Consider the following 576,716-nt stretch of genomic DNA (forward strand, 5'->3'; position numbering starts at 1 on the left):
AGTGAACGTTTTACAACCATTATTTTGTTCTCAGAAACCCTCTGAGGTATATATGTTTCACTGTCTGGCCCCACTATGTCCTCCTAGATTTTCTTGGCCCGACAGTATTCTTTGGTTGTCTGTTGGGCTCAGTAATTCTCAGGCTGCGCTTTCAATTCAAGCAAATATACTGTTAACGAATGTCAATAAAAAAATCACTTCGTTAAGCACCTACTTTCTTCCACTAGTTTTATGAGTGTCAAAGAATAGTGATATGTTCCCAGGATATGTTCTGAACTCCCGTTCAGAAAGGGTCCTGTCAGTTCCACCTCCTAGCCCTCTCGCTCCCATTCCTATGGAGTTAGGGGGGGCCGCTTCGAGGGGTACCGGAGGAGGAGGCTACTCCTGCACCAGCTGTGGTCGGAGAGGACACACGGCCGACCGGTGCTGGAGGAGCCCGTCTGGGAGTTGAGAGGGCAGGCAGAACACTTCTCGGTCACCCCAGGTGAGTCAGCCTCAAACTCACCCAGAGCCCCCTGTTGGTCACATGTTTGTATACATTTTTTTCCTTGATTTTTCACGCTCTTCCCAGCATAAGGCGCTAGTCGATTCAGGCGCAGCTGGGAACTTTATGGATCGTGGACTCGCCCTCAAGCTGGGAATTCCGCTGGTGCCGATAGATCCCCCCTTCCCCGTGCACACCTTAGATAGCTGGCCATTAGGGTCCGGGCTGGTCAGGGAGGCCACGGTTCCACTGGACAAGGTAACGCAGGGGGATCATAGGGAGCGGATTAGTCTCTTCCTTATCGATTCACCTGCGTTTCCAGTGATGCTGGGGGTTCCCTGGCTGGCCAGTCACAATCTCAGGATTTCGTGGAGACAGGGGGTTCTCCAGGAGTGGTCAGAGGAGTGTTCAGGTAGGTGTATGGGAGTTTCCATCGGTGCCACGTCGGTGGAGAGTCCAGACCAGGTTTCCACTGTGCGCATTCCCTCTGAGCATGCCGATTTGGCTATCGCCTTCTGTAAGAAGAAGGCGACTAAATTACCACCTCATCGACAGGGGGATTGTGCGATAAACCTCCAGGTAAACGCTGTGCTTCCCAGGAGTCACATGTACCCATTGTTACAGGAGGAGACGTTGGCTATGGAGACATGTCACGGAATCTTTGGGACAGGGGTACATTCAGCCCTCCATCTCACCCGTCTCCTCGAGTTTCAGGAGAAAAAGGAGGGAGGTCTGAGTCCGTGCATTAATTATAGAGGTCTCAATTCCATCACAGTGGGGTTTAGTTACCTGCTACCTCTCATCGCTATGGCGGCGGAATCATTTCACGGAGCGTGTTTTTTCATGAAACTGGACCTCAGGAGCGCGTATAATCTGGTGCGTAATCGGGAGGGAGACGAGTGAAAAAACGCGTTTAGTACCACATCGGGCCATTGTGAGTACCTCCTCATGCGGTATGGGTTAAAGAATGCTCCAGTTGTATTTTAATCCTTTATAGATGAGATTCTCAGGGACCTGCACGGGCATGGTGCGGTTGTATATATCGATGATATCCTGATCTATTCCGCCACACGCGCCGCGCATGTGTCTCTGGTGCGCAAGGTGCTTGGTAGACTGCTGGAGCATGACCTATACGTCAAGGCTGAGAAGTGTTTGTTCTCCAAACGAGCCGTCTCCTTCCTGGGTTATCGCATTTCCACCTCCGGGGTGGTGATGGAATGTGACCGCGTTAAGGCTGTGCGTAATTGGCCGACTCCAACCACGGTGAAGGAGGTGCAGCGGTTTTTAGGGTTTACTACCGGAGGTTTATCCGGGGTTTTGGCCAGGTAGCGGCCCCCATTACCTCACTGCTGAAGGGGGTGCCGGTGCGTTTACGGTGGTCGGCAGAGGCTGACAGAGTCTTTAAACGGTTGAAGGCGCTGTTCACTGATGCGCCCGTGTTGGCACATCCGGACCCCTCTTTAGCGTTCATAGTGGAGGTGGACGCTTCCGAGGCTGGGGTGGGTGCTGTGCATTTCACAGCGCTCGGGAACGCCACCGAAACTCTGCCCCTGTGCTTTCTTTTCGAAGAAGCTTGGTCCGGCGGAGCGTAACTATGATGTGGGGGACCGGGAGTTGTTAGCTGTGGTAAAGGCCCTGAAGGTGTGGAGACACTGGCTTGAGGGGGCTAAGCACCCTTTTCTCATCTGGACTGACCACCGGAATCTGGAGTATATCCGGGCAGCTAGGAGACGGAATCCGCGTCAGGCAAGGTGTGCCATGTTCTTCACCCGATTTAGGTTCACCATCTCGTATAGACCAGGTTCCCTGAACACGAAGGCTGACGCGCTGTCCCGTCTCTCTGACACGGAGGATCGGCCCATCAGTCCTACTCCCATCCTTCCAGCCTCTAGGGGTCATCCTGGTGTGGCGAGGACAGTGCGGGGTCTTAGGGGGAAGTACTGGTGGCCCACCTTGGCTAGGGACGTGCGGTTCTATGTCTCTTCCTGTTCGTTGTGCGCCCAGAGTAAGGCTCCTAGGCACCTTCCTAGAGGGAAGTTACAGCCCCTCCCCATTCCACAACGGCCGTGGTCTCACCTGTCAGTGGACTTCCTTACCGATCTTCCCCCGTCTCAGGGGAACACCACAGTCCTGGTTGTTGTGGATCAGTTTTCTGAGTCCTGCCGTCTCCTCCCATTGCCTGGTCTCCCTACGGCCCTACAGACTGCGGAGGCTCTATTTACCCACATCTTCCGGCACTACGGGGTGCCGGAGGACATCGTCTCTGATCGGGGTACCCAGTTCACATCCCGAGTGTGGAGGGCGTCTGGTGGTCTCGGTCAGTTTGACCTCTGGTTATCACCCCGAGAGTAATGGGCAGGTGGAGAGAGTGAACCAGTAGGTGGGTAGGTTTCTGCGGTCGTATTGCCAGGACCGGCCAGGGGAGTGGTCAAGGTACGTCCCATGGGCGGAGTTGGCCCAGAACTCACTCCGCCACTCCTCCACGAACATGTCACCATTTCAATGCATGTTGGGCTACCAGCCGGTCCTGGCGCCGTGGCATCAGAGTCAGACTGAGGCTACTGCGGTGGAGGAGTTGGTGCAGCGCTCCAAGGTGACCTGGAGGGCCGTCCAGGTATCCCTCAAGCAAGCCGGTAGACGGCAGAAGAGGAGCGCTGACCGCCACCGCAGTGAGGCCCCTGTGTTTGTACCGGGGGACAGGGTCTGGCTCTCGACCTGAAACCTACCCCTCCGCTTGCCCTGCCGGAAGCTGGGGCCGAAGTCTGTGGGGCCCTTCAAAGTCCTGAGGAGGATAAACGAGGTGTGTTATAGATTACAACTCCCTTCCTATTATCGTATTAACCCCTCATTTCATGTGTCTCTCCTCAGGCCGGTGGTAGCTGGTCCCCTGCAAGAAGGTGAGGTGCGGGAGGTCCCTTCGACCCTCTGGACATCAAGGGGTCCCCGGCGTACACAGTACGTGCTGTTCTGGACTCGAGACGCTGGGTGAGGGGCCTGCAGTACCTCGTGGACTGGTAGGGGTACAGCCCGGAGGAGAGGTGCTGGGTTTGATTTTAGATTACAAAGACTTTTGAATTGACCTATGCCTGCATCAGAGTTTCTGCATATAGAAACACCCTTTTAAAATGCCTCTTAAAAGGTCCAATGCAGCTGTTTTTATCTCAATATCAAATAATTTCTGGGTAACAATTAAGTACCTTACTGTGATTGTTGTCCCCCACTGTGAAATCAGGGAAGGGACAGTGGATCTGTCTCCTTCTGTACGTTCGTTTGTATGTTTATTGGTCACACGCAATATCTCAGACAGCACTGGGCCAATTTTGACAAAACTTGAGTGAATGATGTGTCTTGCCATAGAGATCTGGCATTTACACATTACACTGATTGGCTCAAGGTGGGAGTTATAGTAGTTAACTGTGCTTTAATGCGATATCTCAAATTCCATAAATGGTCATTCTTTCACTTAAACAATGGGGATGAACCAGAAAGATCCGTTTTAGGCTACGCCTACTGGAATTCCTTACAGTTTTGTTGTTTTTAGTCCAAATAAATCACCTGGGGCAACTTTAGAGAAGGCTTAACTTGTCCGACTGCTTAGTTCACTTGCCCCAGGCAATAGGGCAAACCTTACTAGGTTCCTGAGTTTTACCTGGTTACCATCAGGTGACCTGTGGTGCCACCTCTGCTGCCTGGTGATATCCCTCCACCCATGCAAAACGAGCTGAAATTTCAGGCAGTATTTTCAAACAGCTCTTACACTGAAGGGTAATATCATAATTTTCACAATTTCATAGTATAATTCCAGCCTCATAGTGTGGAAATATAAAACACAAGAAATAACATTTTTGACTGCATTGCCCCTTTAAACTAAAGTGACTTGTAAGCTATTTCGATAGAGACGTTTTATTTTGTCTTTGAAGACAACAATAGGCTTATTTATAGACAAATCAAATATCATTTTCTCATATTTTAAAGAACATAAACAGCTATCGACTATAGCTAGTCATCAGCCCAAGAGCATTACTTGACTCAAAGTCAAATTTGTGACTTTTTAAAAGTGAATAAAGAAATTGTTAATGCTTGTTCCTATGTCCATCAATCCTATTTCATCTTTCAGTAGGGTGTAGTGTTTCCATTGAAGCTACTCAACCTGGGCTACCTACATAATGAGATCAAGGTGGGAGTTCTATGAGACTGAACTGGGGTAAACTGGGATATGGCTCCTCACCTCACTGTGCAAAAAAAGGGAGGGAGGAGGACTGGGTCAAATCGACCATCACCGGGCCATAATGTCAACAAAACAGCATGATGCATTGTTCAGAAACATAAAACATACATTTTCTATCAAATAGGTTATACATTAGGCTACCATTTTTGTAGTTTTCCTTGGGAAGGCAGGTAAAGCGATATAAGTTTTAATAAAGAACAAACCCTTATGCATGTGAAAACACAATCTTAACTAATTACTCCACGTGCTTGACATACCTCACTTTTGTTTTCAGCCGACTTCGCCGTCTTTGACAGGGGCACCCGGTTCACTTTCGGGAGGCCCGGTTTCAAAATTAATACAATCAATGCTAACCCCGTTCACAAGGGACATGCCAGGGACATCGAATTCCTTCAATTTCAAGACCCCGACCTGCTCCTTTAACTCGGAAATGTTTTGTTTTCCAAGATTGGGTGGAGATGTTATTTTACGACCAATGGAATGGTCTAAAATGAGCAAGCCCCGTCCAACCGGGGAACCGGGCGATGCAAAAATGAAGTGAAACCCAGGCTACCTAAGTATGATTCTCAATCGGAGACAACTAATGACAACTGCCTCTGATTGAGAACCTTACTAGGCCAAAACATAGAAATCCCCAAATCATAGAAAAACAAACATAGACTGCCCACCCAACTCACGCCCTGACCATACTAAATAACGACAAAACAAAGGAAATAAAGGCCAGAACGTGACACTTAAACACCGGGTGATTGGCTAGAATTACATTTGTAAATTTGGTCAGAAATGCCCTAACTGGAAAACTTCTCCAAAACGCAGTAAAAGAAAGGACACTTTGTTACGCTCTCAACAGCGTGCATTTCTGTATACAGAGTATTCATCAAGTTAACCAAGAATGATTCCACCAGCCAGTCCACGAATCATCAACGAGAGAAGCCACCCTCAGGTCGAGACGAACCGGGGAGCCACTGCGCTTCTTCTGGACAGCATCAAAACCCCAATCAGGACAGAGCCATTTCAGGACGTGTACAACGTTATACCTGGCAAAGAGGTTGGGGGTTATTAAAAAAGCTACAGGCTATTTTCTGCCTGGTGTGTAATATTCTAATCATGTTCCTAACTTGGGATGCTTTCAATCATAGTTCATGGTTGTCCTTTTCAATCAATGTTCAATGTGGTAACAACTTCAAGCACCATCCATTGGATGTATGTCCATCTAATAATTTACTATAGATCAAGGACTATTTTGTTTTTAACATAGATTCAGGTATTTGACATTGCACCAGAAAGCAAACCAAATTCTCAGGATGACAAAGAAATACAATTTCAAATCCCCATTGACTAGTCATTTTCCCCAGCTGTGGGTGCAAGACTGGCAAGTGAATCTAGCCATTGACATACCGAAAATAAAGAGAACTGAAGTCACAGGAGATGTGTCATGTCAAAGCATGGACAAAAGCATGTAATCTATTCCAAAACCATGGACACTCTTTGATTAGCACTCTTATCGATGTATCTTTTTTCATGGTTTATCTGGACAGCTGAGACAAGTTACAGTATTACAATCTTTTCCCGTGCATAACTTGTTGAGTTGTAAACTACAGTTGGCCAGGTTCAGTACTAGTGTGAGTTCATTCCCTTAAATAATGTAATTAGTCAACATAGTATCACTAACAGAGAGCCAGCACTAACACAGAGAGGCTGCTGCCTTCATACAGACTCAAATCATTGGCCACTTTAATAAATGGATCACTAGTCACTTTAAATAAAGCCACTTTAACAATGTCAATATATCTTACATTACTCAACTCATATGCATATACTGATTTTATACCATCTATTGCATCTTGCATATGCCGCTCGGTCATCGCTCATCCATATATTTCTATGTACATATTCTCATCCACCCCTTTAGATTTGTGTGTATTAGGTAGTTGTTGTGGAATTGTTAGATTACTTGTTAGATATTACTGCACAGAACTAGCACAAGCATTTCGCTACCCTTGCATTAACATCTGCTAACCATGTGTATGTGACCAATAACATTTGATTTGGTCAGTGCAACAGAGGAGTAGGCTAAGCCATGCTAATTGGGCTGCCAAGCTGTCTGCGATTCAGAGGTAATATGTTGTAATCCAGTTTGAGCCAGACCTCTCGTAGCTGCATGGTCATACCTTTAACCTGGAGATGTTGGGGAAACACACTAGTGACTTATCATTAGCGCTCTTCTGTGCTAGTTTATCAAAGTGTGTGTGTCAAATCAAATCAAATTGTATTGGTCACATACACATATTTAGCAGATCTTCTTGCAGGTGTAGTGAAATGCTTGAGTTCCTAGCTCCAACAGTGCAGTAGTATCTAAGTGTGTGTTTGTGTGTGTGTGTAGGAGTGACCAGGTGTGTATGAGTGGCCATGTGTAAAATAGCTTGTGGGAGTTTCATTTTTATAAGTTACAAGTCACACAGGCTTTATAACATGTGTTTGAGTGCTGTAATCAGGCCTCTTGGGAATGAGCAGAATTTAGTCCCTCATGGACGTTTTGCCAGGGCCAATTTTGTCCAGGTAGTCGTGTAAACACTTAGTCAGGTAAATATATATATTAAGTTATTGGTTTTTTTCAAGATCATTAATTTGTGGTGAGAGTGATCCTGTTTGGGCTGAGTGTCTTCTCACCTTAACCCACCTACCCTGTGCTTTATAATCACTTTCTCATATGCACACAGCTGAGAGCCCATGCACCTGGTCCTCAGTGTGACTCTCACTGAGGACATCAATGGGTTTATCAGCGTCAGGGTTTACAACGTCAGGCAGGGCTAAAGGCTAGAGACATACCTCTGTGAATAACTGGATCGAGGCATGGGATGGCACTACTCGGAACCTACTACTACTAACACACTTATTTACAACAGTTGGAAAACATCTTGTAATTATGTTAAAGTATTGGGTATGGCCTTATGCTAGATAGTTTAGATAAATGTTATAGTCCTTACTTGTGTATGTATGAAGACTTGATTTGCTGACTCCTGAATCTCACTGCACGTGATAAACTGAGGGTAGAGACAGTCTTTGGAGCCTTAAGCCGGGAGCCACAATGTGACAGCTAGCCAGCCAATAATACTGCATGAGGTCATTGATGAACCCAGGCTCTCTTTCTGGGCATTAAAGTGGGTAATTAAAATGAATGGTTAGGTGAGCTTGAAGGTCGCATTGGTTTAATAATGATTTAATCAAGAAGGAATGCAGGGAGACAAAGACCTATTCAGTGACCATGACAACATTCGATGGTCTGTGCCACCTTATTGCCCATTTCCCAATCATTCAATTTCACTATACATTTCTAATCAAGGGAAGACAGACCAGTTGGATGTAAATTACAATCTTGATTATCCACTAAAATGCATAATCAACATCAACAATCACTATCATCACTATAGTTAGCATTCTCTAAGACCTATTAAGAAATGGTTCATCACGTTGTAGTCCTATGTGTTTTGATCCTGTTGTAAGGGGCAGTGTGCTCATTATTAAGGCTTGTCCTTCAACGTTAAGTCCCCTATCTTTCTCCAGGGGGAGGTTTGCCATAGTGAAGAGGTGTGTGGAGAAGAGCACAGGGATGGAGAACACAGCCATGTTCCTGAGGAAGAGGAGGAAAGGTCAGGACTGCAGAGCAAGGTCCCTCCTCCAGCTTTGCTCTGCTGAGAACAGTACGCAGAAAAGAAAAGTTATGAAAATGTATGCACTCACTTTTGTAAGTCTCTCTGGATAAGAGCATATGCTAAATTACTAAAATGTAAGAGCTGAGGAGAGTCAGCAACTTACAGAAAGAAAGTTGCCACTCACATTCCTAACGGTGAATACCCCAAGCCCCACTGCAGGGAATGGGGGATTTATTGTGCAGTGAGTTGGAAAAAACACCTGTCTCCCTCTGCCTGAGTAGGAGGGTAATCCAGCTAAACCTAAACCCTGCTCTAGCATCTGAAATGCCTCGCTGACTAGAGTAGAGCAGGCTAGAGGGATGGCAGAAACCTGCAGCTTCTTACTACCATTAGGACCAGCTGCTCATCTGCTAACTATATGCACTAAAGTGACTAGTTTCATTATTAGTCCAATGACTTCAATATAAAGCTCAAGGCATTCCAGACATTGAATAGTTTGACGGTCACCATCTTAACATTGGTGAACTTTGCCTTGAACTTTCTTATTCATTTGAAACTGCATGTGCAATGATGCAATATGTTTGTTCACTGGCCCATTTTGGCTCTCAAATGACTGTAGTCAAATTCATGACATGTCTAATCAATGACTGCACAAGTCTAAGAGAGGATATTTGAAATGCTTATTAAAAATGGAATACCATCAGATGTGGGATTGTGGGTGAATATTTGTGTTAATAATTGTGTTGGGGCTGCTGTATGTCAACGGCAGTACTCATTCTGAGATATTTATAGTTCTGACCATATTACATTTAGTTTGTGTTACATTGTATTCATGTTTTCATCTTGATTTTGAAAGTGCCCAGTAAGTGATATCTTGGCTAGCTTGGCTAGTAGCTCTAATCTAGACAAATTGGAATGTGAGGGAACGTGACTTTGAAGCATCACTCTCTGCATTATTGAGTGGTCCGTCAGTGCACCGGAGAGAAAAACCAAACAGAAATGCTCTGAAAAAAGGTCATCATTGTGAATTGAATTTATCTCATACTATTTGGTTAGAGACATCTACAATACAATAGATAATGAGCATTTTCTCACTTCGGTAGTAAATAGCGTGGAACTACCTTTTGTCACATGTGCCAAATACAACAGTTGTATACTTTTACTGTGAAATGCTTACTTACGAGCCCTTTCCCAACAAATGCAGCGTTAAAAGTAAGAAAATAACATTTGAAAATAATAACACAATTGATATCAATAACAAGGCTATATACAAGCAGTACCAGTACCGAGTCAATGTGCAGTGTAAAAGTGTGTGTGTGTGTGTTTTTGTTTCATTATCCTTGAGGGTACCAGAAGTCCTCAAAGGAAAATTCTGAGAAGTAGGGTCATTTCGCCAGTCCCCATGAGGAAAAATTATATTTTAGGCTCGGGTTCATTAAAACAAATGTGACCAATAAATTCGATTTGATTTAGGGTTACAATTAGGGTTAAGGTTGGGGTTTAGGTTTAGAAGTTAGGGTTAGGTATAGTGTTAGGCTTAGGGAAAATAGGATTTTGAAAGGGAACACATTTTTTGGACACCACAAGGATAGAAAAACAAAATTTGTGTGTGAGTGGTGTCAATATGCATGTGTTTGTGTTGGAGAGTTAGTGTAAGTATCTGTGAGTGTGTGGGTTGCAATAATCATTTAGACAGGTTACCTTGGCGTCCTTGGGCACAGGGACTATGGTGGTCTGCTTGAAACATGTAGGTATTACAGACGGGGTCAGGGAGAGGTTGAAAATGTCAGTGAAGACACTTACCAGTTGGTCGGCGCATGCTCCGAGTACATGTCCTGGTAATCCGTCTGGCCCACGGCCTTGTGAAGGTTAACCTGTTTGAAGGTCTTGGTGCTCTCATGCATGGTTCATATTTGCATGCCTCAAAGCGGGAATAGAAGGTATTTATCTCGTCTGGGCAGCTTTGTAATCCGTGATAGTTTGCAGCGCTGCCAAATCCGACGAGCGTTAGAGCCGGCGTAGTTGGATCCAATCTTAGACTTATATTGACGCTTTGCCAGTTCGATGGCTCGTCAGAGTTCGTAGCGGGATTTCTAATAAGCATCCAAATTAGTGTCCCGCTCCTTGAAAGCTGCAGCTCTAGCCTTTAGATCAGTGCAGATATTGCCTGTAATCCATGGCTTCTGATTGGGATACAGTGCATTCAGAAAGTATTCAGACCCCTTCCCCTTTTCCACATTTTGTTACATTACAGCCGTATTCTAAAATTGATTAAATAAATGTTTCCCTCAAACTACACACAATACCCCATAACGACAAAGCGAAAACAGGTGTTTGCAAATGTAGTAAAAAAAAAACAAATGAAATGCATGCTTATTTACATAAGTATTCAGACCCTTTGCTATGGGACTCAAAATTGAGCTCAGGTGCATCCTGTTTCCATTGATCATCCTTGAGTTGTTTCTACAACTTGATTGGAGTCCACCTGTGGTAAATTCAATTGATTTGACATTATTTGGAAAGGCACACACTTTTCTACATAAGGTCCTACAGTGACACCGTGCATGTCAGAGCAAAAACCAAGCAATGAAGGAGGTTGAAGGAATTGTCCAGAGTTCTGAGACAGGATTGTGTTGAGGCACAGATCTGGGGAAGGGTACCAAAACATTTCTGCAGAATTGAAGGTCCCCAAGAACACAGTGGCCTCCATTATTCTTAAATGGAAGATGTTTGGAACCACCAAGACTCTTCCTAGAGCTGGCCACCTGGCCAAACTGAGCAATCGGGGGAGAAGGGCCTTGGTCAGGGAGATGGCCACTCTGACAGTGCTCCAGAGTTCCTCTGTGGAGATGGGAGAACCTTCCAGAAGGACAACCATCTCTGTAGCACTCCACCAATCAGGCCTTTATGGTAGAGTGGCCAGACGGAAGCCACTCCTCAGACTAGTCAGGATTGAGAGAAAAATGAACAGAGCAAAGTACAGAGAGATCCTTGATGAAAACCTGCTCCAGAGCACTCAGGACCTCAGACTGGGGTGAAGGTTCACCTTCCAACAGGACAACGACCCTAAACACACAGCCAAGACAACGCAGGAGTGGCTTCAGGAGAAGTCTCTGAATGTCCTTGAGTGGCCCAGCCAGAGCCCGGACTTGAACCCGATTGAACAGCTCTGGAGACCTGAAAATGGCTGTGCAGAGACGCTCCCCATCCAACCTGACAGAACTTGAGAGAATCTGCAGTGAAGAATGGGAGAAACTCCCCAAATACAGGCGTGCCAAGCTTGTAGCATCATACCCAAGAAGACTCAAAGGCTGTAATTGCTGCTTCAACAAAGTATTGAGTAAATGGTCTGAATACTTATGTAAATGTGAGATTCCATTTACTTTTATACACTTGCAAAAAAGTCTAAACTGTTTTTGCTTTGTCAATATGGGGTATTGTGGGTAGATTCAGGCTGTAACGTAACAAAATTTGGAAAAAGTCAACGGGTCTGAATACTTTCCGAATGCACCGTATATGTACGTTCACTGTGGGGATGACGTCGTTGATGCAGTTATTAATGAAGCCGGTGACTAATGTGGTAAAGAGCTCAATGTTATCGGATGAATTTGGAACATATTCCAGTCTTTGCTAGCAAAACAGTCTGGTGGCTTAGCATCTGCTTTGTCGGACCACTTCTGTACCACACTGGTACTTCCTACTTGTTTGAGTTTTTGCTTGTAAGCAGAAATCAGGAGGATAGAGTTATGGTCAGATTTGCTGAAGGGAGGGCAGGGGAGAGCTTTGTATGCATTTCTGTGGCTGGAGTAAAAGTGGTCTAGAGTTTTGTCACCTCTGGTTGCACAGGTGACATGCTGGTAGAAATGGGGTAAAACTGATTTCAGTTTCCCTTCATTAAAATCACTGGCCACTAGGAACACAGCCTCAGGATGTGCATTTTCTTGTTTGTTTATGAGTTGATAGTAGTGGCTGCCTACACCATAGGATAATGCAAAACGATGATGCCCGACCCAGAGACTGTCTCAGGATGCGAAGGCAGTCTCCAAGCGATTCAGGTTCGAGGAGTCATTCAGCTCCCTACAGAAGATAATCTTCTGATAGATGGTTATGAGCACTTCTACTGTAGATGGACTCTTTACTGATTGTATATTGTTTACCACACCACACTGTCTGTACTTCACAAGCCAAACTATATCTCTGTTTGCCTGCATTGCATTTTAATGAATTAAACTCCTGACGTTGTTTGTTTGGTTCCATTCTTTCACTTTCTGTTTAATATTGTGGTTCATGTTTACCTTGTTTGCCATTCTTTTCCTAATGTTCATACAGTATGTTCAGAATTCACAAGTACAATTTATTTTGCTATCATAACTTGTAATAAAGCCATTTGACTGTTTATTTCCACGTTTATTTTCCACGTTTTACAGATCTCATTTTCACTGTAAAATGTCACATCTGAATAAATCAATCTGAAAACATAAAACAATACCTCTTTGGGAGACAACATTTCTGGTTGTTCAGATACTGTACAGTACAACTGGAACCATTGCCTAAATGTTTCTCAAGTGCTGGATATTAAGATATGGCTTTGGACTAAGCAATTATCAGTGTTGGGGTGTACTGAACTAAATGTGGTTCAGTTAGTAATTAAACTACATTTTGCACATTGTGGTAGTGCAACTAAATTAAAATATTTGTAGTGTTTTCAATAGTTAATTGCTTTATTGCCATCTAGTGGTGTAGGTAACTAATGGAATGAAACACTACTTTTTTTTGCAAAAATAAAATATGGGTGAAGTAGGTAAGAATTTCCTTAATTTTCAGACCTGGCTAATTCTCACCTGAAACAACATTTTTTTTGTGTTTAATAGGATAAATTACACGTTCTGTTAACATCTTATTACAGAGTTATCTGTTCTTGCTATTTCTATTCTATGACATTGCAGATTGAGTAATATAGTTTACTTAACGTAATTGGTGGCTGGTAAACTCTTTTCAGAGTAGCTTCCCCAACACTGCCAATTTACATTGTTAATCTGGAGAAATGTTCATCAGATGCATTGTATTATACTAGGCATATGTTGTTGTTTTTTACCACTGCATATGACACAATTGCTGCTCTGTTATTGTCCTTTCATTCTCACCAGTAGGATGAACATTTTGCTCAGGACAGCGCTGAGCAAAATGAATATGCATGACATTTTATGGACGTAGCACTTTTTTCATTTTCCCTGTATGTAAATGTTATGTACACAGTAGCATCGATAAACATTGGTCAAATCATCAACATTACTGTGGTTATTCCAAACCAAGAGGCAGCTTGTACATGCCCTTTTGTCTAAATAAGTGTCCAGCACTGCACTCTGGTGCTTTTTTCAAATATGACTATGACACTTCAATTCATAAAGCTATGGCGACACCATGCCTGATGACATGGGGACAATTGTATCAGTTCTACCTTCATCACACTGTAGTTTTGGTGACTGGTGAGCAGATCAGGAGGACCAGTTGCCTGTCTCAAGTCCTTCTGTCTTATTTGGCGGTGGTGTGAATGTGAGAAGGTCAATACGCTGACCCTCTCTAAGCTGCAGCACTGCCTGCGTTAAATTCCACCTAGTGGCGCCAGGGAAAGAGAGAAGGGTACTTACTGTATGATGAACAACAGCATTCAATTGCATTATATGGATCAATCAATTTCCTCTAATTTCCTCTGTATTTATATATAATAATATTGATGACGAGTACCTACCCAAGTGTTTGGGGGTCTCTTACTGAGGATGTGTAGAGGTAGCCACCATCTTTAGATCCTGTCACTGGGATTTTGATCTGAAACATAAAAAGTTACATTAATATCTTGCACACAGTGATGGATAATGGTAATGCTGGTGATGCTCCTAGTTGGTTCCCATACAGGAGGAATGACCCCCAGAGAGCTACCTCAGCCGTGTAAGGTTCCACCCGGTTGTGTCGGTCAGACAGGTGGATGTTGTGGACCTTCAGGGGTGGTGCTCCCAGACTGTCCATGGCTGTCTGGTTGGCTTTCAGCTGCTCCAGGGCTAGACGGTGGTAGTCCGACCGTGAGAAGTTCTCTAGCAAAGAAAACAAAGAGTGGCAGGCAGAAATACTTACATGAGCACATTTTGCTTTCATTCACTTTCTTACATTCACTCTCTAACATTAAAGAACCATGAATTATCCATGGCAACACCTACACTGAGTGATACGTACTTTGCAGAAGGTAATACATTGTGCCGCATCCAGCACCAGTCAACAAGGTGGTGTAGATGGCCATCTGCTGGAGTTTGCTTGTGGAGACCCTCATGATTGTTGCTTAGAGTAGCAAACTCACAGTACCAGTGACAAGAATATCCTGGGGAGTGGACTGTTTGATGACAGACATACAAGTTATAAAGACGTTCTCCAAAATGTACAAATTCCACAAAACCATCCCACATTTCATCAGAATCTTTGAGTCAAAAGGAGCATACATTCAGATAATTTGCACAATTGATCATCCAACTCATATTTCTATTGGATCTGTTACTCTTTATTGTCATCTTTATCAAATCTGTTTTTTTAAAGGGATAGTTCACCCAAATTATATTGGTTTCCTTACCTTGTAAGCAGTCTATGGACAGCAGTCCATGCTTTGGTTTTGTTTACTTGGCCAGTTTTAAATGCTAGCTTTTTAGCATGTTTGGCACAAATCCAATGCAAATCAATGGTACCTATATTATCATTTCCGTGCTTCATGTCCACATCATCTGTAAGTAACTTCATTGAGTTACACAATACATTTTTGTTGATACTTTGGTATGATTTTGACATGAAGCACAGATTAAATCAAAGCATGGATTTGTGTCCTACCTTGTCCATAGACTGCTTACAGGGCAAGGAAACCAATATATATATATATATTTCTAATTAGGGTGAACTATCCCTTTAAAGCTAAGATCTTTAGTTGAAACAATAACAAAGGGTCGCCCCGCCTGTGTTTTAGTAAAAAGCTGAGTGATGTGCCTGTAGAAATGTAACTACTCTCAAATGTATAGACATAGCTATGGATGCAAGGACTGACCATCCATGATGAACATAATTATAGATTTAACAATGTTTTGAGGCTATACAGTGTTGACATTTACATTGCTTACAATCATTAGGCCTAAAACAAGCTTATATTTTAAGTTCTGATGGGGTACGACCATTAAGTAAGCTCATGAGGCATTTATTAGTCATATTCCTCAATAATCAATAGCCTTATTATCTGATAAGTACAAAAATGGATGTAGCAACTAAGGATTCTAATTTTAAGGGTAGGTCAGACATTAAAATGACAATTTCCTCTTTTACTGACCACATTCTGTGTGACTGGGTGCAGTAGGCCTATAATTGTACAATGAAAGAACGAGGTTTGAGTAGAGTATTATTTATATATATTTAAAAAGTAGACAGGGAGAGAGTAACAGTCCAGTGTCTTGGAGCAGAGAAAGCCAAGACAAGACTACTTAAAACACAAGACTACCCTGAGAACCCACTTAAGACCTGTACACAGGTACAAATTTGCACACAATACAGTGCCTATAGAAAGTCTACACCCCCTTGAGCTGTTTTCACATTTTTCTGCCTTTAATGAAATCTAAAAAGGGATTACATTAGATCTTTTTCCTACAGGTCTACACAACCTGCTCCACATTTTCAAAGTAAAAGAAAGTTATGAAAAATGTTCCCCAGTTCCTGCCTGTGACAAGCTTATCCACAACAATACTTAAAAATACATAGGGATCAACAACTTTGCATTAACTCCATATTACTGGCCTGTATGACAAAGTGAAAAGAAAGACGCCTGTGCATCTTACATTACAAAGATATTCATGCCAAAGACACACCAGAATGGCTTTCCAATAGGTGTTGTGTGTTCCTGGGTGGTCTAGTCTCAGTACTTACTTAAATTTTCTTGAAAATAAAGAACAAGGTTTGAATATTGCCGTCCATCAATGATTCCCAACCAAATTGAATGAGCTTGAGCAATTTTGACAAAAACAATGGATATATGTCACCCTAAGAGTTGTGCAAAGTTGGTGGAAGTTTTATAAAAAATATTCACAGCTGTGACAGCTGCCAAAGGTGCTTCCACCAAGTACTAACTTAGGGGGGTATAGACTTATCCAATTTGGAAAATGTTCTATGACTTTCTGTCACTTTGAAAATGTAGAGTAGAGTAGGTTGTGTAGATCTGTATGAAAACAAATGTAACGTAATCCTTTTTAGATTTAATTTTCTGACAGCAAAACGTAAACAGTTCAAGAGTGTAGACTTTCTATAGGCACTGTATTTCTTAAAATGATCCCCTACAGTATATTCATATTAGTGTCAATCTATACTGATCAAAAATAGAAATGAAACTTATAAAGAGTTGGTTTTATGTTTCATGAGTTTACATCCTGTTAGTAAGCATTTCTCCTTTTCCAAGATACTCCATCCACCTGACAGGTGTGGCATATCAAGAAGCTTATTGAAACATGATTATTATCCTTATATGAACTGTAACTCGGTAAAATCTTTGAAATTGTTGTGTTACAATTTTTGTTCAGTAATGTTATAGGTTAGGCTTCTTGTGACATCGCCATCTAGGGTATTCAAAGTGTAATTAGTATTTTGGGGGTAAGCGCAACCAAGGATAGCACTGTAGCGCAGCCTTGGAAATTCATTCAAGCAAAACGTTCTTGTAGTCTGGTGTAGGCATTTCGTACGAAGACTTTTACGACCAAATTAAATTTAGAGGAAAATGCAATACTCTAAAAATATAATGCAGAATGTCATCTACAACAACAGTTCAATTAGAGACTGAACTGAGGACATTCATGCTGTATTTATGGGAGTCGCCATATTGCTGCCTAAACCTAAATCTAACCTAAAGCTGGCTTGAGCTGAAACCAGTCATTGGCTGAAACACATCCATACATTTTAAAATACATGTAAACGTTATGTAGTAAATGAACGAAAAGATAATAATTACCTAATGTCGTAATTTGTTTTTATAACAAAAAGTACAACCACATAAGAGGCGAGATGTCCATATCACGTGATGAGACTTCACGCTCTATGTACACGTCACACGCAAGCTGTCTTGAAAAAAAAATGTGTTATGAAAGTTGTTACACAGTTATATCACAGCGACCAGAGCTCGACAGTAGCATTTTATTCACATAAGCGAGTCATCTGCGTCAACTTACTGTCGTCGAGGGCAATACAGAAAGTAGGTAAGGACATCATGCTTGTATGTAAACCAGTTTTAATTAGTGCTGAATGCGGAACTCATTCAACAAGGACAGCATTGCAGCATTGTTTCCAGGAAATCCGTGAAGTTGTACGTGTGTTACTGTATTTGTTCTTGATGTCATGCAGAACATAGACTTACTATTTTCATGTCAATTATGAAATTGCTTGTCTAATTTTTAAGTTACTTGTGTACATCAATGGAGACCTCGAATGTTCCTATTATTTGTAATGATTTGCATTTGTAATTTGTAATGATCAGCACCCCACCCTAGTTCTAGTTTATATATCTGTAATATGGATACCTTGAGATGTATATAGCTATCGCGGGGTCGCTGGGCATCCCACCATGATAGCTAACGTTAGTGTACTCATTATTACACTGCACCATTTTAGGTCTGATAGGAAGGAAGCCTTTATCAACTGTGCACATTGCACAAAGACCCAAGATAAGTCCTGGACATACAGTACATTCGGAAAGTTTTCGGGCCCCTCGACTTTTTCTACATTTTGTTAAGTTACATCCTTATCCTAAAATGGATTAAATACATTTCCCCTCATCGATCTACACACAATACCCCATAATGACCAAGTGAAAACAGGTTTCTAGAAATGTTTGCAAATGTATTCACACACACACACACAAACGTATTTACATAGGTATTTAGACCCTTTGCTATGAGACTCAATTGAACTCAGGTGCATCCCTTTTACATAGATCATCCTTGAGATGTTTCTACAACTTGATTAGAGTCCACCTGTGGTAAATTCATTTGAATGGACATGATTTCGAAAGGCACACACCTGTCTATATAAGGTCCCACAGTTGACCATGCATGCCAGAGAAAAACCCAAGCCATGAGGTTGAATGAAGGAATTGTCCGTAGAGCTCCGAGACAGGATTGTGTCGAGATACAGATCTAGGGAAGGGTACCAAAACATTTCTTCCGCATTGAAGGTCCCCAAGAACACAGTGGTCTCCATCATTCTTAAAGGGAAGAAGTTTGGAACCACCAAGACTTCCTAGAGCTGACCAGAAGGGCCTTGGTCAGGTAGGTGACCAAGAACCCGATGGTCACTCTGACAGAGCTCCAGAGTACCTTTGTGACGATGGGAGAACCTTCCAGAAGGACAACCATCTCTGCTGCACTCTACCAATCAGGCCTTTATGGTAGAGTGTCCAGACGGAAGCCACTCCTCAGTAAAAGCCACATGACAGCGCACTTGGAGTTTGCCAAAAGGCACCTAAAGGTGATTCTCTGGTCTCATGAAACCAATAACTATTTGGCCTGAATGCCATAACGCTTGAATGCCAAGGGTTATGTCTGGAGGACACCTGGCACCATCCCTATGGTGAAGCATCGTGGTGGCAGCATCATGCTCTGGGAATGTTTTTCAGCGACAGGGACTGGGAGACTAGTCTAGATCAAGGGAAAGATGAAGGGTGCAAAGTACAGAGAGATCCTTGATCCCTGCTCCAGAGCGCTCAGGACCTCAGACTGGGACGAAGGTTCATCTTCCAACAGGACAACGACCCTAAGCACACAGCCAAGACAACGCAGGAGTGTATTCGGGACAAGTCCCTGAACAAGTCCCTGACTTGAACCAGATTGAACATCTCTGGAGAACCTGAAAATAGCTGTGCAGCGACGCTCCCCATCCAACCTGACAGAGCTTGAGAGGATCTGCAGAAAAGATGGGAACAAATTCCCCAAATACAGGTGTGCCAAGTTTGTAGCATCATACCCAAGAAGACTCAGGCTGTACTCGCTGCCAAAGGTGCTTTAACAAAGTACTGTGTAAAGGGTCTGAATACTTATGTAAATGTGATATTTCAGTTCTGTATTTAAAACATTTGCTAAAATTTCTAAACCTGTTTTCACTTTATCATTATGGGGCCACTGTGTTCTTGGGGACCTTCAATGCTGCAGAAATGTTCTGACATTACACAATCCTACCTCGGGGCTCTACGGACAATTCCTTCGACCTCATGGCTTGGTTTTTGCACATATGTGCACTGTCAACTGTGGGACCTTATATAGACAGGTGTGTGCCTTTCCAAATGATTTCCAATCAATCGAATTTACCACAGGTGGACTCCAAGTTCTAGAAACATCTCAACGATGATCAATGGAAACAGGATGCACTTGAGCTCAATTTCGAGTCTCATAGCAAAGGGTCTGAATACTTATGTAAATAAGGTTTTTTATTTTTAATACATTTGCAAACATTTCTAAACACCTATAATGTAACAAAATTAGGAAAAGTAAAATGGTCTGTATACTTTCCGAATGCACAGTAGGTTGGCTTTGACAGAATTGAAAGGAGCAAGACACTGGTTTCTTTCCAACCATTTCCTTCCCAACTCCCTGTTCCTCTCTGCTGTCAGACATGTTTGGTTCAGTAGTGGTGGGCATCGGGACAGCAGGCTTTGTGAGGATCAGAGACATGCTAGCCCCTCTGCCTTCCAGTGCAGCTGAGAAGCTCAGTGTCAAAGGCTTCATTTCCAGGTGAGGCACCAAGACATCTCATTGTTTGCTGACAGTAAAAAAGCACGAGAAAAACAATGGTTGCAATATACAAAATAAATAGAAACCTTGTGCACAGCAGTGTGTCCAGGTGCTGGTTTTGGCAGGAACAACTATTATTAACTTCTTGGCGCGCCCATCCATTTAGCGGGATCATTTTCGTCAACATCCGCTGAATTGCAGAGCGCCAAATTCAAATAAAATTACTAAAAATATTTAATTTTCATGAAATCACAAGTGCAATATAGCAAAACACAGCTTAGCTTGTTTTTTTAAATTTAATTTAATTTAAAAATATATATATTTTACCCCTTTTTCTCCCCAATTTCGTGGTATCCAATTGTTGTAGTAGCTAATATCTTGTCTCATCGCTACAACTCCCGTACGGGCTCGGGAGAGACGAAGGTTGAAAGTCATGCGTCCTCCTATACACAACCCAACCAAGCCGCACTGCTTCTTAACACAGCGCGCATCCAACCCGGAAGCCAGCCGCACCAATGTGTCGGAGGAAACACCGTGCACCTGGCCACCTTGGTTAGCGTGCACTGCGCCCGGCCCGCCACAGGAGTCGCTGGTGCGCGATGAGACAAGGACACCCCTACCGACCAAGCCCTCCCTAACCCGGACGACGCTAGGTCAATTGTGCGTCGCCCCACGGACCTCCTGGTCGCGGCCGGTTACGACAGAGCCTGGGCGCGAACCCAGGGACTCTGATGGCACAGCTGGCGCTGCAGTACCAGCTTAGCTTGTTGTTAATCCACCTGTCGTGTCAGATTTCAAAAAAGCTTTACAGCAAAAGCTATCCAAGCGTTTATGTTAGGACATCTCTCTCAGCAGACAAAACATTACAAACAGCTAGCAGCAAAGTAGAATGGTAACGAAAGTCAGAAAAGCAATAAAATGAATCGCTTACCTTTGATGATCTTCGGATGTTTGCACTCACGAGACTCCCAGTTACACAATAAATGTTCCTTTTGTTCGATAAAGATTATTTTTATATCCAAAAACCTCCAATTGGTTGGCGTGTTTTGTTCAGAAATCTACAGGCTCGTGCATGTCATGACCGGCAGACAAAAATTCCAAATAGTATCCGTAAAGTTCGTAGAAACATTTTAAATGTTTTTTATAATCAATCCTCAGGTTGTTTTTACAATAAATAATCAATAATATTTCAACCGGACCGTAGCTTTTTCAATAGGAGAGAGAGAGAAAATGTCTGCTCCAAGCTGTCCATGTCTCAAGGCTTAAAAATCCTTATTTAACGTGTCTTCACCCACTTTCATCTACACTGATTGAAGTGTATTTAACAAGTGACATGAATAAGGGATCAAAGCTAGCTTTCGCCTTCATTCAACTGGTCAGTCTGTCATGGAAAGAGCAGGGGTTCTTAATGTTTTGTACACTCAGTGTATATTTGCAGTGCAATGACCTTTGTTGCACTGAAAATATGAAATAAATAAGCACTGAAGTCAAGGTCAGTCGCCTGTCATTTTTCACTGTGCGCTTTTTAACTTTTGTAATACTTCAATATTGTAGAGTGAAGCGATTAAAATCATATTACGTGATCTTGTTTAATGGTGATATATAATCACTGACCTGTCCTGTACTCGATCATAGAGGCAGCAGCTGGGATGTGTGGATGACCATGTTGCCTGGGTCGTGCACACTGTAGCAAACCTTTACACAACGGAACAATTCAACTGTGCTCTTGACAAGTTCATGTTTTTTCAAATAACTTTCCCCCTACTGAATACAACTCTAGTGCTGTCTTCCCATAGGAGGACCCTAGAGGAGCAGCAGGGAGTGAAACAGATCACTATCGAGGATGCCCTGAGGAGAGATGACATAAAGGTGGCCTTCGTCTGCACTGAAAACGCTGTGCATGAGGAAAACATCAGGTAAAACTCTCTCACTGACCCCATGTCTCTGACGGTCCTCTGTGGTAGTTGTTTAGTTATCCCGTCATCAGTTTTGTTTCTGTCTGAAGTGCTCTTACACAACAGAGCTATAGTTTCACCATGTTACAAATCACCACTAGGAGTCAGCACTGGAACACGTGTCAAGCTTGCTTTTCTTTCTCAGTCCACTGAGGCTCAGTCTGTAGGTTACTTAACCATTCATTGAGCCTGGTCCATTTACCAGGCCCTCAGACAAACTGTCTAACAGTTGTAGTTTATAAGCTATGTATTATACAACGTTGGGACACACAGTAACACAACAGTTTAGCAAGTTGTTCAAGATATCGTCCTTGACCCTCATAGGTGCTTCATTGTAAATCGATCAGGTAACATCTGAGGCGGTTCCGGAGCTGTATCAACAAATGTCGCCCGGGGGGCTCCTCTGGCATTCACATTATCCTGAGCAGTCTCCTCCCTCTCCCACAGCTGATTACAATATGTGTAGCTGTTTGATGTCTACCTCTCAAACCCTGGAGAGCATGACCAAGGCTACTGCTCTCTAAGGGCCCTCATTATGACTGCAAACTGTAGCGAAAACACACTCTTAAATTATGCTTTCTACTCTCCCTCTCACTGCTAAATGTTAGGAGTGTACAGAGAGGCTTAGACAGGCTGTTAAAGAATGGAGAGTTATTTTAGGCTGGTTAATGAGGGGTGTTGAGAACATAGTCACCATGTTTCACTGCTAGACAGTTCCAGGCTAACGGTCTAAATGGAACAGCAGGTACTGCCCTTCATACTGTAAAGGAAACGAAAAGTAAAGGGGGGCCCTGAAAGAGTGGTCAATGTGAAGTTTTCCAAACTCTGAACACCCTGGGTTATTGAAACATTGACCAACGGCTCTTACTGGGAAGTTTGGGATATTAAGTTACATTTGAGTTGTGCATCTCCCTAGTACAGAAGTATTTTTAAATCATCTTCATAATTTTTACTAATGTTCTGTTGAAGCAAGGTCTCTTTGACACCCTTCTTGGCTACTCAAACAAACTCAATTATCCTATACTATTTTGCATGTTCTAACGGAGCCTAGGACATTTCTGGAAGCTGGGAAGCATGTCTGTGTGGAATATCCTATGGCCATGACATACAAGACTGCCGTGGACCTCTGGGACCTGGCTCAGGAAAAAGGTGAGCTGGACATAATCATTGGGAGAGATTTATTTTGGTTAATTTGAAGTGTATAGAGAAGACATGGTGAAGTATTGATGACATTATGGGGATGATGTAGTAGACGCGTATCTTAACTAGTATTGATCAAATCAAATCAAATCAAATTTATTTATATAGCCCTTCGTACATCAGCTGATATCTCAAAGTGCTGTACAGAAACCCAGCCTAAAACCCCAAACAGCAAGCAATGCAGGTGTAGAAGCACGGTAGATGTAGATGCAGGTGATCACCTATGTATTTAATGTTCTATGTCTACTATGTACATAGGAGTGGTCCTGCATGAGGAGCACATAGAACTCTTGACAGCCGACTTTAAGCAGCTGAAGAAGGACATAGCAGGGAAAAAGCTGGAGGAAGGATCCCTTCACTTCACAGGTGAGAGACAGACTGGGACAGGGAGTAAAGCACAAATACACAAAAATCCCAGCACCACTGATGCATCACCTCAAATACAACACTGATACATCACCTAAAATACAATACTTGTTACAGAAAATAACTGCATAACATGTATCAATTTGATGTACATTGTCCAGGTCACAGGGTTCGGAATGAATATTTCATTCCAGAGCTTTTGATATAGTATAGCTCCCATCAAAGTGACTTGTAAAATGTTGTTTTCTCAGTCTCCACAGTACACCCATTTAGGTTGATGTGAAAGAGAGCCAGCCTGTGGAGTGAGGCAGGCAGACAGATCTCTGGTGTGAAATACGGCAGGGTGTTATTGATGAAGTCTAGAGGTGCATGTCAAACAGCACCCTATTCCCTACATAGTGCACTATTGTCATTGGTAGTGTACTACATAGCGAATGGGGTGCCATTTGGGATGCGGACTAACTCTGTTCTATTCATCAGAGCACTGCTGGGGAACAAATTAGTTAATGCATATGAATGGGCTTCTCCTAAAGCAGCCGTGACTGAATAATAAATCATAGTTCTCAACTTGAAACGCTCCACACAACCTCAGATGACAGACAATATTTTATAGCGGCTGACTTTTGACTAAGAATCGTAGCGGAGAGCGAGTGGAAGAGCCAGAGGGAGTAGTGTCTGACATTTGAGTCAGGGCAGTTTTAGGAGTTGGACTGTAGGAGGCAGCAAGCACCAAATGAAATATAACTGTATCTGTTGGGAAATTCACTTCAATGGTTCATGTTCATTTTATGCTTTATGGTGTTATAAAATGTGTGCTAACCAGTCCTAAATGTAACCAGATGATGATTGACAATGAGCCAATGGATTACATGTCCCTTTACAACTACTTCTGACTGTAGTGTTCCTATGTGTCGTCTGATAGGAGGTCCTCTGAAGCCGGGCTTTGGGTTTCCAGCTTTCAGTGGCATCGCCCGGCTTACCTGGCTGGTGGATCTGTTTGGAGAGCTGTCTGTCACCGCTGCCACCATGGAGGAAGACCAGGAGAACAAGTACATGAAGATGACCACTCAACTCATGACTAAAGAGCAGAAGTATGTACTGTACATTAGAATCAAGTAATAATATCAGATAACGTGTCCTTCACAACACCTCAAACCTAGCTATTCGGCCAGCCTCAAACATAATTGCCTTTATTACATCTAAAGAAAATACTGGTAGTCCAGCCCTGAAACTTTGGGTTAACTATAACCTCCTTGTAACATCTTATGGTTTTAATACAGGCCTCTCACATGGATTGAGGAGCGGGGTCCTGGCCTGCCCAGAGTGAAGAATATCAACTTCCGCTTTGACTCATGCACCATGACCCAGCTTCCCCCGGCTGCCAGGGAGCCGGTGGGTCTCTTCATGCAGGACCTGGTGCTCTTCAGTCAGAAGCTTCTGGGCCAGGTCCCCCGTGACCAGCTCCATGCCGAGCGCCACAGGGTCCTCCACTGTCTGGAGCTGGCCGACCGCATCCAGCAGCTGAGCCAGCAAGGCCAGGGATCAGCCCAGGACGCCTAGAGACACAGGTCCCAGCCTACCGGGGGGCCCCAGCAAAGTTACAGTAACTTTTCCAAAATTCCCAGGTTTTCTAGAAATTATGTTTTTTTTCTTCTCAGCCTACTGGTAGATGTCCAAGCGCACAAAATCCGTCCATAAATAAGCCTTCTACAGTACAGCTACTGTAACCTGCTGTACTACTGACAGACGCACTCGTAACGTCTTTGCAATGTTAAGGGATTTTATTCATAAATGATGGAAAGGAGATGTGCGATGCCTTTCAGAAACAGATAGGTCTCTAAGGCATGTCAGCTTATTATATTAGGGTTAGGCTGTTACTCACAACAGACCTCATATGTACTACATCTTCACATTGATGAAAGGTCCATTAATAGTTTGATGTTTGCATTGTGTCACTTATTCAAGTTAATCTACATTACATGTACTATAACATTCTGGTGGTTGAACACAGCTCATGATGCTTTAGCATGAGCTGGTGGTGCTTTTATATGTTATTTACTTATTTATCTTATGACATTTATTGACTTATGTTGTTTAGCTACCGTGCACTCAGAAGTGGAAAGCAAAACAGTGTCATACTGATCCTTGCATGTTCAAATCATTCACTCTCTACAATAGGTGTTTGCCTGATACCTCAGCTAAATATTGCACGGATGAATATTTCGATAGCTCTGGCAGGTGAAAGTGTGTTATTTACACTGCAACTTCAGTTGTCAAAATGTTGTTAGACTGCAATTGGCACATCTGTTTTAAAGTATTATTTGATTAATGTTCATTCCTTGGAGAGGGAGTGTATTGTCATGTGTTGACAAATTGACAGTGTTGCTTTATTCTATTTATTCAACCATAAAGCGCCATTTTCATTTACAAAGACGTGACACCAAGGCTGAAAACACTTCCCTGGTGTTAGCACTAAATAAATCACTCTTGTGATTGTTCTTGCAACACGCTTCCCTTCCCCTTTTCTCTCTGTTTCAAAACTACTTCTGCATGGCTGATGGTGATGAAACTTAAAAGACAAACACAAAAAAGATTAGGTGAAAACTTGAACTGTACACTCCAAAAAGTTGAAGTTGGTTGCAATTCGATGGTAGAATAAGTCCTCCTGTTCTTTGTCTCCCCAGTGACTATCCCTCTGAATGGGGCCACAACAGAAACCAGTATTTCAATGGTCTCCAAATTAGTGTTGTATTTAATTCCGGGATGCTGACAGACTGAATTGGTGCCTTATTGGCCTGCTGAGTTCTCTCCATTGTTAACATCCATGTCAGTCCCATCTAATGATATCTATGGTTCCATCCCGTGTCACACAAGTACACACTACCCAGTGTGGTTTGGACACTTAACTGGGTGTCACTGTAGTGTTGTTAGCAGTTTATAGGGAGAGGAAATGACATTTCTTTATCAGTTGAGGAGGGAGAATTGTGCTGTTATATTGGATTATAATGCCTGAATGTTTACATGTTTTGAGTGTATTGTAACGGTATAGTTTGCTATAAGATTCATCATTTGCTGGTATCCATATTAATAAAGTGTGCCTGATTGATAATCTTCCTGTATGATTCTGTCTTTTTCATCCTTGATGAAATAGTCACCGTGTGTCATAATAGTACATGGTACTTATAGAGCGCTTTTCAAGGACCCAAAGTCACTACAAAAACAAACAGATTAACAGGAGTCAAAAACATCAGACCAAACAAGAACATGAATAAAGAGAGGGGTGGGCTCAAGAAAGGGATAGAGTGTGATGTAGGGTTGGGATTTGGATACGAACACGGTTTAGGGTAAGGCTTTGGGTTAGGTGCTGCTCAGTATGGTGAAGAGAGTAGTGTATTTCTTTGTGTGTGTGGGGGGGATTAAGGATATGCTTTGTCAAAGCGGTGGGGCTTCGGGATGGACTGAAAGATGGTGATGGACTTAGAACCACAGATTGCTGGAGGGAGGAGCGACCCTGGAGAAGGCCCTGCCGCCCAAGCTTTGCCATGGGGATGACAAGGTGGCCTGCTATGATTCACACAGGAGTGCACATGTAGGTTGGTAGGGGAGAATCAAATCAAATGTTATTTGTCACATACACATGGTTAGCCGATGTTAATGGGAGTGTAGTGAAATGCTTGAGCTTCTAGTTACGACCATGCAGTAATATCTAACAAGTAATCTAACCTAACAATTTCACAACAACTATATTATACACACAAGTGTAAAGGAATGAATACGAATATGTACACAAATATATGAATGAGTGATGGCCGAACGGCATAGGCAAGATGCAGTAGATGGTATAGCGTACAGTATATACATATGAGATGAGTAATGTAGGGTATGTAAACATATAAAGTGGCATTGTTTAAAGTGGCTAGTGATACATTTATTACATCCATTTTCCATTATTAAAGTGGATAGAGTTGAGTCAGTATGTTGGCAGCAGCCACTCAATGTTAGTGATGGCTGTTTAACATTCTGATGGCCTTGAGATAGAAGCTGTTTTTCAGTCTCTCGGTCCCTGCTTTGATGCAACTGTACTGACCTCGCCTTCTGGATGATAGCAGGGTGAACAGGCCGTGGCTCGTTTGGTTGTTGTCCTTGATGATCTTTTTGGCCTTCCTGTGACATCGGGTGGTCTAGGTGTCCTGGATGGCAGGTAGTTTGCCCCTTGTGATGCGTTGTGCAGACCTCACTTCCCTCTGGAGAGCCTTACGGTTATCATCGGAGCAGCTGCCTTACCAGGCGGTGATACAGCCCGACAGGATGCTCTCGATTGTGCATCTGTAAAAGTTTGTGAGTGTTTTTGGTGACAAGCCAAATTCTTCAGTCTCCTGAGGTTGAAGAGGCGCTGCTGCGCCTTCTTCACCATGCTGTCTGTGTGGGTGGACCATTTCAGTTTGTCCGTGATGTGTACACCGAGGAACTTAAAACTTTCCACCCTCTCCACTACTGTCCCGTCAATGTAGATAGGGGGCTGCTCCCTCTGCTGTTTCCTGAAGCCCACAATCATCTCCTTTGTTTTGTTGACGTTGAGTGTGAGGTTATTTTCCTGACACCACACTCCGAGGGCCTCACCTCCTCCCTGTAGGCCATCTCGTTGTTGTTGGTAATCAAGCCTACCACTGTAGTGTCGTCTGCAAACTTGATGATTGAGTTGGAGGCGTGCATGGCCACGCAGTCGTGGGTGAACAGGGAGTACAGGAGAGGGCTGAGAACGCACCCTTGTGGGGACCCAGTTTTGAGGATCAGCGGGGTGGAGATGTTGTTACCTACCCTCACCACCTGGGGGCTGCCCGTCAGGAAGTCCAGGACCCAGTTGCACAGGGTGGGGTCAAAACCCAGGGTCTCGAGCTTAATGACGAGTTTGGAGGGTACTATGGTGTTAAATGCTGAGCTGTAATCGATGAACTGCAATCTTACATAGGTATTCCTCTTGTCCCGATGGGTTAGGGCAGTGTGCAGTGTGATGGCGATTGCGTCGTCAGTGGACTTATTGGGGCGGTAAGCATATTGGAGTGGGTTTAGGGTGTCAGGTAGGGTTGAGGTGATATGGTCCTTGACTAGTCTCTCAGAGCACTTCATGATGACGGAAGTGAGTGCTACAGGGCGGTAGTCATTTAGCTCAGTTACTTTAGCTTTCTTGGGAACAGGAACAATGGTGGCCCTCTTGAAGCATGTGGGAGCAGCAGACTGGGATAAGGATTGATTGAATATGTCCGTAAACACACCAGCCAGCTGGTCTGCGCAGGCTCTGAGGACGCGAGCGGGGATGCCGTCTGGGCCTGCAGCCGTGGGTTAGAAGGTCTGAGAAGGTTTTGTATTGATTATGGATCCCCATTAGCTGCTGCCTTAGTAGTTTAAACAGACAGCTCGGTGCATACAACATGCCAATACTTCCCACAACAAAAAGTGGTGATGAAGTCAATCTCTCCTCTATTTTGAGTCAGGAGAGATTGACATATGTATTATTCATGTTAGCTCTCCATATACATTTAAGGGCCAGCCGTGCTGCCCTGTTCTGGGCCAATTGTAATTTTCCTAAATCCCTCTTTGTGGCACCTGACCACACGACTGGACAGTAGTCCAGTTGCAACAAAACTAGGGCCTGTAGGACCTGCCTTGTTGATAGCGTTGATTAGAAGGCAGAGCTGCGCTTTAGTATGGACAGACCGGTCCCCGTCTTAGCTACTGTTGCATCAATATGTTTTGACCATGAGGTTGTTGAGGTTTAGGGTTTAGTGAATGATTTGTCCCAAATATAATGCTTTTAGTTTTTGAAACAAACACATTTCTAACTTATTTCTTTCCACCCATTCTGAACCTGACTGCAGTTTAAGTGTTGCAGTGATTTCACTTGGTGTGGATTACAACAGCATGTTCCAGTTCCCACCAATATTCAGCAACTTCTCACAGCCATTGAAGAAGAGTACGACAACATTCCACAGGCCACAATCAACAGTCTGATCAACTCTACGTGAAGGAGATGTGTCACGCTGCATGAGGCAAATGGTGGTCACAACAGATACTGACTGGTTTTCTGATCCACAACCCTACTGTACCTTTTTTAAATTTGCCCAATTTTGTGATTACGATCTTGTCTCATCGCTGCAACTCCTCGGAAGAGGCGAAGGTTGAGACTTGACAAGATCACAATTGGATATCACAAAATTCGGGAGACAGTCAGCTTTAATTTGCGGGTTTTTTAAAAATCATATCGTGTGAATAGTTTAGCAATTACAGCACATTTTGTACATAGTCTCCCCATTTTAAGGCAGCAAAAGTATTGGGACAAATTCACTTATACAGTATGTGTATTAAAGTAGTAAAAAGTTAAGTATTTGGTCCCATATTCATAGCACGCAATGACTCTACAAATTTGTTGGATTCATTTGCTGTTTGTCTTGGTTGTGTTTCAGATTATTTTGTGCCCAATAGAAATGAATGGTAAATAATGTATTGTGTCATTTTAGAGTCACTTTTATTGTAAATAAGAATAAAATGTTTCCAAACACTTCCACATTAATGTGAATGCCACCATGATTACAGAAAGTCCTGAATGAATCATTTATAATGATGAGTGAGAAAGTTACAGAAGCACAAATATCATACCCCCCAAAAATGCTAACTTCCCCTGTTATTGTAATGGTGAGAGGTTAGCATGTCTTGGGGGTATGATATTTGTGCGTCTGTAACTTTCTCACTCATCATTATTCCCAATTCATTCAGGAGTATCCGTAATCATGATAGCATCCACATCCAATTTATAATCAAAGTGACTCCAAAATGACAGGTGAGACTCATGAACACGCACGTGTTTGTTGTTTTGCTGTAGGATGCTCACAGGCCTCACAAGACTGGTCTGAAGCTCCCCCAGTACCGGTTGAAAAAATTAATGGAGGTATATATAGAGACTGTTTGGTGCCAAAAAGAAGAAGTTAAATACATGTAAAAAATAATAATTAAAAAGTGTTTCCTAATCATTCTTATTTCTCTCAGATATGGAACAGACTCTTCCGAACAAATTCCTTCAGATTTTTTGGGGGGGACTATCTGTTGTTCCATGTAGTGAATCTGTTATTCAATGCGTTTGCATGGGCAGTAAGGCCAAAAATAATTTGTAATCAAACATATTTTTTATACAGTACATATATATTTCTTAAAACAATTCCATATAGCTATGTAGTACCAGCCACCCATCCTTACAAACCCTTGCTCCCACAAGCCAAGATTATCACCACCTCCCATCCTTGCCCTCTCTTACCCACCCAGGCCTAGTTTATCCCAACCTCCGTCTTTCCCCCCCTCCCTTCTTCTCAGACACATTTACACCCCTCTATATATTTACTTTTCCATTCTCCTTCAATCACACACAACATACACCCTATACCTCCGCACACCCATTCTCTCCCGCCCGCCCGCCCTCCTACACATATTCATATTCACCCCCTTCACTCTCCCATTCATATGCACATACACCACCTACACATACACCCACTCATACATACACCCACTCACATATTGTCTCAATTTACGATAAGCTGGTCTTGGGAATCACTGTATGTAGCCTAGTATACTTATCGCTTTTTATGTGTTCCCTTTCATACCCATAGTACTGTCGTGAATCGGAGTTGAGACTTGATACCTTTTTCCTCCAGTGGCTGTCTGATCGGAATGAATCTCGTGTTTTTTCCTCAGTTTAGCAGACAGGTCCTGGAAGAATCGAATGGACTGACCATGTATTTTGATTTCATTTCCCTCCTGTGCCTTCAGAAGGTTGACTTTGGTCTTATAGTTCCACAGCTTAAAGATGACCATGCAAGGATATTTAGCGTTCTTCTGTTTCACGCTGATCCGATGGCATCGCTCCAGATCCTACGTTGATACATCAATGTCAAGCTCCTCCGATGTAAGCATGATCACGTAGCTGGAAAGGTCTCATTTTTCCTCATCTTCCAGTAGGAACAATATTTTCATATTATTTTGTCTCATTCTGGTTTTAGAGAATTTGAAGTTAGGATAACCTGAACGTTTTAACGTTGGTCTTGTAGCTTGTAGGAGCAGGGCCATTTAGAATAGCAACCACTGTATTCCTATGGTTCTCATTCAAACCCATGTTAATTTATGCCAATTTAAAATGTATGGTTCCAAAGGTATACATAGTATCATATATCCTTTGACAAGAAATCTAAGTTGGGCCAGTCTGAACATCTCAATGTGGGTTTGGTGTTGACAGCTTAAACCGTGTATGAGAAAGGTCTAGAATTGTAGCTTTTTTTTTGACCATTCAAGTCTATAGGCCTTTTTTTGCCATTGAAATGCATTGGGAGATCATTTAAATATTGTTAAAGTTCAAAAAGTATCAATTCTATAAAAAAATCCTCAAGCAATCTGATTTGGGGCAGTCTTAAATATTTAAACTCCAGAGATTTAAGCTCTAGAGCTGGCTAAAGAAATCTAATAATAATATGACTATGTAAGAAATCTATAGTTGTGCTTTGCCTTCAGCAAGCACATCTAAATATGACTTTGTAAGAAATCAAGAGTTGTGCTTTGTGTTCAGCAAGCACACGTAATGAGTAAACACTGTTTACTCATCAAGCATGATGCCAGCAGACACTCTTGCCCGGAAATGACTTTGCCTGTGACAATCTCAACTGTGAAGAACAGATCAGCTCCAATTGCTTGACTGTCTGAAGCCGCACCGATTGACAGCTTAAGATTTCAGGCAGGCAACCACCAATAATAAAGCATTGTAGAGACATGCATGATAACTATTCTGTATTGATGTTTCACAAGCACACAAGCTATTGCAACCCGGACCCAGGGCCATGATACTGGTCTGATCTGAAGGATATATGGTTGCCAGGCGATGGACATGAGTGTTGCTCCTGCCTGTGCCATCTTCTTCTGTTGTGAGACTCACAGAGAGTAACTGATGGCGATCAGAGAGAACACTATGGGCTACTCATGAAACATTTAGACAACATGTAGACAACATTTAGACACACCCACACCAATAAGATCAGAAAATACATTCATGTATTAAATCCTTCATTCATTACTCTTACAAATGACAAAACCTCTATAGCAGGGGTATTCAACTCTTTCCCTACAAGGTCCCGAGCCTGCTGGTAAGAAGGGAACAAATAAAAAGACAGTGGAACTGGCTTTGAGGTCCAGAGTTGAGTTTGAGGGCTCTATAGCATTGCGTTGCATACTGCATATGATTTGTGTGATCTAAATGTTGTTACACAGAAGTTGTGACAGAGTGGAGTCATAGCCTGTCATGGGTTAAAAAAAAATTGTTCTGAATGAATGGTCTGCGAGCGCTTTCAAGCAGTGCTTCTGCGTCCTTGAGTGCAGTGTTCCTATGGATACTGTAGGGGCGTGTCGTGTGGATTATGATCATCTTTACGCGTATGTGTGCAGAGGGAAAACACGTACGTTTGTAAAAAATAATATGTACAATACGATTTGATGCTAAAGCTAATTGCCAGTGACGAACTCAACTGTGAAGAACAGATCAGCTTCGATTGCTTGACTGTTTGAAGCCGCACCAACCAATGGCACCGATTGACAGCGCGAAATAAACATAGAACAGTCGTGGCCCGTGGCTCGCCAAACTGCAAACGCACTATGCGACGAGATGGACAAAGAATGATTTCTATGTCTGATGATTTTTGGATTATCACGGTGTTTAGGTGAACAAGGCTACTGTCCGGTGTTGACATCTCGTGAATTATGGCAGTTCTGTGTGGAATCATATTTCTGTTTTGGTTAGTGGATGAGGTGAGTATCTGATATTTATAGTCAGTAATTCAATCAATATGAAAGTGAAGAATTATTGCCCTCTTTTTGCTTCTGACTCGTTGGTCTCTCAAATATTAATTAAAGCCCTGGGGTTTATTGAATGTCAACATAACAATGTGCCTTGCTGCTGCAGAAATTGTAGGCTATTGAAAACTATTAAGGCGTATGAAAGTTAGGCAGTTATGTAAGGTTACATAAGTCAATGGTATATCGAAGGCTATTCTGTAGTAATGTATTGAGATATATTTTATGTTCTTGAAATGAAACATTATTTAGAAAAATTCAGCATTCATAACAATCTTACTGGGCTCATATTTACATCAGCCTGGATCATATCATACCACAATATGAATTAGTTTGGCCTTGTCTTGCCGCTGATCATTTGGTTCCATCAAATAAGAGACAACACACACCAGTGGTGGTTGGTGACGTTTAAGATGAGGAAGGATGATTTTGTTTTATGAACATGTCCTATTACAGCATATTGGATGACTGTCATTCATATTCCATTCACCCAGCTCAATGTAACATCGATAGGTTTAGGCTACTACATGATATTCAAATTTTCATGAGTTTGCTACAACCTAGCATATGAATGAAAGTTTACAATGTAGGTAATTTGGGTGGAGAGAATTTTGAGTAATCAAGGTGAAAGACAGTACCACATTCAATGCCGCCTTGCACACTCTTGCGTGCATCTAGCTGATCTAGGGTGTAATCAATTGTCCAACATCTGCAAACAAGAGTTTTGAGTGGACAAATTCAGATATGGTTATACATGTTTCGTTCCGTTTGCTTCCGTTTAAGAAATGTTTTTCAACAGAAAAGGCACAATGAAAACACCCCTGATCATGCACAAATTCAATTAATTTTCATAGCAACCACGTACAAACAGCTTATTGTATATATAATTCCATCTATCTAGGTGAAGAAACCTTTCCAAGCCAAACCTTCATATCATGACCACTATCCGCTACACACAGCCTACATCATTGTCACGTCATAGTCAACATAGCTACTAGAACAAACACTTTAGTAAACATCTACAATCATGCAGTACAGTGTAGTCAGGAAGCACTTTAGCAGTTACACTGGGCCCTGGTGGTAATAAATGAATAAAACCAAAACGTACCTTAACTTGGAAGAGTTCCAGTGTTGGATACCCATAGCCAGCTAGCTAACATAGCTTCCGACCCTGTTTGAGCCGGGTGTTTGAGTAGGCTAAATTAGCTAGCTGCATTTGACGCTAGCTAAGTAAGTGAAAGTGAAAAAAATATATACTGTGAAATATAGTTAACTCTCTTTCTCTCTCTTGCTTCTCCTTAATTTTGAAAATTATTTATTTATTCAAAACTGTTCAACTATTGTATTTCTCTCTCTTTGAGTCAACAACTCACCACATTTTATACACTGCAGTGCTATCTAGCTGTAGCTTATGCTTTCAGAAGTAGATTAATTCTCTGATCCTTTGATTGGGTGGACAACATGTCAACTCATGCTGCAAGAGCTCTGATAGGTTGGAGGACGCCCTCCGGAAGTTGTCATAATTACTGTGTAAGTCTATGGAAGGGTTTGAGAACCATGAGCCTCCTAGGTTTTGTATTGAAGTCAATGTACTCAGAGGAGGACTCTCCCCTGGCTACACCATTGTGCTAGCCTAAAGAGTGCTGCTGAGACTACTGTAGACCTTTATGGCAAAACAGTGTGTTTTAATCAATTATTTGGTGACATAAATATATTTAGTATAGTTTTATCTAAAAACGATCACATTTTTATTATTATGAAATTTGCGGATGGTCTTCCCTTTCCTCCTCTGAGGAGCCTCCACTGACACACACACACACACACACACACACACACACACACACACACACACACACACACACACACACACACACACACACACACACGGCAGCTCTTCCTCTGCTAACCATTGTTAATTGTCACTGAGCTGAAGCAGTGACAAACAGCTCTTTGTGGTCCTTTCCGTGACCACAAAGGCAGGCTCCAGTCCTGCTCAGGGGCTGCCTTTGTGTCCCCCTGCCATGACTGTATTTGGAAGGGACACCCTGCTAGCTGCAATTGACCGTGGACACAAACATCCACCTGGCAGGCTGGTGTGGAAAAAAGGCTGGAGTGTTTCCCACAATTACTCCCATTAAACAAGGGCCAATGCTAGCTGGCTCGCCTCACAGGTCACACATGCCTTAAATGGTGATGGAAGGACATCAAACAAAGTGGACGTCTCATCATCATACAAGCCAGAGCCTCAGAAAAGAACACAGTGGAATAGCTTGTGATTATGCCCAGTGAGGGCAGTAATAGTGAGTCCACAGCCTGTTTTTCTCCAGTATCTCATTTAGAGGCTTGTTATACACAAAGCCCTGGGCCTGGTCTGACAGAGGCTGCTTTGTATGTGTGCAGAGTGGGTTCTGGTCTCGTCTGGACTTTGCAGTCAGCGGTTCACAATCATCTTGAGTTGGCCTCTGAACATAGAGCATGAAATAGAAGTTTGGTTCATGAAATATGAACTTTGCTTCAGTAAGTGATATTTATAATACCAATGTTTATGTCAAGACAACCAAGTCCTGTTTGGTGGTCACATTTGGCACATCACAGAGAAATTCAACTACAAGGAATTCACATGGTTGACATGTTTACATGCCCAACACAATGGCCATTCAACATGATTCTCTCATTTCTTATCTGCCTTTCAAGATGATTTTATCATGATGCTTCATTTTCCCCTCTGAGATTGGTCTTTGATTTCCTACCAGCAACTATAAATCAATGACCAGTTTTCCTCTTCTCATATACAGTGCACAGCTTCCAAGAAGTACTGCTGGTATTTTGAAGGAGGCTACCCAATCTATTTCATGTAAGTATAGTGCACATACACATGGGTAACATAATTCATCTGGACACAGACAAAATTACATTGCAGCATACTGTATATTAATTGTTAATAGTAAGACATTAATATTTTATAATCTGCCATTCAGATTAAACTGTTTGTGAATTTAAAGAGGGCAGTCTATTGATTCCCTCTGGCTTGTTTGAAGGCCGGGTGGTATTTGTTTAAAGAAACTGGTCCCTGGATGTGGATGAATACAGAGAAATAACCCAGGTTGGTAACGTTATTATGAGTCAATACCAGCCTTTGACTCACTCCACTATCATAGCAGACTCATTTTGGCAGCCATTCAAAAAGCATGCCGTCGAAGCGACGAAGGGAAATAATGAATAAGCTGTAGCTTTTCCAAATCCAATCATCAAATCCCACACAGCATCTAGTCTCGAGGACCTGACCCTAGGCATCACAGTGATTAGGGTTTGGCTTCTAGGATGGACTCTTTTGGCATAGAATACCTACGTCACTGCCTACATTGATAAGGTGAAAAAAATCTGGGGACTCCCAACAAATCACCAGGCAGATATGCCAGAATGTCGGGATTCAAAACCAAAGTTTGCAGACAAAACCTTTGCAGTGGTTTTAGTTAAGGTAGTTGATGCAAACTAGCCACTTGCGAAATGCACTCATTAAACATAAGCTTTGTGATCTCCATCTTGCTAGCTACTATTTAGTATTTTATTTAAGTGGAAAGGTAGTGACGTAGGCTGTGACGTAGTTCCTCTATGGCTAAAAACTCCATCAATGAAACCAGACCATAGTCACTGTGTTGCCGAGGGTGTGGTTTTTGAGACTACACAGCATCCACTGGGTTGAGAAATCACATTGGAGAAGCTCTTTGACTTCTATCTAAATCATTGAACTAATGGGCTAATAATTAGTCTTCAGACAGAGTCTTTGCAATTATAAAAACATGTTAGCCACTAGGCTGGCTGCAGAATTCTACCACTTGCTTTTTAGAAAGGCCTCATTTTCAATGTATGAGGAGCTTTTAAAAATGCACTACAGTGGTGGTGCATCAGTAGGAGTTATAAAAAATGTAAAGCCTAAGGATGGAGATGGAGTTATGGTAGGAGAGAGAGGAGAGCATTACTGGGAGTTAGTATGCTGCAGTGACTGGGGGATTTGGATTGAATTGCCTCTGTAAAATAGTGCACACACAGATATAATGAAATACAGTATGTTGCAGGGCGACTGTGGAATTGAAATAGTGCACTATTAAGAGAATGCTGGCTCAGCTCTATGCCCTCTCCTAGCGGTGTGCTGCTAATGACTTGTGTAATGGATGGTCTTAATGCTGAAAGCCGGAAATTCAGCTCTCACACTTATAGTACTGCTGGTTTTAAAATACAGTACAAAATACTGACAGAAGGAGAGGGAGTATTTCAAATGTTGTGGAGGATTTGTCATGGAAGTGGATTGCCGTCGATTTAGCCAGAGGATTTGGATGTGCAGTGCAGATCAGTGGATGATGAACATTTCTCTGAAATCTGTAATGATGCCATAGATCATATCTCTTCTATGTTTAAAACTGAAACTGCTATCTGCCCTTGAAAAACATCAGATACCGCGGCTCTCTGCGCATTGCAGATCTGAAGCCTGGAACTGCCAAATCACGTCTCTGCCTCACACAATAAGCACTGCCCCATCGACATAGAAAAAACTATAAAAGTCATTTGTTAAAATGAATGCGTTTCTACTTACTTCAATGACTAAGTATGATTCATTCTTACCTAAAGGTTCCTATATTTGACGTATAAAACATTTTGTGTGTGTGTGTGCGCGCGTGCGTGCGTGCCTGCGTGTGTGTGTGTGTGTGTGTGTAGAGTAGTCAAGTCACAATGAAAGCATGTAGAAAAAAAGGAAGGGAAGTGCTGCTAGGATAAACAATAGTAGGTCTTTGTAGATAGGTGTTCTTTGGTAAAACGGGTTCAAAAAAATAATCAAAGAGAAAGGAGGACCAAGGCACTTGGTTCATTAATGAATTAAAATGCCTTTATTTACATGGCATGTTCAATGGAACCAAGACTTGAAAACTCTTGGTTCTGTTGAACCTACCATACAAATAAAGGCATCACAATGAGAGCCATTCATCATCAGCTCTCCTGCATACAGATGCTGACAATTGATCAGCAGGGGGTTCAGATAGAGTTGAAGTCGGAAGTTTACATACACCTTAGCCAAATACATTTAAACTCAGTTTTTCACAATTCCTGACATTTAATCCTAGTAAAAAATCCCTGTCTTAGGTCAATTAGGATCACCACTTTATTTTAAGAATGTGAAATATCAGAATAATAGTAGAGAGAATTATTTATTTCAGCTTTTATTTCTTTCATCACATTCCCAGTGGGTCAGAAGTTTACATACACTCAATTAGTATTTGGTAGCATTGCCTTTAAATTGTGTAACTTGGGTCAAGCGTGTCGGGTAGCCTTCCACAAGCTTCCCACAATAAGTTGGGTGAATTTTGGCCCATTCCTCCTGACAGAGCTGGTGTAACTGAGTCAGGTTTGTATGCCTCCTTGGTCGTACAAGCTTTTTCATTTCTGCCCACAAATCTTCTATGGGATTGAGGTCAGGGCTTTGTGATGGCCACTCCAATACCTTGACTTTGTTGTCCTTAAGCCATTTTGCCACAACTTTGGAAGTATGCTTGGGGTCAATGTCCATTTGGAAAACCCATTTGCGACCAAGCTTTAACTTTCTGACTGATGTCTTGAGATGTTGCTTCAATATATCCACGTAATTTTCCTTCGTCATGATGCCATCTATTTTGTGAAGTGCACCAGTCCCTCCTGCAGCAAAGCACCCCCACGACATGATGCTGCCACCCCCGTGCTTCAAGGTTGGGATGGTGTTCTTCGGCTTGCAAGCCTCCCACTTTTTCCTCCAAACATAACGATGGTCATTATGGCCAAACAGTTCTATTTTTGTTTCATCAGACAAGAGGACATTTCTCCAAAAATACGATCTTTGTCCCCATGTGCAGTTGCAAACCGTAGTCTGGCTTTTTTTTATGGCGGTTTTGGAGCAGTGGCTTCTTGCTTGCTCAGCGGCCTTTCAGTTTATGTCGACATAGGACTTGTTTTTACTGTGGATATAGATACTTTTGTACCTGTTTCCTCCAGCATCTTCACAAGGTCCTTTGCTGTTGTTCTGGGATTTATTTGCACTTTTCGCACCAAAGTATGTTCATCTCTAGGAGACAGAACGCGTCTCCTTCCTGAGCGGTATGACGGCTGCGTGGTCCCATGGTGTTTAGACTTGCGTACTGTTGTTTGTACAGATGAACGTGGTACCTTCAAGCATTTGGAATTTGCTCCCAAGGATGAACCAGACTTGTGGAGGTCTACAATTTTTTTTCGGAGGTCTTGGCTGATTTCTTTAGATTTTTCCATGATGTCAAGCCAAGAAGCACAGAGTTTGAAGGTAGGCCTTGAAATACATCCACGGGTACACCTCCAATTGACTCAAATGATGTCAATTAGCCTATCAGAAGCTTCTAAAGCCATGACATCATTTTCTGGCATTTTCCAAGCCGTTTAAAGGCACAGTCAACTTAGTGTATGTAAACTTCTGACCCACTGGAATTGTGATACAGTGAATTATAAGTGAAATAATCTCTGTGTAAACAATTTTTTGAAAAATTACTTGTGTCTTGCACAAAGTAGATGTCCTAACCGACTTGCCAAAACTATAGTTTGTTAACAAGGAATTCGTGGAGTGGTTGAAAAATAAGTTTTAATCACTCCAACCTAAGTGTATGTAAACTTCCGACTTCAACTGTAGATATCAAACTTCAGCTCAGGGACTCAAAACAAACTGAAATTAAATTGGAACAAATTCTAGTGCTCCCTCAATAGTTTACTTAATATTCACCTTAGACTGCAGAGTGTTTGTCATCTGCTTGATATGTCTATTCTTCAGGGTCTCTTGGTATTTGTTTTGAGAGGGTTATTGGAGGACTGTACTGTTTGTACAAAAGCCTTCTCTCTCAGTTTTCTAGATGCTGGGGATTGTAATAAAGGCTTCCTCTCTGTGTGTGTGTGTGTGTGTGTGTGTGTGTGTGTGTGTGTGTGTGTGTGTGTGTGTGTGTGTGTGTGTGTGTGTGTGTGTGTGTGTGTGTGTGTGTGTGTGTGTGTGTGTGTGTGTGCGCGTGTGCGCGTGTGCGCGTGTGCGCGTGTGCGTGTGCGTGTGCGTGTTGTAGATGCCGGTCGTATGAGGACTGTTGTGGGACGCGGTGCTGTGTCCGGGCTCTCTCCATCCAGAGACTATGGTACTTCTGGTGAGTTCCCCCAAGACTAGCATGCCAGTCTAGCTTCTCATCCTACTCTATTTGATATACTCCCTCCTACTTCCCTCCCTGCTCTATCTCTCTCTTTTCTCTTTGTCTCTCTCGCTTTCTCTCTCTTACTCTCTCACTCGCACTCTCTCTCTCAACCCTCTTCTCTCTCTGTCTCTACCCAACTTAGCCCCTGTATGTACTTGTGTGCATTTATGCATAAGGCACTGGTTTGTTCATAGAGTTTATGGCCCTATGGGAGCACCTTTGCTTTTGCTTAGACCATGCCCCTTCATGTGAGGGTTTCTTGCTGCAGCTTAGAATAGCTACGCTGGCTCACAGTGAAATGCTTCCCACTGGGCACAGACGTCAATTCAACATCAATGCCACGTTGGGTCAATGTAATTTCATTGTGGAAGCAACATTGATTGACCAGCGTATGCCAAGTGGGTTGATTGTTGTGACATGATCTTAATATGCAATTCAGTCATTGCAGAAACTGCTCTGTGCATGCATTAGGGCTGTCCCGACTAAAACAAATCTTGGTCGACCAAGAATCGTCTGACATTTTTAAACGTATATTTTCCATATATTGACACATCCTATGTATTTTAATCAAATCAACAACATTCACTGAGCTTGTCTGATGCTTTAAGCACACCGTTTGATTAAATAACAAAGACACACAAATTACGAGCAATTGATCTGATAGTGCTGGGCCAGGCTAAGACTTGCTGCGCTGTGTTTAAAAAAAAACACGGGGTGACTGTGACTAGCATCCAGTTGTCTCTTTCTCCTCCCTCCTGCAGCGAACACCACAGAACATCAAAGTGTTTATTGCGCTGTCCATGTGGCTGAAGGTGCAACATAATTAAAGCTATTTTGACTGAAAAGTTATGTTTCTGAAATCCCTCATTTGTTTAGGAAAAACATTCCCTATTCCCTCATCCCTTGCTCTCTTTAGACCAAAGACCTATTCGCACAGGACTAGTATTACTAGAGAACGTTGGTTATGTAACTATTAGTCCAGAATGTCAGTTATTCCAGAAGATGATTCAGACAGGATAATTGTTTTTCAAACTGCTCCCTGTAATTCTTTATTTTTTCCCAATAAATTGGCAGTTAGGATGCAAGCCTGGAGGTTTTTATTCTAGGCGTGAATATACAGTGGGGCAAAAAAGTATTTAGTCAGCCACCAATTGTGCAAGTTCTCCCACTTAAAAAGTTGAGAGAGGCCTGTAATTTTCATCATAGGTACACTTCAACTATGACAGACAAAATTAGATTTTTTTTCTCCAGAAAATCACATTGTAGGATTTTTAATGAATTTATTCTAATGAATTTATGCAAATTATGGTGGAAAATAAGTATTTGGTCACCTACAAATAAGCAAGATTTCTGGCTCTCACAGACCTGTAACTTCTTCTTTAAGAGGATCCTCTGTCCTCCACTCATTACCTGTATTAATGGCACCTGTTTGAACTTGTTATCAGTATAAAAGACACCTGTCCACAACCTCAAACAGTCACACTCCAAACTCCACTATGGCCAAGACCAAAGAGCTGTCAAAGAACACCAGAAACAAAATTGTAGACCTGTACCAGGCTGGGAAGACTGAATCTGCAATAGGTAAGCAGCTTGGTTTGAAGAAATCAACTGTGGGAGCAATTATTAGGAAATGGAAGACATACAAGACCACTGATAATCTCCCTCGATTTGGAGCTCCACGCAAGATCTCACCCCGTGGGGTCAAAATGATCACAAGAACGGTGAGCAAAAATCCCAGAACCACACGGGGGGACCTAGTGAATGAACTGCAGAGAGCTGGGACCAAAGTAACAAAGCCTACCATCAGTAACACACTACGCCGCCAGGGACTCAAATCCTGCAGTGCCAGACGTGTCCCCCTGCTTAAGCCAGTACATGTCCAGGCCCGTCTGAAGTTTGCTAGAGAGCATTTGGGTGATCCAGAAGAAGATTGGGAGAATGTCATATGGTCAGATGAAACCAAAATATAACTTTTTTGGTAAAAACTCAACTCGTTGTGTTTGGAGGACAAAGAATGCTGAGTTGCATCCAAAGAACACCATACCTACTGTGAAGCATGGGGGTGGAAACATCATGCTTTGGGGCTGTTTTTCTACAAAGGGACCAGGATGACTGATCCGTGTAAAGGAAAGAATGAATGGGGCCATGTATCGTGAGATTTTGAGTGAAAACATCCTTCCATCAGCAAGGGCATTGAAGATGAAACGTGGCTGGGTCTTTCAGCATGACAATGATCCCAAACACACCGCCCGGGCAATGAAGGAGTGGCTTCGTAAGAAGCATTTCAAGGTCCTGGAGTGGCCTAGCCAGTCTCCAGATCTCAACCCCATAGAAAATCTTTGGAGGGAGTTGAAAGTCCGTGTTGCCCAGCAACAGCCCCAAAACATCACTGCTCTAAAGGAGATCTGCTTGGAGGAATGGGCCAAAATACCAGCAACAGTGTGTGAAAACCTTGTGAAGACTTACAGAAAACGTTTGACCTCTGTCATTGCCAACAAAGGGTATATAACAAAGTATTGAGATAAACTTTTGTTATTAACCAAATACTTGTTTTCCACCATAATTTGCAAATAAATTCATAAAAAATCCTACAATGTGATTTTCAGGATTTTTTTCCCTCATTTTGTCTGTCATAGTTGACGTGTACCTATGATGAAAATTACAGGCCTCTCTCATCTTTTTAAGTGGGAGAACTTGCACAATTGGTGGCTGACTAAATACTTTTTTGCCCCACTGCATAGTATTTCAACATGTCCAGGTGATAGGTCACAGATAGATAACTCGAGCTTGGTTCCCAAGTTTCTAAACCATACCAAACCATCTTTCCTATAGTGTTGCCATAATATTTGAATTGAGGAAGTGCGATCGTAATCATTAGGATATTTAGTGATCCACAGTACGTCCTAAAACTAATTCCGTCTGAATAGGGCACAATAAGGCTTGACCTATAGCCAGGGCCGGTCTTTGCCATTCTGCCGCCATAGGCAAGACCAAAAAATGCATCCCCCTGCAAAACTAGAATAGTCCCAGTAATCAAAATTAAGTTGAAAAGATGTCTAAAAGATGTATTTTCCAGATGTTGAAGTTAGGTTCAATTTGGGTTCTGAATTTTTTTACATATTTTTTTATTTATTTCACCTTTATTTAACCAGGTAGGCTAGTTGAGAACAAGTTCTCATTTACAACTGCGACCTGGCCAAGATAAAGCATAGCAGTGTGAACAGACAACACAGAGTTACACATGGAGTAAACAATTAACAAGTCAATAACACAGTAGAAAACAAAGAAAAAAAGAGAGTCTATATACAATGTGTGCAAAAGGCATGAGGAGGTAGGCGAATAATTACAATTTTGCAGATTAACACTGGAGTGATAAATGATCAGATGGTCATGTACAGGTAGAGATACTGGTGTGCAAAAGAGCAGAAAAGTAAGTAAATATAAACAGTATGGGGATGAGGTAGGTAAATTGGGTGGGCTATTTACCGATAGACTATGTACAGCTGCAGCGATCGGTTAGCTGCTCAGATAGCAGATGTTTGAAGTTGGTGAGGGAGATAAAAGTCTCCAACTTAAGCGATTTTTGCAATTCGTTCCAGTCACAGGCAGCAGAGAACTGGAACAAAAGGCGGCCAAATGAGGTGTTGGCTTTAGGGATGATCAGTGAGATACACCTGCTGGAGCGCGTGCTACGGGTGGGTGTTGCCATCGTGACCAGTGCACTGAGATAAGGCGGAGCTTTACCTAGCATGGACTTGTAGATGACCTGGAGCCAGTGGGTCTGGCGACGAATATGTAGCGAGGGCCAGCTGACTAGAGCATACAGGTCGCAGTGGTGGGTTGTATAAGGTGCTTTAGTAACAAAACGGATGGCACTGTGATAAACTGCATCCAGTTTGCTGAGTAGAGTATTGGAAGCTATTTTGTAGATGACATCGCCGAAGTCGAGGATTGGTAGGATAGTCAGTTTTACTAGGGTAAGTTTGGCGGCATGACTGAAGGAGGCTTTGTTGCGGAATAGAAAGCAGACTCTAGATTTGAATTTAGAAAGGTATTTTCTGTATGTTCAAATGTATATTTTCTAGGACGCTGAAAAGGCATCTTTTCCAGATGTTGAAAAATATGTACTTTCCAGACATTGAAATTTGGTTAATTTTCAGTTCTGAATGAAGGTTGAAAATACTTATTTTCCAGATGTTGAAAATACGTACTTTACAGACGGGTGTGTTGAAATCCGACTCATATTTGGTTCTGAATGAAAGTTGAATACGTCATTTATAGATGTCTATATTTAGACCAAAAACCAATGTCAGTGGATGTGGAAATCAAGACCGGTCTGGAACTGCACCAAGAAAATATGTCCAAAAGGCGTTGGTGTTGGCCCATGTTTACTGCGGTGTAGCCTACAGTGTTGCCTGAAATTGAATTTTATGAATGTCCATCTATGTGATAAGCCTACCATTTTTAAAACACCAAAAAACAAAGTCCGGACAATACCAAAAAAAGACATCTAAAAGATGTCTGCTTGTGCTTACTTGGTTGTAGCCTACCATGTCGGCCCAAAGGCATTTTATGGATGCCCATCCATGTGGTAGGCTCACCATTTGTAAAACAGGCCATTGCGTTGGCTTTATTTGTCCTGATTCCTGTGACTAATCAATTTGGCTATTTATGCACTGAGTATCAGTTACCCAACTTTATAAGGATTTATAGTGAGCCTATTCGCAATGTGTTTACACAGCAGGTAATGCAGAAGCAATTTTTTCTCGCTGTAATCAGCTTGTCAATTTGTTTTACAGAAACAAACTTGAAACCACTGATCATGGCAATGGGGTGAAACACCTGGACAACAGTGATTGTCCATTTCATAATGTCCATTTTACTTTGGCCTGTTCTGATTTTAGGATATGTTGTTTGTTAACATGACAGTTCACATTTTATTTGATTGTGCCCATATAGGTTAGGCTGTTTGATCTGAGAAACCTGCATGATGTAAAAAGCGTCCTTCTCATTACATTAACATACATTTTATCTCCAGCCTGTAGGCTTCAGAAAAGGCCACATACTCTTTATACCATATCCAATATCTGCTACATTTTTTATATATTTTTATTTCACCTTTATTTAACCAGGTAGGCCAGTTGAGAACAAGTTCTCATTTACAACTGCGAGCTGGTAAAGATAAAGCAAAGCAGTGCAACAAAAACAAAAACACAGAGTTACACATAAACAAATGTACAGTCAATAACACAATAGAAAAATCTGTATACAGTGTGTGCAAATGTAGTAAGGAGGTAAGGCAATAAAGAAGTAATTACAATTTAGCAATTAACACTGGAGTGATAGATGAGGATGTGCAAGTAGAAATACCGGTGTACAAAAGAGCAGAAAAACAAAATAAAATATGGGGATGAGGTAGGTAGTTGGATGGGCTATTTACAGTTTGGCTGTGTACAGCTGCAGCGATCGGTAAGCTGCTCTGACAGCTGACACTTAAAGTTAGTGAGGGAGATATAAGTCTCCAACTTCAGCGATTTTTGCAATTTGTTCCAGTCATTGTCAGCAGAGAACTGTAAGGAAAGGCGGCCAAATGAGGTGTTGGCTTTGGGGATGACCAGTGAAATATACCTGCTGGAGCGCGTGGGTGTTGCTATGGTGACCAGTGAGCTGATATGAGGTGGAGCTTTACCTGGCATAGACTTATAGATGACCTGGAGCTTCGAATATGTACCGAGGACCAGCCAACGAGAGCATACAGGTCAGTAGGTGATGAAACAGGGAGCCGTGCTTCTACACCTGCATTGCTTGCTGTTTGGGGTTTTAGGCTGGGTTTCTGTACAGCACTTTGAGATATCAGCTGATGTACGAAGGGCTATATAAATACATTTGATTTGATTTGATTTGATACAGGTCGCAGTGGTGGGTAGTATATGGGGCTTTGGTGACAAAATGGATGGCACTGTGATAGACTGCATCCAATTTACTGAGTAGAGTGTTGGAGGCTATTTTGTAAATGACATCCCCAAAGTCAAAGATCGGTAGGATAGTCAGTTTTACGAGGGTATGTTTGGCAGCATGAGTGAAGTAGGCTTTGTTGCGAAATAGGAAGCCTATTCTAGATTTAATTGATTTGATAGATTTGATTTAATTTAATTAACTTAATATGAGAGTTTACAGTCTAGCCAGACACCTAGGTGTTTATATTTGTCCACATATTCTAAGTCCGAACCGTCCAGAGTAGTGATGCTAGTAGGACGTTTGGGTGCGGACAGCGATCGGTTGAAGAGCATGCATTTAGTTTTTACTAGCATTTAAAAGCAGTTGGTGGCCACGGAAGTAGTGTTGTATGGCATTGAAGCTCGTTTGGAGTTTTGTTAACATAGTGTCCAAAGAAGGGCTACATGTATGCAGAATGGTGTCGTCTGTGTAGAGGTGGATCAAAGAATCACCCACATCAAGAGCGACATCATTGATATATAACAGAGAAAAGAGTCAACCCGAGGATTGAACCCTGCGGCACCCCCAGAGGTCCGGACAACAGGCCCTCCGATTTGACACACTGAACTCTATCTGAGAAGTAGTTAGTGAACCAGGCAAGGCAGTCATTAAAGAAACAAAGTCTGCCGATAAGAATACGGTGATTGACAGAGTCGAAAGCCTTGGCCAGGTCGATGAAGATGGCTGCACAGTACTGTCTTTTATCGATGGTGGTTATGATATCATTTAGTACCTTGAGCATGGCTGAGGTGCACCCGTGACCAGCTCGGCCGGCAGGGAGAACTTGTGGGAGAACTTGCACAATTGGTGGCTGACTAAATACTTTTTTGCCCCACTGTACCTGGATAGTATGACAGAACTCTGCAGGCTATCTCTGCAGTAGATTGCAACTCCTCCCCCTTTAGCAGTTCTATCTTGATGGAAAATGTTGTAGTTGTGGATGGAAATTTCAGAATTTTTGGTGGCCTTCCTAAGCCACGATTCAGATACGGCTAGGACATCAGGGTTGGCGGAGTGTGCTAAAGCAGTGAATAAAGCAAACTTAGGGAGGAGGCTTCTGATGTTAACATGCATGAACCCAAAGCTTTTACGGTTACAGAAGTCAATAAATGAGAGCGCCTGGGGACACACAGGGCCTCGGTTAACTTCTACATCACCAGAGGAACAGCGAAGGAGTAGGATGGCGGTATGGCTAAAGACTATAAGAACTGGTTGTCTAGTGCGTTGGGAACAGAGAATTAAAGGAGCAGATTTCTGGCCGTGGTAGGATAGATTCAGTGCATCATGTACAGACAGGGGTATGGTAGAGTGCGAGTACAGTGGAGATAAATCTAATCATTGAGTGACGATGAGAGAGGTTGCATTTCTGGAGGCACCAGTTAAGCTAAGTGAAGTCTTCGCATGTGTGGGGGGTGGTACAAAGGAGCTATCTAAGGCATGTTGAGCGGGACTAGGGGCTCTGCAGTAAATAAAACAATGAGAGCTACCCTAAACAACAGTATACAAGGCATATTGACATTAAAGAGAGGCAGAAAGCAATCACAGGTTTTGATTGGGAGAGCTAAGACAACAAGGGTTAAGACAACAACGGGTAAACAGCTAAGACAACAGCAACGGGTAAAAGGCTGATGAATGGGCAGAGCGGGTCAGTTAGCTACACACAGGGCCTGAGTTCGAGGCTGGGGCCGACAGATAAACAAAATGAAGTACCGTGTTAATGAACAGTCCAGTAGGTGTTGAAACAGGGAGCCGTTCGGTAGTCATTACTATGCTAGGCGAGAGGGAGACACGGCGTTCAGAAAGCTAGCGGGCTGGGGCTAGCAGATGGGTCTTCACTGACATCCACAACGCAGAGGCCGGTTGAGAGCCAAATTATGTCAGCAGACCAGTCGTGATGGATCAATTGGATCAATTGGCCTGGACCCGTCTGTGTCAACGACGGGTCCAGGCCAATTGGCAAGAGAGATATTGTAGTTGGTTTACATTGTTGGCTAGCCGGGAGATGAGGCTAGCACGAGGCTAACTGGTCTTATTTCTGTATATATATTGATGATTTATAAATCCAGGAACATTTAACAGTTAGGCTATTGATTAAATGTTCAACTAAAGAAACCTTGGTCGACCATCAGCATGTCGACCAAACAATCGACTAGTCGACTAAATGGGGTCAGCCCAAGCATATATGCATGTTAGTGATGCGCAGGTTGACTCATAAACTGAGGTCCCCGCAGTTATATCCACAGGTCAGGCGTGTTTAGGGTCATTAAATATTGTGTGTTTGAAGCATGGGTTGAATAAAGAGGAAACAATAGCCTACCTACAAAAAGCCATGAATGTATAATTATTGTGCAATTTATATCTATAGGCTACATTGAGGTTTTTATTAATTATTCTAGGCTATCTGGCATTAGTGCGTAAGCCTAAGCTTTAGGGTCTAACTGTACGCTTGTCTATACGCCATGGCTAAATGCTTTTAGGAACGGGCAGAAAATGTTTACATCGATCCACTGAGGCAAAAAGGACAATGTCGGAGTTTAATTCAAATAGAGAGTTGGAAATAAAGAGAAGGGAGGGCCAGAAAAGTAATGTTTGGGAAAGAGTATGTGTGATGATTATGAGGTGCTATACAAATTCGACAGTCACAAGAAGGTGACTTCAAGTAGGCATATGAGATGTCAAGGAAACTGTATGTAGCCTACTCTTCAGATCAGACACTGACTGTAGGGCCTATAACCAATTTTTTTAAATTATTGTTTAACCTTTATTTAACTAGGCAAGTCAGTTAAGAACAACCTGTTGGGGCTAGGGGGCAGCATTTTCACTTTTGTATGAAAGGCGTGCCCAGAGTAAACTGCCTCCTACTCTTTCCCAGATGGGAATATATGCATATTATTATTACTGGTGGATAGAAAACACTCTGAAGTTTCTAAAACTGTTTGAATTATGTCTGTGAACTCATATGGCAGACAAAAACCCGAGAAGAAAACCAAACAGGAAGTGAGAACTCGATTTTGAAAACAGTGCCATTTGATGTCCATTTTAGATATGGATGTGCATGCACTTCCTAGGGCTTCCACAAGATGTCACCGTCTTTAGATTCTGGTTGTATGATTCTACTATAAAGGAGGGGCTCATAATCCCCTAGGGGAACGCTAGCCATAACAAGCTAGAACACATTCTTATTTACAATAACCTTTATATTAACTCCTTCAGAATTAAGCATTTCTCGCAGTAAAATGATACATTTTGGCTACATTTTGACTCTGGAACAGGAGTGGAGAAATATGATTTATTTCTTTCAGCATCCCGAGAGAATGCAAATGCACAATTAGATACCTTCTGTAAAATGCATTATCTTTATCAGCATCATTAAAGCTGATACTATTTAAACCAAATCAAATATGCATTCAAGCCAAACTGAAATATGATCAGAAACATGGATTGTTTTCACAGCTTTCTATTTCCAATACCAGCCGGTCAAACTGATGTCATTTGGACATTTTGCACAGAAAATCTTTCCATTTTTTGGGGTAGAGTTATTGCATTCTCTCCCCAGTCCCTAAATGCCTTTGCTCCGCGAAAGTAGAGATGACAGAGAAAAACTTTACTGTCAACTATATATACTGAACAAAAATATAAACGCAACATGTAAATTGTTGATCCCATGTTTCATGAGCTGAAATTAAAGATCCCAGAAATGTGAGCATTTTTCCTTTGCAAACATAATCCATCCACCTGACAGGTGTAGCATATCCAGAAGCTGATTAAACAGCATGATCATTATACAGGTGCTCTTGTGTTGTGGACAATAAAAGGCTACTCTAAAATGTGCAGTTTTGTCACGCAACACAATGTCACAGATGTCTCAAGTTTTGAGGGAGCAGGCAATTGGCATACTGACTGCAGGAATGTCCACCAGAGCTGTTGCAAGAGAATTGATGTTAATTTCTCTACCATAAACCGCCTCCAACGTCATCTTAGAGAATTTGGCAGTAAATCCAACCCGGACAAAAATTCACAGACCATGTGTAACCAGGCCAGGCCAGGACCCCCAAACCGGCTTCTTCACCTGCGGGATTGTCTGAGACCAGCCGCACGAACAGCTGATGAAACTGAGGAATGTTTCTGTCTGTAATAAATCCCATTAGTGGGGAAAAACACATTCTGATTGGCTGGACCTGGCTCCCCTTCCAGTCCCACCCATGGCTTCCCCCCTTCCCAGCCATGTGAAATCCATAGATAACCATAGATTAGGGCCTAATGAATTTATTGTAATTGACTGATTTCCTTATATGAACTGTAACTCAGTAAAATCTTGAAATGTTTGCATGTTTCGTTTATATTTTTGTTCATCCTAGATTGAAGCATTCCTTCTTTTGATTTATGATATTTGTAATGAACACAAGGGGAGACAGAGATCTGGTTTCAAGCACATGGTGCAGCAGGTGTTTTATTTGTAAAGGACCACAGGAGGAGGCAGGTAGCTGGGTCCAGGGGCAGGCAGAAGGTCATACACAGGGGGTCCAAAAAGGCAACAGTACAGGCAGGGAAAAGGCTAGTAACGTCATCTGGGAGATCAGGCAATAGGTTGATAACAGGAAATCCGATAGGCTGAAGTACAGACAGGGAAAAGGCATCTTAGTGAGGTATGCAAAAACGATAATACACGGGAGGATTAAATTACAGGAAACCCAGAGCACCGACTAGAAGTGTGTCACAAAACAAACTATCTCACAATGATGGGGTGCAAAGAACTGAACTAAATAGTGTGTAATAATGACATACAGGTGTGTGAACAGGTGATCAGAATTCAGGTGATTGGGATCTGGAGAGTGAGCTGCGTTCAGGGGATCTACGTGTTTGAGAGTGGTAGCTGGAAGCAGACGTACCAATATTCTGGTGAGCTAGGGTTTATTTAGTCTACTATGGAAACATAATGACAAGAAAAGCTACATGTATCTAATTATAGACAAGTTGACTAAGAAATAGCCTACCAAAATGTCTGGTTTTATAAGCAGAAACTTATACTGATTGAACAAAACATTGGGAACACCTTCCTAATATTGGGTTGCACCCACTTTTGCCCTCAGAACAGTCTCAATTTTCGGACCATGGACGACAAGGTGTTGAAAGCATGCTGGCTCCAATGCTTCCCACAGTTGTGTCAAGTTCGCTGGATGTTCTTTGGGTGGTGGACCATTCTTAATACACATGGGAAACTGTTGAGCATGAAAACCCCAGCAAAATTGTAGTTCTTGATATACTTGAACTGGTGCGCCTGGCACCTACTACCATACCCCATTCAAAGGCACTTAAATCTATTGTCTGGCCCATTCAGGGATGGATTATTAGCAATTACAAGCGGGTACGGGTGGACAAACTAGTGCATGCATGACTGTTCATGCTTCAGCATAGAGGTTCATCTTGACTTTGGTTTGTTCTTTACTTCAGTACACCTGTTTGAGAGAAAGGTCCGTATACTATACTTTACAACAAATCCTTCACCTCAAATCAAATGTTATTGTCACATGCTTCATAAAACAACAGGTGTAAACTAACAATGAAATGCTTACTTATGATATCTTCCCAACAATGCAGAGAGAAATAATAGAACAATTATAGCATGAGAACTAAATACACAATGAGTGGGCTAACGATAACTTGGCTTTATACACTGAGGACCAGTACCAAGTCGATGTGCAGGGGTATGAGGTAATTGAGGTAGATACAGTACCTTCGGAAAGTATTCACACATTTTGTTGTTACAAATTGGGATTAAAATTGATTGACTTGTCATTTTTGATCAACCATCTACACAAAATACTATAACGTTGAAGAGATTTCTAACATTTATAAAAAATGTATGAAAAATAAAACAGTAATATATCTTGAGGAGATAAGTATTCACCCCCTTTAGACAATATATGTTAAACACCTTTGGCAGAGATTACAGCTGTGAGTCTTTTTGGGTAAGTCTCTAACAGCTTTGTACACCTACAATATTTGCCCATTACTGTTTTTAAAATTATTCAAGCTCTGTCAAGTTGCTTGTTGATCATTGCTAGAAAGCCATTTTCAAGTCTTGCCATAGATTTTCAATCCGATTTAGACAGAACTGTAATTAGGACACTCGGTAACATTAAACGTCATCTTGGTAAGCAACCCCAGTGTAGATTTGGCCTTGTGTTTTAGGTGAGGGTCCTGCTGAAAGGTGAATTTGTCTCCCAGTGTCAGTTGGAAAGAAGACAACCAGAATTTCCTGTAGGATTTTGCCTGTGCTTATCTGTATTCTGTTTATTTCTATCAACAACAAAAAACTCCCTATTCCTTGCCGATGACAAGCAAACCCATAACATGATGCAGCCGCCACCATGCTTGAAAGTATGAAGAGTGGTACTCAGTGATGGGTTGTGTGGGATTTTCCCCAAACATAATGCTTTGTATTCAGGACAAAACATTTTCTTTGCTGTATTACTTACAGTAAGTGCCTTGTAAACAGGATGCATGTTTTGAAATATTTTTTATTCTGTACAAGCTTCCTTCTTTTCACTCTGACATTTAGGTTAGTATTGTGGAGTAACCGCAATGTTGTTGATCCATCCTCAGCTTTCTCATTTCACAACCATCAAACTCTGTAACCGTTTTAAAATCACCATTGGTCTCATGGAGAAAAACCTGAGCAGTTTCCTTTCTCTCCAGCAAATGAGTTAGGAAGGATGCCGGTATCTTTGTAGTGACTGGGTGTATTGATACATCATCCAAAGCCTAATTAATAACTTCACCATGCTCAATATTTTTTTAACACACATCTACCAAATTCACTACTTGATTGAGTGACCTTACAGATAATTGTGTGTGGTACAGAGATGTGTAGTCATTAAAAAATCATGTTAACCAATATTTTTGAACACAGAATGAGTCCATGCAAATTATGGGATTTTTTAAGCACATTTATTCCCTTGAATTTATTTAGGCTTGCCATAACAAAGGGTTTGAATACTTATTGACTCAAGACATTTTTTAAATTATTTATTTTATGAATTTCCCCAAAATTCTACAAACAAAATTCCACTTTGACATTATGAGGTATTGTGTGTAGAGAAGTGACACAAAATCTAAATGTAATCCATTTTAAATTCAGGCTGTAACCCAACAAAATCTGGAAAAGTAAAGGGGTGTGAATACTTTCTGAAGGCACTGTATGTACATATACAGTGGATATTAAGATAATTTTGTTCTCAAATTTCATAAACTGAACTTCAATTAAAGTACTCTGTCTGTTACTAAGAATTTGTAAGGTTCTTATTAAAACGAAACAGACAGAGGCCAGTCTACCATAGTCAGCATGTTTATTTACAAGAGCTCTGCTTATCATTTCCTGTACATTGGTCTATATACCTCACATTTCGCCATAAATGTCCCTCCTCCTCTCAGAGACAATGACAATATAGTTCACAAGTCTTCTCCTACTCATACATTGTCTGCCACCTGTTATACAATCTACTACAAGCCCAAGGTCTGTCCCCGTCCTGGGTGGGGACAGAATGTCCTGTAAGGAACACAGTAGAACAGCTTGTCTTTCGATAGCTCTTCTTATCATTTGTTTCACACTTGCACCCTGCTTTCATATTAAAAAATAAACAAAATGTCCTTGTTCTAATTCTGACTAGAACTACACACATCAGATTTAGATTTATGATTCTGATATATATTTCATACAATCATACAGTGATCGGGTAGAATTATGTTAGTTATAGTTCTATGTTAAATGTATGCTTCATTTAGTCATTATTCATAAAATTCATAACAGATATAGAAAGTCACCACCCCCTTTCAAAATGTTCACATTATGTTGCCTTACAGCCTGAAATGAAACACATAAAATCTGACTTTTTCTGGCTTTATTTACACACAGTAACCCACAACCTCCTGGTAAATTATTTTTTTATCTGAAAATTAATTCAAATTAAAACAGCAAAATACCCTATTTGGATAAGTGAATACCACCCTGAGTTATACTTGGTGGAACCACCTTCTGCTTGAATTACAGCCATGAATTACAGCCTGCTTGAATTACAGCCATTTTCGTCTCTACTAACTTTGCACACCTAGACTGTGCAATATTTGCCTATTCTTCCTTGCAGAATTGTTCAAGCTCAGTCAAATTGCATGGTGACTGCACTCTTTAAGTCATTTATGTCGGGACTCTGACTAGGCCACTCAAGGACATTCAAGGCTGCCAGTTCTCCTCAAGAATCTGTCGGTAATTTGCACTGTCCATTTTGCCTTTTATCCTGACAAGTGCTCCAGCCCCTGCTGAATAGAAACAACCCCACAACAGGATGCTGCCACCGCCTTGCTTTACTGTAGGCATGGTGTTCTTTGGGTGGAAAGATGTATTGGGTTTTCACCAGACATATCGTTTTGCGTTCAGGCCAAAAAGTTACATTTTGGTCTCATTGTAACGGCCGTTGGTGAAAGAAGGTGAGGACCAAAGCACAGCGTGGTACATGTTCATCATTTTAATGGTAAAGCTGAACACTAAACAACAAGCAACAAAAGAACAACCGAAACAGCTCCGTCAGGTGCAAAACGCACTAAACAGAAAATAACTACCCACACCACACAAGGATGAACTCTCTAACGCCATTAAATTGAGCATATAAGGTCTTTCAAAGACTACCATTGATGTCAGAGGACTCAATGCATGGAGGTCTGTTTCCCTCGTAAGGTCAGAAAATCTTCCAGCTCTCTCTTTCATGTATCTCATTCTGGCTGTAAGGCTATGTACATATTGCATTGGAGTTGACGAAGCTTGTATAAAGTTCTGAATAAACGTTCAAGTTTTGCTGTCTGTGTTTGCAGGCTCCTGCTGATGATGGGCGTATTGTTCTGCTGTGGGGCAGGGTTTTTCATCCGCAGACGCATGAACCCCTCCCCACTTCCTGAGGACACCTTCAATGTGTCATTCACCAGACAACCAATGACAGCTTCAGGTGAGTCACAGTCACACCAACCGCCTTGTGCCATGTCCTCTTCCTCCACTTCCTCCTCTTCATATCATACTTATACATCCAATCCCTCTCCCATTCTCCCTACCCTCACTATATATCCTATTTCTTTCCAAGTACACCTCCTTCATTTTCTCGCTCAACTCCCCACTCCCACATCCTCTCTCCAGATCTCCTTCACTTTATCTCCCACTCCACCCGTCTACTCATGTCCTTGTCTCCTTCTCATTTCATTGCTAACTATTCCACAGTAATTTATACACAGCAGTACAAAGGAACTTTTCTCAGTTTGCTCCAGTCCTCAGTAACTTCTGATATCGGGACAGATGGGACCTGTGTCTCTGATCTCATACAGTACAGTGATTGACTCTACTACTGATTCTGGATCTGCGTCCCAAATGGCACCCTATTCCCTTCTCCTCTCTCTCTCATACACACACACTCTCCTCCAAGCCCCTGCAGTCACTGACCTGGAAATATTGGTATTAATATTTAATGTTCTGGCTCTGGAGGGAATTGGAGTAAAACATAATGGTGCTAATATTCCATATGTTATCTGTGTTGAGGTGTAAAATGTAATATGTTCTAGTTCAGTCCTGCACCATGGTCCATCCTTGTCCCTGAGTGGACCAATGGAAACTGAGCTGTTGGAGAGAAATGCTGCTTATTCATATTCATGCCTGTAACACATACCCTCTAAACCCAAACATCACTCATCATCATCATCAGTGCAGCTTTCACTATAGCAGTCAGGAAATGTAGCAGTCACAATGCAGAAGTCTAGAGGATAGTGTTATTGGGTGTGTTGTGATCTGCCCTGTATTGCTGGCCCCGTTATTTACGTCAACCTTACGAAATAAAACTTGACACAATACATAGTGCATAGATGGTGACCATGCTAAATTCCATTAATTTCTCTACTCTCTTTGTCCTCTAGGACTGCAGCAGCCCGGCATGCAAAACTATGGAGCCTCAGGAGGGATGATACTCACACCTACATACCCCATGCAGGCCCATCCCCACCCGGTCCACCCCTCCCACATGGCAGCACCCTACCCACACCCTCCCCCTCCCGCCTACTGCAACCTCCCTCCTCCACCCTACGAACAGGTGCTGCAGGCCTCGGAAAAGAGGTAACCAGGAGGAAAAAGACATTGGAATTAATTAAATGATTTCAAACCCTTTAGAGTTCTCAACCCTGCCACAACTGACAGCAGAGATGGGTCACTGGCCCACGTTCGAGTAGAAAGCGAGTCTTGTATGGTAATGGAATAGCATCTCGATGGTTAAAACATCCATGCTCATTAAGGGCTGGTTTCCTGGACACAGAATAACCCTGATCCTGGACTAAAAAGCATGCATTGAAACATGTATTATAATAGCTTTTTAGTCCGGGACTAGGCTTAATCTGTGTCTGAGAGCAGCCTCAGTTTGAATCACAATGGATTTGTCTCAGTGTTTGTTTTCATGTCACCTCTCTAAGATGTCGACCAGAGGTGAGACCCAATGGTATAAAACAGACATGGATCCAAACAGTTTGTCTATTAACAACTAGCCTGCCTGCCTGCATGGTGCTCTGTCAACAACACTGTGTCAGCTGGAAGAGCAGCATCTATCTGAGCATAACTCAGATCACCCACTCAGGATACTGTATTATTGCCCACTATCTGTTATGTTTTTAATATCACTGCTGTCATAGCATTTAGTATCTCTAGTACAGATCAGTAGATTAGATCAGATCAGTAGCATTTAGTATCTCTAGTACAGATCAGCAGCCTAGTACAGATCAGTAGATTAGATCAGATCAGTAGCCTATAATACTGTGGACATACTGTAGAAATACCAACTCTGTTTCCCTTTGTGTCCCTCAAAATTAATTTTGTGTATGTCTTCCAGTGGAGGCTGTGGAGGGGAAAACGGAGCAAATGGAATGGCATCAAACACCTGGAAACCATGTTTGATGTATTTGATACCATTCCACTGATTCCACTCAAGTCATTACCACGAGCCCGTTCTCCCCAATTGAGGTGCCACCAACCTCCTGTGATGTCTTCTATATTTTATCAAAGTAGTGTTGCCAATAATCTATGCAATTTGCTAATGAATTCAGATGTAGATTGTGGTTGTTGTTTCTCACAATGTTTTCACGGTATCCTGAATTAGCATAGTACACAGTTAACATGTATCACCAGCTTGCCTAATAAAGTTTGGCTCTGGGGTAAGTGATTAATCTGGAAATGTATTGTGTTCCTTCCAAATGGTTCAAGATAATGTCACTACAATGCTCTGTACACAGATTCCAAATCTAATATTTCTCTTCACAAGTTTCTGGTGTTCACTTTTCTCATTCAACAATAATCCTAATACATTACTTTAAACCACCAGGTGTCAGTCAACATCTGGGGAACATGTCTGATTTTCAAGCATGATCCAGCTCTTATATTCTGTACTCTGGAGGCAAGCTGTTGGGCTGTACTGATGTAGAACACAAACCATTGATTTCAGTATCCCATTAGTTCACTCATTTCAAATGGATTTTCATTTTAAGTGGATGCCACACATCAAATCCTATAAATGGGTGTTTTGTACACGTCCTGCAGAGCTTTTTTTAATTGATTAATTTAAAAAGCTTAAAACATGTTAAATGAACCCATTGTTTATTTCCAACAACTGTTAATACAGAACTAAATTAAATTACTGTAATCCACACTCGTTACCAAAAACAGTTCTCTGAATGGAGAACTACAGTGAGTGTACACTATAGACATTGCAAGCACTGACAGGCTGACTTTCTAGAGATGTATTTTCCTAGTGTGAAGCAGCAGCACAGCAGCAGTCAGTGGCTCACAGGATTACTCTCTTCACTGAATACAAAACCCTGAGGATATTAGCATAATGTCCCCAATTGCTTAATGACGCGATTACATGCTATTTATCCAACATCCTAAATGTAATCCACCGACTCAAAATATTTGTTCACAGTAAGAGCTCTCTGTATCACAAGACACTGTTACACAATGATGCTCAGTAGTCCATACAACTTGTGTGTGCGCGCATGTACCCGCACTACATGATTCACCTCATCCACTTTCAAACCTTACCTGAAAAATGTGCTCTGACTGAGGCACCTTCAATCTAGATATACTGGTTTGTTGCGAGTGCACTTTGCTCCAGGTCAATTCTCAGTTTTCTGAGAAAGCTATCGCTTCTCTATACAGTGGCTTGCGAAAGTATTCAGTATGCAGTATGCTTTGGGTCACTGTCCTGCTGGAAGGTGAACCTCCGTCCCATTCTCAAATCTCTGGAAGACTGAAACAAGTTTCCCTCAAGAATTCCCCTGTATTTAGCAGCATCCATCATTCCTTCAATTCTGACCAGTTTACCTGCTGATGAAAAACACCCCCACAGCATGATGCTGCCATCACCATGCTTCACTGTGAGGATGGTATTCCCGGGGTGATGAGAGGGGTTGGGTTTGTGCCAGACAGTGTTTTCCTTGATATCCCAATAAGCAAAATTTTTGTCTCATCTGACCAGAGTACCTTCTTCCATATGTTTGAGGAGTCTCCCACATGCCTTTTGGCAAACACCAAACGTGTCTGCTTATTTTTTTCTTTGAGCAATGGCTTTTTTCTGGCCACTCTTCCGTAAAGCCCAGCTCTGTGGAGTGTACAGCTTAAAGTGGTCCTTTGGACAGATACTCCAATCTCCGCTGTGGAGCTTTGCAGCTCCTTCAGGGTTATCTTTGGTCTCTTTGTTGCCTCTCTGATTAATACCCTCCCTGCCTCTGTGAGTTTTGGTGGGCGGCCCTCTCTTGGCAAGTTTGTTGTGGTGCCATATTCTTAAAAAATTTTAGTAATGGATTTAATGGTGCTCGGTGGGATGTTCAAAGTTCCAGATTTTTTTATAACCCCAACCCTGATCTGTACTTATCCACAACTTTGTCCCTGACCTGTTTGGAGAGCTCCTTGGTCTTCATGTTGCCCCTTGCTTAGTGGTGTTGCAGACTCTGGGGCCTTTCAGAACAGGTGTATATATACTGAAATCATGTGACAGATCATGTGACACTTAAATAAAGTCCACCTGTGTGCAATCTAACTAATTGTGTGACTTCTGAAGGCAATTGGTTGCACGAGATCTTATTTAGGGACTTCATAGCAAAGGGGGGAACACATATTCACGCACCACTTTTTTGTTGTTTTTGTTTTTTGAAACAAGTCATTTTTAAAATGTCACTTTACCAATTTTCACTATTTTGTGTATGTCCATTACATGAAATCCAAACAAAAATCTATTTAAATTACAGGTTGTAATGCAACAAAATAGGAAAAACACCAAGGGGATTAATACTTTTGCAAGGCACTGTATTACTAGAGTATAAAAAGTGTATTTACTCATGCCTCAGGACAGCTGGCAGTGTAGTTTTGGGATGGCTATGTGTTTATTCATGTGTCATCCTGCATCCTCCACTATGCATAATATTACCCAGGTTAAAAAGGGAGTGATAACATTTTACATAGCTTATATTTTTCACTCTTGATGTACTCATGCCTTTTGGTGAGTTGATCCACTGTTGCATGATTGAACAGAGATGGGCAGTATTTCTGTAACCATACATGTTTTTGAAATACAAAATACTCAAGAGCAATTGAAATGTGTATTTCACTGGCTTGAACTACAATGCAATGTATTTTGTAATTAGTTACAATTTAAATAAAACATGCAGTACTTTTCTATAACATTTTTCTAGCGTCTCACAATTCTGTGGCCCTCTATCAACCCAAATTTACTGCATTGGTATCGGAAGTGTGATGCCACTATGGTGTGATAAAAATGTCTGCTAAATGACAAATGTTGTGTGAAAATGAACATTTGCAAAGCACACTGGGTATTATTCTAATGATCTCCATCCCCAAAACAATATAAATGATACTGAACAAAAATATTAACGCAAGATGCAACAATTAATGATTTTACTGGAGTTACAATTCATATAAGCAAATAGTAAATTGAAATAAATAAATTAGGCCGTAATCTATGGATTTCACATGACTGGGCAGGGGCACAGCCATGGGTGGGCCTGGGAGGGCATATGCCCACCCACTGGGGAGCTAGGCCCAGCCAATTAGAAGGGCTTTATTACAGACGGAAATACTCATCTGTGGCATTGTCTTGTGACAAAACTGAACATTTTAGAGTAGCCTTTTATCATGCGGTTTAATCAGCTTCTTGATATGCCACGCCTGTCAGGTGGATGGATTATCTTGGCAAAGAAGAAATGAAAAATAACAGGGATGTAAACAAATGTGCACAAAATTTGAGAAATAAGCTTTTTTGTGCATGTGGAAAATTTCAGGGATTTTTTATTTCAGATCATGATCATGTTTTTTGTGCCAATTTTGATTGAAATTGGTTCAGTGGGGACAGAGGGAGCACAGGGCCCAGGGAACATAGGGTGGACCACGCTGGGGAAGAGCACATGATGTGACAGAATTGACTTGCAGTCGATCAATTTGTCAAGGAGAACAGAGACCATCTGTTTGGCTTTTTTTTTAAAAACAAGGAATCTTGTCGCACAAAGTCTTATGAAAATGAAGTGCATTTGTGGTATACAGTGCCTTCGGAAAGTATTCAGACCCCTTGACTTTTTCCACTTTGTTACATTACAGCCTTATTCTAAAATGTATTAAATTAAAAAAATCCTCAGCAATCTATACACAATGCCCAATTATTACAAAGCGAAAACAGGTTGAGAAATGTTAGCAAATGTATTACAAATAAAAAGCAGATACCTTATTTACATAAGTATTCAGACCCTTGAGCTCAGGTGCATCCCGTTTTCATTGATCATCCTTGAGATGTTTCTACAACTTGGAGTCCACCTATGGTACATTCAATTGATTGGACATGATTTGGAAAGGCACACACCTGTCTATATAAAAGGTTCCACAGTTGGCAGTGCATGTCAGAGCAAAAACCAAGCCATGAGGTCGAAGGAATTGTCCGTAGAGCAGGATTGTTTTGAGACACATCTGGGGAAGGGTACCTAAACATGTCTGCAGCATTGAAGGTCCTAAAGAACATGGTGGCCTCTATCATTCTTAAATGGAACCACCAAGACTCTTCCTAGAGCTTGCCACCAGGCCAAATTGAGCAATCGGGGGAGATGTCAGCGATGTGACCAAGAACCCAATGATCCCACTGACAGAGCTCCAGAGTTCCTCTGTGATGAGAGAAACTTCCAGAAGGACAACCATCTCTACAGCACTCCACCAATCAGGCATTTATGGTAGAGTGACCAGATGGATGCCACTCCTTGTTAAAAGGCACACGACAGCCCGCTTGGAGTTTGTCAAAAGGCACCTAAAGAATCTCAGACCGTGAGAAACAAGATTCTCTGGTCTGATGAAGAGAAGACTGAACTCTTTGGCCTGAATGCCAAGCTTCATTTCTGGAGGAAATGGTGGTGGCAGCATCATGCTGTGGGGATGTTTTTCTGCGGCAGGGACTGGGAGACTAGTCAGGATCAAGGGAAAGATGAATGGAGCGAAGTACAGAGAGATGCTTGATGAAAACCTGCTCCAGAGTGCTCAGGACCTCAGACTGGGGTGATGATTCACCTTCCAACAGGACAATGACCCTAAATAAACAGCCAAGACAATGCAGCCATGGCTCTGGGACGAGTCTCTGAATGTCCTTGAGTGGCCCAGCCAGCAGTGGTCGAGAAAGTACCCAATTGTCATACTTGAGGAAAAGTATAGATACCATAATATAAAGTTACTCAAGTAAAAGTCACTCAGTAAAATGGAAGTAAAAGTCTCAAATTATTTGGTTTTAAATATACTTAAGTATCAAAAGTAAATGTACTTGCTAAAATATACTTAAGTATCAAAAGTAGAAGTAAAAGTGTAAGTCATTTCAAATTCCTTATATTAAGAAAAGCAGAGAGCAACATTTTCTTGTTTTTTAAATTTACAGATAGCCAGGGGCACACTCCAACACTCAGACATTATTTACAAAAGCAAATGCATTTGTGTTAGGTGAGTCTACCAGACCATAGGCAGTAGGGGTGACCACGTGTTCTCTTGATAAGTGGTTTAGGCTGTATCACAACTGGCTGTGATTGGGAGTCCCATAGAGCGGAGCACAATTGTCCCAGCGTCATCCGGGTTTGGCCGGTGTAGGCCATCATTGTAAATAAGAATTTGTTCTTAACTGACTTGCCTAGTTAAATAGAAAAATAAAAAATATATATAATAAGTGCATAAATTTCACAATGTCCCTGTCCTGCTAAGCATTCAAAATGTAAAGAGTACATTGGGTTGTCAGGGAAAATGTATGGAGTAAAAAGTACAATATTTTCTTTAGGAATGTAGTAAAGTAAAAGTTGTCAAAAATATAAATTGTAAAGTAATGTACAGATACCCCCAAAAACTGCTTAAATAGTAGTACTTTATTTTTGATTTAAGTACTTTACACCACTGTCAGCCAGAGCCCGGACTTGAACCCGATCGAACATCTCTGGAGAGACCTGAAAATATCTGTGCAGCGACGCTCCCCATCCAACCTGACAGAGCTTGAGAGGATCTGCAGAGAAGAATGGGAGAAACTCCTCAAATACAGGTGTGCCAAACTTGTAGCATCATACCCAAGAAGAATTGAACCTGTAATCGCTGCCAAAGGTGCTTCAACAAAGTACTGAGTAAAAGGGTCTGAATACTTATGTAAATGTGATAGCAAATTTATGAAAAAAAAAGATAACATTTTCTAAAACGCTATTTTTGCTTTGTCATAAAGGGTTATTGTGTGTGCATAGATTTTTTTTCATTTTTCCCTCAATTTCAGAATATGGCTGTTACATGACTTTTTCCAACTGTTAAGGGGTCTAAATACACTGCTCAAAAAAATAAAGGGAACACTTAAACAACACAATGTAACTCCAAGTCAATCACACTTCTGTGAAATCAAACTGTCCACATAGGAAGCAACACTGATTGACAATACATTTCACATGCTGTTGTGCAAATGGAATAGACAACAGGTGGAAATTATAGGCAATTAGCAAGACACCCCCAATAAAGGAGTGATTCTGCAGGTGGTAACCACAGACCACTTCTCAGTTCCTATGCTTCCTGGCTGATGTTTTGGTCACTTGAATGCTGGCGGTGCTTTCACTCTAGTGGTAGCATGAGACGGAGTCTACAACCCACACAAGTGGCTCAGGTAGTGCAGCTCATCCAGGATAGCACATCAATGTGAGCTGTGGCAAGAAGGTTTGCTGTGTCTGTCAGCGTAGTGTCCAGAGCATGGAGGCGCTACCAGGAGACAGGCCAGTACATCAGGAGACGTGGAGGAGGCCGTAGGAGGGCAACAACCCAGCAGCAGGACCGCTACCTCCACCTTTGTGCAAGGAGGAGCAGGAGGAGCACTGCCAGAGCCCTGCAAAATGACCTCCAGCAGGCCACAAATGTGCATGTGTCTGCTCAAACGGTCAGAAACAGTCTCCATGAGGGTGGTATGAGGGCCCGACGTCCACAGGTGGGGGTTGTGCTTACAGGCCAACACCGTGCAGGACGTTTGTCATTTGCCAGAGAACACCAATATTGGCAAATTCGCCACTGGCGCCCTGTGCTCTTCACAGATGAAAGCAGGTTCACACTGAGCGTGTAGAACGTTCTGCTGCCTGCAACATCCTCCAGCATGACGGTGACAGAGTCTATGATTTTGTTGTCAGCACATTCAACTATGTAAAGATGCTTTAGTCCAGGTCTGGGAGGAGATCCCTCAGGAGAAAAAAGTATTTAATAAGAATAATTCATTCATTCAGATAAGAATAATTCATTCATTCAGATCTAGGATGTGTTATTTTAGTGTTCTGTTTATTTTTTTGAGCAGTGTACTTCCCAAATGCACTGTTTGTAATAAAATCAGCGGAAGTAGGCCAAGCCAAGGCATGGAGAACTAGAACAAACCGGAAGGGAAATCAGACCAACTGTCAGAACATAACTTTTCCCAGAATGGAAATAAAGCAGAAAATTGAATCCTAGAGTGAATTACCTCTGAGAACGATCATATCACCAGAGCATGTATAAGCACACATTTTTCAGATGGTAAATGTGTCTCCCTGTGCTCACTGTATTCCCACTGACCACCATTATAAAGCTTTCTAGAAATATAGCAATGTGGAAATGATGAATGGATGACAGACGAGGGATAAACTGATTAACTTGCCCAAATCCAGAAGGGTGATTTTATTTAATTCCAGACTTGATTCTCTCCCGGTTTTGAAAATGTTCTTCCCTTTCAAATAGCATGCAGTCATTGTTAAATCTGTTACAATTAAAATGCTCAGCACCTATAGAAACCCATCATGCTCATGTCTTCCCCCTTCAAGAGTCCAATTACTGATTTTTCAAGTTTCACACTATAGAATTCCAGAACTCACCACCTTGGAACCCTCAAATTGGATTTGACAAATGAAGGAACACTGCATTGATGTCTGGATGAATTGTCAAGAGGTAAGAGATGGCTTGATGTTCTCAGTCTGGCTACAATGGGTCAGAACAGAGGGATCTCCTACAGCCAGACAGGGTCTCCAGGGAATGTCTAGACTCTATAGACAGTCAGAACCTTCCTTATTTCCCCCTGAACACATTACTTATTTACATCCCAGACGTCATAAAAGTTTGAACACCTGATGGGTTACATTGAGAAATAAGGAAACCCAAACCCCTAATGGCATATCAAATGTTAGGACTAGAATCTTTGAATGTGCTATCAGGTATGGAAGTAGTGTAAAGCTGGCAACTCATCATACTAGATGCAAGAATCCCTGTGGCCATGTACTTTTAGGCAATACCACCATCTGTTGGTGGGAGCTGCATGGAAGGGGCAAATGTGGTCAACGTTACAATAATTTCATAACACATACACCACTTATATTAAAGCATTTATATTCAAACTGTTGGATACTTCTATATTGCAATACCAATTGAATGACTTATGTCAGTGCCTTATGAATTCACCAACAATAGAGCACCTTTGAAAGAGGGGGAAAAAAGTCAGGTAATAAAATGTGTATATATTTATTCACAAAACATCTTACTTCACTATACATGATCTTGAAATAATAGTCAGTGTCCTCTGAATTCCTATGTCAAGCGCTCATTCTTTTAAAAACTTTGTAAAAGGTAAATACAACATACTGTATCTTGAGGAGAGCTCAGAAGTGGTGCAACATAACCCTCCTTCATACAATTGGCACAAATCATAGATATACTGCCTTTCTATAAAACTCTGCAGAATTCTAAAGATGAAACATTCTCAGATTCTGGTTCAGGCAATAGGATTACTTCTTACACATATGGGACAAACAGTACACCGACTACCACTGTCAAATAAAGAAATATACTTTTTTTTATGAGACATTTCATAAAAATAAAATGTAAAACGTGGTAGATAAAGTATTATGTACATTGAGGTAAATTATAATAGAAAAAAAACATTGGTCTGTTGAGGTATAGTTAACATTTTTCGATTGTGTTTTTACTTTTTAGCCAAAACTTCACATTGTTCCATTTCCTCCCTTTTCAGCAGAATCATGGGAGCACATATGGTGGACTTTGAATATGGTTCCATATAACATTCTAGATAAGTGAAAAGTAGGCATTGGGAGAAATAAGGAGGCTCTTTTGTACTGGAGCCAGCATGTAGTAACACATACTGCAGCTACTTGACACTTAAAAGCTCCTGTAGAACATGTGACAAAGATGTCAAGGGAACTGTAGTGGAAATTCTAACCATAAGGGAAGAGAGACAAAATTGTTGTTTGAAGAATTTAATTATAAGATTTGCAAAAATGGAGCGTTCAACAATCCACTCAACAGTGCAGTTAAAAGCCCAACGAACAGTGGCTCTCAGCTTTTAGAGAAATGTCCATCCTCTTTGTCTATGTTGCAGTTAGCAGATGTGTGCAAACAGGGGTGGGGAACATGGTGTATAAGAGGCGTTTAGCTTGTCTGTGCAGATTAAGACAGCTGACGTTGCCACCATTGTCTGTTACTTCCTGCAAGTTTACACAGAGGAGTTCTTGCAGATAGTACAAACGGGATGTCACATACTGCGGTTGCACCCAGCTCTTATCTGTACGCCCAGACTTATGACTAAGTCACACAAGACAAGGCTGCATCAGCAAGAAAAACACTAGCATATAACACAAGAACAATTCTCTAAGTAAAACACAGGATAGCATGACTGATTTTGTCATTTTCCACAACAGAACTTTCAGGTTGGATCCCAATTATCAAATACTATACATTTCACAATGGCGTGCATACCAGAAACATTTTTAAAATTCTGTTTCACAATCTGTACTACACAGCAGAGCTTAAATATCAATTTCCAATTTTGCGGTTGCATCAGAAGCCCACTACTAAATATGAATGCCTTGCTGCCTGCCTGCCTCACTGGTCGTTTTCCCCTTCTGCTAATCAGAGCATCCTCTCATTCAGTACACAACTGCGGGGCACTTCCTCGTTTAGTGCTTGAGTTCAGGTCAGTGACAGCAGTAATCATGCCTGGCTACATACTGTATCACTGGCAGAATTGGGAATTCAGTGACACACACTAGTTAAACTAAACTAATGGGGAATGGTACAGTATACAGGTATAAAGCACCATACATGACATAAACACACCACATTTGTAGATTATAGAACAATTGGGAAAGGAAATATCGTAAAACATTGACAATGGAGGGCGTAAATACAAGGTTCCTGGTGAACACTACACTAGCAGATAGTGAGCATAGTTAGTGGAGTCCTGCTGCTAGGGACTCAGAGGCGGTTGATGTTGCTGAGAGGAGTACCTGGATGTTTCTAGCTTCAGAAAAGTCAAATGCTGCTTCAGAAAGTGAAAGGCTGCTGGTGATTTGAGACAGAAGAATGCGGTAGAAAGTAACATTTTTTGATGAGTAAATGACAACGGTTGCATCTTGTGTTCCACTGTAAAATAATAATACTTTTTTGGTTCAACACAAACAGTATATTATAGCAGCAATATTCTTCACCTCAAGTCTGATGAATGTGACCAAAAAACACAATCTATTGTTTTTCATCCACATGATGCCCGGTTGACCAGTTCTGCATTCTATGTATGGCACAACATTTAAAGGTTGTTTAGGTTGGTTAAAGCAGGTTATGCTGTAAACGTGCTGAAAGACAAAAACCAACACAACACAGTAGCAGATATGAATACATGTGCCTTTGTCAAAAAATATATATAAAAATAACACCACTCATCAAACAAAATGCTATGGCACTTATTGACGAGCATCCATCTGAACTCTCTTCATCGTACTGTAGTCTACTCCTATTTGGGATTAGGATTTGTTTTTTATCATGTAAGACAACAATGCCCAAAAGTGCATTCCTTACTGCTGAAGCGATACGAAACAATGTCTACAGAATTTCCTTTACTCGCTTAAATTCCTGTTTACTGTGTTTTGTCCTATTGGTTTTGTCCTAGAGAGATAAGAAGTGAGGTCACATGATCAAATCTATAAGTTTAAAAGCATAAGGATATTACCAACTAATAAATTAACATTTCGTTTTTTCTTTCATGCCAACAACGAAAGATCAACTACAGGACCTGTATAGGTCTCAAGGGGACTTCTCACTGTCAAGGTAGAGCTGTACACATCTCTAAGACATACAAATGTACATTCTTGTTTGAAATGTTATGCCCATAGATATGTGAAAACTCATTGACATAAAAGCAATAAAAGTATGCAGGAAATAAAAAAGCCTACATAATGTAGCTCCATCAATGCTTTCCCTTAAAACTGTACAGGATGCATTACTGCTGAGAAGAGTGACAGGTAAACTGGTATCATGGTGTTGCTTAGGCCTAATGGCAACCCTGGGTTTTATTCATTAGTGCACACCTTAGCAAAAATGTTTAAAAACATTTATCTTATTAGATACATTTAGTGCAGGTAGACCCACCCTGTTTCAGTCCATTTCCTTCCGTTTGGTGCCTAATGAATATGACCCTGATCTCCACTGCATCATTTCCTATGGCAGTGGGAGGAGCCATTTGTTCAGAGAACCTCCTACTACTACATTAACGTATGATTGGATGACTGATTCAGAGAACTTCCTGGTTGTGGTTGAAATAACAAAAGAGCAGTTTGTATAAAATAGAGGTACATGTATATCTATCAGCGTAGATGTACTGCATGTACACATGCATACAGAATGTACACCTGTATACACACACACACACCAAATGCATTGGAATTGAGTACACCCATATACAACCACTCATATACAGTGCATTCAGAAAGTATTCAGACCCCTTGACTTTTTCCACATCTTGTTACGTTACAGCCTTATTTTAAAATGGATTAAATACATTTTCCACTAATCAATCTACACATAATACCTCATAACAACAAAGTGAACACAGCTTTTTCGAAAGTTTTGCACATTTATTAAAAATAAAAAACAGAAAAACCTTACTTACATAAGTATTCAGACCCTTTGCTATGAGAGTCGAAAATTGAGCTCCGGTGAATCCTGTTTCCATTGATCATCATTGAGATGTTTCTACAACTTGAACGGAGTCCACCTGCGGTAAATTAAATTGATTGGAAATTATTTGGAAGGACACACACCTGTCTATATAAGGTGACAGTGCACGTCAGAGCAAAAACGAGGTTGAAGAAATTGTCCGTAGAGCACCGAGACAGGATTGTGTAGAGTCACAGATCTGGGGAAGGGTAAAAAAAAATGTCTGCAGCATTGAAGGTCTCCATCATTCTTATAATGAAAGAAGTTTGCAACCAACAATACTCTTTCTAGAGCTGGCCACCCGGCTAAACTGAGCAATCGGAAGAGAAGGGCCTTGGTCATGGATGTGGCCAAGAACCCAATGGTCACTCTGACAGAGTTCCCGAGTGGTGCAGTGGTCTAAGGCTAGCTGTGCCACTAGAGATCCTGGTTCGAGTCCAGGCTCTGTCGCAGCCAGCCGCGACCGGGAGACCCATGGGGTGGCGCATAATTGGCCCAGCGTCGTCAGGGTTAGGCAAGGGTTTGACTGGCAGGAATGTTCTTGTCCCATGAGCCCTCTAGCGACTCCTGTGGCGGGCCAGGCGCAATGCACGCTGACACAGTCGCCAGGTGTATGGTGTTTCCTCCGACATATTGGTGTGGCTGGCTTCCGGGTTAAGTGGGCATTGTGTCAAGAAGAAGGGCAGCTTGGCTGGGTTGTGATTCGGAGGACGTACAGCACTCAACCTTCACCTCTTCTGAGTCTGTATGGGAATTGCAGCGATGAGACAAGCCAAACTACCAATTGGATGCCATGAAATTGGGGAGAAAAAAGTTGTAAACTTTTAAATTATAAAAAAAGATAGATATCTTTGCAGGAATCCACCAAATCAGGCCTTTATGGTAGAGTGGCCAGATGAAACCAAGATTGCGTCACATCTGGCGGAAACCTGGCACCATCCCTACGGTGAAGCATGGTGGTGGCAGTATCATGCTCTGGGGATGTTTTTCAGTGGCTGGGACTGGGAGACTTGTCACGATCAAGGTAAAGATGAACAGAGCAAAGTACAGACAGATCATTGATGAAAATCCTTGATCCTTGATGCTCCAGAGTGCTCAGGACCTCAAACTGGGGCGAAGGTTCACTTTCCAACCGAACAAGGACCCTAAGCACATAGCCAAGACAATGCAGGAGTGGCTTCGGGAAAAGTCTGTGAATATCCTTGAGTGGCCCAGCCAGAGCCCGGACTTGAACCCGATCAAACAATTCTGGAGAGACCTGAAAATAGCTGTGCAGCAACACTCCCCATCCAAGTTTTTTTTAAATATACATTTGCAAACATTCATACAAAAAAATTGCTTCGTCATTATGGGTACTGTGTGTAGATTGATCAGTGGGGAAAAAATAATTAAATCAATTTTAGAATACGGCTGTAACGTAACAAATGTGGAATAAGTCAAGGGGTCTGAATACTGTCTGAATGCACTGTATACACTTTAAGGAACATATATACATAGCAATGAACAAGATATTGCATATTTCACTGCATATTTGACAAAGCTTAATGAGGTCATGTTCTGTTTTGCTTGACAAAACACATTAAAAAAATATGGATCTGGCATCTGTAAAATAAACATTTTAAGGTGAAAGATAAAGTGAAATAAAGAAATTCAGATAAGTAACACTTAATCATGTTTAAACAAAACACTTAAATAGACACTGACCTTGGTACTTTGAGAAATGACCAGAGAGAGGTATATCAAAATTTAGAATTTCTTTCAATGCATATTTTCTTTGATTCAGAATATTTGCAATGGAATTCCTACAGGAGGTCCCAATAAAGTCCAGCGTTTCTTGCATGGGGTAAGAAAGAAGGGATGGATACAGTCAGGCAAAACAACGGGAGGGACAGGAGGTTGTGTCTCTGCATCCAGAGTCTAGAATGTTATCCAGAATCCACCCATGTCCTGATGCAATCTCAGAGGAGAACAGAGAAGAGCAGAGAAGCAATCTCTCCAATCAGCCTTGAAGGAATGAGACATTGAAAGGTACACACACCCACCTGAATTGTACTATCCCCTCCCTCTTCAGAGAAAGAGATGTCGAAGAGTACAGCACATAGCGATGGGGACAGAAAGAAAGTCCAGACAGACAGGTAGTCTTGACCCTCTAGTCTACATCTTGATGCCCTCTTGCTGGCTGAGCTGGGACAGGGACTTCTTGATGCGCAGCGCGGTGAGGCGGGCCGCCCCATTGGAGTACCAACACTCCCTCATGATCTTAGCCATCACTCGCAGCACCTGGGGAGGGGACAGAGGCAGGGGAGACAGTGGGTCAATATCACAAGCAGCAATAACACACCCACATTTTGTTTTGCAAGTTGTAGAGCACAGAGATAGTAGCTGCCCCCACCAATCGTTGATTATACACCATGTCTGTAGCAATGTCACAATTAGAGTTGCAAAGCTACTGGTAATTTACCAGAATCTTCAGTATTTTTGGTCATTAACAGAAGTTCTATGGCAATCTATCATAATTTTGGTCATTTGTAATTGAATATTTAAAAAAATTATTGTTTTATTCATATTTGGTGTTCATTTTTTATATCTGTGTACACATCGACTATGAATTTCCAGTAGATAGACCATATGATTCCAGAGAAAATAGCCTAATTAATGAAAAAAAAAACATTAATTATAAATGGGATTATTTTCAATTACCTCTGAAACTTGTCCAACTATTTTCATAACTGCCACCAGTTTGAAACCAAAACATTGACAAATACATAATGACAACGTAAAATTAATAAGTGTCTAAAAATATTAAGCATATTTCATGCGGAATCTATCATATTAAACATAAATGGTATTCATTAAATTTATAGTTTTACAGCTTTTTCATTTTAATCATCTTGTTTAATTATTTCATATATTTTACCTGTGATAAAGCCACAGAGGGACAGAGATGATTACCTGTGATAATCTAAAGTACAACAAACAACCACTAGATGTCTTGTGATGGATTTCATAAAATCCTTGGAAGATAACAAAATGCTGGTAGTTTACTGGTAAACTTCTGAATATTTACCCAGTAATATACCCTCCCTTTGCAACCAAAGTCACAATGTCATTCTTTGAAGTAGAATCACTGTTGTTGTGCAAGAACTCATGAGCGTGAGAGAGATAAACAGTGACAGTGACTCAGAGGCATGGTGTTGAACCTGCAGCAGAAGTCTGAACTAAGACTTCAACCCATAGTCCGCACGTCTCAGCAATGACAACGTTACCCTGTAAGCAATGGAGACACAATGGAGCGTTGACGTGAAGAGGCTGGTCAGACTTACAACATCCAGGCCACAGCCACAAGCCTGAATACCAATCCACAGCATCCCTATTTATCAATCCCCCGATCGCCGCCAAAGGTCCTGGCGGTCCTGTTGATGTGTCAGTGATTCTACGGTGTTGAATGCAGGGCTGTAATCAGCAGTATGCCCGGACACTGAACGCCTACTGTGAAGCATGAGCCGAGGCAGCGGATCGGACAGTCACGACGGTGCAGGACGAATTGGCCAATAGACTTTGTGCAAAAAATAACAGACAGGACATTGACATAACGATTTGGATAAATCAAAATACATTCTCAGTAGCTAATAGACAGAGTTGATGCCTGAAAAGTTTATAACAAAACTTTGGTATGGCTCTACTATTGCCAACCTGTTACCTGCCCAACCTGCTCGCTCTCGGGAAAAGGCCAAATAAGCACCTAAGTAGGCCTAAGCAAAGCCCAAAATACATTTAAACCATAAACGCATCATTTTCCATGGAAATGTCAACGCATCATAAACAACGTTATTCCTATCAACCAATACATATTCCTTGAAGACTCGCACATCACGCAAATTATTCTGCAATGGCACGTCAACAGGGATACAGTGCAGTGTTTCAAACAAACACATCTTTAAATTAAATAAACACTATAATTATTCTTCAACCAAGACTTTGATTGTTCTTCTAATAACATATTTCACATTGCTAGAGCATGTTCTATTAAATGGGCAGCTTTAAACACAGTAGAAACATTGGCTGTGTGCTTAGGGTCGTTGTCCTGTTGGAAGGTGAACCGTCACCCCAGTTTGAGGTCCTGAGCACTCTGGAGCAGGTTTTCATCAGGGATATTTCTGTACTTTGATTCCTTCATCTTTGCCTCAATCCTGACTAGTCACACTGCCGCTGAAAAACATCTCCAGAGCATGATGCTAGGCATTCAGGCCAAAGTGTTCAATCTTGGTTTCAACAGACCCGAGAATCTTGTTTATCATGGTCTGTGAGTCTTTCAGTGCCTTTTGGCAAACTCCAAGCGGGCTGTCGTGTGCCTTTTACTTAGTGGTGGCGTCCGTCTGGCCACTACCATAAAGGCCTGATTGGTGGAGTGCTGCAGAGATGGTTATCCTTCTGCAAGGTTCTCCTATCTAAACAGAAGAACTGCAGAGCTCTGTCAGAGTGTGACAGTCAGGTTCTTGGTCACCTCCCTGACCAAGGCCCTTCTCCCCCGCTTGCTCAGTTTAGCTGGGAGGCCAGCTCGAGGAAGAGTCTTGGTGGTTCCAAACTTCTTCCATTTAAGAATGATGGGAGTGATCTTTGGGACCTTCAATGCGGCAGAATATTTTTGGTTCCCTTTCCCAGATCTGTGTCTCGACACAATCCTGTCTCAGAGCTCTACAGAGAATTCCTTCGAACTCATGGTTTGGTTTTTGCTCTGACATGCACTGTCAACTGTGGGACTTTATATAGACAGGTGTGTGCCTTTCCAAATCATGTCCAATCAATTGAATTTACAACAGATGGACTCCAATCAAGTTGTAGAAACATCTTAAGGATGATCAATGGAAACAGGATGCACCGGAGATCAATTTCGAGTCTCATAGCAAAGGGTCTGAATACTTAAGTTATCGGTTTTTTATTTTTAATACATTTGCAAATTTCAAAAAAATCTGTTTTGGCTTTGTCATTATGGGATATTGTGTGTAGATTGCTGAGGAAAAATATTTATTCATCAACTTCATAATAAGGCTTTAACGTAACAAAATGTGGAAGAAGTCAAAGGGTCTGAATACTTTCCGAAGCCACCGTTTATGAACGAGAGTCGGCATTTAACATTCAACTTCTTCTAAACTTGAAAAGGGACTTACTTCTAAATGTTATGTAGCAAAAACAGCCAAATATCAAAATCTAACATTGGTAACCACATTGTGGGCCTGTTACAATACATCAATGGTGATGGATGACCAATATACAGTGGTGTAAAGTACTTAAGTGGTACTTTAAAGTATTTTTACTTAAGTCGTTTTTTGGGGTATCTGTACTTTACTATTTATAAATTATTGACAGCTTTTACCTCACTACATTCCTAAAGAAAATAATGTACTTTTTACTCCATACATTTTCCTTGACACCCAAAGGTACTCGTTACATTGTAAATGCTTAGCAGGACAGGGAAATGGTCCATTCACACACTTATCAAGAGAACATGTGGTCATCCCTACTGCCTCTGACCTGGTGACTCACTAAACACCACAAGATTTGTTTGTAAATGATGGCTGAGTGTTCGATTGTGCCCCTGGCTATCCGTACATTATAAAAACCAAGAAAATGGTGCCGTCTAGTTTGCTTAATATAAGGAATTTGAAATTATTTATACTTTTACTTTTGACACTTAAATATATTTTAGCAATTACATTTACTTTTGATATTTAAGTATATTTTACTCAAGTAGTATTTTACTGGGTGACTTTCACTTGAGTCATTTTCTATTCATCTTTATTTTGTACTCAAGTATGAAAATCGGACACTTTTTCCACCACTGCCAATGTCCCATTTGTTAGATCAGATTTGTTGAATGTGCACCAATCCGGCATCTTTCTATCCCCACGGTCTCTGTTCCATTGACGTCTTTACCGCATCTTATAATAAACATAGTTCCTGAACAAACATTGCGCTTCCTTGTTGAGATGTCATGGACATGTGCTCCGCTTCAGAACCAGCGGTCTGTGTGAATGCTTTGCTTATTAGAGGAGACAGCTACACAACATGACCCTGGCTGGAACAGACCTGTCTAGACATCCAGATAAACTCATTCTCTTAACTAAAGGCTGCTGCTACGTGTATGTATGTATGCCGGCGGCTCACACCCACGCAGCCGAGCTGTGGAAATGTTTATGACTTTTAACATTGGCAACATTAGAGACAGAGAGAGAAAGCTCAGCACTGCTGAACGAACACCAGTCCATCTCCAGATTTAAAGTGAGGAGCAGCATAGACAAGGGCAGAGAGATGAGTCTCCTATTCATCTCTTTGAATGTGTCCCTGATGTGCTCTTTGGGTCAATTTAGCATATCAGCTTTGAGTGATTTAAAACCGCTAATTTCTGCCTTGTTTCTCCAACCGCAGACAGAGTGAACAGAACAGACTCATGGGCCAGTTAGACTGATGGACTATAGACTGATGGGCCATTTAATATTAACAAGCTTGGCCATCAATCCAGTGGTTTGCTTTACAGCTGACCTGGGATGCTGATGCTCTGGCAGCAGCCATTGTAACATTGCAGGGGATGATGATTTGATTAGGAAGCTGTATTACTGCAAATTGGATGTAATCTAATTGTCTGTTCTCCAGCAATACAAAGTGCATCAATAAAGATAGAGGAGAGGGAGAGTGGATCTAGTGATGATGAAGTAGGAAGGCTGTTTGCAGGAGACCGAAAGGAGAGTAGAGACAAAACAATGGAGAAAGATAGAGAGAGGGGGAGAAAGCAAGAGACGGAGACAGAGCAGAGGTAGACAGAACAACCGAGAAACAGAGAGAGGGAGCGAGAAACAAAATGGATGATATTCCAAAGGGCAGTGCCTAAAGGTAAGAAGTGCATAGTGTCATACCTCGCAGCTCTGCCACCTGTTGGGGATGTTGGCCCGTAGTTTCTGGTCACACACCACCCTCCTCATCTCCTCCACCGAGGGGTCTGGCTGGACCAGGTCATAGTAGGGCAGCTGGTAGTCCTCGTGGATACCTGGGGGGGCAACAGACACAGGATTGGCTTAGACAAAGGCTTACACAGAATAAAGGCCAATGCCAATCTACGATACAATTCTGACAGAAAACGTTGAAAATATCAGAGAATGACAAATGTGATGACACCAAGCCTTAAAGGGACAGATGAGAGAAGAGTCAGAGTCCCACAGATCCAAAGCCTTGTGTCAGTGGCTGGCTGCTCTGTGTAATGGACTTGATGCTTCAGAATTAGCCAAGGTCCTTGGGGCCAAAACAACTCGGAGATAAAAGGAGCATAGTGTTAACTCACCTCCTATTGAGCATCTCCGTGCGATCTCCCAAAACACCAGGCCCATGGCGTAGATATCTGCCCGCTTGAATGACTCAAAATGCTTCATGTTTATGGAGTCATCCAGGACTTCAGGGGCCATGTACCTGAGGAGACATTCACCAGACAGTTCCCTTTAGCCTCTCAGACAGAGTGACAACATGATCTCATTATTCTCAGAGTATCTTAAGTGACCCTGTACACTCTCAAGTCTATTGTCCAATCCTTCACTACATGGTGATCTGATCGAGGCGAGCCTTGCAGTGTTGTCAGGAGAGTAGGAGAGCGAGAAATAGCGCAAGAGAAATAGAGCGCGCGAGCAAGACCGAGCGAGAGAGAGGGGCTGTAGTAGGTTAGAGTTCACGGTCCATCACAGTGTACATGAAAGGACAGGAAGGGCAGAGTGTGGCAAGAATACAAAGCCAGGCGACACATTAGCACACTGTCACTGACTGCAGCGCCGCCTGGTGGGGGGAACATGTCGTTGGAGGCCCCAGGGGACAGTGGTGATGAGATAAGGGGGGTTCTTCTGTCCTTGTGGGGACCTAAAATCCTCAAACGTCCCCACAAGGATAGTAAAACAAGGAACATTTCCATGTCCCCATGAGGACAAAGGCTATTTTAAGCTTAGAGGTTAGGTTTAGGTTATGGGTTGTTAGGGTTAGTTTTGGGGTTAGGGAAAATAGGATTTTGAACGGAAATTTAATTTTAGGTCTCCACAAGGACAGAAGAACATAATGTGTGTTTGCACATGTCAGTGTGAGTGTGCATGTGTGAGCTTGTGTGTGTGTTGAAGTGGGGTTGACAGCACACACAGAAAGACCGCATCAGTGAAGCGGATTAGCTGGTGCCTGCTGGTGACCGCTGTGACCAGCCAAGCCCCCCAGCACTGCTCGACATGCCCCGCGCTGCAACACTTCAGCTTCAACCTTCCTCCCTCACACCCCCTTCTTCCATCCCTCTGTAGAGCATTAGCCTGACACATTGTTGTACACGTAACCATTTTCACATCCTTGTCCATTCCTTAGATCATTGTGGGAACGACACTGGACACTGTCCTCTTAATTATGATACCTACAGTTGAAGTCGGAAGTTTACATGCACCTTATCCAAATACATTTAAACTCAGTTTTTAACAATTCCTGACATTTAATCCGTAACAATTCCCTGTTTTCGGTCAGTTAGGATCACCACTTTATTTTAAGAATGTGAAATGTCAAAATAATAGTAGAGGGAATTATTATTTCAGCTTTTATTTCTTTCATCACGTTCCCAGTGGATCAGAAGTTTACATACACCCAATTAGTATTTGGTAGCATTGCCATTAAATTGTTTCACTTGGGTCAAACATTTCAAGTAGCCTTCCACAAGCATCCCACAATAAGTTGGGTGAATTTTGGCCCATTCCTCCTGACAGAGCTGGTGTAACGGAGTCAGGTTTGTAGGCCTCCTTGCTCGCACAAGCTTTTTCAATTCTGACATCAAATTTTCTATGGGATTGAGGTCAGGGCTTTGTGATGGCCACTCCAATACCTTGACGTTGTTGTCCTTAAGCCATTTTGCCACAACTTTGGAAGTATGCTTGGGGTCAATGTCCATTTGGAAGACCCATTTGCGACCAAGCTTTAACTTCCTGATTGATGTCTTGAGATGTTGATTCAATATATCCACATCATTTTCATCCCACATGATGCCATCTATTTTGTCAAGTGCACCAGTCCCTCCTGCAGCAAAGAACCCCCAAAACATGATGCTGCCACCCCCGTGCTTAACGTTTGGGATGGTGTTCTTCGGCTTGCAAGCCTCCCCATTTTTCATCCTAACATAACGATGGTCATTATGGCCAAACAGTTCCATTTTTGTTTCATCAGACCAGAGGACATTTCCCCAAAAAGTACAATCTTTGCCCCCATGTGCAGTTGCAAACCATAGTCTGGCCTTTTTTAGGGCGGTTTTGAAGCAGTGGCTTCTTGCTTGCTGAGCGGCCTTTCAGGTTATGTCGATATTAGACTAGTTTTACTGTGGATATAGATACTTTTCTACCCGTTTCCTCCAGCATCTTCACAAGGTCCTTTGCTGTTGTTCTGGGATTGATTTGCACTTTTTGCACCAAAGTACATTAATTTCTAGGAGACAGAACGCATCTCCTTCCTGAGCGGTATGAGGGCTGCTTGGTCCGATGATGCGAAACTAGTTTTAATGACTCCAACCTAAGTGTATGTAAACTTCCGACTTAAACTGTAAACAATGAACATTAGTGATAAATGGCGATACTAACGCAAATAAAAGTAATGCAGGCGATACCTTAAAGCGGTAATCAGCAGTAGAAACAATAACAAAGGGGCCGTCTCACCCCTGGTTCAGTAAACAGCTGAGGGATGGGGCTGGAGAAATTGAATCACTCTCAAATTCATAGACCGAGCTATGGATGCAAGAATTCACCATTCATGATATCAAAATGATCGTTTTAGCCATGTTTTACACTGTTACCCGAGAAGTGTAATGGATCAATCGGATCAGATAGCGATCCTTTGCCAACACGCTCCTTCCACTGAGCGGATTAAGATTTCAGAGATAACGCTGTATCCACTCAGCAGGCTCTCTCGTCATCACTCCTCCGCTCTCTCTATCACTCACAGGCATCCAATGTCAACAGGCCCAATGACTCAGATGTCATTTTCCCTGAGCCTCAGCCCAAGACAGACTCAATACTGACAGCACTCCAATGAGGGCATACACAGCCGTGTGGATTAAGGGACCCGAGCAAAATAATGTAACCTAATTGAGTTCTACCTAATCTTAAGTAGTTGTCGCATTTACGTGAGGTTTCTCTCTCTTTATCTGTTTGTGTGTGTGTCCATTTCTGTGTTTTCAGTGTATATGTGTTTCTCCCTCTGTGTGTATCGCAGACACTTGTTTCTCTGGCCGTGCAGGCAGTCACCTCTTGGTTCCAACTCTGTGATTGGGGGCGATGTCGATGGTGTCAGTGGCAGAGTCATGCCGGACAGCCAATCCCAGGTCAGCGATGCAGCAAGTACCATTCTTCTTCACCAGGATGTTCTTAGACTTCAGGTCGCGGTGGGCGATGGCAGGTTTACCTGTGGGGAGGAGAACAGGGGGAAGTGGGTAAATGGAGAGAGAGCGCGAGAGCGAGCGGGGGAGAGAGAGAGAAGAGGAAAAGGAAGAGAGATGCAGAGAAAGGAATATCTGAGTGCAGAGTAAAACCACTACATTTCATAACTATGTACATGTTATGTGGATACATATGCTATACGAAGTACATTAAGAGCCACATTTTGATTGGACCTCCTCACCTTGCGTGCCAACAATCTCCATGTGCAGGTGAGCCAGGCCGCTGGAGGTGGACAGGGACAGCTTGATCATGCCCTCCACTGTCACCGTGTACCTGTTCAGGTAGTCAAAAAGGGAGCCGTGCTCATGGTAATCTGATACCAGCCACAATTGGGTCCACGTGCCGTTATCTGAGAGGAAAGGAGAGAGAGAACAGTGAGTGAGAGAGAGAAGTTAGGTGAGCTACACTTTACACAATGCCTGCATTTACAACAGATCATCAGAGAAACTCAATGAAACACTAGTATCCTGACTATACTATCTTGGTCCCAAATACACAGTTCCAACTTCTTGTCAAATTAAGAGCATCATTGGTCATAGAAAATAGGATCAATACAGTCATGTTCAGTAGGGCACACTATCAAAACATTTTCCTACAGAAAATGAAAATCTGGGCTCTTATTGGACAAGTACCTCCCTGTTTCAAAAATGTTTCTCCCTACTGAACACTACCCTGTTCCAATATTCCCTCGGACCTTTGTTGTCAGCGGCAATAAAGCCCAGGATGTTTTCGTGGCGAAGCATGACTGTCTGGTAGATCTCGGCCTCACGGAACCACGAGCGCTCCTCCCGGGATGAGAAGATCTTAACGGCCACCTCCTCTCCTCGCCAGCGGCCCCGCCACACCTCCCCGAACCTTCCCTTTCCGATGCTCTCCTGCAGGATGATGGTCCTGGCTATGGTCCTCTGCACCAATAGGGGCAGACCTGTGGGGGTTGTATGGAGAGGGAGCCCAGTTATTAGGAGGCCAGGGTTTTAGGAGAAGTTTGAAAGCAGTTCTATACAGCAAGGTGAGAGGAACTTGCAACTGTGAGAGTGGAAGAGACACTGAAGACACGGATTAAAAGCAGGCCATTGGATCCAAAAATGGAATGACTCTTTCTGTCGACAAATCCAATGTGTGCACAAGGCCAGAAGAACACTGAGGGAGACAGAGGTAAAGTAGGAAGACTTCAACAGTCAGACCTGCAGCTACTCTCTGTTTCAAAGACGTCAAACAAAATATCTTCGGAAAATAGAACAAATTAGTCACTGTCTGAAGAGTGTCTGTACCTTGGAGGTCCTCTGTCTGTCGGGTTTCACCTGGTATACCGTACATGTATATAAAACAGTCTAGAGCCCCCAAACTCAACTCTGCTTTGAAGCCGGGGGGCAGGACAGTTTGGTCCGTCCCCCCTAGTACTACACAGGTTATTTAAATAACCAACTCATCATCAAGCTTTGATTATCTGAATCAACAGTGTATTGCTAAGGCAAAAAAACAAAAGGTGCACCTGGGAGGAGAGGCATGAGAGGTGTTTGGAAAACCCTGTTCTAGAGCGTGCTTCTGCCCATGTTCCAGCTGCATGGGTGGTCTGCATTATTTTACCTTCTCTTCAACCTGGACATTAAACTCAATGAGCAGAGCGAATAACCAGTAAGTTGGTGCCAGGGCAGAGAAAAACCAAATACTGTCACAACCTCACCATCAATAGAAGGCTGATATCAAGTTGCTGAATAACTTTTCATCTCCAGTTCTATGGACAGTTCATGTTAAAGCCATTATGGAATGATGGCCACAATTCTATTTTTCTGATTGAATTAGATTCATACGATTCTGTTTCCATGATTGAATGATGGTCCTTGACTGGTAGCTGTATGTCACAGTCTCACCGGCTGCTAAACGGATGTATTACTGATGAAACACTCAGGTCTCAATCATTCGCTGAAACATTCATAGCCAAGAACATTTCCGGCAGCTTATTGGCTCTCATTTACATCTTGCGGACCGCTCCATAGAAAACCACAGTGTTGAAGAACTTCTTTATTACAACCCATTTAGTATGAGAAACTGTAAGCGTTCCCAAGGTCAGTATTGCAGCTCTATAGAAACAACTTCTAGGCATTTTCAGAACAACTTACATAACCCTGTCAGTAAATGTCATTTGAAAGTGCCTACAGTCAGACTTTGTGCATTGGGCTGATATAGCATCCCACCTTAAAATAGATGGAATACGTAAATCTATCCTAAGGGAGATTCTAGCACCATGAGGTGCGAAAACTGCATTGGTAGGGAGAAGGGACACTGTTATGTTAACTTTAGGAACATATGTACGAAGATAAAACCGGACATCTTGTACAAAGCTTTATCGGTACCATAGTAGAGCATGCTACACCTCCTCCATTAAAGTCAATCTGTTTAAAACGTATCCCCCAAAGGGTGTGATGAATGTACAGTAGTACATAGAACTACAAAACCCACCTGATCCGGAGCCGGAGGTGGTCATGTCGTAGATGAGGTTTTTGAGGGTATGGCCGTCGGCCAGGAAGGGGTGGTCCATGGCAGGGTCTTCCTCGTTGGGCACGCGGTGGTGGATAATCGAGCGGCTGTGACACACATAGAACACCAGCAGCAGCACGAAACACAGCATACACACCGGCCCCGCGATGACGGCCGCCAGGGTCACTGGGCTCAGTGGAGGGGTACGGGCTGTGGGGACTGGAGGGGGGACGAGACTGGGGTTAGTGTTGTGCCATACTAACACACATGCATTGGACAGTGATAAAAAAGCAGGAACTGATAAGAGTTCCTTTGAAAACATTGCAACGGTCCGGTTTAAATTCAAATGCATTTCCTGATACTGGCTAGACTTTCTCTAATTGACTTCCTGAGAATCAGAGGAGTGTGATCTAAAACGTGAGGGTGATCAAATATTAATGGAACTTTAAGTCAGACACTTTCAGCTCTCAGAATAAGAGCTGTCGTGGGATTCCATTATGAAGCATCAAAAGTTGCTTCTGGAGCTTTTCAAATCCTCCAACTGCCTGGCAACCTCAACCTGTCAAATCTTTCCAATAGTCACAGCTGCACACAGAGGAAGGCTTAAGAACGGCCTTGCTATTACTGAATGACAGTATGGTGAGAGAGGATATCTGCTGACTATCATACTGAGAAGCACAGCATGGAGGCAGTTCCAGACCCATGATCAAGAATGGGAGCAGTGAGGTGCTTCTTTCTGACCACAAGAGCAGAACCCGACAGCGTGTCCAAGCAGAGACATTGCTTCAGATATATTCAGTGACATATAGTGCCAGTTTCCTGAACACAGATTAAGACGGTCTTAAACTAAAATGCTTGTCAATGGAATGTGTGTCCGTGTCCAGGATACTGGGTTTATAAATTGTAATTGTGACTCATGAGTGAGAGTGCTATAAAAGAAACAGGAAGAGCCTTGCGGGGAGAAAGTAAATAACTCATGAAGAAACATGGGTTGTGCTGGGAGAATAGTATCACTAACAATCACCACCTGTTCTTATAAAAATGACCTAACATCCAATAAATCAGAGCTGAAAAATGACTTGGGCCTGTGGCCTGTATGTATGGGTTCATATTTCATAAAGCAGGTGACAGAAACTGAAAGAGGAGCAGAATGGGGGAAAGATTCAATTGTACTTATGCAGAGCGCGCACACACACAGTAACAGACAATTCTGTGACATATTTTCAAGGTCCATGAAAGTACAGGGAATGCTTTGTGCAGGAGACATACCCTTATTCTATTGTAGAATAGTGAATGGAGGATCAAACATGCTTTTGAAATATATTGTCTCGCCATCAGTTCTCTGCTTCGCTGTTTAGATTGAGTCACCCAATACCACATATATACACCTAGCACCTACCCCCAAAACATTTTTTGTACATCTGAAATGATTAGGAAAGTATATGGTAATATGATGGGCAACATTTTCATATTATGACTTCCTCCTTTCAGATCTACACAGATGCACTGCACATTAGGTAATTGCCTATGAGCTAGTAGCCAATTTAGGACATGGCATGCATGTGAAAGATGAGACCCGAGATATATCAGACACGTACATGTCTCTGAGTAGTCTTCTGGGTTGAGGTCTTTGTTACACATGTCTCTGTTGCAGCAGACAGGGACAACACCGGTGTTCTCCTTCTTGGAAGGGGCGCAGAAGAACGGCCTGTCTTTAGGGATGAGGTCTGCTTCCAGTAAACACCTGCTCCCCTGTGCCACCATCTTACTGCCCGACTTGACGAAGGACACAAAGCACAGGCCATCCGTGTAGCAGGTACTGTTACTACACCACTGGCAGTCGCACTGCAACGCTGAGAGAGGAGAAAGGGAATGGGTTTTAGTGAATATACAGAATATAGAAACTAAATGTGGTAAAAAGAAAGAAGTGCTTGTTCTGATAAAAGGAAGAAGTACATCTGATAAAAAAGAAACGCATAGCCAAGTCAACACATTAACATTTTTCAATATGTCTGGAATATACACCAGTTCTGTCATATGAAAATTGTCACTCTTAGTGCACAACAGGTAGGGATGTTTTTTCAGAGCAGTAATTGCAGGATAAATGTGATAAGAGCGGATGTGGTTTGTAAGTACACAATGTGGTTGATACTGGGTTGCAACTGAAGACACCATAGAACACAGTAAGGGCTCAGGGACACCAATAGTGGTTTCTGGCCGAGAGGAATTAGCACCTCAGGTCTTCTGAACATCATTTGTGAGCCGAGTGAGCAACAATTTTACATGTAGAATCAGGTGCAAAATGGCATCAGTCAGACGTCGACAGAGGGGTGTCACTAAAACACTGAACAATCGGCAGATGAAGGCTAGATCAAAATTCTGTGCGTTGTTTGTGACCCTTAAGTAGAAGGAAAGACTTGCTAATGCCTTCACAGCAACAGGAGAATCCAGACTAGAGAGTTGTTATTGGTCAGCCTTTGGCCCCATAGCTCAGGTTACACAGGGATGGCTGGGGGAGGGGTGTGTATATTTGTGCATGTACACAAACGTGCCATCGTGCAGAGCTGCTGCAGCCAACACAAGCCAGATGTAGTGGGCCTAGCACTATACCCAGCCTGCAGCAAGTGACTCAGCTCCTGTGATCTTACATACACAGCAAATTTGAGATCAGAATCTTAACATCCACAGTGTTAAAATATAACACTTTCTTAGAAATGATATATGAACCACCAAAAGTGTTAAACTAACACTTTAAAGTGTTGACAAACTAACAACCCTACGAGTGTTGGTCCCTGACACCATGGCTATTAAAGTTGATGCTGGTACACTTATTGCCTAACACTGTGTATGTAACAACACATTTAGTGTTAGTTAAAGAAACTAACACTAAACGTGTTATTGCCTAACACTGTGTATGGGGGGGGCTTATTTGCATATTTCCCCGTGGGGGGCTTATTTGCATATTTCCCAGTGTGCCTTTTGAATGAATGTGAGCGATACCCACCCAGAACTGTGTTTGATAGTGACAGAGACATGATGGTGGTTGCTCAATAAATTCTGCCCAAGTGAATGTGTTTGAATGGGCCACATCAGGCCTGCAAGTCACAATATGTTGGCTATAATTAAATGTATATTATATATAGTCAAAGAGTTAATGAAAATGAACTCAACACAGTCGAGTAACACCACCACGCAGAGGTGATTCAACTGGGATTTAAATAACGTGTAAATTTCAATCTCACTGGTGTTAACCCCACTAGAATCACTCAGAACACTTACTGTATCTTAAAACCAAGACTGACACTTGCAAATTTACTGTGTAGGCTAGACACACTAAACACACCGCAAAGGCACGCACAAAATACACAGACACACACACACACACACTGGATGCCCAACCTAGAACGGCCTCTCACCAAACCACAGGCTACAATTAAAGCAGTGTGGGACAGCAGGAAGTCTAGACGGACCTCTAGACCTCTGGCTTGAAACGAGCCCAGGAAGGGAGAGAGAGGGTGGCCATTAAAGGAACACTATCCGTAAATGAACTCTGCTGCATTCATAGAGAGAGGATCTGGCGTAGGGGCTTGAGAGGGAGTTGTAATGGCAAGAGTACTGCAGAGAGAGTCAGGAGAGGAGAGTTGTTTGTGAGAGAAAATTGGCAGGGGCAGTCTAATCATTTATCCTGTAGCACTGACTGAAGCATCCATCTATCCACTGCTCTCTCCATCTGCTTGGCAGAGACTGCTGAAAACATAAAAACAGAAGTATCAACCTAAATCTCCAAGCCCAAAAGAGAAAAGTTAGGATAAGTCGTTTTTTTCTTCAAAATTGCTTTTTTCGATCCATTTATCAAACGCTTAACATTGTGCCATTATATGAAAGAGATGCACAGTGGAGTTGGGTTTCAATAAATATTGGGTTCTGTACTAGACCTTCAACTATTTAACAAAGGAGTTTTCTGAGGATCACGCATAGCCTTCAACATCTAATTGAAACACAGGCCTAGAGCATGCAACAGAATTTATCCAGCACAGCCAACTCCGCTTGATTTGGCCTGCATGCATGTCCTACACATGCCATGTAGCCTCTAAATTGGTGTGATCATTATCACACATCCAGGGCAGTGTGAGGAATGAGGATGAACCCTGCATGGCTCGCTGAGTCCCACTTAATCCTAAAATTGCTCGATATTCCCTCATACGGGGCCTGGTCAAAAGTAGTGGACTATGGAGAAATATGGTACCATTTGGGATGCAACCAGTCCACTGGAACAGGCAGGCACCCAGGAGACCGATACGAACGAGGTGGCAGGTACTCCGAGTCGCTCAAAGTATCGCTGCCTAGAGTGCTTGCCTAATTCATTAGTGAATGGCCTGGCCTCTCCACATACCATAATTTACTGTAATCACCAGCCAGCTTCTCCTTCCTTCCTCAAACTCCTTCCTTCCACTCTGTACTCCTTGCCTTGGTTCTTTCACTCCCCCACAACCACCTTACTTACCCAATCTCTAGGGGTTATTAGACAAATCAGTCAAAAACTCCTTATTCTCTCCCACGGCTTGTCCTCTATCTGTATTTCTGGCCAATCAATTCTCTATCAGCAGTGACAGGAGCTTAATCCTGGCTGGCCAATCAATAGATGGAAAGGCACCGCTAATGTTTTGACACCCCTGATGTCAGCGCTGATCAAAACGAGTTATACTTCAAAGCAAGCAGCTGAAAAGCACCAAAAGATCTGAAAAAGGTGACTAGCATCAAAATATCTTTACGGAGCTGCTTTCTAGCTTCAAAGTAGCCCATCTTTCCTACTGTTTACAAAAAGGTAGCTGGTATTGGAGACTCACATATGTAACAGTAAGACAGTGGGCTTGGCAGACAGAGTGAGGTGCTCCATATAACCGAATGGCATAGAACTGAAGCCCTCACTGTGCCATCCAATCATCATAGAAACCATAGAATAAGAACACCCTATTTATATCTCAATGGTGGAATGAAAAGAAACCCAAGGTAGAACTAGACTTTTACAATCTAGAGACCAGCAGACGGAGAGAAAACGTCTACTGGACACACTGTACATGGGGATGTGTACAGGTTACAGGGGAGGCTCCAGCAGAATAGAGCCAGGACAATAAATAAAGAACAGTAGGACAAAGAAACAACGGTTCTCCAGGAGGTGTTCTCATAGGACTCAGAGCATTGGAAAAGCTCATCAGTATGGTCGCTGTAATACTGTGATCAGCAGAAGAAACCGGAGAGAGATCAGAGCTAAAGGGAATGAGAGGAGTGGATGATTGCCTGTTCCTTTCCCCTCAGGCAGCCTTGATGGTCTTACGATCGCTCTCCTGCTCCCCTCATATTCTGGAGGCATACCGGAGGCTGTGGGTGGCGTGACATGGCTTGGGAGCAGGATGACTGACAGACAGACGGCCATAAGGCCTAACAGTATCAGACAGCACCACTGGCAACGCCCGGCACCCACTACCCTGCCCCCAAGCCAGAGAGAGCAAGGCCTGCCAACAGGCGGGAACAGAATCTTCCAAAATCTATAGAGAAGGATGATTGACAGCCTCACTGGAAGAGGATAATCACTACAACTCAGCTACAGAATCACTAAAAATTATTTAACTCCAAAACACACAATGAACAAAACCCAATCCCAGCAGGATTCCTCAAAAAATGACAACCCAATTCATCCACTGCCTGCTTTTATCACTAAAAAGTAACTCCATACAAAACAAGGACACATTTTTTTCCCACAAAATTGGATCCATAGAATGGTCCTTTGGAGAAAGAATTGTTGACATACCTAAAATCATGATAGAGAAATAATTCATCAAAGTTGGCATATTTATGACACTTTGGCCTTACCCAGGCCTCCTGTAAGACTCCATAATGCTTCATTTGTAGGTGCTAAAAAGCTCAAATGTGCCATATTACTGCATGCTCCGTTTGAGATCAGTAAAACAAAATATTTTACATTAAATTTATGAATATAGAAAAATAGAAACATGAAAAACAAAATATGCCAAATCAAAATTGTTTTTATCTTAATATACCTCCACAGTCATATCAAAGTTCCAGGTTGGAAAATCTGCACATGTTTTTGTTACATCCCATTTCATACAGAAAAAATGTGTGTGTATGTGTGTAGAAATTGCTCTGCCATTTCCTTGTTCTTAAAATTCTAACAGTTCGCTTAATTTTAGTTTGTGACAAAACAAACAAGTATAGTGTAAAGAATAATTGTAAAACGCTGTGAAATATATTTTCCATAAGCGAAAAAATTGAACTTCCAGCTGTTGTACAAAACAGAAAGTAGAAGATGCAAAAACAGAAATTCAGCAATGGAAGTGTAGAAATAAATATTGCACATAGAACAGATCTACAACTTCTTAGAGTTGCTTTCAATGAGAATGACAGATCTATAATTCACATTTCTAAGCAAATTTGGTCAGGTCACCCTAAAAGTTATATAATTGCAGCTTTAAAAAGGAAGCCTGGGTAAGGCCAAAAATATAAATATGCAAACTTTGATTTCCATCCTATGGATACAATTTTGTGAAAATTCTCAAAATCATAGTATTTTTTTGTTGTCCTGGTTTCATATGGAATCACTAAAAGGCTTTAAGAGAGAAAAGAAAATTGATTGCGAGCAGCAGCAGGTTGGAGCACAGAGAGACAGATGGAAATGCCTGGGTCTAAGCACACAGCCAGAGGAAATGATGGAGTGGGGAGCGGTAGAGAGTGGGAGTGAAAGGAATGTTATGCGAGACGTCTCCACCAGCTGAGGGGTGAGGTAGGGCCTGTAGAGCCAAGGGCCCTGTTGCTGCAGCAGCTCTACCTCTAGTGACTCCCCATCCCGCATGAGGGAGCGTAATCATTGACTGACACTAATTAGCATAACGCAATGGACATAAATATTCCTAGAAAATATTCCTATTCATGAAAATCACAAGTGAAATATATTGAGACACTTAGCCTTTTGTTAATCACCCTGTCATCTCAGATGTTCAAAATATGCTTTACAGCCAAAGCTAGACAAGCATTTGTGTAAGTTTATCGATAGCCTAGCATAGCATTTTGTCCAGCTAGCAGCAGGTAACTTGGTCACGGAAATCAGAAAACAATCAAATTAAATCGTTTACCTTTGATGAGCTTCGGATGTTTTCACTCACGAGACTCCCAGTTACAGTGCCTTGCGAAAGTATTCGGCCCCCTTGAACTTTGCGACCTTTTGCCACATTTCAGGCTTCAAACAAAGATATAAAACTGTATTTTTTTGTGAAGAATCAACAACAAGTGGGACACAATCATGAAGTGGAAGGACATTTATTGGATATTTCAAACTTTTTTAACAAATCAAAAACTGAAAAATTGGGCGTGCAAAATTATTCAGCCCCTTTAAGTTACTACTTTGTAGCGCCACCTTTTGCTGCGATTACAGCTGAAAGTCGCTTGGGGTATGTCTCTATCAGTTTTGCACATCGAGAGACAGACATTTTTTCCCATTCCTCCTTGCAAAACAGCTCGAGCTCAGTGAGGTTGGATGGAGAGCATTTGTGAACAGCAGTTTTCAGTTCTTTCCACAGATTCTCGATTGGATTCAGGTCTGGACTTTCACTTGGCCATTCTAACACCTGGATATGTTTATTTTTGAACCATTCCATTGTAGATTTTGCTTTATGTTTTGGATCATTGTCTTATTGGAAGACAAATCTCCGTCCCAGTCTCAGGTCTTTTGCAGACTCCATCAGGTTTTCTTCCAGAATGGTCCTGTATTTGGCTCCATCCATCTTCCCATCAATTTTAACCATCTTCCCTGTCCCTGCTGAAGAAAAGCAGGCCCAAACCATGATGCTGCCACCACCATGTTTGACAGTGGGGATGATGTGTTCAGGGTGATGAGCTGTGTTGCTTTTACGCCAAACATAACGTTTTGCATTGTTGCCAAAAAGTTAAATTTTGGTTTCATCTGACCAGAGCACCTTCTTCCACATGTTTGGTGTGTCTCCCAGGTGGCTTGTGGCAAACTTTAAACAACACTTTTTATGGATATCTTTAAGAAATGGCTTTCTTCTTGCCACTCTTCCATAAAGGCCAGATTTGTGCAATATACGACTGATTGTTGTCCTATGGACAGAGTCTCCCACCTCAGCTGTAGATCTCTGCAGTTCATCCAGAGTGATCATGGGCCTCTTGGCTGCATCTCTGATCAGTCTTCTCCTTGTATGAGCTGAAAGTTTAGAGGGACGGCCAGGTCTTGGTAGATTTGCAGTGGTCTGATACTCCTTCCATTTCAATATTATCGCTTGCACAGTGCTCCTTGGGATGTTTAAAGCTTGGGAAATCTTTTTGTATCCAAACCGGCTTTAAACTTCTTCACAACAGTATCTCGGACCTGCCTGGTGTGTTCCTTGTTCTTCATGATGCTCTCTGCGCTTTTAACGGACCTCTGAGACTATCACAGTGCAGGTGCATTTATACGGAGACTTGATTACACACAGGTGGATTGTATTTATCATCATTAGTCATTTAGGTCAACATTGGATAATTCAGAGATCCTCACTGAACTTCTGGAGAGAGTTTTCTGCACTGAAAGTAAAGGGGCTGAATAATTTTGCACGCCCAATTTTTCAGTTTTTGATTTGTTAAAAAAGTTTGAAATATCCAATAAATGTCGTTCCACTTCATGATTGTGTCCCACTTGTTGTTGATTCTTCACAAAACAATACAGTTTTATATCTTTATGTTTGAAGCCTGAAATGTGGCAAAAGGTCGCAAAGTTCAAGGGGGCCGAATACTTTCGCAAGGCACTGTAGATAGCCAATGTTCCTTTTTTCCAAAAAGATTATTTTTGTAGGCGAAATAGCTCCGTTTGTTCTTCACGTTTGGCTGAGAAATCGCCCGGAAATTGCAGTCACGAAAACGCCGAAAAATATTCCAAATTAGCTCCATAATATCAACAGAAACATGTCAAACGTTGTTTATAATCAATACTCAAGGTTTTTTTCAAATATCTATTCGATAATATATCCACCGGGACAATTGGTTTTTCAGTAGGACGGATTGGAATAATGGCTACCTCTGTACTTTATGTGAGAATCACTCTGGGAGCATCAGGTGACCACTTGCGCAATGTAGCCGCTTACGGGTATTCTTCAACATAAATGCGCAAAACTACGTCACAATGCTGTAGACACTTTGGGGAATACGGAGAAAAAGTAATCTGGTTGATAGCCCATTCACTGCTTAATAGGGACGCATTGTAACGCAGCGCTTTCAAAACATGAAGCACTTCCGGATTGGATTTTTCTCAAGCTTTCGCCTGCAATATCAGTTCTGTTATACTCACAGACAATATTTTTACAGTTTTGGAAACTTTAGAGTGTTTTCTATCCTAAGCTGTCAATTATATGCATATTCTAGCACCTTGTCCTGACAAAATATCCTGTTTACTATGGGAACGTTATTTTTCCAAAAATGAAAATACTGCCCCCTAGTCACAAAAGGTTTTAATAGTCATTGGCCTCGCTGGAAAAGGATTCTAAGGTCCAAGAGAACACTTCAGGGGCCCTAAACAGTGGACAACGGACACACTAAGGACACTAGCCAGCTACCACCAGATACTCTAACTTGCACCTTAGAGACTGCTGTCCTATGTACACTGCCATGAAAAAGTATTTGCCCCCTTTCTGATTTTCTCTATTTTTGCATATTTTTGATACTGAATCAGATCTTCAACCAAAACCTAATATTAGAAAACGGGAACTTGAGTTTACAAATAACCCATTTTATTTATTAAATGAACAGAAGTTGAGCAACACTCAATTCCCCTGTGTGAAAAAGCAATTACCCCCTTACACTCAACTGGTTGTGCCACATTTTATTTTTTTAATTGAACCTTTACTGAACTAGGCAAGCCAGTTAAGAACTAATTCTTATTTACAATGATGGCCTACTACGGCCAAACCCTAACGATGCTGGGCCAATTACGCGCTGCCCTATGGGACTCCCAATCACGGCCGGTTGTGATACAGCCTGGAATCAAACCAGGGTCTGTTGTGACGCCTCTAGCACTCAGATGCAGTGACTTAGACCGCTGCGCCACTTGGGAGCTGCAATGACTATGGAGGAATTTTGGCCCACTCTTGCATGCAGAACTGCTTTAACTCAGCGACAATTGTGAGTTTTCAAGCATGAAATACCACAACATCTCAATTGGAATTAGGTCAGGACTTTGACTAGGCCATTCCAAAACGTAAAATGTGTTGCTTTTTATGGAATTTCATGTAGACTTGATTGTGTGTTTTGGATTATTGTCTTGCTGCATGACCCAGCTGCGCTTCAGGTTCAGCTCACAGACGGACGGCCTGACATTCTCCTGTAGAATTCTCTGATGCAGAGCAGAATTCATGGTTCCTTTTATTAAGGCAAGTCATCCAGGTCCTGAGGCAGCAAAGCATCCCCACACCATCACACTAACACCATCATGCTTGACTATTGGCATGAGGGGACCCATGTCATCCAAAAAGTTGACTCGAGTTTACCTAAAAGCACCTGGAAGAACATCAAGACTCTTGAAAGAATGTTCTATGGACAGATTATTCAAAAGTATAATTTTTGATGACATGGGTCACGGCAGTATACACAGTCATTGAACACTCATCACTTTAATAAACTTTTTTACCACTTTATATGTATATACTATATTCTAGTCATGGCTCATCCTATACAGCTGTGTTTTCCACAAGTACATAGAGTAGCCCCCCCCCCCAAAAAAAGTAGACAGCCAGGCATCCCCTGTCCTGTTAAACATTTAACATGTCTTCTCTTGAAACCAACATCTTATTTACAGCTTTACTGCAAGATATGAATTGCCACCATGGTTTGTTATTCAAATTATGTATTTTATTAAAACAGATAAATTAAGTAAATAGCCCACATTATCTTTATTTTTTTATGTTTATTTTTTTCCAGTTAAGAAACAAAACATGTATAATTTCATAATAATAGAAAAACAACCAAATTGGATGTTCTAAGTCCCCAACAATGTTTACACAATCAGATGACCACTGAGGTCTTTGGGTTTTTGGATGTAGTTAGCCTTAAAATGCACACCTAGCAAGAGGCTGTTGTTTAGCTGTGTTTTTGTAGTGCACGTGATGGTAGAGTCTGCAAAACAAATACCCACTGGATTCATGAAAATAATCATGATATCATTCTGCCAGGTAAGCATAGGCTACTTTGAAGTTAAAAAGGCCCACATCAGAGGAAGTTGCCGCACAAATTTCAAGCAATTCCTGTCAGAGCAGAAATTCTCATTTAGGTTCCACCTCGAAGACTGATGCAGGCTGTTAATACATTTAAAAAAAAAATAAACATACCTTCCGGCAACCCGCCTCACCCAATGTGAAACGGATCTGCTATTTTTAAACCTCATAGCCAGAACCTCCATCAGGAGCTAGCCATCAGAAGCTAACCTGCTACTAGCTATTTAGTCATTGTTTGCCACTGCTAGCGGCCTTTACATTTTGCACAGACACCAGCCGTTTTTAGCCTGGATAATACTTGACAGCCTGCCAGTATCGGACTCTTTTCTCCACTACAACACCGGATTCCTGCCGTAAGCCCTGGACCATTACCCCTGATCTTCACAGCTAGCTAGCTGCCACCGAGAGGCCCAGCCCTGAAACTAGCTTTGAGCCAGGTCCACCTGCCAGCATGCTCACGGATCACTCAGCTACACAGCTAAGCTCTTCACTAACACGACTAGAATCCACTACTCCACTGGATTCTTGCCGTAAGCTCTGGACCTTTGCATCGAATCATCGCTGCTACCGAGTGGCTATAGTGGCTAACGCCCATGTCCCGAAGCTAGCACCAGTTAACCGCGAGCCAGGCACATCTCCCGGCTAGCAAACTAAATTCCTCTGGCTACAATACCTAGTTTGCCAACTGGCCTGGACCCTTTGTCAACACGGAGCCCCACCGTTCCATCACGACTGGTCTGCCGACGTAATTCCATCCGTTGTGCCCTCAACCGGCCTTTGCCGGACATCGGAGCAGAGGCTTCTACTAGCCCCGGCCTGCTAACTCTTTTTTTTTCAACGCTGTGTCATTCGCTTGCTAGCGTAGTAAAAACTACCCAGCGGCTTCCCTGCTTCATCTATTGCTGTTCACTGGACCCTATGATCACTTGGCTACATAGCTGAAGCCTGCTGGACTGTTCATTAATCACGGTAATACATTTAGTTTATTTTTGTTTTCTGTCGGCCTCAGCCTCGAACTCAGGCCCTGTGTGTAGTTAACCGACCCTCTCTGCCAATTCATCGCCATTTTACCTGTTGTTGTTGTCTTAGCTGATTAGCTGTTGTTGTCGTACCCATTGTCTTAGCTAGCTCTCCCAATCAACACCTGTGATTGCTTTATGCCTCTAATGTCAATATGCGTTGTATACTGTTGTTTAGGATAGTTATCATTGTTTTAGTGTACTGCGGAGCCCCTAGTTCCACTCAACATGCCTCAGATACCTCTTTTGCCCCACCTCCCACACATGCGGTGACCTCACCCAGCATAACTAGTGCATCCAGAGATGCAACCTCTCTTATCGTCACTCAATGCCTAGGTTTACCTCCACTGTACCTGCACCCTACCATACCCATCTGTACATTATGCCCTGAATCTATCCTACCACGCCTAGAAATCTGCTACTTTTATTCTCTGTCCCCAACGCATTAGACGACCAGTTTTGATAGCCTTTATCCATACCCTCATCCTACTCCTCCCTCTGTTCCTCGGGTGATGTGGAGGTTAACCCAGGCCCTGCGTGTCCCCAGGCGCTCTCTTTTATTGACTTCTGTAACCGTAAAAGCCTTAGGTTCATGCATGTTAACATCAGAAGCCTCCTCCCTAAGTTTGTTATACTCACTGCTTTAGCAGTCCACCAACCCTGATGTCCTTGCCGTGTCTGGCTTAGGAAGGCCACCAAAAATTCTGAGATTTCCATCCCCAACTACAACATTTTCCGTCAAGATAGAACTGCCAAAAGGGGGAGGAGTTGCAAGCTACTGCAAAGATTGACAGAACTTTGCAGGCTTACTTTCCAGGACTATGCCCAAACAGTTCGAGCTTCTAATTTTAAAAATGAATCTTTCCAGAAATAAGTCTCCCTGTTGCCAACTGTTATAGGCCCCCCTCAGCTCCCAGCTGTGCCCTGGACACCATATGTGAATTGATTGCCCCCCATCGATCTTCAGAGTTTGTTCTGTTAGGTGACCTAAACTGGACATGCTTAACACTCCGGCAGTCCTACAATCTAAGCTAGATGCCCTCAATCTCACTGAAATGATCATGGAACCCACCAGGTACAACCCTAAATCCGTAACATGGGCACTCTTAGATATTATCCTGACCAACTTGCCCTCCAAATACACCTCTGCAGTTTTCAAATCAGGATCTCAGCGATCACTACCTCATTGCCTGCATTCGCTATGGATCCTCAGTCAAACGGCCACCCTTCATCACTGTCAAACGCTCCTTAAAACACTTCTAAATCGACATGGCCCGGGTATCCTGGAAGGATATTGACCTCATCCCATTGGTAGAGGATGCTTGGTCGTTCTTTAAAAGTAATTTCCTCACCATCTTAAATGAGCCTGCCCCTTTCAAAAAAATATAGAACTAAGAACAGATATAGCCCTTGGTTCACTTCAGACCTGACTGCCCTCGACCAGCACAAAATCATCCTGTGGCGGACTGCACTAGCATCGAATAGTCCCTGCGATATGCAACTTTTCAGGGAAGTCAGGAACCAATACACGCAGTCAGTCAGGAAAGCAAAGGCTAGCTTTTCAAACAGAAATTTACATCCTGTAGCTCGAACTCCAAAAAGGTCTGCCCACTGCAGCTGGGAGGCTAAGAAACACTGTTACCACCGATAAATCCACGATAATCGCAAATTTCAATAAGCATTTTTCTACAGCTGGTCATGCTTTCCTCCTGGCTACCCCAACACTGGCCAACAGCTCCGCACCCTCATAGCTACTTGCCCAAGCCTCCCCAGATTTTCCTTCAACCAAATCCAGATAGCAGATGTTCTGAAAGAGCTGCAAAATCTGGACCCTTACAAATCAGCTGGGCTAGACAATCTGGACCCTCTCTTTCAAAAATTATCCGCCACCATTGTTGCAACCCCTATTACCAGTCTGTTCAACCTCTTTTGTATCGTCCGAGATCCCTAAAGATTGGAAAGCTGCCGCGGTCATCCCCCTCTTCAAAGGGGGAGACACTCTAGACCCAAACTGTTATAGTCCTATATCCATCCTGCCCTGCCTTTCCAAAGAATTCAAAAGCCAAGTTAATAAACAGATCACTGACCATTTTGAATCCCACCGTACCTTCTCCGCTGTGCAATCCGGTTTCTGAGCTGATCACGGGTATACCTCAGCCACGGTCAAGATACTAAACGATATCACTAAACGATAAAAGACAGTACTGTTCAGCCGTCTTCATCGACCTGGCCAAGGCTTTCGACTCTGTCAATCACTGTGTTCTTAACGGCAGACTGAACAGCCTTGGTTTCTCAAATGACTGCCTCGCCTGGTTTACCAACTACTTCTCAGACAGAGTTCAGTGTGTCAAATCGGAGGGCCTGTTGTCCGGACCTCTGGCAGACTCTCTGGGGGTGCCACGGGGTTCAATTCTCGGGCCGACTCTTTTCTCTGTATATATCAATGATGTCGCTTCTTTGGACACTGTTAACTAACCTCCAGATGAGATTCAATGCCATACAACTCTCCTTCCGTGGCTTCCAACTGCTCTTAAATGCTAGTGAAACTAAATGCATGCTCTTCAACTGTTCCCTACCCGCAACCGCCCGCCCGACTAGCATCACTACTCTGGACGGTTCTGACTAATAATATGTGGACAACTACAAATACCTAGGTATCTGGCTTGACTGTAAACTCTCCTTCCAGACTCATATTAAGCATCTCCAATCCAAAATAAAATCTAGAATCAGCTTCCTATTTCACAACAAAGCCTCCTTCACTCACGCCGCCAAACATACCCTCGTAAAACTGACTATCCTACCGATCCTCAACTTCAGCGATGTCATTTACAAAAGTCTCCAACACATTACTCAGCAAACTGGATGAGGTCTATCACAGTGCCATCCGTGTCACCAAAGCCCTATGTACCACCTACCACTGCAACCTGTATGGTCTAGTCGGCTGGCCCTTGCTACATATTTGTTGCCAGACCCACTGGCTCTAGGTCATCTATAAATCTATGCTAGGTAAAGCTCCGCCTTATCTCAGTTCACTGGTCACGATAACAACACCCACACGTAGCACGCACTCCAGCAGGTATATCTCACTGGTCATCCCCAAAGCCAACACCCCCTATGGCCGCCTTTCCTTCCAGTTCTCTGCTGCCAATGATTGGAACAAATTGCAAAAATCGCTGAAGCTGAAGACTTATATTTCCCTCACTAACTTTAAACATCAGCTATCTGAGCAGCTAATCGATCGCTGCAGCTGTACATAGCCCATCCAATCCACCTACCCTCATCCCCATATTGTTTTTATTTACTTTTATGCTCTTTTGCACACCAGTATTTCGACTTGCACAGAATCATCTGCACATCTATCACTCCAGTGTTAATTTCCTAAATTGTAATTACTTTGCCTATTTATGGCCTATTTATTGCCTTAGCTCCTCACGCCATTTGCACACACTGTATATAGACTTTCTTTTGTGTTATTGACTGTACGCTTGTTTATTCCATGTGTAACTCTGTGTTGTTGTTTGTGTCGCACTGCTTTGCTTTATCTTGGCCAGGTTGCAGTTGTAAATGAGAACTTGTTCTCTACTGGACTACCTGGTTAAATAAACGTGGGGAAAAAATGGGGGTGGGAATGTTGTGGTGAATTCCATGTGTGGCAGAGAACTGGGGCACTGACTGACAGCTGTCAGTGTAACTAGCTAGCATGCTAACCTTAGCCAGCTAATGAAAGTTATGGGAGCACCACTTCAGTTAAAAAAAACTTGTTAGGGCTAGGGTCCTCTTTACTCAATTTCCGCCTGACTGACGTACTCAAAGTAAACTGCTTTTGCTCAGGACCTGAAGCCAGTATATGCATATAATTGGTACCAATGGAAAGACGACAAAATAATGTAGGAGACTATAACACAATAGATATGGTAATATGGTAGGAGAAAATCCAAAGAAAAGCCCATGCTCTTACAATGGAAAGTATAGGGGCATTCTGAAATCTAGCTCTCAGGATGCAATTCCCATGGCTTCCACTGGGTGTCAGTACTCAATGTTCAAGGTTTCATGCTTCTTCTAAAACGAGGAAGAATAGAGTTTTAGTACAGGGACACAGACTTGGAAATTTGTGTATGTTCGCGCGAGGAAGAGGACACACCTGCTAATATCATTTTCCTATTGAACATACTTCTTTCGGTATAAAATATTATAGTTGAATTACATTTTATAGTATCTGAGGATTTAATAGAAACGTATTTTGAAGATTTTCAGAATCCTACCTTGGCATGTAGAACGAGTGGATTACTCAAATTGATTGCCACACCTAAACAGACTTTTTGGGATGTAAAAATGATTTTATCTAACAAAATGACACTACATGTTATAGCTGGGACCCTTTGGATAACAAATCGGAGGAAGATTTTCAAAACGTAAGTGAATATCTAATTGCTATTTGTGAATTTATGAAACCTGTGCCCGGTGGAAAAATATTTTGATGTGAGGTGCCGTCCTCAAACAATTACATGGCATGCTTTCGCTGTAAAGCCTACTGTAAATCGGAGAGTGCAGTTAGATTAACAAAAATTAAATATTTTAACCTATATAAGACACTTGTATCTTCCTAAATGTTTAAAATCCATAATTTTAATGATTATTTATTTGAATTGCACGCACTCCAGTTTCACCGGAGGTTGCCTAGCCTGAAGAAGCTTTTAGTGTGCAAAGCTGTCATCGAGGCAAAGGATGGCAACTTTGAAGAATCTCAAATATAAAATATTTTTATTTGTTTAACACTTTTTTGGTTACTATATGATTCCATGTGTTATTTCATAGTTTATGTCTTCACTATTATTCTACAATTTAGAAAATAGTAAAAATAAGGAAATATTAATGCATTATCAAAATAGGGCAGCGAAATGTCAATGCATTATCAAAATTGCAGCCGCAAATTTGCCATAGAAATAAAAATTATATAAGCTCTGGTAAAATGGATAGTATAACCACTAAACGGTTTGGAGCATGTATTGAAATAATGGGCGAGTTTGTTTTGCATGGACCGGTGCATCAGATGGGTGGAGATTTTTCTTTAAGATCAATGCAATGAGCCAAATCTGCACACCCGGCCATGCAAAAGGAATTTGCCTAAAACATTATTGGTCAAAACCATTCATCTTGGGGTGACAGGGGGAGCAGCGTTCTAAAATGCAGTCAGATCACACAATTTTACCATTTATAAAAATAAAAATATGCAGACTAACTAAAAACAAAGTGAAATTTGATGGATCATGAATTATGATAATTTGCATGTAAAAAAGGAGGTGCAAAAACAGTTTGCACACCCTATTTTAATTGGCTCCATGGCAAGGTGGCCAAGTGTAGGGTCGTCACAAGTTAACACAGACACAAAGTAATACATTTCTACATTCTCTTAAAAATTGGATTTTAAACCTAACTCAACCGCACTGCTGACCTTAGCATAACCTTTTTCTTTTCATAAAATTTGTATGATATAGCGAATTTGGACTTTGTGGTTGTTTTAGCTAGTGGAAATTAAGGCTACAGATGACTTGCAAATAGGAATAACTTTGCAGCAGGTGTTTCTGATTAATATATAAAACCCAACCCTGAAACATGTGCTGAAAATAATTTGCACATCTCATAGAAAAAGACAGGCAAGACTCCCGGAAACATCTGAAGTCACACATTTGGATTTGGCACTTCAAGCCTGAATATATCACACTTTTACTAAAACTATGACTTACTGAATTACATCGTTGTGCAACATTATGGGTAAGCTCTGGTCATCGTCTTTCAGCTCGAAAAAGTTGATTTCTACTGATGTGGACGTTTAAAATGTAATTGAAAACGTTTTTGGGAAAGCCTTTCCATTTACCCGAAGGTAGAGCATCGCAATAGCATGACACTGCTACCACTATGCTTTACGGTAGAGATGGTGTTAGGACAGGTGATGAGCTGTGCCTGCTTCTCCAAACATAGCCCTTTGCATTTAGGCCAGAGTTCAATTTGTCTTACACAGAATCTTTTACCTTTCATGTGCCTTTTTGCAAACCCCAGTCTTGCTATCATGTGCCTTTTTTCCAGGAGGGGCTTCCGTATGGCCACTCTCCCATAAAGCCCAGATTGGTGAAGTGCTGTAGAGACTGTTGTCCTTCTGGCAGGTTCTCCCATTTCAGCCAAGGAACTCTGTAGTTCTGTCAGTGGTTATTGGGTGCTTGGACACCTCCCTGACTAAGGTGCTTCTTGCCCAGTTTGGTCGGACAACCAACTCTAGGCAGTCTGGGTAGTTCAAATTTCCCAATGGAGACCACTGTGCCCTTGGAAACTTACAACACTAGAAATTGTTTTATACCCTTACCAAATATACGCCTCATCCTGATTTTATCTCTGAAATCGACGGAGAGTTCCTTGGACTTCGGGGTATAGCTTCTCCTTCAACATGCACTGTCAACTGTGGAACCTTATCTAGACAGGTGTTTCTTTTAGGACTGTCCTTGAAAAAAAAAAAATATATTGCTCAACCGAAAGTCGCCTGCTCTTTCGACCAATCGTTTAAGTAGAAAAGAAATGGTATGTGTATTTTTCCATATATTGACACACCTTATGTGTTTTAATAAAATCAACTATATGCATTGAGCTTATCTGATGCTTTAGGCTTACTGTTTGATGAAATAAGATGAAAGCCAGAGATCTAGATAACCAGAAGAGAAAAAAAAAAACTTAACCTGACCAACCTGACCAAAACAAACAAACATTCTCCTCCCTCTCCTGCTGGATTTCACAGATTCTGTCACTTACCCTCCTGAAGTTACCGGTAATAGGCTACAAGAGAAGTCGGCAAGCTTTCTCATGTGGAATGCCAATTTATGTTACCATTTCTACCGATCTGCGTGCCAGATATGGTTTTAATATGCACATTTATAATAGTCTTCATATCTCAAAATCATTGTCATGTGGTTAATCAAAATTCTATCCAAATCTAAATTAAAATGATACACCTAAAAAGTAACTTCTATTGCCAAATGTGTAAAATTAGCCTACATAAAGCCAACAAATAAAAACAGCAGCCTGCAGGTATCCTATAAATCACATTGGCTTTGCATGGCCTGAACTTGAAACATTGTATCAACTATTAATTTGAGTCCCTGAAGCTTGCGAGAATTTGCAACATTGTATAAAATATTGCTGAACTTGCAAAATTGTATAAAATATTCTGGGCCCTCAGTTTCCCACACCAGTGAGCTCGGGACAGACACAGCTGTAGGCTATTTGTGCAAGGGATAAGAAGCAGTGCTTGACTTGGACAGGAGCTCACCGGAGCAGAGTACCAACACCTCAAATGTTCTACTGTTTGAGCTCCAGTTCCTCTTATATAATATTAGCTTAAAAGGATTGTGGAGCTCCTGCACCTAAATAGAAACATTACCAGCACCCAAAATTAGTACCAGAACCTATTTCTCTCCAAGTTAAGCACTAATAAGAAATAGTCAGGGAGGCTTATTTTATTAAATTTCCACTGGATCAGAGCATGACATTTTTCCCTTTCACACTGCGTGGTTATCGAAAGGGGGAGAGCTGGAAAGATTTTACAACTACATTGAGGAACTATTGTCAATCTCAATGGATGTAAAAACAGACTTAGTTTGTTTGCCGTTTGAGTCAATCAGAAATACTATCAGATCCCCAAATTGGCACACGTATATGCCCACAATGGCACGCATGCCAGGTAGCCTATAGGCCTACTTCTAAGCGTTATCAGGTGAGCGTCCTTACTCAACATTGACAGGAGCGCTCCAAACAAAAGAAAATGACTAAAATTGACAAAACTCGTAAAATGGAATGAAATAAACCAAAACGGTGTTGTATAGGTTGTGTCGCTCTGCAAACAATGTGTCTACTCTGATAATGAGAACGGTTAAAGGAATAATAATATATATTGAATGCATTAACAGAAATTACCATAACCAAACTCCATTACCTTTGATTCACAGAAGTGACAATCAAGAATACCTATCCACACTGATGATTCTGGCATCTCATGGACAATGGACATTGAGGTAATTGTGACACGAGAGAGAGAGAGAGGTTTAATCTTAATCTGACGCTCTTGTTGTGTTGGTCATACTGATCAGCTGCTTCTCCCTCCCTATGTGTCTGACTCCGTTGAGCTGACAGCTCTACATTCATTTCCATAGTCAGGTCACAGCCCTGCTGCTCTGCTCCATCACCCTGATTTAAGCTCTTTTGTCCTCACGAGTGTGTGTGTGTGTGTGTGGCAAGGCCTGATTTCAGCAGATGTCTGGTCGTGGGCTGTTCCTTGCCCATTCATGACTTTAGGGACCTCGGAGTAATTCAGTAGGTGTGAGCCTATTCGGACTAGCTGATGACAGTACACTGAGATTACCTAATTTAACACAAACCTAAAGCCAAGTGTATAGCTTTTGACTTGATGTACTTCAAATGGAATCTGTTGGGCTTCTGCAGAATGTGTTTTCTGTTGAAGCATTATTCAATATGCCTGCTCTGCCTGTAGAGGAAGTGACAGACAGCAAAGTCTGGAGAAAATAAAATAAAAAGTCAGTCTGGTACAGCCACTGGTCTTCTCCGAATCCACCCTGTGAGTCACACTGAACTGGAAGACAGCCACATGTATGGAGAAGCCACTCCAAAACAAGCGTTCAAAAACACATGTTCCTCCATACTCCCTCTAGACAGTGGTTTCAGGAAAAAACTATGTTTTTATAAGTATTATTGGGTGTTTGTCAATATGCATACTACTGTCATGACTGTCCTGATCAGGTCAGGTTACAGGAGACCACAACCCTACAGATTATCTCTCATCCCCAAACAGAGGAGGAGAGATCTAGGGGTCTGAAGATGTGGGGGTTTCATGACCCCTCACGCCCCTGATAAATCTCGGGCCACAGACAAGTTCCTTTGTCGTGGAGAACCAGCCTCAGGACATTACACATGAAATAAAGGGACTTTGGAACAATGGTTTCCGTCAGCCACAATGGCGGTCATGACGATAAATGGAATATGAAAATGTATGTCATTTTTGTTTTGTTTCTAAAGGTTAATAGATGACGTTATTACGAAAACATTGTAACGTGAAGAGTTTTCCTAGTATATGTTTGATGTTTATACATTGTACGTTGTATGGAAAATGTCCAAATCAAAGATAATGTTTTGGGGAAGATGAAATGTGAAGTTAGTTGTCTAAAATTGGATTTGAGTCAAGTCTAGACCTTGCCCTCTTAACTTGGTACGCCCAGAGAATTGCCCTAAAGGCGGTTATGCCCACTTCTGACCCAAGGATATAAAACCTGTGAGTAAAGATTTTCCAGAGAAGACTACGTAACCCAAGCTGCAGCCAATGTCTAAAAAGTCAACAAACCCAAAACGCAACGCAAGTTTGAAGACAAATAAATATTATTCTACCCAAGCTATGGATGAGTAGCTGTGTCTAAGCGGGTGAATTCAAGTTGAACCACCTAGCCTCCATCTCCCATCGAATCGTGGTATCTACACGGTTTCATTCCAACACTGTGAGCTCTGAGCTACAGAGCTGTCTGTCCTCAGAAGACCCCTTCCATAGCAAGGGTGAGGGAACAGACTCCTAAGCCAAAAGGACACTGACATCGTGAGGACGACCAGAAAGACGCGCCGGAGAAGTGCATCATCGAGCAGCTGAACGGTCCACGCAGAGAATCCTCGGAGACCTCCCCCACGTAATTACATCATTATATTCTGACCCATAAGAGCGGCAGTTTGAGACAAGGCTAGGGTTAGAATAGTATAGCTGACAAATTCACCCAAATGTATATTTCTCTCGTGTACTTTCTTTTTTCTCTCTCTCTTTGAAATCCCCATTTTGGGTAACACACACCATAGTGTGTTGGCCCGTTATACTAAGTTCTAATCAATAGCCTAAAATGTGTATCTTTTATCATCCTTTTAGCTTTTTAGTAAATAAATATTCAACTAAGATTGGTGTGGTACGAACTCATCGGTGAGACCCGGGTCCGTGTAGATTCACGGACTATACGACGTTCAGAACGAGATGGTAGAGGTAACTGGTTAATTAGCGGCTGTTGTAAAAATCGATATTCTTTGAGTTAATTTGGGAAATAGAAACTCAATAAAACTAGTTTTCCCATGGTGCCCCAGGTTAATGAGTTAATAATGGTTTGATTCAGTTAATCACGCAATTAGAAACTTTAATCATTAGATGAGCAACAGTCGTCAACTACCATGCTCCGAGTGCATTCATCGAGGATGTTCTTGAGTATGTTCTTGTGAGGACGAGAGTGTGGAGAACACATAAAACATTACATTTGAGAACAGTGGAGGCTGCTGAGGGGAGTATGCCTCATAGTAATGGCTGAAATGGTATCAACCACATTTTTGATACCTATCCATTGACGCCATTCCAACCATTACTATGAGCCGTCCTCCTCTCAGCAGCCTCCACTGTTTGAGCAGCACCAACTATATTATCTCACACTGCACCTCCCATTTACTGAACCTTCTTAGAGCCAAGACAATGGCAACAATGGAGATTAAACAAGATATGCAAAAAAGTTCTACTTCATAATTATCAGCTAGCTATATGTAAATCATAATCTAGCTAGCTAAAATGACCTAAAGCTAAGGTTATGCAAGGTAGATGTACATTTTTTGTAGCTAGCTAACTAGCTAGTTAGCACTGTTGAGTTACTACAGACTTACACATTCACTGAACCTTCTTCCAGCCAGGAAAATGTCAATAATGACTAAACATGATATACAGTACACAAAGCAAACATTTTACTTCATAACCATCAGTTAGCTACAATATGACAATTAAAATATAGCTAACCAGATAGCTCAACAGACAAAAATGACCTAAAACTAATGTTATGCAAGTTAGGCATGTCAAATCTTTGTGGGTAGCTAGCTAAGAATTATGCATGGTCATCTGGCTAGCTAACAGTAGGAGCTAGCTAGTTAGCCCTATAGACTTACTATGATTTGGACTCATACTCCGACCCTGCTGTACTCCAATTTGCGTGCTCGGGAATACGGTAGTATGCATTTAGAGAAACACCCAATGTTTTGCCCTTAGCTTAGTGACTAATTGTGTTGTCAGTCTCTAAAGAGCAGTCTTTGCTCCTCTATAATTATCAATAATTATATTAATAATCGATAATTCATGTAAAATTGCTTTGCTCAAGGGTAAAAGGATATTTGAATACTGTGGAAACCTACAATGTACTTCTGAGATCACATTTGTGTTTTCACTTTCCCCTGTCCTGGCAAACCATATTGTCCTTATAGCACACCAACCAACACAACCAATTTCAGAGGAAACATTTCCCGAGTTGGTCCAAGTACAATAAAAACCCTAACCTGCTTAGTTGAATTCATTTTTTTGCGAGCGGAGAAATGCTGAGCTGTAAGGTACTTTTACACTTGTTTGGAAATGTGAAAATAAATAACATGTCCATTTAACTTGTTATAGTTGTTGGCAGTGCACAGACGGACGGTCTCGATTCAAAGGCACCACTTATGAATACATCTGGAATAACATGATTAAATAGTTATCCAGCTGAAAAACTATGGCTACATTCCACTCTCAAATGACACCATATTTCCTATAAGGAATAGGGTGCAATTTGGGATCTGCCTGCACACTCAGGTGAGCATTTCAACTGACAACAAGAACAGGTCTTTTTAAATCAAAACACTATTACTGAGCTCAACGTAGATCTACACACAGAGAATTACCCTGAATATGGAATGTCCTGCCAGCTAGTCTTTTTCCTCAAGAGACAAAAGCTATTGAACAGAGAGAAACTAGATGAAAAGTAACTCCAGGCTGGGAGCAGTGTCAAACTATCCTGTCCTCTCTATTTGAATATTTAGAGACAGGGAAAGTAAATGTAAGGTTTTATCCAGAACAGGGATAGAGTATTAAAATGTAATGATGTGGAAAGCGAACGTTGAGTTCTTCTCAGCCCACCGTTCTCTCCCCCGCTTTCTCATTTGCGTAACAATAAACATTCCTGGCAGCTCGGTTCCCCGTGACCTGCGCCATATCTGAAAACACAATTCTTGAAAACAAAAAGCAAGTGTGAAAATCTAACTAAGAGAATCACAATTCTGTGTCTAAAGCCATATACGGCAGTGACTGGATCACTTAGCGATGGATATGTGAATTGCTGCTTCAAGAAACAGCGCATTGTATCCATTGTCATTCCAAATTACTCTGGGCAATCAATCACGCTCAACTTCTTTAGTCTTTTGCGTTGAGGAAAAATAAAATGTCAGATTGGCCAACAACACAAATATACCCCACACACATGGAACACCCCTAACCGCTCAGTCATACCAAACCCCTTCTCACTCACACTGGGTGTTCAAGCGGGCTGACTGTAGTTGAAAGTCGGTGAATATAGTCAGGGAAAGGGCATCTGCGACAGCCAAAAGTGAGACACTGTAGTGGTTTTCTAACAGCAAGGCTCAGATCAACATATACTACATGATCAAAAGTATGTGAACACCTGCTCGTTTAACATCTCATTCCAAAATCATGGGCTTTAATTTAGAGTCGGTCCCCCCTTTGCAGCTATAACAGCCTCCACTCTTCTGGGAAGGTTTTCCAATAGATGTTGGAACATTGCAGTGGGGACATCATTCCATTCAGCCACAAGAAAATCAGTAAGGTTGGGCACTCATGTTGGGTGATTAGGCCTGGCTTGCAGTCGGTGTTCCAATTCATCCCAAAAGGTGTTCAAGTTCTTACACACTGATCTCGACAAACTATTTCTGTCTGGACCTCGCTTTGTGCACGAGGACATTGTCATGCTGAAACAGGAAAAGACCTTCCCCAAACTGTTGCCACAAAGTTGGAAACACAGAATGTTCTAGAATGTCACTGCATGCTGTAGCGTTAAGATTTCCCACCAAACTTTACAGTTGGCATTATGCATTGGGGCGGGTAGCGTTCTCCTGGCATCCGCCAAACTCAGATTCGTCCTTCAAGATGGTGAAGCATGATTCATCACATTTCCACTGGTTCAGAGTCCAATAGCGGCGTGCATTACACTACTCCATCCGACTCTTGGCATTGTGCATGGTGATTTTAGGCTTGTGTGCGAGTGCTCGGCCACAGAAACCCATTTTATGAAGCGCCTGATGAACAGTTATTGTGCTGACGTTGCTTCCAGAAGCAGTTTGGAACTCGGTAGTGAGTGTTGCAACCGAGGACAGAAGATTTTCAGCACTTGGCGGTCCTGTTCTGTGAGCTTGTGTGGCCTACCACTTCGCTGATGAGCCGTTATTGCTCCTAGACGTTTCCACTTCACAATAACAACACTTACAGTTGACCGGGGCAGATTAGCAGGGCAGAAATATGACAAACTAAAAGGGAGCATCCTATGACATTGCCACGTTAAAAGTCTCTGAGCTCTTCAGTAAGGCCATTCTACTGCCAATGTTTGTCTACGAAGATTGCATGGCCGTGTGCTCGATTTTATACACCTGTCAGCAACGGTGTGGCTGAAATAGCCGAATCCACTAATTTCAAGGGGTGTCCACATATACACACACACACTGTAGTGTATCTAGCAACAATAACAAGAAGCTGCCACATGGGGAATGTAGGTGGCTCGTTTCAGCTAGTTTCATCTTGTTCTTGATACCATGTCTTGTTTTGACTGATGTCACGTCTATGGTAATATGGCTCACATTCGCTGGCTAGCGAACCAAAAACTAACAATGCATTTGAGAGTGCTCATCGTGCAAATTTATTTATGTTTTCAATAAACATTAGAGATTAAATATTGTCTACATGTTGTCAACACTAAGCCAACCTAGACAGTTTTGCCCCATAGTTGAGCATGCGTCTGTTTTGTTGCTAAACAACAAACCCGTATAGCCTGTCATGAAAATGATAAGCACTACAGAGTAATCAAAACCTAGTCATGAACACACCCAACAGAAACCAAGGCTACAAGTGTTTCTGCCAACAGTTAGACTCAACAACATAATTCTGTCAGATAGTGGCATAAGCTTTTTATGTGGTCTGTCTGCATATGCCTAGTGCCTGTGCAGAATCCGAAGGCTTTACCCAGTCATATAGAATATCCATCTAGCCTATGGCTCTTGCTTAACCCATTGCCTGTCACCAAGGACATTGAACACTTACATAATGAATGTAGAGGTTAGCAGCACTCACAAATATAGTGCAGTGGCTATTTCTTATTTTTTAGGCTATTTCATAACAGCAGTGTCAAGGATAGAACAGCGCAGACAATTCACAAAAAAAAAGTTGGCTGAAATATTCTAGCTTTGTGGACAGCTAACAAAGCCTTTGTGACCAAAATATGTGTCCTTGAGGCTGATGTTACGAAATAAAATGTAAGAAATTCTATAAATTTGTGCTGGCCCGACCATCTTTATTCAATATGTGGAGCAGAAGCATTCACTAACAAAGCCTTTGTTGATGAGAAATATTGGTTGACAAAGTAGCTAAACGATGGTTGTGTCAATTCATGTGAAATCTGTGTCGTTTCATCTGAAAAAACACAAGAAAGGATTGACACCCACCATCTCATAGTTTTTTTATTATTTTGTAGACATTTACTGCATTGATTACTAGGAAAATAAGCATTGCGCTGCACCTGCCACAAAACCTGCTAAATTGTGTACACGACCAATAAAATTGTATTAGATCTCAGATTGTACTGAAATCATTTCTGCAAGAAACATAAGATTAGCATTCTTGCAACATTATTTTGTTGAAATATAATTTCTCTCTGGTAAATTAAGCTAAATGATTGCACCCAAACTGGCCATTTTAAATTAAAGGATTCATATAATTTTCAATAAATATTAAAGTACATAATATCTGATTTGGATCAACAAAAATGTCTAACAATAGATATGTTTCCATCCAGTTGACGACAGATTGATGTGAATATTCTAAAATCCGTATAAAGAACATTTTACTGACACAAAAAGATCTCACCATGTAGAATCTGTCTGCATTACCGAAAATTCCTGTTTCCATCACAGCGGTTGTTTTTTTTTTAATACAGTATGATGTGGATGGAAACGTGGTTAATCAAATCAAACTTTGTCACATGCGCCAAATACAATAAGTTTGGACTTAACCGTGAAATGCTTACTTACAAGCCCTTTACCAATAGTGCAGTTCAAGAAGAGTTAATAAAATATTTACCAAATAAAGCAAAATAATATAAAACACAATAACATAACAATAACGAGGCTATATACAGGGGGTACCGGTACGGAGTCAGTGTGCGGGGGTACAGGTTAGAGGTAAGTTGTAAATGTAGGTAGGGGTGAAGTGACTATGTATAGATAATAAAACAGCGAGTAGGAGCAGTGTACAAAACAAATGTAAGGGGTGGGGGGGTCAATGTAATAGTCCGGTGGCCATTTGATTAGTTGTTCAGCAGTCTTATGGCTTGGGGGTAGAAGCTGCTAAAGAGCCTTTTGGTGATGAATCTGGGCAGGTGAACACCACTGGTTGGAGCAGAAGGTGCTGCAGTGGGCTTGCTGTAGCTAGCAAGCTCCTGGATGAGCAGCTCCCTGAAGGCTAGCTGTGAGATGGGGGGCTGTCCACAGCTCTTGGCCATTTCCTTCTGGATATTGAAGGAATTCACCACAGGAATGTCAATGACATGATAGACAAATGTTTTGTATCATTTCATGGTCTTGTGAAGAACATTGTATCAGCACATCTGACAGGTCCACACCTCCCATGCTCTTGTTGTAGTCCTTCACAGCAGCTGGAATGGGGAGATTTTTTGTGGTCCATGCCCCGGCACCGTCCTTCACACGCCTGATGACGTGATCTCCACTGTGTCTACGGTGTCTATATATTGACAAATCCACAGTTTAAATTTTTTACCAATCAATTGGTCGAAAAAAAATAGACCACTCTTGGTCAACCAAGAGGGGGGAAACAGCTCAAAAGTCAATGGTACTTATATTAACACGCAAACAGAACTGATTCTGTAGACTTGTGGATACTGGAGCACATGACTACCTTTCTGGTATCCATCCACTTCACAAACAGCAGGCAATCTTCACGGATCCATCGTATGGTACCCCGCTCAACCCACTTAGGCATGTCGTTCACCTTGGTCTTTGGAAATCCCACCCTGTTGGTACGAATGGTGCCACAAGCCCACACCTCCCGCTTCCTCAGCTCTATAAACAGGGTAGGGCTTGTGTAGAAGTTGTCCACAAACAGTTTGTAGCCCTTCCTCAGCAGTTGAAAATCCAATAACTCCATAACGGAATCATAACTCAGTCCATAACCGGTAGCAAAACTGTTTTCCCCCTCAAACAAAAAAATTGCAAGTGTAGGCACACACAGAATCAGCCAAAACAAACAGCTTGTAACCCCATTTGGTTGGTTTGTTACGCATTTAATGTTTGAGGCTGATTCTGGCGTTTGAGGCTACCATCCTCTCATCGATGGGCAGGTTCTGGGCGGGCTGAAAATACTGTAAGTCTTGCAGGCATCAACGATGCTGGGGTAGAGAGGTTTTATTTTACAGAGCCTATCAAACCTTGGTGTGCCTCTCTTCTTGTCATTCTCCCCATCAATTTCTGGGTCACTGATGTGAAGCGCCCATGAGATAGTCAGAAACCTTTTACAAGACATGACAGTCATGGGGAAAGGCAGTTCAAATCAAATCAAATCAGTTGATAGAGAGCTGACGTTTTCCAGTAGTCCCTTAGAGTTTTCAACTTCACCAGCCCCATGTAAATGACCATTGAAAAGTAGCAGAAAATGTCTGACATGGAAATGGTCTTCCATGCCTCTTTCTTTCCTGCCTGCTTCTTAGCCCCATACTTATTGGTGTTCGCCACCAGAGAATCAACAACTGATGAGTTGAAAAACAGTTGAAAAAGTTGAAGGGGGCTGTACTTTGCATTCATGCCTAGTTGAGGTCCTGGCTGCCTTTTGGGTCTAAAAACTGGTGGATTTGGTTCCACATCATCTTCTAACACATGCCAACGACCCTCTGGCCCTCTGTCTGCAGGTTTCACTCTTCCCCAAATCCTCTTCTTTGTCACTGACTTCACATCTCTAGATGGCCAGGTAGGTGTGGAGCCGTAGACAGCGGGGGTCCGGCTGGATGAACCAGCTTCAGAGGGAGATGGACACCTAGACATTGGCGGCTCATAATCAGAATCACTGCCACTGTGAAAGATTACAAAAATCAGTAACAATACTTTCACGTATGAGCCCTGTATCAACACGTAAAATAAACACACACACATATATATACATATATATACACATATATACATATATACACATACACACATACACACATACATACATGAGTACAGGGAACATAATCACTATGGTGAAGTGCTGTTCCATTCCATGTTTATGTAAAATCAATTTAAAAAATATATCACACACACACAGTATTGCCAATGTGTACTTTACACATTTCATTACAGATAATATTTTTATATATTGCAAATAAAATAAGAAAAACAAAAAAAATCTCAAATGAATAATATTTAATATTAATTTCAAACAATGACATTAGCATTAGAACTTACCAATCCAGCATGGCATCCTCACCGTGCAGAAACATTTCTTCTGCCTGGGAGTCGAAACTAGCAAAACTAGCTTCGCTGTAAGATTCAGCTTTCTGAAGAAACTCGGTCTCGCTGTCTCGATCAATTTCCTCTATAATTTGGGTTAAATCTGTATACCTAGACTTTGTTTTAGCTTTTCCTGATTTATTCACCATAATTTAAATATATAAACTTGTTGAAAATGCTACTGAATATGTACTGCTATGCATAACACAACAGGATTTGCAATGGCGAATTAACCTCTTTTACGCCAGAGTTTACGACAAAGGCTGGACTTCGAACGTATAACCATTACATATTGCCGTTTATCTTAGCTCATTGGCTATCTTCCAAGCTAGATTTCAAGATGATCAGTGGTCATTGGGCCAAAATACAGTCAATCAACGATAGACTGGTCCTACCATTGGTGCGCAATGAGGTCATTAATTGGTGTCTTCAAATCGGTTTGTTTCGGTCAATACATCCTGGGAAAAGAACCATCATGTATGGTTGTGTTAGTAACAACCAGAGGATTGCAATGAAACCAACCATGACTGGATAAACGTTTGTTTAGTGTGTGTAATTACCACGAACGCTTCGTCCAAAGTTGAATGAGATGGAAATCACGACGCAACCGGTTTACAAATGTTTCGTGTCAGGCTATAAAAATAGATTTTATCAAACAAAACAAACATTCACTGTGTAGTTAGGACACTTGGCATTGCCACCAGAGGAAGATCTTCAATGGTAAGCGATGTATTTTATTGTTATTTCTGACTTTCGTGACGCTAATGCATGCTAGTAATACTTGTGTGTGTGTGTGTGTGTGTGTGGGGTGCCGTCCTCAGAAAATCGCATGCTTGCTTTTGCAGTAAACCTTTTTGAAATCTGACACAGCGGCTGGATTAATAAGACGTTAATCTTTTAAATGATGTAAGATACATGTATTTACAAGAATGTTTAATACAACGAATGGTGTATTTAAAATGTTAGCTCTCTGCAGTTTCACCGGATGTGGGGCCCTAAGAAATCAGAAAAATGCTCACCCAGAGGTAGCGCTTCTAGAAGCCGAGGACTTTAACGCAGGGAAACTTAAATCTGTTTTACCTAATTTCTGCCAGCATGTATAATGTGCAACCAGGAGGGGGGGGGGGACCACCTTTACTCCACACACAGAGACAGCTACAAAGCTCTACCTCGCCCTCCATTTGGCAGATCTGACCATAACAAATCTGATTCCCGCTTATGGGGTGGCAGGTAGCCTGGTGGTTAGAGCGTTTGACTAGTAACCCGAGAGGTTGTAAGATCAAATCCCCGAGCTGACAAGGTAAAAATCTGTCGTTCTGCCCCTGAACAAGGCAGTTAACCCACTGTTCCTAGGCCATCATTGAAAATAAGAATTTGTTCTTAACTGACTTGCATAGTTAAATAAAGGTAAATTACAAGCAAAAACTAAAGCAGGAAGTACCAGTGATTCGCTCAATAAGGAAGTGGTCAGAGGACACAGATGCTAAGCTAAAGGACTGTTTTGCTAGCACAGACTGGAATATGTTCTGGGGTTGTTCCAATGGCATAAGTCACTGGCTTCATAAATAAGTGCATCAATGACGTCGTCCCCACAGTGACCGTACGTACATACCACAACCAGAAGCCATGGATTACAGGCAACATCCGCATTGAGCTAAAGGGTAGAGCTTACGGTTTCAAGGAGCGGGACTCTAACCCGGACACTTATAAGAAATCCTGCTATTCCCGCCAACAAACCATCAAACAGTCAAAGCGTCAATACAGGCCTAAGATTGAATCGTACTACACCGGCTCAGATGTGGCATGGCTGTCGGGTCGGTATTTGCATACCGCCCAGATAGATCCACAGATGATGCAATCTCTATTGCACTCCACACTGCCCTTTCCCATCTGGACAAAAGGAACACCTACATGAGAATGCTATTTATTGACTACAGCTCAGCATTCAACACCATAGTGCCCTTAAAGCTTATCACTAAGCTAAGGATCCTGGGACTAAACACCTCCCTCTGCAACTGGATCCTGGACCTGGACTTCGACGGGCCGCCCCCGGGTGGTATGGGTAGGTAACAAAACACATATGCCACGCTGATCCTCAACACAGGAGCCCCTCAGGGGTGCGTGCGCTGTCCCCTCCTGTACTCCCTGTTCACCCATGACTGCATGGCCAAGTACGACTCCAACACAATCATTAAGTTTGCTGACGGCACAACAGTGCCGATCACTGACAATGATGAGACTGACCTCCTCCCTTATAGGCTGAGACCTGGCAGTGTGGTGCCAGGATAACAACCTCTCCCTCAACGTAATCAAGACAAAAGAGATGATTGTGGACTACAAAAAAAAGGAGGGCCGAGCACACCCCCATTCTCATTGACAGGGCTGTAGTGGAATAGGTTGAAAGCTTCAAGTTCCTTGGTGTCCACATCACCAACAAACTATCATGGTCCAAACACACCAAGACAGTTGTGAAGAGGGCACGATAACGCATATTCCCCCTAAGACTGAAAAGATTTGGCACGGGTCCTCACATGCTCAAAAAGTTCTACAGCTGCACCATCGAGAGTTGATTGCATCACCACCTGGTATGGCAACTGCTCGGCCTCTGACCGAAAGGCACTACAGAGGGTAGTGTGTACGGCCCAGTACACCAAGCTTCCTGCCATCCAGGACCTCTATACCAGTCGGTGTCATAGGAAGACCCAAGAAATTGCCAAGGACTCCAGCCACCCTAGTCATAGATTGTTCTCTCTACTACCGCACGGCAAGCGGTACCGGAGCGCCTAGTTTAGGTCAAAAAAGCTTTTTAATTAACAGATTCAACCCCCAAGCCATAAGACTCTTGAACAGTTACTCAAATGACTACCCTGACTATTTGCATTGTCCCCACACCCCATTTTTACACTGCTGCTACTCTGTTTATTATCCATGCAAAGTCACTTTACCTCTACCTACATGTACATATTACCTTGCCTAACCGGTAACCCCACACATTGACTCTGTACCGGTACCCCCTGTATTTTAGCCTCGCTACTATTATTTTATTGTTGCTCCTTAATTATTTGTTATATTTCTATTTTTCTTAACTGCATTGTTGGTTAAGAGCTTGTAAGTAAGCATTTCACTGTAAGGTCCACACCTGCTGTATTTGGCACATGTGACATCAAATTGATTTATTGTAAAGTGGATTAAATATTAGGTCTGGTCTGGGCCAATTGAGGAAAGTCTCTGAATTAGCATATGAATCCTATAATTTAAAAATGGCCAATTTGTGTGGAATCAATTACCTTAATTTATCAGAGATGAAATTATATTTCAACCAAATTTAGCAGGAATGCTAATCTTGTCTCTTTCGAATTACAGATACAATCTGAGATGGTGGGCTTCGTGGATGGCTGAAATGACATGGAAAGACCCATCTTCAATTGGTTCACAGAACTCCATCCCTCTGTGCACATTGTGGAATGGCTCCGAGGAGGGTTTATTCCCTATGGTAGACTATAGGTTTGTAAATCACATTATGGAAATTACATATAGACCTATTCACATCTCAGCACAGTACACTGATAGGCATGGACCAGATGAGATCTAACCATGCAAAATAACATTACTCATTTATGAACCTATGACATATTACAGCAGAAAACGAGATCATGTTTCTGATCATGTCCCTGCTTTTCTCTCCTCTAGTCATCCATTACAAGACACCCTACACAGGGATGCTTATGCTGGAGCATTTGTGCTCTCTGTACATTGAAGGTATGTGTGGATGAGCCGTTCTCAGCTCTGCCAATCAGTGGACAAATGGAGCCCACATCACCATTCATCATACAGATGGGATGCTTTGTTTCCACGAGCCTACTCCGTAAATTGGATCGCGATTAAGATTAAACACGTTATGGCTTCGTTAACTATAACCTTCTCATCTCTAGACTACATCTCCTATCCATCCGTTAAAATAAAAATAAACTCCCTGCACAATTTTAGAATTGGAAATCGAGATAATGACTATACTGTGACAAGGTAATTTTGCTATAGCAAAGCTTCAATGGAGAAACTGAAAAATATATACATTGATGCCTCGGGCAACTACTCGTGGGTTACAATGTCAACGTAGGCTACATGCGCCTCCAGTATCCATGGATGCATCAGCAGGCACGTAGAGTATGTTTGGTAGACTAAGTAATCATTCCTTGTTAGTCAATTATCAGAAACACCACGTATTGAATCGATACGTCTCCAATATTATGTAACAAATCGTATGCTTTGAATCTGGTAAACGGGTCATTCGGTAGTCAGTTATTTGCAACAGTGTATCTAACGTTAAATAGCCTAGGGGCTTAGCCTAGGCTACATATTGATATTCCTACGTGAGTCCTTATCAATAATTTACTATTTAGACATTTTAGATGATAATGTGCTCTTTGGACTAATGTCTTCAGATAACTTATTTTGTTGTATTCGACAAGTGCTATGACGAGCTTTTTAGATCTCTAGAGACACACATCCTCAGCAACGAAGCGGGTGCATTGTATGATCCAATGTCGCCACCCTATCACGCTTCCATGATAATTATCTGGACATTGTATCACATTGTATCAAGTATAAAACTGTCACGTTTTCAACAGCTCATATGTGCCGATCCTATTCATTCGGTTCGCTTTGCTCGTCCTATGACTCAAACAACTATGTTGACAAAAAATATATACAGGACACATCGACTTCACCAAGTACAGAAAGAGCAATTGTCCAGTCTCTCTTTTGTTAGACATATCAGCCACTTCAACACAACGGGATATAAATGACTGGCCATGGCACCTCCTAGTACCTAAACTATAGGCAACTGAGGCCATTTTCGTGCAAGTGACTTTTTATTCGTGCTCTCACCCGCCTGGTCATTTGCTTGACAATAAACATTCCTGGCAGCTCGGTTCCCCATGACCTGCGCCATGTTTGAAAACACAATTTTTAAAAACAAAAACCAAGTGTGAAAATCTAACTTGAATCATAATTCTGTGTCTAAAGCCATATACGGCAGTGTCTGCATCACTTACCGATTGATATGTGAATTCCTGCTCCAAGAAACATGACCAAAAATATGAAATAACAGCGTATTGTATCCATTGTCATAACAAATTACTCTGGGCAATTTCTTACCAACTTCTGTATTCTTTGCTTGGAGGAAAAAAAATGGTCTGATTGCCAACAACGCGAAAATACCCCGCCCACATGGAACTCCCCCAACCGCCCTTAACCCCTCTCTCATACCCAACCCCTTCTCACACTGGGCGTGTTCAAGCATGCAAACGGTAGTCGAAAATCAGTGAATGAAGTCAGGGGAGGTGCATCTGCGACAGCCGAAAGTCGGACACTGTAGTGGTTTCCAACAGCAAGGCTCAGATTAACATGGCAGCGTCAACATACGCTACATGATCAAACGTATGTGGACACCTGCTCATCTAACACATCATTCCAAAATCATGGGCATTAATATGGAGTTGGTCCCCCCTTTCCTGCTATAATATCCTACACTATTCTGGGAAGGCTTTCCACTAGAATGTTCCACTGGAACAGTGTTGTGGGGATTTGCCTCCATTCAGCCACAAGAGCATTAGTGAAATTGGGCACTGATGTTGGGCGATTAGGCCTGGCTCGCAGTCGGTGTTCCAATTCATCCCAAAGGTGTTTGATGGAGTTGATGGAGCTCTATGCAGGCAGTCAAGTTCTTCCACACCGATCTCGACTAAACCATTTCTGTATGGATCTCGCTTTGTGTACAGGCACCACTTCTAAATAAATCATCTCGAAATAACATGATGAAATATTTATCCAGCTGACAAAATATGGCTGCATCCCACTCCTAAATGAAACCCTATGTCCTATATAGTTCAAGTCCTTTGACCAGGGCCCATAGGGCTCAGGCAGTACATCTGCCTGCACTCCCAGGTGAGCAATTCAGCTGAGAACAAGAATAAGGTATTTGTCAATCAAAACACTATTACTGAGCTCAATGTAGACAGAGAATAAAACCTGAATACAGAATGTCCTGACAGCTTGCCTTCTTCCTCAAGAGACAAAAGCTATTGAACAGAGAGAAACTAGAGTACAGAACATGATGAAAAGTAACACCAAGCAGGGAGCAGTCAAATTATTCTGTCCTTCACTCTATTTGAATATTTAGAGACAAGGAAAGTTATTCTCAGCCCACCATTGAAGTGAAGGGGTAGGGGGAGAAGGCCAGATACATTACATGATCAAAAGTATGTGGACACCAGCTTGTCGTGTTCAATGGGTTTCAGGTCAGGGCTCTTTGCAGGCCAGTCAAGTTATTCCTCACCGATCTTGACAAACCATTTATTTTTGGAGCTCGCATTGTGCACGGGGGCATTGTAATGCTGAAACAGGAAAGGGCCTTCCCCAAACTGTTGCCACAAAGTTGGAAGCACAGAATCGTCTAGAATGTCATTGTATGCTGTAGTGTTAAGATTTCCCTTAAATGGAACTAAGGGTTTTAGCCCAAACCATGAAAAACAGCCCCAGACAATTATTCCTCCTCCACCAAACTTTACAGCTGGCACTATGCCTTGGGACAGGTAACGTTATCCTGGCATCCGCCAAATCCAGATTTGTGCGTTGGACTGCCAGATGGTGAAGCGTGATTCATGCCTCCAGAGAACACATTTCCACTGCTCCAGAGTCCAATGCGGCGAGCTTTACTCCCCTCCAGCCAACACTTGGCATTGCGCACAGCTCTAAAGAAATTTGACAACCTGACTTGTTGGAAGTCATTGAGAAAGTCACTGAGCTGAGAAAGTTACTACTGCCAATGTTTGTCTATGGTGTGTGCTCGATTTTATACACCTGTAAGCAACGAGCGTGGCTGAAATAGCTGAATCCACTAGTTCAAAGGGGTGTCCAAATACTTTTGTATATGGTGTATTGTTTGTAAAAGTTTCCGTATAAACGTCTAAATAAACTTTTCTATACCCCATATCACAAACTGAAAACATAATATGTGCAAAAACAATGTTTTTTACCCCCTTTTCCATGGTATCCAATTGTTAGTAATTACTATCTTGTCGCTACAACATGGCCTCCGAAACACAGCCCAACCAAGCCACACTGACTGCGCTAGGCCAATTGTGCGTCGCACCACGGACCTACCGGTAGCGGCCGGCTGTGACAGAGCCTGGAGAACCCAGAGTCTCTGGTGGCACAGCTGCAATGCAGTGCCCTAGACCCCTGCGCCACCCCGGAGGCCCAATATGTGCACAATTAATTGGTTAGAAAGAGGTCTCAAATATAATTTTAAATTCTATCCCGATCATGTTTCAGTCCCATCTATGTTCATGTTCGAGTGGGTCAAACAAAAACACCCTAATGATTGGTTGACAAATATTGCCTCCAACAATGCAAGTGAGGGCTGCATTCATGGTGCAGTTAGTGAGAATAGAGAGGAAGAGGTGAAGCGAGAGGGATAACTGGGCCCAAAATCTGTCTTCTCCAGCAGGTGGCGATTTTTCATATTTTTTTTATGGAGGTCAATGAGAGAGTGTCTAATTTGGTTAATGGGGAATTTCAAGCTGGAGGAATCTGGGCATGTTTTCATCATGTCTGAGGCGTGCCTACGTCAGTGAGATGTGTTTCACACATAATTGCCCAGAAGTAGGGAAGTTCAGGCTTCGCGCGCTGAATAATACACCCTTTGACGGCTTCTAGTCTATTGATATGGGGGTGTGATCTGAAAATAAATGTAGTACTGCTTTGTGGCATTGCGCAAAGCCTGAGACAACCAAGTGTGGATAGTTCAAATCAAATTTTATTGGTCACATACACATATTTTGCAGATGCTAGTGTGGGTGTAGCAAAATTAATGACTAATTTAGTGACCTTAAGTGATCAATCAAGAACAAGGGAGGGGTGAAAACCCGCAGACACACTGCCCTTCGTAGAATGAGTTTGACACCTGTGCTCTATGTGATATTGATAACGCTATACGTTTTTGTGTGAGTAGATATGTTGTCCTAGTTCAGTAGAGCCATTGGACGTCTTTCAGCAATGTTTCTATCCCTGAATTCATTGCTAAATATACAAGCTGACACATTATTTCCATTCTCTGAAAGACTACAACTCGTGTGGGGCGGTGCTTGGTGCTCTGGCCACATCCTCCCCCGAGGCAGGCTTTTTAAAAAGGGAGGCAGACATTAACGACACAATCCTTTGGGCAAAACTGAAAGAACTGACGCAATGGCGTCAAGTGATTCCCCCCAACGAATTTGACGATAGACCATTTTTTGATGTTCTATTAGCTACATGGTGACATTCAACCATTGATGTTTCAACCGGAATATAGGAAAGAGGTTTAGAAAGAAATACGTGGATTTAGCTATATCCGATGCCAGCACCAAGAGGGCAGATGATAAATACGGAGGCTAGCTAAGTAAGTTATTTTTCCTGCAAGCCACCTAGCTAGTTAGATCACTTTAGTTTATCTACTGAAACCTATTTTGTGTATTGCTGGCTAACATACTGTGTTTCAGTGGAGGGAAATCAAAAAACAATTGTTTGCTAACTTAGATAGCTAGCTAGACTAGCAAGCTAGCTAAGTTAGCTAAACAACTACAGGTAACCATATCTATGACTAAAAATAGAAGAGGTTGTACAATCGGAGCTCTATTGTATTTCGATAGTAAAACATATATTTTTAGTCTTAGATATAGCTACTAAACAGCAAGCTACAAAGTTACAACCAGCTACCTAAAGCTAGGTTTACCAACAAACATTAGCACATGACTGGAGTTGGCTGGTTGGTTAGCCTGGCGCCTGCTAATTTATGTACCATGCCTCACGTTTAACTTGTTAGCAAACGTTTATTAACATCAGCAACTGTAAATCTACTAGTTATGTAACATAATTGCCGAGTTTTGAGATTGAAATGCATCCATGGTCATAATCATAACCAATCTCACAAAATTATAGGCATGACGCAAGATAAGATTCCAAACAGATGTAATTAACAATTATTGGATATCCAGTAAACTAGCTAGCTAAGTTTACTAGCTAATAGTGATAAGATACAATTTACGGTTGTAAATCTCTAAAACTGATCTTACTATAAAAATATGTGCCTAAGCATGCCTGATAGACATGGCTGTAGCTAAAAACTAATTTTACTAAACTAAAATGTATTCTATATTTTTGGTGGTGGCAGCATCATGCAGTGGGGATGTTTTTCAGTGGTAGGGACTGGGAGACTAGTCCTAGTGCGTTGGTGAGTCCAAACGGCATGACCAGGTACTCAGTGTCCACTGGCAGGGTCGCAGGGTCTTGAGCTTCCCCACAAAGAAGAATCCTGCACCAGCAGGAGAGGCAGAAGGACGAACACTTCCAACAGCCAGAGAGTCCTCAATGTACTCCTCCATGGCCTTGGTCTCAGGACCAGACAGGGAATTTAGCCGGCCTCGAGGCAGTGTGGTGCCCGGGAGGAGGTCAATAGCACAATCGGCAGGACGATGTGGAGGAAGGGAGGTAGCACGAGCCTTGCTGAAAGCCTCCAGGAGGTCATGGTATTCTGCGCGAATGGCAGAGCGATCTGAGGCTGTACTCAATCCTGGAGGCAGACATTCCGGGGAAGGCTGTGCCGCCTTCAGGCAATGTGAAAGGCAGAATGGGCTCCAACTCAGGATTGAACCCGTGGTCCAGTCAATATCCGGGTTGTGCTTCTGGAGCCAAGAAAAGCCCAAAACAACAGTGATGTGTGGAGACTCAATGAGAAGCTGTATTGACTCACTGTGGTTTCCAGATATCCGCATATTAATGAGATCTGTGCTGTGTGTAACTCTTCCAATGGAGTGGCCGTCCAGTGCCCTGGCATCCATGGGAACGGAGAGGAGTTGAGTAGGGATACTTAGTTCCGATACCAGGGTAGCGTCCATGAAACGCATCTGCACCAGAGTCAATGAGCACCCGGTGAGACTTAGGCTGGTCTCCCCACAGCAAGATCACATAAAAAGCGAGTTTGGGTAATGGGAATTAAAGGGTTCCCAGTCAGGATCACCAGTGTACTTGTACTTACTAAGGCTTCAGGTCTCTTCACTGGGCAGGTGGCTATGTAATGCCCTACAGCACCACAATACGGACAACAATTAGAGCTTAGCCTGCGTGAACGTTCCCTAGGCGATAATCTCTCTCTTCCCAGTTGCATAGGTTCCGGTGTATCCGACTCACCTGTCATCAATGATTCTCGAGGGAGCTTGGGTGGCCTCGGATCCTCTCGGAAAAACGGCTTTTGGGGACTTCCAGATTCCTTTGGAGGTGAGCTAGCCGCAGCAAATGGATGAGTGTGACCTAGGCCAGACCTCTCACTCCTGCATTCCCGTAGACGTCCATCAATCCGAATGGTGAGGGCGATGAGGGAATCGAGGTCCACCAGAAACTCCCAAGTAGCTGGCTCATCTTTTATCACCTCTGATAATCCGTGAAGGAAGGTATCGAATAGGGACTCCGGATTCCAGACACTCTCGGCGGCTAACGTGCGAAAGTCTTGCCGTAATTCAAGTAGTTCAGGCCACCTCTCTCACGGATACAGGAGAATCGGAAACCTTCCTCACCTCTGTCATGAAGTCTCCCAAATCACGACAAATAGCGGATTGATGTTCCCAAACTGCTGTAGCCCAGGGGAGCGCCCTTCCCGACATTAGCGTAATAATATACACTATCTTCAACCAATCCAAAGGGAACGAAGATGGCTGCAGCTCAAAAATGAGGAATGCGCCATAATAGCCTTGAACCCTTTGTCGTGGCGAAGCCCTTCCAAAAGGTCCAGCAGTGGCTCCTCATGCCTCCCAATGGTGGCTCCCTGTAGGGAGACAGTGGCGGAGCTGATCCAAGTCTGCTGGATCTGTCATGTCCAGTTCATACTATAAGGGCACAGGACGAGACCCAGATGCAGACATGGGAGGCAGATGATTCGAGTCTATGATATTTATTATAATCCAAGGGGCAGGCAAGAGAATGGTCGTGGACAGGCAAAATATCATAAACACGGTCAGAGTCCAGGAGGTACAGAGTGGCAGGTAGGCTCGAGGTCATGGCAGGCAGTATGGTCAAGCAGGCTGCTTCAGAGTCAAGGAAGGCAAGGGTCAAAACTGGGAGAACTAGCAAAAGAGAGATAAGGAAAAACACGCTGGTTGACTTGACAGACAAGATGAACTGGCAACAGACAAACGGAACACCTGAATAAATACCCAGGGACGAATGGGGAAAACAAGTGTCACCTGGAGGTCACAAAGACCGGTGAAACAGATCAGTGCGTGGCAGTTTTAGATTCAGGGAAACAATGACACATTCAGAGAACACTGTTCACAAGAAGAACGTCTATATAATAAAATGACTGTGGTCAATGAATAATTCAAAACAGAAACATAGAAGTCTTCCATTTGCACTGAGGTGGTACTGTATCATTGCACATGTAAGAAACACCTAGACTGTCATCCAGTAAGACCGATTAAATGTCACCACCCAGATTTATGAAGCTGTATCAGCGCTCATCAAATTATGCTGAGGTGTTTTATTTTTTGAGGTTCACGTCCCAGTCCCACTTTCAACAACACTATCGGTAAAATGAGATGGTGTGCTACCATCTAGTGCACATTTGGTGTGAATGCATTTATTGACCCAAATTAAATTAAGCTCCACATTAAATTAATAGCCAAGACTGAAAAAAAAAAAACATTTATTCACTGAGCACCAGTCAATGAGTACATAGTTTCTCTGAATCACTGTAACAGCCATTCAAATATCTAGTTCTCAATCATAGATTTGTTGAAAGTACATCTACAGTAAGTCAATTAGTGGAATACCGTACAAAAACAACTATTTCATGGTGATAGCGCAGGCAGATTGAACAACAGTATATATATATATATATATATATATACACACATTGTTCAATTTCATTTTCAAAGTGAACCTATGTGCTGCCACATTTTAAGATTATGTGCTGTTACAGTATAAATAAAATACGAAACATAGAATTCAACTTAAATACTAAGACAAAGTCACTCGCAACAGAAAAACCCTTAAATTTTTACAGACAAAAAGCCTTCATGGATATGGAAACCCCAAACTATTCAAATAAACTCAGTGCATCTAAATGACTTCAAGGCTTGTGGGAGCAACACATGGTTCCCTTGTCTAAATAGATCCTGGCATTTCATTATTATTTTTTATCACGGAAAACAGAAAAGACCAGTCGTCCTAATTTCATCATATTGTTTGTTTTGGGGTCTGATCCAGTAAACCACAAAAGGTTAGAATGGTTGCTGTCTCTATGCAAACTACTCTACTAGGCACTTAAGAATAAGACTCGAATGAGCAAACCAACAAAAATAAACCGTGTTAAAGGCTACTCCTGCAGAAACAATGTGGGTTAGTCGGTTGGTTGCTGATCACCAGTTCTTTGGCATTCCTTCAGTCAAATTGAAACACAATGAATTGGAGTGATGCAGTGCTTTTGACAGGAAGTAATTTACATTATATTTACACCTTTCTTAAAGAAACCGTAAACATACATTAGTGACCAGTGCAATGTAGTGATGCTGTGTTGATGGGAGTTTAATATTGAGAGGTGAATGAACAGAGGGAGTTTCATCTGTGGTCAGTATGAAGCTGCTCTGTCTTTTTGTGGTAGAGAGGTGAGTGCTGCGGTGTGTGATAGCGCCTCATGTTGTCCAGCACATAGCTGCTCTATGTTAATAGGAGACGTATGTGTGTGTGTGTTTGTGAGAGAGTGTATACTAGATGTATGTGTGTTGAGGTTAATTAGACCTCCTGTGGTCAATGTAGCTGTTCTCGATACACAGCACTATGAAATGGTTGGAGCAGCTGCGGGTGTGTTGGCCCAGAAGTCTGCCTGTCTGGAGGAGCGAAGCCTGGCCCGTCACCGCCATGTCACCCGCCCGCCACGCCTCACAGTAGTTAGTGGTCATACGGATGCCCACCGTACTGGAGCCATGCCACACCAGCTTCTGAGGCCTGCATTCACAGAAAACACACAGAGTTACACACAGACCTATGCCATTTTACATTTACAGACACTCCTATCCAGAGTGACTTGCATCAATGTTCACCTAAATATCCCAATCTGTGATTGTTACTCTAACTTCCGCGACGCATATAAGGCCCTGCCCCGCCCCCTTTCGGAAAAGCTGACCACGACTCCATTTTGTTGATCCCTGCCTACAGACAGAAACTAAAACAAGAAGCTCCCACACTGAGGTCTGTCCAACGCTGGTCCGACCAAGCTGACTCCACACTCCAAGACTGCTTCCATCACGTGGACTGGGAGATTGCGTCAGATAACAACATTGACGAATACGCTGATACGGTGTGCGAGTTCATTAGAACGTGCGTTGAAGATGTCGTTCCCATAGCAACGATTAAAACATTCCCTAACCAGAAACCGTGGATTGATGGCAGCATTCGTGTGAAACTGAAGGCACGAACCACTGCTTTTAATCAGGGCAAGGTGTCTGGTAACATGACTGAATACAAACAGTGCAGCTATTCCCTCCGCAAGGCTATCAAACAAGCTAAGCGCCAGTACAGAGACAAAGTAGAATCTCAATTCAACGGCTCAGACACAAGAGGTATGTGGCAGGGTCTACAGTCAATCACGGACTACAGGAAGAAACCCAGCCCAGTCACGGACCAGGATGTCTTGCTCCCAGGCAGACTAAATAACTTTTTGCCCGCTTTGAGGACAATACAGTGCCACTGACACGGCCTGCAACGGAAACATGCGGTCTCTCCTTCACTGCAGCCGAAGTGAGTAAGACATTTAAACGTGTTAACCCTCGCAAGGCTGCAGGCCCAGACGGCATCCCCAGCCGCGCCCTCAGAGCATGCGCAGACCAGCTGGCCGGTGTGTTTACGGACATATTCAATCAATCCCTATACCAGTCTGCTGTTCCCACATGCTTCAAGAGGGCCACCATTGTTCCTGTTCCCAAGAAAGCTAAGGTAACTGAGCTAAACGACTACCGCCCCGTGGCACTCACATCCGTCATCATGAAGTGCTTTGAGAGACTAGTCAAGGACCATATCACCTCCACCCTACCTGACACCCTTGACCCACTCCAATTTGCTTACCGCCCAAATAGGTCCACAGACGATGCAATCTCAACCACACTGCACACTGCCCTAACCCATCTGGACAAGAGGAATACCTATGTGAGAATGCTGTTCATCGACTACAGCTCGGCATTCAACACCATAGTACCCCCCAAGCTCGTCATCAAGCTCGAGACCCTGGGTCTCGACCCCGCCCTGTGCAACTGGGTACTGGACTTCCTGACGGGCCGCCCCCAGGTGGTGAGGGTAGGCAACAACATCTCCTCCCCGCTGATCCTCAACACTGGGGCCCCACAAGGGGTGCGTTCTGAGCCCTCTCCTGTACTCCCTGTTCACCCACGACTGCGTGGCCATGCACGCCTCCAACTCAATCATCAAGTTTGCGGACGACACAACAGTGGTAGGCTTGATTACCAACAACGACGAGACGGCCTACAGGGAGGAGGTGAGGGCCCTCGGAGTGTGGTGTCAGGAAAATAACCTCACACTCAACGTCAACAAAACTAAGGAGATGATTGTGGACTTCAGGAAACAGCAGAGGGAACACCCCCATCCACATCGATGGAACAGTAGTGGAGAGGGTAGCAAGTTTTAAGTTCCTCGGCATACACATCACAGACAAACTGAATTGGTCCACTCACAGAGACAGCATCGTGAGGAAGGCGCAGCAGCGCCTCTTCAACCTCAGGAGGCTGAAGAAATTCGGCTTGTCACCAAAAGCACTCACAAACTTCTACAGATGCACTGTCGAGAGCATCCTGGCGGGCTGTATCACCGCCTGGTATGGCAACTGCACCGCCCTCAACCGTAAGGCTCTCCAGAGGGTAGTGAGGTCTGCACAACGCATCACCGGGGGCAAACTACCTGCCCTCCAGGACACCTACACCACCCGATGCTACAGGAAGGCCATAAAGATCATCAAGGACATCAACCACCCGAGCCACTGCCTGTTCACCCCGCTGCCATCCAGAAGGCGAGGTCAGTACAGGTGCATCAAAGCTGGGACCGAGAGACTGAAAAACAGCTTCTATCTCAAGACCATCAGACTGTTAAACAGCCACCACTAACATTGAGTGGCTACTGCCAACACACTGTCAATGACACTGACTCTACTCCAGCCACTTTAATCATGGGAATTGATGGGAAATGATGTAAATATATCACTAGCCACTTTAAACAATGCTACCTTATATAATGTTACTTACCCTACATTGTTCATCTCATATGCATACGTTGATACTGTACTCTATATCATCGACTGCATCCTTATGTAATACATGTATCACTAGCCACTTTAACTATGCCACTTGGTTTACATACTTATCTCATATGTATATACTGTACTCGATATCACCTACTGTATCTTGCCTATGCTGCTCTGTACCATCACTCATTCATATATCCTTATGTACATATTCTTTATCCCCTTACACTGTGTATGACAGTAGTTTTTTTTGGAATTGTTAGTTAGATTACTTGCTCGTTATTACTGCATTGTCGGAACTAGAAGCACAAGCATTTCGCTACACTCGCATTAACATCTGCTAACCATGTGTATGTGACAAATAAAATTTGATTTGATTTGATTTCTCTGTATGTGTTTTAAGGGGTCAGCCAATGCTGGTCACTCACCAAGTAGGGTCCGTCATGACGTTCCGTCCTTCAAAGGAGTAGATGGGGATGGATGGGTCAAACACTCCTCCGTTCCCAGAGAAGATGTTCATCCAGCTGCTATAGATCACCTCTCCCTGTGGAAAAGATGTGGTTAAAGCCACATTTACAGTCACAGACTTCCTGTAGTTCAGAAAGGAAACACCATGTAGAAATATATTTAACTATTTATTAAAGAATGAATCATGCAAATCTTGGTAATATAGGCTCTGCTCCTTCAGGGTAGCTCACTGTCCAAGCAAAGTATCAATATATAAAATAACCTACAAGCAGGGATGGCTATACCAATTCCCTAGCAGGAAAACAGAATCTAACATGTGGAGGCTGGGGTGGTGGGAGCAAAAGAAGCATATGCATACTAGCAGCAAGCGGCAGCAGGATGTGTGAGCAGAACCGGTCAGATGAAATAGACCGCCAAATAAGGTAAGCGTGATTGTTACTAGCATCTAATTGGTGCAATCTCAGCTGATGCATCAGCTAGACGGTTTTCGGCTTCCCTTTCTGAACTGGCTTTGCTTTATTTTCAACAACCGCATCATAACCAAAAAAACTCAGGACCTATCAGTCCATTGTTTATGTTTTAGTTGTCATAAGAGACAACAACTGTACCTTGAGGTTGATGACGGGCATGTTGTAGCGGTCTCCCTTCTTGACGATGGTGGCCAGGTCCTGGAGGTGTGAGGACAAGAAGGCTCTGTAGGTGGCAGTGAGACCCATGGCTCGGGCCTGCTGGTAGCACTGGAAGTCTGCTCCCCGGATGCCACGCATGTCCCCAGAGAACGGAGTATTCAGGGCCACCAGGTGCAGCTGAGGGGGGCAAAAGTCAATGGAAGTAACCATTTCCAACACAGCTCAAGCTAGTCCACGGTGACTGTGCAACTGAGAGGTATAAATTCCACCTTACCGCTGGTACTGAGTGTACTGTATGAGGTAGGACATTATAGTTGGGCACGTAGCTAGTTCCAACTAGTTCCTAAAAAAACAAGCACAGATTGACATTGAATAATGAAATCATAAATGAAACATTCATAACAAACTGAAGAGAGCAGCTATAATGCACAGTGTAACCACAGTACCTGGCTGTGTGGCCTGTGGGGTCTGGTGCGATCTCCTGGTCTGCTCAGGGCCTGGGACACTGCAGAGGATGGGCTCTCTGCTGGGACGAGGATGAGCTCACCAAGCTGGGGAGACAGGACACACCTCACTAAATAAGCACAGGCAACATCACATTTTATATATTTTTTTTCCACATTTAGCCATATCAAAGGCTCTAATTAACTGGAGACATCACTGTGGGACTGTAAAGGCATGCAGTACCTGAACCTTGCGCCAGCCATCTCTAGTTCTAACGTAGAGTTCTCCCTTGTCTGAGACATATGCCATCGAGCCCTCTGCAGCACGGTGGCTCTCCCTCATCAAACTGTTGGTGTTCCTGTATGTGGACACCTGGTGCGAGAAGAGAGGAAGTTCACACTGAATCCTCTGGACATAGACAACGCTGCTCAAGCCAATCCATGGTGACAATGTGAGAACTAGTGCACACGCAAACCCACACACACACAAGTCGGTAAACACATACACACATTTCTTTATGTTGACTTGGTGAGTATATAAGGAAGTACCCTACTGGTTGCCTTACCGGGTTTTCATAGCCAGTAATCCCAGGAGGACCGGGAGGCCCAGGTGGGCCGGGAATACTCACAGCTGAAAAATAGAACAGACATATAAAAGGTATTGCAGTGTACTGTAGGTCAACTAAACATACATTTGTGCTTTTCAAATGCATACATATGGAACTTGACAGCAACGCTAAGTTTAAGATGTTGTATTTTAGCGAGCACACCATGCACAGTTACCTGAACCATAGACAGGGGGTGGTCCAGGGGGTCCGGCAGGGCCAGGGGGCCCCCGAGAGCCTGGTCGTCCAATGCCAAGAACCCCTGGTTCACCAGGAGCTCCAGGATGACCAACGGTGCCAATGACGGACTCACCTTTTGGCCCCTATATAAGCATATACAAAATGTACATTTGACAGTGTCTCTGACCATTACTCAAATGTCTAAGTAATAGGTGTATCATGTATTTACATTGACTATAGTTTGTAAAATGTATACTGTACTTTGTTGAGTATTTTGAGCCTGGAATTACTCACCACAAGGCCTGATCTCCCGGGAAGACCTGGAGGGCCAGGCAACCCAGGTTCACCCTGGTCTCCTTTCATTCCTTCATAGCCCATGTCTCCTTTTTCTCCCTGAGGAACAAACAGTTTGGTTGAATCAGACTGTTAATAAATTATCACATGCATAAGTTTTACATAACATACATTTCCACTACTTATACAGTGAGTTTTGAACTGGTAAATGTTCTTTAAAGAAGTTAAGGTAAAATACTCACTACAAAGCCTTCTGGTAGAATATCATCTGATGAGGGAGAACACACATCTTATATGTCATCTTGTATGTCGGTTGCAAACACGTCTGAGGATGCTCATGGAAACAGTTTCGGTTCTAATCAAGTGCGATTATTGCCAACAAACAAGTTAAATGGAGGAGAAACTGCACCCCTGGCTGCACATGCATACCTGGTTCTCCAGGCATTCCAGGAAGTCCAACCTCTCCCTTTTCCCCTTTAGCACCTCCGTTTCTTCTCCTGCCACCTTCACAGAAATACAGTACAGGTGTATGAGACCACTGAGCTCATCTGTATGTATATGTTGAAAATATTTGTCCATAGACTAGTGATCATACGGTTATGATGATCACCCTGTATGCTCAGATTCATTTTCACAAGAGTATAATGTATGTCTTGCGCACAAAGGAATATCTGATGACTTACCTTGTGACGACCCTTTGCTGCCATTAACCTACAAGTCAAAATGATATGGTTATTGTGCTGTTATTGTGGAAGGATTTCACAAACTACATGGTTAAAATATGAAATTATACCCACAACCAGTTCCACCACCAAATAATCAACAATAAAACAGCTTTACATCCTATATACAACAGGTATAGTTGTTTTGTTTCAGTCAAGATGGCCATTCAAAAATGTCTGAAAATCAAAAGACATGTTATAGGAGAGATATTTGTAATTACATCCAAACATCCATGCCAGCCTAATTGGCATCCAAACATCCATGCCAGCCTAATTGGCATCCAAACATCCATGCCAGCCTAATTGGCATCCAAACATCCATGCCAGCCTTGCACACAAAAGTTAAACATAGAATGAGGACAAGGATGGCAAGAGGTAGTAAGGAACTCGGTTTAATGTTCTTATTTTGGTTGGTCACCTTGAATCACAGGAGTTAGCCTTAACATTTTAGCACTGTAAAGCTAAAAAACAACAACAGATAAAACCACATGCAACAGCAACATGCCGGGGGTAGAGACCTTCCACCCCGCCAAACCAGGGCTCAGAGTTAAAAGAACAAGAACACTCAAGGGGCATTTTTACACCGTCAGCATAAAGCAGGCAGAAAATTGATTTTTTTCTTCTTCATAGATTCTAAAATTGATGCGTTGAAGTCAATATGGCTAGTTAGTGTGGTTGAGATATATAAATATATGTAAAGTGACTGATGTCACATGACCTTCTGACCTGCGGAGAAGCAGGAGCCAGCTTTATGCTATCGTGAGGACCACCACAAACCCAGGAAACACGAAGGGAGACAGCACGGCTGCAGACAGGAGGGGAGGGAAGGGAGGGGCTGCCTGTTAGGGGTAAGAGCCCACGGACTTACATGCGCCGCCACACCCAAAGAGCCTTAAAGGCGCTCAAACAAACTTACTGGTGTTTTGCAGAACGGTCTGGGACGGACCGGAAAAACTGTCTTTAAGATTCAGAGGAAAATTATGACATCAGCATTGATATTGACATCATTGACGACATCTGGATATCCAATGAAAGCGAGTTCTTCATGTGTTGACATTAGATCATTACTTGGAGACAAACTACCATTTTGTTGTTGTTTTGTTTGTCTCTGGTGTGTCTTGCTGCTTCTATATGAACATTGCTACTAAATCAAAGGACCAATCTCTTCCATAGCGCATACTAATTATAGTAGAGAAACAGCAATGACATCAATGTGTACTTATACAGCAATGACATCAATGTGTACTTATACAGCAATGACATCAATGTGTACTTATGACATCAATGTGTACTTATACAGCAATGACATCAATGTGTACTTATACAGCAATGCATCAATGTGTACTTATACAGGCATACTGTACTTACTCCGTTGAGCCCTGTTACTGGTCCTGGGGGTCCGGGAGGGCCAGGAGGGCCAGGAAGTCCCTACAAACACAATCACACAGATCAATCAATCACAGTCAATGACACCTCACTTTTCTGTCACTTAGTTAGTTGATTGTACTGTAATCGCATAAAATCATGTTTCAAGATGGCGATTCTTACTGGTTGACCAATGGCATCTCCCTGGTCTCCCTTCTTCCCTGCCATTCCAGGTCGCCCCTGCGGAGGTAAGAAGGCCAACACTTAAACAGGGAAAGTTACAGTGACTCATCTTTTACTCAACCAAATTAAAACAGCAGAGGGTTGACAAAAAGCACTGACCGGTCGACCAGGGAACCCGTATTCTCCCTTTTGTCCAGTTGGTCCAATTGGTCCCTGAAAAATAACATGTTTTTCTATCATTTCACGTTCACCCACTACTAGACAGTAGACGTTTACAGTTGTTACAGATACCAATATGTATAACAAATACAAGTGTACATTTCTATAGAGCATTATTTTATGCTTCTACAAGGCATCATTGACTTACCATGACACCATAAGCTCCAGGGAAGCCACGCTCACCCTGTGAAAAGCACACCGACATGGTCAGAGCACCTATTCATCAGAAAACCACTACCATACAGTGACCTTTAACCCTAGAGGTAGAGAGAGGAGTCACCTTGATTCCTTTTGGTCCCCGAGGCCCCCTGACACTTGTCAACGCAGTTCCATCGGCAGCGATAGTGACACCAGCTTCCCCTTTCGCACCCTATGAGGAGGAAAGACATAGCAGACACATAGACATGATCATCAGGTCTTGGTTAGGTTGTTAAAGTCCTATCTGATGTAAGATCCATGAAGTAGTACTTATCTGGCATGGAGGGACAGTAAACATTAACAGAGCTTCTGATCCTTACCTTCATTCCTGGTGGACCTTGAAAACCAGGAAGCCCACTGTCACCCTTTGGTCCTCTTGGGCCCTGGGCAAAGACCACAATAATAATTATGGACAGAGAAGATAAGCATATTAGAGCATATTTACTTATAGTGGGTGAGTCAAAATATATGTTATATTCAGAACTACAGACTCTTATCATTATGATAAGGAACCTACCCAATTCCTTCCCATGGCAGCAAAGACAAAATTAAATCAGCATGGTATTTACAGTAGTACATAAATATACAATCCACCCTGAATGTTATATATGGGGTTGGGTCGTTCCACTAATTCGGTGCCCTTTGAGAAGTGTACCTTAGTCAAATTCTTTTTTTGATTTCACCTAATTTGAACATTCTGTCATAAAGACCACATGTCTAACTTCATAAAAAACATGTTTTCCCATCTTAAGAGGTCAATAAAAAATAAAGTAACGGGGTTGACCGTTGACGATTTCTTCTTAAATCAGCCATAAATCGCGTTGTGACAGGGAGAATGGAAGCTTGTTTTGTGCAGCAGGGATTGGCAATTGAATGCAAGCTTCACCCAAGAAATAAAATTGTTAAATCATTTCTGGCCTGTCTATCTGTGGGTAACAGGGTTGACATGTTATGTTCAACAAACTCAGTTTTCCACCACAAAACACCAGAAAATTGCCAAAAATAGTAGAACCAGCTCACCTGCTTTTACTCTATGATTTGAATATTAATGTTCAATGTTTCTTTTGAAAAAAACAAACAGTTTCACCATATTACGAGTTCAGTTCAAGTAACAGCTTTGACCTTGAGGGACAGACGTACTGTAAATGAATCACTTGTCACATCAAATAAATAATAATCATCAGAAATGACTTTGTCAAAGCAACAAAATAACTAGGGTTTTACAATGCGGGTGAAACTTGGAGACATTTTGGGATTAAGTGGGTTATAATCTTCCTAGAAGTGACACAGGGTTGATGGAGGGACATGTCAAAATGCTGAATATTGGCACTTCAGCAAGACTTTATTCATATGAAAAAAACTGATTTATTGAATTCTCCATGTGGTCTATATTAAACAGCACAGACTTTTAAAATTCAATATTAGTGCACAATTTCTACTTAAAATATCAAAGAAAGGGCACTCTTTTCGTGGAACAACCCAGTAATCACATATGAAGTATGGAGTGGCTCTTACAGGGAATCCTGCTCTGCCAGGCTCGCCTTCAGGGCCCTGTGACATGCAACAAAACACACACAGGCAGGTAGCAGGACTGGGTCAGCATAGCTGTCAATCACATGCAATAATAAAGTAGCATGCAGCGTCTTTGCAGAATATGCTAGCATGATAGCATCCATCTCACAAAATACAGCAGAAACATTTCCAAGGCTGTAATGTAAGAACAAGATTTTAAAACTGATAACATCATAGTTAAGTGTATGTGTGTGCATTATGTAAGTAGGCGAAGCGTATGCATTGTATAAGTAGCCTGTATTATGGATCAAGTTTGCATTATGGTTGTTTGGGTGGTTAGGTTGACCCTTAGCTGAGTATCTCTAGTAAATAGGCATGGCAATTGAAAACAGGCCATTCTGGCTTCACACATGACAGATGTGAATGAATAATTAGCATCATTGCCCATGCATGAAATAGCAATAAATGCAAACTGCCCTGAGGCATATTGATATGTGCCATGCTCCAGCATCCAGACTATTTAATGTAAAGCATAATGGATATTGCCATTTAAATATAATGGGCGAGTTTCAGAAATACATCAAATTAACATTGTGCTACTCACCATTGGGCCAGGGGGCCCACGTATCTCAGTGATGTTAAACATGCTCTCTGTATTGTTCAGGAGGGACTGAGGATAAACATATGACATATTGATTACAGTAGCAAATCTAATGTAGCTATACTAGCTGTAAGCTTTACATACTGTACAAACTATGAATATATGAAAACCATGTGGATGGTGACAGACAACTCAAGTTACTTCCTGTTATGAATGCTCATAAAGTTTAATAACCCTTAATAAACCACAACAGCTCTATTCCTGTTCAATGTATGTGTGTGATTTGTGAAACAGCACTCAGACAGGGGATGAGAGGTGTGTGGGGTGGACGTACATCCTGCAGATTGATAATTGGTCCCGGAGGGCCGGGAGGACCAGGAGGACCAGGTACATTGTGTCCATCAGGACCACACTCCCCCTGTAAGACACCGCACACAGGAGAGTTAGGACAAAGAACCCCCATGAACTCAACAAGCCATTTGAATGACACAACCAAAGATGGTCTATAATGCTGTAACAGGCTTTGATACAACCACAAGTATTATATGATGAACATATGATGAACAGAAGAACAGCCCACATCAGGGTTAGTTTGGAGTCGTTCTGCTGTCTAACACTAACATACCTTTGGTCCTGGATCACCTTTGTCTCCTTTCAATCCCTGCAGAGACAAGAACACACAACACAGGTAAAAATATTAGCCAGGTAGTAGTTGAGGTTTAGCTAGCTACAAACTTTAAATTCATGGTTACTGCAGATGATGCTATACTTTCTGGTTCAATACTGACCCTGGCGCCTGGTAACCCAGCTAGCCCTTGGAGTCCCTCAGGTCCAGAAGCACCAGGCTCACCCTGAAAAGAGACAGAACAAAGGTGAAGACACATCCACCGATGTCCAATAATAATATTGTAGAAGGTGGTGTAAGAGAGATGCAACCAACCTTCACTGACAACCCAGAAGCCCCATCCTTCCCATCTTCACCCTGTAGAAAACAGACAGGATATACAACTGATCAGATTTCCATGTGAACCTAGTTTTTCCACAGCCTAGTTATTTTCCTTGTTTGTAATCCTACCTTTGGTCCTGCAGGGCCAGGGAGACCAGGAGGTCCCTACAGAAGAGAGTAGATAACAACAGTTATTCCCATGGATCTCAAGGTGAAATACAATGTAAAAGGACTTCAAAACTACAGGAGACACACACATATACCAATCTCAATCACCTGAGGGCCTTTGAGTTCTGTGCCAAGGACCATGTCATTCTTCCCAGACCCCTCCACATCCTGCAAGCACCAACACACAACATTATTGCATTCAGAATCAATAGAGACAAAACAAGACAACAGTATGATGGGAAACTGACTCAACAGTAAAATCAACAAAGCAGCACCTCAACAAAAAATCTTCCTCCTGGGGGTCCGGGGGGGCCAGGCAGCCCCCTCGGTCCAGGGTCGCCTGTCTTCCCCTCTGGTCCCCTCGGTCCTGTAGCTCCTGTCAGCCCTGGGTCACCTGATACACCCTGCGAGGAAGAACAGACCCATTTAACTGACTATGAAGAACAAAGTATAGTTTGACTTAAAATGACAACACCTAAAGTAGATGCTTCTGCATGTCAACAGCATGATTAGGAACAAAGCTCTCATTGGTTGATTTATGCATTTTTTAATTGATAACTGAGTTGTCAGATGGTTAAAATACCATTGGTCCGTTTGGTCCAGCTAGTCCTTGTTCACCCTATGTGAGGAAAATAGATAGGTTTGAGTAAGCATTTGCAATGGACATGGTAGTATGGGATCTAGCCAGCTAATTTCCCTTGTAAAATACAAACAATAGCCTCCTGAGTTACTGTCATCTTACCTTCAGACCTGTAGGCCCTGTCAGTCCAGCATCCCCATCCAGACCAGTAGGACCCTGAAATCAACAGCAGAGAGATGTGATGTCACAACCGTCGCTCTCTGAATCTCCTGCACATAAAGGTCACACAAGTAACTAGTCAACCATGACCAAGACTGTCTTGCTTTTCTTAGTGTCATAGTAGCTACCATATGTACCATTGCAAAGATAACTTCCAAGTCATTTAAAAGGTTTCTCGTAATTATTCATGATGAGATTATTTTTTCAATTACTTTAATCCAACAGAATTAGTTACTTTTCATCATAAAATATGATATTCTACTTTCTCAATAGGTTGAAGAAAATGTTTAATAAATCTTAGCCAGCCAGTGCCACCATTTTTCCTTTGCCATTCCTGAAGGAACAACATGGCTCATCGACTGTAAAAAATAAAAGTGCAAGCTCCATCAATACAGTTAGTGAAAGCAGGCAGGCAACAAACGTATATAAAAAGGAAGGTTCTCTCCAATGTAGCTGGACCATGTTTGATGTATGAAACACATACTGTAGCTCAAGCTCAATGTCCATCAAGGCAGTTAAAGTCAAACCTGGGTTGTTTCTCATTTAATGAGAGGATGGGGGATGAGCATAGAGCCCTGATGGTTTCATAGATGGGTAAACAACTATAAGCAAAAGCCAATAAGCACACACACACACACACACACACACACACACACACACACACACACACACACACACACACACACACACACACACACACACACACACACACACACACACACACACACACACAGTAAGTTAAATGGGCCAGGCTGTTAGAAAACATGGTTGGAGAGTACAGTCTTCCTTTTCAAGCCTACTGGTTCAGTAACGGAACCAGGGCAATACCTCGCCAGAACCAAGCCCAGAGCCGAACAACCCTGAGCCAAACTCAGAGCCCGAGCCAGAACCACTAAACCAATCCTCAATCACCTGAAAATATAAAGGCCAGGGACAGCCAGGTCAATAACAACACAGAGTAGAGAAGAAACCACTGTCAGCTACAATGCATGCATACACATATAGACTATAAAATAACATTTACAATACAAAACAAAAGTGGGAACATCAACAGTTGGTAACCGGTGGAAACGGGGAACCATCCATAATGGATCTTAATAAGGATAACGTGGGACAGAGAGAGATCTCACCGGTGGTCCAGGTTTCCCAACAAGGCCGTCTCTGCCAGGTGGCCCTGGAGAACCTGGTTGTCCAGGGAATAAGCCCTCGGAGGCTTCGAAGAAACGGGTGGGACCAGGCGGGCCAGGTTGACCTGGAGGGCCGGGAGGACCAGGGGAACCCTAGGAGAGAGAGGACACCTCACTGTAAAATCATCACATCACTATAGTGGAGTGGTCTCAACTCTATGTGAACAGATGAAACACCCCTACCTGCTGGATATGGGATGCCATAGCACACATTTAACACAGAGAGGTGAATATGCTTAGCCTCTTACTACCAGCCTGATATCGCAAGTTTATATAAATATGTGATTCCATGTAGTGAAACATATTTATGAGAGCTTGCGAGATCAGGCTGGTAATACGAGGCTCAAATACTCATCCTAGAGACGTTTTATTAGACAGAAAAAACATAACAGATTGTGGAAGGACCACCAGAGGGCAGGCTGAGCTCACTGATAGTATCCCAACAAGGCATGTGAGACAAGGTAACCAGAAGCAATTAAGCACAGCTGACAGTACTAATGACATATTCTCTTTCCCCTATAAGAGAGAGGAGGGAACCAGCAGGAAAGGGGAAGAAGATAAACTATCTAGAATGGCTACCAAGAGAGGGGAGCTATCCAAGAAGAGCCATTAAGACGGTGACAAATCTGTGATTGTTGTTATAATTGAAAGATAATCGTCTCTTGTGTTCCTGTGTCATCTAAAGAAGAATGTGTATGGTGTTCCTTGGGAGACTCTCATTGATTGTGTTGGAGTGTTTGTATTGATAGAGAACTGTGTTCAATCAAGAAAACCTACTCCTGACTCGTTTATTCCACCTTTCCGCTTTAGAGTGACACCAAATGACTTGGTCCGCTCACAAGATAGACTGACAGCAGAATGACAGATTAGAAGAATGTTCTTACTCTGATAAATTCTGTATCGTCAAGGTCCCCAAAGCCAGAGCCGAGTGCATCCTCTCCATACTGCAATTCAAAGGAAAACAGGCAATTAAACACAAATCCCCATTTGATCCCCAGTTCAATCCAATGTTTCCAGGATGTTACACTGACACCCACCGGTACACTGTGAGATTTGAGTGGTCCGGGAGGGCCTGGAGGCCCCGGTAAGCCTACTCCTGTGTCCCCCTGTACAGAAGAGAACACATGGTAAGACTAACTGCCTATCTCATACACAAATATATATATATATTTTTTTTTACTTGTAATTATTGTACCTTATCTCCTTTGACTCCAACCTCTCCTGCCAACCCTGGGAATCCATGAGGTCCTCTTTGTCCCTGTGGGGATTAACATAGGTCATATTTAAAGACATACAGTATTTCTATAATAACATAACAACCATACACATTTGACACAAGACCAGATGTACTCACTGGGTCTCCATCTTCACCCTTGCTTCCCTGAAATGAGAACAGTCCTTAGATGTATCTGTTCAATCTTATCAAGTGAAGATAATAGAAAACATAATCAAACATGTACTAGTATCACAGAGTAATGGGAGATTATAATGAGGTAAAGCTTACAGGCTGTCCGTCCTTCCCTGGCACCCCAGGGGCCCCTGAAGGCCCCTGAGGGCCCCTTGGTCCTGGCTGGCCGTGTCCAGACCTATCCTCAGAGGGAGTGGAAGGGCCAGGGGGGCCACGGGGGCCAGCAGGACCCATAGGCCCAGGCTCTCCTTGCTCTCCTTTCTGTCCGTAGCTAAGAGGCCTGCCCTGAGGATCAGCAGGAGAACATTGTGTAAAATCTATTAAATACTGAATAACTTAAGCATTTAAAGCAGATCAGTGTTTGAGGCACATTACGTGTAATAATCTTAGCTATTACTTACATCCCCTGACCTCTCCCCTGGCTCCTCTGTTTGGTGGGATCCTGAGAGGAAAAAGCAACACCAATAGGATTCACCAATGATGCTTCAATTAATGCTAACCATTGAGGGATATTTGAGGGCGGCAGGTAGCCCAGTGGTTAGAGCGTTGGACTAGTAACTGAAAGGTTGCAAGATCGAATCCTGAGCTGACAAGGTAATAATCTGTTGTTCTGCCACAGTTAACCCACTGTTCCTAGGCTGTCATTGAAAATAAGAATTTGTTCTTAACTGACTTGTCTAGTTAAATAAAGTTAACATTTACAAAAAAAACTAGATTAGCCAATGAGAGACAAATAAGATTGATCAATGCAAAGGGAAAATCTAATAATTTACATAGTCACCAGTTGAGTTAAATCAAGCTTGCCAATCAAGTTATTTGAAAGTGCCCTGTAATGTCATGACATGATTGGTTAAGATCAGAGTATGGTGAACCTGCCTTCCCTACCTTCGAGCAGCATCTCCTGATGGGCTTGGTTTGTGGGGGTCAGGTGAACAGTGTACTCATCTAGCTCCAACTCTGGAGACTCTGTGGGTGGAGCTCGCACTGGCACGCTTAGCATGTCCTCTGGCTGGAGGGAAAGAAAATCAGGGAGGGAGATATTGTAAAAAGAGGGAGAGAAGCAGGAATGAACAGTAAGTAAACTGATAAAACAATGTCCAATTTATTTGAAATATTGAGGAGTAACACATGAAATATCTAGCTAATTAAAACATCTGGACAAGATTCAAATAAGAACAGACAGCTTATGTAATATATTTAGTTGTAGTAATTGGGGTCAGGGCAGATTGTGTGTTTATTTAGGGGCAGAGTGAGATGACAAGTACAGTGTGTTACACAGCTAGTGATAGGATGAAAGTGAATGTAGCATACACACAGCCAGAAACTGGAGCAATCCAGCAAAGGAAGAGAAACGGACAACAACAAAGGGGTGTTCACTAGGTACATAAACAACCACTGCTACCCATAGCCATAACACACATGAAAGGCCAGTGTCTAGACCTGGGTAGAGATGGAGGTACTGAATCTTCCTACTTGAATATATCCCCCAGTATTCACTTTTACATACTTGTGTTTTGTATCAGGACAAATTTCAACTGATGAAACAGAAAAGCTGTTCTGCTACATGTAAGAGACGTCCAATGAAGTCTATCAGGGAGTGTTGCTCAGACAACAATGTGCCTTGTGCCCAAGCCAATCTTAGCTGTGCGGACGTTCCTTGTCTCACCAACGCTCACGCAGCGTCCGCTGACATTCTGTTTCACCGAACACATTCCTCTCTTACACCCTGTGCTCACACCTTCCACTTTTACTCACCCGTGCTGTTTCCTTTTTTCGTTCCATGTTCTTCATCAACTTGTCATCTGTTTCACGGTCATGCAATGTGTCATCCCCACTCCCATCCCCAGAAGCCTGGAATACAGGAGACATTACCACACATCTCTATTCGAAGAAGCAGGTATATCTCACTGGTCCCCCCCCAAAGCCAATTCCTACTTTGGCCGCCTCTTCTTCCAGTTCTCTGCTGCCAATGACTGGAACGAACTGCAAAAATCACTGAAGCTGGAGACCCATTTCTCCCTCACTAGCTTTAAGCACCAGCTGTCAGAGCGGCTCACAGATCACTTCACCTGTACATAGCCCATCTGTAAACAGCCCATTCAACTACCTCATTCGCATATTGTTATTTATTTATTTATCTTGCTCCTTTGCACCCCAGTATCTCAACTTGCACATGCATCTTCTGCACATCTACCATTCCAGTGTCTAATTGTAATTATTTCGCCACCATGGCCTATTTATTGCCTTACCTCCCTTACCTCATTTGCACTCACTGTATATAGATTTTTATTTTTGTCTACCGTATTATTGACTATGTTTGTTTATTCCATGTGTAACTCTGTGTTGTTGTATGTGTCGAACTGCTGTGCTTTTTCTTGGCCAGGTCGCAGTTTTAAATGAGAACTTGTTCTCAACTAGCTTACCTGGTTAAATAAAGGTGAAATAAAATAAAAAGAGATCGACACCAGTGACCTAGAAGTAGCATTTCTCTCACTAACCACGAGAGGAAACTAACTCTTCATTCCATCATTTAGGCACAGAGTGCCAGAGTAGTGGCAGCTTTGTACAGGCAAATGTTGTTACATAGTGAGTGATATGAGTGAGAGCCAGTGAAGCAATCAACCAGAAACAGTACTTCATATTTTAAACACAAGAGGGAGCCACCAGTATGCTCTATGCAGAGTCAAGTCATGTATAAATTAGTCTTGAGAGCCAGAAGCTTAACACGTATTAAAGAATCTGTGCTGGCAAGGCCTTTAGAATATCAGGAGCTCAAGGCTATGGATGAATACATATCTATGGAACAGGCTGTGGTGTAGACACTCACATAGGGATCATCCTCTTCACACTGCTCCTCTGCAGCCCTGGGGTCCGGCTTGATCACCAGCTGCTGGATAGAGCCCTGTACAGAGGGAAAGAGAGACGGGATAATGCTTTAGTGATGTATAATAGGGAGTTATTGTGCTGATATAGCTAATTGAATTGGCTAAATTGAGACCAGAGAGAGAAGCAAAAAGAGTCACACAGCAGGAACGTTTATTCTGAAGGCTTTCCTATACAGGTAGAAAATGCTTACATTTAGAGGCAAGAGGCCCTTTCTACAAGCAACACATGGTTACACACATTTTAATCTGTGAGCAGTATTTGACAGGGACGGGCCGGGCACACACTCATTAACTGTCATTGTCACAAGCATTCCTTCCACCTTCCGCTTTATTAACCTAAAGCGTGTAATGTGCAACACGATGACGTCATTGGAGGACATTATAGAGAATACCAGTGATCATGAAAGAGTGTGGCAACAAAAACATTGGCTAAGGCCCATGGACTAGAAGCCGACAGGATGAGTAGATTAACATCACGTACAGTAGCAGATTATGATCAGTAAAATACAGAGTACAGAAAACTGCTGACTGAAACACATTTACCGTGAAATCATAAAATCATACTGTAGGAGATAGAGAGAAACAGAGGCAGAACACAAGTCCAAAGACACAAAGACAGACAGAAGGAGCGAGTGAAACTAATGAAGGCTGCATCAGAACAAAACCCAGAGCTTTGTCCAGGCTGGTTTTGAAGGGTGAGAGCCATCTCTTGGCAAGGCATTTGGCCCATCAGTATTGTATCTCCCAGCAAGACAGTCCACTGTGTTCTGTTGGCTGTGGGATCTCTTTCCCCCTTTCACTCACCCCTCTACCCATCTCCCTCCTCCTCTCTCTGCCTCTCTCCTCTTCCATCTCCCTCCCTCCCCCTTCTCCCACCTCCTCTCACCCCCCTCCACCTCTCTGCTTCCACTCCTCTCCTCTTCCCTCTCTCTCCACCTTATTTCCCCCTCTCCTCCCTCCCTCTCTGGCCCCTCTGCTCTGACTGACTGACACTGTCTTTACCCCTCCTGGACCTCTCAGGCCCCTGGCCGGCACCAAAGTGCCTCACAACAACAAAAGGAAAAGCTACCCACTTTGCTGCCATCGCCATGGAAACTACTTTCCCAAACACACACCACTACCACCACCGTCAGCACCACTCTTAAAGCACAGCCGCATGCTAATAAAGAACATTGCAGGACGGTTCATTTGGAGAATAAAGTTCCATTCACCTTCACTCCATCATCAGTGTTTGTTGGACCATATTGAAGTGGCCAGGCTTTAAGGGAAGTTTTGCTCTTATTGGGCTTGAAGTATGATATTAATATTTTCATTGACTATATTGAAACAGCCGTACAGTTGTCTCCATAGATAATCTAGATGAAATATCTCAATGGTCTCACTCTCTGTAACGTCACTGGAAGACAGTCAATGTGGGGGTAGAAGGGGAAGACACTGTTTAATAAATGGATCACTAGTCACTTTAATAATTCCACTTTAATAATGTTTACATATCTTAAATTACTCATCTCATATGTATATACTGTATTTTAAACCATCTATTGCATCTTGCCTATGACGCTCTGCCATTGCTCTTCCATATATTTATATGTATATATTCTTATTCCATCCCTTTACTTAGATTTGTGTGCATTAGGGAGTTGTTGTGGAATTGTTAGATTACTTGTTAGATATTACTGCACTGTCGGAACTAGAAGCACAAGCATTTCCCTACACTCGCAATAACACCTGCTAAGCATGTGTATATAACCAATAACATTTATTTGATTTGAGTGAACCTCAGTCTCTCCTCTCAGAGAAGACTGGAACAGAGATCACAGGATACATTAACGTGAGGCCTTGAGCTGAGCTGAGTTGACCATGCAGAGGTGGTTCTGTTTATTAAACAAGGCTTACTGATATCTCTCCCTTCCTCTCTGACAGACCGCCAAGACCTCCCGTTAGCCTTGAATCAGGTCTGTGTCCTATCGATGGCTGTCAAATACCAGAATGTTTGGAGCTGAGTTATACAACCATATATGAGCTGATTCTGAAAAACTGTGATCAACTGACTATAATCCATGACTGAGCACATTCATACAGTAATCACTAAACATGATATAGCTAAACATTCTTGTTAGAATAGGATATTGTATGCTAGACAAGTGGTGCACAGCCAGCTGGAAGAATTCCCAGCTGTGGAGCTTTTAGTACAGTTGTTAAGAATAATTCTACACAGACGATCTTGTTATTGGAGTAATGTTCATGCTAACACAGACTGGGCAAACAGTAGGACTCACACTACACAGCGCAGACACACACACACACACACACACACACACACACACACACACACACACACACACACACACACACACACACACACACACACACACACACACACACACACACACACACACACTGCAACATGGTCAAATGAAACAGAAGACCAATAAGTGGTAGACATTACTTACCACAAACTTCTCCAGGCCAGTTCCTCCAGCATTGCCCACGAAGATGCCCGAGCTGGGTTCAAAGCTGAGCTGGCGGCTGCTCCTGTGGAAGGTCTCTGCTTGGAAGTCATCACAGTCCATATAGAGGCGTACCTCCTGGTCCTGCACCGACAGAGTGAAGCGCGTCCACTTATTCCTCATATCAGGCAACTTGAAGGACGCCACCTGTTGGCTATGTGAGGACTCCTCGCCCCCCTCGGTGTAGTACAGCTGAATCCTCTGGGTCTCGTCCTCCACGGGCGTCAGTGCCAACCCCAGCTGCACCACCTTCTGCTGGGCATCAGTGATGGCGAACAGCACCCCTCCCTGTTTGCTGCTGGGCCTGATGGTGACAATGATGGCAAAGTCCCTGAAGAAAGGATCGGGCATGAAGGTCTTGGTGAGACGTCCGATGTTGGCGTCAGGCCCGAAGCCGTAGGCCGGGAAGCCCTCATAGCCGGTGATGAAGGAGACAGAGGGAGGGAGTGGCACTCCGATCAACTCGGTCAGGTCTAGGTGTCCCGTAGAGCCACGCTCTGTAAGGAGGAGGAAACAACATATTCATGAGATCTAAACAAAATGAACAGAATCACATGTATGTGTCATGCCTTGACCATAGAGAGCCATTGTTTCACTATGGTGAAGTGGGTCAGGGCGTGACTGGGGGTGATCTAGTTTATTTATTTCTATGTAGTGTTCTAGTTTATTTTCTACGTTGGTGATTTGTATGATTCCCAATTATGATTCCCAATTTTATTTCACCTTTATCTAACCAGGTAGGCTAGTTGAGAAAAAGTTCTCATTTGCAACTGTGACCTGGCCAACATAAATACAGCATATAATACGACATATAAATACAGTATTGTGATGAGGTAGATTGGATGGGCTATTTACAGATGAGCTATGTACAGGTGCAGTGATCTGTGAGCTGCTCTGACTGCTGGTGCTTAAAGCTAGTGAGGGAGGTAAGAGTCTCCAGCTTCAGAGATTTTTGCAGTTAGTTCCAGTCATTGGCAGCAGAGAACTGGAAGGAGAGGCGGCCAAAGGAAGAATTGGCTTTGGGGGTGACCAGTGAGATATACCTGCTGGTGCGCGTGCTACGGGTGGATGCTGCTATGGTGACCAGTGAGCTAAGATGAGGCGTGGCTTTACCAAGCAAAGACTTATAGATGACCTGGAGCCAGTGGGTTTGGCGACGAGTATGGCGCGAGGGCCAGCCAACGAGATCATACAGGTCGCAGTGGTGGGTAGTATATGGGGCTATGGTGACAAAACGGATGGCACTGTGATAGACTGCATCCAATTTGTTGAGTAGAGTGTTGGAGGCTATTTTGTAAATGACATCGCCAAAGTCGAGGATCGGTAGGATAGTCAGTTTTACGAGGGTATGTTTGGCAGCATGAGTGAAGGATGCTTTGTTGCGAAATAGGAAGCCGATTCTAGATTTAATTTTGGATTGGAGATGTTTAATGTGAGTCTGGAAGGAGAGTTTACAGTCTAACCAGACACCTAGGTATTTGTAGTTGTCCACATATTCTAAGTCCGAACCATCCAGAATAGTTATGCTGGACGGGCGGGCAGGTGCGGGCAGCGATCGGTTGAAGAGCATGCATTTAGTTTTACCTGCATTTAAGAGCAGTTAGATGCCACGGAAGGAGAGTTGTATGGCATTGAAGCTCATCTGGAGGTTAGTTAACAGTGTCCAACAAAGGGCCAGAGGTATACAGAATGGTGTCGTCTGCGTAGAGGTAGATCAAAGAATCACCAGCAGCGAGAGCGACATCATTGATGTATACAGAGAAGCGAGTCGGCCCGAGAATTGAACCCTGTGGCACCCCCATAGAGACTGCCAAAGGTCCGGACAACAGGCCCTCCGATTTGACATATTGAAATCTATCGGATAAGTAGTTGGTGAACCAAGCGAGGCAATCATTTGAGAAACCAAGGCTGTTGAGTCTGCCAATAAGAGTGTTGTAATTGACAGAGTCGAAAGCCTTAGCCAGGTCGATGAATACGGCTGCACAGTATTGTCTCTTATCGATGGCGGTTATGATATAATTTAGGACCTTGAGCGAGGCTGAGGTGCACCCATGACCAGTTCTGATGCCAGATTGCATAGCGGAGAAGGTACGGTTAGATTTGAAATGGTCGGCAATCTGTTTGTTAACTTGGCTTTCAAAGACCTTAGAAAGGCAGGGTAGAATAGATATAGGTCTGTAGCAGTTGGGTCTAGAGTGTCTCCCCCTTTGAAGAGGGGGATGACCGCGGCAGCTTTCCAATCTATGGGAATCTCAGACGATACGAAAGAGAGGTTGAACATGTTAGTAATAGGGGTTGTAATAATGTTGGCAGATAATTTTAGAAAGAGAGGGTCCAGATTGTCTAGCCCGGCTGATTTGTAGGGGTCCAGATTTTGCAGCTCTTTCAGATCATCAGCTATCTGGATTTGGGTGAAGGAGAAGCTGGGGAGGTTTGGGCGAGTTGCTGTGGGGAGCGCAGGGCTGATGATCGGGGTAGGGGTAGCCAGGTGGAAAGCATGGCCAGCTGTAGAAAAATGCTTATTGAAATTCTCAATTATTGTGGATTTACTGTTAGTGGCAGTGTTTCCTAGCCTCAGTGCAGTGGGCAGCTGGGAGGAGGTGCTTTTATTTTCCATGGACTTTACAGTGTCCCAGAACTTTTTTGAGTTCGTACTACAGGATGCAAATTTTTGTTTGAAAAAGCTAGCCTTAGCTTTCCTAACTGGCTGTGTATATTGGTTCCTAACTTCCCTAAAAAGCTGCATATCACAGGGGCTATTCGATGCTAATGCAGAACGCCACAGGATGTTTTTGTGCTGGTCAAGGGCAGGCAGGTCTGGAGTGAACCAAGGGCTATATCTATTCCTAGTTCTACATTTTTTGAATGGAGCATGCTTATTTAAGATGGTGAGGAAGGCACTTTTAAAGAATAACCAGACATCCTCTACTGACGGGATGAGGTCAATATCATTCCAGGGTACCCCGGCCAGGTCAATTAGAAAGGCCTGTTCGCAGATGTGTTTTAGGGAGCGGTTGACAGTAATGAGCGGTGGTCGTTTGACCCCCAGACCCATTACGGATGCAGGCAATGAGGCAGTGATCGCTGAGATCTTGGTTGAAAACAGCAGAGGTGTATTTGGAGGGAGAGTTAGTTAGGATGATATTTATGAGGGTGTCTGTGTTTATGGATTTGGGGTTGTACCTTGCAGGTTCATTGATAATTTGTGTGAGATTGAGGGCATCAAGTTTAGATTGTAGGATGGCCGGGGTGTTAAGCATGTCCCAGTTTAGGTCACCTAGCAGCACAAGCTCAGAAGATAGATGGGGGGCAATCAATTCACATATGGTGTCCAGGGCACAGCTGGGGGCAGAGGGTGGTCTATAGCAAGCGGCAACGGTGAAGGACTTGTTTCTGGAAATGTGAATTTTTTGAAGTAGAAGCTTGAATTGTTTTTGACCAGACTTGGATAGTAAGATAGAACTCTGCAGGCTATCTCTGTAGTAGATTGCAACGCCGCCCCCTTTGGCAGTTCTATCTTGCCGGAAAATGTTATAGTTAGGGATGGAAATTTCAGGGTTTTTGGTGGTTTTCCTAAGCCAGGATTCAGACACGGCTAGGACATTGGGTTGGCAGAGTGTGCTAAAGCAGTGAATAAAGCAAACTTAGGGAGTAGGCTTCTAATGTTAACATGCATGAAACCAAGGCTTTTACGGTTACAGAAGTCAACAAATGAGAGCACCTGGGGAGTAGGAGTGGAGCTAGGCACTGCAGGTCCTGGATTAACCTCTACATCACCAGAGGAAAAGTAGGATATGGGTACGGCTAAAGGCTATATGAACTGTCCGTCTAGCATGTTCAGAACAGAGAGTAAAGGGAGCAGGTTTCTGGGCACAATAGCATAGATTCAAGGCATAATGTACAGACAAAGGTATGGTAGGAAGAGAGTACATTGGAGGTAAACCTAGGCATTGAGTAATGAAGAGAGAGATATAGTCTCTAGAGACGTTTAAACCAGGTGATGTCATCGTATATTTGGGAGGTGGAACAACATGGTTGGTTAAGAAATATAGAGGCTCTACAGTGAAATAAGACCGTAATCACTAACCAGGACAGTAATGGACAAGGCATATTGATATTAGGGAGAGGCTAGCTGGTAGCTAGCTACAGTTGCGGTAAATAGAAATACTTTAGGGAAAAAAACAGATCCATACCTCATTAGGTGAGGCGGGTTGCAGGAGAGTATTTTGAAGTTGAGGTTTAGGAAAAAATATGAAAAAGAATGCGAAGAAAAAGATATAAAAATAAATATACATGGGACGAGACAAGACAAAGACAAAGATGTCTGACTGCTACGCCATCTTGGATATATATGTAAGGATATAAAGTGTTGTGTCTTTGGCTATGCCGGATTAAGTGATATGACATGCTATTCTATAAAATAATTTCTCCGTAATTAATATTACCTGATTGAGCTAATCATGTAAATGTAATTAACTATCGAGAGTCGGGGCACCACAAAATAATATTTATAGAGCTGTTATCTTCCGAATAAACTCTTAAAGACCTAGTAATATTTTACATCAATAGCAGTCAATATTAATCGTCACCTTAATTCAGTCTCATCTGAAAGTTGTAAATTCTTGGTTATCTTCACCAACCCTGGCTAACAAGTTGAATCAGCAATGCAAAATTGGGTTTAATTATTTATTTACTAAATACCTAACTAATCACACAGAATGACATATACACAGAATGAATTATACCTTGATTACAAATGACGTCATAAAGGAAAATGTCCCTAGCGGGCGGAATAGATATGACAGCTGGTTACACAAAAGAAAAGGGGTGGGTTTGAGTGAAAGAGCGGGAAGACTGAGGACCAAAGGAAGAAGCTGTGCTATTGTAAATACAGTATTTTATGCATTCTAGATTACCGTCCATTTGGAAAAGGAAAATGCAATAAATATTTACTCTGAGCTGCGCTTCGGTAGGTTGGTGGTAGATGGAAGGCCGTGTTGCCAAACCGAGTCCTTTGAAGAATGTCTCTGGTGGTCAATTGGATACGTTGTAGTAACGTCGATGTGTGATAGACGGGATACTCTGTCTGTTCCTTCCTAACCCTCGTTTGCAGCTGCTGTTGCTAACTCAACGGCTAGGTATCACTTCTGTAGTGAATAAGAGTTCAACGTTCATACCATTCGCAACCAAAGCTCACGCTGATGTTGGCTTCGTTCTGTAGTTATTATCTGAACCATTCTGACATCGGACCGTCGTCCTCACACCCTCGAAACAGGAGGTACATTTTCGTCAAGGCTTTATATAGTGGAGCGAGAAGGGTGTGTCTGAAAAGTTTTATAACCCATGACTCTTCACAGGAGCGGGCCACTGATTGAGCAGAGCCCTAACCTTATGAAAACCCAATTCTCACATTTTAGAAGCTAAAATCACATTTCATCCCATCATGAATAATTTCATATTCAAACATTTAAATTGAACAACAATTCTATGTGAATCCGATAACTCTGATGTGTAGACTTTTCACTGTAGAGTTGATGTCATCATATCATTGATGAGAATGTCTCAGATGACAACCGAACTGACATCATATTCATTCAGGACCACCGTATATGTTCAATTGGTCGGATTACCAGAATATAGTTCATTTCCCCCCACCTTCTGATGTTCCCAGAATCTCTATGTTAACCAAGGCGTTTGCAAATGTAATATCAGTAGGGTAGAGAGAGGAAAAAGGGGGGAAGAGGTATTTATGACTGTCATAAACCTTCCCCCAGGCCAACGTCATGACAAAAGGGTACGGTACTATTATAGATATCAGCAACATTTCTAATTTCAGCATTGCATAACTGTACAACGATAACATCCAATGCTCTCATCAAGATATGTCACCATACGTCATAAAGATATGCCATTTCACCACTGAACATTTATGGATCTCCTCCAATGTAACTAATCCGGTAGCAGATGTACTTCTGTGCTATCACCTGACTATCATCACAATCACTATTACATCATTGTTTGCATGAGAACACACAAAGCATAAGCACAGATGTAGAGAATATCTCATCTTGCGGTAACTGATGTGTCCATGGTCTATAGTTCTTTCACAAATTAATCTATCCCCATCACTGACAGTAACAAACCCCTAATGAGTTAGACATTCACCTATGGATCATTGCTCTCCCTCTTCTTCCCCTTCCCCTCTTCAGACCCTAATTCCCCCCAAATAACTCCAGACACTAGGTGAAAAGCCTTTCATTGGCGTTGGGGGACTTATCATCGTGGCGTAGGGAGAGTGCTTAGTGGAGAAAGATCGATCACATTCTCTCCATTCTCTCCCACATGGAGCTCGTCTCCCGTGACGACCACTCTCACCCCAACATTCCACTGAGGTAACCTCTTGGCCGTTAGTTTCACCTCAGTCTTGTCAAGTATTAACCCTCCTCTACACATCAGTGGACCTCGGATCTCTGCCACTAGGCTAGACAGGGTCTCTGATTGGGTCTGTAATTCATCAAATTAGCGAAGTGGAAAAAGACATGACAATTAGGGAGGAGGGTCGTAGTGTTTGAACATCCTCTACTCGGAATGAATGCCTCCCACAATATGCAGCCTCCCACAAACACTGACTGAGTCACACAACCCAGACTGCCACAGACAAGCCAATCTATAAGTGGGATCAGAGAGAGAGAGAGAGATCCATTAGAATTTCATGTATAACATTTGGTCGAAACATGCACATCCAATGTCCTCAATGAGGACCCTGCCTTAGTATATCAACATAGTAATGCTAATAACATACAGGTGAAGGGTGTGAACCTGTGTAAAGGTCTTTAAGTAGCTTGTCATACTGAGTGAGTGGATATCTGGGAGCAGAGCTACTGTTTAGGGAGGCTGGAGCGACAGACAGCTGTTGTACATTACCATGGTGGATAAAAGCTGTCAGGGCATCACAGCTACAGTACAGCTCAGACAGAAGAATAGACATGAGAGCCTTCATCATGAAGCTCATGTTTTTACTATAAATGCGAACAACACATTTTGTTCTGAGAGAGCTTGTCCTCTTTGACTTGTGATTTACTGGACGATCATTTAGCACCCAATTCTTCTAGGCAGTTAAGACATCAGACATATAAATTCAGCAAAAAAACAAATGTCCCTTTTTCAGGACCCTGTCTTTCAAAGATAATTCATAAAAAATCCAAATAACTTCATAGATCTTCATTGTACAGGGTTGACTATTTCCCATGCTTGTTCAATGAACCATAAACAATGAATGAACATGCACCTGTGGAATGGTCGTTAAGACACTAACAGCTTACAGACGGTAGGCAATTAAGGTCACAGTTATGAAAACTTAGGACACGAAAGAGGCCTTTCTACTGACTCTGAAAAACACCAAAAGAAAGATGCCCAGGGTCCCTGCTCATCTGCGTGAATGTGCCTTAGACATGCTGCAAGGAGGTATGAGGACTGCAGACATTGCAATGTGACAGCGCTACAGGGAGACAGGACGGACAGCTGACCACGTGTAACAGCACCAGCACAGGATCGGTACATCGGAACATCACACCTGCGGGACAGGTACAGGATGGCAACAACAACTGCCCGAGTTTCACCAGGAACGCACAATCTCTCCATCATTGCTCAGACTGTCCGCAATAGGCTGAGAGAGGCTGGACTGAGGGCTTGTAGGCCTGTTGTAAGGCAGGTCCTCACCAGACATCCCCGGCAACAATGTCGCCTATGGGCACAAACCCAATGTCGCTGGACCAGACAGTACTGGCAAAAAATGCTCTTCACTGACGAGTTGCAGTTTTGTCTCACCAGGGGTGATGGTCGGATTCACGTTTATCTTCAAAGGAATGAGCGTCTATACTCTGGAGTGGGAGAGATTTGGAGGTGGAGGGTCCATCGTGGTCTGGGACGGTGTGTCACAACATTATCTGACTGAGCTTGTTGTCATCCTCCTCCCTCATGTGGTACCCTTCTTGCAGGCTCATACTGACATGACCCTCCAGCCTGACAATGCCACCAGCCATACTGCTCGTTCTGTGAGTGATTTCCTGCAAGACAAGAATGTCAGTGTTCTGCCATGGCCAGCGAAGAGCCCGGATCTCAATCCTATTGAGCACGCCTGGGACCTGTTGTATCAGAGGGTGAGGCCTAGGGCCATTCCCCCCAGAAATGTCTGGGAACTTGCAGGTGCCTTGGTGGAAAAGCGGGGTAACATCTTACAGCAAGAACTGGCTAATCTGGTGCAGTCCATGAGGAGGAGATGCACTGCAGTACTTAATGCAGCTGGTGGCCACACCAGATACTGACTGTTACTTTTCATTTTGACCCTCCCTTTGTTCAGGGACACATTATTCAATTTCTGTTAGTCACATGTCTGTGGAACTTGTTCAGTTTGTCTTAGTTGTTGAATTTTGTTATGTTCATATAAATATTTACACATGTTAAGTTTGCTGAAAATAAACACAGTTTATAATAAACACAGTTTATTGTGAGAGGACGTTTATTCTTTTTCTCACCCCACAACCCAGCGGAACCATCATCCTGTGGTACACACAACTCCGGACCCCGTATCCCAGCCCTCCCATCCCTCAACCGTCTGTCCCCCACTTCCCTCTTTCTCTCACCCCACAATCCAGCCCAGCCCAGCGGGAGGCTCTGAAACAATGCTCACGCTCAGACCCCAATTTCTCCAGGTTCCAGGAAGGCCCCTGGCCCTAATCCTATTATTATAATATCATGTGATAGGGATTAACATTGGAAACCAAGGGGCTAGCAGGAAACCACAAGCCTACTCCTCTCGACAACGCACAGCCTCAATTAGACAAGCTAAAAAAGCGTAGCCGCACTCAAGCTGTGGGGGAACACACTAACTAATCCCTGTCATGATCCCACTACAAGTATCAGTTTGAGACTACTTTAACAAAAATAATGAACCACCATGAGTCCACAGATCCACAGCTGCCACGTGTCAGTGTCTTCAGATTCCTTCAGGAAAGAGTTTTCAGAGCATAATGCTAAATCGTTACGGCATTGGTTCTCTTTCATTGAAATTGCAAACACTAATGTACAGAACCAGTAACAGAACTGATTGTTATTTAACCACAACATAAAGACAACTTTTTGGACAGAATCCCACCACGGAAATAAAACTGAAACAACTACATCACCCAGCATACTCCAGACTAACTCACCACGACTCTTCCACATTTTCAGAGATATTTTCTTAGCCTTGGGCTTGATCTCTGTGGTTCCATCACCAGCAGGCTCCTGTATGCTCTGTAGCGGGGTACTCTGAACAGGTGCAGTGGTGAAGACCTCCGTCTGAGTCCCCACCTGGCCCACCTCTGTCCCTTCTGTGGTCCACAATACCTGGGTGGTTGTGGGGACGGTGGTGAGGGGCTGTGTGGTCATCTCCTGTGCTTTCCCTAGGAAAGCACTCCACCACTGGCCATGAACAGGAGCCATGAGCAGCAGCAGACTGTAAAGACGCGGGAGAGCCATCCTGTCCTGATGCTCCAAGTACTGACTCAAAACTTCAACAAGATGTATGTTCTCAGCAGAACAGTTCAGCTCTTAGCCTCCCCTCTCTTCCCTGCTTCTATCTATGTTAACTCTCTCACTTTATGCTCTCTCTCGCTCTCTCTCTTTCTCTCTTTCTCTTTGTGTGTGTGTTTGTGAGCCACTCTCTCCTCTCGCTCTCTCTCTCCTCTCGCTCTCCCTTCCTGGTCCTCCTCTGCTCAGTGTCTAGCAGTGACCCCTGCTCCTCAGCACCATGCAGACTTAGGTATTTCACAGGCGGCACAGCAGCAGCAGCTCTACTATACATCCAGCACAGCAGTAGCTCTACACTATGTCCGGCTCGCATCACAGTGGGTGTGTTAAGAGCATGTAAGTCACAGCCCTCTTGAGTAATGCTATCCCCCTCCGTATACCACTATCACCAACTCTACTACAGCTTACTGAACATGAAGGAACTGTCTATCACTGGTCTTTCCTTACAAAACAAATGGTGGTCAGTTGGAAGAATGTTCAATAATGGGCACTGCGACATTGGCTAGGCTCCTGGAAGAGATATTTCGTGCTTATAAGGACATGGTGAGCACTGCACACATTTTTCAATCCCCCAGGGACAGAAATCATGACTACAAGATCTCAAAAGTATTCTGTAAAAAAGGCACCACAAACGAACAAATAATTAAATTGAACATTAACGGTTTCTACAACATTTGGCATTTAACATATTACCTATCCTCAGTCAGTTGCATTCATGTCCATTAATAAACTCAATAGAAGTACAGGTGTAGAGGTACATCTCCACAGTTTTTTAAATGATTGACAGAAATGCTCAACTAGGGCAAATAGTACAGGGCCAGGAATCTGCCAATCAGTGGCTGTCTGACTTTGAGGGGCCATGGGCACTGATTTGACATGGGAGAGTGTAAAGCTGGACTGTGACAAAAGAAGGGAGGAGAAACAAGGCACGGAGGAGAGGAGATGGGTTTGTGCCAAGCGTGCACAGTTCAGTGATCAGAGGGGCTGGGCAGACAGGCAGGCAGGCATAGTGACAAAGAGAAGCCTCTTCCGCTACTCAGTACTCATGGCTCTGGTGTTGTGTGTTGAGGGGATGAGGATGGGGCCTAGGGACAGGTCCTGACAGCCCTGCCAGCAGCGCGCGCACACACACACACACACACACACACACAGAGGAGGATGAGCCCACTCCGGACCAATCATTTATATGTAACAGAGGAACACACTGTTCAGATATTGCGTCATTAACAGTAACGGTACCCATTAAAATGCACTGTAAGATTACCTATACACAATCATCCATTAAACACTAACTGTTACTGTGATGTGCATGTTTGGATATTTCAACCAGGACTAGGAATAGACAGTGCATTATCATTTCACAGCAATCCACAGAGGTGCTATGGATGGACTCCATACTAAAGAGACTGGACACTGGTGCTACCGTGGTCCTAATGAGGGACTGGATGTTTGCTAAATGGACCAGATGATGGATTTACTGTAATCTGGAGAAAAGCAGAGAGGAAGAAAGGAAGCCCTTGTAAGCCCCTTGTGGTAGTATTTTATGTAATTCTGTTCTGTTCTGGAGATCCATGCTGCACCCCTCTCTAATTCCAGTCTTACCCAGGGGGACTAGGGGCCAGGGGGGCAGGGGGCTAGGAGGCCAGGGAAGGTAACCACTAACCTCAGTCTCACTTCCATGCCCCCACGACATCCATTAATTGGTTTATAGTCACGAGCCATCAGCTGAAGCATGTTGTGAATCTATTCACACAGAGATGAGACTGAAATTTTCCAAAAGAAAACAGCACACAAGACCTTTGACAATATAGTAATATAGTAACACCTGCAACTTCATCACATGTATAGAAGATCTTTGGCCCAAAGTGATTTAAATGCCCATTGCAATGAACAATGAGGACTGATGCATTGCCTGCTCAACATTGCCCGCTCCCTAACGTTCTCACTACTTAAAGAACAGTTATATTGTTTGGCTTCCCTTATGCCCCTTTTCCTCTCCAACACCAAATAGCCTGAAGCCACAGGGCTCTTCTTGCAGGCTCTATTTCTCTACGTTGGAGCATTTCCAACCGTAGGTCGGGATTTTTTACCTGTCTACATGTACATTGAACAACACCATAGCTGTGTTTTCTAGTTTTGTTATTTCTGTATAACAAAAAAAATCAACGATGATGTTGCCTCTTTTACAGTGGGGGTCAATAGGAAAGAATGTTGGTTTTCCCCAATTTGTGGGCGTGGTCAAGGGGAATTCCTTAATATTACATGAACACCAACTGGGACTGCCTATAGCTTACAGCACAGTCTTAAATTCAGTGTTTACGCTGAGAAGTCTAAAACTACACACACAGTGGTCCTCTAGCTCCACCATGTGGTCACATCTAGAATCACAGACAGAACTTTATTCCCTTAAGAAAATAGCCTTGTATACACAGTCTGCGTCCCTTGAATCCCACATGGCACCCTATTCCCTCTATAGTACACTACTTTTAACCAAAGCCCTGGTCAACTGTATGCACTACACAAAGAATAGGCGGCAGGGTAGCCTAGTGGTTAGAGTGTTGGACTATTAACCGGAAGGTTGCGAGTTCAAACCCCCGAGCTGACAAGGTACAAATCTGTCGTTCTGCCCCTGAACAGGCAGTTAACCCACTGTTCCTAGGCCGTCATTGAAAATAAGAATTTGTTCTTAACTGACTTGCCAGGTTAAATAAAGGTTAAATAAAGGTAAAATAAAAAAGAAATAAAATAAATAGTGTGGAATTTAGGATACAGATATACAACCCACAGCTAATCACAGCAGTCTCTGCCACTTCAGATTGACCAATGTGATGTCAGTAGGGGGTCAGGTCTCACTAAAGAGAAGAGCCAACCTGACAGCCAACCTTGACAAGAGGTCAGTTCTCACTAATCATTTAGCAAAGCAAAGGAGGCTTCACGGGTGAAGAAAAACAGAGCTTCGCCACATTAAATCACCATCACTGGGAAGCTCTCTCATCAAGAGCCCCTCAAATATTGTATCATTATTATGGGCAGCAGATCAAAAGCAGTCTGGTTTAATTGGGGTGATTTAGTCAGACACGTGGGCCCACCGGCCTCTAGTTCAGTCTGGTTTTATTGTGGTGATTTAGTCAGACACGTGGGCCCACCGGCCTCTAGTTCAGTATGATCTCAGTCTCTTCTCAAAAAAAGATTTGTCCCATCATGTAGCAAGACCAACATTCTGATGTTCTATTCTTCTTTGAATATTATTTTCCTTGATAAATAATCCATTTTTAGTATGCCACCAGACGTTAGGATATTCAGGAGATCCCTTCTCCAGTAACTATCCTCACCAGTCGTTTACAGTAAGGAAAGTATTCAGACCCCTTGACTTTTTCCACATTTTGTTACGTTACAGCCTTATCCTGAAATGGATTTAATAAAAACATTTCCTCGTCAATCTACACACAATACCCCATAATGAGAAAGTGAAAACAGGTCCACACAATACCCCATAATGAGAAAGTGAAAACAGGTCCACACAATACCCCATAATGAGAAAGTGAAAACAGGTCCACACAATACCCCATAATGAGAAAGTGAAAACAGGTCCACACAATACCCCATAATGAGAAAGTGAAAACAGGTCCACACAATACCCCATAATGAGAAAGTGAAAACAGGTCCACACAATACCCCATAATGAGAAAGTGAAAACAGGTCCACACAATACCCCATAATGAGAAAGTGAAAACAGGTCTTTAAAATATTTTGCAAATGTATCACAAATAAAAAACAGGAATCCCTTTTTTAAATACTAAGGTAGCCACTCTTCAGTAAGGCTGGACAGCCCGCTTGAAGTTTGCCAAAAGGCACCTAAAGGACTCTCGTACCATGAGAAACAAGATTATCTGGTCTGATGAAACCAAGATTAAACTATTTGGCCTGAATGCCAAGCGTCAAGTCCGGAGGAAACCTAGCACCATCCCTACAGTGAAGCATGGTGGTGGCAGCATCATGCTGTTGGGAATGTTTTCCAGCGGCAGGGACTGGCAGGATTGAGGGAAAGATGAAAGTACAGAGAGATCCTTGATGAAAACCTGCTCCAGAGCACTCAGGACCTCAGACTGAGGCAAAGGTTCACCTTCCATCAGGACAACGACCCTAAGCACACAGCCAAGACAACGTATGAGTGGCTTCGGGACAAGATTGAATCGTACTACACCGGCTCCGTTGCTCGTCGGATGTGGCAGGGTTTGCAAACTATTACAGACTACAAAGGGAAGCGCAGCTGAATAAAGTAACAAAATGTGGAAAAAGTCAATGGGTCTGAATACTTTCCGAATGCACTGTATACATTCAGTTCAGCCTAAATTTTATCTGAGGGCTGGACAATGTCTTTAATAAAACTACATCAAATCTCAACGGCATAAAACTGCCACATGACATTCAAATAAAAGGGCGTTACTATGGACAAAATGCCAACTTGACATAAAAAGCATAAAACATTCCTTTGTATTTACAGTTGGACCAATCCACTTTGAGTACAGAGTATGTAGGATGTCCATACGGTAGCCAATGCATTTATTGTGTCAGAGGAACATAAAATCCCAATCCCTGTCTAGATATAAGAGCTAGGGGTGGAGACCAGTGGAGAGGTAGACAGTGTGTGACTGTTCTCCACTCTCGGACAGGTAATAATAGAACATTTCACCTTTATACTCTCCCTCCACACATAGATACATAAGTTCCCTCTCCCTCCTAGCGATCCAACTCAATGCAGCCTCGATTGCAGGTATGTTTTCCTATTGCTAGGAAAAAATCCCCAAATCCTAGATGCCAAAGTCCTGCCCTTAAGCAAGGCGCTTAACCCCTACAACAACTCCTAGTGCGGCAGTTCACCTCGCTGAAATCTATGTATGTGGGGTTGGATTAAAAGTGGAAGTAGAGCGATTTACATGGTTAACTGCCTTGCTCAAGGGTACATTGGCAGATTTTTCCCCCAGTCAGCTCAGGGATTCGAACCAGCCACCTTTCAGTTACTGGCCCAATGCTCTGTTGCACTAGGCTACCTGCCACCCCATGTGTGTAAACCAGTCCTAGGGGGTTTTGACATAGGCTTTGTTTGTGATTAGGTAGGACTAAGGCCTGCCCATCCTTATTGTGATGCAGACTGCCTCCCTCAGGGAAGGTGAAATCCAGAGAATGTAAAGAATGCTAGAGCTGAAGACACCTCCTGTCTCCCCAACACCCAGCTAAAGACACAGTGACCACCTGCAGGTCAGAGCTGAAAAGGGGGGGAGAAGAGAGTGAATGCATTTTCTTCAATCAATTATTTTAGAACTAGGGAGCTCCTCTATTGTCACTCAGGGATCAATCACAGTTAACCTGGGCTGGGAAGAGAGGAGGGGTCCCAGGAGACAGACTAAGTATGGTGGGAAAAGCCCCAAAACAGAGAGAAGATAGAGCCTGTGAGTGGGTGTGTTGTTACCTAACCTGGGGGTGGCCAGAAAGCTGACCTCACAATAAGAATGCCTGTTCTAGAATGTCCTCAGAGAAAGAATGAAAAGCCAAAAAGCCAACAAAGGATTATTAAGGCACAGCAATATCTGACCCTTGTGAGACATCAACCTATGAGGTTGAGATACAAAACTGTATTTCCAAAATTCTCTTCATCACCTAAGCCTGGGTGGTGACCCTGCCATTTTGTGTAAACCACAGAGTGCAGATTGAGTGTAGCAATAGACTAAACCTGATGTTGATGTTACTGACAGACAATCAATGTCCTTGGGTGAGTATGTTCACTAATGGAACGGCTTACTTACAGGTCTTCAGTTGACAGTGGGTAACGTATACAGAAAAGTACTTTGCACTTCGGCTTACCGACTGTCACAACTGTGAAGAGCAGTAACGTGGCTCAGCAGCAAATTAAAATATCCCAAAGGCGCCTTGTATTTGAGAATATGCCTCTATGCCATAAATCCAGAGTTTGGCTTTGGCTCTAGATAACCTTGAGTGAACTTAGTGGATAAAGCGACACAGCTCTCCACAGAGTGAGTACAGAGAGGGTCTCTTTTGACCAAAGTGGTTGTGATGTTCAGGGCAGGTCGTCCAGCCAATTCTATTAGCTTTAAAGAAAGTCACGAGAGGAGAATTACCCAACCTCAGACATTCTCCTCTCCTCAGATACAGACAGTGGCCTAAAGCGTGTGGCTGTGTGCTGTGACAGCCATGTAGGGATGGTGGACAGCAGTTGCCTGCAGCCATTGGTAATTGAGTAAAGAAGATACACAGTGTCTGGCATTGGCTGATTGAGTGGAATGACTTGTATTAAATGCATTACAGTGAGGTCAATAATATAAACCTATGTTAAATGCAAGTTATTTTGGAAGTTATCAGAGCACATAACACATGAACACCTCCAACTCAATCGTCAAGTTTGCAGATAACACTACAGCCTACGGGGAGGAGGTGAGGGCCCTCAGAGTGTGGTGTCAGGAAAATAACCTCTCACTCAACGTCAACAAAATGAAGGAGATGATCGTGGACTTCAGGAAACAGCAGAGGGAGCACCCCCCCTATCCACATCGACGGGACAGTAGTGGAGAAGGTGGAACATTTTAAGTTCCTCTGCATACACATCACGGACAAACTGAAATGGTCCACCCACACAGACAGCGTGGTGAAGAAGGTGCAACAGCGCCTCTTCAACCTCAGGAGGCTGAAGAAATGTGGCTTGTCACCGAAAACACTCACAAACCTTTACAGATGCACAATCGAGAGCATCCTGTCCTGCTGTATCACCGCCTGGTACGGCAACTGCTCCGCCCATAACCGTAAGGCTCTCCAGAGGGTAGTGCGGTCTGCACAACGCATCACCGGGGGCAAACTACCTGCCCTCCAGGACACCTACAGCACCCGATGTCACAGGAAGGCCAAAAAGATCATCAAGGACAACAACCATCCGAGCCACTGCCTGTTCACCCCGATATCATCCAGAAGGTGAGGTCAGTACAGGTGCATCAAAGCTGGGACTGAGAGACTAAAAAACAGCTTATATCTCAAGACCATCAGACTGTTAAACAGCCATCACTAACATTGACTGGCTGCTGCCAACATACTGACTCAAATCTCTAGCCACTTTAATAATTAAAAATGAGATGTAATAAATGTTTCACTGGTTACTTTAAACAATGCCACTTTATATAATTTTTACATACTCTACATTACTCATCTCATATGTATATACTGTATCTTATACCATCTACTGCATCTTACCTATGCCGCATGGCCATCGCTTATCCATATATTTACATGTACATATTCTTATTCATTCCTTTACACTTGTGTGTATAAGGTAGTTGTTGTGAAATTGTTACATTACTTGTTAGATATTACTACACGGTCGGAACTAGAAGCACAAGCATTTCGCTACACTCGCATTAACATCTGCTAACCATGTGTATGTGACCAATAAAATGTGATATTGATCAGGAATCCTTCAGTTGTACGATGTGTACACTAATGTCCACAGATTGAATAATACAAGGCATGAAACATTCCAGCAACGTTTTAGTATTAACATCAATTAACTCTTGAATGTCAAAGTCTCTTTCAACAGCTGTGTGTCCTCTGACAATACTAAGCCTGGCATGCGGGGCTAAGCCTTGGTCAATCTTGACGTCTGGCCCACTGAAATACAGTAGACTCAGTTTTGTATTGTTTCAAGTGTCCCCCGACCTTACCCTAACCCCCACCCTTATCCCCACCCTCACCCCAAGCCCACCATCGCCTGAAGACAAGCGTAGTAGGGGACAGAGGAGGGACATGTGCTCATTGATGTGGTTTTTCCATTGGGTAATGTGTGGCCCAGATAATTGGGAGAGCTGAATAGGCGAGTCAATGTGGTAAGTCCTATAGACAAGTGGTCTCTCATGGTTGATCTACCCTTTATGAGCTCATTTGGTCCATGGTGGCCTTGTAGGTTCACTCCCATTGTCAATTGTGTCATTGTTTGAACTAGCTCAAACGCCCCAAATATGTGGGATTTTACACGGGTTTGAATGGGAGAATTCTATTGAATCTCCAATCAACACATTGTATTATATGAATATCATGAGGTTTCTTGTCTATGGACATATGTGAAGGTTGGCTAGGAGACACTTCTGTGGCCAGTCCTTTTGTTGGCCTAGCTGTAAGCCACTACCTAAACACAACTTCTCAGCCTGAAAAATCTTGAAACTTCTAATCTCTTGAGCACAAGTGTAAATCCTCAGATCCCATTCTCACTGGAGGGGGGTGATGGATGGGGGTCAGGTGCTTAGTAGCTGACATTTTCTTGGTTTCAGGATGTTCACAGAGTACTGTTAGTACTGAAATTCTGAAATGTTTCATGGCACTTTCAACTGTAAATAGTGCCACTTTTTGGTCTTCCGAGCATAACATCAAATCGTGGCATTCTTAAACACAGACAAAAATAGACACATTAGACCACAACTTTTATGAGACCACCCTCTCATTTTCTGATTTCCTGTCAACAATCTAAGTGATTGCATTTAAATGCCCCCCAGTCCTATTCATCTCTTAAACACCTCTACATCATGTTTCAGTTGAGAATAGTTCATTCATGGCCATGTCTTCCTGTGCTTGGGTGTAACTATTTACATTTGGGCTATCACAGGCTGTATAGAGAGGCTGGGCTGACCTGAACACAGGTCTACAGTACAGTAGCACTACAAGGGCTAACACGGCCATATTTCATTTCGTGCCCTCATTGGAAGCAATAACAAACAGAGCTCAGGGTCAGCCTTAAGGGCACACCTTTAAAGATCAGTGTAATTAACATGAACATTTTCTGAAACATCACCTGTCTTGCTGGGTAATGAGCATCAGATTAGTTTATTTACCTAATTCTAAATGAATACCTTCTAACCTGGGGTAAAGGTGAGTGGGAGGTCAGGCCAGCTGAAGTACTACATTACCATTAATGCAATAAATTGTTTAAGAACTAGATTCCTAATAACATCTGGGAGTACAGTACAGTTCACTAGGGACGTTTCTGCTGCAGCGCTGTTCCCACAATTAGTAGGAATGGCTGGGCAGAGAGACCTGTTGAGATGCATTGTGTGGTCTGCCACTCATGCTTATTTGGGTCAGACAGAGGAGGGCCAACGCCGTCTCTCTGGGTCTGCCAAGGGTCCCTTCACAACACAACAGGACAGAAGAGTTAGCAGTGTATCAGGGTTCAGACAAGCAAGCCCTTTCCAAAAACAAGAAGTACACAAATGCATGCGCACACACACAGACACACACACATACTTTGGCAGGTAAAAAGAGCACCATGCCTCTGGGTCTTGTTTTGTCTTTCAGTCCGCTCTATAAAGACTATCTAGCCATTTCACTGACTCACTCAACCAATCGGAAATCATACAGCACTGGTGGCATCACGTCCTAACAGAATGTGGCAACATTATGTCCACACAGGAAAACAGTCCAGTAAAACAAACCTCTTTAGATTATTGTTCAGACTGAGACAGATTTGTTACAGTGACTGAGCAGTGATTCAGCACCAGCAGAGTTCATTCATAAATCTCCCTTTATAGGGAGTGAAAGAGGTCAAATGTACAGGAGTGAAAGAGGTCAAATGTACAAGTGAGATAACTTAGTAACGTGCCCTCAAACTATGAACTGTCACTGTGATCATCACTGTCTAGTGTCGACTGGTATCTCAATGATTTGTAGCCCCACAGTCACACTCTCCTCTAATTATGGTCTCACAGGAGAAGACTGGAGTCATTTGGTGTAAATATACCCAAATATACCCATATGCCAGCAGTGAGATGCTGCTATAATCTAACAATATGTGATCTATGCAGCACAAACACAAACACAAGCAGACCAATCAGAGCAAGAGTTCACAGATGAGAGAGAAGACACCACCCAGCAGGAATAACACTCTCCTGGTCAAAAGTAGTGCACTATAAAGGGAATAGGCTGCCATTTGGGATGTTACAGCCTAAATGTGAGGTGTTGACAGGAGGTACATCTAGTCATTCATTCTCCATGCCAGTGTAATCTCTCTATAAATCTGTGTCAGGTCGTCCCCAACACAGCTGCATAATGGCCAGGGTTCCCTTTCACTGGGTGTGTTTCCACAACTTTACAGGACGGAGCAGCAGCAGACAGAGAGAGAGAGAGAGAGAGAGGGAGAGTGCTGAGTGCCCCCCATGGAGCCTCCAGGAACACTATACTGTATGATCCCCTTCATTTGACCTCCTCATTGGACATGATTTTAATGAATTCTAGTGAATTTAAAGCTTCATGTGTTGTATGTCTAAAAACACATTTCCCTCTAAGATTGCTCTATGATTGTAATCAGATAAGATTCTCGTATGAACTCATGTCACTTACAGTTTTCTAAGGCAGACACAAGATTGCCTTCACATTTAAATGTGGATCATCTTTAGATGAGGATTGTACTTACTAGCCCTTTCAACAGATGTAACCAAGGAGGAAACCTCACGTCTACAAAAGAACACATTTTGAGCACATGGAAAATATTGTATTCACATCAACGTCCCAAAAAGGAAAATAACTTTCCATTGAGTGGCTTTTCTCCTCAAAACTAAAGCTAACCGTTACATTATAGCTCAGTGACAACTTTTACAGTTGGTCTTTAAACACAATTCTGATCTTCATGGCAATATACTGTAAATGGAGCTTACTGGGACCCTTTCCAAGAAGTGGAGGGAATTTCTTAGCCCATAAATCTTTGAATAAGGTTAATACTGTGAATTGTTCAACATATTAACTGGGCTTCGAAAGAAAACTCCCACTGGGGGTCACTTCACTGTACTTTATTGACCAAACATGAGTTCCTTCGTGAGGAACTGCACTGAACTAATATCAAATGTGAAAGGCAGTAATATTCGGCCCCAATAAAACATTTAAAAATCTGTGAAATAGACTTGACTGTAAAATGATGAAGTCCTCAGTCATATTTTATTTTATACCTCAGTTAGCAGTGTATTTTGTGGGAAGACGACACAATCCCTGTTGCCTTTCACATCTTAATTCCCAGATGTTTTGGCAATCGAGTGATGATTCTTTTTAGAATTACGACATTCCTACACATACACACATTCCCAGGTTTTAACGCAGACATCTCAAAACTGCACATTGCGAATCAGAATGATGTTATTATACAGGCTTTTGGTATTTTTTATTCTAATTTGACTCGAGGCATAGTTAACATGATATTCTCCAGAGCCACTCTATTAGACAGCAGATTGAAAAGGAAATATGTATTTCTGAATAGCCCTTCAGCGATTAACTTAAGTCTGTGTTCAACAGATGGTACTGTGCAGAGTCAGGTTGATGATAAAGTAACAACCTTAGATAACAGCACAGTTATATCTCTATGGTAATAACAATGTCCTACTGAACCTTACTTCATAAGGTTCCACAATAGTGCACTTGTCTGAGATGGCAAGCTGAAGCATAAATGGATAATATCTGCTCACCAACTCAATCAACATTAGTCTGTAGCCAGAGGGGATGTTTTTGGCTTTCTTGGTTGGACTTAAACCCAACAAATGTGCAGCTCTGTAAACACAGAAACCGTATTTAGACCCTGTCACACAGGGTTGGAGAAACACCCCAATATCATCCCTCCCTCTCACGTCCCTGTCTAAAAGCCATCGAGAGAATGGGAATGGGAGTGTTTTCCTCCTCTCCCACTTCAAAGTCACTTTTCCACACGGGCTTGGTCAGCATTACAAGCATGTGGACAAGAGGGAAGACCTAATTTACATAAGAAGTGACCACACCAGTTCACACCCAGGTGCTGTGTTTAACCAGACCACTGCTTCCAGGTCCACTGTGCACACATGAGGATGGGGAGGAGACCATGTCCCATCAAACAAGCAATAGAACCACATCCTATAGCACAGTATATGAGGACCTATTGAAACAAATTCAATAAATTAGACATGCTAAATTGGAAGGGGGGGATATCTATGCACTCTAAAAAAGTGTTCATTTATACGTATTGTACTGTATGTGACTCACGTATTATTTTGAATACATATGCAAGAAATGCAGGTCCACATAAGGACGTCATATGATCATATAATTCAGACTAGCTCTTAATCTGTTTATCAAATAGTTGCCTTCAGCTATTCATACAATAAAATAGTTGCATTCAACTTTCAGTGTGGAGGTAAAATTTTCAGCTGACGGGTCATTTGAAAAGCATCTGAAGCCTGGGTGGTACAATGTAATGTACACTAAAATAAAACTAAATAGGCTTACATCTCACACCTTAATGCCAGAGTCCTTAATTAAAGGCCCAATGCAGACGTTTTTATATCAACATCAAATCATTTCATTTCTGGGTAACAATTAAGTACAGTACTGTAATATAATTCCATTAAAATGGGCAAAAGTAGGTTTTTAGCAAATGGTCTGAGTGGGGAGGGAAAAACAAAAAAATCGCTGTTATTGGTATCGAGATTTGGTACTCTCTTTGTTATTGGTCTATTAACCAATTTACAGCATGGTGATATCACCATTCAAAGCTAAAACTCCCGCCCATGTACACCTGCTGACTAGAAGGTCCTGTGTAGATTGTATTTTTTAACCAGCAAGTACAGTGCCTTCAGAAAGTATTCATACCCCTTGACTTATTCCACATTTTGTTGTGTTACAGCCTGAATTGAACAATTATTATTATTATTTTCTCTCCAGTCTGCACTCAATTACCCATAATGACAAAGTGAAAACATGCTTGTAGAAATGTTTGCACATTTATTGAAAATGAAATACAGAAATATCTCATTTACATTTATTTATTTATTTGTATTTTTTATTTCACCTTTATTTAACCAGGTAGGCTAGTTGAGAACAAGTTCTCATTTACAACTGCGACCTGGCCAAGATAAAGCATAGCAGTGTGAACAGACAACAACACAGAGTTACATAAGTATTCACACCAATGAGTCAATACTTTTTAGAAGCACCTTTATCAGTGATTACAGCTGTGAGTCTTTCTGGGTAAGTCTCTAAAGAGCTTTCCACACCTGGATAGTGCAACATTTGCCCATTATTCTTTTCAAAATTCTTTCAAATTTGTTGTTGATCATTGTTATAAAACCATTTTCAGGTCTTGCCATAGATTTTCAAGTAGATTTATGTCAAAACTATAACTCTGCCACTCAGGAACATGCACTGTCTTCTTGGTAAGAAACTATAGTGTATATTTGGCCTTGTGTTTTAGGTTATTGTCCTGCTGAAAGGTGAATTCATCTCCCATTGCCTGGTGGAAAGCAGACTGAAGCAGTTTTTTCTCTAGGATTTTGCCTGTGCTAAGCTCCATTCCATTTATTTTATATCTTGAAAAACTCCCCAGTTCTTAGCAATAACAAGCATACCCATAACATGAAGCAGCCACTATGCTTGAAAATATGGAGAGTGGTACTCAGTAATGTGTTATAATGGGTTTTCCCCAAACATAACACTTTGTATTCAGGACAAAAAGTAAATTGCTGTGCCACGTTTTTTGCAGTATTACTTTAGTGCCTTGTTGCAAACAGGATGCATGTTTTGGAATATTTGTACTCTGAACAGGCTTCCTTATTTTCACTCTGTCAATTATGTTAGTGTAATGGAGTAACTACAATGTTTTGATCCATCCTTAGGTCTCCTATCACAGCCATTTAACTCTATAACTGGCTTCATGGTGAAGTCCCTGAATGGTTTCCTTCCCTCCGGCAACTGAATTAGGAAGGACGTCTGTAGCTTTGTAGTGTCTGGGTGTTTTGATACACAATCTAAAGTGTAATAATAACTTCACCATGCTCAAAAGGATATTCAATGTCAGATTTGTTTTACTCATCTACCAATAAGAGCCCTTCATGGCGAGGCATTGGAAAACCTCCCTGATATTTGTGGTTGAATCTGTGTTTGAAATTCACTGCTTGACTGAGGGACCTTATAGATAATTGGATGTGTGGAGTATAGAGATGAGGTAGTCATCAAAAAATCATGTTAAACTCTATTATTGCACACAGTCCATGCAACTTATGGACTTGTTGAGGGGGGTACAGACTCACATAGACTTGTTAAGCACATATTTAATCCTGAACTTATTTAAGCTTGCCACAACAAAGGGGCTGAGTACTTATTGACTCAAGACATTTCAGCTTTTCATTTTTAATTCATTTGGATGAACATAGTCCACTTTGACATTATGGGGCATTGTGTGTAGGCCAGTGAAAAAAAATCTAAATTGTATCCACATTTAATACAGGCTGTAACACAACAACATGTGGAAAAATCAAGGGGTGTGAATACTTTCGGAAAGCATGTATAAGGAAATAACACTGATTACATTTTTTTCACACTTTTGCAGTTAGTTTCATCACCTGTTGTACAATATGATATAAAACACAGGAATAACGTAATTATGACCGCACTGTGGCTTTAATTGAAACAATAACAAAGCAGTTGCCCAGCCTCTGTTTTAGTAAAAAGCTGAGGGATGGCCTGGAGAAACGTAACCACTCTCAACTTCATAGACAGAGCTATGGATGCAAGGACTGGCCATCCAAATTAGAGTTTGAATCATGTTTTGAGGCTATACAGTGTGTGTTTACATTTACATAGTTTACAAACATTGGAGTAAAACACGCTTATATGATTGGTTCTGATGGGGTAGAACAGTTGAACTAAGCTCACGAGGCATTTATACGTTATCTTCTTCAACAATCAATGGGTATAGAGTATAACATTCATTTATAGGTCCAAAAATCGATTTAGCAACTAAGGATTCAAGCTTTAAATCAACTTCCTCGCAAAGTGATCATGTAGCCTTTATCAATTTGACATACTGTATGTAACCAATTTCACATAAAGAAGGCTATTTGAAAAGAAGATACTTTTGTCTTTCAATTAGCCCATGTTCATTCCAAGAGTAGTCAGAGTCAAGACATTCTTTACCACGGAACACGTAGCAGGTTAATAGCCTAGGCTTTGAGAATCACATACAGCACTTCCAAGTAGCCTATTTCCCCGAAAAAAATACAGCAAATAGACCTATATTAATTATGAATACTTACATTTCAAAACGTCTTACCTTCAATGACCTCAACCGCAGTAGAAAAGTGATACATCAGGACGAGATGAATAACCAGAGACCACCTGGACATGCTGGAGATAAGCAAATTATGTTAGGTGAGTTAGCCCGAAACTTTTTTGGTCTTCAAAATTAAGCACAAAACATTCAAATAAACACTCTTACCGAATAATCATTTTGGGCTCGATTTGCAAAATCCAATCATTCAAAATGGTCCTTAACGTGCTTAGAGTTGGAATCTGCTCTCTCACGCGCTCTGTCTCCTACGGACCTTTGCATCTCCTGCGGCTGAGTGCACTCTCAAGCTCTCTCCCGCGCGCGCTCTCTCTCTCTCTCTCTCTCTCTCTCTCTCTCTCTCAGCCTGGAGTAAACCCACCAATCGAACAAAGACATTCTCAGTTCTTCAGTGAGTCACTGGCCCATGGACATGGAAATCTGACTCCTTAAAATCCCTCACTGAACCGCTGCGTTAAACTTCTTATCCTCGCCATTTTTATGGCGACTAGCTGAACTGCCATAGACTTTTCCAGTAGCACTGTTTATGATGCTACTGAATATGATGACATGTCAGCTATATTGCAATAATTTTATCAAGCTGGCTGGGGATAGCTCCTCTACATACAAAAAAAAAGGTTTTATAACCAATTCCACAAGTGTTTCATTTAGAGTGTTGCAATAAATTGTCATTTTTGAGTTGGCCTTAATTTTGTTCTGACTCAATGAGACAAATTGGGGATTTTTTTTTTTTTAAATCAGTGGGTTAACTGCCTTGGACTTGTAACCCAACGGTTGCAAGATCAAATCCCTGAGCTGACAAGGTCGTTTTGCCCCTGAACAAGGCAGTTAACCCACTGTTCCTAGGTCGTCATTAAAAATAAGAATGTGTTCTTAACTGACTCGCCTAATTAAATAAAGGAAATAAATATTTGTAAAATATTGCAAAACGAATGGTAAACATCCTTTCATGGCTGATACCTAACAACAGGTAGTGGCACGGTGACAGTGACGTTTAGTAATAAGGTCATAGGTGAATACCTTGCAAGTCTGTTTGATGTTTAGCTGTCATCAACCACTGGGGTCTGTTAAGGCCTTTCCATAGACCCTGTATCACATTACTTTCAGCACCCTGTCTAGATGCTAATCTGTGGCAGACTTCATGAACTGGACCTGCTGGAGACAAGGGTAGCGCTAGCAAGGTGTACCCTGTTGGCATGTTGACCATGCCAGGCATCCCCACAAATACCTGACACAATATGCTATTATGAGCTGATATCAGTTGATATGCAACTGCACCATATTCCTCCAGAACAGATTTTGAAATTGGATGTGGTTTCTTTAAAGGATCATGGAGAAGTTAACATCAATCTTGGATGGTCATTGGTCAATCTAACATGATTTAATAATTGTTCACTGATTTATTACATCAACGTTTATGACATGATGTTTCCAAGAAAACTGGGAGAGGGAAAGAAAGCTCTAATGAAAGCAATCCTGATGAAGATTTATGTTGTTAATTTACTTGCACCGACTTGAAAATAATTTACTCAGACAATTTGCGTAATTGTTATTTTAGCTGAAGCGCTCTAATCAGTCAGCCACACTTTCCTCTGTCTCACAAAACACATAATGACAAAACCATTACATACCCAAACCAAAATGATTACATACCCAAACCAAAACCATTACTTACCCAAATCAAAGCCATTACATACCCAAACCAAAATGATTACATACCCAAACCAACATGATTACATACCCAAACCAAAACCATTACATATCCAAACCAAAACCATTACATTCCCAAACCAAAACCATTACATTCCCAAACCAAAATTATTACATTCCCAAACCAAAATCATGACATTCCCAAACCAAAATCATGACATTCCCAAACCAAAATCATTACATACCCAAACCAAAACCATTTAATTCTGTAATAAAGGAACTAGTGGCATAGTCACGCACTGACAAAGTTTCACTATAGAGACGGCATTGTTCCATCATATAATTCTGTGCCATGTAATTCTTACAATATGTTTAAAAATGTATAACTCATCTGATTTCTAGTATTTACAGTAATTCAAGGCCTAGATTCATTAACAGATATTACTCAGAGTTTAGCCTACTTATTTTTGGAACCACAAATACCACCCCTCTTCATTGTTTTTTGGAGGGGTGGGGGGAGGTTCCTCTCATTAGGCTTTAAGGCTTGTGAGTAGTGACATCTGCATGAGGTATTATTTTCTAGCAGGAGCACCTGTCTCCTCAACCTCTGTATCCCCCCTGCAATATAATGATAATTTGGCTGTTCTGGACCCTGCTTTAACAAGCCAGGTCACTGAGCCTTTTCTTAACGAAGCCACTCAACAGAAATCATTTGTTATCAACAAGGTCTGGTGTCAGCCGACCTCCGACCCCTGGGGTTAAGTGTAGCGGCCAGGGCCTTAAGTTGAGACAAGACACAGCTAGCTAATGACCCAGCAGTGTTATTGCCCTTGGTCAGCTATTGGCTGTCTCTCACAAGTTACAAACCCTGACCTGTAGAATTAACCCATTACTCCGTTGGCAGATTGTGAATGAATTGTTGGCAATTAATGTTACCGCCAGTAGAGTAATCTGATAGAAAGATTGCAGTCACAGCATGCTTCTTTATCTTTTCGCTCCAAACTATCCCAGTTTGAATCTAGTAACCCCAACGGAATCTAAAGTAACACCCATTCCTCAGTCTGCACTGAGTGTACATTCTTCACATCACTTGCACCTTTGACAAGCATTCTGATGATAACTAAGCACTGAGAACATTACTTTACATCCTAGGGCTTAGTTGAATTCCACTCTCGGCAAGATTCAGCTGATACGTTATTAAAGCCTAAGTAATTTTGTTCTCCACTGAAACCTAGCGAACAACAACCTCTCTTTATTCATAAAACAAAAATGTTCACATTCTTGATCTGAGATTCAGTATTCTGTCCTAGACACCAATAGAGATGTTACAAAGAGGCACTCAACAAGTTTAGTTAGATTGGCTAAATTTAGAACGAGGGTCAAATCAACTTTAATGTTAATGTCCCGCAAATTACTTAAAGTGATTTGGCTAGGGCACGCATGGCTCATGTGGCTGGTGGTGAAAGAGGCTCTGGGGAAGGGCAGGTGATATTCTTGTGCGATGTCAGATTGTGCGATGTCAGGCCGCAGGTCTGCATCCTCTTGGACAATTCACATGGTTCCAAACCTAACTGTTCGAGGCAGTGGAAAGGAATGGGAGTTTCAATGGGCAATCAGGACACTGTCCGTTCATTCACTGTTCATTTGATCTCCAAGGATTCCATTCACAGTGTACTCTTAATCGCCAATCTGCCCATGATGACAAACCTGTATGTTGTGGTTAAATGAAACTGTGGCTAAGGAAGGCACAAACCGTGGCCATCAAAAGCATCAATATCTGTATATGAGAGCATTATCATCCTTCTGAGAGGTAGATTTTTAAAAAGCCTTTCCTTTTTATGTTATAAGCCTATTCAACTCACAGTTTTATCATACTCGTTTCTGTAGAATGAGTTTGAATTGGTCATTTTAGGCTTAAAAGTGGAGAGTGGATGAGTATTTTCCCAATGCCTGCTTTGTTTCTGAGTCGGCCTACATGGTGAGTTTAGATCTGAGAAGCGAGACTTGCTTTCTTTTACATGATGGGAGGCCAGATCCCCTGCTGTGTCCCTACTGTTGTTATAGGTTGTTGACTGATTGCTTTGGTAACCGCGGTAATGGCTTACGTACTGAAAGTGGATTTTCCCCAAGAACAGCCTTAGTATTCACAGTGCTCGAAAAAAATTGAAATGTGACTTGTGTGGAATGCCATTTGTGGGATGTGACTGGGTTAGCTAGCAGCTTACAGAGGAGGGCTAAACCAGGACAGTGCATGTCATTCTGATCTTTCAAACCATGGGTCAGCAATTGCCATTACCAATCTTAATCAATTTAATTACGGTAGTTCAATTCTGATTGAGCACAAGATGATTTCAAAGAAGCTTTCAAATATGAAAAAAATGGAGCCACAAAATGTACATTTGCCATGAACATTCTGCACACACACAGCCCCCCACAAATACACACTTTAGCACACTTTAGCCCCCAGTATTTGATACAATCTCTGGTAGTATCACAGTTTGTGATAAACACATTTCAATTTATGAGATGAGATGTACTGTATGGTAAACAGCTAAACTTCTTTTCATTTCAGTCATTTAGCAGACACTCTTATCCAGAGTCACTCTGGAGGAGCAATTAGGGTTAAGTGCCTTGCTCAAGGGCCTTTTTCACCTAGTCATAGTCGGCCTGGGGATTCGAACTAGCAACCTTACAGTTTCTGGCCAAACAATCTTAACCACTAAGCTACTCCACACTGTCTTAAGTGTCCTCCTGCATACAATAATGCCTTACCATAATGCCTGTAGGAAAATGTCTATAATGTGAGTGAGAAAAAACATTTCCATAGAGGTTTGCCTCCTCCACCCCCATGTCTCTGAAGCAACCTCTTATAGACTGGGCTCTGGGATTGGGGTGTGTACAATGGTTCAAAATGGGACCCATTATTTTAGAATTCTGTCAGGCTTTGAACAGGTTGATATCTGTGGGGTACCCAGAGTGACACTGAGCTGAAAGGGCCACAGTCTGCTCTCTTTAGTCACAGACCATCAAACATCCAGGAGAGGAGAGGTGGGGCATGGATTTGGGATGGGGGCTTCCTACATTAAATGTTTCAAGATAACAACAGTGAAACTACATCTTGGCAAAGTGCATACAAAAGCTGAGAAGTTTGATATCTTGGTAACTGTTTTGAGTGTGACATAAAGCTCTCCAATGTAACTGTATAATCTCACAACCCATGTCACCCTTCTGTACCCCCAATACTAAATCAGTCTGTTCAGTTCTGTTCTCATAGTATTATTTCTCTAAGGATGCTAAAAGCAGCCTGTGAACAAAAACAGAGGTTTCCCCTTCCCCAGTCAGACTCTAAAAAGAGAACAAGACATGCAGTGCAAGGCTCTGGTCGTCCCAGGGAAATATGGCTAATATGGTACAGCATGGTACAACACCCCCATCATGCCATTTATAAGTGGGCCAAGTAAGTGGAAAATAATTGAATAACATCCTGTGATAATAGTTAACCCATAAAGGGAAACAAAACATCATGGAGATCTTAGTTTTTCTGGAAGTTCCTGGCCGATCCTCATTTCCTAATTTGCTCACGCATCACGGCACACCTGTATTTGAAAACTGTCTGTGAGGAAGGAAAGTTTTAGTGAGGGCTTCTCCGATAAGTAATGGGTGGCTGTACTAAATGGGAAAACACTCATCACAAACAACATTAACATCAATAAACATGGCTCACTTGAATTAAATTATGTGCTTTGGGATACAAATGCATGTTGTTAGAGGCATTATACTTATTTCTAGAACATTAGTTAGCATTGTGTCTGTGACCCTTTAGTCTGGAAGGACTTACATAAGTTGGTTTAACACAGTAGCTGTTTGTGCTGGGCTGTTGGGACAGTTTCAGAGGTTGTTAGGCGTTGATTCCCAGCCACATGATAATAATCCTTGCCAGTGGAAAGCGCTCAAGCAGCAAATAAGACAATATCATGGGAAATGTCATAGGACATGCTTCAACAGTTACATGTTGGAAAGTGTTTTCAAATGTATATCATGCTGTTTTTATGGTAGGCTATGATAGTGGATGTTGGATAAAAGTTCAAACTTTGGGTGCAGTACAGTTTTCCAGTCCCAATTTAATGAAAGCCTTTCAATTGCTACTGATAACTGACTGGCCCAGTTTAGTTCTCACTGTCACGAGTGCTAAACCTTTGCAAGTTATTGACAGTGAGAAGTTTTCACATGATTCTGATTGCCAACAAGACCTCTCCAGTAAAATGTTTTGAGCCATTTTTCTATTGTATGCAATGTCCTCTGCTAGACAAACCCGGAAACATAAAAACAAGAACTTGGTACAACTTCTATATGGCCCCAGTTATTATTCAGATTATATTCACATTATTCACACAGTCTCTTAAATATGTAGGCTGTAGCTTGTTTATTCCTAAACAGTGGAATCACACGTTATGAAATGGTAAGGACAATTTTCTCAAATGCCAACAGTCAAGTTTCAGCAAATTCATACATTTTGTCAAACTCCAACAGTGAAGTCTCCTCAGTCTATTTTCTCAATACAATCAACAAAAAAAGGAAGAGAAAAAATCTAAAGAGATACAGAAGATGAAAGGAAACAGTAAATATTATACTGCCTACCGATTGTTGATGTAGAGGGAAAACCAGACTTACATTTCTCATTTTAGTTTTCAATAAACACTTACTATGGACGAGTAAATGAGTCTTAAGAGTTTACTTAGAGATATCAGATATTACATACTCTATACTATTATGATATGCGGTTAACTTTAAATTGAAATACATTAACTCAGTCATTCATTAATTCAAAATATCTTTGGCACATCTGAACCTATAGGGTTCGTATCAGTACATATCATATGAGGAGAATCAGCTGACATGTTTGTACTTTATCTCCCACTGTATTTCTATAAGGTGGATTACAGAATATATTAGGACAGCAATATATAATACCGTCAAATAAATCTATAGTTTAATACAAAATAGTGCAACACAATCTTTGCATTCATCTACCATCTGTCTTAAATGATGGATTTAGACACCATGTCATAGAGCAGGTCATAGTCGTATAGTTCTTGCATATTCAGCTGACACTTATTATTAAAAACAACATCAGCTAAATCTTAGTGACAAATAACATACAGTATGTCTTGCATAATTTCATATGGTGCAGACTGCAGACACATACAGGCTCCCTCAAAACACAGTATAACCTCACGAGATTGGATTCAAACAAACATTTAGGTAGGTACTGTAGACAGCATAAGCATTGGTGGAGAGTACAATAATGTCGACCCCATAGTCCTATGTTTACCTGCAATAATCAATGGGGACATAAATAAACGTTTACAGTATCCCACAGGAAGCACATGAATTCACATCCAACATCTGTTGACAGAGTGCAGACAGTCACTGTACATTAAATAAATCAATACAAGAAACATGAATGATCTCAATATCGACACACAATGGCTGCTTTCCTATTTAAGTGTACATGTACTGTTGGAATCTGACGTTTTGCTGCTACACAGTTGGTGAGCACAGTACACAGCAACACAGACAATTAAATAAGGTACTATGTTTCCTAATACACTGTGATATGTAAACAGCAGAAGTAGTCAGTCACCTGATTTAGTGAATTGAAAAAGGAATCAATAATGCATACAGTGCAGTAAGTCTAATGTTGCACTAGACAACACACATGTCATGCTGTGTAGCAAAATGTGACATGACATGGATACTATGTCACTCGGTTGTACACTATTCAGTATAACCCAATGTACTGTACAGTTCATTCCCCATATAACACCTAAATGATAGGCTGCCTCCCAAATTGCACTCTATTTCATATATAGTGCCTTACTTTTGACCAGAGCTGATACAGATGTAGGATCTTAATTTGATGACTGTTGCAGGAGAACTTTCCTACAATGCAGGAAATGTAAAAGTGTATTTAAGGTTTGTAATTTTCACTTTGAAATTTCAGACTTGATTTTCCCTTCTGAAAAATGTATCAACCCCTACAAAAATGTCCATTAATTATAAGCCACATAATAATTCACATGTCCTGTTGCTGCAGGACTAGTTTCATGCTGTGGCAAACTGGCTCAAATTAAGATCCCTCATCTGTAGGACTCTGGTCAAAAGTAGTGCACTAAATAGGGAATTGGGTGCCATTTGGGACGCACCCATAGACATTCGAGGATCAGAATGTACAGTTTGACTTCTGTTCTGCCTCATCTCTGACACAGAATCCAAACCATAAAGGCCCGTCATTTGATTAGATCAAATGAAGCCTGGTGATTATCTTAATGTACAGTATATTAAGTTTGGTCACCACAATGGACCACAAAAATCTCAAGAGCTTTGCTTTGGTGAGAACTGTTTCAAATACAAAACTATTGTGTATAGCATATCGATATCTCCTGGCTATGGCTTTATTTTAAAGCTGTTTTATCAGGTATTTACACAGACATTCTATGGGAAAAAATGTAATTACATAACAGTTACTTAATAATTACCTTAAATAGTACTGTAAAATAAAACATAACCAATCTAATTTAGTGTAACAAAACTACATATTTGTATTGTGGCCTCCCTATGCCATTGTGTATTTCATCAAATTGACATGAAAATACTGTATTCCTATAATAGAAAATTGTGCTCAAACAAATCTCAATAAGTGAAATTTGTGAGGACATTTAATCATTTCATAATTCGTTATGTTTTTGCACAAATGGCTCATATACACAACTGGATACTGAGGCGATTCATGGAAAATGGCTCGCTCAAGGGCACAACTGCAGTAGGCTGCCCAACCTGCTATTTAAACACTTGTCTACCATCTGAACTTACAAGCTACATCCCATATCAGTTAAAGGCTAGACCAGGGGTTCCCAAACCTTTTCATTCCGGCATTGGGGAACATCCTGCATGGGTGCCAAGTCTATTTCTATGGGCAAAAGCTAAAAACCATTAGCTGCCATGAGCTAGTTGATCTGGACATTTATGACAAGTTATAAATAGCTCTCTAAGGTATGCAATGACAAGAGGAAAAATACCCAATGCATTACTACCCAATGAAATTGCAACTTGGGCATTCTACTATTACAACTTTCAAGAGTAAGTTGAAAGCCGGACAGAGTGGGGGGCTATGTCAACAGAGACATCCTCTGCTCATAGCTCAGGGCACTAATGCAGTATAGTTTACTGCGCCCCCCTCCCCCGCTGACTCCTCGCTCGCACCACAATTTGGGAATCACTGGACTAGACCATACTGCATTAGTGCCCTGAGCTATGTCATCAGAGGACGTCTCTATCTAATCTAATATCATTACTCATGCACTTTGTTCTACTGAAACAACTCCTATTCATAACGACTGACATGGAAAACCTGAAAGGAATATGACAAGAAATAAAAAGGGAGGATGATCCAGAGTGCCCTCTGATGTCCTCCACCAGTCAGCAGCGGTGTGTGCTCAGCCTGCTCTAAGAGTGGAGGTAGCCCCCTACTGTCCTCCCATACTGTAGGGGGCGCCCAGCTCCTCTCCTGGCACTGTGGCAGAGGCTGAGGCCCAGCCACTTGGCTGGCCGGCCACACCGGAGGCTCTGAGGCTGCACCATGCCCGCCCTGTGTCTGCTGGCGCTAAGAATAGATGGTGATCACCTCCCTGCCTCCGCCACGCACCAGCAGCACCCGGTCCAGCCCATCCATAAGAACCTCCAGGAACTCCATGTCTATAGGCCATGGGGTAAAGGAGAAGCAACTGCAGTCTGGATATAAACATTGATGTGGAAGAGTACTAATGGAATCTATGGTACAGTCATTTGAAATGTCAAAAGGAAAAATAATGAGGGCAATAACAGCTGGAGATGCCCAAACTACTTTATGGTGTTCAAATCAGCGTATAGCTTTCATCCATGTCAGTCGATATTACTGTAAGATGATACTGACTAAGTGGACACTCAGTTGTCCAGTTCAGAGTATACTAGTGGTTTAAAAAAGGATACAATTCTCATCTCCTCCCTTGGTTTTGGGCGGCCCAGGCATGTTCAGCAGCACCAGCTGAGCACCTTGGGACTTGTTGACCACAACCTCATTCAACTTGACCGCGGTGTGCATCCTCCGCACGTTAGACTGGTTCCTATGAGAGTACAGGTTGAACTCAGGAGGAACAATTCTTACATGTTTTCTACTTGGGCTATGTCCCAAATGGCACCCTATTCATTTTATAATGCATTACTGTTGGCCAGAACCGTTTGAGCCCAATGGGCCCTGTCAAAAGTAGTGTACTATATAGGGAATTGGTTGCCATTTGAGACACAACCTTAGACTATGCCTTATATCCTACTACAGAATGCTATTATAAACATGATATCACACCTGTCATATGCATTCATTATAAGTGACTTGACGGCGTCATGGCTCATGACTCAAATTTAGTCACACGCTTACCAAGAATTGACAGTAAACCAATTAGCTACCCTAAGTCATTGTATATTGAAGGCCTCAATAGACATGCTACGGTATAGACATACCATATACTGTATTATATTGTTCTGACAGTGTTCATGACTGACCTTGTCAGGAGTTATGTCATGTTGATACTACAGAAGCATAGAGATCAGGTTCATGTCATGGTTACAGTAGCATTGTATCAGTAGTCTTAAAATAATCTAATTAAGGAATATTGTAGGTAGAGATCATTTCATGACAGAAGAACGTTGTCTTTAGTAATAATATCACGCCTTACTAACTGATACATCAAGGCATATATGTTATATATAATATGCTTATGGTTATAGCAAACAGTCTCTGCAAGTTAGGCAAGGTCATGCATGCATAGCGAACGTTATCCTTTCCATGCAGATCAACTGTGAGGAGGAGGAGGAGAGAAGTGAAGAAAGACTTCACACAACCCTCGCTTCTCCAATAAAAACTGTGAGGTCATGACATGGAAAGGGAAGGATCACACACACATGCAGGCACACACACACCATCACACAGTTGAGACAAAGGGAAACTTGACTTACAGATTCTCCCACTCGCTAGAAGGAAGGAAACAAAACATATATATATAGGTTAATCACATTCTTTCATATAGAAATAGGGACAACTGGGCGTCAATGATGGATTACAGACTGATGCCAGGTTATTCACTATATAACGTCCTAAGAACAAAGACTAGTTCAAGTAATGGTACATGACACACTCTCTAATTCAAATAACAGTAGCTATTGTCGCTATGATTCAGTATCTGTGCAGTAGACAGGTGCATCTATGGAATTCCCAGTACCAATACAAGACCAGTACAGAACAGCAAGGCTTGGCTAGACTGAGTAGTGTGAAAGGGATACTTCTGGTCCAACAGCATGCTGCAGTGTGAGCCTGGAGCCTCTAGGGGGAGATACCTACGGTTTCATATTAAACAGGTCCTTCACGCCCACGTTGGGTTCGCTGCGGTTCCGGTTCTTCTCGGTGATCAGCTTGTCTTTGGTCCAGGTCATGTGGACACGGTGGTCGGGCGTGGCGGTAGCGTTGTCGTTGAGGTTGCCGTGTGACTTAGTGCCCAGTTTAGTGATCAGCTGAGCCTGGGGAATAACAACACTGGTTTTACTACAGACCCAGGCAGCACGCTAAACAAAGTGGTGCCTCCCATCAGACAGGATCAGCAGGCCGGGCATAATGTAGAATGGAGATTATCCTTGTTTTGCATTACCGACAAGAATGATAATGTTACTCCTAACAAAAGATCCACATTGTATTAGGGATGATATTCTCATTACTTAATTTGTCTCCTCCACGGAAAAGTAATGAAATACATTTCAATGTCTCAACATGAAAATAACAAAGTGACATAAAAACAACGCATTACATAGGAACAAAATGAAGTGTACTACAGCAAACAATAATAAAAACATAATGCAAATAAATTGTAGTGAAGTTGAAAATGGTAAATAATGGAAAGATGAGAACTGGGACTACATTTCTAGTTGAAGGGGTTGGCAGTTTTCTAAAACGCTCTAAGTTCTTAGTTCCTAAAAGATCTAAGTCTAATAGCTGCTACAAAGCCGACAACTCTCAGGTAAGTTAATCGAGGAGTGTGGTAACAATGACGTGGAGAGGGCCACAGCAATAGACAGACATCCTATAATTCAGTTCCATTTAATTATTTTGCTACAGACATATTCACTCAGAGCAATGCTTCCCAGCACTGCGTCCAGAAACACATACAGCATTGGAGTACGCTGCTACTGGAACATCTCTGTCATTCCTTAAGAGTTCCTCAAGAATTCACAAATCACAGCCATTCTTGGGGTATTTAATAGCTGTGGCTCTGTCCATGTCAGATACAGGTATGAGGACGGGCTAGAGGGTGACGAAGGAGAGGGGAGGGAGATGCTTATGGGATGTTTATTGGACATCACATGGCTGCTAGGCTACCTCCTCATCCTCACGCATGTCCCTGGATATGGACAGGCTTGGGACCTGTAGTGTGTTTGGGGCCTTTAGTGTCTCCACCACTGATGACTTCTTCCTCTTGATGGAGATACGCGACTCGTCTGTGATGCTCTGAATCTGAAGCCCAACCCAATGCGAGCCCAGAACATCCAACACAGCAGCAGGAAATCAGGACAGGCCAAAATGTCACAACAGTTGGCCAATATTACGAGCCCCACACGACAAGGAAGTAAATAACTACTGTAACAGGAAGGAACACAGATATAATCTGTCCCGTGCTTGAAGTGCAATCGCTGTCTTTGTTTTAAACACTTTGCATAGGCCTACAGTTAACATTCAAAGCAGTGATCATGTGTTTGCCTGTCAATATAAACAATGCTTTATTCACTATTGAACCACCTGGTTAGAGTGACAGAGTTAAACAGAGCCAGACAGAGTAGAGCACTACGTTACCTCTCTCTCCCTCTCGTTCCTGGACAGCTGCATCTGTTTCAGCATCTGAGAGCGCTGCTCCATCACCAGGGTCTTCTCATAGGTGAAGGCTGCAATGTCACTATCGTGCTGAGGACAGAAATACAAAGCAATATGAAGAATTTGGCACAATATTTTGGGCAAGACCCTGATAAATGGTTTCTTATTGATCCTATATAACACATATGATTGAGTGAGTGCAGCTACTTACCATCTCCACCACCTCCACTACAGCATTGAGACGGAGGTGGTAAAGGAACATCTGCAGGTCCTTCTTCATCTGAATACTGTTGTCATCCATCTGAGCCACGGTGAAGATACGCATCTTACACTTCCTCCACACCTGGGACGGAGAAGGAAATTGTTTAATGGCCCCCTGCAATTCACTTTGTGAACATCTGGCCTCCATTAGAAAGCAGTTTATTTTTTTTATATATATATTTTTTACAAAGCAACAGTACCCATGGGTATATGGTGCCCCTGTCACAGTACCTTGTGTTGGCGCAGTAAGAAAGGCAGCAGCATGAGAAGGCCTCCATCATGGACAATCCACCACACATCTATGGTGCCCTCCCCCAGACGGTCCTCAGAGCTGGGGAACTTGTCAATGTTCTTAGCAACCAGCAGGGCCTGATGGGCTGACGTTGTCTCTCTCACCGTCTCTGTGGGATAAGGACCCACATAACAAGAAACCCATATAATTAGGTCCCACAGTTTTGACAGACTCTGGTCAGGTCATTTGGTCAGGAAAAACACTTGACTCGACCATAAGACATTCACTTGCTTGACATTCTCGGAACCCAAAACCAAATCTCACTCAAGGTACACTATATGGCCAAAAGTATGTGGAGTTTTGTGGACACCTGCTCATCGAACATCTCATTCCAAAATCATAGGCATTAATATGGAGTTGGTCGCCACTTTGCTTCTATAACAACCTCCACTCTTCTGGAAAGGCTTTCCACTAGATTTTGGAACATTGCTGCGGGGACTTGCTTCCATTCAGCCACAAGAGCATTAGTGAGGTCTGGCACTGATGTTGGACGAGTAGGCCTGGCTCGCAGTCGGCATTCCAATTCATCCCAAAGGTGTTTGATGGGGTTGAGGTCAGGACTCTGTGTAGGCCAGTTAAGTTCTTCCACACCAATCTCGACAAACCATTTCTGTATGGACCTTGCTTTGTGCACAGGGGCATTGTCATGCTGAAACAGGAAGGGGCCTTCCCCAAACTGTTGCCACAAAGTTGGAAGCACAGAATCATCTAGAATGTCAATGTATGCTGTAGCGTTAAGATAGTGGAAAAAAGTGGCCTGAACCATGAAAAACAGCCCCAGACCATTATTCCTCCTCAACCAAACTTTACAGTTGGCACTATGCATTTGGGCAGGTAGCGTTCTCCTGGCATCCTCCAAACCCAGATTCATCCGTCGGACTGCCAGATGGTGAAGCATGATTCATCACTCCAGAGAATGCGTTTCCACTGCTCCAGAGTATAACGGCGATGAGCTTTACACCACTCCAGCCGACACTTGGCATTGGGATCTTAGGCTTGTGTGCGGCAGCTCGGCCATGAAAACCAATTTCATGAAGCTCCCGGCGAACAGTTCTTGTGATGATATTGCTTCCAAAGGACAGTTTGGAACTCTGTAGTGAGTGTTGCAACCGAGGACAGATGATTGCTACGCGCTTCAGCAATCGGCGGTCCTGTTCTGTGAGCTTGTGTGGCCTACCACTTCGCGGCTGAGCCGTTGTTGCTCCTAGATGTTTCCACTTCACAAAAACAGCACTTACAGTTGACCGGGGAAGCTTGAGCAGGGCAGAAATTTGAAGAACTGACTTGATGATGCAGCGTTGAAAGTCACTGAGCTCTTCAGTACGGGCCATTCTAATGCCAATGTTTGTCTATGAAGATTGCATTGATGTGTGCTCAATTTTATACACCTGTCAGCAACGGTTGTGGCTGAAATAGCCGAATCCACTCATTTGAAGGTGTGTCCAACATACTTATGGCCATGTTGTGTAACTAGCTAGGTTAATTTTTCAAATGTATGTGAATGTCTTCTGGAGAAACTACTTTAGTCAGACATACTTGATGATGCTACTTAAAGGTACTGTAGACTATTATAGTAAAGTATAGTAGAGTATGAAATGACTGCTGACCAATGAAGTTCTTCCAGGGGTAGGAGTCCTCAGCCTGTTTCCAGGCCCCTGGCCAGGCCATGAGGACGGCGTTGTGTTTCATGCCCCCCAGCCCTGCCGACTGGATCAGGTGGGAGAAACCATCCCTCAGGTTAGAGGACACCACCACGTGGCAGAAACCTTTGGTACGTTCTGCGTGCATGGCCGACTTGACGTTCTGCACCAAGTGAAGAGGAACAGCCAGGAGGAAAGAGAATGAACGAGGAAAATGGATTAATGGATGACAGAGTGAATATAAATAGTTTCCATAAATGCTATTTTTACACTTGCAAGACACTCATAGTAGATGAAACATTTTGATGCAAGTATACTACAGAAATGATGCAGAAAGTATGAAGGAGGCTTTTTTGGAGTTGTAAGCTTTATGAATTCTTTCTAAACTTGAAGTCATGAGTGAGTGACCAAAATCATGTTTTAACATGTGTGGCTAATAAATGGAAACATCTATTTGGCTGACTACAGGAACATCTACAGAGCCATTGGCGTTTGTCCTCGCATAGCGTTTTATTGACCTCTTTGTGCTTGAATTAGACCAGTCAGAATGTATCATTGACCATGGCTGGAGGGTAGCATGACAGAGCAAAAACGGAAAGGCAGCTTTCATCAGACTGTAATCTGGGATGAGGAAGAGGACAGAGAGTGAGGTAAACAGATATAATAATGTATTTCTCTTCACCAGTTTGATTGTAAATTAATATTGTAACTTACTGAGTATATTATTCATCTCTAACGGTTTGCCTCTATGATATTTTAGCACACCCATCTGACCTCCCAGCAGGTGGCAGAATTCTCTTTTATGGGATAATGAATTGAGAACTCCATAGCCCCCAATGAGGTGACCGCACAGGAGTAAGAATGTCAGAGTCGGGGATAATATTTCTTACTCTTTACTATTTGAGTGGGTGGCTAAATTACACCTGCTTCCAGCGAGCACAAAACACTAGTAATGCAGTTCTATTTATCATATTGGACGGGTCTGAGAATCAGTAGCCAAGGGTGATTCTGTTCTGCACATCATACCTTGTCTGAACACTGATGCTCTGCCACCCTGGTCATGTGATATTAGTGTCTCTCACCTGCTCTGCGCTCTTGGCTTCAGCCCCCAGGGTCATGTAGGTGCCCTCCAACACAGAGCTGACGATGGTCAGACCTTTCCCTGCCTTCAGCTGGGTGGTAAAGGACAGCAGACGAGGGTGTTTCACCCCCAAGTCTGAATCCAGTTTCAGTAGCACCAGTAACTGAGGCCTGGGGAGATAGAGTACAGTCAGTGTATGTTCAGATAAATAGACATCAAGGCAAGCCACTAAACTAGGTCATCAGGCAGGACAGCAAGACAACCAAATGTCAGTCATCATCCATCGTTTTTTAGAGTGACAGCTCTACATTTCAAACCTAAAGTACAGAAACATTAGACCAAGGAAGGACATATCATTCATGTGCGCACATTACGGGTCTCAAACGTCAAATAAATGTTCTTCATATTTAAAAAGTTAATGTACAATGTGTCTAAGTGGAAAAGTGGAAAATTACATAACTGAGTATGACTCTGACCCTCAGGAGTCACCCTCTCACCCTCCTCACCCTCCTCACCCTACGCTCTACACTGCTCTCAACCTCTCACCTCCAGTTCTTAGTGTGTGGCTGCACTTCCTCCAGGCGGATCAGAGCGTAGCGGGCAGCGTTCAGGGAGAGACCTCTGATCCCGTCTCCCCACTCCTTCTCTGCCCTGAGAGGAAAGAGATCAGAGAGAGGGTTAAAAAAGGCAGGAGCACTACGTAAAACCTGTTAGGATTACAGAATTCTCACACATTTAGATATCAATGCCAATACACCAAACTGTATAATTACAAAACACTGTCCAGAAAATGGGTTAAAGAAAGGCATGGACTCTAGAGATATAATACTGTGTTATATTTAATTCTGTGGGGACATCTCCCTGAGGAAACAACATCTCCACGCCACTGATCCTCAACACTGGGGCTCCACAATGGTGCATTCTCAGCCCTCTCCCATACTCCCTGTTCACCCATGACTGCGTGGTCATGCACACCTCCAACTCAATCATCAAGTTTTCTGACGACACTACAGTGGTAGGCTTGACTACCAACAACAACGAGACAGCCTACAGGGAGGGGGTGAGGGCCCTTGGAGTGTGGTGTCAGGAAAATAACCTCTCACTCAACGTCAACAAAATGAAGGAGATGATTGTGGACTTCAGGAAACAGCAGAGGGAGCACCCTCCCTATCCACATCGACGGGACAGTAGTGGAGAAGGTGGAACATTTTATGTTCCTCGGTGAACACATCACGGACAAACTGAAATGGTCCACCCACACTGACAGCGTGATGAAGAAAGCGCAACAGCACCTCTTCAACCTCAGGAGGCTGAAGAAATTTGGCTTGTCACCTAAAACCCTCACAAACTTTTACAGATGCACAATCGAGAGCATCCTGTCAGGCTGTATCACCGCCTGGTACGGCAACTGCACCACCCTCAACCGCAAGGCTCTCCAGAGGGTAGTGAGGTCTGCACAAAGCTTCACCGGGGGCACACTGCCTGCCCTCCAAGACACCTACAGCACCCGATGTCACAGGAAGGCCAAAAAGATCATCAAGGACATCAACCACCTGAGCCACTGCCTGTTCACCCCGCTATCATCCAGAAGGCGAGGTCAGTACAGGCGCATCAAAGCTGGGACCGAAAGACTGAAAAACAGCTTCTATCATCAAACTGTTAAACAGCCATCACTAACATAGAGAGGCTGCTGCCAACACACAGACTCAAATCACTGGCCACATTAATAAATGTATTTAATAAAGGTATCACTAGTCACTTTAAATAATGCCACTTTAATAATGTTTACATATCCTACATTACCAATCTCATATGTATATACTGTATTTTATACCATCTACTGCATCTTGCCTATGCCGCTCTGCCATCACGCATCCATATATTTATATGTACATTTTCTTACTCCATCCCCTTACATTACTTGTTAAATATTACAGCACTGTCGGAACTGGAAGCACAAGCATTTCTCTACACTCACATTAACATCTGCTATCCATGTGTACATGACCAATAACATTTGATTTGATTTGAGTGGGGACATTACCAATGCAATTGCAGTAGTTGAATTAATGTTATTTAGCTGTTATTGGAAAACCAAAATCTTACCCTCTGTACTCAATGTACTTATAGATGCATCCAGCAATAGACATGGCTACCAGAGCGTAGTACCAGGAGGAGATGAACATGAGGGAGACACACAGGCTCATCCCCAGGAATGACAGCGTCCTGCAGGGACCAGAGAACAGGACAACAGCTTATTGAATGGGCTTATTGGTTGGATAGGCATTAGGTCAGAGTTACTACATCCTGATCTTGGGCACGTTTGAGCAGTGCAGGCTTTCGTTCTAGCCCAGCACTGACACACCTGATTTAACTTATCAAGTGTGTGATGATGTGGATTTATGCCCACTTGTCACGAACACGCACACTGTCTAATCGGCTCTATATCCAAATAGCACTTTCTATTTCCCATATGCATTTTGCCATTTATTTCAAGAAGCATTATACTCAACACTGCACATGACTATATAAGTATTTAGCTCCTTTGTTAGCAATAAGCTACTGTTTAAGGTTAATTCCCAGTTCTGTAGTAAAATGTTTGTATGGAAAGGTATTTTTCGTATAATCGGTTCCAAACATAAATGCGGTGATTTACTTGTCTCTAGCCTACGAGAGTGGAACATTGTTTCAGTGCACAGAATCATTGCAACACTCACGAGTTAGAGACTCTGTTTCATTCTGTTAATGCTTGCCTTTGTTCATACTTCCCACGTTGTGTCGGAGCACAGTGAGTCATGTCTTGTCTGTGTCATTTGAGTTGTGCGCCTTTGCGCACCACTATACTGTACTGAGTTGTGGTCATTCGCAGGTTCTATTCATGTAAGAATTCATGATTAATGTTTAACGTGTGCCCAATTTAAAGTGCACATGGAAGTGGTCACATCTGTTTTAGACATAATGTATGTATTTGGGTAATTATGAGGAAGCCAGTTACATTTGTATACCAATTATGTGGTTACTTGTTATTGGACATGGGTATGTACCAGAGAGGGGCTTAGAGGGTATAAGCGCCTGTTTTGGGTTTCTAGGTAGATTGGGTTTGTTGATCGAGGGGAGGCTGCTTGAGCCATGTACACATGTAAGAGCTATGGAAGCTACAGGGTGAGCCTGTTTTAGGCTTAGTGCAGTTCGGTATTTTGTGTGAGAAGTAAATTCATTGTCTACCCATTTGTCTTTTAAATATTTATTGCAGGCTATCGCTGTTAAGAAATATGGACACCTTTGCACCAGAACCTTCTGCCTCCTTCTGAATATCTGCTCTTAAGACTGCATATGTACTTGACCTATTTCACAAAGTGCTTCATGATTAGTTGATTGGATGTGTTAGTGCTGGGCTGTAACTTAATATTGGTCCAGAGTATAAGATCCCTGAATTGACACTTTTGGCATGGAAAATATTAACTCACCAATGGTAGAACTTAAACCTGGGCCTCCAGTTGGGAGTGCGGAGCAGTGTCTGGACGGCACAGGCCAGGTTGACAAACAGGTAGCACATCAGGAAAAACCTGCAACCCAGCCCCACGGAGAAGATGAATAGAAGTGACTTATAGGCTTCCAAACGGATAATGAGCTAATACTGTACACAACTGACAGGATAAAACATCCCATTACTATAGAGAGAAAGACACAAGCTCACATTTGCAGTATCACCTTCTACACACATACTGAACACACTCACATTGAGAGAATGGGGGCAACAGCATCCAGTGATGCAATAAGGATTCCAATCTCACAGATCCCAGCGGTCATCAAGAGGGCCCAGGTAGGTTCCCCATTGGCTTTACCATGACCAAACACCTGGAGGAGGGGAGAGAGAGAGAGATGGAGAAGGAGAGAAAAATAAAGAGATAAACACTTCAGCTAGTTTCTCTATGTTATTGAGATGTAATAGCAAGGGGCATAGCACAGACTTTAGGACCTTCTTACCTGCAGAAAGGGGACAATCCCGTCACGTGCTATGGCCTGCAGCAGACGAGGGGCACCAGTAAGACTCTGCAGCCCTGCCCCACAGCAGGAGAAGAAGGAGCCAATCACGATCACCCATGGAGAAGGCCATGCCAGAGTTCCAATCACCAAGTTCTTCTTGACAGAGTCCCCAAATCTGTAGCAGAAACAGACACAGTTGAATGGTATACAAACACAGGTACTGTAACCCATAATGACAAAGTGGAAACATGTTTTTAGAAAGTTTTGCAAATTGATTGAAAATGAAATCTAACATATAACATATGAATTCACACCCATGAGTCAATATTGATCTTTGTGGTTGAAACTGGGCTTGAAATCCACTCCTCGATTGAGAGACATTACAGATAATTCTATATCTGTGGTACAGAGAGGGTCCATTCAACTTATTATGCAATTTGTTAAGCACATTTTTACTCCTGAACTTATTTAGGCTTGCCATAACAAAGGGGTTGAATACTTATTGACTAAAGACATTTCAGCTTTTAAATTTTTATTGATTTAAAAAACGTTCTACAAACAAAATTCCACTTTGAGAGTATGGGGTATCGTGTGTAGATCAGTGACAAAAATGTGGCTGTATCACAACAAAATGTGGAAAATGTCAAAAGGTGTAAATACTTTCTGAAGGCACTGTTTGAATGACACGAAGGTCTTTAATATACAAGTTATACACAGCAGGGATGGCTTCTGCATCAATGCTATTGTATATAATGTCATAACAGCCATGTCATAAATAATAACTGTGGAATAGTAGTTACTTGTCTCTCAAAACAACACCCTCGATACAGGCCCCAAATAGCACAACACAAGTCATGTCTGGGAGTTGGGGTTAAGAAAGAAATAGTGTTGTCAAAGTTAACAAATGCACAACACATACACTCTCCCACACTAAAACACACATGCCAGCACTCCATGCATGCATGCACACCACTCCACACATGCACGTCATCATCTCCATGGTTTCTCCAAGGATACAAATGAAAGAAGTGGTTGCTATGGCCAGGATGGTGCCGAAAGGAATAGACCTCTGGGCATCTCGGAGGTCTCCAGATCTGTTGGAGCCCGCCATGATTCCTGTGATGGGACACACATAGATTCTTCAGAAGCTGAAATTCAGGAAATCACCAACATACTTAAATGTTATCTCCGCAGCAGAAAACAACACCAAAACTAAAAACACAAAAGCGTAAGTTACAGTAACTCTTCCAAAGCACAAGTTACAGTAACACCCTTACAATCAGCGTGAGGATGACAAACAATACATTATGTCATATGGAGGTAGCTACAATATGACAATATGGCTACTATACCAACCTGTGACGGAGGGGAAGTAGATTCCCACCAGCAGAGTGAAGAAGGTGGAGATGTCGTTGAAGACGTAAGGCATGTAGATATCTCTGGAGTTATCCTGGGCTGGAACAGATGACTGCCTCTTCTTCTCTACCAGCATCCCACTGGGCCCGTAGTCCCCCCACATGTTGTCTAACAGGGGACACAGAGGAGACGCATTATAGTAGACTATAATCTGAGTTTACAAAACATTAAGGACACCTGCTCTTTCCATGACAGGTGAATCCAGGTGAAAGCTATGATCCTTTATTGATGCCACTTGTTAAATCCACTTCAATCAGTGTAGATGAAGGGGAGGAGATGGGTTAAAGAAGGATTTTTAAGCCTTCAAAGAATTGAGACATGGATTGTGTATATGTGCCATGCAAGAGAAAATATTTCAGTCCCTTCCAATGGGGTATGGTAGTAGGTGCCAGGCGCACCAGTTTGTATCAATAATGGTCCACCAACCAAAGGACATCCAGCCAACTTGACACAACTTTTGCACTCAAAATGGGCTAGCATCCCTGAGGAACACTTTTGACGCCTTGTAGAGTCCATGCCCCGACTAGTTTGACTTCCTTATTGCGCCCCGGGTTGATCAAACCAGATGATACGGCTTTGATAAAATATGCCAATAATCATTTGGTAAGTGAGTAAGTAGTAGTAGTGCCAATAAGTGTCCTCTGACACAGAATCAGATAACTTTATTACCACGCAACAATTGTTTTCGAGAAATTTGTCTTGTTGCTCCACTGACCTTTGATGACCCCACTGAGCAGGCCTGGGATGCCCTGGATCTCAGTGACGTTGTTCAGGGTGAAGTACTCATCACAGGTGGCGTTGAGGTGGTGGCTGTCACAGAACAGCTCCCACAGCTTAGTGGTGTACGTCACGTTCTTGATCACCTCTGTCTTCACACACTTCTCAAAGTTGTGGTTCTGTAAGGAACGGTTCCCCAGGAGACAGATTCTGTGGGAAATATATACATATATTCATCAGGATATCTTCTTGTATAAAGAACTAAGAATCTTTTCTTTTTGGCCACTGTAACCACTGTAAAGCGTCTATAAATATCTGTCTCACTGATATCAATGTGTGATCACTTTAGTATTCAGCCCTGTAAGATCAGATGACTGATGATGGTCCTTTATTAAAGTGTGAATATGAATCTGACCAGACAAACATAGACACAAGCATCTCCTTTGCCTATAGATGAACTATCTAACTCACGGGAAGTCTGGTGGTTCTATGACGGTCTTGATGACTCCGGCGTAGATGGCCATGATGGAGAGCACCACACAGGCCAGGAAGACCAGGGCCAGCTTGTTGACATATTTGACTCCCACAAACACCACCAGAGCCATGAGAGCCAGGCAGCAAGTCCCGTACACACGCATGTTATTCAGCATTGCCTCCGCCTCGCCCTCCTTCTTCTCCGCCACAAACACTGCAGCGTTCGGCACAATGTACGTCTGGAACAAGAATAGGAGAAAGCTCGGACACTACCTTCATGAAACATTGTTTGGGCCAACAGTTTCCCCGGCCCATGTCACATGTCCAGGAAAAAGTCTAAGCCATTGTTATAGGCTGTTACAAGGTGCCAACTCCTGGAAGAGTCATGTGGTAATGAAAAACTCCTGCCTCTAAACATTGTGTATTTCCTATATCACGACCAGGCATTGTTTTATCCTTACCAGAAGGATCTCAATGGTACCCAGGATGTACATGGAGCCAGCGAATGTGGTTCCCAGGTAAAAACACAAGCCCACAGCCCCACCAAACTCTGGTCCCAAAGACCTGGAGATCATGTAGTAGGAGCCTCCGGCTGCATGGGGCAAGAGAACAGATATGGGTAAAAAGACTGGAAGGAAAAGAAGTCCGCCACAGATTATATAGCTCCAATGCAATAGGGATATAGTGCTAAATAACCATAAAAGCAGAGGTTGAGGTTTCTTATTCAAGGTGGAAAATAAGTTGAACTGACATTACCTGGCACTACCCCATTTGTTGCAATAGCACTCATGGATATCGCTGTCAGCATGGTCTGTAAGAGAGTAAAAAAAATACAAAAGAGTAGCATTGGTGGGTGTATGGTTACAATGTCCTCGGGGACCAAAATGAGACCGCTTCATTCATGGCAGAGAGAACTAAGATTGGCAGAGAATTCCACAGTTTAGTACCTGAAGTCCCCAAAACGGAGGAGTGTTTGTATATAAGTAGTTAAGCCCAATAGTACTCACACCTTAGTACTCTATTTGTATTACTACATAGTACTCACACAGGTGCAACACATGACGACGATGGCGAAAGACTCCAAAATGCCGGCGGTGCCAACGATCCAGGTGAGACGCAGGAAGAGGATGACTCCCAGGATGTTCTGCATGCAGGGCAGGTACACGCCGATGAATGTGCCCATCTGAGGACTCTGGAGGAGCCAACGTAGAGGGCCAGGGAAGAAAAGAGGTACAATATTGTACAATCCTGTAAAATACAGCTGAGAATACAAGGTCAATTGTCTGTAATAAAGATATGCTGTGCTTTTTTTGACACCACACTCCACAAAGCAAGTCCTCCATGCTCTAGTTTTCTCTTATCTTGATTATTGTCCAGTCATATGGTCAAGTGCTGTGAAGAAAGACCTAGTTAAGCTGCAGCTGGCCCAGAACAGAGCGGCACGTCTTACTCTTCATTGTAATCAGAGGGCTGATATTAATACTACGCATGCCTGTCTCTCTTGGGTTGGCTAAAAGTCGAGGAAAGACTGACTACATCACTTCTTGTTTTTATAAAAGAAGCATTAATGTGTTGGAAATTCCATATTGTTTGCATAGTCAATTTACACACAGCACTGACATACACATTTGGTCCATGGAATTCCCTTCCATCTTATATAGTGCAAGTGAACAGCAAGCCTGGTTTCAAAAAACAAATAAAGCAACACCTCACGGCACAACACCACTCCCCCATGTGACCTACTTGTTGTGTGTACACTACATGACCAAAAGTACACCTGCTCGTCAAACATCTCATTCCAAAATCATGGGCATTAATGTGGAGTTGGTCCCCACTTTGCTGCCAATAGAGCCTCCACTCTTCTGGGAAGGCTTTCCACTAGATGCTGGAACATTGCTGTGGGGACTTGCCTCCATTCAGCCACAAGAGCATTAGGGAGGTCGGGCACTGATGTTGGGCGATTAGGCCTGGCTCGCAATCGGCGTTCCAATTCATCCCAAAGGTGCTCGATGGGGTTGAGGTCAGGGTTCTGTGCAGGCCAGTCAAGTTCTTCCACTCCGATCTCGACAAACTATTTCTGTATGGACCTCGATTTGTGCAAGAAGGCATTGTCATACTGAAACAGGAAAGGGCCTTCCCCAAACTATTGCCACAAAAAGGACCATTGGAAGCAAGGAATCCTCCTCCACCAAACTTTACAGTTGGCACTATTCATTGGGGCAAGTAGTGTTCTCCTTGCATCCTCCAAATCCCGATTTGTCAGTTGCACAACTAGATGGTGAAGCGTGATTCATGACTCCAGAGAACGTGTTTCCACTGCTCCAGAATCCAATGGCGGAGAGCTTTACACCACTCCAACCGAATCTTGGCATTGCGATCTGAGGCTACTCTGCTATGGAAACCCATTCCATGAAGCTCCCGATGACCAGTTCAGCAATCGGCGGTCCCGTTCTGTGAGCTTGTGTGGCCGACCACTTCGGCGGCTGAGACGTTATTGCTCCTAGACATTTCCACTTCACAATAACAGCACTTACAGTTGACCGTGGTAGCTCTAGCAGGGCAAATATTTGAGAAGCTGACTTGTTGGAAAGGTGGCATCCTATGACAGTGCCACGTTGAAAGTCACTGAGCTCTTCGGTAAGTCCGTTCTACTGCCAATGTTTCGCTATGAAGATTGCATGGCTGTGTGCTCGATTTTATAAACGTTTCAGCAAAGGATGTGGCTGAAATAACTGAATCTGCTCATTTGAAGGGGTGTTCACATATTTTTATATATACAGTATACTGTATGTACTGACATGTATGTGTAACTGATGCACACACACGCACAATACATGTTAATGTTTTTAAATGTATGTCAATTCTAAAGTATTTTGCCTGTAATGTCTCTCATGTAATGTGTCAGACCCCAGTAAGTCTAGCTAGTGGGGATCCTAATAAATCAAATAAAACCAGCCACAATAAATACTGAGATAAATTTTGGTATTCAATTGTATTGTGGGCAAAAAGACTTGCGCTGACAGACTATTATCAGAGCCGTACACTATTTAGAAAATGTTTATTTTACAATTGGCTCATTAGCAACCATCAAAACCATTTCAGTCAGAATCCGGTCACTGGCAGCATAAAAAACAATGGTGAAGTCAATGGTCCCGAAGTCAGCTGCTTAACTGTGCCCTGTAGCGACACAATTACAAATATTTTCTCACGACTACAAACATAATTTAGCAGGGTTACTCTCATAAAACTCTCATTACTTTCTCTACACATAGTCAACACTGTCACATGCCAACCATATCACCCCAATCCTCCTGAAACAATTCCATCACATAAGTTGTTTTGGTTTAGCCTGTTCCATCCCACATCCATCCTCCTGTGTTTCCAAATGAAGTTTGGCAAATATTGTCTGATAAAATTATGTAAACACAACTGATGAATTGTTTGCAGTATAAACGTGTGTCATAGTTTAGAATTTAGAACGTAAATAATTATATTTATGGGGGTCTAGGGAGAGAGTGGCATTAGGATACAGTTTGCATTGGCTTTTCAGACAATGAGTAGTCAGATGTAATGCTAAAAGACATTGCAATGTCCTTCGAACAAAACATCAGTAACAAATCGTCAGTAACAAATCGTCAGTAACAAGACGTCAGTAACAAGACGTCAGTCACAAGACGTCAGTCACAAGACGTCAGTAACAAGACGTCAGTCACAAGACGTCAGTAACAAGACGTCAGTCACAAGACGTCAGTAACAAGACGTCAGTCACAAGACGTCAGTCACAAGACGTCAGTCACAAGACGTCAGTAACAAGACGTCAGTCACAAGACGTCAGTCACAAGACGTCAGTCACAAGACGTCAGTCACAAGACGTCAGTAACAAGACGTCAGTAACAAGACGTCAGTAACAAAGCATCAGTAGAGAATCCTTCCACAGTGCCCAGCCTATTTTCCACATGCCCAACTCATGCTCATATGTCATAACAGTAAAGTATTTGAAGTCCTTTGCAGTTCTCCAGAGAAATAAACAACAGAACTATTCAGTGAAATTATACTATATTTGCTCTGTGTGCTTGTACAGTTTGGAAAGCATGAATAGCCAAATATAACAGTCAAACATAATGCTACACAGTGTACAGTAACAGGCTACCTTAACAATGATCTGCTGAACTTCATTACAGCCATACAATCCATGCCCCGATCACCACAGGATAAATGAACAACTCGAATGTGTCATCCACCGCCTGATGACATAAGCACCCCCTGTTATACTCCAAAGGTGCAACAGCCCCCACTCTTTCAAGATCAGAGAACCCCCCTCCCACCACACACACACACACGTCACATCAACAGCCCCCCACTCGCACACAAAGACACTGCATGAATACAGTACATACCATATATCCCATAACACAACACAGCCCTCTCTCAATACTGCTGTTGGTTCTCCTATACGCCTTTTTACCAGGGTCAATGTGGCCCTTGTTCATGGACCGTTCACAACCTGGAGTGGCATCCTCACTATCCACTCTGTCTCCACAACCTCCCCCCCCTGAGCCAATCAGATCTCCAGCAGGGAGAGGTACTGGGGTAATTGTCAGGGGACAGAGGCATGGTTAGTTTCTGCGGCCTCGTGTTGGTGCTGTGACGCTGAATAGCAACAGTAGGAGTATTTCTTTGGTTGGTTGGTCAGAAGAATGCTGCTTTATATTCTCACATGCGCTCTGCTCTCAGAAGTGCTGTTGCATAGCTACCACACTAACCTAGTCAACTCATGTTGGTTTGCACAATAATATAGATGTTATTGTGATCCAACAACAACGTCCTTGTCAAGTGGATTGACAGTTAATACAATGTCTGTCTACTACTGTACCTCTTTAGCGAGGTCTCCCACAAAGTACCCACCAAGAGAAAGTCTTAATAATGCACAATGGTAATGTGGTCCGTACCTTGACTCTAATCTTTGTAACCCCCTCCTCATTTTCATACTCCTCATGCTCAGTGACCCCCTGGGTGAGGTTGGTGTAGTTAACCAGCTTGTTGAGGAGGGAGGACACCATGGGGTTGCTCTCAATCTCTTCCTGTCAATAAGGATACAACGACATTGAATCGGGATGTCATGGCATTGAAGACATCCAAGTACAGAACAAACAAAAGCAACAAATGTTTGGATGATATGTACTCTACAATATAATCCATGTAAGCACATACAGTGGGGCAAAAAAGTATTTAGTCAGCAACCAATTGTGCAAGTTCTCCCACTTAAAAATATGAGAGAAGCCTGTAATTTTCATCATAGGTACACTTCAACTATGACAGACAAAATGAGGAAACAAAATCCAGAAAATCACATTGTAGGATTTTTTATGAATTTATTTGCAAATTATGGTGGAAAATAAGTATTTGGTCAATAATAAAAGTTTATCTCAATACTTTGTTATATACCCTTTGTTGGCAATGACAGAGGTCAAACGTTTTCTGTAAGTCTTCACAAGGTTTTCACACACTGTTGCTGGTATTTTGGCCCATTCCTCCATGCAGATCTCCTCTAGAGCAGTGATGTTTTGGGGCTGTTGCTGGGCAACACAGACTTTCAACTCCCTCCAAAGATTTTCTATGGGGTTGAGATCTGGAGACTGGCTAGGCCACTCCAGGACCTTGAAATGCTTCTTACGAAGCCACTCCTTCGTTGCCCGGGCGGTGTGTTTGGGATCATTGTCATGCTGAAAGACCCAGCCACGTTTCATCTTCAATGCCCTTGCTAATGTAAGGAGGTTTTCACTCAAAATCTCACGATACATGGCCCCATTCATTCTTTCCTTTACACGGATCAGTCGTCCTGGTCCCTTTGCAGGAAAACAGCCCCAAAGCATGATGTTTCAACCCCCATGCTTCACAGTAGGTATGGTGTTCTTTGGATGCAACTCAGCATTCTTTGTCCTCCAAACACAACGAGTTGAGTTTTTACCAAAAAGTTATATTTTGGTTTCATCTGACCATATTACATTCTCCCAATCTTCTTCTGCATCATCCAAATGCTCTCTAGCAAACTTCAGACGGGCCTGGACATGTACTGGCTTAAGCAGGGGGACACGTCTGGCACTGCAGGATTTGAGTCCCTGGCGGCGTCGTGTCTTACTGATGGTAGGCTTTGTTACTTTGGTCCCAACTCTCTGCAGGTCATTCACTAGGTCCCTCCGTGTGGTTCTGGGATTTTTGATCATTTTGACCCCACGGCGTGAGATCTTGCGTGGAGCCCCAGATCGAGGGAGATTATCAGTGGTCTTGTATGTCTTCCATTTCCTAATAATTGCTCCCACAGTTGATTTCTTCAAACCAAACTGCTTACCTATTGCAGATTCAGTCTTCCCAGCCTGGTGCAGGTCTACAATTTTGTTTCTGGTGTCCTTTGACAGCTCTTTGGTATTGGCCATAGTGGAGTTTGGAGTGTGACTGTTTGAGGTTGTGGACAGGTGTCTTTTATACTGATAACAAGTTCAAACAGGTGCCATTAATACAGGTAACGAGTGGAGGACAGAGGAGCCTCTTAAAGAAGAAGTTACAGGTCTGTGAGAGCCAGAAATCTTGCTTGTTTGTAGGTGACCAAATACTTATTTTCCACCATAATTTGCTAATAAATTCCTTAAAAATCCTACAATGTGATTTTCTGTATTTTTTTTCTCATTTTGTCTGTCACAGTTGAAGTGTACCTATGATGAAAATTACAGGCCTCTCTCATCTTTTTAAGTGGGAGAACTTGCACAATTGGTGGCTGACTAAATACTTTTTTGCCCCACTGTAGCTCTCACTTTACATTAAAGTGGCATAAAACCTATGTGGTAATGAATTACATTATGATATCAAAAGCCTTGACATGTGGATTACCTCAAAGAGAGCCATGTTTTTGCCATCGTAGTAGTTTTCTTGGTCTTGGTCAGTGTTGTTGATGAAAGGGCTGCTCTCTCTGGGAGTGACATCTCCTGGGAGACAACAGAAAAGGAGAAAGAAAACACCTCTACTATATTTGTCTGCCCAATCACTATTGATTTCATGGTATCTTATTGATTACATGGTACCAAAATATTGCAATTTTTGTTAAACTACATTTCTTATGAAACAACACAAACACCACTTTCCTCTGCAATCGATAAAGAAAACCTCTACAGTCCAGACAAAGTCATGTTGATTGTCATTTCCGTAGTAATGTCCTATGGGGTTATGCTGTGACGAGAGAAATCAATGCGATCGTGTGCATCTGATGAGGCTGCTAGTGACACTGGTCAATGAGAATGACACTGTAGATCTCCTGTACAGTATGATGAACAAGGACAAACTACCCTGAACAAAACTTTATATTTTTGTGATATTGTAATACAATGTTATTTTCCAATGATTGCTCTCCACCTGGTGTAAAATAAGAGGTGAGATGCAGTGATAAGGAACATTTCAATGTTGTCATCTCATTATGAAGTGTAGTATTCAGGCCGATAACGACAGAGTTCCATAAAAGGAGTTTCGCCAATCTGCTATTAATCATCACAACAGATCAACCATTTCCATTACAGAGACTTCCTTGTAAATGAGATGGGACGTTACTTCCCAAGAGGGTTTCAATGAAAAGTGCACAATTTCTCAAGCATCGGATTTCTTTGCAATACATATTTAGTTTGCCCTACAGTGCACACTGGACACACCACGTAATTCCAACATAGAAATTGGGTAATATTTGATTGAGACATTGATCAATGAGATTTCAACCTTTATTCATCCACTCAAAAAGACAGCCAGAAGTTTGTTGAATTCTCAAATGTGTTATCACTGCGCTTTCAACCATTTAAAAACACAACAAAGTTCAAATGGGAATACAATTTCAGATATTTATACAGCAACTTAAATGCAGTGTTTCCCAAACCCCAAGGGGTGCACATCTTTGTTTTTGCCCTAACAATACACAGCTGATTCAAAGCTTGATGATTAGTTGATTATTTGAATCAGCTGTGTAGTGCTAGGGCAAAAACCAAAACATCCACCCCTTGGGGCCCCGCAGACTGAGCTTGGGAAACCCTGACTTAATGTGTTATCACTGTTAATAGCACAACTGTCACGCCTACTCCTGCTCCAGCGCTAGACGTCGCCAGTCTACTAACCACCAGTCCTGGCAACTATCATAACGCACACCTGGCAACCATCATTAAGCACACCTGCTCCCCATCGTTATGCACACCTGGATCTCATCACCTTGACTCTCCCTTTAGTTAACCCTCAGTAGCCTCAGTCATCAGGCCGTGTTGGTTTTGGTCAGTATGAGTCTCCTGTTTTGTTTATCTGCCGTCTCTCATCATTAAACTCACCTTCAGCACTTTCTTCCTGACTCCAAGCGTATACGTTACAACAACCAAATGACCTGGATTGCAGTTGAGATTATATAAAAATTACATAGTGCAAGTGATCAATGCTGTTCGAGATTCTGCACAGATTATTATAGCAATTGTGAAGATCTCCACAGACATGCACGGTTTCTATGATTGCATAAGAAGACATTTATAGTTACAGTAGATAACCCTTCAAATTAGTGGATTCGGCTATTTCAGCCACATCCATTGCTGACACGTGTATAAAATCGAGCACACAGACATGCAATCTTCATAGTGAAACATTGGCAGTAGAATGGCCTTACCGAAGAACTCCATGACTTTCAACGTGGCACCGTCATAGGATACCACCTTTCCAACAAGTCAGTTTGTCAAATTTCGGCCCTGCTAGAGCTGCCGCGGTCAACTGTAAGTGCTGTTATTGTGAAATGGAAATATCTAGGAGCAACAAAGGCTCAGCCGCAAAGTGGTCGGCCACACAAGCTCATAAAACAGGACCGCCGAGTGCTGAAGAGCATAAAAATCATCTGTCCTCGGTAGCAACACTCACTAGGAGTCAGCGCAATAACTGATCGTCAGGAGCTTCATGAAATGGGTTTCCATGGCTGAGCAGCCACACACAAGCCTAAGATCACCATGCGCAATGACAAGCGTCGGCTGGAGTGGTGTAAAGCTCCCTGCCATAGGTCTCTGGAGCAGAGGAAACGCGTTCTCTGGAGTGATGAATCACGCTTCACCATCTGGCAGTCCGACGGACGAATTTGGGTTTGGTGGATGCCAGTAGAACGCTACCTGCCCGAATGCATTATTCCAACTGTAAAGTTTTGTGGAGGAGGAATAATGGTCTGGGGCTGTTTTTTATGATTCAGGCTAGGGCCCTTAGTTCCAGTAAAGGGAAATGTTTATACTGCAGCATACAATGACATTCTAGACGATTATGTTCTTCCAACTTTGTGGTAACAGTTTGGGGAAGGCCCTTTCCAATGTTCCATCATCGAGTGGAAAGCCTTCTCAGAACAGTAGAGGCTGTTATAGCAGCAAAGGGGAAACAAATTCCATATTAATGCCCATGCTGTTGGAATGAGATGTTGTCCACATACTTTTGGTCATACCATGTATAATGCTTGGATAATTTAATCTGAGCCAATGGCTTAATCCTATTCTTTAACTTTTATTTTGGGTTTAGTTGGGGACGTGAATCCAACATAATTTGTTAACGTGACGACAAGTTATTAGGCTATTTACTGTATAGCCAAAGTGATGATATACATATAGTGGATATAATGTTTAAGATCTGACATTGTTTCGAAGGTTAAAATTCAACATATTTTACAAGGTTTGTCTATGCTAAAAATTGGTTACAATGATGACATAATCCTGTGGTTCGAATCCAATATATTTTTTCCAGGTAGAGATTCCACATCACAATACGTTGACAAATTACGTTGAAACAATGTTGATTCAAACAGTTTGTTTCCAGTGGGTAGTCTCTTTCCACAGTCGCTGTTTCTAATGACATGAGTTTGGCAAACCAAAACTAGCACACTAAATACAATTGACAGACAGCCAGGACATTTTACAGTAGGCTAAGGAAAGCAAGCCAGTCTTCCGAAGATAAGACGAGGGCATTGGTAGAACCATCCATCGCCATCTGCTCTGTTCATTCCAGACACAGGGAAGGCACAGGTACCAGTTATATCAGGCTACATCATTAAATTAGACAAAGGGGAGCTGACACTGTGTCAATCTAGGGAGGTGGACAGGTTCAGGTTTATGCATTAATTCTGGGAGATAATCCTGTTGATTTACAGTATGTTTGTTCTGTTGACAGAGATTAACAGAGTTGAACATACAGTAGAAGTACTTGCCAAATTGTATGATAATAACACATTTTGCGTAAGTTGGCGTAAGTGAATAACTTCAAGGTAAGAATCTCAAACACTAGGAATATCTTAATTTAACGCCAATGTAGACAAAATCTCTCTCGCTCAAATATGAACCATTTGGCTGATTTAACAGACATTTTCACTATTTAAAGCCACCCAAATGTTGAAAAATCTGTCCACACAACGACACAATCTCATCGGGTAGTGTGAAGTGAAGTGGTGCGGCCTCTATGATAATAAATGACAATGAGAGCTGTTTATAACTCGTTAAGCCTCCACAGTGGCAGATTCATAAGCTGCCTAGCCTAGCACACCTGAGCCTGAAGGTAAGACGCACAGACACAGAGACAGAGAGAGATATCAAATCCCTATATTTAACCCTCGGTCCCCCCAGCACTAATGCAAACGCAGATATACGTATCACAGACTAACTACAGTACAATACACAAGGACAGACCTAACAAACACATACATGATGATGGCTTAACCAAAGCTTCCACAACAAGACAAACAGCTGTGGTCATGAGCAAAATTCTTACTACAGACCAGATTGTGAATATGCAAATATGTCCATCCTGATTATTTCATAGGGTTTATCACACAGATGAGCTCACCTGATCGTCGTGAACCCTCCCCACGCTCCATACCAGGGGGGAGGTGCAGCTGTGGTCCACAACACTCTTCCAGTATGCTACTGGAAACCTCAGTAGTTACAGACCTCAGTCCGCTCTGCCTAGCCCCCCTTCAACTGGGTTGACTTGAATCTGTGTAACACAGTTCTCTATGAATGTCTGTCTGTTCTGCGCTAGGTAGCTTTCTGTAGCAGATTTGATTAACGTGTCTTTGGTGCCCTGGGAATCAGCTGCTCCAGAGTTGTGGACATCCTTTCTTTGTCCTGTCTGGAGGCAGTGGAGCAGCATCAGCCCTTGCGCTCCTGACCCCTCATCCACTCACTGGAGGGAGGGGTAGAGGAGGGAGTGGGGTAGAGAGGGGAAGGGAGGGGGAGGGTGCAGCTTTAGCTACTTTAATTCTGTGCCCTGAAACACAGCTCAATGAGCTTACAGACCATGACCCTACACACACACACACGCGCGCGCACACACACGCACAATTGAGAGAATCCTGTCGTGTTGTATCACCGCTTGGTACGGCAACTGCACCACCCGCAACCGCAGGGCTCTCCAGAGGGTGGTGTGGTCTGCCCAATGCATTACCGGGGGCACACTACCTGCCCGCCAGGACACCTACAGCCCCCAATGTCACAGGAAGGCCAAAAAGATCATCAAGGACAACAACCATGTGAGCCAAGGCCTGTTCACCCAGCTATCATCCACAAGATGAGGTCAGGACAGGTGCATCAAAACTGGAACCGAGACACAGAAAAACAGCTTCTATCTCAAGGTCATCAGACTGTTAAATTCTGTTAAATAGCTATCACTAGCACATTAGAGGCTGCTGACCTATATACATAGACTTGGAATCACTGGCCACTTTAATAATGGAACACTAGTCACTTTAATAATGTTTACATATTTTGCATTACTCATCTCATATATACTGTATGTATATACTGTATTCTATCCTATTCTACTGTATCTTAGTCTATGCCGCTCTGACATTGCTCGCCCGATATTAAAATATCCTTCATTCCATTCCTTTAATTTAGATGTGTGTATTGTTGTGAAATTGTTAGATATTACTGTTAGATATTACTGCACTGTTAGAGCTAGAGACACAATAATTTCGCTACATCCGCAATAACATCTGCTAAACACGTGATTGTGACAAATACAATTTGATTTGACACATTTATTCCACTCACCTATTAGCTTAGCATAAAACGTGTGTAAACAGTATACAGGCTGCAAAAATCCTCACACATAATCCGAGTCTTCTGTACTTTTTACATTTAACAGCTCAAATGGAAATCATTATGGAGTAGCTGAGACAGAGGACGTCAAGAAATAATCCATCCATGTATACCCGATCCTCTGGGAAGTGAAAAGTGCAAGCCACACCAAAGTCAATAGACTGCTGAGTTGTTGTCTGGCATATAAATAACATGGACCTGAAAGGGCGTCTGACAGTGACATTGAAAGGTCTGCTGTGGTGATGACTCGCACATCTGATGCCATATTTCAAATGACACATCACACGATTAGATGAGGTACTACTTATGTTTCAATGAAAAGCTCTATCCCACACGCCACGCTATGAAAAGCCTTGCCAAAAGAGGTCCCCGTTTCACAAGAGCTCTGATTCAAGCGTTCAGAATTAAAGCTTATTGACACTCTTTGCAGCTACAGTAACTTGATGAGACACACTTTCATTACCAAGGGCAATTCCACAGTAACGGAATGACGCTGAGACTGCCACAACAAAACCAATGTTTAACTTTACAAACATAAGGACTACTGTCACGACTTCTACCGAAGGTAACTCCTCTCCCTGTTCGGGCGGCGCTCGGCGTTGCCGGTTTACTAGAAGCCACCAATCCCTTTTTCCTTTTCTGTTTGTTTTGTCTGTGATCCTTTCACACCTGGTTTCATTTGTGTTTAATTCTGTGTTGTATAAGGGTAACCTGTTGCCTGCCTTAGTTCGTGCAGGATTAGACTTGTGGTTATTGTTGCTCGTTCGTATTTGAATGTTTTCACAGTTATGCACGTGTATTTAGTGTCGGTACTGTGTTTTGTTCCTCCGTGCGGTTGCACGAGTTTCTGAGTATGTGGAGCATAGTTTGGGGATTTTTGTCTGTACCGTTTTGTATTGGTGGACTATATTATTAAGTTACGCTTCTCAGACATACCTGCTCTCCTGCGCCTGACTTCTACACCTCTCACCGAGACGCACATCACCACAGAATCCCGCACCAGATATGGAGTCAGCAGGAGCGGACGCACTCCCAGGGTCCATGGAGGAGCGCATTCAACACCACACAGCAGTGTTACACCGGCTGGGGACCGCAATGGATCAGGTGATGGCGACAATGAAAAGATGGGAGAGAGGTGGCCTTCCCACGCCTCCATCAGCCACAACCCAACCAGTACCACTACCCTCTCCTTCATTGCCTGGGCCCAGTGGGATTCAACTCGCACTCCCCAGGGAGTACGATGGGACGGTGGCCGGGTGCCAGGGGTTCTTACTCCAGATGGACTTACAGTGCCTTGCGAAAGTATTCGGCCCCCTTGAACTTTGCGACCTTTTGCCACATTTCAGGCTTCAAACATAAAGATATAAAACTATTTTTTTGTGAAGAATCAACAACAAGTGGGACACAATCATGAAGTGGAACGACATTTATTGGATATTTCAAACTTTTTTAACAAATCAAAAACTGAAAAATTGGGTGTGCAAAATTATTCAGCCCCTTTACTTTCAGTGCAGCAAACTCTCTCCAGAAGTTCAGTGAGGATCTCTGAATGATCCAATGTTGACCTAAATGACTAATGATGATAAATACAATCCACCTGTGTGTAATCAAGTCTCCGTATAAATGCACCTGCACTGTGATAGTCTCAGAGGTCCGTTAAAAGCGCAGAGAGCATCATGAAGAACAAGGAACACACCAGGCAGGTCCGAGATACTGTTGTGAAGAAGCTTAAAGCCGGATTTGGATACAAAAAGATTTCCCAAGCTTTAAACATCCCAAGGAGCACTGTGCAAGCGATAATATTGAAATGGAAGGAGTATCAGACCACTGCAAATCTACCAAGACCTGGCCGTCCCTCTAAACTTTCAGCTCATACAAGGAGAAGACTGATCAGAGATGCAGCCAAGAGGCCCATGATCACTCTGGATGAACTGCAGAGATCTACAGCTGAGGTGGGAGACTCTGTCCATAGGACAACAATCAGTCGTATATTGCACAAATCTGGCCTTTATGGAAGAGTGGCAAGAAGAAAGCCATTTCTTAAAGATATCCATAAAAAGTGTCGTTTAAAGTTTGCCACAAGCCACCTGGGAGACACACCAAACATGTGGAAGAAGGTGCTCTGGTCAGATGAAACCAAAATTGAACTTTTTGGCAACAATGCAAAACGTTATGTTTGGCGTAAAAGCAACACAGCTCATCACCCTGACCACACCATCCCCACTGTCAAACATGGTGGTGGCAGCATCATGGTTTGGGCTTGCTTTTCTTCAGCAGGGACAGGGAAGATGGTTAAAATTGATGGGAAGATGGATGGAGCCAAATACAGGACCATTCTGGAAGAAAACCTGATGGAGTCTGCAAAAGACCTGAGACTGGGACGGAGATTTGTCTTCCAACAAGACAATGATCCAAAACATAAAGCAAAATCTACAATGGAATGGTTCAAAAATAAACATATCCAGATGTTAGAATGGCCAAGTCAAAGTCCAGACCTGAATCCAATCGAGAATCTGTGGAAAGAACTGAAAACTGCTGTTCACAAATGCCCTCCATCCAACCTCACTGAGCTTGAGCTGTTTTGCAAGGAGGAATGGGAAAAAATTTCAGTCTCTCGATGTGCAAAACTGGTAGAGACATACCCCAAGCGACTTACAGCTGTAATCGCAGCAAAAGGTGGCGCTACAAAGTATTAACTTAAGGGGGCTGAATAATTTTGCACGCCCAATTTTTCAGTTTTTGATTTGTTAAAAAAGTTTGAAATATCCAATAAATGTCGTTCCACTTCATGATTGTGTCCCACTTGTTGTTGATTCTTCACAAAGAAATACAGTTTTATATCTTTATGTTTGAAGCCTGAAATGTGGCAAAAGGTCGCAAAGTTCAAGGGGGCCGAATACTTTCGCAAGGCACTGTATACCTGGCAACCGTTCATCCGGCTCCATTCGGGAGGTGAGAGCGTGAACGCCCTTGTCTCCTGCCTCTCAGGTAAAGCCCTGGAGTGGGCCAACGCAGTATGGAACGATCCTGACTCGGCAAGGGACTACTACCCAGAGTTCACCCGCCGCTTTCGGGCCGTGTTCGATGACCCACCTGAGGGCCGAGCGGCGGGTGAACGGCTGTTCCATCTGAAGCAGGAGAAGAGGAGTGCTCAGGACTTTGCTCTAGAGTTCCGGACCTTGGCCGCTGGCGTGGGATGGAACGACAGGGCCTTGATTGATCACTATAGGTGCAGTTTGCATGAGGACGTCCGTAGGGAGCTGGCCTGTAGAGACACCACCCTCTCCTTGGACCAGCTGATTGACATGTCCATTCGGTTAGACAACTTGCTGGCGGCCCGCGGATGTCCAGATTGAGTTCTATTAGTTCCATCCCCCAGTTCCTCCACTCCAACGCCCATGGAGCTAGGAGGTGCTGCAGCGAGGGCGACCGGAGGAGGTGGCCTTTCCTGTGCCAGCTGTGGTCGCAGAGGGCACACTGCTGACCGGTGGTGAGGGGTCCCTCCAGGGAGTCGAGATGCCAGGCCGAGTACTGCTCGGACACCTCAGGTGAGTCGGCACCAAGCTCACCCAGAGCCCCCTGTTGGTCACATGTATGTATTGATTGGTTTTCCTGAATTTTCCCCTCTTTCCCGGCATAAGGCGCTAGTAGATTCAAGCGAGGCGGGGGATTTTATTGACCGTGGTTTAGCGCATAGGTTAGGGATCCCCCTTGTTCAGCTTGACAAACCCTTCCCAGTGCACGCCTTAGATAGCCGACCATTAGGGTCAGGGCTAGTCAGGGAGGCTATGGCTCCACTGGTCATGGTCACGCAAGAGGGTCATGAGGAGAGAATTAGTCTCTTCCTCATTGATTCTCCTGCATTTCCGGTGGTGCTGGGGATCCCCTGGTTTGCCAGTCACAACCCCAGGATTTCGTGGCAACAGAGGGCTCTAAAGGGGTGGTCAGAGGAGTGCTCAGGCAGGTGTGTAGGAGTTTCCATCGGTGCTACGACGGTGGAGAGTCCAGACCAAGTCTCTACTGTGCGCATTCCCTCAGAATATGCTGATTTGGCTACCGCCTTTTGTAAAAAGAGGGCGACCCAATTACAAACTCCTCGACGAGGGAATTGTGCGATAAATTCCTGGTAGGCGCTACACTTCCCAGGAATCACGTGTATCCCCTGTCACAGGATGAGACGGTGGCTATGGAGACATACATATCTGAATCTCTGGGGCAGGGGTACATTCGGCCCTCCATCTCACCTGCCTCCTCGAGTTTCTTTTTTGTGAAGAAAAAGGTGGGAGGGCTGTGTGCCTGCATTGACTATAGAGGTCTAAAATCCATCACTGTGGGGTATAGTTACCCGCTACCTCTCATTGCCACGGTGATTGAGTCATTTCACGGAGCACGTTTTTTCACAAAACTGGATCTCAGGAGTGCATATAACTTGGTGCATATCTGGAAGAGAGATGAGTGGAAGACAGCGTTTAGTAACACATCTGGCCATTATGAGTACCTCGTCATGCCGTACGGGTTGAAGAATGCTCCAGCAGTCTTCCAATCTTTTGTAGACGAGATTCTCCGGGACCTGCATGGGCAGGGTGTGGTTGTTTACATCGATGATATTCTGGTCTATTCCGCTACATGCGCCGTGCATGTGTCTCTGGTGCGCAGGGTACTTGGGCGACTGTTGGAGCATGACCTGTATATCAAGGCTGAGAAATGCTTGTTCTTCCAACAGGCCGTCTCCTTCCTTGGGTATCGCATTTCCACATCGGGGTTGGTGATGGAGTGTGACCGCATTGCAGCCGTGCGTAATTGGCAGACTCCAACCACGGTAAAGGAGGTGCAGTGGTTCTTAGGGTTTGCCAATTACTACCGGAGGTTTATCCTGGGTTTTGTGCAGGTGGCTGCTCCCATTACGTCACTGCTGAAGGGGGGGCCGGTGCATCTGGGGTTGTCGGCTGAGGCGGACAGGGCTTTTGGTCGCCTGAAGGCTCTTTTTACCTCTGCTCCCGTGCTGGCGCATCCGAACCCCTCTTTTGCATTCATAGTGGAGGTGGACGCATCCGAGGCTGGGGTTGGAGCCGTGCTCTCACAGCGCTCGGGTACGCCACCAAACCTGCGCCCATGTGCTTTCTTTTCTCAGAAGCCCAGCCCGGCGGAGCGAAACTATGACGTGGGGGATCGGGAGCTGCTGGCTGTTGTCAGGGCCCTGAAGGTGTGGAGACATTGGTTTGAGGGGGCTCAACACCCTTTTCTCATCTGGACTGACCATCGTAATCTAGAGTACATTCGAGCAGCAAGGAGACTGACCCCTCGTCAGGCAAGGTGGGCCATGTTTTTCACCCGATTTAGGTTTACCATCTTCTATAGACCAGGCTCCCAGAACACTAAGGCAGACGCACTGTCCCGACTATATGATACAGAGGAGTGGATCCTGCGCCCATCCTCCCGGCTTCTTGTCTAGTGGCACCTGTGAGGTGGGAGGTGGACGCAGACATCGAGCGAGCATCGCGTGTTGAGCCTACGCCACCAGTGTCCAGCTGGACGGGTGTACGTTCCGCTGGAGGTTAGAGACAGGCTAATTTGGTGGGCTCACACGTCCCCCTCCTCTGGTCACCCGGGGATCGGTAGGATGGTGTGATGTCTTAGTGGGAAGTACTGGTGGTCCACCCTAGCCAAGGACGTGAGGGTTTATGTGGCCTCCTGCTCGGTGTGCGCTCAGTGCAAGGCTCCTAGGCACCTGCCCAGAGGGAAGTTACGACCCCTTCCCGTTCCACAGCGGCCTTCGTCACACCTGTCGGTTGACTTCTTGACCGATCTGCCACCGTCACAGGGCAACACCACGATCCTGGTCATTGTGGATTGGTTTTCTAAGTCTTGTCATCTCCTCCCTTTGCCCGGTCTCCCTACGACCCTACAGACGGCGGAAGCCCTGTTTACTCACGTCTTCCGGCACTACGGGGTGCCTGAGGACATTGTTTCTGATCGGGGTCCCCAGTTCATGTCCAGGGTGTGGAAGGCATTCATGGAACATTTGGGGGTCTCGGTCAGCCTTACCTCAGGTTTTCACCCTGAGAGTAATGGGCAGGTGGAGAGAGTGAACCAGGATGTGGGTAGGTTTCTGCGGTCGTATTACCAGGACCGGCCAGGGGAGTACATCCCCTGGGCAGAGGTGGCCTAGAATTCACTCCGCCACTCTTCTACGAACCTGTCGCCCTTCCAATGTGTGTTGGGCTATCAGCCGGTTCTGGCACCATGACATCAGAGCCAAACCGAGGCTCCTGTGGTGGACGATTGGGTGAGACGCTCAAGGGAGACCTGGGAGGCCACCCACGGGTACCTTAAACAGGGCGAAGGGTGGCAGAAGACAAGTGCTGACTGCCACCGCAGCGAGTCCCCGGTGTTCGCACTGGGGGACCGGGTCTGGCGAAACCTGCCCCTCCGCCTGCCATGCCGGAAGCTGGGTCCGCGGTTTGTGGTGCCGTTTAAAGTCCTGAGGAGAATTAAACGAGGTGTGTTATAGGTTACAGCTCCCCCTTATTACCGTATTAACCCCTCGTTTCATGTGTCTCTCCTCAGGCCAGTGGTGGCTGGTCCGCTTCAAGAAGATGAGGTGCGGGAGATCCTTCCGCCCCCCCCCTGGACATCGGGGGGGGGGCGCCGGTGTATGCAGTTCGGTCCATACTGGACTCGAGGCGTCGGGTGGGGGGCCTTCAGTACCTCGTGGATTGGGAGGGGTACGGTCTGAAGGAGAGATGCTGGGTGCCGGTGGAGGACATACTGGATCCACCTATGCTAAGGGAGTTTCACCGCCTCCATCCGGATCGCTCTGCGCCTCGTCCTCCGGGCCGTCCTCGAGGCCGGCGTCGGCGCGCTGCGGGAGCCACACATCGGTGGGGGGGGTACTGTCACAACTTCTACTGAAGGTAACTCCTCTCCCTGTTTAGGCGGCACTCGGCGGTTTACTAGCCGCCACCGATCCCTTTTTCCTTTGCTGTTTGTTTTGTCTGTGATCCTTTCACACCTGGTTTCATTTGTTTAATTCTGTGTTGTATAAGGGTAACCTGTTGCCTGCCTTAGTTCGTGCGGGATTAGACTTCTGGTTATTGTTGCTCGTTCGTATTTTGATGTTTTCACAGTTACGCACATGTATTTAGTGTCGGTACTGTGTTTTGTTCCTATAGACATGACTCAGCTGTACCTAATAACTGTATGTCACGAGTTTCTGAGTATGTGGAGCGTAGTTGGAGCGTATTTTGGGTATTTTTGTCTGTACCGTTTTGTATTGGTGAACTATATTATTAAATTACGTTTCTTAGACATACCTGCTCTCCTGCGCCTGACTCCTACACCTCTCACGAGACGCACATCACAACTACTTTTAACAATTCCCACACACACACACACAAAAAAAACATTTACTGAAAGAACAGTGCAGATGCTAAATTCGGTAACAGAATTACAGGTAAAGTTTTTAAATTAACAGTGGGTGAAAAAGTCACAGAGAGAACGTGTGACGATGTGGACTGCGGCCAGCGGGCACCTTCACTTGGGCTTCTAGTTCTCAAACACGTAATTCTCCTCTCCTCTAGGCCTATATCCACCAGTAAGATTGTAAAATAAAGGTCATAAATACATATTGAAACCACTCATATTAGCCTACAATGTCCTTTCTGATTCCATTTCATTCACGCATATTAATCAATGGACCTTACATTGGAATACATGTTATGGCCACCTGTGTGGTCTTGTTGTGACATTGACTGCCATTGCCTTGCATGCTGAAGAAGGGTTCATACCTGAAACGTTTGGGCAGCAATAAAAATGTCAATTTCAGTTTCTTTACTAGAGTGCTGTCCTATTTCGGTCACACCCTGATCTGTTTCACTTTGTGCTTGTCTCCACCCCCTCCCGGTGTCGCCCATCTTCCCCAGCGTATTTATACCTGAGTTCTCTGGTGCCAGTTCGTCTCTTCAAGCATACTTGCATGTTTTTGCTGTGCTCTTGTTTTTCCTAGTCTCTGTTTTTTAGCCCTCCCGGTTCCGACCTTTTCTGCTTGTCCTGACACTTAGCCCGGCTGCCTGACCATTCATCCTGCCCTGACCTCGAGCCTGCCTGCCGCCCTGTACCTTTCGGACTCTGGCATTCTGCCTGTCCTCGACCTGCCCCTTGTATTTTAATAAATATCAGAGACTTGAACCATCTGTCTCCTGTGTGTCACGTATGCTCTCTCTCAGGTGCTCTAGGTCATCATGCTCCCACACCTCAGCCAGTTCGATAGGTTCCCACACCTTAGCAGAGGTAACCGGTCAGCTCCTGATCCCCGGGATCATCATCATGGTCGGAGTCCTGCAGCTGGACCCGCGCGTTGGGGAGGGGGTACTGTCACATGTGCTCCCTCTCCGGCCTCTAGGTCACCAGGCTGCTCGTTTATGTAACCATTGTTACGCGCATTTGCGCATAATGACACTCACCTGGACCCCATCACCTCCTTGATTACCTGCCCTATGTATGTCACTCCCTTTGGTTTCTTCCACAGTCGTCATTGTTTCTGTTCCGGTTTCATGTCGGTGCGCTGCTTGTGTTTTTTTTGTTTTGTTCATTTATTTATTAAAAGTATTCACTCCCTGAACTTGCTTCCCGACTCTCAGCGTACATCGTTACACAGTGTCTGCATCTGGGTCTCGCCCTGTGTCTTTATAATTTGTTTTTTTGGAATACATGTTAAGGCCTCATGACCAAACTCTTTGACAAAGTGCAATTGATAAACATACTGTACGTTTAATAGAGAGCTTTCAAGCATCACAAACAAACATCCTTTTCCTGAAAGGAGGACTATTTCCACACAAAAAGGGCTCCAACAGTCCACTTGCGTCATAACCTTTTGACATCCTGTATGCCACTAAATATCTGGGATAGGAACCTGGAGGGGAAGGGGATTATAAGGGTATTGTGGGAAATGGAACACTATTGCCTAAAACAAACGTTGTCTCAATTTACTCTCATTCTCTCTGGTTCCTTTCTCAGAGTAACCTAGATAAGAACATAGTTATTATTAATTTATCTGCTCCGATCACACAGCTATTAGGTACAGCTGAGTAGACCATGTCTACAGTAAAGACAGATATTCGCTTATCTGACATATGACACCATGAAGAACACCATAAGACTATATGATAACAACTACCAGTATGTTCAATTACTGTAAATAAGATATCCAACATAATGTAGGTTCACCGAGAACAAAATACTGCATATCTTCAACCCAGAACGTCATAACACAACAGTTGAATGCCCCAAGGCTATAGGCTAATTATTGAGTGTTAAGCTCAATTCACACACTACAGAGACGGAGGGCACGGAGCGTAGCATAGCATTGCAATGTCGTTTTTCATCTCAAAAGGGGCGACTCCTTGTAATACGCTCCTTTGAGGTCGCTTCGGACGGCGTATTTGATTTTGGACACTGACATTTTTTGTATTTTGTGTTCGATCATAACATTCGGTTTCGAAAGTGAACGCAGTAATGTGTTTGGTTGGTGGATGTGCATAGCTGTACTGAGAATGAGGTAGCCATGGCAGGTAGCTCAGATGGGAGTAAGTCTGACATGGATGAAGGTAGTAGGATCAGTGATGAATCTATCTACACAACTGTACAAGGAAAACATTTCATTTTAAGGTTATAGTTTATTGAGATGCATGAATACACCACGCCAAAGACAGTCGTGAAGAGGGCACGACAAAACCTATTCCCGCTCAGGAGACTGAAAATATTTGGCATGGGTCAGATCATGCCTCAGATCCTCAAAAGGTTCTACAACTGCACCATCAAGAGCATCGTGATGGGTTGCATCACAGCCTGGTATGGCAACTGCTCGGCCTCCGACCACAAGGCACTACAGAGTACGTACGGCCCTGTACATCACTGGGGCCAAGCTTCCTGCCATCCAGGACCTCTATACCAGGCGGTGTTAGAGGAAGGCCCTAAAAATTGGTCAAGAATCCAGCCATAGACTGTTCTCTCTGCTACTGCACAACAAACGGTACCGGAGCGCCAAGTCTAGTTCCAAGAGGCTTATAAACAGCTTCTATCCCCAAGCCATAAGACTCCTGAACATCTAATCAAATGGCCATTCAGACTATTTGCATTGTCCCCTCCCCCCCCAGCAGGAGTTACAGAAACTGGCAGCAGTGTCCAGAAAAGGCCATCTATGACATAGTGCCATGGGAGGTATTCCTCCTGATAAATGTCTCCAGTTTGTCTGGGACATGATGATGTATACTGAACAAAAATATAAAACGCAACTGAGTTACAGTTCATAGAAGGAAATCAGTCAATTGAAATATATTCATTAGGCCCTAATCTATGGATTTCACATGACTGGGCAGGGGCGCAGCCATGGGTGGGCTTTGGAACCAGGCCTAACCAATCCGAATACTTTTTTCCACACAAAAGGGCTTTATTACAGACAGAAATACTCCTGAGCACCCCCACTCCATTCGTTCTCGAGTGAGACAGAGCACCCTACCCCTCAAAAACTTCTGCTATGTGCTTTTTTCTTATTTACACTTTAGGTGGTGGGTCATTTACTGGGGTTATTTTGAATGTTTTTTTTTTTATATTTACTTATTTTCTCATTCACATGTTAAGGTGTTAGGTAATTTATTGCTGTTTACTTTGTGTTTTTTCTCTTATTTCCCCTTTCATCATACTTTTCACCTGTGTATTACATTGTGTTTTATATTGGACCATTTTCCTCCTGATATTTCCGCTTATGATCGTAAAAAAAAATCTAAAAGGTCTGCAAATGTCTTTGTCTGGTTATTTGTACTTGTAGCAGAGCATATGACTGTTCCCAATCAGTCACTCAGTAAACTTGAACTGCTTTGTACATGAGCTGTGTACAGTTTAAGTCAGAAGTTACCATACACTTAGGTTGGAGTCTTTAAAACTCGTTTTCCAACCACTCCACAAATGTCTTGTTAACAAACTATAGCTTTGGGAGTTGGTTAGGACATCTACTTTGTGCAGGGCACAAGTATTTTTTCCAACAATTGTTTACACAGATTATTTCACTTATAATTCACTGTATCACAATTCCAGTGGGTCAGAAGTTTACATACACTAACTTGACTGTGCCTTTAAACAGCTTGGAAAATTCCAGAAAATTATGTCATGGCTTTAGAAGCTTCTGATAGGCTAATTGACATAATTTGAGTCAATTGGAGGTGTACCTGTGGATGTATTTCAAGGCCTACCTTCTAACTCAGTGCCTCTTTGCTTGATATCATGGGAAAATCCAAAGAAAACAGCCAAGACCTCAGAAAAAATTGTAGACCTCCACAAGTCTGGTTCATCCTTGGGAGCAATTTCCAATCACCTGAAGGTACCACCCACGTTCATCTGTACAAACAATAGCACGCAAGTAATAACACCACGGGACCACGCAGCCGTCATACCGCTCAGGAAGGAGACACGTTCTGTCTCCTAGAGATGAACGTACCTAGGTGCAAAAAGTGCAAATCAATCCCAGAACAACAGCAAATTACCTTGTGAATATGCTGGAGGAAACAAAAGTATCTATATCCACAGTAAAACGTGTCCAATAGACATAACCTGAAAGGCCGCTCAGCAAGGAAGAAGCCACTGCTCCAAAACCGTCATAAAAAAAGCCAGACTACGGTTTGCAACTGCACATGGGGACAAAGATCGTACTTTTTGGACAAATGCCCTCTGGTCTGATGAAACAAAAATAGAACTGTTTGTTTGGCTATAATGACCATCGTTGTGTTAGGAGGAAAAAAGATTATGCTTGTAAGCCGAAGAACACCATCCCAACCGTGAAGCACGGGGTTAGCATCATCATCTTGTGGGGGTGCTTTGCTGCAGGAGGGACTGGTGCACTTCACAAAATAGATGGCTTGAGGTATGAAATTATGTGGATATATTGAAGTAACATTTCAAGACATCAGTCAGGAAGTTAAAGCATGGTCGCAAATGGGTCTTCCAAATGGACAATGACCCCAAGCATACTTCCAAAGTTGTGGCAAAATGGCTTAAGGGTAACAAAGTCAATGTATTGGAGTGGCCATCACAAAGCCCTGACCTCAATCATATAGATAATTTGTGGGCAGAACTGAAAAAGCATCTGAGAGCAAGGAGGCCTAGAAACCTGACTCAGTTACACCAGCTCTGTCAGGAGGAATGGGCCAAAATTCACCCAACTCACCCAAGCTTGTGGAAGGCTACCTGAAACGTTTGAACCAAGTTAAACAATTTAAAGGCAATGCTACCAAATACTAATTGAGTGTATGTAAACTTCTGACCCACTTGGAATGTGATGAAAGAAATAAAAGCTGAAATAAATCATTGTCTCTACTATTATTCTGACATTTCACATTCTTAAAATAAAGTGGTGATCCTAAACTGACCTTAGACAGGGAATATTTACTGGGATTAAATGTCAGGAATTGTGAAAAACTGAGTTTTTGGCTAGGTGTATGTAAACTTCCGACTTCAACTGTAGATGAGGTTCAAGTCTTGGGGGTCCTTATTGTCTACAGCTGGACAGTCATTATCAACCATGTACCATAGCAGGAAGGTCTCCATTAAAAGGTCACTTCACATGACTATGTACAACCTTGTATTATGTTAATTAGGTAAATGGCTCCAAGGTCTAGCCTTATTGTCTACAGCTGAACAGCCATTCATTGAAAGGCCACTACACATAACACAAGGTTAGGTACATTTCACAAGGGTCTAGCCTCCAAAAAAGATATTACAAACTAAAACACAAGGATAAAGTAACTGTCATTATGGTAGACTATGTGATTTGTAAAGTGTGAATAAGTAAAACAGCCAAATCCAACTGCAAACCAAAGTGTGGAGCTCACAACATGACATATAAAACAGTAATCAACCAGAGGAAGAGAACATATGTGTACATGTTTTGCAAAACACACTCCAACATTTACTGTAGGGTGCCATGCGTGATCGCAGCATCCTAGAAAGACACTTGACTAGCTGGTGTGAGGAATTAGTTCTCTAGGTTGTTGCACACCTCTATAGCAACACTGGTTGCCCTGTCTGCCAACATGTTTTTGAGTCCAGGTAGCTGGTGTCCCCTTCTACCACCCGTCTCCACTCTCCTTGACACAGGTCCCCAGTCGTTGTGGAGTGGTCAACAAACGTGGGGTGGATGCACAGTGTTGTCAGTGTCTGTAGTGTCTGTGGTGCAAAGGTAGTTGTGGAGGGCCATGCAGGCCTTCACAATGGCCTCAGCTTTCTCTGAGGCAAGCTCAAGAGCTCGTCCCAGGACCCTCCATATTCCAGCAAGGATCCCAAAACCTTTCTCTGAAATTCGTCTGGTTCTTGAGTGGCGGTAGTTGTCAATCTTCTTGGCTTCATCAAGGCCTGAAGAACCTTTGAATAAAAGAAGCGTACCCCATTAGTATTGAACAGGAACATGAAAGCTATCAAATGTGTACTGTAACAACTGTGTAGCCTATGCTTTGGACATACTGTAGGCCCCCATCCTCATACTCTTTTCACATCATATGTATAGTCATACGTATTTAGTGTATCATACCTGGATATGGTCGCATCAGGTTTGCCCTCAGAGGGAATGCCTCATCTACCACAAAAGACATATGGGCTCTGTGTTTGGGTCCCCAGCAAGCACTCTGGTCTTGGTAGCGGCAGCTGGAATGCAATGAGTTGGGAGCCAAACTTTCTTTGTGAGAAGATTCCCACATCTCCCTTCCGACCATGTCGATCATGGTGAAGCGCTACCTTGCTTTGCAGACTGCCATCAGGACTATTGAGGAAAAGCTCTTGTAGTTGTAGTACTCGCTGCCCGAGTTCGCTGGAGCTCGCATCTGAATATGTTTTCCGTCGACAGCTTCCGCACAAAACGGATAATTCCAACGATCCCCAAACTCTCCGATGATTTCTGCCCATTTTGCCACGGAAGGATAAGCAACAAAATCCTCCTTAAGGACATGCCAGATAGCCTGGCACACTTCTGTGAAGATGGTACAACATGTCAAGATTCCTAGCTTATATCTTGCAACAAGACACAGACAGCCATTCTGCAGCACTTACAGGCAAGCTGTAAATTTGTCGTGTGAGATAAGGGGCAAGCGGCTGAAGCAAGTTGTCAAATCTGGCGACATCAGAAAGTATTGAAAAGGTCTTTCCTCGTCAATGTTTCACATTGGTTGGACAAGAGACATGTATTCTCCATCGTCCTCTCTTAGTAAGAGCAGTTCAACTCGCTGTTCAAGCTCTAGCAATTGCAATTCTTAGAGAGACATGTTTGCATGTAGCTAGTTAAATAGTATTCGTCAACAAAAAGGCATATAACACCGGATCCGGAAGTTTAAATGTTGTTGCTAGCTACAGTTAGAGTGCCTCGGACCCTCTTGCTTGGTAAGGTACTCTGGCTCCCCCTAGTGGATATACACTACACAAGGACCCTCTTGCTCCGTAAGCTACTCTGGCTCCCCCTAGTGCACATACACCACACAAGGACCCTCTTGCTTGGTAAACTACTCTGGCTCCCCAAGCCCCCTAGTAGATATGTACTACACAAGACAGACTTCCTCTCTGGGTGGAACGCAACGACGATGTGGACAAAAGAGAGCGCTGCCCCCAAAAACCTGGTTCCCCCCTTACACATGCATGCGCGTCTATCGACAGAGTGGAGCTTGTAGCCACCTTTAAGGAGCTTCAGGATGACTGTGTGTTGGCCCGCAGTGTCCTGTGAACAGGATTTCAACAGCCTCAGTAATCAATTTATGTTGAATGCCTTACTCTTATTTCTGTCTATGTACAGTCGTGGCCAAAAGTTTTGAGAATGACACAAATATTAATTTCCAAAGTTTGCTGCCTCAGTGTCTTTAGATATTTTTGACAGATGTTACTATAGAATACTGAAGTATAATTACAAGCATTTCATAAGTCTCAAAGGCTTTTATTGACAATTACATGACGTTGATGCAAAGTGTCAATATTTGCAGTGTTGACCCTTCTTTTTCAAGACCTCTGCAATCGGCCCTGGCATGCTGTCAATTAACTTCTGGGCCACATCCTGACTGATGGCAGTCCATTCTTGCTTAATCAATGCTTGGAGTTTGTCAGAATTTATGGGTTTTTGTTTGTCCACCTCACTTTTGCCTTTTGGCAATGTGCTCCATCATGCTGGAAAATATATTGTTCGTCACCAAACTGTTCCTGGATGGTTGGGAGAAGTTGCTCTAGGAGGATGTGTTGGTACCATTCTTTATTCATGGCTGTGTTCTTAGGCAAAATTGTGAGTGAGCCCACTCCCTTGGCTGAGAAGCAACCCCACACATGTACGGTCTCAGGATTCTTTACTGTTGGCATGACACAGGACTGATTGTAGCGCTCACCTTGTCTTCTCCGGACAAGCTTTTTTCCAGACGCCCCAAACAATCGGAAAGGGGATTTATCAGAGAATGACTTTACCCCAGTCCTCAGCAGTCCAATCCCTGTACCTTTTGCAGAATATCAGTCTGTTCCTGATGTTTTTCCTGGAGAGAAGCTCCAGTTTCTTTGCTGCCTTTCTTGACCCCAGGCCAGCCTCCAAACGTATTCGCCTCACTGTGCATGCATATTCACTCACACCTGCCTGCTTCCATTCCTGAGCAAGCTCTGTACTGGTGGTGCCCCAATCCCGCAGCTGAATCAACTTTAGGAGAAGGTCCTGGCGCTTGATGGACTTTTTTGGGCGCCCTGAAGCCTTCTTCACAACAATTGAACCGCTCTGCTTGAAGTTCTTGATGATCTGATAAATAGTTGATTTAGGTGCAATCTTACTGGCAGCAATATCCTTGCCTGTGAAGCCCTTTTTGTATAATGCAATGATAACAGCATGTGTTTCCTTGCAGGTAACCATGGTTGACAGAGGATGAACTATGATTCCAAGCACCACCCTCCTTTTGAAGCTTCCACTTTGTTATTCGAACTCAATCTGCATGACAGAGTGATTTCCAGCCTTGTCCTCGTCTACACTCAAACCTGTTTTAACGAGAGAATCACTGACTTGATGTCAGCTGGTCCTTTTGTGGCAGGGCTGAAATGCAGTGGAAATGTTTTTTTGGGGATTCAGTTCATTTGCATGGCAAAGAGGGACTTTGCAATTAATTGCAATTCATCTGATCACTCTTCATAACATTCTGGAGTATATGCAAATTGCCATCATACAACCTAAGGCAGCAGACTTTGAAAATTCATATTTGGGTCATTCTCAAAACATTTGGCCACGACTGTAGGATAAGAACCTACAGTAAGTCAGTGCAGACAACATTTCTCACAGAAATGGATTGAAAGATCACATTGTAAACAAACAGTGTGGTTAGCCTGACTGTAACCACAGAGCCCCTCTGTCTTCTCTTCTCTTCTACACAGACACAGAAAAACAAATATGTCCAACAGATGGTAATCTCATCCTCATCCCATCTGAAATTGTCTGATGTTTAATTGGCATGTCAATGGAGGTAGTTTTCAGAACAGGAAGCAACATTAAGTCAAAATAATTAGCATGTAGCCTACTGTGGTTCTGTAGCTCAATTGGCATCCTACATTTCCAAAAAGGAAGTAGGCCCAACTCTTCCTCATTGATAAACACAATTATGAATGACAGGGATAACTGTCCTGTCTTGTCCAGACAAGCCACACACACTGCCTCAGACTCAGGCTCACTGAATGAAATCAACAGAGAATCAAATATGTTCGACAATCCACATACTGGATTAGAAAGACAGGCTTGATTGCAACCAACAGGCAGAATTTAACACGCTCAAGGTTACTACTGGATTTCTTCAAACGAAAGATTACATGCACCTGCAGGGTAAACTAAGCATGATTGCAACTAGAAACACACAAGGACAAACCAGCAGATCAGTTGATCTCTCGTTGTTGTTACCGTGTCAAGTGATTATGATACCAGACAGCTGGTCTAGATTCTCTACTCCCGCTCCCATTGAAATATCAACCCATTAGGAGCATCGGAAACCGTAAGGCTGATGAATGTAAAAATACTTATTTAAGTATAAAAATATAGAAGCAGTAGGTCTATATTTAAAAAAAAGTTTCACTTTAAATGGCAAAATAGTATAATATATGCCATTCAAAATAAGAGTAGAACATTAGTTTTCCATTCACACAATGTGTTTGGTAGATTGCTTCAGTTGATTTGCTGTGGTATATGAGGAAATACTTAATTTTAGTTGAATGGGATGAATGTCAAATAGATAAATCGCCCGTAGAATGCTCATAAAGTAGGACTAAATTGTTCTGATGATAATACTAACCAGAGGGCGAAATAGTCTTACATTATTTTTGGCTGCAATCAAGACTAAAAGACATCCTCGACATCTGCGTTAGGAATGGTAAATTCCTGGCTAATGTTGATTGAAATTGAAATTGATTTTAGAGCATATTGATGGTTTAAGTAGAGATCAGCTGGCGATAATCTGGTGGCTTTCAAACGTTGCAATTGGCCCACAGGTTTTATGACTTTGGTGAAGTAAAGTTTTATGACAAAACAAAAAAGCACTTATGGAAAGTATACAGAATTTAGTGCATTTCAGGAGAGACCCATAATGTCAGTTAAAGAAAAACAATTCTGTGAAACTTTACCCTGAGGCAGCCCATTTGGAAAAAAAGTTGTTTATACTGGATGTATTTTGTGGAGACAGCACTGTGTACAGGTACTGTTGGCGTGAGAACATAGAGGAGAGCACATGATGTAACACAGATAGAGCTGGTAATCTGGGACTGAGTGGAGCATTCCTACTGCTGACTACAGCCAAAGTGACCACAGCCCATAGCCTTCCCTTACATGTATCCTGTGTGACTCATACTGTACTGACTTTACAAACAGCAGCCAGAAAGGTTAAGAGCTCCACTCTCAGTGACACTGGGAATGTTAATCTGCAGCTAGATTTAAATGAAAGCACCATTTCTTAGTATTAAAGAAAGGTTTCGGTTTGACTTTACTCAATTGGGCACTACAATTGCCAAAAACCAAGTACTGTAAATCCCATAGAATTTTACTCCAAAAATTATCATACACAAGCACTAGTTCTACCTTCCTCGATTATCTTTTGTACTGCTCCTGACCTCTGACCCCTCCTTACCACTTTGTGAGGCCAATATTGTATTCTAATATCTCATATCCCCACTCAGGCAGCAGTGGTGGCACCTGGAAGCTAAACTCACTTAACTGAACTGGCCAGAGGGAAAGTAACAATTCACTGCTTGCTCAATCATAAAGTAGGAAGGCCCTCTTTGACGTTGCGTAAAACGAAACACTGCCTTTAATTCATTTATAAAGCCCATAGAAGTATGAGTTACCATACCCAATCACAGGGATGGCTAACTCTGGAAATTCCATCTGTTGCTACAGACTTTTAGTTTCTTCCCACCCAATGTATGGAACAATCTTCAGAGTTCCCTACAACTGGATGTTCTGGTGCCTTTCGGGCAGTTCAGTGTTGATTGAGGACCTCTTTGTTGATGAATGTGATTGTTTTTCTTGAGTGTGTTTTGTATTTTTGCATTATATAATTTATTTAATTATATAATGATATAATTTTATAACGTACTGTAAAATACTATATTAAATACTAAAATGTTATCCGCAAAAAAAACACTGTCTGCAAAAACACTACAGTTTCCGCAAAAACACTACAGCTTTGTAACTATAGTAATACCACAGCATTTACTTTGAATATACCCCACCCCCCATATCCTAATTTGTGCCACCCATGAGTGGGAAACCTACATGCCAAGTATAGATCATACATTGTGTTCCCTAGGTTTTTAAATTTTTTTTTTAACCTTTATTTAAACTAGGCAAGTCAGTTAAGAACCAATTCTTATTTACAATGACGGCCTAACCAGGACGACGCTGGGTCAATTGTGCGGCGCCCTATGGGATTCCCAATCACGGCCGGATGTGATACAGACTGGATTCGAACAAGGGACTTTAGTGATGTCTCTTGCACTGAGATGCAGTGCCTTAGACCTCTGTGCCACTCGGGAGAAGAGCAGAAGCTCTGAACTATCCGTTCAGACTCCAGACTCTTATCTTCCTATAGGTTATGGAAATGTGCTATTTTACTATTGTCCAGTAGGTTTCCTCAAGGAGAAAGCCCCCACTTCTATGACAAAGATTATAAAATAAAACACTATAGTAAACACTACAGTTATGTCCACAAAAACATAAAAAACTATAGTATATACTATAGTATTTATCTATAGTAATACTAAAGTATTTATACTATAGTACAGTCATGTAAGCAAAACACTACAGTAAATACCACAGTCATGTCCCAAACACGACAGTAAATACTAAACACTACAGTAAATACTACAGTTTTTTAATGTGGGAAGAGTTTGTTCAGAAAAACACAGGCAGACACCCACGCAAGCACAAACACATCCACACACTCCAACAAACAAACATCTGGGGTATATAATCCCCCCCGTGAATAGATATCCCTTCCATACAAAGTCAGTGAGGGCTGACAGCAGCCAATCAAAAAGGCCTCTTTCCTCAATAAATATATTTTTTAAGCTACACAAGTGAAAAAACACCTCGGAATCTGAGATTACTACGGTTTTACAAGAATGCCATGTGCAAATACTAAAATAGTTTCGTTACAGTAGTAAAGAGCAGACAGCCTGTGACTTCCAACAGGAAGAGAACAGTGGAGCTCTACTGGTTTACAGCAAGTTAATACTTGACAGACAAGTGGCATTTTGGCAGTGACTTCCACTGTGGAATGTAAGGCTGAGAAACCTTGGAAGAGAACAGACTACTATCCATATTGATTTCACATTAAGAGGAAGAAAGATGTGTGAATGAGTGAGTGAAAGAGTGAGAGGTGGAAAGAGAAAGAGAGAGAGCGAAAGGCAAGGAAGATCTCAGAAAGCCCTCACTTGTTTTTGTTTCATTTCAGGAATTGATTTCTTGTCAAAATGACAAAAAGTTCAAAAGTTCGCTCTTGTCATAAAAGGTATGTTCGTCTCCTTAGGACAGAGAAAAATAAACAAACAAACAAAGCAATATATCATATCAGAATTCTGTAAGTCAAGGGCCAGTTAGCTTTGGGACACAAAATTGGGAGTCTGTGTATTGGTTGGACTCCCTGAGGAATGTTGTGTTCCAAAGCTAAGTTAAAGTCAACATGTTCAGCTGTTCTACAGATTCTACTCTGCTTGTCTGAGCCTGTCCTGAAAACGTCAACATAGTGTGCCCTCACCTGAGTAGGGCCGTCGTGGAGAAACGTCTTCTTCATCTTCCTTACTAAACACATCTTCGAGAGTTGACTTCCCGGCCCCGCCATCCTCTACAGGAACCACAGTGAAGTTGGTGGGCATTTTATCCCCTCACCGCATTGGCTCTATTCTGAGAAAGTAAACTACTCTAGTCCCTCTCACCTTTTCAAGGCACAGTTCGAAGTGCTATCTACTTCTGTCTCTCTCACCTATATTGCTTAGATTCTGTCCCCATGTGACCAGGCTCTCTCCAAATAAGGAGTGTTCTACAACTCCTCCCCCAGAGAAAGTCCTCCTTCCTTACTCCACTCAACCTCATCCCCATCTAGGCTATAGCACCTACAATAGACAAGACTCCTAATGTCACAGGGGGCACCTCTTCCTGAACAACTCTCCCTTTACTGAAAAAAGCCCTTTATTTGTAACTTACATTGTAGAACTATGGTACAGTGACACAGGATTTTGTCTTCCTTCCTATATTTTACCCCCCTTTGTAGGCCAGTAGACTACTACATATTAGCACTGGTAAACACAGTGTAGTTTCCTTTCACACAGAGCAAAGCCTGCTGGGTAATTCAGAGGTGTTGAATGCTAAACTGACCCTGCCAGTCGAGAGTGAGGGAGAGTGGCCCCCTGGGGTAAACGGCAATAAACACAAAAGGCCCTATAGGCAACACATGGAAATCACATCAGCCTGAGTGCGCCCCAGAGAAAACATATGGAACAATTGGAAAAGATAAGGATGTAAAAGACCAAAGGCTATTAATGACCATGAAGATTCTGGAAAAACCATACGAATAACATTAAACACCACAAAATAGTAATCATCTCAAATCTACTACTGGGTGATTTAACTGAAATGTTAAAATACATCTTCCAGTAATCATTGCTGAGACATTTTTTTGTTGAGACAATTTTTACATTCAGCATTACTCCATCAAGGGAAATATAGTATTCTTTCTAAGAAAGATATGTAGATATATTTCAGGGTGTTGTGCATCCCTGGAAATAATCAGAATTAATTTCAACATTACAGTTTTGAAAACATAGCTTGTCCTAAAAAAGTGTCCTCTTGGCACAAATTACCCCAGGGCTAAGTTGAGCCAAAGGACTGGGTAAGTTAAGCACCTACAAATTCATGTACTGAATTTTTTTATTTTTTACTAGGTAAGTTGACTGCAAACACATTCTCATTTACAGCAACAACCTGGGGAATAGTTACAGGGGAGAGGAGGAGGATGAATGAGCCAAATGTAGGCTAGGGACGATCAGGTGATCATGATAGCTTGGGAATTTAGCCAGGACACCAGAGTTAACACCCCTACTCTTACAATAAGTGGATCTTTAGTGACCACGGAGAGTCAGGAAACCCATTTAACATCCCATCCATAAGACGGAACCCTACACAGGGTAGTGTCCCCAATCACTGCCCTGGGTTATTGGGATACTTTTTTAAACCTTTTTTTGTAGACCTGAGAAAAGAGTGCCTACTGGCCACTTCCAGCAGTATCTGGTCTCCCATCTTGGGACCAACCCTGCTTAGCTTCAGAAGCAAGCCACTAGTGGGATACAGGGTGGTATGCTGAATGAAATGTTACCACTATTTAAAACCATGTCTATCTTTATTTCCCAAAAACAATCATAATCACTTTTTGTCATTTAGTCATTTTAAGCATCTTTTAACTCAGTCTTAACACCTTAGAAAAACGTTGTACTTTTTCTAACACGGGACAGGCCTTGTTGTTTCTTCATACCTCAGCGACAATGCCCTGCATTATGCCTGTTAAGAAAACCCTTCAATAGAGGAGGTGCATAAAGATGGTGTCCCCCATGCACTTACCACAAATTCCTCCTTTTTCGAAGTTCGCCGTATTGTACATTGCTCTCCGTTACTTTTTTTTGGTATGGTCATTATCAGAGTATACATTATCGCAATTTTAGCTTCAAGACTAAACAAAAAAAGTAGATTGTGCTGATTTATTGGCACATTAAACCATATTGCGTGAAGTAGTTTAAAAACTGAGTGGATAGTGCTAATGACGTCAGATAGTATGAATTCTGCCAACTTTATGCACATTTGCCATTTGCTCAACTTACCCTAAGTCTGTAAATCAAACTGTGTTCTGGGTATGTGCTAGAAGTATGGTCATAAACTTTGTCATGGGAAGATAAGATAACGAGGTTAAATACCTTGTAAGACTGTGAGGCTCATTAAGTGTTCCTTTGGCAGTTCGTAGGTAGTTTATTGTCAAAGCTCATATAGTATTGACAAAAACAACTGTACTTCAATTGAAAAGCAAATGTCAACGGGACAGATAAACTATTTGGAAAATGCTGTAGTATAGTCCAATTTGTCATGTTGTCAATCATCTGTAGTCATACCAGTTGGATAATTTTATAGTTTGGATAGAACAAAGTAGCATTGGAATACAAAAAAAACCTTTGTTAAATTTGACTGGCTTGTCAATGGGCAGTGTTTTGACATAGAAACATCCTTCACAATTTAGTTAGGGACTAGGCCTACAGTCAGAAAGCAACAGGCAAAGCATACGGAAATCTTTGCTAAGAGCACATTATACCAAACGTTCCAAGACGGCTGAAAACCCATCCTTGCGGACATAACAAGGGCTATAAAGGAAATATGAACTTCAACCTGGGTGCAAGCTTAAGCTTGTCTCTCGAGGCCCAGGTTCGAGAGACAAGCTTGCACACAGGTAGAGTTTCATATTTCCGTTATAGCCATTGTTAAGTGTAATGAACATAATGGCTGAATCAAATGCCAAAGTAGAACCTGTAGACAGTGGAGCATAAACAGACGAGGTTAATTGCTAATCCTAAAATGTTTAGCATTCAAACCTGGCCATTTGTAACCTGCTGTTGCCACCTGCTGGTCATACTGTAACCTACCACAAACCCTCTAGTAATGTGCTTTCCATGTCTCTAGATGGCAATCACACCCTTCATTATTCAGTCTGGAATGATGGCACATGGTCCAATGTGAATGAGCATAGCCCAGGTGGTGAGTGTATTATGCTATAAGATGGTAGGCTATTTAATAGCATATATTTGAAATAATTAACAACGCATGAATCTCTGATCTAGGCCTATATGTAGAAGTTTTACCCTTTGCAATATCACAATCCATTTTTAACACACAGAAAGGAAATATCCTGTTCAATAAATTAATTTCTGAAATTGTCAACCTGAGTTTGACTGTATAACAACAAGACAAAAACAGTCCTTGGAGAATGGACAGAGACAAAAATCCTATGGGGCACAAAGTACATTAAATTAGTGGGAGAACAATGTACATGACATTGGCCAGGGTGGAGGTCAACAGGGGTGAAAGTTGGAGAATTTTGCCTTTTCAAAACACCTGAAACAGCTGTTTCCTGCAACCTAGAGCCATAATCAGTATGCTTAATTCTGTGCAAAACATTTTTTTTTTTAAATTCTACATATCTAAGCATACCAGTTGAGCTGTCTGTATCCTGACTTTAAAAAAAAATGCTTCTCTGCAAAAACAATTGTGTAAATGTTTGAAAATAATTGGAGTATTATTCAGGACATTTAGTTATTGCTTTCTTTTCTAAAATCAACCAACTTTGCCAGCAGGCATGCCAGCTAAGATAGTTAGACAAGCTAGCCGAAATGGCTTCTTGGTAGCTACTTATGAGGTTGAGAGTTTGGGAACCTATCTGGGCTAGCTGAAGCCAACTTCATACAATTGCTAGGTGGCTAGTAGTATTACAGAGACGCATCTGACAGAGATGCAGGGGTACTTATATTTATCCTGTTGTCCTTTATCCTGTTACAGTAACGGGAATTAGTTTATTGCACATCCCAACTCTCCCTCCCCCAAATTAATATTATTATTTTCCTGAGAACTCCATCCATTACTTAATAGAACTTCGTCATTTCAAAAGCAAAGGTTGCAGCCACGGTCTGACAGTGAAACAGGATAATAGAGCAGTAATGTCAAAGATGTTCTAATTATCGGGAGCAACAGTCCTGTAGGCACCTGTGATTTGGAATTGCAGATTTCACTGAAGAGGCGTTGCTACTTCCAAGCAGGGAAGAAAATGATGGATACATCATCCGTAAACATCAAAGCAGGTCGGTTGATACACGGCCAAGTATACTATTTGTTTGGGTAATGTATAAATACAATCGTCGGAGTGTCTGCTTTAGAAAGTGATTACAAAAGTAGTTGACACGTCACGTCGCAGGACTTGGTGGTGGCTGTGACATGTTTTCAGCTACTTTGGGATTTTTATAGGGGCCACATAGGCTACAGCGGTGCAGAGTGCGAGATCTAGACAAGAGCCTGCGGTCCAACTTTCCAAACCGAGGTAAATACCGCCCAAAAGATGCCTGTTCGGCGGGGACACGTGGCTCCTCAGAACACTTTTCTGGATACAATCATCCGAAAATTCGAAGGACAGAGTAAGAACTTTTTTTCTTCAATATTGAGTCATTTTGGGGAACCATGGTGTGATTTGGAATGTAACGCAAACCGTGTCTTTCGATTTGCAAAATGCGTCTTAAATGCAATTTGTCCCGATTAAAATGAAAATACTAGGCTATTATTGTAGGTAATCTGCCCGTGTTCATTAATAAAGTTCATAGGTTTCATGAGATGTGACCACTTTCTATTATATAATGTTATGATTTCTTGTAAAAAGGAGCGTATTGTCTCTGCAAAATTTTGCCTTGATATGACTTAGCAAATATTGAACCAAATAATATAGGTGAAGATTAAATATGTACAGTATGCCACACATTTGATTGTGTAGTCTCAGGGGTAATTCTATGTTTACCCTCTTGGTATTTGAATTTTACACACATAGTCTAATGATAAAGGCATGGCTACATTTCTACCTGACATTTACTGGGAGACCAACATTTCAAGTGGATATAAATAGGGCAGCAGTGTCTGTCAGAGCATAAATATGGCTTATATCACAGCAGGACCTGAAGAACCCGAGCTGCATTTCTAAGCAGGATGGGAGAGAGTAAAGCAGCTACATTTCAATAACTAAAATCCATCACTGAATATTTCCTTCTGGGGACATATTTTGATACCAAAACGTCATCTACTTGTTTTTCCGAGGCTCTAAACAGTTTATAGTTTTGATATAAACAGCAAGTTTAGTAGTTGAATGTGAAAACAGACTTGCACCTTACAGATTCTTCCATCTTAGTTCTCATGCAAGGTTACATGCCTTGGTGTCACTGATATGGCATGTTTGGTCAAGTAGAATAACCAATTTAAATGGTATTTTAGTTTATGAAAGGTTCAATCAGTAAGGCTGGAATGAATGCTTGCTTTAAATGTATCCAGTAAGCATAGGGTGGGGTAACTAGCCCCCCCTAAGAACAATGTCCAATTGCTGACACAAAAAAAGCAAAGTTTGGTAAAAATGAGGTATGTGGTTGATGGATGGTCATGCTTAGGCAAGCAAACTATGAAGGGAAATACACTGCATTCAGAAAGTATTCAGACCCCTGGACTTTTTCCACATTTTGTTACGTTACAGCCTTATTCTAAAATAGATTACATTTTTAAAAATCCTCAACAATCTACACACAATAACCACAATGACAAAGCAAAAACATGTTTTTAGAAATGTTTACAAATGTATAAAAAATAGTATTTTTCAGACCCTTTGATATGAGAATCGGAATTGAGCTCAGGTGCATTCTGTTTCCATTGGTTATCCTTGAGATGTTTCTACAACTTGGTTGGAGTCCACATGCGGTAAATTCAATTGATTGGACATGATTTGGAAAGGCACACACCTGTATATATAAAGCACCACAGTTGACAGTGCATGTCAGAGCAAAAACCAAGCCATGAGGTTGAAGGAATTGTCCATAGAGCTTTGAAACAGGATTGTGTCGAGGCACAGATCTGGGGAAGGGTAACAAAACATTTTTGAACATTTAAAGGTCCCGAAGGACACAGTGGCCTCCATCATTCTTAAATGGAAGATGTTTCGAGCCACCAAGACTCTTCCTAGGGCTGGCCACCTGGCCAAACTGAGCAATCGGGGGAGAATGGCCTTGGTCAGGGATGTGACAAATAACCTGATTGTCACTCTGACAAAGCTCCAGAGTTCCTCTGTGGAGATGGGAGAACCTTCCAGAAGGACAACCATCTCTGTAGCACTCTACCAATCAGGCCTCCACCGAGCCACCTCAGTAAAAGGCAAATGACGGCCCACTTGGAGTTTGCCAAAAGGCACCTAAAGGACTCTCAAACCACGAGAAACAAGATTTTCTGGTCTGATGAAACCAAGATTGAACTCTTTGGCCTGAATGCCAAGCGTCTCGTCTGGAGGAAACCTGGCACAATCCCTACGGTGAAGCATGGTCAAATCAAATTGTATTTGTCACATACACATGGTTAGCAGATGTTAATGCGAGTGTAGCGAAATGCTTGTGTTTCTAGTTCCGACCATGCAGTCATATCTAACAAGTAAGTAGCAGCATCATGATGTGGGGATGTTTTTCAGCAGCAGGGACTGGGAGACTAGTCAGGATCGAGGGAAAGATGAACAGAGCAAAGTACAGAGAGATCCTTGATGAAAACCTCTTCCAGAGGGCTCAGGACTTCCGACTGGAGCCAAGGTTCACCTTCTATCAGGACCAAGACCCTAAGCACACAGCCAAGCCCACGCAGGAGTGGCTTCGGGACAAATCTCTGAATGTCCTTGAGTGGCCCAGCCGGAGCCCTTGAACCCGATCGAACGTCTCTGGAGAGACCTGAAAATAGCTGTGCAGCGACAGTCCCCATCCAACATGACAGAGCTTGAGAGGATGTGCAGAGAAGAATGGGAGAAGCTCCCCAAATATAGGTGTGCCAAGCTTGTAGTGTCATACCCAAGAAGACTCTAGGCTGTAATCGCTGCCAAAGGTGCTTCAACAAAGTACTGAGTAGGGGTCTGAATACTTATGCGAATGTGAGTTTTTTAGTTTTGTATTTTTAATACATTTGCAAACATTCCTAAAAACCTGTTTTAGCTTTGTCATTATGGGGTATGTATGTAGATTGATGAGGGGGGGGAAAACTATCCATTTTAGAATAAGGATGTAACATTAAAAAATGTGGAAAAAGTCAAGGGGTCTGAATACTTTCCGAATGCATTAGTTATTTAATGAAATCTTAATTTTACAAAAGGGCAGTTTTCCCAAGTACTGTGGGTAACTGCCCCCCTGAAGATTAGTGTTTAAAATCTATTTTTTAAATGTATAATTAATTCTTAAAGGCTAAAGTCTATGTGTCTTATTTTAATTAAATAAATCAAATATTTAAACAAAATGGTATTGCATATTTCACTATTAATAATTGTCGCACCATCTCATGTCCAAATCATCCTAAAGTATCTGAAAAAATGACTTTGTAATTCCACGATGTTACTTGAATATGATTTGGACATAATTTGGAAAATGCTAATTTAGGTACCATTAACTTACATTAGATTGCCAGGGGGACAAGTTGCCCCATCTGGATCCGAAGATCATTCCTCAAACTATTTAATAAAATGTCTGATTGTATTCTGACTCATTCACTGAAGCCTGTACTAGATTGAACTGTAGTAGACTGTATTATATGTGATGACAAATTGCAATGACTCTTTAGATTAAAACAATATTGATCTATTACTCCCTCCCTCCTCAGATCGCAAGTTCATCATCGCCAATGCTCGCGTGGAGAACTGCGCCATCATCTTCTGTAACGACGCCTTCTGTGGCATGTGCGGCTACACACGCGCTGAGGTCATGCAGAAGCCGTGCACCTGCAGCTTCCTGTACGGGCCGCACACCAAGAGGCCTGCCGTGGCCCAAATGGCCAAGGCTCTGCTGGGCTCCGAGGAGAGGAAGGTGGAGATCTCCCTCTACGCCAAAAATGGTACGACCCGACCCGGCACAGCCCGCCAAGGCTTCAGCATGGCTCTCATTTTATTTTTAAACATAAAAACACATAGGAATAGTGGTTATAAAGTATTTCATTCATCAGTGTTTAATCTTTCTTTTTAGGTAATGCCAGATGCTTTTATTGAGATAATGAGATCCTTATAAAGGCTTTGGGTATTGGTTAATCCTAGTTTAGTAACACTTTACTTGAATGCTCTGTCATAAGGACCACATAGCACACAGCTCCAGCACACAGCTGTGCCAATTACAAGAAGAGATAGGAAAGCAATGAACTATAGATAGTGTTTTTATGACATCTTGATTGCTCTCTTCAGTGCCTGCCTCATGCCTCTCCACTGTACTCTAAATGGACATGATGCGTCCTACACTCAGAAACACAGCACACACACACACACACACACACACACACACACACACACACACAGGGCAGGTGGGAATAGCGTAATCAAAACAATAGTAACAAAAGACAATGAGTTGTGACCCAGCTCACTCATAACATTCAGTGAACCATATGTTTCTTAGAGCTTGGTGGGAGCGTGGTTGTCCTATGGTGCAGGATAGTTGCTTGTCTTTGGGACATTCTCAGCACATTTAAGGAACTTGACAAAATAATGTTTTTTTTAAACTTTAAACAGAATGTTTCCTAAAAGTTCAAACATGGTTACATTTTTTGTAATGTTCTAGGAACGTTCTCCAAATGGTTTGACATGGGGAATGTTCTCCAATAGCTCAGAGAATGTTATGAAACAACATTCTTCTGTGGGAATTTCAATACTTCAGCATAACGTTTCCTACAGGTTTATTCATGGTTCTATTTAAAGTAATGTTCTCAAATTGTTCTGATAATGTTATGAAAAAACGTTCTTCTGTGAGAATATCAGTACTTCAGCATAATGTTTCCCACAGTTTTCCTCATGGTTCATCAATTTAAAGCAATGTTTATATTTACAGTACATTTTAGTCATTTAGCAGCCGACCTTATCCAGAGCGACTTACAGGAGCAATTAGGGTTAAGTGCCTTGCTCAAGGGCACATCGACCAATTTTTCACCTAGTCTGCTCGGGGATTCAAACCAGCGCTCCTAACCGCTAGGGTACCATAAAAAACACAAGAAAACATAAGTAACATTTAAATAACTTTCTTAGAATATTATTTAAAAACATACATTCCGTTCTCAGAGTCAACTAAACTCTCTCTATCCTCTATCTTGTTAAGTGTGTTCAGGTGTGTTGGCCACGCCCACTAATTGGCCACACCCGATCTTAATGAATGCTTGTTCTCTTTAAAATGGGGTCAGTTTGAATAGACAAAAATTAACAGCTTTGTGTGAGTTTAAAAAATACTGCATGCTAGCTCCATCCTGGTGGCGCAGTGGACTAATTCCATGAATAGAGAACAGAAGATCATAGGTTTAAATTTCAGTGATGCTGTGACACAATAAAATAAATGTGTTTGCATGCCTAATGCCAGGTGGACACAACACAACTTTTAAAATCCTAACATTGGTGAGCCTCTCACATAACAACCATCTTTCCTGTAGTTTTTTTTGTCTTGAAAACGTAGTGGCACAGACGGGGCATCACACACTAAAAGATTCTTCACTTGGTCGTGATGATTCTCGATACGACGCTGTCTCATTACAACAAAGATGTGATGTGACTAGATAGCTAGAATGAGCATTGTCTCAAAGCAGCCTCATAAACATTTTCAGTCAGACATTCACGCTTGCCATAATGAGTTGAAATATCTAGCCAATACATTTTGAGTTCAATAACATTGTGTGTAAATAGCTTGTCAGAGCTGTAACGATTTGACACTATGGCAAGTACAAACGCATACTAGTACTGGTCATTGCTCCTGCTCGAGACTACACATTCTGGGTGATGTGATACAATGTCATCTCACTAGCTCCTCCTCTGGAGAGCTCTAATTGGCTGTTGCTGATCACCGTTCTCAAATCTTGTCGCTGCATATCTCACACTACAAGAGCATTGCAGATTTAGTTCAGATAAAATCAAGTGTTTGAAAATATCTGGACGTCTGGGACTGCACAAAGACCTGATCGGTAGCCCTCAGATTGCGTCTCTGATCCGCTCACATTAAACAAGCGTTGGGAACGGCTGCTTACCCCGAGTAGGCAACGACATGGGGATTTTGTTTCCGATCTCCAAAACCTGTCTGGCACAGCTTAATCGGGGCCAAACTCGTGAACACCCAGCTTAAGCAAATTCATTTCCATGTGTCCTATCTGTGCTTGGAGTTGAAAAAAGTGAACCCAAACTAAGCTAACAGTGTTATTAAAAGTCTTATTGAAACATTCAGTGAAAGTTTTAAGGAAGTTATTCAACAACCTCCAAATAACCTTTACATTTTATTCACAACATTCACAACATTTAGAATGTTCTCAGAACATTATTTAATTACCATCAAATAACCTATCATTTCCATTCTCAGAACGTTAATAAAACCTTCCAAGAAAACTTTCAGGGAACCATAGTAAAACATTCTCCGAACCTCCCTGCAACCTAAAAATGTATGTTCGCGGAACAGGCAATATTTTCACTTCTGTTGTCAGAACGTTTAAAAAACGTTCACTTTTACCGGTCAAGAAACATATGGCTTTGTTCCCAGACCCATGTGAAACCAAAAACTTCCAAGGAACCAAATGTGCTAGCTGGGGATGGCTTGAAGGACGATTACTCACTTATGGCTCTCAAATCCCAAAGGTAACCCCTGGATTTTCAAATGGTTGCATAAGAGTCTAAAACACACAATGCCCTCTGTCTGTTTCAAGGCTAGGAGGAGCAGAGCAGGGGGCGGGAGACAGTATTGTGTCATGTAAAGGGCAGATTTAACTTTTTGTGTGCTGGAGACTTATACTGTACGTAGGTGTTCATTTTTTACGAGAGATTAATACATTCGTAATTATAAATCCTTTTGCATAACAGTCTGTGTCAATGTAGACTGAGGTAAATTTAATAACAGTGGCACAGCATGCATAGGCATTGGATTCAGTCATTCGTTAGTTAAGATCAGGGAGTTCATAGCCAGCCAAGCTCTCAAGCAGGCAGGTGAATCGATGATCTCATCATATACACAGTGAGAGACCCTACTAATATACCTAAACTCTGACTAGATTGAAATGGTCTTTGTAAACAAGAAAACATTTGGCACAGTGTGTCTCAGTCCTCACAGTTCATCTCTCATGAGAGGTTATTAAAACACAGGTGAATTACCCACCAGAGTATTAATTCATTCCAGGAACTCAAATATACTGACGACAAACATTTTTATATAACTAGGCAAGTCAGTTAAGAACAAATGCTTATTTACAATGATGGCCTGGGAACAGTGGGTTAACTGCCTTGTTCAGGGGCAGCTCAGGGATTCAATCTAGCAACCTTTCAGTTACTGGCCCAATGCTCTAACCACTAGGCTACCTGCCGCAAATCAGTAAACATATTCTCAGAAAGGAAATCCCCGGAAATCAGTGTCAAACCTGGTAACGCTGCAATGTGTTTGCATTTAAAAGTTGCAGGCAACTGATGTATTTATTTTACACCTTTGAGCCATATAATGTTGAGGATCAGAATACGGTGCCCATTTAGTGAGTTCCTGAGTGACTGAGATCTCCTTGAGGGGATTGGAGTAATGACCTCGCTAAAGGTGTAGATAATACTGTAGAATATAGCTGGAATACCCTAATGGCTATGGAGATAACCTTGGTGTTCACTACATCCTCAGTTTAATCCTAGTTAACCCCCTGAGAGTATGCTCCGTAAATGATAGATGCACCGGGTGTTTTTCTTTTTTGTGTGGGGGGGGGGTAATTGGATTGTTTTTTTTTCTGTCAAGAATGTCGCAGCAGCTTAATGTTGATTTTGTTGTGAATTACATTGCGGAGGACTAACAGGGGAATTATTCCAAAATGTATCCGGATTTTGTGAATGCTGTCTTCTGGGCCCAGTTCAAGCACAACAAAGCTCAGGTTAGCATCTCCCTGCTGCCTAAATCTCTTTGGATTGTAGAACAAGCCCAATTTAATATGCTTTGAAATATGATAGTGTAAAGTTACAGCACAGTAAAGCTTTCTTCCAGGATGATTGAGGCTCAAGGTAACTTTGGATATGATGACATCTCATCTCGCTGTACTGGGATGAGTATTTTTAAGAAAGCAATCTGCATTTAGATTACTACTAGCAGTTTGAAGTAGTAGCAATCAATTAAATGCATGCTAATTGTTGTGCTTCTAGTAAATTATTGGATGTATTGTCCTTTCAAACTGGGCTCAAAGTCAAAACAGCTGTGTATAGTATATTGTGTACAGTTGAAGTCGGAAATTTACATACACTTAGGTTGGAGTCATTAAAACTCGTTTTTCAACCACTCCACAAGTTTCTTGTTAACAAACTAGTTTTGGCATGTCGGTTAGGACATCTACTTTGTGCATGACACAAGTAATTTTTCCAACAACTGTTTACACAGAGATTATTTCACTTATAATTCACTGTATCACAATTCCAGTGGGTCAGAAGTTTACATACACTATGTTGACTGCGCCTTTGAACAGCTTGGAAAATAACAGAAAATGATGTCATGGGTTTAGAAGCTTCTGATAGGCTAAATGACATCATTTGAGTCAATTGGAGGTGTACCTGTGGATGTATTTCAAGGCCTATCTTCATGGGAAAATCAAAAGAAATCAGATAAGACCTCAGAAAAAAATTGTAGACCTCCACAAGTCTGGTTCATCCTTGGGAGCAATTTCCAAATGCCTGAAGGTACCACGTTCATCTGTACAAACAATAGTACGCAAGTATAAACACCATGGGACCATGCAGCCGTCATACCACTCGGGAAGGAGACGCGTTCTGTCTCCTAGAGATGAATGTACTTTGGTGTAAAAAGTGCAAATCAATCCCAGAACAACAGCAAATGGCCCTGTGAAGATGCTGGAGGAAACAGGTACAAAAGTATCTATATTATCCACAGTAAAACAAGTCCTATATCGACATAACCTGAACTGCCGCTCAGCAAGCAAGAAGCCACTGCTCCAAAACCGCCATACAAAAGCCAGAATACGGTTTGCAACTGCACCTGGGGACAAAGATCGTACTTTTTGGAGAAATGTCCTCTGGTTTGATGAAACAAAAATAGAACTGTTTGGCCATAATGACCATCGTTATGTTTGGAGGAAAAAGGGGGAGGCTTGCAAGCCGAAGAACACCATCCCAACCGTGAAGCATGGGGGGAGGCAGCATCGTGTTGTGGGAGTTCTTTGCTGCAGGAGGGACTGGTGCACTTCACAACATAGATGGCATCATGAGGATGGAAAATTACGTGGATATATTGAAGCAACATCTCAAGACATCAGTCAGGACGTTAAAGCTTGGTCGCAAATGGGTCTTCCAAATGGACAATGACCCCAAGCATACTTCCAAAGTTGTGGCAAAATGGCTTAAGGACAACAAAGTCCAGGTATTGGAGTGGCCATCTCAAAGCTCTGACCTCAATCGTATATACAATTTGTGGGCAGAACTGAAAAAGGGTGTGCGAGCAAGGAGGCCTTACAAACCTGACTCAGTTACACCAGCTCTGTCAGGAGGAATGGGCCAGAATTCACCCAACTTATTGTGGGAAGCTTGTGGAAGGCTACCCAAAATGTTTGACCCAAGTTAAACAATTTAAAGGCAATGCTTCCAAATACTAATTGAGTGTATGTAAACTTCTGACCCACTGGGAATGTGATGAAAGAAATAAAAGCTGAAATAAATAATTCTCTCTACTATTATTCTGACATTTCACATTCTTGAAATAAAGTGGTGATCCAAACTGACCTAAAACAGGGAATTTTTACTAGGATTAAATGTCAGGAATTGTAAAAAACTGAGTTTAAATGTATTCGGCTAAGGTGTATGTAAACTTCTGACTTCAAATGTACATAGAGAGAGGATAAATCATTTCCGTTAACATCCTATGTTGAGTCAATATTTAGTGTCTAGTTAGCTGTACTGAAGTGTAACTATAGTTGGGTTTCAGTGCCTACACAACCTCCCCCAGCTAAAGCACATTGATATGGTAGTAATGCCTCCCTAGTTGCTTCTCTGTGTGAGGCACCACATGAAGCACAAGGACACACTGGCACATTACACTGGTCGTCTATCTCTCCTGTGGTTTGTGTGTAATTGGCTTTTCAATTTGGGAGCAGCGTGTTTTCGCACCATGTCTTTTGGCTGCCTTCCATCCACGAGACAGAGATTTGGGACTGGAACTCCTGAAGATTCCATCCTCTCATTATTAGCATTAGAGCAGAAGACTTGGAAGAGAGTAATGAATTCTATTTGGGTCATTATTATGGCACCTTAATCTGGTTTAGGAGTGGAAGATAAATGCTAAATCCTGTTAAATCGGGATAGGGCCAAGCCAATCTGGTGATTATTACAGGAAATTAGTTACTGTGGCTCTTTCACTCTTTTCCTGTAGGATCACCATAGTCAATAATCCATATTTGAAGACCTGGTTATCATGATGTCCTGTACTAAAACCAGAGCATTAAACCCATTAAGTAATTTATGATTTTTATAAGGATCCCCATTAGCCGACGACAATGGCGACAGCTAGTCTTCCTGGGGTCCGTGACATAATGAAAAAGACCACAGACAAAAATACATTAAAATTTACATATATCTAAAACATTAGCATGGACATTAGAGACACATAATCTTAAAATTAAAACTATAGTTATGCTAAGAGTAGCACACTTGTCTTGGAAAAGTTTATTGGCTATACAGTACAAAGAGAGCATTTGCCTGAATTGATATTATGTGTGTTGAGATATATGATATACTGGATTTTCTTCATGAGAATTTTCTTTAGAAACATTCCTATCACCCTCCTTCACATCAGACTGTAAATGTATCTGTCACATACAGTAATATTAAAACTGCTCTGCATTAATATCTTATTAAATTTTTTTGCCCTCCTATCACTTTTGTTATAGATTTTTCCTACATATATTGTTTCAGCTGACCAACTCAGTGGACTTGTGGCTGGAGTGTCAGTGACAGGTAGCCTAGAGGTTAATTAAGAGTGTTGGGCCAGTAACGGGAAGGTTGCTGGTTTGAACCCCAAAGCTGGTGGAAAGTCTGTCCATGTTCCCTTGAGCAAGGCACTAAACCCTGCTTGCTCTGGATAAAAGTATGTTTTTTTGAAGGTTGTGAGTTCAATCCCTCGACGAGTCATATGAAAGACATAAAAAAATGGGACCTGATGCGTATCCGCTTGGCACTCAGCATTAAGGAGATAGATTTGAGGTAAGGCCCTGCGATAGACTAGGGTCCTATCCAGGGGGTGTACTTGTACGTCAAGCTGCCTCATGCTACAGAAACAGGAGATAGGCTCCTGCCCTAATAGTTGTTCTGGCTCGCACAAGTTAAGGCTACTTACTTACGATTTCTTTAGCTACTGTATGAGATGGAAGCCCCCATGAGGATAATAACGTGTGTCATATAGACATATGACCACAACTAAACAGAACTTAATGAGATCCTGTTTCAGGTCTAAATCAGAATGCTATGGACATATTACACGTCCAAAAATATTCTTACACTGTTATTGTCTTAAGAAGGATGTTGTGGTCCCTCCCGGGTGGCGCAGTAGTCTAGGACACATTGCAGTGCTAGCTGTGCCACCAGGGACTCTGGGTTCAAGCCCAGGCTCTGTTGCAGCCGGCCGCAACCGGGAGGTCCATGGGGCGACGCGCAATTGGCCTAGTGTCGTCCGGGTTAGGGAGGACTTGACCGGTAGGGATATCTTTGTCTCATTGTGCATTAGCGGCTCCTGTGGTGGGCCGGGCACAGTGCATGCTAACCAGGTCACCAGGTGCACAGTGTTTCCTCTGACACATTGGTGCGGCTGGCTTCCGGGTTGGATGTGCGCTGTGTTAAGAAGCAGTGCGGCTTGGTTGGCTTGACCTCGTCCATCAAAGTGTCCATCCTCTAGGTCACTAATTTTGTAATTATGTTGGTCTCTCCCGAGCCCGTATGAGAGTTGTAACTACTAACAATTGGATACCACGAAAAGGGGGTAAAATACATTTTACAACATTTTACAAAGGATGTTGTTGTATAAACATATCTCATGGAGTGAGTTCTTCACGCTATCCTGTGAATTGGTGTATTGGTATGCATTTTATTAGTTGAAAATATTTAGAAGTTTCCAGACATACTGTAGCTTACAGCCTTCCTGAAGTTCTCCTTCAAAACAAGTCACGATTCAGTGATATTTCTTTGACGTCATACGTTGACAGATGCATACAGTAGGAGCAGAACAGGATATATTATAAATCTGCAGTGCAATTTCTGCCACAGGCTGCAGTGTAAGTTGTTTATTACTACGTCTGGGCATGGGGTAATGAAATTGTCCCTCTGTAATGGGAAAAACAGTATCTACTCTAAACTGGGGTTCTGTTATACTAGCTTGTCACTGAAATAAACCAATCTCGGAAGTCCGATTTGGGAAACGACTGTTTTTTACTACTATGGCTAATGTCACATTTCAACGTACTGCAATATCAAAACTACTTTCAGTGTTAAGTGTACAGTTATTTTCTTCTTGAAAAGAGTGTAGTTTGAATGACTATCTCTTCTTAACTCTAAGGTTAGCTATTGGAAAGACCATTATTTTGTAACGATCAGAGGGGTTCTCACTATGGTTGAATACCGGTGACTGATATACCGAATTAGAGGTTGACACAGGAGTGAAAATTAATTCCTGTCTTGTCCTGTCAAAACTTTTCCGTGCTGTCTCGATCCTGCAACAGTTCTATAACCCCAGAACTTTCCTGTCCCGTCCCGATTAAAATCAGCCCTGTCCCATGCCCATGTGTACTTGTAGTAATCTGAAATAACTTCCTTTGTTAAGTGCTCCTCTGTTTGTCCCCTGCTCAGGGGGTTTCCACTAGCCCAACCGGCTGGCTGGTGACACTATTATTCCTATTATGTCATCTGTGTCCAACTGGACTGTATTTTGATATGTTTCATTTAACCTTTATTTAACTAGGCAAGTCAGTTAAGAACAAATTCTTATTTACAATGACGGCATACCAAAGGCCTCCTGCAGGGACAGGGGCTAGGATTAAAAATGTAGGACAAAACACACATCACGACAAGGGAGGCAACACTACATAAAGAGAGACCGAAGACAAGTATGCAGCTGGCTATACACTACTGAGGTATAATAAGAACTGGAGACTGCATCCAAGATGTCTACCCGTTGTTCTATTCACATTCGCATACGCCGATTCATGGACCGTCTATATTCAGGTTGCATCCGGTTTATACAGACCAACATCACATGCACACTAGCACACAGTGTGCACCGGGAGCAGCTCGAGCAGCGACGACATCATCACATCATCCAAAAACATGGCAGACATTGGATGAATAATAAAAATGTAAAATAATCTGCCTCTGCAACAATTATTTGAATAATTGAATGGACATTTTGTGCACAAAGTTGATGTGTTATTAGGAATTTTCAAATCTGACTTCTCTATGTGGCAGTGTATGTGTAACCGATGTGAAATGGCTAGCTAATTAGCAGGGTGCGCGCTAATAGCGTTTCAATTGGTGAGGTCACTCGCTCTGAGACCTTGAAGTTGTTGTTCCCCTTGCGGCTTTTGTGGCGCGATGGGTAACGATGCTTCGAGGGTGGCTGTCATTAATGTGTGCAGAGTATCCCTTGTTCAAGCCCAGGCAGGAATGGAAGCTATACTGTTACATTGGTGCCGTGACCCGGATCACTGGTTGCTGCGGAAAAGGACGAGGTCAAAAGGGGGGTGAGTGTAACCGATGTGAAATGGTTAGCGTGGTGCCAGCTAATAGCGTTTCAATTGGTGATGTCACTCGCTCTGAGACCTTGAAGAAATTGTTCCCCTTGCTGTGGCACGATGGGTAATGATGCTTTGAGGGTGGCTGTTGTCGATGTGTGCAGAGAGTCCCTGGTTTGAGCCCAGGTAGGGGCGAGGAAAGGGATGGAAGCAATACTGTTACATATGGAAATTGTCTTTCTGGACCAAGCATCTGTTAAACTGCAGTACAAAGACTGCTGCAACCTGATTGGCTCAAGTAGCATTAGCCACCCTAGTGGAAAATGTGTTTTATTAAAGGTGCAATATGCAGAAATCGCTCTGATTTTTATTAAGTAAACTATATTTGGACTACACACAGTTTTGTTTTGGTTGCAATGCTCCACACATTACATATTTCTAACCTCTCTATTTCTAACCTCTCTGCCCCCTCAGTTTATAACTATTCCTATGCTGCCCGATTTTGTCCCATCCTGTCCCGAACGTAACTCTAGAATCTCACTCCCATTCCAAGACCTGCGGAAGGCAGGGAGAGCGGGGGAGAGAGAGAGAGAGAGGCCTGGGAGACCTTTTTAGATTTAGGTCTGATGATGAGCTGAGCTCCCCAGTCTCTCCCCTTAATTACTCTCTTTGGTTCACTTGACCGTTTTGACATTCAGCTTCATAATAAACACGCTGAATGCCGTGGAGGGTGTTTTTAAACATTTGAGACCATTTTGTGTAAAACAAAATAAAGTTGCATAGACATATAGACATATAGGGATTCATATTTTCCTGAAAATCCACCAAGGTTCAATACCGAAAATAATTCATATTTATCCCGCAAAAATCGGAAGTGCCCATTCAAAACCAATATGGTCACAATGCCAGGGTTCTCCCCAAATCACGTCTCTGCTACACTACAGCCAGGGGGGCATCCGGCATTGTCATCAGACAGGGAGGGAATGCTTCCTTTTAAATCAGTGAAAGCTGCTATACTGCCTGTGTTGCGGTTGTGTTGAGTCATGTCCAATGGCAGCGTCGAAGCTCAAAAAATGCAGAGGTTCAATTCTCAATGGCTATAAAGACACACGCCCAAATCTATATTTCATTTCAGAATTTATAAAATTAGGGTTAGGGTCAGGGTTGAGGGTTTGGTTAAGGTAATGGTCAGTATTAGGTTTTTACTAATCGGTTTAAGCGTCAGCTCTCTCGAGATGGGTGCTGTGCCACCTTGTCGGCTTGGCCGCGCCACTATGTAAAGATTTCAGAGCAAATTCAACTAATATTTAGTAATGATAGAGTATCTTTTCTCACGAATGACATTGTTGTGAATTGCGAGACAGGCCGTTCATAAATTCAGAGCGATATCACATTCCTCTATTAATTCAGCGCATTCCAGCAGCAGGTTATCTCGACACAAAGCACGCTCAGGACACATAAAGCGCACCTCGAGACAGAATACCTCCTATATTTGGCAAAAATCTTGCTGATGATTATACAGATACTGTAGATGAAGATGAAGAGTGGAAATAGTTTAAATATCAACCCACTGGTCACACACTGGTGTAAACAACGTTGTTCACATGGCATTTCAATGAAATTACATTGAACCAACGTTGAACTGATGTCTGTGCCTAGTGGGAAGGTATCTTATTCTTAACGAGGACCAACTCTGTTTTAAACATATCCATATCTACTCTCAAACCGTTTGTTATTCACACATTCTCTAGTGAAGCTCTCATGGGCAGCAAGGACGAGACAGCGGGGAAATTGATATAGCTGTGTTTTGACATGCATAGGCGAGAGACGTGCTTTGATAATGCATTACAACCTATGGATTACAGAATAAAGTTAGGAATTTTCATGTGAGACAGGAATCTGCATTTTGTGTTTCAGTGGTATTGGGATTGGATAGGGAAATAGCCTTGAATCTAGGACAGGAGAGCTGGCTCTCCTCACAGACTTCATGTCTGTGACTTAGATGCTTATGAAGTGAATTGTGCATTGTCCTATAAAATGTGTGACTGTCTGAAGAGTCACAATAACAGCTCAAAGAGGTAAATGTTATTTTATAGGCTATACTGTAGAGGTTTCCTGTAGAGTTTATTAACTGCGTTCGGGTTGTGTGTGCAGTCCGGCAGTGTCAATTATGCGCGTGCTTTGAATTTATTGCGACTTTGTGTGAAGTAAATACGCTAGGCTAAAGACTTCTATGCGACAACATGTTTGGATAATGTGCTATTACATTTTTTTGCTAATCTGCTGCTATGCATGTTGTATATTTTGTGGAATTGCATTAGTGCGAAATTGGGGAAAATATGTGGAAGGACCACTCGGCTGTCCTGTACTGTGAGCTTGTGTTGCCTATATCCTCGCGGCTGAACAGTTGTTGCTCCTAGACATTTCCCCTTCACAATAACAACACTTACAGTTGACTGGGGCAGTTCTAGCAGGGCAGATATTTGAAGGAAAGTGGCATCCTATGACGCTGCCAAGTTGAAAATCACTGAAATTCAGTAATGCCATTCTACGGACAATGTTTGTCTATGGAGATTGCATTGCTTGGTGCTCAATTGTATACATTAGGAAATAATTCAGACCCCTTCACTTTTTCCACATTTTTGTTATGTTACTGCCTTATTCTAAAATTGATGAAATAGTTTTTTCCCCTCATCAATATTCATACAATACCCCATAATGACAATGCAAAAACAGTTTTTTGGAATTTTTTTCAAATGTATAAAAAAATCTAAAACTGAAACATCATATTTACATAAGTTTTCAGACCCTTTACTCAGTATTTTGTTGAAGCACCTTGGCAGCGATTACAGCCGTGAGTCTTCTTGGGTATAACGCTACAAGCTTGGCACACCTGTATTTGGGGAGTTTCTCCCATTCTTCTCTGCAGATCCTCTCAAGCTCTGTCAGGTTGGAGGGAGAGCGTCGCTGCACAGCTATTCTCAGGTCTCTCCAGAGATGTTCAATCGGGTTCAAGTCCGGGCTCTGGCTAGGCCACTCAAGGACATTCAGAGACTTGTCCCGAAGCCGCTCCTGCGTTGTCTTGGCTGTGTGCTTAGGGTCTTTGTCCCGTTGAAAGGTGAACCTTCGCTCCAGTCGGAGGTGCTAACCACTCTGGAGCAGGGATCAAGGATCTCTCTGTACTTTGCTCCGTTCATCTTTCCCTTGATCCCATCCCTTGATCCCATCTAGTCTCCCAGTCCCTGCCACTGAAAAACATTCCCACAGTATGATGCTACCACCATGCTTCACCGTAGGGATGGTATTGGCCAGGTGATGAACGGTGCCTGGTTTCCTCCAGATGTGACGCTTGGCAGTCAGGCCAAAGAGTTCAATCTTGGTTTCATCAGAGAATCTTGTTTTTCATGGTCTGGGAGTCCATTCGGTGCCTTTTGGCAAACTCCAAGCAGGCTGTCATGTGCCTTTTACTGAGGGCTGGCTTCCGTCTGACCACTCTACCGTAAAGGCCTGATTGGTGGAGTGCTGCAGAGATGGTTGTCCTTCTGGAAGGTTCTCCGATCTCCACAGTGGAACTCTGGCACTCTGTCAGAGTGACCATCGGGTTCTTGGTCACCTCCCTGACCAAGGCCCTTCTCCCCCAATTACCCTAAGAAGAGTCTTGGTGGCTGTAAAGTAACAAAATGTGTAAAAAGTCAAAGGGTCTGAATACTTTCCGAATGCACTGTAGCTACTAGAACTAACACTTTAGTAAATCGTTACAGTCATGCAGTACGGTGTACAGTCAGCAGCAAGCAATTTGGCAGTTACACCAGCGGGCCCCGGTGGCAATAAATTAATAAAACCAAAAGCTTACCATGACTTGGAAGAGTTCCAGTGTTGGATAGCCATCGCCAGCTAGCTAACATAGAATGATACTATGTATGAGCCAGGTGTTTGAATAGGCTAAACTAGCTAGCTGCATTCGACGCTAGCTAAGTAAGTGAAAGTAAAAAAATATATACTATTAAATCTCTCTTGCTTCTCTTTCATTTTGAAAGAAATTAATTTGTTCAAAACTATTCAACTATTGTCTTTCGCTCTCTTTGAGTCACATTTTATACACTGCAGTGTTAGCTAGCTGTAGTTTATGCTTTCAGGACTAGATTAATTCTCTGATCGTTTGATTAGGTGGACAAAATGTCAATTGATGCTGCAAGAGCTCTGATAGGTTGGAGGACATTCTCCGGAAGTTGTCATAATTACTGTGCAAGTCTATGGAAAGGGGGTGAGAACCATGAGCCTCCTAGGTTTTGTATTGAAGTCAATGTACCCAGAGGAGGACAGAAGCTAGCTATCCTCCGGTTACACTATGGTGCTACCTTACAGAGTGATTCTGAGGCTACTATAGACCTTCATTGCAAACAGTGTGTTTTATAAATTATTTGGTGACGTGAATATATTTAGTATAGTTTTATCTAAAAAGGATCACTTTTTATGTTTTACTATTTACATTTTTCTGAAATTCACTGAGTAGGATGGTCCTCCCCTTCCTCCTCTGAGGAGCCTCCACTGATTTAAACGGTTATGACAGTTATTTTATTTTCATGACGGTCTTCATCCATAACCGTTGGTTACATGGTTATCTGGTAATTCTGACATCCCCAGCCCTGAATTGATGTTGTGTGAAGTAAAATATAATGCAGATCAATAACATCAGAGATGTGTAAAGTGTGATGTTAGAAAGATACTGTGGAAGGCTAAACGTAAGACACTCACACCAACCAGATTAATATTCTATGGGTGAGGAATGACCCCACACACTGTAAATCTCACTGATCTATTATTGGCTGACTCCTAAGGTTATTATTAGGTAGAGTGATGATGACTTACAGGGCGTTGTGAATGGCTATTATGAGTGTACATTAGTCATGTCTAACTTTTCATAGATGTGTGTTCACTTGACACGTAAAGCCAAATTTCGATGGTGGGATTATTTTTAGGCTCTAATATAACTGTATATTTCTGAATGAATGATTGGCACAGTGGTCATTGGTGCTTCATTTTTAGCAGGTCAAAGGTATCCTCGGAATCCAAACTAAATCTAACTGTTTGACTATTGTTGAAGTGAAACAGTGTTTCAGTGGGATTGTGTGGATGGGCCAAAGGTGGATCTGTCTTAAAATCTGTTTTAGAGGAATTCTTGTTTTCCTTTTCTTAGGTATTCAATAGAGAACCTCACACAAAGTAATTGTTGTTTTAGGGGCTTCACATTGATGAGGACTTCTTATTTCCAATAGGGCCCACGTCCTAGTGTCTATCTCTAATTCTCCTCAGTGAGAACAATGATGACTTCCTTCCACAGATAATAAGGTGATTCTCCCCTGAGAGCAGAATCAGTATTTTATTAGCATTAATTGTCCAATTATCCCCAAGGCTCATTAACTCTAATAGATAGGTTACATCCCAAATGGCATCCTATGCCCTAGATACTGCATTACTTTTGACCAGGACCACAGCCAGCTCTATTCTGGCAAATCCTTAAAGTCCTACTCTCATTTTCACCTCATTTAACACTTAACAAAAGGCACAAGTGGCATTTCAATAGGTGGTCCAGGTGCCTCATGACATGGGGGGGGGTTCCTCTTTTGCTCCCTATTGCTCCTCTAGTGTTCCTCAAGCAAGGCCGGAGGCCGATGACATCAGCGGGCACCAACAAACCAACTCCTTGAATGCTATACTCCTTGAAGTTTGCAGTTGTCTAAAAAACATTATTTTTCTCAAAACAAATTTTTTATACCCTTTAGTGTGTGTGTGCTTTACTGTATTTATACTTGGTTTATCACTTTTCAACAGGAAAAGTTCAAATATCACTGGAGGTCTTTAAGTGTCATCTTCATGAACAGTATCCACACCTAGTATCAATCATTAGTACCCAGTCAATGATCCAATCCAGTGTCCACATTTGTGATGAATTTGGTTTTGTGAATATTTAATATATTATTTCTCTTTGCAACTCTGTCTAGAAGGCCAGCATCCCGGAGTCGCTTCTTCACTGCTGAAGTTGAGACTGGTGTTTTGCGGGTACCATTTAATGAAGCTGCCAGTTGAGGACTTGTGAGGTGTCTGTTTCTCAAACTAGACACTCTAATGTACTTGTCCTCTTGCTCAGTTGTGCACCGGGGCCTTCCACTCCTCTTTCTGTTCTGGTTAGTGCCAGTTTGCGCTGTTCTGTGAAGATACACAACGTTGAACGAGATCTTGGTAGTTTCTCACGTTAGAATAACCTTCATTTCGCAGAACAAGAATAGACTGACGAGTTTCATTAGAAAGTCTTTGTTTCTGGCCATTTTGAGCCTGTAATTGAACCCACAAATGCTGATGCTCCAGATACTCAACTAGTCTAAAGAAGGCCAGTTTTATTGCTTCTTTAATCAGACCAACAGTCAGCCGTGCTAACATAATTGCAAAAGGGTCTTCTAATGATCAATTAGCCTTTTAAAATTATGAACTTGGATTAGCTAACCCAACGTGCCATTGGAAAACAGAAGTGATGGTTGCTGATAATGGGCCTCTGTATGCCTATGTAGATATTCCATTAAAAATCAGCTGTTTTCAGCTACAATAGTCACTTACAACATTAACAATGTCTACACTGTATTTCTGATCAATTTAATGTTATTTTAATGGACCAAAATTGTGCTTTTCTTTCAAACATGAGGGAATTTCTAAGTGACCCCAAACTTTTGAACGGTAGTGTATATCAGACGGACTCATTCTCAGCTGCTTATCTGAGTTGGGCACTGCTGGAATGCAAGAGCTGTCTGTCATTGATTTGTCATTGTTCCTCCATCATTTAATGATATGCATTCAGGCAGGCTAGATGAGCAGTATTATTGGCTGAGTCTAACATAGGGTGCGGTCTTTCGGATGGGACGTTAAACGGGTGTCCTGACTCTCTGAGGTCATTAAAAGATCCCATGGCACTTATCGTAAGAGTAGGGGTGTTAAGCCCGGTGTCCTGGCTAAAATCCCAAATCTAGCCCACAAACCATCACGGTCACCTAATAATCCCCAATTTAAAATTGGCTAATTCATCCCCCTCCTCTCCCCTGTAACTATTCCCCAGGTCGTTGCTGCAAATGAGAATGTGTTCTCAGTCAACTTACCTGGTAAAATAGCAGATAAATAAATAACATGTATATCCATCATTGTGTCAGGCATCTCTCATCTCTGGTCTTGGCGAAGTTTTAAACGGTTTGAACAACTCTGCTGTCCACAGCCTGCCTGTGTTATTGCAGACAGAGATGAAATAGTGGAGGAACAGACAGATCAATAGTTCAGCTCTCTCCTCAGGCTAATATGTAAATATTTCATGAAGAGAACGAGAGAGAGAAATCTCCAATGAGTAATTCAGAGTTTGTGATGAGGGAGAGGTAGGGTGGAAAAAAGAAAGAGAAGGGGGGAGACTGACGGGGAGAGAAAAAAACAGATGGAGAGAGAAAAAGAGAGATGGGGAGGGGGGATATAATCATATCATTTATTTTGGTTTATATGGTGCTTGTGGTCTTCATGAGAAGTATGATCCAGTTTCCATATTGCTCCTGATAATTGTCCTTGGCTCTTTGTAAAATACTGATCCCCTGCAGGTACAGAACATTTGACATACATTATTCCAATGTTTATTTAAAAATGTTTTACCAGTAGTCTTAAAAGTGTATTTAGGTCATTTTTTCTACATGGACACTTATAATTCCAACAAATGATTTCAGTAAAGTCCTTTGTAGACCTTCACTCAGTTTTGGATAGAGTCATCATTGCTATTATATCTAGCAATTGAAGTGTTCTCAGGTGTGCTCCACATGTAAAAGGTGACTAAACCAATGTGCATATAAATCTGTATAGATTTAGGATGTGGTGCGTCCCGGAACAAAGTGTTCAGTAGCAGATGGTTTTGCAGTGCAGTAGATGACTGTGTGATTTCAATGAGATGAATTAGGCAGAATAAGGGGCCATGTTAGAGCTCTAATCCGGGAGGGGATGATGATACAGTATATTCCTACTGTCCCTGTCAGGCCTGTCCTATGTGTCCTTCCTGCTAACCTGTTATCTGGCTACCTCCTCCCCATCCCTCCACAGTCAGTCAGTGACCTCTCTCTCTCTCATTCTCCAGAGGGAAGCCGGATTGATTTGGCTCCTGGCATAGCTGTAGCTCTCTGCCAGGTAGATGATGTGGAGGAGTCAGTGCCTATCTCTCTCTGCAAATTTCATCAAAAGCCTGTGTTTATGTTATTATGGAGCCTATTACAATACTATCCTGAATATTGAATGATAACAGCAGATCATTCATTTTTGTTGAATTCAATGTGAAATCAACAAAAGATATAATCATCTCATTGAATTTAGGTTCAAAGTTGTAGGACAAAAATACGAAATGCCCTTAAGTTGATGACTTTTTGCAAATCCAATCAGTTTTCCACGTTGATTCAACGCCATCACATTGATAATTTTTTTATGACGTGGAAACAACATTGATTCAACCAGTTTTTTCCCAGTTGGCCACTCCCTGGCTGATCTCTGCAGCTTTCCTCTGCTGTTGTGTGTCTCTCTCTAGAGGAGAACTTTGGTATGCATTCATGTGCTTTAAAATACAGGTGTTTTCTCACTTTGGTGGTGATGTGTGTGTGTCTCTGTGTTCAGGTATGTGTTTCTCCTGTAAAATTGATGTGGTGCCAGTGAAGAATGAGGATGGCTTGGTGATCATGTTCATCCTCAACTTTGAGCTGCCCACTGATCCGCCTATTCCCAGCTCCCCGACCAGAGAGCTCAACAAGCTGCCCATCCCCTGGCTTCCCCTAGGTAAACAAAGAAGATCCTCTGTGTGGAAAACCTTAAAAAAATCTAGTTATAGTAAGTCAGGAAGAGATTGAGGTGATGAATGGGGTCCAGAGTTTTTAGGGTACAGTATTTTTCTCTTGGGTACAAGAAGATAGAAATACATATCATGCACCTCCAGAGGTACACATATGATCTCACATGGTACTGTTCGGTACCAATTCCGGTATGTGTGGATAATGTACTGTGTAAAATGGTACATTTTTGTACAATCATTGGAGGCGTGGCTTAGTTTGTTTGTGGCGTGGCTTAGTTTGGCTTAGTTTCAGTTAGTTCTTTTTGGCCACCTGTGAATGGAAGTGTTTAAGTGGTCTCTGTTTATGTTAATTAAAAGTTGAGCTTTTTGGCTTTCAGTTCTGAAGTCTTTATAAAGGCTTACATAAGAGATAACAAAGAGGATCTGACCCTTTTTTTCAATTTTCGCCTGAAATGACATACCCAAATCTAACTGTCTGTAGCTCAGGACCTGAAGCAAGGATATGCATATTCATGATACCTTTTTAAGGAAACACTTTGACATTTGTAGAGATGTGAAATTAATGTAGGAGAATTTAACACATTAGATCTGGTAAAAGATAATATAAAGAAAAAAACATGTGTTTATTATTATTTGAAATGCAAGAGAAAGGCCATAATGTATTATTCCAGCCCAAGGACAATTTATATTTTGGCCACTAGATGGCAGCAATGCACGGGCAAAGTTTTTGACTGATCCATTGTATATCTGTTCAAAATGTTGTACACGATTAATACAATGTCAAGTTCATAATTGTGCACTCTCCTCAAACAATAGCATGGTGTTATTTCACTATAATAGCTCCTGTAAATTGGACAGTGCAGTTAGATTAACAAGAATTTAAGCTTTCTGCCTGTTTCAGATATGTCTATGTCCTGGGAATTATTTTGTTACTTACAACCTCATGCTAATCACATTAGCCTACATTAGCTCAACCGTCCCACCGATCCCGATCCCATAGAGGAAGGAAAAATCCACAAAAAAATATATTTAGTTCTTATTTTAAAAAATTAATAAAGGAACAAACTTTTAACCTCAAACTGGGTACAATTATGTACCTATAACTAATGGCACAATGGACACAGGGTACCACTACAGTCACATGCGTTTGTACCCCTTTAAGTACAATTCAGTACCTTTTTTTCTAAGAGTGTAGTAATTAATTATGTCATTGTTTTACTAATGATGTTGGTGCGGTGTGTAACGTAGTCAGAAACCTATCTCCTTTTCCCTCTGACCTTTCCCCTCTGACCTGCAGCACGTCGGCATAGGTTCCGTCTGCCCTCCGCCCTGCTCCGCTCCCTCAGCAACAGTAAACATTCCCTGGAGGATGACACCGAGCTGGGCCACCAGCGGGACTTCTCTGCCCTGGGGCATGAGTCTGTAGCCCTGGACAAGCTGCTGTCCCTGCCAGAGCGCCGGCGGCTGGGGGGCACCGGGGTACTACTCTGGGACGAAGACCAGAGGGCCTTGCTGGGAGGTGAGTAGTCCTGTATGGCTCAGTTGGCAAAAGCATCATGCTAGCAACAACATGCTTGTGGGCTTGATTCTCACTGCGGTCAAATACAAAAATATATGCACTCATTGTAAGTTGCTTTGGATAAAAATGTCTGCTAAATGGCATGTTTATAGGTGACCCTGTCTCTCCCACCGGGGACCCCTCGGATGCCCCTCAAGCCCTGTCCCTGGCCATGGGCTTCTCCCAGTCCTCCCCCAGGCTGCACTGCCTCTGGGTGGACGAGGACTGTGGCTCCAACTGCAGCGTGATGCCCAGCCGCTCCTATGAGAGCCTCTGCAGCCCGCTGCACGCCTCATCTGTGGATGGCATCAAGACTCGCAGGGGACGGTCCAGCTGGCACGGGAAGCTCCAGACGCGGCCCAGCAGCACAGGTAGAGGGCAAGATCGGGACAGGGGATAGGGGTCATGGGCAGGAGACAGAGATACGGATGTGCATGGTGGCAAGGACAGGGACAGGGGCAGGTAGAGGACATGTATGGGACACACGAAGGAGGTTTGGGGCGCGGGTGGCATAACAAAATTTTAGGATCAAAGAACATGTAATTGATTAATGCTTGTCTTACATTTATGTTCCATCTGTTCAATATCTCCTTATACTGTATCTTGTACTCAGCACATTCAACTCTTAAGTCACAGGCAATTAAATATCCATCTATATTTATTCCTTCTCAGGCGGAATGAAGTCCAGTCTGCATAATGTTACATCTGACTCCACGTCTGACCCGAACCTCATCCGCTTCCGGACCTTAAGTCACGTGACCCAGCTCAACCCACTGGACAACAGGCCAGACCCCCTGGTGGCCCTCCCATCTGCAGAGATTGACATCATCGCCCCCTGTAAACTAATGGACCGCACACACGGGGTCACTGAGAAAGTCACTCAGGTTGGTCGCTGCTCTTCTCTTATGGATGGGTTGACACTATTTCATGACAAACTGCAGTATCGAGGGGCTTTCACAGACACCTTGCTCCTTATGTAGTCTGCCATTGCAGTATCTCTCCTGAGGGTGGCAGCACTATCCAGATAGTTTTGCTCTAAATTCAGTCGCTGCTGGTGAACTTGTCACTGTAGAGTACAGAGGTTGACGGAAATGACTGCATGGTTATATTGCAAAACATGGAGTCGGTTGCTTTTGTATTGTGCCTCAATCAGCTTTCTCCTTTGAGAAAACAGTAGCTTATTCAAAGAGGGTGTGGCAGATTTCCAAACTTTTCGGTGAAGGACTCAGGTAGCATACACTTGCAGTGGTGTAAAGTACTTAAGTAAAAATATTTTAAAGTACTACTCAAGTCGTTTTTGGGGAATCTGTAGTTTACTATTTATATATTTGACTACTTTTACTTCACTACATTCCTAAAGAAAATATTGTACTTTTTACTCCATACATTTTCTTTGACACCCAAAAGTACTTGTTACATTTTGAATGCATAGCAGGACAGGAAAATAGTTAAATTCACTCACTTATCAACTGAACTGGTCATCCCTATTGCCTCTGATCTGGCGGACTCACTAAACTCAAATGCTTTGTTTGTAAATGATGTCTGAGTTGGAGTGTGCACCTGGCTTTCCGTAAATTAAAAAAACAAGAAAATGGTGCCATTTGGTTTGCTTAATATAAGGAATTTGAAATGATTTATACTTTTGATACTTAAGTATATTTTAAACCAAATATTTTTTTACTTTTACTCAAGTAGAATTTTACCGGGTTGACTTTTACTTGAGTCATTTTTTATTAAGGTATCTTTACTTTTTTTTATTAAAGTATGACAGTTGGGTATATTTTCTACCACTGTACAATTGTACTTCCTCGCCAAAAGGAGGCTATCGATGAGGGGAGGACCATCAAACATTTGCCTAATAACGAATTGGCACTATCCTCAACCACTCGACCACTTATTGTTTTCTAGGTCACAGAGGAGAAAGGACGGAGGAGAGATGGCGGAGGATAGACTTGTCCAAATGAGAAAAGGCCCTCCGCTCCTCAAAAGCCACTTTTCATCGAGGACGGTCATGTATACCCTACCTGAGTCCTTCGCGGAAGTGTTTTGAAATCTGCCACACCCCCTTTGATTCAGCTTTTGTTTTGTCAGAGGAGAAAGCATGCACACGTTTAAAACAATAAGTAGCATATTGTTTTTATCTATAAAGTGTTGTGCACAACTAACTTAATTTGTTTTAAGCACTTTACACATTTATTTTGAGATCCACACCTACAAACGACATTTGTCTGATACGTGCGAGTGGAGAAGCAGAATCTCATTTCATACAAGCGCATTTTCGTCCATGTTCCCTCTCCTTACAGCTGATTACCCTTGACCGTTTTCAAAAGGAGGCGAGAGAGGACAGAGGATGGAGGAGTTGAGCAAATCTAATTGAGAATAGGCCCTGTGTGTATTGCTTAATATGTCAGAGTGTTACAATGGTTGCCCCATGGATATTAATTCAAGTCACGCTGACCTCTCACTATTATGATCTTTGACCCTCTGTAACTTTCATCATTATTCACGATTAATTCAGGATTATCCATAATTATGGTAGCATCGACATTAATGTAGAAGTGCTTAGAAACATATTCTGTTATTATTTACAATAGAAGTGTCTCCAAAATGACACAATATATTATTTATCATTCTATTGGGCACAAAATAATCTGAAAACACAACCAAAACAAACTGAAATGCATCCAACAAGTTTGTAGAGTCACAAGCTTGATGTAACTATTGAATTCCAGGAATATGGGACCAAATACTAAACTTTTGGCTATTTCAGTTATAAGAATCTTTAGGGGTGTCAATGATTTTCACCCCTACTCTTTTGAGAAAAATCTTCCTTGTTGATCAAAATCTCTTTCTCAGAGCAATTGTTTTAGTATAAAATAATATAATCTTCACCCCAGAAAATTGCGTAGAATATTTCTCAGTATTTGAATTATTTAAATTGTATATACTAAAGTATGTGGACAAGCATACAAATTAGTGGATTTGTCTATATCCAGATAATGTTCCTACCTCATGATGCCATCTATGTTGTGAAGTGCACCAGTCCCTCCTGCAGCAAAACACACCCACAACATGATGCTGCCACCCCCATGCTTCACGGTTGGGATGGTGTTCTTCGGCTTCCAAGCCTCCCCCTTTTTACTCCAAACATAACGATGGTCATTATTGCCAAACAGTTCTATTTGTGTTTCATTAGACCAGAGTAGAGGTCGACCGATTAATCGGAATGGTCGATTAATTAGGGCCGATTTCAAGTTTTCATAACAATTGGAAATATGTATTTTAAAATATTTTTTATACCTTTATTTAATTAGGCAAGTCAGTTAAGAACACATTCTTATTTTCAATGACGGCCTAGGAACGGTGGGTTAACTGCCTTGTTCAGGGGCAAAACGACAGATTTTCACCTTGTCAGCTCGGGGGATCCAGTCTTGCATGTCTTACAGTTAACTTGTCCAACGCAATAACGACCTGCCTCTCTCTCATTGCACTCCACAAGGAGACTGCCTGCTACGTGAATGCAGTAAGCCAAGGTAAGTTGCTAGCTAGCATTAAACTTATCTTATAAAAAACAATCAATCATAATCACTAGTTAACTACACATGGTTGATGATATTACTAGATATTATCTAGCGTGTCCTGCGTTGCATATAATCTGACTGAGCATACAAGCATACAAGTATCTAAGTATCTGACTGAGCGGTGGTAGGCAGAAGCAGGTGGGTAAACATTCATTCAAACAGCACTTTCAGGCATTTTGCCAGCAGCTCTTCGTTGTGCGTCAAGCATTGCGCTGTTTATGACTTCAAGCCTATCAACTCCCGAGTTGAGGCTGGTGTAACCGATGTGAAATGGCTAGCTAGTTAGCGCGCGCTAATAGCGTTTCAAACGTCACTCGCTCTGAGCCTTCTAGTAGTTGTTCCCCTTGCTCTGCATGGGTAACGCTGCTTCGATGGTGGCTGTTGTCGTTGTGTTGCTGGTTCGAGGCCAGGGAGGAGTGAGGAGAGGGACGGAAGCTATACTGTTACACTGGCAATACTAAAGTACCTATAAGAACATCCAAGAGTCAAAGGTTAATGAAATACAAATGGTATAGAGGGAAATAGTCCTATAATAACTACAACCTAAAACTTCTTACCTGGGAATATTGAAGACTCATGTTAAAAGGAACCACCAGCTTTAATATGTTCTCATGTTCTGAGCAAGGAACTGAAACATTAGCTTTCTTACATAGCACATATTGCACTTTTACTTTCTTCTCCAACACTTTGTTTTTGCATTATTTAAACCAAATTGAACATGTTTCATTATATACTTGAGGCAAAATTGATTTTATTTATGTATTATATTAAGTTAAAATAAGTGTTCATTCAGTATTGTTGTAATTGTCATTATTACAAATAAATAAATAAACAAAAAAATTGTCCAATTAATCGGTATCGGCTTTTTTGGCCCTCCAATAATCGGTATCGGCGTTGAAAAATCATAATCGGTCGACCTCTAGACCAGAGGACATCTCTCCAAAAAGTACAATCTTTGTCCCCATGTGCAGTTGCAAACCATAGTCATTTTTTTATGGCGGTTTTGGAGCAGTGGCTTCTTCCTTGCTTAGCGGCCTTTCAGGTTGTGTCGATATAGGACTTGTTTTACTGTGGATATAGATAATTTTGTACCTTTTTCCTTAATTAACTTCACAAGATCCTTTGCTGTTTTTCTGTGATTGAGTTGCACTTTTCGCACCAATGTACGTTCATCTCTAGGAGACAGAACGCGTCTCCTTCCTGAGCGGAATGACGGCTATGTGGTCCCATGGTGTTTATACTTGCATACCATTGTTTGTACAGATGAACGTGATACCTTCAGGCATTTGGAAATTGCTCCCAAGGATGAACCAGACATGTGGAGGTCTACAATTTTGTTTCTGAGGTCTTAGCTGATTTCTTTTGATTTTCCCATGATGTCAAGCAGAGGCACCGAGTTTGAATGTAGGCCTTGAAATACATCCACAGGTACACCTCCAACTGACTCAAAGGATGTCAATTAGCCTATCAGAAGCTTCTAAAGCCATGTCATCATTTTCTGGAATTTTCCAAGCTGTTTAAAGGCACAGTCAACTTAGTGTATGTAAACTTCTGACCCACTGGAATTGTGATACAGTGAATTATAAGTGAAATAATATGTCTGTAAACAATTGTTGGAAAAACTACTGGTGTCATGCACGAAGTAGATGTCCTAACTGACTTGCCAAAACTATAGTTTGTTAACAAGAAATTTGTGAAGAGTGTTTGAAAAACGAGTTTTCATGACTTCAACCTAAGTGTATGTAAACTTCTGACTTCAACTGTAAGCACCTTCTTATTAATGGTTTCTGTTGCTTTTATACATGTCTTACTACTCGAATGTCGTATTAATTTTTACTCAAAAAACTCCCGTGGCTGATTTTTCAAATTGCCATGTTTTGTTTCTAAAAAGTTTGCACAAGAGTGATGGTTTCATTGAGTTGTGAGGTAGTACTTTTGCACATATAACACACTGTGGATGAAGAAAAGCACCACTCCCAATATAAGTGAACCCCAAATCAATGTAGTTCTCATCGTATTTGCGCCTCTTCGATGGTCCAACTTCCCTGTCTGTTGTCAGGTAATTTCCCGGGTAAGGAGGCAGTAGCTCTTCGACTGCATCAAATTCACAAATTTCAGTCTCCATGCTAGCTGGGCTAACAACAAATTTAGAATTACTGATGCTGGTATTGGATGTGCTCATGGAAGCAGAACAACTTCTGTCGCCAACAGGTGCAGTACTGCTAGAAGTAGCAGTACTACCAGTAGAGCTGTTGTGTCTCTTTGGACTTTTTTTAATCATTTATCCATTTTCGAGAAAACGGAATGAGAGGCAGCTACGTTAGGCTACATACTCAGTGGAATTCCCGCGAAAGAGTAACGGTTAATGGGATTGGATGTTCATTATTTGATTAGGCTACCTGTATTTGACATTGTGTTGTTATTTCGTTGAACACTAGATGGTTTAATTTTATTTTTGGCAGTGAAAAGAGAATACTCAGGCAAGGGAAAAAAAAACTCACCCAAATGTATAGCCCCGTTGGAAAATATGGACCGTTTGAAAATGTGAAGAATTTTTAAAAAATCAAAACATTTTTATAAGTCAATCACATTTTTATTTGGCATACCCCAAACGGCATTGCGCGTACCCCAGTTTGGGAATACCTGGCCTAGTAAAAGTCAGACCTAATCCCAATTGAGTTGTGCCAGGATTTGAAATGAGCAGTTCATGCTAGAAAACCCACAAATGTCGCTGAGTTAAAGCAGTTCTGCATGCAAGAGTGGCCCAACATTACTCCATAATGATGATGTGAGAGACTGATCAACAACTACAGGAAGCGTTTGGCTGCAGTCATTGCAGCTAAAGATGGCACAACCAGTTATTGAGTGTAAGGGGGCAATTTTGTTTTTCACACAGGGGAATTGGTTGTTGCGTAACTGTGTTAATTAAATAAATAAAATAAGTATCCATTTTTTTGTTCTTTGCCAACTTAGGTTCCCTTTACCTGAAGACTTGTTATAACATTCAGTGTCAACAATATTCTATCAGCAAATACTGTAAGTATCTTAGCTTGTTCCTTTGGTCTTAAGGTTGTCTCTTGTGACAACCGAGCAGCTGATTTGGTTCTGAGTTCTAATTTGAGTCTGTAGGAAATGTTATAGAACCATATTGTTTTGGCTGGAGCTTGTTATTTTTCACACAGTGTCCTCAGCCCTGGGAGCTGTGTTCTGGGATGTATGAGTAACTGAGGTGTTAGGACACCCGGGACACACAAATACAACCTCCAATCACACAGCGCTCCAATCAAAGTCACTGTGAGTCACCTATCTGTCTGGAGTTCACTGATTGTTCTGCCGACTTCAGTCTGAACTACAGCTTTGCAATGGTTGAAAGAAATTTGAAAGGACTTTGCAAACTAAAATGGAAACCTCCAGGTTTTCAGGGATGTTTAGCAGGGCTTCAGCAGGACAGTAGTTCACGTTTACCTCAAGCTCATGAATCTTTTTTTTTTTTTTACTGTACTAAATAAAAGACACAATAATAGTGTCGACTGGAGTTGAATACACTTAATCTCAACATATAGTAAATCTATTTAAAGGCAGTGAAACACTGCCAGTAAAACTAAGCTGGTGACACTACTGTTGCATAGACACAGAAACACAGGGAATCCCTCTCTATAGCCCCAGAGTCACATTTACTATAACAGCTCCCATTACATCAACAGTGAGCTAGATCTAGCATACCTATGCAGGCCATCTTCAATGAATTGTTATCATCATTCACTAACCCAGCCCTCACCCATCCTCAATGAATCATTAGCATCATATGCTTACCCAGTTCTCCTCTCCCATCCATATTCAGAGTGTGGCTTATTATCCCCTGAGGCAGAACAGAACAGCCTGGCTGGAGTTATAAGTCAGTGAGACAGTCCATGGTCATACAGATTAGTTATACTGTACTGCAGGAGGGCCTAGGTAGTCAAATGAATCTGTGTGCTGGGAGCTTGTTTACTACAGCAAACTTTAATTAGGTCTGAGACATATGCATGCAAAGAATGTATTTACACCCTGTACAGTGCACTGCAATGCTCTGGTGTGTTACTGTGGATGGATAGATTTACTGTACATGGCACAGAAATGTGAGGTGATTGGAATTCATTGTTGGCTAAGAGACACTATAACTCTGCAAATATTTGTTTTACTTGATGAAAACTCAAGGCAATGGTCAAATGATCAATATATACAGTTGAAGTTGGAAGTGTACATACACTTAGGTTGGAGTCATTAAAACTCGTTTTTCAACCACTTCACAAATTTCTTGTTAACAAACTATAGTTTTGACAATTCGTTTAGGACATCTACTTTGTGCACGACACAAGTAGTTTCCCAACAATTGTTTACAGACAGATTATTTCACTTATAATTCACTGTATCACAATTCCAGTGGGTCTGAAGTTTACATACACTAAGTTGACTGTGCCTTTAAATAGCTTGGAAAATTCCAGAAAATGATGTCATGGCTTTAGAAGCTTCTGATAGGCTAATTGACATTATTTGAGTCAATTGGAGGTGTACCTGTGGATGTATTTCAAGGCCTACCTTCAAACTCAGTGCGTCTTTGCTTGACATCATGGGAAAATCAAAAGAAATCAGAAAAAATTGTAGAACTCCACAAGTCTGGTTCATCCTTGGGAGCAATTCCAAATACCTGAAGGTACCATGTTCATCTGTACAAACAATAGTATGCAAGTATAAACACCATGGGACCACGGAGCCGTCATATCGCTCAGGAAGGAGACGCGTCCTAGAAATTAACATATTTTGGTGCGAAATGTGCAAATCAATCCGAGAATAACAGCAACGGACCTTGTGAAGATGCTGGAGGAAACAGCTACAAAAGTATCTATATCCACAGTAAAAGCAAGTCCTATATCAACATAACCTGAAAGGTCGCTCAGCAAGGAAGAAGCCACTGCTCCAAAACCGCCATAAAAAAGCCAGACTACGGTTTGCAACTGCACATGGGGACAAAGATCGTACTTTTTGGAGAAATGTCCTCTGGTCTGATGAAACAAAAATAGAACTGTTTGGCCATAATGACCATCGTTATGTTTGGAGGAAAAAGGGGAGGCTTGCAAGCCGAAGAACACCATCCCAACCGTGAAGCATGGGGGTGGCAGCATCATGTTGTGGGGGTGCTTTGCTGCAGGAGGGACTGGTGCACTTCACAAAATAGATGGCATCATGAGGAGGGAAATTATGTGGATATATTGAAGCAACATCTCAAGACATCAGTCAGGAAGTTAAAGCTTGGTCGCAAATGGGTCAAATCAAATCAAATCAAATTTTATTTGTCACATACACATGGTTAGCAGATGTTAATGCGAGTGTAGCGAAATGCTTGTGCTTCTAGTTCCGACAATGCAGTAATAACGAGCAAGTAATCTAACTAACAATTCCAAAAAAACTACTGTCATACACAGTGTAAGGGGATAAAGAATATGTACATAAGGATATATGAATGAGTGATGGTACAGAGCAGCATAGGCAAGATACAGTAGATGATATCGAGTACAGTATATACATATGAGATAAGTATGTAAACCAAGTGGCATAGTTAAAGTGGCTAGTGATACATGTATTACATAAGGATGCAGTCGATGATATAGAGTACAGTATCAACGTATGCATATGAGATGAACAATGTAGGGTAAGTAACATTATATAAGGTAGCATTGTTTAAAGTGGCTAGTGATATATTTACATCATTTCCCATCAATTCCCATGATTAAAGTGGCTGGAGTAGAGTCAGTGTCATTGACAGTGTGTTGGCAGTAGCCACTCAATGTTAGTGGTGGCTGTTTAACAGTCTGATGGCCTTGAGATAGAAGCTGTTTTTCAGTCTCTCGGTCCCAGCTTTGATGCACCTGTACTGACCTCGCCTTCTGGATGGCAGCGGGGTGAACAGGCAGTGGCTCGGGTGGTTGATGTCCTTGATGATCTTTATGGCCTTCCTGTAGCATCGGGTGGTGTAGGTGTCCTGGAGGGCAGGTAGTTTGCCCCCGGTGATGCGTTGTGCAGACCTCACTACCCTCTGGAGAGCCTTACGGTTGAGGGTGGTGCAGTTGCCATACCAGGCGGTGATACAGCCCGCCAGGATGCTCTCGATTGTGCATCTGTAGAAGTTTGTGAGTGCTTTTGGTGACAAGCCGAATTTCTTCAGCCTCCTGAGGTTGAAGAGGCGCTGCTGCGCCTTCCTCACGATGCTGTCTGTGTGAGTGGACCAATTCAGTTTGTCTGTGATGTGTATGCCGAGGAACTTAAAACTTGCTACCCTCTCCACTACTGTTCCATCGATGTGGATGGGGGTGTTCCCTCTGCTGTTTCCTGAAGTCCACAATCATCTCCTTAGTTTTGTTGACGTTGAGTGTGAGGTTATTTTCCTGACACCACACTCCGAGGGCCCTCACCTCCTCCCTGTAGGCCGTCTCGTCGTTGTTGGTAATCAAGCCTACCACTGTTGTGTCGTCCGCAAACTTGATGATTGAGTTGGAGGCGTGCATGGCCACGCAGTCGTGGGTGAACAGGGAGTACAGGAGAGGGCTCAGAACGCACCCTTGTGGGGCCCCAGTGTTGAGGATCAGCGGGGAGGAGATGTTGTTGCCTACCCTCACCACCTGGGGCGGCCCGTCAGGAAGTCCAGTACCCAGTTGCACAGGGCGGGGTCGAGACCCAGGGTCTCGAGCTTGATGACGAGCTTGGAGGGTACTATGGTGTTGAATGCCGAGCTGTAGTCGATGAACAGCATTCTCACATAGGTATTCCTCTTGTCCAGATGGGTTAGGGCAGTGTGCAGTGTGGTTGAGATTGCATCGTCTGTGGACCTATTTGGGCGGTAAGCAAATTGGAGTGGGTCAAGGGTGTCAGGTAGGGTGGAGGTGATATGGTCCTTGACTAGTCTCTCAAAGCACTTCATGATGACGGATGTGAGTGCTACGGGTCTTCCAAATGGACAATGACTCCAAGCATGCTTCCAAAGTTGTGGAAAAATGGCTTAAGGACAACAAAGTCAAGGTATTGGAGTGGCCATCACAAAGCCCTGACCTCAATCGTATATACAATTTGTGGGCAGAACTGAAAAAGGGTGTGCGAGCAAGGAGGCTAACAAACCTGACTCAGTTACACCAGCTCTGTCAGGAGGAATGGGTCAGAATTCACCCAACTTATTGTGGAAGCTTGTTGAAGGCTACTCGGAAAGTTTGACCCAAGTTAAACAATTTAAAGGCACTTCTACCAAATACTAATTGAGTGTATGTAAACTTCAGACTCACTGGGAATGTGATGAAAGAAATAAAAGCTGAAATAAATAATTCTCTCTACTATTATTCTGACATGTCACATTCTTAAAATAAAGTGGTGATCGTAACTGACCTAAGACAGAATTTTTATTAGTATTAAATGTCAGGAATTGTGAAAAACGGAGTTTAAATGTACAGTGCCTTGCGAAAGTATTCGGCCCCCTTGAACTTTGCGACCTTTTGCCACATTTCAGGCTTCAAACATAAAGATATAAAACTGTATTTTTTTGTTAAGAATCAACAACAAGTGGGACACAATCATGAAGTGGAACGACATTTATTGGATGTTTCAAACTTTTTTAACAAATCAAAAACTGAAAAATTGGGCGTGCAAAATTATTCAGCCCCTTTACTTTCAGTGCAGCAAACTCTCTCCAGAAGTTCAGTGAGGATCTCTGAATGATCCAATGTTGACCTAAATGACTAATGATGATAAATACAATCCACCTGTGTGTAATCAAGTCTCCGTATAAATGCACCTGCACTGTGATAGTCTCAGAGGTCCGTTAAAAGCGCAGAGAGCATCATGAAGAACAAGGAACACACCAGGCAGGTCCGAGATACTGTTGTGAAGAAGTTTAAAGCCGGATTTGGATACAAAAAGATTTCTCAAGCTTTAAACATCCCAAGGAGCACTGTGCAAGCGATAATATTGAAATGGAAGGAGTATCAGACCACTGCAAATCTACCAAGACCTGGCCGTCCCTCTAAACTTTCAGCTCATACAAGGAGAAGACTGATCAGAGATGCAGCCAAGAGGCCCATGATCACTCTGGATGAACTGCAGAGATCTACAGCTGAGGTGGGAGACTCTGTCCATAGGACAACAATCAGTCGTATATTGCACAAATCTGGCCTTTATGGAAGAGTGGCAAGAAGAAAGCCATTTCTTAAAGATATCCATAAAAAGTGTCGTTTAAAGTTTGCCACAAGCCACCTGGGAGACACACCAAACATGTGGAAGAAGGTGCTCTGGTCAGATGAAACCAAAATTGAACTTTTTGGCAACAATGCAAAACGTTATGTTTGGCGTAAAAGCAACACCCTGAACACACCATCCCCACTGTCAAACATGGTGGTGGCAGCATCATGGTTTGGGCCTGCTTTTCTTCAGCAGGGACAGGGAAGATGGTTAAAATTGATGGGAAGATGGATGGAGCCAAATACAGGACCATTCTGGAAGAAAACCTGATGGAGTCTGCAAAAGACCTGAGACTGGGACGGAGATTTGTCTTCCAACAAGACAATGATCCAAAACATAAAGCAAAATCTACAATGGAATGGTTCAAAAATAAACATATCCAAGTGTTAGAATGGCCAAGTCAAAGTCCAGACCTGAATCCAATCGAGAATCTGTGGAAAGAACTGAAAACTGCTGTTCTCAAATGCTCCCCATCCAACCTCACTGAGCTCGAGCTGTTCTGCAAGGAGGAATGGGAAAAAATTTCAGTCTCTCGATGTGCAAAACTGATAGAGACATACCCCAAGCGACTTACAGCTGTAATCGCAGCAAAAGGTGGCGCTACAAAGTATTAACTTAAGGGGGCTGAATAATTCTGCACGCACAATTTTTCAGTTTTTGATTTGTTAAAAAAGTTTGAAATATCCAATAAATGTCGTTCCACTTCATGATTGTGTCCCACTTGTTGTTGATTCTTGTTGATATCTTTATGTTTGAAGCCTGAAATGTGGCAAAAGGTCGCAAAGTTCAAGGGGGCCGAATACTTTCGCAAGGCACTGTACTTGGCTAAGGTGTATGTAAACTTCTGACTTCAACTGTATATTTTTGTTTAGTTTGTGGGAGATGTTTTTGGATACTATATCATGTACAGTAAAGGACAACCTTGCCGTCTCTTCCAGTGTCCCCCAAAGTTGGAATATATTTCTTATTGCTGATGGTCAGACACATTTGGATACAGGTAATGGATGGAGGACGCACATATACAGTGGGGTCCATAATTATTGGGACCCTTGATAAGGATGAGCAAAAATTACTGTATAAAATAAATACAAATACTGAGCTATATTGTGTTTTAAAAAATTCAATGGGGTTTAAGTCCAGAGACTGAGATGGCCATTGCAAAATGTTAATTTTGTGCCCAATGAACCATTTCTTTGTGGATTTTTATGTGTGCTTGGGGTTATTGTTTTGCTGGAAGATCCACTTGCCGCCAAGTTTCAGCTTCCTGGCACATGCAACCAGGTTTTTGGCTAAAATGTCCTGGTACTTGATAACGTTCATGATGCAATTGACCTTAAGAAGGGCCACCAGGCTGGTCTCCTAGACTAGACGTAACATAGTAAATGAAAATCAGGGGCACTCAGCAAGACAATAACCGCAAGAACACATTCAAATCCACAAAGAAATTGCTAATACATTTTTTGGAGCATGCAAAATAGCTCTGTATTTTAATTATTTATTTTATACTGTCATTTTTCCTCATCTGTATCAAGGCTGTCTATACTTTTAGACCCCACTGTATCTGTTTTACCTTTTAGAAATTAAACGACTTTATGTACAGTATGACTTCCTCAAATGTTTTATTTAACCTTTATTTAACCAGGTAGGCAAGTTCAGAACAAGTTCTCATTTACAATTGCGACCTGGCCAAGATAAAGCAAAGCAGTTCGACACATACAACAACAGAGTTACACATGGAGTAAACAAACATACAGTCAATAATACAATAGAAAAATAAGTATATATACAATGTGAGCAAATGAGGTGAGATAAGGGAGGTAAAGGCAAAAAAAGGCCATGGTGGCGAAGTAAATACAACATAGCAAGTAAAACACTGGAATGGTAGATTTGCAGTGGAAGAATGTGCAAAGTAGAAATAGAAGTAATCGGTGGACTAAATACAGTACCTTCAGAAAATATTCACACCTCTTGACTTTTTCCACATGTTGTGTTACGAAGTGGGATTCAAATGGATTTAAATGTTATTTTTTGTCAAAGATCTACACAAAATACTCAGTTCCTATTGGGCAAAACATAACCCAAAACAAACTTCAAATCCATCCAATGAGTTTGTAAAGTCACAAGCTTGATGTAGTCATTGTGTGCAAGGAATATGTGACCAAGTACAACACTTTTGACTACTTTAATACACTATAAGTGAATTTGTCAAAATACTTATGACTTCCTCAAATGGTGGGACTAGATACATAAAGTGTTTACATGAAACAGATACACTATCTGACCCAAAGTATGTGGACACCTGCTTGTTGAAAAACATCTCATTCCAAAATCATGGGCATTAATATGGAGTTGGTCCCCCCATTGCTGCTATAACAGCCTCCATTCTTCAGGAAGACTTTCCACTAGACTTGAGTCCATTCAGCCACAACGAGCAATAATGAGATCGGGCTATGATGTTGGGCGATTAGGCTTGGCTCGCAGTCTGCGTTTCAAATCATCCCAAAGATGTTCGATGGGATTGAGGTCAGGGCTCTGTGCAGGACAGTCAAGTTCTTCCACACTGATCTCGACAAACCATTTCTGTATGGACCTTGCTTTGTGCACGGGGGTATTTCATGCTGAAACAGGAAGGGGCCTTCCCCAAACTGTTGCCACAAAGTTGGAAGTACAGAATTGTCTAGAATGTCATTGTATGCTGTAGCATTACGATTTCCCTTCACTGTAACTAAGGGGCCTAGTCTGAATCATGAAAAACAGCCCCAGATCATTATTACTCCTCCACCAAATTTTATAGTTGGCACTATGCATTGGGGCAGGTAGCAATCTCCTGGTATCCGCCAAACCCAGATTCGTCCCTCAGACTTGCCAGATGGTGAAGTGTGATTCATCACTCCAGAGACCGTGTTTTCACTGCTCCAGAGTCCAATGGCGGAGAGCTTTACACCACTCCAGCCGATGCTTGGCATTGCACATGGTGACATCTTAGGCTTGTGTGCGGCTGCGGCTTATCATGTTTCTACTCGAGAGAATCACTCACATAATAGTTCCAGTTTTAGCAAGCAGAAGCAAAATTGAGAGCACTGTGTGTGTACTGCAGACTCAATGCCTAACACTGATATTTTACTATAATACATTTGGCATATAGGACATAGCTTGTGTTTTGTCTGTGAAAGTACAGCTCTGACTAACAACTTTAGTCATTTAGCAGACACTTTTATCCAGAGTGACTTACAGGAGCAATTAGGGTTAAGTGCCTTGCTCAAGGGCACATCGACATATTTTTCCCCTAGTCAACTCAGGGATTCAAACCAGTGATCTTTTCCCAACACTCTTAACTGCTAGGCTACCTGCCGCATGTAGGCTATTTAATGTGTGTGTATTTTGGGGGGCTTTATTGTGATCCATTTCCTGACAGTAATAGTACTTTTATTGGTTACTCAGCTGACCAATAGTTCAAATATCCAGTACTTATGAGAAAAAGTTTAGTATTTTTTAAAAGATATTAGAGCTTACAACACTGTTGAAATGCCGGCATATTAGTTTAAACCACTCTCTTAAAAGCTTTGCCATTGAATGCGGAGGCTCAGCTCAAACCTGTTGATTTTTAACGCCTACTGACTGTGTAGCCCTTTAGAGAATCCTGGGTTATTATCAGTTTTGCTCAAATAACTTAACTCCCCTAGGCAAGGTAATAAATGACATTGCTCCCAGTTACTCTCTGGTAGACCATAGATTCTTCTTCACATCGATAGTGCCCTTGGGTAAGGCTGAATGGACTGGTGGTAACACAAATGCAAGGTGAGCTCCTGGCTTATGGAAGGTTATACATGGGATGGAAAGATAACGAAGCATGGGTTCTCCTTACACACCTACTGGATCTTCTTTCACATTATCAACTGGATTGATTGTTTAATCCCAATACTATACTTCCCAGTTGAGATTAGGTTGATATAAATGCCCCACGAACTGACTGCCATCTATACTTTGGCGAGCTGCTATTCTTCACACAAGTGCGTTATAAAATGTATGAGAATTGGAGGGCGAAGATGTGGCAAATTTATGGTGATTGATTATCTCTGTGTTGATAATCTATATTCCTATTCAAAGTGGTTGAAATGGAATGTATTTTCTAAGCCCAATAATGTTTTGTCAGCATCAATAAAAGATGAGATTAGTTTAGAGTAACTATGTATGCCCCAAGGTCACGCCTAAGTTAGCCAAGATGTGGAAAACAGTACTTGTTTAAATACTAGAGGAGAATCAGTCTGTAGTCATTGGCCTGTTGAGAAGGTCTCTATTGACTACACTACAGTGTCTGGTGTATCGGAGTCAAAAATGATTTAACATCAGCTTAGATTGAACACACTTTAGCAGCTGGAGGGTCAGTGCAGTGAAAGGATAGCTACTACCTGGTGTCAGTGGGGGAATTATCCTGTTGCTGCTTCAACCGCAGCAATCTTCAATTAAACAATATTAACACCGTTTACTTGCATTTTTTAAAGCGCATTAACATACAGTATGTGACTTGTGTGTGACTAAGGGAGACAACTAAGGAGAGAGGGAGGGAGAGAAGGTTTATGGATGCCTGTTGGTGTTCATTTGGGGAAATCAATCAAGTACTGCAGCTGGCCTGAGGATGGAGTGGAGAGGAGAGGAGGATCAGAGAGCCAGCTGCAATTACAGCTGATCCTGAGTGGTCCAGTGCTTTTACAGAGGCGGGAAAGAGAAAGAGGGAGAGATAATTTGGGAATGAAGAGGGAAAAAGAGAGAGGGGGAGAGAAGGGTAAGTGGGACCTCACAGATACAGCGAAGCAACTAAAAAGTAGAGTGGAGACTACTCAGAGAGAGAGACCTCTGGCTCTGGACATTACATAACTGATACTCTGATCCTGAACAAGGCAGAGAATGGAGTGGAGGATGCGTTATAGAAGAAAATTATGGGAAAGGACCATGAAGATCACAACGATGCTCATTAGGTGGAACCACACTGGTGCACCTCTTGTCCCGTGACCTGTCAGATTGTTAAGAGAAGGAACATTAGCATTTTGCTTCTAGACCTAAACTGAAATGAGTGACAGGACTCACCCACAAAAGAATAACATAGATAGACAAAACTAATGGTCCATCTCTCTTTGTAGCTGGACAGAATCCTAAACAGTCCTGTATGGATTCACATCACAGAGAATCACAGGGAGAGCCTGTGAGTGTGAGCTCTCCCAGGGGGAGGGGACGGGGGTGTGAGGTTGGGGAGATGAGTCTGGGAGGATAGGAGGCAGTTGCGTGGAGGAGAAAGAGATAGAGGGAAGAAGAGGGCACTGCCATCATGTCCCTCAGGGGAAGGGGCAGTATATCTCAATACGGGGTACCAGTGGTCAGTAACGAGCGCAGGAACACGCGGGTGAAGAAGGCTGTCCACATCTCCAGCATTGTGGCTCAGGAGGTGAGTAGTGGGACTGAGACCTTATCTGTTAGACTTTATGGGACCCACGGGCACTCTTGGGAGAGATGAAGGACATCCAAATAAATCCTTAATTTTAGGATTGTTTTTATTTTAACATTTGGTCTGTCAAGGATTATTGTTCAGTTAAACAGAGGCAAATTAATTGCTGTTGAAGGAGTTTCACATCTGTTATTTTGCTATGTGCTTTTGCCTACATTATCTATGTATTACCTTAATAGCGTATAGAGCCCATTACCTTATTGTTTACAGTTGTTTGGGTCATTGGTTCTCTAACTCACCTGCACAGGGTGCTTGAACAGCTTGTGTCATACCTGAGACTTATTCAAAGAAGATTCACATGGTTCCAGACAGTGTACTTACATCAGTATGAAGCCTACTCAGTTTGCTTCAGTCTGTAGAGGTTAGTTTAAAACCAGACAAGTTGTTGTTCCTTGGTGTGTTGTGCTGTAATTAAGGCCATTTTGTGTTAATTTGATCCATGAAATTTTATTTTATGCTAACTCCAGTCAGTTTTGTTCCAACTCGAGGTGTCAAAACAATGGACCCCCTCCCCAATGTAAAAACAGGGTTGGGGAGTAACAGATTACATGTAATCCGTTACATGTAAGGGATAACAAAATAAACAGTAACTGTAATCCATTACCAGCAAAAAATATTGTAATCAGATTACTGATACTTTTGAAAAACTAGATGATTACTTCAAGGATTACTTGTAAATTCAGAAAGTATGTTTGTCAAAAAAATTCTGACACTTCTGTTTTCTCAATGACATTCAGCATTGAAAAAAGGCGCAAGTTTAAGTTTGTTCCACCTGAGCGAGTCTGACCACAAGTCAGAGACCACTATGATGACACACCAAATGTGTTTGATGGATCTCGGGAAAAGAGCAGAAAATAGGCTTTTATAGGCTACAGTCCATGCTATGTCTTCCAATGGTGTGACTGCTGTCGGAATGCAAAGATTATCCCATTTGAATAAACGCTTGGAGGTGAGGATGACAGTAGTGGTGTAGTCTACGGCGATACGGATATCACTTATTATTGATACCTACATACAGTAGCGCATTGATGTGAATAACACTGCTGCTCTCTCATTTAGCTATTTGCGTCTTACGGATTGTGGTTGTTGAGGATGGCTATTCACAAATCTAAATGTGTATTTGAACCCAATAATGGTTGAAATCAAGAAGTTTAAGCTGCCAATCAATCATTGTTTTTGAAACCAGTGGACAGCCAGTGAAAAATGCGCTCTTGCAACAGCTGCATAGTACGGATTCAAGCCTATGGAATAAAAGTGTGGCTTTTATTGCTCAATCTAATTCATGCTGCTAAAAAACTATCCAAAGGCCTAATGGATACATGCTCAAACTTGCACACTTTTGATAGACTTAAAGGGTCAATCTGTAGTTGCTGCATCTATTTTTTTACTTTTAAATTATATATACAGTACCAGTCAAAAGCTTGGACACACCGACTCATTCAAGTTTTTTTTTTATTTGTACTATTTTATACATTGTAGAATAATAGTGAAGATATCAGAACTATGAAATAACACATAAGGAATCATGTAGTAACCAAAAACAAATCAAAATATATAGCCACCCTTTGCCTTGATGAAGCACCCTTTGACTTGATGCACACAATTGGCAAATCATGCCATTCCATGAGCGCAGCATTTATTTTTCAACTCGAATCAGTGAGCCCAATCAGTCCTCCATAAACAACACAGTAGGACTGGCTAATAAGTCCTTCATGTTGGGGTCATGCTCACGTAAAACAATTTGGCTAATCTGTACTTCCATATTTCCAAGTCCTATTCTTGAAGATCAAGGTGTATAACATTTATTGGAATGACTGGAATTCTGATAGACTTGGGTTTTTAATGTAATGATATAATTTAATTGGGTCCTGAGATCCTCAAAAGGTTCTACAGCTGCAACATCGAGAGCATCCTGACTGGTTGCATCACTGCCTGGTACGGAATTGCTCGGCCTCCGACCGCAAGGCACTACAGAGGGTAGTGCGTATGGCCCAGTACATCACTGGGGCTAATCTGCCTGCCATCCAGGACCTCGACACCAGGCGGTGTCAGAGGAAGGCCCTAAAAATTGTCAAAGGCCCCAGCCACCCCAGTCATAAACTGTTCTCTCTACTACCGCATGGCAAGCGGTACGTTTAGGACAAAAAGGCTTCTCAACAGTTTTTAACCCCAAGCCATAAGACTCCTGAACAGGTAATCAAATGGCTACCCGGACTATTTGAACTGCGTGCCCCCCACCCCCCCACCCCCCAAACCCTCTTTTACACTGCTGCTACTCTGTTGATCATATATGAATAGTCACTTTAACTGCACACTCATGTACATACTACCTCATTGACCCGACCAACCAGTGCTCCCGCACATTGGATAACCGGGCTATCTGAATTGTGTCCCGCCACTGACCACCAGCCAACTCCTCTTTTACACTACAGCTACTCTCTATTCATCATATATGCATAGTCACTTTAACCATATCTACATGTACAGTCGTGGCCAAAAGTTTTGAGAATGACACAAATATTAATTTTCACATAGTTTGCTGCAGTGTCTTTAGATATTTGTCAGATGTTACTATGGAATACTGAAGTATAATTACAAGCATTTCATAAGTGTCAAAGGCTTTTATTGACAATTAGATGAAGTTGATGCAAAGAGTCAATATTTGCAGTGTTGACCCTTCTTTTTCAAGACCTCTGCAATCCACCCTGGCATGCTGTCAATTAACTTCTGGGCCACATGATGGCATGCCATTCTTGCTTAATCAATGCTTGGGGTTTGTCAGGATTTGTGGGTTTTTGTTTGTCCACCCGCCTCTTGAGGATTGCCCACAAATTCTAAATGGGATTAAGGTCTTGGGAGTTTCCTGGCCATGGACCCAAAATATTGATGTTTTGTTCCCCAAGCCACTTTAGTTATCACATTTGCCTTATGGCAACGTGCTCCATCATGCTGGAAAAGGCATTGTTCATCACCAAACTGTTCCTGGATGGTTGGGAGAAGTTGCTCTCGGAGGATGTGTTGGTACCATTCTTTATTCATGGCTGTGTTCTTAGGCAAAATTGTGAGTGAGCCCACTCCCTTGGCTGAGAAGCAACCCCACACATGAATGGTCTCAAGATGCTTTACTGTTGGCATGACACAGGACTGATGGTAGCGCTCACCTTGTCTTCTCTGGACAAGCTTTTTTCCGGATGCCCCAAACAATCGGAAGGGGATTCATCAGAGAAAATGACTTTACCCCAGTCCTCAGCAGTCCAAACCCTGTACCTTTTGCAGAATACCAGTCTGTCCCTGATGTTTTTCCTGGAGAGAAGTGGCTTCTTTGCTGCCCTTCTTGACACCAGGCCATCCTCCAAAAGTCTTCGTCTCACTGTGCGTGCAGATGCACTCACACCTGCCTGCTGCCATTCCTGAGCAAGCTCTGTACTGGTGGTGCCCCGATCCCACAGCTGAATCAACTTTAGGAGATGGTCCTGGCGCATGCTGGACTTTCTTATGTGCCCTGAAGCCTTCTTCACAACAATTGAACTGCTCTCCTTGATGATCCGATAAGTGGTTGATTTAGGTGCAATCTTACTGGCAGCAATATCCTTGCCTGTGAAGCCCTTTTTGTGCAAAGCAATGATGACGGCACATGTTTCCTTGCAGGCAACCATGGTTGACAGAGGAAGAACAATGATTCCAAGCACCACCCTCCTTTTGAAGCTTCCAGTCTGAGTTCGAATAACAATCAGCATGACAGAGTGATCTCCAGCCTTGTCCTCATCTACACTCACACCTGTCTTAATGAGAGAATCACTGACATGATGTCAGATGGTCCTTTTGTTGCAGGGCTGAAATGCAGTAGAAATGTTTTCTGGGGGATTCAGTTCATTTGCATGGCAAAACTTTTGGCCACGACTGTACATACTACCTCAATCAGCCCGACTAACCGGTGTCTGTGTGTAGCCTCACTACTTTTCACTGTCTTTTTACTGTTGTTTTTATTTCTTTACTTACCGATTGTTTACCTAATACATTTTGCGCCATTGTTTAGAGCCTGTAAGTAAGCATTTCACTGTAAGGTGAAATATACCTGTTGTATTTGGCGCACATGACAAATAATGCATTGTATTATTATATGTAGTAGAAAGCGATGAGTTAGAAGAAGCCTACATAACCAACCCATAAAGTAAAATTGAACATCCATATATATCCATCTATGTAAACTTTAACATTCATGTATCCTGCAATAGATGTCTTTCAATTTGTAACAAACATTGTCTTCTTCTAATGCCTCTTAAGGGGAAAATAATCTAAAAGTAATGGAATGTAATCAGATTACATTACTGAGTTTGGGTAATCCAAAAGTTACCTTACTGATTACAATTTTGGATAGGTAACTTGTAACTTTAACAGATTACACTTAGAAAGTAACCTACCCAACCCTGCGTCATAAATATTCACACAACCCTCCCCTTGTACTGTAAAAAAAGGTGCACACCCTCCCCTCTCGTAGATTTAATTCAAAATAATCTTTACGATCACATATAACTGTAGGGACCCTGTGTTTATAAACATGCATATCAACTTTGCCACTTCAGCATGCTTTTGTGGCACAGTAGATGCCACACAGGGCTATAGACCAGAATGCTGAGGGTTTGCCGACTACCATGGACAAGGTATGCTGAGGGTGCTTCAACATCATGGTTTGCGTTTTCAATACCATAATCTGCAGTTTGGATGCCTAAATTATATTTTGGACTAATGTGTGCAGGTAGCCTACAGGAGACATTTGAATAACTGGGCCTGCTAAGAGCATATGTGGCCACATTATTATAGGACAACTTGGGAAAATTATGATCTGCAACAGACAGCGCATCTCAGTACTTAAAATACAGCCAGACTGGCCTGCTACTGTGGCTTTCTAGACCTTATAAACTGTCGGGAGTAGACCCACAACTGATCCAAATGGAATTTAACATTCAAATCACAGGGCTTTTTCTCAATTATTCAAATTACATTTGAACTACAGTTTACAGCCTAGAGTATAATTTTGTACTCGCTTGAAAACAATAATGCAATTATTCATTGCATTGTGGTGCTATAGGCACGTCTAGGTAGGATAATTCTATTGTCACTAAACAAGATCAGTAGGGGAGCTTTTTCAGCTGCGTGTCTCATGTCTTCAATGTTCTTTCATGCGACACAGAAGTCCTCTCCGCTTACATTGAAAATTGGTGCAGCTTTGAATGATTTTATATGTGGTATGATTGCTAGTTAGCATATTGCAGATCTGGACAAACGATCCACCTACCACTATTGTCACTTTGAAAGGTGGATAGAGGGCAGGATAGACAGTTAGACTGGTATATGATACTGGCCTGTAGTATAGTTAGTGTTTGGAAATGTGTAGTGCATAATGGAACCTCCAAAACACCTTGATATAGGGGAGGTGCATGCAAGCAGATAAGGACAAAAAATTATATAGTAAAACATGAAAAAGGGTGAATCAAAAAATGGATTACCCTCCCCTACGCCCAATTTAAAAAAATAAACACTTCCAAAAGGACCAATATGAAGTAGGAAGGAGTTGGAGCACTCAACAAAAAAGGAGCGAAAGATTTCTTTTAGCTCACTTTAATCCATTATACACGATGCAAACGGGTGACTGAAGTGTCAACGTCAAGCTGAAGTTGTCAGCGATTAGGTGCAGAGATGTAGCAGAGTCAGACGCAGGACATAGGTTTTGAGCAACACAAGTGAGTTTACTCAAAAACGTCAAGCAAAATTCCAAATAGGAACATACATACACACTAGCACAATCAACAACCACTAAAGACACCAGCAATCATGGACAGAACAGAAATGTATTCCAGAGGGTTAAATAAGGAACATGATATGGGAATTGAAACCAGGTGTGTGTAATACAGACAAAACGAAACTGAAACATGGATCGGGTGGAGACGGTGAAACTCCTGCAGCAATGAAGGATCTAGGATGTCCTCCACCGGTGCCCAGCATTTCTCCTCCGGGCCGTACCCCTCCCACTCCACGAGGTACTGAAGGCCCCTCGCCTTGAGTCCATGATGGCTCGTACGGTATACGCCGGGACCCCCTCGGTGTCCAGAAGGGGCAGAGGAACCTCCCGCACCTCAGACTGATGGAGCGGACCAGCCACCACCGGCCTGAGGAGAGACACATGGAACGAGGGGTTAATGTGATAATCAGGGGGGAGTTGTAACCTATAACAAACCTTGTTCAGTCTCCTTAGGACTTTAAATGGCCCCACAAACCGCGGACCCAGCTTCCGGCTGGGCAGGTGAAGGGGCAGGTTTCGGATTGAGAGCCAGACCCGATCCCCCGGTACATACACCGGGGCCTCATTGCGGTGGCGGGCGGCACTCGCCTTTTGCCTCCAGACGGCCCATTGTAGCCGCACATGGGCAGCGTTCCATGTCTCCTCTGAGTGCCGAAACCATTCATCCACCGCAGGAGCCTCAATCTGGCTCTGATGCCATGGTGCCAGGACCGGCTGATAACCCAGCACACACCGAAATGGTGATAGGTTGGTAGAAGAGTGGCGGAGGGAGTTTTGGGCCATCTCCGCCCAGGGGATGTAAACCGCCCACTCCCTCTGCCGGTCCTGGCAATAGGACCACAGAAACCTACCCAAATCCTGGTTGACTCTTTCCACCTGCCTGTTACTCTCGGGGTGAAAACCTGAGGTAAGGCTGACCGAGACCCCCAGAGGTTCCATAAACGCCCTCCAGACTCTAGACATGAATTGGGGACCATGATCAGAAACTATATCCTCAGGCACCCCGTAGTGCCGGAATACATGGGTGAACAGGGCCTCCACAGTTTGTAGAGCCGTAAGGAGACTGGGCAAAGGAAGAAGACGGCAGAACTTAGAAAACCGATCCACAACGACCAGGATCGTGGTGTTACCCCGCAACGGGGGAAGATCCGTCACGAAATCCACCGATAGGTGTAACCACGGTCGTTGTGGAACGGGAAGGGCTTGTAATTTCCTTCTGGGCAGGTGTCTAGGTGCCTTGCACTGTGCGCATACTGAACAGGAGAAAACATAAACCCTCACGTCCTTAGCTAAAGTGGGCCACCAGTACTTCCCAGCAAGGCAGCACACCGTCCGACCGATGCCAGGATGACCAGAGGAGGTTGACGTGTGAGCCCAACAGATCAAACGATCGCGGACATCAAACGGAACGTACAGACGCCCAGCTGGACACTCAGGGGGAGTGGGCTCTGCATGTGACGCCCGCACGATGTCCACGTCCACCTCCCATACCATCGGTGCCACCAGGCGAGAAGCTGGAATTATGGGAGTGGGATCCGTGGACCGCTCCTCTGTATCATACAGCCGGGACAGTGCGTCTGCCTTAACGTTCTGGGAACCTGGTTTGTAGGAAAGGGTGAAAACAAAAAACGGGTGAAAAACATGGCCCACCTTGCCTAGCGAGGGTTCAGTCTCCTCGCTGCTCGAATGTACTCCAGATTGCGGTGGTCAGTCCAAATGAGAAAAGGGTGTCTAGCCCCCTCAAGCCGATGTCTCCACGCTTTCAAAGCCTTCGCAACAGCCAACAACTCCCGGTCCCCCACATCATAGTTTCGCTCCACTGGGCTGAGCTTCTTCGAAAAGAATGCACAGGGGCGGAGCTTTAGTGGCGTACCCGAGCGCTGAGACAGCACAGCCCCTATCCCTGCCTCGGACGCGTCCACCTCAACTATGAACGCTAAAGAGGGATCAGGATGAGCCAGCACGGGAGCCGAGGTAAACAGAGCCTTCAGGTGACCAAAAGCCCTGTCCGCCCCAGCTGTCCACTGCAGTCGCACCGGTCCCCCCTTCAGCAGTGAGGTAATGGGAGCCGCTACCTGACCAAAACCCTGGATAAATCTCCGGTAGTAGTTGGCAAACCCTAAAAACCGCCGCACCTCCTTTACCTTGGTTGGAGTCGGCCAATTACGCACGGTTGAAATGTGGTCATTCTCCATCTCTACCCCTGATGCTGAAAAGCGGTACCCTAGGAAGGAGACGGACTGTTTGAAGAACAGACATTTCTCAGCCTTGACGTACAGGTCATGTTCCAACAGTCTACCAAGCACCCTGCGTACCAGGGACACATGCTCGGCGCATGTAGCGGAGTATATTAGAATGTCATCTATATACACCACTACACCCTGAAAATCTCATCTACAAAGGATTGGAAGACTGATGGAGCATTCATTAACCCGTACGGCATGACGAGGTACTCATAATGCCCAGAAGTGGTGCTAAATGCTGTCTTCCACTCATCTCCCGCCCGGATACGCACCAGGTTGTAAGCGCTCCTGAGGTCCAATTTTGTGAAGAAGCGCGCCCCGTGTAATGACTCGGTCATACTGGCTATGAGCAGTAGCGGTTAACTGTATTTTACCGTGATCTTATTTAAAACTCGATAATCAATACACCGCCTGCTACTTCGACCTCCTGGAGAACCACCCCAGCACCGACCAGCAGTGTGCCCTCTGTGGCCACAGCTGGTGCAGGGAATGGTCCCTCCTCCGGTCCCCCTCATAGCAGCCCCTCCCAACTCCATCGGTGTTGGATCCAAGGTGCTGGGAAATGGAACGGGCGGACCCCGATCCAGACGTCCGTGGGAGGCCAACAGGTTATCCAGCCGGATAGATAAGTCCACCAGCTGGTCCAGGTTGAGAGTGGTGTCCCTGCAGGATAGCTCTCTACGAACGTCCTCTCGTAAACTACACCTGAAGTAATCGATCAGGGCCCGCTCACTCCATCCCGCACCAGCTGCCCGAGTTCTGAAGTCCAGTGCGAAATCTTGAGCGCTCCTCATACCCTGTCTTAGATGAAACAATCTCTCCCACAGCTCTCCCTTCAGGTGGATGCTCAAAAACTGAGAAGTCCTCGTAGTCATTCAGAGTCGGGCCCTCCCTTCCCCAGATGGAAGCGGCGGGAGAAGTCCTCGTAGTCACTCAGAGTCGGGCCTTCCCTTCCCCAGATGGAAGCAGCGGGAGAAGTCCTCGTAGTCATCCAGAGTCGGGCCTTCCCTTCCCCAGATGGAAGCGGTGGGAGAAGTCTTCGTAGTCATTCAGAGTCGGGCCTTCCCTTCCCCAGATGGCGTTGGCCCACTCCAGGGCTTTTCCAGTCAGGCAGGAGATGAGGGCGCTCACTCTCTCGCGTCCCGAAGGGTCCGGCTGAACAGCTGCCAGGTAGAGCTCCAGCTGGAGTAGGAACCCCTGGCACCCGGCAACTGTTCCATCATACGCTCCCGGGAGTGAGAGCCGATTCCCACTGGGTCCTGACGGCGGAGGGGTGGACATCGGTGTAGGTTGAGGTGTGGGCAGAGGTGATGAAGTAGGATTGACAGGTAAGCCTCCTCTCTCCCATCTGTCCATTGTTTGTAGCACGCGATCCATGGCTGTCCCTAGACTGTGTAGCATGGTCGCGTGCTGCTGAACGTGCTCCTCTACTGGGAGAGAAAGGCTGGCTGCACCTGCTGACTCCATTTGAACGTCCGTGATTCTGTCAGCAATTGGGTGCAGAAATGTAGCGGAGTCAGGCGCAGGACACAGGTTGAGCAACACAACTGAGTTTATTCAAAAAAGTCAAGCAAAATTCCAAATAGGAACATACATACACACTTGCACAGTCAACAACCACTAAAGACACCAACAATCACGGACAGAACAGAAATGTATGCCAGAGGGTAAAATAAGGAACATGATATGGGGATTGAAACCAGGTGTGTGTAATACAGACAAAACAAAATGAAACTGAATCATGGATCGGTGGTGACTAGAAAGCCGGTGACGTCGACCGCCGAACACCACCCGAACAAGGAGAAGGACCGACTTCGGCGGAAGTCGTGACAGAAGTCTTCCTCAGAGTGGTTTGGAACTCTTTCATTTTGGTCTATTAACTAATTTACCGCCTGGTGAAACTCCATCCCACCAAAACAGGCAGAAATGTCAGGCGGTCTTTTCAAACAGCTCTTACACTAAAAGGGCATTATCAGCATTTTCACAATTGCCCATTATTATTCCAACCTCATAGTGTGGATATATATATATATATATATAAATAAAACACAGGGAAATCATGTTTTTGACTGCACTGGGCTTTTAAGGTTAGAATTGGGGGAGGGGAAGCTGATCCTATATCTGTACCTAGAGGAAACTTCACCCCTGAGCAGCCCTTAGAAATTGGGATGAATCTGATGTTGTAAACAGATACTGCTAGCATTACATGCTGGAATTGAGTGTCGTAAGTCTGCGAGAGTCAGTGTTTAGTTGTATTTTCTGCATGCCATTAATCTATCCAAAGTGTTGACAGAAAGAATACAAGCCTCTTGCTGCAAAGCGTGGTGAATTTAAAACAAATCTAGCAATGTTTCGCAAAGGTGAAAAAATATAAATGTTTACCTGCTGTCCAAAAAAAGAGAAAAATGGGTCTCATGAGATTAGTTATAGTAATGGTTCATCATAGTAAACTCCATACTTTGAGACACAGATTGGTTATGGTGTTGATAACCAAAGAGCTCATCTAACTAAGTATATGTAGCACATAGTGCACTGAAGGGGAGTTTCCCCGGTCAAGGCACCAACATCCATCTTGGCAGAACAGTGCCCTTGAACACTGTACTCCATCAGGCAAATGTCATCCCATGTCCCAGGGGCACTTGTGCAGGGAGATTAATTTCAGGCTGGGTAAGTGGGCTTCCCTTGTGCTGTGCGGTAAAGCAGAGGTGCTTGCTTGTTACTGTGACTAGAAGTTTCTACCACAAAAGGACATATAGAAGTTTGGATGTTGGAAGTATTCCCTCATTTACAATAGCCTGTTCATCATCTACTGTATGTCAGTAATGTTATGTTAATCCACTAGCACTGTGAATAATATAATTTAGTAATTATATTGCCTTGCGGACAGATGTAGGATCTTAATTTGAGCCAGTTTGTTCAATGCAGGGAAACTTAAATCTGTTTTACCCCATTTCTACCAGCATGTTACATGTACAACCAGAGGAAAACAACTCTGGACCACCTTTACTCCACACACAGAGACGTCTACAAAGCTCTCCCTCACTCTCCATTTGGCAAATCTGACCATAACTCTATCCTCCTGAAAAACTAAAGCAGGAAGTACCAGTGACTCGCTCAATAAGGAAGTGGTCAGATGACGCAGATGATAAACTACAGGACTGTTTTGCTTGTACAAACTGGAATATGTTCCGGAATTCTTCCGATGGCATTGAGTCACGTCAGTCACTGACTTCATCAATAAGTGCATCTATGACGTCGTCTCCACAGTGACCGTACGTACATATCCCAACCAGAAGCCATGGCAACATCAGGCAACATCCACACTGAGCAAAAGGGTAAAGCTGCCACTTTCAAGGAGCGGGGCTCTAACCCGGACGCTTATAAGAAATCCCGCTATGCCCTCCGACAAAGTATCAATACAGGACTAAGATTGAATCGTACTACACCGGCTCCGATGCTCGTTGGATGTGGCAGGGCTTGCAAACTATAACGGACTGCAAAGGGAAGCATAGCCGCGAGCTGGCCAGTGACAAGCCTACCAGATGAGCTAAATAACTTCTATGCTTGCATCGAAGCAAGCAACACTGAAGCATCCATAAGCTGTTCCGGACGACTGTGTAATCACGCTCTCCGTGGCCGATGTGAGTAAGACCTTTAAACAGGTCAACATTCACAAGGCCGCAGGGCTTGACGGATTATCAGGACGTGTACTGACGTGTGTCTTCACTGACACTGACATTTTCAAACTGTCCCTGACCGAGTCTGTAATACCAACATGTTTCAAGCAGAACACCATAGTCCCTGTGCCCAAGAACACCAAGGGAACCTGCCTCAATGACTACCGACTCGTAGCACTCATTTCTGTAGCCATGAAGTGCTTTGAAAGGCTGGTCATGGCTCACATCAACACCATCATCCCAGAAACCCTAGACCCACTCCAATTTACATACCACCCCAACAGATCCACAGATGATGCAATTTCTATTGCACTCCACACTGCCCTTCCCACCTGGATAAAAGGAACACCTACGTGAGAATGCTATTCATTGACTACAGCTCAGCGTTCAACACCATAGTGCCCTTAAAGCTCATCACTAAGCTAAGGACCCTTGGAGTAGACACCTCCCTTTGCAAATGGATCCTGGTCTTCCTGACGGGCTGCCCCCAGGTGGTAAAGGTAGGTTACAACACATCGCCACTCTGATCCTCAAAATGGGGCCCCTCAGGGGTGCATGCTCAGTCCCCTCCTGTATTCCCTGTTCACCCATGACTGCATGGCCAAGCACGACTCCAACACCATCATTAAGTTTGCCTTACGACACAACAATGGTAGGCCTGATCACTGACAACGAGGAGACAGCCTATAGAGAGGAGGTCAGAGACCTGGCAGTGTGGTGTCAGGATAACATTCTCTCAATGTGATCAAGACAAAGGAGCTGATTGTGGACTACAGGAAAAGGCAGGCCAAACAGGCCCCTATTAACATCGACGTGGCTGTAGTGGAGCGGGTTGAGAGTTTCAAGTTCCTTGGTGTCCAAATCACCAACGAACTATCAAAGTCCAAACACACCAAGACAGTCTTGAAGAGGGCACGACAATGCCCATTTCCCCTCAGGAGACTGAAAAGATTTGGCATGTGTCCCCAGATCCTCAAAAAGTTCTACAGCTGCGCTATCGAGAGCATCCTGACTGGTTGCATCACCGCCTGGTATGGCAAATCAAATCAAATAAAAAAAATGTATATAGCCCTTCGTACATCAGCTGATATCTCAAAGTGCTGTACAGAAACCCAGCCTAAAACCCCAAACAGCAAGCAATGCAGGTGTAGAAGCACAACTGCTCGGCCTCCGACCGCAAGGCACTACAGAGGGTAGTGCATACCGCAAAGTACATCATGGGGCCATGCTTCCTGCCATCCAGGACCACTATACCAGGCGGTGTCAGAGGAAGGCCCTAAAAATTGCCAAAGACGCCAACCACCCTAGTTATTGACTGTTCTCTTTGCTACCGCACGGCAAGCGGTACCGGAGTGCCAAGTCTAGGTCCAAAAGGGTTCTTACCAGCTTTTACCCCAATGCTATAGGACTCCTGAACAGCTAATCAAATGGCTACCTGGACTATTTGCATTGTCACCCCCCCATTTTTACATTGCCGCTAGTCTGTTTAATACCCATGCACATACTCAGTCACTTTACATGTACCTATTACCTCAACTAACCTGTGCCCCCGCACATTGACTCTGTACCAGTACCCCTGTATGTAGCCTCCCTACTGTTATTTTGTTGTTGCTCCTTAATTAGTTATTTTTCAGTTATTTATTAATTAATAATTTTTTTACTTGTTAATTTTAGTAAGTACTTTCTTGACACTTATTGTTCTTAAAACTGCATTGTTTGTTAAGGGCTTGTAAGTTGTTATTTCACTGTAAAATCTACACCTGTTGTATTTGGCACATGTGACAAATACAATTTGATTTGTTTATCAGAAACCTAGAGTGCAGATACTGAACATTTATATAACAGAATAGAATAACACCTCAGTCTCCCACATCTGAAGTCACTCATAAAATCTGCCCAATAACAGAGTGGCTAAAGCTAACTTGTTGTATTACTGTTATTGCTCTGTGAGTCTGAATAAACCCAGTCCACTGTTGCCTCCCTCGAGTCATAAATTATGACTCATAATGATATGGGCTTTGTAAAGGAGAATGGGAGAAGATATTTTCACACGGGTAGTGCTGTTCACGAGAACCCAAGTCAGGTATTTGCTGACATAGAATGTTGAAGTAGAATGTGGGGTCATCTGTTTCAGGGTGCATTCCAAATGTCACCCTATGCCTTTAGTGCACTACTTTTGACCAGGGCCCATAAGGCTGTGGTCAAAAGTAGTGAACTACACTGAGTGTACCACACATGAGGAACTCAACAGTTTCCCCTTTGAATCATGAATGGTCCACCACCCAATGGACATCCAGCCAACTTGACACAACTGTGGGAAGTAGAGGTCGACTGATTATTATTTTTCTGCGCCGATACCGATTATTGGAGGACCAAAAAAAGCCAATACCGATTAATTTGCCGATTTAAAAACCAACAACATTTGTAATAATGACAATTACAACAATACTGAATGAACACTTATTTTAACTTAATATAACACATCAATACACTCAATTTAGACTAAAATAAATAATGTAACATGTTTAAATAATGAAAAAAAAGTGTTGGAGAAGAAAGTAAGAGTGCAATATGTGCCATGTAAGAAAGCTAACGTTTAAGTTCCTTGCTCAGAACATGAGAACATGTGAAAGCTGGTGGTTCCTTTTAACATGAGTCTTCAATATTCCCAGGTAAGAAGTTTTAGGTTGTAGTTATTATAGGAATTATAGGACCATTTCTCTCTAAACCATTTGTATTTCATATACCTTTGACTATTGGATGTTCTTATAAGCACTTTAGTATTGCCAGTGTAACAGTATAGCTTCCGTCCCTCTCCTCGCTCCTACCTGGGCTCAAACCAGGAACACATCGACAACAGCCACCCTCGAAGCATCGTAACCCATCACTCCACAAAAGCCACGGCCCTTGCAGAACAAGGGGAACATCTACTCCAAGTCTCAGAGCGAGTGACGTCACCGATTGAAACGCTATTAGCGTGCACCCCGCTAACTAGCTAGCCATTTCACATCAGTTACACCAGCCTAATCTCGGGAGTTGATAGGCTTGAAGTCAAAAACAGCTCCATGCTTGGAGCACAGCGAAGAGCTGCTGGCAAAACACACTAAAGTGCTGTTTGAATGAATGCTTACGAGCCTGCTGGTGCCTACCATCGCTCAGTCACACTGCTCTATCAAATCATAGACTTAATTATAACATACTGTAATAACACACAGAAATACGAGCCTTAGGTTGTTAATATGGTCGAATTCGGAAACTATCATTTCGAAAACAAAACGTTTATTCTTTCAGTGAAATACGGAAATGTTCCGTATTTTATCTAACGGGTGGCATCCATAAGTCTAAATATTGCTGTTACATTACACAACCTTCGATGTTATGTCATAATTGCGAACAATTCTGGAAAATTTGTTCGCAATGAGCCAGGCGGCCCAGACTGTTGCATATACCCTGACTCTGCGTGCAATGAACGCAAGAGAAGTGACACAATTTCACCTGGTTAATATTGCCTGCTAACCTGGATTTCTTTTAGCTAAATATGCTGGTTTAAAAATATATACTTCTGTGTATTGATTTTAAAAAAGGCATTGATGTTTATGGTTAGGTACACGTTGGAGCAACGACAGTCCTTTTTCGCAAATGCGCACCGCATCGATTAGATGCAACGCAGGACATGCTAGATAAACTAGTAATATCATCAACCATGGGTAGTTATAACTAGTGATTATGATTGATTGATTGTTTTTTTATAAAATAAGTTTAATGCTAGCTAGCAACTTACCTTGGCTTCTTACTGCATTTGCGTAACAGGCAGGCTCCTCGTGAGGCAGGTGGTTAGAGTGTTGTACTAGTTAATCGAAAGGTTGCAAGATTGAATCCCTGAGCTGACAAGGTAAAAATCTGTCGTTCTGCCCCTGAACAAGGAACACCCACCGTTCCTAGGCCATAATTGAAAATAAGAATTTGTTCTTAACTGACTTGCCTAGTTAAATAAAGGTGTAAAAAAATGTTTTTTAAAAATTGGCAAAATCGGCATTTAAAATACAGATTTCCGATTGTTATGAAAACTTGAAATCGGCCCTAATTATTCGGCCATTCCGATTAATCGGTCAACCTCTAGTGGGAAGCATTGGAGTCAACGTGGGCCAGCATACCTGTAGAACGCTTTCGACACCTTGTAGTCCATGTCCTGACAAATTGAGTCTGTTCTGAGGGCAAAACAGGGTGCAGCTCAATATTAGGAAAGTGTTCCTAATGTTTTGTTACACTCAGTGTATATAGGGAATAGGATTGGCATTTTGGGTGCAGTTTAGGTCATGCACTGTTACAGCTGGTTGGACTAATCTAGAGTGTTGATGAGGTTGGAGGCAGATGAAGGCCCCATCCCTCTTGCTATTGGATGGCTTCCAAGGACTCTGACCTGCTTCAAGGGGAGAGTCAGGGTTTGACTCATCTGGCCTGGAGATGCTTAAGCACCGAGAGAGGTGGTGTCGAGCTGTGATTAATTAGGCATGGTGACAGGAATCCGGTTGACTGGTGGTTCCATTCACGGAACCATCAGTCAATCAGAATGACAAATCTCTGTAGAGATGCTGATTGAATCCATCTCCCAAACCCCCAAAGTCCACAAATCACTTTAGGACGAAATCAACAGAGAGAAAAATAATCCATCAACATCTACTGTAGGAAGAGCATTGGAGAGGTATATCTAGATGCAGTCTGAACTGAAATGTTCATTTTCAGTTTGCAATTGAGGATAGGAATCAGATACTGACAACATATCCACTTGTTACTCATTTGTGAAGAGCGCAAAGAAACATATGAGAAGAGGAGAGTCAGTGGTACAAGATACAGTCAAGCATCCAGCATTTAAGGCTGCTGTACTTTGCTGGAGGGAACTTTACACATGGTTTCCTCTAATAGTGTGATGTGCATATTATTAAAGTTCTCTCATCATTTACTCAGGTGTTTGACAAGACTCAACAAAGTTATGAGAAATCTGCTCTGAAGACATGTCTAATTATGAGTAATTACTGAAGTATAACACAAACATTACCATCAACACAATAAGTACTAGTAGTAAAAGATGGCGCCGAAGAACATGGCGGACGTTTTACATTCTCCCAACCAATTGTGCAATTTTGTTATTTTTTTTGCGTTTTGTGTTTTTTTTACTTATTGTGTACATGATGTTGCTGCTACTGTCTCTTATGACTGAAAATAACTTCTGGACATCAGAAAAGCGATTACTCACCGTGGACTGGAAGAAGCTTTTTCCTTTAACAAGTCCGACGAGAATGATATCCTGCTTTCACTGGAACAGGCCCAGATCCACGCCTTTTGCGTGAAGAAAAGATGCCGAAAAGTGGACGCTGATCGGGGATCCATCTGAGAATCTGGAGGAGAGCAAGTAAACTCCCAATGCCTTCCATTCTCCTTGCAAACGTGCAATTGTTAGAAAATAAAATTGATGACATACTATTAATATTATCTTACCAACGGGACATTCAAAACTAACATCTTATGTTTCACCGAGACGTGGCTGAACGAAGAAACGGACCATATAGAGCTTGCGGGATTTTCCATGCACCGGCAGAACAGAGACACTACCTCTGATAAGACGAGGAGTGGGGGTGTGTGTCTTTTTGTCAATAACAGCTGGTGCGCAATGTCTAATATTAAAGACGTCTCGAGGTATTGCTCCCCTGAGGTAGAGTACCTTATGATAAGTTGTCGACCACACTATCTACCAAGAGAGTTCTCATCTGTATTATTCATGGCCGTCTATTTACCACCACAAAGCGAAGCTGGCACTAAGACCGCTTTCAACCAACTCTAAGGCCATAAGCAAAGAAGAAAATGCTCACCCAGAAGCGGCGCTCCTAGTGGCCGGGGACTTTATTGCAGGAAAACTTCAATCAGTTTTACCAAATTTTTTGCCAGCATGTGCAACCAGGGAAAATAAAATCCTAGGCCACCTTTACTCCACACACAGAGATGTATACAAAGCTCTCCTCCACCCTGTCACATTCGTCGTAACGATGAGACCAAGGTGCAGCGTGATTTGAATACATTCTTCTTTATTCACAAAGAACACTAAACAAAATAACAAACCGAATGTGCCGCTAATAATAACGAGTGCTGACATGCAACTACACATAGACAATAACCCACAAAACCAAAATGGAAAATGGCAACCTAAATAAGATCCCCAATCAGAGACAACGATAAACAGCTGTCTCTGATTGGGAAACAATTCAGGCCACCATAGACCTACATTTACCTAGACAACACCAAAACCCCATAGATGTACAAAACACCCTAGAAAGGACAAAAACACACATACCAGCCTCGTCACACCCTGACCTAACCAAAATCATAAAGAAAACAAAGATAACTAAGATCAGGGTGTGACACACCCTCCATTTGGCAAATCTGGCCACAATTCTATCCTCCTGATTCCTGCTTACAAGCAAAAACTAAAGCAGGAAATACCAGTGACTTGCTCAATATGGAAGTGGTCAGATGAAGCGGATGCGACACTACAGGACTGTTTTGCTAGCGCAGACTGGAATATGTTCCGGGATTCTTCCAATGGCATTGAGGAACACACCACCTCAGTAATCAGCTTCATCAATAAGTGCATCAATGACGTCGTCCCCACAGTGAATGTACGTACATATCCCAACCAGAAGCCATGGATTACAGGCAGCATCTGCATCAAGCTAAAGGCTAGAGCTGCTTTCAAGGAGCGGAAAACTAATCCGGACGCTTATAAGAAATCACGCTATGCCCTCAGACAATCCATCAAACAAGAAAAGTGTCAATACAGGATTAAGATTGAATCATACTACCCCGGCTCTGACGCTCGTCGGAGGTGGCAGGGCTTGAAAGCTATTACTGGACTACAAAGGGAAACACAGACGCGAGCTGCCCAGTGACGCGAGCCTACCAGGCGAGCTAAATGCCTTTTATGCTCGTTTCGAGGCAAGCAGCACTGAAGCATGCATGAGAGCACCGGCTGTTCTGGATGACTGTGTGATAACGCTCTCGGTAGCCGATGTGAACAAAACCTTTAAACAGGTCAACATTCACAAAGTCGCTGGGCCAGACGGATTACCGGAACGCGTACTCAAAGCATGCACGGACCAACTGGCAAGTGTCTTCACTGACATTTTCAAACTCTCCCTGACCGAGTCTGTAATACCTACATGTTTCAAGCAGACCACCATAGTCCCTGTGCCCAAGGAAGCGAAGGTAACCTGCCTAAATGATTACTGCCCCGTGGCACTCACGTCGGTAGCCATGAAGTGCTTTGAAAGGCTGGTCATGGCTCACATCAACAGCATCCTCCCGGACACCCTAGACCAACTCCAATTTGCATACCGCCCCAACAGATCCACAGATCTATAGATCCACAGATCAATAACAATCGCACTCCACACTGCCCTTTCTCACCTGGACAAAAGGACACCTATGTGAGAATGCTGTTCATCAATTACAGCTCAGCGTTCAACACCACATTGTCCACGAAGCTCATCACTAAGCTAAGGACTCTGGGACTAAACACCTCCCTCTGAAACTAGATCCTGTACTTCCTGAAGGGCCGCCCCCAGGTGGTTAGAGTAGGCAACGACACATCTGCCACGCTGACCCTTAACACTGGGGCCCCTCAAGGGTGTGTACTTAGTCCCCTCCTGTAGTCCCTGTTCACCCACGACTATGTGGCCAAACACAACTCCAACACTATCATTAAGTTTGCTGACGACACAACCGTGGTAGGCCTGATCACCGACAACAATGAGACGGCCTATAGAGAGGAGGTCAGAGAACTGGCAGTGTCGTGCCAGGACAACAACCTCTCCCTCAATGTGAGTAAGACAAAGGAGCTGATCGTGGACTAAAGGAAAAGGCCAAACAGGCCCCCATCAACATCGACGGGCTGTAGTGGAGCAGGTCGAGAGTTTCAAGTTCCTTGGTGTCCACATCACCAACAAACTATCATGGTTCAAACATAGCAAGACAGTCGTGAAGAGGGCACGACAAAACCTTTTCCCCCTCAGGAGACTGAAAAGATTTGTCATGGGTCCCCAGATCCTCAAAAGGTTCTACATCCGCACCATCGAGAGCATCCTGACATGTTGCATCACCGCCTGGTATGGTAACTGCTCGGCATCTGACCGTAAGGTGCTACAGAGGGTAGTGCGAACGGCCCAGTACATCACTGGGGCCAAGCTTTCTGCCATCCAGGACCTATGTAATAGGCAGTTTCAGCGGAAAGCCCATAAAATTGTCAGACTCCAGTCACCCAAGTTATAGACTTTTTTTCTCTGCTAGCGCACAGCAAGCTGTACTGGAACGCCAAGTCTAGGACCAAATGGCTCCTCTACAGCTTCTACCCCCAAGCCATTAGACTGCTGAACAATTCATAAAAATCGCCACCGGACAATTTACATTGACACCCCCCCACGTAAACTACTGCTGCTCGCTGTTTGTTTGTTACCTATGCATAGTCACTTCACCCCCACCTACTTGTACAGATTATCTCAACTAGCCTGTACCACTGCACACTGACTCGGTACCAGTGCCCCCTGTATATAGCCTCATTATTCTTATAGTGTTACTGTTTATTATTACTTTTTATTTTAGCCTACTTGGTAAATATTTTCTTGAACTGCACTGTTGGTTACGGGCTTGTAAGTAAGCATTTCACGGTAAAGTCTACACTTGTTGTTTTCGGCGCATGTAGCAAATAAAGTTTGATTTGATTAGTAAGACAACAGCAAGAAGTACAGGTGTAGTTTACAAATGTCATTGCAGTAGTATATTGTAGTTAAATTAGGCAGGGTGGCCCTCTGTTTCTGCTCTCTTGCCAACTGCTTATGGAATTGCCTTTGGCTCGACAATGACAGCAATGGAGTTGACAAAAGCACAAACAGATCTGGGACCAGGCTAACAATAATATAATAGGCGGTAGTAACAATACTTCAATACTCCAATGCTGTAGCACAGTACCAGGGGTTAGTAATACAGTCGTAGCAGTAGCCTTAGTAACAGGCTTATTTGGGTCCCATGTCATTTGCCTGACAGTATAACTTGTACCCACATTAGTTCCAGCTGTGCAGAGTACTTAGCAGTATCCCTGGACAGATGTAATGAGCTGAGGGATAATAGTTTCTGCCCCAATAAATACCCAGAAATTAGAGTATGTTATTTGCTCCTCTGCTGCATCAAAGTTGGTATCGAGAGACAGCATCAATCTCCAGGCCATCAGACTGTTAAATAGCCATAACTAGCCGGCTACCACCCGAGTTACTAACCTATATACTTAGACATGGAATCACTGGTCACTTTAATAATGGAACACCAATAAAACGTAATATGATTTGCTCTGACATCATGCTCTACTTCTCCTCTATTCTCTTTCTCTTAGTCCCTCATTCCTTTTCCACATGACACTTATGGCGTCACTTGCGGCTGTGTTCCAATCCTCTGTATCATATCATGTTCACCTCAGCCTGTTGTTTTTCTTTTAGAAGGTGAGCCCCAGCACACTCTCTCTCTCTTTTTCTTTTTCCTTCTCTCTATCTCTCTCCCTGTTAGTGGAATTCTAAATTCCTCTGTATTATTTCCCAATCAGAATTAATTACTCTGTCAAGTTTTCTATGGGATTGTAAGACCCAATATTTTTTATAAGAAATGGACAGAGCCCCGGTCTTAAAAGTCAGGTAACAGCGTTTAATTCAAGAGAGTACTGACTCAAAATACAAAGAACATTACATTTTAAAGAGAGAACATAAAATAATCGTTATCTCACGCCACTAATTGTTAGACTCCCCTCTCGCATGGAACTATCCTGTCTATAGATTTGGCTTTTATGTAATTTCTTTAGATTTAAGTTCCCTCTCCTCCTTATTTGGATATTTCCGTAGTATTAGTTGAATCGGAACGATGATCAATACTGCCACAATTCAAATGACCAATCCAGTTATCTTGCGCATTCCTTGCTGTCTCCCCACGCCCAGTATTTGTACAAGATCACCGTCCTATCCCCCAGTACCTATTTAATATCCCGTCTTAATCTCAGGCGGGTGTGCCTCTCATGATTTAAGTTTAGTTTATTTACGGTAGTGCACATTACCACAGGTTATTTTCGAACCTGCTTCAGTGTATATCGGTTATACAAAACCCAGTGTATGTTGGTCATTTTTATCTGTCTACAGAGATATGCCATCCCTCTCCCTTAAACCCGCAAGGTACAGACAATTAATTTGTTTTACTTACATTTTCAGTCTTAGTTTAACCAAGAACCCATACATTTCATACCATAACATAATAGTATTAAAATAAATGGTTCTAATTTAAATGTATACATAATTAATCATTTCAACTATAATTTCCTCCAATACTCCCTCACTCTCTCTCTCTCTTGATCGCTCTTTTTTGCCCCGTCTCTCTCCACGGTTCTCTTTTAGAGGCAGAAGGGGTCCTACCTTTTCCATTCTGCATCAGACCGTATCTAGACCTAACATAAGAAACACACCTGTGCACTTACTGGGCGCCCTGTAGTTTACTAATACCCCGTGTTCACTAGCAAGCAGTGCTGCGCAGTGAAACACTGCTTCCCATTCAGTTTCAATGGAAGGAAAGAGGTGAGAAGCGGAGAGGGACCTTTGGGCGGCGTGAAGATGGTGTGGGAGACGGTGAAAAAGTTGAACTTTTCTCAACTTTATGCAAATCACCAGCAGCGACAGGTTACCATTATGAATTTGACTCTATGCGACCCAAGGCTGGATACTTTCTTCAGCAAAAATGGCTGGCAAAAATACTAGGGTGAAAGCAAATGTAATTGATTATAACATCATAGCGAGTCATGCAAAAAATATACAGTTGAGAGGAAAATGTTAGTTAATGTAGAGACAAACAATTATGCATATTTCTTTGTAATAAAGTTAATTTACGACAATTGCGATTTAGCAAGCTAGCTGACTAGCTAACATTAACCAGCTAGCTGGCTAGCTTTAGGGGTGAGTATGAAATTGTAATTTTGGTTGTTTAATGTTTTAGGGACTCCTGAAACAGGCAAACTAGGCTGTCGTCATAAGGAAGACATCCTCCTCCCTTATGTGGTAGCCTTCCTGCAGGCTTATCCTGACATGACCCTCCAGCTTTACAATGCCACCAGCCATACTGCTCGTTCTGTGCGTGATTTCGTGTAAGACAGGAATGCCAGTGTTCTGCCATGGTCAGCGAAGAGCCCGTATCTCAATCCCATTGAGCATGTCTGGGACCTGTTGGATCGGAGGGTGAGGTCTAGGGCCATTCCCCCCCAGAAATGTCTGGGAACTTGCAGGTGCCTTGGTGGAAGAGTGGGGTAACATGTCACAGCAAGAACTGGCACATCTGGTGCAGTCCATGAGGAGAAGATGAACTACAGTACTTAATGCAGCTGGTGGCCACACCAGATACTGACTGTTACTTTTGACATTGTTCAGGGACAGATTATTCAATTTCTGTTAGTCACATGTCTGTGGAACTTGTTCAGTTTATGTCTCAGTTGTTGAATCTTGTTATGTTCATACAAATATTTACACATGTTAAGTTTGCTGAAAATAAACGTAGTTGCTGAGTTTATATTCACTGATCATGTACTTTACCCTGGCAAATAAAATGTGCAGTTTAGGTATGAATGTCTTTGAGATTATTTTTCAGTCATATCCAATACCAGGAGTATCAAATTCCAGTATTTGAATGATGCTGTGTCTGCATGTATGTATTACAATTATACACTTCAACAGTTTACCAATCTTGGTCCTAGGACATCAATGGTTACACATTGTAACTATGCATTAGACGGTAGCCTAGTGGTTAGAGCGTTGGTCCTGTAACCGAAAGGTTGCTGGATTGAATCCCCGAGCTGACAAGTTAAAAATCTGTTGTTCTGCCCCTGAACAAGGTAGTTAAGCCACTGTTCCCCGGTAGGCTGTCATTGGAAATAAGAATTTGTTCATAACTGACTTGCCTAGCTAAAAAAGATTTGTAATTCATATATAGAATATTTTTTTTAAACATCACTTCCTATACATCATGTAAAACCGGTTCATCTCAATATCTAATTTCCTTCCTCTGCATTGATCTGATAAACACAGATATTCCCTTCTGTTCTTACCACTTTCCCTTTCTGTCTTATACACCCCTCGCCACCTCTTGTGCATTCAGATGTGCATTGAAGTACAGATTGAACTTGTATTTATAATATATGTATTATGTATTTATAACTCTTGGATAATGAACTTCTTTCAATAAAGTATTTCACATTCTCTACTGGTTGAAATGATGTCACATTTGATGAAATACTATGTCATCAAATGGTGGCGAGAGGTGTAAAAGACAGAAAGGGAAAGTGGTAAGAACAGAGCAGCAGGGAAGGCAGCATATGATTAATGAATCACTGTGCTACCCTAATATTCTCTCAGTTCATCACAATTACATAGTGTTTCTAGTGGTGTCTCCTAACCAGCCTTGGTCTCCCAGTTAGCCCAAAAGTTATCTTAGGAGCGGGTGAGGTGGCGATGATGGGACTGGGGGTTGGCTCACATCAAAATATACCTGCAGACGAGAGACAGATGTAGCATGTTTAAGCCTTGTGTTTTTTATTTTATTCTAACACTCAGTCATCATAATCATCAGGAGGTGAAATGCAAAACTGACCTTGGATCATTAACTCTGGGACTACTACATCTCTAGCTGTATTTCAATGTAAAGCATTTTTAATAATACTTCCTGTTGACCAGGCCAAGTGACCTCTCACCTCTGATCATGCTGTACCCTCTATGTAGCCAGTTCAGATGCAGGAGAGGTTCACTAATACAGCTGATATAACCGAGAGGATTTAGGGAGAAGGAGAGAGAGGGATGAAGTGAAGGAGAAAATTTAGAAATTTATTGAGAAAATAAGGTAGTTAAAGAGACAGTGTTGACTACGAAAAGCCAACTGACATTTACTCCTGAGGTGCTGACCTGTTGCACCCTCGACAACCACTGTGATTATTATTATTTGACCCTGTTGGTCATCTATGAACGTTTGAACATCTTGGCCATGTTCTGTTATAATCTCCACCCGGCACAGCCAGAAGAGGACTGGCCACCCCTCATAGCCTGGTTCCTCTCTAGGTTTCTTCCTAGGTTATAGCCCTTCTAGAGAGTTTTTCCGAGCCACCATGCTTCTACACCTGCATTACTTGCTGTTTGGGGTTTTAGGCTGGGTTTCTGTACAGCAATTTGAGATATCAGCTGATGTAAAAAGGACTTTATAAATAAATCTGATTTGATTTGAGTGTTCAACAGGAATCTGTGTGTGGCCTCACCTGGTGTCCACACTAAGTGGCTGCAGACTACTTTATGCCGAAAAAGATGCAGACACATGAGGACAAACAATATAACGTAGTTAAAGAAATAATGAAGTGTCTTACTATTCTCCATGGTTGGCCTTCTTGCCTATTCTTTGAAGGAGCCGCCATTATACACCTGCACCTGCTTACTGCACAACACAATCCATCAATCAGATTGATACATGAGTGTGTAGGTGTGGGTTATAGGGTGTTCTACATTTTTTCAATATGGGTGACTTAAATAATCCTGTTTTGTTTTTGTACAGACATCACACCCTTGCACTGTTCTGTGAAGGGAGTAGTACACAGCGTTGTACCAGATCTTCAGTTTCTTGACAATTTCTCGCATGGGATAGCTTTCATTTCTCAGAAGAATAGACTGACGAGTTTCAGAAGAAAGTTCTTGGCCATTTTGAGCCTGTATCGAACCCACAAATGCTGATGCTCCAGATACTCAACTGGTCTAAAGAATGCCAGCTGTATTGCTTCTTATATCAGCACAACAGTTTTCAGCTGTGTTAACATAATTGCAAAAGGGTTCTTTAATGATCAATTAGCCTTTTAAAATGCTAAACTTGGATTAGCTAACACAACGTTAGCTACAATAGTCATTTACATAGTCCAGTTACAATAGTAATTTACAATGTCTACACTATTTCTGATCAATTTTCTGATCAATTTTCTGTTATTTTAATGGAGCAAAAATGTACTTTTCTTTCAAAAACAAGGACATTTCTAAGTGACCCCAAACTTTTGAATGGTAGTGTAATTGTCCATGACTGCAGCTTGACGGGTCAAGAGTGAGTAAAGATGGTCCCGGGGAGGGGTGGAGCTAGGTAGGAGTTCTGTGGCGAACCCCAACCTGCAGTAGAATGGGTTTGGTCTGATATTCCACCTGGCTGGAGCCAAGGGGGCATCCATCGAGGGCTTGAATCTGCAGAGGGATAGGACATTTCACGCAGGGGATTTGTAATTCTCTGGTGAAGTCTTGATCAAATAAATCATCTGAGGCCCCGGAGTCCACAAAGGCTTGAATCTCATGCTGATGGTTGTCCCAGTGGAGGTTTGCGGGTAGTGACAGACGGTGACTGGGTAGCCGGGGGTTAACTGCACAGCCCGTCATGGTCTCCCCTTGTCCTGGCAAGCCCTGGCAATTCCCGTCAGCTCTGGGCATGTAGTACGGAGATGGCTGAGACTACCTTTCACCCTCCTGTGGGCTCAGACGTGTGCGTCCCAGCTGCATGGGCTCCTCAATGCTGGGTTTGCAGGGCTTGGGGTGTTCAGGAAACCAGGATACTGGAGTGGTGTCAAAAAAGCGCTGTCTCATGCGTTCTTGGAGGCAGTTGTTGATCCTGATTGCCAGCATTATAAGGGACTCGCGGTCCTCTCCCAGTTCATCCTTTATGGAGTTACACAAACCCTGGTGCATCGAGAGTGCGGAACTCAATGGCGAAGTCAGCCACTGGTCTGGCCATTTGGCGGATATTGAACAGTCGGCTGGCCACTTCTCGTCCACCGCCAGGGTGGTCGAAGACTTGTCGCAGTGAAGGCTAATAATGAGCTGCAGGATGGTGGCTACTGTTTCCACACTGATGTTGCCCGCGCCAGGGCCTTGCTCGAGGGTAGAGAGATGATATAGGCGATCATGGCCCAATCGGTGTGGAATGAGGACTGTAGCTCGAACACCAGAGAACACGGAGTGAGGAAGCCCTTGCAACTTCCCAGGTGGCCGTCATACCGCTTGGGGCCTGGGATCTTGGGTTCCTGGTGCAGGTTCCCTGGAGGAACTATGGAGACACCTGTAGCACTGGGCGATGAGACTTGGGCATTTACTCCTCCTGGGATTAGGTTGGACTGTGGTTGGAGGGAGTCGGTAAGTGCCCGGAGGATCTCTGATATTTGGGAGAGTTGTTCTTGCTGCCGCACCAATAGTGCTTCTTGGTGGGTTACAACATTCTTGATCTGGGTGATCTCTGCTGGGTCCATGTTAAGGCAAAAGCTTGCTGTGACGTGATGAGGTTGGACCCAGGTGCAGAGAAGAGACCAGATGAGGAATCAGTGGTTAAGGTTAAACACTTTACTGAGAAACCGTAGCCACAGGATCACAGTACATTATACCAACAACAACCATTAAGTCTGGAAACCTCACTCAGGAAACGACCACACACACAGTAACCAATTCAAGCTTCTGCAAAGGATAACAGAAAAGACTCCTTTTTTAACAGGGAAACCATAATGAGTAAATAGGACATACCTGAGTGGCGTTAATGTCTCTAGGACGATCTCTGCCTGCCCTTTGGTGACAGGTGGAACCATGACAATTACTCTTTACCCATTTAATAACCAGACCTTCATACAAACTTGTTATGCTGAATTCTTGACACACAATTGAACATGCTGCTATATGCTACCATATGCTGCCAGCACGCCCACGAGCGAGCCACTCTGGGCAGCCTAAGTGGCGCGCTGCAATTTACCATGTGCTAGTGAACACGACCCGTAACAAATCAATTGTCCCAGTTACAATGCATTTAGTACATGTCCCAATTGCAAAATTCCCTGGAGGATCCCAGGAGCGTTTGTCCTCCTTGGAGTACAAAGTAGAATATTCAAACTATGCACAAGGAGGGAGAGCTGATTTCAGCTGAACACCAAGACATCAGAGAGTAACCAGAGATCTGAAGAGAGCTGATGGTGGTGGAACTAAAGAAAACATCTCAGGGAGACCTGCCACCAGGTACCTGGATATTTGTTAACGGTGACACTTCTGGAAGAGAGGATCACATCAGTGTCCTGTCAGGACGACGGGACCAGGAGGCTCGGGAGGGATACAGGTTTGGTGCTGGGCTGAGGTCGGGGAGCCTTGTTGCTGCCTGTCCCGTGGCCTGATGTCTCTGACAATGTTTGCTGGTGTGAGGGGTTCCTTTGAGGGGAACGAGGGGAAATGACTGCCTACTCTGGTCTTGAAGCTGCTGAACAAGTTTCTTTGCTTTACTCTTCCTCCTGCTGGTTCTCCCACACCTGGCCTATTGGACGGAAATAGTCCACGACTCTCAGAAAGGGCAGAGAGGTGAAGGGAGGTGGGGAGGAGGTTAGAGAGAGGGAGTTTGTGGCAGGTTGGGAGGCTGTGAAATGAGGGAGACAGGGTAAGCCCTATGGTTTAGGCTAGGGGGACACTGGAGTGAAAATAGAACTGATCAAATATCAGTATATTAACATATCAATGTTTTATGAAAATCCTGTAGAATTAGCTTTTTTCTCACAACTGATAATTAACATGGACATCACTTTGGTGACCTAAAAAGTTCCCCATATTCCTGTAAATCACACTCCCAGTCATGAAAGGATACGTCATAGCCCAGATACATAAATAGAAACAAGAATAAAAAATGGTCTTACTTCTCAACTGGGTTGTCGATAGCAAGAGCCTTAGTGCTGCTGTTGCCTGTTCCGGATGTGCTGTAATTTCTCATTCCGACTGATACGTAATGAGCAGGAGAAATATCTAATGATAATGTAAGTTAATCATGTTTGCTTGTTTCTGGCTTTCAGAGTCTTTTTGCATGTGTACACTATGTGTGAAGCAGTCTGTAGGCCTACAGTGGATTAATAGACTTTAAAGGCATGATTGAAATCACTTTCTATCATGGGGAATAATACACTTGGCCGTTAGGACCTTGACAGATTTACAGTTCTGTAATAGACAGTGGAATCATTAGTTTGGCCAGCAGTTTCCCAGACAGGGCCAACCATCAGCTATACTTGAGTGAGTTCTGATTCGGTGTTGATGGGTGATTGAGAGGCCGGAGAGAGTTTGGTGAGAGGAACAACAGAACAGCAGGGGTTTGATTGGAAGTATTAAGCACTTTCTGACTGTCTCACTGTTTCATTTTTCCCAGACAGGAATGCACTGTACTGTACACTGTGTTGTGTGTTGGACAGGCGAGTACTATGTGATGTTCTATACCTGCTTTTGACATCACACAAGGAGACGAGACACAAATCATAGGGCTAATGCCGGTCACGTGATTCAAGATGCTTTAGCTGAAGATACAAGAACAAAAAAAAATTGAACGTAAGAACACATGGAGTAGCAGAGGATGTAGGCATATCTTAGTCATTTCTTTCCATTCATATTTTGGTGCAAGCAGGAGGTTTGATATTTATAAGAAACTTGATTGTACAGTTCTTAGATTTCGTCTGTCATATTCTCTTTGGTGAAGTGGCCTAAAGGCTGGAGCCACTTGCTCCTCTTCACCAGTCACTGGTTACACACTGACTAGGGCCCTCACTGTCACACCTGCTCCCGCTCTTCCCCCCTGGCGCTTGAGGGTGCCAGGTTGCCCTGCATTACGCACTCCTGTCACCATCATTACACACACCGCTTTCCTTCGTCATGTGCACCAGTGATCATTTGGACTCACCTGAACTCAATCACCTGTGTTATTTCCTTCCCTATGTCTGTCTGTCCCCCAGCTCTATTCCCCACTTCCTCATTAATGTTCACATGTCATTTTGTTACCTGTTTCTGACACTGGTTCTGTCCTGTTCCATGTCTCTCTTATATTAAATGTTCCACTCCCCATACCTGCTTCTCATCTCCAGCGTCGGTTCTTACACTCACAGGTCGGACACTCTCTCATCTTGATTTCAATATGTAACAAGAGTGATTTATAAACCATACTACACAAGAAACTGACTTTCTCAGTCCCACATACACAACATGCTGTATTCCTACTCAAACACATTCAGGAAGTTTAGTCTAAAATGGCCACAATCAATCATATGAAAATTAGATCCTACCAGACCATGACCAAATTGTTGGAATTTAGTTTTCATACAGTTTTTCATGAGCTCCATTAGCCTAATGGCTACTCTCAATCATCTACTGTTTATGTATGGGGGCTCCCTTCCTATTCATACGACATTCATCTCATGTGGGCCTTAAATTTGAAAACCAAGTTCAAATTGTCCAAAATGAAACAAATAATGACATTCACACCCTGTTTAGAGGACAGGTTCCTCTCTTGGTCATCAAATTCAAAAGAATTTCACCTTTCGATCTTCAGTTTCATTACACATCTTCTCTCTCTCCTTCCCAAGGTCCTCTCACTAGGCCCAGATGTCCTACCAGAGTACAAGCTCCAGACCCCCCGTATCCATAAATGGACCATCCTGCACTACAGCCCCTTCAAGGCAGTGTGGGACTGGGTCATCCTGCTCCTGGTCATCTACACAGCCATCTTCACACCCTACTCCGCGGCCTTTCTCCTCAGTGACCAGGAGGAGGCAGCCATGCAGACCTGTGGTTACTGCTCTCCACTGAACGTGGTGGACCTCATCGTGGACATCATGTTCATCGTTGACATCGTCATCAACTTCAGGACGACATACGTAAACACCAACGACGAGGTGGTCAGCCAGTCGCAGCGGATTGCCGTGCACTACTTCAAAGGCTGGTTCCTCATAGACATGGTGGCGGCTATCCCCTTTGACCTGCTCATATACCGCTCTGGAGAAGAGGTGAGGAGACCTGGGTGGAGGGGTTTTTAATGCCCTAAAAGTATCATTGTTGTACCAAAGTGCTGCTACGAGCGTCTGTTTTATGAGCCTGTGCAATATTTTCCTGTAGAAAAAAAATATTTCTTCTTTCCTAAGTAAACTGACACATAGTGATTATAATCAAAAGAGCTTGGTTGTATGGCTGGGTGTTCTGCATGTGTGAATGACCTGTGTTGAACATATTTCTTACCTGTACCCTTTAAGACAACAACCCTGATTGGCCTGTTAAAGACTGCTCGGCTACTGCGATTGGTGCGTGTAGCTCGGAAGCTGGACAGATACTCTGAGTACGGAGCGGCCGTCCTCTTCCTCCTCATGTGCACCTTTGCCCTTATCGCTCATTGGCTGGCCTGCATCTGGTACGCAATTGGTAACGTGGAGCGTGCAGGAGCGGCCCGGATTGGCTGGTTGGACTCTCTGGGGGACCAGCTCGGAAAGCCCTACAATCAGACTGTACCAGGGTCAGGTCCCTCCATCAGGGACAAATATGTCACAGCACTCTACTTTACCTTCAGTAGTTTGACCAGCGTGGGCTTCGGGAACATCTCCCCTAATACCAACTCTGAGAAGATCTTCTCTATCTGTGTAATGCTCATCGGCTGTAAGTCCCAATTATAAGCCCTCAATACACAAATAAATATTGCTTAATACACATGTTATGTTACTGTTAACACATGATTGGAAATTGTACATCACATGGATGGGGAATGTAAGTATTATGTGTATTGGACCTATTGGACAGCCACATCTCGTGTTTACTGTCCAAGGCAATTCTTCCCCAGGGAAGATTATGTCAATTTTATTGTATCGTATTTAATAATATAAAACACTACATTTTGATTACAGGCACAAAATCTTCATGTTTTTCTAGCATTATAATTTTACATACTTATTTTTTGGGGAATATGCTCAGTCCTCTCTATTCTCTCTGTGTGCCTACAGCTCTCATGTATGCCAGCATTTTTGGTAATGTGTCAGCCATCATCCAGCGGCTGTACTCCGGCACGGCTCGCTACCACACCCAGATGCTGCGGGTTCGAGAGTTCATCCGCTTCCACCAGATCCCCAACCCACTGAGGCAGCGGCTGGAGGAGTACTTCCAACATGCCTGGTCCTACACTAACGGCATTGATATGAATGCTGTGAGTCATAAACACACTTGTGCGAACACATGCACACACACACTGCTACTTGTTTTGGTTGAAATTTGTGGCGAAATGGACACATTTAAGTAGTAAAAAGGCAACACACAGTGCTTGACACAAAGACAAACTAGCTGATGTGTCTCCGCTCCTCTATGTTGTCCAGGTGCTGAAGGGCTTCCCAGAGTGCTTACAGGCTGATATCTGCCTGCACCTCAACCGCACCCTGCTGCAGAACTGTAAGGCCTTCAAAGGCTCCACTAAGGGCTGCCTGCGGGCCCTGGCCATGAGGTTTAAGACCACCCATGCCCCGCCAGGCGACACCCTGGTCCATGCCGGTGATGTCATCTCAGCCCTCTACTTCATTTCCCGTGGCTCCATAGAGATCCTGAGAGGGGATGTGGTGGTGGCCATCCTGGGTAGGATATCATCTCAACTGCATTTCCATATGGCACAATAAAGATTTACTTAATTTTAATTGACTTGGCTTGCAGTGGCTTTCAACCTGTACTGTATATATATACTTGTACATATTGCTATTGTTATTTTATTACTGCTGTTTCATTATTTGTTACTTACGTTATTTAATTAAAAATTTTTACTTAACACTTATTTACCTTAACTTCTAAAAGCATTTTTTTTTTAACCTTTATTTAACTAGGCAAGTCAGTTAAGAACAAATTCTTATTTTCAATGATGGCCTAGGAACAGTGGGTTAACTGCCTGTTCAGGGGCAGAATGACAGATTTGTACCTTGTAAGCTCGGGGGTTTGAACTTGCAACCTTCCGGTTACTAGTCCAATGCTCTAACCACTAGGCTGCGGCAGGGCTTGGTTAAAGGGCTTGTAAGTAAGCATTTCACTGTATTCGGCGCATGTGACAAATCATTTTTTATTTTATTTGATATATTGATGCAGAGGCTTTTATCACAGTCTCTCTCATCTCCTCCACTCCTTGAGATATGCCCTCATAGCCCTCCACAATGTTTAGTCGAACAGCCTCACCTGGTGGTTGCTATGGGTTAGTTACAAGAATATGTGAGAGCACATTCACTCAGAAACCTTGTAAATCTCTATAAACGAACACAGAAAAAGTAAATTAGATATGAATTATTAACACATTGTCTCTGAATGTCCACAATATCAGAAGCACATAATGTGTCCATTTTGTATCCATAGATATGCTATCATCAATGTACCTTCTCCTGTGCATCCAGTAAACAATCTCTCCTTTCCCCCTGCAGGTAAGAATGACATCTTTGGAGAGCCCATTAACCTGTATGCCTGTCCAGGGAAGTGCAATGCAGACGTGAGGGCTCTGACCTACTGTGACCTCCATAAGATCAACAGGGAGGACATGCTGGAGGTGCTAGATATGTATCCCGAGTTCTCTGACTACTTCTGGGGGAACCTGGAGATCACGTTCAACCTCCGGGATGTGAGTTGGCTTTTTGTTACAGAATTTTGTCTCTAATGCCTTGCTAGAAACATGTCATTCAGGGGAATTTACTGTCTCTTATCTTAGAGTTTGATTGTTTGAATTTAAGTTATTTGACTCCATGAATCATTCTATAACTTCTCACTTTAATATTTTTTTCAGGTTGCCACGGTAGCTGGTTCAATGAGCAGTGAGGACTCTGATCATTGTGGAGTCAGCCGTCGTATTCACAGACAAAAACTGTCCCTCAGTTGCAGCTCGGACAGAGGTGTGGTACCCTGTTAGTCAAGTACTCTGGGTAGCACACGGCTAGATTAGATAATTATGTGTATTTCAGTTTGATTTTAGTAAACCCATTCAATGTGCATTAATCACACTTGCTTCAATTAGACAAGTCTGTTCTATTCACTCTATATGTGCGTTACAAAGTGCACCCTATTCCCTGTATAGTGTATTACCCTATGGGCCCTGGTCAGAAGGACAAACCCTATTTCTGCATTCTATGCCTCTCCTCACAGAGGCAGAGGAAACCAATCCACCCCAGAGACATGTCCGCAGGGCCAGAGGCCAGAGCTCCAGAGCACAGGGAGATGGGCAGAACACAGAGTCTCAGGGCCTGATGAGCTCAGCCTATTCTCCTTTCTACTCCAGTGAAGATGAGGAGTCAGTGTTAACCAGCCCTGTACAACCAACTTCACTAGTCGGGATCCCCCATGGCCAGACCACCAACATCAGCAGTGCGGTGGAGGATGAGATGAACCAGAAGACTGGCAATACCTGCAATCCTCTCTCAGGTAGACCATGTCTCCATCAGCACTATTTAAAAAAAAACTTTGTCTCTGTGTTAGATCTAAGTGGTGTTATTTTTCTCAATTTGTTGCACCACAATAATAGCAGAGCATGCTGCTATTCATGTCAGTGCTGTTACAGGCTTTGGTTTTTCCATGTAATATTTCAAGGTTGGACGTTAGAATGTGGGGCGCATCGATTGGTGTCACCTCGTTAGTCAGTCTGTATTACACGTGTGCTGTTTGGTCATTTCGTTAGAGGGATGCTATTTAAGAGTGGCTGGCTCAGTGCTCCAGTTGTCTTGAGAGACAACACATTTAGTTGGCACTACCTATTTCAGGTCTAGACAAACAATCCTTTATCTGATCTTCCCTGTTTTTGTTTTGCTCCACTTTTTTGGTTTGCTTCCTGTCTTTAATTTTGGTGTGGGTTTTTATTTTGTTTGTCTCTTCTTGGGCAAATTTAGTGGCCGCCCATGGTGGGTGTCTTTTAGGTTCCAGTTGTTGTTGCTAGTCACCTTTCAGTGGACACCCCCACGAGTGTCTTTCAGAACCCCTCCTAGAACCTCATCTGTTTCGTTTTGGTTGTTAAAGTGATTTTTCTTTGTTTAGTTCCCTTTGTTGTGAGCGACTGAGTTTCTTGTGGGAACGTAACAGTATAGTATACTGTATGTTTCTGATAGATGCTATATGAGTTGGACTAGCTGTCTGTCTAACATCCCTTGTTCTCCCCTGTATCAGGGGCTTTCTCAGGCGTCTCCAACATCTTCAGTTTCTGGGGGGAGAGCCAAGAACAGCAGCAGTATCAAGAGGTGACCTGCCACTGCCTGCCCTCCACTCCCCCTCCTCCCCCTCTCCACACTGTCCTGAGCAACATCAGCCGACGGCAGCGCAGCGAGCTGGAGAACAGGCTGGAACTGCTGCAGAGACAGCTCAACAGGTCGGAGAATGTTTGGTCAATGTTGTGTGAACCCTTGGGTTGTGTATTCTTGGATGTATCCCAAATGGCACACTACTCCATATATAGTTCACTACTTTTGACCAGGGCCCATAGTGCAGTGATTTGACCAGAGCCCTACAGTATGTAGGGAATAGGGATTCCATTTGGGTTGCAACCAATGACTTGCCGAACCTTTGGTGTTGGGGGGCTGTCTCCCTTTAACTGCGGGATATTGAGATGACCCAAATAACCATTTACTGTTGTGACCTATGCTACTTTAGCTGTGGTTGTAGTCTTGACTATTCTACTGTGATCACTCAGGATGGAGTCACGGATGTCCACAGACATCGGGGCCATAATGCAGCTGCTCCAGAGACAGATGGTGCTGGTGCCCCCGGCCTACAGCACAGTGTCCTCTCCCCCTGAACCATCCCCCTCCCTCACCCTGAGGCCTGCAGAGAGGCTGGTGCAGCCCGTCTCACCGCTGGACTCAGAGACCCTGGCCTCCCTCTCACAGGTACTGTATGTGTACCACATATTGCAACGGGGCACACCATCCAAGCAAAGGTGCTTCTTGACTGATGGACACATCTTCCAAATGTTTGTATTTATACCGAACAAAAATATAAATGCAACGTGTAAAGTGTTGTTCCCTTGTTTCACGAGTTGAAATAAAAACTCCCAAACATTTTACATATGCATAAAAAGCGTATTTCTCTCAAAGGGTGTATTTCTGTTGGTAATAAAGGCCTTTTGTGAGGAAAAACTTGTTCTAATTGGCTGGGCCTGGCTGCCCAGTGTGTGTGCCTGGCTGCCAAGTGGGTGGGCCTATGCTCACCCATAGCTGCATCAATGCCCAGTCGTGTACTCCATAGATTTGGACCTAATTTTATTTCAATTGACTGATTTACTTATGAACTGTAACTCAGTAAAATCTTTGAAATTGTTGCATTTATATTTTTGTTCAGTGTAGATTTAACCTGGTTATTGATTTAGGGCAGTTGATTTACTGACCTTTGTAGATAGTAAGGTCACAAAGTGTAGTTGAGGTCATGTCATCAGTGTGATAGCAGCACATTGGTTGGACAGAATTGTTTTTTTTTGTGAAAGCATTGGGTTAAAGATGCCAATACTGTAGCATTTGAATGTTGAGTGGAAATCCACTAAGCCCAAGGATCTGTCTGGTCTAACCCCTTCTGGATGTAGGTGATCAGTTTGTTAGGACCATCATCACTAGTCTGGATCCATAGGAAACAACTGCTCAGTGTGTCTTGTCTAGCCTACTGTATATCAACCAATAATCCCACTTTGACGTTTACAGAAGTTATTCTGCAGTTGTGTACTGTAGATCTGATTCTTCTCACCTCTCTCTTGTTCTCTACCTCAGTTCTTGATCCAAACAGATTTTGACTACAGCCTTTCCAAGTCCTGTGAGTCTCTCCACAGTGCAGGGGAGCTGTGTCTTCTGGAGCCAACCCGAGTCCTGGATCCAACCCCAGTCTTAGACCCTCTCCCCAAGACTCCGCCTCTTGGCAACAGCATCCACCCAGAGCATCGAGCCCTGGGCTTGTCCATCCATACAGATACTGAGCCCTTAAGCCTGGTCAACCATGGGAACTTCTCAGCGCCAGGGACAGGATTGGCCCAGTCAGACCCCTCAGACGGCCGAAGGAGGCTCTCGCTGCCAGGGAAACGCACAGCTCTGGACCTGGAGAGCCCCTGGACTACTGCACACAGATACAGTTCTGACCCTGGGAGTTAGGGGCCAAACAGTGTGTGTGTAACACGATCTCCCTGCTTATGGACATAGAGTCGTAAGAGGTACTCAAACAAAAACATATCCATACTGTTTCCCTCTCTGCCCGTGAAATAAAATGTCCTGTGCGTGGATACAATTATTTTCTGGTCATAGAAGTCCTCAAAGCATCACTTTTCACAGATTTATGCTACCATTTACAGTATTCTAATGGAAACATATTTGTCCTTGTTAGTCAATATCTGTCTCTGCTGTATATGTCCTTGTTGTCACCATGTATGGGTTAAGTGTTAGCTGACTAACAGAACTCTGTTCTGTCTCATGGAGTTGTGACGGGAGAGCTGCTGCTAATTTTCATTAGTCTACTGATGTTGCTCTAACGTCTGTCTGGCTCAATGGGTAACAGAAATGAATTCTGGGATCCATATCTAATTCTTAAATTACTGAACTGAATTAGCAAGCAATATGCAAACTGTAAAACATTTCTGTTTTGTTATCATTGTGTGGTATCCTCTCATCTAGTTAGTCTAGATGTTGAATGAGATGGCGTGCGCGCTGAGTAACATAATATCCAATCCTAGGCCAGCAGAGGATCACAGAATTATGACCTAATCTACTGAATGTAGTATCTGTCAGACCACAGCAATATTCCACGATGCAAGCGTATCACCTGGGCCTCAATTCTCCTCCTCTCTCTGACTGCAGAAGACCGACTACTCAGTTACTGTAACAAGCAACTCCAATGTGTAATGACAATGTTTACACATTTTAGAGCAGGACCTGTATGTGTTAGAACATTTTAGTTTAGGTTGTATCTCTTGTTTGATAAAATATTTAGATAAAATATATTTCCAAGAAATCATTCAAAGAACATATCATTATGGATTATTGCTTAATTGTCATTCTGAATAGTACCATTAGCCTACCTATACTGTTATAGTGTGTTACTGTCCAGTTCTGGGAAATAGATTACTGCAGGAAAAGTAGCTTGTTATATAGGGATATATTGTAAAAAATCGGAACTATTATTGTTTGGGTCAGGGTACAGTATTTATTGATTCAGTTGAATAGAGTTACTGTGTAGCTTGATGTATATTTGATAATGAACAGTTGGATACTATTCATGAATAAAAATATGAACAAGAAATGCATTGTTTTGTGTATGGTCATACCTTGAAACCATTCAAACATGGTCAATTGAACAGGCCAATGCACATGTCTTATTGCATGTTTGTTCACGTGCATTTTACTAAACATGAGTAATCTCACTTTTAGTGGGAATATATGAATTCATGACATGTATATACTTCAAATAAAAGCACTATACTGATCTGGATCTCAGGCCTGTGCAAATCTACAGTGCCTCATAAAACGTCTGGTCACTATCATGTCCTGAGATTCCCCTTTGAAATCGCAGAGGTAAGATATATTTATCATTCCATTCCAGCTATTACAATGACCCTGTCCTCATTTATCTCTGACCACCAGCCTTATTTGATAAAGCGATTTAAAGACAGAGGTATTAGATCATAGTGCATGAATCATATAGTCCTAACCCTAAAACCAGTCAGAGGGTGACCAGAATAGGCCTATGAATAAACAGCAACAGTTTGCCTATAGATGAAAGGTCCTTTAGATTTGACTGGTCCAACACTGGGTTAATTTGTTTGTGTGTAACTCTGTGTTTGTGTCACACTGCTTTGCTTTATCTTGACCAGGTCGCAGTTGTAAATGAGAACTTGTTCTCAACTGGCCTACCTGGTTAAATAAAGGTTCAATATTTATTTTTTTGCTAGGGATTATATATTTACCAAATCAAATGAGACCGTAATCTCTTAATTTTATAGAAAGCACTACATTACAGCACAGCAAGTGAATCTGAATGGATGGCGGTAGTCATGGTCTTAGATGTAACACCTGTTTGGTCTGACTTTGTTTACCTCAACTGGGAGAGACAGGTTTTTATTAGTGTCTTTGAGGTCAGGGCACTATGCCCAAGGATAAAGCAGCAGACCATTAATCCCTGAGTAGAGTAGGCTAAAGTTACACATGAGCCTGTAACACCAATTAGATGTCATAATAATGAGCTGAGTGAGACAGGCCAGGCTGTGTTGAGAGAAACTACAGAATGTAAAATATCCCTGCATAGATTTGAAAGCGAGATGAGCTGCAAAGTGCCACGCCCCCGTTGCTCGTGTGTGTCCGGCATTGAGAACTGCATCCATCCATATTGCCAATCAGTGCGCATTGTGCCCATACAGTATATAGAACTGTTGTCTACTGTAAATGATTGGCCAAATTTCGTCTCAAGAATGGAGAAATGGATGATAGTTAATTTTGTACAATCCTATCGGCTGAGTTGTCCTTCAACATATGTGGGCGGCATCTACACAGAAACGGTGTGGGAATTATGTGCCGCTCTGACAATCTCTGCGTCAAAAATAGAGAATCAAACGAAACACGGCAGCATTTCTCGACTGTGATAGGCTGAGCTTGGTGAAGTAGGCGGGCTGATTTTCTGCTGTCAGTGAAGTGCTCTGTAAGAGAAGGTAGAACAGACTTCGATCAGCGACATTCACGACAACAATTAACAAACGGATAAAAAAAAAAGAGAAAACATAGGGTAAGTAAAATTATGAATAATTACAATTGACGGGAACACTGCAGCTCAGGTGATTATCTGGGTGGAAGTATTTGTGTATTTTTCTTTGCCTCAGAGATGTAGTAATTATTGATGAATGGTTACACGTTTTTTACGGAGCAAGAATCTCACAATATGCAGAGTAGACGCAGTCCTAGTCTGGTTGACCATGATTGTAATGTGCGATATTTATTGTTCATACACTATCACATTCTGTACCCAAATTGATGTTGTTTACATATCCACAGTGGGCGTGTTTGATTCACTCTCACCACGACCAATGCAGATCATTTTCTTTGTTATGTTGCCGCAGTTGAGTTAAGGGATGCTGACTGTAGACAGGTGTCCACCGCATCACAGATGGGTCCACTCCAACAGAGCAAACATTGGTCGTCGTTACATAAATGTGATATTATACAGCTTCGACATTATAAATCATCAAGATAACACCCATAGATGCTTAAAGAGTGCAATGCTACAATCCCAGTGAGCACCGTCCGACTCCGAAGTCCATTGACATTGAAAAGACGTTGAAATTTGGTCCGTCCGCCTTGGCCTTGATTTTGGACGCGAACATAGACGTGTATGATTGGTTCAGATTTGGTCCTGTCCGGACCTACCTTGGTCCACACAGCGGACTTGATTTGGCCCAAACATTGGTTCAGATTTGGTCCAGTCCTGACCAAGTTTGGTCTTGTTTGGGGAAGGAGCTCATTAGAATAATACCCAGCATGCTTTGCAAGTGCTTTTTGTTTTTGTATTTATTAGGGATCCCCATTTGCTGATGTCAAGGCAGCAGCTACTTTTCCTGGGGTCCAAAAACATTAAGGCACTTACATTACATATAAAACAAAAGATAAAACAATACATCCTCTAACATTATTACACCACTTCATATCTACATTACAAAATGTATAATAGTACCATACAACAATATTACAATGTACGTGTAGAATGCGTGTACTAGTGCTTGTTTGCTTATGCATGCTTCTTTTTACATTAAAATTTTGGGCTTTTAGCAGTTACTCTTGTTCAGAGCGACTTACAGTCAGTGCATTCAACTATGGTACATAAACAACCACATACTATACCACAGCCATAGCAAGAAAAACTTTTCTGTAATTGTTACTGATAATGTTATTGTAGTTGAAGTGTTCTGTTTTTTTCTGTTGGTCTGAACTTAGATCACTGCCTAAGCTTTTGAAAAAGCTAACAAAAGTGCTTGTGATATATATGGTAGGAATAATACATATTCCATGGCCTACTGCAATCTTCAGTTTGCTCCATTTTCCTATATTAATTATAATGCTAATTATTATTATTATTAATATAATGCTTACTTCATTGATATGTGGATATCTGTATGTATATGTATGTACGTTTGAAATCTGGCCATAGAACAATTACAAAAAAACTGTCCATAAAATATGTATTTTCAACATCTGTAAAATATGTATTTTTAACATCTAGAAAATATGCGTTTTCAGCATCTGGAAAATATGCATTTTCAGTGCCTGGAAAATACGCATTTAAACGCCCGAAAAATACGTATTTTCAAAATATGTATTTTCAACTTCCATAAAATATGTATTTTCAACATTCGGAAAATACGTATTTTCAATGTCCGGAAAAGACGTCTTTTCAACTTTCATTCAGAACCGATGTCAACGTAATTTTGCTCACTGGATGGCTCATCTCTACAGATAACACAAATACCACACAATGCCCCCCTTTCTCTCCTCTAGCTTACCTATTGTTAGTGAGGAGGATTCACCATCTTTATGGAATGTTTTCATTATTTATCTGCAGATTATTGCCAAAGAGCCTACCAGTATGCAAATGAGGGAGCCAAATGAACGGCTCTCTTACCAATGTTGTTTGGTAGGCTACTGACGTGTCACTCACTTTAAAGGGATACTTCTGGAAGCCCGTTATCTACTTCCCTGGAGTCAGATGAACTTGTGGATACCATTTTTATGTCTGCGTGCAGTTTGAAGGAAGTTTCTAATTAGCATTAGCGCAATTGCTAACTAGCATTAGCGCAAGATTGGAAGTCTTTGGTAACGGCCTAGCATGCCACTAAAACTACCTCTAACTTCTTAGTACTTGTTGCAGAGACATACAAATTGTATCCATGAGTTCATCTGACTCTGGGGAAGTAGATTGCCGAAATCCCGAAGTAACCATTCAATGTCACTGTCTGGCGTATTTGTTATCCTCACAAATTATCCTGATAGGTATCAGTCTGGTGTTTTCTGTAATGACCTTAGTGATCACTGTTTTACAGCCTGTGTTCGTAATGGCTGCTCAGTAAAACGACCTGTCCTGATTTGTCATAAACGCTTGCTAAAACACTTTGAGAAAGCCTTCCTTCATGAACTGTTCTCTGTAAAATGGTATAGAATCAGCTTGATCCCTTCTGTCGAAGATGCTTTCCCGCAGGAGGCCTTTTGGTAGGCCGTTATTGTAAATAAGAATTTGTTCTTAACTGACTTGCCTAGTTAAATAAAGGTTAAACAAATATAAAAAAAGAGATCTTTAGTTTACTTGACCCGATGCGATACCATGGACATATAACTACATTGTATGTTTATGAATGACAAGGATATACAGTACAAGTCAAAAGTTTGGACACACCTATTCATTCAAGGGTTTTTCTTTATTTTTTACTATTTTCTACATTGTAGAATAATAGGGAAGACATCAAAACTATGAAAAAACACACATGAATCATGTAGTAACCCAAAAAGTGATAAACAAATCGATTTAGATTTTAGGCCCTTCAAAGTAGCCACCCTTTGCCTTGATGACAAATTTACACACTCTTGTACCGGTCGGACAGACAGCAGACTGTCAAACCAGCAGTGTTTCCCTGTCATCGCTCAGTTTGTGATTGACAAGCGCCGGCCCTATCGGTAGATTTCTAGAAGATGCATGTTGTTTATTCTATTGGGAGAGGGCTCGGCAGACTTTTTTTCTGACTAGCAAGTTTAAAAGTAGCCTAGTTTAATTGAATTGGAAAAAATACCCAACTGAAAATGAGTCTGTAATCAGCTGTGTAGCCGACAGCCAGTGCTAGTGGTAAAAAACTAGTCTTGTCACACAACAAGGATTATTTAGACTGACAGACAGACAAATACACATTGTTAGATAGATACTGTAGATAAATAGGCCTTGATAGACAGACAATATGGACTTTTTTTGTGAAATTCTAAACATTAGCCATGGGGCGGAGAGAAGATTTAGCAATTTTATAATACATTTCATGCAATTGTACTCATTTTTGCCATGTGTTGGATTGGAAAATGTGCTGTTTTTCAGCAGATTTCTTGCAATTCTACACATTTTGCCATAGGGTGAAGAGAAATGTTTGTAGTTTTTAATATGAGATCTCAGTGAGACTAACTAACAACATCAATGGGGGCCCCCCAGCCAAAATAACAAGTTAAGATAGCTGGCCACTAAACTAATTTAGAGATATAAAACTTTTTAGCTGACATGGGTAATTGACTGACTATCAGTGACTGACATAACAAGAGTAAAACTGCAGAAATACAACCACATTTTTGCAGGGGAAATTAATCCGAGGGCCTTCAAAAGGGGGGTCATGTGGCCCGCGGACCGCCAGTTGCCCATCCCTGGCCTAATGTATGCCATACAAGAAAATCTCTCTCTCTCAGTCGTCTGGAATGGTGGGATTATAATGCAATCCTCCACAGATTATGGAAGACCGAGCCAGAGGGACTTGGACAGCACAGCAGTGTTTGTCCATCAAAGTTCACAAGCAATGCAGAGGCAAATAACTGCCAGTCAGTCATTCTTTACAGATTGCTATGGTACTATGAGTAGAGATGTGTGGTACAGGGAAAATCATATTGAAGTAGTGATAGTGATATTGAAGTTGGCTTTGCATGAAAGGGATGGAACTTTCTATTTTCAGTAAAACAATCCCCCATTGTGAGAGCACAGTGAGGTAAATCCCAAGTGACACTATATGTTTGTTGTGGGGGGAAGCTCAGTATGCCATGGCGTGCGGTTTCCTTGTCCGCTGCATGGTCTTGGTGTCAGGTCAAGGTCTGCTGATCTGTTGTGATGTCTAGCTTTCCTGTCATAAACCATCCTCATCATCTCCACTGTGAGATGCTGTCCACTGTGATCCAGGAGAACACCAGCCCTCCTCTTTCACAGTGGCCTTGGCCTCCCAACACCAGAGAGCTTAACATTAGATGTGTGAGGGTGCAGTATGAGGAGGGCTGGGAGCCAGGGCCTTTGAGAAGAATCCAAATGAGTAGAATGTGATGTCATCCCCATTGGATGTCACTATGGCTCAGGCTGAAGATGGGTTCTTTGGAGAAATATTTCCTAGATGACTGATGTCGAGGACTTGTTTAGTTAGGTGGATTACACACTTGTTACTCAAATCAAATCAAATTTTATGGCGTAGGCAAGATGCAGTAGATGGTATAGAGTACAGTATATACATATGAGATGAGTAGTGTAGAGTATGTAAACATTATATAAAGTGGCATAGTTTAAAGGGACTAGTGATACATTTATTACATCCAAATTGTAATTATTAAAGTGGCTAGAGATGAGTCAATATGTTGGCAGCAGCCACTCAATGTTAGTGATGGCTGTTTAACAGTCATTGCTAGTGTCACAGTGAATAATAGAGGAGTTGTAACATTGCAATACATTTTGAAATGCTGTACCTTCTTGTCATGATGAGTGTTATGAATCTAACATGATTGTGAGTTTTTAACGTGAAAGCTAGACTAGGACTGGTAATTGCCAAGAGGAACATGTGAGTGTGAATGAGAAAGTAAAATCCATCACTATGCATAAAGGACCAGGTCAGTAACCACAAGGTCAGGGACAATGCACAGTCAGGTAGCTGTCACACACACTCCTCACAACCATTCCTCATGCGTGTCGATTTAGATGAGTGTTCACAAACTGGTGGTAAATACAGACCTCACCACTGTGCTCTGACTGAGTGACTGAGTGACTGTTTTCAGGGACTGTGTGTGTCTCCCCTGAGAGGACGAAACAGGGTGACAAAGCATTATATCAGCAGTAACCAGAGCTGGTGCCCATCATGCATGAGAGAGACATAAAAACGCAGACGAACACTAGGAGACCTGGCAACGCTTTTAACACATTATGGCATGGTTTCCCAAACTCGGTTATGGGGCCCCCTGGGTGCACATTTTGGTTTTTGCCCTAGCACTAAACAGCTGATTAAAGTAATAAAATATTGATGATGAGTTGGTTATTTGAATCAGCTGTGTTGTGCTAGGGCAAAAACCAAAAGGTGCACCCAGAGGGGCCCCAGGACCGGGTTTGGGAAACCCTGCTGATTTAAGGATCATCTGAGATTAACCAGCACAAAATAAGAGATAGATTAACCATAACTGGCTGACTACTGTTTATGCCCTGACATTAAACTGCCTGTTGGGTCAGAGAGCTAGACCCCTCACTTAAAGTTGTACAATGCGGAAATCGCTCCACCATTTCCTGGTTGCTAAAATGTCAGTTTATGTGACAATACAAGCAAGTATAGTGTAGAGAATCATTGTACTATCTAAACCGCTGTGATATATATTTTCCATCACCAAAAATATTGTATTTTCAGCTGTTTGAAGCTGGTGAACAAAACCGAGAGTAAAAGATGCAAAAACTAAATTTAGGAACAGGAACCATAGAAATAGCGCACATAGAAAATATCTACTGCTTCTTAGACTTGCTTTCAACGAGAATGACAGATCCATAACTCACATTTTTATGTGAATTTGGTCAGGTCCCTAAAAAGTGGCATATCCCAGTTTTAAAATAACAGCACAGCAATTATAGAGATTAACTGCTGTGTAAATAACCCACAAGGTAAAACAAAAGGTGGAAACATATTAAAAAGGCCATTTGGCCAGAGAGATAGTGACTAGTGATCTTTCACTCTGTGCTCTGTCACTGATGATATATATCACTGTTATGGTCCACTGTTATGGTCCACTGAGTCTGCAGTGTTTCCCCTATATAAATCGTGGCTACCACTTAGTACTGAGTGATTAGTGCTGTTTCGGTTCAGTTTCGGTTTTTATAATGTAGATGTATAGATGTAGACCATTGGGGGCTGCTGAGGGGAGGACAGCTCATAATAATTGCTGGAACAGAGCGATTGAAATGGCATCAAACCATGTGTTTGATGTATTTGATACCATTCCACTAATTTCTCTACAGCCATAACCATGCGCCCGTCCTGCCCAATTAAGGTGCCATCATCCTTCTGTGATGTAGACATAACTAATGCTGAATGGCCAATAGTACTTTAATCAGGTGACTCATACTACTGTAATAACTTCTTCAATTCAAATCAGTGTGGAAACACCTGTGAACGAACCTAGTGCAGTGGATCAAAGGTCTGTAGGTGGGTGTAGTTATGTTAGTCATCTAGTGTCGGCAGTTAAGAGGTTAGCTGATACGTACAGTATCTGTCAATATAGTGACTGAAAGTGGGTGAGTACAGTACTTCTATTGCTGTGTGAACTACTGGATCAATATGCATTTTACGGTTATATGGGGGAAATACAATATGGCAATGTGAGAGGGGGGGAGAGGCTTACTGAGGGCATTTTGTGTAAACAGAACCCCCCGAACAAGGCTGTTGTTTTGGATTGTAGGATAAAGCCGGGGATCCCCTGCCAAGCTGCTGGCCTAGGCACACTTTGTGTGTTACTCTGTACTGTCAGTGTGTTAGGCAATGCTGTGTGTTACAGTAAACCTGCTGTGGTTTTTGGGATGATTGCGTGACAGACAGAGGGGGGATTTAGTGAATATAATATAACAGGGCCTGGCTGCATGTGGAAGTGGGGACTAGGGTTGACTCTAGCTAGCACTAATCCCCATGCAGCAGAAACAGCTGGGTCTCTCAGGCTTTTACACTCAATCAGAGCATAAAGCAGAATTATGCTCCTTTATGTTAAATAGGAAATTGCACTCAAAGTTGCACTCAACTGGGAAGCTCTACATCAAATCTAATCAAAGTTTATTTGTCACGAGCGCCGAATACAACAGGTATAGTAGACCTTACAGTGAAACTCTTACTTACAAGCCCTAACCAACAGTGCAATTTAAGTAAAAAAAACAAAGGTATTAGGTAAAAAAGAGACAAGTAAAGAAATATAAAAAAAAACAGTAAAATAACAGTAGCGAGGCTATATACAGGTGGTACTGTTACAGAGTCAATAGGTGGGGGCACCGGTTGGTCGGGCTAATTGAGGTAATATGTACATAGGTAGGTATAGTTAAAGTGACTATGCATAGACGATAAACAGAAAGTAGCAGTAGCAGGGGTTGGTGGGTGGGAGGTGTCGGGACACAATGCAAATAGTCCGGGTAGCCATTTGATTACCTGTTCAGGAGTCTTATGGCTTGGGGGTAAAATCTGTTGAGAAACCTTTTGGTCCTAGACTTGGCGCTCCTGTACCGCTTGCCATGCGGTAGCAGAGAGAATAGTCTATGACAGGGGTGGCTGTGGTCTTTGACAATTTTTTGGGGCCTTCCTCTGACACCGCCTGGTGTAGAGGTCCTGGATGGCAGGCACCTTAGCCCCAGTGATGCACTGGGCTGTACACACTACCCTCTGTAGTGCATTTCCGTCAGAGGCCGAGCAGTTGCCGTACCAGGCAGTGATGCAACCAGTCAGGATGCTCTCGATGTTTCAGTTGTAGAACCTTTTGAGGATCTGATGATCCATGCCAAATCTTTTCAATCTCCTGAGGGGGAATAGGTTTTGTTGTGCCCTCTTTACGACTGTCTTTGTGTGTTTGGACCATTCTAGTTTGTTGGTGACTGAACACGCATCCCTGAGGGGCTCCAGTGTTGAGGATCATTGTGGCGGATGTGTTGCTACCTACCCTCACTGGGGGCAGCCTGTCAGGAAGTCCAGAATCCAGTTTCAGAGGGAGATGTTTAGTCCCAGGATCCTTAGTTTAGTGATGAGCTTTGAGGACAATATGGTGTCGAACACTGAGCTGTAGTCAATTAATACCATTCTCATGTAGGTTTTCCTTTGTCCAGGTGGGAAAGGGCAGTGTGGAGTGCAATAGAGATTGCATGTTCTGTTTGAGCGGTATGCAAATTGGAGTGGGTCTAGGGTAGCAGTCAGACTGGGGGATGTAGCAGTCAGACTGGGGGATGTAGCAGTCAGACTGGGGGATGTAGCAGTCAGACTGGGAGATGTAGCAGTCAGACTGGGGATGTAGCAGTCAGACTGGGGGATGTAGCAGTCAGACTGGGGGATGTAGCAGTCAGACTGAGGGATGTAGCAGTCAGACTGGGGGATGTAGCAGTCAGACTGGGAGATGTAGCAGTCAGACTGGGGGATGTAGCAGTCAGACTGGGGGATGTAGCAGTCAGACTGGGGGATGTAGCAGTCCAGAACCTAATCATGTGATGAGGTAAGACAATGATGTGTGGCAGATAGAATGTTGTACCACTAAATGTATACTACAAAATGTACTGTCACAACCTATTTAATACTAATGCTTGAATAATTGTATTTCTCCTTTTTTTGTTTGCTTTTATTTTTCTGTGTTTTATTTTTGTGTTATTTTTATTCATGTTTATGTTATGATTTGTCCGCTCTTCTCCCAACCATAGGGAAGAGATGGGATGGGGGGTAGTGGGTGGGTGGATGGGCATGAAAAGATTGTTCCTGTATTATGAATTACTGTTCCTGTTACTAAATATTGTTATTGTGCGGGAATAATTGTAATGAATGGAGTTACCTTCAAAGGGAAGTTAGAGGTAGAGAGAACTCTCTTTGAATGAAAAAAAAATGTATATAGAAGGGAAAAGGCTTCTGAAACAGTCTAAATTCAGGGTTCATTAGAAGAGAGAAAATACAGCCTAATTGATTGAATGGGGGTCAGAGAACATAAAGGATTGAAGAGATGAAAGACTGATATGGTAAGCAGAACTTTTAAAGGAAGAGGGGTATAACATGAAATACAGCACAGTAGATTAAGATTTGGAGGTGGAGATTGAGTTCAGAAAGAGGGGGGTCGTTCTACTCTTCGAAAAGAGTACCCCTTTGATATTTTAGGTATAAATTGTGCACCAATATCGAATTTTAAAAGCCTTTTATATTAAATGAAATTAACTTTAATATAGACCACATGCAAAATTCAATAAATCTAGTGATTCATTTATCAGTCCCTCACTTTATGGTCAACCCTGTTACGTGAACTGAACTGAACTTTTAATATGATGAAACTATTCCTTTTCAAAAGTTATTTTCAAAAGAAACATTGAACATCTAATAGTCAAATCATAGTGTAAAAGCAGGTGAGCTGGGTATACCCTTTTTGTCACATTTCTGGTGTTTGTGGTGTAAAACTGAAAGGATTGAGCATAACACATCAACTCTGTTACCCATAGATAGACAGGCTGGAAATGTTTTAACAATTTAATTTGTTTTGTGGTGTAAAACTGAAAGAATTGAGCATAACACGTCAACTCTGTTACCCATAGATAGACAGGCTGGAAATGTTTTAACAATTTCTGGTGTTTTGTGGTGTAAAACTGAAAGGATTGAGCATAACACGTCAACTCTGTTACCCATAGATAGACAGGCTGGAAATGTTTTAACAATTTCATTTGTTTTGTGAAGCCCCTCCCTGTTACAGACAACTAGTTTCCATTCTTCCTCTCACAAGGGAATGTTTGGCTGATTTAAGATGAAATCGTCAATGCTGTTACTGTCAACCCTGTTACATTATTTGGCACTTAGTGGGCACTTACTGAACTCTTTATTTAACCTCTTTATTACAGAATGTTAAAACTTGTGAAACATTTTATTTTTCAAATTTACACTACCCAAAAAGTACTCAGTTGATGGAGCGACACAGGGACATTAATCTGATGATTGTATGCATCTTTCCTACATTGGAATGGATGCACAAACGCTGAGCTGTGATTTAGCTATTTTATTAACTGCTGTGGTCCTGCCTGAATGTGTGCTTGTTTGCCGCGTTTTGACAGTGAATTTTGATGAGTTTTATGTGTGTCACGCAGTATTTTCTCTCTCCTAGGAGCTGCTACAAAGTGTGTCAATGTAGTGATCTGACTATTCCTACTGTACTTAGTGTGGCTGCTCCTTAAACAATGGGGCACAGTTTCAACCATGGCCAACAAACACTGTACACACTCAAATCTGCAGGCTGGTGCACAATAGCAGCATGGAGATACTTGTTTGAGTGTGTTTGTGTGTGCCTGTGTGTTTGTGGATGTGTGTGTTTGTGTCGTGTCCGGAGAGTGATCGCTTGTTCATGTGTGAAGGAAGAGAGCGTGATGAGTGGAGGGGACGGAGGAAAAAAGGATGAAGATCTGGGTGTGCATGTCTATCTGTGTGGCCGTGAGTGTGAGGAGTTCCACTGATAGACCATTTGTGTAGAGCAGCTCTCAACGTATGTATTAGTTTCGCTGTCTTTCTCACAAAGATAAACTCATTATGAGGAGTAAATTGTGCATTGTGAAGAGAGGAGAATGTCCTCCCTCTTTAAAGCGAGCTTGGATGCTTCTATCCCCTACTGCACTGTAGCACGCAGGGCTGGATCACTTAAGGCAAAGAAATGCGTGCGGTTTTGCAACAAAGTAGCAATAGCTACCCTCTTTTACAATAATTTGAAATTATAATCCATGGTAATTCATTAAATGAATAACTTCCACGGTTTAGACAGTGAACCCTTCAGGTTCCTTGCATAGGCGTAGTGAGTACTCCATTCATTGGTTACTGTACTGTATGTGTTCAGTACACCCGAATGGCTTCTCCGCCTTTTGAGACACAGTGGTGGGGTTCCAGGTCATCTTTATTGCACTGCTTAGGCTATCAGATCTAACAGCAGCTGGAAACCACTTTCATATGATAGCATATTGCAGTCTTCTGCACAGCGCCAAAAACAATGCCCTGGAACGTGGCCAGTAACTGGCTTTGATTACACAGCTGCTGGTCGGAACCACCTCTCTCAAAGGGAAGCGCTCTGGAACGACATCTGATGCCTCACCTGGTGCAGGTTAACGACAGAACATGCCTTATTAGTCTCAGGTGTGTGTCTGCTCTTATCTCAGACAGCGTCTCACTCTTACAACTCCACCTCAACCATGCTGATTTCATTACGATTACAACACTCTCGTCCAAGAAGTCTAATTTCCAGGTTCATCGGAACACTGACACCCTTTTATATCAAACTAGGAACACTCTTCCATGCATGTGGTTCACACAGAGTTTGATGCTGTTACTCACCTGAAGTGTTTATAATTGACCCATTTACTACAGTGTTGTGACCCAGGGAGAAATTAGTCATCAATGAATGATGTTATATGCTGTCAAACCAGTGGAAATATGACTACCCAATTTATGTCAACATCAAGTAATATCTGTGTGATATCTTTGCAACTATGCAATAATGCAACACAAATAACGCAACACTTTCAGTGTTGCATAATTGTTGTTACTGTACCAAAAATAAGATAGAATATGTCTCCAACCATGAAAAGGCCAAATATTGGTTTATTGGTAGGACCAGATGGCCAACAATAAAACACACACAGACACATATAGCAGAGAGGAGCAGTGATATCTTATGAAAATAACTAAAGAAGCCAAACTGAGCTTGGCCCCACTAAGTGAGCTGCATGGCACTGCAGCAAACTTTCATAATAGTGGCACATGAAGGAGGCAATGCTAGCTGTGAGAGGAGAGAGCAGAGCATGACTCTGTCAGTAGCTGATCACTACGGTGGTCTTTACTTAACAGGCAGATAGTGCCCTGTGAGAAATTAGAGCAATGCAAAAACCACAGCATGACAACTTGTCTGTTGGCCTGAATAGGCCTAGTTTATAATGTGTTCTGCAGTGGTGGTGGGTACTAATGTAGGGTCAGGACAGCTAGCTGCAGTGGGAGGAAGAGGATGTGGGAGAGACTGCAGGAGGAGACTGTCCCCGATTATGGTGACATCGTTCATTAATATCTTTTACGGTTCCAGACATTTTTTGATTTTACATGGACTCTGTTCTGGTTTCTTCCCAGAGCCACTGTGTCTAGTTTAACAACATGTAGACCCATGCGTTTTGGCTAGCAATAACCCAGTCTTATGTCAAACCCTGTTCTTATTGTGGGCTGGGGGATGGTGTCTGTCAGCTAGGCTATATCCCCCACTGGGAGATTACCTTTTGGCCTAAATACCCCCCCATGTTAAAGAGGCAGTGGTTTGTCTGCTGCTGGATTTAGTAGGGTGCACATATGGTGACAACCATTAGCCAAGATCAGCCATCAATATGAACTTTGATTGGTGGGCCTGAAAACAAGTATGCAGTTGTGGAGGAATGCAGTATTGGTTTAGCACCAAATATTGTACTGATGGATGATGATAATAATGTGTATGATGATGATGCTGATGACCTGTGACCTCTAACCTCTGTGGTCTCTCCCTTTCAGGATAATGGACCTAAGCTTGCATGACACTCTCACGGATGGGGCGCCTAAGTCAGGACCGGACAGCCTGGTGAGGAGGGACTTCATGGCCTCCCTTGAGAAAGAAACTTTTGATGACAAAGTGGGCGAGACTGTAGGAAAGACTGACTACCGCCCTCTGCTGGATGGAAAGGATGGGAAAGGTAAGCAGAGACAATCCAGTGAGAGGATTTTTCTGGTTGTTTTACTCAGCAAAGGCAAACATTGTGATGTATAGCTGGATGGCAGCTGCTTGCCTTACAGCTGAAATCCCTTCCCCCAATGTAATCCTTTGTATCTATGCAGATGATCCATATCTCATGTAAGCATACAAAATAACATATACATATGCTATTTTTATATACTGTGTGTACAGTATAGTATGTATATTGTGTAAGTGAATGTGTTGAATCATGGAGAGAGCGGAGACCTAAGGGACAGAGGAACCAGGCCAGACAATGTTCAGGAACAGAACCACTCCCATCCAGCTCCTGCTATTTACTCTGCTCTCTTCCTGCCACAGCTCAGGCTGCATGAATACTGTCTGATTTTAAACAAGTATGTGTGTGTGTGTGTGTGTGTGTGTGTGTGTGTGTGTGTGTGTGTGTGTGTGTGTGTGTGTGTGTGTGTGTGTGTGTGTGTGTGTGTGTGTGTGTAGGGACAATGTCTATATACAGTGCATTCGGAAAGTTTTCAGACCCCTTAATTTTTCCCACATTTTGTTAAATACAGCCATATTCTAAAATGGATTAAATCAAATCTACACACAATACCCCATAATAACAATGCGAAAACTTTTTTATTTTTATTATTGCAAGTTTATTAAACCTAAAAACAGAAATACCTTATTTACATAAGTATTAAGACAATTTGGCTATGAGACTCCAAATTGAGCTCAGGTGCAACCTGTTTCCATTGATCATCCTTGAGCTGTTTCTACAACTTGATTGGAGTCCACTTGTGGTAAATTCTATTGATTGGACATGATTTGGAAAGGCACACACCTGTCTATTTAAGGTTCCATAGTTGACCGTGCATGTTAGAGCAAAATCCAAGCCATGAGGTCGAAAGAATTGTCCGTAGAGCTCTGAGACAGGATTATGTCGAGGCACAGATCTGGAGAAGGGTACCAAAACATTTCTTTGGCATTAAAGGTCCACAAGAACACAGTGGCCTCCAGCATTCTTAAATTGAAGACGTTTGTACTGACTCTAAAGGGTCTGAATACTTATCTAAATTTGATTTTTCAGTTTTTTGTTTTTAATACATTTCTGTACCTGTTTTTTCTTTGTAATCATTGTGATATTTTGTGTAGATTGATAAGAGAAAAAAAACATTTAATCCATTTTAGAATAAGGCTGTAACTTTACAATATGTGGAAAAGGTCAAGGGGTCTGAATACTTTCCGAATGCATTGTAAAAACGAGTCATTGCAGTCATTGGGATCTCTGTGATTCAGTGGTAATGTGCACTGATGTTATTATGATTGGGTTTCTTGGGTGGCAACTTCCCCCTGACTCACTGAGAGAAAAAAAATGGCTACTGGAAAAGTCCTGTGTTTGTTTCCCTCTGCCAAGAAAGTATTTCACAGTTCATGAGAACTGTCATGAGCATGAGGGGAAATTCACTCCTTTGGGCCATACTGTCACTGTTGTTCACCCTCAAATTTAGTTGTTTATTGTGAAGTATGGGGATAGCTGAATTATCCGCTTTTGGCTATGTTGGATGGCAATTGGTCTTTTAGCCCCAGAGTAAAATAGCTAATTTGCACAGAAATAACAACAGAGAAACTGAGAAAAAAAATGTAAGAACAAAAAGTTCAGTGAATGAAGATTCTGTTTTATAGCTATACAATTGGACAACGCTGCTTCTCACAGTAACAGTAGATGAACCAAATATGACAGAATATGATAAAGCTCATATGTACAGTGATTAGTGGTCTGGTCTAAAAAATATCCCAATGCCCCAGGGCATTGATTGGGGATACTGCCCTGTGTAGGGTGCCGTCTTTCGGATGGGACGTTAAACGGGTGTCCTGACTCTCTGAGGTCATTAAAGATCCCATGGCACTTATCGTAAGAGTAGGTGTGTTAACCCCGGTGTCCTGACTCTCTGAGGTCATTAAAGATCCCATGGCACTTATCGTAAGAGTAGGGGTGTTAACCCCGGTGTCCTGGCTAAATTCCCAATCCGGCCCTCAAACCATCACGGTCACCTAATAATCCCCAGTTTACAATTGGCTCATTCATCCCCTTCCTCTCCCCTGTAACTATTCCCCAGGTCGTTGCTGTAAATGAGAACGTGTTCTCAGTCAACTTACCTGGTAAAATAACGGATAAATAAAAAATGAATAAAAATAAAATAAATTAGTCTCCTCCACTCCAGATAGTATCCTTTCTCCCAAGCAGTTATTTCAGATCCAGCCCTCTAACCACAGACATGGTCTCATTATACCGCAGACTGACAGCACTCCCAGCGCCAAAAGCACTCCTACTCTCTACCTCTCTGGAATGGGTCCTATGTGTAGCTGGTAGTCAGGCGCAGGACAGCAGATATGAGTAATCAACGTACTTTTACTCAAAATAACAAATATACAAAGTAACAAATACACGCACACCATGACAGACCGAAAATACAATAAACAATCACTCACAAAAAACCATGGGGGAACAGAGGGTTAAATAATGAACAAGTAATTGTGGGATTGAAATCAGGTGTGTAAAACAAAGACAAACAAATGGAAAATGAAAAATGGATCGTCAGTGGCTAGAAGGACGGTGACGTTGACCGCCGAACACCACCCGAAAATGCAGAGGGACCGACTTTGGCGCAAGTCGTGACACTCTCTCTTTCTCTACCTCTCTCTGGCTCCAGCCGCGTGCCAACACCGACATCAGGGACGACCCGGAGGATGAGGCGCAGGGCGATCCGGATGGAGACAGTGGAAATCCCGCAGCAACGAAGGGTCCAGGACGTCCTCCACCGGCACCCAGCATCTCTCCTCTGGACCGTACCCCTCCCACTCCACGACGTACTGAGACCCCTCGCCCGACGCCTTGAGTCCAGGATAGCTCGAACAGCATACGCCGGGGCCCCCTCCATGTCCAGAGGGGGCGGAGGAACCTCCCGCACCTCAGCTTCCTGGAGTTGATCAGCCAACATCGGCCTAAGGAGAGACACATGGAATGAGGGATTAATACGATAATTTGGGGATTAATACGATAAAACTCCTCAGGACTTTTAATGGCCCCACAAACCACAAACCCAGCTTCTGGCAGGGCAGGCGGAGGGGGAGGTTTCAGGTCGAGAGCCAGACCCGGTCCCCCGGTGCAAACACCGGGGCCTCGCTGCAGTGGTGGTCAGCGCCCTCTTTTTGCCCGTTGTAGGTGTACATGGGCGGCGTCCCAGGTCTCCTCCAAGCGCTTGAACCATTCGTCCAACGGAGCTTCGATCTGGCTCTTGATGCCACTGTGCCAGAACCGGCTGATATCCCAGTATGCACTGGAAAGGAGAGAGGTTAGTGGAGGAGTGGCGGAGTGAGTTTTGGGCTATCTCTGCCCAGGGGATGAACAGCGCCCACTCCCCCGGCCGGTCCTGGCAATATGACCGCAGAAACCTACCCACATCCTGGTTTATTCTCTCCACCTGCCCGTTACTCTCGGGGTGAAAACCGGAGGTGAGGCTGACCGAGACCCCCAGACGTTCCATGAATGCTCTCCAGACCCTGGACGTGAACTGGGGACCTCGATCAGAGACTATGTCTTCAGGAACCCCGTAGTGCCGGAAGACATGAGTGAACAGGGCCTCCGCCGTCTGTAGGGCCGTAGGGAGACCGGGCAAAGGGAGGAGACAGCAGGACTTAGAAAACCGATCTACAATGACCAGGATCGTGGTGTTCCCCTGTGAGGGAGGAAGATCCGTCAGGATATCCACTGACAGGTGCGACCACGGCCGTTGGGGCTGTAATTTCCCTCTGGGCAGTTGCCTGGGAGCCTTGCACTGGGCGCACACCGAGCAGGAGGAAACATAGACCCTCATGTACTTGGCCAAGGTGGGCCACCAGTACTTCCCACTAAGACAACGCACCGTCCGCCCGATGCCGTAATGACCAGAGGAGGGTGACGTATGGGCCCAATAGAACAAACGGTCGCAGACAGCAGACGGAACGTACAGGCGCCCAGCTGGACACTGGGGGGGGAGTGGGCTCTGTGCGTAACGCCCGCTCGATGTCCGCGTCCAGCTCCCACACCACCGGTGCCACCAGGCAAGAGGCCGGAAGTATGGGAGTGTGATCCATGGACCCCTCCTCTGTGTCATACATCCGGGACAGTGCATCTGCCTTAGCGTTCTGGGAACCTGGTCTGTAGGATAGGGTGAAAACAAAACGGGTAAAGAATATAGCCCACCTTGCCTGGCGAGGTTTCAGTCTCCTCGCCGCCCAGATGTACTCCAGATTGCGGTGGTCAGTCCAGATGAGAAAAGGGTGCTTAGCCCCCTCAAGCCAATGTCTCCTCGCCGACAAGGCCTTGACAACAGCCAACAACTCCCGGTCCCCCACATCATAGTGTTGCTCCGCTGGGCTGAGCTTTTTTGAAAAGAAGGCATGGGGCAGAGCTTTGGTGGCTTGCCCAAGCGCTGAGAGAGCACGGCTCCTATCCCAGCCTCGGACGCGTCCACCTCCACTATGAACGCCAAAGAGGGATCCGGATGAGCCAGCACGGGAGCCCAGGTAAACAGAGCCTTCAGGTGACCAAAAGCCCTGTCCGCCTCAGCCGAACACTGCAGCCGCACCGGTCCTCCCTTCAACAGTGAGGTAATGGGAGCTGCTACCTGACCAAACCCCCGGGTAAACCTCCGGTAGTAGTTGACAAACCCAAGAAGCCGCTGCACTTCCTTTACCGTGGTGGGAGTAGGCCAATTACGCACGGCTGAAATGCGGTCACTCTCCATCTCCACCCCTGACGTGGAAATGCGGTACCCTAAGAAGGAGATGGACTGTTGGAAGAACAGACATTTCTCAGCCTTGACGTACAGGTCATGCTCCAACAGTCGACCAAGCACCCTGCGCACAAGGGACACATGCTCGGCGCGTGTAGCAGAGTATATCAGAATGTCATCAATATACACCACTACACCCTGCCCGTGCAGGTCCCGGAAAATCTCGTCAACAGAGGCCTGGAAGACTGATGGAGCATTCATCAACCCGAACCACATGACGAGGTACTCATAGTGCCCTGAGGTGGTACTAAATGCTGTCTTCCACTCGTCCCCCCCCGGATATGCACCAGGTTGTAAGCGATCCTGAGATCCAATTTTGTGAAGAAGCGCACCCCGTGCATTGCCTCGATCGCACTGGCGATGAGAAGCAGTGGGTAGCTGTACCTCACAGTGATCTGATTGATCCCTCGATAGTCAATACACGGGCGCAGACCCCCATCCTTCTTCATCACAAAAAAAAACTTGAGGAGGCAGGTGAAGTGGAGGGCCGAATGTATCCCTGCCCCAGGGATTCGGAGACATGTTTCCATAGCCACCGTCTCCTCCTGTGACAGAGGATACACGTGACTCATGCGTCTACCAGGAGATTTATCGCACAATACCCCCGTCGATGAGGTGGTCATTTAGTCGCCCTCTTCTTACAGAAGGCGAGAGCCAAATCGGCATATTCTGAGGGGATGTGCACGGTGGAGACCTGGTCTGGACTTTCCACCGTAGTCGCACCGATGGAAACCCCCACACACCTCCATGAGCACTCTCGTGACCACCCCTTGAGAGCACACTGTAGCCACGAAATAGTGGGGTCATGATAGGCCAACCAGGGTAAGCCCAGCACCACGGGAAATGCAGGAGAATCAATAATGAAGAGACTGATTCTCTCCTCATGACCCTCCTGCGTAACCATGTCAATGGAGCGGTGGTCTCCGTAATCAGCCCTGACCCTAATGGTCGACTATCTAGGGCGTGCACAGGGAAAGGCATATCTACAGGAACAAGGAGAATCCCTAAACTATGAGCAAATGAACGGTCAATAAAATTCCCAGCTGTACCTGAATCTACTAGTGCCTTATGCTAGGAATGCGGGGAAAACTCAGGAAATGAAATAAACACATACATGTGAGCAACAGGGGTCTCTGGGTGAGCCTGGTGCCGACTCACCTGGGGTGACACAATAGTGCCCTGCTTGCTACCTGAGGAACCCCTCCAGCACCGACCAGCAGTGTGCCCTCTGCGGTCACAGATGGTGCAGGGAATGGCCCCTCCTCCGGTCGCCCTAAGTGCAGCACCTCCCAGCTCCATGGGCGTTGGAGCGGAGGTGCTGGGGGATGGAACTGACAGGTCCTGATCCGAACGTCCGCGGGCAGGTTGTCCAGCCGGATGGACAGGTCCACCAGCTGGTCCAATGTGAGGGTGGTGTCTCTGCAGGCCAACTCCCGACAGACTTCCTCGCGCAGACTGCACCTGTAGTGATCAATCAGGACCCTGTCGTTCCATCCCGCGCTGGCGGCCAGGGTCCGGAAGTCCAAGGCGAAATCCTGCGCGCTCCTCGTCCCCTGCCTCAGGTGGAATAACTTCTATCATCCTCATTATGCAGGTGAACTCTGCATAATGATCCAACGCCGCTTCTCCCTCACACCGTACGGCGTTGGCCCAGTCCAGAGCTTTGTCTGAGAGGCAGGAGACGAGGGCGGACACACTCTCATGCCCCGAAGGAGCCGGGTGGACGGTCGCCAGGTAGAGCTCCAGCTGTAGTAGAAACCCCTGGCATCCGGCAGCCGTCCCATCATACTCCCTCGGGAGCGCGAGTCGAATCCCGCTGGGACCAGGGGATAGAGGGGTGGACAGTGGGACCTGTCTCTCCAAACGATCCATAGTCTGCAGCACGTGATCCATGGCAGTGCCCAGACGTTTCAACATGGTCGCATGCTGCTGAACACGCTCCTCCACTGGAACAGGGAGGGCGTTGGCTCCTGCTGACTCCATTCTTCGGGTGAGTGATTCTGTAATGGGTCCTATGTGTAGCTGGTGTAGAGAGTCAGGCGCAGGACAGCAGATATGAGTAATCAACGTACTTTTATACAAATACACGCACACCATGACAGACCGAAAATACAATAAACAATCACTCACAAAAAAACATGGGGGAACAGAGGGTTAAATAATGAACAAGTAATTGTGGGATTGAAATCAGGTGTGTAAAACAAAGACAAAACAAATGGAAAATTAAAAATGGATCAGCGGTGGCTAGAAGGCCGGTGACGTCGACCGCTGAACGAGGAGAGGGACTGACTTCGGCAGAAGTCGTGACACTCTCTCTTTCTCTACCTCTCTCTGTCTCCCCCTCTCTCTGTTTCTCCCTCTTCCCATCTAGCTGTCTATCCCAGTCTTTGTCCATCTCTCCCACACTCCCTCTCTCTCACTCCCTCTCTCTCTTTGTCTCCCTCTCTCTCTCACTCCCTCTCTCTCTCTTTGTCTCCCCTTGCGTCCTGTCACTTCCAGAAGTGTCAGCCTGGAGACAGGGCAGCGTTAGCATAGCCCTGACTGGAGCGACATCACAGACTCAGCCGTGAACAAGTCAGGAAACAACAACGTCAATTAACACCAAGAACATTAACACCCAGGCTTCTCCTCTGACATCTTGGCAACAACGTTTGCATGTTAATTATCCTGCTCTAAAAACTATCAACATGTACAGGCATATTCAGTCAAAACAAATGATTAAGATTAGGGATGGATTAGGGATAGATTAGAGAAGGTATTCTTTGACCTCTGAGGCTTTATGACCTTTATGTCAATCTGAAGTCATATACTGTTCTCCCAAGTCTTAGACTGTTCTCTCTGCTACTGCACGGCAAGCAGTACCGGAGCGCCAGGTCTAGGACCAAAAGGCTCCTTAACAGCTTCTAACCCCTAGCCATAAGAATGCTGAACAACTAATCAAATGGCCACTCGGACTATTTACATTGACCCCCACCATTGACACCCCTCCCCTTTGTTTTTACTCTGCTGCTACTCACTGTTTATTATCTATGCATAGTCACTTTACAAATTACCTCGACTAACCTGTACCCCCGCACTTTGACTCAGTAACGGTACCCGCTGTATACAACCTCGTTATTGTTATGTAAATGTATTGTGTTACTTTTTGATTGATTAGATTTGATTTACTTTTTGTATATTTAGTAAATATTTGATTAACTCTAGTTCTTGAACTGCATTGTTGGTTAAGGGCTTGTAAGTAAGCAGTTCACGGTAAGGTCTACCTGTTGTATTCGGTGCATGTGACAAATAAAAAATGGTTTTATTTGGAAAAAAAATCTTGATTGACACAGATGTCATTTTTCCCCACACAACCGCTTGACTTAATGATGTCTAATTAAGATCAACCAACATCATTAGGCTACGCTACAGTATGTGGTTTATTTCAGGAGGGCATGCAGAACACTGTGTACAGTGTAGCATGTTGACTAGTGCCAGCAGTGTGCTGCATGATAGGGGCTCAGGGCAGAGCATGTGACTACAGTAAGCTGGAACATCAATAGCAGAAGGAAACAGTGCGGGTGAGCTCATCAAAAAGACTTGTACACACAACACCGGTGTTGGCAGTGCAGATCCGTCTGTGTGTGGGGGTGCTGATGTCAGCATCTCCTCTGTACTGTATGTTGTGATTGATGCTTTTAGAGCAAGACCTCTGGACAACCACTGTGTAGATCAAGGTTTGCCCAAGGAGATATGAGAGCTTTTGCTGCTAATCAGTCACGTACTGTACACTATTCTTCTTGTTTAATACTCCACGTTCGTTCAATACTGTACTTTATCTAACTGATTTAGCTTCTGTTTGATGTCGTCACAATTCTTAGGTTGTCTGATTTGTGGAGTGGCAATTCAACATGCCTTGTTGCTTGAACTGAAGCCACGCTACCTTGACATTGAAGGAGGAAAACATATATTTGTATGTAAAATGTCAGTGGAAAATACACACAGTAATCGATTGATATACTAACTTCTATCATCCTATCATGTCAGGATGGGCACTATTACTCCATCTTGTCTGCAGTGTTCGGAAGTATACTGGCCGTGGAGCCTCTTACAGCACCTGTGCTCCTTTTTCCTGTCATTGCATGAGATTCAACCCATGTTTTTATTATGCAGTGCTATCACATGTATCTCATACTGAACTCTCCTTGACCCACACAAAGGCATTGCTATTTTCATCAATCATTAAAAGCCTTCCCAGAATCTTCCCCACACCCACTTCTCCCATCCCCCAATGTCCTTCAATCCCAAAGTCATTGGTTGGTTACTTTGGAGATTGTCATGTAGAATTGGATCCTTTGATGTGGCTATCCCCTTCATCTGTTTGTAGTAAAGATAAAGGATTGTTGATGCTCATCATGTCGAACAGCAACCCAAAATGAGAGAAACCCATACATGTACAGAGGAGGGAATTCAGAACAGCTCATCTCACTGTACAGTATTCATATTTTCTTTCTGGGAAATTATGCTGTTTTCTCTTTTAGCTACACAAATAATCCCATAAGCGGTGAACAGATTTTTATGCAGCTGAAAGACGCCTATCATGGTGAGGAGGCTGAAGCTGGGTAGGCCTGCCAAATGGTTGTGTGGTACTGGAGAGGTTTGGCGTGGTACTGGACAAGCTGAGTGCATATCAACCCCACAGGGACCGGCTGAGGATGGGGCTGATTCCCTGTCAGGCGATAGAGGAGGATGAACTTTATCAGCTCTCTGGCCTCTTAGAAATAGCCCTCAAACAATGTCTTAGAAATGAGAAATAGTTCTCGAACAATGTCTTAGAACTGAGAAATAGTTCTCGAACAATTTCTTAGAAATGGGAAATAGTTCTCGAACAATGTCTTAGGTAAGCTAATTTCTATGTGTTATTTACCTACAGGCTATACCATAACAACTAGTATTAGTTAATTACTTGTGCATTCAATGTGGGTGTTAACTCATTAGTCACAGAACGGGCAGTAGGTATCCTAGTTGTTAGAGCATTGGGCCAGTAAACGAAAGGTTGCTCGTTCGAATACCTGAGCTGAGCAAGGCGCTTAACCCTAATTTGCTCTAGGGGTGCCGTACTACTATGGCTGACCCCGTAAAACAAGACATTTTACTGCGCCTATCTGGTGTATGTGACAATAAAACATTGTGTGTTTACACATACCATATCAGTGGTCCATTAGCCGTCCATGGAGTGTGATCCTTCCCTCCTACGCACACACAACTACATCTTTGTAAACCCCATTCATTTACCATGCTCACACATTTCAGTCACGTATGATGTATTTTGTACTTTACTTCTCACAACCACAGGCTTATTTATTTACTTTTTAAACACAGAAATCATCAAACCCTTGCTTCACCTCCATTCTGCAGCTTAACCCCCCACCACCCCTTTTTTTTGGGGGGGGGGAGTCCTTACGTAAGTGCCTGCCTAGCAGACAGGCTGCTGTGCTGGAGGAGTGAGAGGGAAGGAAGGTCATTGTGACTCCTCCGGCAGAGTACAGAGGGAGCCATTGCACCCAGCATGACTCTGCAGTCTGTCTGGTCTGGACACTAACTGCTGCACGGCGCGTCTGCTTTTAGGATTTTTTTCTTCTTTTATTGTTATTATTGCTCCTGGGTCCTTGTGTCACAACAATATCTGTTTTTATTTTATCTCCCTGCCTACAGTTTGGGTTCGCCCACTTTCAGAGATATGCATATTCAAGACAAGTAGCCTGTGGTGGTTGGCTCCTTCAGGGATGTCACATCTGAAACCGGAGAATTAAAACGCCCCAAACACATAATTTAGGTGTCCCTTTGAATTTATTTTGAAAATAGCCTGGTCCATACTGAGAGGGGGAGCTGACGGGGGGTGCTGTTTTGAAGCCACCACGCCTCCATCTTGGTACTCCCCCACCTGTGTAAAAAAAAATTGGAAGCTATAGAAACGCATTTATTAATGTCTACATTTGTTTTTGCCACGTTTATTCTATTTTATACAACGGGTGGGTCTAATCTTGAATTCTGATTGGTTAAAAGCACATTCCAGCCGGTGTCTATTCCCCAAGTGACCTCAAAATGACTATTTAATTTGTTCCATATGACTGCGCTGTCTCATCAGCTCAGCCAGGCAATTTATAGACATTATTTTAGACTAACATCTTGTTTTCAATAGCGGAGGTTTGTATAAACCTTACTGTCCATCTCTCTGACATTTGCAACATTGTTTCAGGATTCAAATTCGATCTCCAACTGTCCATAGTAATGAATGTGTCGGGAGTTGGTACGAGACAGAGGCAGGCAGCGTAGCTCGACCAGTCGAAATCATGAATCAACTGCCATCATTTTTATGGATAAATACAGTACCAGTCAAAGGTTTGAACACTTATTCCAGGGTTTTTCTTTACCACAGGCTACTTGTCTTGAATATGCATATCTCTGAAAGTGGGGGAACCCAAACTGCAGGCAGGGAGATAAAATAAAAACAGATATTGTTGTGACACAAGGACCCACTTTCCAGGGTTTTTCTTTGTGTACTATTTTCTGCATTGTAGAATAATTGTGAAGGGGTGGCAGGTAGCCTAGTGGTTAGAGTTTTGGGCCAGTAACCGAAAGGTTGCTGGTTCGAATCCCCGAGCTGACAAGGTAAAAATCTGTCGTTCTGCCCCTGAACAAGGCAGTTAACCCACTGTTTCCTGGTAGGCTGTCATTGTACAGTGAGGGAAAAAAGTATTTGATCCTCTGCTGATTTTGTACGTTTGCCCACTGACAAAGAAATGATCAGTCTATAATTTTAATGGTAAGTTTATTTGAACAGTGAGGGAATGAATAACCACAACAAAATCCAGAAAAACACATTTCAAAAATGTTATAAATTGATTTGCATTTTAATGAGGGAAATAAGTATTTGACACCTCTGCAAAACATGACTTACTACTTGGTGGCAAAACCCTTGTTGGCAATCACAGAGGTCAGACGTTTCTTGTAGTTGGCCACCAGGTTTGCACACATCTCAGAAGGAATTTTGTCCCACTCCTCTTTGCAGATCTTCTCCAAGTCATTAAGGTTTCGAGGCTGACGTTTGGCAACTCGAACCTTCAGCTCCCTCCACAGATTTTCTATGGGATTAAGGTCTGGAGACTGGCTAGGCCACTCCAGGACCTTAATGTGCTTCTTCTTGAGCCATTCTTTTGTTGCCTTGGCCATGTGTTTTGGGTCATTGTCATGCTGGAATACCCATTCACGACCCATTTTCAATGCCCTGGCTGAGGGAAGGAGGTTCTCACCCAAGATTTGACGGTACCTGGCCCCGTCCATCATCCCTTTGATGCGTTGAAGTTGTCCTGTCCCCTTAGCAGAAAAACACCCCCAAAGCATAATGTTTCCACCTCCATGTTTGACGGTGGGGATGGTGTTCTTGGGGTCATAGGCAGCATTCCTCCTCCTCCAAACACGGCGAGTTGAGTTGATGCCAAAGAGCTCCATTTTAGTCTCATCTGACCACAGCACTTTCACCCAGTTGTCCACTGAATCATTCAGATGTTCATTGGCAAACTTCAGACGGGCATGTATATGTGCTTTCTTGAGCAGGGGAACCTTGCAGGCGCTGCAGGATTTCAGTCCTTCACGGCATAGTGTGTTACCAATTGTTTTCTTGGTGACTATGGTCCCAGCTGCCTTTGACAAGATCCTCCCGTGTAGTTCTGGGCTGATTTCTCACCGTTCTCATGATTATTGCAACTCCACGAGGTGAGATCTTGCATGGAGCCCCAGGCCGAGGGAGATTGACAGTTCTTTTGTGTTTCTTCCTTTTGCGAATAATCGCACCAACTGTTGTCACCTTCTCACCAAGATGCTTGACGATGGTCTTGTAGCCCATTCCAGCCTTGTGTAGGGCTACAATCTTGTCCCTGACATCCTTGGAGAGCTCTTTGGTCTTGGTCATGGTGGAGAGTTTGGAATCTAATTGATTGATTGCTTCTGTGGACAGGTGTCTTTTATACAGGTAACAAGCTGCGATTAGGAGCACTCCCTTTAAGAGTGTGCTCCTAATCTCAGCTCGTTACCTGCATAAAAGACACCTGGGTGCCAGAAATCTTTCTGATTGAGAGGGGGTCAAATACTTATTTCCCTCATTAAAATGCAAATCAATTTTTAACATTTTTTGACATGCGTTTTTCTGGATTTTTTTGTTGTTATTCTGTCTCTCACTGTTCAAATAAACGTATATTTAAAGTTATAGACTGAACAATTCTTTGTCAGTGGGCAAACGTACAAAATCAGCAGGGGATCAAATACTTTTTTTCCTCACTATAAGTAAGAATTTGTTCTTATCTGACTTGCCTAGTTAAATAAAGGTTAACTGAAATAACTTATTATTACTATTATTATTATTTTAAACTATGAAATAACACATATGGAATTATGTAGTAACCAAAAAAGTGTTATATATCTAAATATATTTTAGATTTTAGATTCTTCAAAGTAGCCACCCTTTGTCTTGATGACAGCTTTGCACACTCTTGGTCTTGGCATTCTCTCAACCAGCTTCATGGGGTAGTCAGCTGGAATGCATTTCAATTAACATGTGTGCCTTGTTAATTTGTGATTTTTTTATTCTTAATGCATTTAAGCCAATTAGTTGTGTTGTGACAAAGTAGGAGTGGTATACAGAAGAGAGCCTATTTGGTAAAAGACCACGTCCATATTATGTCAAGAACAGCTCAAATAAGCAAAGAGAAACGACAGTCCAATATTACTGTAAGACATGAACGTGAGTCAATCTGGAACATTTCATGAACTTTTAAAGTTTCTTCAAGTGCAGTTGCAAAAACCATAAAGCGCTATGATTTTTATTTTATTTTTATTTCACCTTTATTTAACCAGGTAGTCCAGTAGAGAACAAGTTCTCATTTACAACTGCGACCTGGCCAAGATAAAGCATAGCAGTGTGAACAGATAACAACACAGATTTACACATGGAGTAAACAATAAACAAGTCAATAACTGTAACGGTTTTCTAGTGGTGATGAAAGAGAGTCGGACCAAACTGCAGCGTGTCGATTGCGATCCATGTTTAATATAACAAAAAAACACAAACTTACAAAAAACAATAAACGAAACCGAAACAGCCTATCTGGTGCAAACTAACAACGAGTACACATAGGACACTAAGGACAATCACCCACGACAAACTCAAAGAATATGGCTGCCTAAATATGGTTCCCAATCAGAGACAACGATAAGCACCTGCCTCTGATTGAGAACCACTCCAGACAGCCATAGACCTTGCTAGACAACCCACTAAGCTACAATCCCAATACCACCACCAAAACCCCAAGACAAACACACCACAATTACAAAAACCCCATGCCACACCCTGGCCTGACCAAATACATAAAGATAAACACAAAATACTTTGACCAGGGCGTGACAGAACCCCCCTAAGGTGCGGACTCCCGAACGCACCTCAAAACAATAGGGAGGGTCCGGGTGGGCGTCTGTCCATGGTGGCGGCTCCGGCGCGGGACGTGGACCCCACTCCTTTAATGTCTTAGTCCCCTCTCCCTTCGTCCCTGGATAGTCCACCCTCGCCGCCGACCATGGCCTAGTAGTCCTCACCCAGAACCCCACTGGACTGAGGAACAGATCGGGACTGAAGGACAGCTCGGGACCGAGGCAGCTCGGGACTGAGGGGAAGCTCGGGAGTGAGAGAAAGCTCAGGAGTGAGAGAAAGCTCAGGAGTGAGAGAAAGCTCAGGAGTGAGAGAAAGCTCAGGAGTGAGAGGAAGCTCAGGAGTGAGAGGAAGCTCAGGAGTGAGAGGAAGCTCAGGAGTGAGAGGAAGCTCAGGAGTGAGAGGAAGCTCAGGCAGGCTCAGGAGGTAGATCTACCAGCTCCTGGCTGGCTGGTGGTTTCAGCAGATCCTGGCTGACTGGCAGATCCTGGCTGACTGGCAGATCTGGAAGAGTCTGGTTGACTGGCAGATCTGGAAGAGTCTGGTTGACTGGCAGATCTGGAAGAGTCTGGTTGACTGGCAGATCTGGAAGAGTCTGGTTGACTGGCAGATCTGGAAGAGTCTGGTTGACTGGCAGATCTGGAAGAGTCTGGTTGACTGGCAGATCTGGAAGAGTCTGGCTGACTGGCAGATCTGGAAGAGTCTGGCAGACTGGCGATGCTGGGCAGACCGGCGGCGCCGGCGGGGCAGACGCTGGGCGCCGGGCAGACTGGCGGCGCCGGGCAGACTGGCGACGCTGGGCAGACTGGCGCGCTGGGCAGACTGGCGGTGCTGGGCAGACTGACGACGCTGGGCAGACTGACGACGCTGGGCAGACTGGCGGTGCTGGGCAGACTGGCGATGCTGGGCAGACTGGCGATGCTGGGCAGACTGGCGATGCTGGGCAGACTGGCGATGCTGGGCAGACTGATGGCGCTGGGCAGACTGGCGATGCTGGGCAGACTGGGGGCACTGGCGGCGCTGGGCAGACTGGCGGCACTAGCTGCTCCATATAGGCTGACAGCTCTGGCGGCTTCTTACAGACTGACCGCTCTGGCGGCTCCGTGCTGACTGGCAGCTCCTTGCAGACTGGCAGCTCCTTGCAGACTGGCAGCTCCTTACAGACTGACAGCTCCGTGCAGACTGACAGCTCCGTGCAGACTGACAGCTCCGTGCAGACTGGCTGCTCCATGCAGACTGGCTGCTCCATGCAGACTGACAGCTCTGGCTGCTTCATGCAGACTGACAGCTCTGGCTGCTCCATGTAGACTGGCTGCTTCATGCAGACTGGCAGCTCGGGCTGCTTCATGTAGACTGACAGCTCTGGCTGCTCCATGCGGACTGACAGCTCTGGCTGCTCCATGTAGACTGACTGCTTCATGCAGACTGGCAGCTCGGGCTGCTTCATGTAGACTGACAGCTCTGGCTCCTCCATGCAGACTGACAGCTCTGACTGCTCCATGCAGACTGACAGCTCTGGCTGCTTCATGCAGACTGGCAGCTCTGGCTGCTCTATGTAGACTGGCTGCTTCATGCAGACTGGCAGCTCGGGCTGCTTCCTGTAGACTGACAGCTCTGGCTGCTCCATGCGGACTGACAGCTCTGGCTGCTCCATGCAGACTGACAGCTCTGGCTGCTCCATGCGGACTGACAGCTCTGGCTGCTCCATGCGGACTGACAGCTCTGGCTGCTCCATGCGGAGACTGGCTGCTTCATGCAGACTGGCAGCTCGGGCTGCTTCATGTAGACTGACAGCTCTGGCTGCTCCATGTAGACTGGCTGCTTCATGCAGACTGGCAGCTCGGGCTGCTTCATGTAGACTGACAGCTCTGGCTGCTCCATGCAGACTGACAGCTCTGACTGCTCCATGCAGACTGACAGCTCTGACTGCTCCATGCAGACTGACAGCTCTGACTGCTCCATGCAGACTGACAGCTCTGGCTGCTTCATGCAGACTGGCAGCTCTGGCTGCGCTGAACAGGCGGGAGACTCCTGCAGCGCTGTGTCGGAGGAAGGCTCTGGCTGCGCTAAACAGGCGGAAGACTCCGGCAGCGCTGGAGATGAGGAAAGCTCTAACAGCGCTAGATAGGCGTGAGACTCCGGCAGCGCAGGAGAGGAGAAAGGCTCTGGCTGCGCTGAACAGGCGGGAGGCTCCGGCAGCGCTGTAGAGGAGGAAGGCTCTGGCTGCGTTAAACAGGCGGGAGACTCCAGCAGCGCAGGAGAGGAGAAAAGCGCTGGCTGCGCTGAACAGGCGAGGCACACTGAAGGCCTGGTGCGTGGTGCTGGAACTGGTGGTACTGGATCGAGGACACGCACAGGAAGCCTGGTGCGGGGAGCTGCTACCGGAGGGCTGGGGTGTGGAGGTGGTACTGGATAGACCGGACCGTGCAGGCGCACTGGAGCTCTTGAGCACCGAGCCTGCCCAACCTTACCTGGCTCGATGCCCACTCTAGCCCGGCCGATACGAGGAGCTGGAATATACCGAACCGGGCTGTGCACCCGCACTGGAGACACCGTGCGCTCCACAGCATAACACGGTGCCTGCCCGGTCTCTCCAGCCCCCGGTAAGCACAGGGAGTTTGCGCAGGTCTCCTACCTGGCATAGCCATACTCCCTGTAAGCCCCCCAAGAAATTTTGGGGCTGACTCTCGGGCTTCCATCCGCTCTGCCGTGCTAGCTCCTCATAATGCCGCCTCTCTGCTTTTGCTGCCTCCAGCTCGGCTTTGGGGCGACAATAATCTCAGGCTCATTCCAGGGTCCTTTACCGTCCAATTCCTCCTCCCATGTCCATAACTCCAGGTGGTGCAACCTCTCCCACTGTAGCTGCTGCTGCTCCTGCTGCTGCTGCCTCTGTTGCCTCTTCTCCTGTTGCTCCTTTGGGCGGCTACACTCCCCTGGTTTAGCCCAGGGTCCTCTCCCGTCGAAGATCTCCTCCCATGACCAGAAATCCTTGGTGAGCATCTCCTTTTTCGGCTGCTCCTGCCTGTTGACACGCCGCTTGGTCCGTTGGTGGTGGGTGATTCTGTAACGGTTTTCTAGTGGTGATGAAAGAGAGTCGGACCAAACTGCAGCGTGTCGATTGCGATCCATGTTTAATATAACAAAAAACACGAACTTACAAAAAACAATAAACGAAACCGAAACAGCCTATCTGGTGCAAACTAACAACGAGTACACATAGGACACTAAGGACAATCACCCACGACAAACTCAAAGAATATGGCTGCCTAAATATGGTTCCCAATCAGAGACAACGATAAGCACCTGCCTCTGATTGAGAACCACTCCAGACAGCCATAGACCTTGCTAGACAACCCACTAAGCTACAATCCCAATACCACCACCAAAACCCCAAGACAAACACACCACAATTACAAAAACCCCATGCCACACCCTGGCCTGACCAAATACATAAAGATAAACACAAAATACTTTGACCAGGGCGTGACAATAACACAGTAGAAAAAAAAGAAAGTCTATATACATTGTGTGCAAAAGGCATGAGGAGGTATGTGAATAATTACAATTTAGCAGATTAACACTGAAGTGATAAATGATCAGATGGTCATGTGCAGGTAGAATTGCTTCTTCTGGGCAGTGCCAATATTGCCGATGGGTGGCTTTAACGCCTCTCATTGCCCAATACATAGCATCACCAATCCAGGGTTTATACACATCATTGACTACAACTCATGTAAAGCTAAACAATTTATAGTTAGCTGTGACTGAGCTCTGGCTGCAGTCTACTGTATTAGTTGTCTGATTAAATGTTTTGGTGTATTCTAAGACCCGTGTGTTATTGTTAGCCCAGGTTCAGTTGGTTCCATGCCATCCTCTGGGGAATAGGAAACTCTGGGCTCCTATGCCAGGGAAGTCTCTGCCATGTTTTGCGTGTCAGGACTGATGTCGGGTCAGACACTGTGCCAGCCCGGCCAGGGTGATGCTAGGGCGGTGGGGATGTGGGTGTGGTTTTTGGACTGTGTTGGCACTTAAAGGGTTTTGAGGAGAGGCGGAAGTGCTGCATGGAACGTACTAAGAGGACCAACACCTTGATGGTCCCCAGAGGCTGCTGTTGCTGAGCAACCCTATGCACTGGGACTTACATCTTCATTCCCTGACTCTTTCGAATATGCTTATGTTATCATGAAAGTTGTGCACATATTTGACATTAGGACGAGTGTGTGTATTTCTCCTTGTTTTGTATGTCTCATTTCAGGACAGTATCTGACCCTACACACTGATATTATGGATAGGGTTGCAAAGGGGGGGTACTGTATATTACTTGAAACATTCAAAGTTTACCAGTAAACGACCACAATATTGGTATTCTTTCAAGGATTTTATGTAATCTATCGAAAGACCCTTTGGGTACTTCAGATCATCACAGGTGTCTGTAATTATCTCTGACCCTCTGTGTGGGCTTATCACATGTAAAATATATGAAATAATAAAATGCTTTTAAAATGATAAAAAATTATGACAAAGCTGTAAAATATTAACCTAAATACAAACCATCCACTTAGTGAATACCATTAGTGTTTAATATGAGGGTTTCAGTAGTAAATATACTTTTATTTATTTAACTGTCAGGTATTTGTTGTTAATATTTTGGTGTCAAACTGGTGGCAGTTGTAAAGAAAAGTCAATAGTTGCAGAGTTAATAGAAAATGTTCATTCATTAGGCTATTTTCTCTTTAATCATATGGCCTATCTACTAGAAACTCATGGACAATATGGACACACAAAACATTTATGTGATATATGAATACATTTTCACAATTTATTCAAGTATAAATTACCAAAGCTACGATAGATTGCCATATATTTTCTGTTAAATACCAAAATTACTGAAGATTCACGTAACTTTGGTAAATTACCGGTAGCTTTGCAACCCTGGTTATGGATGACTTTGGGACTTTGGGATTTTTGTAATAACTGCTAAGTTGTGTCAATTCAAGCAGAAGAGGTCAGATTGATGTGCAATGATTTCTCTGGGGTTGAGTGTGTGAATGTATGGGGGGGCTGAATGATTGGATCTAGCTGGTAAAGCAGCAGAGCCCTACAGGACTAAACACCAGCGAGTACAGTGAGTTCCCCTAGGCTTGAGCTGAGGATGTCAATAATTTATGACACAGACGGGTTGCCACCCGGAACCTAAGATACTCTCATCTGGTTGGTCGGTTGCGTAGCCGTAGTAATGGCCCACGGTCCTGTATTGTCCCCTTTCATCACTGTCACCCATCTGCTATGTTCTAGAGAGGGCTGTTTTTAGGGACAGCACCCTGAGAGGCATTCGAGTATAGCCTAGTCTAGGCCAGACATCAACTGACAATTTATACCAGGTGGGCTGTATTCAATGTGTTTGTCAGGTGTTGGACTACACTGAATTCTATGGTATTTATATCATGAATGGTCTTTTTTATGCGGGTGTGTTCAAATACTTATTATGGGGGGCACTGTAGCCTACATTGAAACCAGGAGGTTAATTATCTTGGCAAGCTTTGTCAGTGTGGTCAGTCACCAATTTAGCAATACAAGGGTAGTTGGCTAACTAATGAAGCAGGCTAGGCAGACTGGTTGAGTTAACTAGCTGTATGTACTGTAGGCCTGGCTGTATTTTTCATTTACTTTGTCAATACCAATTGTTTCCAGTAATGATATGCTTGTTGTCACTTCACAACTGTCTCTTATGTAACCACCAGATAGCTAGCTGGCAAAAAATGTACTGTTGGATGTAAACAGCAGCAGGTATTGTTACCTAGCCAAACTGTGGAGGAATGAGAAACTTACGTTTCCCATTATTTTAAACTACTATCATGAAACTGAGAAATGTTGATCTTAACATAGAGAGTAGACTCTACATCCAAGTATATGTTTTTAGTTTTCTTCTAGGACGTCACAGGCAATCTACACCAGTTTGCTCTAGCAGGAGCTGGACTCAGGCAAAATGGCGGAATTCCTATTTGTACTGTCTATGGTTGATACTGGTGAAACTGTATCCACCAAAGATAGTACATCATACCTGTGAAACGTTTGAAACTTTCTTTGCACTTTAATTTCCGGACAGGGTGCAAAGGACCCTAAGCACCATCGACTATGATCAAATCTGTCACTAACTTTAAGACAGGGGGCAACAGAGCTAAGTGCTGTAGGCTAACATGGTCACATGACATGGTCATATGGTCCTGTGTCTAACATTTGATGTTCAGTTTTTTGCCTGTCTTCAATGCAGGATCCAGTATGATGCCAGGAGGACAGATGGGGACGAGGATGCAGTGGGAGGAACCAATGGGAGAAAAGCATCCCTGTCCAACTGGACAACAGTCTGCCGTCAATTCTGACTACCTTTCAGGTGAGTCCCTTTCCCCTGTTTCTTGCCCTCTAGTGTTTTATGCATGCTCAATAAGTCAAAAAGGCAGTGAAAATGCATTTTGTGGAAAGACAGGTTTCCACTGTTTCTATATCTTATCATATTTTACTGCCATTAGGCTTTTTCAATTTGGTCATCATCAATAGCCTAAGATGCTAAAGATCCCTCTGTGGCATAGCCTAATAAGCTTTCTAGGCACCTAGAGCTCCCTTAATTCAGAGGGGTTGGGTTAAATGTGGAAGATACATTTCAGTTGAATGCATTCAGTTGTACAACTGACTAGTTGTACAACTGACAAGTATCCCTGGTACGGCCTGGGCACTCTTAGCAGTGTAAACTGGGCATTACAGTGTTGCAGGACACCTAGTTAAACACATGACTGTATTTAAGTGAGGCTGTTGTTGTTGTCTTGTTTTTGTCTTCTCAGACCGTCTGGACATTCATATTTTATGGCTGACTGAGAGTTAACTGAATTATGTGAATGTGATTACAATATCCTTTGGTGGTTTTAGTCTGGCTATTGATTTCTGTCTGTGGTGTACTCATCTCTCATTAGTAACTGACATCTGATATCCCCAATATATATTCTCTCACTCCCCCTCTCTTTCTCTCTCTCCCCCCTATTTAATCTCTAGGTCCAGTGTCTAGTATGATGGGGATACCTGGTGATCAGTGGGGGAACCAGAACAAAGGAATGAAGGACAGCAACATACCAGATTCTCTCATGGGTACTGCTTAACAATACTGTACAGTGTTTATGTAACACCAGCATGTAGCGCTTATCACTGTGTCTTATAGCGAAATAGAGTAGTAATAACATGAAGTATAGTATTAACCTGGGTGTCTTAATTCCACTCCCAGGTTTCTCCCAGCCAGGGATGATGAATATGAACATGGGTTCAGGAGGTATGGGGGGCATGGCTCCATTCCAGACAGGCATGCCTCCTATGGGCAACTCTCAGAAAGCCTCTCCTCTGTTTGCCTCTGAGCCCCACAAACAGTCCCAGTCCCAGTCCCAGGCCCCCTTTAAGCCCAACGACTCATACCCCTCTGCCCCGGGCCACAACACCCAGTCCCAGGACAACTCTGCAGGTAAGAGGTTGTCTCACACAGAGCAGCTAGATGGGGGGCATGGGGTGGGATGTCCAGGGGTCCAGTCACCAGTTAAAACATGGTATCAGATGTTAGGAAATCAAATACGTTTGGATGATGATAGATCTTAGATTTGACCGTGAACAGGGAAAACTGTAACCGTCACTTTTTCTAGAGGGTTCCTCAAAGTGCCAGACTTCAGTCATCTTTATCCAAAGGGAAATTTTTTGATACTGTATAAGGCCTCTGTTTTTATTTACAAACTAAATGCAGAGCTTAGTTAAAAGCCAGATAGTGGTACAGTAGTGAGATAGTGGTATTAGTTGTTTCTTAGTGGGGCGGCCATCGGAGCAGAAATCGCGTGTTGCTCCGGCTTAAATTATGATGTTTCACTCTCAGACAACCAGGGTATAACCTTCTAGACCTTTCCAGCCCTCGGCCATATCTTTGGTTTATTATGCAATACCTCAGACCTTTCTGAGACTTGATATCAATTTTGTTTGAGAAGGAAGAATAATTCTGTGATGAGATACCTAACCTTCTTTATTACAAATATTTCCTTAGATAATCTCCCAGAGGCCTAAGTTAAGTGCTCAGTTATATTTGGAATAGAGGATTTTTCTTAAAAGATTTATCATGAGCTCCTTCCCCACCTTTCTTACTGCTCTCTGAATGAGGCAACCACGTAGACTAGGAGTAATGTGTCTTCTGGCAGGAGGCCAGGCTGAGGCTCTGGACTACGATGTGCTCTTGGCTTTTTAAATACTAATATTGCATGAAACATAGATGATAATGCTACCTGCACAAATGTGTTTTTTATGGCAACATAATCAATAAAGGACATTGAGGAAAATAGCACATCAATCAATTAGAGAGGAGGGCAAGGATACACAATTTCGAGAGAAAGCCATTATCATTAACGATTGGGTTTAAAGTGGGGAGGGTATTATTATTTTTAATTTCTCTCTGCCCTGTCATGTGAAGTATTGGGGTATACCATCAGTATTAACTGAAGAACATGGATGGAGAGACAATTTCCCACTGTAATGTCTTTATCACAAAATATTTAAAAAACACATGCGCTGTATGTTTTTATGTGTATAGTATCTTTCGTTTGTTCCCGCATGTATGTTTTTTCAGTGTGTATGCTCTATGATTTAATGATTTAGATGTTCTTGTGTTCATTTGGTCTACTACTAACATTGTCCTCTTCAGTGTGTTTGTACTAGGTTCCCCATGTCACATGACCCCTTCCTCTGGGTTCATTGTTTAACTGTGTTTGTCCATGTGACCTGCCTCTGTTGTTGTTCTGCAGCATGTCAGTTACTTACACATTCACTCATATGCTCATCTACTCATGCGATGTGCTGTCGAGTATACAGCACACACCACACTGCTCAGTGTCAGCACAATCTCCATTCTTCCCCTGCCCTGTCAGAGAGAATCACACCCAATCAGCTGCAATCTTGGAACATTGCAAACAAAAAAACTCTCTGGCTACCATGTAATCCAGAAGCCTAAAAGTCACATTCTATAAGCCTACTGGCCAGGCCGTAAAGAAATTCTAGTGGTGGTTGTGTCAATATTATTTAAGTTTTATTAGGATGCTTACTTGCAGGTTCTTTCTCGACAATGCAACAACAATAATAAATATAAGAATACGAACAAAGTAAATGGCTCAGTACAAAATAAACATTTATCATAAATATAATACAGGAAGATAGGATTTATAGTACAATATTTATACATGTATTAGAGAAAGGGGGGGATTGGGGGCAAGTGTTTCAATTGTGCCGTATTAGCAATAGTAAATAAGAGTGGTAGCAGCAATTGTGGTGTGTGTGCATGTGTGTGTGCATGCATGTGTGCGTGTGTGTGTGCATGCGTGTGTGCATGCGTGAAGGTGTGAAGAGTCAGTGCAGTTGGTCAGTCCAGTTCAAGTATTCAGCAGTCCGATGGCTTGTAGATAGGAACTGTTTCTTGTTATCAGACCTCATTCTGTGATACCGTCTCCCCAACAGTAAAGGAGAGAACAGCTCGTAGCTGGGGTGTGTTGGGTCCTTGATGATGCTGTGGTCCTTCCTCCGGCACCATTTCATGTAGCTTACAGAAATTCAAAACTCAAGTCACAATTTGATTTATTGAATCGTTTTTATTTGTAGTTTAATAAGATAATTTTCTACTCAGTTGTTGAGTTTCATAAATGTAGGTCTGAATTTCTATGAGCAGATACGATATACCCAGATTCTTCTGGAGATGATTGGCAATTGGTTTTTGGTCTTCTTTGTTATGGGTAGTGACATTCCTTCCTCCTCTCTGCTCATCACAAAGTTTGGACAAACCCAAACCCCTTGGCAGATGGTGAGTCCGGGCTGCAAGCCTCAGAGGGTCTCAGCCTCTCCCCCAGCGATTCAGTGGAGGAGAGCCCCAACTCCGACCCCCTCAGCCCCCACGGCCAGGAGACTGGCTCTGGGGACGAGAGGGGGACCGAGGGGGTCGACAGCGGCAGCATGCAGCAGAAGAGGAAGAAGAAGAAAAGGAGGCCCAGAGAGGAGGTGTATGACTTCATGGACAGGGAAGAGGCTCCGGACTCCTCGAAGGAGGAGGTGGGCGAGACAGAGAGCGGAGCCTCGGACTGCCCGCTGAGTCTGTCCTCCCCGAGCAAGGAGGAGAGCTGGGAGTGTGAGATCCGAGGGAGGGGAGGGGGTAGGGTCAGGGGCAGGAAGAATAAGAGCAGGATGAAGCTGCCAGAGGAGTGGGGGCCAACACCCCAGGAGCCCACGACACCCCATGCCACCCCAGCCTCGGTGTCTGCAATGGTGATGGCCTCCGGTCCGTTAAGCTCAACCCTAGAGAACATCTCCTCCCTCATAGCCGACCCCCAGACTAACCCCTTTAGCAGTTTTATAGAGGACACCAAACCCTCTCACACCTCCACTTCGCCACCACTCACTGAGAACCCCAAACCAAGTCACATCCTCAACAAGGACCCTGCCTTAACAGACACTTCCACTAGTAACTTGAACATGTTTGAGCAACCTTCTCCAGCCAAGGTAAACATGGAGTGGGAGGCTGAGGCTCCTGTTAAAAACACTGCCTCTGCTCCCCTCCATTATGAACCCATGTGTATTGATGACTTCAAAATGCCCCCTCCCTTAGCCACTAAAGATGTCCTACCCCCCAAGAAGGAGGAGGCAGCTCTGTCCTTCACTGACAAAGCCTCCTCTGATCATTGTCGTCGTGAGGCCAACGCATCTATTACTGACCAGAGGCAACTGGGTCCTAAGAGCTCCCCAGGCTTCAGCCCCCAGGTCTCACAGACCTCTTTCCTAGACTCTGTCCTGCAGACCCCCTCAGCCAGCACCCCTGCTTCACAGCCACAGGCCCAGTCTCAGACCACCACACCCCAGGGCCTTCCTCCAAACACCACCACCTCCTCCTCTTTCCAGTGCACTTCTCCTCCACTGCTTAGCCACTCCTCCCAGCCTGATCATGACACTCACAGTCCCCGCCCTGCAGTGTGCTCAGGCCTCAACCCTGCAGCCCCGCCCTTTATCCCCACTACACTGCCACTCACAGAGCACCAGGAGCCACCGCTGCCAGAGCCCCCCCTGCTGGAAGGTTGGTGACACTGAAGAGGGGACATATCTATCAGTATGGGGGTGTATGATGACATTATAGTGCATGGCTCTCTCTGTGGACTGGGCCTGCTGTTGCTCGGCCATTGTGTGTTTAATAGCACTGTTAGTAACATGCTAACTAAATACCACTATTCTCTAATCTGACTGCATCTGACTGAGTCCCTACTGGCTGGGCCTTGAGTCCCTTTATCCTGACTGACTGTCTGGCCAGTCTCTGTAGTGCTGTTATGATGATGATGATGATGATCATGATAATAACACATTCATTGCTATGTGGCTGTCTACCTACCTGATTGTGTAACTGCCCAGCTCGTTTTACCTCATATCCCTCTCCTTTCTAACACTGTAATCATATACTACTTACTCTACTGTCTCTGTAGATTACTATGTGTGTGACTCCTGAGTGACTCCACTCTCCTTGGGATATAATTAGCTAGCTTTCTCCCCCCTGAATGCCATTATCCTAAATTGCAATGAGTAATTCTACACCCTAACTCTTTGACATTGATTCAACCTTTCTTCTCTAATCAAAGGGATGTTGGTTTACAGTGTGATTCTCTCTCTTTCTCTCAAGAGATTGCTTTTCCCCTGACTAAATTATGCTTTTAATTCCTCAAATAGCCATGAGCTGACTGAGGAGTCACTAACTGCTTTTCTTTCACATTCTCTTTCTACTTGTGTTTGTGAATTCACTTTCAGAACCATTTTGAATATCTCAGTGTTCCTATTTGGAATTCTTAGTTATGCAATTTGACCATTTTAAAACACAGACACATTTTACTTTCAGCCAATTTTTGATTGGAGATCAAAAATACAATAAAAATTGCTCGATGTGCAAGTTGTCATGTAAATGTTTGCATGATTAATAGGCAAACTGAAATGACTGACAGCTATGTTTTGTCTTTTCTCTCACCCACATGTACTGCATCTCCTGATGATGGCTCTGATGATGATGCTAAATAGGTGAGTCACATTTCCATTATTGCCTTTGAGAATATTTAGATTTCTCATCAGTGGAATAATATGACGTCAAATTCAGTGTTTATTTATTTCCTTATTTGGTACAAATGGTACACAGGTTTTTGTTCTGTTCAAGATTTCTTGGACATTGCCTCTCACTGTTGTTGAGATATTGTCCATGTCAGGAAAAAGCTGGCACGTTTCCTGGCTAGTTTGCTTTGAGCGTTAGTTTGGCCTAGTTCAGAGACTGTACTGTTCTGTGTTGGTTCTTCTTACTTTGGTTTCTCGGTTGGAGATTCCAAGGACTGATAACTAAGTTAACACTGCTTTCCTAAGTTGTTACTCTGCAGTGTAAGGTTGTTGTAGAGACGCTGTTCCTCCTTCATTGATGACACAGGTGTTTTTGGTTGACAAATGGTGGAAGTCGTTAGCATACTGCTTGTCTGTCTGCACCCCTCACATTCCCTTACTCAACTCAACCATCCCCATTCAGCAGTCTGTTAATGGGTTATTTACAGATGACCGGGCAGGCGGGTTGGTGTGTGGACGGACAGTACAGTGAGGGACTGGCCTCTACTGCCCTCTGTATCCTCATCCCACAACTTTCTCCCTCAATCACCATCTTTGTTTTTCATACCTCCCTCTTTCCCCCTAGCAGCCTCTCTGTTTTGCTGCCTCTCTCTCTCTTTCTCTCTCTTCCATCTCCCCTATCTCTCTCTCCCTCCCTCCCTCCCTCCCTCCCTCTCCATCCTCCTCTCCCTAATGCAATATTGATGGCTGGGACTTTTTTGCAGTTACATAAATCATGCAGCCCTTGTCTTTTTATAGCCGGTGATCTGGGTTTGTGCAGTAGGCACCAGCTGTCAGAGCAGCTCACAGATCACTGCACATGTACATAGCCCATCTGTAAATAGCCCATCCAACTACCTCATCCCCATACTGTTATTTTTATTTTTTATTTTGCTCCTTTGCACCCCCGTATCTCTACTTGCACACTCATCTTCTGCACATCTACCATTCCAGTGTTTAATTGCTATATTGTAATTATTTCACCACTATGGCCTATTTATTGCTTTACCTCCATTATCCTACCTCATTTGCACACACTGTATATAAACTTTTTGGACTGTATTATTGACTGTATGTTTGTTTATTACCATGTGTAACTCTGTGTTGTTGTTTGTATCGCACTGCTTTTCTTTATCTTGGCCAGGTCGCAGTTGTAAATGAGAACTTGCTCTCAACTAACCTACCTGGTTAAATAAAGGTGAAATAAATCAAATAAAAAGGCAGAGGGAGACAGAGGCTTAGAGGCTGTAAGGTGCTGCAGTCAGGGTTATCCCACCACGCCACCACCGGTTTGTGAACTGGTACTGCTCTGCTCTGCCCTAATCTACTCTACTCTACTCTGCCCTACTCTGCCCTACTCTGCCCTACTCTACTCTACTCTACCCTACCCTACTCTGCTCTACTCTACTCTACCCTACCCAACTCTGCCCTACTCTGCCCTACTCTGCCCTACTATACTCTACTCTACCCTACTCTACTCTGCTCTACTCTGCCCAACTCTGCCCTACTCTGCTCTACTCTACTCTGCCCTACTCTACTCTACTCTACCCTACTCTACTCTACTCTACTCTACTCTACTCTACTCTACTCTACTCTACTCTACTCTACTCTACTCTACTCTACTCTACCCAACTCTGCCCTACTCTGCCCTACTCTACTCTACCCTACTCTACTCTGCTCTACTCTACCCTACTCTACTCTGCTCTACTCTGCCCAACTCTGCCCTACTCTGCCCTACTCTAGTCTACTCTACCCTACCCTACTCTGCTCTACTCTACTCTGCCTTGCTCTGCTTTTCCATACTCTGCTCTGCTCTTCTATACTCTACCCTACTCTGCTCGACTCTACTCTGCCTATCTCTGCCCTACTCTACTCTTCTCTACTCTGCCCTACTCTGCTCTGCTCTGCTGCATAGTAATTTTTCTGGTCAGCCGATCACAGACCACCCAGCCTGGCAAAGATACCATCCATAAGAGACAGCCCAGTCTGGCAAAGACACTATCCATAAGAGCCAGCCCAGTCTGGCAAAGATACCATCCATAAGAGCCAGCCCAGTCTGGCAAAGATGCCATCCATAAGAGTCAGCCCAGTCTGGCAAAGACACCATCCATAAGAGACAGCCCAGTCTGGCAAAGACACCATCCATAAGAGCCAGCCCAGTCTGGCAAAGATACCATCCATAAGAGCCAGCCCAGCCTGGCAAAGATACCATCCATAAGAGCCAGCCCAGCCTGGCAAAGATACCATCCATAAGAGCCAGCCCAGTCTGGCAAAGATACCATCCATAAGAGCCAGCCCAGCCTGGAAAAGATACCATCCATAAGAGCCAGCCCAGCCTGGCAAAGATACCATCCATAAGAGCCAGCCCAGTCTGGCAAAGATACCATCCATAAGAGCCAGCCCAGTCTGGCAAAGATACCATCCATAAGAGCCAGCCCAGCCTGGCAAAGATACCATCCATAAGAGCCAGCCCAGTCTGGCAAAGCATCACCACTATAGTACTGATTGAGATGGGCAGTGCTGAGCAGTCTTTGTTTTTTAAGGTATAGCTACCTTTCAGTAAATACTTAATCATCATGCTGCTGGCTTTAAGTGCATTTCTGTATGTCACAGTGCATATCATCACACTGGACCAAATGTGTTGAAGTCAAGTAAAGGGACGGGTGCTATTTAAGTGTTGTTTACATATTGATTAGTATCGGAAATCCATGCAATTTTTTATGATGTATTACTTGACCAAAGAGGCCATCATCTGGTGGTTCAATAAATGACTGGTGCTTTAGATATAATAGTTCTTGCTGTTGCTTTGAATGTGGCTTAGCTGGTTGAAGCTAACTTCGTACAACCATCCAGAAGTCTCACAAGCTTACATTTTGTTTCCCTACATGGATCCCATCTGGCTAGGAGCAGAAGACATGAGCTTGGTGCCCTCACCATTTCATTGTTCCAATCACTGTCCTCTGATGAACTACTACCTAAGGTAGCAGGCGTAAAAAGACACGTGAGCAGTGTCTCCACTTAGGTTGAAAATACTGTATCCCTGAAAACCAGAAACATCCACTTGCCAACACTGATAAGGGTGTGGGGGTGGTTTAGTTGATGATGAACGCAAAGTACCGCTGTTCACAGCCACTGTATGGCTTCAGTTCAGTTGGCATCTCTTTGCTCAAGCCAAGGTTGGTCATGGGTGCACCTCAGCCACACTCAAGGTCCTAAACAATATCTTAACCGCCATCGATAAGAAACAATACTGTGCAGCCGTATTCATTGACCTGGCCAAGGATTTCGTGTCTGTCAATCACCACATCCTCATCGGCAGCTCAATAGCCTTGGTTTCTCAAATGATTGCCTCGCCTGGTTCACCAACTACTTCTCTGATAGAGTTCAGTGTGTCAAATCGAAGGGCCTGTTGTCCGGGCCTCTGGCACTCTCTATGGGGATGCCACAGGGTTCAATTCTTGGGCCGACTCTCTTCTCTGTATACATCCATGATGTCGCTCTTACTGCTGGTGAGTCTCTGTTCCACCTCTACTCAGACGACACCATTCTGTATACTTCTGGCCCTTCTTTGGACACTGTGTTAACAACCCTCCAGGCGAGCTTCAAGCCATACAACTCTCCTTCCATGGCCTCCAACTGCTCTTAAATACAAGTAAAACTAAATGTATACCCTTCAACCGATCGCTGCCTGCACCTGCCCGCCCGTCCAGCATCACTACTCTGGACAGTTCTGACTTAGAATATGTGGACAACCACAAATACCTAGGTGTCTGGTTAGAATTTAATATCTCCTTCCAGACTCACATCAAACATCTCCAATCCAAAGTTAAATCTAGAATTAGCTTCCTATTTCGCAACAAAGCATCCTTCACTCATACTGCCAAACATACCCTCATAAAACGGACCATCCTACCGAGCCTCGACTTCAGCGATGTCACTTACAAAATAGCCTCCAATACCCTACTCAACAAATTGGATGCAGTCTATCACAGTGCCACCTGTTTTGTCACCAAAGCCCCATATACTACCCACCACTGCGACCTGTACGCTCTCGTTGGCTGGCCCTCGCTTCATACTCGTCACCAAACCCACTGGCTCCAGGTAATCTGCAAGACCCTGCTAAGTAAAGTCCCCCCTTATCTCAGCTCGCTGGTCACCATAGCAGCAACCCACCTGTAGCACGCACTCCAGCAGGTATATCTCACTGGTCACCCCCAAAGCCAATTCCTCCTTTGTCTGCCTCTCCTTCCAGTTCTCTGCTGCCAATGACTGGAACGAACTACAAATATCTCTGAAACTGGAAACACTTATCTCCCTCACTAGCTTTAAGCACCAGCTGTCAGAGCAGCTCACAGATTACTGCACCTGTACATAGCCCATCTATAATTTAGCCCAAACAACTACCTCTTCCCCTACTGAATTGATTTATTTGCACCCCATTATTTCTATTTCTACTTTGCACATTCTTCTACTGCAAATCTACCATTCCAGTGTTTTACTTGCTATATTGTATTTACCTCGCCACCATGGCCTTTTAATGCCTTTACCTCCCTTATCTCACCTCATTTGCTCACATTGTATATAGACTTATCTTTCTACTGTATTATTGACTGTATGTTTGTTTTACTCCATGTGTAACTCTGTGTCGTTGTATGTGTCAAACTGCTTTGCTTTATCTTGGCCTGGTCGCAATTGTAAATGAGAACTTGTTCTCAAGTTGCCTACCTGGTTAAATAAAGCTTAAATAAAACATTTTTAAATTAAAAAAGGTAGTTAGTAGTAAGGAGCTACGTTAGCTAACATGTTTTTGTCCTGGTGCTCAATATAACTTTCTCTAGAAAGAAGGCCAGTGTTGTTTTACTTCCTAAAGATGATGATCCAATCGCTTTTGAATATATTTTGTGCAACACCTATCGGGAAAAACAGCTTCAATGGTATCATTTCAGGACTGATAGCGCTGCGACACACCTGTGAAGATTCTGCTTGAGATAGCATCACTGGCGAACACAGTCCCACTTTTAGCCACTCATTACTTTTAGTTACTGAATAACATTTCATTATATTATAACTAGATAAGTTGTCATTATAATAATCTGAATAGAAAGAGACTCTCTTGATGACTTGATTTTAAGCTTCAATCCAGAGAATATCAATGTAATCACTTTTGACTTGTGGAAACAAGTTCTTGGATCCTGGATTGAGAATAAGATCTCGTGTTCGTAGTACAATAGTTTGTGAACAAACTTGACAATCCCAGAGCGAGCATCTACTTTCAGATTCTGCAACATACTTTGTTTTTCTGAGACTTGGCTTTCCTTCGACACGAGGTGGAGGCGCAATTCAGTGGGTCGAACACAAGGCGTATGTGGCAGGGGCTTTTAATGATAACAGATTATACTGCACACTGCACTGTACACTGCACTGCCTTCACCCACCTGGACAAAATTCATGCATATATGAGGATGCTGTTCATTGACTACAGCGCATTCTTCAATACCATAGTACCCTCTAAGCTCACCACAAAGCTAATGGTCCTGGACTTCCTGACGGGCTGTCCCCAGTAATTAGCCTGACTATCAACAATGACAAGACGGCCTACAGAGAGGAGGTAGGCACTCTGACGTTGTGGTGCCAGATAAACAACCTCTCCCTCATTGTCAGCAAAACAAAGGAGCTGATTGTGGATTTCAGGAGGAATCAGGATGGGCATGCCCCCATCCTCATCAACAGGGTCGCTGTGGAGATGGTCAAACACTTCAAGTTCCTCGTCGTACACATCAGAGGAGCTGAAATGGTAAAACCACACGGACACTGTGGTGAAGAAGGCACAACAACAATTCTTCAACCTCAGGAGGCTGAAGACATTTGGCCTGTCCCGAGGGCCCTCACAGTGTTCTACAGGAGCACCATCGAGAGCATACTGTCGGGCTGCATCACAGCGTGGTACGGCAACTCCACCACCGCTGACCGCAAGGCTCTACAGAGGGTGCACCATTGGGTGCACACTGCCTGCCCTCCAGGACACCTACAACACCAGGTGTCACAGGAAGGCCAAGAAGATGAAGTGCTTTGAAAGGCTGGTCATGGCTCACATCAAGACCCCCTAGACCAACTACAATTCGCATACCGCCCCAACAGATCCACAGATGACACAATCGCACTCCACACTGCCCTTTCCCACCTGGACAAAAGGAACACCCATGTGAGAATGCCGTTCATTGACTACAGCTCAGCATTCAACACCATAATGCCCACAAAGCTCATTACTAAGCTTAGGACCCTGGGACTAAACACCTCCCTCTGCAACTGGATCCTGGACTTCCTGACGGGCCGCCCCCAGGTGGGTAGGCAACAAAATGTCTGCCACGCTGATCCTCAACACTGGGGTCCCTCAGTGGTGTGTACTTAGTCTCTCCTGTACTTCTTGTTCACCCACGACTATGTGGCCAAACACGACTCCAACACCATCATCACGTTTGCTGACAACACAACAGTGGTAGGCCTGATCCCTGACAACGATGAGACAGCCTATAGGGAGGAGGTCAGAGAACTGGCAGTGTGGTGCCAGGACAACAACCTCTCCCTCAATGTGAGCAAGACAATGGAGCTGATCATGGACTACAGGAAAAGGTGGGCCGAACAGGCCCCCATTAACATCGACAGGGCTGTAGTGGAACGGGTTGAGAGTTTCAAGTTCTATCATGGTCCAAACTTACCAAGACAGTCGTGAAGAGGGCACGACAAAACCTTTTCCCCCTCAGGAGACCAAAAAGATTTGGCATAGGTCCCCAGATCCTCAAAAAGTTCTGCAGCTGCACCATCGAGAGCATCCTGACCGGTTGCATCACCGCCTGGAATGGCAACTGCTTGGCATCTGACTGTAAGGCACTACAGAGGGCCGTGCGTAAGGCCCAGTACATCACTGAGGCCAAGCTTCCTGCCATCCAGGACCTATATACCAGGCGGTGTCAGAGGAATGCCCATAAAATTGTCAGAGACTCCAGTCACCCAAATCATAGACTGTTTTCTCTGCTACCGCACGGCAAACGGTGTGTCTAGGACCAAAAGTCTCCTTAACAGCTTCTATCCCCAAGCCATAACTACTGAACATTAATCAAATGACCACCGGACTATTTACATTGACCCCCCCCTGCATTTGTTTTGTACACTGCTGCTACTCTCTGTTTATTATCTATGCATTGTCATTTCATCCCTACCTACATGTAGAAATGATCTTCACTAACCTGTACCACTGCACACTGTATATAGCCTCGTTATTGTTATTTTATTGGATTACTTTTTATTATTTCTTACTTTAGTTTATTTGGTAAATATTTTCTTAACTTTTCTTGAACTGCGCTGTTGGTTAAGGCTTGTAAGTAAGCATTTCACGGTAAAGTCTACACTTGTTGTATTCGGCGCTTGTGAGAAATAAAGTTAGATTTGATTTGAAGATAATCAGGGACCTCAGCCACACGAGCCCCACTTCCATCACGCATTATAGGAGCATCATGGCAAAAAACATTTGTATTATTGTTTGATTCACTTCTTACTTCCCCTCCTGCTGTTCCCCCTATAGACATTCCCTCGGACATTGTAATAAAGTCACCTAATCTACAAATAGGCCTGAAGCTGGACATACATATTGAATGATAGCAGGATCAAAACTAGGGCACTTGATAAACAATAGCATTAATCTAAAATACAACTATTTGTATGAGCTTTTTCCCTTACAAAGGGTTCAGCCACTTTACCAGGTCACTATGCCCATATGGACCGCATTGTTGTTGTTGACACTAGACATTGCTTTACATTACGTTGCTCCCACAGTGAGGTAACATACTGTGGTATGATCAAAACCAACTATATGTACTGCAAATATGAGGCTATTCACCGTTCCGATCATTTTGATTAGAAAACATATTCCTCAAATGTCTGCTAGCACTCATTGTCTATTAGAGGAATCAATTGAAAGACATCTAATTGTATTTCTTCTGATTTCTCAGCCAGACACATTATGTTTACAAAGCCAAGATAAACCCTTCACAGCCACTGTGGTCTTTTTCCATGTCTCAAGCTTTTCCCTTTTTTACACTATTTTTGTTTGGGAACATAATTTGGCAGAATGATTGGATTTTGTTTAATTAGTGTGTGCTCTTCAGTCCACTGGACCATCAGATGTGTGTATTAATGACTCTGCGGCTTCATTAGATGTGACACTGCATTTGGCTGCACTCTAACCCAATTTTGTTGCCATTCCACAAGATAGATTGTAAGCTACCAATGAAGACGTGGGATGGGATGAGTGTAGTGAGATGAGTCTCCATCTTTTCTATTGTCCTTTCTCTCCATCATTTTGCCTCCTCTTCCCATCCCTACCTCTGCTTCTTCTTTTTCCTTCTTCATTATTTGTGTTCATCAATCTTCCTCCTCCTCTCAATCTCTCCATACTTCCTTTGCCCTTTATCTCTCATCCTCCGACGTTACGATCCAACCCCTTTTCCCAGACTCCCTGGGTCGCTGAGACGACACGTACCATAATCATAGCAGCCTATTTCTGACTGGGAGCTTGTTGCCATGGATATGGGAGGTGGTTTCCGTGGAGATGGAACTACTCAGGACTGCCAAGGAAAAAAATGGGGTGTGACTGTCAGGAGGTTGGATGCCAGAAATAGAATTCTCTGACAGACTTCCTCCGTGCTCTATCCCCTGCAAGACCATGGACTGTAAGCTGTATATTGTCACTCTCCCCGTCCTTTTCTGAGTTCTGAGGCCCTCCCAAAACATCCATGGCATATTGTAGATGGCTGAGGATTGCTACTGCACATGGCCCACCAGCCACTACCCTCTTAATTTCCTTTTCTCAAACAATGTATTTCTGTTGGTTTTGAATGTTCACCTTGTAAAAAGTCTTATCACACTAAAGGCTGTTATGGTATGAAGCGATTCAGCCTGGTCTCATAGACTAGATGTAACATAGTAAACGTAAACCCAGGACACTCAAATTAGAATGATATGTTACGTTTGGTATGGTTACATAGGACATATGTTTACTTAAGGCAAAAACAAAAGTAGGGTGGTTGGTCAGGCAAAGGTCTAGCAAACCAAAGGTGGCGCATTCGAATCTCATCATGGACAACTATAGCATTTTAGGTTATTAGCAACTACGTACTAACTACAACTACTTACTATTTTTTTGCTATGTTGGAACTACTTAGCATGTTAGCTAACCCTTCACCAAACCCTTAACCTTTTAGCTAACCCTTCACCAAACCCTAACCCTTTTAGCTAACCCTTCACCTAACCCTAACCCTTTTAGCTAACCCTTCACCTAACCCTAACCCTTTTAGCTAACCCTTCACCTAACCCTTTTAGCTAACCCTTCCCCTAACCCTAACCCTAAATTTAACCCTTTAACTAGCTCCTAAACTTAACCCTAACCCTGACCCTAACCCACAGCCTAGCTAAAGTTAGCTACCTAACCATCTAGCTAGAATTTGTAACATATCATACGTTTTGCAAATTTGTAAACATATTGTACAATTTTGCAAATTCGTAACATATATTACAAATTGTAATTCGTAACATATCATTCAAAACTGGGTGATGAACATCCACAAATTAATACATACCATACAAAATGTAATATATCATACAAAATGGAGTGTCCCGGATTTACATCCCGGACAACTACGAAATGCTCTGAGACGAGGTTTGGGTGATTGTGCTCAGTATAATTGTTTCTTATGCTAGTATGCTAAAATTCAACAAAGACATATTCATTCCCACTGGACACAGACATAGAGAGTGGTACACTGGAACATGTCATTATAATTGGGGTCAATTTCCTGCAAGAACATTTTTTGTTCCCTGCAGTGAAGCATTGTATGATAAATTGTATGATAAATTACATTTTGCTTTGAACTGAAATGCTTTGTGCAATGTTTGTTTGGACAGACCTTTGTATGTCTTTATGATTAGGAGAAGAAAACAACATGGATTATGAGTGTCGTTAAAGCTAGAGTAATATTTCTGTGAGAGATGTAAACATAAACAGACAGAATATGTTGGACATGGGTCTTGCATAACAATGTCCATTCATGAGAAGCAGTCCCATTACCATGGTCTAATGAACAGAGAGAAAAACTCTGTTTTGGGGATGTGGCTGACAGTGGCTGTCAGTGGCTGACTGTGGCTGTTGCCTTGTGATGTGTGAGTTTTCCCTAACTGTCTCTGTATCGGGCTGTAGAAAACACTGCTATTTGGTAACTATATACAATACCAGTAAACAGTTTAGATACACCTGCTCATTCAAGGGTTTTTCTTTATTTGTACTATTTTCTACATTGTAGAATAACCGCGAAGACATGAAATAACACATGTTAAACAAATCTAAATATATTTTAGATCTTAGATTCTTAAAAATAGCCACGCTTTGATTTGATGACCTGCTTTGCACAACCTCATCAACATCAATCAACCTCATCAACATCAATCAACCTCATCAACATCAATCAACCTCATCAACATCAATCAACCTCACTGTACTGTGCTCATTCCCCTTGTTATCTCCTCCTACAGTAAATTCTGGACTGTTTTGGGGTCGATTACCTAATCTTCATTCATTTATATTTAATTATGTTTTATTTGGCCCCAGTCCTCATGGGGCTGGAGGTGGGATGGGGGCAAGGGGGTGTCATCAAGGTTTGAATAATCACTGCCTGCCTTCTACCATAATTGCCAAGAGGGAGGGGTTCTAGTATCTAGTCCAGGACTGAATCAGTGAGGTTGGAGTGAACGTTTCGACGCGGTGTTTGTGTGAAGAATGTGGGTGGGTGTGAATTCAGTTCAGAGATGAGGTGGATGTTTGTGGTTTTGAAGGGTAAAGATAAAATATGTTTTTTATTGTCACATACATATAGGTGAAATGTGTTGTTTTAAAAGGTCCATAGTAGTACGGCACCCCTGGAGCAAATTAGGGTTAAGAGACTTGCTCAAGGGCACATTGACAGATTTTTAACCTTGTCGGTAAAGGGTATTCAAATCAGCGTCCTTTCAGTTACTGGCCCAATGCACTAACCGCTATGTCAATGGAGACATTGACAGATTTTTAACCTTGTCGGTAAAGGGTATTCAAATCAGCGTCCTTTCAGTTACTGGCCCAATGCACTAACCGCTATGTCAATGGAGAGTTATCACACATTCTTTTTCGAGGGCAGTCATTCAATACCTTCCTAACAGAGTAGCCCATCGCATGTGGCTACAGCAGAGGGGAGGAACACAGTGTCCGCAACCAAGTGCACAAACAAAACACAATAAACAAAAGAGCCAAAGGGTCCAGGGCCAGGAGCCAGAGATGTACAACCAGGGCCCCTGATGGGGGCAGGAAGGCAGGGAGGAGGAGAGGGGCAGTGGGTACAGTAGTGGGCATGGAGCAGGGTGATAGGGGGAGGAATTGGAGATGACAGAACAGCATGGAAAAGCACATTATACCACCAGAACCGTGAAGAGATGTGTAGCAGTAATGGATGCTGTTACAGAGAAGACAGATTCATTCAAGTAGAATGGCTGTGGAAACTGAGGCACTGTATCCACCAAAGCTACTCTCTCTGTTTGCTAAGTTTCTACTGTAATGCCAAGCTGCCTGACGAGTCAGAACTGCGGTTTATAGGACACCAAGGGAGGGTGTGTGTATTAGTATTTGTGTGTTAGTGACGTACATTTCTGTGTATGTGACGTTCATTTGTGTGTGTGTGGGTGTGGGTGGGTGGGTGTGTGTGTTTGACTGAGCTTACTGGTGGGAGGCATGAGTCGAGAATCTGCTCTCGCAAATAGGGATATGTTCCGTGGAGTCATGTGACCAAAGCTCTGTTAGGGCTGTGATGTCAGAGAGAAATGGAGAGAGAGAGGGAGAGAGAGGGAGCAGCATTCAGTTCATCCTCAGAGACTCATCTGATCAGAGCACAGACACAGAGAGAAACACACAATTACTTCCCTCGCACACATAGACTGCGCTTCACAGACGCACCATATAACACAGATATAGTACATTAACAGCCTTCCTTACCTCCAAGGGAAGATTAGCTGTCTAGAAGAATAAAGAGTATCCATCAAAAGGAAGCAGCAGAGAGAGAGAGATCGAGAGAGAGAGGTGAGGATGTCTTCTCTCTCCAATCAGCAGCAGGGTGGTGGTGGTGGTGGACAGCTCTGTGAGCACACTGAGCTGGGCAAGGTGCCCTCTGGCTCTATGGCGTCTCCTCAGCAGGCCCTTCAGGGCTGGAACTGGCAGCAAGACCAGATGGGACCACTTGGTTTCGGTGGCAGCCCAGGAGTACCCAGGCTAACCGACGAGGACAAGCTCTCAAGCCTCCTTGATGGACAATCTGGATCAGGGTTCAAGGTGGAGTTGTCTGACCTTAAGGTGCCAGGGAGGATGGGTGTCGGACTCGGGCCGTCTTTTGGTCTGGGCAGCGCCGGGGAGAGCCCCACAAGTCCCCTCTCCTCCTCGTCCTCTCCAGCCTCACCCGGGATACTCCTCTCCACCCCAGGACAAAAACACAGGGCCAATGGAGCCGCAGCCCAGCTAGGGTCCCCTGCTATGCAGCAGGATGTCTCACCATTCCCTAACACACAGAAGGTGGACAATTGCGTAAGGAATCCCTCCTTCTCTGGGCTGCCCCAAACAGGCCTCAAGCCTGCTGTTCAGACTGTTCCTGCTGCACCTGCACCTGTAGCCAACTACTGTGTCATTGGTGTTGTCAACGACAACTACTCTAAGGGTGGAGACTGCACTGTGTCAGGATTCTCAGAGGACAGTGACGAGGACATGGGGCCTACTCTACCTCGAGGAGGAGGTACCGAGCAACAACACAAAGCCGTGAGGCGCGCTATGTCTGACTGCTCCCACCTGTCTGTGCCAGGTAGCTTGGACTTTTCCCAGTACCCAGGGCAGCCTGGCGGACTGGTGGACCTGCCCTCATGTGGAAGTAATGTAATGGGGTCCAAGTCTCCACATTCAGCGGTCCAACGCTCTCTGACAGTGGGGGGGGAGAGAAAGACTGTGTCACCCACACTCTCTCCTCTGTCCCCACTGAGCCCTGTCAGGGCCCCCAACTCCCCTCCACCCAGGAGGGGTACTGGTAATGGGATGTCACAGAGCCAGAGTGAGAGTGTCCTACTGCCGGTTCCCCTCAGTGGAAAAACCTTCAACATCAATACTAAAAGCTCCATGGATGGTAGGTGACTATGATTTGAGGCCTATTCCTCTGTTGCTGGAACAGCTCTCATTAATTTGTTATAACATGTTGCTCATCATTGACCTACAGTCATTTAAGTATATAGATTTGGGAGTTCAGGTTTATTTGTGATCAGTGGGCAGTGGTATTTCTCTAGGCTGGAATAGTTGTTTGTTTCATTGACAATGATGGGTGCTGAAAGACAAAATGGAGGAAGCCAAAAGGAGAATGGATGTAAAAAAAATAATAATAATATTCCCCAGCTTGAACTAGGTTTTTTGAGTATATTTACCAAAAAGTGTTGGTTTGAAGATAGCAGGACAATTAAAAATTCAGAAAGAATATAATAAGGGAATTTGTACATCTATTATTTTGTCTACCTTTTGTTTTGACAAAATGTCAAAGGCACCATCATTGAAGAGTCAAGTTCCTCTAAATATATGAGTGACTATTGAAATACTGAGGTTCGATTACCCTCTCAAACCCCCATCTTCAAATGACTGTGTTGTTTAGTGATGCATCACATCAAGTGGCACTCCATCGATTGGCTAGCACTAAGGGAAGGATGTGTAGTTGATTTGAAATCGAGTCTGGGTAATCATTTAAACAGAGAGTAATGGTGTTTGTAGACTATACAATGCAGTACCATTTAATTTTACCTTTATTTAACCAGGCAAGTCAGTTAAGAACAAATTCTTATTTTCAATGACGGCCTAGGAACAGTGGGTTAACTGCCTGTTCAGGGGCAGAATGACAGATTTGTACCTTGTCAGCTCGGGGGTTTGAACTTGCAACCTTCCGGTTGCTAGTCCAACGCTCTAACCACTAGGCTACCCTGCCGCCCCAAGGGGGCAGCTGGAAACGGTGTTTGTAGACTATACAATGCAGTACCATACCCAGGGGGCAGCTGGAAACGGTGTTTGTAGACTATACAATGCAGTACCATACCCAGGGGGCAGCTGGAAACGGTGTTTGTAGACTATACAATGCAGTACCATACCCAGGGGGCAGCTGGAAACGGTGTTTGTAGACTATACAATGCAGTACCATACCCAGGGGGCAGCTGGAAATGGTGTTTGTAGGCTATACAATGCAATACCATACCCAGGGGGCAGTACCATACAATGCAGTACCATAGGGGGCAGCTGGAAACGGTGTTTGTAGACTATACAATGCAGTACCATACCCAGGGGGCAGCTGGAAACGGTGTTTGTAGACTATACAATGCAGTACCATACCCAGGGGGCAGCTGGAAACGGTGTTTGTAGACTATACAATGCAGTACCATACCCAGGGGGCAGCTGGAAACGGTGTTTACAATAGACTATACAATGCAGTACCATACCCAGGGGGCAGCTGGAAACGGTGTTTGTAGACTATACAATGCAGTACCATACCCAGGGGGCAGCTGGAAACGGTGTTTGTAGGCTATACAATGCAGTACCATACCCAGGGGGCAGCTGGAAACGGTGTTTGTAGACTATACAATGCAGTACCATACCCAGGGGGCAGCTGGAAACGGTGTTTGTAGACTATACAATGCAGTACCATACCCACGGTGGGGGCAGCTGGAAACGGTGTTTGTAGACTATACAATGCAGTACCATACCCAGGGGGCAGCTGGAAACGGTGTTTGTAGACTATACAATGCAGTACCATACCCAGGGGGCAGCTGGAAACGGTGTTTGTAGACTATACAATGCAGTACCATACCCAGGGGGCAGCTGGAAACGGTGTTTGTAGACTATACAATGCAGTACCATACCCAGGGGGCAGCTGGAAACGGTGTTTGTAGGCTATACAATGCAGTACCATACCCAGGGGGCAGCTGGAAACGGTGTTTGTAGGCTATACAATGCAGTACCATACCCAGGGGGCAGCTGGAAACGGTGTTTGTAGACTATACAATGCAGTACCATACCCAGGGGCAGCTGGAAACGGTGTTTGTAGGCTATACAATGCAGTACCATACCCAGGGGGCAGCTGGAAACGGTGTTTGTAGGCTATACAATGCAGTACCATACCCAGGGGGCAGCTGGAAACGGTGTTTGTAGGCTATACAATGCAGTACCATACCTAGGGGGCGATGGTTTGGCGTAGGATCTGCAAACTAACTGACCTCATACCATCAATCATCAAGTATTCTCACGGCTTGCTTAAGCATTGTGAACTGCCATAGCGCAGTGGTCTGAGCAGCACCCTTCTGCTCGGAGCATCATGAGTTTGCGCCCAGTGCTGAGCAACTATTTTGACATGGAAACTAATGTTGGTGTAGCCTACTATGATTATTTAACAAATCTAAAGGCAGCTGCCTGCTGCCTACTTGCCTCCAAAGGCATCTACCTTCGTAGGGAGCACTTCTCCAGTTGGCACAAGATTTGAAGGCAGCATCACATGATAACGCACTGACATTCGCCCAGCGCCATACGTTTGTAGCCACTGTAGCACCGTGAGCAACTAGTGCGAGCAATTCAGTGACCTATCCCAAAATAGAGATATCTGACACAAATAAGAAGTAAACAAGTAACAGAATCGATCTCCTCGTTACCTGTTAATGAATGAAGTTGACACCGACCAGAATAATTATCCTACGGTATAGGGTCCTCCTTGCACATGTTTTGGTCTGCTGCTCCATCATTGTGAACATGACAGGTAAGCTTGCATGCATAATAATATACAGTCTATGAATTTTTTGACATAGCTAAATAAGCTATTTTACTGACTGTTTAAGAATGATTAATAGCCAGAATAGTAGTGTTTCACTGTGAAGCTAATATTGCATTATATATGTTTTTCTTCTTCTAATGAGTAGGCCTGCATTGTGATTAATTGATACAACTATCACACCAGTGCATATTATAAATTTACACCAATGTTCAAGATCAAATGGTTTTATATTAATTGATTACTAATATTCAAAGGTGATATGATTCAATCTAACTAGATTAGAAGGCCTTGTCTACACTCCCTTACATAAACTATGTGCATTGGATACAAAACCAATACTGGCATGTGATGAAGGATAACATGGCCAATACATACAGAACAAAAATGTAGATGCAACATGTAAAGTGTTGGTCCCATGTTTCATGAACTGAAAGAAAAGATCCCAGATATGTTCCATACGCACAAAAAACATATTTCTCTCAATTTTTGTGCACAAATGTGTTTACATCCCTGTTAGTGAGCATTTCTCCTTTGCCAAGATAATCCATCCACCTGACAGGTGGGGCATATCAAGAAGCTGATTAAACAGCATGAACATAATAAAGGCCACTCTAAAATGTGCAGTTTTTTCACACAACAATATGCCAAAGATGTTTCAAGTTTTGAGGGAGCGAACAATTGGCATGCTCACTGTAGGAATGTCCCCCAGAGCTGTTGCCAGAGAATTTAATGTTTATTTCTCTACCATAAGCCTTCTCCAACGTCATTTTAGAGAATTTGGCAGTACGTCCAACCGGCCTCACAACCGCAGACCATATGTAACCACGCCAGCCCAGGACCTCCACATTCAGCTTCTTCACCTGCGGGATCGTCTGACACCAATCAACTGGTCAGCTGATGAAACTGAGGAGTATTTCTGTCTGTAATATAGCCTTTTGTGGGGGAAAAAACATTTGAATTGGCTGGGCTTGGCTCCCCAGTGGGTGGACCTATGCCCAGTGAGGTGAAATCCATAGATTAGGGCCTAATGATTTAAAAAATAATAATTGGCTTATCTCCTTATATGAACTGTATCTCAGTAAAATCATTGAAATGATTCCATGTTGTGTTTATATTTTTGTTCATTATAATTATATGAATGCATATCAAACAGGAATATATCAGTGAAATGAATAGAGCATTGTAATATTATTGATTCCTTTCTCTCCTTGCAGGGGATTAGACAGATGAACTGCAGTCACCAGATGCCCAAGCCTCAAAACCAGAAACATGTGGAGACATCAACACTTGTCATTTTTAATAAATGTAAAAATATATATATTGTTTTTCCTGTATCTGTGCATGAGTCCTTAAAACACAGTCCATTTTACAAAGTAAGTAATTCCCAAGCAAGAGACATTTCAAGGAGATTAACTGCCCAACATCATAAGCTTGTTCAGTACATGAGAGCAAATTGAGTCATTAAATACTTTGGTTGCAAGCAGGACACAGGTAACTATATACACCAAGTCAATCGGGAGATGTGGTTATTTGTGCCTAAAGGGCATGGGCCAGAATCCAACTGACACCGACACGGTAGGCCTACATGTGCCCACGATTGAACTCAATTTTGACAGTTCATTCGTAACTTTAGGATATACTTGTACGTCATAGCCTAGTGGAGACCAATATCTATCTTGTGCTATTAAGCTATATAAAATGATTGCAACACTCACTACCGAGTTCCAAACTGCCTCTAGAAGCAACTTTAACATAAGAACTGTTTGTCGGGAGCGTCATGAAATGGGTTTCCATGGCCGAGCAGCCGCACACAAGCCTAAGATCACCATGTGCAATGCCAAGCATTGGCTGGAATGATGTAAAGCTCGCTACCATTGGACTCTGGAGCAGTAGAAACGCGTTCCCAAGAGTGATGAATCACGCTTTACCATCTGGCAGTCCGACGGACGACTGTAAAGTTTGTGCCAACTGTAAAGTTTGGTGGAGGAGGAGTAATGCTCTGGGGCAGTTTTTCATGGTTCGGCAGAGTCCACTTAGTTCCAGTGAAGGGAAATCTTAACGCTACAGCATACAATGACATTCTAGATGATTCTGTGCTTACAACTTTGTGGCAACAGTTTGTGGAAGGCCCTTTCCTGTTTCAGCATGACCAAGCGACGTCCATACAGAAATTGTTGTTGAGATCGGTGTGGAAGAACTTGACTGGCCTGCACAGAGCCCTGACCTCAACCCCCTCGAACACCTTTGGGATGAATTGGAACACTAACTGTGAGCCACGCCTAATCACCCAACATCAGTGCCCGACCTCACTAATGCTCTTGTGGCTGAATGGAAACAAGTCTCCACAGCAATGTTCCAACATCTAGTGGAAGCCTTCCAAGAAGAGTGGAGGCTGTTATAGCAGCAAAGTGACAACCAACTCCATATTAAAAATGTCCATGATTTTGGAATGAGATGTTTGGCAAGCACTGCATTACTTTTGGTCATGTAGTGTAGCTGCCTGGCAGTATCATCCTGCTGTAACATTTCTATCATCCTGCTGTAACATTTCTACTTCTATTTCATGAATGAAGGTCATCGGAAAATAATCCCTCTGCTTGCGTGCCTTTCTCCAATGCATGGTCATTCAAAGACAAACTGTACAGTTCCACATTTGACAAATTCTGGCGACAGATAAGCATCATCACTTCATATAACGTGTGTGTGGGTGTGGGTAGGTGGGTGCATGTGTACGCTTGTATATTCATGTGGGTGTATGGTGTGTGATGCTGGTCACCTGCAGTGAAATATCATGAGCACCTGCTCCATCATGTCCCTGTGTGTTAGTCATTCTCTAACTTATGTGACACTGTGTTTACGCCACTGACCAGGCATATAGAACAGCTCTATACCCGCGTCTATAGTGTATGTTTACACCACTGACCAGGCATATAGAACAGCTCTATACTAGCGTCTATAGTGTATGTTTACACCACTGACCAGGCATATAGAACAGCTCTATACTAGCGTCTATAGTGTATGTTTACACCACTGACCAGGCATATAGAACAGCTCTATACTAGCGTCTATAGTGTATGTTTACGCCACTGGCCAGAAATACATTTTGGGGCGGCAGGTAGCTTAGTGGTTATGAGCGTTGGGCCAGTAACCGAAAAGTTGCTGGATCAAATCCCCCAGCTGACAAGGTAAATATCTGTCGTTCTGCCCCTGAACAAGGCAGTTAACCCACTGTTCCCTGGTAGGCCGTCATTGTAAATAAGAATTTGGTCTTAACTGACTTACCTAGTTAAATAAAAAGAAAATACAGAACAGCTCTATACTAGAGTTTATAGTGTATGTTTACACCACTGGCCAGACATACAGAACAGCTCTATATTAGAGTCTATAGTGTATGTTTACACCACTGGCCAGACATACAGAACAGCTCTATATTAGAGTCTATAGTGTATGTTTACACCACTGGTCTATAGTGTGTACACCACTGGTCTACAGTGTGTACACCACTGGCCAGACATACAGAACAGCTCTATATTAGAGTTTATAGTGTATGTTTACACCACTGGCCAGACATACAGAACAGCTCTATATTAGAGTCTATAGTGTGTGTTTACACCACTGGCCAGGCATACAGAACAGCTCTATATTAGAGTCTATAGTGTATATTTACACCACTGGCCAGACATACAGAACAGCTCTATATTAGAGTCTATAGTGTATGTTTATACCACTGGTCTATAGTGTGTACACCACTGGTCTATAGTGTGTACACCACTGGCCAGACATACAGAACAGCTCTATATTAGAGTTTATAGTGTATGTTTACACCACTGGCCAGACATACAGAACAGCTCTATATTAGAGTCTATAGTGTGTGTTTACACCACTGGCCAGGCATACAGAACAGCTCTATATTAGAGTCTATAGTGTATGTTTACATCACTGGTCTATAGTGTGTACACCACTGGTCTATAGTGTGTACACCACTGGTCTATAGTGTGTACACCACTGGTCTATAGTGTATGTTTACACCAGTGGCCAGACATACAGAACAGCTCTATATTAGAGTCTATAGTGTGTATTTACACCACTGGCCAGGCATACAGAACAGCTCTATATTAGAGTCTATAGTGTATGTTTACACCAGTGGCCAGACATACAGAACAGCTCTATATTAGAGTCTATAGTGTGTGTTTACACCACTGGCCAGGCATACAGAACAGCTCTATATTAGAGTCTATAGTGTGTATTTACACCACTGGCCAGGCATACAGAACAGCTCTATATTAGAGTCTATAGTGTATGTTTACACCAGTGGCCAGACATACAGAACAGCTCTATATTAGAGTCTATAGTGTGTGTTTACACCACTGGCCAGGCATACAGAACAGCTCTATATTAGAGTCTATAGTGTGTATTTACACCACTGGCCAGGCATACAGAACAGCTCTATACTAGATTCTATGGTGTATGTTTACACCACTGGCCAGACATACAGAACAGCTCTATACTAGATTCTATAGTGTATGTTTACACCACTGGCCAGACATACAGAACAGCTCTCTACTAGATTCTATAGTGTATGTTTACACCACTGACCAGACATACAGAACAGCTCTATACTAGATTCTATAGTGTATGACCGTTACTGGGACCAGGGCTCCTAAAGCCAGCCATTAGAACAACAAGGCCATTCTGGTTTAGTCTTAATGATTTGATAGATTTTGCGATTGGCTCATGTTTCTGTACCATTGTGACAAATATGATCCAGTTTGACAAGTTAAAATGGTATCTATCTGTCAAAAATGTACAATCTATTTGCCATCATTCTCTTTTGAAAAATGGATGCTCTAGTCAACTAATTGGTCAGAATTTTCATTGAAAAGCAGATTCTTTCATTGCGCAAGTGGGTCTTCTTTTGACCCAGCTTAATTTGTGCCACATTTCCTCATCTCTTTGGCACATTGGTTTTCCTCTCTCATGATGTATTCCAAATAGCACCCTATTCTCTAAGTAGGGCAATACTCTGACTTGGTCAAACGTAGTGCCCTCCATAGGGAATAGAGTGCCATTTAGGATGAACACTCTCTCTCTGTAGAGGTCACTGAAGCTGGGTTACATAAGGAGCCCATGCCAACAATGTGCTGTTCTATCTGTCCAGCTCAACCCTGGGCTCTGTGACTTTCTGTGGCCCTGCCCAGACTCCACACCAGCATGCCATGGTCACTGTAGTCTACTAACTCTCATTTCCTCACCAGCGACGGTGTTCTGCTGTGATTAAGTCTATCAAACAATTTTAGAGGATTGACATTTAGCTGCCTGTTTGAATAGCAGCAATATATACAGATGCACTTCTTCATTTGACCCGGCTTCTCACAGTAGGAAAATAATAGGAAATGGGAATTATTATGTGGACTATTATTAATGGACATTTTTGTAGGCGTTTTAAAATGTTTCATCTAGGCAAATCAAATCTGAAATTTTAAAGATAAAATTAGAAGCCTGTTTAAACCTTGAATACACTAGAATTGTGCATTTCCTGCTGCGCAGGAAAGCTCTCTGTGTCAGCAACGTAATCAACTTAAGGTAGCAGATCTGTACTGAGTGCTGTTGTCCATGTACATTCTGTTGTCCATGTGGCATTCTTTGGATGTATATTTGAAGCTAGATTTTGAAGCTAAAGCCAGTCTGAATCTGTGGTTCGGTTAATAACACACAATGCTGTTTGTCAGTGGAACATAAAGTGAACTGATAGGTCAGATCATTGACGGTTTCATGCCCTTCACCCCCTCCTCAATGACAACGCTGGTCTTTAGTAACTGGGTGTCGCAAATGTCAAGGAACATATGGTAATTTGGTGTTGTGGATAGTTGAAAGCCATGAACCATGTTGTCAGCGTCCATCTGAGCACCGTTTCCCATGATTTGAAACAGATATGCTCTCGCTCATGGCTGAAAGCAGCACTGGCACTATGAAAGGTTTCTCCTTCTGTATTTGATCCTCAGATAAATTCTGGTCTTTTTTCATGACATATAGTATTGTGGGTTTTCTCAATATATCAATATATGTCTATTTTTGTCTCTCTACAGTGAAAGCAGAAAATAAGGACAAACAAGAGAAGGCTGATTTCTTCCCCAAGATGGATAACTTGAACATGTTTGATAAGACCGAGAAGTCGGACAAGATGGAGAATAAAGAGAAAAAAGATCAATCTAAGAAAGTCAATGCTGACAAGACAAACAAATCTGAGATCCTCAAAGATGAAGAGAAGATTGACAAGACAGAGAAAAATGTTAAAAATGAAAAAGTGGACAAGCCAGAGAAGACCAACAAAGATGAAAAGATGGAGAAGAAAGAAAATGGAGAGAAAACGGACAAGATGGTTAAAGTTGAGAAGAATGAAAAGGCTGGGAAAGGTACTGCAAAGTCCCCAACAACCATCAGAAGCAAGCAGGACCTCACCAGCCCAGACAGTAAGGCCAAGGTAGGTCAGGGAAAGGCTGGGACAATGTTACCATTCATATCAGTGCAAGCTGCTTTTGCAACTGTCACTGCCATCTCTAGTGTGTGTGTGTGCATGCGCTTATGTGCTAATTCAAATTTAGAAAGGTTATCTAGCCTGCTGCTAGAACTTGCTCTGCTGATGCTCCTGGTTTGAAGTTTATAGTGAATGCAGCCTCTGCTGCTTTGTTTTTTAACTAGGCAAGTCAGTTAAGAACAAATTCTTATTTTCAATGACAGCCTAGGAACAGTGGGTTAATTTAAAACTGCCTTGTTCAGGGACAGAACGACAATTTTTTAAATTAACGGCTCGGGGATTCGATCTTGCAACCTTTCGGTTACTGGCCCAACGCTCTAGCCACTAGGCTATCTGCCACCCCCTGCCTGTCCTCTGTTACTTTACCATGCTGCCTCTCCTCTGTTGCTTTACCATGCTGCCTGTCTTCTGTTGCTTTACCATGCTGCCTCTCCTCTGTTGCTTTACCATGCTGCCTGTCCTCTGCTGCTTTACCATGCTGCCTGTCCTCAGCTGCTTTACCATGCTGCCTCTCCTCTGTTGCTTTACCATGCTGCCTGTCCTCTGCTGCTTTACCATGCTGCCTGTCCTCAGCTGCTTTTCCATGCTGCCTGTCCACTGTTGCTTTACCATGCTGCCTGTCTTCTGTTGCTTTACCATGCTGCCTGTGCTGCTTTACCATGCTGCCTGTCCTCTGTTGCTTTACCATGCTGCCTGTCCTCTGTTGCTTTACCATGCTGCCTGTGCTGCTTTACCATGCTGCCTTTTCCTCTGTTGCTTTACCATGCTGCTTATCCTCTGTTGCTTTACCATGCTGCATGTCCTCTTTTCTTTACCATGCTGCCTGTGCTGCTCTACCATGCTGCCTGTCCTCTGCTGCTTTACCATGCTGCCCGTGCTGCTTTACCATGCTGCCTTTGCCTTTTCCTCTGTTGCTCTACCATGCTGCTTATCCTCTGTTGCTTTACCATGCTGCCTGTCCTCTGTTGCTTTACCATGCTGCCTCTCCTCTGTTGCTTTACCATGCTGCCTGTCCTCTGTTTCTTTACCATGCTGCCTGTCCTCTGTTTCTTTACCATGCTGCCTGTCCTCTGTTTCTTTACCATGCTGCCTGTCCTCTGTTTCTTTACCATGCTGCCTGTCCTCTGCTGCTTTACCATGCTGCCTGTCCTCTGTTGCTTTACCATGCTGCCTCTCCTCTGTTTCTTTACCATGCTGCCTGTCCTCTGTTTTTTTACCATGTTGCCTGTCCTCTGTTGTATGCTTTTGGTTTTCTTATTTTTTCCTTCATCGTGTGACGTTGTTGTACAGCCTGCTGTTGGGTCAACCAAACCAAACTCTTTCAAAACACGGCCCACCTCTCTGTCCACTGGGGATGCAGCTGCCCCCCTAAAACGTTCCGCCCCCACCTCCAGCTCTGCCAATAAAAAAAGTAATGTTACCAAGGCAACCACTCCCACTGCTGGCACCAAGCGGCCATCTGTCGCTCCCAGTCAAACCCCTACAGCATCCAAGTCCAAGGTGAGTCCCCTCCCACTCCCACTTCCCTCACTCCTGTCTCTGCTCACTGGCCTTCCCTCTTGTGGTTGGCACCTTGTCCCCCTTCCCTTTGTTTGGCTCTGCTATATAACTGTCCATTGTCCACCTTCTGACTCTCACTCATAGTTTGTGGACCACCAACTCCCTGCACTATAACCTCTGTCCGGGCTCTTCACCATTTAGTCCTACCAGCTGAATATTTTCTATAACTCCCTGAAGATCCCAGCATGCATTTCCAATATCTCCTTTCTGTTTCCAGTCTTTACTCCCCTAATTCCTTAATCAACTTCCATTTGGTGTGTTTTTATCACACACCTATCTCTCTTTTCCCTCAGCCTTCTCCATCTCCCTTACACCTCTAGTTGCCTCTCCCAACCAACCTTCCCTATGTCCAGCGCTCTCTTCCACACCACACCCTTCTCTGATTTCCTGTTTGCCTACTCAGACTCCGGAAAACGGCACTTCTGACAGACGTCCTCCTGTGCCAAAGGCCAACGGCACGGCCAATAAGGACAGTTCCTCTACTACCACCACTACTAAACCTGCTGGGCCACGCCCCTCTGCTAATGTCCCTTCTCTGCGCCGCAACACAGGTGACAGCAACTCTTAACTGTATAGTGCAAGCTGACATGCTTTAAGGTACTTTATTCTTGATGATGGCGATATTCAAAAAGCCAACGTCAGAATTCCTTGGTCCCTAAATGTCCACTAGTCTCAATCATGTAAGGGGAGCTTGGTTATGTTCTCTACCCTACAGTTCCCAAGACTGATATCAAGCCAGGTGACTTGAAGAAGCCTACTACGCTGAAGACAACACCAGGTAACAACGAACCAACATGCACAATCTAACCCAAGTATCTCATTATACAACTAAAATACCCTAGAGTTGAATGTGTTCTTTGAAATTGTAAGGACAGACAAGTGTCGTCTGTTATAATCTCTCTTGACAGTGTCATTATGACTACACAGAGAGAGACAAGTGCAATGGGTAAGTGATGCTAGGAGACAGACAGGGACACAGAGGGAGACAGACACTTAGTCTCAACAGTAGCTCCAGTTCCTGAAAACACTGACTGACGCCTCAGGCCTGTCACGTCCTCCTCTGAGATATTCATTAGTCATCGAATCAGAGGCTGCTGACACAGCCTTGGAAAACCCACTACCAGAGACCACAGTATCTACTCTCTGTAGGTAGTAGTAGTGTTGTTCCTTATCCTCTCCCCTGGGGATTAGTTAGCTTCCAGGACATTGTTTCCTAGTGAATCATTGTTGTTATTGTTTGTGTGTGTGCTCAGCTCCAGCCCTTAGAGGGTATGGTTCCTCATGCCCTTTGTCTATTTCTATCACCGCCCCAGCCAAGCCCAGGGTACCTCACACTTCTGCTACTGCTCCAAGCACACCTGCAACCAACGGGGAGCAACCTCGCAGACGCATCACCAAACCCCCGGTGCCCAAGCAGACGGCTATGGAGAGGAAGCCAGCTGTACCCAGAGCTCCTAGGACTCCCAGGCCCATTAACGCACCCTTGCCAGACCTGAAGAATGTGCGCTCCAAGATCGGCTCCACAGACAACATGAAGTATCAGTCTACCGGTGGCAAGGTGCGGTAACGTGGGATAGAGATGTACTGTACATGAAAGCTTTGGGAAAGAGGCCTATTTAAGTGGACCGACATCAGACGTAGACATTTGTGTATTGACAGATCTATCATGCCTTCAGTGCTGTCAAATGCCATTCAAGGCATGGGTTTTGTCACAAGCAAATTCTCATTCAACATCATACAAATTCCATATTATCAAAAACCTCACCTCTCCACTGCTACCATATAACAAGGTCTTATACCACCCTCTCATTAGTCATTACCAACATTTATGGCTTTCTCAACTAAATAGTGGCACAATGCATGCTACTCCTGGAGAAAATATGTTACGCAAACTACACTATAAATACCAAAGTATGTGGACACCCCTTCAAATTAGTGAATTTGACTATTCAGCCACACCTGTTGCTGACAGGTGTATAAAATTGAGCACACATCCATGCAATCTCCATAGACAAACATTGGTAGTAGAATGGCCTTACTGAAGAGCTCACTGTCTTTCAACATGATACCATCATAGAGCTGCCCCGGTGAACTGTAAGTGCTGTTATTGTGAAGTGGAAACTCCTAGTGGCAACAACGGCTCAGCCGAGAAGTGGTAGGCCACACAAGCTCACAGAACGGGACTTCCGAGTGCTGGAGCACGTAGCGTGTACAAATTGTCTGTCCTCGGTTGCAGCACTCAATACAGACTTCTAAAACATCTCTGGAAGCAATGTCAGCACAAGAACCGTTCGCCATGAAATGGGTGTCCATGGTCGAGCAGCTGCACACAAGCCTAAGATCACTATGCACATTGCCAAGCGTCGGCTGGAGTGGTGTAAAGCTCACTTTTGGTGGAGGACGATTAATGGCCTTTTTCATGGTTCAGGCTAGGCCCCTTAGTTCCAGTGAAGCGAAATCTTAACGCTACAGCATACAATGACATTCTAGACGATTCTGTGCCTCCAACTTTGTGGCAACAGTTTGGGGAAGGCCCTTTCCTGTTTCAACATGACAATGCCCCTGACCTCAACCCCATCAAACACCTTTGGGATGAATTGGAACGTTGACAGTGATCCAGGCCTAATCGCTCAACATTAGTGCCCGACCTCACTAATGCTCTTGTGGCTGAATGGAAGCAAGTCCCCATAGCAATGTTCTAACATCTAGTGGAAAGCCTTCCCAGAAGAGTGGAGGCTGTTATAGCAGTAAACTCCATATTAATGCCCATGGTTTTGTAATGAGATGTTCGACGAGCAGGTGTCCACTTAATTTTGGTCATGTAGTATATCTGCCTGTCTACTTATGCATTTCTGTTTCTCTCTCTGTTCTCTCCCCTTTATTTCTCTCTTATCCTCTCCGTAACTTTTTATTTTCTCTCTTATCTCTCTCTTTTCTCTTTCTCATCTCTCTACATTACAACTGACAGCTCCTTTCACTCATAGGTTGCGTCAGTGTACATCCACAAAAGGTTACCTGTCACAGTGATGTATGCAAAAGGGGGTCTCCATAGAAACAAATTCTCAACACATTGTTTCGAGCCAATGCACTCTTCTGGCATGCAGGAGACCTGGGTTTGAAACCTGTCAGTCACACAGACCGTTGGTGTAGCCTTAAAGCAGAGCAGTTCCCTCCATCTGTACACCACACCACATTCTCCTGAGCCCTGACTGGTGGTACTGACCCAGGGCCCAGGGCAGCCTTGTCTCCTGATATTGACCCAGGGGTGGTTGTCTCCCTTCAGGTCTCCTCGGCGGGGGGTTCCCAATCCAAAGACGGCCAGGGCAAGGTGAGTCCCTACCATCGCCATCATCACACACCCCTTGCTCATTCTCACCCATGTGCTCAACCACTCTCTCTCCTTCAATATCACACTGAAGGAAATGACATAAGTGGACCTTTTTTGTCCACTGACTGTTTGAACCTATCTGTACATACACAAACACATACAGACAGGTCGCACACTCCCGCTCTAACACACTCCCAGTCTAACATACTACCAGTCATGCACATCCTCACCTTTTCTTCCTCTTCATGATAGACTGTTGCTTTCCGGTATAAAATGTGAATAGTTGTGGACAGTGTACTCCAAGTCTCTGTCTCCCCTGATATGCACAGCTTAATTTACAGACAGAAAAACAGACAGACAGGAATTGACCTTGCCATCATCCATCTGACCTCTACAATCATGGCACTACCCATCCCAGTTATTTGGCACAGAAACCTAATGAACCTCCTCGTGAAATAACACCACAGTGACCATTGTCCTGCGCTGGTCCTCACACCTGGTACATTTCGAAGGTCCCTGAGCTTGAGTATTTGAGAGGCCCTGGAAGGCTTTTGGGTTCATAGTGTAACCAATACCACTGCTCTTATTCATCTGGGTTTACTTTTACGTAATTTACCCTAAACCATTTTTACAGTCCTATCAGTATGATTCAATGAAGGATTATAATGGCAAGATAAGCAATTCAGAAACAACCCACTGGGCACAGACATACTTTCAACGTCTAGTTTTGATTTAAATTGAGATGTCAACTAACGTGAATTTCAACGTGAAATCAACAAAAAATGTAATTGGATTTAGGTTAACAGTTGGGTGAAAGAAATACGAAACGTTTTGCAAATTCAGTCAGTTTTCCACGTTGATTCAACATCATCAGATGTCATTTTTGGGGGGAAATGTGGGAAGCACTTGCTGCTGTCTTCTCATCAACTGAGTGATATAGCAGAGAAGCCTCTGCTTGGCCGACACCTGTGAGTTGAGTTCAATAAGATATGAGCTTGAGGCAGAGTGAGCAAGCAGTTGGAAATAGCAGACCTTGGCTGTGGGCTAGTGTTTTAGAGGGTGACTCAGCCCGTCTGCGATGCTACCTGCGTCACAGAGTCTAACTAAACTAATTTAAACATCAGGCATCTCAGTATACCAAGCAAAAAATAAATTGTGAAAACAGATTAGTGCTTTTCATTCAAGGTTTTTGAACTGCATGTCTGTTCCTTCGCAAAGTGACGGTGTTTTGAAATCAGCAATGGATATCAGGGAAGAGATGGCTGGCTAGTGTGTGTGTGCGTGTGTGTGCGCTCGTGTGCACTTGTGCGTGTATCATCTTTATTCATAAACACTGCAATAGTTATCTACTTTGATCAGCCACATCTCGAATTGGATGATATTTGAGCTAATTTCCATGTAAATACTGACATCTGACCAGCCAGCATTCTGACTGTTGTGTGACTGGTTTTACTTACTATGTGTAAGAATGAGTTAATAACATGCTCTTTAGATTGCTTTCACTTTTCATCCTGGCTGCTTCTCCACCACCCTCCACTAATTCTAGACTCACCGTAGTGAACTGTTCCCACTGCTACTGTGCTTCTTTGTAGGTTATGATAGTCCACAAAAAACTGGACTTCAGCCATATCACCTCCCGCTGTGGCTCCAAGGATAATATCAAGCATGTCCCTGGTGGAGGGAATGTGAGTACAACACATGGGGCTCCCATGTGGCGGCTGCCTCGTTCCCCATATCCCACTAACATGCTCGATTGGACTGTATGGAAGTCAGCCCCATTTGTAATAGAGTAATGTCCTAACGTTCTAGTCATTCTAATTCTATGGTCAGCCCCATTGGCCAGCCTAGTTATAATGTGAGGTCTGAATGGTATGTTTCACCCAACTAACCAGCTGAAGAGATACTAGCTTTCTATCTGCCTCCTTCTCTTTCACTCTCTTTTACATTGCAACAAGCATTACATTTCCTTATTTAGTGACAACAAAATCAATTTAAATGGATACTTAAAATGCCCACTTCTCCACTTTACAGTAGAGTACTCACATTTCATAATCAGTGTTAAACTGAGGGGTGAAAGTGATTCAAGCCATTGTGTGAGAATTTCAGATTGGATGTTGTTTCATCTTTGCCATTCATACTTCAACATTTGTGTTGTTTGTTTGGGTGCATTCAGGTCCAGATTCAGCATAAGAAGGTGGACTTGAGCAAAGTGACCTCCAAGTGTGGCTCTAAGGACAACATCAAGCACAAGCCAGGTAGCCATCTGATGATTTTGGAAATGATTACTGCATCCCAAATGCCACCCTATCCCCTACATAGTACACTAATTTTGACCAGAGTCTCATTGGTCCTGCTCAAAAAGAGTGGACTATATAGGTAATAGGGTTCCATTTGGGAAGCCTCCTTTATCAAATTAATTACCTTCTTATGCCACTAAGGTGTGTCCACTACAGGGGGTGGAGATGTGAAGATTGAGGCTAAGGCCAATGGTAATGGCAAGCCCAAGGTGGGGTCAATGGACAATATTGGCCTTGAGGCAGAGGATGTACAAAACAAGGTAAGGTCACCATTCTCTTGTAGTCACGTAGTTATTTACATGTTTTACCTAACCAGGATTTGGTCTTGAAGGTTTTATTCAAATACATTTCAGAAAGCTTAAAGTTCTAAAGTAATTGTTTATTGCACAACACACAAAGACAGGATGTTTGAGGTTGTGGTGGTGGAAATGTTTCATTTGAACATGCTGGTTGACTACATAAAGAGAGCAATTTCATCCTTTTAAAACAAGTTGCGTCATTGTGCTTTAACCTGTTTGTCCACTAGATGGCATTAATGATTACCTAGTCTTTCATCAGTAACACAAGATGTAATGAAAAGATCATTGAACTTATAGGACTTCATACACACTTTTTTAATTGACATATTATTATGGTAATTTACCTCATTGTTTGTCTAATTCTCATGTGGAAACCCTGCTGCTCACGTGTTTCCAGGCTGGGGGGATGCAGGAGAAAGCTGAGGGGAAAACATCTCCCCCTGGTGGAGCTCCAGCCACAGGTGCAAGAAGTATGGCTAAGGAGAACGGACATAAGGAGGCCACACCTCACCCTAATCCCTTTGGGGGTGATGGGCTGCGAGACCCGATAGGCATGGGCATGGACAAACGCATCCCTGAGACAAGTAGGTGCCTCTTGCCTCAACAAACACCCTGTGGTCTTTCTCAAATCTCACTTTTTCTGTCATGCACTCAGAGCATTAACTTTGAGATTACCTCTGTTGCCTGTCTCACATGACTTATTGGGCTTCATGTCACTGCTGAGTGCTCAGATTGTAGATAACTGATTGTTGTGAAGTAGGCAAGTTTTTTGCCTCCTGCAAATACTGCATTCAAAAATTGTGCATGTTATTTCATGCCATTAGTCTAACCAGTTAACTCCCTCTACTCTTTCTCCTCTTATTTCGCTCCCCTTTTCTCCATTGCTTCCTGTGTCCCACTCTGTTTATCTGCCAGCAGATTGAGTCTTACAAGCTGAGCTTTCGCAAGCGTGCACGGGCTCGCACGAACCACGGCGCCGACATCATCTCCCGGCCCACCCCGATTGGCAGCCACCCCTCACCCTCATCGCAGCACCTCTCTCAGTGTTTCTCTGGGTGTCCGCCAGCTTTCTCCTCCACACCCTCCAGCTCCAACCCAGACCCTCGTCACCCAGACATGAGGCAGGGGGACAACTACTGAATGCTAGCAGGACAGGGACTTCTTTAGCACATTTCAACTTCCTCCAGCACCTTCATTTGACCTTTTACCTCTTCTTTTACCATACTGTATCTAATCACTACTCTCTGTCCTTATGGAATATCTTTCCTAGTCTTCTGGTCTCAGAGGAGCCAGTATTAAAGTATAGAGACCAGAGTTCAGATAGATAGACAAGCTCTTACTGTACAGTGGGGTTTGGTCTCTTCTGAATTGCCCTGGGTTAACTTGCTGTGATATAAGGGGAGTAGTATGACCTCAGAGTGAACCTTCTATTATCTAGACCCTCAGTGTTCTGTTATAGTTATGTCAGCGCAGAATGAAATGTATTATACTGCCTGCTTCTTTTGTTCCAGCCTATAATTTCTGTTCTTATACGTAGTGCCACCTCCATTAAAATCACAAACACCTTCAGTGTCACACTGTACATTTGTACGCATTTTACGTCAGACCATCACAATGAGCCAATGCTATCTATGTGACAGGCCTTACCCTAGACGTAACACCTTCCTTACTGTTCCTATCTCTCTGGATGAGCATAACTCCCCTTGTACTGTTGGGACCCCAGATTTCACTTGAGTTGTATACAGTACATTATACAATGGCGATTAGTGAAGCACCCCTTATTGTGAGCGTGTGGGATTGTCATGTCATCCCAATGAACAGGGGCTAATATGCCACTCCCTCTCTTAACCAATACAGTATGTCTAGATAACCCTTTGTAATCGTGTGATTCCCCCACAGCACTCTCAACAACAAGATACTAGTAGGCTGTTACAAACAGTAGGATATTTAACATCTCTTTAAAAAACTCTGTATCGTGTTTTCGTAAATTATTGTAACAATGAGCTGATGTGTTGTTATGTGGTTTCATCATAATATACCCTTTTCCTTTTACTGTTACATCTCTCTGAAAGCAATACAGTGAGTGGTTTTTGCCGAGGACACAACTTCCTCATACACACACATCCCCGCACATGTGTACAGTACGGTACAGTCAGAGGGAGAGAGAGACAAACAAACCCCTGCAGGGTCTGTGCACAGAGACGGGATGCCTGGGACAGGGCAAAATAGTAAGCAAGAGGCAGCAAACAGAGTGAGGAAAGGCCTATGATTGCACCAGGAGAGTAAAGATACTCCAATGCTGTTTGTGTTGTCCCCCAGTGATCAAGTCTCTGTAGTGTTGGGACAGGGAAGACGAATAGAAAGACGTTTTGTAGGAAAGCAAGATTTAGATAGATACATTTAACAATATAATCACAATTTTAAGTCAGTATCAAGAGAAGTTTGTGACGAACAAAGACAGTCATAAATTGATCTCCAATGTAACAATTGTATTTTTTCAGTCTTCTCAACTACTCCACTGTTAAATATGAATTCATTTGAATGGCTGCTTATGCTATTGGTTCCACTGTGATAAGTGACATTATTGTGTAACAATAGCACACAATTTCTTATTGGAGCAGTTTTCTTTCTTTTTTTTTAACAAAGAAGTTAATTACTCAGATTAACTTGCTGTCGGTTTTGTAAAGAGGTTGGCGGAATTGTATAACATTACATGACTATGAATTAGGATTCAGTGTGTGTGTGTGTGTGTGTGTGTGTGTGTGTGTGTGTGTGTGTGTGTGTGTGTGTGTGTGTGTGTGTGTGTGTGTGTAGTATGTTGTGATCAACATTTAGGCATGTCTGTGGAGTTTGTCAGATTAGTGGTATGTTGCTGGATCAAGTTCGAGGGCACCCCATTGCCTTTAAAATACTGGTAGTTTGGCTCTTAGAGTACAGAAATGGCACCTCCAACAAAAGGGATAAGGACCCCAGATATTAATGTGTACTTGTGCCTTGTAGATTCTCAAGGCTGAACCACAGATAGAACCAGATCTCTCACAGGATGTCTAAATCTGAAGCATCCCTTTATAGCTTCTTCTCACCACCAGACATGGTGATGAGAGGAAGCCCAGTGGCGGGAAGTGGGAGAACATGGAGCGAGATGAAACATGCTAATTTTCTCAGAGATGAAACATTCAATCTCAATACAGTTTTCTGTTCCCAAAACTAACATCTGTTAAGAACAGAGTACACTAAGTTTTTGAGACTTCACCCTTTCTAAAATAAATGGCATTGCTTAGAAGGATTACAAGGGCAAATTCAGTAATTGCACAATCGCAACTTCAGAGAGTAGGAGTTCTCCAGCGGAAATATGCAAATACATGCTAGAACGGGCCAATAGGATCTCGCTAGTTCGTGCTTAGCTTTGCCCAGCTCTTTGCTTGTTCTGCTCAATATGCTTCTTTTGCTCCCATTGGAAACAACATCGGTGGTATATCTTGGGTTAGTACAAATCTGTGGCTGAACTGTAACAGGTGTATAGTTCCCCAAAAAATGATCTTTATGTCCCACCCTCAAATGATATAATGCTGCTGGATGTCGGTAAGGTGTCATTTGAATTTATTTGAGTGTGTGCACTGCAGTGGAGGAAATCATAGGGATCGTCAATGGCAGAGATAATCAAAGAGCAAGTTATCAAAATATCGAGAATGAAAGAAAAAGCACCTTATGATATTTAAGTATTCTTTCCCCCCAAGATTCCCATGGTTAGTTGAAAAACTGGAATGAATTGAATTCTTCCTGAAGCATAAGTCTTACACTGATGAAAGCACTTTGAATGCACAGTGGTATGTATATTTTATGTTTGAGCTCTACAGTATGTTAGAACTGTTGGCATGATTGGATGAACAGATTTGTCTTTTAGTCTCCTTGGCGGTGGTCACGTTAGTGGACTTTGGTGTCGTGCTTTGGGACGATGGTCACTCGCTCTGTCTGTTCTCCTTGTGCCTGTTAGACGTCACGTTTGTTAACACTCCCCTTTCCAACGCGTAACCACTGCTTGCAACACCATCCTTCCATCAGTCTTCACACAGTCGTTTGTAAATAGACATCCACATGTTTTTATCACCACAGGAAAAACAAATAGGTATTGATATTAGGGTCTTTATGGATGTTGACAAATGTATTTCACATCCATGAACCCATTTTCAAAGAGAGTGTTTTCTTTCTGGAGTCTGCCTTTTTCAGAAAGGGCTGAAGTACAAGAATGTTTTTAAAATGCAATGTATTAAAGATGCAAGACATGAATATCATATGTATGAACTTTTTGTTTTGTTTTCAAAATCACAATAGGACACGTACTAAGGCCTAGATTCAATCAGATCAAGCGTTAACCAGCGATAGCAGACACCTGCATAGTGAATGTTTTGGTGGTGTCGGAGAAGGAAACTGCGTTGGAGCTGTCAAGTTATTAAGCAGCTGCTCTTGCAATCATCAGGAAGCCACCCCCTCCCTCACTCGCATTAGAAGTTCAGAGTGAGAATATGTACACTATATATATATATAGAATTACACTCAAATAAAAAAATCATTCAACAAAATGAGGATTTCCACCATCATCACATTCCAGTGTTTGAAGTTGTAAACAAGGCTGCATGGCTGCATAATAATTTGACTGTGCAGCCAATGGCAATGTCCACCTTAGGTATAAGAGAGCCACTTGTGGATTTGACAGCTCTAACACAGTTCCACCTCAGACACTATGCGGATGTCGGCTAAAGCACCTCTGATTGAATAGAGCCCTAAATCTACATTTGACTTGACAGTAGGAATGGGGGTTAGCATCTCAATGGTTGGTCAAGGTAGAGGAATAAATTAACACTTTTATCTGCCTCGTACACTTGGGCCTGTACTCACTATATGTTAGAAATTTACATGGAATAAAGAATAATCCGGTTTCATGCTTATTCTTCCAAATGTTTTGTGTCACTGGTGAGCTGACCGAGTGCCCAACTTTAATCAGGAACCAGGCATTGTGAGGATAGGTTGAAGGCCAAATGCAGCACCTGACACACACAGCCCTTGAATGTCATCCAGACATCCCTCCCACATCCCCCATGTGAGACTAACAGTAACTGTCTTTTGGCATGTGTTATGTAGTGTGCTTCTGTAAAGCATCAAGGAGCCCATAGCTGTGCTTCGTCTTAGAGCACACCTGTAGTGTGTATTATACTCCAGTGCACACCATAAGAGCATGCAGAAGACAATGGATTGTAGACATCTGTCATAGATAGGAGTTCATTGTTTCCCCTTCGATTTGAGATGTAATTTGGTATGAAAGAGATGTTCATTGTGATTAATTGTTATCTAGTGATGTGAATATTAATCATGAAATTAAAGACAAGCAAACGTTTGGGTGTATGTTTCCTTTTCTGCTTAATTGTCTTTTGTGTATAACTGTACAAATATTGCCTTTTTTATTACAGTATGTCTTTTCCATAAAGAACTATGTTGTCTGAGTCCACAAGAACACAATTTATAGTGCATGTATACTGAACAAAAATGTAAACACAACATGCAACAATATCAACAATTTTACTGAGTTACAGTTCATATAAGGAAATCAGTCAATTGAAATAAATTCGTTGGGCCCTAATCTATGGATTTCACATGACTGGGAATACAGATATGCATCTGTTATTCACAGATACCTTAAATCCAGGTAGGGGAGTCGATCAGAAAACCAGTCAGTATCTGGTGTGACCACTATTGCTTCATGCAGCACGACATCTCCTTCACATAGAATTGATCTGGCTGTTAATTGTGGCCTGTGGGATGTTGTCCCATTTCTCTTCAATGGCTGTGCGAAGTTGCTGGATATTGTCGGGAACTGAAACACGCTGTCGTACACGTCAATCCAGAGCATCCCAAACATGCTTAATGGTTGACATGTCTGGTGAGTATGCAGGCCATATAAGAACTGGGATATTTTCAGCTTCCAGGAAATGTGTACAGAGCCTTGCATCGTGGTGCTGTTGTGGCGGAAGAATCAGAATTAATTAGGTAACATAAATAATTAAGATGTCTTATCTGCATAATACGCTTATGTGATATACTTGTTATTAAAATGTATCCCTTTGGACTCTGGTGTTGGCAGTTGCACTTCCTCCCTCAGCTGGGCCTCAGTCACCTGGGGCCCAGAGAGGGGAGAAGTCAGGCTTGTCTTTCACATGTCACTGGTGCTACACAGAATATCAGAAAGAGAAGAGGACAGGAGGGAACATTGTCTTCATATGTGAATGTGTCTTTACCTATTTACCTTTACCTATTAAACCAGGTGAAGGGATGGCGTGATTAATGGGGAACCAATTACTTGTCTACACAATGTCTGTGCACCAGTCACTCCTTCCTTTGGTTTTGGGGGAGATAAGGTCTGAGACAAGATGTGTGGGGTAGTGTCTGGAACCATTGTACATCATCTCTGATGTTGCACCTATCCTGGGATAGTGCTCACTCCCCTCAGTGAGCTGGTCCAGGTGTGTGGTCAAGAAGCGGTTTTACTTGAGATGGGAGTGTCTGGAGTTGACAATTGATTTGTGAATGAGAATGAGCCATGAGCCATTGAATGAGTTGTTTTTGTGCAATGAAGTACCAGGAACGAGATCAGAGCCTCGTCTTAGGGGCCAAACTAAACAATAAGAACAGTCTTCATAGCAAATGCTATCTGGCTGCGGGATACTCCTTTCTCATATATCGAGTTTCACCTTGTGACCCATTCCATACATCTGTTTTTTTTCATGTAGCCTAAAGGGAATATCTTTGCTATAAAATATATTTGTATTCTTCGTATGTCAGAGCTACTCGCCACAACACTTGGGAATGTTGACACCACCGGCCTCATCATTGTAGAAGCAATTACTTTATGCTGTCCTTATTAATACGTTTTGAACAAAGTAATATCCTGATTGGTGATTGACCTTGTCTCTCCTCATTATTGATTAGAATTTCCACGACACTGTCCATTATCATGCTAAAATATGAGGTGATGGCGGTGGGTGAATGGCACGACAATGGGCCTCAGGATCTCGTCACGGTATCTCTGTGCATTCATATTGCCATCGCTAAAATGCAATTGTGTTCGTTGTCTATAGCTTATGTCTGCCCATACCATAACCCCACCGCCACCATGGTGCACTCTGTTCACAATGTTGGCATCAGCAAATCGCTCGCCCACACGACGCCATACACGTTGTCTGCGGTTGTGAGTCTGGTTAGACGTACTGCCAAATTCTCTAAAATGATGTTAGTTGAGAATTAAACATTAAATTCTCTGGCAACAGCTCTGGGGGACATTCCTGCAGTGAGCAATTGCACGCTCCCTCAAAACTTGAGACATCTGTGGCATTGTGTTGTGTGAAAAAACTGCACAGTTTAGAGTGGCCTTTATAATGATCATGCTGTTTAATCAGCTTCTTGATATGCCACACCTGTCAGGTGGATGGATTATCTTGGCAAAGGAGAAATGCTCACTAACAGGGATGTAAACAAATTTGTGCACAAAATATGAGAGAAATAAACTTTTTGTGTGTATGGAAAATTGTTACGAGAATGATGTTCTCCATGTTCATACCCCAATTCAATAATCTACTCGGTCTGCAACCCAGAATTTGTAAAATACTGGTTGAATGAAACAGACAGAGGCCCAGCTAAAATAGTAAAAATGTTTATTCACGAGTGTGCTGGTTCGTTGTACAAAACCATTCATTTTTAGCTCCTTACACACATACTTTTGCTGTCACGTTCTGACCTTAGTTCTTGTGTGTTTTCCTTGTTTTAGTGTTGGTCAGGACGTGAGCTGGGTGGGCATTCTATGTTGTGTGTCTAGTTTGTCTGTTTCTGTGGTTGGCCTGATATGGTTCTCAATCAGAGGCAGGTGTTAGTCATTGTCTCTGATTGTGAACCATATTTAGGTAGCCTGTTTTGTGTTGGGGTTTGTGGGTGATTGTTTCCTGTCTTTGTGTTTTCTGCACCAGTTAGGACTGTTTCGGTTTTGCCACGTTTATTGTTTTGTATTCTGTTCATGTTGAGTTACCTTATTAAAATAACATAAACTCTAACCACGCTGCGTTTTGGTCCGCCTCTCCTTCCCAGGAAGAAAGCCGTTACATTTGCACGCAAACAGAAGGTATCCTCTGCACAACGATTACCAGCTGCCTCTAATTGGGAATCATACACAAGACCAACATAGAAAAATAAACTAGAACACAACATAGACATAGACATACTAGATCACCCCCTAATCACGCCCTGACCTACTACACCATAGAGAAACAATGGCTCTCTATGGTCAGGGCATGATAGTATTCCCCCCCCAAAGGTGCGGACTCCGGCCGCAAAACCTGAAACCAAATGGGGACGGTAGGGGGGGGGGGGTGATTAGTGTCGGTGGCGGCTCCGGTGCGCCGGTGCCCAGTCCAGGTACGGCGTCCAGTAGCTGCCTCCTTCTTTCTCCCAGGGGGAGAAAGGTAGCACTGCACCGGGACAGGTTAGCCCCATTCAGAGGGGCCTCTTCTCCCCAAACCGCAGGGACCCCCACAATTCCCCTCTCTGGCAATGTCATTCCCAAAGCACCCACCCACTGGTGCCGCAGACAAGGCTCCAGATAGCCCACTCACCCAGTCTCCCTCCCTGTGTCACCGAGTGGTTCCCCAGAGTCACAGACTGTATTGCCCGTTCCCTCATCCTTGTCCCTGCCTTCATCCCCAGGGCCCCAGAGGGGAAGCACCCTGCCACGGACTGAGCCCCATGACTGAGCAACTGCCCCCTAGGGGGGGGCTGTGTAGCGACCCGCACAGACAGCTGTGTGCTATGTGTTATGCTGTTCATTGGTTGTGTTGTACTTAGCAGTACCCTGTGTTCGCAGGGTCTGACATGCCAGTCAACCTGCTGTCTGCCAACCACGGGAATAGCCATTGTTCTCTCTCTTACGTCAGGTCTTAACAAGAGATGGTCACGGTTGTTTTATACGGGTATCCTTGATTTATTTGGCTTGAGCTACGGCCAAACAGTAGACTGTGTTGAGTTGGGTTAATGAACCAGGAATTCGGTAACTCAATCCTCTGTCTGGACAATTGTTCATTTATGATCTAGCCAGGTCATTACAATACGAAATGGAAAACAAGCCATTTTAACAGGTTACATATAACTTCTAAATATGAGGTTCACCGGCATTCAAAGAGATTCACATCTCTCGTTTTATGATGAGCATGGACACGTAGCTTACATCACGGAGTGGGTTTCACGCACATCTAAAACGGGACCTGGATTGGATAAAATAATGTGGGTCTGCCTACAATGCAAAGATTAAAAAGGAATGTCAGCTCAATGTTTTACTCCCCTCAAAATTTATATTTGAATAAAGCTTTTTATATTTCTAAATACGAAGTACAGTATACAGACACCAAAAGCACATTAGCCTACTCTAATTCCATGCAACAAGGCTGGATAGGCAGCGTTTTCGCAGTCAAAATTCATGCCATAACCAACTGCATTATGGCTAAAACCAGCTTTATGTTGGTCTTAAAAATTCTTATCAGCACTGCCTGAAATTAGCACTTTGGTTCAAGTTTTTAAGGACACACCTCAAATATATATGGAGTGCAATAGAGAAGGGAAAATGGTGATCTGCTTGATCTGTGGATCTGTTGGGGCGGTATGCAAATTGGAGTCGGTCCAGGGTCTCTGGGATAATGGTGTTCATGTCAGCCATGACCAGCCTTTCAAAGCATTTCATGGCTACAGATGTGAGTGCTAAGGGGCACTCGTCATTTAGACAGGTCACTTTGGCATTCTTGGGCACAGGGACAATGGTGATCTGCTTGAAACATTTAAGTACTACAGTCTGGGTCAGGGAGAGGTTGAAAATTTCAGAACACTTATTGGTTCTAGCTAGCACCTTTGTTTCTAAGAATTTACAGTACCAGTCAAAAGTTGGGACACACCTACTCATTCCAAGGTTTTTTTTATTTTTATTTTCTACTATTTTCTACATTTTAGAATAATAGCAAAGACATCAAAACTATGAAATAACACATATAGAATCATGGAGTAACAAAAAAGTGTTAAACAAATCAAAATATATTTTATATGTCAGATTCTTCAAAGTAGCCACCATTTCGCAGTGGTCTAGGGCACTGCATTTCAGTGCTAGCTGTGCCACCAGAGACTCTGCCGTAGCCGGCCGCGACCGGGAGGTCCGTGGGGCGACGTACAATTGGCCTAGCGTCGTCCGGGTTAGGGAGGGTTTGGCCGGTAGGGATATCCTTGTCTCATTGCGCACTTGCGACTCCTGTGGCGGGCCGGGCGCAGTGCATGCTAACCAGGTCGCCAGGTGCACGGTGTTTCCTCCGACACATAGGTGCGGCTGGCTTCCAGGTTGGATGCGTGCTGTGTTAAGAAGCAGTGTGGCTTGGTTGGGTTGTGTTTCGGAGGATGCATGGCTTTCGACCTTCGTCTCTCCCGAGCCCGTACAGGAGTTGTAGCGATGAGACAAGATAGTAGCTACAAACAATTGGATACCACGAAAAGGGGGTACAATTAAAAATATATATATATATATAATCGCCACCATTTGCCTTGATGACAGGTTTGCACACTCTTGGCATTCTCTCAACATTATTCCACATGTGTTATTTCATAGTTTTGATGTCTTCACTATTATTCTACAATGTGGAAAATAGTAATAATAAAGACAAATCCTGGAATGAGTAGGTGTGTCCAAACTTTTGACTGGTACTTTTTGTCCTTCGTCGCTGACTCAAAGTGATGTCCAGAAGTTATTTTCGATCATAGCAAACGATGGTGGAAACATTATGTACAAAAAAGTTAAGATCAACTGCAAAAATTGGTCAGGAGCCTGTAAAACGGCTGCTATATTCCCTGGAGCGCCATGCTCCACGTATCTAGGATGTCTTACTATGATATAATGATAATTCTTTGACATTGGTATTGTTTAAAAAACACAAAATGAGATGTTGGATTTCACAAAGGGATATTGAAGAAAAATATGTCATGACAGGGTTCTCATTAACCCAGAGGCCAGAGGAGTTGGTATCATATTGTGTTTTGTCATGATCGCCAAAGACTTTGCATAAATAGAAATATCAAATAGCTGTAACGAGTGTGCTGTGAGTTGGAAAGCAAGTACAGGGAGTGAGTGTTTTAATAAATAAACAAAACAGTAAACACGAATCACAAACAACGCACCGACATGAAACAGAGTCAATAACACCTGAGGAAAGAACCGAGAGGAGTGATAAAGGGAAGATAATCAAGGAGGTGATGGAGTCCAGGTGAGTGTTATGAGGCGCAGGTGCTCGAGACAATGGTGACCGGTGTACGGGATAATCAGCAGCCTGATGACCTAGAGGCCGGGGAGGGAGTATACGTGACAATAGCCAATGGGCCTGTATAAATAAAGAACATTTAGGCAGCGAGATTTACCAGGTGGCAAGGGTCACACAACACTGACAGAGGTCTGTCACAAATGAATGCTTTAGATTTAGCTGAAAAATAACAATAATGATACACAATGGTGACAAAGGCAGTAACTGCGGACCAATGCGAGGCCAAGGTCACTGGCGACTGGTTCTCCATTATCGGCTACAGATGCCGTATCTTAATTTGAGCCAGTTTCACACAGCAAAAAAAGTTTCCTGCACCAACAACAAATGTGAATTGTTATTGTTACTTTATCTTCCAAGATGGCGTAGCAGTCAGACGTCTTTGTCGTCGTCTTGTCGTGTCTCGTGTATATATCTTTTTTCTTCGCATATATTTTAAAAATATTTTTCTTAACATCAACTTCAACATACTCTCCTGCAATCCGCTTCACCCAATGGGGTATGGATCTGCTATTTTCTTTACTTTTGTACCGGAACCCCCAACAGTAGCTAGCCAGCTTACTAGCTAGTATTCAGCTAGCCACTGCTAGCAGTCATCAGCTAACCTTTAGCCGGACAACTCTTGCCAGTCTGCACAGCGTGATTCAAACCAGAGCATATTGGACTTAGTTTTCTCCATATCTCTGGATTCCTACCGCAAGCTCTGAACCTTTTCACCTGGATCATCGCAGCTAGCTAGCTGCTATCTGAGTGGCCACTCCTGGCTAACGTCTCTGTCCCGAAGCGAGAACCAATTAGCCTGGAGCTAGCCTTTGCTAGGCCCATCTCCCGGCTAGCCGAAGAGGTCCATCAGCCACTCCTTGGGCTACAATACCTATTTTGCCAATTGGCCTGGACCCCTTTTACTGCCGACACGGAGCCCCGCCGATCCATCACGACTGGACTACCGACGTAATCTGCCCGAGGCTTTTTTTCAACTGGCACCTCTGTCGCGACGTCCCCTGAATGCTCATCTGCTAGCCTGCTAGCCAAGGCCCGCTAGCTGTCTAGAGCATATCGGACTGTTAGCTGAAGAGGCCCATCGGACAATTTCTTTGGCCACTATACCTATTTTGCCAATTGGCCTGGACCCTTTTACCACACGGAGCCTTGCTGATCCATCACGACTGGTCTGCCGACATAACAGCACGAGGGGGCTACAACTGACTTCTTCCGTCGCGACTTCCCTCTAAGGCCCTTCTGCTAGCTTGCTGGCCGGGGCCCGCTAGCTGTCTGAATCGCCGTGTCTCCACCTCGCCGAGCTACTCACTGGACCCCTATGATCACGCATGCCTCTACCTAATGTCATCATGCCATTTCCATTGCTGTTTTGGTTAGTGATTATTGCCTTATTTCACTATAGAGCCTCTAGCCCTGCTCAATACGCCTTAGCTAACCCTTTAGTTCCACCTCCCACACATGCGGTGAACTCACCTGGTTTAAATGATGTTTGAAGAGACAATATCTCTCTTATTGTCACTCAATGCATAGCTTTACCTCCACTGTATTCACATCCTACCATACCTTTGTCTGTACATTATGCCTTGAATCTATTCTACCATGACCAGAAACCTGCTCCTTTTACTCTCTGTTCCGAACGTACTAGACGACCAGTTCTTATAACCTTTAGCTGTACCCTTATGCTACTCCTCCTCTTATGCTACTCCTCCTCTCCTCTGTTCCTCTGGTGATGTAGAGATTAATCCAGGCCCTGCAGTGCCTAGCTCCACTCCCATTCCCCAGGCTCTCTCATTTGTTGACTACTGTAACCATAAAAGCCTTGGTTTCATGCATGTTAACATTAGAAGCCTCCTCCCTAAGTTTGTTTTATTCACTGTTTTAGCACACTCTGCCAACACGGATGTCCTAGCCGTGTCTGAATCCTGGCTTAGGAAGACCACCAAAAACCCTGAAATTTCCATCCCTAACTATAACATTTTTCGACAAGATAGAACTGCCAGAGGGGGCAGAGTTGCAATCTACTGCAGAGATAGCCTGCAGAGTTCTGTCTTACTATCTATCTGTGCCCAAACAATTTGAGCTTCTACTTTTAAAATTCCATCTTTCCAGAAACAAGTCTCTCACCGTTGCCGCTTGCTGTAGACCACCTTCTGCCCCCAACTGTGCCCTGGACACCATATGTGAATTGATTGCCCCCCATCTATCTTCAGAGCTCGTGCTGTTAGGTGACCTAAACTGGGACATGCTTAACACCCCGGCCATCCTACCATCTATGCTTGATGCCCTCAATCTCACACAAATGATCAATGAACCTACCAAGTACAACCCAAATACGTAAACACAGGCACCCTCATAGATATCATCCTAACCAACCTGCCCTCGAAATACACCTCTGCTGTCTTCAACCAGGATCTCAGCGATCACTGCCTCATTGCCTGTGTCCGTAATGGGTCTGCGGTCAAACGACCACCCCTCATCACTGTCAAACGCTCCTTAAAACACTTCAGCGAGCAGGCCTTTCTAATCAACCTGGCCCGGGTATCCTGGAAGGATATTGACCTCATTCCATCAGTAGAGGATGCCTGGTTATTCTTTAAAAGTGCTTTCCTCACCATCTTAAATAAGCACGCCCCATTCAAAAAATGTAGAACAAGGAACAGATAAAGCCCTTGGTTCACTCCAGACCTGACTGCCCTTGACCAGCACAAAAACATCATGTGGTGTACTGCATTAGCATCGAATAGCCCCCTCAGTATGCAACTTTTCAGGGAAGTTAGGAACCAATATACACAGGCAGTTAGGAAAGCTAAGGCTAGCTTTTTCAAACAGAAATTTGCATCCTGTAGCACAAACTCAAAAAAAGTTCTGGGACACTGTAAATTCCATGGAGTTGTGATGGATCGGCGGGGCTCCGTGTCGGCAGTAAAAGGGGTCCAGGCCAATTGGCAAAATAGGTATTGTAGCCCAAGGAGTGGCTGATGGACCTCTTCGGCTAGCCGGGAGATGAGCCTAGCAAAGGCTAGCTCCAGGCTAATTGGTTCTCGCTTCGGGACAGAGACGTTAGCCAGGAGTGGCCACTCAGATAGCAGCTAGCTAGCTGCGATGATCCAGGTGAAAAGGTTCAGAGCTTGCGGTAGGAATCCAGAGATATGGAGAAACATAAGAGCACCTCCTCCTAGCTGCCCACTGCACTGAGGCTAGGAAACACTGTCACCACCGATAAATGCACAATAATTGAGAATTTCAATAAGCATTTTTCTACGGCTGGCCATGCTTTCCACCTGGCTACCCCTATCCCGGTAAACAGCCCTGCACCCCCCACAGCTACTTTCCCAAGCCTCCCCATTTCTCCTTCACCCAAATCCAGATAGCTGATGTTCTCAAAGAGCAGCAAAATCTGGACACCTACAAATCAGCCGGGCTAGACAATCTGGACCCTCTCGTTCTAAAATTGTTGCAACCCCTATTACTAGCCTGTTCAACCTCTCTTTTGTATAGTCTGAGATCCTCAAAGAATGGAAGCTGCCGCAGTCATCCCCCTCTTCGAAGGGGGAGACACTCTTGACCCAAACTGCTACAGACCTATATCTATCCTACCCTGCCTTTCTAAGGTCTTCAAATGCCAAGTTAACAAACAAATGACCGACCATTTCGAATCCCACCGTACCTTCTTCACTATGCAATCTGGTTTCCGAGCTGGTCATGGGTGAACATCAGCCACGCTCAAGGTCTTAAACGATATCATAACCGCCATCGATAAGAGACAATACTGTGCAGCTATATTCATCGACCTGGCTAAGGCTTTCGACTCTGTCAATCACCACATTCTTATCGACAGACTGTGGGTGCCACAGGGCTCAATTCTCGGGCCGACTTTTTTCTCTGTATACATCAATGATGTCGCTCCTGCTGCTGGTGATTCTCTGATCCACCTCTACGCAGACAACACCATTCGGTATACTTCTGGCCATTCTTTGGACACTGTGTTAACTAACCTCCAGACGAGCTTCAATGCCATACAACTCTCCTTCCGTGGCCTCCAACTGCTCTTAAATGCAAGTAAAACTAAATGTATACTCTTCAACCGATCGCTGCCCACACCTGCCCGCCCGTCCAGCATCACTACTCTGCATGGTTCTGACTTAGAATATGTGGACAATTACAAATACCTAGGTGTCTGGTTAGATTGTAAACTCTCCTTCCAGACTCACATTAAGCATCTCCAATCCAAAATTAAATCGCAACAAAGAATCCTTCACTCATGCTGCCATACCTACCCTCGTAAAACAAACTATCCTTCCGATCCTTGACTTTGGCGATGTCATTTACATAATAGCTTCCAACACTCTACTCTGCAAATTTGATGCAGTCTATCACAGTGCCATCCGTTTTGTCACCAAAGCCCCATATACTACCCACCACTGCGACCTGTATGCTCTCGTTGGCTGGCCCTCGCTTCATATTCGTCACCAAACCCACTGGCTCCAGGTCATCTACAAGTCTTTGCTAGGTAAAGCCCTGCCTTATCTCAGCTCACTGGTCACCATAGCAGCACCCACCCGTAGCATGTGCACCAGCAAGAATATTTCACCCCCAAAGCCAATTCCCCCTTTGGCCGCCTTTCCATCCAGTTCTCTGCTGCCAATGACTGGAAGGAACTGCAAAAATCACTGAAGCTGGAGACCCATATATCCCTCACTAACTTTTAGCACCAGCTGTCAGAGCAGCTCACAGATCAATGCACCTGTACATAGCCCATCTGTAAATAGCTCATCCAACTACCTCATCCCCATACTGTTATTTATTTGATTTATTTAGCTCCTTTACACCCCAATATCTCTACTTGCACACTCATCTTCTGCACATCTATCACTCCAGTGTTTAATTGCTATATTGTAATTATTTTGCCACTATGGCCTATTTATTGCCTTACCTCCCTTATCCTACCTCATTTGCACACACTGTATATAGACTTTTTCTATTGTATTATTAACTGTATGTTTGTTTTTTCCATGTGTAACTCTGTGTTGTTGTTTGTATCGCACTGCTTTTCTTGTTCTCAACTAGCCTACCTGGTTAAATAAAGGTGAAATAAAAAAAACATATATATGTGAATTATAATTAATTAAAATATTTTTTAAGGTTGACACATGTTCTGTTAGGGTAAATCAAGTCTGAATTTTTGTAATGGAAATTATAATCTTTAGAAGCCTTTTTAACCTCACTTACTTTATAAGTTTGCATTTCCTGCTGTGCAGGAACATTTCTATTTGAGGTGGTTTATTGTGCGAACTTGACACCCTGATGCTTTCCTTAAGGCTCTATTTCGAGAACACGGTTTTGGTTAATCTCTCTATTTTAGCTATCGTCAGCTCACATTTCAAACACTTAAGCCCATCCACCTAACAGTCCTCCCCACCCCACTCCCCATGCCTTTTCTGTCTGTCAATGCACCCCTGCTTGGCCCCTCTAGAGTTCCCTTCTAACTCTAAACCTTATCCCTGTGCCAATGTCAAAGAGGGTGCTTATGACCTCATGATACCCCAGATAGCCTCATCACACTCCAACTGTCTTAGATGGTCATGGATATAGATATACTGTAGATAAGTGGCTATGGTAAAGAGTTGGCTAATTAATCAGGTCATGTCCTACCCTATACACTTTTTTTGTTTAGTAGGAATAGGAAAATATTTGTAAATTAAGTCTTAAAAATGTCAGTAAGCAGTCAATATGCAGGTTGACATTTATTGTCGTTAGGTTTTTTTTGGAGGCAGAATTTTGTGATTTTCCTAGAAATAGGCCAGCTGCAAAGTCAAAATGGGCTTTATTGTAAAAATTCATGAAAACAAGCATTTGCTTTTTGGTCTTAAGTTAGGGTTAGGCATTAGAGTGGTTATGGTTAAGCTTAGGGTTAGTTTAAAAATCAGATTGTATGACTTTGTGGCTGTACCAGCTAGTGACAACTCTGCAGAACTGCCTCCAGAACAAGATTGATGACAAAAAACTGTAACCTGCATTCAGTATGTTTCGAAATACTCTAGTTTGGTGATGATAATTTAGCATTCAATCTCTCTGACCAAGGATGGGTAAATGGGACACAATGGAAAAGACATAATTGTCAGACTGCTTAAAGAGATTTTATTCCACACAATTCCTGACCAAGGATAGGTACCTGGGACACAATGTAAGAGACCTAATTGTCAGACTGATTGAAGAGATTTTATTCCACACTACCACACACAGCAGAAACATGGTTTTCCGAAGGGTCCAAAACCTCACTCTTCATCAAATCCTTTCTGGAATGTCAGGGAATGTTGTAATGAAAGGAGACAAAGAGAGACAGCCAGTGAGTAGAAATTTGGCATCAAAAGATAAAAAACATCTATTAAAATATAGTGGAAACATTGTTTGGCATTTGCCAGGGTCAGAAACCATAGATCATATATTTTACAGAAATTCTAACCTTGGAACCAACATCACGGCTCTTGGCACGCAGCTTGTTGACCTGAGACTCAGCGATGTCGGCCCTTTCCTTGGCCTCATCCAGGTCATGCTGTATCTTGCGGAACTTGGTCAGGTTAGTATTAGCCTGTTCCTCCTGTGGTACAGAAACAAAACAAACATTATGTAGCCTGAGCTAATACAGGTGGACAGTACCTAAAGAATGAATGCATAAAGTCCACACTTACAGCTTCCTCTGCAGCTCTCTTGTAGGATTTTACTTTTAGCTGCAGCTTATCGGCAAGGTCTTGAAGACTGGCCATATTCTTACGGTGCTCCTCAGTCTGTAAATTTCAGACAAAAAAAAGGTTCACCCCATTTGTTATCAGGTCAAAAGACTGGACAGCCAATGATGGAGTTAGTAAAGATACCTGGTAGGTCAGCTCCTTGATACGCCTCTCGAATTTACGAATTCCTTTGATTGCATCAGCACACTTCTTCTGCTCAGCCTCAACCTCATTCTCCAGCTCCCTCACCTGTCACAACAAAGAAATAACATTCATGTTACAGGGTGCAGTATTACTTTTTTGTGTCTTCTGATGTACAGTATGCACATGTACAATATGTAATGTAAAGTTATGCTTACCCTGGCCTCCAGCTTCTGCACCTGCTTCTTGCCCCCCTTCATGGCAATTTGTTCAGCCTCATCCAGGCGGTGCTGCAGGTCCTTGATGGTCTGCTCCATGTTCTTCTTCATACGCTCTAGGTGAGAACTGGTGTCCTGCTCTTTCTTCAGCTCCTCTGCCATCATGGCAGCATCAGTAATGGCCTTCTTTGCCTTTTCTTCAGCATTTCTGCACTCCTGCACTGCCTCTTCTGCCTCAGTCTGAAACTGGGCGGTGTCAGCCTCAAGTTTCTTCTTCTGATTCAGCAGGCCAGTGTTCTATTCATAAATTTTAAGAAAATAACTTTGTAACAATGTTCAGCTACAGCAGGAAATCCATAATTAGTGATTATACTTTACCTGTGAGTGCAGCAGCTGCACCCTCTCATTGACATCCAGCAGTTCTTGCTCAGCCAGCTTGCGGCCTCTCTCAGTCTGGTCAAGACAGGTTCTTAGCTCCTGCAGCTCTGCCTGCATCAGATTGTTACGTCTCTCTACAATGGCAATGTTCTCCTTCAGATCATCATTGGAACGGAGAGAGTCATCCAACTGGATTTGGGCATCCTAGAGAGAAATATGCAAGGTTGGAGATACCTCATTTTGAGCAGTATCTACTAGGCACACCATCCCACTGGGCACACCATGTCATTTCAATGTGGATAATTGGGTAATATTCGGTTGGGATGTTGATCAGTGAGATTACAAACTATATTCACCCACTCAAAAAGACAGCCAAAAGTTAGTTGAATTTCCATGCTTTCAACCATCTAAAAGCACAACCAAATTCCAATGAAAAAACAATGTCATATTTTTGATTTATGTCTATCATGCTTTCAACCATTTAAAAGCACAGCAAAGTTCAAATGGGAATACAATGTCAGATAGTTTGCTTATTTATACAACCGATCATTATTACTGTGCTTCATCTAATAGCAGACCAAGTGACGTGGATGGCAGTTGAGATTACATTAAAAGCATATGGTGTAAGTGATCAATGCTGTTTAAGATTCTGCAGCAATTATGAAGATCTCCACAGACCTGTGACGACCTATGCATGCTATCTTGAACATGCATGCCTTATATGATTACATAGGAAGAAATTTATATCTACAGTAACCTCAATGTGGCCATGGATGTGCTACTTATTTTAAGGTTGAATGTTACATTAGTATTTAAGATAGCCTTAACTTTAGGCTATTTACTTTATTACAAAAGTAATATTGAATTGTGGTCTGTTGTCAAAGCAACCAAATATCAACATTTGAAGGAGATGTCTTCTGCTTGGATAGTTCAATATGTGCCATTAATTAATTTGTAGACAAACTGGAATTAAAACTCGAATAATTGGCACAGATGGAACTATCCAAGCAGAATAGATATCTCCTTCAAATGATGAAATTTGGTTGCATTGGCAACCAAACACAATTCAATATCACTAAAAATCGTTACATTTGAAATAGAGCTTGAAACCCTAGGTCTATTGTATTGTCTATTTTTAGTTGAATTCTGGGTTGAATTGAAACAATAGCTGTTGATGACTTTGCAAATGCTATATAGGCCTAAATAGTATGGTGATATTTAATTTCCTCTGTTAAACTAACCTTTGGAATGACTTCTATAGCAACAGTGAATATATTTCATTTTTATGTTGAGATCTCTCAACAATCATTCTCAAGATAGCACATTAGTAATAGTCAGTGATAAATATTATAGCTAAACTTGGGTAAAACCCTGGATGAGAGACCAAAGTGTAGCTGTAGATAAATCAATGCTCAAGTAGGAGGTGCTGCCCAGCCTTTCAAGAAAATAAAGTTTTATAGTGAATATAACGTTGAAGATCTGACGTTGTTTGAAAGGTACAAATTCAACATTTTTTATATGTTTGATTATGTTGAAATTTGGTTACCATGATGACATAATCCTGTGGTTGAAATTTCACCCTCAAAACTGTTTATGTTGATTACTTTTTCAAATCTAATGTATTTTCCACATAGATTCCACATCACAATATGTTGACAAATTATGTTGAAACAATGTTGATTCAACCACTTTGTGCCCAGTCAGATGGCAATCTGTTTTAATTTACCTTCAGATGAGCATGAACGCTCTTCATCTGTTTTTGGGCCTCAGCTGCCTGCCTGCTGGCTTGACTAAGCTGGATCTCCATCTCATTGAGGTCTCCCTCCATCTTCTTCTTCAGCCTGAGGGCCTCATTCCTACTTCTGCACTCGGCCTCAAGAGAACTCTGCAGGGTATCAATGTTCCTCTGCAGGTTTCTCTTGGACTGCTCCATCTCCTCATCCTTCTCAGCTAACTTGTGATCAATGTCAGCCTTGACCTGATTTAACTCAAGCTGAATTCTGAGGATCTTTCCCTCCTCGTGCTCCAGGGAGGCCTAGAATACACATCAGAAGATTCAAACTGAAAATGACAGTTGTTGATGTAAAATGGCCAATCCAGACAGAACCAGGGAAGATTTGAAATTGCACTCTTACCTCAGCTTCCTCCAGAGCAGCCTGGATCTCTACCTTCTCTTGCTCCAACTGTTTACGGACCTTCTCCAACTCATAAATTGTCTTTCCTCCCGCACCCAGCTGCTCACTCAGATCAGTTATCTCCTCTGAGAAAAAGGTGTTGCAATGAAGAAATATGAAAACTATATTGGGCACTTGCAGAACCTTGTTTCATAAAAGAGCTGTTTGCTCTTCAGTGCATGGATGCGAACATTGGCAGAGCTGAAAACATTTCAAACAAAGAGCTCTTTGCTCACCTTGAAGGTTCTTGTTCTCCCTCTTCATTGTCTCCAGCTGATCCAAAGATTCTTCATAGGAGTTCTTTAGCTTGAAGAGTTCAGTGCTCAGATATCTGGCCTCCTTTTGGGAGCTCTCCAGCTCACACTGAGACTCCTCATACTTCTGCTTCCATTCAGCCAGGATCTACATGATATAATACAGCAGCCATTTGACTTCAATCATGACTCTTTATAAGTGTTGTAGTAAGCCTATTATTTTGTTTCTGCTGTGTAGAATTCAGGAATTCAGATACACGTGTAAATTGCAGAACTGCATTGCATACTTTGTCAAAGTTTCTTTGCTTCTTGTCCAGGGCGGCAGCAGCAGCATTAGACCTCTCCACATCCACCATGAGATCTTCAATCTCATTCTGCAGTCTGTGTTTGGTCTTCTCCAGGGAGGAACACTTAGCGTTCACTGCCTCCACAGCTTCTTCAGCATCCTGCAAGCGCTGAGCCAGCTTCTTCCTGAGTTGTAGATGAAGAGACAAAGTAGAAAATGTGGCATATCATTTCATAGCTTCTCCAAACTTCAGGCTCACACAAATACTCAAGGGATCGAGTCCAAAATAATAAATACCAATTCCTAAGTAATAGTAAATTTACTTAGAGTTGGAATTTATTATTTTGGACTCGATCCATTGAGTATTTGTTCACTATCTGTACAAAGAGAAATGTTGCTTCTATCTAGCAGGTATTAGAATTCTAACATATAGCACTCATTCCTTACTTGGCTTCCTCCAGTTCTTCAGTTTTCTGAATGGCATCAGTCTCATACTTAGTTCTCCACTGAGCCACCTCAGAGTTAGCCTTGGACATGCCACGCTGCAGGTCAGCCTTGGCCTCCTGCTCCTCCTCATACTGCTCTCTAAGCAGGTCACGGTCATGGCGAGCAGACTGCACTGCATGGGATAGTGCATTCTTTGCCTGAAGGGAGCAAGGACAGATGGGATTCATTTTATGACGAGGGCATCATCATTTATCAATAAGAAAATGAATGGTCTAAATTACCTTGACTTCCTCCTCCAGCTGTCTCTTTAGATCTTCAAGCTGTTGACCATAGGAATTCTTTCCTCTGGTCAGCTGAGAGACCAGAGATTCCTTATCTTCCAACTGTCTTCCAATCTCATCTAGAAAGTAAGAGGTTGAGGAACATACTTTATCTTGTTACCTCATTCAGAGTATTTATTGCAATATCCAGAGACAAAAGTTATTCTACCTACCATTCTCGGCTTGAAGTCGGGCTTTTTGATTTGTAATGTCATTGAGGGATCTTTGGGTTTCCTCATACTTGGTCCTGTATTCATTGGCTTGGTCCTCTAGAGTTCTACTCAACTTCTCCAAGTTAATCTTCAAGATGAAAGACAAGAAAAAATCCATTCAAGAGGTTAACAGTGACCAAATGGAAAAAAACGTTGTACTTTCACTTAGATCGATTTTTTTTACCTTTGACTTTGCAACATGTTCCATGTTGGAGAGGACATCATCCAGCTCTAGCCTAAGTTCGCTCTTTTCCTTCTCCAGTTTCTGCTTCACTCTCTGAAGGTTGTCTACCTGCTCCCCCAGGTCAGCCACACTGTCAGCTTGTTTCTTTCTGAGTGAGGCAGCTGTTGCCTCGTGCTGCAGAGTGGCCTCTTCAAGGTCTCTGCGGAGTTTCTGGAACTCCATCTCCCTCTTCTTGTTCATCTCAATCTGGACCACAGTGGCTCCGCCAGCCTCCTCCAGCCTCTCACTGATCTCCTCCAGCTCTCTGGCCAAGTCTGCTCTTTGCTTCTCCACCTTGGCTCGGGCAGTTCTTTCTGCCTCAAGCTCCTCTTCCAGTGCCTCTACACGGGCCTAGCACAAAATGGCATCATCATGGTAAAATATACAAATGGTTGAAGAGTTAAAATCGATTAAGGATGTCGTACTTTTTCATTACCTGAAGCTCCTTCAACCTCTTTTGAAGTTGAATTATTATGCCCTGTTCATCTTCAATCCTACAGATAAGATTACCGGTTTCAAAGTCCTTCCTGTGGAATCAGTGGAATAATTCATTGGTAGCTCGTTTATGCATTTGTTTGCAGTAGAATGTAATAATTTGTGATGATTTTAATCTTACTTCTTGAGGCGTTCCTCTAGCTGTTGTTTATCATTCTCCAGGTCCATTACACTCTCCTGGGACAGCTTTAAATCACCCTCCAGCTTCCTCTTGGCTCTTTCAAGATCCATTCGCACCTTTTTCTCTTGCTCAAGGGACCCTTCAAGCTTCAGAGGATAAGAAGCAAATTACAATTTCTAGCTGATTGTTAGCATTTTTTCCATTTAAAGACCATCTAATCTCTAAATAGGATCTCACATCATCAACGTGTTGCTCTAGCTTAGCCTTGGCCTTGGTTAGATTGTTGACTTTGTCCTCCTCACTCTGTAGGTCGTCCAGTGTTTGCTGGTGAGCTTCTTGAAGAGCTTTCTTTTCCTTTGTCAGCTTGGCAATGATTTCATCCAGAGCTGCCATTTCCTCAATCAGGTTCTTCACCTGTGAACAGACAACATGCACTACCGGTCAAAAGTTTTAGAACACCTACTCAAGGGATTTTCTTTATTTTTACTACTTTCTACATTGTAGAATAATAGTGAAAACATCAAAACTATGAAATAACACATATGGAATCATGTAGTAACCAAAAAAGTGTTCAACAAATCAAAATATATGTTATATTTGAAATTCTTCAAAGTAGCCACACTTTGCCTTGATGACAGCTTTGTACACTCTTGGCATTCTCTCAACCAGCTTCATGAGGTAGTCACCTGGAATGTATTTCAATTAACAAGTGTGCCTTCTTAAAAGTTAATTTGTGGAATTTCTTTCCTTAATGCGTTTGAGCCAATCAGTTGTGTTGTGACAAGGTAGGGGGGTATACAGAAGATAGCCCTATTTGGCAAAAGACCAAATCCATATTATGGCAAGAACAGCTGAAATAAGCAAAGAGAAACAACATTCCATCATTACTTTAAAACATGAAGGTCAGTCAATACAGAACATTTTAAGAACTTTAAGAACTCATGTCGTAAAAAACATCACACGCTATGATGAAACTGACCCTCATGAGGACCGCCACTGGAATGGAAGAGTTACCTCTGCTGCAGAGGATAAGTTCATTAGACTTACCAGCCTCAGAAATTGCAGCCCAAATAAATGCTTCACAGAGTTCAGTAAGAGACACATCTCAACATCAACTGTTCAGAGTTGACTGTGTGAATCAGGCCTTCATGGTCGAATTGCTGCAAAGAAACCACTACTAAAGCACACCAATAAGAAGAAGAGACTTGCTTGGGCCAAGAAACATGAGCAATGGACATTAGACCGGTGGAAATTTGCCCTTTGGTCTGGAGTCCAAATTTGAAGAACAAATTTGAGATTTGGACCACAGAGTGAAGGAAAACCAGCCAACAAGTGCTCAGCATATGTGGGAACTCCTTCAAGACTGTTGGAAAAGCATTCCAGGTGATGCTGGTTGAGAGAATGCCAAGAGTGTGCAAAGCTGTCATCAAGGCAAAGGGTTGCTATTTGAAGAATCTCAAATATAAAATATATTTTGATTTGTTAAACAATTCTTTGGTTACTGCATGATTCCATATGTGTTATTACATAGTTTTGATATCTTCACTATTATTCTACAATGTAGAAAGTAGTAAAAATAAAGAGAAACCCTTGAATGAGTAGGTGTGTCCAAACTTTTGACTGGTACCATATAAGTTTTGACCATGACCGTTTACAATCTAAGGGAACACACCAAGTAATTTAGTCTCCTCAACGTTTGACCGGTAGTGTAGGCTGAGCACACTGCTTTTAACCTTTTAAAAAATGTTTTGTGTTCTTCATACAGATTCAACCATTAAGAATTACCTTGTTCTCAGTGGCATGCTTTTCCTTCTCCACTTTAGCCAGAATGAGCTCCAGATCATCAATATCCTTCTTTAACTCAGAGCACTCATCCTCCAGCTTCCTCTTCTTAGCAGTCAGTTCTGCATTTATTTCCTCTTCATCCTCCAGTCTTTCCATCAGATCTTTGCCTTTGGCCTCAAGCTGGATCTTGTTTTTGATCAGCTCCTCACATCGCTCCTCTGCATCACAGAGATTATCTTGCTCCTGCCAAACACCTCGTAAATATATACATACAAACAACATACAAACAACATACAATTGACAGCGCAGTGTAATTGAAGTTGTGTGACATGTCAGTATCCCTGCCGCCCTGTACTGAAAAATAGCTTTTTGGTAAAGATGTACGTACGGTAGATTTTGTAGTAGATTGTTGAAGACCAAAGCTTGATACCACAGTCAGCCACAACATTATCATTTTTGGAAATGTGATTATAAATGTAACTCACCGCCTGGACATGAAGCTGGAGATCATTATTTTCTTGTAGAAGCGAGACCATCTTTTCCTCTAATTCCTTTCTGTGAGTCTCAGACTTGGAAAATGCTTCTTTAAGCTTGATGAATTCTACCTTCAAGTTGGCCAACTCCTTCTCGGCATCAGCAGATTTCAGCAGAGGCTTGATCTTGAAGTACAGCTTCATCCAGGGCCAATTCTTGACCACCATGAATGCACGGATATTCCATTGGATGACAAGCAATGCCTCCCTTGAAGAAAACCATTGGTAAGTTTAACATGCTCATGCATGGGACTATATTCCCACACCAGTGCTATGTGAATAAACTGAAAAACTACTTCAGATGTCTACATTTTATAGCGTATCAATATAAATACCTGTGGTCAAGGATCTTCTTATACTCCATTCGTGACAGAACACCACGGGCTCTGGCTTGAATACCAGTGATAATTTTGGACAGGCGCTCATCTCTCATCTCCTCTAATAGACCCAGAAGGCCAGCCTTGAAGAACACCTAGCAAAAATAATATTTTAGTGAAATGTAATTTAAAAGTCAAGAACAATGCGCTTCAGTACAAAACTCCTAGGATTTCATCCATGCCTTGCGCTTTGAATCTTACCTTGGTATGTCCAAACTTGTACTGCTGGTGATCGATGTCGAGCGAACCCAACAGTTTCTTAGCTCCTTTCTTGCTGTCAATGAATGTTCCCTCAGGGTTAGCAGCAGGATTCAATATGCAATATCTGTAAGAAGGAAACTGGTAAATAATATTTAAATGTGTTACAAGATTAAAATGGGATAGAACTGTATTATATTTTACAATACCTTTGCCTGAAGTCTCCATACAGGATTCTATTCGGGAAGCCCTTTCTGCAGATCCTGATTCCTTCCAGCACACCGTTACAGCGCAGCTGGTGCATCACCAGAGGATTCTCCATGGCCCCAGGAGTCTTGGTCTCATTGGGGATGATGCAGCGCACAAAGTGAGGGTGAGTAGACCTCAAGTTGGTCATCAGCTTGTTCAGGTTTTCCTGTGGTAGAGAGTGAATTCCCACAGTTACCAAAGTTTTACCAGAAAAAAATGTTAAGGGGGAAGATCAGCTTTAATATTGCAAATAGATTGTGACTTCCATCAATGTAATTTTCTGCATAATTTCCAATCCCTCATAGATTTGTTTTGGTAAATATAAATACAGTACCAGTCAAAAGTTTGAACACACCTACTCATTCAAAAGTTTAAAAAAATGTTTACTGCTTTCTACATTGTAGAATAACAGCAAATACATCAGAACTATGAAATAACACATATGGAATCATGTAGTAACTGTCACGTTCTGACCTTTATTTCCTTTGTTTTGTATTTATTTAGTATGGTCAGGGCGTGAGTTGGGTGGGCAGTCTATGTTTGTTTTTCTATGATTTGGGGATTTGTATGTTTCGGCCTAGTATGGTTCTCAATCAGAGGCAGGTGTCATTAGTTGTCTCTGATTGAGAATCATACTTAGGTAGCCTGGGTTGCACTGTTTGTTTGTGGGTGATTGTCTATGCTAGTTGCTTGTGTCAGCACAGGTCTCATTTGTAGCTTCACGGTCCTTACTGGTTTATTGTTTTTGTATGCAGTGTTCAGTACTTTCTTTAATTAAATATTCACTATGAACACATACCACACTCCATTTTGGTCCTCTGATCCTTCTCGCCTCTCCTCTTCAGATGAAGAGGAGGAAGACCGTGACAGTAACCAAAGAAGTGTTAAACAAATCAAAATATATGTTATATTTGAGATTCTTCAAAGTAGCCACTCTTTGCCTTGATGACAACTTTGCACACTCTTGGCATTCTCTCAACCAACTTCATGAGGTAGTCACCTGGAATGCATTTCAATTGACAAGTGGGCCTTGTTAAAAGTTAATTTGTTGAATTTCTTTCCTTCTTTGCAAAAAAACATAAAGCGCTATGATGAAACTGGACCGCCACAGGAAATGAAGACCCAGAGTTACCTCAGCTGCAGAGGATAAGTTCATTAGAGATACCAGCCTCAGAAATTGCAGCCCAAATAAATGCTTCTGAGAGTTCAAGCAACAGACACATCTCAACATCAACTGTTCAGAGGAGACTGTGTGAATCGGGGCTTCATGGTCAAATTGCAAAGAAAGAAATTGCAAAGAAACTACTACTAAAGGACATCAATAAGAATAAGAGACTTGCTTGGGCCAAGAAACACGAGCAATGGACATTAGACCGGTGGAAATCTGTCCTTTGGTTTGATGAGTCCAAATGTGAGATTTTTGATTCCAACTACCATGTCTTTGTGAGATGCAGAGTATGTGAACGGGTGATCTCTGCATGTGTAGTTTCCACCGTGAAGCATAGAGGAGGAGGTGTGATGGTGTGGGGATGCTTTGCTGGTGACATTGTCTGTGATTTAATTAGAATTCAAGCAACACTTAACCAGCATGGCTACCACAGCATTCTGCAGCAATACGCCATCCCATCTGGTTTGTGCATAGTAGAACTATCATTTGTTTTTCAACATGACAATGACCCAACACACCGCCAAGGTATGTAAGGGCTATTTGACCAATAAGGAGGGTGATGGAGTACTGCATCAGATGACCTAGCCTCCACAATCACCTGACCTCAACCCAATTGAGATGGTTTGGGATGAATTGGACCGCAAAGTGAAGGAAAAGCAGCCAACAAGTGCTCAGCATATGTGGGAACTCCTTTAAGACTGTTGGAAAATCATTCCAGGTGAAGCTGGTTGAGAGAATGCCAAGAGTGTACAAAGCAGTCATCAAGGCAAAGGGTGGCTACTTTGAAGAATCTAAAATCTAAAATATATTTTGATTTGTTTAACTATTTTTTGGGTTACTACATGATTCCATATGTGTTATTTCATAGTTTTGATGTCTTCACTATTATTACCTTCTTGCCCTTTGTGCTGTTGTCTGTGCCCAATAATGTTTGTACCATGTTTTGTGCTGCTACTAAGTTGTGCTGCTGCCATGTTGTGTTGCTATCATGTTGTTGTTATGTTGTGTTGCTACCATGCTGTGTTTGCATGTGTTGCTGCCATGCAATCCCTTTTGCCTTCTGGTAGGCCATCATCGTAAATAAGAATTTGTTCTTAATGAAACTCTACCAGATCGGTGTCCCAACCACGGGACGGTTGAGCTAACATAGGCTAATGCGATTAGCATGAGGTTGCTTAAATATGCTAATCTAACTGCACTGTCCAATTTACAGTAGCTATTACAGTGAAAAAATACCATGCTATTGTTTGAGGAGAGTACACAATTTTGAACATGAAAAGTTATTAATAAACAAATTTGGCACACTTGGGCAGTCTTGATATAACATTTTGAATGGAAATGCAATGGTTCATTGGATCTGTCTAAAACGTTCTACATACACTGCTGCCATCTAGTGGACAAAATGTAATTTGCAGCTGGGCTGGAATAATACATTATGGTCTTTCTCTTGCATTTCAAAGATGATGGTACAAAAAAAATACAAAAGAACAGTTGTTTTTTTCTATGTATTATCTTTTACCAGATCTATTGTGTTATATTCTCCTACGTTCGTTTCACATTTCCACAAACTTCAAAGTGTTTCCTTTCAAATGGTACCAAGAATATGCATATCCTTTCTTAAGGGCTTGAGCTACAGGCAGTTAGATTTAGGTATGTCATTTTAGGCGAAAATTGAAATAAATGGGTGGATCCTTTTAACTGACTTGCCTAGGTAAATAAATATATATTTTACATTAATATTTTCCCCTAACCCTACCACCCCTCCCCTAATTAAGGTAAACTAATGGACAACAACACTTAGGCTTCCTCATCCAGTTTATTCATAGTACAGTATATACATTTTACAGACACAGTATATTTTACAATAGTTATCTTTTGTTTGTTTTTAAGTCCCATCCTTCAGCTATACTCAACCCCTCCCATCTATCTCTGAAGACCATCCAGTTTTTGATTACTGTGTGCCATATATTTTTCAACTGTGCTGTGATTGTTTCACAAAAGTTATGAACCTTTCTATTCTCATAGTTTCTACAGGTTGTAAATTAAAGATACACATTTTTTACAAGAGTTTTATTATATTATTGGTCGATTGATTATGACTTTTCAAATCACTATTTGCTATTTGCATAGTTAGATCGAGGTAAATGTTGCAATTCTTCAGCCATTCCTTAACCTGCAACCAAAAACAAACTACATATGAACTGTACCAAAACTAATGATTCTGTCTCTGCAGAGCTGGGATGGTTGTATTCCCCGTATATATAACATTCTATTGGTTGCAGGAATTTTGTATAATAATTAAAATTGAAAAACTCTAAATTTTTCACCCGGCTTCATTTTGTGTATCAGTTTATAAACCATGTGCCATGGAATCGGTAGATCGAAAATCTCTCCCTAACTATTTTGCAATCTATATGGCACAGCTGTCAATACTTTTTTATTTATCAGACTTTTCTTTAAACAATTTTGGTCTTTAATGCAGGGCCGACTGACAAGTTCCTTACTTTCTCCCCCTTCCACTTGCCTCTTCCATTTTTGTGGTAATGCTGCAACTAGTTTGTTTTAATTTGGGGTAGAGCAGACTTTTATATACATTTTTGTTAGCTTCATGTTTGACATAACTCCACCAGTCCTATTTATGATATAATTTACAAAGATTGCACCTTTAAAAAAATATGTTTTTTATCAATTAGGATATTTGAGTTTAACCATCATTTTTGTTGTAATATTTGTTCTGTCTTTTCTGGTGAATGAAACTGAAATTGCAACAATCTTTCTATAGCTTGTTTTAAAAATAGCAATATTTTGGAAATTATTTCATTTTCAAATAATATTTTGCTGTATAAAACAATGCAACTACATACCCTGTGAAGTGCTGACACCGTTTGGAAAGATGATCCCTTTTTCTTTTTCTCCTTCTTCCCACTGTCAGCTGAAGTTAGAAAATTAAGAAATTAAGCCTACAGAAATCCTTCAGTCATTCAGGCACCCATGAAGAGTTTGTGCTTTACTCTTTATGAAGATCAGTCTTATTGAAATGTGAATATCTGACCAAGTGTACAATACCTGAGTCTGCACTAGCATAATTGGCAAACAGGATAGCCAGTAACTTCATTGCAGACTTCTGGTACAGTCCTACAACAGTTTCATTTAAGGGATCCTTGTTCTTCATCAGCCAGTTGCTGATGTTGTAGTCCACAGTACCAGCATAGTGAGCCAGAGCAAAATGGGCCTCTGGTTTCCCTTTGATTATCCTGGGCTTCTGGAAGTTGTTGGATTTTCCAAGATGGTTGTCGTAAAGCTTGGTTTTAAAGGTAGCATCGCTGGCCTTGGGGAACATGCACTCCTCTTCAAGGATGGACATGATACCCATTGGCTGAGAGGAAGAAGGTAGAGGTAAGATAGTTCACTTGACTCTACTGAGAGGTTGTTGTCTGATACAATCATATTTAGTAGTATGTATCATATAATATTTAATTTGGTCCATAGATGCAGTTAACGGCTCACTTGCCTTTACAGTATTTCAGTTACCTTCTCAATAAGGTCAATGCAAGCCTGCAAGTCCATGCCAAAGTCAATGAACTCCCATTCAATTCCCTCTTTCTTGTACTCCTCTTGCTCCAGAACAAACATGTGGTGGTTGAAAAACTGTTGCAGCTTTTCATTGGTGAAGTTGATGCAGAGCTGCTCAAAGGTGTTGTACTGCAATTATAGATGGTTAGATAGTTAGGTTTTCACATAAAGGTTCCTATTGGGAATATTACTTGATAGTGTTCTTTGAGAGCCTAAATTTATATTTGATAATAATTGTCTATTTATAAACTCACATCAAATATCTCAAAACCAGCAATGTCCAGTACACCAATGAAGTACTGACGAGCCTGCTTGGTCTCCAATGACTGGTTGATTCGCACAACCATCCACATGAACATCTTTTCATACACAGCTTTGGAAAGGGCACCAACGGTATAGTTCACCTGTTGGACAGTTTGCCCCTTTGTGACCCACTCGTTCCCTACTTTGACCCTTGGGTGACAGAGACCTTTTATGAGGTCAGCAGAGTTCAGGCCCATGAGATATGAGACTTTGTCAGCACCTGGGAAAGAAAACCAGTGAGTTTACCCATGGATTCACAGAACTATTTCATCTCAATGCTTTTGGCTTTTAGCCAGGTCTCACATTCAGTGCCATCAGCCTCTGCCTGCTCCTCACGCTGTTTCTGCTTGAAACTCATGTTGCCATAGTGCATGATGGCACCAATCAGCTTATACACTGAGTTTTTCTCCTCCTGAGTAAAGCCCAGCACATCAAAAGCATTCTGTGGAGGAAAAGAAGAGCAAAGCGATGTAGTAGTAAGAATTGGTCATTTAAAAACCCCCACTGACATTTCATGATGTAATAACCACTCTACTATAGGGGATATTATTATTTCAAACCATGAACAGGGTAGGCTACAATGTTTACTTGACAAACAGTACCAGTCAAAAGTATGGACACACCTACTCATCCAGGGGTTTTTCTTTACTTTAACTATTTTCTACTTTGTAGAATAATAGTGAAGATATCAAAACTATGAAAAAACGCATCATGTAGTAACCAAAAAAGTGTTAAACAAATCAAAATATATTTTAGATTCTTCAAAGTAGCCACCCTTTGCCTTGATGACAGTTTTCACACTCTTGGCATTCTCTCAACCAGCTTCATGAGGAATGCTTATCCAACAGTCTTGAAGGAGTTCCCGCATATGCTGAGCACTTGTTGGCTTCTTTTCCTTCACTCCGCAGTCCAACTCATCCCAAAGTTGGGTGATTGGGCGATTGTGGAGGCCAGGTCATTTGATGTGCCACTCCATCACTCTCCTTGGTCAAATAGCCCTTACACAGCCTGGTGTGTTTTGGATCATTGTCCTGTTGAAAAACAAATGATAGTCCCACTAAGCACAAACCAGATGGGATGGCATACCGCTGCAGAATGCTGCGATAGCCATGCTGGTTAAGTGTGCCTTGAATTGAAAAAAAATCACAGACAGTGTCACCAGCAAAGCACCCCCACACCATCACACCTCCTCTATGCTTCACGGTGGGTGGGAACCACACATGAGGAGATCATCCGTTCACCTAATTGGCGTCTCACAAAGACACAGCGGTTGCAACCAAAAGTCTCCAATTTGGAGATATCAGTGGGGGGTTTTAAAGGACAGATTTCCACCAGTCTTATGTCCATTGCTTGTGTTTCTTGGCCCAAGCAAGTCTCTTCTTATTATTGGTATCATTTTGTAGTGGTTCTTTTGCAGCAATTTGTCCATGAAGGCCTGATTCACACAGTCTCCTCTGAACAGTTGATGTTGAGATGTGTCTGTTACTTGAACTCTGTGAAGCATTTATTTGGGCTGCAATCTGAGGTGCAGTTAACTCTAATGAACTTATCCTCTGCAGCAGAGGTAATTCTGGGTCTGCCTTTCCTGTGGTGGTCCTCATGAAAGCCAGTTTCACCATAGCGCTTGATGGTTTTTGCGACTGCACTTTAAGAAACTTTCAAAGTTCTTGACATTTTCCGGATTGACTGACCTTCATGTCTTAAAGTAATGATGGACTGTTGTTTCTCTTTGCTTATTTCAGCTGTTCTTGCCATAATATGGACTTGGTCTTTTACCAAATAGGGCTATCTTCTGTATACCCCCCTACCTTGTCACAACACAACTGATTGGCTCAAACACATTAATAAAGGAAATAAATTCCACAAATTAACTTTTAAGAAGGCACACCTGTTAATTGAAATGCATTTCAGTTGACTACCTCGTGAAGCTGTTTGAGAGAATGCCAAGAGTGTACAAAGCTGTTATCAAGGCAAAGTGTGGCTACTTTGAAGAATCTCAAATACAAAATATATTTTGATTTGTTTAGCACTTTCTTGGTGATTCCATATGTGTTATTTCATAGTTTTGATGTCTTCACTAGTATTCTACAATGTAGAAAACAATAAAAAATAAAGAAAATCCCTTGAATGAGTAGGTGTGTCCAAACTTTGTCTGGTGTTGTATGCAACAGAACAAGCTGGCTTGAAATTCAACAAGACAACACTTTGTTTTCCCAAATGAAAGAATACCAAAATACCAAAATTCAGGGGCCAGAGTGACGGTGAATAATTAACTCACATCTGTTGCCATCAGTTCATCAGCGTCATCAATAGACAACACAGTTGTCTCCCCCTGGGAGATGAAGGCGTAGTCATAGGGATTAGCTGTCACCAGCAACATCTCTGTATACCCATGAGGCCGGGGAGAGAGACATAGAAAGACAAATATAGATATGCTATTACTTATTATTACACTACACAAATTAATGCAGTCAATAAACCATTGTTATCTAATTGTGGTACTGACCCAGTAATTCAGGTTTCTTGTTTGACAAGATCTGATAGAAGATGTGGTAGTCCCTCTCAGCCTTCAGCTGAAAAGTGACACGAGACTTCTCCAGAAGGTCTGGAAAGAAGGTGATTTAGAACAGTAGACAAATACATTTCTTACAGCCACTGTTGACAATTTCTCTCTGATTTTTCAAAGTCTGTTATCTTTGGACTTACATGTCTCAATATCAGCAGAAGCAAGCTTTCCTCGAGTGTCAAAATGAATCCTGATAAATTTACCCTAAATAGAATAGTTTTGTTAGTTTATTTTTGTGTGATTAATGCTGTATAAGAATATCCATCAGAAACTCACAAATCTTGAGGAGTTGTCATTTCTGATGGTCTTGGCGTTACCAAAGGCTTCCAGGGCTGGGTTAGCCTGGATGATTTGATCCTCCAGAGTTCCCTTAGAATGGTATAGAAACACATGTTAGATGCTTAGCTTTACAAATAGCTACAAAATTGCTCAATCATGAAAATATGCATGTCAAAGCTGTCTCAGATTGAATACCTTGTTTTGGGCGGCTGCATCTTTCTTCCCGCCACTAGCTGCAATGCTTGCAAAGTACTGGATGACTCTCTTGGTGTTCACAGTCTTTCCAGCACCAGATTCTCCACTGGAAACACAGTAATCTTTAAGAAAAATAGCATTTATCACACTATCTTATGTAACATGACAGATAACACACTTTTTAAAAGCATGTGAGTAGAATGGGTAGTGGATTACTTACGTGATCAGAATAGACTGGTTCTCACGGTCTATACAGGTTATAAAAATGCAATTTTATACAATTATCAGAATTAATTATCATTATGATTCCCTTACATATTTTCTAAAGTAACTATTTTAGTTTACCTGTCAACATGTTCTGATAGGCATTGTCAGAGATAGAGAAAATGTGGGGAGGAGCTTCTTGCCTCTTCTTGCCTCTATAGGCTATGACCACAGATGGATCATACACTGGCAGCCACTTGTAGGGGTTGACAGTGACACAGAACAGCCCTGAGTAGGTCTGTAAAATATATATTCAGTTGAAAGTGCATAACATTTTAAGTGGAAGAATTAAGGCCTAACATTGGAAAGTATTACTATGGTTTTGGTGGGGATAATTTACATAGAAAAAGTTGTCAATTTAAGATTCATATTTCGAACGTAATGATGAAGCGACTCTCATGTGCTCACATAGATCATCCATGCTGTGTAACGCTCTTTGAGGTTGTACAGAACAGCAGGCTCGTGGAGGTAGGTCAGCATGGCCATGTCCTCAATCTTGTCAAATTTGGGAGGATTCTGTTGCATAATCTGAGAGTCTTTGAAGGTGAGAGTCTGTGAGAAATCAGAGAGATTATGTAAAGACAGTTAAGCCTTGTTCACATTGGCAGTTTGAAGTGACTCACATTCGATTCAAATCTGTTATTTTTCTTGCAGTCTGAACAGCCAAAAAGAAAATGGAATAAAATGTTCCAAATCGCATTTGAAGGTGGTTTGAAATCAGATACAAATCTTATTCCTGTCCTGGAAAGCTAAACAGCTACCTAGCTAGTTGACGACTGAGGCTAGCCGAAAAGGACTACTTTTGAAAGTTGGATCATCTTATCCTTTGAGGCTTTAAAAGTGTTCTTACACTATGATTTTGAACATTCAACGCAACTGGGAAATGTCCGTGGCAGGCATTGTTGTCACCTTAGCTTGCTACATAACTTCTGAGTTAAATATTCTTAGAAATAAAGGTGCTATCTAGAACCAATAAGGTTCAGGTATAACTCCAGGTATAACTCGTTTACGTTCCATGTAGAACCCTTTCCACAGAGAGTTCTACATGGAATCCGAAATAGTTTTAACTGGAACCAAAAAGGGTTCTCTCTCCCTTTTGGAAGGGTCATCCTACACTAATCAACCTCCACCACTGCCAACACACCCGTCAGTACTATGACAACTAGCGTAGCTATGTCAGCAAATGACTGCTGTCTGAACACACACATTCGATTTGGTCATTTGTAACTTGCTGTTTGGACATTCAGTATTCCAAAACTGATTTGAAAAACAAAATGGATTTGAGCATTAAGGCCTGCAACATGAACAAGGATTTATTAACCACTTAATTCTGCATGATTTAACAAACCTTGTTCTGGGGGGGAAAAGGGAAGCAGAATTCAACATGGTCATTTGAAGTAAAGCACTGACCTTCCCATTCTGCGTCTGCACAGTGACCAAGTCTCCTTCGCGGCTGGTGACGGACACCTTGACAAACTCCTTCACGGGGTCTGGTACAAAGAATTCCTTCTTCATGTCGAAGGGACGAGTCTGGGCCTCCAGACGCTCCCGGTCAGATTTCCTCAGGTACTGGGCTGCCGCCCCAAACACCGCCATCTCAGCATCACCCATGGTTGCACTGTGAGAAAGAGAGAATTCCAAATTAGTTCAAGGTTACTTTATGTTACATTTTACATTTCCACCATACATGTCTCATTACACCACTAATCATTTGTCAAAAGAACAGTAATAAATCCTACAATTAGATTTAAATGTATGTAATAATTATCACTCGATAATAGTTTACGGAGTGTTCATTTACCTTCAACACTGCTAAGAGGTGAAGATGAATGGAGGCATCAGAACTGTATCCCTGCAATAGCAGAGATCATATTTAACCCCTGTTGGCCCTCCCTTAAAAGGCCAAGAACACTGTAACCCCATGACCCCCCTCCCCACAACACACACACATACACAATCCTCACTATCACCCACTGACTCACAAACTACTGTTGAGGGACATGCCACTCTTGCCTAGAGATGAGCATTGTTGTCTGGCTCCATTCCCTTGACCGGGCTTCCACAGCTCCATTGTGATTTTATGGGATAATGTCCAGGAATTTCAAATGTCTTTCCTGTGAGTCATACTTATACAAGCACTCATTACTAAAGCCCCAACACTTCATCTACCACTGTCAAGTTTTGTCTGTTTCATCTTCTTTGTTATCTCTGTTCAACTGGATGTCGGGTTTGTTATAATGCATCTCATTTTGGCCATCCATTTTCCTAGATTTCCATCTGTCTCATCCACAGCACCACTCCCAATTCCCAAGGGGAACGGCAGAGATTGCCATGTTCACAGGTGAATGTGCTGGTGTAAATCAACATTATCACACTCATCCAACCATTTTTTTGATAAGGTCACATTGACTGATTGAAACACCTAGCTGATCCAACACAAACATTTGCGTTGAATAGTGTTGCTACGATCTTGTTATAACTCCATATTATTTGTAGTCATAGGATTTGGCTCATTCCTGTTCCTCTTGGAAATGTGAAATATGAAATATAATTTTGACCTTTGCTCTCCTTATGATATCAGAACTAAGTGGTTGAGCTATAACTTCAAAATAACACTCATTGTTATTACATCGTTAGCACACCAGGTATAAAATCTTCAAAATCCAATCATGCCGCCAACCTGTCACGAAGAGTGCCCTTTTGTAGGAACACTCATCATATCTTGAAAGGCTTATAATGAGTTGGTTAAAGTTTGCTTGGGTCCGATCCACCAGGGTCCGCCAGAGTCAATACTTCAGAGACACTTTTCATTGTCCTGCCAACCGCCTGTCACTGCCCCGTGGGTTCAATGTCAGTGACAGTTTCACCATTTACCAGCAGATTAAAACACTATCTGCAGTCTGAAAGAGAGACTTAAGAGACTTTGAGAATAGCCAGAGGATGGTTCATGTACCCTTGTAGGTTCAATGTAGGTACATGATTTTGTATTTACAATATATGTTGTTGTTTTTAAAAACTTTTGTCTCAGTCATTATTGATATGTAAATGGCCGTCAAAGGTCTTTTCAGTGCACTTTGGCATGTGCTCTTAAAAATAGCATATGAGCTCAACTACCATGGTCTGCATGCGCCCTGACTCATGTGGGAATGACATGCCACATATCTGCCTCATCCTCCCCTCCTGCCGCCTCCTGTGTCCTCATTTGAGAGGGCTTAGGGGACTTGAACAGGAGGACTGATCGCGTCCAGCAGTGCATCTGTTTGCATTGTCAGTCAGAGCCTTACCGGGGGATTCGAGGTCAGTTCCAGTTCCACAGCTGAATGTTCCATTCTCAAAGGCACGCAGAGACTCAGAAATAAATGGATTTGATTGGGCCATCGCCAAGGACAGGATAGTAGTTGGATGAGCAATTATTATTTATTTGGAAGATAATACTGATCAGATTCATGCTTATACTTTAATAGTGATGGTGTGTTCCTCAAGGCATGTTTGTGGTACAATTTATATATACAAAATTAAAATAAACATCACAAATACACCATACCTTTGATGAGATATTTGTGTATCTGTGTTGTCTCAATTTCCTTAAAGACCTTTTAGGCATCCATTCTTCCTGTGGACATAAATAGAACAATTTAGTGAATTTCAGATGAAGACAAAGAGACAGGAATAATCATAGGCATCATCCAGAAACAATAGCTTGGGATGAACGGTGCGAGACACCCAGTAATGCCAAGGGAGCCATAAGGGTAATATTTAGGGATGCAGGAGCCGTTATGAAACAAGTGACATTCCACACATTCTAGATTGCTGACACAATGACAAATATACTAGGCTACAACCAGCACCTCTCTAGCTCTCTGCTTTCAAAACATACATACAGTACGTACACACTATGTTGTTGGGGATTCTCAATTTCTGTACAACGTTCATGTGTAGTGCAGCTTTTAGCCACATAGTGGCAGTAACACTACATTAATACAGGCCCATTAACTGACCCAGTTATTCTAGGATTGGGGATTGGAAGGATGCATACATGTGGAGTGAGATAGAACTAGAGCGATGGACTGACTACAATACAGTTCAGCCCAGAGGGTATCATCTGCTACTACCATTCTTCACTCCTCCAGCTAAACATTTTTAAATGGCATGTATATTGTTGTTTCTTGAATAAACTATTTAGTCATCAAATATTAATATCAGCAAAGTGGGTTTCAAAAGAGGGCTTGCTGTCTGCACACTGCAAAAATTGATCTTCAGACTCAAAACTTAATCAAAATAGTATATTTCTTTTTCCAAAAGTGAGACAGTTCCAAGGTGCATAGCGCCCAAAATGCAATGGAGCAAGTTAGAATAAACCTTTCAGCTACAGTATCTTTAGTACGTGTACATAAAACATGTTCTTTACTTGTTGGGAAACTACCAGCAGGTACACTCATTCATAGAATATTACAGGAGTTGCCAATAAGACTATGTGGGGAACATTCCCCTGGTAAAATGGGTATTTTGCTGTAGGCCTACATGGTGGGATAAGGGTAATGTTACCACCCAGTGGAGGCTGGTGAGAAGGGCTAAAGGAGGATTGGCTCATTGTAATGGCTGAAATGGAATTAATGGAACGGAGTAAAATGTGTGGTTTATATATGTTTGATGTGCTTGATACAGTACATTCCATTGATACCATTCCAGCCTTTACAATGAGTCCATCCTTCATATAGCTCCTCCCACCAGCCTTCTCTGTTACCACTGCCAACCTTTGAAGAGACTGCTCTTTTGCCCGTGGGTGGAAGAAAACTTCACTGGTGTTGATGTTGATTTAATTTGAATAGCCGATGGACTAAAAAAATGTTTCTACCATATATTTTCATTGGCCATTTACCATGATTGGGTCATGCTAGTGATACTAATGATTCTTCACTATAACTATATACTCTGTTATTTCGATGCAGGTTAAATGTCAGGTTTTGTATCAATATTGGCAAGTGTTAGTTTGTTTATGATAGTTCCCTTTAAGTTTAACATTTGTTTTTGATACTGTCTCAAAGCTAACTAAAAAAGCAGCATTCTCCAGGAGAGGATTAACTTCACATCAGCTCTGATGAATTCATGAACTTCTGAGACAAAATAATTCATTATCATTAGAAAGCAAATTACGAACTCCTCTTTGAATCTGAGTATTTCACCAAAACTCAGTTGTCCTGAGTCAATACAGAACTGCCAGGACCTAGGATCAAGGGAGACACTCGCGTTTTTTAATCCTGTACCTCTCGACACATTCACGAAAATAGTCATGGCCTTCCAGCTACCTACTGGACCCTATTCCAACTAAACTACTGAAAGAGCTTGCTTGGCCCTCCTATGTTGAACACAATAAACGGCTCCCTATCTTCTGGATGTGTATCAAACTCACTAAAAGTGGAAGTAATAAAGCCTCGCCTGAAAAAGCCAAACCTTGACCCTGAAAATTAAAAAACTATAGGCTTATATGGAATCCCCCTTCCCCTCTCAAACATTTTGGAAAAAGCTGTTGCGCATTAACTTACTGCCTTCCTGAGTATAATGCATACAAAACGCTCCAGTCTGGTTTTTTACCCCATCATAGTGCTGAGACTGCACTCGTGAAGGTGGTAAATTGCCTTTTAATGGCGTCAGACCAAGGCTCTCCATCTGTCCTCGTACTCCTAGACCTTAGTGGCGCTTTTGACACCATTGATTACCACATTCTATTGGAGAGATTGGAAACCCTAATTGGTCTACATGGACAAGTTCTTGCCTGGTTTAGATATCTATCATATCATAAAGATATCAGTTCATCTCGGTGGATGGTTTGTCCTCTGACAAATCAATTGTATGTTTCGGTGTTCCTCAAGGTTCCGTTTTAGGACCACTATATATTCTACCTCTTCGTGATGTCATTCAGAAACACAATGTCAACTTTCACTGCTATAATGACAACACACAGCTGTACATTTCGATGAAACATGTTGAAACCCCAGAATTACCTACCCTGGAAGCCTGAGTTTCAGACATAAGGAAGTAGATGGCGGCATTTATTTTTACTTTCAAACTCAGATAAATCAGAGATGCTAGTTCTAGGTCCCAAGAAACAAAGATATCTGCTTATTGATCTGACAATTAACTTTACTTGGCTCATTGCGCTCTCCTTGTGGGGGGCATGGTGCCTGAAGCCTGGTTGATTTATTTAGATCCCAATTAGCCAATGCCAATGGCAACAGACAGTCTTCCTGGGATCTGTCATATAATGAAAAAGAGATTACAGACAAAAGACTTTACAGTACATACATTTAAAAACATGAACATGTAGTGTGTAGTGTGCATCTATCAGTTACACATGTCAGTACACACACACAACAATTACGTCACATGAAGGGGTATTGCTTTATTTGTTTTTTGAAACAAAGTTTGCTGTTCACTTGTACTATATAAGATCAAGATAAGAATCAACTAGAGCCTGCAGGACTTGCTTTGTGGAGTGTGGTGTCAAAAAAGCAGAGGATCTCTGAATCTCTTTACTCATTCAAGGGTTTTTCTTTATTTTGTACTATTTTCTACATTGTAGAATAATAGTGAAGACATCAAAACTATGAAGTAACACATATGGAATCATGTAGTACCAAAAAAGTATTCATTCAAGGCACACTTAACCAGCATGGCTACCACAGCATTCTGCAGCGATATGCCATCCCATCTGGTTTGTGCATAGTAGAATTATCATTAATTTTTCAACAGGACAATGACCCAACACACCTCCAGATTGTGTTAGGGCTAATTGACCAAGAAGCAGAAGCAGAGTGATGGTGCCGCATCAGATGAGCTAGCCACAATCACCCATCCTCAACACGTTTGAGATGGTTTGGGATGAGTTGGACCGCAGAGTGAAGGAAAAGCAGCCAACAAGTGCTCAGTATATGTGGGAACTCCTTCAAGATTGTTGGAAAAGCATTCCAGGTGAAGCTGGTTGAGAGAATGCCAAGAGTGTGCAAAGCTATCATCAAGGCAAAGGGTGGCTACTTTGAAGAATCTAAAATATATTTAGATTTGTTTAACACTTTTTTGGTTACTACATGATTCCATATGTGTTAATTCATAATTTTGATGTCTTCACTATTATTATACAATGTAGAAAATAGTACAAATAAATATACCCTTGAATGAGTAGGTGTGTCCAAACTTTTGACTGGTACTTTATAAGTTTTGACCATGACAGTGTATAATCTAAGTTAACACACCAAGTAATTTAGTCTCCTCAACTTGTTCAACAGCCACACCATTCATTACCACATTCAGCTGAGGTCTAGAATTTGGGGAATGATTTGTACCAAATACAATGCTCTTAGTTTTAGAGATGTTCATGACCAGTTAATTACTGGCTACCCGTTCCAAAACAGACTGCAATTCTTTAAGTGTTTCAGTGACTTCATTAGCTGTGGTAACTGATACATATATGGCTGAATCATCAGCATACAAGGACACAGATGCTTTGTCAGATGCAGGTCACAGATGCAGGTCATTGGTAAAACTAGAAAAAAGTAGAGGGCCTAGAGATCTGCCCTGCAGTACACTACACTTTACTGGTTTGAGATTAGAGAAGCTTCCATTAAAGAAAACATTCTGACTTGTGTTAGATAGATAGCTCTGAATCCATGATATCTCAGAGGTTCAAAAGCCATAACACATATGTTTTCTCAACAACAGGTTATGGTCAATAATATCAAAGGTTTCACTGAAATCTAACAGCACAGTTCCCACAATCGTAAATACTCTGCTTCTTGGTCTGTAGTATTGAGATTGGAATGTGTGATTGTGGGACACAGAGAGAGACTTGGCCAAACTCCTAATCCCGAAAATGTGAGAATTAAACAATATTTCTAGTTTTGAGAATGTGGGAATGGTCAATGGACACTTAAGGGACAGTCATGACGAGTGTGTTTAACTTGGTGATCTCATGAAGGACAGGAAACACACATAACTGTATCTCTTAGTGTACATTTCCCAGCTGACAGGTTTACATCTAAATATTGTGAAACCTATGTGATTAAACAAGAAACTATTTGTGAAAAGATGCAATGTGATGTTAACCTTCTAAATGAGAGTATAGATTAGTCAGTGGCCACACCCCCGTGAGCCCAGACATCACATTGGGCATCATAGAACCGCCCCTTTTTCCACAGAGTATAAAACCCACTTCCTACAAAATATACATTAAGTCAGAGAATGCCGGGACAGAGTCCCCACGTTGGAATGAACATACAGCTGTAATTTTGGCTACACTGCTGGAAATGGTTAAACTCTGAGACTATCGACAATTACAGAATAAGAGAAAATCTTAGACGTATAATTACTAATCTGCAGCTAGAAATGACGTAAATCTAGAACGAGAATACCGACAACCGCCGAATGGTACTCTGAAGTATCCAATCCAACCAACTACAACCACAAAATACATTGTGACTTCTGGGAAAGTTAACCAGAGACTCTGATGAACTCTATAGGATGATCGAGTGCTTTCAACGGAGAGACAACAAAGACATACAAGCGTAAATATGTACATTGCAATTTCTTTCAGAATGAGCGGCTGTTCATGTACAAAGTATTAGCATGTCCATGAGTTCAATTATCCACTGTGTGTAGTGAATCCATTTTGTCTTTCCCTTCTCTTTCTCAGTCCCCACCACTTTCCTTTGTCTATCAAGCCATCATATTGGCAATGTCCACTAACGACTTTTTATTTGTATCATGTAGTAACCCAAATATCTGTTATGTAATTCTGTGTGATTATTTAGTTATCGATAAATAATGACAACTTAGATGGAAAGCTACTGAGGATGGTAGCTGACTCTATAGCCACTCCTATCTGTCATATATTTAATCTGAGCCTAGAGGAACGTCTTTGTCCTCAGACCTGGAGGGAAGCCAAAGTTATTCCACTACCCAAGATTGGTAAAGCGGCCTTTACTGGTTCTAACAGCAGATCTGTCAGCTTGCTGCCAGCTCTTAGCAAATTGTTGGAAAAAATAAGTGTTTGACAAAATACAATGCTATTTATCTGTAAACAAATTAACAACTGACTTTCAGCATGCTTATAGAGAAGGACACTCAACATGTACTGCACTGACACAAATTACTGATGATTGATTGAAATAAATTGACAATAAGAGTGGTAGTGTCTGGACTATCATTAAATGTGAAGACTGTATATTATTAAATCAATTCTCTAGGTTTAATTATTACGTGATTAAACTGATCATGTAAGCATGAATTAACTAGGAAGTCGGGGCACCACAGGAAAATGTTTAGAGTTACAGAGTTATCATTTCCCGAATATAACTCTATAACTCTTTAATTAGTCTTCCATTAATGATAATTAATTGTTACCTGTCTGAGTAAGATGGCTCACTGTTCTTTGTTGGAATTTCCTGCCTAAGTCTGCCCACTTTGCCAATGAAGTCATCATTAAAATAATTGCCAACATCAAATGGTTTAATGATGAATAAGCCATCTGATTCGATGAAAGATGAAGTTGAATTTGTCTTTCTGTCCATAATTTCATTTAATGTACTCAAGTTTTTTTTCCATAATTATTTATATCATTGATCTTGGCTTCAGTTTCTTCTTTTTGTTGAGTTCAGTCACATAATTTCTCTATTTGCAGTAAATCAGCCTGTCAGATTACTAGCCACTCCTTTTGCCCCATCTCTTTCAACCATAGAGTTGTTCAATTCCTCATCAATCCATGGAGCCTTAACAGTCAGTTTCTTAACAGGTGCATGTTTCTCAATAATTGGAAGAAGCAATTTCATGAATTCATCAAGTGCAGCGCCTGGATGCTCCTCATTAATCACATCAGACCAACAAATATTTTTAACATCATCCACATAAGAGTCATAGCAAAATCTTTTGTATAATCTCTTACACTGTATACACTATTAAGGCCCAGCTTTTGGAACTTTGGCTTTCCTGGATATAGCCACTATATTGTTAAATTTAAAAAATATTTAAAATTGTGATCCCTGCATCCAGTGGTTATGGATACAGTTTTAGAACAACGTTCTACAGTATTAGTAAAAATGTGATCAATACATGTGGATGATCTTCTTCATGTAGTGTTTGTAAACACCCTGCTAGGTTGATTAATAACCTGAACCAGATTACAGGCACTGGTTACATTGAGAAGTGTCCTCTTGAGCGGACAGCTTGATGAAAACCAGTCAAGATTCAGGTACACTATCAAGCATTTATTTAGATACTGACTGTTAGCACTTGGTGGCCTAGAGCAACACCGCAAAAGAAAAGGCTTTATATGTGCCAGGTGAACCCGCAACCACAACACTTCAATAACACTTGACATAAGATCTTCTCTCAGCATTACAGGGATATGGCTCTGAATATATACAGCAACACCTCCCCATAAGCATTTCTGTCTCTTCTATAAATGTTATATCGTTGTATTGCTACTAATGTATCATCAAATGAATTATCCAAGTCAGTCTCAGAAATGGCAAATATGTGAATGTTATCTGATGCAAGTTATTGATCTCATTAACCTTATTTCTAAGACTACATATATTAATAAGGGCTATTTTCATACCTTTCCTGGGTGGCTTATCAGACATAGACATAATATGGAAAAGAAAAAACAAAGCAAGTGAATTTTCTTTATTTTCAGCAGTCCATTAATCAGTTGGTGTGTTTGTGTGTGTGTGTGGGGGGGGGGGCTTGGTTCTCTCAATGTAATGTCTATACTGAAAGGCATATCATGAAAATACATCCTCTCATCACATATGCCTACACCTCTAGATTTCAAAGTGCAAAAACATGCAGAGAGATGAGTGTCTTGTTACCAATAGATCAAGTTCTGTGGCAAATCATTGATGCTGAGAGAAGGATGTGCAATGATATAATGGGCAAGACAAGTCGACTACATTCATTGGCATAAATAAAATAAATAATGAGCCAGGGGGAATTTTCCCCCACAAGTTACATGTTAGATTTAGACTCTCTGTATGTAGGCATAAAGAGAAAATATACAGTGAGGGAAGTCAGTCAGGAATACTTGAGCTAGAAATTTCAGAGTTGGTGAGTGAATGATTGAGAGAGATCCAGCTCACTGATTGACAGAGACAGGCTTCTAGGCCTACACCAACAGCTGAGTCTAAGAATGGAGAGAACATCCGTGGATGGGATGGATACGGTACAGAGATTATATATATATATATATAAATAAATAGAAGACAAATGGAGGAGACCTAGTTATTTAGAATTCTACTGACATTTACATTAGAGGGTTAAAGAAAACAAAATGCACTGTCACAGAACAGTGGGCCAACCATTTCAACTAGGACAATCTTGAGCAGCTCTTGCACTTACATGAATCAAATATTGTTGCACAACTTCACACTACTTGCTGACTCACTCAATGCATTCTGTAACCCTTGAACTTTGTAAAGGTAATGTGATACCTGCAACGTGGGGGGAACAGACCAAAGGTGTGAACATATGTCCCACTCTGTTGGTGTTGATGAAAGGGTGGTGAGATGGGAGCTGAAGGCATGGGGGGCAGGGGAACTAACTTCAGCTCTAACAGTTTGACTTCACGGTCTACTGTATTGTGGATGAGCAAGTGTTTTAATGCTACATGAGTAAGAGGTGACCTCAACAATAACAGAACGAACCATGGCAAAATTAAGGAAGTAAATACAGAGTGGTAACTTAGTCAAAGTCCGGATTAAAAGATTTTTAAACTGCAGAAAAGAGCAATATTTGTGGATACTGAAACTATGTTGGTTACAGGTTACCAACTGGATTTTACAGTATACATTCAAATAAGTTAGTTTCTGAAACGTAGGACACTTGCCACTATATTCAAGACATTTACACAAGAAGAGTTGAATGTCACAAACCTGCAGAGGATTGCATCTTGATTGAATTACCAAGCCTTTGGACTGATTCTATGGAAATTGATTTACATCAACTGCAGGTCTTGGTTTATAACATGCAGGAATGGTCACTCCCACTAGCATAGTAAACAATACTGAAATAACCTACAGGATCATTGGATACACAAATAAACTATAGGGGGTTATTTTGTACCCAGTGGAAGAGATAGAGGCTTATTTCCTGTCTCAGTTGAGGCCAGTTTGTAAATTGAGATGTTTCTCAATAACTTCCTGGTGGCCGTCGGACTCATGGGAAGTTCGAATTTCACCTGTTGTCATGTCTGATCGTGTTTGGACCAGCCCTGAGCATGTGAGTTTCCAAACACAGCATCTTCGCCAAAGGGACTAATTTTCTTCACAGGTGAGAATTAAGATAAACTCAAACAATAATACATAATTGCATTATTGGTTTCAAGGCTTTTTCCTCAGGTACGTCCAGTCTGTTTGCATCCACATATTCTATGCCAATCAGCATCTAGAGCTGAATTAAAACCACATTCAAATCATCTTGCTATTTGTTCATAATTCAGAGCGTTCTTGCGCTCAGGCTGGGGATGGACCTGCATCTTTGTTGGCCTCCTCTCCTCAGTGTACAGATCCCTCTTTCTGCGACACCTCTCTCGGCTGTGGGTGGGGTTCCGGAAGCTCCTTGATGTCCTTGAGATCTCTACAGGGAGCTGTTACGAGTCCTTCCGTGGTGTAGATGTCCAGCCCTACTACTACAAGAGGCAGCAAGCAGTTGTGTGTGGGAAAAGGCTATGAGGTTTCCGATGACATCTTCTTGCGGTGTCTCTGCTGCCTACTGTTGGCCAAGGAGGCCGTTCTCAGGCCCTACCCGATTCTGGGTGGGCCTTCGGGGACCCCACTGCAGCTTCTTGTTGTTCTTGCTTCTCGGCGTTCCACACACAGATCCTAGGAGGGGCCCTGAAGTGTCTCAGCTAGAAGGCCCTATATCAGGACTGGTACCACCGTAGACCCAGGTGGTATTGACCTGGACTCTTAACCAAGAAAGGAGAGGGTTAGGCCTGAGTGAAAGAGGGGGAGAAATGGTTGGAGCCATACACACATCTCATAAAAAAGTGTAGGCATAATGATTTTTCCTTTGTCCTTTTCATGAAATAGTAGAGCTAATTAAACCATATTAACAGAATTTCAAGACCTTTTTAAACTCAGTTATCCACTTATTGTACTTGAGAAGACATTTATGAACTTGTCAACAAGCAGTTTTATAAAGGCTTCATAAAATTGGTTGGCTGTCTTTCAGACCTGAACATAGAGCACTGATTACATAAGGCTGTTTTATTTTGAACATATGCATCTGACAGTGCAAGTGATGTAAGTAAGCAGTTCAATTGTGGTTCTGAAAACCAGACTAAATGAATGTGCGCTAAACTTTGCATAAGCACAAATGTTCGGTGTCACATAATTGGATAATACATACCAAACAACTTCAACGTCCTGTCCCACCCCCCCAAGTCAGCTTTAATAGAATTATTCCAAAAGCTCCAGGCACAAATAAAGCTAAAATGAATTAAGTCTAAAACAAAATGTATATGAGAATGAAAAGGTATCTACTGCACTGTTGGAGCTAGGAACACAAGCATTTCGCTATACCCACAATACCATCTGCTAAATATGTGTATGACCAATAGCAATTGAGTTACCTTTTTGCGTGTCACGACCAAATTCACATAGAAATGAGAGTTAGAGCCGTCACTCATTTAAAGCAAGCCTAATGTGTAGATGCTTCACATTAAGTTTACAACTTTTACTTCAGCTTCAAACACAATATTTTTGGTTATTGAAAATATATTTCACAGCGGTTTAGAGGGTACAATGATTCTCTACACTATACATAGTTTGCTTAATTTCAGTTTGACAAAACAAGCAATTAGAATTTTAGCAACCAGGAAATGGCAGACCAATTGCTGTATAATGCAACTTTTAAAAAACAAGATTAAGCACATGTAAAAGGTATGATACAAACTGTTGAATTACAAGCTTAAATTGAAGTTTAATCTGCAAAAAATAAAACGAGTTAAAACTAAATGTTCTTTCTTCCTGAAAATAAATACAAACAAATCATGTCTGGGAGATGACAACCATTGATTACTTCATTTAATCAAATAAAAAAAATGCAGTGTCTGAATCAAACAAACGCACTGCCAGAAAGACTTAGCTATAATTTAGAAGGAAAGTTTAGTGCAGACCGGAAAATAACATTACTTCCATAAAATAAAAATAAAAAATGGGAAGGATGTGAACAATATATACAAATGGCAAAGGCAGTAGTGAAACATGCTGTGTGTCTACTGGTGATAAAAAAAGACATTTTCTGCACGACTTTGAGTTTAGTATGAAATATAAAAGGGTAGAGGACAAGTTGAAACAGATCAGGAAGTAGAAAAAGGCGGGATTTCTGACGTGATGGTATCCAGTGGCTGCCAGTGACAGTCCATGAGAGAATCGTAGAGCTCCTCGCTCCTCTCCATGTATTCTGTGTTCAGTGCATCCACATCCAGCTGAGGGTTGGGGTCTGGCAGGGGGAAAAAAAGAAAAAAAAGAGTAAATAAGCCAACAAGCCAAGGCATTGGTCACAGCAGTGATCTTCAAGGCATTCCTTGTCAAACACCAAACATTACTGTAAAAAATAAAGAAAATCTATACACTACCGTTCAAAAGTTTGGGGTCACTTAGAAATGTCCTTGTTTTGAAAGAAAAGCAGATTTTTAGTCCATTAAAATAACATCAAATTTATGAGAAATAGTGTAGACCTTGTTAATGGTTATAAGTGGCTATTGTAGCTAGAAACAGCAGATTTTTTATGGAATATCTATATTCCATAAAGGCCCATTATCAGCAACCATCACTCCTGTGTCCAATGGCACATTGTGTTTGCTAATCCTAGTTTATGATTTAAAAAAGGCTAATTGATCATTAGACAACCCTTTTGCCATTATGTTAGCACAGCTGAAAACTGTTGTTCTGATTAAAGAACCAATAAAACTGGCCATCTTTAGACTAGTTGAGTATCTAGAGCATCAGCATTTGTGGGTTCGATTACAGGCTCAAAATGGGCAGAAACAAAGAACTTCAATTCTGAAACTCGCCAGTCTATTCTTGTTCTGAGAAATTAAAGCTATTCCATGAGAGAAATTGCCAAGAAACTGAAGATCTCGTACAACGCTGTGTACTACTCCCTTCACAGAACAGTGCAAACTGGCTCTAACCAGAACAGAAAGAGTGGGAGGCCCCGGTGCACAACTGAACAAGAGGACAAGTACATTAGAGGGTCTAGTTTTTGAAAGACACCTCACAAGTCCTCAACTGGCAGCTTCATTAAATAGTACCCGCAAAACACCAGTCTCAACGTCAAGGAAGAGGCGACTCCGGAACAGGTTAACCTGTTATGGCTGCAATCCCGATATCGATATGACAACTACCAGTGAAAATAGAGGGCGTCAAATTCAAACCACAGAAATCTCATAATTACAATTCTTAAAACATACATGTGTCTATCATTTTTAAACTATTCTCGTTGTTAATCCCACCAAAGTGTCCGATTTCAAATAGGCTTTTCAGCGAAAGCACTACAAACGATTATGTTAGGTCATAAGACAAAAAGTGCTTTTCTTTCAAAAACAAGGACATTTCTAAGTGACCCAAACTTTCGAACGGTAGTGTGTGAGATATATGGTGGTAAGTGCACTTGATTCTTCAGCCCTAGCGCCGGGAAGGCAAAGTGATCCCATTTTTAATCCTTTCATGTGACTGAAAGTGGAACGCCGCCTATCCGGCAGGCCATGAGGACAAATCAAGTACACCTATAGGCCTACCGCAGGCCAATCAGATCTCCGTGTCTGCAGTTTCCACAAGCCATAGACTAAAAATAAACCTTGAGCGCACAGAAAAGTTGATACCGTGAGATAAAACTTAAAACCATGACTAGCGACAGACTGAATGAATATAGCAAAGAGCTGCTATTTTTATGGATGGTTATGGTTAAGTTACTCAGCAAAGTGAACACTGTTATAAGCCATAAAATGCACGTTCTCCCAACTTCCTCTCGCGCTACAACCAGCACTGCAACCACAATGAATAAGTAAAGCAAAGTGTTCCGATAAGCTTGGGTTATTATTAGTGCCTTGTATTTTTCAATGTTGAGGAATATTTCACTTTCTCCAGTCATAGGAGTAACATGAATTGGTGCATAAGGCAGAAATAATGCAGTGTGACTTGAGTGTAGCATTCAGCTGGAAGACTGTGCCCCCTTTTCTCAGCGGAGGGAGAGCCAGTGAGTCAGGTAAGAGGCAGCCTCACTGCTGTCCGTCCCTCACCTCGCTGACCAATTACCAATACCAGTGTGTTGATATACCTAACATTTGTTTTATATAATTTCAAAATGGTCTGAGAAGAACATTGGCAGGGCAAGTCAAGCATAGCCGATATGGAGTGATAATGTATTGCGCCTACTGCACAAACCTCATTGCTACAGAACTGTTAAAGTGTAAGTCTTAAAATAAATAAAAAATAAAATCTGAGCGGTGGATCTCGGCTTGCATTTTGACTCAGAAAAGGTTAGTGACCAATGTTTTACAGGGTCAATGTAACAGAGTCAGGCAATGGTAACAATACATTTAACTTTTTCACACTGGAGTTCCAAATATCTAACAGTCAACCCCACGTGAGTTGTTTTATGCACGTAATGTCAGAATGCACGCACTGTTCCAAAATGTGATTATTACGCAACAGGACAGTTAACGTGTTCCCTGCTAATTAGTTTCAACTTGTCAATTTCAAATAATTTTTTAACGGTTTGAATTGGTGTTTACTACCTCATTGACATAGAAGTAGTCCATTTTAGCGATGTGGACAATGTATGTTTGAGGCTTTACTGAGCCAGATAAACTTCTCTCTTCGAGGAGAGCCCACCGCACTTCACTCATGTTAGCGCAGATAAAGTATGCATATATTTGTGCAGTCCTGCAAGAATTGGAACACTTTCTTGCGCTCGCTTTGCATTCCTTGTTGTTTTCCTTATACATAATAACCTTGGACATGTGTGCATTCCTATCAAAGTAAGTTCCTTATTTTCTGTATATCGTGTTGTCGTTTCTACTGTTGGCGCATACAGTATGTATGGAGCATAATGTATTCACAGTTTTATTCACGTTTTCAATTACTGGTGACAAATAATATATTCTGATTATTGCGTATATTGTAATGGACAACTATGATGTGTGTAAAATACTTTTTGAAGGTTGTACTGATTATAATGAGCTAAGCTATTTGCCAGCTATGTGTTGCGCCATGTTTGTATACATTATATAACGCATTCTGGGTGTCACGTAACCGGTCAGACCAAAAGATGGTATAATGACTTGAAGGTATGGTTCACTCATCTTTCAGGTAAACTTCCGTTAGTGAATTGAAGCGAATGATTGTAGACGAGACACCCCCTTCAACATGCATACTATAAATAGACCAAACTCATCTTGTCTCCTCATCTTTGGCTGATGCGGAAAAAAAACAAGCATGGCGGCACGCACAAACTAGCCATCGTCGAATTACTTTCGATTTCTAGAAAGTGTTTTACTCAATTATTTTGATTAATGGTGAGCACACCTGTGATGTGATTAATTATAAGTAGTAATTGCTAACTAATTCATTTTGTAGTTTGTCAGCCGAGAGTTATAAAAATGTGACTGGTTGTGTTATTTCAATCTTTCCTCAGAAAGCGCTAGGACAAATGTAGCCCACATTTTTCCGGTTTGGATGATTGTGTTACGCTGTAGCTACTTCTGTGAATGTCTGAACACTGTATCCAAAAATAAACTGCTCACATTCTGAACATAACTTTGTACAGACTGTTTGTGCAAAATGTTTCTGAAAAAAGTGGCCAGCTCATCATTCAAAACTGGACGTTCTAAATAAGCGTTCTAATCACAGTCTGATCATACGCTACAGGGACCACTGTAGAGCGATCACACCTGTGTGTTGGAACATGTGAAAAGGTTAAAAGAAACAAATAACTTATCTGCAGCACATTGCATTTTCCTTTAGTACATATAATAGGATAGTGAGGACTTACCTTCTGCTGCCTCTTCTTCAGGCTCATCTGTGGACTCCTGTGTTTGCTAATGGGAAGAACAAGACAACTGAAATTAATCATTGTGAACCGTTGAAGATGACTGTTAGCAATCTTTTTTTTTTTTGACATATCATTACATTAAGGGATAAGGTACGGGGGGAATTATGAGGGGAAGATCCCAGGAGCTTGTCAGGAAGCCTTACCTCGGAGGAAGTCTGCATGTCTGTGGGCATGGGGGGCATGCCAATGGGAGGTGGGGGTCCCATCATCCCATGGGGGCCTGGAGCAGGGTACCCTCCATAGTGACCATAGCCACCATAGTTATAGCTGTTGTACTGGTCATAGCCCCAATGAGGGTAGTAGTTCTGGTTGGGTTGTTGATAGTACGGCTGTTGGTAATTGTTGTGGTAGGAGTTGTGGTTCTGGTTGTTATAGCTGTTCATTTTATGGCTAAAAAGCAAGGAAACATGGGGGGGAAATGATGTTAGGTTCAGCGGATGTCAAGTTAGGAGGACAATCATGCATATGAGATCAACTTTCAACAAAGAGTGACCGGCATGACACTAATCAAACTAATCAAATAATTTCCACAGTAATAGAACCATACCTCTTGTTCACAGCTATGCTGATCCTGATTGGTTTCGTCCCCAGGCCTGTGGCGTTCTGACACTCATCGATGGCTTTCTTCTGTTCGTTCTCGTCCTCAAACTTGATGAAACCATAACCTCTGCGAGACAAAGCACAACACTAAAACCCTGAGCACACATTCTCTCCGGGCTCACCTTATCATGCTTATCAAACACGTAATTAATTAGAAAACAAAAATGGTATGGTAGAACTGAAACTTGTTGTTTTACTTTTAATATGAAGTAGCATCACTTCAATTGTGAGTTGCTCTTGCTTACCCTACATGGGGAAAACAATAGTTTTAGCATAAATGTCAGAAACAAACCTTTTCCAGTATTTTGGGGAAAATATACCAGCGGTGAAGATACGGAAGACACAGATATGTCTCCACACAATCCAATTAAACAAATACATTGTTAAAAATGTCATGCGATTTTACAAGGAATTTAAATGTAATGAAATGTCAGATTAATCCATCTGAAGCAGAAATTACATTCAAATTGTGTTCAAATCAGGTGGTGCATTACCAGCATCACCAAATAACATGACTATGTCTGTTCAGCGCTCATACCTGGAGTTCCCATACTGATCAGAGACCACTTTCCCTCCTTTGCAGGAAGGGTACTTCTTCAGGAAGAACTGATGGAGCTGGTAGTCATCCACCTCTGAAGACAGATCTCCGACAAAGACTGAAAATTCCAGGCTGAGCAGAGCCATGAGAGGGACAGAGAGCAAGAGAGATAACCAAGGTGTACTAAGTTACCAACATCAATGCATTGAGCGGTTTCTTTTGTTACAATCACTTTTTCTGTAGGTGGAAAATATCACAGAGCAGTGTACATAATAAACACACTACTGCAGGTTCCAACAGAAGAATGCCTCAAAATGAGGAAGAAAGTTCAGGCTTACCCAGCTTCTGGCCGTTTCCCGTAAGTTGCATAGTTTAACTTAAACTTTCTGGGCTATACAGGAAGAAAGAACAAGCAATCAAGAACCTTCAAAGACAAATGCGTGTAGTAAGGACATATTGCTAGAAAATAAAGAGTATATTAGAAAAGGACATTTTATTTGGTTTACATACCTCCACCACCCAGTACAGGCTTTATCCCATTCGTCAGTTAGTTCCTAACAGAGTTTATTCACCAGCTTCAAACAAAGTAAATTTACAAACAGCCTCAACCACCACCATCAGGAAGAAAACGGAGCTCAGTAACTTGGCTGTCATGTAAATTTGAGATATTATGTTCCATCAACCTCAAATTAAGGTGGGGGCCAATGATAGTGAAGCTCCGCTATCCACAACACATTTTGCAAAAAGCATCAAACTAAAACGAGAGGGTGGTTGTCCACTAATACATCATCAGTAAGTTGTTTAAATGAACTATGAATATTAGAAATGTCAAGCATGTAATGAGTGCTCACCGGGTTTGATCCAGGAACAAGCTTCCCATTCAGTCTGTGAACGCATCGGTCAACGCTGGCTTCGTCTGCCATTTCCACAAAGCAATAGCCTGCCGATCCTCTGTAGCACAAGAGATTGTATTAGTGACAATATGATACACCCACAGTTTTAGGTTTGACTTTGTAGCTGATGGGGTCCAATTAGATTGTATTTTGATCAGTGACAGATGCACATTTGGGCATGTATTGGCTTGATCTATGTACAATGCCACAGTGTGTTTTACAAACTGGTCAGTGGCCTACTTTCAAAGGAGGAAACAAATGCTACACACTAGCCCATTCATATATGCTAACTACCATTAGCGCCTACTGATTAAGGCAATCTTCCCAGGGGACTTTCATTACACTTGCTCTAAATGTTAAAGAGTAGGAAACATGAGTTTTTAATAACCAAAGTAACAGTGTGGTCTGGTTATATTCATTAACCTATTTGAGGATATCTTCGGAACTACCCACATCAAACTTTTTTTTCGACATCATATGGAGGATCTACTCTGTGCTAGTAGATGTGCTACTGAGTTCGTATGCTAGCTAGCTCAAGCTGGCAAATGTTACTCACAACTCATGCTCTTCACAGGCTTGTTATCTAGTGGGAACCTGATAGCATTGCAGGCTCTGGTGCCTTCTTGTTGTGAAAATCATGCCTGCTTGCTCTAACTGTGTAACAATGGTACCTCGTCTATTCTCCTTTTTGTTTTGTCAACTTTTAGGCTGAAAACCCTATGGAGAGAAGGGTTTGAGAGCTAGCTAAACATGATATCACTCACTACATTAAACACGTCTGTGATTAACATACCCCGTTACTCTGTGGGTAATGATCTTAACACCATACGCCGTCTCGCCCATAGTGCTGAAGGCCTGTTTGATGAAATTCTCATCCATGTATGGGTCCAGCTATATAGAAAATAAAAAAGATTGAGTAGTTGTCTGTAAGATATACACTTAAGCAATAAGGCCAGAGGGGGGGGGGGCATTTGGCCAATATACCACAGCTGAGGGCTGTTCTCATGCGCAAAGCAGAATGCATGGACACAGTGCTTAGCAGTGGTATATTGGCTATATAGCACAAACCTCTGAGGTCACTTATTGCTATTATAAAACTGGTTAGCAACATAATTTAGAGTTGTAAAATTAGATGTTTTGTCATACCCATTGCAATCATAAACCAGGTGGTTCACGCCCTGAATGCTGATTGGCTGAAAGCCATGGTATATTTAAGCAATAAGGCCTGAGGAGGAGTGGTATATGGCCAAAATGCCACAGGCACCTCATGGGTTTGTGATAGATGGCCAATATATCATGGCTAAGGGCTATGCCCAGGCACTCCAGAGCTGCGTTGTGACGAACAGCCCTTAGCCGTGATAACGTTATATTGGCCAAATATCACACCTCAGGTCTAATTGCTTAAAATATCCCATTCATATCCATGAAATGTACATAAAATATCCCATTCATATCCATGAAATGTACAAACTCAAGCCTGGAAATTGAGATTAATGTAGAGAGAATACTGATAGATAAGTGATAGACCTACCTAGCTAGCCAAAGTGCTAATGTGGCCAAAGAATTACATACAACAAATGTTAACCCACATTTCAACCACCCAGAAGTAGTAGTTATTAGGTGCTAGTAGTAACTAACTACTAATAGAATATTACAAGGTGCTGCCATAGTAACGTCAGGGCAGCGTCAACATAACGTTAACAAGCAAACGTTAACCAAACTGTCGGGAACGTTAACGTTACTTTAGAGAAGTAAACACTGCGAATACACCATTGACTGTATTTCTTATCCTGTTTTTAAAATAACACCATACACATTACCGTTATGTCTCCCAAAAAGTTGTTGTGCGGTATCTAACGTTAGCTAACTAACGTTAGTAAATTACGTTGCTAAAATAGCTAGCTAAAACAATTGTCTGTGCTAAAACGTTTGTTACCAGTAACGTTACTGCAAAATTATTCAAACAGAGCGAACATACATCACCCATCCAAAGGCTTGTCATTCTGTTGAACATCTTGATGGTTTATTGTCGGAGGGTCTCCAATAAATGCGAATATGTAAGTTAGGTAGCTTCGTCAACGAAAGGCTGGCTAATAACTAACGTTAGCTAGCTCCTCCTTACGAAACTGGCGTTGTTTCAAATGGCTGCGTCGTGAAATTATGCGAGGTTTTCTTCTTCTACTTCTATCCTATATCATGACATATGGCGGTCCGCAAACCAACTTTAAAAGTGCATGCCGCCACCTACTGTACTGGAGTGTGGGGTCAATCACAGTTTACAACATTTCTAAATCCTACCTAACTCAATACTTCTGAGAAAATAAAAAAGAGCCCTACTAACTTCTAATAGATGCTCTCCCATCCTCACCGGCTCTGACACTTGCAGGATGTGGCAGGGCTTGCAAACTATTACAGACTACAAAGGGAAGCACAGCCAAGAGCTGCCCAGTGACACGAGCCTACCAAACAAGCTAAATAACTTCTATGCTCTCTTCGAAGCAAGTAACACTTAAACATGCATGAGAGTATCAGCTGTTCCAGATGACTGTGTGATAACACTCTCCACAGCCGATGTGAGTAAGACCTTCAAACAGGTCAACATTCACAAGGCGGCAGAGCAAGACGGATAACCAGGTCAGCATACGCTGACCAACTGGCAAGTGTCTTCACTGACATTTTCAACCTCTCCCTGTCTGAGTCTGTAATACCAACATGTTTCAAGCAGACCACCATAGTCCATGTACCCAAGAACACTAAGGTAGCCTGCCGAAATGACTACCCGACCCGTAGCACTCACGACTGTAGCCATGAAATGCTTTGAAAGGCTGGTCATGGCTCACATCAACACCATTGTCCCAGAAACCCTAGACCCACTCCAATTTACATACCACACCAGCAGATCCATAGATGATTCAATCTCTATTGCACTCCACACTGCCCTTTCACACCTGGACAAAAGGAGAATGCTATTAATTGAATACAGCTCAGCATTCAACACCATAGTGCCTTCAAAGCTCAAATCAAATTGTATTGGTCACATAGACAAGGTTAGCAGATGTTAACCTCTTGAGCTTATGGCCGAATACTGCCCCCGTTGGAGGAAGTGCGTGCCCATAGTAAACTGAAAATATTTTTTTCCAAAATTGATAATATATGCATATAATAATAATTATTGAATAGAAAACACTCTAAAGTTTCTAAAACCGTTTAAATTATGTCTGTATGTAAAGCAGAACTCTCAGGGCAGCCTTTCTCCCAAACTCTCTCTTGTCAAGAGAAAAGTTGGGTCAACTTTGACGTCATCGCCCCCACCCTTCCCAGGCAGCTACCGATCTGGGAACAGTATGTATTTGTTCAGCGCGATGTCTGCTTTCAATTGGCACGTTCATTGTTTGAATTTCGCGCTCCCTCATCCTTTGGCGGGCGAAAATGCCCGGGTCACTCTCACATACATGCACTCTATTGCGCGCGGCCGATTTGGGGAACGTTCTTTTCCAATAGACACCAGTTGAAGCCGGTTCGTTTGTTCGCGATGATCATTGTTTTACATGATAAAAACATCATTTTGCTCGATTCTGCACTTAGTTTGACCAGTTTAGTCGACATATAATATGTAATTTTGAAGTTTTGATGCGCAAGAGTGCGGGACCAGAAGGAGCAGAAGTTATTTTGGGTGCATTTCAGCAAATGCTTGTGCTTCTAGTTCCGACAGTGTAGTAATATCTAACAATCCAACAATTCCCCAACAACTACCTAAAACACACAAATCTAAAGGGGTGAATGAGAATATCTACATATAAATATATGGATGAGCGATGGCCGAGCGGCATTGGCAAGGTGCAATAGATGGTCTAAAATAGAGTACATACAGTTGAAGTCAGAAATGTACATACACCTTAGCCACATACATTTAAACTCAGATTTTCACAATTCCTGACATTTAATCCTAGTAAAAAATTCCTGTCTTAGGTCAGTTTGGATCACCACTTTATTTTAAGAATGTGAAATGTCAGAATAATAGTAGAGAGATAGGGTTGAGGTCAGTGCTTTGTGATGGCCACTCCAATACCTTGACTATGTTGTCTTTAAGCCATTTTGCCACAACTTTGGAAGTATGCTTGGGGTCATTGTCCATTTGGAAGACCCATTTGCGACCAAGCTTTAACTTTTGGGGTGCTTTGCTGCCTCCTGCAGGATGATGCTGCCACTCCTGTGCTTCATGGTTGGGATGGTGTTCTATGGCTTGCAAGCCTCCCACTTTTTCCTCCAAACATAATGATGGTCGTTATGGCCAAACAGTTCTATTTCTGTTTCATCAGACCAGAGGACATTTCTCCAAAAAGTACGATCTTTGTCCCCATGTGCAGTTGCAAACCGTAGTCTGGCTTATTTATGCCGATTTTGGAGCAATGGCTTCTTCCTTGCTGAGCGGCCTGTCAGGTTATGTCGATATAGGACTCGTTGGACTGTGGATTTAGATACTTTTGTACATGTTTCCTCCAGCATCTTCACAAGGTCCTTTGCGGTTGTTCTGGGATTGATTTGCACTTTTCACACCAAGGTACATTCATCTCTAGGAGACAGAACACATCTCCTTCCTGGGCGGTATGACGCCTATGTGGTCCCATGGTGTTTATACTTGAGTACTATTGTTTGAACAGATGAACGTGGATCTTCAGGCGTTTGGAAATTGCTCCCAAGGATGAACCAGACTTGCGGAGGTCTACAATTTTTTCTGAGGTCATGGCTGATTTCTTTAGATTTTCCCATGATGTCAAGCAAACAGGCACTGAGTTTGAAGGTAGGCCTTGAAATACATCCACAGGTACACTTCCAATTGACTCAAATGATGTCAATTAGCCTATCAGAAGCTTCTAAAGCCATGACATCATTTCCAAGCTGTTTAAAGGCACAGTCAACTTAGTGTATGTAAACTTCTGACCCACTGGAATTGTGATACAGTGAATTATGAGTTGAATAATCTGTCTGTGAGCCTCCCGGGTGGCGCAGTGGTTACGGGCGCTGTACTGCAGCGCCAGCTGTGCCACCAGAGACTCTGGGTTTGTGCCAAGGCTCCGTCGTAACTGGCCGTGACCGGGAGGTCCGTGGGGCGACGCACAATTGGCATAGCGTCGTCCGGGTTAGGGAGGGGTTGGCCGGTAGGGATATCCTTGTCTCATCGCGCACCAGCGACTCCTGTGGCGGGCCGGGCGCAGTGCGGGCTAACCAAGGTTGCCAGGTGCACGGTGTTTCCTCCGACACATTGGTGCGGCTGGCGCGCTGTGTTAAGAAGCAGTGCGGCTTGGTTGGGTTGTGTATCGGAGGACGCATGACTTTCAACCTTCGTCTCTACCGAGCCCGTACGGGAGTTGTAGCGATGAGAAAAGATAGTAGCTACTAAACAATTGGATTCCACGAAATTGGGGAGAAAACGGGGTAAAAAAAATTACAAAATTAAAATAAATAATCTCTGTGAACAATTGTTGGAAAAATGACTTGTGTCATGCACAAAGTAGATGTCCTAACCGACTTGCCAAAACTATAGTTTGTTAACAAGAAATTTGTGGAGTAGTTGAAAAACGAGTTTTAATGACTCCAACCTAAGTGTATATAAACTTACGACTTCAACTGTACATATGATATGAGTCATGTAAGATATGTAAACATTATTAAAGTGGCATTATTTAAAGTGGCATTGTTTAAAGTGACTAGTGATCCATTTATTAAAGTGGTGGGTCTCAATGTAGGCAGCAGCCTCTCTGAGTTAGTGATACCTGTTTAGCAGTCTGATGGCCTTGAAATAGAAGCTGTTTTTCAGTCTCTCGGTCCCAGCTTCGATGCACCTATACTGACCTCGCCTTCTGAATGGTAGCTGTGTGAACAGGCAGTTGCTCAGGTGGTTGTTGTCCTTGATGATCTTTTTGGCTTTCCTGTGATATCGGGTGCTGCAGGTGTCATGGAGGGCAGGCAGTTTGTCCCCGGTGATGCTGTGATACAGCCCGACAGGATGCTCTCAATTGTGCATCTATAAAAGTTTGTCAGGGTTTTGGGTGACAAGCCACATTTTTTCAGCCTCTTGAGGATGAAAAGGCGCTGTTGAGCCTTCTTCACCACAAGCCCACTATTGTTGTGTCGTCTGCAAACTTGATGATTGAGTTGGAGGCGTGTATAGCTACGCAGTCGGGGGTGAACAGGGAGTACAGGAGGGGGCTGAGCATGCACACTTGTGGGGCCCCAGTGTTGAGGGTCAGCGAAGTGGAGATGTTGTTTCCTACCTTCACCACCTGGGGGCAGCCCGTCAGAAAGGCCAGGACCCAATTGCACAGGGCAGGGTTGAGACCCACGGTCTCCAGCTTGATGATGATCTTGGAGGGTACTATTGTGTTGAATGCTGAGTTGTAGTCAATGAACAGCATTCTTACATAGGTATTCCTCTTGTCCAGATGGGATAGGGCAGTGTGATGGCGATTGCATTGCCTGTGGACCTGTTGGAGCAGCATGCAAACTGAAGTGTGTCTAGGGTGGCCGGTAAGGTGGAGGTGACATGATCCTTGACTAGTCTCCCAAAGCACTTCATGATGACAAAAGTGAGTGCTACAGGGCGGTAGTCATTTAGTTCTGTTATCTTTGCCTTCTTGGGTACAGGAACAATGGTGGCCATCTTAAAGCAAGTGGGGACAACAGACTGGGATAGGGAGCGATTGAATGCTCTGAGGATGTGGCTAGGAATGCCGTCTGGGCCGGCAGCCTTGCGAGGGTTAACATATTTAAATGTTTTAATCACGTCGGCCTCAAAGCGGGCAAAGAAGCTAAGGACCCTGGGACTAAACACCTCCCTCTGCCACTGGATTCTGGCCACCCCCAAGTGGTAAGGGTAGGTAATAACACATCCGCCACGCTGATCCACAACACGGGGGCCCCCAGGGGTGTGTGCTCAGCTCCCTCCTGTACTCCCTGTTCACTCATGACTGCACGGCCAGGCCCGACTCCAACACCATCATTAAGTTTGCTGATGACATAATATTTGTAGGCCTGATCACCGTCAACGATGTGACAGCCTATAGGGAGGAGGTCAGAGACCTGACCGTGTGGTGCAAGGACAACAACCTCTCCCTCAACGTGATCAAGACAGCTGATGCTACTCTCTGTTATTAACTATGCATAGTCACTTTAATAACTCTTCCCACATGTACATATTACCTCAATACCGGTGCCCCCGCACATTGACTCTGTACGGGTATTCCCTGAATACAGCCCTGCTATTGTTCTTTTCTGCTGCTCTTTAATTATTTGTTATTCCTATCTCTTACTTTTTTGGGGGGGGGTGTGTATCTTCTTAAAACTGCATTGTTGGTAAAGGGCTTGTAAGGTATTCGGCGCATGTGACAAATAATTTGAAAATCCCTTCCAACCCCCCCAAGCTCAATGACCCAACAATTCAATCTTTCCCTCTCTTCAACAATGTTTTAACTAGGCAAGTCAGTTAATAACAAATTCTTATTTACAATGACATCCTACCCCGGCCAAACCCTAACCCAGACAACACTGGGCCAATTGTGCACCGCCCTATGCTGCTCCCTATTATGGCCGTTTGTGATACAGCCTGGAATTGAACCAGGGTCTGTAGTGGCACCTCCAGCACTGAGATGCAGTGCCTTATATCGCTGCGCCACTCAGGAGCCCCAATATAACACCTGCTCCACCATTTCATCAACCACACACTCCAGACATAAACCATTCACATTCTTGACAACCAAATGTAATGAGTTCAATGTACAATTTTCTAAGTGCAATCGAGCAAACACCACCTCGTTGTTCCTAATCTGACCTTTGAATTGTTTGTCCACCGACCTTTCTTTGGAGGGCCTATATATGCTAGCCTTGTGCTCAGAGTCCCATCTCTTCTGTCACACATCTATCACAATGTCTCTGATATTACATTTGGCCTCATCTCTACCCAGTGGAACATTCATATCAATTATATCTTGTTTCAAAGCTCTTTCAGCTAACTGGTCTACAATTGAATTCCCTTCCACACCCAAATGTGCTGGGATCTAGCAGAATCTCACTACTACACCCATTCTCTCAATTCTCCATAATAATATTAATACCGCCAATAGAAGGTCACTTCTATTAGATTTACCAGTTTATAAACTATTCAGTACAGTCAGAGAATCTGAGTATACTATAATTCTAACAGGTTGTACATCCTCCACCCACTGGAGGGCAACTATTATCGGCAACAGTTCAACTGAGTATACTGACAGTTCATCTGTTAGTCATCTACATACAGTATATGCATATCAAATTCAGGAATGTAAACGCCTGCTCCTGTGTGCCCACTATCTGTGTCCTTGGGTCCATCTGTGAAAAGCAGTAAAAAAGCATAAAAACTTCTTCTAATGTAATTGTAAACTAGTTTTCCTATATCACTGACTTCTGACCAATCTTTCCTTTTCTCTACCAAGGTTAGATCAACAACAGGATATGGTAGTAACCATGGAGGATCACCCCCTATTACCACAGAAGGGCCAACCTCCAACTCCCTCAAAACACTCTCATCGGCACGCTTTCCAACTGTCCAACCAAACCACTGCCTTGTCTACTAGTATATTCCCAACAGTCATCTAGAACAGTAGCAGTGGGATGCTCAACCTCACAGCCTTTAAACCTAACCCAATAAGCGAATTACATTTTGTTGACGCCGTATATCCATAGGCATCTCATCTGACTCCACAAGTAAGGCACATACATATGTTGATTTAAATGCACCAATACATATCCTTAAAGCTATATACTGGATTCTGTCCTGCTTCTGAAGCCGTCTTTGTCGCTGTTCCATAAACTATACACCCATAATCAATTGTAGTCCTGATAAGAGCGCTATAAATATCCATCAACGATTGTCTGTCAGCACCCAATTCATAACAGAGACTGAGCGCATAAGATTGACCACCTTCTTAGACTCTGTTTCAACATTTATGATTTGATCTTTCTATGTATATCACTCATTGAACCATAGACCCAAATATTTGTTCTTAGAAACCCTCCCCATAGGCTAGCCATACAGAAACAACTGTACATTATCAGCAACTTTTTTATTCGAGAATAACATACAAAACTCCACCACTGACAATTTAAAACCCCAGTCAATCATGTTTCAACATCCACTATAGCTTGTTGAATAGATTTGATCACGAGAGACATTCCTTCCCCTCTTCCAAATAGCTCCATCATCAGCATATAGGGTAGCCCCAATACCCCTACCTACATTCGAAAACACATCTTTAATCATAATGTTGAACAAAATAGGACTGATAGCACTGCTTTGAGGTATACCATTGTCAACTCCATAGTCATCAGATAAAATGGATCCAATTTTAACTTGAAAAGAGCGATTAAATAAGAAGGCCAAAACCCAGTTATATAATCTCCCACCAATACCAAGTCTTTACATCTTAATCAATGGGCCTTCTCTCCACATCGTGTCATAGGCCTTTTCAATGTCAAAAAAGACAGTAGCCATTATTTCTTTCATGACCAGAGTTTTTTCAACTTCATTGCTCACCTTTACTAATGCACCCAAAGTAGATCTACCTTTACAGAATCCACTTTGACATTGACTCAATAAACCTCTATGTTCCAGGAAATATGACAATCTATTGACTGTCATCTTTTCTATCAGTTTACACAAGTTTACACAAGTGCTATTGGTCTATAACTATCAGCACATGAAGGGTCCTTTCCAGGCTTTACAAAAGGTATTACTGCACGTTTCCAACCAGAAGGTATAACCCCCAATTCAAGTGGACTTGCTAATTCCAGTCATCTTCTTCAACATAGACCATACATCCCCCCAGCTCAGTACCCCTGCCTATTGTAGAGCAGAACTGTCTCCATGTATTTATCTTCACAGACTTAATGACCCTTTGATCCTTTGGAAATCAACTAGACTCACAGGAGTCATATTCCTATGCAACACTCTGTAAGCCCTATTTCTTTCTTAAATAGCTGCAGTGCACTCTTCAGTACACCAAGGAACCACCTTCCTTTTCTCACCCACTTCACTCACTGGTACATATACAGTACAAGTCAAAAGTTTGGACACACCTACACATTCAAGGGTTTTTAAATTACTCCCCCCCCCCAGCTTAGCCGAAGCTCCAGGGACATGACTTGTGATTTTCTTCCCATTGAGAGTTTTCATGTTTAGAATCTTCCCTTGTTGAACATGGTCAGAACAAAATATTAACAGCCTACCATTACCAATGAACCGGGATAATGTGACTTCCCCTATCTCTTTCTTAATGGCATTGCTTAATTGAATAAGGTGTATATGAGACCCTGTGGTCACATCAAACATGATTACAACTTTCCACTCTGACACATCATTACTTTTGTTTTTCACTACCTTCACCCTCTTCACGTTCTCAACACTATAACTGCCAATGCTGTCAGCAGCGCTTATAGCAGAGACATTCTTTTTCCTTTTCCTTTTCACCACAGACCATCCAGGTCCATGACTTTCGTCATCTCCACCCATACCATCGGAACTATCATCCATGTCGACCACAGTCCAGCACAGCTGTTGCTAAAACCGCCTACCACAGTATAGAACAATGGATTATATATTTTTTGCTTCCTTGTTTGAAGTCGAACCTCGCTTATCCAAGTTTCTGCATCTCGAAAGGTCATGAAGTGATGTCGAAGACCAGGCCTCCGGAAATTCCAATAAATGAACTTGCAAGAATTGACAAATCTTGCATTTATTTCCTCATCACTAGGTTTTCATCCAATTAGCGACATATTTTCACATGAATTCTCAAACATTCGCCTAAAGACAATATGCGCATTTACCCCACCAGTGTAGTTTCCACAAACTGACTTGTTTTGGATAAAAATCATGATGACGTAGTGCACACAAATTGTAGTTTTTCGCTCAAGTTTTAATGTACAAAAAATAATTCAATGTGTTTCTATTGCATTTTCAACACTACCAATATAGTTTTGTCATTGTGGTCACAAAAACTGTTGGGTAAAATAGCAAATGTGCCTACTCTGTGCTTGGCACATGGGCCAACAGCTCAGGTAGGCATGAGAGATTATACATTTATTTTACTAGTCAGTTAAGAACAAATTCTTATTTACAATGCTGGGCCAATTGTGCACCACCCTATGGGAGTCCCAATCACAGCTGTGTTGTGATACAGCCCAGGATTGAACCAGGGTCTGTTGTGACACCTCTGGCACAGAGATGTAGAGCCTTAGACCACTGCACCACTCAAGAGCCAGAATACTTGTATTTTTCAAATGGTAGTCAAGCAAGGATCATCATGTCACCAGAATAAGACCCTCAATTTTTATTGCGTCAAACTCATCAAGGTGCACCACCCTGTTAAATTCATGATAATTGATTTAATCTATAGCTTCATTGCATGGTTTCCGAGTAATAGTGGGAGGCCAGACCACACACCATATCATCACGTGACTCCAAGTTTACTTCGATATGAAGGTTATTGTATCAATATGTGCGCAAAAATTTGTGTCCACCTGCTTTTGTCGCATAATTATTTTTACTGACAAAAAGATTCCACCATGTGAACGAACAAATTACCTATCTGCATTGATAAACTTTGAACTGAAATGTCCTGTTTCCATCATAGCTGTCTTGTTTTTTTTTACAATGTTTGACTTTACTCGCATAAAAACGTAAATCAACTCTTGAAATACTCAGTGGTCTCCACCTTACTTTCGCTAGGGCGGCGATGTTTTTGATTCTATCCTGTCCTTCGAAAAAGTGTGACGAGATTTTCTTTTGTCGTTGATTATTCAGGAAGTCGACGTCTACCTTTTCCACCAATCAGACTAATGGATACTATTCCGCCCTCATGATTACCTTCTAAATATTTTTGAATAAACCAATCACTACAGTGCATTTAGTAATTTAAAGAAGTGTCGTCATGGTTATTTTGAAATGTTGAATTTGACCTGCTGCAGAAAGAAACACGCATCGGTAAAGTTTGGGATGCTAAAGTACATTTTCTCAATAAAAACATGTGGAATTAAGTCGGATTAAGTAGCGTAGCACACGTTTGTTAACACCAACATTGAATGTTTTGTTGAATGGAATGTAAATACTAAATGACGGGGAAAGGCAGCAAATTTGCCAGGTCGCTAACGTTAGCCAGTTAACGTTATCCGTTTAATTTGAATTAACATTAGAACTAACGTCAGTGAATTGAGTTGGCAAAGATTAGCTACATGTGCGTTTTATTTAGCAAAGTAACTATATACGTTTTTGTTAGTATAGTTTTAAAAAAAAGTGGATTTATTATTGTACCCTGCAGGGAGTCCGAAAGGCAGATTCGAACATGGCCCAATATGGATTCGAGAATGGCATTCATAGCATTCTGAAGCTTGATATGCCAATCACAAACGCGCCCATGGCGAGGAGGCAAAGGAAAGCCATTTCGTCCATGTCTACCAACAGTGCCAACACCAGCGCTCTTTAGCAGGTAGCTAACTATTATGCTTTTCACCTTTGCTCTACTGCATTTGCTTCTGTTTACTGTCTTTCAGCTGTCTATGGGTGTGGCACTGTTGGCTGTCAGTGGTTTCACCAATGGTTCCACTAATTTGCCCCTTCTCTCTTTCTTAGGTAAAAATGGTAAGTGCACAACTTTAAAGGCCAGTGGGGACCGTTTCATTCCCACTAGGAATAACAAACAGATGGACTTGGGAAGCTTCCTGCTTTCAAAGGAAAATGAGCCTATGGCCACAAACCCCTCCACAGCAACATCAGTGAGGCTCTTTAACATTGCACATCAGCACATTTTGTTAATGCATTGTAAGTCAACAGCTGCACATCTGTCTTTGTAGGAGAACCAGAAGGCTTGGTCTGTCACTCAATGGATATGACATTGGTGAGGCAAAGATCTTGCATCTGGGAGGAAAACCCTTGAATGCTCCAGAAGGTAGGCCTACCACTGGTAATGATGGTGTGACTTGTCAGTTGATTATTGATATCAAAATCTAATGTTCCATTCTTTTTCTTTGCAGGTTACCAGAACAACCTGAAAGTCCTCTCCAGTCAAGTTCCTATCCCAGTCTGTCCCAAAAAGACCAGATGCATATCATCTGTGTCCGACAGTTTCTTAGAAGCTTCTGAACTCTGAAATGATTTCTGTGTCTCCTGCCAACACATCACCACAAATGTCTAAAAACCTGTCTGTTGAGAAGGTACAGAAGGACTTTTCCTAGAGGTATATCTTAAAGCTCCTGCCAGCACAGTAAATGGCCAGTAACCTACCTACCTGGAGAGTAGTCCTAGCTGTGAGTGAAACATGGGCCTGCTGTTAATGTAAATAACACATAGATTTCAGTGGGAAATTTGCAGAAAGTGATTAAAGCAACTATCTCAAATTGGGATCTGGCCCTTTCATCTCTACTCTATCGACTTAATTAAATTAGTTGTGGTGGCAGGAGTGTTCTTTAACTGACTTAACAATTTATTTCCCTTTCTCTTCCCACAGATTTGAACCTACTGGACTGGAGCAGTCGGAACCTTTTAGTGGTTGCCCTTAACAACATTTTACCTGTGGGACGCAGCCCAGGGTGACATAGTCCTCCTCGCGCTCCATCTGCAAAGTTCATGTAAATGTCTGAAGTGAACACCCAGTACTCATCTAAATATTTGGCTTCATTGCAATGTTATGGTGTTGGGGAGAATAATTTGATGCTTTCTGTTTTTAATATTTCACCTGAATTTGACTTACCGTAGTTGTGGGATGTGGAGAACCAGAAGTGTCTACGCAGCATGGCCAGCCACACTGCCAGAGTTACCAGCCTGAGTTGGAACGATTATATTCTCTCCAGGTAAAGAATCATGTCTTGAATGTCAAATTTGGAATAGTCAAGTCTCTGTCCTGCCAGGATCTTTTGTGATACTTATGCTCAAGATGTTCTATTCTGTCTAAACAGGCAGCTCAATTCTAATCTTTTTCCCAATTATTCATCTTTTGACTAATCTGATCACTTCATTTGTCAACTGAGCAAAAAGAGCAGTGTTTAAACATTTTATGCTTTGTTTTTTCAAGAGGCTCCAGATCAGATCACATCCACCACCATGTGAGGATAGCCGACCACCTCGCCCTGTCTGGGCACTCTCAGGATGTGTGTGGGCTGAAGTGGTCCCCCGACGGAAGATACCTGGCCTCTGGAGGCAACGACAACCTAGTGTATGTGTGGTCAGGTGTGCAGGATGGTAGTGGCCAAGGCAGCAGTTCTGTCCACTGCTTCAGTGAGCACCAAGGAGCAGTCAAGGTGAACACATTTTGAACTTAAAAATATCTTGCTGTGAAATTTGAAACTACTATGTTTTTATTACATGACACTTTGCTGCACACTAATTTCTCTTACAAAAATGTTTTAGGCTTTGGCCTGGTGCCCTTGGGAACACAACATTCTTGCTTCTGGAGGTGGCACCAGAGACTGCCACATCCGTATCTGGAACGTCAACTGTGGCTCCTGCATCAATGGTCTCCGGTAACTGCACCCACCTTGAACTCTAACAAAATGTACCTTGTTATTACCTCCAGGGCCTTGCTCAGTCAAAGCAGCAAGTGTATTTGCATACCAGCCATTTTTGAAGTTTTACTTTCCATAACTGCTATGCCGTATGAGCTGAAGTTAACTAGTGTTCTAATCTGCCTTACAGATCTCCTCTTTGATGTTTGCGCCAAACTACAAGGAATTGTCTCCAGCCTCGGATATTCCCACAACAACGTAGTCATCTGGTAGTACCCCTCCTTGACTGAAGTGGCAGAGCTCAATGGTAAGTGTCAAATCAAATTTTATTGGTCACATGCAGATGTTCTGGCAATGCTTGTCTGAAACTGCTATTCATTCACTGTGTAAACTTAATGGCTCTGTGCAGTTGTCATTAATGTCAGTTGACAAAGAGCATTGTCTGACGCTGTAAGTCTATCGTAGTCCATCATACTTCTCAAAGTCTCAGTGCAGCTCAAGCAATTGCTCCAACTATCAACCCATTCAAATTGAGGACTAGTACCAGAGCTGCATTGGTTGGGAATTGTGGGGAAGTCCGTGTTTGGGCTGTGTCTCTTGCAGATGGTCTCAGAGCACACATTTCAAACTAACCTTGGATTTATTCAGGTGTTGAAAGTTTAAAACAAACTTTAAACTGTTTTTATTCACCCCAGGTCATGAGGACAGACTGCTCGACTATTGCCACTGTAGCTGGTGATGAAATTGTCCGGTTCTGGAAGAGCTTTGCGCTGGATCCAGTCAAAAAGAAGGCAAAAGAGATGAAGTCCACTAGCAGCATTATACACACAGCTATCCGATAATGGACTTCTGTATTGTTTTAAGTTATGGATCGCCTCTGAATTGTGTACTTTTTTTATTAATTGAAAAATATTTTCTTGCCTTTGAATATTTTGCTGCCACTTGATAATGATTAATAACTAGTGTTATTGCAAATACTGTTAGGGCACTCAATGTTATTTGTAACCTTTAACTAGGCAAGTCAGTTGAGTTCAAAACCCTTTTCATTATTTTCTAGAGTGCATAATATTGGGCATGTTGCTGACTCAGCACAGTTCCTAGAACTTCTCCAATAGCTATTGCAGACAAATTCAGGTATGAGTAATGTTCCATGTCAAACAATGAATGCAATTTACCAGACATCCACTCCGATTACCCTATGCTGGAAAGCAACAGGTGAGGCCTGACCTGGAGGACCCTTATCAAGAATGCTGCTGTCTTGTGCCTCAAAGTAATGACTGAGTTGGTCAGTGACAAACACCACCTCTTTGAAAGTAACTGTATTTACAAGTGTGTTCCAGTCAAACCAGAAGAGTCCATTTCAAGCCCGGGTTTGAGGTATTAGTGACGTACAGTTAAAACACACCATGTTCCCTCAACTACCCACAATTTAAAAGTGTGGCAAGGAGGGAATAACTGCCAAGTCCATAACGCCATTCATATTCCACGAACTGCAGATAAATATAAAGTGATCAGTAGCTAAGAGTATACTTTTTTGGAATCTTTGGCATTTCAGGCTCCTTCAGACAGTTGTTTCCCCCCCTTCCAAAAGGACGAAACTAGACTTCCTTCACTTTGCCTAGTTGGTTATGGCCGTTGCCACGATGTGCTGTCCCGTTGCTATTCTCCAGTGGCTTGCTGTTGATGACCACTGTAACGTCGCCGTTAATAACGGCATTCTGCTTTAGCTTCTCCATAGTTGCCGTAGGCAACCGTTTCCCCTTCACGTAGGCCTGAATCCAGAAGTTGGAGAATAGTAGGAAGAAGAAGGTGCCGTACATCCAGATAAGGTGAATGAACATGGGCACCTGAAAGTCACACTTCTCCATGAAGTAGTACTGAGAGATGTGAAGTGAGATCAGCACAAACTGGATCTATAGAAGGAAGAACATTTTGATGTGAAGTTTGCACAGGAGTCACCAATTCACAGCTATCCACAAATGCTCCCCTTTAACATACTTTCTTCCAATAGTACATCATTAAGAAATAACACCCACCAGCTGGATTGCGGTCATGTACTTCTTCCACCAGAGGTATTTTTGGAAGCGAGGTCCGGCAGCGGACAGGCCGTAGTAGGTGTACATGATGACGTGGACACAGCAGTTGACCATGGCATGGAACGAGCTCATTCCCCCTGCTGGAGGTTCACAAAGAGTATTAAAACAAACATAATCTGAGAGTAAATCTTAAAATCACAGGGGGATAACAAAATAAATATGTTACTAAATGGATTTTGTTTAGTGTTCTTATTCCCTTGTAAAATTGCAGAAGATTCATTGTGATAAAGATTTAAACAACCCCCCCAAAAGTTAATGTTAAAAACAGGTTACATGACCAGCTGTAAGCACACTGCATTGGGATGAGGTCAGAGGTCAAGCTTACCAGGAGCAATGGTAATTCCCCACCACCACGTGAAGGGCATGAAGGAGTGATGGAAGACATGTAGAAATGTGATCTGGCTGTGTTTCTTACGCAACACAAAGAAAAACTGAAATTCAGACAAGAGCTCAAGTTACTTAAAGCAAACATTGTTCAGAAATCTCCATTTGTATTTTACTAAGGGTGTCGGAGAAAGATGCAGTCAGAATATGTACAAAATCTAAATGATTTAAGCTAGCATCAAACATTTTATTCACAAACAATGTTCTGATAGAGAAATCGCTCTTACGGTGTCCAGAAGCTCAGTGAATTTAGAGAACAAAAACCACCAGGCCACTTGAACCATCTGACAAAAGGAGAAAAAAAAAGTAGAGACAATAAATAGCACAGAATAAAAATCACATATGCATATTTGAATGTAAAGTAAAACACATTTCATGGAGATGCAATTCAGATTCTCTCAAAAAAACAAGATATATACCCTTAGAGCCCGTGGATTGCTTGAGTAGTCACACAGGTCACATCTCCAGGTAAAAGTGGTTCCCCATCCTGACATCAGGAACTGCAAAGGCAAAGCACAGAACTCGCAGTCACATCAATTCATAAACGCTGGGAAAAGTCTTACTACAGTATGGTATGTCTTCACAACAAGGCTCTTTGAAGAAGTTTCATTCTCCTGAATAACTAAATGCTTTGCTCACCTCATAGACTAGGAAGGCGTTTAGGGACACCATGCTGAAGTTATAGATGATCATGGCTGTTTTGAGGTTATATGGCTTGCGGTTGGCCATCAACAGAGGCCCTGCGTACAGCGAGAAGAACACATAGCCCATCAGGATGCTGGTCATCTGGAAGGGGGTCCGCATCAACGGGTAGGGCAACAACCGGTGGTCTGAGGACAAGAAATCAAGCAATTCAATATTTGAGACCACAATACAGGTTACACCAACAGTATGGTACAAACTGCAAATCACCAAATTGATGAAAATTTAAAATAAAAACTCATGCGAAAGCACTCACCCGTTCTCTGCAATACATACTCATAAAACACCATAATATTGGATCCCACTTCTCGCAGCATCTTGATGGCCTCTTTTCTCCTTTATTCAGTCAATCAAAAAAACCTGAAATATACAGACAAAAATACAATTAGCTTGAAAAAAACCCATTTGGTGGTGATAATGGCAGGTTATGCCTACAGGGGATGCAATAATGTGTACTGAGACCTATAGAGACATAAGATGATGACAAAGCACTGCCACACGGCCTCCCACACTAAACAATCAGGCAGCTGCACAGGCCCATCATATACCTGAACACGAGGCTCTGCTTTGATGACGGACTGATAATAAAACAATACAACACTTGCTTTATTGGTCATTTGCACAGATATACTTTCTTATTGTTGTCACCGTAGTACCCAACATGACACATCACAGGCTGGAAGCAGCACAGGGGCTGCGGCAGAGCAGTTTCCCTGGTGCACTTAGGGGTAAAGTGCCTTGCTCCAGGACACATTGCGGTAGGTAGTATAAGGGGATATTGATAGACAAACAAAAGCTTCACGACAATAAAAACAGTTGCAGAGGGCACTTTAGTCCATTTGGCCATGTACTGTATGTCAGTCAATGTCAAATAGATCCTACTGGGAATATTCATAGGTAGCCTTTGTAATATTACTTTCACTTTTATATAATAGCCAAGTGTTATATTCAACTATTAGCCATGGATATAAAATCAGACTTGGGTTCAAATACTATTTCCAATATACTACCATTCAAAGGTTTGGGGTCACTTAGAAAGGGCCTTATTTTTGAAAGAAATCAATTTTTTTGTCCATTAAAATAACATCAAATTGATCAGAAATACAGTGTGGACATTGTGAATGTTGTAAAAGACTATTGTAGCTGGAAACGGCAGATTTTGAATGGAATATCTACATAGGCGTACAGAGGCCCATTCAGCATCAGCAACCATCACTCCTGTGTTCCACTGGCACGATGTGATTGCTAATCCTAGTTTATCATTTTTAAAAAGGCTAATGATCATTAGAAAACCCTGTTGCAATTATGTTAGCACAGCTAAAAACGGTTGTCCTGCTTGAAGCAATAAAACTGGCCTTCTTTAGACAAGTTGAGTATCAGCATTTGTGGGTTCGATTACAGGCTCAAAATGGGCAGAAACAAAGAACTTCCTTCTGAAATTCGTCAGTCTATTCTTGTTCTGAGAAATTAAGGCTTTTCCATGCTAGAAATTGCCAAGAAACTGAAGATCTGGTACAATGCTGTGTATTACGCCCTTCACAGAACAGAGCAAACTGGCTCTAACCAGAACAGAAAGAGTGGGAGGCCCCGGTGCACAACTGGGCAAGAGGACAAGTACATTAGTGTCTAGTTTTAGAAAGACACCTCACAAGTCCTCAACTGGCAGCGTCATTAAATAGTACCCACAAAACACCAGTCTCAACGTCAACAGTGAAGAGGCGACTCCTGGTTGTAGACTCCGTGTCAGGCTACCACTAGAGTGAAAGCACCGCCAGCATTCAAAAGTGACCAAAACATTAGCCAAAACATAGGAACTGAGAAGTGGTCTGTGGTCACCACCTGCAGAACCATTCCTTTATTGGGGGTGTCTTGCTAATTGCCTATAATTTCCACCTGTTGTCTATTCCATTTGCACAACAGCATGTGAAATGTATTGTCAATCAGTGTTGCTTCCTGAGTGGACAGTTTGATTTCACAGAAGTGTGATTGACTTGGAGTGATTGACTTGTTTAAGTGTTCACTTTATTTTTTTGAGCAGTATAAACACTGGTTTGCTGTGTCTGTCAGCGTAGTGTCCAGGGCATGGAGGCGCTACCAGGAGACAGGCCAGTTCATCAGGAGACGTGGAGGAGGCCGTAGGAGGGCAACAACCCAGCAACAGGACCGCTACCTCCGCATTTGTGCAAGGAGGAGCAGGAGGAGCACTGCCAGAGCCCTGCAAAATGACCTCCAGCAGGCCACAAATGTGCATGTGTCTGCTCAAACGGTCAGAAACAGACTCCATGAGGGTGGCATGAGGGCCCGACGTCCACAGGTGGTGGTTGTGCTTACAGCCCAACACCATGCAGGATGTTTGGCATTTGCCAGAGAACACCAAGATTGGCAAATTCGCCACTGGCGCCCTGTGCCCTTCACAGATGAAAGCAGGTTCAGACTGAGCACATGACAGACGTGACAGAGTCTGGAGACGCCTTGGAGAACGTTCTGCTGCCTGCAACATCCTCCAGCATGGCCGGTTTGGCGGTGGGTCAGTCATGGTGTGGGGTGGCATTTCTTTGGGGGGGCCGCACAGCCCTCCATGTGCTCGCCAGAGGTAGCCTGACTGCCATTAGGTACCGAGATGAGATCCTCAGACCCCTTGTGAGACCATATGCTGGTGCGGTTGGCTCTGGGTTCCTCCTAATGCAAGACAATGCTAGACCTCATGTGGCTGGAGTGTGTCAGCAGTTCCTGCAAGAGGAAGGCATTGATGCTATGGACTGGCCCGCCCGTTCCCCAGACCTGAATCCAATTGAGCACATCTGGGACATCATGTCTCGCTCCATCCACCAACGCCACGTTGCACCACAGACTATCCAGGAGTTGGCGGATGCTTTAGTCCAGGTCTGGGAGGAGATCCCTCAGGAGACCATCCGCCACCTCATCAGGAGCATGCCCAGGCGTTGTAGGGAGGTCATACAGGCACGTGGAGGCCACACACTACTGAGCCTCATTTTGACTTGTTTTAAGGACATTACATCGAAGTTGGACCAGCCTGTAGTGTGGTTTTCCACTTTAATTTTGAGTGCGACTCCAAATCCAGACCTCCATGGGTTGATAAATTTGATTTCCATTGATAATTGTGTGTGTTTGTTGTCAGCAGATTCAACTATGTAAATAAAAAAGTATTTAATATGAATATTTAATTCATTCAGATCTAGGATGTGTTATTTTAGTGTTCCCTTTATTTTTTTGAGCAGTGTATATAAAACAGTTTAATCAATTTCAGAATAAGGCTGTAACGTAACAAAATGTGGAAAAATTAAAGGGGTCTGAATACTTTCTGAATGCACTGTATAATACATCTACTATATAGGCTTTAGCATAGAGTCAAACTAAAATCAATCTATCCACTTAACTAATAAAATCATATTCTCACAAACAGACACAATGATTTATCAGTGACCCAAGCCTTGCTCAAATCATCCCCACCATGTTGTCGTTGAGCTGTCAAGAATCCCAGAAAAGTGAGAAAAAAATTGCCCATATTAACATATGTAGCCTACGTTAGTAACAATGTTCATGAAATCGAGTAACATAACATTCATATACTGACTATCTCTGAACTCAAATACTATAATACCTTTGATGATACAGTGGTAGCAATACATGGTTTCAACATCTTCAGAAGAGGCAGGAATGCCAATGGTTGGCTCTGGGTTCCTCCTAATGCAAGACAACTCTCACAAACTTCTACAGATGCACAATCGAGAGCATCCTGGCGGGCTGTATCACCGCCTGGTACGGCAACTGCTCCGCCCTCAACCGTAAGGCTCTCCAGAGGGTAGTGAGGTCTGCACAACGCATCACCGGGGGCAAACTACCTGCCCTCCAGGACACCTACACCACCCGATGTTACAGGAAGGCCATAAAGATCATCAAGGACATCAACCACCCGAGCCACTGCCTGTTCACCCCGCTATCATCCAGAAGGCGAGGTCAGTACAGGTGCATCAAAGCTGGGACCGAGAGACTGAAAAACAGCTTCTATCTCAAGGCCATCAGACTGTTAAACAGCCACCACTAACATTGAGTGGCTGCTGCCAACACACTGACACTGACTCAACTCCAGCCACTTTAATAATGGGAATTGATGGGAAATTATGTAAATATATCACTAGCCACTTTAAACAATGCTACCTTATATAATGTTACTTACCCTACATTATTCATCTCATATGCATACGTATATACTGTACTCTATATCATCGACTGCATCCTTATGTAATACATGTATCACTAGCCACTTTAACTATGCCACTTTGTTTACATACTCATCTCATATGTATATACTGTACTCGATACCATCTACTGTATCTTGCCTATGCTGCTCTGTACCATCACTCATTCATATATCCTTATGTATATATTCTTTATCCCCTTACACTGTGTATAAGACAGTAGTTTTGGAATTGTTAGTTAGATTACTTGTTGGTTATTACTGCATTGTCGGAACTAGAAGCACAAGCATTTCGCTACACTCGCATTAACATCTGCTAACCATGTGTATGTGACAAATAAAATTGGATTTGATTTGATTTGATTTAGGAGGTGTTGCCGTTTATGTTCAGTCATATTCCTGTAAAGCTTAGAGAAGATCTCATGTCAAATGCTGTTGAAGTAATATGCCTACAGGTTCACCTGCCTCACCTAAAGCCCATTCTTGTAGGTAGTTGCTATACACCAAGTGCTAATTGTCAGTATCTGGATAATGTGTGAAATGCTTGATAATGTATGTAATATCAACCTAAATATTGACTAGCTGTCAAGCTGCCCACCCCAAAAAGCTTCATACTGTAACCAGTGCCTGCAACCTGGTTCAGGTTATCAGTGAACCTACCAGTGAACCTACCAGTGTATTTACAAACAGCATAGGGATGTATTGATCACATCTTTACTAATGCTGCAGAAATATGCTCTAAAGCAGTATCCAAATCCATAGGATGTATAGATAATAATATAGTAGCCATATCTAGAAAAACCAGAGTCTGGTCCTAATATAGTGTATAAGAGGTCATACAAGAAGTTCTATGCTGAAGATGTAAAGCATATTTACTGGTCTGGGGTGTGTAATGAGGAGCAACCAAACACTACACTGGACACGTTTATGAAATGAATAATTTCAGTTACTAATAAGCATGCACCCACTAAGAAAATGACTAAACTTAGAAATCCCAGTGGATTGAGGAATTTAAACATTTTATGGTTGAGAGGGATGAGGCAAAATGAATGGCAAACAAGTCTGGCACATCCATGCATAACTGACCAAATAACGAAAGACAAGCATTATAATTTTGTATTCTAAAATGTGAGTGTGGAAGAGGTGAAAATGGTTTGGTCTATCAATAATGACAAGCCACCGGGGTCTGACAACTTGGATGGAAAATTACTGAGGATGGTATTGCCAGTCCTATTTGACATCTCTTCAATCTAAGAAAGTGTGTGCCCTCAGGCCTGGAGGGAAGCTAAAGTCATTCCACTACCCAAGAATAGTAAGTCCCCCTTTAGTAGCTCAAACAGCGAACTAATCAGCCTGTTTCCAACCCTTAGTAAACCTTTGGGGGTGAAAAAAATGGTGTTTGTTCAGATACGCCATTTCACAGGTATTTTTTTTATTTTTAAATACAACACATTTTCTGAACGATTATACGAAGGGCATTCCACATGTACGGCACTTACACAAATTACAGATGATTGGCTACAATAAATTGATAATAAAAAAGGTGGGAGCTGTTTTGTTAGACTTCAGTGGCTGACATTGTTGATCATAATCTGCTGCTGGGAAAACTTCTGCTATATTGCGGATCGAGAGTTACCCATCTAACAGAACACCAAGGGTGTTCTTTAATGGAAGCCTCTCCAACATAATCTAGGTAGAGTCAGGCATTCCCCAGGGCAGCGGTCTAGGCCCCTTACCTTTTTCAATCTTTACTAATGACCTACCACTGAGAAAGCCTGATCGCTATGTATGCTGATGACTTAACATTATACACGTCAGATACCACAGCAAGTGAAATCACTGCAACACTTAAATAGCTGCAGTCAGTTTCAGAATGGGTGTCAAGAAACAAGTTAGTACTAAATATTTCTAAAACTAAAAGCATTGTATTTGGGTCAAATAATTCACTAAAACCCAAACAAAACCTTATGAATAATGTGGATATTGAGCAAGTTGAGGAGACTAAACTGCTTGGGGAAAGCCTGGATTGTAAACGGTCATGGTCAAAACATATTGATGCCACAGTAGCTAAGATGGGGAGAGGTCTGTCCATAATAAAGCTCTGCTCTGCCTGCTTAAGAATGCGATAAACAAGGCAGGTCCTACAGGCCCTAGTTTTGTGGCACCTGGACTACTGTTCAGTCATGTGGTCATGTGCCACAAAGAGGGACTTACAATTGGCCAAGAACAGGACTGCACGGCTGGCCCTTAGATGTAGAGCGAACATTAATAAAGATGCATGTCAATCTCTCCTGGCTCAAAGTAGAGGAGAGATTGACTCCATCACTACAGAAGTATCAACATATTGATTGCACCGAGCGGTCTGTTTAAACTACTACTAGCACACAGCAGGGTCTGAAGAGACAGACACGCATACACACGATAACATACGCACTATACACACACATGTACAAAAGGGCACACCCTTAATGTCTTGTGAAATGTAATGTTTTTTAAAATGATATATAGCTGCTAATACAAGATGGCAGTAGTTTTACAAAGTGCTTGTTCAGCAGTATTTAACATTTCCTTAGCTACTCCTTAGACAATGAAGTGTTCTCTCAATGACTAACATAGACAGTCAAACAGGTGAGGCAGAGGCAGAAAGGTGAACTGGTTTGAACAGCCAGTATGTGGTATGAGGTCACTAGATAGGAATGGATGAGGAGTTGATTGAGAAAAATGACAGGAAGATGGAATGGGATGGAGGTGAGCCGGCAAACTAAGGACAGAGAGAGCGAGAGAGGGAATGAATGTGGGACACTACTATTTGTCATTTCCATACAATGCAATAAAACCAATTGCACACATGACAAAGATGGGACAGTGTCATCATATCCACCAAGGGTCTCAATACAAGACCTACAGGTAAAAGTGTCATCATATCCAGTGTCATCATATCCACCAAGGGTCTCAATACAAGACCTACAGGTAAAAGGAAAACCTGCCCTGACAGTTTGGGTATGTGTTATAAGAGTAAAAATCTTGAAGTAAAGTAAATAGACAGCAGTGTTGGAGTATAACACTGAGCATCACTGGTAACACAAGACTCACCTGCCGAGTTGTCCTCAGTACTCTCCCCAAATCGTCAGTCCTTCAGGCACATATACAAGAGAGTCACAACCACTGAGCTCACAATGATCCAGGCCCAGCAAAACAGAAGAGTCAAAGAGAGATTAACTGAAAAAAAAGAGTGCTTGTTTCTTCCTTGAAGTCCTCAAATGTTTGACAGTCTAGAAATAGGCCACATAAAGCCAGGGCAGATTAAGTCAGAATGAGAGAGATGAGGACAGCTATATGACTCATTCAACTCAGATTTAAACCCTCAAGGCCAAGCACACTACTTAGTGACACCTAGTTTCAGGACCACACCCTGTTTCAACTTCTAGACTCACGCTCCCCTAACCACTACCTCTCTCTGATTGGTTCAGCAGAAAAAGAGGGATTGGCCATTGGTCGTCTGAGAAGGTTGTGTATCTGAAGGTAGTAAGTGAGGGAGAATCCAGTAGCGACCTCTTGAGAGTTTGAATGGTCTCTTTGTTAAACAATGGCCCCCCATCGCATAGCACACATGTATGTAACAAAAACTAACATCCCATATGTGACAAGAATGACTAATGAAAATGTAAAAGGATTGGAAAATATCTGTCTTCCCATTGCTTGGGAGCTCAACATAAAATTGCAAAGCATTGATATTCAGGAATAATTTGCTAGCAACAATATAATTTGAGGAACTTTGCTCTTAGAATTTTTAGTACATGTTAGTGATATTGAAGTTTGAGAAAACATCCATTTCTGATGCTCCTATAATTTCCCTGTTTCAATTAGTATCATCATCAATCTTTTCATCATTGTAATTCTGATCATCATAATCATAAAACCCAATCGTCAACCCAGAGTCAGAGCTACAGGTGAATAATTATGAGGCATGGGGATTTGACAGGGAATAATGGGGATTTAATGTGTCCCTACCCTGCCTGAGGGATCGTCACCCAGCGACAGGCACGGAGTTTGCGCTGGTGGGTCCTACTTACTGTACACCGCCACAGTATGACAGGTTCCACTATCTCCCAGTAGCACTGGTTCTACCTGTTCCTCAGGCACTGAGAACTGGTGATGGGCGTGGTAGTGGAAGAACGGCCTTGAAATGTACTCACTCATCCTTACACTGGAATTAAAGGGCGACTGGAATGAGAAGAATCTGGAAACGAGCAGTGTACAGGCAAAAAAAGAACATAAAAAAAGACATTGAGAACTGTGTGGGTTTACACAGTGCTTTAGGACTTTCACTGGGGGAAAGTACACGGGGGGATACTCTGTAAAAGGCCATATACCATCATCATTACGTGATGATTACCTGGCTGCTTACAGTTCATTTCCACATAACACAATTTGGATAGCTACATTAGCGTTGCTTTCATGTGGGTGTTAGCAAGCAATCAGGCTAGGTAGTGCTAGAAACAGTTGAAGTCGGAAGTTTACATACACCTTAGCCAAATACATTTAAACTCAGTTTCACAATTCCTGACATTTTATCCTAGTAAAAATTCCCTGTCTTAGGTCAGTTAGGAACACCACTTTATTTCAAGAATGTGAAATGTCAGAATAATAGTAGAGAGAATGCTTTATTTCAGCTTTTATTTCTTTCACCACATTCCCAGTGGGTCAGAAGTTTACATACATTCAATTAGTATTTGGTAGGACTGCCTTTAATTGTTTAACGTGGGTCAAACGTTTCAGGTAGCCTTCCACAAGCTTCCCACAATAAGTTGGGTGAATTTTGGCCCATTCCTCCTGACAGAGCTGGTGTAACTGAGACAGGTTTGTAGGCCTCCTTGCTCACACACACTTTTTCAGTTCTGCCCACAGGATTGAGGTCAGGGCTTTGTGATGGCAACTCCAATACCTTGACTATGTGGTCCTTAAGCCATTTTGCCACAACTTTGGAAGTATGCTTGGGGTCATTGTCCATTTGGAAGACCCATTTGCAACCAAGCTTTAACTTCCTGACTGATGTCTTGAGATGTTGCTTCAATATATCCACGTAATTTTCCTGCCTCATGATGCCATCTATTTTGTGAAGTGCAGCAGCCCCTCCTTCAGCAAAGCACCCCCACAACATGATGCTGCCACCCCCATGCTTCATGGTTGGGATGGTGTTCTTCGGCTTGCAAGCATCCCGCTTTTTCCCTCCAAACATAACGATGGTCATTATGGCCATACAGTTCAATTTTTGTTTCATCAGACCAGAGGACCTTTCTCCAAAAAGTATGATCTTTGTCCCCATGTGCAGTTGCAAACCGTATTCTGTATTTTTTATGGTAGTTTTGGAGCAGTGGCTTCTTCCTTGCTGAGTGGCCTTTCAGGTTATGTTGATATAGGACTCGTTTTACTGTAGATATAGATACTTTTATACCTGTTTCCTCCAGCATGACAAGGTCCTTTGCTCCTTCCTGAGCGGTATGATGGCTGCGTGGTCCGATGGTGTTTATACTTGCGTACTATTGTTTGTACAGATGAACGTGGTAGCTTCAGTCGTTTGGAAATTGCTCCCAAGGATGAACCAGACTTGTGGAGGTCCATATTTGTTTTTACGAGGTCTTGTTTGATTTCTTTAGATTTTCCCATGATGTCAAGCAAAGAGGCACTGAGTTTGAAGGTAGCCCTTGAAATACATCTACAGGTACACCTCCAATTGACTAGGATGATGTCAATTAGCCTATCAGAAGCTTCTAAAGCCATGACATAATTTTCTGGAATTTTCCAGGCTGTTTAAAGGCACAGTCAACTTAGTGTATGTAAACTTCTGACCCACTGGAATTGTGATACGGTGAATTATAAGTGATATAATCTGTCTGTAAACAATTGTTGGAAAAATTACTTGTGTCATGCACAAAGTAGATGTCCTAACTGACTTGCCAAAACTATGGTTTGTTTACAAGAAATTTGCATCGTGGTTGAAAAACAAGTTTTAATGACTCCAACCTAAGTGTATGTAAACTTCTGGCTTCAACTGTATATCAACTTCCAATCCAGTAGGGGCTGGAAGCTATAGTGAGCTTTGATTGGTCAATAACGTTGTGATATTGCAGAGTATTTGCATAAAGTTCAGCTTTCTCCAACTTAGGTCCACCTTGTTCACGCACCCTCGCCCAAGCACGTGTCGCCCCATGGTCCCTCCGCCCACTTTGCTTCCCTCTACTGAAAATTAATGGGCGTGGTTGTCTCATCGTCCCATCGTGTTATGTCGAAATGCACTGTAAGACATAACAACATCATCATAGGAATGAGGGCTTTGAGTGCATATTTCTCCTACCGAGTTTCTGTGTTCAAATTTAGGCATAGAGCCAGTGTTTGAGACTGAGACGAGAGGATGAGGAGAAGGATGATGAAGTGAGATGAGGTGAGGGGAGGAGGAAGACGCCATCACATCTCTAAAGTGAAAATGTGATAGGAGCTGAAACAGACCAAAGAACATTTCCACCTTAACAAACACAGACAAGGTTAATCACACACACAACACATAACAGTTTCCATTAATTCATTCCCGCATTCTTTCTCAGTCAGATACACCACTTCCCTATGGACTGAAGTTTCAGCCAAATCTCCAGTATTTACAGAGGGCAATCACTTTCTTGTCCCTCTTTTCAGCATTGATATAGATGGGGGATTGACTGGACCTGTAGTCTCACACTGGGTGTAGTTGTCAACCACTATAGGCCATTGAGAACAGGGGTACTTTCTGCTCATGAACAATTGTAACACAAGTTTCACTGCCATCTCAGCATTAGGTGGCTTTAATGTTTTCATCTTAAAAATCACCTACATCCTACCATACAAACAAGAATATACTAGGCCTATGATGTTACCCGTGAGTAAAACAAAAGCATTTTCTATTTTTAAAAGCTGCATAACTTGTTCCAAACCAAATGCAGAGGCCAGAAACCCTTCCACCTGAATTTTTGAATTACATTTTGATCAATATCCTAACCACAAGACTGAAACCAAGTGTACATTTCCAAAACAACTGACAGCTACACTCTATTCTACAGAAACCATATATATGACTATAGCAAATATTCGGACTAACAGTAAATGAGATCATGAATGAAAAATGAACCACAGGCTACAGACACGGTGGCCTAACTAGCCTAGATACCAACTTCCCCTTTGATGTGGGATGGTTTGCTGGGTGAAAGGTTGTGAGTCTTGTAAGAGCTGAACTAACTAAACAACCTCTTGGTCCTGCTCTAGCCTACAAAATACTTTCTATGAGTATTTACTTTTGAGAAGTAAATCCCATGATTCGAGTTTGAACAGTACACAAGGCGAATTGCTGAAATGGTAAACTGGTGGTCAGTGTCACAAAGGAGCATACAAAAGCTCCCCCATCTCTTCCTTTAGATGGGCCAGTAATTTACCCACACAGCAGAGGTGTGTGAAGTAGACACAAAGACATGTACAACAATATGAATATCATTCCCCATGGGTATGTTCTTTGTTTAAGTGTCTGCGGGTCATTGCCCAACTTCATTGCTAAAGAATGGACAATGTCCACTAGACTAGCGATTCACTCTCGATAATGTCAGTGGTTAGAGCAGGGTACTGACAAAAATAGAGCTGTGGGTTTGATTCCCCCATGGGCCACATACAGAATATGTCACTCACGGTTAATGTAGACAGTTCTGTAAGTTGCTTTGGATGTAAGCGTCTGCTAAATTATCCGATAGACAGGACAGACAATCTAAATACTCTGGGTGTCACGCCCTGGTCTTAGTATTTTGTGTTTTTCTTTATTATTTTGGTCAGGCCAGGGTGTGACATGGGTTATTTATGTGGTGTGTTTTGTCTTGGGGTTTTTGTAGGTCATGGGATTGTGGTATAGTAGAGTTGTCTAAGTAAGTCTATGGTTGCCTAGAGTGGTTCTCAATCAGAGGCAGGTGTTTATCGTTGTCTCTGATTGGGAACCATATTTAGGCAGCCATATTCTTTGAGTGTTTTGTGGGTGATTGTTCCTGTCTCTGTGTTTGCACAAGATAGGGCTGGTTTGGGTTTCACGGTTAGTATTGTTTGTTATTATCTTTATTAAAGATGACTCAAAATAACCACGCTGCATTTTGGTCCTCCTCTCCTTCGACGGAAGAATCCCGTAACACTGGGCTTCTGGACTGGAGGAAAAGGGGAGGTCTGTTAATGGTGAGATCAGAAGTGAGTTACCCAACAATGCAAAGCCACCTCATCCCCAAACTTTTCTTTCTAGTACAGTGACATAGTTGGAATCCTTGGATTGTGTTTCATGTGTTGTAGCCTACATGTCAGGTTGGATTTGATTTATGAGGAAATCAGACTCCATTACGTATAGAACATGGCTATACAGCTTTTCAAACCAAACTCTCTGAATTGCTGTTGGTTGTAATTTAATTTCTACGAGAGCCGCAGTAAAACAATATAGCATTGAACTTGGCCGAGGTTTTACTTGGTAATATGTTCATGTCGTGTGTGCATGATGTCATTAGTCACATACTGCTCTGTATTGTGTACCAGTGCCACAACATATTCAAGGACCTAAAAGGAAATTACAAGACTTAAATGTATAGGTCTCTCTACTATACAAGTCAATAGAATAGCCTTTCTGCTTAGATGAACTTGATCTTGTAGCCATGTTTTACTCTTGGAGAAAGAAGGGTGGGTGTTTAAAACCTTTTTTTTCCTGCATGCATGCACTCACCGGAGGATAAAGGTTGCAGTGCTGAAGCCCTTGCCAATACCCACTAATTAGCCAGCGCTTTTTCGCTACTAAAATGCTCACCCTCAAGCGAAGTCACTGCACGCTTGTATAATTGAATGGAGTGTAGCCTACACAATGCAAACCCTCTTCTGACCAGAAGCTGATGCTGTTTACTACTTCTTCTTTTTCTTCTTCGATGAGTTTTAACGGCGGTTGGCATCCAATAATAGTTGCATTACCACCACCTACTAGACTTGAGTATAACTCATGAACTTTACTTAAAAGTCAAATAAATCAACAAATACCATATCATCTACCCCTACACTTGTTAAAAACTCACCACCGTACTCCACTATTTAAACATATCAAGTCCTACCTCAGGCCAACAGCCTGAAAGGACGGGACACTACCACTTAATAACACCCCTTCAAATCTCGTACACCCAAATACTTCTCTGCAGCTGCCACCACAACCTCTATTTTCTGCGTCGTATGTTCCATCCCTGCAGTACAGTGGATAACCATCACTATGAACGCTAAAAAGCTCATCTTACTGAAGGATATATCACTCTTTGGCCTATCCCTCTACTAATGCAGATCTACTACCATACTCACACAAATCCTCTCAGGATCCCTCCCCCTTGACCCATTTGTCTCAACTTTCTTCACTGCCTCAGCCTAGGACACCTTCTGCTCTACTCTTGTAACCTCAACCTGCCTCTCTCGCACCAGACATTTCTGATTCCCAGCCCCATGGGCACCCCTTACAATTAACACATACCACTTTCCCCAATGCTACACATTACTTTGTCTCATGCCCTTTCTGCACACATCTCACACCTAGAAACCTCCCTCCTATACACTGCTGCCACATGCACATAAGCCAGACATCTGTAACAAAGTAATGTATTCGGCACGTGAGTTCATATAGGATAAATGAAATATCCTTACATCACATTGTCGGGCAGAGACTCCACATCAAAACTCAAAAGAACAGAAACTGACTCTTCTGTTTCCCCACTCATGCCACCCTGTCTGCATTGTACCAAACGACAAGCATCACAAACACAAATCTTTCCCTTCACTTGGTCCACTTTCACATTTACCGCTACCCCAATAATCACTGCATTCAATGGCACCCTTTTATTGAGAGCAAAACAAGTCACATCTCTTGTCCCCATTCATTTGGTGTGAAGCACCTGCTCCCTCTGAACAGCAGAAACACAAACAATTTTCACAAGACCACTTCGGGTTACCCTCACCGATTCCATAGCACCCAACTCCTTTTCACCAACCCTGAAACAACAAATGGATCAACCAAAAGGCAAGGGTCCACTTTCTCCAAAAATGGTCACTCCTACTGTCACAGACTCATATTTATTTTGACCATCGGTGCAAGCCTCAGGCTCAGAGGACTTCACGACACCTGCCACATCCAATAATTTGCCCTCATTCGCTTCCATTTCTCCTCCAGACCTCGATTCGACATACGGCTCACTCTGCTTACACTTTCTACCATTCTTCTTCGACAAACCATCTCCTTTTTTCTCCACCATTTTTACATGACTCAAGCTCACCCTTCCCTCTCTCTTTCCCTCTATTACTCCTCCATATTCCAAGTATATGTCTCCTTATGATAATATTGTACTTCTCCTAACATTCATCTCATTCTTGCCATCTCAAGCGATGCCATTTTCTCCGGATGCTGTTTGCCACGTGTTGCCCACTTCATAGGATTTCAATCATTAGCAGGGTCATTCCTTTATGCATTGCCTTTCCGAAAACATATTGGAGAATCTTCTAACCTGTTAGGTGCAATTCTAACAGGGTGGAAATTTGGAGCCTAGATCAGCTATAGCTCTGTGAGTGAGAAGGATTGAGCTAGCATAATGGTGAACACTTGAACAGGCTTATAAATATAATGTTTAATATATGTCAAATGCGATACGTTTGATGCTTGCACACAATGTCCCCCCCAAAAATGTTGTTCCCTACCTCCAATTACTTAATAAAGGAGAGCCTAATACAGTAAGTTATTAGTTGTTGGTTTACCTATGTCCAAGGTTTTTGCATGTCATCAGTGTTGGAGATGGGCTGATCTGCTTTCAGCTTAAGCAAACTGACAGTGACTTGGCCTAATCATTCTAAACCCACGCCACTCGTCATTGTTGTCCATCCCCTGCTATTGAGACCGTCCTAGATGACCATTCACTGAGACAATGTTTCCAAAATATGAATTTGATGGAGCTCATTATCCTTCTTCTGCACATTTTTAATGAATCTTTACATTTGTTCTCTGCGTATCTTTTCCCCCACCCTAGATATGCATACCTTCAGGCTGGAAGGGTGGAGATGGACAGACAGACAGAGCAGACAGATCCCATCACCTGCCCATTGTCACACAGAAGTTATCATGAAGGATTCAGTCAGCCTTGTTTCACCAAGAGGCCTCTCTCAGCCTAGGCTAATTGGCACTAGACTACTTGCTGTTGATATCTGAGGAACAGAGGGCATCAACTGCTGCAGAAGTTGGAGATAAAAATGTAGTGTAATACATTTTTCACGTCTGCCATACTTTATTTTACACGATCCTAATGTATTTTTTATTATACAAGGGAAAACAGAGTTTTGATCAGTCACTTCAGGGACAAGTTAGCTCTTTGCATGGTGCCTCTCTCTCTCTCTCTCTCATTTTCTTTTTCTCTTATCTCTTTCTGTCACAAACACACGCACACACAAACACACACACAGTTGCTCCTTACATTTTTTTCTTACCCTGTCACGTTCTTACAAAGTAATATACTGGCTGAAAGCAATCATATGTCTTTCAAGCATCAGGATACTACCACAATGCATTAATATGAGATGTTACGATTAAGGGGAAAAAAAGGAAAAATTATGCAGCTTGAACAGGATATGTGTCACTGTTTCTTCCCTCCCGATAACTTCATTTGTTACCCAACTCTCTGGTGTTAATTCCGCTCCCTCTGTTGCCATGGATATGCTATTCCTATGGCAACTACGGGCCTTTGTGGACGGCCTCAGGTCCCGACCACCGAGGACTCTCAGAACCTTTCATTACATTCCTAGCTCACAGACGCTATCAATGACAGTGTTCTCTCTTCCTCTATCTCTTTCTTCCCCTCTCCCTCTCTCCTTTTATTTCCCTCTATAGTCTCTCTCCTTCTCTCATCCTCTCTCCACCCTCTAACTATCTCTCCTTTAGCTCTCTCTCGCTTTCTTCCTCTCTCTCGCACGCGCTCTTGCTCGCCCCCCTCTCTCTCTGTCTCTCTCTCTCGCCCCCTCTCTCAACCTCTCTCTCCTGGTTTTCTTTTGCATAATCACAAGCATGCTGTTACCTTAATTTCAGAGCACATTCCACATGTGAGCCAGGGTCTCAAGAGCAGTAGGCAATGTGACTGTGCATTTATGCTTTATGACACCGAGCCTTTTACCACTGTATTATAGAGAGGGGAACTACAGACGCTCTGTGACCACTCTCAGTTTAGTCCTAATTACCATCACTGACTGCGCTATCAGTGGTCTAAGTATTCTTGTGGGGGAGAGGAGCAGCTGTGATCAGATTTATAGAGTAGTTTGTATATCCCTGTCTGGAGGGTGAATGAATGAACGGAGGCAAAGAGAAACCAGAGCCATGTCTTAAATGATGTATGAGGAGTCTTGAAGCAGGCCAGAGCAGAGACAATGCCTGGCTGGCAGAGAAAGGAGTCCTGTGACAGTGAGAGTGAGAGTGGCGGTGGGTACTTGCAACTAGAGTTGGTGCTGACACAAGTGCTACAGTTGGGGCTGACTCTTAAGGCCCAAGTTAGATGCAGTCTGTTCCAGTCCTAGTCCCTCTGCATGTCTAGGGCCTTAAGCGGGCAGAGTCTGGTGACCAGGTGGGGGGTCTCCTCTCCACCTGTCGAATGAGCGCTGTCAGCATTGGGGGGTACCACGGTCTGCGGGTGGGCTCGGCCCTGCTCAGCATCGTGGCGGGGTGCATCATTATCGGGGTGTCGAGGGAGTGTGATGCGGATGCCGTAGGGGGAATCTTCCTCGGTGCGGGGGGGCTGGGTGAGTACATCCAGAACTCCAACTAGTCTTTGATTTTGTTGAGTGCTATGCAATGTACTATGGAATGTTGCATAGCATGTTTTACATTGGTACTTGCAGGGCATAGCATTGTAAGAGGCATGCAGACATTATTTATAGCTACAGTATACAGCTTGCCTACAGAAATGTACTGGTAGCTTATTCAGTTCAGAAACTACTGCCTATTTGATGGTGGCACCACAAGTGGGTCATTTCCCCAATAGATAAAACTTCGTGCAAATTGAATGTACTCTTTTTTTCATCTCTGTGGTCTATCTTGAAAATATTTACACTCCAGGCTGTCCTTTCTTTCTTCAACAAAAACACATCCATCTTTATTCCTAACTGTAACTGAGGGATTTTATACTGCAATGTTGAAACAGTAGACAATTTGATCTCTATCCTAAGGTGTCATATGGGTCTAAGAGGCTTTCCTTTCTCAGGTGTACAAGACCTGCTGCAATGTCTAATATTTGCGAAGTCCTGTAGCAGACTGTGTGAATGATCAGTGGCCCTTGACATTTTCCATCCACTTCCATCAAAAACACACCTGGGGATCAGTTGATCCGCTGGTGAAATCTAAGACAGTTGATAGCATCATGGGGAGCAGGGTATTCCACTCAACCCAGGAGATTAAGTGCAGTGTCAGAGAGTAGAAAACAAGTGGCTGGCTTTTGATCTACACTGACTGCAGAGTATAAGTCATTCAAAGTCAACTTGGACCGCTGACTTTGAACATCCCAAAACACTTTTTTTTTGTGGCTTTTCCTTGTAATTAAACAACTTATTGCTTCTTAACAAGACAATATGGTAGCATCTTTGACATTTTGTATGGAGAACTACGTCACACAGACAGCCCCTTCTTGCACTGCAGAATCAAATGTTGTTTCCTGAAGTGCAGGTGTCCTCTTATTATTTGCTCCAAAGAGGACAATCACTGATCCAAGTAGGCTACATCTGTGGCTATGAACTGACTGAACAAAACTCCGTGTTCTTGGGAGGATCTTTTCGCTCCTTGGCCGCCTGGTGAGATGTTCTGACAGCATAGACATGCATCACACACAGGCACACTCAGGACCAGCCACTGTTCAATAGTAGATCTCTCTGTGGTTTAGAAGGGAAATCAATAAGTGTGTTCAGCCTGCCTTCCCAAGGGTAGCTAGAGCTATTTGGATGCATTCACAAGTCCTAGTGGGCTCCTGAGACTGCAGGAGGGGCAGGGTAAGAGAAAATCCACTTAGCCTACCAGTAGGCTAACCATCGTATGGGAGCTAATTTATAGTTGAGTAGCACCAAACGGGCATCTGTCTCTTTTTTTCACACTGACCAGGATGCTGATAAACACCCATTTCAGTCAAAAAACATCTTAAAAATACTTGAAGGGAAATTTTGAAAATGTTCAACTTCATATTCAGCATTTTCAGCACCACCCAACATCAACATATTATATGTAAAAATGGTGGTTTCTATGTTTTGTAGTAAAAAAAAAGATACAGGAAGAGAAGTGTTTCCAATGACATCATTGCCTACTAATTGCCTACCAATTTTATACTAATATGTTGATGATGTCATTGGAAACACATCTTCCTGTATCTTCTTTTACTACAAAACATAGAAACACGCCATTGGGGGTGGTGCTGGAGATGATGAATATGAAGTTCAAACATTTTGAAATGTCCCTTTTAAAATGAAGTTAGCAGCTTGTCATTAAATACAATATGCATGAGCAGGGAGATAGTAATTTAGGATTGTGTTTGTTGAGCCACTTGAAGGCAATGTAACATAATTTCAATGAGATATGCCCCCTATTTCTCCCCAGTGTATGTTTGTGCTGTCCCTATGTCATTGTAACTTTCTTTGTTTTATCTGCCAATTGTTTTTTGAGAACCCACAATGAAATATATTAATCAGCGATTATTACATCACTAACTCTGGTCCGTGCCTAAGACCAAACACTAGCTTCCATCTGTTTGTTAATTGACATTTAGAGTATTCAAAAGGATACTTGAAACCACCCTAATATGCTACAATCAATACAAAGAAGGTGAACTCCTATACTTGCAGTACTACACTCTTATTAGTAGTTCAACACCATGGTCAACTGATATCAATTAGTGTCAACATTGTCTGTCTTTTCCAGGCCTCCTCATTGCTGTCTTCCCCTTCATAAGAGCCTGGCTCAACATTAACAACATTCTCCCCACCTTGGGCAAGTTACTCATGTCTCCCATTATATTTTATTTCAAGCAAATCCATTTGTAAGAATTTGTTTCTTTAAAAAAAGTCCTCTGCTCTTCACAGGAACCTTCAGAGTGCACCCTATGCCTGCTAACCCTCCTGGCCCTGAGCAACCAGAGACACTGAAACGAGAAGGTAAATGTCAGATGGCTATGTTTATAGTTTTTAGTTGCTGTGGTTCAATTGCTGTTGTCCCCAGTGTTGGAGTCAGTTCTACGTAGTTCAAACTCATACAATTCATTGTAGAGAGAACATTTTTTGTGAACAACAGTGACAGTTAATCCATGATACCTTGGCAGAGATCTGACTAAATCTGTAGGCTGGGCCAGATAGGACATGATAATGAACTATGCCAGGAGAGTGTGTGATGAAAGAGCATTCCCATTACATTAGAGAATACTCATCACACACACTCCTTTATACTCTTTGATGAGATGGAGATTGCTTTGAACAACAGCAATTGGGCTGGAGAGAGTTATGTCTGAAGGATGCTGCACAGGCACCGCAGTCACTTACCATAGCAGTTGGTCTATTCTACAATAAAAATGATGTGGAGAGATGGCTAGACTAAGTTGTTTAAGCCACAGATAGCTAAGGACAGCCGAACCATTGCATAGCCAGTAGTGTTTATTTGGTTATACTTCTCTCATTTCTCAGACAGGCATGGGCTAATAATGCATATTTCATTCACATTGTATATGAACATATATTTCGCTTTAGGTAGATGTTGTATAATGAATATATATACTTCATAGATACTCTGATTGTTTAATGTGACCCAGAGGTTGTTGTGTTCCCTTTCATCTGACAGCGACTCAGAGCCAGCTGAATCTGGAGCGCTCTAAGAGCCGGATGGGGACATTTGTTGATGCCGGACCGATGGCTGAGGCCTCCGCAGATGAGGGGTGAGACATGTCAGACAGATGGACATGCAGACACACACAAACATACACACACACACTTGGACACACACACACTTGGACAGATGCATGTCTGGATATTTCTTCACATTTGAAATATACATGGATATTTTAGTTTCACAGTGTATCCTGGGGAATCCCTTTGCTTGTGAATGTAATCAGTTGATGATGCCGAGCTAACAGACAGACAGACACTCAGTGGCACTCCAGAGCAATGGAATGATTTGGTTTGCAGCCTGCTTGTATGTATGTTGCTATGCTCCCGCCTGCTTCTTTCTCACCCAGTTCAATAAAGGTGTTTGATAGTCTCTGATGGGACCAGGTGAATACTAATGGCATCATTTGGAGTCAGTGGCACTGGCAGACTATCCTGCTTTGTGTTGATACTACTGTGACCTTCTCATGATAACATTTAGCTATTATGAACATAGAGGATAATAGCAGAGGATGCACACAGCGTTAAATTAAATCATAAGGCAACAGTGAGAATACAGAGGCTAACTGTTGATGTCGAAAATGAAACAAGTTAAGCACTGAAGCATATAAAACATTAACATTGCTATCTAACAAATGTATGTTTTCATAGATCAAGTGTGTTTCGTGTGTATTCTTTCTCCCCCCAATAATAAGGAAAAATGATCCGAACCAATTCAGTACAAAGGACAGCCATATCGGTCCTGTCTCCTAAGTCGATTAGAACAGTACTATAAGTACCAAAATGTACTGAAGAGAAGGAGACCTCTATCCCTTGTCATAACCAAGAAATCAAGTTGCTCCGGATATTGTTGCCTTGGTAACCAAGAGACCGCTGATTTCATTCATTGGCTGAGTCTGGGTGATATTCACCAACCTTGCAGGGCATGCATGTCTGATCCAGTTAGACTCACTCGTGCACGCATCCACACACATGGGCATGCATGTACATGCACACACACATAGAGTACCTCACAAACAAAAATTTATTCATCATGACCTCTACTAACACTCCCACTATTCTGTTGCAGGACATCCTCAGACATGCCAGACATCTTGTCCAGACGAAAGTTCAAGCAGACCCTCCCTGATCCAGACCTCCCGTAAATTGGTTTTATAGCAGCCACACAGCACACATCTCTCGTACACGCCTACCCTCAAATGGACTTCACAAGTTGGTGAATCAGATGTTTACTTACTTCAACAATACAATTCAAAAGCTACATACTGTGCCTTCTCCTAACTATCGAGAGGAGTACATATTTTCTTCCACAATGTCTCATTTTATTAGCAATATTATTTGTGTGTGTGTGTGTGTGACTCAAGTAATATGATATTTTACTTTTGAAAAGAGCCAACAACTACAGACTAAACTCAAATAAAGCCTACGACTTCATGGAAAAATAAACCTGGTAAAAATCTCACAGCCTTCACAAACCAATACACGCTATAAAGATACAAATGCATTTGTTAGATACAACAATGCAACTTAATTTTAAAAGCTTCTATAAAAATCTATGTAAATCAGAATTTAACAACAGCTGGACTGATCCTACAGCCTTGGTAGGCACAATAACCCTGAAGCAAATATCAGCAGATTAAAAAATAATCACAAAAAAAATGAAATCAACCAAAAATAAATATTAGACACTCTTAAAAAATATATGTATTAAACACTTTGGAAGCGTTCAACTTTCCAGCTGAAATAATACATTTAATAAAAATATTATATAAATATCATAAAGCAAAAATGTACACAAATATTACATTATGTGATGAAATTGCACTGGCAAATTAAACTGCTTGCAGAAAGAATTAAGCAGGACCCAAACGTAACAGTTATCAGTATTGGTAAACATGAATATAAACTCAATGTATTTGCTGGAGATCTCCTGATATACCTGAATCATACAAATGTTAATAATGGAAATAGGAAAAATAATACCTCGTGCTCTACAGAAATCCTTTCAGTGGACCACAAAAATATGAAATACTTAGGATGCTTAATAATAAATATGTAAAGGTAACTTTATCCCATTATTCAACATGAAAGCAGAACTAATTAAATGGAACAATCTCACCACAAATCTTGCAGGTAGAATAAACCTCTTTAGAATGGCATGGCTCCCAAAGTTTTTATATTTATTCTAGGTAATACCAATTACCCCACCAAAGACATTCTTTAAAAGAGTATTCTTGGCCATAACAGACATCATATGGGCAAATAAAACCCATAGAATAAATAAGAAAGTTTCACATGTCCCTAAATCTGAGGGTGGTTTTAACTTTTCAGATTTGGAATTGTATTAACTTGTCACACAAGGCTTTTACTTGCGACATATTGTTAAATACGCTAAAGAGGAACTATGGGTACATATTGAAGATGCACATGCTCATCCCCAGAATCTTTTCATGGGTCTATTTTCAAAGAATGGAGCTAAGAACATGAACAACTTCATAGTTTAGTACAATATAACAACATAGAAGAAAGTGAAACAGATTCTACAAGAACCAATATCAATCACTCCCTAAAAAGAGACCCCTATGGAACAATCCTTGGATAGCTTTTCAGAATTTACTGATAAATTGGCCCACAAATTTTATACCACGTCATTTCAAGCTGATAGTTTTTGGACATCAAAGCAATGTTGAGGAAATCCTATTTGAGTCAGAAAATGATATTCATATGATAGGTAAGATATACAAAACCTTACAGATAGCATATCCAACCAATCTCTTAGAAACAAATATACATTATTGGAACCAAGACGTACAAATAACTGATATTAGCACAAGATGCAGGGAATGTTGGAACACAACTAAGAATTACATTTAATCGTTTACGTTTAATCCACTATAAACTAATGTATAGAATTTATAATACAAGAAACAATTCACAAATTCTACAGCACGAAAGCAGTCACGTCTTAAGTGTAAAACTAACAATGACTCAATAATCCATGCCTTCTGGGAATGCTATAAAGTTAAAAAGTCATGGGCAGAGTTGGCTGTCAGAAGTATTACAATGTAAATGAACTTTTAATCCATCTGTCTGCATATTTCAAGACCTGGCATATGAGGGTGAAGTGGACTATACTTTTCTCTTCAATCATTTTGAAAAAAAAAACGTCTACATCCATCGTTAACACAATGGAAAAGTCAAATGCTTTATTATCTAAATGTTCAAAGTGCGTGGGTGATGGAGGGAAAAATTTGGTGCAGTTTGAAGCCATGTGGCGGAGAGTGATTTGGGTTATGGACATGGGGGTGTGAGCTGGTAGGTCTGGGCAGGTGTGATGTTCTTGATATTTGTGTGCATTTGTTTTGTATTGTTAAAAAAACAAGATTCAAGTGGTGACTATGGCTTTTAGCAATTAGCAACGGTCATTGAAATTGTTAAGTTTTTAAAAACAATTATAATAAATGCAACAGTTGGATAATGGATGAAGATACTCCCAACGTTTAGAATTTGTATAATCCATCAGATATTGACAACATTTTAGTACATAAAACATTTTACTGGCATGGAAAAATAATGGAGTTCAGTGATTTTGATGAATTCAGGTATTCAATTTATTGTAAAATTTCACTTTTTTCTTAGGATGCACTCATATGTACCGTTTCTTACTGTATCAGGTCTTTTATTATATTTTGTGTTCAATAAAGAACTATTTGTACCTCCTTTGCATACATACACACACACTGAGTGTATTTGTATATATTAATAATTTAACATACAGGAGAGGTACAATTGAAGTCGTAAGTTAACATACACTTAGTTTGGAGTCATTAAAACTCATTTTTCAACCACTCCACAAATTTCTTGTTAACAAACTAGTTTTAGCAAGTCGGTTAGAACATCTACTTTGTGCCTGACAGAAGTCATTTTTCCGACAATTGTTTGCAGGTTTCACTTATAATTCACTATCACAATTCCAGTGGGTCAAAAGTTTACATACACTAAATTGACTGTGCATTTAAACAGCCTGGAAAATTTCAGACAATGATGTCATGGCTTTAGAAGCTTCTGATAGGCTAATTGACATAATTTGAGTCAATTGGAGGTGTACCTGTGGATGTATTTCATTGCCGACCTTTAAACTCAGTGCCTCTTTGCTTGACATCATGGGAAAATCAAAATAAATCAGCGAAGACCTAAGAAAAAAATGGCAGACCTCCACAAGTCTGGTTCATCCTTGGGAGCAATTTCCAAATGCCAAAAGGTGCCACGTTCATGTGTACAAAAAATAGTACGCAAGTATAAACACCATGGGACCACGCAGCCGTCATATCGCTCAGGAAGGAGACGCGTTCTGTCTCCTAGAGATGAACGTACTTTGGTGTGAAAAGTGCAAATCAATCCCAGAACAACAGCAAAGGACCTGAAAGAAACAGGTACAGAATTATCTCTATCCACAGTAAAACGAGTCATATATCGATATAACCTGAAAGGCCACTCAGCAAGGAAGAAGCCACTGCTCCAAAACCGCCATAAAAAAGACAGACTACGGTTTGCAACTGCACATGGGGACAAAGATCATACATTTGGAGAGATGTCCTCTGGTCTGATGAAACAAAATAGAATTGTTTGGCCATAATGACCATCGTTATGTTTAGAGGAAAAAGGGGGAGGCTTGCAAGCCGAGGAACACCATCCCAACCGTGGCAGCATCATGTTGTGGGGTGCTTTGCTGCAGGAGGGACTGGTGCACTTCACAAAATAGATGGCATCATGAGGGAGGAAAATTATGTGGATATACTGAAGCAATATCTCAAGACATCAGTCCAGAAGTTAAAGATAGGTCGCAAATGGGTCTTCCAAATGGACAATGACCTCAAGCATACTTCCAAAGTTGTGGCAAAATGTCAGACAACAAAGTCAAGCTATTGGAGTGGCCATCACAAAGACCTCAATCCTATAGAACATTTGTGGGAAGAACTGAAAAAGTGTGTGTGAGCAAGAAGGCCTACAAACCTGATTCAGTTACACCAGCTCTGTTAGGGGGAATGGGCCAAAATTCACCCAATTTATTGTCGGAAGCTTGTGGAAGGCTACCCGAAACGTTTGACCCAAGTTAAACAATTTAAAGGCAATGCTACCAAATACTAATTAAGTGTATGTAAACTTCTGACCCACTGGTAATGTGATGAAAAAAGCTGAAATAAATCATTCTCTCTACTATTATTCTGACATTTCACATTCTTAAAATAAAGTGGTGATCCTAACTGATCTAAGACAGGGAATTTTTACTGGGATTAAATTTCAGGAATTGTGAAAAACTGAGTTTAAATGTACTTGGCTAAGGTGTATGTAAACTTCAGACTTCAACTGTATAACATGATTTGACGTAATTTTATCTCTGGCCATTTATCAACGGAAAGCCAATAGAGGTCATTACTGTTTGACAGGGCATTACATTTCTGTGGTTGTAATGTGAACTGGGAGAAAATGACAGGCACAAGCAAGAAAGTGTAGCAGGAGTAAAATAAAAGCAATCAATACAGTGCAATTTAAGTGACAAGTTGTTCTTGCAATATATAGATGGCGGAAAAAGACAGATCCTCAGGTGGGTGGGGCATCTGTACTGCTACTATTTGAAACTGATGGGTGAACCCTTACATGCTGTCTAGACCAGGGGTGCGCATGTTGATTTTGTACATCCACACCAGATGCGATCCAGACAGCAGGTTGAAATATCAAAACAAATTCTGAACCAACTATATTCATTTGGTGACAGGTCGAAACACATTACATTCATGGAAATTTAGCTAGCTTGCTTGCTTTTTCTAGCTAATTTGTCCTGTGATATTTTACCTGAAATGCATAAGGTCCTTTTTTCTGGATCTTTGTAGATTATACAGACCCTGATTTGAATCCAGGCTGTATCACATCCGGCCGTGATTGGGAGTTCCATAGGGCGGTGCACAATTGGTCTAGCATCTTCCAGGTTTGGCCGGGGTAGGCTGTCATTGTAAATACTCATTTGTTCTTAACCGACTTGCCTAGTAAAATAAAGGTTACATTTTTAAAAATCAAATAAAAACAATTTTAGTACCCCCTTTTCGTTATATCCAATTGGTATTTACAGTCTTGTCCCATCGCTGCAACTCATGAATGGACTCGGGAGAGGCGAAGGTTGAGAGCCATGTGTCCTCTGAAACACGACCCTGCCAAGCAGCACTGCTTCTTGACACACTGCTCGCTTAACCCAGAAGCCAGCCTCACCATTGTGTCAGAGGAAACACCGTCCAACTGGCGACCGTGTCAGCATGCCCACACCCGGCCTGCCACAGGAGTCACTAGAGCGTAATGGGACAAGGACAACCCCAGCCAGCCAAAACCTCCCCTAACCCAAACAATTGTGTGACACCTCATGGATCTCCCAGTCACAGCTGGCTGCAACACAGCCCGGGATCAAACCTGGATCTGTAGTGACATCTCTAGCACTGCAATGCAGTGCCTTAGACCCCTGCGCCACTCGGGAGTCTTTGTAGAATTCTGACCCATTTTGAAGCACACAAAATCATGTGTTATCTAATCTGACATTTAATCCACAGATAAAAGGGGAAACTAATACATTCAAGTAATCTCTCTTCCTTCAGTAGTAGTCTTCTTCTTCTTCTTATTCTGTGGACTTTATATGTTGTTTGGCAACCAACTTTAAGGTGCATTACCACCACCAACTGGACTGGAGTGTGGACCTCAGTTCATCTTTCAATCACCCACATCTGTATAAACTCCTAAAAACCAATGAGGAGATGGGAGAGGGGGACTTGCAGCATGTTAAGCGTCTAAAATATAACCAATTTCTATTTTAGCGCCTGGCTACACAGACGCTAGTTGAAGCGGGCGAGCAGTTTAAAATGATTGAATAACATGTATGTGCGCACACGGGTGTAGTCGGCATGTTACATAATGAAGCGACGTTAAACCAACACCTAGCAAACTCGTCATGGGCTTTGGACCTCTTGGCATAATGGTGAAGGCATTGGCTTGACGGTCCCTGGACCTGGGTTTGAGTACCGGTCGGAGCTTCCCCTTGAATTCGCTACAATATGAATATCTTAGACTCTGTAGGGAGATGCACGATTACAACTTATTTTATCGTCGCTCACATTTTATGACTGAACACCATTTGCTGACATGCTCACACCCAAGCACATGCACGCACGCACACCACAATGCACCCTCATAGTGAAACACAATGCATTTATATTCAGGAGAGGCAGAGTACATTTGGCAGAGTGACTGCTTCATGCATAGCGGTGTGGGGAAAACGATGTGCTCTGATGTAGACTAAAGCATGATGTGCTCTGAGCCTGGGATTGAACAATATAGTATTTTCCTGGCTTCTTGTCTCACTGTGAGGATCTTTAAATCCACAACTTTATTTGAAATCAGGAGTTTACATCTAAGTTATTGTCAACCACAATACCTATTTTCATAGCAGGAGATTGTGGCTGAGGTTTCTGTCTGATTTGGAAGAAGAATATACGTTTCAGTAAGGCTACATTTGACATAATTACAACTAATTTCAAACGCAGGACTTTTCCTTTACAGTGGCCTTTTCACTGAATAACAATGCAAATACTTGGAAATTACTGTGTTTCCATTCCATTGTAGGCATTGAAAGATGATTGCTGCTCCGGGGAGCATATGTTTTTCAGATGTAGCTAGTTTCGCATTTCAAATGCTTGAAAGAAGAATGGTTTATTCCCATGTGTTTATAGCCCGAATGCCAGTCTGTTTGTACTATCTTGCCAACTCCTTGTCCCTCATTGTCATGCCAAACAACAATAAGCAATGGAGTTGGCTCGAACACAAACAGATCATGCAGTATCAAGGTGCTCAAAAAAAGTATGGCTAGCCTACTTGCAATATGTTCAATGCGGTATTAGCTTTGAATAGCTTGTTTTAGGACCGGGATCTGTCAACCGTCATCGTCGCCCCCCCTCCCCTTCTCCACAACACCAAGGGGAGCGGTGAATATCATGGTGTTGTATGGAGGCAAGATACTCGTTATCAATCATAGTCAAATCAAATCAAATGTATTTATATATCCCTTCTTACATCAGCTGATATCTCAAAGTGCTGTACAGAAACCCAGCCTAAAACCCCAAACAGCAAGCAGTGCAAGTGTAGAAGCACATATTATATTGTGCTACCCAGTGAGGAGAGGGAGGACGTCTCAAGCACTGAGAAAACTAGATCTAAGTGTTTTTTAAAGATTGGATCCATCGCAGAAACCTTACATAACCTACCGGTCAAAAACATGAGCGTTGTCATTCACAAAACTGGCGGGATTATGGAAACGCACCGATGCTTTTCTCTAAAGAGCACCACCTTCTTGAGCAAAGAATATTACGATAATTAGACAGGTTTTATGTAGGCTACATTGTGAACAATGCTGCTATTGAAATGGACATAATCTTGTGTACTAAGAGTTTTATGTATCCTATAATTGTATAGGCGTCATGTATCCGACTGCACAGTCACGTGGACAACATATGTCAAGACCAATAACTTCACCTGAATAAGCCTCTCCCACAGATGCACTGCACTACGTTGACTGGCCATTGTTGTGACATTTCATATTGATTGAATGGCTCACTATGATATGATCAATCTGAAAATCAATCCTTTGGCGTCTACAAGTAGTTCCAACCTGACCATCCATGTGCGAATGTTATTCGGATTGAAAATGCGTGTTGGCGATGTAATTCTTCAGGAATCTTCAGGTATTCTGAATATCAGCACAGAAGGTAGGATGAAGCGCTGAAATCAGTTAATTTAAACGTTATATGCAACAGATCAGTACAACTATGAATACAATTATATTTTATTTGATTGTTGGGCGCGTTCTACAACAATGCCCAATGCTCAGATAGGCTACACCAAACATGCCATTTCATTTTTCGGGGCAATAGATAATAGCAAACATAATCTGTATGAAATCATAGGTTTTAAAAAATATATTCTAAAACCGTCTATGCACTTGACTGATTTTCATTTCATTTTGGTGGGGTGTATGTATGATGATGAATGAAAAGGGTCTGTCTGGTTGTTACTCAGCAATTAAAACCGTATTCACTTACAAGCCTGACATGAATGAATGCAGTCACTGTTCAGTAAGTTTACATATAATATTGTATATCTATGTAAGATACTTCACCAGACAAGTCATAATGTATTTACTCATTGGTCATTGGTTATGATCAAAATTGTATAGGTAAGTGGCTCAAATGTAAATACAAATGTAGATAGGCCAGGGTTTCCCAATAGGTGCCCTGTTGGTGATTCTATTTGGCCCCCCAAGTTTTCTGAGCAAAAAACATTTTATTTATTTAAAAGTTTGTTGTTGGACATAGGACTGTAAAATCACCAGAATATTATCTCAAAGTGATTTTAATTTAGGATGAATCAGTTCAAAGTTATTTAATTTTTGTTTTTAGCTGTTTCCAAGTATTTACACGCATTCATAGAGAAGCATATGTGATCGTGTCCCAATGTAGCCTAATTAAGGTTTGAAATGATTTTGTTTACTATACTGCTATACTGTAATGTGCAGTGGACTGGAGGAGTTGCAGGGGAGTATTCAGTGTTGTATGAGCCAGAGACCGAGTTAAGTTAAGCACGACGTGAGCTTCCTGACCAAGGGCCCTTGATGGGTCTCTTGATAGTATTTTAATTGTGTTTTAGTGTTCAAACCAAGGCTAGAATTATCATCATAATGTCATTATATAAACTACAATTATTGAAACACTGTGGTGTATGAATTACACCATCATTGAACATGAGTTCCGAATGCTCCTTTCCAGTGTCCTTGTCCTTTATTTTTTTCCCTACTCTAAATCAAAATCTGATATAGCTGAAAACACATGTAACTTAATCAGTTTTCCATTTTATTTCCTGCTCTGATTCAGGTGCTTTTACACTGTGAACAATCAGTCAGCACAGCCATGGCCTCCGTCGGTGGTCTGTTGCCAAGGGGAATAGTCCTGGCTGAAGGATAGAGAGAGAAGGGGAGAGAGAGGGAGAGAAAAGGCAGCCTTGCGGTGCTGAAGAAGAGATGGTCATCACTGACAGGAGCTCCAGCACTCCTGGGCCCAAGAACAAGGAACCGAAGAAGAGGGCATCCCGCCCCCATGGCCTGCCCTCCCCGGCGCTGTGCTGCGCGTGTGGCTTGTGCATCATGCTGGCAGGCATCAACATCACCCTGGTGGGGGCGTTTGCCTTCAGCACCATGGTGCCCTCTACCAACCCTCCCATCATCATAGGGCCCATCCTGCTTCTGGTGGCCTTCTCTTTCTTCGGGGCGTGCTGTGTCTGCAGCCGCCTGCCCCCTGCCCAGGGCTCCCGGAGGTCTAAGGTGGGCGGAAGGAGCATGGGGATGATGGGGCGTGGAGGTTTAGCCGGGGGAGTGACGTTTGAGATTGAGACGAGTGAGCACACATTCCAGGACACGACAGCAGTACAGCTCAGCCCCTCAGCCTCACCTGGGTCATCCCGGGCATCCAGCCCCGAGCGGGATGCTTCTCCTGACCCCGCACCCCCAGGGGCCTTCAAGCTCTTCACCATGGAGACCAATGGCCCCACCTCCGCCACGGCATGCTATTCTGCCTCCTCGGCAGGGGGAGGGGCTGTGAGGCTCAACCTGCCACGTGATGATGTGGCCACCTAGCACTCCCCTGATTAACACATTGTAGCATGAGCCTCCTGCCCCAGGGGACTGACGCAAAACTATGTAAATGTGGGCTGTGACGGTCATGGAATTTTGGATGACGGTTGTGATACAGCCTGGAATCAAACCAGGGTCTGTAGTGACACCTCTAGCACTGAGATGCAGTGCCATAGACTGCTGCACCACTCGGGAGCCTTGATGACAGCTTTTTACCCTCTTGACATTATCTCAACCAGCTTTTAGGTAGTCACCTGGAATGCATTTCAATTAACAGGCTTGGTTGTTAAATAGTGGAATGTCTTTCCTCCTTAATGTGTTTGAGCCAATCAGTTGTCTTGTGACAATATAGGGTTGGTAGCCCTATTTGGGAAACGACAGTCCATCATTACTTTAAGACATGATGGTCAGTCAATCCGGAAAACTCCAAGAACTTTGAATGTTTTTTCAAGTGCAGTCGCAAAAACCATCAAGCACTATGATGAAACTGGCTCTCATGAGGACCGCTACAGGAAAGGAAGACCCAGAGTTACCTCTGCAGAGGATAAGTTCAATAGAGTTACCAGCCTCAGAAATTGCAGCCCAAATAAATGCTTCACATAGTTCAAGTAACAGACACATCACAACATCAACTGTTCAGAGGAGAATCAGGCCTTCATGGTTAAATTGCTGCGAAGAAACCACCACTAAAGGACACCAATAACAATAAGAGACTTGCTTGGGCCAAGAAACATGAACAATAGACATTACACCAGTGAAATCTGTCTGTTGGTCTGATGAGTCCAAATTTGAGATCTTTGGTTCCAACTGCCGTGTCTTTTGTGAGGCGCAGAGTAGGTGAACGGATGATCTCCGCATGTGTGGTTCCCACTGAGAAGCATGGAGGAGGAGGTGTGGGGGTACTTTAATGGTGGTACTGGTACATTTATTTAGAATTCAAGGCACACTTAACCAGCATGGCTACCACAGCATTCTGCAGTGATACGCCATCCCATCTGGTTTGCGCTTATCATTTGTTTTTCAACAGGACAATGACCCAACACACCTCTAGGCTGTGTAAGGGCTATTTGATCAAGAAGGAGAGTGATGGAGTGATGCATCAGATGACCAGGCCTCCACAATCACCCGACGTCAACCCAATTGAGATGGTTTGGGATGAAATGGACCGCAGAGTGAAGGAAAAGCAGCCAACAAGTGCTCAGCATATGTGGGAACTCCTTCAAGACTTTTTGGAAAAGCATTCCAGGTGAAGCTACATTGGGAAGAAAGTATGTGAACCCTTTAGAATTACCTGGATTTCTGCATAAGTTGGTCATACAATTTTTATCTGATCTAAGTCACAACAATAGACAAACACATTCTGCTTAAACTAATAACACACAATTATATTTTTTCATGTCGTTATTGAACACATCGTGTAAACATTCACAGTGCAGGGTGGAAAAAGTATCTGAACCCTTGGATTTATAACTGGTTGATCCTCCTTTGGCAGCAAAAACTTCAAACAAACATTTTCGGTACTTGTGGATCAGACCTGCACAGTGGTCAGGAGGAATTTTGGACCATTCCTCTTTACAGAACTGTTTCAGTTCCACAATATTCTTGGGATGTCTGTTGTGATCCGCTCTGAGGTCATGCCACAGCATCTCAATCGGGTTGAGGTCAGGACTGACTGGGTCACTCCAGAAGGCGTATTTTCTTCTGTTCAAGCCATTCTGTTGTTGATTACTTCTGTCTAATGGGTTCTGTTGCTTCACCTAACTTCTGTTGAGCTTCAATTGGCGAACAGATAGCCTTACATTCTCCTGCAAAATGTCTTGATAAACTTGGGAATTCATTTTTCCGTCGATGATCGCAATCTGTCCAGGCCCTGAGGCAACAAAGTAGCCCCAAACCACAATGCTCCATCCACCATACTTTACAGTTGGGATGAGGTTTTTATGTTGGTGTGCTGTGCCTTCTTTTTTTTCACACATAGTGTTGTGTGTTCCTTCCAAACAACACAACTTTAGTTTCATCTGTCCATAGAATATTTTGCCAGTAGCACTGTGGAACATCCATGTGCTCTTTTGCCAACTTCAGACGTGCAGAAATGTTAGATGTTAGCATGTTCCAGAGATTTTTGTACGTCTTTAACTGACACTCTAGGATTCTTAACCTCATTGAGCGTTCTGTGCTGTGCTGTTGTGGTCATCTTTGCAGGACGGCCACTCTAGGGAGAGTAGCAACAGTGCTGAACTTTCTCCATTTACAGACAATTTGTCTTACCGTCAACTGATGAACATCGAGGCCATTAGAGATACTTTTGTAACCCTTTCCAGCTTTATGCAAGTCAACAAATCTTAATCTTAGGTCTTCTGACATCTGTTTTGTTCGAGGCATGGTTCACATCAGGCAATGCTTCTTGTGAATAGCAAACTCAACATTTTGTGAGTTTTTTTTATAGGGCATGGCAGCTCTAACCAACATCGCCAATCTCATCTCATTGATTGGACTCCAGGTTAGCTGACTCCCGACTCCAATTAGCTTTTGGAGAAGTCATTATCCTAGGGTTTCACATAATTTTTCCAACCTACACTGTGACTATTTAAATGATGTGTTCAATATAGACAAGAAAAATAACATAATTTGTGTATTTATTAGTTTAAGCACACTGTTTGTCTATTGTTGTGACTTTTTTTTATGTCAAATTTATGCAGAAATCCAGGTAATTCCAAAGGGTTCAAATACTTTTTCTTGCCACTGTAGTTGAGGGAATGCCAAGAGCGTGCAAAGCTGTCATCAAGGCAAAGGGTGGCTGTTTTGAAAAATCAAAAGTATATTTTGATATTTTTAACACTTTTTTTTGTTGGTTACTACATGATTCCATATGTGTTATTTCATTGTTTTGATGTCTTTACTATTATTCCAAAAAATAAAGAAAAACCCTTGAATGAGTAGGTGTGTCCAGACTTTTGACTGGTATTGTATATATTTATATATATTTTTTTTTACAGTTATGGCAGTTATTTTATGTTCATGACGTTCTTTATCCATAACCGTCGGTTATACCGTAATTGTACTAGTCCTATGTCTAGAATTTTTTTGAAGTGCCATTTTTCATATTTATGACAAGCTATTAACGGCGATTTTGTTTTTGTTTTGTGCAGCAACCAACCAGTAATTAACATCCAATCCAATGTTGAAAGAACGTGGATGATGGTTCTGTTGGAATTGATGTTCCTACCTCAGAGCTGTTCTCTTCAGCTCCCTCTCTTAACATCCATGGGGAATTATTGTAAGCGGTTTCTAACTGGAGATCAGAATGAGAGAATTTAAGTGTTTTCTCTGTGGCATTCCTGAGGGGTAACACACAAAGCGATGTGTTCCTTTTTTTTGACCGTCTGGACCTCTGTGCTCGACATTTCAGCCCATTATTCTGAAGCAACTTTTTTGTTGTTGCCAGAACTGAAAGATTTGACACGAAATTGCAACTAGTTTAATGCCATAATTTCAATTCCTATAGTTAAGTTTGGTTTGGCATTACAGTATGTGCTGCTTTGGTTTTAAATTAAATGCAAATAACATATGGTCATGGGTTCGATTGTGTATGCATGACTGTAAATCTCTTTGGATTAAGGAATCTGCTAAAAGGCATTTATTATTATGGGGTCACACGGTTCCTTTGCAATATAATCTCAGCTGAAAGGATCAGCAACAGAGGACTAACGTTACTTTCTTTGCATTAAGTTTTCCAAAATGGTTTCCTCGGTCAAAACGTATGATGTATGATATACAATGTACACTGTATGTGTTGGGTTCATAGGGTGAGTATATTTGAGGAACATGGCAGCATCCACGGAGTGTTCATAGTATCACTGAGTGGAAATCTCGCCTGCATTTACTGTGTGACTATTATGTTCTTGTTTTTACCACTCCCCATAGGCCTACTATAAAGAGCTTCATATTAGAGCCAATTGGGTTTTCACAGCACTCACTGCCACTTTGACAGAATACATAAACAGCCATTGTGTTCACAAAGGAAAACGCTATCAACACTACGCTTAAAAAAAGGAATGAATAGTATTTGCACATGTGCCCTACTAGCATTCATCATTAACCAACACATTTCTTTCTAAACCTCACTGTAGAAGCTTACCAACAACATTATATTCACTATAGCTCTGTTTCCAACATGGGGCTCAAACCAAGATGCAAACGTATTTAATATTTATTCAAAAGGTTGAATTTAAAAGAACTTTCTATACAGAATGATTTGGCCCCCCTGATGATCTGACAGTTACTCCACCGATTCTCTGTTGAAGTGTCCAAACATAGCAATCTGGACAGATAGTGGTAGATAGTGTGTGTATACATAAATCTGGGACACTCCAATTAGTATGATATGTTACTTTTCCCATGGTATCTATTCCATTGTGGATGTCCATCCTTTTAGTATGACATGTTATGAATTACAATTCATACAATATGTTGCGAATTGCAATTCGTTATGGCTAATGTTAGCTAGGTGGCTAACGCTAATATTAGCTAGGCAAGGGGTTAAGGTTAGGAGTCAGGTTAAAGGCTATGTGTTAGGGGAAGGGTTAGCTAAAATGCTAAGAAGTTGCTAATTAGCAAAAATTCTAAAGTTGTCTATGATAAGATTCGACACAAAACCTTTGGTTTGCTAAACACCTACTAGTGATGCATGGGTTGACTCATAACCTGCAGTCCCCATGGTTATATATCTTCAGGGCTGGTGGGATAGGCCGTGAAATATTGTGTGGATGAAGGGCGGGTGGGTGGCAGGCAAATTTTAATAAAAACAATACCTTAAATCCATACATTTATCATTCTTATGTCATTTATATATATAGGCTACATTTGAGGTTTTTCTGTAATTATTTTAGGTTATCTGGCATTAGTGCATAGGCCCTAAAGCTTAGGCTTAACTGTACACACGGCAAATATCCTACACGCCAATCGCCAAATTGCTTTTGGGAACGAAGGCAAAAGGGGCAACGTCTGAATTTAATTTAAAAAGATAAGATCTGCGAAATGGAGAAAGGAGGGCCAGAACTCATGTTTGGGAAAGATTTGTTGATGTTGTAAAAGAGGATGATAGCAGTGCCAGATGTTATGTGTAACGATTGAGGCGCTATGCAAACTTGAAAGTCACAAGATGGGGACTTCAAATAGGCCCGTGGCGTGTCAAGGGAACAGTAGCCTACTGATTAGATGGGTTTGGACACTGACTGTAGGTCTATAACCTCTCACATAGCCTTTAATATTAACTCATGCAGAATTAAGCATTTATTGCAGTAGAATTATACACCAAATGTAGTGTATAATGTTTACACGGGAACAAGAGTGGAGAAATATGATTTCTGTCTTTCTGCATCTTGAAAAAATGTGAATGCGCATTTTAGATAGCACCTCTACAGGTGCTAGCTTTATCAGTATCATAAAAACGGATAGTAATTCAACCATATAAAATATGCACCCAAGCTGAACTGAAATCTTATCAGAAACATGTTGGTTCATTTTCACAGATTTCTATTTCCTTACAAATGGTCAAACTGATGTCATTTGAAAATGTTACAGACAGTCTTTCCTGTTTTATTTTGCCGGTCCCTAAACGCTTTCAACCGCAAAAGAAGCAGATATGACAGAGACCTACCAATGTCAACTAGATTGAAACATTCATTCTAGCGATTTATGACATTCTAGTGAGCAAGGGTTTATTCTAGGGCAACATATAATGACAGAAGAGAAGCTGCATGTATCTATTTATAGACAAGTTGACTAACAAAATGTTAAATTATAAACCAAAACATCTAAATCAGGCCAAAAGAATCTGCACCACCTGCCAAATTATAGTTCCGCCATCTGACTGTAGCCTTCAGCAGCATATTAGTTGGTTAGGGTTGGGTGCAGCCATCAGGTTTTCACCTTATCACATAGTCAGGTGTTTGTGGATGGGTTATTAGCAATTGCGGGTAGGTGCGGCTGAACAAACAGCTTACTCACGCACCACTAACACCCACCCCGACCAACCACCCTACTTTGTTTTTGCCTTAAGTAACTTTCTGTCTTATGTAACCATACCAAACATAACTTATACTAATTTGAGTGTCCCGGAATTATGTTACGTCTAGTCTTTGAGACCAGGCTGAACATAGACACCTACAGTATCCCAGATTCACTTTGAAAGTAATGCTGCCATAGACTGAGATCTCAAGATCAAACAAATTAGGGCTATTTTAATGTGCGATGACATTGTCATGAGAAATCAGTTTGTATCGCAGCAGGATGATATTTTCAACTTGTCTTTTTTTAAATTCCCCAATATTTGTCCTAAATTGTCATTTGTTTTGAAAACAAAAGTGCCATGCAGCGAATTTTGCGCGACACGTTTCCATGTTAATATCAAAAAGAGGGTAATGTCTTTGTAAAGTCATTTATATTTTATGGGAACAACCTCCCCTAAGGAAAAGAGAAAGTCATAGTTTGAGGGATGACATGCAGTATGAGCGTGATGTACATGTCCAGGGAGAGAACTTGTTGTAAATGTGTAGTGTCAAGATGTTTGAAAATGTATTCTGTTTTGACAGCATCTTTAACAATGTATTATTTTTGTGATTTTTATTTACTTAATTTGATAACAATACATGTGATATTTCTGAATAATTTTTTAAATATGTTCATATAAAAAGGATCACAAAGAGAAAGAGTTTGTTTGCAGTAAACTGCATGAGTTTCTTTTAAATAAAAAGATAGCAATAAATATCCCTTTGATGGAAGCACAGGCGGTGGTTGTTTGCACTTCATTGGTTCCTGCGGCTGCATCTGTTCTTGCTTCTGCTTGGATGGCTGGTTGTCTGTGGAATGGTGTCTCTTTTCAGACTGGCTTTTGGGTTCCTCGAGGTAGAGACATCTCCATGTCCATTCTGGTTCACATCCTTGTCAGACCCTTCCTGTCCAGTCGCTTGCTGTGTCTTGGTCTGTGAATGTGTCTTTGTTCCAGCTGTGTGTCCTGGTCTAGCCTCTTCCTTAGTGTCTTGGTCCTCTGTCTGGTTCAGGTGCAGCACAGAGATGGGGCCACTGTAGATGCTAGGGCACCTCTGACCTCGACGTCTGTGCACCTTGGCTGTACTTGGGAGCTGGTCGTTTGGTAGAGGCAACCACATGCCCTTTCTCCTCTTCCTCCTATTGATGAACTTTAGGAACTGCCTCCAGAACTTCCTCAGCTGCTTGATTAGACTGAACACACTGAACAGACTAACCACCAAAGGGGCCACACCAAACACCAGGATCATTCCTATCATGTAGATGATGTAGAAGATCAAGAGGCTGAGACCGCGTCTGCAGAGAGTCACCCTTGATGAAACAGGTTGGCAAATAGAATCGACCCTCCGAGAGGGAAAGCGTGCCTGGACATCTAAAAGAGAGCAGAGGATTTCCATGACTGGTGAGCAAAAATACTTCTTATTTGCCAGTAAACTGATTCTACTGAATGTCAACTGAAACCAACATGCTACTACTTCAACAGTAAACGCGATGATGCTCCCATAGTGACATTGTGACACATCAATTTCAGGAAGATTCCATAAAAGTATAGAACAATATCTCCATGCAAGAATTGCCCATAGAATTAGGAACACTGTCTTTTTTTCTCAGATGAGCCCTGCAAAACACATAAATATACACTATGCACATCAATCGTACACATCATGACCCCAGCCTCTGGAATGCCTTCCTGGACCACCTAAAGGCACCACAGACTCTGGGCTCCTTTAAATAGGGCCTAACGACCTTTCTCTTTAGGAAGGTTTCTGTTGATAGCTGTGCTCCATGGTGTCCTTGTCCCTTGGAGCGTCAACTGGGTTCTTTGTGTCATTTGCCCGGTCTAGTTGTATACATTTTATAATTATATTTGTTTTATGCTCTTTGAGATTATTCTTTATAATGAAAAGGGCTTTACAAATGTAATCTATTATTACATCAATATTCACATGAATACACTAAAAGCAAAACACAATCATAAAAAAAACAAATGCATTATTCAGTAAAGAGGTAATCAGCCTTTTGCCCTAGAGCAAGCAACCTGGGTCTTGGAGAGAGCCGCAGGAACTTCATGTGTTGGATTTAACTGACCTGGAAGACCAAGTGTGTTGTATTTAGACAATCACTGCACTGATCAATAAGCTCAGACGGTCAGGTGGGGTGCCTAGATGGGACAAAATCCTGCTGTATCTGCTGCTCTCCCAGAACAGGGTTGCCTACCCCTACCCTAGAGACACCAATTCATCAAATGTTTGAGATTTTTCCACACAAGGTGCAAAAAGACTAAAAGCAGATTTACTTAACTCAGTGGAGATTGAAGGGATCTCTAGAGTTAGCCATCCCCGAGACTGGGTCTGATATCGCGTACGTCTGTCTATAAGTTAACAATGAAGTAAGGTACAGCAGACGTTTATGCAGGAGGGCAAAAAGATCTACGAGATTCCAAAGAGGCCTAGCCTACTTTCTGTTACAGAATGCACTGATGTGTACTGAACATATCACCTGTAACAAGCGTAGTGAGCTATGATTAAACTGTGTCCAATGGCTTCAATACAGTGGCAGCTGCATTCATATAGACCATCTCCATAGTCTATAACCGTTATGTCAATTTAATGATTTGTTTTCTGCTATTAAATGAAAGGCATGACCTATTCCTAAAAAAATAAGCACATTTTTAATTCTTATAATTTGTAACTAACTAATCAACATGCTTTTTGAAAGATAGCTTTTCGTCAAACCAGATTCCCAAATATGTATTAGCGGGGACACGATTAATGAAGGCAACATCCAATGTGCATATGCATAAATCACCAGATAGATTTTTACGTGATTTGGAGAACATATACTTAGTTTTACCTGCATTAAGAACCAATTTCAGTTCAGTGAAGGCTTTCTGCAAAGCAATTAAGGCAGATTGAGGCTCCAAAAGAGCCTGGGTCAGGTTTCCCAAAAGCATCTTAAAGGTAGAATACTGTACGCAGAAATCGCCCCGCCATTTCCTGGTTGCTAAAATGTTTGCCTAATTTCATTTTATGTGACAAAACAAGCAGTCATTGTGTAGAGAATCGTTTTATGATCTAAACTTCTGGGAATATATATTTTCCAGAAACAAAAACATTTTTTTTGCTATTTGCATGGTGTACTAAACCGAAAGTTTAAAAAAAATACAAAAACTGAATTTAAGAACGGAAAGCATAGAAATAGTATAGGAAAGATGTACCACTTCTTAGACTTGTATTCTGAGAATGATAGATCTATAAATAATTTCTATGTGAATTTGGTTAGGTCACCCAAAAAGCTACATATTGCAGCTTTAAGGCTAAATTAATTGCATCTTAACATTTGAGCCGTTTCCCAAAACCACCTTTACTAACGTTGCACTTCAATTCGCCTGCCTCATACCACAGCTAAATGCATCGTTAAATCACTGTTTGTCCTCCCAAATCATTTTACACACCGACAATCTCCGCTAAATATGCAATGAAGATGTTAATCTGTCTCTATGTGACAGCCGAAAACGTCAAAGTTGAATATACACCGAGTATACCAAACATTAAGAACACCTTCCTAATATGAAATAGCACCTCCCCCCTTTTGCCCTCAGGAAAGCCCCAATTCGTCGGGGCATAGACTCTACAAGGTGTCGAAAGCATTCCACAGGGATGCTGGCCAATGATGAGTCCAATGCTTCCTACACGTGTCAAATTGGCTGTATGTCCTTTGGGTGGTGGACCATTCTTGATACAGACTGGAAACTGTTGAGCATGAAAAACTCAGCAGAGTTGCAGTTCTTGACACAAACTGGTGCGCCTGGCACCTACTAACACTCAGTTCAAAGGCACTTAAATCTTTTGTCTTGCCCATTCACCCTCTGAATGTCGCAGAAACACAATCCATGCCTCAAGGCTTAAAAATCCTTCTTTAACCTGTCTCCTCCCTTCAGTTACACTGATTGAAGTGGATTTACAAAGTGACATCAATAAGGGATCATAGCTTTCACCTGGTCAGTCTATGTCAGGGCTGCCCAACGCTATTCCCGGAGATCTACAGTCCTGTGGATTTTCATTCCAACCCTAATTTAACACACATGATTCTACTAATTAGCTGCTCAACAAGACCTTAACTAGCTGAATCAGATACACTATATTAGGGTTGGATTGAAAACCTACAGGACTGTAGATCTCCAGGAAGAGGGTTGGGCAGCCCTGGTCTATGTCATGGAAAGAGCAGATGTTGTTAATGTTTTGTATACTCAGTGTGTAAATAGCCTAAAAAGTGTGCAATGTTATATATAATAACTAGAATATTAGACTTAATATTGACACCACTTTCATGTATGTGCAATAGGATAGACCTACCTAGTATTAAACCATTAGGCTACATCTGAGCCACTTCAATATTCATATCTATCAGGCCTATAGGCTACTTCTATCTAAACTCACGCATTTCAATGTAGCCTAATCTAAAGGTCAACATATTAGATCTGTGGCAACGTCACTTAACTTTCTACTTAATTTTTTAAAATCCATTATTTTACCAGGTAAGTTGACTGAGAACACATTCTCATTTGCAGCAACGACCTGGGGAATAATTACAGGGGAGAGGAATGAGCCAATTGTAAACTGGGGATTATTAGGTGACCGTGATGGTTTGATGGCCAGATTGGGAATTTAGCCAGGACACCGGGGTTAACACCCCTACTCTTACAATAAGTGCCATGGGATCTTTAATGACCGCAGAGAGTCAGGACACCTGTTTAACATCCCTTCCAAAAGACAGCACCCTACACAGGGTAGTGTCCCCAATCACTGGCCTGGGGAATTAGGATATTTTTTAGACCAGAGGAGAGAGTGCCTCCTACTGGCCCTCCAACACCACTTCCAGCAGCATCTGGTCTCCCATCCAGGGACTGACCAGGACCAACCCTGCTTAGCTTCAGAAGCAAGCCAGCAGTGGTATGCAAGGTGGTATGCTGCTGCATAATGGTTCATTATTAAAATTATTTGATTGTAAAATATCTGTAGGCTTACATGAAGCTCAATTCCTGCCTGCCATTAGGCTGCAGTGGGTCTTGTGTGGCTCAGTTAGAGCATGGCATTTGCAACTCCAGGGTTGTGGGTGCGATTCCCACGGGGGACCAGTACCAAAAAGTATGCACTCACTACTGTAAGTCACTCTGGATAAAAGTGTCTGATGAAATATAAATGATTTCTTGAGCAAGTATGAAAACCATTGTCATCATATCCTGTTTTTAGGTCACATCTATAGCAAACAAAGGAACGAGCGACTTTGACTTGATTTATTCTTGCTCACAGTTTACACAAACTGAAGAAATACAGAATTTAGGCCTTCGTAATAAAACAAAGTATGAGAAAACACTTAGAATACATAACGGATTGCAAAATAATAGGCTTCCAAACACTTAAATACATAAGTCTACAGATGGGAAATCTGTATTGTGTAAAAAAAGATGACTTTGAATAGCCATAAATCATTTAAGAGCTACAGCAAGCTCTTTAGCCTATATTCTGGAATCATTTTCATCATGGGACAGCCTCCTGTAAGGACACACTTAAGTTTCATTATTTTTAAGTTCCATCGTTATTGTGAAACGAGGCACTGGTGGTCAACCAGTGCTCCGGGGCAATAGCATACAAAACAGTGGCATCTGCATATAGGTGTAGCCTTTATAAATAAATACAAATCACATAGTAAAAAGTACAAGACCTAAAAGTGATTCATGTGGGACAACTTTCATAATATCAAGGAAATCTGACTTAACATCATCAGAAAAAACACTTTGTGTCCTTTCAGTCAATGATGCCTGATCCATACCGATAAGTCAATTAAATTATGGCATAAAAGGTCAGCCATTTTGGTAAGGGAGTTGGCCAACCATGGTCAGCCAGTGCTGTGATAAAGTATGTGAAACAATGAATTTGAAGATTATCTGCATGGTATGTTTGTGACTTTGTTAGCCAGACAGTTTTAGAGGTATAATTCCATCATTTTCTCTAAATAACTGCCAATATGCCAACATTCAATGCAAACAATGCAGTCAATCCACAGCGGAACACTGGCTGAAATCAGTTAAGGACTTAGCTAGACAAGTTATAAATGCAACAAGTACTGATTCTGTATCATATAATAACACTCACAGTGTTATTTATAATCAATATTATATTGCCCCTTTTCACATGCAGTACTTTTATTTGCCTGCATAATTAAAAGCAGGAAATGTATCACCTACACTTCTACTACCATTAATTTCAATTAAACTGGTTTGGATTTCTCCCTGCCATTTTCAGACCATTCTGTAACTTTGAGGGTTGATGACAGAGCCCCTCTAATAATTTAATTTCTATGATTTTGCCTGCATGGCTGTCAAGTTTGTAAATTCTATGTATACTTACTACTGTACCAGCAGAGGATGATAGAGCTTCCAAAATGTATCCATACTTCTCAAATTATGTAACAATGTCATTTTCAATAGAGCCAGTAGGTGTCAGCAGAGCATTAAAGTTTATGTCAGATTATGCAGACAGTGTGAACGTGGGTGTGACAGTGTCTCATGAAATGTATGTCAAGCTATTTGCACTGGCACAGCATCTCTAAATATAGTGATAATGTTTGATGACACAAATGTTAGCAACATGTTTATTTCTTCACTAATAGCACAGGGGTCTTATGTCCCAATCATTCACAGCATGTTTTCATCAGTGACCACTAATTAAACAACATGGTAGTTACTTATATCAGACATCACAAATCACACCAAGATTACATTGATTAACATCTTGTGATATTAATTGTTGATAAGGAGACCTTGTTGTAGATACATTTTGAAGCCCTTTCGGATGATGCATGGGCTTGATCAGAACCACTTCAAAGAGCAGTCAGTCTTTCCCATTTTTAACACTTCCATGTGATAATGAGCCTTATTTTTATAAATTAGCTAGGCAAGTCAGTTAAGAACAAATTATTATTTACAATGACGGCCTACCCCAGCCAAACCCAGACGACGCTGGGCCAATTGTGCACCGCCCTCTGGGACTCCCAATCACAGCCAGATGTGATGCAGCCTGGATTCAAACCAGGTACTGCAGTGACACCTCTTGCACGGAGATGCAGTGTCTTAGACCACTGCATCACTATTTGAAGTCACCCCTAGGCTTTGTAGGTTATCAACTGTCGATTTGATATGATCAACTATAGCCTACTGTTAAAGTTAGGGACATAAATGCTGAACAAGCAATGATTGGCCAAACAAATAGTTCACAGGATTGAACATTGGACATTTTTAGACACTTGCTCCTTAAATTCAACCTTGTTCTCCAACATATCCAATATGATTCCACTGGTGTCATCTCCAACATTGGCCAACATTTCAATAGTCATAGCAGAAAACAACAATCCAGAATTTGTCAGCTATGGGGTTTGGCCTACTTTTGGAAATACCTTGAGACAATCTTAATTGACCCTCACTGAGTCTCCTACTTTATGACCCATGTCTGACTCATGTCTGATCAAAAGTGGAAGCCTATTTCCTTATGTTATGCCCTACTCTGGTCAAAAGTTATAAGGAATACGTTGCCATTTGGGATGCAGACACAGTTTGCATGTGGTGCCATTGGAAACACATATTCACACCTCTTGTATCTCCTATCTTCTGGTCTTGGCTCAACAGGTCCATAAAGCACTATAAATTACCAGCTGAGCTGAGCTGAAGATTAATGTTGTTCAATGATTTACGGCCAGTCAGAAGGTGAATGGGTTTAAGGTGGAAGCTTAAACATTGATCAGTGAAGCTCTCCTTTACTCATCAAGGTAACAAGATACCGTATGACTAATAATCACTGCAATGAGCAGCACAGTGCTGGGCGAATTGGGAGGAAGACTGGTAAAAGCTGTGATTATACCCTAGACTTAGACACTGCAACACTAGCTATGTGTAAAGCATCTTTTTGAGATGATGACTGACTGAAGGTGAATAAGACTGTTGATGTTCTGAGGAAACCACTTCTAATCTATTACGGGAGAGTCAACATCATGTGACACACTGGATGAGCTTAGAACATTATGTTCTGATATGTTAGTTTACACGGCATGCTCTTTTCTTCTCTATAATTCAAGGATTAGTCATTTGATGGGGAGTTTTTTATGATAATGACATAAAAATGCTGTCAATTAATGTTGCATAACAGCAACCGTGAATATGAATATCATTATATTTGACCCATTCTCCTCTTTGGTACTTATTCTAGGGCTCCTCCATTAAGTTCAAGCACCCCTGTGTATATACTGGACTAAAAACAGTGGTATTCTATCCATATTAATTAACTGCAGTAATACATGCAGCATCAACAGAGTTATTTTTTTATCCATTATTTTACCAGGTAAGTTGACCGAGAACACATTCTCAGCAACAACCCAGGGAATAGTTACAGGGGAGAGGAATGAGCCAATTGTAAACTGGGGATGATAAATTGACAGCCAGCTTGGGAATTTAGCCAGGGTTGACACCCCTACTCTTACTATAAGTGCCATGGGCTCTTTAGTGACCACAGAGAGGCAGGACACCCGTTTAACATCCCATTTGAATGACAGCACCCTACACAGGGTAATGTCCCAAATCACTGCCCTGGGATTTTTTTTAGACCAGTGGAAAGCATGCCTCCTACTGGAACTCCAACACTACTTCCATCAGCATCTGGTCTCCCATCCAGGAACTGACCAGCACCAACCCTACTTAGCTTCAGAAGCAAGCCAGCAGTGGGATGCAGGGTGGTATGCTGCTGGTTATTGTCTCACCTTTGCCTACTATTTTACTTCAGCAGTACTAGGAACTGTTTTACAACAAGTCCTGCGTGGCTGTGTATGAGCGATAGAGCCTCAGCAGTTTGAATGAGTCAGGGAGGGGAGGGGGGATGTGAGGGTGTAATCAGGCAGAAGAGATCAGGGGAAGACGAGCTGCTGTGCTGAAGAGAGGATCTACAGTGGTTACATAACCCAAATAACCCAGTTTACTTCGCTCTGCACCTCTCCGCTCTGGAAGGAAGACTACAGAGGAATACTGAAGACTTTCACTTGGCCAATGTTTTACTTTTTGTCCCTAGGAAATATGAAAAACCAAAATCTTAGGTCTATACATTCTATTGCATATTCTTGATGTTTTTTATTCAGTTTGCTTGTATTAACACTGGGATTTAGATTCTCAACTGCTTTTTCATTACATTGTCTGTTACTCTAAGGGTCTTGACAAACAATTGGATTGTTTCTTTGTTTTCAGTGCGAATGAACGAATACAAGAGGATATAAACACTTTATGACCTAATGTTGTATATTCTATTTCAGTGAGTCATATCATCTGTGTGATCACCAAAGCAACAAGTAACATACAACATGTAAAAGTAGGAATGACATTCATTCCCAGAGCAAAGCTGATTATATACACAACAATGCTACAGAATAATGTACACATGTATGGGTCTTGAAAACAAGCTCAATCAAGCAATGGATGAAACATATGATTTATGAACCAAGGCACAAAACACAGAAATCAATCCAACCCCCTGAAGCCCTTAATAAGAGTAGACATATTTTTATTTCAACTCTAAGTTGCTATGATTACAGTATGTTACTGTGCAAAGCAGTAAATACAGCAAACTTCCTGACTGAGTTGTTAAGATGTGGGGATGTTTTGGTCTGCCACAGCATGGCTATGTCCAGTGCCTGTTGGACTATTGGTCTCCATGACAGGAGCTGTTGTGGGGCTACGTGGAGAAGAAATACCACTACAGATCTGGGAGCAGATTGTGATCTAAGCAGCATCAGAGTCTTAATACCAATACCGTGCTGCTGTGAATACTAATGGTCTCCTACAATGCCTCTAAGGCCTCTCCATTCACTCCCATTAAAACACCAGTTACTCAAGTGACCAATGCTGTTGCATAACCTCCTTTTCACCACTCACTCTATATGTTAGAGACTTTATGTTAGAACCCTGGGGAATGAAAACATATGTAGTTTTGTTTATAAGAGAAAGAACAGAATGTACAGTATTTCCGGAAAAGCAATTTTGACCCCTTCTCTCTGACACAGCAAAATAAAGGCATCACCGTGGAGACTGTGAGGTACTTAATGAGCCTGTCAGCGTTGTGTAAACTGCATTGATGCTCTGGTACACAAATCAATTAGCCTTTCATATATTCCACCATTAGCAAAGTCGATCAATCACATTCCGTTTTTGCTCCTATAAGACACACTGGCTCCCATATACTGCTGTCTGTTAACTGTGGTAATGGGAATTCTCGTTTTTATATCAACTGGGGATCTTTGACCTGGAGCTCCTCTCTAAATGTTATCCTCCACGGTTGGTGTGCTGCCTACTCAAACAGATCAATATTTTAGCTGAACCAAAATAGTATACTGTTGCACAAATGTCTAAGTGTTGTTAGTGGTGACAACCCTTAGACAACATAATGCAGCAGTGAAGAGAGTCACTTAGATGAACTCTCTTTTAACGACTCTGGTTGTCCTTGTTTTCACATTTAACAGTATAGTCCGATTAAGTATAGTCAGACATATTCGGGTTGTTTTTCCAGTCCTGGATTGAGAAATGGGTCACCTAAACATGTATGAACAAAATGTTCCATTTCCATTTCATGTTTGGTACTCCTGCAGGGGCCATTTTGGGTGCAAAGGCAGGCTGGTAAACAACATGCATTAATGGTCTTCTCCAGCAGAGGCCTCCATCATTAATAGAACTGATCCAACAATGAAAAGAAACATACTTGTTGTTGTGTCCAAAGCAGATTGCTTCAGATCAGTTTTTGCTTTGTGTGTCAAATAAAAATTGTGTTAACTATCTTCACATTGCAAGTTTATAATGCTGCCTTTACTGAAAAACTAATGTAACCATAAATCCATTGGCTATAACATCACATTAGCTGAGGTAGCACCATGTATTCAAGTAAAAAGTAATATGTTATACTTTACTCACTCTATTAACTAAATCATTTAAAAAATTCAAGCAGGAACACTATTGAATCATCCATTTCCTTATGTATTGTATTTACACAGCAATGACAATATTATGCTCATAGCACTGCTATGAAGTGCTAATGACGCCAGAGGAGATGGCTGACGTTTTTTTACGATCCCCTAACCAATTGTGCTATTGTGTGTGTTTTTTCGCATTATTTGCAACTTATTTTGTACATAATGTTTCTTATAACCAAAAATAACTTCTAGATATCAGGACAGCGATTACTCACCCCGTACTGGAGGAATACTTTTTCTTTAATGAGTTGGACGGGAAGGATTTACTTCAGATGCCCGACAAGGCTCTCATCCCCGTCATTCGCAGGAGAAAGAGATGGAGATATTGGGGAGAAAGGTCTGGGTCCTTGTAAGTATCCGACGGCGAGCTGGTAATCTCCCTTTACCATCGGTCCTATTAGCCAATGTACAATCAATGGAAAATAAAATAGACAAACTGTGATCACGTACATCCTACAAAGGGACATTAAAAACTGCAATATCTTATGTTTCACCGAGTCGTGGCTGAATGACGACATGAATAACATACAGCTGACAGGTTTTAAGCTTTTCGGCAGAATAGGACAACAGCCTCTGGTAAGACAAGTGTGGCGGTCTATGTATGTTTGTAAACATCAGCTGGTGCATGAAATCTAAGGAAGTCTCGAGGTTTTGCTCACCTGAGGTAGAGTATCTCATTATAAGCTTTAGACCACACTATTTACCAAGAGAGTTTTCATCTATATTCTTCGCAGCTGTCTATTTACCACCACAAACCGATGCTGGCACTAAGACCGCACTCAATGAGCTGTATATGGCCATAAGCAAACAGGAACATTTTCATCTAGTGGCGGCGCTCTAGTGGCCGGGGACATTAATGCAGGGAAACTTAAATCAATTTTACCTCATTTCTATCAGCATGTTAAATGTGCAACCAGAGGGGAAAAAACTCTAGACCACCTTTACTCCACACACAGAGACGTCTACAAAGCTCTCCCTCACCCTCCATTTGGCAAATCTTACCATAATTCTATCCTCTTGATTCGTGCTTACAAGCTAAATCTAAAGCAGAAAACACCAGTGACTCAGTCATTAAGAAAGTCAGATGAAGCAGATGCTAAGCTACAGGACTGTTTTGTTAGCACAGACTGGAATATGTTCCGGGATTCTTCCGATGGCATTGAGGAGTACACCACATCATTCACTGGCTTCATCAATAAATGCATTGATGACGTCGTCCCCACAGTGACTGTATGTACATACCCCAACCAGAAGCCATGGATTACAGGCAACATCCGCACTGAGCTAAAGGGTAGAGCTGCCGCTCTCAAGGAGCGGGGCTCTAACCCGGAAGCTTATAAGAAATCCCGCTATGCCCTCCGACGAAGTATCAATACAGGACTAAGATTGAATCGTACTACACCGGCTCCGACGCTCGTCGGATGTGACAGGGCTTGCAAACTATTACTGACTACAAAGGGAAGCACAGACGCGAGCTGCCCAGTGACACGAGCCTACCAGATGAGCTAAATTACTTCTATGCTCGCTTCGAGGCAAGGAACACTGAAACATGCATGAGAGTATCAGCTGTTCAGGAAGACTGTGTGATCACGCTCTCTGTCGCCAATGTGAGTAAGACCTTTAAACAGGTCAACGTTCACAAGGCCACAGGGCCAGACTGATTACCAGTACGTGTACTCCGAGCATGCGCTGACCAACTGGCAAGTGTCTTCACCGATATTTTCAACCTCTCCCTGTCTGTGTCTGTAATATCAACATGTTTCAAGTAGGTCACAATAGTCCCTGTGCCCAAGAACACTAAGGTAACCTTCCAAACTCATGTCTGTAGCCATGAAGTGCTTTGAAAGGCTGGTCATGGCTCAAATACACCCTTATCCCAGAAACCCTAGACCCACTCCAATTTGCATACCACACCAACAGATCCACAGATGATGCAATCTCTATTGCACTCCACACTGCCCTTTCCCACCTGGCCAAAAGGAACACCTATGTGAAAATGCTATTAATTGACTACAGCTCAAAGTACAACACCATAGTGCTCTCAAAGCTCATCACTAAGTTAAGGACCCTGGGACTAAACACCTCCCTCTGCATCTGGATCCTGGACTTCCTGACGGGCCGCCCCCAGGTAAGGGTAGGTGACAACACATCCACCACACAACACGGGGGCCCCTCAGGGGTGCGTGCTAAGTCCCCTCCTGTACTCCCTGTTCACTCATGACTGCATGGCCAGGCATGACTCCAACACCATCATCAAGTTTGTCGATGACACAACAGTGGTAGGCCTGATCACGACTACGATGAGACAGCCTATAGGGAGAAGGTCAGAGACCTGGCCGTGTGGTGCCAGGACAACAACCTCTCCCTCAACGTGATCAAGACAAAGGAGATGAATGTGGACTACAGGAAAAGGATGACCGAGCACGCCCCCATTCTCATAGACGGGGCTGTAGTGGAGCAGGTTGAGAGCTTCAAGTTCCTTTGTGTCCAAATCACCAACAAACTATCATGGTCCAAACACACTAAGACAGTCCTGAAGAGGGTATGACAAAACCTATTCCCCCTCAGGAGACATGAAAATGAACATGAACATGAAAATATTCGACTTGGGTCCTCAGATCCTCAAAAGGTTCTACAGCTGCACCATCGAGAGCATCCTGACTGGTTTCATCGCTGCCTGGTATGGCAACTGTTAGGCCTCCGACCGCAAGGCACCACAGAGAATAGTGCGTACGGCCCAGTACATCACTGGGGACAAGCTTCCTGCCATCCAGGACCTCTATACCAGATGGTGTCAGAGGAAGGCCGTAAAAAATGTCAGACTCCAGCCACCCTAGTTATAGATAGATTTTACTGGGTGACTTTCACTTTTACTTTAATCATTTTCTATTAAGGTATCTTTACTTTTACTCAAGTATGAAAATTGGGTACTTTTTCCACCACTTTTTGGTTCCAGGTAGAACCCTTTTCATAGAGGGTTCTACCCTGAACCCAAAAGGGTTCTCCCATAGGGACAGCAGAAAAACCTTTTATATCCCTTCTTTCTAAGAGTTTAGGATGATCATGGTAATGTAGGAGTGGGAGCAGACTCAGTTGGGTCAGTTTATAACTAAATGCATGGCATCTCCTCAGGCCTCCCAGCCAGTCACCTAGTGTTACATAACAGGTGCTTGCTGGGCCTTTCTAAATAAATTATGATTCAGTGATCTTTGGTGGAGTCTGTCTCTGTCTAACTCTGTGTGGTGTAATAAAATATTCACCTCACAACTCACTACTAACCACCTCCCTCCACACAACCTACCTCAACGTCTGAAGGCCCTTTCCTGCGCTAAGAAAATAAAAATTTACTGTGTCGCTGGTGGACGGTGGCCACCTGTAGAGGAGCGGATGTGTCTCTGAAAAGTGTCTGACAGGCTGGTTCTTAACGGCACAGCACGGCGGGCCAAGTTGCTGGTTCACCATGGTAGCGCTGGGCAGTCGGTGTCACCACTCATTACCGTCGAGGAGCTCATCGGATCCCTCTTCCAGGAGTCCCTTAGAAAAGAATAAAGGGAGATGCTTTACACTTTAATGACTTTCCCACAGACTCTCTCCAAAACAACAGCCCCCTCCTAGATTGCTCTGCCTTGGCTGAAGCTGGAGGGTAGAGAGAGAGAGGATATTCTTCAGTGGACTAAAGCTGCTGGATGAATACAGGGTCCAGTGTCTGTCCAGTTGGCTTGGCCAGTCAACAGGGGGAATAATCAGGTCTTTATGTGGCATCCATGGGGCTTGCTAGGGACAGCTACTGCATTGTCCCCCCCTGTCCTCGCCTGATTGTCCTCCACAGCCAACATGGGGTCACGTTGGGGCACCCCCTCCAACCTAAAGTTGGTGTGTCCCCATCCCCCTGCTGCCCCCCTTCAATACAAAACACATGGATTGTCCCTCCAGGTCATTCAGCTTATGACACCACAAGGTTTACAAGGCACCACAAGGTTTACAAGGCACCACAAGGTTTACAAGGCACCACAAGGTTTACAAGGCATCACAATGTTGACAAGGCAACTCTTCCTGGACCAGATTTAGGCAGATAAAATAGCTAAAAGGAAGGGGCTGCTTTCAGAGCTGTGATTTACATTTTTGTCTCGTCCCGTCCTTTTGGGATAGCACTGAAATTTGAATACACTCGTTTACTGCCTCAGATCTCGATGGGGCTGTTTTTAGCATTAATTATCATACTCTCAGATTTATTTTAACGCTTGTTACATAACTTCTCAAAGAACAGTACTTTTTTAAAATAGTAAGAACAAGGCAGGATCTGTACTCCTCCCCCATGCCAGATCTCTAGGGCTTTCTAGATTTGTTATTTTATTTGTTACATCACTGTTTTATCTCTCAAAAAATCCTCTCACTTCCTCTGAACAGTTTGTGTTGTTTTACTCTGTCATCTACCGGTCAGTGATTGAGGTCAGGCTAGTAAAAGGCTGTCTTAGGACATCTAAGAAACCCAGTATCTAGCCACTGAACATATTTGTCCTGAAATTGTGCAACAAATGCCCATTCATGTAGGCACATTGAATCAATAGCTACCATAAAGTATTAGGACACTTATTGCTATTACTTTGAACAGAAAGCTGTTTGAAAACTTGGGGAATTACGCAAGATTTAAAAAAAAATTCTGCTAACGCTTACACTTAAGTAGCAGTTAGTATGATGACACACACCTTCAGCACCAGGAATAACAAGAAACCACACAGAAGCCCATCAAAGATGAATATAATAATCAGTAACATTGTTACCTAAGGCCTGCCTTGGCCAACTTCCTTGTTATGGTGTCCTGGTGTTACACCACAACATCTTTACCCTATTATGTTGCATCAGCTTACTGTAAAATCTACATTAATCTTACAGTAATGTGTGTTATACAATGGCTTACTACTATACACAAAAATGTAGCATTCTAGTTTGACTCTCTACTGAGAACACTATACAGTACTTTAGTTGGATGATGTTTTGTTGAACTGCAGTGTGAAAACATGAAGCTGTTGATGTGGATCAGAGCAAGACATGGTGTATGTAATACCATATAATCGCATACCAGTTAACAACACTGATAATCCCTAGAGGGATTGGGACATGCAGGCCGACGTAGAATGTGTGTGTGTGTGTGTGTGTGTGTGTGTGTGTGTGTGTGTGTGTGTGTGTGTGTGTGTGTGTGTGTGTGTGTGTGTGTGTGTGTGTGTGTGTGTGTGTGTGTGTGTGTGTGTGTGTGTGTGTGTGTGTGTGTGTGTGTGTGTGTGCGTGTGTGTGTGTGTGTGTGTGTGTGTGTGTGAGTGCTTATGTCATACATTACATACCGTCCTGTCCTACTGTGTACAAATATGGCAACACACATACCAATGTATACAGGATGGAACACTGGCACCTAATTCTCACTAAACAAGGTAACACACCCAGTAATGCAATGGCAAAAACAGTCAAGAGTGCCAACTGCCTAATAGTGTAAAAAACAATAAAACTTGTTGTGTACCATTTACAGTAAGAGGTTTGGTAAATCACCTATTTACTCTGTTCCATCTGACTGCACAATCCACTGTCTCATCAGCCCAGCCAAGCAATTAATAAACTTGATCTCCACTATAAAAAACATCTAGACATTATCTCACGTTTCTTTTAGACTAACATTTAGTTTTCAACAGAGGAGATTTGTATAAGCCTTGCTGTCTCTCCGACAGACTCTCTCTCTTGCAACATTGTTCAAATATTCAAATTCGATCTCCAGCTATCCCATAGTAATGAACATGTCGGGAGTCGGGACGAGACAGACAGGCAGGCGTCGTTTCTCAACCAGCCGATATCATGAATCAGCTGGCACAATTTTTATGGATATATACAAAGAAATGTCAGTCTTTCCAACTTCAGTTTGAAGTGATTAGCTGTGTTGTTGGCTAGCTCCTCAGAACAACTGTGTCCTGACGAGTGAGCACATTTTCTATGCCAGGCGAAATCACGCCTCATTAGCTCATTGTTATGGATGCATCCAAATAAATGTCTCTAGAAAACAGATTAAACAAATGCAAATGCACCTACTTGCTGTTATTCTGGCTGCACTTTTTGACGTGACTGTAAGTTAGCCGTAGTTGGCTAGCTAGCGACCAAGGGATAAGAACTTTGCCAGCCAGTATGCAACTGAAACATTTCGAACGAATGACTGGGTCGTGTCCATAGATACAGAGCAAAAAGACAGAACGACTGGGTCGCGTCTCAAGCAACCAAACCGATAGAACAAACGACCAGCCGGCTTGGGTAGCAACACTAGATGTGTGTCGTGACTATACAGTTGAAGTTGGACGTTTACATACACTTAGGTTGGAGTCATTAAAACTCATTTTTCAGCGATTCCCCAAATTTCTTGTTAATAACAAACTATAGTTTTGGCAAGTTGGTTAGGACATCTACTTTGTGCATGACACAAGTAATTTTTCCAACACTTGTTTACAGACAGACTATTTCACTTATAATTCACTGTATCACAATACCAGTGGGTCAGAAGTTGACATACACTAAGTTGACTGTGCCTTTAAACAGCTTGGAAAATTCCAGACAATGATGTCATGGCTTTAGAAGCTTCTGATAGGCTAATTGACATCATTTGAGTCCATTGGAGATGTACCTGTGGATGTATTTCAAGGCCTACCTTTTAACTTAGTGCCTCTTTGCTTGACATCATGGGAAAATCAAAAGAATTCAGCCAAGACCTCAGAAAAAAAACTGTAGACATCCACAAGTCTGGTTCATCCTTGGGAGCAATTTCCAAATGCCTGAAGGTACCACGTTCATCTGTACAAACAATAGTACGCAGTATAAACACCATGGGACCACGCAGCCGTCATACCACTCAGGAAGAAGACACGTTCTGTCTCCTAGAGATGGACGTACTTTGGTGCGAAAAGCGCAAATCAATTCCAGAACAACAGCAAAGGACCTTGTGAAGATGCTGGAGGAAACAGGTACAAAAGTATCTATATCCACAGTAAAACGAGTCCTATATAGACATAACCTGAAAAGCCACTCAGCAAGGAAGAAGCCACTGCTCCAAATCTGCCATAAAATAGCCAGACTACAGTTTGCAACTGCAAAAGAGATCGTACTTTTTGGAGAAATGTCCTCTGGTCTGATGAAAGAAAAATAGAACTGTTTGGCCATAATGACCATCGTTATGTTTGGAGGAAAAACAGGGAGGCTTGCAAGCTGAAGAACACCATCCCAACCGTGAAGTACGGGGATGGCAGCATCATGTTGTGGGGGTGCTTTGCTGCAGGAGGGACTGGTGCACTTCACAAAATAGATGGCATCATGAGGCAGGAAAATTACATGGATATACTGAAGCAACATCTCAAGACATCAGTCAGGAAGTTAAAGCCTGGTCGCAAATGGGTCTTCCAAATGGACAATGACCCCAAACATACTTCCAAGGTAGTGGCAAAATGGCTTAAGGACAACAACGTCAAGGTATTGGAGTAGCCATCACAAAGCCCTGACCTCAATCCCATAGAAAATTTGTGGGCAGAACTGAAAAAGCGTGTGTGAGCAAGGAGGCCTTCAAACCTGATTCAGTTACACCAGCTCTGTCAGGAGGAATGGGCTAAAATTCACCCAACTTATTGTCGGAAGCTTGTGGAAGGCTACCTGAAACGTTTGACCCAAGTTAATCAATTTAAAGGCAATGCTACCAAATACTAATTGAGTGTATGTAATCTTCTGACCCACTGGGAATGTGATGAAAGAAATAAAAGCTGAAATAAATCATTCTCTCTGTTATTATTCTGACATTTCACATTCTTAAAATAAAGTGGTGATCTTAACTGACCTAAGACAGGGAATTTGTACTAGGATCAAATGTCAGGAATTGTGAAACACTGAGTTTAAATGTATTTGGCTAAGGTGTATGTAAACTTCCGACTTCAACTGTATCTTGTGGAAGACTGAAATAGTATGAATACATTTATGAAAATAATGTTTTTAATGAAAATATGTCTATCGTTATTTGAATTAGTCTCGGCCTAACAACACCCATGCCAATATATCCTCCAAACACCTGCTTCTTGGGTGTTATCACATGAATAAAGTAGTGTTCTCAGACAGTTTACAGGTTCATGGTACAGAATGGCCAATGACAAAGTTGGTCACACAACTACTCCTTTGGCTGCTGATTCTCTATTACATCCTGGGCTTTCATTGTGTCCTCATGGGTAGGCTCTTTCACACAACAAGGTGCTGCTGTGCTGTCCTTCTCACCTGTACCCTCCGTCTATGATCACTCCCCCTCTCAGTCCAAAAGCAAGAGAGCTAGAGAAAGGGGAGAAAGGAAGTCAGGAAACCTGAAACCAGACATTATGTTAAACTGGCCATGATTATGACAGAATACGAGTAGAATGAAAGTAATACCACCATTGTATCAACCCCTGTTCACACAGAGGTCAAGCTATAAGTCTAGACTCTGCTGTTGGAGCCAATACTTACAGTATACTGTATGTGTAAAGTTGTGTAAAACTGTTTGACTATTCAAAACTTTGGCCAATGTGTTCATGTAAACATCAAAAAGTTGAAGTTTGAATCTCTTAATTCCAGGAATTTATTTTAAAAAATGTTGCTTTGAAAGTTTGCATAGTAGGCTATTGTAACTTAATTCCACCAGATGTCTCTCAACAGTATTTACAATTATTCTGTTAGGGTTCTGTTAGGGTAGCATTAATGGGTAGCACCAGGCATGAAGGAAACACCTGTTTCCGGGGTTTCCCCAGAATCAGTGCAGGCCACACAGACATAGCTGACTCATGAAAGCTAAGAAACAATAAGTTACCCCTCCTCCTGCTCTGTGACATCAGATGACACATTAACAATACTTCACTGACCTGAGGAGTGCGGGAGGAAATCATTTGACTGAGCCATGAAAACACTCCCTTTATCATACAATCTAGGCGGTTGGGTAAATGTCAATTCAAATCAAAGTTTATTGGTCTCTGATGTTATCGCAGGTGCAGCTAAATGCGTTTGTAGCTCCAACAGTGCAGTGATAACTAGAAATACAAAACAATACATACATAATTCAAAAAGTTAAAAATAAAGAAATTAAGAAATATCAGATCAAGCAATGTCAGAGTCTAGAATATCAATATACAGTATAATGGTTTGTATAGACAGTATGGACAGTATATGAATAGAAAAGCTGTGTACAGTAGTAGTTATATATGACTAGAACACAGTATATACTGAACATAGAGTACCAGTCAAAAGTTTGGACACAGCTACTCATTCCAGAGTTTTTCTTTATTTTTACTATTTTCTACATTGTAGAATAATAGTGAAGACATCAACATGATGAAATAACACATAAGGAATCATGTAGTAGCCACACTTTGTTAAACAATTCAAAATATATTTTATATTTGAGATTCTTCAAAGTAGCCACACTTTTCCTTGATGATAGCTTTGTACACTCTTGCCATTCTTTCAACCAGCTTCACCTAGAACAGGCCCAGATCCACGCCTTTTGCTTGAAGAAAATACATTGGAAAAGAGGCAGCAGATTGGGCACCCTTCTGAGAATCTGGAGGCGAGCGAGTAAACTCCCATTGCCTTCCATTTTTCTTACAAATGTGCAATCATTGGAAAATAAAATTGATGACCTATGACTAAGATTATCCTACCAACGGGACATTAAAAACTGTAACATCTTGTGTTTCACCGAGACGTGGCTGAACGAAGACACAGACAATATAGAGCTAGCGGGATTTTCCATGCACCGGCAGAACAGAGACGCTACTTCTGGTAAGACGAGGGGTGGGGGTGTGTGTCTTTTGTCAATAACAGCTGGTGAGCAATGTCTAATATTAAAGAAGTCTCGAGGTATTGCTCGCCTGATGTAGAGTACCTTATGATAAGCTGTAGACCACACTATCTACCAAGACAGTTCTCACCTGTATTATTCGTAGCCGTCTATTTACCACCACAAAGTGAAGCTGGCACTAAGACCGCTCTCAACCAACTCTATAAGGCCATAAGCAAAGGAGAAAATGCTCACCCAGAAGCGACATTCCTAGTGGCCAGGGACTTTAATGCAGGCAAACTTAAATCAGTTTTACGAAATTTTTACCAGCATGTCACGTGCAACCAGGGGGGGAAAAAAATCCTAGACCACCTTTACTCCACACACAGAGATGCATATAAAGCTCTCCCTCGCCCTCCATTTGGCAAATCTGACCATAATTATATCCTCCTGATTCCTGCTTACAAGCAAAATCGAAAGCAGGAAGTATCAGTGATTCGCTCAATACGGAAGTGGTCAGATGGATGCTAAGCAACAGGACTGTTTTGCTAGCACAGACCAGAATATCTTCCGGGATTCATCCAATGGCATAGAGGAATACACCACCTCAGTCATCAGTTTTATCAATAAGTGCATTGATGGCGTCGTCCCCACAGTGACTGTACATACATATTCCATACCAGGATTACAAGCAACATCCGCATCGAGCTAAAGGCTAGAGCTGCCACTTTCAAGGAGCAGGAGACTAATTAGGATGCTTACAAGAAATCCCGCTATGCCCTCAGATGAACCATCAAACAAGCAAAGTGTCAATACAGGATTAAGATTGAATCCTACTACACCGGCTCTGACGCTCGTCGGATGTGGCAGGGCTTGAAATCTATTACGGACTACAAAGAGAAAACCAGATGCGAGCTGCCCAGTGACTCGAACCTACTAGATGAGCTAAATGCCTTTTATGCTTACTTCGAAGGCAAGCAACACTGAAGCATGCACGAGAGCACCAGCTGTTCTGGATGGTAGTGTGATAACGCTCTCGGTAGCCGATGTGAACAAAACCATTAAACAGCCGCTGGGCCAGACAGATTACCAGAACGTGTACTTAAAGCATGCGCGGACCAACTGTCAAGTGTCTTAACTGACATTTTCAACCTTTCCCTAACCGAGTCTGTAATACCTACACGTTTCAAGCAGACCACCATAGTCCCTGTGCCCAAGGAAGGAAAGTGAACCTGCCTAAATGATTACCACCCCGTGGTACTCACGTCAGTAGCCATGAAATGCTTTGAAAGGCTGGTCATGGCTCACATCAACAGCATCCTCCCGGACACCCTAGACCCACTCCATTTCGTATACCGCCCCAACAGATACACAGATGACGGAATCTCAATCGCACTCCACACTGCCCTCTCTCGCCTGGACAAAAAGAACACCTATGTGAGAATGCTGTTCATTTACTACAGCTCAGCGTTCAACACCATAGTGCCCATGAAGCTCATCACTAAGCTAAGTACTCTGGGACTAAACACCTCCCTCTGAAACTGGATCCTGGACTTCCTGGTATGACAACTGCTCGGCATCTGACCGTAAGGCGCTATAGAGGGTAGTGCGTATGGCCCAGTACATCACTGCGTCCAAGCTTCCTGCCATCCAGGACCAATATAGTAGGCAGTGTCAGAGGAAAGCCCATAAAATTGTCAGAGACTCCAGTCACCCAAGTTATAGACTGTTTTCTCTGCTACAGCATGGCAAACGCTACCGGAGCACCAAGTCTAGGACCAAAGGGCTCCTCAACAGCATCTACCCCCAATGCAATAAGACTGCTGAACAATTCATAAAATCACCACCGGACAATTTACATTGACCCCCCCACCCATTTTGTACACTGCTGCTACTCACTGTTTGTTTGTTACCTATGCATAGTTACTTTGCCCCTACTGTACAGATTACCTCAGCTAGCCTGTACCACTGCACACTGACTCGGTACCAGAGCCCCATGTATATAGCCTCATTATTGTCATTGTGTTACTTTTTATTATTACTTTCTATTTTAGCCTACTTGGTAAATATTTTCTTCTTCTTGAACTGGGAACCACACATGCAGAGATCATCCGTTCACCTACTCTGTGTCTCACAAAGACACGGCGGTTGGAACCAAAAATCTTGAATTTGGACTCATCAGACCAAAGGACAGATTTCCACCGGTCTAATGTCCATTGCTTGAGTAACTAGGCCCAACCAAGTCTCTTCTGCTTATTGGTGTCCTTTAGTAGTGGTTTCTTTGCAGCAATTCGACCATGAAGGCCTGATTCAAGCAGTCTCCTCTGAACAGTTGATGTTGAGATGTGTCTGTTACTTGAACTCTGTGAAGCATTTATTTAGGTTGAAATATCTGAGGCTGGTAATTCTAATGAACTTATCCTCTGCAGCAGAGGTAACTCTGTCTTCCCTTCCTGTGGAGGTATTGATATTGCAAGCGAAACCCTGAGGAAAATCCAATCAGGAAGTGCCTCTTATTTTGAAACCCTTCTGTTCCTTTGCATGCCTATCCTCCATTTAAAGGGATATAAATCAGATTCCTTTTTCTACGTCTTCCCTAAGGTGTCTACAGCCTTTAGACGTAGCTTCACGCCTTTATGATGAAGAATGAGCGTAAACGACCACATTGCGTAAGTGGCCAGCTGATGGCTCTCAGAGTGATTCTTGCGTAAAAGAGAGAGGTACTGTAGCCATTTTCCTCCCGGTCCTACTGAAAAGCCAACTGTCCCGGTTGATATATTATCGAATAGATATTTGAAAAACACCTTGAGGATTGATTATAAAAAACGTTTGCCATGTTTCTGTCGATATTATGGATATAATTTGGATTTTTTTCCCGGCATTGTCGTGACCGCTATTTCCGGTGGATTTCTGAACATAACGTGACAAACAAACGGAGGTATTTTGGGTATAAACATAATCTTTATGGAACAAAAGGAACATTTGCTGTCTAACTGGGAGTCTCGTCAGTCAAAACATCCGAAGATCATCAAAGGTAACTGGTTAATTTGATTGCTTTTCTGATTTTCGTGACCAAGCTTCCTGCAGCTAGCTGGACATAATGCTATGCTAGGCTATTGATAAACTTACACAAACGCTTGTCTTGCTATCGCTATAAAGCATCATTTCAAAATCTGAGACAACAGGGTGATTAACAAAAGGCTAAGCTGTGTTTCGCTATATTTCACTTGTGATTTCATGAATATGAATATTTTCTAGTGAGATTATTTGACCGTTGCGCTATGCTAATTAGTGTAGTTGCTGACAATTCTCCCGGATCTGGGATGGGTAGTTCCAAGAGTTTAGAAGGAAAGAAATTCCACAAATTCACTTGCACACCTGATAATTGAAATGCATTCCAGGTGACTACCTCATGAAGCTGGTTGAGAGAATGCCAAGATTGTGCAAAGCTGTCATCAAGGCAAAGGTTGGCTACTTTGAAGAATGTTCAATAGAAATTATATTTGTTTAACACTTTTTGCTTTACTACATGATTCCATATGTTATTTAATAGTTTTGATGTCTTCACTATTATTTTACAATGTAGAAAAACCCTTTATTGAGTAGGTGTGTCCAAACTTTGACTGGTAGTGTATCAAGTGGGTAAAACAGCATGTAAACATTATTTAAGTGACAAGTGTTCAATGGCTATGCACATAGGGCAGCAGTCTCTAAGGTGTAGGTTAGTGTCCCGGGTGTTAGCCGCCGTGACTGAAATTCAGGGCAGGGTACTGGGCGGAGGCCAGTTAGTGATGACTGTTTAACAGTCTGATGGCCTGGAGATAAAAGCTGTTTCTCAGTCTTTCAGTCCCAGCTTTGATGCACCTGTACTGTCTTCACCTTCTAGATGGTAGTTTGCTCCTGGTTATGCGTGGGCTGACAGTTGCCATACCAGGCAGTGATACAGCCCGACAGAATGCTCTCAATGGTGCAGCTGTAGACGTTTGTGAGGGTCTTAGGGGCTAAGACAAATTTCTTCAGCCTCCTGAGGTTGAAAAGGCATTGTTGCGCCTTCTTCACCATGCTGTCAGTGTGGAGGGACCATTTCCGGTCCTCACTGATGTGCAAGCCTAGAAACTTGAAGCTTTTGACCCTCTCTATTGCGGCCATGTCACCTGTAGTGACATCAGCTCCTTAATTTTGTTGACATTGCAGGAGAGGTTACCACTACGACAGGGCTCTCACCTCCTCCCTGTATGCTGTCTCATTGTTGTTGGTGATCAGGCCTACAGTACTACTGTTGCGTCATCAACAAACTTGAGGATTGACTTGGAGTCATGCGTGGCCACGCAGTCATGGATGAACAGGGAGTACAGGAGGGAGCTGGGACCGGATGTGTTGAGGATCAGCGTGGCAGAGGTGTTGTTGCCTACCTTCACCACTCAGGGTCAGTCCATCAGAAAGTCTAGGAGCCAGTTGTAGAGGGCGGGGATCAGACCCAGGGATCAGACCCAGGGCCCTGAACTTCGTGATGAGCTTGGAGGGCACAAAGGTGTTGAAGGCTGTGCTGTAGTTGATGAACATCATTCTCACATAGCTCTTGTTCAGGTGGGATAGTGCAGTATGCAGTACAATGGAAATTGCGTCGTCCATTGGGGCAATACGCAAATTATTTTGGTTCTAGGGTGTCAGGTAAGGTGGAGGTGATATGATCCTTAACTAGCCTCTCAAAGCACTTCATGATGACAGAAGTGAGTACTACGGGGCAATAGTCATTTAGTTCCTTTACCTTCACTTTCTTAGCTACAGGAACAATGCTGGGCATCTTGAAGCAGGTGGGGACAACAGACTGGGATATGGAGAGATTTAATATGTCTGCAAACACTCCAGCCAGCTGGTCTGCACATGCTTTGAGGACGGCTTGGGGTGCCATCTGGGCCGGCAGCCTTGTGAGGGTAGTCAAGAGCAGCACAAGTGCAGCGCTCCACCCAATTTGCTCATGATAATACTGAGTAAATCAATATGAACACTTTGCTTTAAATATATTATGTGGAGAGTGAATAAGAGAGAGAACGTGTGCGTGTACAGTATATCACAAAAGTGAGTACACCTCACACATTTTTGTAAATATTTGAGTATATCTTTTCATGTGACAACACTGAAGAAATGACACTTTGCTACAATGTAAAGTAGTGAGTGTACAGCTTGTATAAGAGTGTAAATTTGCTGTCCCCTCAAAATAACTCAACACACAGCCATTAATGTCTAAACCTCTGGCAACAAAAGTGAGTACACCCCTAAGTGAAAATGTCCAAATTGGGCCCAATTAGCCATTTTCCCTCCCCGGTGTCATGTGACTCGTTAGTGTTACAGGTGTGAATGGGGAGCAGGTGTGTTAAATCACACTCCCTCATACTGACTGGTCACTGGAAGTTCAACATGGCACCTCATGACAAAGAACTCTCTGAGGATCTGAAAAAAAGAATTGTTGCTCTACATAAAGATGGCCTGGGCTATAATGAATTGCTGCAGAGGTTGAAGGGGTGGGGGGTCAGCCTGTCAGTGCTCAGACCATACGCCGTACACTGCATCAAATTGGTCTGGATGGCTGTCGTCCCAGAAGGAGGCCTCTTCTCAAGATGATGCACAAGAAAGCCCGCAAACAGTTTGCTGAAGACAAGCAGACTAAGGACATGGATTACTGGAACCATGTCCTGTGGTCTGATGAGACCAAGATAAACTTATTTGGTTCAGATGTTGTCAAGCGTGTGTGGCGGCAACCAGGTGAGGAGTACAAAGACAAGTGTGTCTTGCCTACAGTCAAGCATGGAGGTGGGAGTGTCATGGTCTGGGGCTGCATGAGTGCTGCCGGCACTAGGGAGCTACAGTTCATTGAGGGAACCATGAATGCCAACATGTACTGTGACGTACTGAAGCAGAGCATGATCCCCTCCCTTCGGAGACTGGGCCGGCGGGGCAGTATTCCAACATGATAACAACCCCAAACACCTCCAAGACAACCACTACCTTGCTAAAGAAGCTGAGGGTAAAGGTGATGGACTGGCCAAGCATGTCTCCAGACCTAAACCATATTCAGCATCTGTGGGGCATCCTGAAATGGAAGGTGGAGGAGTGCAAGGTCTCTAACATCCACCAGCTCCGTGATGTCGTCATGGAGGAGTGGAAGAGGACTCCAGTGGCAACCTGTGAAGCTCTGGTGAACTCCATGCCCAAGAGGGTTAAGGCAGTGCTGGAAAATGATGGTGGCCACACAAAATATTGACACTTTGGGCCCAATTTGGACATTTTCACTTAGGGGTGTACTCACTTTTGTTGCCAGCGGTTTAGACATTAATGGCTGTGTGTTGAGTTATTTTGAGGGTACAGCAAATTTACACTGTTATACAAGCTGTACACTCAGTACTTTACATTTCCAAAAATGTGAGGGGTGTACTCACTTTTGTGATATACTGTATGTGTGTGAGAAAGAAAGAGAGCGAGAGAGAGGGGTGGGAGAGAGAGAGAGGGGGGTGCATGAAAACATTACACAATAATGTGGAAACTGATGAATGAAATAAGATACAGACAGATACAGACATTAATGTGTCCTAATTTGAACTCCTGACTCCTGATTCAATGTGAGGGGTGTTGAGGTTTACTGGATTTTAGGTTTTGTTTTACAAATTCACAATACTTCTTTCTATTCAACTTAATTGCGCTTTTTTTTTTCAACAAGATTTTTGCTTACGGTGGATAATGTCAAGCACAGTTCTTTGTAGCTCAGAATGTCACAACCCTCCAAGGTCATCTCCTTCCTGTCACACAGTCAATTCTGTAAGCTAGGGTCTTTTTTTTGCAAGGGAACTTTTAATACTTTGCTAGTGCATGAAAATGTAGTGCTTTGCTGGTGCGTGAAAAATGTTCCCTTGCTAAAAAAGTTCATAGCTCACACAATTGACTGTGTTGAATCAATACACTTGTTTGATGTCCATATCACTCCTTACAAATTCATATGGATATGTCGATGGAAATAGACTATCTCTAGGCGGGAAAAGTAGCAGTAAAAACATCCGTTACAGGCTTTTCAAAGGATCTAACTGAATGTGACATCTGGAATGGGTGCATGCATGTCCTTGTGGAAGTGTAGGGTGAAATCAGCATTAGTGGGACACTTTTTGGTAGATCGCTATGCAGAAAATCCTAATCAGTCTACCACAAACACAAATGTCCCACGACACCTGATGTCCCACTAATGCAGACTTCACCCTAAACAACAACATAGTGCTCCTGCAGCTATCCTGAGAAAGGGAAGCCTGTGCAAAACCGGTTCTCAGTATATTCCGTTACATAACGGATTTCTGCAGGAGAGGAGGGGGTTGCAGAGGGGCAGGGAATAGAGGAATACAAATACAGTTTCAGTCTGGACCAGATTCGACCAGTTTGGGTGCAAGCACCCGCATCCCCCTGTATTTCTTTGTGTAAAATGGGTAGTGAGCATATTCCCATTTTTTCCCATCCGATTTGTAATACTTGATAGAAACATTATGTGATGTGGTCCTCTCTTGTGCATGTCATTAGTTTAGCATGTTACATATGTGGTGGATTTTCATGCAGTGTAACCAATGCATCCTGCATTAAAAAAATAAAAAAATAAAAGAATAGTCTGAATATTTTAGTGGAACTACCTTATGTCTGTGCAGGAAATTAATTAAATTCACTCACAAGCTATGAGTTATTATTTGAGTAGCAGACCTTTTACTTTGATTAGCACTTTGTGCCCAGACAGTTATACATAACTGCCTGTCAGTGTTCCACTCAGTGTTCCTCCCCGCTGTAGAGATCAAAGGGTTGATAAATAGATGCCATGCAAGAAGACTGCGCCCAGTGTCAATGTCACTCACCCTGTGATGACATACGGCTAGACTTGTGACACTGCCATGCTGATAGTGATGCCAGCATACTCCAGATGCCATAAAGAGAGCCTTCCATTGACACAACTAGACAAGGGATAGGTTGTTCTTATTTTGAAGTTATGAGGATGTGTTCATGGTCAATAAAGATAAAAGCTCCAAAGGTGATGAAGTACTTAGCCCTTACATGACATTACATCATATGTTTTTGACAGAAAGAGAGGCAAATGAATGCAGGCCTATAGTGTATTCAAAATGGATAGAATTGACCTTGATCATCACAATTCCACTGCTTTGGTTTTGCATTCAGTTCTGCATCTTCAGAAATGTAGTAGGCCTGAATATGGTGCCAGTTGTTAAGTCATAGGTCAGACAGACATAATAATAATGTGGTGTTTGAAGACAATTTATCAAACCGTGTGTAAAGTACTAGAGACATCATGATGAGTATTGGTGAGAGGAGAGAGGTTTCACACATCTGTCACCTGAGCTTTAATCTCTTATTCTAGGCAAAGAATATCAACCTGTTTAATGTAAATACAACAAATAGATTGTTTAGGGGATCAGATGAATGTGGGTTGTTTGGGGCCCAAAAAACGTTAATATAAATGCTGTTTTTGTATGTATGAACTTAGATCTGTGTACACATAAAAATATTTCTTCCAATAAACGTACTCTGATCGAGAGGAGAGGAGAGGGGGGAAGAAGGAAGAGTGGAAGTGGTTCCAGGATTGGAATCTTTTCCCGGAGCTAACCACGCTGTTAATCCTGCTGTGGCTTTCATCTAGATCTACTGTATAGAGGGAAGAAACAGGCTTGCCCGAACCAAATCGCCTGACTCTGAACCTCACTGGTGGTGGGGCACTGTTTTAATAACTGTTATGAAGAAACCACTCTCTCGGAGTACCATTCTCTATTTAGGTAATTTCTCCATCATAACACTATTATAAACGGTTTAATATAGACTACAGTATGTAGTGTAAGGCCTGTTTCAATATGATTCTAAAAATGTAACAAATACCGCATTTTCCTGGAAATGGGATTTGAATCAACAACCTTCAGGTCACACAAGGTCATCTCCTCCAGCCCCTGAGCCTCTGCGTTGGCCCATAGCTGTTGCTGTACCTGGTGCATGCAGTGACTGGTGCAGCCAGCACCATCACCATAAGAGGCTTACAGGAAACAGCTCTTAATGAGGCTTGACACGTTACAGCACAGGCCCCCGCCAGGAACAACACCACAGCTTTGTGCCCTCCTCTCCTTTGTGGTGCTGTGGCCATTACTAGCTAGCTAACACCAGAGTGAGCTTGTGTGCAGAACATACCGGAAACCCTGGGATCCATTATCAGGATCACTGAACAGGTCAATGGAAGAGTCCTCAGCCATGTCTATGTTACTGCGTTCTGTGATGTTACACGGTATGGGTGAGTTACGCCACCTGGCTTAAGCCCATATGAATAAAGCCCCAGCAAAACAGCTGATCTCAGGTGTTTCCAAGAATGCACATCAAAAGAGGATACGGAAGCAGATTGCTGCCTGCTACACCCTCACTCTAACCCCAGACATACATAAACACACACGCACGCACGCAATATGCACACACGCACACACACACAACCACACACCCTCTCACACATCACATGCAGGTAACTGCCAAATTAAGGGAAACACCAACATAAAGTGTCTTAATAGTCTGTTGGGCCACTACAAGTCAGGACACCTTCAATGCAACTTTGCATAGGTTCTACAACTGTCTGGAACTCTATTGGAGGGATGCAACACCATTCTTCCGAGATAAATTCTACAATTTGGTGTTTTGTTGATGGTGGTGGAAAACGCTGTCTCAGGCGCCGCTCCAGAATCTCTCATAAGTGTTCAATTGGTTTGAGATCTGGTGACTGAGATGGCCGTGACATATGGTTTCCATAGTTTTCATGCTCATCAAATCATTCAGTAACCACCTGTGGATGGGAGCAATATCATCCTATGGGGCATAGCCATCATAGCCAAAATAATGGCCTGCCCAGCATTTTTATAAAGGACTCTAAGCATGATGGGATGTTAATTAATTAATGAACTCAGGAACCACCCCTGTGTGGAAAACACCTGCTTTCAATATAGTTTGTATCCCTCATTTACTCAAGTATTTCCTTTATTTTGGCCGTTACCTGTACATTCTCACACTGTCTGATTCACTCCGAAAAGTACGCACGTACAGTCAGTGTAATTTAATTTCAGCATTTTCATTCAGACCACCAGGCCAGTGTTAGTGTGCATGGCCAGGCGAGGGAAGGAGGACTTCTTATGTTTGAAGTTTGATAAAGGCTTTAACCGTGCCCCAATAATGAAGCCAGTGAAATCAAAAGGGGGCTTTCGCACAAACTGAACACACTATGAATAAACAAGCCACTCTTATATAATAACATATTCACAATACACAAGGATGGAAATCCTCATTATCATAGGGGCCACACAATGGGCTTCAGAGTGGCATTTACTTGTGTCACATTCAGTTTGAGACCTTCGCCCTTGATGGCATTGGCCATTTATTGACACCCCCATCTCCCGACGCCTCACTCCCCCTGCGGCAGATCAGAGACATGGTATTACGGTTAACATGCACAAAGTGTCTATCTGTTTAAATGTATGTTAATCCATGTTCTCCATGTGAGATTATAATGACAGATTGCACAACACATTGAGGGTTAAAGTTAACGGGACTTAATGGGGATTGAAGTTTGGTGTTGTGCTCAATACTGTACTTCACAGAAAAGGTTCTGCACCAAATCTAAATGAGTTTAATCAGCTTACTGTAATATTTCCACAACTACTTCTTAGCACTGCTTCTTCTGCTATTACAACTAATACATTATTATTTATACAACAACCATTACTATTAAAAATACTACTACAAGCACTGTACTTGTGGTATTTATTTTCTTCTCAGGGTGTAGTTCTAGTTCATGCCCCTAGGTATTGACTGGGTGTCCCATACTATTATCACTGCTTTATCAGACATTCATTCCCAGTGCAAAACAACCTGGTTGTACACAACTGCTCTACTAAACAACAGTAGCAGCATAGCTACATTCTTTCAGGTCAATTTTTCACCACATCTTTTTAACCAGACCAGTGTAAGTCTAGTGAGGCCCCTTGATGGTCAGGCACTGACAGGCAGGTATGAACCATAAAGATTGAGATCAAAGTTAGCCTGGGCTGAGATTCTCGAAACCTTCATAGCACTCAGATTGTGTACCACACTGCATTGTAGACACTGGAAGAAAGATGCTTTCAGAAACTAGTCGTTCAATTAAATGAATAACTGTTGAGTGGAACAGAACAGATTTAGCGGGAGCACGTGGAGTCCAACTGTATTTACAAGCCATAATAGTTATAGATTTACAGTAGCTCTCTGGGGTGCCCTGACCCTGCCAAAATACAAGGTATGTTTGTGACTCAGCTGTCACAAAGGTTCACCAGGTGCAGGTTCAAAGTCATCTTTCATAAAATGAAAAAGTGCTGTGTTGCCAATTGAACTGTGTGAGCAAGGAGACTTTGACTTTAAAAAGCTCTTTATTCAACCATTCATGTCAAACAGAAGATAATTAAACAATATGCAAGGAGAAGACAAACAGAACAGGATCATGGGAAGGTTTGTCCGATCCACCGGCAGGCAGCAGTCACCAGGGCCAGACTCACTGCACTGCACTGCCAGCCATGGGTCACCACCATGGCTCACGTTCAAGTGTTGTCCACTCAAAGCTCTGGGTACATAAAGCACCCGTTGTTGGCATTGTATTAGAGTTTTAATTAAGATGGTTCAGCGAAATGTTTTTGCCATTGTGTGCCTGGAGCTGGGTATCCTGAATAATGGTGTTTTTGAGGCATCTACCCACTCAGGCTGACGCCAGAGGGATGTGATACTGTAGAATACTCCCAGTCCTACTCGTTTCAGGTGACCTGGGTGAAGTTAAAAACGCTGCTGCGTGCCAAGCTTCTGAATTGGGACTGCTAGGAGGAACAATTCCTGTTTTATACTGAATTCCCTTCTGGTGTCTATTTTACCACAGTGTAGCTGCTTTTGGCTGATGCAGTTCCCACGGTGTAGTGGGCAAGCAGGGGCTCAGTGTGTGCTTGCGTGCGTGCATCTGTGTGTGAATGCACGTACGTGCATATGTGTCTGCATGAGAGTACCTGTGTGTGTCTTTACCTGAATGTCGGCTTCTGTTTAATTCTCTTTAGCAAGAGAGCTGGTGGTACAAAACAGACTGGACCACTGAGAATAGGGAACGGAAGGGCTATGGTGGAAAAAAAGACCTTTCAAGGCAACAGTGACGGAAAAGCGATCAAGGTAATTTTGAGGCTTTGTTCGAGGAGAAAGAACCTGAGTGTTTGTGGTGTGTTATTGTCAATCTGGTCTTGGGAAGGCACAGGGAGAACGGAGAAAATGCCAAGAGAGGAAGTTAGTGTATACCTTAACAGAAAGAGGGACATCCCACTGGGCACAGACATCAATTCTACTTCTATTCCACGTTGGTTCAATGTCATTTCGCTGATTTAACCAGTGTGTGCCCAGTGGGGTTGCATTGTTTTTTAGGTCCGCTTTGCTATTCTCCTAAAAAATCAGACAGCCATATGGTTCTCATGTATTCAAGGAATTTAACATTACTCACTTCGGGCAAGTTTATGGACTCCAAAGCAACAACCCAAAACAAAATAACATGATCCTCCAAGTATGACCAATTTTCAATCTGATACTTGAGACTTTATACATTAACATAACATGCCTCTTAACATAGGCCTCTTTGTCATCCTTGGAACGACTGATGGATAATTGAAGAGTTGTTTTTATCAGCGACATGAGGTTGGACAGGAACAGGATAAGTTCCAAAGGCCAGAAATAGGACAAGAATGAAATGAGAACCAGTTGGGTAATTTAAGTACAAACTCAGTTTTTGTCCGTTCAGCCATCCAGTCAGAGGGTAAGATAATTTTTTTTGTATAGTGCAAGTAGCAGTCATAGTAATGGCAACCAAATCAATTATTTTGGAAAGTTGCCATCATCCTTCAACCTGAGAATGCCCAAAGCTCGTCTATTTCTGTTTGGGAACAGCATTTGTGTAGACAGAATAACACATTTGTGGCCAAAATATTATAGGTTCTCTAAGTTCTAATGCCTTTACTAGTGTTGTAGTTGTGCAGCCCTTTCTGTGTTTTGATGACAGATGTACCGCACCAGGCCATGCAATGCTGAGACACCTGTGTGATACTTTAGCACCATCCTGCTTCATGTTGCCCCAAGGACTTGTCCCATTTCCATGATTCCTATCAACAGTGGCCACTGGAGGGCAATCCCTGGCTTACAGGACCAGTGTTTGTAGCTGCTAGCCTGCCTGGGGCAGAGATTCAGCCTAACCAAGGCTGAAAAACAACACAAGGCCAGTACAAAGTCGAAAGCACTTTCCAAATCTGAGATGATGATACGCAAATAGGGAGGGCTTAGTCAAATGGACTGTAAACTCTAAACTCACTGACATTGATTGGCTTACATTCACATTGATAGTGGGTGATTTGATAAATATACGCAGGCCTAATATTTGTAGAACTACTTTAATTGTATCACTTAAATAATAAGACATAAACTGAGCTGGAGAAAATGCCCATATAATATGTATCTCTCCTTGAGTTATCATTAGAGCTAAATTCAAACATCTGTAGATGGAGATTATGGTCCATCGGGTCACAAGTAGTAATCTCCATTGGTTCACCTTGCTGCTATTGACGTAGGTTCTCTAACGTAGTACAGTTGTTCTTTTCATATGAAATCATTCATATGGTGCACTTTCTTTCATTTTCCTTCTGTACAGACTGGCTCACCATCTCAACAGGCTGTTCAGTGCAGCCTTCAAGGTTATACTCAGGGCTTTACTGTATGAAGGCCAGACATTTCATCTGATACACTGAAGTCGGGTTTAATAGGCCTTAAAGTTATTTTTGTAGTGTTACATACACTGAGTGTACAAAACACTAAGAACACCTTCCTAATATTGAGTTACACCCCCAACCCCCCTTTTTCCCTCATAACAGCCGCAATTCGTCGGGGCAAGGAAAGTGTTCCACAGGGATGCTTGCTGGCCCATGTTGACTCCAATGCTTCCCACTGTTGTGTCAAGTTGACTGGATGTCCTTTGGGTGGTGGACAATTCTTGAAACACACAGGAAACCCAACAGCATTTCAGTTCTTGACACAAACCGGTGAGCCTGGCACCTACTACCAGAGGTGTGGACTTGAGTCACATGGCTTGGACTCGAATCAGACTCAAGTCACAAATATGATGACTTGCAAGTCGACTTTGACTTTAACACCAATGACTCGTGGCTTAACTTGGACTTGAGCCTCATGACTCGACCTGATTTGATACCCTCCCCATGCCCAAATATAAAAAATTATGCTATTAAAAAAAGTGTGCAGTGCATCAACTCTTAATTTAACGGATTACAGTTTGAATCGGACAGCAGCCAAACAAATTGTGCCAGCTGAGAAACAGTTGTGAGTGGCAGTGCAGAGGAACTTCAGCAGGTGAATTCAGATGGAGCCCTTGGAAAGATGATACCCAAAATTATTATTTTCGGATATAAAGAGGACTTGCAACTTGCAAAACATGCGGGAAGAAAATTACAGACGGAGGCGCAACAATTTCCAACTTTGTTCGATATTTGAAGCTGCAGAAAGAACTGTAAGTCGTGACTAATACAGTATAGCCGACAGCTATATATTTTATTACTTTACTAGTGTATCATGTAGGCTAACGTAAAGGTAAATCACACAGTCAGTCAGTGCGGGAACGTGATCATTGCAACCAAGATTGAGCTACAACTGACTAGGCAGTTGGTAGCCTAAATCCTGCCTGATGTTACTGCTGTTCCTAAAGCCATTGGCATACTGTAACCACACAGAGAGAGAGAGAGAGAGAGAGAGAGACAGAGAGAGAGAGTGTTAAGGTTGGGCGATTCTGTACAAGCCTACATCGCCTGATTGCGCCCCATAGCCATCCTCGATAGTCAATCACTATTGGGGAGTGGGGGGTCTTTATCATGGCTACCCATGTATTTCCATGGAAATATAACGTTCATTTGGAAAGTAATAAATATATTGATATTTTAGAAAAGCATTCATGATTTGCGTAAATGTAACATACTAACTATTACTCTTGTTAAAAATATGAAATGGTATTACATTTGGTGAAGAGCACATTATGACTCGAAACTCAAAGTTTAGGACTTGAGACTTGACTTGCTACTTGACGGTTTTGATTTGAGACTTGACTTGGACTTGCCTGTCATGACTTGGGACTTGAGTGCTAAGACTTGAGACGTACTTGTGACTTGTAAAACAATGACTTGGTCCCACCTCTACTACCATACCCCGTTCAAAGGCACTTAAATATTTTGTCTTGCCTATTCAGCCTCTGAATGGCACATACAGACAATCCATGTTGTCCTTCCTTAACCTGTCTCCTCCCCCTTGAAATTGCCTACCCTGACCCTAAGCCTATCTACCATCCCATACCTTTACCCCACTACTCTGGATTACTGACCTCTGCCTGCCCTGACACTGAGCCTGTCTGCTGACCTGTACCTTTGCCCCGCTACTCTGGATTACCGACCTCTGCCTGACCTGACTCTGAGCCTGCCTGCCGTCCTGTACCCTTTACTGCCCGATAAACTTTTGTTACTTTGACAATGTCTGTACCTGGGTCTTACCTTCAAACGTGTTAGTACGAACTGGCCATGACTGACCCAGCAGACCCGGGCCAGCTGCGCAACATCATCTCCTCCCAAGGAGCCAACATCGGGAGGCACGAGGGACTGCTTCGTGGCCTTATGGAGGGGTCCAAACGTTGGCTGAATGCCATGACCGGACATTGGACATTTTGCTGGAGCAATTCCGCGTGTTGTCTGGGATGCAGCCTACCACAGTGGTAACCCCACAGCTCCTCAGTAACCCAGCTGCTAGCATTGCTGTCTCATCGGTCACTCCACCTTCTCGGGAGCCCCGCTAACCCCCCCCCCCTCCCCCGAATGCTTCAATGAAAAGCCAAGCACCTGTCTGGCATTTCTAGCTCGTTTTTTGAGCTTCAGCCCTCCTTCTTCTCCTCGGATTGCTCCAAGATAGCACATCTCATCACACTGATGTCAGGGAGGGCTCTCACCTGGGCTAATGCTGTATGGGAACAACAGCCGGTCATATGCGTTAGTCTGGAAGGGTTCGTGGGAGAGGTGAGGAAGGTTTTATATGCCCTATTCTCCGGGAGAGAAGCTGCCCGGAAGCTATCCTAGCTTCGGAAGGACTCCCGCAGTGTGGCAGACTATGTGGTGGATTTCCGCACGTTGGCAGTGGAGAGTGCTTAGAATATGTTCCTGCACGGCGTCCCGGAGGAGGATTTCGAATCCCTCATTGCTTATACCATCCAAATTGATGGGCGACTACGGGAACGACGGAGGGAGAGTAAATTCGACTTTGTATGAACGTCCAGGGATTCCACCTTGCCTCTGAGTCATCTTGGAAGTCCCCAACGATCCCCTTGCCGAGAGAACCCAAGGCTTCCCGACCTTCCCAGAGAGTTGCCGAAGAAGGCTGAGTCATCACTTCCCGAGCATATGCAACTAGGTAGAGCTGGGCTGTCGCCAGTGGAACGGCAATACAGGTTCGACACGAAGAGTTGTCTGTATTGCGGGACTCTTGGTCATTTTGTATCCTCTTGACCTTTAAAAAGACAAGGCTCACTGGTAGAAGCGAGTACTCTGGTGGGCCATATGGAGAACTTTCCTGCTTCCCTTGCTCGCACCCCTTTTCATTCCATTCTGCTGTGGGGAAACCAGTCCAAATCTCTTCGGGTCCTCATTGTCTCTGGGGCCGATGAGAGCTTTTTGCACGCTACTCTGGCTTCTGAGCTGAATATTCCCACTCAGCCCCTTTCCAATCCCATTTCTGTTAGAGTGCCATACGGGCGCTCTCTGTAGGCCGGGTCATTCATAATACCACTCCCATCAACCTACGGGTGTCAGGGAATCACAGCGAAACTATTCAATTCCTGCTCATTAGGTCTCCTCATATTCCTGTGGATTCTTCTGGCTTCAGCGACACAATCCCCTCATCAACTGGTCTACTGGTGCCATCATGGGCTGGAGTTACTTCTGCCACACCCATTGTCTGAACTCAGCGCAACCTGCCCGGGACATCTTCCTGGGGGTTCGGAAGGTGCCCCAGACCATTCCACTATTCCTGTGTAGTATCAGGACCTTTGGGAGGTGTTCAACAAGGCCCACGCCACTTCACTTCCGCTGCACCAACCATATGACTACGGGATTGACCTTCTCCCTAGCACCACTCTGACCAAGGACGACTGTACTCACTGTCGGGACCAGAGATCAAGGCTATGGACACCTACATTGGGGACTCCCTAGCTGCAGGATTTATACGTACTTCATCCTCTCCCTCCGGCGCAAGGTTCTTCTTTATGGAGAAGAAGGACAAGACCCTGCGCCCATGCATCGACCACCGGGGAATCAATGACATAACGGTGAAGAACCGCTATCTGCTACCACTCATCTCCTCGGCGTTCAAGCTGCTCCAGGGGGCCACCTTGTTTTCCAAGCTGGATCTATGGAAGGCCTACCAACTGGTGCAGATATGGGAGGGGGATGAGTGGAAGACCACCTTCAACACGGCCAGCGGTCACTACGAGTATTTGGTCACGCCGTTTGGCCTCACCAACACCCCTGCTGTGTTCCAGGCTCTGGTAAATGATGTTCTCCGCGACATGTTGAATAGGTTCATCTTCTTCTACATTGGTGACATCTTTGTCTTCTCCCGCTCCCCTCAAGAACATGTGCTCCACGTCTGACAGGTTCTTCAACACCTCCTGGAGAACCAGCTGTTTGTTAAGGCAGAAAAGTGGGAGTTCCATTGATCCACCATCCCCTTTCTGGGGTACATCATCTCCGCTGGGAGTGTCCAGATGGATCCCGGGAAGATGAGAGAGGTGGTGGACTGGCCTCAGCCTTCGTCCAGGGTGCAGCTGCAATGTTTCCTGGGGGTCGCCAACTTCTATTGCTGCTTCATCTGGGGTTACAGCACCCTGGCTTCCCCCCTTTCAGCACTCACCACTCCCAAGGTCCGTTCACATGGTCTCCTGCTGACCAGGCATTCCGGGACCGGGTAGCCTAGTGGTTAGAGCGTTGGACTAGTAACCGAAAGGTTGCAAGTTCGAAACCCCGAGCCGACAAGGTACAAATCTGCCCCTAACCCACTGTTCCTAGGCCGTCATTGAAAATAAGAATTTGTTCTTAACTGACTTGCCTAGTAAAATAAAGGTTAAAAAAAAATACAAAAAACACCACTTTACCACTGTTCCCATCATGGTTCATCCTGACCCTTCCAAACAGTTTGTGGTGGAGGCTGATGCGTCTGATTTAGGAGTGGAGGCAGTCCTGTCCCAGCGTTCTGCCCTGGACCTGAAGCTACATCCCTATGCCTTTTTCTCCCATCGCCTCAAAGCCACGGAGCAAAATTACAATGTGGGAAATCGTGAGCTTCTCACAGTGAAGATGGCGTTGGAGGAATGGAGGAACTGGCTGGAAGGGGCGGAACACCTGGACCGACCATAAAAATCTGGAGTATCTCCACACCGCCAAACGCCTCAACTCCAGGCAAGCTAGATGGGCCCTGCTGTTCACATGGTTCAACTTCTCCCTCTTATATCGGCCAGAGTCCAAGAATTTCAAGCCGGATGCACTGTCTCGCCGTTATAGCCCCACGCCTATTACCCCAGAGCCCGAGACCATCCATCCCACCTCATGCCTAGCGACGGCACTCAGCTGGGGTATATGGAAACAGGTCCGAGAGGCACAGCGTTCCCAGCAGGACCCCGGGGGGTCCAGATAACCGGATGTTCCATAGTCCTGGAGTGGGCCCACTCCTCCAGACTGGCAATGCCACCCGGGCTCCCGTCGGACCCTGGCTTTATTGCGACAATGCTTTTGGTGGCCCACCATGGTCTCTGACGTCTCTGCATTCATCGCCGGCTGCACGGTGTGTGCACAAAACAAGACTCTGTGACAAGCTCCGGCTGGTCTCCTCCAACCTCTGCCTGTCCCTCACGTCCCTGGTCCCACATCTCCCTGGACTTTGTCACGGGACTTCCCCCATCTGATGCCATCCTCACTGTGATGGATCGGTTTTCCAAAGCCGGCCACTTCATTCCTCTCCCCAAACTCCCCTCTGCCAAGGAGACGGCTCAGCTCATGGTGCAGCACGTCTTCCGAATCCATGGACTACCTGTCGACATGGTCTCTGACCGGGGCCCTCAGTTCACGTCTCAGTTCTGGAAGGCATTCTGCACCCTCATTGGGTCGTCGACCAGCCTGTCCTCCGGATTCCACACCGAATCCAACAGCCAGTCGGAGCGAGCTAACCAGGATCTAGAGACTACTCTGCGCAGCCTGGTCTCCGCCAACCCCACCACCTGGAGCCAGCAGCTGATGTGGGTCAAATATGCCTGCAACACCCTTCCCTGCTCTGCCATGGGCCTATCTCCTTTTGAGTGTTCCCTGGGGTATCAGCCCCCACTCTCCCTGAGCAGGAAGAGGAGGTCGGCATACCTTCTGCCCAGATGTTTGTCCACCTCTGTCGTCTTACCTTACCTTACCTGGGCCCGGTCAGCCCTCCTCAAGACCTCCTCCAGGTATTGATGACAAGCGGATCGCCACCAGACCCCGGCTCCCCGGTATCGTCTCGGACAGAAGGTTAAGCTGTCCACCCGGGATCTGCCCCTCCGGGTGGAATCCCGCAAACACTATTTGTTGGTCTGTGGTGTGCACTTCACACATTTATGAAATTGCTTATGCCAGTTACTAATAGGCATGCACAGATTAAGAAAATTACTGTAAAAACTTTGAAATCCCAGTGGATTGATGAGGAATTTAAAAATTGTATGGTTGAGAGGGATGAGGAAAAAGAAATGACAAATAGGCCTGTACAACCGATTTACAAAAATACTGCAAATTGAGAAATCATGTGACAAAATTGAATAAAAAGAAGAAGAAACTACACTATGAAACAAAGATAAATGACATAAAGAATGACAGTAAAAAGCTTTGGAGCACCTAATATGAAATTTCTGGAAAAAGGCAAACTCCGCTCCCTTCATTGAATCAGATGGCTCATTCATCACAAAACCCACTGATATTGCCACCTAATTTAATTATTTTTTCATTGGCATGATTAGCAAACTTAGGCATGACATGCCAGCAACAAACGTTGACACTACACATCCAAGTTTATCTGACCAAATTATTGAATTCCGTAAAGTAAGGTTGGAAGAGGTGTACAAAATTATTGATAACTATCAACAATGACAAGCCACCGGGGTCCGACAAATTGGATGGAAAATGACTGAGGATAATAGCGGATGATATTGCCACGACTATTTGCCATATCTTCAATTGAAGCCTACTAGAAAGTGTGTGCCCTCAGGCCTGGAGGAAAGCAATGGTCATTCACCTAACTAAGGATAGTAAAGCCCCCTTTACTGGCGCAAATAGTCAACCAATCAGCCTGTTACCAACACTTTGTCAAATTTTGGAAAAAATTGTGTTTGACCAGATAAAATGCTATTTTACAGTAAACAAATTGACAACAAACTTTCAGCACGTGTTGAAGCACATTCAACAAGCTCAGCACTTACATAAATGACTGATGATTGCCTGAGAGAAATTGAAGATAAAAAGATTGTGAGTGCTGTTTTGTTAGACTTCAAATGACTGCAACACTTAACAAAGAGCTGCAATTAGTTTCAGAATAGGTGGCAAGGAATAAGTTAGTCCTAAATATAACTGTCATGGTCAAAACATGTTGTTACAACAGTAGCTAGGATGGGGAGAAGTCTGTCCATAATAAAGTTCTGCTCTGCATTCTTAACAGCACTCTCAACAAGGCAGGTCCTACAGGCCATAGTTTTGTCGCACCTGGACTACTGTTCAGTCGTGTGGTCAGGTGCCACAATGAGAGACTTAGGAAATTGCAATTGGCTCTAAACAGGGCAGCACGGCTGGCCCTTGGACGTACACAGTGAGCTAAAATTAATAATATGCATGTCAATCTCTCCTGGCTCATGTTGAGTGCACCGAGCTGTCTGTTTGAACTTGAACTACTGGCACACAGCTCGGACACCCATGCATACCTCACAGGATATGCCACCAGAGGTCTCTTCACAGTCCCTAAATCCAGAACACACTATGGGAGGCGCACAGTACTACATAGAGCCATGACTACATGGAACTCTATTCCACATCAAGTAACTCATGCAAGCAGTAAAATAAGATTTTAAAAACAGAGAAAATACACCTTGTGGAACAGCGGGGACTGTGAAGAGACACAAACATGGACACAGAGACATATGCATACAAACACACGATAACATACGCACTACACACACACATACACATGGATTTTGTGTTATAGATATTTGGTAGTAGAGTAGGGGCCTGAGGAAACACACTTAATATGTTGTGAAATCTGTTGTAAATGTATGGTAATGTTTCTAAAAATGTACGACTGGCTTAATTTTGCTGGACCCCAGGAAGAGTAATGGGGATCCATAATAAATACAAATACAAATAAGGGATCAAAGCTTTCACCTGGATTTACCTGGTTAGTCTATGTCATGGAAAGAGCAGGTGTCCTTAATGTTTTGTTAACTCAGCCCTCTGGGACAGTGACCCTATTGCCTACTAACCTCAAGACACACACCAAGAACGGGTGCTCGGGGGAACATGCGTCATCCCTGCCTCGTGTGCATCATTCTGTTTTGATTACTGCGCAGATTAGAGTAAATTCATTCTCAGTGATGACAATCTTCGCAATTGCAAACAGAATGACGCAACATCTTCTTATTTTTCTCCCTTTTCCCTTTACCCCAGTCTTTGTGCCTGATTTAGGCAGTGGTGTGTATTGGACGCAAATCCAATCACTCTGTTCTGAGGAAAATAAAGGATTTGTTGGGATTAGGACTATACCACCAGAAGAATGGCTCTGAAAAACTGATGTGCCCCCATCAGATGCATGATCAGGCCTTAATCTCAACATCACTGGGGCTCAAGGGGCTGTGGGGTAGGCATTTTTTCCTCTCTCCATGTAATCATGTGTCACTCTTTGGGTCAGAGGGAGGACTAAAGTGCTCAGTTCAGCAATGTATCCATTGTTGCTGATGTAATCTCAGAGCATTGGAGTATTTTAAGAATGTAGAACTCTTCACAGAATAATATTACAAAAGCTGACGGATTGCGGAAGAGTCTTCAAAACTCGCACGCATGTCTGTCTGCCAGACATGGTCATGCATGTCTTGAGTGCATGAAGATAACAATTGTTTCAGTGAGTGTGTACGTATACGTGTACATGTGTGCTTGTGCATGTGTACGTATGTATTGGCATACCTTATACAGTTGATTTTTTCTCAGCTGAAGTCTGTCTTAAATGACTTGATAACCCTGACACACTGTTGGCAATTTTGATATAATCTGTTTCAGGGTTTTACATCAACAATTGTGGTAAACCATCTAAGCACATCGAGGACAACTTTAACAGTTTTATTCATGCACAGTAAAATACACTGTCATCTGTGATTGAATTGCCATCTACAGTATGTAGAGTGCATTCGGAAAGTATTCAGGCCACTTGACTTTTCCACATTTTGTTACACACAATACCCCGTAATGACAAAGCAAAAACAAGTTTTTAGAAATGCAAATGTAAAATTATTTTTTTATTTTTTATGTTTCATTTACATAAGTATTCAGACCCTTTACTCAGTACTTTGTTGAAGCACAATTGGAAGCGATTACAGCCTTGAGTCTTCTTGGGTAAGACACGACAAGCTTGGCACACCTGTATTTGGGGATTTTCTCCCATTATTCTCCGCAGATCCTCTCAAGCTCTGTCAGGTTGATGCGGAGCATCGTTGCACAACTATTTTCAGGTCTCTCCAGAGATGTTTGATCGGGCTCTGGCTGGGCCACTCTAGGACATTCAGAGACTTGTCATGAAGCCACTCCTGCATTGTCTTGGTTGTGTGCTTTGTGTCATTGTCCTGTTGGAAGGTGAACCTTCGCCCCAGTCTGAGGTCCTGAGCGCTCTGGAGCAGGTTTTCATCAAGGATCTCTATGTACTTTTCTCCCTTCATCTTTCCCCTGATCCTGACTCGTCTTCCAGTCCATGCCGCAGAAAAACATCCCCACAGCATGATGCTTCCACCACCATGCTTCACCGTAAGAATGGTGCCAAGTTTCCTCCAGACGTGATCCTTGGCATTCAGGCCAAAGAGTTCAATCTTGGTTTCAACAGACTAGAAAAGAGAATCTTGTTTCGTATGGTCTGAGAGTCCTTTAGGTGCCTTTTGGAAAACTCCAAGTGGGCTGTCATGTGCCTTTTACTGAGGAGTGGCTTCCTTCTGGCCACTCTACCACAAAGGCCTGATTGGTGGAGTGTTGCAGAGATGGTTGTCCTTCTGGAAGGTTCTCGCGTCTCCACAGAGGAACTCTGGAGCTCTGTCAGAGTGACCATTGGGTTCTTGGTTACCTCCCTGACCAAGGCCCTTCTCCCCCAGTTATTCAGTTTGGCTGGGTGTCCAGCTCTAGTAAGAGTTTGGTGGTTCCAAACTTCTTCCATTTAAGAATGAGGAAGGCTACTGTGTTATTGGGGACCTTCAGTGCTGCAGAAATGTTTTTGTACTCTGTGCCATGAGACAATCCTGTCTTGGCGCTCTACGGACAATTCCTTTGACCTCATGGCTTGGTTTTTGCTCTGACATGCACTATCAATTATAGGACCTTTTGAAGAAGGCGTGTGCCTTTCCAAATCATGTCCAATCAAGTTGTAGAAACATCTCAAGGATGATTAATGGAAACAGGATGCACCTGAGCTCAATTTCAATTCTCATCGAAAAGGGTCTGAATATTTATGCAAATAAGGTATTTCTGTTTTTTGTTGTTAATACATTTATTTTCGCTTTGTCATTATAGGGTATTGTCTGTAGATTCATGAGTAAAAAAATATATTTGATCAATTTTAGAATAAAGCTGTAATATAATAAAATGTGGAAAAGGGGAAGGGGACTGAATCCTTTCCAAATGCACTGTATGTGCACTACAACCATGATGCCTTTATTATAAACATGGCTAAAAGGGGACTTGATGAAGTTTGGGGCATTGCTGAATAATGTGTTTGAAATTGTGTTTTTTCCCCCGTATGGACGGTAAGGCACAAAGTGTTTCTGAAATGTGTAAGCATGTGTGCCAACTTGTGTCAAAACAGTGTGGCTATACAGATGTAGAATCTGAGCCAGTTTGCTACTGCTAGAAAATAATCCTGCAGCAAGCAACAGCAAAATGTGAATTATTATGTTGATTAACATTTTTGTAGGGGTTGATACATGTTTTGTAAGGGAAAATGAACTCTTATATTTCAAAGTGGAAATTTGAAACTTCAAAAGCCTTTTTAAACCTCAAATACACTACAAGTTCTACATTTCCTGTTCTCCTGCAACACAGTGATCAAATGAAGATCCTACACCTGTACATTATGTCAATACTTACATACATCTTGGCAGTGGTGTAAAGTACTTAAGTAAAAATACTTCAAAGTACTACTTAAGTAGTTTTTGGGGGTATCTGTACTTTACTATTATATTTTTGCCAACTTTTACTTCACTACATTCCTAAAGAAAATGATGTACTTTTTAATCCATACATTTTCCCTGACAACCAAAAGTACTTGTTACATTTTGCCAGGAAAATGGTCCCATTCACACACTTATCAAGAGAACATCCCTACAGCCTCTGATCTGGCGGACTCACTAAACACAAATGCTTCATTTGTAAATTATGTCTGAGTTTTGGAGTTGCCCCTGGCTATCTGTCAATAAAAAGATTTGTGCCGTTGTGCTGGTTTGCTTAGTATAAGGAATTTGAAATGGTTTATACTTTTATTCTTACTTTTGATACTTAAGTACATTTGAGCAATTCCATTTACTTTTGATACTTAAGCATATTTAAAACCAAATACTTTTAGACTTTTGCTCAAGTAGTATTTCACTGGGTGACTTTCCCTTTTACTTGAGTCATTTCCTATTAAGGTATCTTTACTTTTACTCAAGTATGACAATTGAGTACTTTTTCCACTACTGCATCTTGGACATGATGTAATCCTGGTATAGTTCAGCATCATTCATGTGAGAATAACAAGTCGATTCATTTGGTGCTCATTTAGGATATTGGAATTATTGCATACTGCCCTATTACCTTCACAGTGCTGCGTCTGTGATGACTGTATTTAGTTGTGTTCTATGCTTGGCAATCAAAGGCAAAGACAACGACTACAGGCGCTGGGAATAGCGGCTTGGTAAATGTACAACATTTGATAAAACATCTTAACGGTCTTACATATGATCCAACATCTTATATTTTGATCCTTGATTCATGATTCCTTTATGCAACCTAACCCTGTAATGCCTTATATGGGACTCGTAGAGGGTAAACAGGTCTCAGTTAGGCCCTTTGCTCTGATCATGCATAGACTCTGCTGAGGCAGAAGGCATGAGACTGGGGCAGACCTTGGCAGAGCCTGCTGTCCTTAACCATGATTACATGATCAGGAACCCAGCCACTCTGTTGCCTACCTGGATAGCATGTTAAACTGACTGCTCCCCTACTTTACATTGCATAAGTGTGTGTTCATTTGTGTGGGCAAGCGTGCATTTAAAAAAAATGTAACCTCTATTTAACTAGGCAAGTCAGTAAAGAACAAATTCTTATTTTCAATGACAGCCTAGGAACAGTGGGTTAACTGCCTTTTTCAGGGGCAGAACAACAGATGTTTTCCTTGTCAGCTTAGGGATTTGTTCTTGCAACCTTTCCGTTCCTAGTCCAATGCTCTAGGCTACTAGGCTACCTGCCGCCCCGTGTGTGTATGCATGTGTCTGTAGTTATTCTGATAAACATTGTGTCTCTAACTTTAAATTACCTATTGATCAGTCATTGAGAATTAATTTATTAATAAAATAATAGGATCAAGAATCACTGGGTCAGTTAGAACCAATCGAATTGGGTCATGTCCTTTCAGAGATTTATCTGATTTGTTTGTGATCTTCATTTACCTCAAAGACGTTATTGGCCTGACCCAACCTCATAAAAAGAAAGCAGTCTGTCTGAAGCATGAGCTTATCTCTGTTTACAGCTGTTACTTTGGCCGCATGACTAGCCATATAATCATCGCTCACCTTGGTCGACACTGTTGATGCGTTATTCTGAGCAGAGTGAAAACCACCTCATGAGCTTTTTCCACGTCATGACCCAGTCCCCTATTCACCTGGCTATCTATGGTGCTTATCTGGTGTTACATAAAATAACAACCTACAGGGCCCTCCATAATTACTGGCTACCTATGGTGCTTATCTGGTGTTACATAAAAGAATAAACTACAGTTCCCTCAGTAATTATTGGGACAGTGAAGCATTTTTTCTGCTTTTGGCTCTATACTCCAAAAGTTTGGATTTGAAATCAAACAATGACTATGAGGTTGAAGTGCAGACTGTCAGCTTTAATTTGAGGGTATTTGAACTGTTTCGAAATATCATACACCCAAGACATGCAAACCTCTCACCATTACAATAACAGGGGAGGTTAACCTTTTTGCCTGGGTATGATATTTATGTGCCTGTAACATTCTCACTCATCATTATTCACATTTCATTCAGGATTATCCACAATCATTGCAGCATCCACATTAATCTAGATGTGTTTAGAAACATATTCCATTCTTATTTATAAAAAATGTACTCTGAAAGGACACAATACATTATTTACCATTCATTTCACTTGGGCACAAAATAATCTGAAACACAACTAAAGCAAAGTCACAAGCTTGATGTAGTCTTTGCGTGCTATGAATATGGGACCAAATATTTCACGTTTTACTACTTTAACACACATATAAGGGAATTTGTCCCAATACTTTTACTGCCCTAAAATGTGGGTACCATGTTCAAAAAGTGCTGTAATTTCTAAATGGTTTACCCGATGTGGATTCAAATATCCTCAAATTAATGCTGACCGTCTACACTTTAACCTCATATTCATTGTTTGATTTCAAATCCGAACTTTTGGAGTATAGAGCCAAAAGAAAAAGTAATGCTTCACTGTCCCAATAATTACGGAGGGCACTGTACATGTAATCTACTGTATCTGTGTCTGACTGATACCAGAACAAACAATACCAAGATTAAAGGATTTGTGTGGCCGTCATTCTCCCCTCCTCCCTCCCTCTCTCTTGTTTCTTATCTTAATATTTACAATAAATAGAAGAAAACATAGGCAGATCTTTGTGTCATAATGAGATTTATACACAGCAGCTGCTTACTGTTTCCAGTACCAAGTGTTACCTGCAGGGGCAAGAGTAGCCCCTTTATCAAAAACGTGGGTGTGGGTGTGTGAGCACTTTAGGTACTCTACTGAATGTGTGTATCTGTCTAAAGGCTGGTAGCAGGATAGGCATACATATCACATGTCACATACATGTCAGGGACAGTGTCCTGGAGGAAGAATCATTATTTTTGTTCAGTCAGTGACAGCACAATAGATCCATTGGAAAGACAAACAGAGAGGTGTCCTGGTGAGGACTAGAAGCCTGTTTATATTCCTGAGCAGCACAAACAACAGACATCATTGCCTGGCTGTTTCCTCTTTCTGTGTGTTTGTGTCACACTGCTATGGGAGTGCCACCTATTCAGCATGACGTTGACAGAAGACATTCCCCCGACGCAGTGAGGTTTACTGCCTATTCAGTAAGTGTGTCATTTAGTGTGGAGATAGGCTTATGTGTTTCCCATGACACGTTAGTACGTAACTGTGGCCTTGGGCATGACTTAAGGGGTCTTTGGCCAAGTTTCTTGATTACCTTTAACCCTCCTTTCACCACACCTTCAGTGTCTAACATTGAGACATAACTTCTGTAGTCTTGAGTGAGCTTATCGGGTGCAGTAAGGTTACACTATTGTTTTGTCTTTCCTTATGAACTTCTCCAGGGAGATGTACATACAGGTGAAGTCGGAGGTTTACATACACCCTAGCCACGTACACGGAAATTCAGTTTTTCACAATTCCTGACATTTAATCCTAGTAAGAATTCCCTGTCTTAGGTGAGTTAGGATCACCACTTTATTTTAAGAATGTGAAATGTCAGAATAATAGTAGAGAGAATAATTTATTTCAGCGCTTATTTCTTTCATCACATTCCCAGTGGAATGGTCAGAAGTTTACATACACTCAATTCGTATTTGGTAGCATTGCCGTTAAATTGTTTAACTTGGGTCAAATGTTTCAGGTAGCCTTTCACAAGCTTCCCACAATAAGTTGGGTAAATTTTGGCCCATTCCTCCTGACAGAGCTGGTGTAACTGAGTCAGGTTTGTAAGCCTCCTTGCTCGCACACGCTTTTTCAGTTCTGCCCACAAATTCTCTATAGGATTGAGGTCAGGGCTTTGTGATGGCCACTCCAACACCTTGACTTTGTTGTCCTTAAGCCATTTTGCCACAACTTTGGAAGTTTGCTTGCTGTCATTGTCCATTTGGAAGAGCCATTTGCGATCAACCTTTAACTTCCTGACTGATGTCTTGAGATGTTGGATCAGTATATCCACATACATTTCCTGCCTCATGATGCAATCTATTTTGTGAAGTGCACCAGTCCCTCCTGCAGCAAAGCACCCCCACAACATGATTCTGCCACCCACGTGATTCACGGTTGGGATGGTGTTCCTCGGCTTGCAAGCATCACCGTTTTTCCTCCAAACATATCGATGGTCATTATAGCCAAACAGTTCTATTTTTCTTTCATCAGACCAGGGGACATTTCTCCAAAAAGTATGATATTTGTGGTTTTGGAACAGTGGCTTCTTCCTTGCTGAGCGGCCTTTCAGGTTATGTCGAAATAGGACTCGTTTTACTGTGGATATAGATACTTTTGTAGCTGTTTTCTCCAGCATCTTCACAAGGTCCTTTGCTGTTGTTCTGGGATTGATTTGCACTTTCGCACCAAAGTATGTATGAGCGGTATGACGGCTGCGTGGTCCCATGGTGTTTATACTGCGTACTATTGTTTGTACAGATGAACGTGGTACCTTCAGGCGTTTGGAAATTGCTCCAAAGGATGAACCAGACTTGTGGAGGTCTAAAAAAAAAGGTCTGAGGTCTTGGCTGATATCTTTTGATTTTGCCATGATGTCGAGCAAAGAGGCACTGAGTTTGAAGGTAGATCTTGAAATACATCCACAGATACACCTCCAATTGACTCAAATTATGTAAATTAGTCTATCAGAAGCTTCTAAAGCCATTACGTCATTTTCTGGAATTTTCCATGCTGTTTAAAGGCACAGTCAACTTAGTGTGTGCAAACTTCTGACCCACTGGAATTGTGATACAGTGAATTATAAGTGAAATAATCTGTCTGAAACAATTGTTGGAAAAATTACTTGTGTCATGCACAAAGTAGTTGTCCTAACCGACTTGCCAAAACTATAGTTAGTAACAAGAAATTTGTGCAGTGGCTGAAATACGAGTTTTAATGAGTCCAACCTAAGTGAATGTAAACTTCCGACTTCAACTGTACATACATTGTCATACTGTTTAAACTGTATATTTCTACAGCTGGTTGTCTTTACTAGAGATACACATTAAAGGCAAAGTGCTTTGAGGGCTAAAACACACTCAGAGATCCTCATGTTCAGTGTGAATTCTGTTGAACAATCTATTTCCCTATACGTTGCAATAGTCTGGCTCTCTGGGTGTGCTGAGTGAGAGGTATGATGAAATGTAGCGGAATTTCATTTTCCAAGAGAACAAGAAACACGTTTCCCTTCTGTCAATATAACCTAGAAGAATGAATTCAATGACTCACTTGTTTCAGCGAAAATACCACTATTTCTCGTATGTGTACTGTATGTGTGAGTTCAGTAGATATAGATATATACATACATATATATGTGGCTCCTCTGAGTTCAGTTGGTGTTTGTTTAACCTCTTAGATAGATCAGGCCCTAAATAGTACTCCCTGTAGGCCTGGGTGTTAATGCTCTCCGACTGTCACGATCGTCGTAATAACATTCGGACCAAGGCGCAGCATGATATGGGTTCCACATCTTTTTATTCGTGAAACGCAAAAAAACAATAAAGAGCAAATGACACGTGAAGCTATGGAGTGCTCACAGGAAACAACACATAAACAATATCCTACAAAAAAAACAGAGGGGAAATGGCTGCCTAAATATGATCCCCAATCAGAGACAACGCTAACCAGCTGCCTCTGATTGGGAACCATACCAGCCCAACATAGAAATAAAACAACCTAGATTACCCACCCTAGTCACACCCCAACCTAACCAAAATAGAGAATAAAAAGGCTCTCTATGGTCAGGGCGTGACACCGAACACTATTTGCAGTATCAGCAGGATTCAACATTTACCGCTCACCTAGGCCAAAACCCCAAAGTAGTTCCTACTTAGACGTGCCCTCGGTTTCCCCCTCTGCTCTGGATTCTGACCTACATATTCATTCCCTTTCCTTGTCATTTTTTTGTGCAATGCAGGATTTTTATTCTGCCAATGTTTCCACTTAAATGCATATATCTGCAAGTATAATTAATATTTTACTTTTGTCACCCGCAAATCAGTCTCCTTATTCTTAATTTTTGCCCAGCTGTAAATCTGTGAGAAGAAGAATGCTGACTCAGTGTTTTACGGACATTTTGTGTTGCATTGTTTGTGACCAGCTTTTAGAATCTGACTGTGATTGTAAACCGATTGACCCTTTTAATGTGGTGCAATGAGATATACTCTGCTCTGATTACAGGATACTGTAACAGTCAATTATGTATATGTAGCTCTATCTATAAAACCTAATGAGCGTCCTTGTAGCAGCTGACTGTGCATGCTATTCATTGACTGCCAAAGCTGACTGCCAAAAAATGGAGACTTGGGAGGAGAACTGTCCCTTTAAGGAACCGGGAACAACTTGTACAAACCTACTATGCGTGTTACTAGCAGATTGAGGCTGATTGTCATTTATTTTGCCCTGGAGGCAGCACTGATCAATTTCCACTAGATGGGCCAGCTGCAGTGGCAACCTGTCATTCAGGGCAGGTGGGGCAGACCCCCACCTGTTTTGAGCACCACATGTTTAGGCTTGCCTGTTTTGCTTGTTATTTTGGCATCAATATGTGTCACATATTTGCAAACATATTTGCAAACATTGTAAAATTATATATAATTGACTTAATAAAGCCGCATACGAACATGGTCTCTTTTTTGCTTTCTTGAGTGAGGCAGCTCCAAAATGCAGGTGTTTCAGCCTAGCTTAGTGCTTTCTGTGGTGGTGGGACTATCCAGCAGAAAATACAGAGCATTGTGCCTGATTGGCTCAGTTTTCTGTCATGATTGGCTCAGTTTTCTGTCACTCGTGGTACAGTACGTCATCTCCAATCCTAAGGTTAGAGCTCGAAAATGTTTGCCCTTTGGGTTCAGCCATAGAGTTATATTAGAAGTGCCCATCCAAGAAGGCTCAAGCTCATTGGCCACAGATAGATTGACATCAAATCACGCTTTATCTACAGAGGCTTTGATTGGACTGATCATGTCAACATCATACATTCAAAGTCTTAGCTAGCAGTCATCATCAGTTGTCATCAAGTTGACAATCTCTGTCTTATATGCTGCTGCATAAATGATGTAATATGCCAGGGAGAAATGTATACTGTAGCGGAGAAAGTAATACTAAGTGTATGTTGTGCAGTAAGCTGTTTGTAGCCCATGTGCCGTCCCAAATAGTACTGTGTTCACTGTGAGGTATGTGCTGTGTTCACTGTTAGGTATGTGCTTTGCTCTCGGTGTATCAAAGTCATAATGAAATAACAAATGCTCTCCTTTAGCCCAGGCTTTGTTGTAAGAACAACAGATCTGTGTGATCACCCTCTCCGTAGCCGATGTGAGTAAGACCTTTAAACAACTTAACATTCACAAGGCCGATTACCAGAACGCGTACTCAGAGCATACGCTGACCAGCCGGCATGTGTATTCACTGACATTTTCAATCTCTCCCTGACCCAGTCTGTAATACCTACATGTTTCAAGCAGAACACCATGTGCCCAAGAATGCCAAGGTAATCTGTCTAAATAACTATCGCCTCATAGTACTCACATCTATAGCTATGAAATGCTTTGAAAGGCTGGTCATGGCTCACATCAACACCATCATCCCAGACACCCTGGACTGACTCCAATTCATATACCGCCACTACAGATCCACAGATGACACAATCACTATTGCACTTCACACTGCCCTTTCCCATCTGGACACCTAGTTATATGTACATATCTATCTCAATGACCTCGTGCCCCTGCACATCGACTCGGTACTGGTAACCCGTGTATATAGCCAAGTATTATTACTTTTATTAATACGTGTTTACTTTTCTATTATTTCTCTATTGTATTGTTCTCTGTATTGTTGGGAAGCACACGTAAGTAAGCGTTTCACTGCTGCTCCACACCTATTGTTTACAAAGCATGTAAACGGCATACAAGTATTTTTGGTATGTGAGCATGGATTTACTCTGACTACTTTCTTCAGTAAGGTTGTGAAGACTCTGTTGAAGGTCTATATAAATGGCACGCAAATGTAGTTTATATACAACTATTTTGCTGAGCATGACCTATAACTGTAAGGCTGCGTCAGAGTTCAGCTGGTTCACGATACATGGCACATAGCTACGCTTCTAAGCCATAAATACCCAGTTGCATTGGTGAGATTAGTGCACTGATATAGAGCGCATTCTTTTATTTAACAGAGTCTGGCTGTATGGAGAGAGTTTTCTTGTGAGAAATAGCCCAGTCATGAACTATTCTACCGCTAGGCTGGCTCCATTCACAAAGTCTTCCCCTCTCCCGGTCGAAGTCAGTCTTCTGGTGTTTTTAACTACAGGGGTCCTTTTTTTTCAGTCACATCATGAAAAAAACACACACCCTTTTCTTTCTAAATGTATGTCCCATAATAGCGTGATTTTCCATGGACTTAAGGATAGGAGCTAGATCAGAGATGGTGCAAAGCCATTCATTGGAGAGAGAGGTGGATAGATTTTCCATGGACTTAAGGATAGGCGCTAGACCAGAGATGGTGCAAAGCCATTCATTGGAGAGAGAGGTGGATAGATTTTCCATGGACTTAAGGATAGGCGCTAGACCAGAGAGAGGTGGATAGATTTTCCATGGACTTAAGGATAGGCGCTAGACCAGAGATGGTGCAAAGCCATTCATTGGAGAGAGAGGTGGATAGATTTTCCATGGACTTAAGGATAGGCGCTAGACCAGAGATGGTGCAAAGCCATTCATTGGAGAGAGAGGTGGATAGATTTTCCATGGACTTAAGGATAGGCGCTAGACCAGAGATGGTGCAAAGCCATTCATTGGAGAGAGAGGTGGATAGATTTTCCATGGACTTAAGGATAGGCGCTAGACCAGAGATGGCGCAAAGCCATTCATTGGAGAGAGAGGTGGATAGATGTTCTATGTCGATGTTTATGAGGTGTTGGGTTTCAGATTTAGAGTTGCTTTGACAGACGTTACCCATTGGGCACAAACTGGTTAAATCAACTTTGTTTCTACATCATTTCAACAAATAAAATCAACGTGTTGATGTTAAATCAATATGGAAAACTGATTAGATTTGTAAAAAGTCATCAACGTAAAGGGATTTCAGTCATCTTTGTCTTCTTTTAGGTGAAAAGTTTTCACCTACATTTTCACCTAAATCCAATGACATGGTTGGAATTCTTGTTGATTTCACATTGAATACACATTAGTTGACAACTCAATCAAATGTAAATCAAAATTAGACATTGAAATGACATCTGTGCCCAGTGGGTAGTAACCTGCAGGTTGGAATATATTGTCATGAACTTGCCCTGAAGGCAGTGTGGTCACTAGCTGGCACAACCAGAAAGTCATAAAATCAGATTTTAAACTAAATCTAACCTTAACCACACCGCTAACCCTAATCTAATTGCCATTTTTGTTTTCATGAAATTTTACGATCTAGCCAATTTTGACATTACAGCTGGTCAATGGCGATTTTAGTATGTAAAAAAATAAAATGTGGGATGCATGCCAGCAAAGTCACTACACAACACAACACTAAACAATATATTAATTGCCCTATAACGGTGACAAACGGTGCCCACAAACTGTTAAGGCCTACATAATGTTGTCCCAACATCAGAGTCCCAATACAATTCAGATGGCAGTGAAACAGTTCATTCAGCCTCATTTACTGCCTTTTAAAAAAACATAGCTGATATGGCGGACTTGCTTAAACAGATGTGGTTTCTACTGACAATTGAGATGTACAAATCATGGCACAAGGGGACGACAAGCGGATGAGAGGCAATCCGTAATTTCGATTAAGTCATTAATGAGCAAGCGACGACGGACATAGTCAATATAACTATTTGTTCAGCACTTTTGAAATGTACAGCGACAGAATTCAGAACATGGGCCGTTCTTACAGTATACTCCCTGTACAACAAGTCAGAACCTTAGGATAAATAAAGGGGGCATATAAACAGACAATGAAAGCTCTTACAATATTCGATGATTACATTTCTCTAAAACAGGTTATAGGATATTTGGGACAATACAATACATTACCTCACAGTGAATGTGGTCAAAACAGATTTTATTCCAATGATTTAGAATGGAACCTGTACAGTAGGGAGGGTGACAGTCTCATGTGAAACAGGGTTCAACGTTTCTGCTGGGCTATTACTGTAGGTCAGGACAGGAGAGAACCCAGTCGGCATGCTGTGGAACTTCAGGCATGGGGCTAGCTAGCGTGCTCTGATTTACAATACTTTCCAGTTACACATTTGGCCAGTGTTTAGTGGTTGTCTATCTTGGACCAAGGCTGTTTGTTTGGCTCCACTCTTAGAAAAAAAGTTGCTATTTAGAACCTCAACGTGATCTTTGACTTTCCACAGAGGGTTCTACATGGAACCCAAAAGGGTTCTACTTGGAACAAAAATGGTTCTCTGATGGGGACAGCCAAAGAATCCTTTTGGAACCCTTTTTTCTAAAGAGTGTAGCTTCCATTTGTCATTAACCCACAGTATGTTCTGATAGCGGCTTAATGGTGTGCATAGTCAGCATGTTTTATGTCGTCCCCACTGATATCCATTCTAATCAGAGAAGATAGTATGTGTCCTAGACTCTCAGAAAGTAATTTGCTACCTAGAACCAAAAACTGTTCTTCAGCTGTCACCATAGGAGAACGCTTTGAATAACCTTTTTAGGTTCTAGGTAAAACCCTTTGGTTCCAGGTAGAACCCTTTTGGGTTCCATGTAGCCCAAAACGGTGCTACCTGGAACCAAAAAGGGTTCTCCTACTTTGAATACAGCCGAAGAACCCTCAACGAACCCTTTTTTCGAAAGAGGGTAGGTAAGTCCAATGGTTTTGAAAGTCACTTTCACTATTCAAGGCGTAATAAATGGAAGTGTTGCACTAACCACACTGCTAACCACACCGCAAACCACACTGCACCCTCTCAGCCAAACAGTGACAAAGAAACTGTATCTCTCAGTAGTCTACGAACTGAAGCCTAGTGAAAATTGTGCCACTGTGTCATACATAATGGTTTGGCCAATCCTGGTGCAGGTGAGTGAGCGTGGCCTATTAGCATCAGTCCAATCACACCAGAATGCTCAACCAATCAGGCGGCTTCTAGCGTGCAGAGTGCCGCCTCTGTCTCTCTCTGTGAGAATGTGTGTCTGCTGTATGAGTGTTCTGTCTTGTATATTTACACCTACAGTATTGTGTTGGTAGATGTGATTCCATAAACATGTGTACACATGTGCCTGCTTGTATGTATAGTACCTAGGTGTGAATGCATGTTCATGTCTGCATGATGTGTGTGTATGAGTGTGTATCGGACCTGGAGAGCATGGACTCAAAAGCAGTAGCGATTTTAGCATGTACATTTTGGTGTGTGTGTGTGGGGGGGGTGCATGCCAGCAAATCCACTACACAGCACAACACTAAACAATACATTAATTGCCCTATAACGGTGACAAACGGTGCCCAGAAACTGTTAGGGCCTACTTAATGTTGTCCCAACAGCAGTTCCAACACCTTACCACTGCTACACCTGGCTAACAGCGGAGCCTTGTCTGGCAGTGAAACAGTTCATTCAGCCTCATTTACTGCCCTTTAAAAAAACATAGCTGATATGGCTGACTTGCTCAAACAAATGTGGTTTCTACTGACAAATGAGATGTACAAACTATGGCATAAGGGGACGACCAGCGGATAAGAGACAATTCGTAATTTTGATATAGTCAATATAACTATTTGTTTAGCACTTTTGAAATGTTCTATGGCAGGAGCCAAAGGGCTTAAATGTTTTATGTCTACCCTTACTACTTGGCCGTGGCGTAGTGTCCCCATGAGCGACAGAACACTGAGCCAATCATGGCGCAACCACAGAAAGCACTGAGCTAGGCTGAAACACCTGCATTTTGGAGCTGCATTACTCAAGAAGACAAAAAAGAGCATGTTCGTATGCAGCTTTATTAACTCAATGATATATGTATATTTTTTTAATTGTTTGCAAACTGATATGTGACTCGTATTAATGCCAAAATAACATGGGAAACAGGCCAGCTCTGCCCCACCCTGCCCTGAATACATTTTTCATTAGGGAAAATCAAGTCTGACATTTTAAAGTGGAAATTACAAACTGCACAGGAAAATTATCTGTGACAAGAGAGTGATCAAATTTAGATAGCAGATCTGTATGAAATATGTGCCCAGTCATACAGGGCTCTAACAGAGAGGGGAATGCGGCAAATCCCTCTCTTCAAACGCCCCTTAAATGTACGCTGCTTTCTCTTAATAGGATTATATGGATTCCTTGCCAAGACAGAAACATTCCTTGCCTAGTCTGCACTTGGTCTATTTCTGCCACATGGTCCTCTGCAGAATCATGTTAATTCCATCTATTCTCTCTTCTCTCTGTCTTTTTCAATGTCTATATCACACCATCTATGTCTAACCTGGTTTACAGCTAACGTGCAGTATGTCATCAGATGTTTATTATCTTGACTTCTGACTCACTATGCATTTGAGTGGAAACGGTGAAGCACTGGATTGTACTGGCATAATGTGTGTTACACAATGGCCAGAGTGTTTTTACCATGCAATGCAATGCAGAGAGACGATTGGCAGAGCTTCAACACAGCTGATTGATGGCACTGATGGCTCTAAATGCAACGATATGCTGTTTTTAACACTGACACTATGCCAATAAAGGGCAAGGTGGGGTGGAAATCTACACTGACAAATAATTGCATGAATCTTTGAAGCGGGCTAATCTTGCGGTTATTGTACAAGGTCCTATTTGGAAGACCTGATTCTGTTATTTTTCTCCATGTTACATAACAAGGATGTTTTTTTTTCTCACCCCACCCCACTGCTCTCGCCTCCCAGTCCATACAAGAACCATCTCGACCAAGCCTGTACATTCCGGTGGTCGTCATAGCAACAAAGCAGCACCATCCCTCCCCTTCCTTTGTCCAAGCAGCTCACTCTCTGCATGGCTCCAGTTTCTCAGGGAGGAGGTTACTGGGATTTTATATGCAAGGATTTAGCTTTCAAGAAGGGTGTGTGGAGGGATGGAAATTTGAATGGCGGTGGTATGGCTGCTGTCCAACCAAGGGGCTTGCTTAGTGACACTGTAAACAGAAATGCAGATATTCCCCATCCCCTCCCCTGCCTACACACCCTCTTTCTGTTAGGTAAAAGAGCATAACCAGCACAAACTAGAAAACCGCTAGACATGCATGGGTTAGATGGAAGGATATTTTACAAGCAATACAGACATTGTTCCTTCCACAAAGCAATTGCATCTTGACATGTTGAATAGGAGTTATTCTAAGGCAAGGATTGTTGATGCAAATGTATCAATTACTCTATTGCATTGAATTCCTCCACCATCTTAATTGTACTTATGGTAAGGGGATCAGACTTAATAGTGGGGTGGCGAATAGCTGGTTAACTGTAAATGCAATGCTTGATGCCTGCAATGTACTTATATGGTGGCATTTTATCTTATTCCTTCTTAGTCCATTGATTCTGAGGTAACTGTATATTCTGAATTGGATTGTAAAACATGGGAAGTGAACAGGACATACTCAAATCACAATCAAATCGAAAGGTTTTATTGGTCACATCCGCCGAATACAACAGGTGTAGACTTTACAGTGAAATATTTACTTACGAGCCCTTTCTCAACAATGCAGTGTTAAAAAGTAAGACAAATATTTGCTGAATAAAAAAGGAAATAGTAGCACAATAAAAACAATAATGAGGCTTTATACGAGTATCAGTACCGAGTCAATGTTCAGGGATACGAGGTAGTTGAAGTAATTGAGGTAATACAGTATGCACATGTGGGTAGGGGTAAACGTGACTATCAGTGGTGGAAACAGTTGAGTAAAAATAAAGATAATTTAATAGAAAATGACTCAAGTAAAACTAAAATTCACCCAGTAAAATTATACTTAAGTAAAAGTCTAAATGTATTTGGTTTAAATATATACTTAAGTATCAAAAGTAAATGTAATTGCTCAAATATACTTAAGTATCAAAAGTGAAAGTAAAAGTATAAATAATTTCAAATTCCTTATATTAAGCAAACCAGGCACCATTTTCTTTTCTTTTTTAATTTATGGATAGCCAGGGGCACACTCCAACACTCAGAGATAATTTACAAATGAAGCCTGTGTGTTTAGTGAGTCAACCAGATCAGAGTCAGTAGTGATGACCAGGGATGTTCTGTTGATAAGGGCGTAGATTGAACCATTTTCCTGTCCTGCTAAGCATTCAAAATGTAACAAGTACTTTTGGGTCAATGTACAGAGTGAAAAGTATAATATTTTCTTAAAGAATGTAGTGAAGTAAAAGCAAAAGTAGTAAAAAAATATAGTAAGGTACAGATACCCCCAAAAACTACTTAAGTAGTACTTCAAAGAACTTTACACCACTGATCAGGAAATAATAAACAGAGTAGCAGCAGCCTGTGTGAAGTGTGAAAATGTGTCTATGTGTGAGTGAGTGTGAGTGTGTGTGTGTGTGTGTGTGTGTGTGTGTGTGTGTGTGTGTGTGTGTGTGTGTGTGTGTGTGTGTGTGTGTGTGTGTGTGTGTGTGTGTGTGTGTGTGTGTGTGTGTGTGTGTGTGTGTGTGTGTGTGTGTGTGTGTGGTGCATAGTCAGTGCAAGAGAGTCCAGTGCAAAACAATTAAGATGAATACATAATGAAGGGGGTCAATGTACATTTTCTGGCTAGGAATTTGATTAACTGTTCAGCATTCTTATGGCTTAGGGGTAGAAGGTGTTCAGGTGCCTTTTGGTCACTGACTTGGCACTCCGGTACCGCTTGCCAACAGCCTATGACTTCGGTGGCTGGAGTTTTTGACAGTTTTTAGTGCCTTCCTCTGACACAGCCTGGTACAGAGCCATTCTGTTATGCTCTTGTAAAACCTCAGAAAACTTCAGTAAATTCCAAGGTATACAGATATTTTTGTTTTGATTAATTTTCTCTCCAGAATGGGGTGGGGCCTGTTCCAACAAAGATGTCCTAGAATGCATTTTTGATGATACCTGAAGATTAATAAAGTATAGGAAAACTTCAAAACATTGCATTTCTAATGTTTGTGGTACTGATTTGACAGTCTGGTAAAGGCAGCAAAAACACTTTGATATAAAACATACAAGCACAAGATATGGGGTGTAATCATTAGTCTAAACAGTCGCAAAACAAATTCAGGTAGGTCCCTCCCCATTTTGTAACGTTTGCTTCCGTTTAAGGAAAAGTTTTGCAACAGAATAAGGGTAATTCATATGCCCCTGCTTTGGTGCAGGGACTTCTTTTTTGATTTTGGGGGGGAAATGCCAAGAACAACATGACAAAGGTAAAGTACATGACTAGGGAATTTGCCAGCCAACTTTTCTCCGAAGTGACCTGCTTTGTACTTTATGATTGGCTGACTTGCTTCTCACTGAGCCAATCAGTACACTTTGTAACTTTTCTGTTGTAGGGCCAGATAGGATGTAGGTAAAAGGTCCGACAACAAATCTTGCCAGCACCCCCTTTCCCCTCAGGCAGGCAGCAGAGGGAGGAGGACAGGCTAAGTCAATATTTATGTCCTGTGAAGTGTCAATGTTCCTGCACGTCCAGGGGAAAAAATCCCCCCTTGTTCCCTTACAGAGTAAACACATTTTTCTACCACGTGACTGACTGACATCTTCCTTGGCTAAAATACTTATTGGTTCTGGTCCAGTCTAGCCAAGGGAGGGGACAGTGATGAATCAGCGGAAACACAGGCTGCCGCTGCAAGCTCAGCAAAGAGATCAGTAGGGTAATTCGGTATTTCCCCAAGTCCTAGAAGGAGCTTAAATAGATATACAAACATAAGAGGATGACATGTTATTAAGTTGTTATCAGTGGAGCAGTCAGGTGACCTAGTGGTTAGAGCTTTGGGATTGCTAATTTGAATCCCCATGCTGAAAAGGTGAGAGAAAAAAATCTGTTCATATCTGTTTCTGTTTCTCAAGAGAAGTTAGGCTGTGCAAAAAACACATTTCCAATACACATGTGGAGTAGGACAAATATGAGCACCCTCCTATTCTTTATCGAATCAAATGTGGGTCAGTAACTGGGTAACTTTGTTTAAAAAAAACCTTTGGATTTTAGCTCATTTTAACATTCTATCATAAAGAGCACATGTTCAACTTCATAAAAAAAACTAGTTTTCCAATCTCAAGAGGCTAAATTTAAAAACATATACATAGGGAAAGGGGGATACCTAGTCAGTTGTACAAATTCATTATCAAATCAAATATGGATCAGATTTCCGGTCACAACTTGCAGACTTGCTGCTGTGCGTTTTGTTGCTAACCTTACTTTGCTACCTGACAACTTTACGTTTTTTACTTTTAATTACCGTTTATATTTTTAGTTTTTCCCTCACTCAACTTTTTTTTTTTCATTCAACTTTTTCACTCCGGACACTTTATCTGGACGTGGTTCGTCAGGACCTCCACCAGCCGAAGCTAAGTAGTAACATTAACATGATGCCTTCTAATTGCAGTCGTTGTACTCATAATATACAGGAGAACGATCGCCTTATGGCGAGGATAGCTGTGCTGCAAGCCCAGCTTCAGACTCAATCGTTAGGCAAGGGTAATTTCAGTGAAGGAAAGGATGAAACAGTGTCTGTGCCACCAGTAAGTACAGATAGTAGTATAAATCCCCTCGCACGGGGCACAGTGTCTCCTAACCCATCCTGTATAAGTCTCCAGTATTTATGCTGTAGTAGTTTATGTGTCGGGGGGCTAGGGTCAGTCTGTTATATCTGGAGTATTTCTCCTGTCTTATCCGGTGTCCTATGTGAATTTAAGTATGCTCTCTCTAATTCTCTCTTTCTTTCTTTCTTTCTTTCTTTCTCTCTCGGAGGACCTGAGCCCTAGGCCCATGCCTCAGGACTACCTGGCATGATGATTCCTTTCTGTCCCCAGTCCACCTGGCCGTGCTGCTGCTCCAATTTCAACTGTTCTGCCTGCGGCTATGGAAACCTGACCTGTTCACCGGACGTGCTACCTGTCCCAGACCTGCTGTTTTCAACTCTCTAAAGACAGCAGGAGCGGTAGAGATACTCTCACTGATCGGCTATGAAAAGCCAACTGACACTTACTCCTGAGGTGCTGACCTATTGCACCCTCGACAACTACTGTGATTATTATTATTTGACCATGCTGGTCATTTATGAACATTTGAACATCTTGGCCATGTTCTGTTATAATCTCCACCTGGCACAGCCAGAAGAGGACTGGCCACCCCTCATAGCCTGGTTCCTCTCTAGGTTTCTTCCTAGGTTTTGGCCTTTCTAGGGAGTTTTTCCTCGCCACCGTGCTTCTATACCTGCATTGCTTGCTGTTTGGGGTTTTAGGCTGGGTTTCTGTACAGCACTTTGAGATATCAGCTGATGTAAAAAGGGCTATATAAATCAATTTCATTTGATTTGATTAGTAACTGGGTAACTTCGTAAAAAATACATTGGCTAAATTAAAAAAATATATATATAGGATACGTATATAAATGGAAAGGGGGATACCTAGTCAGTTGTACAACTGAAATGTGTCTTCCGCATTTAACTCAACCCCTCTGAATCCGAGAGGTGCGGGGGGCTGCCTTAATCGACATCCACGTCTTCAGCGCCTGGGAAACAGTGGGTTATCTGCCTTGCTCAGGAGCAGAACGGCAGATTTTTATCTTGTCAGCTCAGGGATTCAATCCAGCAACCTTTCGGGTACTGGCCCAACGCTCTAACCACCAGGATATTGTATGTTTCTATTAAGTGTCATGTGCCAGGGTTGACTATTACAGGGTCGACAACTTCATCTTAAATCAGCCGTAAATCCCCTTGTGACAGGGGAAATGGAAGCTTGTTGTGTGCAACAGGGAGGGGCAATTGAATGCAAGCCTCACAAAAACAAAAAACAGGGTTGATGTGTTACGCTCGATCCGCTCAGTTTTCCACTACAAAACACCAGAAAATGGACAGAAAGTGTAGAACCAGCTCAACTGCTTTACACTAAGATTTGACTATTAGATACGGATGCTCAATACAGAAGTGGTCCGATGAAGCTGATGCTAAGCTACAGGACTGTTTTGCTCGCACAGACTGGAATATATTTCCGGATTCATCCGATGGTATTGAGGAGTTTACCACATCATTCACGTCTTCGTTAATAAGTACATTGACGACGGTGTCCCAAAAGTGACTATAAGTACATATCCAAACAAGAAGTCATGGATTACAGGCAACATCCCCACTGAGCTAAAGGCTAGAGCTTCCTCTTTCAAGGAGCAGGACACTAATCAAGATGCTTATAAGAAATCCCCCTATGTGAGAATGCTGTTCATTGACTACAGCTCAGCGTTTAACACCATAGTGCCCTCCAAGCTCATCAGTAAGCTAAGGACCCTGGGACTGAACACCTCAATTTGCAACTAGATCCTTGACTTCCTGACGGGCCACCCTGAGGTGGTGAGGTTAGGCAACAACACATTCGCCTTGCTGACCCTCAACACCAGTGTCCCTTAGGTGTGCGTGCTCAGTCCCCTCCTGTACTCCCTGTTCACCTCCCACTGTGTGGCCACACACATCTACAACACCATCATTACATTTGCCAATGACACGACGTGGTAGGCTTGATCACAGACGACAATGAAGCAGCCTATAGGGAGGAAGACAAGAGACCTGGCAGTGTGGTGCCAGAACAACATCTCTCAACACGGGTAAGACAAAGGAGCTTATCGTGGACTACAGGAACGGAGGGCCGAATACTCCCCCATTCACATCAACGGGCTGTGGTAGAGCGGGTCAAGAGCTTCAAGTTCCTCTGTGTCCACATCCCTAAGGGCCTATCATGGTCCAAAAACACCAACACAGTTGTGAAGAGGGCACAACAATGCCTCTTCCCCCTCAGGAAGCTAAAGAAATTTGGAATGGACCTCAGATCCTCTAAAAAGTTATCTGTATCCAACCAAGGAGCTACAGAGGGTATACGGCCCAGTACATCACTGTAGCCGAACTCCCTGCCATCCAGGACCTCTATACCAAGCTGTGTCAGAAGGCCATAAAAAGTTGGCAAGACTCCAGCGAAGTCATACTCTTCTCTCTGCTACTGCACGGTAAGCAGTTCTGGAGCGCCAAGTCTGGGACCAAAAGGCACATGAACAGCTTCTACCCCCCAAACCATAAGACTGCTGAAAAGTTCATCAAATGGCTACCCTGAAAATGTACATTGACCCCCTTCATTATGTATTTCTTTATCTTAATTGATTAGCACCAACTCCCTTGCACTGACTCTATGCACACTCACTAGACTCTACCCACACACTCACACATACTACACTAAAACTCCCGCACGTGCGCACACACACACACACACACACACACACACACACACACACACACACACACACACACACACACACACACACACACACACACACACACACACACACACACACACACACACACACACACACACACACACACACACACACACACACACATATGCTGCTGCTACACTGTTTATATGTCCTGATTACCTAGTCTCTTTTACCCTACCCACATGTACATACTGTATTACCTCAACTACCTCGTACCCCTGCACATTGACTCAGTACTGAAACTGCTTGTATATAGCCTCATTGTTTTTGCGTTAATATTTTATACTTTTTTTAAAGCAAATATTTGTCTTACTTTTTAACTCTGCACTGCTGGGATTGGGCATAAGCGTTTCACTGTAACGTCTACATCTATTGTATTCGGCGCATGTGACCAATAAAATTGTATTTGATTTGATGTTCAATGTTTCTTTTGAAAGATATGTAAAAATGAATAGTTTCACCATGCTTTACAATGATGGTAAAAACTTTGAGAAACGTTAGCGTTAAGGGGCTAAAAGTATGAGGATGCTTAGAGGGATATGTCAAATTCTGAATTTTGGCACTTTAGCAAGTCTTTATTAGTGTTAAAATCTGATTTATTGAATTTTCCATGTGGTCTATGTTAAAAGACACTTCATTTAATATAAAATATTAAAAACACTTAAAATAGCAAAGGGACACAAAAGACACTCTTTTCGTGGAACGACCAAACTGTGACACTAGGGTAGAGTTGAACGTAGCCTCACAGCCTGGGCTTCCGAGGCTAAATTTATCAAGTCATACAATGTTGAAAGGGAAGTTCAACCTCCAGGTCTGCTACCATGCCAGAGGACAAGGCTGCTTTGTCTGAGGAGCCCTTCCTTGATACAATATGTCTAGCCCTATTCTCCACACATGACCTAAGACATGCAAGGAATACCATCACTCCTCAGAAAACCAGTCTCGCAAGGACACCACATACAATCTATTCCAGCCCTGACAAAGTAAACTCGTCACTCAAAAAAATGATTAGCTATGGTCTGTGAAACTATGTTCTTATGGGATGCCAAAGAAATCAGCATCAACATACAGTAAATAGGCAGCTGCCTGCCACTGGGTTATTAACTTGTCAGGCATAGCTCACATTTGGGTGAGAGAGTAGGTGCACGTGTATGACCGGTTATACTGGAAGTTTAGTCTTGTTCCCAGGTGTGATATTATCAGCACTGGCAGGGGCAGGTACAGTCCAGATTTAAGCTTATGATCCCAGATTCATCTTGGTTAAAAATTCAAGTCTCCCTTGTGCATGTGCTCGTGAGAAATAGTGAGACTATTATTCTGGATTCAATTACTGTGATCATGTTCCTGGGCATCAATGCCAGATAATACCCTACAGTGTTTTTTTCTCTCTCAATGTGTTAACTGCAATAGTGTCCACCAGAGACCCTTTCCTCAGTCAGCCAGTGTAGGGGACTTCTAGTTTTGCGCTCAGTGGGCATTTCATGCAATGAGAGGAATTTCAAAGGAACTTGGATGACCTTAGGATTTGCCATCCGAAATGCCCTGGTTCTCCTATACCGTCGCATTAGTCCTACATGGCAAATTCTGGCATTTTAGTAAACTGGTTTTGAGACAAGAATCAAAAACAGTCAAGTTTGTGGTAAAATAAAGGTTTAAATGTAAAAAAACAAAAACCAGGTTCAGCAAATGCAGCTTTTACCAAATCAGGTGCCATAACAGTATATCAGGACAAAAAAAAAAGATAAAACTCCTTCATGAGTCTTAAAGGAACACTACAATTGGCAAGATGGAGCCAAATGTAAAAGACAGTTTTTGGAGCCAGACATCTAAAGAATGTACCAGACAACATGATCCAGGAATGTGTGAAATCTGGAGACAGAAACATTGCCATTTAAATACACTTCCTAGTTAGTTAACATTGAAACAGTACACAGTTTAAAAGGCAGGTCAACATACGAAGTACACAAACTAGCCATAGGTTTTATTAAGAAAATGACATGCCACCCAGCCCTAGTCCTCAGTGTCAATATGTGCTTTAGATCATTTCAGTTCAACAGACTGCAGGGAGAGACCAAATGAGGACTTAAACAGTTACGTTACAAATACTCCCCACTAGAAAACAACCAACACGAGAGGGGAAAGACCATACCCTGTCAGACATTCTCTTTCCCTCCCCCATATGTTAACACCAGATTTAATTCCATGTTAAGTTGACCAGCCAACTTTAAGCTACATAAAAATGCAAGGTTAGAATCATTTCAGTGGAAAATAAAAATGACAAATACAGTACTAGTTTGACTTTTCAGCCATTTAAAAAAAAAAATGAGGGTGAGGGGAAGGGGACTAAGTCCAGAGGATCTCGTTGGGTCTAATAATCCACAGGTTCATCTCCCTCCTCGCTGAGCAAACAGGTGCGGATCAGAGCCTCCGTCACGGCATACGGGTCGCAGTTGGCCGACGGGCGGCGATCCTCAAAGTAGCCCTTCTTCTCCTGGCCCACGGTGCGAGGGATGCGGATACTGGCGCCACGGTTGGCTACGCCAGCAGAGAACTCGTGGATGTTGGAGGTTTCATGGTGGCCGGTGAGGCGACGGGCGTTGTCAAGCCCCCCTTTAGGGTCGTAGGCACGGATGTGGTAGCTATGTCTCTTCCCCAGCCTCTCAATGGACTCCTCAATGGCCCTGAGAGCAGGAAAGATAATTCAATTAAAACACAGAAAAGTAGACAGGTGGGTCAGCACCATTTGCATTACCTAGAGAACATTCAAGTAAGTCTGGCTTAATTCAACATCCAAAAGACATACAGATTGGGTGCTAGTGAACAAACGATGCATGCCAATTTCTCATTAAACCTTGAATGAATGCATCTTGATATGAGCCAGTACTCACTTTAACCCGCCTTCTTCCCGCATCTCTTTGGTGCTGAAATTGGTGTGGCAGCCAGCACCGTTCCAGTTCCCAGGGATAGGCTTGGGGTCAAATGAGGCCACCACGCCAAAGTCCTCACACACCCGGTGGAGAATGAAGCGAGCCACCCAGAGGTGATCACCCATGTTGATGCCTTCACAAGGACCAACCTGGAACTCCCACTAAAAATGGACAAAACAAGTGTTTGAGTGCATCAGTCTTTTCTATTGGCGGATCCTATGCAATCACAGAAACGCCAAATTTTAAAACAGTATTTGAGCTTACCTGTGCAGGCATTACTTCAGCATTGGTGCCACAGATCATGACCCCAGCATACAGACAGGCTCTATAGTGGGCTTCCACAATATCTCTACCATAGGCCTTGTCAGATCCCACTCCACAATAATAGGGACCTATAGAGAAACATGGTTAGATAACAATTCAGATATTTGACAAACTAATGCATCTGCTGGGAGAGCAAGTTGTATAAGGTCAGTCAAAGATCACTATGATGGGTTTTTACCTTGTGGGCCAGGGAAGCCGTTGTTGGGCCAGCCAAATGGGTGTCCATCAGTGCCTAGGATTGTGTACTCTTGCTCCATGCCAAACCAAGGGACCTGGTTCTCAACCAGGTCCATGACTTTCTTACAAGTCAAACGAAGGTTGGTTTCTGTTAAATAAATGTACCCATATTAGACAAAAGCAAAAAAAAAAAATATCCTTAACAAGACCGAGGCACACCAATAATTCTAGGTTACCTGCAGGCTTGTGGTTGTACTTCAGCACTTCACACAATACCAATTTGTTGGGGTCTTTGCGGAAGGGATCTCTGAACATTGCAGAAGGAATCAAATACATATCACTGTTTGAGCCCTCAGACTGGTAGGTGCTGGAGCCATCAAAATTCCATTCCGGCAGTTCTATAGAATCAAAGCAAGTTATTTAGTTAACGCATGTCAGTCAAAACAACTAGGCAGGCTACAAAATAAATTATACTTACAACCCCCAGAACTCAAAATGCCAACCAAAAAAGTAAGCTCTTCCGTTCTAATTATTACATACCTTCGATGCTCTTGGGCTCCGAATCCAGCGTTCTGGTTTTGCAGCGGAGTCCCTCTCCGGTTCCATCGATCCAGACATACATGACTTGGACTTTGTCTCCCTGAGGGAGTTCCATGTACTGCTGTTTAACAGCCTTACTTAGTTCGGCGCTGGCGGACATAGCCATCTTGTTTGTTATAAAACACCTAAGAATGACGACGAAAAGACAACAGGCACGATGAGACTACATCAAAGCAGCCGCCTACTTGACCAGCATCGATTTGTTTGAATAAACATGATGTTGCATAACAGCGCGTTCGGAGACAGGGTTGTGTATTGTTCCAAAACGAATCAAAGTACGCACGCGAAGATAGCCATTTTCTTTAGTGTAAATCCATGTCAGAGCTAAAACAGATGTTGGCACCACTTCAAGTAGAGCAAGTCTGACAAAGAAAAGTCAATTTCTGCCATATTGATCACATATTACCATTCCTAGATTGGTAGGCTGTGAACCACCATAATCCATGTTGCACTAATTAACACATTTCATCAACCTCCTCCTTTATGACCCAATGAAACTGACTACCTCTTGGGTCTTCTGGGGATTGCTGAAACACCACCCACTGTAGTCATGGCTACACATTATTGCAATTCTAATATTACATCGCACATTTCCTTCATAATTTACAGAACAATGAACCGAACACAACATCATAGAGAGGATATCAATACATTAGGAAAGACACCACAAACTTCACTTAATCTGACAAAAAAAAAAGCATTTCCATATCAGGAAAAAGTGACCAAACAAGGTGTCATGTACTTCTCTGGAACGGGGAAATAACTCGGCTACAATAGAATAGCTCAAGTAAAAACAGGTAGGTTATACTATATCACAAGGAATAAATAGAAATTACCTGGAAATACGAGAAATTTTAAATAAAATTTAAAGGACTGGCAAGTCCAATATAATGTCAAAAAATTTCCCGATAGTTGTTCTCTCATTCTAGCTTCGACTTCTTGTTTCAGTTCAATTTATAACAAGAGAGTTGGAGCTCGGAGTCTTTGATTGGTCAGAGAAAAACACGATTTGTTTATTCCAAAGTGAATGACAGCACACGCGGCTTGATCATTGGACAGGGTTCGAGTCGCAACGCCCTCTAGTATAGTTAAAAAGCATTGCGTGTCATTTTGTGTGAGTGATACAATGTATCCAGTACGGTACAGTTTATACAATAACCAGTGTAGGCTATTTAGTACCTACACCATTACAAAGAGCAGAAAACTTCAGGTTACATAAAGTACTACAATGGCTAGAAATATATACATATTTAAAGCCAATCGAGATTTGATGGGAGATAGACCTAAATTCCATCTCAGGGAAAATAAAACTCCCTCAAAAAGCCTCACATCAGTATATCAACAGAAATGATGAGCTAGTTGACAGGAGCTATATTCCCAACGCCACCCTGTGGTACAAATAGGCTATTGATGTACTGAGAAACTAATAGTCAAGGCCTATAATTACAAATAACTGAATACCAATTACATGTATCTAGTTTCTCAGCTTAGAAAATATTACATTTGATGAAGAGCCTTCGTATGCTATAGAAATCATTTACATTAGCATTTGTTTGTAAATGTATCTAATTTCTGGAACATTAATCAAATTGGGACGGCAGGGTAGCCTAGTGCTTAGAGTGTTGGACTAGTAACTGGAAGGTTGCAAGTTCAAATCCCCTAGTTGACAAGGTACAAATCTGTTGTTCTGAACAGGCAGTTAACCCACTGTTCCTAGGCCATCATTAAAATAAGAATTTGTTCTTAACTGACTTGCTTGGTAAAATAAAAAGATCATTTAACTACTACTACAGGACCTTCATTTCTGTATTATTCTGAAGTAGGCTATATCATGGTCACTGTAGAGTAGCAGAAACATTTTCTTTGGCCTTGGGGTATTGGTTTTCCATGAGGGGAGAGAAGGAGGCTACAAAGTGAGAGATGGTGTCAAGACATTCCAATTTCACCCAACAATGATACATTTGGAACATTTGCTGTTTATGACATCACTTCAAGAATGCACAACTTGTGAAAAGACTTTGCTGTAAAAAAAAACATTACTAATGGTGTTCCTATAGGTCTAACTTTTATTTCTATATGGACTATTTAATATGGACTACTTAACTACTTAATCTTACCAGAACGTCATTGATCAGACCAAAGGGATGCCTTTTGTAAGTTTAAGACGACACACATCTCAAATGACACAAAGAACAGGTGTGTAGCTATGACTGATGCACGTTTTTACTCTGTGTGTACTAGCTTATATAAATCAAATTTGAATTTCAAATGAAAATGTAACATTTAATTTAAGAAAATTGTCTTTCACTTTCTGTGGTCTACTTTTGGGAAGACAATGTGATAAAGCACTTGCGGACCTTATCAAAGATTACAATGTTTTGAATTTCTATGCGCACATTTCTTCAGTTAAATCAGTAGCTACCATTGTTGATTCTGTATATCTTGGATGCACTTATTTCTCATGTATATCTTGGCCTAGGTGTTTGGTCAGACTCCGTTATGTGTTCTTTCCTAAAACAATTGGTACTTATGTCCTCAAGTTCCATGCATCCAGGTAACCAAAGCATCTTTGACAAGACAATTACTTACTCACACTGATTTAGGTTTACAAAACAATCAAATGATCAACAAGATTCCCACATTCAAGCTGATAAGTCAACTTGCTACTGACTGGCCTGTCATTCATTGCAGGATGTGAGAAGAGGTGGGTTCCTGGTATGACAGATCGTATCGGTTTGTTTACTTCAAAACAGACAGCTATCACTACTACTTTTTGTGTAAAGAGTTCCTGCAGTTTTCGTCATGACAAGCTGAAAGTAAATATGTTTGGAGTAGAAAGTTGAATAGGTTGTCATCTTGACACGTTGCAAGAGTGCGTTTTTCCTGATTAAAAGAATGTTAGAAAAGATTGAATATTCATTAGGCCCTAATCTATGGATTTCACATGACTGGGAAGGGGCACAGGCATGGATGGGCATGGGAGGGCATAGGCCCACCCACTGGTGAGCCAGGCCCAGCCAATCAGAATGAGTTTTTACCCACAAAAGGGTTTTAATCCAGACAGAAATACTCCTCAAAGTTTCATCAGCTGTCCAGGTGGCTGGTCTCACACGATCCCACAGGTAAAGCTGGATGTGGCGATCCTGGGCTGGCATGGTTACACGTGGTCTGAGGTTGAGGCCGGTTGGACGTACTGCCAAATTCTCTAAAACGACGCTGGAGTCGGCTTATGGTAGAGAAATTAACATAAAATTCTCTGGCAACAGCTCTGGTGGACATTCGTTCAGTCAGCATGCCAATTGCACACTCCCTCAAATCTTGAGACAATTGTGGCATTGTGTTGTGTGACAAAACTGCAGATTTATAGAGTGGCCTCTTTATTGACCCCAGCACATGGTGCACCTGTGTAATGATCATGTGGTTTATTTAGCTTCTTGATATGCCACTCCTGTCAGGCGGATGGATTATCTTGGCAAAGGAGAAATGCTCACTTATAGGGATGTAAACACATTTGTGCACAAAATTTGAGAGAAATAAGCTTTTTCCATATGGACCATTTCTGTGATCTTTTATTTCAGCTCATGAAGTATTGGTCCAACACTTTACATGTTGCATTTATATTTTTGTTCAGTGTATTTTGTCTTCTCACCTGTCCATTGTGTTTTTCCCTTGTCAGATGAACTGAAGTGGACATTTGCAGACCAGTTGTAACGGTTTTCTAGTGGTGATGAAGGAGAGTCGGACCAAACTGCAGCGTGTCGATTGCGATCCATATTTATTAAACAAAACGTAAACACGACTAAACACTAAACACTACAAAACAATAAACGTAATGAAAACCGAAAACAGCCTATCTAGTGAAAACTAACAGAGAGTACAAGTAAGACACTAAGGACAATCACCCACGACAAACTCAAAGAATATGGCTGCCTAAATATGGTTCCCAATCAGAGACAACGATAAGCACCTGCCTCTGATTGAGAACCACTCCAGACAGCCATAGACTTTGCTAGACAACCCACTAAGCTACAATCCCAATACCACCACCAAAACCCCAAGACAAACACACCACAATTACAAAAACCCTATGCCACACCCTGGCCTGACCAAATACATAAAGATAAACACAAAATACTTTGACCAGGGCGTGACAGAACCCCCCCCCCTAAGGTGCGGACTCCCGAACGCACCTCAAAACAATAGGGAGGGTCCGGGTGGGCGTCTGTCCATGGTGGCGGCTCCGGCGCGGGACGTGGACCCCACTCATTTAATGTCTTAGTCCCCTCTCCCTTCGTCCCTGGATAGTCCACCCTCGCCGCAGACCATGGCCTAGTAGTCCTCACCCAGAACCCCACTGGACTGAGGAGCAGATCGGGACTGAAGGACAGCTCGGGACCGAGGCAGCTCGGGACTGAGGGGAAGCTCAGGAGTGAGAGAAAGCTCAGGAGTGAGAGAAAGCTCAGGAGGAGAAAGCTCAGGAGTGAGAGGAAGCTCAGGAGTGAGAGGAAGCTCAGGAGTGAGAGGAAGCTCAGGAGTGAGAGAAGCTCAGGAAGCTCAGGAGTGAGAGGAAGCTCAGGAGTGAGAGGAAGCTCAGGCAGGTAGATAGATCTACCAGCTCCTGGCTGGCTGGTGGTTTCAGCAGATCCTGGCTGACTGGCAGATCCTGGCTGACTGGCAGATCCTGGCTGACTGGCAGATCTGGAAGAGTCTGGTTGACTGGCAGATCTGGAAGAGTCTGGTTGACTGGCAGATCTGGAAGAGTCAGGTTGACTGGCAGATCTGGAAGAGTCAGGTTGACTGGCAGATCTGGAAGAGTCTGGAAGAGTCAGGTTGACTGGCAGATCTGGAAGAGTCTGGCTGACTGGCAGATCTGGAAAGTCAGGTTGACTGGCAGATCTGGAAGAGTCGCTGGGCAGACTGGAAGAGTCGCTGGGCAGATCTGGCGGCTGGCTGGGCAGACTGGCGGCGCTGGGCAGACTGGCGGCGCTGGGCAGACTGGCGGCGCTGGGCAGACTGGCGGCGCTGGGCAGACTGGCGGCGCTGGGCAGACTGGCGGCGCTGGGCAGACTGGCGACGCTGGGCAGAGACTGGGCAGACTGGCGGCGCTGGGCAGACTGGCTGCCGACGACGCTGGGCAGACGCTGGGCAGACTGGCGGTGCTGGGCATGCTGGGCAGACTGGCGATGCTGGGCAGACTGACGGCGCTGGGCAGACTGGCGACGCTGGGCAGACTGGCGACGCTGGGCAGACTGGGGGCACTGGCGGCGCTGGGCAGACTGGCGGCACTAGCTGCTCCATATAGGCTGACAGCTCTGGCGGCTTCTTACAGACTGACCGCTCTGGCGGCTCCGTGCTGACTGGCAGCTCCTTGCAGACTGGCAGCTTCTTACAGACTGACAGCTCCGTGCAGACTGACAGCTCCTTGCAGACTGGCAGCTCCTTGCAGACTGGCAGCTCCTTGCAGACTGGCAGCTCCATGCAGACTGGCTGCTCCATGCAGACTGACAGCTCTGGCTGCTCCTGACTGGCTGCTTCATGCAGACTGGCAGCTCTGGCTGCTTCATGTAGACTGGCTGCTTCTGCAGACTGACAGCTCTGGCTGCTTCATGCAGACTGGCAGCTCGGGCTGCTTCATGTAGACTGGCTGCTTCATGCAGACTGACAGCTCTGGCTGCTTCATGCAGACTGGCAGCTCTGGCTGCGCTGAACAGGCGGGAGACTCCTGCAGCGCTGTGTCGGAGGAAGGCTCTGGCTGCGCTGAACAGGCGGGAGACTCCGGCAGCGCTGGAGATGAGGAAAGAACTAACAGCGCTAGAGAGGCGAGGCGCACTGTAGGCCTGATGCGTGGTGCTGGTACTGGTGGTACTGGACCGAGGACACGCACAGGAAGCCTGGTGCGGGGAGCTGCTACCGGAGGGCTGGGTTGTGGAGGTGGTACTGGATAGACCGGACCGTGCAGGCGCACTGGAGCTCTTGAGCACCGAGCCTGCCCAACCTTACCTGGTTGAATGCTCTCGGTTGCCCTGCCAGTGTGGCGAGGTGGAATAGCCCGCACTGGGCTATGCAGGCGAACCGGAGACACCGAGCGCAAGGCTGGTGCCATGTAAGCCGGCCCAAGGAGACGCACTGGGGACCAGATGCGTAGAGCCGGCTTCATGGCATTTGGCTCGACGCTCAATCTAGCCCGGCCGATACGCGGAGCTGGAATATACCGAACCGGGCTGTGCACCCGCACTGGAGACACCGTGCGCTCCACAGCATAACACGGTGCCTGCCCGGTAAGCACAGGGAGTTTGCGCAGGTCTCCTACCTGGCATAGCCATACTCCCTGTAAGCCCCCAAGAAATTTTTGGGGCTGACTCTCGGGCTTCGCTCTGCGCCGCCGTGTTTTCCTTTTCGACTCCATTCGCCTATAGCCTTCTTCGCACTGCTCAAGCGAATCCCATGCGGGCTCCTGCACTCTCTCTGGGTCGGCCGCCCACCTGTCGATCTCTTCCCACGTCGTATACTCCATGTCATTGCTGTCCATAACGTCCTCCTTTCGCTTCTCCTGTTGCACCTTTGGGCGGCTACACTCCCCTGGTTTAGCCCAGGGTCCTCTCCCGTCGAGGATTTCCTCCCATGTCCAGAAATCCTTATTTAGCATCTCCTTTTTCGGCTTCTCCTGCCTGTTGACACGCCGCTTGGTCCGTTGGTGGTGGGTGATTCTGTAACGGTTTTCTAGTGGTGATGAAGGAGAGTCGGACCAAACTGCAGCGTGTCGATTGCGATCCATATTTATTAAACAAAAAAACACGACTAAACACTACAAAACAATAAACGTAATGAAAACCGAAAACAGCCTATCTAGTGCAAACTAACAGAGAGTACAAGTAAGACACTAAGGACAATCACCCACGACAAACTCAAAGAATATGGCTGCCTAAATATGGTTCCCAATCAGAGACAACGATAAGCACCTGCCTCTGATTGAGAACCACTCCAGACAGCCATAGACTTTGCTAGACAACCCACTAAGCTACAATCCCAATACCACCACCAAAACCCCAAGACAAACACACCACAATTACAAAAACCCTATGCCACACCCTGGCCTGACCAAATACATAAAGATAAACACAAAATACTTTGACCAGGGCGTGACACCAGTGTCTGCTGAAGAGATGCCTGGGCAGTGTGAGAGGGATGAGGCGCTTCTGTTCTTTTGTCAAAGGCACTGATGGTATGTATTTTTATTGTCTCAGATGATTTAGGTTTTAGAAACTACTTCACAATCTTTTACGGCCTTGAAAAGTATACATTTGTGTTCATACAGTTTTTAATCACTTTAGTGCAATTTTCACAAGTATGTGGTACATTTTCACAACTCTTAGTACAAAACTCAAAAGGATTTCCCCAGGTGCATGAACAATGAGAATATTTACCACGATTCCGATGAGAACCTTAGGCCAAATGTTCAAGACAGGCTTGTTGCAAACTAGCTCCTGCTAAACATTGTTTCTTTCATTTCTTTAAACTGTGAAATATGTCTTCAATGATCACACATGGGATCAAATTATGGAAATGTGATGTTCAGTCAGTTTTAATGGGTAGTGAAAATGTATTGTCTGATGTGAAAACAGTGTAATGTACTGTAATTTACAGTGCCGTAGCATACTACAGTCAAAGGGAACTTTGTTGTGTTTTGGTGATTAAACCAATGTGCTTATTATATTTCAACGGTTTTGAAAGTAAAACTGGCTGCCTTACAAGTGTTACCAGTTTGGTGTTTTATACTAAGAGTTTTGAAAATTCACCACATACTTGTGAAAATAGTACCAAAGCGATAAAATAAAATATAAACCTGAGATAAGAAGTTACTGAAATGTATGTGGGAGTAGCCCTTTGTGTGTGCGTGCGTGCATGTCTGCATGGGTGGGTGGGTGTCTCGTGTACCTGAAGGAGAGGAGTGGGTGACGTTCACTGTGAGAGTGCAGTGATCCAGATAGACTGGCAGCAGGATGAGACTCAGAAGGACCGCTACCAGGCCCTGCTCACTGTCATCAGGACTGTCCACCTCACTTAGGGCTCCAGCATCGTGACCACTTGTTGCATCCCTGCTGGTAACACAGGGGGGTCTGCGTCCCAAATGGCACCTTATCCCTTTATTGTGCACAACTTTTGACCAAAGACCTATGGGCCTTGGTCAAAAGTAATACTTTGAATAGGGTTCCATTTGGGATGCGTACAGGGGTTAGCCTAGTAGCAAGATGGAGGGCAGAAGCAAGAGGAGGAAGTGGGAGCTCAAAGATAAGTACCAGTCCTCTTGTCCTCAGAAAGTTGAGTTCTGTTACCTTTGGGTCCAGCACTGGCCCCCTTCCAGTCCTGCCCATCCGAGAGCCTGCCCAGGCTGGACAGCAAGAGCAGTGATCCCATAATCCCCCCTCACGCCTGTATGGAGACCCCGATCTGCCACCTCCCTTCTGGAAATATGATGCCCTGGATGTACATGGCCAAGCTGGAATTATACCAGGTGGGTGTTAAACCTTTGACTGCAGTATGTGCTTGACCGCAAAGAGATAACATGGACAGTCATGTATTTTCTATACTTTTTCCTCACCCCTTGATTACAAACTCATGTATTCAGTGTCAGTACAAGGTTATCCCTTTCTAGGTTTTTTTTTTGTAGGTCCCACCTATAAAGACAAACTAACTTCTAATCTGATTTTTAGAATAGAGGAATTTGGAAACAGCTACGCCAGATCGTCCTGTAGTTTTACTCCTCTGTTGATTTATCTCAGTTCACTCAGAACGAGGTCATTGGGAAAGTGAGTCGTGGAGTGACAGCACCCTCTAGTGCTCCCACTGCTCCAGAGCAGCAGGTGAGAACGAGGGAGGCTCTGGCTCACTGGCAGGCCTGTACTGAGCCTCTCACTGAGGAGACCTGAGCCCTGCTGCCCTTAGAGGACGTCAGAATGGAAGGCTTTATCCACCTGCACTACAGGAATACCAGTAAGAAAATAATGAGTGCCATTTGGTTGTAGTAGAAGTACTCTATGGACAAAAGTTGTATCGAATAATGCAAGGATGCGACAGAAAGTTGTAATTGTGGATGTTCTCCTCCGATCTGTACGACCTTCCATTTCAAACCTTGGCTTAGAATTACCCCAAGATGGCTGTGGAGGAGATCAGTAAAACTCATAGTCTCCACTGTGACTGGAAGCCAGTACAGGGTATGACAGAAATTACATAAAAACTTTTCCTATCAGATTCAATGATAAGTCAATGAAACATACCATAATGTAAAAATGTGTCCTTTAGAGAAGCCAGTGGTGACATCCACCAGTAGTCCGGTTAAGAAGGACCACAGCTTTGCCCAAAGATAATCCATGAGACCAAGGTATTTAGGGAAGATGAAAAGTCCCACCAACCTGGACTTCTTCAAGCGTTACCTGAAGGCCTATGATGCTCATGGAGCTCTGAAGTTCTACCAAGAGGTGGACAAGTTGCAGAACAGACCACCTCCGTCTCCAGAAGACCAAAATCAACAGCATTGTGGCCCGCTTCTTCAGACGATCAGACCTTGGTAACCAGTGGTGGAAAATGTACCCAAATGTCCTACTTGAGTAAAAGTAAACATACTTTAATAAAAAATGACTAAAATAAAAGTTAAATCACCCATTAAAATACTACTTGAGTAAAGGTCTACAAGTATTTGGTTTTAAACAATACTTAATTTGAAAAGTAAACGTAATTACTAAAATATACTTAAGTATCAAAGGTAAAAGTATGTTCACATTCCTTCTATTGGGGTGGCAGGTAGCCTAGTCGTTAGAGGATAGGGCCAGTAACCAAAAGGTTGCTAGATCAAATCCCTGAGCTGACAAGGTAAAAGAAAATCTGTCCTTCTGCCCCTGAACAAGGCAGAACCCACTGTCCCCAGTAGGCTGTCATTGTAAATAAGAATTTGTTCTTAAGCCACTGCAAATGGTTCTCAATCTCAAAACAATTAAGATCATTGAGTGTTACATTTGTGAAGCACTATCTGCCAAGTGAGTGAGACCATGTACAGTGCATTCGGAAAGTATTCAGACCCCTTGACTTTTTACACATTTTGTTAAGTTACATCCTTATTCTAAAATGTATTAAATATACTTTTTTTCCTCAATCTACACACAATACTCCATAATGACAAAGCAAAAAAGTTTGGAATGTAGTAAAAAAATATTTGCATAACTATTCATACCCGTTGCTATATAACTAGAAATATAGCTCAGGTGCATCCTGTTTCCATTGATCATCCTTGAGATGTATCTACAACTTGATTGGAGTCCACCTGTGGTAAATTCCATTGATTAGACATGATTTGGAAAGGCACACACCTGTCTATATAAAGGTCCCACAGTTTACAGTGCATGTCAGAGCAAAAACCAAGCCATGAGGTCAAAGGAATTGTCAGTGGAGCTCAGAGACAGAATTGTGACGAAGCATAGATCTGGGGAAGGGTATCAACATTTTTTGCAGCATTGAAGGTCCCCAAGAACACAGTGACCTCCATCATTCTGAAATGGAAGAAGTTTGGAACCTCCAAGACTCTTCATAGAGCTGGCCGCCCGGCCAAAACTGAGCAATCGTAGAGAAGGGCCGTGGTCAGGGAGGTGACCAAAAACCTGATGGTCACTCTTATAGAGCTCCAGAGTTCCTCTGTGGAGATGCGAGAACCTTCCAGAAGGACAACCATCTCTGCAGCACTCCACCAATGAGGCCTTTATGGTAGAGTGACCAGACGGAAGACACTCCTCAGTAAAAGGCACATGACAGCCTGCTTGGAGTTTGCCAAAAGTCACCTAAATGACTCTCAGACTATGAGAAACAAGATTCTCTGGTCCGAGGAAACCATTATTGTTATTACTCTTTGGCCTGACTGCCGAGTGCCACGTCGGGAGGAAACATGGTACCTACGGTGATGCGTGGTGGCAGCATCATGCTGTGGGAATGTTTTTCAGTGGCAGGGACTGGAAGATGAGTCAGGATCAAGGGATAGATGAACGGAGCAAGGTACAGAGAGATCCTTGATAAACCTGCTCCAGAGCACTCAGGTTCTCAGACTGGGGCCAAGGTTCACCTTCCAACAGGACAACGACCCTAAGCACACAGCCAAGACAACACGGGAGTGTCTTCGGGACAAGTCTCTGAATGTCCTTGAATGGCCCAGCCAGAGCCCAGACTTAAACCCGATCGAACATCTCTGGAAAGACCTGAAAATAGCTGTTTAGTGACGCTCCCCTTCCAACCTGACAGAGCTTGAGGGGATCAACAGAGAAGAATGGGAGAAACTCCCCAAATACAGGTTTGCCAATCTTGTGACATCATACCCAAGTAGACTTGAGGCTGTAATCACTGCCGAAGGTGCTTCAACAAAGTACTGAGTAAAGGGTCTGAATACTTATGTAAATGTGATACTTCAGTTTGTTATTTATAATACATTTACAAAAAAATTCTAAAAGCCTGTTTTTGCTTTGTCATTATGGGGTACTGTGTGTAGATTGGGGGGGAAACTATTTAATACATTTTAGAATAAGGCTGTAATGTAACAAAAAATGTGGAATGTCAAGGGGTCTAAAAACTTTCCAAATGCACCGTACATTGTAAATGTATCACCATAGACACTCTTGCTCATCTCAACAAAGTGCATCAGCAAATGTTTGGCATAATCAAGGTCATGTCTCCTCCTGTCATCTGAATCTAGCAAAATTGACATGCCTACACTGCAGGACATAATGGTGATAGACCTCTTTGAAAACAACATCCTTCAATACTATTGGACACGTGTAGAGCAAAAACTGCCTGTACTCAGTGGCCTTCCATCGGTCAAGTTCTGCCAGTGACGGAGGTTGTCAGGCAAATTCTTTTGGCAATAAGCCTCAAAAGGAGATCAGAGCCTCTGATAGTTTGGTTTTCTGAGAAAGATGGTCTGCATGTTTTTGGACCTCGTTTAAGGAAAATCAACATCCTCATGACACCTAAGCCCACCATATGAGTACAATCTAATGGAAACCCTGAAATACAAGAAACGCTGGTGTCTATCAATGGAGGTGCAGCCACAATCTTTGATGGCTAGTCATATAGGCCAGCCATCATTTATCTCCTCTCAGAGTGCAACACTATCCTTCAGTTCCAAGAACCTTTACTCTGATATCTTTCACATGCAAAATATCCAGTATAGAATTTGATACATTTTAGCATGGCTCGCACTGGTGCATCAAAGAAAAGCTTTGATTGTGACATGGTGATGACGATTTGTTAGATTGATACCTGCAACTATGAGCACATTCAACTCAGGACACCAGTCATCCATAGGGACTGGCTTATCCTCTCCAGTGAATAAGGCAACAACAAAATAATGTAAATTATTAAAGCTGCGTACAATAGGCCAAAGTTGGCAGCTAGATGATTCGGAGAGGCACACCAACATTGATGTTCAAATCCTCAATGAAATCTGAATGCTCAGTGTCTTCACTATACTCTGCTCAACACCATAATATGGATAGTTACCAGAGGTGTGGACTCGAGTCACATGACTTGGACTCGAATCACAAATATGATGACTTGCAATTCGACTTTGACTTTAACACCAATGACTTGTGACTTAACTTGGATTTGAGCCTTTTGACTTGAACTGACTTGATACCCTCTCCAAGCCCAAATATAAAAAATTATGCTATTAAAAAAAAGTGTGCAGCGCAATCAACTCTTAGTGTGTGTGTGTTAAGGTTGGGTGATTGTGTACAAGCCTACATCACCCCATAGCGATCCTCGATAGTCAATCGCTATTGGGGGGTCTTTCTTATGGCTACCCATGTATTTCCATGGAAATATAAAGTTTATTTGGAAAGTAATAAATATATTTTTTAAAGCATTCGTTATTTGCGTCAATGTAATATACTAACTATTACTCTTGTTAAAAGTATGAAATGGTATTACATTTGGTGAAGAGCACATTATGACTTGTTTAGGACTCGAAACTCAAAGTTTAAGACTTGAGAATTGACTTGATACCTATCGGTCTTGACTTGAGACTTGACTCGGACTTGCCTGTCTTGACTTGGGACTTGACTTGGGACTTGAGTGCTAAGACTTGAGACTTACTTGTGACTTGTAAAACAATGACTTGGTCCCACCTCTGATAGTTACCCCACATTTCTCAATAGGATTGTACTCTCTGGGTGCATGCTAGCCAGCAGATCCAACCCACTTGCTTACAGCTGCACTAGGGTCGGATAGACTTCCTGTGTAGATTAAGACATCGCAGAGTCCGAGTGAGATGTCTCTGAAAATATACCTCAATAAGAAATGCTTCGTACTCGGAATTGTCCCAACTGTTACCCAGAGGTGATTGAACGACTGCTACTTAACTAGCAGTTGTTCAATCTTCTTGTGTAAGAGTTGGAATAGTGGGACAATTCAGAGTACAACACTTTTTTAAATTGAGATACGGTTTCCCTTGACATATCTTGCTCCAGCTCCGCAGTGTCTTAATCCACACAGGAAGTCTGTTCAAACCTCGTGTAGTTGTACACAAGCGGGTCGGATCTGCTGGCTAGGTGTATGCATCTTTTGGAACATTAAGCCCCTCTCTGAGAATTACCAATAAAAAAAACTTACCCAAGATGCCAGCTTCACACATATACCACTCTTTGTTGCAGTGTGAGAAGATACTGCTTCATACACTATCAGAAGACCACTCAATCGCATCACTATCAAACAACCTTTTAGTTTGATCACTTGTAACACCGGAGGAGGTGTCACTCAAGTTACCATCTACACTAGTTTCACTAGAAATGTCAGATGTCCGTTATTGCTAGACTCTGCCAGAGCTACAGGAAAACATCCGCATGGAATTTAAGTCACCGTTTGTGATAAGCCAGAGCTAAATTGCAGTAATCCAACAAACAATCAAAATAAGTACCATTTGCATTCATAGTTGACAAAATGATTGTGTCTTACCTCTTCAGCCATTTGGCATTTAATAATGGGAATTGATGGGAAATGATGTAAATATATCACTAGCCACTTTAAACAATGCTACCTTATATAATGTTACTTACCCTACATTATTCATCTCATATGCATACGTATATACTGTACTCTATATCATCGACTGCATCCTTATGTAATACATGTATCACTAGCCACTTTAACTATGCCACTTTGTTTACATACTCATCTCATATGTATATACTGTACTCGATACCATCTACTGTATCTTGCCTATGCTGCTCTGTACCATCACTCATTCATATATCCTTATGTACATATTCTTTATCCCCTTACACTGTGTATAAGACAGTTTTGGAATTGTTCGTTAGATTACTTGTTGGTTATTACTGCATGGTCGGAACTAGAAGGCCAAGCATTTCGCTACACTCGCATTAACATCTGCTAACCATGTGTATGTGACAAATAAAATTTGATTTGATTTGATTTGTTTGTCGTCTTCTCCACATGGCTTGATTAGCTTGAAATTGGTTGTGCTCTGTGTTAATGATCACACGATACCCATACTAATAAGGCAATCATGTCAATTGGGTGCATCTATCAGACGACGGCACAAACAGGTTGACAAGCAGCATACCACCCTGCATCTTACTGCTGGCTTGCTTCTGAAGCTAAGCAGTGTTGGTTCTGGTCAGTTCCTGGATGGGAGATAAGATGCTGCTGGAAGTGATGTTGGAGGAGGCACCCTTTCCTCTGGTCAGAACAACATCCCAATAGCCCGCGGCAGTGATTGGGGACATTGCCCTGTGTAGGGTGCTGTCTTTCAGATGGGACGTTGAATGGGTATCCTGACTGTCTGTGGTCACCAAAGATCCCATGGCACGTGTAAGAGTAGTGGTGTTAACCCTTGTGTCCTGGCTAAATTCCCAATCTGGCTGTCACCTTATTCTCTCCCCTGTAACTATTCCTCAGGTTGTTTCTGGAAATGAGAATGTGATTTCAGTCAACTTACCTGGTAAAATAAAAACAAGGCCTGTTTTTCACTAGTGTGGCAACACTTCATGCAATGTAAATCACAAAACATCATATGGCAACTTAGCCCTATAAATAGAATGCAGAATTCATGACAATAAATTTGTCTTTGTCTTATCCATATATATTATGAATAACATATTTATAAAGACAATATCTAATGGCAAAAGTTAATTATTAATATAATGAATTTGGCATCCTATTTATAGGGCTACTTTTGAACTTCTAAAGATCAATCATGAATGAATGATTACATACTTATCTACACATTGAAATGATGGTGTGCTTTGGGCAAATCAGATGTCCATGTACTACATTGAGTGTAGCCTACATAAACCCAACCTCACTATGAATGTACTTTCACATAGATTGTGGAAAATAAGTGAACTTTTAACTATTCAATGTTAAGGTAGAGCATAGGTATGCAAATGAGTATGAAAGCTGATCACTTTTTTGTGTGTTGACATGAAAGCTCAGTAGAAATGAACACAGCTTGTTTCCGAAGCTAAGCAGGGTACATAGAGGTAAGCATCTGAATGGTAGACATGTTCTCCTCATATACCAATAGGAGTCACTTTTTAGGCAGGAATCGTTGACTGTGGCTTCAGATTTGATTTAAATGTATAGGTATCGCTTTATTTTGGTTGATGGCATGCCATTGAAATAAGGACATTGATTCAAATATACCATTTCAGTATCAACAATGAAACAAGGTCAAATAAAATATGTCTAATCAAATATGAAATTCAACATTATTTCAACCACCCACCTATTAAATATAGGATGAAAAACAGATGTTGATTAAACAATGACAATATACAAAAATGGCAACATCTAAAATATTTTGAAAATGGGACGTGGATTGGATGCTGCATGTTCAATATATTTACATAACCACATGACTTGAATTGTGTTGTAATTTCCACTTAGATTCTACATTTGATTTTTTACCATTCTACGTGGAATTTTCAATGCAATTTCGACGTATATTAGGTTTTGATGATTATGTGTAAATTAAATTGATGTAACAACCTGTTAGTCAGGTTAAATCATTGTATTTAAGTTGAAGTTTTACTCTAATGTTAATGTTTGCAATGCTGGTTGAAATGATATGAAAACAGTACTGGTTGATGACTATTTGCAAATCCAGATAGAACGTGATAAAACATTGATAAATTACTTTGAAACAACATTGATTCAACCAGACTGTGCCCAGTGGGATGCTGTATGTCACAACTTGTTCGGGCGACGTTCGGCGGTCAATGTCACCGGCTTTCTAGCCACCGCCAATCTACTTTCCATTTGTTCTGTCTTTGTCTTATCACACCTGGCTTTACTTAATCAATTACTTGTTTATAATTTAATCCTCTGTTCCCCATGTTGTGTTCGTGAGTGATTGTTTATTGTAATTCGGTCTGTGTTTGTGGGCTATCATTGTTGCCTTGTATACTTGTATTTTTTGAGTAAAGTACTTTGATTACTCATATCTGCTGTCCTGTGCCTGACTCCCTACACCAGCGACACATAGGACCATTACACTGTAATAGTTTTCCATTAAAGTATTTCTCACGCAATAATTATGTTTGGAATGTCTGGGAGTGGCCTGAGTGGGGAGGGGAACACTGAAACTTGCTGTTATTGACAGAGGTTTGGAACGCTCTTCATTATTAGTCTATATTAACTTAACTATTAACTATTAACTATATTAAAGCAAAACTCTACCCATGTAAAACCTGCTGATTATAAGGTCCTGTGTAGATTGTATTTTCAACCAGCAACTATCAGGAAATAACAATGATAAAACAAATTCCACTCTTTTACAGTGTTAGATTATTCAGCTTTTGTACAATATGATTATTTTTTTTTTTTTATAAAAAAATGTATTTTGACTGCACTGTGCCTTTAATAAAACCAACATTTTGTCACCTTATCCTTTGCCTCCTGCTGCCTGCCTGCCTTCCCTTGAGACCATAAAACCTTTTCACACACTGAGCCAAGCTTATTATTAATAACCAGTATTATTTTGCTCCCCTGTCTGTGTGTCTGTCATTGTAGAGGATTATTTTCAGTGCAGTGCCAACCTCATCTCACAGATCCCGAAGATGAGATAGGTTTCTCCCGACTCCCTCTTTGTTGCTCAGGATCTGGTTATCAAATCTCTGGAGGCAGACTGGTAGGCAACTGAAAGTTGATAAGTGGTACCAATTTTCCTTATTTATTACAGCAGTTTATATTATATTAGTTCATTTTTAATGCCCTTTTTCCCTTGCTGTTCTCCACATGTAGGCCAATGTGAATTTGAGCTATCTTTAGACACTATCTGCAGTATGCACGACACCTGCCTTTTACAGAGTGAAGTTGGATTTTAACAAGCACATAAAACAGAGGTAGGCAACTAGATTCAGCCGCAGGCCGATTTTTGTTGGAATAGATGGTTGGGGGGCCAGAACATAATTCAAATCATTTGTACACTGCAAATTGACCACAACTAAGCCACAAAAAGATTTTAAAATAATCATAATTTAATTATCACATTTGTCTCTTTTTTTTTATTTGTGGGAATACTTGGGAACAGATTTCTAAAATTAACAGGTTTTCCTGAATTACACTATTCTTTTATGAATTCCTGGTGATTTTACAGTCTTTTCTGACCCAAAACTAAAATCCTTTCTTTGGGAGGCCCAAAAATAATCCCGCACGGGACGGTTTTGGCTCACGGGCAAGTTACCGATCCCTGCAATAAAACATGCATATTTTCCAACAGACGTTTGACTGATTGACTTCAAAGCATTAAAGTTTAATGGACACAGATGTTATTTTGTAAGGCAAAATTGTGCTGTCCTCTTTTGTACAAAGTAAACACTTAGATTGTTCTTTATAATTTATTAGAAGTGGCACAGCAAAGTAACAAAACATTATGATGTTGTACTATTATTATTAAGTCTATTTGAGCAGGGACAATGTTCAACAAAACAGAAGTCTCAGTACACTTGAGAAAATATGTGTAATACCAGATTCAGCCAACAGATCATTTCCGTCTGCAGTCCCCGGGCAGGTGAACATATAAACCATGAAAACAATATTTACGAACAGACAACATCAGTACAAACATCAGACATACATTTTTTAAAATCTTTTTTTAAGGTCCACCAAACTTTTGATTTAACATTCTGTCATAAAGAGCACATGTTCAACTGACCAGAGTCGACCTGTAAGAATATACAGTAGTCCATAGGCCACGCTAATACGCCTATTAATGTGACATCACTGAAGAAAGCGTTCTATTCTTGTCAATCAACATTTCTGCTTAGATCTTCACAGTCTAAAGCAGTGGTTCCCAAACTGTTTATAGTCCCGTACCCCTTCAAACATTCAACCTCCAGCTGCGTACCCCCTCTACCACCAGGGTCAGCGTACTCTCAAATGTTGTTTTTTGTAAGCCTGTTGTTTTCATTGTAAGCCTGTCACACGCTCACACACTATACGATATATTTATAAAACATAAGAATGAGTGTGAGTTTTTGTCACAACACGGCTCATGGGAAGTGACAAAGAGCTCTTATAGGACCAGAGTACAAATAATAATATAATATAATAATAATCAATAATTTTGCTCTTTATTTAACCATCTTACATATTAAACCTTATTTGTTAATGGAAAATTGTGAATAACTCACCACAGGTTAATGAGAAGGGTGTGCTTGAAAGGATGCACATAACTCTGCAATGTTGGGTTGTATTGGAGAGAGTCTCAGTCTTAAATCATGTTCCACACACAGTCTGTGCCTGTATTTAGTTTTCATGCTTGTGAGGGCCGAGAATCCACTCTCACATAGGTACGTGGTTGCAAAGGGCATCAGTGTCTTAACAGCGTGATTTGCCAAGGTAGGATAATCTGAGCACAGCCCAATCCAGAAATCTGGCAATGGCTTCTGATTAAATTCAATTTTCGCAGAACCGCTTGTTGCAATTTCGATGTGGCTCTCTTGTTCAGATAGTGATAAGTGGACTGGAGGCAGGGCATGACAGGGATAACAAATCCAGTTGTTTGTGAACGTACCAGCGTAATTGCGCACCCAACTCACTCAGGTGCTTCGCTATATCACATTTGACATTGTCTGTAAGCTTGAGTTCATTTGCACACGAAGAATCATACAATGGAAAGACCTGTATGTGGTTCTTGTTAATGCAGACAGAGAAGAGCTCCAACTTCTTAATCATAGCCTCAATTTTGTCCCGCACATTGAAAATAGTTCTGGAGAGTCCCTGTAATCCTAGATTCAGATCATTCAGGCGAGAAAAAACATCACCCAGATAGGCCAGTCGTGTGAGAATCTCGTCATCATGCAAACGGTTAGACAAGTGAAAATGATGGTCAGTAAAGAAAACTTTGAGCTCGTCTCTCAATTGAAAAAAAAAACGTGTCAATACTTTGCCCCTTGATAACCAGTGCACTTCTGTATGTTGTAAAAGCCTTACATGGTCGCTGCCCATATCATTGCATAGAGCAGAAAATACACGAGAGTTCAGGGGCCTTGCTTTAACAAAGTTAACCATTTTCACTGTAGTGCCCAAAATGTCTTTCAAGCTGTCAGGCATTCCCTTGGCAACAAGAGCTTCTCGGTGGACGCTGCAGTGTACACGTTA

The 576,716-nt window shown here is 42.7% G+C and overlaps 14 protein-coding genes, 1 long non-coding RNA gene and 1 pseudogene across 29 annotated transcripts; 8 read left to right on the top strand and 8 right to left on the bottom strand.

The window, feature by feature from the left end:
* Nucleotides 1–12,755: 12,755 nt before the first annotated feature.
* Nucleotides 12,756–17,477, bottom strand: LOC112260527 (cytochrome c oxidase assembly factor 1 homolog). The gene is made up of 5 exons (XM_024435704.2): nucleotides 17,382–17,477; nucleotides 14,594–14,747; nucleotides 14,303–14,454; nucleotides 14,115–14,191; nucleotides 12,756–13,978 (listed from the first exon to the last, which is right to left on the bottom strand). Exons 2-5 carry the CDS (start codon nucleotides 14,685–14,687, stop codon nucleotides 13,861–13,863), a joined length of 441 nt encoding a protein of 146 aa, XP_024291472.1. The 5' UTR covers nucleotides 14,688–14,747; nucleotides 17,382–17,477; the 3' UTR covers nucleotides 12,756–13,860.
* Nucleotides 17,478–17,495: 18 nt separating this feature from the next.
* On the top strand, nucleotides 17,496–26,785 carry LOC112260526 (biliverdin reductase A). 2 transcript variants are annotated; one of them, XM_024435703.2, is made up of 7 exons: nucleotides 17,496–17,621; nucleotides 20,031–20,151; nucleotides 21,948–22,067; nucleotides 23,158–23,255; nucleotides 23,565–23,672; nucleotides 24,595–24,763; nucleotides 24,953–26,785. In XM_024435703.2, exons 2-7 carry the CDS (start codon nucleotides 20,033–20,035, stop codon nucleotides 25,230–25,232), a joined length of 894 nt encoding a protein of 297 aa, XP_024291471.1. In that variant the 5' UTR covers nucleotides 17,496–17,621; nucleotides 20,031–20,032; the 3' UTR covers nucleotides 25,233–26,785. The 2 variants fall into 2 exon arrangements, with proteins under 2 accessions (XP_024291471.1, XP_024291470.1); XM_024435702.2 differs by having other exon boundaries at nucleotides 17,498–17,625.
* A 4,579-nt stretch (nucleotides 26,786–31,364) lies between these two features.
* On the top strand, nucleotides 31,365–58,005 carry LOC112260529 (vesicular, overexpressed in cancer, prosurvival protein 1). 3 transcript variants are annotated; one of them, XM_024435705.2, is made up of 5 exons: nucleotides 31,382–31,623; nucleotides 36,347–36,405; nucleotides 40,649–40,726; nucleotides 55,634–55,764; nucleotides 56,717–58,005. In XM_024435705.2, exons 1-5 carry the CDS (start codon nucleotides 31,525–31,527, stop codon nucleotides 56,914–56,916), a joined length of 567 nt encoding a protein of 188 aa, XP_024291473.1. In that variant the 5' UTR covers nucleotides 31,382–31,524; the 3' UTR covers nucleotides 56,917–58,005. The 3 variants fall into 3 exon arrangements, with proteins under 3 accessions (XP_024291475.1, XP_024291473.1, XP_024291474.1); XM_024435706.2 differs by lacking the exon at nucleotides 31,382–31,623 and adding an exon at nucleotides 33,070–33,506; XM_024435707.2 differs by lacking the exon at nucleotides 40,649–40,726 and having other exon boundaries at nucleotides 31,365–31,623.
* Nucleotides 58,006–70,716: 12,711 nt separating this feature from the next.
* On the bottom strand, nucleotides 70,717–117,464 carry LOC112260530 (TGF-beta receptor type-1). The gene is made up of 9 exons (XM_024435708.2): nucleotides 117,305–117,464; nucleotides 83,911–84,165; nucleotides 82,295–82,531; nucleotides 80,529–80,759; nucleotides 80,016–80,183; nucleotides 79,643–79,799; nucleotides 76,684–76,808; nucleotides 76,262–76,392; nucleotides 70,717–71,630 (listed from the first exon to the last, which is right to left on the bottom strand). Exons 1-9 carry the CDS (start codon nucleotides 117,378–117,380, stop codon nucleotides 71,505–71,507), a joined length of 1,506 nt encoding a protein of 501 aa, XP_024291476.2. The 5' UTR covers nucleotides 117,381–117,464; the 3' UTR covers nucleotides 70,717–71,504.
* On the top strand, nucleotides 84,020–116,880 carry LOC112260531. Its single transcript, XR_002955026.2, has 4 exons — nucleotides 84,020–84,128; nucleotides 102,596–102,661; nucleotides 115,614–115,754; nucleotides 115,941–116,880. It is a non-coding gene; the product is annotated as an uncharacterized LOC112260531 (long non-coding RNA).
* Nucleotides 117,465–123,967: 6,503 nt separating the features above from the next.
* Nucleotides 123,968–169,913, bottom strand: LOC112260532 (collagen alpha-1(XVIII) chain). 5 transcript variants are annotated; one of them, XM_024435714.2, is made up of 44 exons: nucleotides 169,757–169,913; nucleotides 169,592–169,665; nucleotides 144,853–145,406; nucleotides 142,342–142,416; nucleotides 141,270–141,365; nucleotides 140,400–140,523; nucleotides 139,916–139,956; nucleotides 139,611–139,799; nucleotides 139,461–139,487; nucleotides 139,302–139,364; nucleotides 139,144–139,212; nucleotides 138,991–139,050; nucleotides 138,050–138,199; nucleotides 137,748–137,831; nucleotides 136,863–136,916; nucleotides 136,704–136,739; nucleotides 136,396–136,524; nucleotides 136,229–136,288; nucleotides 136,082–136,117; nucleotides 135,947–135,988; nucleotides 135,795–135,857; nucleotides 135,632–135,667; nucleotides 135,341–135,424; nucleotides 135,010–135,075; nucleotides 134,409–134,444; nucleotides 133,214–133,276; nucleotides 132,976–133,065; nucleotides 132,844–132,879; nucleotides 132,636–132,689; nucleotides 132,477–132,533; nucleotides 132,297–132,356; nucleotides 131,845–131,886; nucleotides 130,890–130,917; nucleotides 130,636–130,710; nucleotides 130,449–130,474; nucleotides 130,207–130,305; nucleotides 129,911–130,055; nucleotides 129,694–129,758; nucleotides 129,372–129,500; nucleotides 129,131–129,235; nucleotides 128,959–129,027; nucleotides 128,664–128,861; nucleotides 128,016–128,131; nucleotides 123,968–125,285 (listed from the first exon to the last, which is right to left on the bottom strand). In XM_024435714.2, exons 1-44 carry the CDS (start codon nucleotides 169,765–169,767, stop codon nucleotides 125,069–125,071), a joined length of 3,933 nt encoding a protein of 1,310 aa, XP_024291482.1. In that variant the 5' UTR covers nucleotides 169,768–169,913; the 3' UTR covers nucleotides 123,968–125,068. The 5 variants fall into 5 exon arrangements, with proteins under 5 accessions (XP_024291482.1, XP_024291478.1, XP_024291479.1 ...); XM_024435710.2 differs by lacking the exons at nucleotides 169,592–169,665; nucleotides 169,757–169,913 and adding an exon at nucleotides 154,119–154,841; XM_024435711.2 differs by lacking the exons at nucleotides 134,409–134,444; nucleotides 169,592–169,665; nucleotides 169,757–169,913 and adding an exon at nucleotides 154,119–154,842.
* A 5,747-nt stretch (nucleotides 169,914–175,660) lies between these two features.
* Nucleotides 175,661–224,708, bottom strand: LOC112260533 (solute carrier family 12 member 7). 3 transcript variants are annotated; one of them, XM_024435715.2, is made up of 26 exons: nucleotides 224,486–224,708; nucleotides 198,961–199,055; nucleotides 197,025–197,156; nucleotides 193,121–193,267; nucleotides 192,832–192,886; nucleotides 192,537–192,667; nucleotides 192,073–192,314; nucleotides 191,600–191,811; nucleotides 190,825–190,992; nucleotides 190,486–190,584; nucleotides 190,269–190,326; nucleotides 189,469–189,643; nucleotides 189,221–189,339; nucleotides 188,949–189,047; nucleotides 187,588–187,707; nucleotides 186,028–186,132; nucleotides 185,483–185,651; nucleotides 184,368–184,563; nucleotides 182,700–182,869; nucleotides 182,419–182,550; nucleotides 182,190–182,297; nucleotides 181,719–181,853; nucleotides 180,690–180,865; nucleotides 180,308–180,322; nucleotides 179,285–179,418; nucleotides 175,661–179,011 (listed from the first exon to the last, which is right to left on the bottom strand). In XM_024435715.2, exons 1-26 carry the CDS (start codon nucleotides 224,601–224,603, stop codon nucleotides 178,920–178,922), a joined length of 3,402 nt encoding a protein of 1,133 aa, XP_024291483.1. In that variant the 5' UTR covers nucleotides 224,604–224,708; the 3' UTR covers nucleotides 175,661–178,919. The 3 variants fall into 3 exon arrangements, with proteins under 3 accessions (XP_024291483.1, XP_024291484.1, XP_024291485.1); XM_024435716.2 differs by lacking the exon at nucleotides 224,486–224,708 and adding an exon at nucleotides 202,948–203,274; XM_024435717.2 differs by lacking the exon at nucleotides 181,719–181,853 and having other exon boundaries at nucleotides 224,486–224,707.
* Nucleotides 224,709–228,342: 3,634 nt separating this feature from the next.
* On the top strand, nucleotides 228,343–307,884 carry LOC112260535 (potassium voltage-gated channel subfamily H member 6-like). Its single transcript, XM_042328798.1, has 17 exons — nucleotides 228,343–228,617; nucleotides 228,781–228,947; nucleotides 232,186–232,416; nucleotides 250,948–251,106; nucleotides 252,417–252,638; nucleotides 252,791–253,048; nucleotides 253,350–253,561; nucleotides 300,231–300,650; nucleotides 300,894–301,290; nucleotides 301,632–301,831; nucleotides 301,998–302,250; nucleotides 303,075–303,268; nucleotides 303,431–303,536; nucleotides 303,787–304,062; nucleotides 304,798–304,996; nucleotides 305,318–305,513; nucleotides 306,384–307,884. The coding sequence occupies exons 2-17, from the start codon at nucleotides 228,872–228,874 to the stop codon at nucleotides 306,756–306,758; spliced, it is 3,774 nt and encodes a 1,257-aa protein (XP_042184732.1). The 5' UTR covers nucleotides 228,343–228,617; nucleotides 228,781–228,871; the 3' UTR covers nucleotides 306,759–307,884.
* Nucleotides 307,885–309,121: 1,237 nt separating this feature from the next.
* LOC112260536 (microtubule-associated protein 4) lies at nucleotides 309,122–383,846 on the top strand. 6 transcript variants are annotated; one of them, XM_024435721.2, is made up of 17 exons: nucleotides 309,125–309,375; nucleotides 321,890–322,068; nucleotides 342,634–342,753; nucleotides 343,407–343,499; nucleotides 343,633–343,863; nucleotides 346,195–347,484; nucleotides 370,522–370,916; nucleotides 372,261–372,470; nucleotides 372,934–373,081; nucleotides 373,246–373,308; nucleotides 373,844–374,088; nucleotides 375,814–375,858; nucleotides 377,451–377,543; nucleotides 378,032–378,113; nucleotides 378,312–378,415; nucleotides 378,852–379,038; nucleotides 379,370–383,846. In XM_024435721.2, exons 2-17 carry the CDS (start codon nucleotides 321,894–321,896, stop codon nucleotides 379,375–379,377), a joined length of 3,489 nt encoding a protein of 1,162 aa, XP_024291489.1. In that variant the 5' UTR covers nucleotides 309,125–309,375; nucleotides 321,890–321,893; the 3' UTR covers nucleotides 379,378–383,846. The 6 variants fall into 6 exon arrangements, with proteins under 6 accessions (XP_024291491.1, XP_024291489.1, XP_024291487.1 ...); XM_024435719.2 differs by having other exon boundaries at nucleotides 309,129–309,375; nucleotides 378,297–378,415; XM_024435720.2 differs by having other exon boundaries at nucleotides 309,132–309,375; nucleotides 378,297–378,415; nucleotides 379,373–383,846.
* Nucleotides 383,847–395,933: 12,087 nt separating this feature from the next.
* LOC112260537 (myosin-7-like) lies at nucleotides 395,934–415,208 on the bottom strand. Its single transcript, XM_024435725.2, has 37 exons — nucleotides 415,124–415,208; nucleotides 414,733–414,940; nucleotides 413,731–413,874; nucleotides 413,404–413,560; nucleotides 413,279–413,306; nucleotides 413,059–413,164; nucleotides 412,861–412,953; nucleotides 412,725–412,788; nucleotides 412,525–412,623; nucleotides 412,297–412,400; nucleotides 410,322–410,460; nucleotides 409,970–410,238; nucleotides 409,674–409,844; nucleotides 409,209–409,518; nucleotides 409,007–409,074; nucleotides 404,935–405,140; nucleotides 404,729–404,852; nucleotides 404,486–404,622; nucleotides 404,103–404,358; nucleotides 403,618–403,860; nucleotides 402,070–402,246; nucleotides 401,833–401,978; nucleotides 401,653–401,743; nucleotides 401,178–401,567; nucleotides 400,955–401,081; nucleotides 400,743–400,861; nucleotides 400,462–400,658; nucleotides 400,016–400,199; nucleotides 399,711–399,876; nucleotides 399,436–399,560; nucleotides 399,027–399,335; nucleotides 397,301–397,504; nucleotides 396,923–397,219; nucleotides 396,708–396,812; nucleotides 396,525–396,620; nucleotides 396,299–396,433; nucleotides 395,934–396,131 (listed from the first exon to the last, which is right to left on the bottom strand). Exons 2-37 carry the CDS (start codon nucleotides 414,931–414,933, stop codon nucleotides 396,111–396,113), a joined length of 5,808 nt encoding a protein of 1,935 aa, XP_024291493.1. The 5' UTR covers nucleotides 414,934–414,940; nucleotides 415,124–415,208; the 3' UTR covers nucleotides 395,934–396,110.
* Nucleotides 415,209–427,268: 12,060 nt separating this feature from the next.
* On the bottom strand, nucleotides 427,269–435,621 carry LOC112260538 (tRNA selenocysteine 1-associated protein 1-like). The gene is made up of 9 exons (XM_024435726.2): nucleotides 435,440–435,621; nucleotides 434,255–434,352; nucleotides 433,420–433,519; nucleotides 432,907–432,959; nucleotides 432,569–432,700; nucleotides 431,978–432,097; nucleotides 431,574–431,820; nucleotides 431,371–431,416; nucleotides 427,269–427,815 (listed from the first exon to the last, which is right to left on the bottom strand). The coding sequence occupies exons 1-9, from the start codon at nucleotides 435,473–435,475 to the stop codon at nucleotides 427,673–427,675; spliced, it is 975 nt and encodes a 324-aa protein (XP_024291494.1). The 5' UTR covers nucleotides 435,476–435,621; the 3' UTR covers nucleotides 427,269–427,672.
* A 9,783-nt stretch (nucleotides 435,622–445,404) lies between these two features.
* On the top strand, nucleotides 445,405–449,106 carry LOC112260540 (annotated as a pseudogene).
* Nucleotides 448,296–458,774, bottom strand: LOC112260539 (elongation of very long chain fatty acids protein 1). The gene is made up of 8 exons (XM_024435727.2): nucleotides 458,482–458,774; nucleotides 451,426–451,529; nucleotides 451,107–451,297; nucleotides 450,887–450,967; nucleotides 450,695–450,751; nucleotides 450,409–450,514; nucleotides 450,024–450,163; nucleotides 448,296–449,900 (listed from the first exon to the last, which is right to left on the bottom strand). The coding sequence occupies exons 2-8, from the start codon at nucleotides 451,484–451,486 to the stop codon at nucleotides 449,586–449,588; spliced, it is 951 nt and encodes a 316-aa protein (XP_024291495.1). The 5' UTR covers nucleotides 451,487–451,529; nucleotides 458,482–458,774; the 3' UTR covers nucleotides 448,296–449,585.
* Nucleotides 458,085–475,054, top strand: kncn (kinocilin). Its single transcript, XM_024434241.1, has 7 exons — nucleotides 458,085–458,136; nucleotides 463,464–463,486; nucleotides 463,602–463,635; nucleotides 470,387–470,455; nucleotides 470,548–470,619; nucleotides 471,296–471,389; nucleotides 472,409–475,054. Exons 1-7 carry the CDS (start codon nucleotides 458,085–458,087, stop codon nucleotides 472,482–472,484), a joined length of 420 nt encoding a protein of 139 aa, XP_024290009.1. The 3' UTR covers nucleotides 472,485–475,054.
* Nucleotides 475,055–479,622: 4,568 nt separating this feature from the next.
* LOC112261121 (transmembrane protein 275-like) lies at nucleotides 479,623–482,207 on the top strand. The gene is made up of 2 exons (XM_024436461.2): nucleotides 479,623–480,140; nucleotides 481,302–482,207. The coding sequence occupies exon 2, from the start codon at nucleotides 481,448–481,450 to the stop codon at nucleotides 482,057–482,059; it is 612 nt and encodes a 203-aa protein (XP_024292229.1). The 5' UTR covers nucleotides 479,623–480,140; nucleotides 481,302–481,447; the 3' UTR covers nucleotides 482,060–482,207.
* A 72,785-nt stretch (nucleotides 482,208–554,992) lies between these two features.
* On the bottom strand, nucleotides 554,993–558,008 carry LOC112260541 (glutamine synthetase). The gene is made up of 7 exons (XM_024435728.2): nucleotides 557,897–558,008; nucleotides 557,001–557,185; nucleotides 556,697–556,858; nucleotides 556,462–556,608; nucleotides 556,224–556,351; nucleotides 555,921–556,120; nucleotides 554,993–555,713 (listed from the first exon to the last, which is right to left on the bottom strand). Exons 2-7 carry the CDS (start codon nucleotides 557,164–557,166, stop codon nucleotides 555,401–555,403), a joined length of 1,116 nt encoding a protein of 371 aa, XP_024291496.1. The 5' UTR covers nucleotides 557,167–557,185; nucleotides 557,897–558,008; the 3' UTR covers nucleotides 554,993–555,400.
* Between the last annotated feature and the right edge of the window lie 18,708 nt (nucleotides 558,009–576,716).

Source organism: Oncorhynchus tshawytscha, linkage group LG10, assembly GCF_018296145.1.
Source record: "Oncorhynchus tshawytscha isolate Ot180627B linkage group LG10, Otsh_v2.0, whole genome shotgun sequence".
NCBI classification, from domain to species: domain Eukaryota; kingdom Metazoa; phylum Chordata; class Actinopteri; order Salmoniformes; family Salmonidae; genus Oncorhynchus; species Oncorhynchus tshawytscha.

Bases quoted from the DNA above. Each gene is read 5' to 3' on its own strand.
- LOC112261121 (XM_024436461.2), top strand. From the start codon at position 481,448: ATGGTCATCACTGACAGGAGCTCCAGCACTCCTGGGCCCAAGAACAAG.
- LOC112260541 (XM_024435728.2), bottom strand. From the start codon at position 557,166: ATGGCTATGTCCGCCAGCGCCGAACTAAGTAAGGCTGTTAAACAGCAG. The intron at 556,859-557,000 runs GTATGTAATAAT...TTGATTCTATAG, and splicing joins GGAGCCCAAGAGCATCGAAG to AACTGCCGGAATGGAATTTT. The intron at 556,609-556,696 runs GTAACCTAGAAT...TTTATTTAACAG, and splicing joins GTACAACCACAAGCCTGCAG to AAACCAACCTTCGTTTGACT.
- LOC112260532 (XM_024435710.2), bottom strand. From the start codon at position 154,428: ATGGCTCTCCCGCGTCTTTACAGTCTGCTGCTGCTCATGGCTCCTGTT. The intron at 136,118-136,228 runs GTGATTGAGATT...TCTCTTCTGTAG, and splicing joins CAGAACTCAAAGGCCCTCAG to GGACCTCCTGGTCTCCCTGG. The intron at 130,711-130,889 runs GTAAGTCATCAG...ATTTCTGTGAAG, and splicing joins CAGCAAAGGGTCGTCACAAG to GTGGCAGGAGAAGAAACGGA.
- LOC112260537 (XM_024435725.2), bottom strand. From the start codon at position 414,933: ATGGGTGATGCTGAGATGGCGGTGTTTGGGGCGGCAGCCCAGTACCTG. The intron at 403,861-404,102 runs GTGAGTTACATT...GGTGTTTGGCAG, and splicing joins TCCAGCTTCATGTCCAGGCG to GAGCAAGATAATCTCTGTGA. The intron at 400,862-400,954 runs GTAGGTAGAATA...CTTACTTTCTAG, and splicing joins CCGACTTCAAGCCGAGAATG to ATGAGATTGGAAGACAGTTG.
- LOC112260536 (XM_024435719.2), top strand. From the start codon at position 321,894: ATGGACCTAAGCTTGCATGACACTCTCACGGATGGGGCGCCTAAGTCA. The intron at 372,471-372,933 runs GTGAGTCCCCTC...TTGCCTACTCAG, and splicing joins CTACAGCATCCAAGTCCAAG to ACTCCGGAAAACGGCACTTC. The intron at 378,416-378,851 runs GTAAGGTCACCA...ACGTGTTTCCAG, and splicing joins CAGAGGATGTACAAAACAAG to GCTGGGGGGATGCAGGAGAA.
- LOC112260529 (XM_024435705.2), top strand. From the start codon at position 31,525: ATGACCATGCAAGGATATTTAGCGTTCTTCTGTTTCACGCTGATCCGA. The intron at 36,406-40,648 runs GTAAGTATAGTG...TGCGTGTTGTAG, and splicing joins GGCTACCCAATCTATTTCAT to ATGCCGGTCGTATGAGGACT. The intron at 40,727-55,633 runs GTGAGTTCCCCC...CTGTGTTTGCAG, and splicing joins CAGAGACTATGGTACTTCTG to GCTCCTGCTGATGATGGGCG.
- LOC112260535 (XM_042328798.1), top strand. From the start codon at position 228,872: ATGCCTGTTCGGCGGGGACACGTGGCTCCTCAGAACACTTTTCTGGAT. The intron at 301,291-301,631 runs GTAAGTCCCAAT...GTGTGCCTACAG, and splicing joins CTGTGTAATGCTCATCGGCT to CTCTCATGTATGCCAGCATT. The intron at 303,537-303,786 runs GTGTGGTACCCT...CTCTCCTCACAG, and splicing joins CAGTTGCAGCTCGGACAGAG to AGGCAGAGGAAACCAATCCA.
- LOC112260526 (XM_024435702.2), top strand. From the start codon at position 17,511: ATGAAAGTTGTTACACAGTTATATCACAGCGACCAGAGCTCGACAGTA. The intron at 23,673-24,594 runs GTGAGAGACAGA...GTCGTCTGATAG, and splicing joins AGGATCCCTTCACTTCACAG to GAGGTCCTCTGAAGCCGGGC. The intron at 24,764-24,952 runs GTATGTACTGTA...GTTTTAATACAG, and splicing joins CTCATGACTAAAGAGCAGAA to GCCTCTCACATGGATTGAGG.
- LOC112260533 (XM_024435715.2), bottom strand. From the start codon at position 224,603: ATGCCCACCAACTTCACTGTGGTTCCTGTAGAGGATGGCGGGGCCGGG. The intron at 191,812-192,072 runs GTGAGTTAGATA...TATTTCCCACAG, and splicing joins ATAGAACCACCAGACTTCCC to AATCTGTCTCCTGGGGAACC. The intron at 180,866-181,718 runs GTAGCCTAGCAG...GTTATTCCCCAG, and splicing joins ACATGCGTGAGGATGAGGAG to GCTCAGCTGATCACTAAACT.
- LOC112260527 (XM_024435704.2), bottom strand. From the start codon at position 14,687: ATGAGGGTCTCCACAAGCAAACTCCAGCAGATGGCCATCTACACCACC. The intron at 14,192-14,302 runs GTAGCTCTCTGG...TTTATGTTTCAG, and splicing joins TGGAACCTTACACGGCTGAG to ATCAAAATCCCAGTGACAGG. The intron at 13,979-14,114 runs GTAGGTACTCGT...TGGCGCCACTAG, and splicing joins AGAGACCCCCAAACACTTGG to GTGGAATTTAACGCAGGCAG.
- LOC112260539 (XM_024435727.2), bottom strand. From the start codon at position 451,486: ATGCTGCGAGAAGTGGGATCCAATATTATGGTGTTTTATGAGTATGTA. The intron at 450,515-450,694 runs GTAAGAGCGATT...TCTGAATTTCAG, and splicing joins TCACTGAGCTTCTGGACACC to TTTTTCTTTGTGTTGCGTAA. The intron at 450,164-450,408 runs GTAAGCTTGACC...GTGAACCTCCAG, and splicing joins GGGAATTACCATTGCTCCTG to CAGGGGGAATGAGCTCGTTC.
- LOC112260538 (XM_024435726.2), bottom strand. From the start codon at position 435,475: ATGTTCAACAGAATGACAAGCCTTTGGATGGGTGAT. The intron at 432,960-433,419 runs GTGAGCACTCAT...CTTCCTGTATAG, and splicing joins TTGTTCCTGGATCAAACCCG to CCCAGAAAGTTTAAGTTAAA. The intron at 431,417-431,573 runs GTAAGGCTTCCT...TCTTCCCATTAG, and splicing joins ACATGCAGACTTCCTCCGAG to CAAACACAGGAGTCCACAGA.
- kncn (XM_024434241.1), top strand. From the start codon at position 458,085: ATGGATGAGGAGTTGATTGAGAAAAATGACAGGAAGATGGAATGGGAT. The intron at 458,137-463,463 runs GTGAGCCGGCAA...TGTTTGCACAAG, and splicing joins GAAGATGGAATGGGATGGAG to ATAGGGCTGGTTTGGGTTTC. The intron at 471,390-472,408 runs GTGAGACATGTC...ATTCTGTTGCAG, and splicing joins GAGGCCTCCGCAGATGAGGG to GACATCCTCAGACATGCCAG.
- LOC112260530 (XM_024435708.2), bottom strand. From the start codon at position 117,380: ATGACAATGGATACAATACGCTGTTATTTCATATTTTTGGTCATGTTT. The intron at 80,184-80,528 runs GTCCGAGGGAAT...CTTTCCTCTCAG, and splicing joins TATTGCCGCTGACAACAAAG to ATAACGGCACGTGGACCCAA. The intron at 76,393-76,683 runs GTGAGTTAACAC...TTGCCCCCCCAG, and splicing joins ACGGAGATGCTCAATAGGAG to GTATCCACGAGGACTACCAG.